Source organism: Elephas maximus, chromosome 13 (genome assembly GCF_024166365.1).
Source record: "Elephas maximus indicus isolate mEleMax1 chromosome 13, mEleMax1 primary haplotype, whole genome shotgun sequence".
In the NCBI taxonomy this organism is placed as follows: Eukaryota; Metazoa; Chordata; class Mammalia; order Proboscidea; family Elephantidae; genus Elephas; species Elephas maximus.
In genome coordinates this window covers 45,648,291-46,180,436 of record NC_064831.1, presented here as the reverse complement: position 1 = coordinate 46,180,436, position 532,146 = coordinate 45,648,291, and the positions used below count along the sequence as shown (strand labels likewise).

At 40.5% G+C, this 532,146-nt stretch overlaps 9 protein-coding genes across 18 annotated transcripts; 7 read left to right on the top strand and 2 right to left on the bottom strand.

Moving 5' to 3' along the window:
* Positions 1-70,799: 70,799 nt before the first annotated feature.
* On the top strand, positions 70,800-200,991 carry PRTG (protogenin). Of its 2 annotated transcripts, XM_049905549.1 has the most exons (20): positions 70,800-70,993; positions 72,931-73,233; positions 127,131-127,275; positions 128,579-128,712; positions 129,884-130,021; positions 130,263-130,421; positions 131,053-131,212; positions 132,021-132,268; positions 134,575-134,739; positions 138,348-138,653; positions 139,585-139,773; positions 178,983-179,078; positions 180,669-180,855; positions 181,951-182,078; positions 183,301-183,471; positions 190,541-190,723; positions 191,986-192,106; positions 195,208-195,373; positions 197,717-197,821; positions 198,343-200,991. In XM_049905549.1, exons 1-20 carry the CDS (start codon positions 70,894-70,896, stop codon positions 198,751-198,753), a joined length of 3,615 nt encoding a protein of 1,204 aa, XP_049761506.1. In that variant the 5' UTR covers positions 70,800-70,893; the 3' UTR covers positions 198,754-200,991. The 2 variants fall into 2 exon arrangements, with proteins under 2 accessions (XP_049761506.1, XP_049761507.1); XM_049905550.1 differs by lacking the exons at positions 195,208-195,373; positions 197,717-197,821; positions 198,343-200,991 and having other exon boundaries at positions 190,818-192,069.
* Positions 200,992-216,206: 15,215 nt separating this feature from the next.
* PYGO1 (pygopus family PHD finger 1) lies at positions 216,207-243,613 on the top strand. Its single transcript, XM_049905843.1, has 3 exons — positions 216,207-216,288; positions 233,724-233,809; positions 234,934-243,613. The coding sequence occupies exons 1-3, from the start codon at positions 216,240-216,242 to the stop codon at positions 236,056-236,058; spliced, it is 1,260 nt and encodes a 419-aa protein (XP_049761800.1). The 5' UTR covers positions 216,207-216,239; the 3' UTR covers positions 236,059-243,613.
* Positions 243,614-253,449: 9,836 nt separating this feature from the next.
* On the top strand, positions 253,450-294,448 carry DNAAF4 (dynein axonemal assembly factor 4). Of its 4 annotated transcripts, none has more exons than XR_007519925.1 (9): positions 253,450-253,770; positions 254,095-254,242; positions 267,226-267,359; positions 272,306-272,540; positions 280,270-280,415; positions 281,393-281,502; positions 289,885-290,038; positions 291,350-291,424; positions 294,126-294,215. XR_007519925.1 is itself a non-coding variant. In XM_049906073.1 (9 exons), exons 1-9 carry the CDS (start codon positions 253,648-253,650, stop codon positions 294,233-294,235), a joined length of 1,266 nt encoding a protein of 421 aa, XP_049762030.1. In that variant the 5' UTR covers positions 253,450-253,647; the 3' UTR covers positions 294,236-294,448. The 4 variants fall into 4 exon arrangements, 1 of the variants encoding a protein (XP_049762030.1); XM_049906073.1 differs by having other exon boundaries at positions 291,319-291,424; positions 294,126-294,448; XR_007519924.1 differs by lacking the exon at positions 294,126-294,215 and having other exon boundaries at positions 289,885-291,081; positions 291,350-291,425.
* Positions 294,449-301,986: 7,538 nt separating this feature from the next.
* Positions 301,987-322,683, bottom strand: PIERCE2 (piercer of microtubule wall 2). 2 transcript variants are annotated; one of them, XM_049852637.1, is made up of 2 exons: positions 322,273-322,683; positions 301,987-302,425 (listed from the first exon to the last, which is right to left on the bottom strand). In XM_049852637.1, exons 1-2 carry the CDS (start codon positions 322,288-322,290, stop codon positions 302,078-302,080), a joined length of 366 nt encoding a protein of 121 aa, XP_049708594.1. In that variant the 5' UTR covers positions 322,291-322,683; the 3' UTR covers positions 301,987-302,077. The 2 variants fall into 2 exon arrangements, 1 of the variants encoding a protein (XP_049708594.1); XR_007512445.1 differs by having other exon boundaries at positions 302,339-302,425; positions 322,283-322,683.
* Positions 322,684-322,722: 39 nt separating this feature from the next.
* On the top strand, positions 322,723-366,886 carry CCPG1 (cell cycle progression 1). Its single transcript, XM_049852628.1, has 9 exons — positions 322,723-322,828; positions 343,203-343,273; positions 345,709-345,829; positions 347,892-347,968; positions 348,904-349,108; positions 353,109-353,363; positions 359,765-359,886; positions 362,272-363,671; positions 366,108-366,886. The coding sequence occupies exons 2-9, from the start codon at positions 343,214-343,216 to the stop codon at positions 366,295-366,297; spliced, it is 2,430 nt and encodes an 809-aa protein (XP_049708585.1). The 5' UTR covers positions 322,723-322,828; positions 343,203-343,213; the 3' UTR covers positions 366,298-366,886.
* A 106-nt stretch (positions 366,887-366,992) lies between these two features.
* PIGB (phosphatidylinositol glycan anchor biosynthesis class B) lies at positions 366,993-400,155 on the bottom strand. 2 transcript variants are annotated; one of them, XM_049852629.1, is made up of 12 exons: positions 399,921-400,155; positions 396,632-396,765; positions 396,073-396,192; positions 387,477-387,581; positions 386,140-386,270; positions 381,716-381,856; positions 377,706-377,757; positions 376,371-376,582; positions 375,305-375,369; positions 369,930-370,143; positions 367,546-367,726; positions 366,993-367,221 (listed from the first exon to the last, which is right to left on the bottom strand). In XM_049852629.1, the coding sequence occupies exons 1-12, from the start codon at positions 400,054-400,056 to the stop codon at positions 367,087-367,089; spliced, it is 1,626 nt and encodes a 541-aa protein (XP_049708586.1). In that variant the 5' UTR covers positions 400,057-400,155; the 3' UTR covers positions 366,993-367,086. The 2 variants fall into 2 exon arrangements, with proteins under 2 accessions (XP_049708586.1, XP_049708587.1); XM_049852630.1 differs by lacking the exon at positions 399,921-400,155 and having other exon boundaries at positions 396,073-396,194; positions 396,633-396,759.
* Positions 400,089-448,369, top strand: PIGBOS1 (PIGB opposite strand 1). Of its 3 annotated transcripts, XM_049852633.1 has the most exons (4): positions 400,089-400,442; positions 402,204-402,514; positions 440,817-440,927; positions 442,291-448,369. In XM_049852633.1, exons 1-2 carry the CDS (start codon positions 400,189-400,191, stop codon positions 402,442-402,444), a joined length of 495 nt encoding a protein of 164 aa, XP_049708590.1. In that variant the 5' UTR covers positions 400,089-400,188; the 3' UTR covers positions 402,445-402,514; positions 440,817-440,927; positions 442,291-448,369. The 3 variants fall into 3 exon arrangements, with proteins under 3 accessions (XP_049708590.1, XP_049708591.1, XP_049708592.1); XM_049852634.1 differs by lacking the exons at positions 440,817-440,927; positions 442,291-448,369 and having other exon boundaries at positions 400,349-400,465; positions 402,204-402,448; XM_049852635.1 differs by lacking the exons at positions 440,817-440,927; positions 442,291-448,369 and having other exon boundaries at positions 400,355-400,435; positions 402,204-402,448.
* RAB27A (RAB27A, member RAS oncogene family) lies at positions 411,882-503,455 on the top strand. Of its 2 annotated transcripts, none has more exons than XM_049852632.1 (6): positions 411,882-411,970; positions 477,966-478,140; positions 487,098-487,183; positions 488,792-488,895; positions 493,310-493,433; positions 501,154-503,455. In XM_049852632.1, the coding sequence occupies exons 2-6, from the start codon at positions 477,988-477,990 to the stop codon at positions 501,350-501,352; spliced, it is 666 nt and encodes a 221-aa protein (XP_049708589.1). In that variant the 5' UTR covers positions 411,882-411,970; positions 477,966-477,987; the 3' UTR covers positions 501,353-503,455. The 2 variants fall into 2 exon arrangements, with proteins under 2 accessions (XP_049708589.1, XP_049708588.1); XM_049852631.1 differs by lacking the exon at positions 411,882-411,970 and adding an exon at positions 440,839-440,927.
* A 3,516-nt stretch (positions 503,456-506,971) lies between these two features.
* Positions 506,972-523,788, top strand: RSL24D1 (ribosomal L24 domain containing 1). Its single transcript, XM_049852636.1, has 6 exons — positions 506,972-507,114; positions 511,623-511,736; positions 513,436-513,508; positions 518,501-518,564; positions 520,759-520,844; positions 522,107-523,788. Exons 1-6 carry the CDS (start codon positions 507,034-507,036, stop codon positions 522,178-522,180), a joined length of 492 nt encoding a protein of 163 aa, XP_049708593.1. The 5' UTR covers positions 506,972-507,033; the 3' UTR covers positions 522,181-523,788.
* The last annotated feature ends 8,358 nt before the right edge of the window (positions 523,789-532,146 follow it).

The following is a 532,146-nucleotide window of genomic DNA, read 5'->3' as shown; positions in this document are numbered from 1 at the left end:
AGCCTAGAGGAGCACAAAGAAGACAGTGAGCAGGCAGGACTCATCAGGGACAAGACTGGAGGCTGTTTGTCTTGAACAACTACCTGGAAAAACACTTTGGCAGCTCCAGACCCCCAGAGGCCCAGCCCACCCCCTCAAGAGCAGGTAGGGAGGCAAGCTCTGGAGGGATGGAGGAAAGCCCCTCCTCTCCACCCTTGTACCCCAAATAACTACATGACCCTAAAGTACTAAACCTTAGTTCCCTCAGAGTGAGCTCACTAGCTGGAGTTGTGGGATTCAAGGCCAATTAGAAACGCCTCCGCCTGTTTGCTGATGACATGAAACCATCTTCATAGCAAATAAGGCCTTTTGTTTCCAAACTCAAAATCAAAGCCTGAAATTATAATACAAAGGAAAAAAGATTTCTGACTCCAAATATATCTGGAATGAAGTATAAGTGACTCAGGTCAGATCTGTTCCAGTGTTGATAGAGATGGGGGAAAAGATGCCTCCCCTAGGCTGGAAGGAGCACTAAAGTGGGCACACAGCATTGTTGTCACTGCTGTCGAGTCAGCCCCCGACTCATGTGGCCCCGTGCGCAACGGAGCAGAACGCTGCCAGGTCCTGCACCCTCCCCGTGATGGGTTGTGATCCATAGGGTTTTCACTGGCTGGTGTTTTGCAAGTAGATCTCCTGGCCTTTGGTCTGTATTAGTCTGGAAGCTCCACTGAAACCCGTTCGGCAACACGTAAGCCTCCCCGACAGATGGGCGGCGGCTGAGCATGAGATGCACTGGCTGGAACTCAAACCCAAGTCTCCCGCACAGAAGGTGAGAATTCTGCCACTGAGCCACCACTGCCCCCCAGCCTGGGGCCTAGAAGACCCATATTTCTAGCCTCACCGTCTCATCTTGGGTTCTGTTTACCTGAAGCCAACCTCAGCCCAAGAGAAACTGCCGGGACAGGGTTTCCAGTGTGGGCAGTGGTGTTCTTGGCCAGAACATTGGTCCTTGCTTGAATTATTTCATCTGCATGAGATTTCACTCTGGGCTTTTGTGTAGGAAAGTTATTTCACAAATCTCCAAATCACAAAATACGCCCAAGTACTGAGTTACTCAAGAGGTGCTTACTATTCCTGGGCATGAACTCAGAACAAATATGCTTGCACCAAAAGGGACAGATGAAAAATGTGAGGTTTTCTTTAATTATATTGGTTCCCTAGTTAAATATAACAGACACTAGTGGTCTGAGTCTACAAAATCTCTCCAGAGTGACAATGGTTTTTTTCCTTTGACTCAACCTCTTTCTCCATCTTCTCAGTCTACCCTGCCAGCAACGTGGGGATGGTCTCATCCAAAGTCTGTTTGGGGCCTGGGAAGTCTTTTCACCTAGTGGAACACAGGTTTCCCAGCCCTCTTAAAATGATCTAACATACATACAACTGTGGTTGAACAGTGAATAATTCACCCACTAAGTGAGTGGATTTTTTTTTAATCCATGACAAATATATTTTGAAAACTATTTAATTTGTTGCCTCTCTTTCTAATTAGGGCATTGAAGAGTGCCGGAACGCGGAGCTCAGGGAACCACTCTAGAGAACCCCTTACATGTAGATGGCACTCTGGGTTCTCTTTCATGTATTTTCAGATCTATTGCCTCGTTTTATTAAATGCCAAAAAAGTAGGTAGGGTACGTGTCATTACTCTCATTTGACAGATCAGAAAGGTAAAACAAGACGTAGCAAAGGTTTGCCTGTGGACACGGTAAATTAGGAGCATACCTGGTCTAGAGGTGAGGTAAGTTCTTTGGGTGTCTTCTGACCACCTCTGCTGAGCTACACACTTCAGAACTTTCTATCTAGCCTGATGAACCCAGCTCAACTCACTATGCCTGCTGTGCAGGTAAGTTCTAAGACAACCCAGCACCGGGGTATCAGTCATAAAGCCAGTACCCCTCTCTTCCAGCTAGAACAGGCGTAGATAAACGAAGTGCAGGCTGTCCATCCCTGAGCCAGGGACTATTGGTCAGCAGGACATAACCAGATTTGCCTTTTTTTTTTTTAATGTAACCTTGTTAGGTTCTTAAACTGGGACAATACTCTCAAAGTAGCTTAAATGCCATCAGCAGACAAAACTTTCTAAGGAGTTAAACGTTACAAGCAATTAGAAATCTGATATATAGAGGTACTTTTAGAACACTATACTTCACTTATGGAGGGGGCTTGGCAAAGATTCTCTAGGGTGACTGAGGTGAGGCCACCCTAGCTAGAGTTCTTTGTTGTCTGTGTTGATCAGTTCTTTTCTGCTCCCTGTGTGTGTGTGTGAGGGTAGAAAGGGATATGTGTAAATTCTCTTGATATGCCCAACACCTGATTGCTACATTTCAAGGGTTTTTCTGTCCTGACTACAAATGCTTACAAGTGCCTGTAGTGTTTCATTTTCAGCGTTTTCTTGGCTATTCATACATGTCTGTTTTTCTATGTGAACTCTAACATCAGCTTGTCTAACTCCAGGAAAAAGCTTGCTGTTATTGTACAAGATTTTTAGATCAACCAATTTAGGAGAGAATGACATCTTTCTAATGCTGAGTCATCCTCTGTAAGAATGGGAGAGGGCTTTCCATTTGGCCAAGACGGCTTTTGTGCCTCCAGGGGTGTCAAATTACATTTCCAAATGCTTTTCAATGACTTTGGGGGATGGATTGCGGGTTTAGGGGTGTGATAACACGTCAAAATGGAAAAATACAGGTCACACTTTATGCAGAAAAAGGACCAATCTCTTAAATGCTATTATCACTCACATGGTAGTTATAATTGTTTAAAAGTCTGTAGTCTGACTGACCAGTGCCTTTGATGAAATTTTATCAGTGTCAGCTGCAGAGGGATGCTTTGGGGAGCCAGGAAATGCCAAAGATACAGAATTGTTTTCTTTCTTGAATCTTCCTCTCAGTGCTCTGCAGGGAGCCAGATTTTTCCCACCTAAACCATAAAAATTTCTTGAGAAAGATAAACAGGTTCTCCCTTCTTGCAGAGAGAGAAAGGAAGGCTGATACAACCACTGGAGTCAGTGCTCTGAGACAAAAACATTTAGAATAGAGTGGAGGAAAGAAAGTGAGCTTGTACAGGTATTCACCACGGCACTGCTGCAACCGCAAACCCAAATGCTCGTTCATAGGAGACTGGCTGAATAAACCCCGGTTCACCCACAAAGTGCCGCGCTAAGCAGCGGTCTCCATAAAACAAGTATGGAGTGATTTCCAAGACAGACTGTTAAGTGAAAAAAAAAAAAAAGCACGAAAAGAGCATCTGTAGTATGCTATCCTACAAGTAAGAAAGAAGGAATATAAAAAAGTGCATATGCTTGTTTGTGTAAAAGAAATGTAGGTAGAATAAGCCAGAAACTAAATAGAATACCTACAGAGGATGGGTGGTGGGTGGAAAAGGGATCAAAAGAAGGGGGAATTGGAATGGGGTAGTAAGGAGAAGGAGCAACACTTCTCTGAATAAACCTTTTGTAAAGCTCATACTTAGAACCCCATCAGTATTTCACATACCCAGAAAAAATAAACAATTAAAATCAACCAGGATGTGGGTGAACCCAAAGTGGCAAAAAGGTAGTAATTGTATTCAAAGAGAATAACCTACCTACACTGAAGGGGTTAGGGAAGAGAAGAAATAACCTAAATAACTTTGCAAAACAGTATTTTGAATAATACTGTAATAAGGCTAAAGAAAAAAAAACTGTATGAATACTGTATTCTAGTTAGTAAACTTGTTTCTCACAGTGGTATGGGTTAGCAATTCTGAAACTACTCTAGGGGTGTACAAGTATTGAGCAAATAAGTGAATACATTGTAGATACTGAAGTCTCTATTTCTTACCATTGCAGAAGGAAGTTACCAGTACCAAAATAGGGAATGTTAGAAAGAACTCTGCAGTGCTGGATTAGATTTGGAGAAGACATTACGAACTCACAGTTTGGAATATATATAAAGATAGATACATACAGAAATACAGATATGTGTGTTAGAACATAGATGTATATATGTATATGTGTGTGTATACACATATATAAACACTCATCTGTCAGTTTGTCATACTGTGATGGCTTGTGTGTTGCTGTGATGCTATGCCACTGGTATTTCAAGTACCAGCAGGGTCACACTTGGTAGACATGTTTCCACGGAGCATCCAGACTAAGACAGACTAGGAAGAAGGACCTGGCGACCTACTTCTTAAAAAATTGGCCAGTTAAAACCTTATAAATAGCAGCAGAACACTGTCCGATATTGTGCTGGAAGACGAGCTTCTCAGGTTAGAAGGCACTCAAGATATGACTAGGGAAGGGCTGCCTCCTCAAAGTAGAGTCAACCTTAATGATGTGGATGGAGTCTAGCTTTTGAGACCTTCATTTGCTGATGTGGCACAACTCCAAATGAGAAGAAACATTTGAAAACATCCATCAGTAATTGGAACATGGAATGTACCAAGTATGAATCTAAGAAAATTGGAAGTTGTCAAAAATGAAAATGGAACGCATAAAGATCAATATCTTAGGCATTACTGAGCTGGAATGGATTGGTACTGGCCATTCTGAATTGGCAATCATATGGTCTACTATGCTGGAAATGACAAATTGAAGAGGAATGGCGTAGCATTCATTGTCAAAAAGAACATTTCAAGATCTATCCTGAAGTACAATACTGTCAGTGACAGGACAACATCCAGATACCTACAAGGAAGACCAGTTAATATGACTGTTATTCAAATTTACACACCAACCACTAAGGCCAAAGATGAAGAAACTGAAGATTTTTACCAACTTCTGCAGTAAGAAATTGACCAAACATGAAATCAGGATCCACTGATAATTACTAGTGATTGGAATGTGTGAGTTGTTACTTGAATCCACAATCAACACCCATGGAAGCAGCAGTCAAGAAATCAAACAACATATTGCACTGGGCAAATCTGTTGCATAAAACCTCTTTAAAGTGCTAAAAAGCAAAGATATCACTTTGAGGACTAAGGTGCACCTGACCCAAGCCACAGTGTTTTCAGTCGCCTCATATGCATGTGAAAGCTGGACAATAGATAAGGAAGAGTGAAGAAGAATTGATGCCTTTGAATTATGCTGTGGGTGAAGAATACTGAATATACCATGGACTACCAGAAGAAGGAACAAATCTTGGAAGAAGTACAGCCAGAATGCTCATTAGAAGCAAGGATGGAGAGACTTTGTTTCACATACTTTGGATGGGGACCAGTCTCTGGAGAAGGACATCATGCTTGGTAAACTAGAGGGTCAGCGACAGCGAAAAAGAGGAGGATGACCCTCAATGAGATGGATTGACACAGTGGCTGCAACAATGGGCTCAAGCATAACAATGACTGTGAGGATGGCACAGGACTGGGCAGTGTTTCATTCTGTTGTACGTAGGGTCACTATGAGTCAGAACTGACTCGATGGCACCTTACAACAAACAACAACATATACATGGGCCTGATGGATTACACAGGAATCAAATCAACTACCTCTGTGGAAAAAGCTAATGGAGAGCTCAATATCATCATTCAGAACAAGGCCGGGGCTGACTGTGGAACAGACCATCAATTGTTCATATGCAACTTCAAGTTGAAGCTAAAGAAAATTAAAGATCAGGAGAGCCAAAGTATGACCTTGAGACTACCCCACCTGAATTTAGTACCATCTCAAGAATAGATCTGACACATTGAGTATTAATGATCGAAGAACAGATGAGTTGTGGGATGACATAAAGGACATTATAAAAAAGCAAAAGGTCATTAAAAAAGGCAGGAGAGAAAGAAAAGACCAAAATAGATTTCAGAAGAGACTCTGTAACTTGCTCTTGAACATAGAGTAGCTAAAGTGATAGACAAAATGATGAAGTAAAAGAGCTGAACAGATTTCAAACAGATTTTGAGAAGGCAAAGTATAATATTATAATGAAATATGCAAAGGCCTAGAGTTAGAAAAACAAAAGGCAAGAACACACTCGGCTTTTCTCAAACTGAAAGAACTGAAGAAAAAATTCAAGTCTTGAGTTGCGATATTGAAGAATTGTATGGGCAAATATTGAACGATGCAGAAAGCATCAAAAGAAGATGGAATGAATAGACAGAGTCACTGTACCTAAAAGAATTGGTCGATGTTCAGCCATTTCAGGAGGTAGCATATAAGCAAGAACCGATGGTATTGAAGGAAAATGTCCAAGCTGCACTGAAGGCACTGATGAAATAAAAGGCACCAGGGACTGATGGATACCAATTGAGATGTTTCAACAAATGGATACAGCGCTGGAAGCGCTCATTTGTCTATGCCAAGAAATTTGGAAGACTGCTATCTGGCCAACTGACTGGAAGAGATATCTGTGCCCGTTCCAAAGAAAGGTGATCCAACAGAATGCAAAAATTATCAAACAATATCATTAATACCACACGCAAGTAAAATTTTGCTGAAGACCATTCAAAAATGATTGTAGCAGTAGATTATCAGGGAACTACCAGAAATTCAAGCTGGATTCAGAAGAGGATGTGGTATGAGGCATATCATTGCTGATGTCAGATGGATCTTGGCTGAAAGCAGAGAATACCAGAAAGATGTTTACCTGTGTTTTATTGACTACACAAAGGCATTCGACTCTGTAGATCATGACAAATTATGGATAACATTGTGAAGAATGGGAATTCCAGAACACTTAATTGTACTCATGAGGAACCTGTACATAGATCAAGAGGCAGTTGTTTGAATAGAACAAGGGGCTACTTCGTCGTTTAAAATCAGGAAAGGTGTGCCTCAGGGTTATATCCTTTCACCATATGTATTCAAGCTGATTCCAACTCAGAGCAACCCCATGTGCCCCACAGGTTTTCTAGGCTGAGCAAATAACCCAAGAAGCTGGACTGTATGAAGAAGAACACAGCATCAGGAATGGAGGAAGACTCATTAATAGCCTGCGATATGCAGATGACACAACCTTGCTTGCTAAAAGCAAGAAGGACTTGAAGCCCTTACTAATGAAGATCAAAGACTACAGCCTTCAGGATAGATTACACCTCAACATAAGGAAAACAAAAATCCTCACGACTGGACCAATAAGCATCACCATGATAAACGGAGAAATGATTGAGGTTGTCAAGGAATTTATTTTACTTGGATTCACAATGAATACCTATGGAAGCAGCAGTCAAGAAATCAAACGATGCATTGCATTGGGCAAAATCTGCTGCAAAAGACCTCTTTTAAGTGTTAAAAAGCAAAGATGTCACTTTGAGGACTATGATGTGCCTGACCCAATTAATGGTGTTTTCAATCGCCTCATATGCCTGCAAAAGCTGGACAATAAATAAGGAAGCCTGAAGAAGAACTGATGCCTTCGAGTTATGGTGTTGGTGAAGAATACTATTATCATGGACTGCCAGAGGAACAAACAAATCTGTTTTGGAAGAAGTACAGCCAGAATGCTCCTTAGAAGCGAGGATGGTGAGACTTCATCTCACATACTTTGGACATGTTACCAGGAAGGATCAATCCCTGGAGAAGGACATCATGCTTGGTAGAGGGTCAACGAAAAAGAGGAAGACCCTCAGTGAGATGGACTGACACCGTGGCTGCAACAATGGGCTCAAACATAACAATTGTGAGGCTGGGACAGGACCTGGCAGTGTTTTATTCTGTTATACACAGTGTCGCTATGAGTCTGAAGCAACTCGATAGCACCTAACAACAACATACATGTGTGTGTTTCTGTATGTGTATGTGTGCACACATTATGCTGTTGTTAGGTGCCATCAAGTTGATTCCAACTCATAGCAACCCCATATGACAGAGCAGAACTGCCCCATAGGTTTTCTAGGCTTTATGGGAGCAGATTGCCAGGTCTTATTTTTTTCCCTGTCTCTGTACACGGAACAGGCCTAGAAGCAAGGACTCTGCAGTAGCACAATGGACCCACCTGGTGCCCAGATCTTGGTTTCCAAGCACCATTCTCCAAGAAAGGGAACCAGTGCTTCTTGGAGAAGTGGCTGAATCCACCGCCTGGGCAGGGAAAATACAAGTTTAGCCTGAAACATCTTATGGTGCCAGAAAGCAAGGGGGTTCTCAAAAATGGATACAGGGACTCAAAAGGACACAGGAATCAACCTGAAGGCACTCTCAATGGCAACAGCTAGAACATTTTGAGCAAGAAAATAATGACAGTATTGAATTACAACCCATAGAATAAAATAAGGAACACTGGTGGTGTAGTGGTTAAGACTTATGGCTGCTAACCATAAAAGGTCAGCAGTTCGAATCCACCAGGCACTCCTTGGAAACCCTATAGGGCAGTTCTACCCTGCCTTGTAGGGTCACTATGAGTTGGAATGGACTTGACGGCAACAGATTTTTGTTTTTGTTTTTTTTAAATAAAATAATTATCCATGAGTCCGTACATATCGTCAAAGAGGAAAACAGAACTTTATAGTGAAGAAACTCTGCGAACACCACCCTAATCAAGTAATCAAGGTTAACACTGTCAATATTGAGACACACGGATATCACTTCCCCCTGATCTGATGCACTGATGGTAGTCTTGTCTAGAATGAATGACCTCAACGTACGAATGAGAAGATATCGCACAAACCACACTGAAGTCATTCTACAAAAAAAAAAAAAAAAACCAGTACTTTTCAAAAATGTCAAAAGTCATAAAAGATAAAAGACTGAGGAACTGTCATAGATTGGAGGAGACTAAAGATATATGACCACTAAATGCAATATAGTGTCCTGGGTGGCACAGTTAAGCACTTGGCTACTAAGCAAAGGGTTGGTGGTTCAAAACACCTGAGAAGCCTTGGAAGAAAGGCCTGGCAGTCTGCTTCTGAAAGGTCACAGCCATGAAAACCCTATAGGGTGCAGGTTCTACTCTGCACCCATGGGGCCTCCATGAGTCAAAACTGGCTTGATAGTGATTGGCTGAATGTAATGTGGGATCCTATTTCAATTCTTATCATTTGTCTGGTGATCCTTGTGTTTCTGTTCATGTTTAGGAATGAGGGACTAAGAAGTGGCCTGGGACCCCCAGACCTTCTGTTAGCCCAGGACAGGAACCATTCCCAGAGCCAACTGTTCAGACAGGGATTGGACTGGACAATGGGATAGAAAAAGATGCGGGTGAAGAATGAGCTTCTTGGATCAAGTAGACACTTGAGACTATGTTGGCATCTCCTATCTGGAGGGGAGATGAGAGGGCAGCGGGGATCAGAAACTGGCAAATGGACACAAACAGAGAATGGAGGGAAGGAATGTGCTGTCTCATTAGGGGGAGAGCAATTAGGAGTATATAGCAAGGTGTATATAAATTTTTGTATGAGAGACTGACTTGATTTGTAAACTTTCACCTAAAGCACAATAAAAATTAAAAAAAAAAAAAAGTGGCCTGGAAGCCATGCGTGAAGGAGGAAGCCTACCAGACAGCAGGCGACTGAGCAGGAAGCCAGCCATACGCTGCAGAGTCCCAGACACTAGAATCCAAGAACTCCAGAGTTGCTCGATTTTGTTAGAACTCCCCATGTTTTTAATTTTTAAGTTTTGTTTTTTTTTTTAATTTTTTGAGGGAATAGATCCTGGCTTCCAAGAGTTCTTTGTATGAGAGAAGGGAATGAGACGGTGGGGCCCAGCGGGTCTGCTAGTCTTCCTCCCGGCATGGCTTGTGCAGTGGAAGGCTCCAGCCTGGACTCAAGTCCGGGTACCCTGCCTGTGAAATGCCGAGTCGGTGGCGGCAGCGTCACAGGCCCCGGCTTTCTCCACCCGCAGGTTCCACGAGGACCTCCAGCTCCAACCTGAGCAAGGTCAGCTGGCAAAGGCGGTTGCTGAGAGGTGTTCTCTGTGCAGGTCACAAGCCGTGGGGCACGGGCAAGCTCTATAAATAGTAGTGGTGATTACAGAGTAACTCCTTTTAAATGCTGTGACTTTATAGCTTTCCACTCAAAACAGTTCTGGCTCCGTGTTTCTGCTCTCTGGGGGGCAGCTGTAAAGGCTACCTTGTTTCACAGCAAGGAGAGGTCACAAGGCAATTAAAATATTTTTGTCTGTCCCCTCTTTTGATGGTTATTCCCAGGCTGTGGCAGCCACCACAGCAGTTCCTGCCCTCGGTCACCCCTGGGGGATCCCAGCACACTCGGTAGCAGCCACAGCCTGAAGCTGAGCCACAGTTAGAGGTTTTAGTCTTAGCCCCTTTCTTGCTTTTCAGAGATTTAGAAGTAAAAGTCAGAAATCGTGAGTAGCCATGGGGCCCTGGTGGCACAGTGGCTAAGAGCTCGGCTGCTAACCAAAAGGTCAGCAGTTTGAATCCACCAGCTGCTCCTTGGAAGCCCTATGGAGAGGTTCTACTCTGTCCAACAGGGTTGCTGTGAATTGTAATTGACTCAATAGTAAAAGATTTGGGTTTTTTTTTTTTTTGAGTAGCCATAGCCAGGCAATTGTCACTTACTTAAATGGGTTCTTTTCCCCTATGGTAAGATAGTAAATGTTTCTTATCCCAAAGTAATTACACACTGTACACTGTGTATTCCTTATCATGATAAATGCAGTAATTACACAACGGTCTAACCACTTGGAGATACCTGAGTAAAGACAAAGTTCCATGTCTACTGACTCTAACTTGTAACGAATAATAATGACGACAATAACCATGATGATAATCTTGGACATAAAAATTATCATATGAAAAGAGTAGCTATTGTAATCTTAAAACTGATCCTGACATGTGTACGGCCTCTTCAAAAATCCTTGTTAACTCCTCAGAGCAACCTCACAAGGCAGGCCAAGCAGGAAGCATGAGCTCTTCCCATTTTATAGGTGAAGACACAGGCCTGAGAGGCCCCGGCACTGGTTAGCGGCTCAGGCTGTATCAGGTTCACACAACACACTCCGAGTGGTCCATCCTCCTGGGGCTTGGTGGACAGTGGGCAAGACCCAGGCCACAGCCCTTGCCTCACCTCCCAGTTATCTCTCCCAGCAGCTGAAGGATGAAAGCTGGTGTCTGGGAGGTGCTCGTCCCTGCACTGGCCTGAGAAATGGATCACAAATGTGGGGAGGAGGAGGTGGTTTGGAACACTAAGGGTTCTCCAACTCAGCAGGGACAGATTCTGGAAAACCCCTCCTTCTTCTCCAAAATAACCTGTGGCAATTATGAAAAATGTTTCCAGGAAGGAAAATATTAAAATGCAAAATTAAATACGGTGTGACTGTAAAACATTAGAAGAAAATGTCACTGATGTTTTTACAGTCTGGTGTAGGCTCAGGACCTTTGGTGATGATGCCAGCAGGGCTTACATGAGAAACCCAAAAGGACCACAGAGATAATTGAGTCCAGCTTCCTCACTTTACAGATGAGAACACTGAGGCCCAGGGACGGTTAGCAATTTTCGTAATTATTACAGATGGTATTAGTAAAGGACCCTGCACAAAGCCAGGTACAAAGTAGGTACTTGTGTCAGGAAGGAAAGTATTTAGCTGCAAGCAACAGAAAGATCAGCTTTACAGGTTAGTTCTTCTCATGTACGTCCAGAAGTAGGTAGTGCTGGGCCTGAATCTTCCAGGGCCTGAACAAGAGAAATAAATCCTGCTCCTTAGCAGTCAATCTTCCTCAGAAGGTGGGGTGGGGTTCTGGGGACACAGCATGACCAGAGAAGTGAGGTTGCATGGTGAAGACAAAGGGAAGCTTTGTTAGGACCAGTTGAAGAAGCCAAGGGTCTTTAACCTAAAGGAGAGGAGCCCAGGGGAGACTTGACCATTTTATGTAAAGACAGGTGCTGTGTTGCCCAAGAGGTCAGAATTAGGACCAGAGGGGGCAACTGTTGGGTGACAAACTGATTCAATCATAGGAATGATCTTAATGACAGGTGCTTACTGAAAATAGGCCACCTCTGAAAGTAGCTCTACTCCTCAACACATGGGATCACCAGGAGTCAGAATACACTTGGCAACAATGGTTTTTGGTTTGTGTGTGAGAGGGAGGGAGAGAGACAGAGATAGGAGGAGGAGTAAAGCAGTGGATCAGGAGATTAGACGATCCCTAAATTTCCTGTTGGAACAATTGATCCAACAAGTATCTGTTGAGTTTCTACCATGTTCTGCACAAGGCCCATATTTCCTAATAGGAAGCTGGACTGACATTTATGAAAAAAACTAATGGAGAGAACAGGGTGTCTGATAAGCGTTATTTGTTGATTGACTGCTCAGAACAACCTGCCTTCTCAGGATTTCACCCTACTGCTCCCTGGGGTTCCCCACCACTCCACAGAATGGGGCCTGTTTCTGCTCAGGCTCTCAGGACCCACAGAACGGAGCATCAAGGGTAACTCAATGGCAGCATTTTCCCCAGACACACAGGAGCCTGGGTTTAATATCTGGCCATGTGACCAAATTTGCATGGGCATCTAGTACCTGAAAGAGTACCTGGGAAAAAGCAGAAAGGTAGGGAGGGAGGAGCCCTGTCACTTATCAGCTGTCATGTGAGCGTCTCTGACTCTCATTTTTCTTACCTGTAAAATGGGCGATACAGCCTTCCTCACAGGATTGTTCCTCACAGTGCTCAGCCCTTAGTGAGAATTCGGTGGATGTCTGTTATTAGTTCCCCAGTCTCAGCTCTGCCACTGATCTGTTTAGTCACTGTTCTAGGCTTCATTACCTGTAAAATGAGTGGGTTCGACTAGGACAAACCCTGTGATTTCTTCCTGCTCTGAGCCCTCTGGTGCCTAGTGCCAAGACAAAATGGCTGCCATGTTTTCAGAGTGCTTTCCAGCCTTCACCCAGGGGTCCATCTCTGCCAGAAGGTGGCACCAGTAATTTCTGTTTCCAGCAAGGATGCAGGCTGACCATTTGTTTATCTCCCCCAGGCTTTGAAAACCTGCCTGCTTAGCAGCTGCCTCTAAACTCTTAAATCTTAGCCCTAATGTTTCGACTCAACGGCACTGGGGTTTCTGTGTAATGTTTCTAAGTACGGCTGTATTTTCCACCCTTTTGCTTGTCGAAATTCTCTTCCCTTGGACAGTTCTCACTGTCTAGGAAAGGGGTAAAAGGGCCAACTTCCCCAACTGTGGTCTTTCCCTTGGCCCAGAAGAACACCGTGCTATGGAATGCACCACAATCAGCCGTTCGCATGAAACTCAGAAAGCACAAACGGCCACCGAGGCTGGCAATTGCCCCATTGCCACACAGGGAATCACAGATCCAATTTTGTAGCCTCCAATCTCTGGCAGCAGTGGCAGGCTAGGCTGGATAAAAAAAAAAAAATAGGCCCAGAAAATGTGGTTTTTCTAGTCTTCCTGGGTTACTGTGGGCAGGGTCAACGTTGTGGAGAGTGAGCTGGGCAGGAAAAGAACCTAGGGCAGCACAGCCAAATCCTTAACTTCAGCCAAGGCAAATCCTGGGTATAGAAGGTAAACTTAAAATGAAAAGCCCCCTACCCTTTGATTTTTCTCAGGAAACAGAAGAGGGAGGGAGAGAAGAAGGAAAGGGAGGGAAAGGGAAAGGAGGGAAGAGGACAAAAGGAGAGCTGATTTTTCCAAAACAGATTACTTGTCTGAAATACTGAAGGTTTCAGTAGCTTATTCAGCATTTTCCCTCATAAGGAGTGAATAATTTTAAGATTTAGAAAGTAGAAAACATAAACATGTATTCAGTCTTTGCCTCTATCTCCTTTATACACACAGCACTAAACATTTATCTGGTTGGCAGGCTGGAAAATCGAGGGGCTGAGTCAGATTATCCTGTGGACTGATTCTGACCTTTTGAATGTTAGGTTGTCAAAACTTTCTTTTCTGGTACCAGCCTCAGTAGAGCATTTAAGGTATATTCATTTTGAAGAGGAAAAAATTCATTTCAGACCCTAGGGAAGACTTTTTCCGAATCATCCAGAAAAGACATGATTCCTCCTTGCTGACAGTGGAGGAGGCGGAGCAGGCAGGATGGAGTTTATTCTTTGGTCTCCTCTATCAGAGCTAAACTGATTAGATTGCTGGAGAAACCACATCACACACTATCAAGGCTCATTGCTGGCAGTGTAGCTCTTGCTAAGTGAAGCCATTTTTCTTCATTGCTAACCAAAGTGTTTTATATGTAGCTTTGAAATTTACATTTAAAAAGGCCACATCTCCTCAGACAGATGCTTGTATACCAATGTTCACAGCAGCCAAAACATGGAGACAACCCAACTCTCCATCAATAGACAAATGGATAAACAAAATGTGGTATATGCATTTGATGGAATATTAGTCAACCAAAAAGGGAATGAATTTCTGGTGCGTGCTATGGCAGGAATGGACCTTGGAAACACGACGCTGAGTGAAGGACGCCAGACACAGAAAGGCAAACACTGTGTGATCCCGCTTGTACACACCCTAATAGGCAAAGGCACGGAGACAAAGTTTATTAGTGGTTACCATGGGGAGAAGGAGGGAGGTTATTGCTTAAGGGGTGCTGAGCCTGTGTTTGGGGTGACAAAAAACTTTGGAAAGAGTTAGAGGCAATGAAAGTGATTTATGTCACTGAATCATACAGTTAAAATGGTTAAAATGGCTACATATGTATATTATCACAATAAATATTTATATTTTTATCACAATAGTTTTTTTTCTTTTTTACTGTAAAAACAAAAAACACCCACATCTTTTCATTCTTTCAAAGTTCAAAAGGTGGGAGTGTCAAAAAGACATTTCTGCAGTGCCACGCAGACTTTTCTTTACTGGAGGCTTGTCTTTCCCCGGGGTGAGGAAGGCCAAAGTAGACCCACTGCTGTCCAGTCCATTCCAACTCATAGCGACCGTGTAAGACAGGGTAGAACTGCCCCATAGGGTTTCCAAGGCTGTAAATCTTTATGGAAGCAGACTGCCACCTCTTTCTCCCGCGGCTGACAGGTTTGAATCATCAACCTTTTTTGGCTAGCAGCGGAGTCTTTAACCACCAGACCACCAGGGCTCCCTGGGGAAGTTAGGGGTTGCTACATCCCAGAACACTTCCTTCTGCTCCTGCCCCCGCCCCAGCTGTTGAACGGGAGCAGGTGGTGTGTGGGTAGGAACATTACATGGTTCCGTCTGTTGTTGCTTAGGGAAAGCTGGCTTCCTGTCAGGGTTCTGGCATTCTCCTAGCCCAGCCATGACTCTACGCCAGCCAGGCACCTCATGTTGCCACCAACAAATGGATCCTGCAGTGGCTTTTAAAAATTCCATCAACACCATGCCCAGGCCTTGCAAAAGGCAGTTCCTTTCTCTTGTTTAAAGTCCAGCTTCTGGTGTGTTAGTACACTTTGTGATCGCGCGGTAGAGATTTTTCTGTTTTGGAGAAGCAAACCCAACTGAACTTCTGACCAACTGGAAGATGCCTTGGGTCCTTTCCCCAACAGTCAGCTATAAGGATTAGCAGACAAATCGTACAGGCTCTTATGAGAGATAGTGCTTTATTAAAATGCATATGAGGGGGAGAAAGAAACCAGCGGTGACTGGAAACATTCTATGAAGGAGAGTTTAACACTTGACATCAATTATCTCATTAACCCACCCTACAGTGGGGGCGAAGTAGTTAAGAGCTCGGCTGCTAAACAAAAGGTCGGCAGTTCAAATTCACCAGCTGCTCCTTGGAAACTCTATGGCGAAGTTCTGTTCTGTTCTATAGAGTGGCTAGGAGTCGGAATCAACTCAACAACAATGCGTTTGGGTTTTTTCGGTTTTCAGTGGGGGCAGTGGTGGTTCAGTGGTAGAATTCTCACCTTCCATGTAGGAGATCTGGGCTCAATTCCCAGCCAGTGCACCTCTTGTGCAGCCACCACCCTCCTGTCAATGGAGACTTACATGTTGCTGTGATGCTGAACTGGTTCCAGCGGGGCTTCCAGACTAAGACGGACTAGGAAGAAAGGCCTGGTGATCTACCTCCAAAAATCATATGGATCACAAAGGTCTGATATGCTTCCAATTATTGGCATAGAACTGGGCAGCATTTCATCCTGTTGTATGTTGGGTCACCGTGAGTCAGGGGCCAAGTCGATGGTAGCTATCAACAGCACAGTGTGTGAAATCGGTTTTTTTCTTTTAAATCTTATTTCCTAGATGAAGAAATGGACCAGAGAATAAATACCTTGTCCAGAGTCACACTGCTTCTATTAATGGAAAGAGATTTGAAATCTAGATCTGTCTGATCCAAAACCTGTGCTCTTTCAGTATCCCATGTGGGTTGAGTGTTTTATAAATGCTAAATGCTAGCTGTCCACCATTTCTATAGCACACACTATGCACCAGGCACTGTTTTAAGTCAGAGCAACCTAAACTTGGTGGGTGGAAAGATGAGGATTGCCTGCACCTGGGAGAATGGGCCAGGGAAACGGAAGTCTGAAATTTGCCAAAGGAAGCACCCAAAGATGATTCACCGTGGGGCTGAGTCAAGGCAGGAGCAGTCGGCTATGGTACCAGGGTTGGATCTGTACCAGAACATTACTGCAGGTGAAGTCAGAGCAGCCTGAAGTAGGGTCAGACATTCTCCCTGGTGCTGGGCTGCTCAGCACTGCAAAGCTCAGGGCAAGACGGCTGTAACCCTGCAGCGTAGACCAGCTGGAGCTTTAGACTCAGCCAAGCATCTTCTTGGCCGACCCCCGACTCCCTCGAGGCAGTGAAACTCTCAAGTGTGTGGCTTTTGCAGTTGGACCTGGGTCCAGGGCTCTGTTTCCACCTGCTTTCTCTGTGGCCTTGCACCTCAGCTTCCTCATCTCTGGTAACAACTGCCCTATGGGGTTGTTGTTAAGATTCGAATGAGCTCATTTAAGAGATGTGCTTAGCACAACGCCAGCACATTTTAAGTGTTCTACCTATCTCCTCCAAGGTTTTGCTTTCTTAGTTATGCCATTATCTCACTCTCCCTGACATTTCCAAACTCCCCGTCTCTGCTGGCTCCTTCCCCTCAGCCTGAAGCCATTCCCTGGTCTCTCTTGTATGAAAAAACAAGGGAAAAAAATTAAACTCACCCTTCCCTCAATCTACTCTGTGCAGCTGTCCTAGTTATCCTCACATCACCTCCAATCTTCTTGAAAAGAGGACTCATGAGCTGCTGGTCCCAAAGAGTAGGAACCGTGTCTGTTTTTCACCCTTTTGTATCCCCAATGCCTAGCCTAGTGCCTAGCATATAGTTGGCATTCAGATATTTGCAGAATGAACGAATGGATGAGTGTCTCCATGTCCTCATTATACATTCCCAGCTTGCATCCTCACAGTCTAGTTTCTGCCTTTACCGCTCTTCTAAAACCTCTCTTTACAAAATTACCTCTGACTTGATTACCAAAGTTGGCGACTGTCTTTTCGTTCTCTTCCCTCTTTAGAGCAGGATTCCACTTGACAGTATAAAGTCAATGCAAACGTGCTCCAAGGAACACTGGCAAGGCCAGTTGCTTAGCCATCTACTTGGTCACTGAGGTTCAGTGTGCTGTGAGGTCTTTCGAGGTCTTTGTTGGGGTCAGTGGAGAAGACAGTGACATCCCGGGAAGGCACCTTCCCTGATCTCCACAGTGGGAAACAATCTCTCCCTCCTGTGACAAGCTGTGCCAAGCTGCATCTGTGCTTCTCCAATGGAACGATTTCTTTCTAATTTAAGTTGTGGCTAGTTATAACCACGTCTGTGTCACCTACCATGTGTACACCCTCTGAGGGCAAGAGCCAGGCTTTTCTCAGACCTCCTGGCTCGGCCTCTAGAGCAGGCCCTCCGAAATGGACTGGCTGAAAGTATTACTAGTGGAAAGAAGAGGAGAAGAGCTTGGGCCACTACGGAAACCCTAGCGGAGGAGAGCTCTTACAACAGGCCCTTTCACTCAGATCTAGTAAAGCCCTGCAAAGTGCTCTTCCCTGGCCTAAATCCAGTGGGCAGGGTACAAGACAGAAAGACCCTGAGAACTGAGACCTAGCTTACAATCTAACTGGGACAACCAGATACCATGCAAAAGACAGCTAAATAGCAATTCAAAATGTCAAGAAATACTGCGAGGCAATGTGAGTAAAGGCCAAACACGTACCCCATTGCAGTCGAGATGATTCCAACACATAGCGACCCTATAGGACAGAGTAAAACTGCCCCATAGGGCTTCCAAGGAGCGGCTGGTGGATTCCAACTGCTGACCTTTTAGTTAGCAGCCATAGCTCGCAGTAGCTCTTAACCACTGCGCCACCAGGGCTCTAAGGAAACACACAGTCACCTAATATTTATTAAGTACCAGCTACATTTTTTTTTACACGGCAGCTGTGTGTTACAGGACTGAACGCTGAGGAGGAGACCCCTGAGGTTGCAGCAATGAGAGCTGGTTTCTAGAAGAGGGTGGGAACTGAAAACTCTTGATTGCTCCGCTGCGTTTGTCGCAGCACCAGGGAGGTATGTCTCAGCGTGACTTCCGATCTAGAAGCCGCAGTCATTGGACACCACCCTCTTTAAAGTGGAGATAGTTCCAGTATGGGAGAATGGTTAAGAGTTAGTGCTGCAGGTCAGAGAGATCTGGGTTTGAGTTCTGACTCTAACACTGTGGCTTTAGCGAGTCACTTTCTGTCTCTGAACTTCAATCCCTCCACTGTGATAAAGAGTAATGCCCACCTCTAAACACTACACATATATTTACTGAGCACCTACCAAGCGCAAGAAACTGTTGTAGATGCTAGGGATACGGTGATGAACAAAACAACCACATTCAGTTTCCTGACTGAACTCAGAGAACAAGATAGAGGCAAGGTGCTAAGTGTATGTAGGGGTTGGCACACAGCACTCACAACTTAGTCATCAGGGCTACTGCAAGTGTGTAATGGGGCTGAGTTCCTTCCCACTAGGCCAAATTCAGTTTCCACCTACTTGAGGAAGACTTCCTGACCACCCCATTGCATGCGGGAACAGAAGAATGAGGGGACTTTCTCTGAACCCACAACTGCTGCCTAATCATATGCTGTCTCATGACATTGCCGCCTCTCAGCCCAGGTGGTAGGCCTGTGGTCGCCATAATGAGAGGGGGGAGGAGTGGTCTGCCCAGCATTGCCTAGGAGTGACAGACCAGGACAGGGGCCAGGTCCCAGCTGGCCTCAGACTCTGGACTCCTTTCTACAGAAACTCAAACCCCAGGCCTGGCTGGGCCTGGACCTGCACCCAACGGCCAGCAGTAGCAGTGTGACCCCACGGCTGGCTTTGGGAGGGAGACAAGGGACAACCAGCAGAGCCTGGCTGGCTGGCTGCCCATGGACATGCGGTCTCTCTGATCTGGCAGCTGCCGTCCCAGAGTAAGATAAGTCCACTTTCTAGTATTTTCTAAATGTTCAAATGTCATGGCAGTATTTTCCCGACAGAAAGTATTTCCACAATGTAATCAGAACAGATGCTAACTGTAATTAGGTTGGAGCCTTCCCTAGTGTTACGTGAGCCCACAGCTGGGCTCAGGAGGAGGCAGGGTCTCCCACATGCCTGCCACTTCCTGGGCTGGGCTTTGCTGACTTGAAGCACCGCTTGACCATTAAGGGGGGGTCTCTCTCTGTCCCCCACAGCCTCCAATCCTCTGCTTCTGGCAATGGTGCTGGGTCCTCAGAAAACCCAGGACTGTTACACTCATCTGTATCTGATTTGTTCTGGGTCTGCTCTGAGCTTGTCTGAGGATGTGCTGATAACTAGGTAAGCTGACATTTTATCCCTCAATTTTCAAGTTATGGCTACTTTGTTCTACACCCCATCACTTGACCTGCCCAGCTCAGATTTTGGTCTTAGTTTTCACAATAGGTTATCCTCATTTGTAGCCAAATAGAGCATCCTTGGTTATATATAAAAGAAATTCACCTTGATGAAAATTTGGCCCACACCTGGGATTCAGGGTAACCCAGGAGGCCAATGCAAACCCATTGAAAAGTACCTTAGATGAAGAATGTCACCACGCGTATGTGATCAGAAACCTGTCCTATGTCCTCTCAAAACCTCAGTTTTACTCCCTCTAAAATGAAGGCGCACTGTCCCTTCTAGCTCTGTGATTTTAATTCCTCCTCTGCGATAAGTCCTTCATCAGACCCCCAACTCCAGTCTTCACCTCATTCCCTTTTTGCGCTCTCATACAGCCTCCCCTGCTCCCCCTCTACCTGCCTCTCCCACCCCAACTCATCCTGCACACCGTGTTCAGACTCGTCTCTAAACGCAGGACTCCATGGACAGGAGCCTCACTACTAAGTTCACTGCTCGTTAGCAAGTCATTTTGTCTCTCTGAACCCCAATTCCTCCACTGTGAAATAGTACTGCTCACCTCTAGATACTATATTTACTGAGCACCTACTAATTGCAAGAAACTGTTGTGGATGCTACGGGTATGGGGGTGAACAGAACAGCCGCATTTGACGCCCTAACGGAACACGGAGAACAAGATGCAAATTGCTAAGCATAGTGCTTGGCACACAGCACTCACAGTTCCAGAATGGTGTTTAGCGCCTGTGGGCGCTCAATAACAATTTGTTGAATCTAACAAAAACGTCTTTGTCCTACATGACAAAGCGCTGTGTTTATCTGAGTCAATGGCAATGGGTTTGGTTTTTGGTTTCTGTGCTAAAAATCTCTCTTAGAATATATTAAAACCAAAAGCCAAGCCAGTTGCCATCAAGTCTCGAGTTGACTTTGACTCATGGCAACCCCGTGTCAGTCACAGTAGAACTATGCTTCACAGGGTTTTCAATGGCTGATTTTTCAGAAGTAGATTTCTAGGCCTTTCTTCTGAGGTTCCTCTCGAACCTCCAACCTTTTGGTTAGCAGCTTAATTGGTTAACCATTTTTACCATTCAGGTCGCCATAGTCAGGGTCAACTTGACAGCAACTGGTAGACTATATTAAAAAAAAAAAAAAAAACCCACACACAAACCCATTGCTATCAAGTCAGCTTCAACATATAGTGACCCTATAAGACAGAGTAGAACTGCCCCATGGGATTTCCAAGGCTGTAATCTTTATGGAAGCAGGCTGCTACATCTTTTTCAGGCAGAGCAGCCAGTGGATTCAAACCACTGACCTTTCAATTAACAGTTGAGTTTTTTTTTTTTTTTTTCCATTGTGCTTCAGGTGAAAGTTTATAGAGCAAATTAGTTTCTCATTCGATAATCTGTGCATAAAATGTTCCATGACATTTGTTGCATTCCCCACAGTGTGTCAGCACTCTCCCTATTTCTGCCCTGGATTCCCTGTTTCCCTTCATCCTGATTTTCTACCCCTTCTTGCCTTCTCATCTTTGCTTCTGGGCAAATGTTGTCCTTTTGAACTCGTATAACTGATTGTTCTAAGAAATACGTTCCTCTCACATATCATTGTTTATTTTATGGGCCTGTCTACGGTTTCACGGTTTGGCTGAAAGGTGCTCTCTGGGAATGGCATCAGTTACAGGTCAGAAGGGTGTCTTATAGCCACAGTCTCAGGGGTTCCTCCAGTCTGTCAGACTAGTTAATCTGGTCTTTTTTATGAATCTGACTTTTTGCTCTACATTTTTCTCCCACTCTGTCCAGGACCCTCTGTTGTGATCCCAGGTCAGTAGTGGTAGCCGGGCACTATCTAGTTCTTTTGGTCTCAGGGTCATGTAGGTTGTGGTTCATGTGGCCCATTAGTCCCTTGAATCTTTTTTTTTTTTTTCTCACTCTCCTTTGCTCCGGACTGGAAGAGACCAGTAGTTGTATCTTACATATTCGCTCGCAAGCTTTTAAGACCCCAGAAGCTACTCACCAAAGTAGGATACGGAAATTGTCTCCATGAACTATGTTATGCCAATTAACTTGGATGCACCCCGAGTCTATGGTCCTTCACCTTCAAGCATAGGAATTTTGTCCCAGGAGGTGTTTGACTATGTCTGAGAAGTTTCCATGACTGTGCCCCTTGTGTGCTCTGTTGTCTGTATTAACATACATGCAGCACCTACAGTCATGTATGTAGAAATATCCACATCCAAACCTGTATCTGCAGGTGGGTGTGGTATCTTATACCCTCACACACTTCTTTAGCATACCTATCTACCTATGTATCCATTTGTAAATTATTGTTTGTTAATACTATTGTTGCAGGGTTGTCTATGTTATAGTAATTAGTTGCCCTTTATTCTTGCATCCTTCTCAGTGTCTTCCTTTGCCTTAGGCATGTTGTTCTGACTTCCCCCACATTTGTGTATTGCCTTTCCCTTCACCGGTATTAACACATGTCTTCTATCTAGTAATTTTTCCTCCTTCCTACTTCCGTCCCTGGTAACCATTAAATACTGTTTTGTTTTTTTCTTTCTTTCTGTGTGTAAACCTTTTCTTGATTTTTTTTTTATAATAGTGTCTCATTCAATATTTCTCCTTTTGTGATTGGCTTATTTCAATCAGCATAATGTCCTCCAAATTCACCCACGTTGTAAGATATTTCATGGATTCATCGTTATTCTTTATCATCGCATAGTATTCCATTGTTTCTATGTACCACAGTTTATCCATTCATCCACTGGTGGGCACTTAGGTTGTTTACATCTTTTTGCTATTGTAAATAATGCTGCCACCAACATGGATGTTGTCATGGATTGAATTATGTCCCCCCTAAAAATGTGTGTATCAACTTGGTTGGGCCATGATTCCCACTGTGGTATGGTTGTTCTCCATTTTGTGATTGTAATTTTATGTTGAGAGGATTAGGGTGGGATTGTAACATCACCCTTACTCAGGTCACCTCCCTGATCCAAGGCAAAGGGAGTTTCCCTGGGTTGTGATCTGTACCACCTTTTAACTCTCAAGAGATAAAAGGAAAGGGAAGCAAGCAGAGAGTTGGGGACTTCATATCACCAAAAAAGTGGCACCAGGAGCAGAGCGCATCCCCTGGACACAACGTCCCTGCATCTGAAAAGCTCCTTGACCAGGGAAAGATTGAAGACAAGGACCTTCCTCCAAAGCTGACAGAGAGAGAAAGACTTCTCCTGGAGCCAACGCCCTGAATTTGAACTTGTAACCTACTAGACTGTGAAAAAATTAATTTCTCTGTGTTAAAGCCATCCATTTGTGGTATTTCTGTTATGGCAGCACTAGATGACTAAGACAGATGTGCATATGTCTGTTCATGTGACGGCTCTTATTTCTCTAGGATATATTCCTAGGAGTGAGATTGATGGATCATGGTATTTCTATTTCTAGCTTCTTAAGGAAGTGCCACGTTGTTATCCATAATGATTGTACCATTTTACATTCCCACCAGCAGTGTATAAGAGTTTCATTCTCCCTATAACCTTGCCAACAGTTGTTATTTTCTGGGTTTTTTTTTTTATTATTATTATTAATGCCATTATTGTTGGGGTGAGATGGTATCTCATTGTAGTTTATTTTTTTTAATAATAATTTTTATTGAGCTTTAAGTGAACATTTACAAATCAAGTCAGTCTGTCACATATAAGCTTATATACACCTTACTCCATACTCCCACTTACTCTCCTCATTGTAGTTTTGATGTGCATATCTTTAATTATCACAAGCATTTCTTCATGTGTATTTTAGCTACCTGAATGTCTTCTTTGGTGAAGCATCTGTTCATATACTTTGCCCATTTTTTATTTGGATTGTCTTTTTGTTGTTGAGATGTTGAAGTTTTCTGTAAATTTGAGATTAGACCCTTGTTGGATATGTCATAGCCAAAAAATTTTTCTCAGTCTGTAGGTTCTCTTTTTACCCTTTTGGACAAGTTTTTTGATGAGCGTAAGTGTTTAATTTTCAGGAGGTCCCATTTATCTAGTTCATCTTCTGCTGTTTGTACACTTTTAGTTATGTTTGTTATACTATTTATGCCATATATTAGGGCCCCTAGCATTGTCCCTATTAGGTTTCATATTCAGGTCTTTAATCCATCTTGAGTTAGTATTTGTGTATGGTGTGAGGTATGGATCCTATTTCATTTTTCTGCAAATGGTTATCCAGCTTTGCCAGTACCATTTGTCAAAGAAACTGTCTCTTCCCCGTTTAATGGACTTTGGCCCTTTGTCAAAGATCCGCTGTCCATAGGAGGATGGATTTACATTTGGGGTCTCAATTCTGTTCCGTTGGTCTATGTGTCTGCAATTGTATCAGTAGCAGGCTGTTTTGACTACCATGTCTGAATAACAGGTTCTGAGATCAGGTAGTGTGAGGCCTCCCATTTTGTTTTTCGTCTTCAATAATGCTTTACTTATCCAGGGCTTCTTTCCTTTCCATATAAAGTTGGTAATTAGTTTTTCCATCTCCTTAAAGAATGCTGTTGGAGTTTGGATGGGAATTTTTGTATTATATCTATAGATCACATTTTCACAATGTTAAGTCTTCCTATCCATGAGCATGGTATGTTTTTCCACTTATGTAGGTCTCTTTTGATTTCTTGCAGTAGTGTTTTGTAGTTTTCTTTGTATAGGTCTTTTATGTCCCTGGTTAGATTTATTCCTAAGTATTCAATCTTTTGGAGGGGGGGCTATTATAAATGATACTGTTTTCCTGATTTCATTTTTGAAGTTTTCTTTGTTGAGTAATCTAATTGATTTTTGTATGTTGATCTTGTATCCTGCCACTTCGCTGAATCTTTCTATTAGTTCTAGCAGCTTTCTTGTGAATTCTTGGGATTTTCTATGTATAGGATCACATCATCTGTGAATAGGTATTGTTTTACTTCTTCCTTACCAATCTGAATGTTCTTCACTCCCTTTTCTTACCTTATTGCTCTAGCTAGGACTTCCAGTAAAATGTTGAATAAGAGAGGTGATAAAGGGCATCCTTGTCTGGTTCCCATTCTCAAGGGGAATGCTTTCAGTTTCTCTTCATTGAAAATAATGTCGGCTTTTGGTTTTGTATAAATGCCCTTTATTTGTTGAGGAATTTCCCTTCTATTCCTATTTTGCTGAGAGTTTTTATCAGGAATGGTGTTGGACTTTATCAAATGCCTTTTCTGCATCGATTGAGATGATCATGAGATTCTTTTTGTGGTATATTATGTTTATTGATTTTCTAATGTTGAACCATCCTTGCATACTTGGTATGAATCCTGCTTGGTCATGATACATTATTTTTTGATATATTGTTAAATTCTATTTGCTAGAATTTTGTTGAAACTTTTGAGTCTATATTCATGAGGAATATTAGTCTGTAATTTCCTTTTTTCTGGTGCCTTTGCCTGGCTTTGGGAGTATTCCTTCCTTTTCTATGCTCTGAAATAGTTTGAGTAGTACTGGTGTGAGCTCTTCTATGAATGTTTGGTAGAGTTCTCCAGTGAACCCAACAGGGCGAGGGCTTTTTTTGTTGTTCTTGGGAGTTTATTACCTCTTCATTTCTTCTTTTGTTATGGGTCTGTTAAGTTTTTCTACTTCAGTTTGTATTAGTTTAGGTAGGTACCATGTTTCTAGAAATTTGTCCAGTTCTTCCAGGTTTTCAAATTTGTTGCAGTACAGTTTTTCACAGTATTCTCTCTGTTTTATTTCATTTGGTTCTGTTGTAATGTCACCCATCTCATTTCTATTGGGTTATTTGCTTCCTATCACGCTTTTCTTTTGTTAATTTGGGCAGAGGTTTGTCAATTTTATTGATCCTTTCAAAGAACCAATTCCTGTTCTTGTTGATTCTTTCTATTGTTTTTTGTTCTGTTTCATGTATTTCTGCTCTAACTTTTATTATTTCCTGTCTTCTGGTGACTGTGGGCTTCTTTTGCTGCTTTCTGTTTGTTCGAGTTGTAGGGTTAATGTTTTTATTTTGACCCTTTTTTTTTTTTTTTGATGTGCTCATTACTATAAATTGACTTCTGAGAGCTGCTTTTGCTGTGTCCCAAAGGCTTTGGTGTGTTGTGTTTTCATTCTCGTTTGATTCTAATAATTTTTTAATTTTATCTTTGATTTCTTCTATTACTTAGTTGTTTTTAAGCAAGGTGTTATGCAGTTTCCATGTATTTGATTTTTTTTCCTTGCCCTTCCTGTTACTGATTTCTACTTTTTTATAACATTGTAATTAGAGAGAATGCTCTGCATTATTTCGATGTTTTGGGTTTTATTGAGGCTTGCTTTGTGGCCTAAAATGTGGTCTATTCTGAAGAATGATCCATGTGTGTTAGAAAAGAATATATACATTGCTGCTGTTGGGTGGAGTGTTCTGTATACGTCTATAAGGTTGAGTTGGCTGATTGTAGCATTTGGATCTTCTGTACCTTTGTTGAGTTTCTTTCTAGTTGTTCTGTCCTTCACTGAAAGTGGTGTGTTGAAGTCTCCTGCTATTATTGTGGAACTGTCTATTTCTCTTTTCAGTGCTGTTAGAGTTTATGTACTCTGGAGCCCTGTCATTGTGTATGTATATATTTATTATGGTTATGTCTTCTTGGTGGATTAGCCCTTTAATCATTATATAATGTCTTTCCTTATCTTTTATGGTGGATTTTGCCTTAAAGTCTATTTTATCAGAGATTAATATTGCCACTCCTGCTTTTTTTTTTTTTTGGTTATTGTTTGCTTGATGTATTTTTTTCCCATCCTTTGAGTTTTAGCTGATTTATGTCTTTGTGTCTAAGATGTGTCTCTTGTAGATAACATATTGATGGGTCAGGTTTTTTAATCCATTCTGCCACTCTCTGTCTCCTTACTAGTGTATTTAAGCCATTTACATTCAGTGTGATTACTGATAGTTATGAGTTTACTGCTGTCACAATGTCGTGCTTTTTTGTGTGGTATTGACAGTTTCTTTATTCCACTTAATTTTCCATGCTGAGTTCTTTTTGTTTGTGGATTTTCCTTTCATTTATTTCATGGTTGATGATTTTGTGTTTACTCTTTATGTTTTTCTTCTTTTTTATTTTGATGAGTAGGTTTGTTAACTTTCTTTGTGGTTACCTTGAAAGTCACCTTTATCTTCCTAAGTTTAAAGCAGTCTTTTGTTTCTTGAAACCAGTCTTGGTTTCCTCTGCATACGAAAGTTCTGTAACTACACCATTTATTCCCCTTTTGTGTTTTGATGTTGTCATCATTTACAGATCGTCATCTCTTGTTACCTGTTTTCAGTCTTTTAGTTTTGTTTTATTTTTGAGAATTCTTTATCTGGGTTGGTATCTGGCTGATGCTGTCCTGTGTCCTAATCAGAGGTTGTTGTCTGATGTTGTTGGGTCTCTGTCCAAAAGACTTCCTTTAATATTTTTTGCAAAGTTGGTCTGTGTCTTAGTTATCTACTGCTGCTGTAACGGAAATACCACAAGTGGATGGCTTTAACAAAGAGAAATTTATTCTCTTACAGTTTAGGAGGCTAGAAGTCTTGATTCTGGGTACCAGTTCCAGGGGAAGGCTTTCTTTCTCTGTTGGCTCTGGGCGAAGGTCTTGTCATCAGTCTTTCCCTGGTCTAGGAACTTCTCATTGCAGGGATCCCAGGTCCAAAGGATGTGCTCTGCTCCTGGCTCTGCTTTCTTGGCGGTAGGAGACCCACCTGTCTCTCTGCTCACTTCTCTTTTATGTCTCAAAAGAGATTGACTCAAGATACAACCTAATCCTGTAGATTGACCCCTGCATCATTAACATAACTGCCTCTACTCCTGCCTCATTAACATCATAGAGGTTAGGATTTACAACGATAAAATAATCACATCAGATCACAAAACGGTGAACAACCACACAATACTGGGAATCATAGCCTAGCCAATCTGACACACATTTTGGAGGGACACAATTCAACCCATGACAGTCTGGCATTTACGAATTTCCTTCATTTCTGTTTATTTGGAAATGTTTAACTTTGCCCTCTTATTTGAGAGACAATTTTGCTGGATATTTAATTCTTGTTGGTAATTTTTTTATTTGAAGGTCTTATATATGTCATCCCTTTGCTTTCTTGCCTGCATGGTTTCCGCTGAGTACTCAGAGCTTAGTCTTACTGGTTCCCCTTTCTAGGTGACTTTTCATTTTTCCCAAGCTGCTCTCAGGATTCTTTCTTTGGCTTTGGTTTTGTCAAGTTGATATGTCTTGGTGACTTTTTTGGGGGGTCTATTCTGTATAGCATTCATGGAGCTTTTTGGATGGATAGTTTCTCATCTTTCTTGATATTAGAGAAGTTTTCTGTCAGCAAGTTATCTCAATTCTGTGGGTTTGTGTGTGTGTGTGTGTTGCCTCCTCCTGTTCTGGGATTCTGATCACATGTAAATTTTTCCTCTTGATAGTGTCCCACATAATTCTTAGGCTTTCTTCATTTTCTTTTATTATTTTTCCTCAGAGAAATTGATGTCAAGGGATTTGTACCCTATTTTGGTGATTCTGTCTTCCATTGATTCAGTTCTGCTTCTATGTCCTTCTATAGAGTTGTGTATTTCTGAAATTTTATTGTTAATTCTTTGGATTTCTAGTTGCTGTTTTTGTATGATTTCTAATTGTCTATTTTGTCATTTTGTTCTTGTATTGTTTTCCTGAATTCTTCTATTGCTTTGTCTGTGTTTTCCTTGGTTTGTCTGTGGTTTCCTTGATCCCTTAAAGAACCTTATATGTTTGTCTTTTGAATTCCTTATCAGATAGTTCCATTACCAAATATCCTCTGGAAAGTTGTCTGGTTCTTTATTTTGATCACTTGCTGGAGCTATCTTGTCCTGCTTCTTTATGTGATTTGATGTTGTCTATTGTCTTTGAGGCATTAAGATGTAATTATATTTATTTATTTGTTGTATGTTTGTTTGCTGCAGCCTGATTTTTTGTTTTGTTTTGATATATCCAAGTAGGTGGGGCATGCATGTTACTCTGACCACTAGTCTGACCGCACTGGAGCTTTCACCACCTTTCTCTGGGTGAGTGGGGCAGTGGCTGGGTCTGTGAGTGTGAGTCTGTTTGCTGGTCTTGGAGGGTGGCTGAGGATGTAGCTGGTGTTGCTGGTGAGGTAATGTGTCTGTCCAGCTGGTCACCTGGATGTGGGTACAGGGAACATTCTCACTGGTCGCTTAGTTGGGTATTATATGTACACACTGCAGGTTGCCAGGTGGTCAGGGTAAGGGTACTTAGATTGTCAGTCACCAAGCGGGGGGTATACAAACTCTCACCAATGGTCCTGGGTGGGGAGGGCTGTGTGGAGGTGGCCGTAGCAGGCACAAGCCTCTGGTTTTGGGGGAGGGTGCAAGGAGTGAGGCAGGGAAGATGCCACCAGTTCATGGATGCCTGCTAGGAGGGTGTGCACCCATCTGCTATAGCATGACACAGGGAAGGGTATGCCCCTGGTCTTCAGCCCCCTGGTGTAGGTGACTGGAGAAAGTAGGATGTGATGCTGGTCTTCAGGCTCATGGCACAGGTAGCTGGGCATAGGGGCAGGCACCTGTGATTTACAGGCTCCTGACACCAGTGGCTGGGCAGAGCAGGGACACTGCTGGTCCGTGGGCCCCCAGGGCAGGCAGCTGGATGTAGCTGTGCTGCCAGTCCTTGGGCCTCCAGCACAGTTGGATGGGCAGAAGAGGAGCCTGGCAGCCAGGTGAAGAAGCAGACACTGCCAGTCTATGGTCCCTGGCTTGGGTTGCTGGGCTTAGGAGTGGGTCCCCAGCATGGTTGGTTGGGTGGAAGAGGGGATGCCACCAGTCCATGGGCCCCAGCATTGGTGGTGAGTTGGAGAAGCTAGTGCCACTGTTGTGAGATCCCCCAGTGCCAGTGGCCAGGCAAAGAGGTGAGCACCACTGGTCTGTGGGTCCCTGGTGCAAGTGGCTGAGTGAAGGAGGGGGTGCCACCAGTCCATGGCGCCCCAGCTCAGGGGGCAGGGCAGTGGTGGTTGCTGCCAGACCACAATTGTATGTGGCAGGGGTTGGGGGGCACCACAGGTCCACAGGCCTCCAGCACGAGGGGACTGGGAGGGATGCAGTGGGTAAGGTGAGTGCACTTAACTTCTTCAGGCAGGGTGCACTGCTGCCTGGCTGTGGATGTGGGTGCAGAGTCACTCCTGCTTGACTGCACTAAGTGATGAGGGCTTGGGCTGGGAATGCTGCTTGCTTTGTCTCAGTATGGCCATGTTGTGCAGGTTCAGCTAGTAGGGCGCTGACAATCTGTAATTCTCTGTATCCACTGTTTTTGTACAGTCTGTTCTACCACTTGGCATTCAGTCTGATTCTTCACCCTTGCCTTTGACACTCAGGCTTCCAAAGTTGTCATCTATATCCAATTCACTTGTTTTTTTGGGTCTTTGTTGTAAGAGGGATGTTATGAGGCATCTAACTACACCTCCATCTTGGACCACACTCTAGCAGTTGAGCTTTCAACCACTGGGCCACCAGAGCTTCTTTAGAATATATTAGACCCTAAAAATTAAGGAACTGAAAAAAGCCTAGTTAACTTTGTCTAACCCAAGGATTCCTTAAACATATTAGTTCGTAGGACTCCTTCAAACTGGAACACATACTAACAACCTAAGGGAACTGGTGTTCCTTGGGAATGCAACAGGAGAAAGGCTGGGATTCATTTCAAACTCTGTCACAGGCAGGCAAGACCCTTCACCATCAGGTTCTCACCAGCATTTCTGGCCCCTTTGCTTTTTAATCACTGCATCTCTCTCTTCCCACCTACTTCCCCAAATACCAATATTATACGTTCAACAGACTGCCATTCCTTAATCATATTTTGCTATTTCCCACTGGGCCTTGGCTAACACTTTTCCTTCTGCCTAGCATGCCCTTCCCCAGCCCTCCAACTTCATCCACTCTGACATTTATAATTCAGCGTCTACCTGGTGAACATCTGCTCATCTCTTAAGACCTAGTTCAGATATTACTTTCTCCAGGAAGCCTTCCCTTGGGGCCCAGCCCTTCTCTCCCCGAGAGGAAGCCACCCATCCTCTGGGCTTATGCAGCCCCTTGGACACCCCTCTGTTATGTCCAGCTGGGCTGTAGTTACCTGCTTACACATCCATCTCCTCTACCAGCTAAGAGATCTCACTGGGCAGGAATTGGCTTATTCATCTTTGTAGCACCAGTGGCTATGATTTTGTTAAACTGAATGAATAAATGAATGGATGTTCCTTAGCTCTAAATCTTCCAAAGGTTTCTGAAGACTTAACAGAGCATTTAAATTGCTCTGACTGTTAAGATCCTCTATAATATAGCCTAGCCTTCCTTCTCACTACTGCCCAGCATGTAATGTCCCATCAGTATCCTGCTCTGTGGGAAAAAGATATCTGTTTCCATAAAGATTACAGTCTTGGAAATCCTATGGGACAGTTCTACTCTGTCCTATAGAGTTGCTATGAGTCAGAACTGGCTCAATGGCGATGAGTTTGTTTTCTTTGTTGTTGTCACTCAAGATGTTTGTCATTCAGACATATGACAGCCTATTAAAAAAGGTGGAAGCCAGCCTTTTCAATTAAATGGATTTTTATTTTTAAGTAGGATTTCCTTGATGGCCTAGCAGTGCAACCACTCGACTACCTCTACAACCTCTGAATATGACCCTTATAGACGAGGCTCCTCATTTACTGCTATAGAATGATTAGACAATATGAGAGGGTGCGGTAACGGTGTGGGCACTTCAGATAGGTTTCTGAGGTTTTAATCTTGCATCTGCCACTCAACTAGGTGAGAGATCTCAGGCAAACCATGCAAACTAAGTTTCCCTATCTGTAAAATGAGGATTATAAGAATTATACTTGCATCACAAAGTTGTGAGGTCTAGATGAGTAAATGTGTATTATGCAAAGTGCTTAGTACAATGCCCACAGATAGCAAGCATCACAAGTGTTGGCATTTATTATCTTTGTCCTTCACTAAAGCGTCAGCCACCTAGAAGACCCTCAATAAATGTTAACTGATGAGGAGGAAGAGATTTTGGAATAATGGAAAAGGACACTTTGGAGGGATGTCCTAGTAGGATCCATTTATTCATTTCTCCATTAATTCCACATTTACAGTGAGGCTGCCATATGCCAACCAAATAATTTGGGCAGATATCATCCCTCATGTCATCGGCCCTAATGTCCAGAGGGAGACAAGTATACAAACAAAATCACAAATTGGCTGATAGTATTGGTTGAATGCACCTCATATACAGCCACCACCCATCCGTCAGTAGAGGCTTGCATGTTGCCATGATGATGAACAGTTTTAAGTGGAGCTTCTAAACTTTTTTTTTCTAAACTAAGACAGACTAGGAAGAAAGGCCTGGTGACCTACTTCCAAAAATCAGTCAATGAAAACTCTATGGCTCACAGCAGTCTGATCCACAACCAATCACGGGAGTCCAGCCCTCAGGACTGGGCCAGGTTTCATTCCATTGTGCATGGGGTTACCACGACTACAGGGCAGACTCAGTGGCAGTTAACAACATCAATAGGAAGGGATCAAGAGATTAAAGAAGAAGAAAAAATGAGAGACGGAGGGGAGGTTGACTTCATGCCATTGCCTGGAAAGACCTCTCTGTGGAGGTGAATTCAGCTGAGACATAGGGGACAAGAAGGAGCCAGGCCCCAAGTGAGAGTATGATAGAGAGCAGGGGGATGGTCGTCAAAGAGCTGGTGGAAAGGAAGGGAGACGCAAAAATGGGGGAGAGTGCCAAGGCTGAACTTTTCACACCTCAACCTTTTTGCCTAGGGTTGAGGCCCTCATCTCTCCTCTCTTGTTCGAGATAAGATGGAAAGATGTTCCTTCCTTAGGAGGCCCAAGGAAAAGAGGTCCTAAGCCCCCAAAGCCCAGTCATTACCCTGCCTGTCCTGGTGAGCCTGGGTGGAGTGGGTGTGTTGAAACCCCTCTGTCTTCGTTGGGAACATTCATCTGCCCACTGCTGAAGGATCCAGCTCCCAAGCCTGGAAGCAGAGGACAGTCAGACAGACCTCTTCTCCCAGCTCCTCCTCACCCCTTCACTGCAGAATGCTTCTCTGCTGCCAAGGAGAAGGAAGCTTTTCCTCTCTCTGACTCCCTCCCTCTCCTCACCTGCCTGAGGAGCTCCAGCTGCTAAGGGAGAAAGAACCTCTTTGCCTTCTTGCTCCCTCCCTCCCTCACCTGCCTGGGGAGCTGGCGCCAGGAGGAAACCCACAGAGCCTGGAGAGATTCTTCCAGGACAAAAGCAGGAAGACACCAGAGAATGTGCTCTGACCATTAGGGGCCTCTGGCGGGGAGCCCTGTCTGCAACTCATCAAGCAACCTTTTGTTACCTGCTGCTGGGGGATTATTGACCCAATTGGCTATTCTGAAAAGGTTATCAGTTTTAAAATCCTACCTGGCCTGAGGGCTGTGCTTTCCTGAGCTTTAGCTCTACCACCAGACATGAGATTTGCATGTGTGAATCCATTAGGGTACAGCTTTTACTCCTTAGATTTATGTGGGACCCCGTACTTTGAAAGGCTAAATCCGGGCTTGCTAATCATGACAGTAGGAAACTGTCATTGTCCTGACAACAAAGCCTATTGCTTTTGCCATGAAAAGGACAAAGAATTTTGAGAGCAGACCTGAGGTTTATGCTAACCCAGCTGCTCCCTGCCTAACTGCTCCTCCCACAGGTATTCACTGATGTAGATACTCACAGGTCAGATTTTTGCTGAACTAAAAAAAAAAAAAAAATTTTTTTTTATTATAAGCAGTTGATGCCTTTGAATTATGGTGTTAAAAAGCAAAGATGTCACTTTGAGGACTAAGGTGTGCCTGACGTAAGCCATGGTATTTTCAATCGCCTAACATGCACGTGAAAGCTGAACAATGAATGAGGAAGACCCGAGAAGAATCGATGCCTTTGAATTATGGTGTTGGCGAAGAATATTGACTATACCATGGACTGCCAGAAGAAGGAACAAAGCTGCCTTGGAAGAAGGATAGGCAGAATGCTCCTCAGAAGCAAGGATGGTGAGACTTCATCTCATATACTTTGGACATGTTATCAGGAGGGACCAGTCCCTGGAGAAGGACATCATACTTAGTAAAGTGGAGGGTCAGCCAAAAAGAAGAAGACCCTCAATGACATGGATTGACACAGTGGCTACAACAATTGTGAGGATGGCGCAGGACCGGGCAGTGTTTTGTTCTGTTGTGCATGGGGTGGCTCTGAGTCAGAACTGACTCCATGGCACCTAACAACAACATTACAGCCATACAGTTTCATGACAACTTGAGTCTTCCCAGTTACTGAATTTCAGAAAGAATCGCTCTCCACTCCCACCCCCACTGGCTACTGAATCAGGCAGCAAATAAACAGAGATAAAACGTTGCTGGGGCTTCAGAGATGCCCCTCTCTTTGGTGGAGGAGGAGGTGGTGGCTGAGAAGAACAGCCAAGACATCAGGAACAGGAGCTCCCAGAGAGGTTTTGGCAAGATCTGTGGAAGTGTCCAGAAAGAAATGCTAACAACTATTCCCTGGTGGTAAGGATAACATCAGGCAGCCCCACTGTGTTAACACCATCTCTCCTGTTTTTCTGTTTGCTCATCTAGTTTTGAACCAGTTTATCTTGGCATGGCCTCTGCCTACAAGCCCGAGTTGCCCTAACCGCTCCCCTCTCCAGGGATCCTGAGATGAGAATAATATGTGACTGTGGAAGGAAAGAGCTGGGTGCAGACACAGTCATATTTCGGGGTTGTTTTAAAGGCAGGGGGATGATTGGCCGTTCCGAGCAGGGGTGGGTAAGTGGTGCTGGGAACCAGCCTTGCAGACAGAGAAATCTGTTTATCTTCACACTCGGAGAAGCAATCACTCTTCCCGTGACAGCAGAGAGTACTGTAGCGAGCACATTCCAGGGGCAGGGATGTGTGGGCTTCTTAGCCAAGTGGCCTTCCCCTAATCAGCAGTGGGTCTCAATGAGATAAAATGGAGCGAGATCAGCAGGAAGCCTGTTCCATCTTTCCCCTAGGTCTTCAGAAGAAACTTTGATCAAAGGAGAAGTGGTATTTGTGAAGAGCCGAGAAACTTGAAAGAAAATCCGCAGTGGGCATGGATATTTGTTTATATTTGTCTGGGTTTCTGGGGCAGCCTGGCCTGCAGCTATTCAGCAACTGTTGCCTTCCTCCATTTCTCCAGTGACCTTTTTAAAAGTTAAAATGTTCTTATAACTCTAATATTTCCAAGCACCTAATCATTAACAATTTTACAAATTAAGGAGGCACAGTGATGGTTCATTCTGATTTTACAACTTTTAATATCTCTGAGAATAGAAACACTTAGCAGTGTCTCAGCAATGTTTGTCTCTGAGGCTTCAGAAAAGAAGGCTCTTGGGTATGAGACTGTACAGAGAGAAACCAAATGTGTGTGTATGTGTGTGTGTGTGTGTGTTGGGGGCATTTTCTAGATCAAAGAGTTTCATTTGGTGTCCTTCCTTCCTTCCCTCCTCTTCCTCCCCGCCTCTACCACAGATCATTTTGAAAAGGACTCAGATCTCTTTTCCCACACACAGGCTGACCTGATAGTGGAGGAATGAGTGGGGGAGGGGTCCACTCTGGTGTGTAGTTGGCCAATTCAGCACCCTTAATCTCTGATCTAAAGAAAATCCCCGCAAAAGGAGACAGTCAAAGATGGCTATACAGTGTGGAGGTGCAAAGAGGAAAAACAGACGTCCCACTTTGATTAAGGACAAGACAAGTAGCATTGCTCGTACCGCTACAGCCAAAACCACGTCTAATAACAGCTGCCATGTAGAGTGTCTCGTATGTTCCAGAGATTGTGTTAAACGCTCTACATGATTTATCCCATTTCAGCCTACAACAGCAGTGTGATAGAGATGACCCCTGACTTACAGATGGGGAAACTGAGGTTAAGGGAAGTTAACTGGCTTAAGGCTACTCAGCTAACAGGCTGGTAGAGCCTATATTGACACCCAGGTCTGCCTCACTTCAAAAACTGAGCTCAGTCACTCTGCGATAAATGTTGCCAAATGGTAACATGGATACAAATCCAGTGCAGGGACTCATCTGACAAGTGTGGGCAATACACTGTCCACTGAAATGGAAACAAAATTAATAACATATGTTAGTAAACGCGGACGTCTTTTTGAGAAAAGAAGGACTGTGGCTCGGCTGACAGATGTTATCCTATACGTCACTGACCGCGGCACATCTGGAAACAGAGGCTAGCCTTGAACTCAGATGTATTCCAGACACACACTGGTCCCCTGCCTCCCCCTTGGAAAAACCTTTGCTGGGTCCTGCTGTGCCCTCCAGCTACGATCCTGCTCTCTCTTCCCTTTGCCTGCCAAACTTTCTGAATGAAAAATGGAGCCACTCATCATCCCATTTCCTCCACTACCCCGCCCCCCTCCCCACTCCAGCTTCCTCCCCACTGCTCTCCTGAAACTTTTCAGAGGTCACCAGTGAACGAGTCATTTCCAGATCCAATGATTTCTCCATCCTTGTTCTCCCTGACCTTCCTCAAGCATCTGATGTTCTTTCTCATGCCTCTCTCTCCCTCGATTCTGTGATCCTGCCCTGTGTGCATCCACCTGTTCCCTCAGCTCTGCTGGGACTCTTCACAACACAGCCTTAGAGGACCAGACATTGCCCCTCTTCTCCTTTTTCCCCACATTCTGCTCTCTCTTAGTGAGGTCTCCTGTTTCTAACTGCTTCAGCTATTGTCTCTGGGAAGAAGACATTTAAGGGGATTTTGTGGGAAAAGAATAGGATCAGAATCTGGCCATACGTCTCCACACCATCTGGTCCTGTGTATGTGGCTTAGTTTTCTGAATCTCTCTTTTCTTTTCTGTAAATTAAAGATGGCAACAGGTACTGCACAGGGCAGACAGGACTCTTGAATTAGATAATGGGTGTGAACATTCTACATAAACTGCAAAACACTGTAAAACCACTAATTGTTGCTGTTTCCATCATCTTTATTTTTCAACCTTCTGCTCTAAATACAGTACTCATCAACTTTCCCTGAAAATTTGGAGCAGGACTCCCCAAATCCCAACAGTGCCATTCCCATCCTAAAGTATAGAAATATCGTGAGTTATCATAAAAATATATCAATTAACATCCAATTGAGTGGACCTGACAAGAATTTTATGTCCTCCAGCTCAGTTGAACCCTAGCCACTTGCCAAATAGTCCTCTTCCTACCTCTGGTCAAGCTCAATACCCACAATGATTGCAGCTAACCTTCCCTCTCTCTTATTAAATTATCCATTTTCTCTATACCAACCCCCAGTTCACAAAGATGAGAGCACCTCAGGTTTTGGAGTAAGAGATACATGGGTTGAAATCCTGGCTCTGATCTTCATTAGCTGGACAACCATAGGCAATGCATTTAAACTCTCTGAGCCTCAGTTTGCTCACTGGGAATAACACCCATTCTGAAGGAGTTAAGTACAATAACAGATTAAGATATCAGGCAGGTAAAGTGTAGTCAGCCTCACTTCACACTTTGAAGCTCAGTATCACCTGCTTTTGCAGCTAAAATTTTTATCTTCCCCTGTAATCTCAAAGAGAGAGATGTCCTTCCTCTGTTGAACACATGGTGACCTCACCACCTAAGCTCTGGTCCTGATCCCTTCTTTCCTCCTTGAAATCCTGCCAGCAACTGGGTCGCTTTCAGAAGCTACCATGTCTGCCAGAGCCATGCCCCAAGCTTCCCAAGGATGCGTCCCACTACCCCCACTCCCTACCTCTGCCTACCTCGCCCCTCTTCTCATCCTTCTATCCTTCTGACTCAACTTCAATCACGCCCTCAGGTCTGCACCAACTTGGGAAAGAGAAACAATCACTGGAACTTGACGGCCTTCTCCCAACCATCACTTCCTTTTCCCATTAGCTGCTGAATCTGTAAGCGTGTGCTCAAATCTGCAGCGGGTTTAAGATGAACTTCTTTGTGATGCCTGCTTTTCCCCTTCAGCTTCTACCTCGTTGGTCTACGAAACACTGTCCTTAGGACACGGTAGCTTTTTTTTTTTTTTTTAAACAAAGGCTTGTTTTTATTCTCCACCTTCTTGGAATTTGATAGTAATATCTTTTTTTTAACCCCAAATTTGCCTCCTCTAGAGGTTCATGTATTCTTTCTCCTGCCTTGGTCTCCCTTCTGCTGCTAAACTTTTCAACAAGAGTCTCTGACTCTGAGGCAGATGCTTCTTGTGTTTCCGCACAGCTCACAGCCTCCTTTTCTAAAGAGTGCCTCCAATGCACAGAAGGCCATGTCCCTACTGCGTGACCCTGTGACCTTGGACATAGCTGATTGATCCACGGATGAATCATGCCCTCAGGGCCCCGACCTAGAACATGTGGTATAGAGGGGAGAGACAGAGAACCTGGGCATTGTCAGTACTAAATCACATCAATGGCAGGACTCCAGAGAAAAGATCACCTTCTACTGCCCCGTCCCCAGAACTGCCCTGGGTCTTTTCCTTCCCCACTTGACTTGCCCAATTCTTTCTCCTATTTCCAAATAGTCTCTGTACATTCCCTTTCTTAGTTTAATCTAGACAGTGTTCTCTTATGTTGCTCAACCCTAGTGAACACAGTCTAACCCCTTATACATTCTTTCTCGTGTTCAGTAACTATCAAGTGCCCCCTACGTGCAAGGTTGTGTACTAGTCTCTGTGAGAGATTCGAAAGCATGAGATTCCTGCTTCCCTGGGTCTTACAACCTAAGAGAAGCAGATTTACAGAAACAACTCTAAATACAGGTTTGATTGTGATCTGTTATAGTGGAGGCACCAGGAGATGTTACCGGGAAATTCATTTTGACTGTGGGTCTTTGGGAAGACTTTATAAAAGCCATGATATGTGAACGGGGCTTCAGTGATGGGGGGAAAGTGCATGCTGTGCGAGGAAACCGAAGCAGGAGCCCAGGTGCGTGGGGAGCCGGGAAGGGCACATCAGAAGAGCAGCCTCTCGTTCAATTTCCATGTACATAGTAGGAAAGGAGATGAGAGAGTTTGGGGACAGGCCTAAAGGATAAGGAATGCTGGGAAATGGGAAGAAATAGAAGACTGGGGGTCACTGAAGTTGTGGGAGCAGAGCTGTGATTTATGAAAGTAAATCTGACAGTTTGGTGTAAGATGAACAAGAAAGAGGGGAGAATGTCTAGGAGAGGTGCTTGTTTCTGAGGACTGCCACAGCCAATTATCACAAATCTGGCAGCTTAAAACACCCGAGATTTATTGTTTCACAGGTCTATAGGCCAGAAGTTTGAGAAACCAAGGTGTCAGCAGGGCCATGTTCCCTCCAAAAGCTCTAGGGGAGAACTCTTTCTTGCCTTCTCCAGCTTCTGGTGGCTCCTGGTATTCCTTGGTATCTGGCAGCATCACTCCAGTCTCCACCTGTTTCTTCTCTGTGTGTCTCTGTATGTTCTTTTTGGTCTCTTATAAGGACACGGTCATTGGGATTTAGAGCCCCCCCTAATCTAGCAGGAGCCCTGGTGGCAGTGTGGTTCAGAGCTCAGGCTGCTAACCAAAATGTTGGCAGTTTGAATCTACCAGCCACTCTTTGGAAACCCTGTGGGGCAGTTCTACTCTGTCCTACGGGGTTGCTACGAGTCAGAATTGACTCGATGGCACACAACAACAATAACTAGTCTAATATGGTCTCATCTCCATCCTTACCTATTTCCAGATAAGGTCATATTCTGAGGTTCTGAGTGGACATGAATTTGGGGGGTATACTATTCAACCCACACGAAGTCCTGGGTGGTACAAATGATTAAGCACTTGACTACTAGGCAAACGGTCAGCAGTTTAAAACCACCCAGAGGCACCTGGAAGAAAGACCTGGTGATCTGCTTCTGAAAGATCACGGCCTTGAAAACCCTATGGAGAAGTTCTACTCTCCGTACATGGCATTGCCATGAGTCGGAATTGACTCGACAGCAACTAACAACAACACAACCCTCAACCCACTGCAGGAGGTTATTGCAGCGAATCAAAGGAGAAGTACTTCAAACCCAATCTAGACAGAGGTGGTAAGCCCAAAGAAGAGGGGAGAGGGCCCAAGCTCTCTGAGAGGTGGGATGGATGGGATTCATTAGCTGGGTTGTGGACACGAGGGGGACAAAAGAAGCCAAAGATGAAGTCAGTGTCTCGTTGATCCATTTCTTCAACCCCAAACCCTGCAATCTGCTGCCACTGCCATCTCAGATGGGCCTCTCCTTCCTAATTTCAACCACTCCTCTGAGCCACTATGACCCCCTGATCTGAGACTATCTTAGGGGATGCATCCCCAGCAAATCCTGCGGTGCTGTGTGTCTCCCCAGCATCGTTCAAGTAGCGTAGCCTTAAAAAAGAAAAAAACTGTATGACATTTTCTGAAGAATTGTGTAGAACGTATGCGATGGGAGGAGTGGGGATGAGCAGCAGCCCAGCCACTTCCTTTGTGAGAAGGGCAGGTTCTGTGAACACATACGCACCTTAGGCCTTTTCCCTTTTCCTTCAGCACCTACTTCCAGAACACATCTTTATTCGCCCCCTAAGCTCTGCCCTTGTTGCTGTTCTGCCATTTGCATACATCACAGTTCAGTCACACCCCTGACCACTGAGACAGAGATTTTCCAAACTGAAAGTAATCTTGTAGATCACTTCAAGTATGAAGGAATTGGGGTCTAGAGGAACTAAGAAACGTCTCCAAACCTATACAAGTTCTTCCGTTGTTACTCACCTACGCAAGCAACCCTAAGCAGGCAACCTTACCTCTCTGGACCTCAGAGTCTTCATCTGCAAATGGAAATGAAAACTGTCCTTATTTCATAGGGTTTGGGATAGGAATAAATAAGACAGTGTATTTTTTTTTTTTTTTTTTTTTAATGTAAAGTGCTTAGAACAGTATCTGGGACCTCAACAAATGTCCACAATTACTATTATTGACGGCTCAGGTATCATTTTTGTCACTTATAACTTTGAATGTATATATTATACCCATTGTCCCATTAAGCCAACAAGTATTTACTGAGTACCTACTGTGTGCCAAGCACTGTGCTAGGTGCTGGGATGAATTCAGTCTCTGCCCTAGGTTTTCCACAGGTCAGTGGCTGTGTGGTATAATGTTGGCGGGCAGACAGTGCTGCAGAATACCACTGCAGGCATCAGGAAAGCTTTCAGGGGAAGGTGACATCTGATCTTCTTTAGGGATGAGAGCCCCTCAGAGGCATTCCAGCCTCAGGGAACAGTCCAGTCAAGGCCCAGAGCTGAGCAGACAGTGGTCAAGGAGGGCAGTGCTGAGAAAAGAGGCTACAGAGGGGACTTCAGGCCAGACTGGGAAAGGTTCTTGTAACAAAATTGACTGTCCCCTAGGGGTAATTAGCAGTGCGCTTAATTCAAAAAATTACTTCATCAATCTCTTTTTCTCTTTTGACATGCAGGAAAATGGATTCATTCTCGGCTTCAGTGATTACACTATGTATTTGATTCCCAAATCTACATTTCCAGTTCTCCTCACCACAAACCCCACCTCGCTGGACCCCTGTGTAGCTGAAATATTGAAGATTACACCCCAGTATTTCCTGTTACCCCATGCCCTTCCCTTACTGGAAACTAGACCAAAGGACATTATTCAGGGCCTTAAGAAGGGAAGGGTTTTGTCACCCAAAAGTCCAGGCCTTGGAGGGATTCTCGGCACACAGAAAAAACAACTTGATCAGGGCAAATTCTCCCATTCTTGAGGCACAGTGAAGATGTTCTGTTGTGGAAGGAGGAGGAAAGTCCACGCTGGGATGGGGCCAGTGACAAGAGCTCCCTAGCAGGTAGACTCCTAAGGAAGGATACCTGTGCAGCTTCTCATTTGGCCTGGGGAGGAGGGGGTGGAAATGACAACAGAAACCACAGATGGGTTTGGGGCAGGGCTTCCAACCTGTTCCTTCTGGTTCGAACCCCCGCTGAGAATTTGCATTTCCACCCCCAGATATACTGAATCAGAATCTACAGTTTAGCAAGATCTCCAGGTGATTCTTATGTATAACAAATTTTGAGAACTACTGCTCTGCTAGTGGTTCTCAGAATTGGTCCCTAACCAGCAGCTTTAGCATCACCTGGGAACTTCTTAGAAATGCAGCTTCTCAGCAGGGGTTGAAACAGGATTGAAAAGACCTGGTTGGGGAAGCAAAGAGCAGAGGACACTTACAGTCCAGTCCATGGGCAGAGTCCAGGAGGCAGCAGTCTAGAGCGGCTGTGTGAGTACCTGAGCTGCTGGGCAGTAGAAGCAGCTCCCCTGAGCCTGACAGGCGCAGAGAACTACCAAGAAAAGGAGACATCTCAGCACCAAGCTGGGTAGATGAAGACTGAGTACAAGATACTCTACGTGAGCCCTCTAGGTCTCCATCAACCCTGAGGGAAAGCAGGAGGGCCACCTAACTGACTGCTGTTAAACTTCTGCCACCCTGAGAGACATTCATTGGACTTACAGGAATTTCCTTTATTATACATGTGGGGCTTGGGGATACCCCCTACGCCTACATAAAAAATGTAAGTGCAAGGGGACACTGAGTTTCTGCTAGGGTGATGGAAAAATGGAAATGGTGATGGCTGAACAACACGACGGACATATTTCACGTCACAGAACTGTACGGTGATAACGAACAACACGATGGACATATTTAATATTACTGAACTGGGCGGGGACAGATGAACGGCATGATGACAATATTTCACATCACTGAACTGTAAGGTGATGTTGAACAACACGATGGACATATTTAATATCATTCAACTGTAGATGTGAAGGTCATTTAAATGGCAAATGCTTTGTTACCTGTATATTTACAACAATAATAAAATAGACAAAAGGACTTCAGTACAAAAAAAATTAAGCCTAGTAAATCTATCTTTAAACTCTTTATATGCCATGTTTTATTTCAACAAATACTTTTTGGGCACCCACTGTGTAAAAGGCACCCAAAAGTGTCCAGTAGGGGAGTCAGACACACAAGTACGTGCATGATCGAAGTACTAGCAGCCTGCTGGGGGAGCAGAAAGGAAACGTGCATTCTGACTGATGGGAGGGAAAAAGCTTGGGAAACGGGGTGGCATTTGGCCAGGGCTTGCAGGGATGGGTAGGGCTTTGACAGGGAAACAGAAACTGTTGCTGAATGCTGAAGAAGTCCTCTGAGCTTAGAGCACAAGGCTGGACAGAAGGGTCCTCAGGGGACAGGTATCTCCCAGATCCCAGCTTAATTCTCTATAAACAGGTGCCTCCATTCCCCAAGTCCTTAGGGTCATGTTTTGATGCTTTTCTTCCTTCTCGTAGCCAGTCACTTTCAGGTCTTGTTTTTAGGACTTAATCAAGTTTCTTACAACAACAGCAATAAACATCATAAACATAAGAATAATAGCAATGGCCATTTAAGGAGCTTTTTACCTAAATTATCTTCTTTATCCTCACAATAATCCTAAATGAAGAAAAAAATTATTATCCCATACAGGAATATTACCTTCCCTTTTCCAATCTCCACTCTAATCCTAATAGTGTCTAGATAACTATTAAGACTTCTAAGATGCTCTTGAATCATCCAAAATGATTTTTGTCTCATACATGTATTATTGTCTTCTTAACAAAAATAATTTTAAACCAACCTCCAAGGTATTCTTGCCTGTAAATATTTTTTCTGCTCTTCCTTCAACTATTATAATTTCACATCTCTCTTCCCAAATATGATTTTCAGTGTAACATTTAGTTGTTCAAGAGCATACTCACCGGTTCCTACCTGTCTGCCTTTCACCATTTTCCACCCTAGGATTTATTCAAGCTGTTTTCCTTCCCTCTCCCTGGAATATCTTCCCTGACCTCTGCCCTCTAGAAAAATCTGTTAAAATTCTACCCATTCTTCAAGACTGGGTTAAAATGCTACTTCTAACATGATGCCTTCTGAGAGTCTTCCCATCAGAATAGTTCTCTCCCTCCTCTCTGTTCCCACAGATTATTGCTTCTGTGTCTATTACATGTCTGGATTCACATTCTGTGTGGATTGCCCTTCCTCTCCCCCTAGACCGAATCCACACCCTACACCTTCTGCGGGTCCTGTGTATCCTCACTGCTCATGTACACAATTTTACTCAAACAAGCATTTGTTGAATTGAATCAATGAAAACAAAGCCCAACTTCTCAACCAGGAGCTCAGGGACCTCCCTGGGGTTCTCCTTTCCCATACTCTGTTTCTCCAGCACATACATTGGATTTTTGTGAGGCCAAGGTCATTAACACTATCGTTTCCTCTTCCCCTGGTTATTGTCTCCTAAAATGGAGGCGGAAGGAACTCGGTGAGCATCTGGCAGCCAGAACTGCCTGCTCCGTGTTCTCAACAGGCAAACGCCACAGGGCAGGGGCAGGGTGGGGGGGGTGCTCTGGACTTCCACCATTGGAGCAGTCTCCCGGGGGGCCACCCCGAAGCAGTGGGCAACCGTGGTTTCAGGGAGCTGAGATTGCTGCTGCTGGAAGCCTGGACAAAATTCAAAAGCCAGGCCCAAATTCCAGCAGATTTTCAAAGAGATGAAAGAGGAAATACAAAGGTGAAGAGGACTCATGGTGAGCTCTCGCTGATTTCTTTTTCAAACTAACAACAAAAAGCTAACCTGGAGGAAGTGTCCCTGAATCAGTTAAGGTACAGGCGAGCAATCCACTGAACTCTGTTTGAAAGATGTCTGTCCAAATGCGCTTTAAAATGCTCAGAAGGGGAAAAGACAACGTCCTTGTAATAAGAAATTACTGTTCAAAATCTCTATTATAAAAGGGTGATGCTTACATGAATAATATTAGGTGCCAGAGATACCGAATACAACCATATGCTGAGCATATACCATGTGCAAGGTCTCAGAAGCTTGTACTAAATTTCTTGAGTAGTTTGGGGCTGGAAGCAAGAGGTTAGGACTTGGGTGTAGGTGCCCAAAATGTCTTGCTCCACCTTCTAAAACATAAGCGATAATACATAGAGCATAGCTTGCAAGAACAAGAGTAATCCCATGTCTTCATCCCTAGATCTTCATTCCTGGAGAGATGCAGATATTATAGAAAATAAATAGCATGTGGCTTGTCTTTAATTCTTTAGTAATCAGGAATTAAAAAGAATAGGTATTGTAGATATCTAAACCAACAAAATGAGAATCAAGAATATATTGTGTACTCCAATTTTCTAATTTTGTTGATGATAAAAGAATGAGTCTCAAAAAGGTTGACCGACCTGCTCAAGGTCACCAAAGATACAGATTCAAACATTCATAAACACAGAGAAACTGAAGGGAAATAACATCAGAAACTGAAAGCCTCGTTTTCATGAAACAATTCTTAAAGATAGCAAGAGGGATAAGGCGATTTCCCATCTCATTCTAATGGCTTTGGCCACCCTGGCAAACGGGAAGAGGTTTGACCCACAGCATCTGGCTGTCCATGTGCCCCCAGGCTGGAGAGGTCACACAGAAAAACAGCCGATGAATCAGTTTTCAAATCATGGTGGCTTTTAGAAAACAGCCAGCCAGGGTGAGACCAGAAAGAAGAGAGGGAGGGACAGAAAGTTAAAGCCTTTTAAAAGCTTTCCACAAAAGGCAAAGAGTTCTCCTCCACCAATCCTGACCCCTACTGACCTCATGACCTTGTTACCTAAGGTCAGTTTAACACTTTAGAAATGGTCCTGGCTGGCTCTGTAACCTCTGTCACTCACAGCTAACAAATATGCCTTTTAAAGGGTCACCTTTTGGCCAGAAGCTGGCAGATTCTTTCCTTTCAATTCACATATTACCCATAAGTCTCTCTGGTTTCTATTAAGAATTCAAGCTATCTAATTTAAAACCATTTTCAGCAACACAAGATGCTGCAATAGTTTCCACACAGAATTCTCTGAAGAGCCTAGTTAACACTCAATTTGGAAAACGGAGTACACTTTATAGGAATATACAATGTGGACATTAACAGAGAAAACATAGTGTATGCCCCTGTAATCTTTCATGCCGCTTTCCAAGAAGGGGAGAAGATAGGGTAGCTGGAGGCTTAAATTTTAGGGAGTCAACTAGGTCCTGTATTTGGAGGAATTGTCAACAGCCTCTGGTGCAGAGAAGGATGCTTGGAGAGAAAGAGCAGGGGGCCTGGCAAGGCAAGCTTAGTCATCCTCAGCCATTTACGGTTGTTATAGTCAAATGCTGAGAGACCAAGAGCAATTGTTTAAAGTGAGGAGTTGACTTGTGCAAATAGACAAAAAGACTACAGGTATTTGGCATGGTTACCAAGTTTCAATTTTATTCAAGGCAGGAGAGCAATGAAAGGAAGTATTAAACATGGTCCCCAGCCCTCTAGTTGCTTATATTTTACTGTAAAAATATCTTGCTTCTCTAAGGATTTACTAGATCAAGATTTAAATAAGGAGCAAGCTGAATTCAGCAAGACTCTCTTAAAAGAGTAGACTTTGCTTCCCAGTTCTGGTCCTCAGGCTTCCTTCCCTAATGAAATTCAATTCAACCACACTGTGCTGGGTGCTAGGAATTCAGAACTAAATAAAGCATAACCCCTAGTCTCAACAAGCTCAGGATGAGGGAAAGAGACACTAACTTGTAAACTAACATGTGAAATGAAGGGCAGTGTGAACCAGAAGTACGCAGGAGTGTAGTGGAGGAAGGAAAACAGGAAAGGCTGCATATGAGTGATGTGGCAGTGTGGTAGCCTGCCTCCAGGATGGCCTCAATTAGCCTCACCTTCTGGTATTTATACCCTTGTGGAGTCTCCTTCCACATTGTATCAAAGTTAGCTTCTGTGGCCTATAGAACATGGGGAAATATTGCTATGTGGCTTCTGAGGCTAGACCCTAAAAGATATTGCTGCCTCTGCTTTGCTCTTTTGGATCACTTACTCTGAGGGAAGCCAATAGACACGTCTTCAGGACGTGCAAGAGAGTCCCACATGAGGGAAATTGAGGCCTTCCACCAACAACCACCACCAACTTAATGAGTCACTTTGGAAATGGTTCCTCCAGCCCCAGTCAGCCTTCAGATGACTGCATACTTAGCTGACATCTTGACTGCAACCGCATGAAAGAACTGAATTAAACCACTCCTGAGTTCCTAGCCCATTGTGGTATGCATAGGAGCCCTGGTGGCACAGTGGTTAAGTGCTTGTCTGCTAACCAAAAGTTTGCTGGTTTGAACCTACCAGTTGCTCCGTAGGACAAAGATGTGGCAGTCTGCTTCCATAAAGATTATAGCCATGGAAATCCTATAGTGCAGTTCTACTCTGTCTTACAGGGTAGCTATGAGTCAGAATTGACTCAACAGCAATGGGTTTGGGTGATAACCAGAATAACGACCTTCCCCAATGATGTCCATATCCTAATCCTGGGAGCCTGTGAATATGTTACATGGTAAAGGGTAATCAAGGGAGCAGATGGAATTAAGGTTGCTAATCAGCTGATGCTAAAATAGGGAGAGTAGCCTAGATTATCCAGGTGGGCCCAATGTAATCACAAAGGTCCTTAAATGCAGAAGAGGGGGGCAGAAAAAGACATCAGAGTGGTCAGTATGAGAAGAACTCAACCAGTCATTGCAGGCATTGAAGATAGAGAAAAGGGACATGAGGCAAGGAGTGCAGGGAGCCTCTAGAAGCTGGGAAGGGCGAGGAAATAGATTTCCCCTAGAGCTTCCAAAAAAGGACCACAGCCCTGCCAAGACCTTAATATTAGCCTAAAACAAAAAACACTAAACCCAGCATAGTAGACTATAGGATTGTCCAATTCAAAATGGCCAATACCAGTCCATTTCAGCTCACTAATGCCTAGGATATTGATGTTTATGCGTTCCATTTCATTTTTCACGATTTCCAATTTTCCTAGATTCATACTTTGTACGTTCCAGGTTCTGATTATTAATGGATGTTTGCAGCTGTTTCTTCTCCTTTTGAGTCGTGCCACATCAGCAAATGAAGGTCCTGAAAGCTTTACTCCATCCATGTCATTAAGGTTGACCCTACTGTGAGGAGGCAGCTCTTCCCCAGTCATCTTTTGAGTGCCTTCCAACCTGGGGGGCTCATCTTCCAGCACTATATCAGACAATGTTCTGCTGCTATTCATAAGGTTTTTACTGGCTAATGCTTTTCAGAAGTAGACTGCCAGATCTTCTTCCTAGTCTGTCTTAGTCTGAAACCTGAAACCTGGGTGACCCTGCTGGTATCTGAGTACCAGTGGCACAGCTTCCAGCATCACAGCAACACACAAGCCCCCACAGTACGAGAAACGACAGACAAAGTCATTATATCAAAAAAAAATTAGGCAATATTCAACCATTTCAAGAGGTGGCATGTGATCAGGAACCGATGGTACAGAAGGAAGAAGTCCAAGCTGCTCTGAAGGCATTGGTGAAAAACAAGGCTCCAGGAATTGATGGAATATCAATTGAGATGTTTGAACAAACAGATGCAGTGCTGGAGGTGCTCATTCGTCTATGTCAAAAAATACGGAAGACAGCTTCCTGGCTGACTGACTGGAAGAGATCCATATTTATGCCTATTCCCAAGAAAGGTGATCCAACCGAATGTGGAAATTATAGAACAATATCATTAATATCACATGCAAGCAAAACTTTGCTGAAGATTCAAAAATGGCTGCACCAGTATATTGACAGGGAACTGCCAGAAGTTCGGGCTGGTTTCAGAAGAGGACATGGAACCAGGGATATCATTGTTGATGTCAGATGGATCCTGGCTGAAAGCAGAGAATACCAGAAGGATGTTTACCTGTGTTTTATTGACTGTGCAAAGGCATTCGACTGTGTGGATCATAACAAACTATGGATAACGCTGCGAAGAATGGGAATTCCAGAACACTTAATCGTGCTTACGAGGAACCTTTACATAGATCAAGAGGCAGTTGTTCGGACAGAACAAGGGGATACTGATTGTTTTAAAGTCAGGAAAGGTGTGCATCAGGGTTGTATTCTTTCACCATATCTATTTAATCTGTATGCTGAGCAAATAATCCAAGAAGCTGGACTATATGAAGAAGGACGGGGCATCTGAATTGGAGCAAGACTCGTTAACAACCTGCGTTATGCAGATGACACAACCTTGCTTGCTGAAAGTGAAGAGGACTTGAAGCACTTATTAATGAAGATCAAAGACCACAGCCTTCAGTATGGATTACACCTCAACATAAAGAAAACAAAAATCCTCACAATTGGACCAATGAGCAACATCATGATAAATGGAGAAAAGATTGAAGTGGTTAAGGATTTCATTTTACTTGGATCCACAATCAACCACCACGGAAGCAGCAGTCAAGAAATCAAAAGCCGCATTGCATTGGGCAAATCTGCTGCAAAGGACCTCTTTAAAGTGTTGAAGAGCAAAGATGTCACCCTGAAGACTAAGGTGCGCCTGACCCAAGCCATGGTATTTTCAATCACATCATATACATGTGAAAGCTCAACAATGAATAAGGAAGACCGAAGAAGAATTGATGCCTTTGAATTGTGGTGTTGGTGAAGAATATTGAATATACCATGGACTGCCAAAAGAACAAACAAATCTGTCTTGGAAGAAGTGCAGCCAGAATGCTCCTTAGAGGCAAGGATGGTGAGACTGCGTCTTACATACTTTGCACATGTTGTCAGGAGGGATTAGTCCCAGGAGAAGGACATCATGCTTGGCAGAGTACAGGGTCAGCGGAAAAGAGGAAGACCCTCAACAAGGTGGATTGACACAGTGGCTGCAACAATGAGCTCAAGCATAACAGTGATTGTAAGGATGGCGCAGGACCGGGCAGTGTTTCGTTCTGTTGTGCATAGGGTTGCTATGAGTCAGAACCGACTTGACGGCACCTAACAACAACAACAACAAGTTGGGGGTAATTTGTTACACATGAATAGATAACTAATACAGATTTTAACGCGGGGAAATGGGCTTCTGCCAAAATAAATACTTAGGATGTGAGAAAAACTTTGGAACCAGACAGTGGGAAGAAACTAGGACTTTGAGTACTAGTAAAAGCCTAAGAGATTCTGAGGAACTGTCTATAGAAGTGTTGTAGTCTTTGAGGAGCTGCCAGTGAGGTCTTAAAGGAAAGTGAAGAACATTTTATTGAAAATTGAAAAAAAGGTGATCCTTGTTATGTATGAAATTTTAGCAACACTGCTGCTTGTAGTAACAGGAAAGTAGCAAATGTATCTAATAAATTTCAGTGATCTAAAGATATTTCCGGGAAGAATGCTGGAGGTGCCACCCAGTTTCTTCTTGCTACTTACAGTAAAATGGTAAGTAAGCAAAAGAACAGTCAAACAAAAAGATCTGAGGAATTACAGTAAAACCTGCAAAAGCTAGAACCTGTGTAAGGTGGAAACCTGTCAGAGAAGGAAAACTCAAATATTTTTCTCTAAAATGAGTGACAGAAAAGTGCTAAGATTGCACCCTGTCAAAGGTGGAAAACTTGTGAGACCCAGAAAAACGAGGCAGTCCCATCAAGTTCCGGCTGTCACTCAGGTTTCACTGTACTGGGTTTGAAAATTCCCAGCCTCTCCAGATGACAGAAGATGCTAAAATTAAGAAGTAATTTCTGGGCAAAGATAAAATACAAGATACAGGAAAAAATGGTAGAAAAATGAAGCTCACTGTAGAATCCTTTATTACCGATAAAAACCCTTTACCATTGAGTCAATTCCGACTCATAGCTACCCTATAGGACAGAGTAGAACTGTCCAATAGGGTTACCAAGGCTGTACGTCTTTACAAAAGCAGACTGCCACATCTTTCTCCTGCTGAGTGGCTGGTGGGTTTGAAGCCAAGCACTTAACCACTGTGCCACCAGGGTTGCTTATCATTGTTAGGTGCCATCAAGTTGGTTCCAACGCACAGCAACCAGAACAAAACACTGCCTAGTCCTGCACCATCCTCACAATCATTGCTATGCTTGAGCCCCCTGTTGCAGCCACTGTGTCAATTCATTTCGTTGAGGGTCTTCCTCTTTTAACTGACCCTCTACTTTACCAAGCATGATGTCTTTCTTCAGGGACTGATCCCTCCTCATAACATGTCCAAAGTATGTGAGATATAATCTCGCCATCCTTGCTCCTTCATTCTGGTTGTATTCCTTCCAAGACAGATTTGTTCATTCTTTTGGCAATCCATGGTATATTCAGTATTCTTTGCCAGCACTATAACTCAAAGGCATCAATTCTTCAGTCTTCCTTATTCGTTGTCCAGCTTTTGCCTGGATATGGGCTCCTTAGAATCCTTTATTAAGACCTCATAAAGATTTAAGGCTCAAAGAAGAAACTAGTCTACAGGGTTAATAGCCCACACAAACCATGGCCTCATCTAGCCTGAGACCAGAAGGACTAGATGGTTACCACCACTGACCTTACATAACAGAAGATCCTGAATAGAATGGGAGAAAAATGTAGAACAAAACTCAAATTCCTAGAAAAGGTCAGACTTACTAGACCGATAGAGACTAGAGGAACCCCCAAGATTAGCCCTAAGATACCCTTTGAGAAAATATTAGCCCAAGAGACAGAAAGGGCCACATAAATCAGAGACTCCATCAGCCTGAGACCAGAAGAACTAGATGGTGCCTGGCTACCACCAATGACCGCCCTGACAGGGAACACAACAGAAAGTCCCTGACGGAGCAGGAGAAAAGTGGGGTGCAGAACTCAAATATTAGTAAAAAGACCAGAATTAATGATCTGACTGAAACTGGAGGGACCCAGAAGACATGGCACCTGGACTCTCTGTTAGCCCAGAACTGAAACCATTCCCAAAGCCAACTCTTCAGTCCAGATTAGACTGGACTATAAGACATAAAATGATACTCATGAAGACAGTACTTCTTAGCTCAAGTAGATACATGAGACTAAATGGGCAGCCCCTGATCGGAGGTGAGATGAGAAGGCAGAAAGGGACAGGAGCTAGTTGAATGGACACGGGAAATCCGGTGTGGAAAGGAGGAATGTGCTGTCACATTATAGAGAGAGCAACTAGGGTCACATAACAATGTGTGTATAAATTTTTGTATGAGAAACTAACTTAAACTGTAAACTTTCACTTAAAGCACAATTTAAAAAAAAAGATACCTTTTGAACTTGGAACTGAAGCTGCTCCCGCAGGTTACCTTTCATTCGAAAAATAGACTGACATATAGTAAGCCATATCACCCATGAGTGTTATGCTCCCTTAAATAATCAACTGTATGAGACCAAATGGTCAACATTTACCCTAGGGCAAAGACGAGAAGGTAAGGAGGGGTAGGGAAGCTAGATTAATGGAAACAGAACAAACAGAATGGAAAGAATGAAAAAGCTGACACTTTGTGAAAAATGTAACCATGTCATGGAGCAATTTGTATAAAAAGTGTTAAATGGTAACTTGCTGTGTAAACTTTCATCTAACTCAACAAAATATAAAAAAAGATTCAAGGCAGTGCCTCAGCAAACTTTCCAGTTTAAAAAATAGGGCTTCTCAGAAGCTTAAGGGTGCTGTTGCACAGCAGTTTCAAAGACATCCAAGGTAAAGAAGGGCTTGTCTCAGAGAACTGTGAGTGTAACTTTCGTGCAGTGGCAGGAACCCCAATATCCATGTGGGTGTTCCCCCACCAATCATGAATATCTATAACATAAGCATAAAATAAACTTTTACTGTGTTAAACCCCAGACTTTTATAACGGCTACTGTTATTTATTTATTTATTTTTAATACATGGGCCTAATAAGACAGCATGCAAAAACAAAACTTGATAAACTCATTTCATAAATCACTCAGCATCCTCTTATATAGTAAACACCCTCCTACCTGGTCAAAGCTGCCACAAAGATCTAAAAAATTATTTGAGTTAAATTAGTCAAATTCCTATAATCTAAGGTAATCATCACATGCAACATAAAACCAAAAAAAAAAAAACCAAACCTGTTGATGTTGAGTGGATTCCGACTCATACCAACCCTATAGGACAAAGTAGAACTGTCCAATAGGGTTTTCAAGGAGCAGCTGGTAGATATGAAATGCTGACCTTCTGGTTGGAGCTGTACCTCTTAACCACTGCACCACCAGGGCTCAACATAGAAATCAGTAAAAGGTGTATGTAAGTATACTTTATAAATAGGTGTGTAACCTATTTGATAGGGGAGGTGGATTTGAAGTTTGTTGGTCATTATTGAAGTGGAATTGGATACCTGTGTTTTAATTTTTATAAGTCACATGGAGGAAAAGGTGCATCAGATATTTCCCGGTCTTTTGCAAGCCAAGAATCCTTATATTCACAAAAGCAAAATCTAACTAAATGCTTAGCTGACCACGGAGCATGGTTGCACATTTCATATGCAAATATAATATGACTCACATTTGTGGGGCATTTACTATGGGCCAGGTACTCTGCCAAGCTCTTCATGTGTATTACCTCACTTAGTCCTTATACCAATTCTGTAATATAGGTACTATTATTACCCACATATTACAGGTGAAGAAACTGAAGTTTAGGGGATTAAATGGCTTTCCCAAAATCATAAGATGAAGTAAATGATAGAAAGAAGATTTGAATCCAAGTGGTCAGACTTGAGCTTAGGGAGTTCACTCTTAATAGCTACCGTGGCTATAAAAATAAAAATGAAAGTTTGGAATGAGGCCTTCAAGTATACAGTTAGTTTCCAAATCAAATGAAGTTTAATAGTTAAAGTCAAGAATTTTTTGCCAATGTAGTCTAAGACTTAGATTTCTGTTGGACATAGAAAAAAACACCATGAAGCAAAAACAGTTTAACAGTGGAGACATGAGTTTAATAAGGTTCTGGATATCTGTTTTACTCTTGGGAGCATGCACATAATAACTAGAAAGTCACTGAAGCTAGTCTTAAACCTAAGACCAAGGCAAGAGACACATTCCTGGTCTCAGGTTGAATGGGAATTCAAAAGATAGTTACTAAGTGGTGAAACCAGAGACTGAATAAACAATTAACTATCAGAAACCCTCCCCCATCTTCAGGCAGGGAAAGAGGTGGAGTCCTTGCTTAAAAAATTCTCTTTCAGGGAAGCTGGATCCTTACAAACCATGAAGTTAGACCTATTTATTGCTCACTACATAAAGTACACCACTTTGTTTTAATTCCTGTGTCTAAGACACTGGCCTGGTTCCTTTCACAGATTACTAGTTGTTTGTGTGTTTTGTCTTTTATTTTCTCTCTTTGAATTTTCCATTTCCACCTCCAAATTATCCATCTCACTTTCTACAGTCTTTACCGGTCTTTTTTTTCCATTCGTCTGTTCTTTTAATTTATCTAAAAAAATTTATCTAGAGCAGAGAAAATTCTAACCTAATCCCTGACACAAGAAAATCACTCTTATGTCTACCGTTTCTTTAAGAAACAGAAGAAAGAAACTCGAATGAGTTGTTGCATCTGGCCCTTCCTACAAATAAAAAAGAGGTACAATGCCTGGTGAGCCTCTTTGGGTTTGGAGGCAACATATTCCTCATTTAGGTGTGCTACTTCAGCCTATCTATCAAGTGATTTGAAAAGCTGCTTGTTTTGAGTGTGGCCCAGAACAAGAGAAGGCTCTAAAAAAGGTTGAGGCTGCCCTGTAAGCTGCTCTGCCACTTGGGCATATGATCCAGCTGATCCAATGGTGCTTGAAGTGTTAGTGGCATATAGAGATGCTGTCTGGAGTCTTAGGCAGTCCCCTATTGGTGAATCACAGTGCAGACTCTTAGGATTTTGGAGCAAAGCCCTGCTATCCTCTGCAGATAACTATTCCCCTTTTGAGAAACAGCTTTTGGCTTGTTACTGGGCCTTAGTAGAGACTGGACCCTTAACAGTGGGACACCAAGTCACCATGTGGCCTGAGCTGCCCATCACGAACTGGGTATTGCCTGACCCACAATGTCATAAAATTGGACTTACACAGCAGCACTCCCTCATTAAATCAAGTGGTATATACAAAATCGAGCCTGAGCAGGACCTGAAGGCACAAGTTGCATGAGGAAGTGGCCCGAATGCTCATGGTCTCCACTCCTGTCACATTACCTTCCATCTCCCAGTCTGCACCTATGGCCTCATGGGCAGTTCCTCATGATCAGTTGACTGAGGAAGGGAAAACTCGTGCCTGATTTACAGATGGCTCTGTGCGATATGCAGTCACCACTCAAAATTGAACAGCAGCAGCACTACAGACCCTTTCTGGGACTTCCCTGAAGGACACTGGTGAAGGGAAATCCTCCCAATGGGCAGAACTTTGAGCAGTGCACCTGGTTGTTCACTTTGCTTGGACGGATAAATGCCCAGATGTGTGACTGTATACTGAGTCATGGGCTGTGACCAATGACTTGGCTGGTCAGGGAGTTAGAAGGAACATGATTGGAAAAGTGTAGACAAGGAGGTATAGGGAAGAGGTATGTGGATAGACCTCTCTGAATGAGCCAAAGAAGTGAAGATATTTGTGTCTCATGTGAATGGTCACTAAAGGTGACCTTAGCAGAGGAGTAATTTAACAATCAAGAGGATAGGATGACACTTTCTGTGGGAACCCATTATTCTCTTTCCCCAGCCACTCCCATCATTGCTCAATGGGCTTATGAACCAAGTGGCCATGGTCGCAGGGATGGAGGCTATACATGGGCTCAGCAATATGGACTTCCACTCACCAAGGCCAACTTGGCTACAGCCACTGCCGAGTGCCCAGTCTGCCAGCAGCAGAGACCCACACTGAGTCCACAATATGGCACCATCCCTCAAGGTGATCAGCCAGCAACCTGGTGGCAAGTTGATTACATTGGACGACTTCCATCATGGAAAAGGCAGCATTTTGTTCTTACTGTAATAGATACTTTCTCTGGCTATGACTCTGCCTTCCCTGCATGCTGTGCTTCTGCCAAAACTACCATTACAGTATGCCTTATCCACCATCATGGTATCCCACACAGCATTGCCTTGGATCAAAGGACTCACCTCACAGCAAAAGGAGTGTGGCAATGGGCCCACACTCATGGAATTCACTGGTCTTACCATGTTCCCCATTATCCTGAAGCAGCTGGCTTGATAGAACAATGGAATGGCCTTGTAAAGACACAATTATGGTGCCAGCTAGGTGGCAATAACTTACAGGGTTGGGGCAATGTTTTCCAGGAGGCTGTATATGCTCTAAGCCAGCATCCAATATATGGCGCTGTTTCTCGCACAGGATTCATGGGTCCAGAAATAAAGGGTTGGAAATGGGAGTGGCACCACACACTACTACCGCTAGTGACCCACTTGCAAAATTTTTACTTCCTGTCCCTATGACCTTATGCTCTGTGGGTCTAGATGTCTTAGTTCCAAAGGGAGGAATGCTCCCACCTGGAGATGCATCACTGATTCCATTGAACTGGAAGCTAAGAATGCCACCTGACCACTTTGGGCTCCTTATGCCTCTGGGTCAATGGGCAAATAAGGGAGTTACCTTATAGGCTGGTGTGATTGATCTTGATTACCAAGGGGAAAGTGGATTGACATTACATAATAGAGGTAAAGACGAGAATGTCTGGAAAGCATGAGATCCTTAAGGGTATCTCTTAGTACTGCCATGCCCTGTGGTTAAAGTCAATGGAAAACTACAGCACCCAATTCCGACATGATTACTAACGGCCCAGACCCTTCAGGAATGAAGGTTTGGTCACTCCACCAGGCAAAGAACCATGACAAACTGAGGTGCTTGCTGAGGGCAAAGGAAATACAGAACGGGTGGTGGAAGAAAAAAAAAAAAAAAGGTAGTTCTAAATACCAGTTATGACCATGTGACAAGTTGCAGAAATGAGGACTGTAATTGTTATGAGCATTTCTGCCTTGTCTGTGTACCTCAAGTAGTTTTATTTTAATCGCTTATAAAACATAAGATGTAAACAGGGCTAGTGGTTATTCGGCTGTATGTTTGTTGTATGACTTTATAATTGTCTTTATTCAGAGATTATGTATGGTTGAAGGAGATGTGTATAGGTGCCAAGTTGACAAGCGGTGGACTGTGATCACTAAGGTTGTGTGTCAACTTGGCTGGGCCATGATTCTCAGTGGTTTGGCAGTTATGATGTAGTTTGGCAGTCATATGATGATGTGATCACTTCTATGATGAGATTTGATATGAGATCGCCTCCCTGATGGGTTCTGCTGTGAGGAGCCAAATGAAAGGGAGTTTCCTTGGGGGTGTGGCCTGTATCAAATATAAGTAGACTTTCTGGCAAGGCTCATGGGCTTTTGCTTGCTCTGGATCCTGCAGCTGACTCCTGATTGTCTGGCCTCCAATTCTTGGGACCTGAGCTAGCATCTTATCAGCTGTCTTGCCTGCTGATCTTGGGATTCATCATTCTTCACAGCCTGCAAGCAAGAGCCCCTGTGGCTACATGAATCAGGAGAAGCTTCTATCCTGACCCTGGACTTAGGATGTTCCAGCCTCTACAATTGTGTGAGCCATTTCCTTCATATAAATCTCTCTCTCTCTCTATATATATATTTATAGGCTTTACTGGTTTTGCTTCTCTTGAGAACCCAGCCTAAGACACCTCCCATGCATTCTTTCTTTAGCAAAAAAGAGTGAAATAAGCAAAGAAGAAAACATGGGATCCAGGAAACATGGTTCCAACTCTGGAGAGTCGCAAAGGGAAGTCCCAGGACAACAGTTATGCAGCAGGCTTGTGGAGTAACCAGCTCAGGTTGTAGCAAGAAAATGACTTTTTGCTTTTTGTACATGTGTTACTTTAGTAACATTTAAACTAATATTTAAAGTTATATCCTGCCTTGAATTGTCCTCTCTACCCTTAAGTACATTCACATCAAACCAAGTACCCCACTGCACACACTGCTGATACGGCAGGTATCACAGTACGCTATCAGCATTCGTTTATGGTCTGTCTCCACAGTTATGATGTGACCTTCATTCTGATTTTGTCAGTATCCAGTAGAGAGCCCGAGTGGACAATACGTGTTTACCAAATTAAACCAAACACTGGTAAAGATAGTACTGCCTGAAAGAAATTTCTCAAAAAGAGCATTTTACATTTTATATAATAGAATTTCAAATCAGAAAAAAAAAAAAAGTCAATTTCAAGCAACTAACATTTCAGGGATATTCTGTAGCCACTAATGGTAAATTACCTATGGATATATTCTTATAAAATACATTAGTTCATTTAACAGATACTGAGTATCTGCTTTGTGCTTGAAACCCGACTCTGCTGTAAACCAGCTGAAGTCCTTGCTCTAGGGGAAGAAACAGAAAAATAAGTAGATCACAAACAAATAACAAATATATGAAAAAATGCTGTGCTGGGAAAGGAAGTAAAGCAGAGGGAGTACCTAGGTGGTGCAAAAGGTTCACATGCTCGGCTGCTAATCAAAAGATTGGAGGCTCGAATCCACCCAGACTTGAAAAGCCCTGGCAATCTACTTCCAAAAAGTCAGCCATTAAAAACCCCATGGTTCTGCTGTACATCATGTGAGGTCTCCACGAGTCAGAATCAATGACAATGGGTGCTGCTGGGCAGACACAGAGAATGGCAGTGGGGAAAAAATGGGTTGCTATCTTAGGGTGGCCAGGGATGGCCTTGTTCACCCCTTTGCTCCTGTACTTCCTTTGCCTTTCCCTACCCCATTAGAAAACAGGGTAGCCTGAGGAAGATTTCATACAGCAAGATTTTGGTCAGGACACCTATGAGCTATATAGGACTTCTCAAGGAGAACTGTGTGAAGAGAAGGAAGAGAGGGCAGCTTCTCCCTCCTTCCCGACATCTAGTGTGATAAAGCAGAACAACCTCTATGGGACTCAGAAAACAATTCCCTGCACTCCCGAAGGCTATGATGGGGCCACTGTGAAGTCTTTGAAGAAATTACACTCCATCATCAGGACAAGGCCTTGGAACTGAAGGCAAGTGCCAAGCACCCCAGTCCATGTTAGCTGCCATTCAGTGAAGTTTCTGGCATAAATGAGAATATGACTACTTCACTGACATCAAACCAAAGGGAAACGAAGAACTAAGCTGTAGAGTGGAAATCTCCTCTAATTCTTTTAATGTATATAATCAAGGAGGTTTCATTTTTGTCAGCACCTGTGATAAATAAGTTATACCCACCACTCCCAAAATACATAGTCATACATTTTCATCTTGAAAAATGAAAACATATCAAGAGACTCAGTCTTTGTTCATAGTTCTTACGTTATCACCAAAAATGCTACCAAAGAAAATTACTTTATATTATAAAATGAGCATTTATTGGTAGACAGTATTTCTTATACATACAGTCTATATATTTTTTTTTATATAGTGTAGGTATAACTAAGAACTGTTAAGCCATCAGTTCTTAGTTATTTTAATGAAAACTTTCACCTTGCAAAATATTAATTTTCTGAAAACCACTAGCTAAGGCAGTGAAATTATAATCTACTTGGAGGGTTATGTACATCTCTATGTTTATGCCTTTTCTTCTCTCTCACAGTCACGATATCTGGGGTCTTAAAAGCCTACGAACAGCCATTTAAGATTCTCCACCAGTCTCATCCCATCTGGAGCAAGGGAGAATGAAGAAAACCAAAGACATAAGGGAAAGATTAGTCCAAAGGACTAACGGACCACAACTACCACAGCCTCCACCAGACTGAGTCCAGCACAACTAGAGGGTGCCTGGATACCACCACCAACTGCCCTGACAGAGATCACAGTAGAGGATCCCAGACAGAGCTGGAGAAAAATGCAGAACAATATTCTAACTCACCAAAAAAGACCAGACTTACTGGTCTGACCAAGACTGGAGAAACCCTGAGAGTATGGCCATGGACACCCTTTTAACTCAGTACCGACGTCACTCCTGAGGTTCACCCTTCAGCCAAAGATCAGACAGGCCCATAAAACAACACAAGACTTAATGGGCACACCAGCTCAGGGGCAAGGACAAGAAGGTAGGAGGGGACAGGAAAGCTGGTAATGGTGAACCCAAGGTCAAGAAGGGGAGAGTGTTGACATGTCGCAGAGTTGGCAACCAAGTGTTACAAAACAATATGTATACTAATTGTTTAATGAGAAACTAATTTGCTCTGTAAACCTTCATCTAAAGCACATTAAAGAAAGAGAGAGAGATCTAGTGATCCAAAAATCTTTGGACATTTTATATAAACTTTAAAAATTTTTCTTTGTAATTAAATTATTAAAACTATTCTCTCCAAATCTCCTCATAGTATCCCTTACCAAAGATAGGCATGTAATCTAGAAATTAGAGAAATATGTAGCATGTTGTTAGCTGGAAACGTGTACTCAATGTCAAGGATCTACAGGTTTATGAGCCCCAAGATAGAGGTGGTGAATGGTGTGGGCATAGCCAGCCAACAGATAATAAACGGCAATTACTAAATACCACTAGTGCTATTATTCATGGTAGGTAGGAGCAAGAGAAAAAGTGAACCAATATGTAGTGACAAACTAAAATTTTTCCACCGATATAAAATGCATTTTCAAAAAAAAAAAAAAAAAACCAGTGCATTTTCAATGAGACCTTAATTACCAATTTATAGAGGTCTTGGAATCTGCTGGACAACAGCTAGCTGGTCTGGTTTTGAGGAGTTGACCCGGAAAATTACTGGTCCATAAAGCCCAACCCAGTAAACAATGGGCTAGAAGTTGCCACTACATCTCCCTCCATGTACTCCATCAACATTTTATCTGGCAGGAGTTTGGAAACAGCATGGTTTCCCTTGAAGTTTAAAGCTTGAAATGCTGGCCAGGGAAGCTGGGGCTGGGGAGGGCTCAGAGCAGAGGCTTCTAATTGTGAACTGTCTTTCTTTCACCTACTTCCACATCACCGCACCACACACACACCAACCATCCACACAGAGTATTAGCAGCACTGCACTCATCAGGAGAAAACATGGAAAACAGCTGATTCCTCCCCTCTAAAATTTGGACCCCATGGTCTAGTGTGTGCAAAGCACTTTTCTAGGTGTTATAACAGGTGTTGAGGCATGGCGTATTATTGGAGGACAGTCATAAAAGATTAATGAATGTACTAAATAAAAGCTTAGTGTGGGTGTGTCTGGAAAGGGAGTGCTGAAGTTGCTTTAGACTCCTGGAGTGCCTCTAATGAAGCATGAAGGTGTTGGGGTCCATACCTCAGTGCACCCTCTCCCTCCACCACCGCTGTTTTTTCTCATCTGCCAGACAGAGCATCAGTGGTCAGGAAATCAGCAGGATGGCTGGGAGATAGGGACTTTCTGAATCCCACAGCTGTTCTGTGGTCATGAATTTATTCCACAACTCTGACTTCTTTGGTTCTTCTCACCTCAGTCACCTCACTGTACAGATCTTCTGCATTACACTTCTCTTCAGCATCCTCATTTTCATTTCCTAATTGTTTTTTCTTTCTTCCTCCTGAAGTTGTATCAACCAGGCTGGAAATAGAGCTCTTCCAGGAAGATATGCCCATTCCTGAAGAGGAGGGAATGATTAACATTCAGATCACAGAAGTCATATTTAGGGATCCTATTGCCATGTTTTCATGTTTGTGTGTATTTTGCTTGTTATTTCTTAAATACATCAGAGTAGGACTTCACAAATAAAAATCCTACTGATACTATACCTTGTCTACTATAGACCTATGAATACTCTCAAAGACTAGGCCCAATAATAAATCCACTCTTGGTGTGAATAGGGAAACAAATACACATGAAGCAATAAAAGAATGGATCAGACAAGCCCAAACTGGAATCCTGCATTATGTGATAAGTATCACTATACAACCTTGGGAGCCCTGGTGGCACAGTGGTTAAGGGCTCAGGCTGCTAATCAAAAGGTTGGCAGTTCGAATCCACCAGCTGCTCCTTGGAAACCCTGTGGGGCAGTTCTACTGTGTCCTATAGGGTCACTATGAGTTGGAATCGACTCGATGGCAACAGGATTTTGGGTTTGGTACAACCTTGGGCAAATTTCCCAACCTCTCAAAGCCCTGTGTCCTTCTCTGTACAATGGATTAGCCATGGCTATTGCTGATATTATTATCACAGTTCCCAAACTTTTGACCTCCTTGGTTATCTTCTGCCTGCATTCTAGGCTGTCCTTGTCTTTTTAAATGTGCACTCCAAAGATGAATGTAATATGCTAGGCCTAGTGTGACCAAATTGGTGTATATCGAGACTTAAGCTTCCTTGTCCTGGACAATACACCTTCATGAACACAGCACAGGTTGGCATTAGTGAGACTGACAACCGTACACATAGTTGGTTCTGTTGTGGTCAACACCCGCAGGTCCTTTTTCTTACAAACTGCAGGTAAGTGTAGACAGGGTATAATGTCAGCAGAATTTTTATTTGTGAACTCCTACTCTGATGTATTTAAGAAATAACGAACAAAATACACACAAGCATGAAAACATGGCAAAAGGATCCCTACTTTCCCCTTTCCCACCCCAACTCCTGTCCATCCCATGCAATTACATTCACCAAAAAGTAGGAGTTTATATTCATCTCAGTTAATTCCATGCTTTTTGAAGAACAAGGGAGATGTTTCTCACCTACCACACATCCAGCTACACCAGTTGTCTGTGGTTTACCGGCCCAGGCAAAGCAGAAAAAAGGTGGGAGTATCAGGTGGGCTATGAGAGGAGAATGGAAGTGTGCTAGCAAGAACCAGCGACACGTACCATTTCAGTGCATACGAAATATAGAATGTAGATATTCTATATGTTTTTATACGTTTCTAAATACAGAAACAACTTTTTGCTAATAAAAATTATCTTGTTCCTTCTACCTATCCATCTCCAACTCTCTATCTTTTTGACTTATCACAAGCACACTCAGAGTTCTAAGAACAAGAACTCCAGATCAGGTAGACTTGGTGGGGAATTATGACTTGGTCATATTTTCTGCTGTGTGATCCAGACTGTAATTTAACTTCTCTGAGCCTCTGCTCAGCTGTCAAATGAGGATAATAATACCTAGCTTATGCAGTTGTGAGGCCTGAATGAGACAAAACTGCTACAGCAGCTGGCATAGGGCACATAGCAAACAGCACACCACAAGCAATCATTCCAGAGAACGGCCTTTAGGAAATCATAGCTCCGGAGCAAAGCTCAAGCTCCTTAGCACGGCATGAGGCCTCTTCTGACATGCCCTCCCTCTCCTCTCCACTTTCCTACGTGGCCTGCATGCCAGCTAGACTGAAGTACTTGCAATTTCCTGAATATGCCTTAATCTCCTGTACTTCAATTCCTTATTCATACTGTTCTCTCTGGAAGCCCAGCTCCAAACCAGTCTTGCTAGAAAACTTCCACTTAACCTCAAGATTCAGCACTGATATCAGTTCCACCGTGACTATGGGCCGGGGGACAATTCTCCACGGTTCTCTCACATTTCTGCATACCTTGCAAGAGAGGCACTGGCTTCACTTTACTCCAGACTATCTTTTCAAGGATGTTTGTATACTGAATGGTCTTGAAAGACAGAGAGAGCATCTCTGTCTGGAGAAAGGGCAGGCTTCCTTACTGCCCATTATAAGAGACTTAGGGTTCCTAAGCGTAAGATTCCCTTCCTGTATCACAACCCACTGCACATGCAAGCAGCATCTGGCCCTCTGCATGGCCCTGTGGGATCTGGGGCTTGGGGAACTAATGCAAAAATGCTGATATTTTGAGTACTGTTGTTGCCATGAGCAATAAACTGTCCTTCGTCTCTAACCCAGGAGTCTCGTGTCTTCTACCAGTATCCACAAAACTGTGGAAGGCTAACTTGTTAGCTTTCAAACAGGGTAAAATCTGAAACCCTTCATAATTCTTGGTAGCATTCTCCCTCTCTTCCCATCTCTTCCTACCTCAAAAAAACAAAAAAACCAAACTCGTTGCCATCAAGTCGATTACGATTCATGGCCCTATAGGACAGGGTAGAACTGCCCCATAAGGTTTCCAAGGCTAAATTTTTATGGAAGCCATCAGGGCTTTTCCATCCCACCTTAGAGTGGTAAATTGGTCCATAAGCTCTGTTCTTACATTACCCTGAACGTTGCAGACTTTATCACAATATTTGTAATCTATGTAATTTTCTGATAACCAAATCCCCATCATCTGTGAGTGCCTGGAACTCACTGGACACTCAATACTTTTGATGAATGGGTAGATGTGGTCAAGTCTTAGCAGTTCCTTTAAGATGCTTCCAATTGCTGGCACATGGCCAAGGAGATACCCAGTACTCTTGGCCTCAGTCCTAAACGTCCTGTGCTCCCCTCTACCACAAACCCTGATTTCTTCAGCCAGCGGGGAGTTTACTTATGGCTCTTGTTTCCCGGCTCTTTCTTTTTCTTGGGAATTGTACTAGTAACAAATACTCACTTGAAGAGTCCCTCAGGGCCTTTCCTCTTAGTTTTTATCTACTTGATACAACAACCAAGAGTGGAAAAAATCCTCACTGCATTATGCAACACATTAGTTATGCATTCTGTTACATGCAAATGCAGATAAATATGTTCTCTGTATTTTAATTCAAGTCAATGGTAATAAATGTAAACTTGACAAGGACAGCCCCAAGGATAGGACTTTGTAATACCCTCCCAGGGACCTTTCTCCCAATTGCTTTCCATCTGTTTATCAGCATTTTTGGTATATAAAACCTGTTGCCGTCGAGTTGATTCCAACTCATAGTGACTCAGTTTTTTTTCAGTCAACAAATATCTACTCAGTTCCTTTTGATTTCAAGACACTGTGAGGGACACAAAGATGAATCTGAAATGCTGCTTACTGGCTAGTGATAAAATATGTACATGCTAGGCGCACAGAAGTACTGTAAGATTCCAGACAAAATAGTATTTATGCTGCCCTAAAAATACAGTTTAAGATTTGGAAGTTCATAATTACAGTGTGGAGTGAAGGATAGGGACGTTATCCCAGCCTTAGAGAAAAGAAGAGGACCTGCAAAGGTGCAGTGTCTGGACAATGTGGGTACTTTTGGGCAAACACCAGGTCATTCTCTTTTGCATAAGCGTGAAGTACACACAGGAACAAAGTGAGTGTAAAGTTGTAATGGTAGTTTCAGGCCAGACCCCAGGGCCTTAGGATTAAGGAGTTTGTAACGAACGCTTTGACATTTTTACAAGCAATGAGGGACACTGAAAGTTTCTGATCAGAAGAAACACTTGGTCACAGGAAAATTAGCCTGGCAGTAACTATAAAAATGTACCAGAGTATGGAAAGATTGGAAGATTCTGGGGAAGCCGTTGAGAGCACACTCTAATGTGATGTCCAAGGTGAGAGGTACTGAGTTGGAACGTGGGCAGCGGCACAAGAAACTGAATGGAGGATGGATTCGAAAAAGATTTCAGAGAAAAATTTGGCACCTGGGAGTCCTTGGGTGGGAGTGAGTAAATGCCTCAGTCACACAACATTTTGCAGAATTCCTATAGCATGTAACCAGCATTTCATATAGTCCATAAGAACAGGATGAAGTGTGGTCAAATGTCTTGTTGAAATCAAGATGTGTTTTGCGTTTCCATTTTCTTGATCTACCCTCACTTACTTATTCTTAGGAATCCTGGGCTTCCACCTCATTATCACTACTGTCTTTCCTGTGCATTTACAAACTATTCTCAAAAAATTCAATTTCAGAATGTTTCTGATGACAAACATGAAGCTTGCCAGCAAGTGATTTCTGAAACGTGAAGAACATGGCATATGGTCCTTATCCAGGGCCTGGCCTGGTACCCAACATAGTCGGAACTTAATACACATTTGTTCAATGAAAAACTGAACAACTCTCTTGACTTTTGTTGCCTTTTCCCATTTTCGATGATTCATAAATATCTACTAATGGTCCTATGAGTCCATAGAACCAGATAATGTTGAGAAGTCAGAAGGCTTGACAATCGTTTGGTACAGCTCCATCATCTGACGGAAGAAATAAATGAGACTTGAATGTATTTAAAGCAACCTGATTTTTTTTTTTTAACCTACCTTTAGATTTCAATTATCTTAGTGGCCCAGTGGTTGAGTCTGGCTGCTAACCACAGACGTCGGTAGTTTGAATCCACCAGCTGCTCCTTGGAAATCCTATGGGGCAGTTCTACTCTGTCTTATAGGGTTGCTATGAGTCAGAATCGACTTGAAGACAGCTTTGTTTTTCTTGTTTTTAAACTATATAGGCTCTACTCTTTCCAGTCTGAAAATAATTGTGCTTCCTTTAGAATATAAAAGAAAAATAGGGATTAGGTAGCTATTTAGCTCAATGAGATTTATCCTCTAAGTGGGTAAATTCTGGAGCACTCAGGCACTTCTCAACTCCTTCGGGACCAATCAGGAGCTGCTCAAAAAAGCCATTAGAGTTGGCATCAGCATAAGCACCCAACAGATTGATAAGATTGACTCTTAGAAATGTGCATTTAAAAAATCAAACCCACTCTGAAAGGACAAAGATTTGCCACTACTGGTAATATTTACTTACTATATAATAATATATATATAATAGGAGCCCTTGTTGCACAGTGGTTAAAAGCTGGGCTGCTAACCAAAAGGTCAGCAGTTTGAACCCACCAACCACTCCTTGGCAATTCTATGGGGTAGTTCTACTCTGTCCTCTGGGGTTGCTATGAGTTGAAACTGACTCGACAGCAATGGGTTATACAATAATAAGGCAATGGAGGTTCAGTGGCAGAATTCTCACCTGCCACATGGCAGACCTGGGTTTGAGTCCCAGCCAATTCACCCCATGCACAGCCACCGCCTGTTCATCAATGGTGGGTTTTGTTTTGCTATGTTGCTGAACAGGTTTCATTGAAGCTTCCAGACTAAGACTAGGAAGAAAGGCCTGGTGATCTGCTTCCAAAAATCAGCCAATGAAAACCCTATGGATCACAAAGGTCCGATCCGGATAATCATGGTGATAGTACAGGATGGGGCAGCATTTTGTTCCCTTGTGCATGAGTTCGCCATGAGCTGAAGCCAACTCAAAGGCAGCTAACAAAAATAACAGTAGTTATTAACAGAGTTACACATTGGGTATTTTTCATGCATTATGTTATATCACAGCAGCCCATTGAAGTATTATACTTATTCTCATTAAACAGATGAGGTTTGAGAATATAACTTTCCTAACTAATACCAAAATTTGAACTCTGGTGTAGTCAGGCACCAAAAACTATGCTCTTAACCACTGCATAGCTTAAGCACGGCACCTCCTATACATGAGATGTTGTTGTTGTTGTTGTTAGGTGCCCTCAAGTCAGTTCCGACTCACAGCGACCCTATGCACAACAGAACAAAAAACACTGCCCGGTCCCACGCCATCCTTACAATCGTTATGCTTGAGCTCATTGCCGCAGCCACTGTGTCAATCCACCTTGTTGAGAGTCTTCCTCTTTTCTGCTGACCCTGTACTCTGCCAAGCATGATGTCCTTCTCCAGGGACTGATCCCTCCTGACAACGTGTCCAAAGTATGTAAGACGCAGTCTCACCATCCTTGCTTCTAAGGACCATTCTGGCTGTAGTTCTTCTAAGACAGATTTGTTTGTTCTTTTGGCAGTCCATGGTATATTCAATATTCTTCACCAACACCACAATTCAAAGGCGTCAATTCTTCTTCAGCCTTCCTTATTCATTGTCCGGTTTTCACATGCATACAATGTGATTGAAAATACCATGGCTTGGGTCAGGCACACCTTAGTCTTCAAGGTGACATCTTTGCTCTTCAACACTTTGAAGAGATCCTTTGTAGCAGATTTACCCAATGCAATGCATCTTTTGATTTCTTGACTGCTGCTTCAACGGCTGTTGATTGCAGATCCAAGTAGAATGAGATCCTTGACAACTTCAGTCTTTTCTCCCTTTATCATGATGTTGCTCATTGGTCCAGTTGTGAGGATTTTTGTTTTCTTTGTGTTGAGATGAAATCCATACTGACGGCTGTGGTCTTTGATCTTCATTAGTAAGTGCTTCAAGTCCTTTTCACTTTCAGCAAGCAAGGTTGTGTCATCTGCATAACACAGGTTATGAAAGGAATACACAGAGTCATTGTACCAAAAAGCATTAGTCGATGTTCAACCATATCAAAAGGTGGCATATGAGCAGGAACTGATGGTACTGAAGGAAGAAGTCCAAGCTGCTCTGAAGGCACTGGCGAAAAACAAGGCTCCAGGAATTGATGGAATATCAACTGGGATGTTTCAACAAACAGATGCAGCGGTGGAGGTGCTCACTCGTCTATGCCAAGAAATACCGAAGACAGCTTCCTGGTCAACCGATATTTATGCCTATACCCAAGAAAGGTGATCCAACCAAATGTGGAAATTATAGAACAATATCATTAATATCACACGCAAGCAAAACTTTGCTGAAGATCATTCAAAAACAGCTGCAGCAGTATATCGACAGGGAACTGCCAGATGTTCAGGCCGGTTTCAGAAGAGGACATGGAACCAGGGATATCATTGCTGATGTCAGATGGATCCTGGCTGAAAGCAGAGACTACCAGAAGGATGTTTACCTGTGTTTTATTGACTATGCAAAGGCATTCGACTGTGTGGATCATGACAAATTATGGATAACAGTGCAAAGAATGGGAATTCCAGGACACTTAATTGTGCTCATGAGGAACCTTTACATAAATCAAAAGGTGGCTGTTCAGACAGAATAAGGGGATACTGATTGGTTTAAAGTCAGGAAAGGTGTGCACCAGGGTTGTATTCTTTCACCATATTCATTCAATCTGTATGCTGAGCAAATAATCTGAGAAGCTGGACTACATGAAGAAGAATGGGGCATCAGTATTGGGGGATTCATGATATACGCAAAATACTGTGCTGGAACCTGTAGGATATTTAAAAACTGGGGAACAAGCCCTTATGTGATTTGTGCAGCCTTAGTACATGATGTAAGACAAGTATCAACACGAGATTAAACTAAGAAGACATGTACCAGCTTATTCAAAGAAGTGTGCTATGAATGCTGAAGCCAACAGAGATAGGTGGTCCACCCTGAGAAAGAGAAGTTTTACTTAAAAGAAAGGGTGGTTTAGTAGAATGAGCAACAAAGTTGAAATCAGAAGATGTGATTTCTGGTTTCCAGTTATCACTGGGAGTTACCACTGAGTGACCTTGGGTAAGCCCCCATTTCTTCAACTTAAAATTGGAGATATTAGTCATAATACCTCCACTCACTTCACTGGGTTATTGTTAGTATCAAATGAGAATAGTGTATACGAAAGCCGTAGGTATACTGCAAATTTGACACAATATGGTATCATTACATCATCAGAGGAAGTCTACTGGCCAACATGGAACAGAAGTATATATATCAGAAAAGTTTGGTAGGCTTGTTAAACTAGCCTCATTCTGTTCTACTAGCCTACTTCATATGAGATGCCATGATGCATTCTTCTCCAACATAACGCAAGGCTCAAAACCATCTTCCAAGAATCTAAGGCTTCTATGATTCATCAAAATGGTAAAGAAAAGGCAAAGTGGCAGTTAAAAAAGGAAGTTCTTCCCTTGCCTTTTAACTTATCTCCCCCCTCCCCCAGCCTTTATTCTTCCGGTTTATTCAAGAAAGAGCATAAAAGCATCTTATTAGCAATTCTTATCCGGGAAATATGAGCACTTAAGGTCTATTGAAATGGAACTGGGGCCGTGAGGAAGAAGAATGTCATACAATTAAAAAAAAAAAAAACTAGTTTAACTGCAAACACAATTAAGAATGTCATTTTGTATAAATTTATCAGATATTTAAAACATCCTTGCAAATGTTTCATTTCATTCCCTCTAAACAGGTGCCTTTCCATAGACCTTTATTCTGATGCTCAGAAATACTTCAAATTCATCTAAATTATAAGTGAGATTTTGGAGGCAATGTAGCCAAGAGTATTACTGTTTCGCATGCCGGAGAAGTGGAAGCTTCAGAGTAGACTGATCTTATCAAAGCAAGCTTCTCGGGAAAGTGGTACTGCCTCCCAGCAGTCGTTGTAAAACTTGGTTTTTCCCCACTTTTTCTTCATAAGGGGAGTTTCCGGAATACGCTGAAGGAGTGTGTCGATGCCTTAGCGACAAACAGCCAGGTTTTTGTCAGCAGCTTTCGTTAAAGTTGGCGTTTAGCCCACGCCTTCATCACGTGCCATAGACTTAGTTTTGGGTTAGCAAATGCTGATCCTGGCGTAAATATTCTCTACGATCCGCACGTGTTTAACGACCTTGACTACATTTTTTAAAACGTACGCTTCGTTCCTCTTAGTTATTCTAAATTTCAGGAGATGTGAACATAGTCACAACATTCGTGCCCTTCCCAGTCAGTTTAACTTCTAACCAAAGTCCATCAAAGCCCGGTCCCCAGCGCAGGCTCGGAGACTCTATAAATCTCCCATCTCTCCTCTCCTCTGAGGACGGCGCCTTTGTGTGCACAGCTCGCAGCAAATTAAAGAACTTGACTAACTCCAGAAAGACATCATAAACGTCTCCCCGAAAGGTAACTCTTCATTTTAAGGCGCTCCTCGGAGGTGTTTCTAAGCCAGCGCTGCAGCTGAGGGGGGGCAGGGAAGATAACAAGCGTCCCCAAATGGGGAGCCTGATCCCCGAGATGCCTGCAGTCGGGCCGACCAGCCCCTGGAGGGGGAACGTCAACCTTCCCTCCAGCGGCCGCCGCGTGCGAGCGCAGGGGGCTGGGCAGGGCCCCGGGGGAGTCTCCGGCCCTTTCCCGTCTCTCAGCGCCCCCCCCCCGCCGTCCCCGTCCCCCATCCTGAAACAGCAGGCGGGAGAGGGGCCCCGGGGGTGGACGTGCCCTGGAGCGGGCGCGGGCAGGGGCGGGGACGCGGCCGGAGCCCCTCGGCCGGAGCCTGACCCCCAGGTGCATTGTCCGCCGGATCCGCCCTCCCCAGTCCCGGGCCCGCGTCTCCCTCCGCCGGCCGCGCCGACCTCGCGTCCCCAGACCCGGGGCCAGATGTAGAAAGTAGTCCCCGGGCGGCCGGCGAGCTGTCCAGTCGGCGCACCCGCCCCGCGCTCACTCCGCCCCCGGCCGGACCCTCGGCCCCCGCCTCCGCCGCCGTGTCCGTGCGCCCGCCTCGCCGCCACGCCGGTGCCCGAGCGCCAACCGGAGCGCAGGCCGAGGCGGGGGCGGCGGCCGGGGGCATGCCCGTGCAGCCCCGCTGAATGGCGCCTTCTCCGCGACCCCGCGCCCGCCTGCGGCCGCCCGGGATGCTGCGCCGCGCGCTCCCGGCCCTGCTGCTGCTGCTGCTCGGCGCCGTTCCAGGTGGGCGCCCCTTCCCCGTCTCCGGCGGCCGCGGGCCTGGGCGCGCGGTGGGGTGGGCACGGCGCGCGGTGGGGTGGGCACGGCGACCGCCCAGGCCTGGCCGGAGCCGGGGAGCGGGGGCTGCGGGGCTGGCGGCCGCTGTCCACCTCGCGCCATTGTCCCCGCTCGGCCGTCCCCGCCTCCAGCCCGGGCTCGCGGCCGCACGTGGCTTTATTTATACGGTTTCTTGGTGCGGCCTCGCCGCGGTACCCCGTGGCTGCCACAGCGCCGGGGTCCCATGTCGTAGGGCGGGGAGGGGATGGGTGGACTCAGCGCCCAGGTCAGCACCTCGAGCGCCCCTGGTCTCCCGGATCCGGGTCGAGCGAGAAGGAGATAGAGGCGTGGAATTGGAAAGCCAAGAGGGTCGGAAGTTACGGAGATGGAGGGGTGGAAGTTAGGGGCGAAGCGTACCCCTGAAGCGAGGGGGAAAAGGGAGGGAAGGTGTCTAAATAGGACTCAGCGCCCGCAGCCAGGCACTTTGGGGCAGGGCCTAAGGTGTGTACAGCTCCGGAGGTTGCTGCAAGCTCCAGGTTAGCCTTGGGCAAACTCAGATGAACTAATTTTTCTCTTTTGCGTCCCTGTCGGTTTCCTCAAAGAGACGAAAGTGTGAAGTGGGGGGAGGAGGGGAGGGAGAAGTTCAGGGAAAGGGTTATTTTATTGATTTACAGGTTACGAACGCCGGGCTTCCCTTTTCTGGAGGAGTTAGTTTTCTGGTAGCCTGAGAAAAGGATCAAAGTCAGATGTGGCTCGGGAACACAATGGGCGCCTTCCGGAGTGGTCGGCAGCGCGGGGCTGTTAGGGCCGCCCGCATCGCCCAGGGCAAACATCAGGGGAAGGAAGCCTGGGCGTGGGAGCGTGACTGCGGTGCAGGCTTTCCGAGGACCTGCGAGGTTGAGAAACAGCAGTCAGTTCCGGGGATTTGTAGTCACGGATTCAGAACCGTCAGGAGGAACCGCAGGCTCTCACGCGGCCCCAGTCAGCATGCACAACTTAGGCGCGTCTCCGCGCTAAATGCAGTCGATGACCCGGGATGCATATCTTGGCCGCGGCCCGGGAGCGACGTGTGTCTTAGGATAATAAAGTTTGCCTCTGCTCTGAGGAAAATGTGTGTTGGTTGGTTAAGCAGCCTCCTATCCCTGTTAGACAGTAAGGACCAGTTAGTCACACGTTTTTCCAACAGTTGGTAGTTCTAAAAAAATTGAAATAAAGTTTCCTAATCCGATCACCCACTGGGTAGAAGCAGCAAGAGTTACCAACTTTTCAGAGTCTATTGTTTGTCTTTTAAATACCTAGCTTGCTCTGCAGAAATTAAGTAAATGGATTTCTTTCAAGGAGAGAAGACTGGGCCCTTGCTGTGAAGGGGCAGATGTAAAAGTAAAAACTTGTAAATTGCCACAAAAGATAAAGGTATTTTCCAAAAGAGTAGGTGCCAAGGGTTCCAACAACACTTCAAGGGATGAGGAAATAAACTTGCTTGTTCACAGAGTTGGAGTTTTGCTAATGATTTCTTGTAAAATTAGACTTTTATGACTTAACTCTGTTCAAGATCTTTTTGACAAGCTTGTAAAAGTGGCAAACAGCTTGTGCTCGTGAGTTTTCCTGATGATTTTAGAAGTCTAGCAAGGAACTTGAGAACAGAATCCTTACAGGGAATAGAGATTTTTGAAATCTTCTCTAAGCGTTTAGCATCGATGTTCTAAAAGGTGGTTGATTTCTCAGCTTGGTTGGAAAGATTTGCTGAAACTTAGATTGGTTTATTAGGAATTTGCGAAATAAATTGAGATGGCTTGTTAAACTTTGTCTCCGTATCCATTGAACACTGTTTCATAATTGTGTGTTGTGTTAAGAAATGACCTTATGTCTATAATTCTGGATTTATCTCTCCTCTTTTTCTACAGGAGTGTGGTGCTTTAACGAACTGTTTTTTATAAAAGAGCCACAGGATGTAACTGTCACAAGAAAGGACCCGGCTGTTTTAGATTGCCAGGCCCATGGAGATGTTCCTATTAAGGTCACATGGTTGAAAAATGGAGCAAAACTGTCTGAAAGTAAACGGATCCAGGTCCTGTCTAATGGCTCCTTATACATCAGTGAGGTGGAAGGCAAGCGAGGAGAGCAGTCTGATGAAGGATTTTATCAGTGTTTGGCAGTGAACAAATACGGAGCCATTCTTAGTCAGAAAGCTCATCTTACCTTATCAAGTAAGTGTTTAAGTTCTTGATAAACGATATTTTTGATTGCTGCATTTTGATGATTTCTTGACTCATTAAAATAATAACAATAAAAATCACATTAAGAATTTTACTGGCGATACAGAGAAATCCAAGAAAAATTTGTGTGTAAAAATTCAAATGAGTGGTTGAGAACAGAAGTTCGGGTTAGAATGTCAAGTAAGATAAAACCTCTAGTGGTGGCTTTATGTGAATTTCCAGTGTTTCACACTGTGAGGAGAGTTGAGGGTAGAAGTTTGTCTAACACAACAAAAGTTGTTTTTAAATCTCATCTTTTGGAAATAGTAATTAAATGAAAAGTCACCAGCAAATCGTTCTGCTTTGGAGGTGACCCTCGAGTGTTCAATCTGCCTTGTAGTCTAAGCTTCATTTCTCTGACTGGCTTTAGATCACCCATGTTGCTTTTTAATTGTGAGAGGGCATTGGTCAGTAACTCTCAAGCCTTTGAAGTATTTCTTGCCCTTTCCTGGTGGGAGGGAAAGAGATTAAGGCCATTTCCATATCATGCCTAATGGACTTAAACCAGATCTGCTCTCTTTTTTCCAATTGTCGTAAAGTTTGCTGTCTTATGATTTCCTTTGTATTAACAGCCCTATCAGATCAACCATTTGTCCCAGGGATCCATTGCCTGGTGGTTGACTTGGTAACTGTTTCATGTAAAGATGCCCTGAAACAGGTAGAGGACTCTTTGCACTGTGGCTTTCCAGCTCTTCAAGATTACAATACACAGTTTAAATCTTAAAAAATAAAAACAAGTACACCACACCTTAAAAACAGTTTTATAGGCATCCTGCGTACGTGGGAGCCCTGTGGCACTGCCCAAAAGGTTGGTGGTTCCAGTCCACCAGCTGTTCCTTAGAAACTCTATGGGGAAGTTCTACTCTGTCCTATAGGGACGCTAAGAGTTGAAGTCTACTCAGCGGCAACGAGTTTGTTTGGGTTTCCAGCTACGTGATTTTGTTAATCCACACAAGATAGATTTTGCACCATACCTACGTATTGATCACTTACAAGGCAAACAATAGGAAGAGGAAGTTCTTGAGATAAAGGCACAATCTTTAGGAAAAATCTTCAAGGTCTACACAGTTGACATTTAGGAAGCTATTGGCAGGAGTTTCCTAGAAGACTCTAAATATTGTAAAACTCTATGACCGTATTTTTATCCACACTCATATTAGTAATTTGTTTCATTTGCGCGCTAATGATTAATTGTGGAAAATACAAAGATTTTTTTATATTGAAATATATCAGAAAATTAGAGAAGTTTCTAATTCTAGACTCCCCCCAAAAAGAATAGCATAAACCTAAGAGAATTTCTAATAAACATTTATTTTTGCTGTGATCCTTGGCTAATAATGTGTGTATATATTTACATATAAAACAAAAAAAAAAACAAAAACAAACAAACCCAGTGCCGTTGAGTCGATTCTGACTCATAGCAACCCTGTAGGACAGAGTGGAACTGCCCCATAGAGTTTCCAAGGGGCGCCTGGCAGATTCGAACTGCTGACCCTTTGGTTAGCAGCTGTAGCACTTAACCACTACGCCACCAAGGTTTCCATTTATATATGTGTATGTGAATAAAAAATAAAAAATAAATTTATTTTTTTATGTGAATATATATGTATAGGTTGAATAATGACTTTTCTGTACAGTACAGTTTTCAGGATAGTGTGCTATTTATGCTTATGTTCCGTTCTGTTAATTTTTGCCTAATGTAACATCGTTTGATAGAGTTGTAATTTTTCTACCTTTTTTGGTTTGTGGAATCTTGTGTTTTCATACCCAGGAACTACCATTTGTATACCTGGGGGGTGGGGTGGGGTGGGAGGAGAGGAGTGGTTAGACCTTGAAAAGATAAAGCATTTGTCATGATCACACTTTATGTCCAGGACCTCCAGAGAAGCCTGACAAAATTCTAGGACTCCCACACACACTTGAAAACACCCAGAGCTTTCTGACTTCAGAAATAAAGTCTAAACAGGGTGTGATGGGTGAGAAACCAGTGTCAGTATTGGCTTTTGTTTTGTTTCAGTAGCTTTAGCTTATTTGCACCTTTATAAAGTTATTATTAACAATAATTCTCTGGCTGTTAATCATCTTGAGGGCTGTTGAGTTGAAGCAGTTTTCTTATGTATTAAAAACTTGCCAGTGAAACTGTATACATAGTTGCTTATATGGAACAGCTCTGATCAGTTAATTAGGGACCATAATCTTCTTATGCACATTTCATTGAACACTGAGGGGGTATTTTAGTAGGAAATTGCATATTCAGTATTATGGATTTAAAGTAAGAAACTCATAGTGGGTTTAGATGTTTCTTTAGAGACGTGAGTTTCTTGGAGGTTCTGAATTCACAAAAATTAGTTCCGATGTCTCAGAAGCAGTGTCAGGTGATATAGGTCAAATAGCTTTATCCTGTGTCCAGGGTGAAGGTGTTATACATATTAAACAGAACAGGCAGTAAATGGACATTCTGGTTTTTAAAGTTAGTTCTTTCCTAGTTATTGGTAGTAGCAGGGTGCAGGTATGTTTTTTATTTTCGATGTCAAAGCTTTTGTCAGCAAGCATATCTTTTGGCTCAGAAGTGTGGTGGGACAGCACCCGGAACCCTAAAACTTTCATCTGTGCAGGCTTTAGGTTTTTAACACACAGGCCATCTAAACTTAGGAACTAGAAGCTGAAAGTTGCACTCTAGGCAAGAATTCCATTATTCATGTGTAAATTAGGAATTCACAGGGTTAAAAGGTTAGAAACCGGCCAGGATGAGGTTTACCCTTGTGATAAAGAGCAGATGACCCTCATTCATTGACCAGAGCTTTCATGTAGCTCTTCTGCAAAGTTAGTTATTGCCGTGAATTGTTCTTGAGGAATGCAGAAATTCAAATGTGAACAGGCCTTGCCTTAAGTGTCACTGTGGAGCCTTATCTCCCGAGCACATCAGAGCGGGCTGCAGGGACAAGGCTCTCCCCAAAGGCCTGAAGGCTTTACTTTCCTGTTGTTCATCCAAGCACAAAAGAATTCGTCTAACTTAGTTTTTCTAAGGCATCCCATCTTTAAAGGAAAGTATAGGGTTAAAGTAATATTTAGCTTTTAATAAAGCCAATCCATTTTGTCGATAGTGGCTTTATATTTTCCTGTAATTAGCACAGAAAGGGGAGTATGTGGGAGGCCCCTTTTCTAGTTGAATGTGAGAACAGAAAGATTAAACTGTGGCCTATAAATTTCAGTATTTTTAAATTTTGGCAAACTGAGTTTTCAGTTTCATTGGTCCTAAGTCTTCATCATATAAATAATTAAAGGTCTTAGTAGTAAGAAATTATCTCTAGCCATCTTGACATTTCTTGTGTTCTTAGTGTTGAAATAAGTAAGATGAATTTTATAGGAAAGCATTAGTGTGGTAAGATGGTCTCATATTTCAACAAGTTTAAATTAAGATAAGAGACTTTTGAGAGAAGTGAAGGAGGAGGCGGACTGTGCTCTGTGATGTGTAAAAGACCAGCTGTAAGCTAGTGAGTGAACAGGAAGCTGGTTGTTTATTTCCTTTCCATAAAAGGTGGACATTGAAGTCTTAGGATAGAGGGAAAGGGAACATAAAGCTGACTTATATTTCTTAGGCTTTTCAGGACTGTTTACTTGGGTGAAAACGAATTTTGTAAGTGAGGATTTGTAGCTGGAAGAACATAAGAATTCTTGTAGCTTTATGATGGATCTTTTTCAAGTCTTTGATGTTAATTTTGGCATTGGTAAAGTAGTTTAGGGGCACGTGTCTATAACCTTAAGTAAAAAAAAACCCAAAAAAACCTTACGTAGGAGTAGTCATTTCCTTTAAAAAGACACAGGTTGCCTTCCTTGAATAAAGTGTTTATCACTTCAGTATAAATTTAGATGGAATTTGAGGGTTTTTTGTGGGATTAATGAAAAACTGTCCTGTGGGTGGTTTCTGTCTTAAAGAGTAATGATAAATTATAGTCCAAAGTGGATCTTGAAATGTGAAGTTAAAATACATCGAAGACATTTTAAAAGGTCATTTTTAAAAAAAAAAAGAGGAGGGGTGGTGCTTTGAAAAGAGAAGTGGTACACTGAAAAGAAAAAGATAAGGACTGTGAGACTATTAGCCTAGATTTTGATTTTTACTAATGATCTTGGACCCAAGATGAACAAAATGTTGCTGCATTGTCACTGGTTTGTTGAGATGTGTAGACACTATGAAGGACAGAGTCTCTTACCTGTGTACATGTTCACTTCACATCAGACCTTGACTTGTGTGCTAGCAGTTACCTGCCTGCCCTAACCCAAGTGCTAACACTCAAGTAAACGTTGTTTGGTTTATGGAAAAATAAGGCGGAGCTGAGATACAGAGAGAGACCTATCTGCAAGCCTGGTAGGGTTCAGTTGATGCTTTCTGGGATCTAAGAGAAATCACCTTTCAAAAGAGGGTGTGTGGTTGAAAAGCACTTAAAATTGACCATCTTAAAATTGTCTAAGTCAAGGTAGTAAAAGCAGCACACATAGTTCTACAGGATTATTTTAAAATGACACTGGTTCTCAAAAGTCTTGTCTACTTACAAGGTTGATCGAGTGCTGATAATCTCCAAATAATGGAACCAGTTTTTCCCACTCTGCAGTTGATTAATGAATATCATTTCTCATCTTTAGAAACCTGTAACACTATCCCACTGTTTTTCAGAGTTGTTGGATTTTAAATTTTTAACGACGTAGGATCCACAAAGTAGGAGTAGAAGTGTAATTTCCTTTAAGATGTATGTAAATACGTTTGTTTATTTTACTTCTGTCCAGCTTTTTACTGGAATTTTGAAAGAGCATTTGGCATGGCCCCTTTTGTCAGCTATCTCTGATTGTTCTGAAGAATGGGTCTCACTTTGAGTAGTTGTTTGCCCAGGGATTTGTTGTCATTACTCCTGAATGTTAACAGCTGGGCCTATTGATGAAGCCTGGAGCAATTTAAAAGAATAGCAAAAAACAAATCTTTTAAGTCATGTTTTAGGTTAAAGTGGTATTTCAATTGATAAATAACATGCATTTGAGGTTACTTTTTTTAAAAAAACCATGATATTCTTGACCACACTTTTGAATGAAGACTTATCTCTCCGGGGTTACTCAATTAGGATTGATTACTTTTAGCTTTTAAACTGTAATTAGTATTTACATGAAAAATAATCAGTGATGTTGAGTCCTGTGTTTTGTTGAGGATCTTACTTGAATTCTAAAAACATGTATGATTATTGGAATGTCTTAAAAGAAATTCTAAACATCACGCCCCAAGCTGAGTTTTTATTGTCAGTTGAGAATATTGTAATATTTTTGAGGGTTTAGCGTCCACACTCTTTATAAAGTACAGTTTTGTACTTATCATTTAAATCTTGGTAATTAAGAGAGGAAGAGGAAGATATAGTTGCAACCATTGAAGCAGTGTTAGAAGTTGCCCTAACATGATTCTCTACCCGGGGTGAGCCGACAGTAAACAGTTGACCCTGGTGGTATACAAAAAAAGTAAAAATGTGCCAAATTACCCTCAGCAGCTGTAATTCTGGAGCCAGGTAAACTGCTGTAGGGATATGTACCACAGAGGATGAAGGAGTCTCCTCACAGAGGTATCTGACACTAATCTGACAAATACTTTCCTGACTTTTACATTCCTTGTGGTTTTTTTTTTTTTTTTTTGAAGCCTTTGGTTCTCAGAAATTGCTTTTGATGAGCCCCTAAGAGCCAAATTCTTGTAGAGTGAGCAGAAGGCATGAATTACAAATGTTTGTTTTCTCTGTTTCTGGAGAGTTTGCCCTTTCCTCCTGTCTATATTTTTATGTATGTATGGTTTAAAGTCAGGAAAGGTGTGCGTCAGGGTTGTATCCTTTCACTATACCTATTCAGTCTGTATGCTGAGCAAATAATCCAAGAAGCTGGACTATATGAAGAAGAATGGGGCATCAGGATTGGAGGAAGACTCATTAACAACCTGCGTTATGCAGACGACACAACCTTGCTTGCTGAAAATGAAGAGGACTTGAAGCACTTACTAATGAAGGTCAAAGACACACAGCCTTCAGTATGGATTGCACCTCAACATAAAGAAAACAAAAATCCTCACAACTGGACCAATGAGCAACATCATGATAAAGGGAGAAAAGATTGAAGTTGTCAAGGATTTCATTTTCCTTGGAACCATAATCAACAGTGATGGAAGCAGCAGTCAAGAAATCAAAAGACGCATTGCACTGGGTAAATCTGCTGCAGAGGACCTCTTTAAAGTGTTGAAGAGCGAAGATGTCACCTTAAAGACTAAGGTGCGCCTGACCCAAGCCATGGTATTTTCAATCGCATTGTATGCATGTGAAAACTGGACAATGAATAAGGAAGGCCGAAGAAGAATTGACGCCTTTGAATTGTGGTGTAGGCGAAGAATATTGAATATACCATAGACTGCCAAAAGAATGAACAAATCTGTCTTGGAAGAAGTACAACCGGAGTGCTCCTAAGAAGCAAGGATGGTGAGATGGCGTCTTACATACTTTGGACATGTTGTCAGGAGGGATTAGTCCCTGGAGAAGGACATCATGCTTGGCAGAGTACAGGGTCAATGGAAAAGAGGAAGACCCTCAACGAAGTGGATTGACACAGTGGCTGCGGCAATGAGCTCAAGCATAACAACGATTGTAAGGATGGCTCAGGATTGGGCAGTGTTTCGTTCTGCTGTGCATAGGGTCGCTATGAGTCGGAACTGACTCAACAGCATCTAACAACAACAACAATGGCTTTAGCATTTGTAGCGGCTGGATATTCAAATGACTGCTGTAGAATGCAAACGTTTGTTATTCATGGTCCAGTTTCAAACTTGTGTCCTCACTGGGCTTAGTCCTTTGGGCCTATGGAAAGGACATTTTCTTTCTAAAATTTACTGTATGAAACTACAGTGAATTCCTGTTTGTCTACAATAGTGCGACCATTTTTTAAAACGATGCTGTTTTATGTACTTTCTATAAATCATATTCTTTTAGAATATTCCTCCAAATGGCCTTCTTTATTGGTTCGTAGTCTTCTAGTACTACTCAGTGGGATTTACTCAAGTGTCCTATCTTGCCGTCTATCAACATTTACCAAAAAAAAAAAAAAGATATTTCTAGCTATAGATTCTTACCCTTGGCATAATTGACATTTTGGGCCAGGTAATCTTCGTTGTGGTGGCTGTTCTGTGCATCGTAGAATGTTTAGCAGCATCCCTGGCCTCCCACCTGCCAGATGCCAAGAGCACTTCCTCCCAGTCGTGACAACCAAAAAAATGCCTCCTGGGAGGAAAAGTTACCCCAGGTTGGAAACCACTGATGTTTCTGAAAGTCGTAGAAAACTTATTTCTAAAATGTGCTATTTTAACTGTTTCTTATGCTTGATGGTTTACTCTTCTTGGCATTGGCAGTTCTCAGTTTACTGGTGGAAGAACTATTTAGTGTTTTTCAGTATTGTGAAGGAAGCTTGATTTTAAAAATGCATTGGGTTGTTAATCTCTAAGTTGGAATAATGGTGTTTCTTCATCCCTTTTGCACACATGTGCATACACACACACACACAACATTGAAAAACTGTTATTAAGAGCCTACCCTTCTGTAGGACCATTAATTTTAATATTTTAGATCTTTCCTGGGGATATCTAGTCAGAGTAAAAGCAGATTGTATTTATTCCTGTTTACTAAGTGCCTTTTATTTTCCTGGAGCCCTAGTAGTGCAGTGGTTAGAGAGCCATGGCTGCTAACCAAAAGGTCGGTGGTTTGAATCCACCAGGCGCACCTTGGAAAACTCTATGGGGCGGTACTTCTCTGTCATGTAGGGTTGTTGTGAGTCACAATTGACTCCGTGGCAACGGGTTTGGCTTTTTTTTTTTTTTTTCCCCTTAGTGTGATAGACAGCATTGTTGGAAAGATAGGAGAGATTTCCACGTGTGGTAAATGTTGGAGAAAATGTTTTGTGGTGCTCTGCAAGGAGAGAGGCAAGACTGTATGTGATTAACAGCCTACAGGATGGTGTTTGGTGGGTGGTAGTTGGTTAGTTAGGTGAATGGTTAACAGAAATCTTTTCAGCCAATTTAACAGTACCATCAGCTTTCGTTTTGGGCAGAAGCAATTTGACTCTCTACAGATAATGATGTAAAGATGGTAACATCTTTAGAGGGCACCAGGGTGAGTGAAGTAAGGTAGAAATAATTAAACACTATCATATGCTAGGGTCCCCAGGAAGTGCAAATGGTTTGAGCTCAACTACAAACCTAAAGGCTTGGAGATCAGCTTCTGTAAAGATTTCAGCCAAGAGAACCCTATGGAGTAGACGTAGTCTGTAACACATGGGGTCGCCATGAGTTGAAATCAAATCAATGGCAACGGGTTTTTTTTTTTTTTATAAGTAGAATTTTTAACCAGTGCAAGAAAATTGTAGGCAACATTCTGAGTGGTTACTATTAGAATACGTTTTAGTCTGCTTAGTAGTAGGCAGGGATTTCACAGCGTGCATCTTTCCCAAGGTATCAGTTTTTGAGTGTCCTCAGTTAGTTACCTATGCTAGTAAAGGTTCTGACTGTTGCTCCGTGTAGCTGGCCATCTGTAGAGGCCAGCAGCCACTCATGGCTAAAGTGGCAAAGTGAGGTGGATAAAGGAGGAAGCTGAGTCCTCTGATTGTGCCTCTAATGCTGAAAAAGCCTGGCTGAAAATTTGGCGCCCCGTATTCGACTCCAAAAACTGGAACAAATCATCAGTTAGTCCAGAATCAAGAGAGGAGAAGCCACCTTTTCCTTGTCTTAGGGAAAATTCTGATACAAGAAATAGCATTTATGTCAAAATAGATTTTTAATGTTCTTGACATAATTTCTTTATGAAAGTGGTGAGTTCCAATTTCTAGTAAATATTCTTAGTGCTGTTGTAGTTTTTGTTGTCGAGAGACACGGTGGAAAAGTGGGAAGCATGACAAAAAGGCAGGAAAGCCAAGCGTTAGTGCCTTCTCCATTGTTGATAAGTTACATGACTTTAGACAAATCACTTAGTTATTCCGATCCTTAGTTGTCTTATCTGTAAAAATGGGTAGCTCGGAAAAAGCGGGGGAGAGTGGATGTTGGGCAGACATTGTCATTTTTGTAATCTTGCTATTGTAATTTTAAATAAGTGGTCAATAAAGTGATTTTTAAAAATAAGACTGAGTCCAGTCACCTTTAAGTTGTTGAGAAAAATTGAAATAGCTTGGCTTTTATTTAACTTGCTGCTTTCAAAGAATTCATACACTTGTCATGAACCTTAGGGGGGATCTACTTTTGCATGAAGGGGAGTCTAAAATCATTACTGATAATTTGGACTAGTACCTTTTTTTTTAAGAATCTAGAAAAATGTTAGTTTGTCTCGGTTGGGACAATTCAGAAGAATTCTGCTTTGAAACAGTGTAAAGATGGTATAACTTTGTAAATATGTGTCTGTCCTGCTAATAATTAAAAGTTTATTGTTTATTGACTCAAACCCAACCCAACCCAGCCCAAGCCCCTGGCATGGAGTCTCTTCTGACTCATAGTGACCCTGTAGGACAGGGTAGAGCTGCCTCATAGGGTTTCCAAGGCTGAAAATCTTAGTGGAAGCAGACTGCCACATCTTTCTTCCGTGGAGCAGCTGGTGGGTTTCAGCTGCAGACCTTTTGGTTAGCAGACAAGTGCTTAACCACTGTGCCACCATGGTCCACTTTATTGACTCAGTAATTTAAAAAATATAGCTCTGATTTTATTTTAAGAGAGTTATGCTTATGCATTACTATTTTAATAGAAATATAATGCCCCGCAGAATCCTATTAAGAATGATAAGGTGTATTCCCTCCGCCCCACAGCTTTCAAACTGAATTAGCTTGATTCCTGCTGATTGGATTTAAAGAAACCCAGATTAAAATATTGACCTTGAAGTGGATACATAATAGGAAAAAAATGCTTTGATGTTGGTATTGCCCTTTAAGTGCTTTTTTTTTTCAAAGGAAGATCACAGCTTTTAAATGTGTTTACTGTTTTCTCAATAAAAAAAATTCACTTTTAATGTTCAAGAGAAGCGATGTTTTTGCTGAGTTATTAATCCTTTCAATGTAGTTTAAATTGAGGTGCCAACTTTAGTGAAGCAGTGAGGTTGCCAGAAGGGTTATTAAAAGTCATCCTGGTGGTACAGTATGATTTCTCTGAAGATGGTGAGGGTTCTTACCAAGATGATTGGCCACATTGTTAGGAATCTGTCGTCATTAATACATGAAAGAAAGTATACAGATGGAAGAAGCCTTGTGAAATTTAAGCATGGTTTTCATTGATTTGGAAGTCTAACATGTGTGGACTTGGAAGCTCTGGTTTTTAGGGAAGAAATTTTACTGCCTAGGAGATGGTACGCTGAGAAATTATAAGTGATCCACAACTGGTCAGGAGAGATGTGACCAGTTTCTGGTTGTTGTTGTGTGTCATGGAGTCAGTTCTGACTCATAGCAACCCCATGTGCCAGAGTAGAACTGTTCCATAGGGTTTTCTAGACTGTAATTTTTATGGGAGCAGATTGCCAGGTCTTTTTCCGGAGGAACGGCTGGGTGGGTTTGAGCTGCCAACCTTTTGGTTAGCAACCGAACTCTTAACTGTTTATACCACTAGGGCTCCTTGGCCAGCTTCTTAACATACTAGAATTGACTCTGCCATTTTTTAACAGGACAGGAAGAAACACAATCAGCTTTGCCTAGTTAAACTTTCAGAAGGGGATGGTGTTTGAGAAAATAAAAGTAATAAAAGAGACAAAACACACTTCATTATTTTTGCTAATCTCCAAACATTTATTAACGTTTCTGGCAATGAACATTTTGAGTAAAGAACTTTAGGATCCCTTAAAACTTACCCTGTAAAAAAAACCCAGTGCCGTCGAGGGAACAAAACAACCAGATCTGGGACCAGAGCTCAGATTTTTCTGATTCTAGTCATGAGTTTACAATGCTTACATAAAAATTCTCCTATGTATTGTGTGGAAATGTGTCTTTATGTATTCAGATGTATATTATCAAATCCAGACTATAGAAAAGAATATGGTAACTGAAATGACACTGAAATTGAAGGGTTACCTAAATTTCTTAATATTTTTAAAAATTTATGATTTCACCTTTTCATTGTGCAGCTCGCCCTTTAGCGCTGTGCTGGTATAAGGCTTAGCTTCATTGATTTAGTAAACAGGTGATTTTTAAGTAAATGGCTGTTTTCTGTTTCTGTCTGTTGCCCTGGGACTTCCTCTCTTGTTACATCCTCCATGCTGGGAGTCTGCTCCAGTTGTTTTAGAAGCTCAGCATTTGTTGATACATCTGACCAAGGGGGAGCTTCATCTAAAGCCATGATTTTCAGTCTTTGAGGAACCACCAGTGGAGTGGAGGCTCTTGTAGGCAGAAGGTTGAGTTTTAAACGAATGGATGAGGACATGTCACAGTTATTATCTCATGGAAAGAGTGGCATAAAGATAGCCTGTGGCCAGCATGGAAGTATTATTTTAATAATAGTTTTATTAAGATACAATTCATGTACCACAAAGTTAACCTTTTAAAGTGTACAATTTAGTGGGTTTTGTGCATCTACTGCCAGTACTAGCTCCAGAACGTTTTCACCACCTGAAATGAAAAACCTCCATACCCGTCAGCAGTCACTCCTCATGCTCCTCTCCCTGCCCCTGGCAACTGCTAACCTACCTTCTGTCTCTGTGGATTTGCCTGTTGAAGGTATTTCATATAAGTGGGATCATACAATAACATGCAGTCTTCTGTGTCAGCTGCTTTTACTTAGCATAATGTTTTCCAGGTTCTTCCATATTGTAGCATGTATTGGAAACCATGGTGGCATAGCAGTTAAAAGCTACAGCTGCTAACCAAAAAACGTCGGCAGTTTGAATCCACTAGGCGCTCCTTGGAAACCCTATGGGGCAGTTCTACTCTGGCCTATAGGATCGCTGTGAGATGGAATTGACTCGATGGTAATGGGTTTGGTTTTTTTTGGATTAGAACTTTGTTCCTTTTTATGGGCAAATAATATTCCATTGTGTGAATGTACTACATTTTTACTTATTCATTCATTAGGTGATGGGCATTTGGTTTGTTTCTACTTTATGGCTATTATAAATCTACTATGAGCATTCCTATACAAGTATTGTATAGATGTATAGTTTCATTTCACTTGGTTGTATTCCCTTTTTAATAAATTTTTGTTGGGATAAAATTCACATACCACAAAATTCACCATTTTAACCATTGTGGTTTTTAGTATATTCACAGCATTGTGCAACTATCGTAACTATCTAATTCCAGAAAATTTCCATAACCCCAAAGAGAAATTTTGTACCCTTGATTCTCCCCTCTACTGTTGTTGTTAACTACTGTTGAACTGGCTCCAACTCATGGTGACCCCACGTACAACAGAATGAAATGTTGCCTGGTCCTGGGCCATCTTCATGATCGTTGGTATGCTCGAATCCATTGTTGCCACTGTGTGTATTTTACATGTGCCTTCCAACCTGGAGGACTCATCTTCCAGCACTATATCAGACAATATGCTGTTGTGATCCACAAAGTTTTCATGGATGGATTTTTGAAGTAGATCACCGGGCCTTTCTTTTTAGACTGTTTTAGTCTGAAAGCTCTGCCATGGGTGACCCTGTTGGTATTTGAAACACCAGTAGCATAGCTTCCACATTATAACAACACATAAGCCACCACAGTGGGTCAAACTGACGGGTGGATGGTGGTCCCCTCCCCTAGCCCATGTTAACCACTAATCTACTTTCTGCCTCTCTGGATTTGCCTATTCTGTGCATTTCATAGAGCAGCCCTGGTGGCACAGTGGTTAACCCTCGGCTGCTAACCAAAAGGTCCACAGTTTTAACCCACCAGCTGTTCCACAGGAGGAAGATGTGGCAGTCTGCTTCCATATGTATAGCCTTGGGAGCCTTATGAGGCAGTTCTACTCTGTTCCGTAGGACTGCTGTGAGGTGGAATTGACTGGATGACAATGAGTTTGGTTTGGTGGTTGGAACATTTCATAAAAATTGAATCGTGTAGACTTTTGTTTCTGACTTCTTTCACATTAGCATAATATTTTCAAGATTCATCCAGTATGTAGCAGGTATCAACACTTCATTCCTTATTTATGGCCAAATAATATTCCACTGTAAGGGTATACCACGTTTTGTTTATCCATTCATTAGTTGATGAGCATGTGGGTTCTTTCTACCTTTTGGCTATTATTGAAAAATGCTGCTATGAACATTCAGGTACAAGATTTTGTGTGAAAACCTGCTTTCACTTCTCTTGAGTTTATGGCTAGAATAACATCGATGGATCATATAGTAACTCCACGTTTAACTTTTTGAGGAGCCAACTGTTTTCCATAGTGGCTGTTCCATTTTACGTTCTCAGCAGCAACATAGGAGGGTTCCAATTTCTCCTCATCCTCACGAACACTTATTATTTTCCTTTTTTCTTCTAAATTATGACCGTCATAGTAAATGTGAAGTGGTTTGTCATTGTGGTTTTGACTTGTATTTCTCTTTTGACTAATGATGTTGAGCCTCTGTTTGTGTCCTTGTTGTCCATTTGTATATCTTCTTTTGAGAAATAGCTGTTCAGATCATTTGCCTCTTTTTTCATTGGTATATGTGGAATACATCTTTGGTATTGGAGAGTAAATTTCAAGGAAATGATGGTGTCCAGAAACAGCTGGAGATGTAGACAGGGTCCACTCAAGGAAGATTCATACACCATGTGCTGTGTTGAGGAACCTGGAATCTCATCTGTGAGTGATGAGGAGCTGCAGGGGATTGGCTTAACACATTTGTGTTTTTGATAGATCCTGTTTCGGTCTGAGGGGAACAGAAGTGAGAATACAAAGCTAGAGGCAGGTTGGAGCCTGGAATAGCAGCCCGGTGAAAGCTCGTAAGGGCCTGGATGCTGCTCAGGGAGTTGTAGGTGGAATTAGGATTAAAAGCTGGCAGATTTGAACTGCTGACCTGTTGGTTAGTAGCCGTAGCACTTAACCACTTCTCCACCAGGGTTTCTAGAAATTGTCAGGAAGGAAGGTTGAAACCAAGACAGCCGATTTCACAGAAGCCTAGGGAGAAAAAAGAAGTCATAGAGTATATGAAACAGCCTTAGTTGCAGTGGAGTTACAGTAAGATAAGACTTGAAAAATACCCATTTACTAGCAATTAAGTAGACCATTAAAGTCTTAGAGAAAGTGTTCACCTCTAGTGAAAATAGGCACAGTTTTTTTTGATACCAAATTTTGCCTAAAACTTTACAGTGGGATAATCTCTTAGTGTTTTAATATCATCGCCCAATAATGCTATTTTCAAATTTGAAATAATGCTGCTGTGCTATGAATTAGCAAAATATCTTTTAAGTTCTCCTGAAACGTTTATAAATGTCATTGTTAGAAGCTTTAGTTACTTAACCAGTATAAATGGTTAAATTACTGTTGTGTTTAATCTGAAATAACTGTTACTCATACACAGTTCTGCCTCAGGGAATATGCTCTTTAAAAATAACATTGAGTATATGAAACCATTAAGAGGCATTCATCCTTTGTTCATTAACATTTTCTGGGCTATCTATTAAACTCATGCTTTCTCAAGATAAACACTTCCAAAGTTTTAGCCTATCAGGCCTTCAACCTGAGAAGGAAAACTTGATTAAAAAAAGCAAGCAGACTCCCCTGTTCTTTGTTTTATCGTCTAAGATCACACTTTGCAAATATGATGTGGTAAACCAAATGTCACCATTTCTCATTGATCTGTGTTTGAAATACTTCAGTGAAATCAATTAGGACGAGGAAAACAATTATATCTCCTACCAACTGTTTCTAGCAATCCAGTCATTCAATCTTAATAAGCAACTAAGTGGTTTAAAAGTGTGTATATTTATAAAACCAGTTATTATATGTGTATGTGTGTGAAATCCTTTATGAAAAGTAATTTTAAGTTTTAAAAGGTGTATCATTAAAAACATGCCACAGCCGTAACATTTGAGAAGGTAAAATGAAAATACTGCATTAAAAGCTTGCATGCTGTTTTCACATGGTGTTTTTCTTTTAAAGAAGAAAAAAAAAAAAGAGGGTGTGTTAATTTTTAAATGCTGGATACTTTTCATGTAGTGAAAATTACAGCGATTTTTTAAAATATAAAACAGGGAAAACAACAGTTTCATCTTAACAAAACAGTGTAGGTATCAGTAACTAACAGAGGAACATTTGACTCTTCAGACATATTGTGTCCAACGACATAATCGCTCACCAGATTAAATGAAATTATTGATTTCTGCGTCCCTACTGACATACATTTATGAGCAGTTTCTTTGGTACCATAATGCAATGTCAAAGGTCATAACTTTCTTTGGAAGAATAAAAGCTTTCAGATGGCAAATCCCAGAAACCTTCACTGTGGCCTTTTGCTTTTTCTCTCTTACATAGAATTACTGGAGAGGCATGGTTGAAAAGAAACATCTCATAAATCAGCAGGAAAGAACCGTTTCTCTCTAACAATTCTTGAGCTTGTTGACCACCAGGATTCCACTGCAGGATAACATTGCGTTTCGCTCAGGTTTTGAGTAGTAGGAAGTGGCTCATTATAATTTGCCTCCTGTGTCACCTGTTCTCTGTGAGACATCATATTTTAAGAAAAAGCATCCTCTTTGAAATAAGCTAGAATATTTCAGCTGGACTACATATATACATTCCCCTATTTTCCTTTAAAAGCCAGGCCTCCATGAACCAGGATGCAACAGTAAAGGCTTAGGGATCTGGAGGTTTCTATCACTGCAGCTTTATCACGTAACTGAAGCCTTCCGTCAGCGGGCTGGATTTTCCACTTTTCATCAAGGTGTTTTGGTGTCGTGTAGCTAAAGCCGGTTTTTACCACAGCTGCTACAGCTCTTGTGCCTGAGGGTATTACTAGACACGAATCTCATTTAAAGATGAAAAACCCTTAGTTTTTCAGCAGAGTTTTAAGATCTATCAAGAATTTATAAATATATTTATGTGTGTGTTTATTAATTTTTTTCTTATACATATTAATATGTTATATATATTCTGTAACATAACTTTACTCTGATGAACTCAACAATTGTAATCCTAAGAATTCTTCCTATCTATAAAATGTATGTTTTGACGAAGTGATTATAACAAAAAAGGCAAGTGATTTTTGTTCGTTTGTTTCCAGATGGTCTGGTCATTAAGAAAAATGATAAAGCTAGATTATACCATGTTCTTGAAGGTGAATCCTCTCAGCCCTTGACTTGAAGATAATTTCCATAACGTAGAGATGTTGTAGTGTCCTGTTGAAATCCTCTTGATATTCCAAAACCTCTCCAAGGACTTGCTGCCTCTCACATAACTCAGGGCTAACGATTCATGTAGGCACGGGCTAGGGAGGTAAGGGGATAGTTCTGTAGTTGAAGAGGGACAGCCGTATCGTTTTTCAGCCCAGAGATTGTTAATCCTGAATAAAAGTCCAGTCTTGGTTAACAACAAACTAGGATATTGTGATCAATATAATAAAATGTCATTTGGAGAGTCAGTTGACTGTCAATCCAAATTCATTTATAAATTGGTGGCACATAATTTTTCAAGAAGAGTGCTGTACTCTGTCCGCATGATAGCTTTTGAATAGAATGGGGGAAAAAGCCATTAATTTGAACAAGTATAGGGCATAGCAATAGCAATACACTTATCAAATGATTTACTACACCACCTTCTCCAACTAGGGCCAGTTCAGAAAGAAATGAATTGTTCATCTGCAGATTTTATCACGAAAGCGACTTCCTAGGCTTTCATTTGGAGTTGGTGATAGACCAAACCAAGTTTGGCCCTAACCAATGGTAGTTATATTCCTTTTCTTTCACTACCTTTTTGACTTAAATTTTCACCCTTTTGGATCTTTAAACCATTGTTATTTTCCCTACAGTCCTCTGGTTTGGAGCCCCAATACTCAGGGGTTTTTTGGATCCTGTAATTCCAGGGAACCTGGATGTAGCAACCCCAAATCAAAGATACTTCTCTCTCTTAAGGAAAAAGGGCTTGTGAGCTTCCTGGTGCTTCTGCGAACACTGAAGCATCCTTTAGGGCTTGGAGTTGCCCTGGGGTCACTTTTACAAATGCTTCAGGTATGACGAGGCTCCCTGTCACCCGGGACTGCAGGCTCTTGCTTTAGGGGTAAGAGTTAGTGGTTTTCTTTTAAGAGAATTCCTAATAGTCTAATACCTCTATTTTGTAAATTAATGAATCAATCAGATTAAAAATACAGTTGGTATTATCTAAAAAAAAGTGTTCTGATCATTGAAGGCAAGTGGAAAATATTGATTAGCCTGAAAACACAGACTTATTTTCTTAGAGTTTTGGGTGAGGGACTTGGTATAAACTAATTCATTAGGCAGATAACAGATATGAAAGCTTTGGCACTGAAGTCTGTAGGATAATATTTTGTTCCAGTGTGTAGCCTGTTATTTTAGTCTCAATTAAATATTATATACAGTATTAAAAGTTTCTTTTCAAATAATATGAATATATCAAAACAGCTAATATCTTGCTAAATGTTTTGTGTTAGAGCATATGAAAACCATTTTATTATTGGTGAATAAAGAAGAAATAAAGTATTAGATTTCAAGAAAAATTACAGTGATTGTATTCAGTATATACTGTGAAAATAACTTGTCTGTACATTATAAATCTCTGCTCCTAAGAAGTTAACCCAAAAACTAAACCCATTGCTGTTGGACCGATTCCGACTCACAGCGACCCTATAGGACAGAGTAGAACTGCCCCATAGGGTTTCAGAACTCTAAACTGGACTTTTCTCGAAATGGCCCTCTGTAGAGTCACCATTTGAATTCATTAAGCACAGAGATTAGGGATTGTTCTCTAATTTTGACTTTATCAATATAAAAAAAAGTATGTATTTATTTAAGAAACCACTGAACTTTGATGAATAAATGCCATGTTTTAGATAAAAAATATGTTTCACCTCTTAAAGCTATGTTGTGGTGTTTGTTTTTTAAGTGCAAGTAGTTAAGAGATTTAGACAGTCACATCTGGACTAGATCATGACGACTGAAACAATATATCAAGGTTTATTTGATGCAAGAAGGGAAAATAGTCTTTACTTAGAAGCATAGATTTACCTAAAGCGTTTTCTCCATTAAAAAAAAAAAAAAAGGCCAGTCTTGTCAAAACAGTATAGAGAGTTCAGACTCTGGCATATTCTCTCTGCTCCAAGTATATAGCAGTGGTACGTAAAATATAAAAATAGAAAAACTAAAAAGGCATAGACTGACCCCAAAACACGATAAGCATTTTGGGGGATCAAATCAGAAGAGAAGCATTGAGAGGTAAGTGGCCTGAAGTTTTGGGTCTCGGCCCTACTTCTGGGTAGGGGAGAATTTTGAAATGATTTACAAAAAGCCTAAGCTGTGAAAAAAATTTTTTTATTAATTTTTTTTTAAACTTCTGAATTTTAAAGGACAGTATAAGCCAGGAGTGAAAAGAGAAGGCACAAGCTGGAAGAAGATATGTGCAATTTTTAAATAACAAAGGATTAGTAAAAAAGAAAATGTGTATATGTAAAGAACTCCTACAAGTCAATAAGAGGCAAACGCCATAGTACAAAAGAATGTGAACAGGCAATTCACAGAAGAGAAAACCTGAACAGCCCATAAACATGAAACTACACTTCACTCACTTTGTAATCAGGGAAAGTAAAAAAAAAAAAAGACTCTTTTGCATTCATCAGATTGGCGGAAATTAAAATCCTGATATTTCCAAGTTAGGGCAAAGAATGTGGAGCAAAGAGAACTCTTATACACCTACATTGATGTATACCAAATGTACAGAAATGCAAATGGGCAGTATTTTAGAGAGCAATTTGTTAATACCTGGAAAAAAACGAAAATTCGTATACCCCTTGACCCACCAATTATATGCAAGGAGACACTTTTAAGAATGTACTTGAAGCATCCCTTGTCATAATGAAAAGTTGGAAACAACATTCACGTCAGTCAATAGGAAAATGACTAATAAATTGTTCTGTTAAACGAACTAGTTAAAATGACGAACTGGAGTTCCATGCAGTTCCACACAAGGTGGATAAATGGAAAAAAAAAGTTGAGTATGAAAAAACAGTGATAGAACAGAGAATGTTATCATTTATATGTAGATTAAAATATATGTATTTTGTGTGTGTATATGTAAAATATATAGAACAGTATATATTTTGTTTGTGAACAGTATATTTTGTGAATACATAGAATATTTAGAAATAATGTAAGATATTCCTGAGAATAATAAGAAACACCAAATTTGAGATGGTGGTTACTTCTGGGGAGGGAAGGAAGACAGTCCAAACAGAGAGGCAGGCAAGAGGCTTTAACTAAATTAGAAAGCTGGATGAAAGGTACTTAAGTGTTTGTTATATTACTCACTCTTTTGTATGTTTGGAAGAGTTTGAATAAACAGTTTATGATGCATGGTTTAAAATGCATTTCCCTATTTTGTCAGCAAGAAAGTGTTTTATCAGTGTCCTTCTGAAATTATCTTACATTGCTGCTGATGTTTTAGTTTGCTTGGGTTACTTCACAGCCAATTTAAAATTTTTATCTTAACCGTCTTTTTACTATTTTGCTTACTTCCAAGTCTTGAAAATGACTTGAATTTGCATAAGGTTTAGCATGAAAGAGGATACTAATGAACTGAAATAACACCTGCCCTGGTATGTGTTGAAAAATTAAAGCTATGTCTGTGCTTGGTGCCAAATTGTTTTTAAGTTGATTCAGCATGGCCTTTGAGTTATCAATCAGATTGCCACATGGTTGATTCAATTTGAGAGGTAGCAGAATTATAATAACCAGATTATACACCATTATTTCAGTTGACTTATGATCAAATTGGATGAACAATTAGGGATTGAATCTACTGCTTTTCAATTAGTTGTTATAATGCCTGAAGAAAGCAAATCCACCTGAGATTTGTGATTTGGGTTGAAACACATAGGCAAAGCTGCATTCTGGAAAACCTCTGCTGGCGCAGAAAACGAGCCTCTCACTCGTCAGACTAAAGCTATTATTTGAGACAGGGGTCTTTGTGTGTCGTTGACCAATGGTCAGTGAACTCTGACCAAGCATTTCATTTCACCGTCTTCACTATAGTGTGGGTTGCTAGGGATTGATTCATTAACCCTCCAGAGTTCACGAATTTCTTATGTCAGACTTACCGTTGTAGAAAAAAGTAAAAAGGCTCTATGTGAGCTTACTCATTTTATTTAAAAGCTAGGATGCAGTTGTGTGATTTGAAGAGGTTATTTTGAAGCCTGGGAATACCTACATTGCTCCATTTTAATTTGACCCAATTCAAGTCCTATACCTAGAATCATTCACCCTTTTCTTAGCCATTTCAAATCACTTTGCTCTCTCCCGTCTCTGAGCCTCCATCTGTTAAACTTTTTACTCATTTACATCCTCATTCACTGAACAAATGTGTTTTTTGAATTCCAGTTAGGTACCAGGTACTCTTCTTTGGTCTTCTTTATTCATTGTCCAGCTTTCACATGTGTATGAAGCGATTGAAGTTACCATGGCTCGAGTCAGGTACACCTTAGTCCTCAAAGTGTCATCTTTGCTTTTTAACACTTTAAAGAAGTCTTTTGCAGCAGACTTGCTTGATGCAATACGCCGCTTGATTTCTTGACTGCTACTTCCGTGGGCGTTGATGGTGGATTCAAGTAAAATGAAATCCTTAATACCTTCAATATTTTCTCCATTTATCAAGATATTGGACAGTAAGTAAGGAAGACTGAAGAAGAATTGATAACCTTTGAATTATGTGTTGGCGAAGAATATTGGCATACCATGGACTGCCAGAAGAAGGAACAAATCTGCCTTGGAACAAGTATGGCCAGAATGCTCCTTAGAAGGGAGGATGGTGAGACTTCATCTCACATACTTTGGACATGTTATCAGGAGGGACTTGTCCCTGGAGAAGGACATCATACTTGGTAGAGGATCAGCGAAAAAGAGGAAGACCCTCAGTGAGATGGACAGACACAGTTGCTGCAGCAGTGGGTACAAACAGAGCAATGATTGTGGGGATCACGCAGAACCAGACAATGTTTCATTCTGTTGTACATGGGGTCACTATGAGTCAGAACCTACTGGACAGCACCAAACAACAACGATAATCAGGTACTCTGCTAGATATTTAATTAGATATTTTGCTAGATATTTAACTAGATATTTTGGCTAGCACTAGGTATCTAAAACACAGTCCTTGCCTTCAAAAACTGAAAAATCAAACTGAGGGCAGTTGAGTGCATCCTTAGCTATAATACATTACAGCATGTGTTAAAATATGATTTCGAAAATTATTTGGAAGTCTTTGCATTTTTACTTATAGAGGCATTAGGGAATTTTTTTCTTATTGTACTTTAGATGAGGGTTTACAGAACAAACTGGTTTCTCATCAAACAGTTAGTACACACATTGTTCTGTGACATTGGTTAACAACCCCACAACATGTCAACACTCTCCCTTCTCAACCCTGGGTTCCCTATTACCAGCTTTTCTGTTCCCTCCTGCCTTCCAGTCCCTGCCCCAGGGCTGATGTGCCCCCTTAGTCTCGTTTTGTTCCATGGGGCTGTTCAATCTTTGGCTGAAGGGTGAACTTCAGGAGTGACCTCATTACTGAGCTGAAAGGGTGTCCAGGGGCCATACTCTCAGGGTCTTTCCAGTCTCTGTCAGGCCAGCAAGCCTGGTCTTTCTTTTTGAGTTAGAATTTTTGTTACATTTTTCTCCAGCTCTGTCCAGGACCATCTATTGTGATCCCTGTCAGAACAGTGAGTGGTGGAAGCCAGGCACCACCTATTTGTGCTGGACTCCAGTCTGATGGAGGCCGTGGTAGTTGTGGTCCATTAGTCCTTTAGGCTAATCTTTTAGGGAAGTCTTCTGAAAGAAACTGGGCTTTGGTATGATTTCTCAAGGCAGATAAAGAGGAAAGAACATTCCAGGCGGAGGAAACAGTGTGGAAAATGGAGGCTTTGCTAGTGTGTCTGTCAGGGTGACATAAAGGAGAGAAAGAAGAGTGATGGGAATTAAAATTAGAAAAGTAGATGAGGACATTAGAATGCTGAGATGTTGAAATTTTTTAGTCATTGATCGCATTTATGTATATTAGGTAATTTTAGTGTGTATGGGGGGTATATAAAGAGGATTACAGGGTGAGAGACAAAAGAAAATCAGTTATGAAGCCTTTCCAATAGTCAGACCAGAAGTGAACATCTGAGTTGGGGAGGTAGCAATGAGAGCAGGAAAAAACTGCTATCAGTTAGCTTTCACCAAATAACAAACTACCCCTAAACGTGGTAGCTTAAAACTATAAGCGTATATTACTGCATGCAAGCCTGTGCATTGCAAGGATGGTCCTGACATAAGCCAGGCTGAGCTTATCTCAGCTGGGCTCACTTATGTCTGCAGTCAGCTGGCAGATCTGCTGGGGGAGGAGGGACACGACTAACTGACTGCTGGGGTAATGGGAGAGATTAGACCACATGTATTTCATCATCCAGCAGAGTAGCCTACATTTGTTCCAGATAGTGACTGGAAGCATGCAAGTCTTCCTAAGGCCCTGGCCTGGAACTAGCATGCTGTTACTTCCAGTCCATTCTGCTGGTCAAAGCAAGTTGCAAGATCAAACAAGATTCAGGAGGTGGGGAGGAGCTGCAAAGGGCATGGATAAGGAGGAGTGAAGAATTTCAGCTACTTTTGCGGTCAATGTATTATAGATAGGAAGGATAAGAGAGGAAGTGTGGGAGCGAAGATTGGGTGATCTTTACCCTCGAAGATAACTTGAAGATGTATGGATTATGTTTTTGGATGGATGGTTATGCTATTGGAAACCCTGGTGGCATAGTGGTGAAATGCTACGGCTGCTAACCAAAAGGTCAGCAGTTTGAATCCGCCAGGCGCTCCTTGGAAACTCTATGGGGCAGTTCTACTCTGCCCTGTAGGGTCGCTATGAGTTGGAATTGACTCGACAGCAGTGGGTTTGGTTTTGGTTTTGGGTTATGCTATTAAGTTGGATAGAAAAGAACTACGCGAGTAAAAAGGCAGAAAGAAAAAGTTCTAGGTGGGGAGAGAGAGGAAGGGAAGGAAAGAATAAATGTAAATGAGAAAGGGAATGACTTTAATCCTATCATACCAAGACTGTGGTATCTTTGCAACATCCAGATGGAGACATTTAGATGTTTGTAGAAGTGGAGATTGGGCCTTCTAAGAGAAAGGAGCCCTGGTGGCTCAGTAGTTAAGCGCTTCGCTGCTAACCAAAAGGTCAGCGGTTTGAATCCACCAGTGGTGCTGTGGGAGAAAGATATGGCAGTCTGCTTCCATAAAGATTTTCAGCTTTGGAAACCCTATGGTGCAGTTCTTCTCTGTCCTACAGGGTCCCTATGAGTCGGAATCAACTCAATGGCAATGGGATTCTAAGAGAAAAATTGAAGTCTGGAAAAATACAGATTTACTGGGCATTAATATTTTAGATGCCAGAGTTGATGGTGTTGCCTAAGAAAAGAGTGTAGTGCAGAGAGATAAGAGGGCTGGAGGCACAATCAGCCATACATTTAAGGAGTGAGTAGAAGAATCATCATCATCAAAGTGGGTTGAGAAAGTGGTGAAAGAAAATAGTAACATGGAAGCCAGTAACAACGTTTTAAAAAGAGGGAATTTCACTGTAGTAGGCACTGCAGAGTGTTCAGATTAGCTGAGGCTCAAGGAGATGGCATTGGATCCATCACTGATGGTCATGATGTGGTTGAGAAATGAGTGGGAGATAAAGTGATGGGGGAGCAAAGTTGGAAAAGCGCAAGGGGGATAGCAGCTTGAAGTTGAACAGGCTTAAGGGTTAGGCTGTTTAGGATGGAGAAAACATGAGTATGTTTGTGGCTAATGGCACCTAGTGATGAGGAGGAGTTGGAATATAGGTTATTATTGATGAATCAAGATTAAAGAGGAATGGGAAGGGGTGGGTAAATTAAATCCTTTATATGGCATATTTCATTTAGTCCTTACAACCGTGAGGTAAGAAACTGTCATCTCCCTTTGATAGATTAAGAAACTAAGACATAGAGACATAAAGTAACTCACAGAGTCACAAGCTAATAGTTAAAAAAAAAAAAAAAGAAACCGTTGCTGTCGAGCCAATTCTGACTCATAGCGACTCTATAGGACAGACAGTAGAACTGCCCCACAGCTGGTGGATTCAAACTACCGACCTTTTGGTTAGCAGCCCAGCTTTTAAACACTGCACCACCAAACTTCGCTATTTCTTCCTGAGCCCAAGCATGAGTTGCTTGTGTTGTTTAACCTATCTGCTGTAAGCCTTTTAGAGGGAAAAAGGTAAGTCCTCTGAGGACAGGTACAAGGTTTCACTTTTCCTTCTGTTTCTCTCTGTGACATAGGTAAAATTTTGTGGTTTAGCACTTTTTTATTAATAATTTTGATTAAATTATATAATCTGTATATTTAACATACATTTTTATACATATATATTTAAATTGATCAGTGATCAAACAAATGTATCAACAGGAGTATAGCATGTTGGCTGATACAAAGAGAAGACCTTTATATCTGTTCAAAATAAAAGAGTGATTTCAGGACAAATCAAAAGTACTTAAACATTTTTATAGTAAATAACCTAGACCAAGGAGAAATTAAATTCTGGAGTATTGAACCATAGTCAGAGCCTAAAATTTTAGAAAATGAGGTGTTTTAAGACAGAACTCCAGATCTACATCTTCCAAGCATTTGGTGTAAGAGAAGGCCCCAAACTGGATGTGAGCAGTTTAGTGATTTGAAGTTAGAGAACACTTTTCTTGGGGAAAAATACTACAAATAACAATTAGTTTGCAAAAGCCTTATTAAACCCATGTAGTAGCTAATAAGAAAGAAGCTAATAAAAGACTTAATAAAAGGCTAGTAAAAGAGACTCTGAAACTTGCTCTTGAACATCGAGTAGCTAAAGCAAAAGGAAAAAATGATGAAGTAAAAGAGCTGAACAGAAGATTGCAAAGGGTGGCTCAAATGATGACATGTGCAAAGACCTGGAGATAGAAAACCAAAAGTGAAGCACATGTTCAGCGTTTCTCAAGCTGAAAGAACTGAAGAAAAAATTCAAGCCTTGAGGTGCAATACTAGGGGGTTCTGCAGGGAAAATGTTAAACGACACAGGAAGCATCAAAAGAAGATGGAAGGAAAATTACAGAGTCACTATACCAAAAAGAATTGGTGGACGTTCAGCCATCTCAGGAGGTAACATATGATTAGAAACCGATGGTATTAAAGGAAAAAGTCCAAGCTGCATTGAAGGCATTGGTGAAAAACAAGGCTTCAGGAATTGATGGAATATCAATTGAGATGTTTCAACAAATGGATGCAGTGCTGGAGGTGCTCACTCGTCTATGCCAAGAAATCCGGAAGATGGCTAACTGGCCAACCGACTGGAAGAGATCCAGATTCATGCCTATTACCAAGAAAGGTGATCCAGCTGAATGCAGAAATTAATATCACACACAAGCAAAGACCATTCAAAAACGGCTGCAGCAGTATATTGACAGGGAACTGCCAGAAATTCAGGCCGGTTTCAGAAGAGGATATGGAACCAGGGATATCATTGCTGATATCAGGTGGATCCTGGCTGAAAGCACAGACTATCAGAAAGATGTTTACCTGTGTTTTATTGACTGTGCAAAGACTTTCGACTCTGTGGATCACAACAAATTATGGATAACATTGTGGAGAATGGGAATTCCGGAACACTTAATTGTGCTCATGAGGACTCTGTACATGGATCAAGAGGAAGAGAACAAGGGGATACTGCATACATGGTTTAAAGTCAGAAAAGGTGTGCGTCAGGGTTGTATCCTTTCACCATACCTATTCAATCTGTATGCTGAGCAGATAATCTGAGAAGCTAGAGTGTATGAAGAAGAACGGGACATCAGGATTGAAGGAAGACTCTTAACAGCCTGTGTTATGCAGACGATACAACCTTGCTGGCTGAAAGTGAAGGGGACTTGAAGCACTGATAAAGATCAAAGACCACAGCCTTCAGTATGGATTGAACCTCAACATAAAGAAAACAGAAATCCGCACAGCTGGACCAGTAAGCAACATCATGATAAACAGAGAAAAGATTAAGATTGTCAAGGATTTCATTTTACTTGGATCTACAGTCAATACCCATGGAAGCTGCAGTTAAGAAGTCAAAAGATACATTGCACTGGGCAAAGCAGCCGCTTTACAGTGTTGAAAAGCAAAGATGTCACCTTGAGAACAAAGGTGCGCCTGACCCAAGCCGTGGTGTTTTCAGTTACCTCATATGTGTGCAAAAGCTGGACAATCAATAAGGAAGACTGAAGAAGAATTAATTTGAGTTGTGGTGTTGGTGAAAAATATTGACTATACCGTGGACTGCCAAAAGAATGAACAAATCTGTCTAGGAAGAAGTACAACCAGAACACTCCTTAGAGGCAAGGATGGTAGGACTGCGTCTCACATACTTTGGACATGTTATCAGGAGGGATCAGTCCCTGGAGAAGGACATCATGCTTGGTAAATTAGAGGGTCAGTGAAAAAGAGGACGACCCTCAACAAGATAGATTGGCGCATTGCCTGCTACAGTTGGTTCAAGCATAGCAACAATTGTCAGGATGGTGCAGAACGGGGCACTGTTTCATTCTGTTGCGCATAGGGTTGCTATGAGTCGGAATTGACTCAACAGCACCTAACAACAACAACAGTAGTTAATAAACCATATTTCATAATGAAAACTATAGGATAACATTGCTATGATCAGTGTGAGTAAGCAGATTAACATCAAGGCTGATAAGAAATAATGTTTAATTTGATATCTGAGAGTAAAGAACTTAGTGGGGATATTCATGATTCTGAAAAGGATTTTTGGGAACTTTTAAAGGCTTTAGAGGATAATGACTAATTTTTGTTTTTCAGTTTACAGAAGTTATACGTGCTTGTCATAAAAAATTGAAATAATAAAGGAAAAAGTAAGTCTTCGTTCCCCTAGAGGTAGCCATTGTTAATGGTTTGCATTTATTCTTCCAGGGTTTTTTCTCTGCATTAACAAATACGTATGGGCCTACACGTGTAGGTTTTTTTTTCAGCTTTTAAAAACTCTATTGATGACAAACAGTGTCATTGAAATTCTCTGTTGTAGCAAACATTAAAATCAGACATCATCCACATGCTCCATTGTGTAAAGGGTACATGTAGGTGTAACTGAACTTTTTAGTTTTTAATGCCACAAACTTATTTCTGCTGTCAGTGTAATGAGCTGAAAAACATGAATCTTGCTGCTGTCTGTATGGCCATGGGATATTAGAGTTGAACTAGAGGGAGAGATATCAGTAACTTCTTTGAAAACCTATTCCTAAAGCCAAGAGGTTTGTATACGTGCAGTCTAGCAAATGCAGTGTGATACTATGGTTACCTGAAACCATTTTAAAGGTTTAAAAAATAGCTGCAAAAATAAACCATTTCAAGAGAGAAAAAAATTTTTTTATTGAGGTATAATTGATGTGCAATAAATTGCAAATATTTAAAGTATACAATTAGAGGAATTTGCCATGTGTGTATACCAGTGAAGCCATCACCACAGTAAAGACAGTGAACATACTCATAACCCCAGAATCCCTTGTGACCCTTCGCAATGGTTCAAATCCACCAGGTGCTCCTTGGAAACTCTATGGGGCAGTTTTACTCTGTCCTATAGAGTTGCTATGAGTTGGAATCGACTCAACGGCAATGGGTTTGGGGTTTTATATACCAATGAAGCCATCACCACAGTAAAAATAATGAATGTACTCACAACCCCAAAGTCCCTTGTGACCCTTCACAGTCATTGCTCCTCCCCATCGCCAGGCCACCACTCATTTGCTTTTTGTTGCTAAAATTAGTTTGCATTTTCTACAATGTTGTAAAAATACAATCCTATAACTCGTACTCTTCTTTTCATCTGGACTCTTCATTCAACATAAATATTTTGAGAGTCATCCATGTTGTGTATTTCAATAGTCCATTCTTTTTTTATTGCTGAGTCGTATTCCATCGTATGGGTATACCAGTTCGTGTTTATCCGTTCATTTGTTAATGGACATTTGGATGACATTCATGTACAAGTCTGATCTCATTTCTCTTAGGGTAAATACCTAGGAGTGAAATGTAGGCATATGTTTTTTTCGTTTGTTTGTTTGCTAACCTGTTTTCCAAAGTGGCTATAATCCCATTAAATGGAGCTATATTCTGTGTAACAACAACAAAATATGAAAACACTTTTTTTTGTTGGCCAGCGTCTTCAATACTGTTGAATCATTATCATATCTTTTCATCCATAGTTAGAGCCATAAAGAAGTTAAACTATCTGTAACGTACCTTAGGGCTTAAAACAAAAACAAACCGAAAAACCCTATATATCTGTTAACTACTAATTTTCCCAGATAACTAAGATTTTATATATGTGTGTGTGTGTGTATATATCACAGCCCCAGCAGTGATAACTTTGAAATAACTCTGGCTAAGTGTACAGTCAGCTCCAGTACTACATCACCAAGTTAAAATGTACTAGAATGATAGAATTTTGCAAGACCAACGACTTCATCATTGCAAATACCTTCTTTCACCAACATAAATGGTGACTATACACGTGGACCTCGCCAGATGGAACACACAGAAATCAAATTGACTACATCTGTGGAAAGAGACGATGGAAAAGCTCAATATCATCAGTCAGAACAAGGCCGGGGGCTGACTGTGGAACAGACCATCAATTGCTCATATGCAAGCTCAAGCTGAAACTGAAGAAAATCAGAGCAAGTCCACGAGAGCCAGAATATGACCTTGAGTATATCCCACCTGAATTTAGAGACCATCTCAAGAATAGATTTGATGCATTGAACACTAGTGACCGAAGACCAGATGAGTTGTGGAATGACATCAGGGACATCATCTATGAAGAAAGCAAGAGGTCATTGAAAAGACAGAAAAGAAAAAAAAGACCAAGATGGATGTCAGAGAAGACTCTGAAACTTGCTCTTGAGCATCGAGCAGCTAAAGCAAAAGGAAGAATTGATGAAGTAAAAAAGAAATGAAGAGAAGACTTCAAAGGGCCTCTCGAGAAGACAAAATAAAGTATTATAATGACATGTGCAAAGAGCTGGAGATGGAAAACCAAAAGGGAAGAACATGCTCGGCGTTTCTCAAGCTGAAAGGACTGAAGAAAAAATTCAAGCCTCGAGTTGCAGTAGTGAAGAATTCCGTGGGGAAAATATTAAATGATGCAGGAAGCATCAAAAGAAGATGGAAGGACTACACAGAGTCATTATACCAAAAAGAATTAGTCAGTGTTCAACCATTTCAAGAGGTGGCATATGATCAGGAACTGATGGTACTGAAAGAAGAAGTCCAAGCTGCTCTGAAGGCATTGGCGAAAAACAAGGCTCCAGGAATTGATGGAATATCAATTGAGATGTTTCAACAAACAGATGCAGTGCTAGAGGTGCTCAGTCATCTATGCCAAGAAATATGGAAGACAGCTTCCTGGCCAGCTGATTGGAAGAGATCCATATTTATGCCTATTCCCAAGAAAGGTGATCGAACCGAATGTGGAAATTATAGAACAATATCATTAATATCACACGCAAGAAAAATTCTGCTGAAGATCATTCAAAAACAGCTGCGGCAGTATATCGACAGGGAACTGCCAGAAATTCAGGCCAGTTTCAGAAGAGGACGTGGAACCAGGGATATCATTGCTGATGTCAGATGGGATCCTGGCTGAAAGCAGAGACTACCAGAAGGATGTTTACCTGTGTTTTATTGACTATGTAAAGGCATTCAACCGTGTGGATCATAGCAAACTATGGATAACATTGCAAAGAATGGGAATTCCAGAACACTTAATCGTGCTCATGAGGAACCTTTACATAGATTGTTCAGACAGAACAAGGGGATACTGATTGATTTAAAGTCAAGAAAGGTGTGTGTCAGGGTTGTATTCTTTCACCATACCTATTTAATCTGTATGCTGAACAAATAATATGAAGAAGAAGGAGGCATCAGGATTGGAGGAAGAGTCATTAACAACCTGCATTATGCAGATGACACAACCTTGCTTGCTGAAAGTGAAGAGGACTTGAAGCACTTACTAATGAAGATCAAAGACCACAGCCTTCAGTATGGATTACACCTCAACATAAAGAAAACAAAAATCCTCCAAGTGGACTGATGAGCAACATCATGATAAACGGAGAAAAGATTGAAGTTGTCAAGGATTTCATTTTACTTGGATCCACAATCAACAGCCATGGAAGCAGCAGTCAAGAAACCAAAAGATGCGTTGCATTGGGCAAATCTGCTGCAAAGGACCTCTTCAAAGTGTTGAGGAGCAAAGATGTCACCTTGAAGACTAAGGTGCGCCTGACCCAAGCCATGGTATTTTCAATCACGTTATATGCATGTGAAAGTTGGACAATGAATAAGGAAGACCGAAGAAGAATTGATGCCTTTGAATTGTGGTGTTGGCGAAGAATATTGAATATACCATGGACTGCCAAAAGAACGAACAAATCTGTCTTGGAAGAAGTACAACCAGAATGATCCTTAGAAGCAAGGATGGCAAGACTGGGTCTTACATACTTTGGACATGTTGTCAGGAGGGATTAGTCCCAGGAGAAGGACATCATGCTTGGCAGAGTACAGGGTCAGCGGAAAAGAGGAAGACCCTCAACAAGGTGGATTGACACAGTGGCTGCAACAATGAGCTCAAGCATAACAACGATTGAAAGGATGGTGCAGGACCAGGCAGTGTTTCGTTGTGTTGCGCATAGGGTCACTATGAGTCGGAACCGACTCGACGGCACCTAACAGCAACAGCAACAGAACCTGGTTGTCATAATTACAAAGTTACAAAGTCCAGGCTGTTTGGCTTTCTCCACTGCCAATAACAGGCATTGAAAACCAGATTCTATCACTTAACGTTCCTGTGCTTGAATGAATGTGACACTTGACAGCAGATGAAATATGAGCTGCAAGTTTCTTTCACCCCACTCGTATAAACTATGCATTGTTTTGATTTTGGCTTATAGAATGCATTATAGGGGATTTCTATGTGGCTACGGTCCAGAATCTTGTGCTTTTCTTTTTTTTCAGAGCTAAAGGCTGTGTATAATTTAGCAAAAATTTCTGAAAGGATGTGTACTTTTCCCATTTAAAAAAAGATTTGTGACCTGAAAATACAGCCTATTTCTACCTAGCCCCCAAATTCACAGGCATTGAACAGGAATAGAAAGCCAGGGGTGCAATCTATTTACATAACAGCTTTGGATGGATGAAGCTGTTTAGGGAGCAGGCTTGTATAAATTTGATTTAAATCACTAGTCGGATACGGGTTGAGACATGCTTTTGTCCCACAGAAGGTGCGTTCTTGGTGTTTGAGGCAACCTTAAAAAATTTGTTCATATCATTCGGAGCCTCTGTATAGGCAAGGAAACACTTTTATCAAACGCAACCATTCTCAGAGAATCCCATAGCTAGTAGTCCTAAACAGACACACACACCCTTGCACCTACTCGTAGTTAATCTTCCAGATTGTCCTAGAATCTGATCATGTAAATCTTCTCCCTATAATATTTCGGCGGCTCCCCGTTGCCTTCAGAATGCAACCCCAATGCCCAGAACAGTGCTTCTCAAATTTTAAAGCATAGACAAGTCATCTGAGCATCTTTTAAAAATGCTGACTGTCATTCAGTCGGTCTTGGTTTTCTGCATTTCTCACAAGTTCTAAAGATGGCCCAAGAACCACACAAAGAGTAACAACTTTAGGGCATAAACAAGCAAGACCCTTCATCATCTGGTCCCTGCATCCTTTATCAACCTCCCTCTCCCCGTCCCCTCCCCGCCTCACCCTCTGATTTGCCCCAGCACCTCAGATTCTTTGTGTCATGTCCTCTCATTGCTCTCTGCCTTTGTCAGTGCTCTGTCCTCTGGTGGCGTAGGAGTTAAGTGCTACGGAGAATTGACTCGATGGCAGTGGGGTTCTGTCCTCTGTTTGGACCACTGTTGATAATCCCTTGGGGTTATCAGTCCTCCAAGGCTCAACCACACGTCACCTCCTCTGAGAAGCCTTCCCTGTTTCTCAGCTTGGTTTGGTGGCTGGGGCTGCTGTAGCACCCTCTGGTTGTACTGCTTTGGAGGGACTTAACAGTGCTAACATTCTTTGATACTGAGTTTTTTTTGAGGAATAGCAAGTGGATTTACTTGGGCTAGACAAGAAGGCCTTTATCGGAGAGCATTGCAGAATGTTGAGAAAATAATCGTAGAATTAAAATGAAAAAAAAAAATAGAAAGAGGAGAAAGAATTGCTGATGGAAGATGCTGAAGCCCTCGCTGATGTAGTAAAATGGAAGATTGGGGAAATATATTTGTTGTGTCGCTCCTCTGATGTTTTAAAGGAGAGAAAACTGTAGAAAAGGAAGCTGCCTGTTCCCTGCTGGGAGAGTAGTCTCGATTGGTGATACTGCCCTAAGGTGGTGTGGTGGGCATCTTGTGTGGATGTTCTGTCTCTGGGGCTGCAGCTTACATGTAATTAAAAAAAAAAAAAACCCATTGTGACCCCTGGCTCCACCATTTATTAATTCTTTGACCTTGAGTAAGTGGGTTAACCTCTTAGAACATATTTCCCTACCTGTAAGTAAAGATAACATTACTTACCTGTTAAGATTTTTGTGTTAAATGAGTTAGTGTATGTAAGACATGTGGTAGGTTAATTTATCGTCTCCCTTTGCAGCTCTGTGGTCAAGCCAAATAAAAAAGAAAGTGGCGATATTATGACAAGACTTAATCATGTTGTGGACTGGTGGTGTAGAACTCAGTGTCCGTCTTATGAACACACTTTAACAGTCATCTGACTTGTTTTTTTGTCTGTGATCAATTAAATAGACTTGGTCTTTAATTCAACAGCCATTAGAAGATGAAAGAGATATCCAGCATTTCACAGCGATTGATTCCCAGCTTACAAATTGAATGTCATGTATCGACCACTTAATTGATGTAGTAAATTATGACTGTATGAACTGTAATGTATTGCGTAACAAGCATTTACTAAATGTCCACTGAGGCTCTGGTTATTGTGTGGAAGGAAAAGGAAGACCAGGCCTTCTGCAGTCGGAGAAAGCAGGAATGTGAGTGTGTGTGTTTGTATCAGCAATAGAGAACAATACTGTAAAGTTTATCAACAAATACTTTATTTAAAAAATTTTTAAACGTCCTTGGCCATTTTGGAAAAACAGAAGTAATGCTAGTAGAAATGTTTCTGCTGTGATTTTGAAGGATCTTGTGGTTTTTCTCATTATGAATTTCTACACGCGTGAAGTTGCTAAGTGACGTGAATTTTGCTACAAAACTCTGCTCTTCTTAATACTTTCTTGATCCTCCCGTTTCTCTTACTGATGCAAAGTGTAAAGTTGCGTGGGCCGCTCTCCCTGCACAGTTGTGCTATTAAGCAGAACTGATTCTTTGTGGAATGACAACAAGGCATAAGAAAGGCATTGCTTAGATTAGGCACCAGAAGGCAGTCCCTTGGCAAAGGGCTGAAGGGGAAGTGGTCTTGGTCAAGACAAAGAATGGCACTTTTTCTTTCCCCCTTGAATTCATGGGAGCCACACAAGTTGAACAGCTTTGAAGCTGGTTAATGTGGCTTTTTATGCATGTTCTTTTTTTCTGTACCGTTTCCTGCTTGTTTTTGCCAGCAGAGGGGCCAAGAATGATCACTTGATAAATGCATTAGCATGTCTCTCACCCTTCTGTGACCACACACCACTGCTGGGAAGACAGGTAATTTGAGAAGTGGAAAATCCCAGTTGGGGATGTCTTTCAAAGCAAGATCGGATTTTACTCCCAAGCTAACAGGATTCTACGTAGATTAGGAGAGTACCATATGGAGACTGATTACTAAAAAAAAAAAAATTTTAAACTCCAGATTCAGAAGCAGTTGGGCAAGATGTAACGCCAAGTGAATAGCGGCTTCTGTTAGCTTTATCAGCTCTAGAGAGGAAAGCAAGGAATGTTGGTGCTAATTTGTGTCGGTTTATTAAATGTTTTTATTTCCCTGGAATTTTCCTGTTGACAGCCTGTTCCTTTTTATTTTGCTTATGTATGTACTTTTCCATGTTCCTAATCTCTTTCTTAGGAGCCATGGTGGTGCAGTGGTTAAGAGCTTGGCTGCTAACCAAAAGGTCAGGAGTTCAAATCCACCAGCTGCTCCTTGGAAACCCTATGGGACAGTTCTGCTCTGTCTGATAGGGTCGCTATGAGTCGAAACTGACTGGACGACACCTAACAACAGCAATCTCTTTCTTAAATTCCACCAACACAGGCTCTCTCTTACAGTATCATGTTTCCTCAACTAATTCTGGCATTATTCATGATCTGGTCCTGAGAAGCCCCTCTAGTTGCCTGTCACTCTGTAGTTACTGCCAACCTCCTTAGGGTGGACTCCATCAGTCTGGCAGGACATGAGCCAAAATGTAGTGAAACAGAACTGTGCTTCAGTCTGCAGAGGAGGATGTCAGGAGCAGGAGTGGTTGTGTCCTCAACCTTGCGAGTCTCCATTCAGTATAATTCTTTTTTCCTGTATTTTTTAGGAGCCTGGGAATACCAGTGTAGTGTACTTTTATTTTAACACCCATGTGTGCACTTTAATCCTGAAAGAGTTCTCACATGTTCGGCACTCTTAGTCAAACATGAATTCCAAAAGTCTGTAACTATTCTAAAAAATTCACTTCTCACTTGAGGTTCCTTGGAACAGGACAGTTGGTTCCATAGCCCAATTTTGAATAAACTCAAGCCTGGCTTGATGGAATCTATGTCAGGGTGAATAGTATGAGACTCCCCAAGATGGGTCCAGAATACTGGGGTCTGGGAACTGACATACATTTGCAGGATATGCTGGGTCTGCAGCCTGGGAAGGTCTGAGCCAGAACTGCAATCCTGCATTGTGCTGCTGGCACTGGGAGGCGGAGGGCTGGGACGAACTGCTTTGCCAGGTGTGTATGGTGCTGTGTCCGTGTGTAATGCCCGCTGACTCCCAGCTCTTCTAGCCTCTCAGCAGAGGGGTGACTGCTCCCCCACACTTTGTGGGTACAGAAGTAGAAGGGTTCTGGGCTCCGGACTCCTCCTGTTTTTTAGGAACATGGATGCGTTCACAGTTATTAGGGTAAATATTTTTGTTTATGCTTTTATGTATAGTATTATAAAGAAGCTCTGGTGGCACAATGGTTAAGTGCTTGGCTGCTAACCGAAAGGTGCATGGTTCGAACCCACCAGCATTTCTGCAGGAGAAAAGACCTGGCAATCTACTTCTGTAAAGATTACAGTTTAGGAAACCCTATGGGGCAGTTCTCTCAGAATCAACTCGATGGCACACAACAACAACATTATAAAGATAATTTAACTTAGAAATCAAACAATACGTTGCATTGGGCAAACCTGCTACAAAAGACCTTTTTCAAGTGTTAAGAAGCAAAGATGTCACTTTAAGGACTAAGATGTGCCTGACCCAAGCCATGATGTTTTCAGTTACCTCATGTGCATGCAAAAGCTGGACAATGAATAAAGAAGGCAAAGAAGAGTTGATGCCTTTGATTATGGTGTTGGCGAAGAATATTGAGTATATCATGGACTGCCAAAAGAACTAACAAATCTATCTTGGAAGAAGTACAGCCAAAATGCTCCTTAGAAGCAAGAATGGCGAGATTCCCTGGCACCTAACTACAAGAACAACAAACTTAGCTTCAGCACCTTCAAGTCCTTTAGGTTATTATTATACGTTATACTATATACTCTATGTGAAGGTGGAGGTAGACATCGAACTGAATGTCTATGTACGCTGAAACCTGGTGCCGTCAAGTCAATGCCAACTCACAGCGACTCTATAGGACAGAGTAGAACTGCCCATGCTATCTATCCATCTGTCCATCCATCCATCTGTCCAGTAGGTGTGTAGTGGTATTTCACTGTGGTTTAATTTGTACTTCCCTAATAACTGAAGATGTCACTTTGAGGACTGCAGTATGCCTGACCCAAGCCATGGTATTTTTAATCACCTCACATGCATGTGAAAGCTGGAAAATGAATCAGGAAGACTGAAGAAGAATCAATGCCTTTGAATTATGGTGTTGGTCATGAATATTGAATATAGCACCAACTACAAGAAGAAAGAACAAGTCTGTCTTGGAAGAAGTACAGCCAGAGGTTCTTTGGAAGCGAGGATGATGAGACTTCGTCCCATGTACGTTGGACATGTCATCAGGAGGGACCAGTCCCTGGAGAAGGACATCATGCTTGGGTAAAGCAGAAAAAAACAAAAAATCCGTTGTTGAGTTGATTCCGACTCATAGCGACCCTATAGGACAGAGCAGAACTGCTCTATAGGGTTTCCAAGGAGCTCCTGGTGGATTTGAACTGCTGACCTTTTGGGTAACATCCATAGCTCTCAACCACTATGCCACTAGGGTTTCCTGGTAAAGTAGAGGATCATAGAAAAAGAGGAAGACTCTCAATGAGATGGCTTGACACAGTGGTTGCAACGATGGGTTCAAACATAGCAATGATTTCGAGGGTGACACAGGACTAGGCAGTGTTTCATTCTGTTATATGTAGGGTCGCTCTGAGTTGAAACCAGTTCGAGAGCAGCTAACAACAGCTGACAGTAACTAAGGATATTGGGTATCTTTTCAGTTGTTTGTTTGTTGTTCATATATCTTCTTTGGTGCAGTAGCTGTCCAGATCTTTTGCTCATTTTCTTTGCTGGGTTATTTGTTTTCTTATTATCAAGTTTTGAGAATTTTTTATGCATTCTGGGTACAAATCTTGTCAAATATCTGATGGGCAAGATTTCTCTCCCAGCTATTGCTTGTCTTTTTATTCTCTCAACAATGTCTTTTGAAGAACAAATTTTTAGTTTTAGTGAAACCCAGTTTATCAATTTTTCCTTTTATTAATTGCACTTTTGGTATTGTATCTAAGAGTTCTTTACCTAATCCAAGGTCACCAAGATTTTCTCTTTTCTTCTAAAAGTTTTATAGTTTTATGTCTTTTACATTTTAGGTCTATGATGCATTTAAAGTGAATTTTTACAGAAGATGAAACGTATAAGTTAAGATTAATTTTTTTGTATGTAGATGTTCAGTTGTTCAAGAGCCATCTGCTGAAAAGACTGTCTTCTCTGTTGAGTTAACTTTTGCAATTTGTTGCGAAAAATCAGTTGACATATTTGCCTTGGTCCATTCTTGAGCTGTCCTGTTGCCTTGATCTATGTGTTTGTCCTTTTGCCAGTCCCAGTCTTCTTTGATTACTGTGGCTTTATCCTAAGACTTGAAATTACCTTAAATCTTGCAATTGAAGAGTGTGAGTCCTCCAATTCTTTTCTTCTTTTTCAGAATAGATTTGGCTATTCTAATTCCTTTGTCTTTCCACATATATTTTATAATGGAATGTAGCTTTTTTGTTTTACGGATAAGGACAGACAGCTGATCTGGGCAAAATTGACTATATTTAGATTCCTACCACTTCTTTATTCCATATATATTTGGGTGGAAGTTTCCCTGCTCCAGGCTTGTCTAAGTCCTTTAGACCAATGAGAATATAGCTGTCTTCATCTTTTTATCACAGATATTGCTGTTGGCTAGCTAACCTAGTCTCTAAATCCCAGCATGTTCTTTCACTTTATGATACACGTGTCTATAACCCATTGCTGTCGAGTCAGCTCTGACTCATAGCAACCCTATAGGACAAAGTAGAACTGCCCCATAGGGTTTCCAAGGAGCAGCTGGTGGACTTGAACTGCAGACCTTTTGGTTAGCAGCCGTAGCTCTTAATAACCATTGTGTCAGCAGGGCTCCACATATGTCGATGGACAGTTATAAATATGGAATTGCCTCCTCGGATGTTAGCTCACCTACTAACCAGTAGGTTGGCAGTTCGAACCCACCGGTAGCTCCACAGAAGAAAGACCTGGTGATCTGCTCCCATAAAGATTACAGCCTAGGAAACTGTATGGGGCAGTTCTGCTCTGCCATACGGAGTCACTAAGAGTTGGAACCAACCTAACGGCACACAACAACATGCTAAAACTCAAGCATACAAAATAATAATAACATTGAAAATATTTAATACGAGAAAATTTCAACTACTTTCAAGTCATTTGTAGCCTCACTCTCAGTCTTTTAGTTATCCACCAGACATGTTCCCACCATAGCTAATGGTGAGTTCATTCCATCTCAGTAGATACTGATGGACAGTTAGGTATAAAGCACTGTAACACTCTTATGCCCGTTTTTAAAATCATGGCTAAATTGGCTCCTTGAACATTAGGAGATAGATTCCAAGTTAATGATACTTGTTCTTTTGTTGAATGTATGCACTGGAAAGGGTGCCAGAAGATAGAAAAGAGACAAAACACTGAAAACAGACCTCTATTTAAAAATTAAGCCCAAGTGTTAGGTAAGCTTGGGCTTAATTTTTAAATTGGGCATTGAAAACTATCTCATGTATAATTTGGGACATAGCTGTGGGTTTCCAGGATTGTTTATAACACGTTTATCATTAAGGACTAAAATTATCTGCGTTGGGTCATTTTTTTTCATGGCTATGATGGTTATAGCTAGAGCAATAATTACTATTAGATCCGTAAGTCTTATGATAACAAGTTAGGGGATGGATCAGAACACACCGAGCAGTGGCTACGAGAAGGCTCTTTAGAACTGGAAGGAAAGGCAGCAGTTGTCAAGAAAAACCAGTTTGTGTATGAGGTCACCGAGAACTAAAGTGAGCAGACTTTTGATAAGTCATAAAGCTGATGTATGACAGAGCTCAGAAGGAATACAGGTCCCTGACCTCACCCCAGTCCTGTTTCTCATTTTGTTCAGGGTCCTGCATTGTAGCTAAGGTCCCAGCTCAGGAGCCCAGATGTGGGACTTACCAGACATTGTCATACCTTTAATCTCATCCCCTCCTCCTTAGAGCCTGTAAGGCGGGTAGCACTACCTCACCAGAGATTTTCATCTACCCAGGGTCCCACGTTAAAGCAATGAGTGAGTGAACCAGGGCCAGAATTTAGACCCGTTGACTCCAGGTTCCCTCCTCGTGCCACAGCTACCTTCGTGTCAGTGATACAGCTACCAAAAGCACAACATATGCCACATGGAAGGGACCTTTGAGAACATGAAAGTTATTCAGCCTTCCACCTAACTTGAAAATGTTTAAGCACATTCTTAAGCTGGACAGCAAGCCTCTTCTTGCTACTTTACATTGATTTTTTATTACTAACTAATGTTTATTGCACATTTATGGTATGTGACCTCTATGTATATTAATTTATTTGTTCAATCAACCATCAAACAAAATTCCCTATCCCAGTTTTTTTTAATTTAATTATTTTATTGTGATGAATATATACACAGGAAAATATTTACCAATTCAACAATTTCTACATGTAAAATTTGGTGGTGGTGATTACATTCTGCGTTATTATGCACCCGTTATCACTCTCCTTCCTGACTCCACCTCACTTCTCTTCTAAAGCAGTTGAGCCATCCTTTTCTGTAACTGAAAACTTCTTTACATTGAACTGCTCCTAAATTTTCCAAAGAACAATAATGTCTTTGCTTACATCTTTGCTATTTTCTAAGTCATAAGGACTCCCATCTTGTTACTTCATCTTCTATATCAACATGGACCAACACCAGCCTATTTAGGCTGTCATTGTTGTCAAATGCTTGCCGTTAGATGAGTGCAAAAAAATTTTGATTGGATTGTTCATGCTTCGCTAAGAATAAAAGAAGTCATAAGAGTGGGACTCACTTGAGCTGCCGCCAGAAGAGAGTTGCTGTCGTTTCACCTTAGCAACTGAGGGAGGAGAGTCAGGAATAGGAGGATGTGGAATGTGTGGCTAATTGCCTCCGTAAATGACTGCCTCCTTGTGAAACCTGAAGAACTAGATGGTGCCCAGCTACCATTACTGAACATTTTGATCAAAGTTTCTGTAGAAGAATTCTGATCAAAAGGGTGAAAATGGAGAATAGAATTTGAAATTCTTATGGACTCCAGGCTTTCTGGAGCCATGGAAGATGAATGAACCCCAAAAACTATTGCCCTGAGATAATCTTTAAACCTTAAACCAAAAATATTCCCTGAAGTCTTCTTAAAACCAGACAGTAGTTCAATTTAACTAGTTTAGAGTGTCCGCCTTGACCATAGACACATCTAAACTCCCTGAGGGGCCAAATTGCTGGGTTGAGCGGTGTGGGGACCACGGTGTCAGGGAACATCTAGCTCAATTGGCGTTAACAGTTTATAAAGACAATGTTCTACATTCTACTTTGGTGAGTAACATCTGGGGTCTTAAAAGCCTGTGAGCAGCCATCTAGGATACTCCACTGGACTTACCCCTTCAGGAGCAAGGAAGAGTGAAGAAAACTAAAGACACAAGGGAAAGATTAGCCCAAAAGACTAATAGACGACATCTATCACAGTCTTCACCAAACTGAGCCCAGTACAACTAGATGGTGCCTGGTTACCACCACTGACTGCTCTGACAGGGATCACAATAGAGGGTCCCAGACAAAGCTGGAGAAAAATGTAGAACAAAATTCTAACTCAAAAAGAAAGACCAGACTTGCTGGCCTGACAGAGACTGGAGAAAGCCTGAGAGCATGGCCCCCAGACATGCTTTCAGCTAAGTAATGAGGCCACTCCTGAGGTTCACCCTTTAGCTGGGGATTGAACAGGCCCATGGAACAAAGCAAGACTTGGGGGTGGGGGGAGGGGGGAACACACCAGCCTTGGAGCAGGGACTGGAAGGTAGAAGGGAACAGGAAAGCTGGTAATAGGGAACCCGGGGTTGAGAAGGGAGTATTGACATGTCCTGGGGTTGTTAACAAATGTCATACAACAATGTGTGTACTAACTGATAAGAAACCAGTTTGTTCTGTAAAGCTTCTTCTAAAGTTCAATTAAAAAAAAAAAAAAGTCTGCCTTGGGCATTGTGCTCCTTTAAGATCTATCTATATCGTACCAAATTGACAATAGCAACTTGAAAGATTAGATAGGTACCTCATAGGGCAATGAGTCTATGTTAATGGGGGAAGAACAACTCAGAAAAAGAGGGTGAGAAGATCAGAGGTGTTGCTTATCAGGAAGATAAGGGGCAGTGTTTCCTGTTGCTTGTAGGAGGGAAGTGGTGATATGGTTCATTGAATTCATTCTAGAAACATTTATTGAATGTTTAGGCCCTGTTCTGAGTCCTGGCAACACAGAGGTATGTAAGACACGTTCCCTAAGCTGATGGAGTTTGCAGTCTATGGTAAAAGTAGCTGGGGACCTGAATAAATTGGAAAATGAGGGATTGCTGCTATAGAGAGTTCCTGAAACTAGGAATTAATAAAAGATTAATAATAGAATTGCTGAGCAGCACGAGGAGCTGCTGACAGGAGGGGCTTTGAAGAACTTTGTGAGCACATGGGGTCCCAAGCCTACCGTTGGTTGGCAGGGTGCAACCGGTGAGATATCAAAGACACAAAGAGTTCTCCGGTGTTATTTTTTTTTTAAAAGGAATGTATTTGGACTAAAGTGGAAAAGTATCTAGTTTGTAGAGACTTTACTTGTGGGATATATTTCTGAAAGTCAGTGATTCTCAACTTTGTTATAAATTTTCTAGCCTTTGTTTTATTCATAATTATTTGGATACATAATTTTGATCTAAGCTTTTCCTTTGAAAAACAAACCTACCTCATAGCATCTGGTCGTTGGAGTTGGCAGGAATTTAAGCAAGATAATATGTTCACTAGAAGTTGGGTAATAAGCCATTTATAGAATGCCGTTAGCTGTTGTTGAGTCGGTCCTCAACTCATGGCTCCCCCATGCACACCAGAAAGAAGCACTGCTCAGTCTTGTACCATCCCTGTGATTCTGCTGAAGCCCGTTCAGTGTCATAGTAACATGCAAGCTGGGCAGTGGCGCCACAGGAGGTATATTGGCTGGGAGTCAAACCTGGGTCTGCTACCATGGAGCCACTAATGCCTCTTTTCAGATAGCTATTGTATACTCAATTCAGCTGTAAAAGGGAGTGACACCAAAGACAGTGATTACATCTGTCTTGTTATATTATTTTTATTAAACAGATGCTATTTTGGGTATTTTGTAAGATAACTTAGAATAAAATATGAATAGCTTCTTCCGTAGTCTTAAGGATATAATTAAGTTTTCAATTCCTGTTTGAAACTTGTACCTTCCTTAGTTTTTACCTGCTGATACCCTGTTGCTTTGATTAAATGATGGTTTCAGATCCCTCCTTTTACGTCCTACTCATTTGCGTTCTTCGGCTTCCCAGCTCTTCAAGTTTGATGACTCTAAGTGAATCAGAACCTGATTGGGCAAGGAGTTATACAACTATGTTTTGATTAGTAAAGCCTCAAGTAGACAAATGTATGGTTTGAAAGACCAGTGTCATAGAAATAAACTCTAAGTTGATATATGTAATCCCTAATGACAAACTCAGAAATTGTGGACATTTGAGAGTCTGAGGCAGAAATCTCCCTATTTTCTTGATAAGCTACTTACAGTTCTCCGTACAGCTACTGATTGCTGAGTTAGAGACATGGAGAGAGCACAGAGGGGCTGGAACGTGACTGCTGGCCACGTTCTCCTACCATTTAGGAGTCCCCAAGGAAGGGGTGTGGCAGCAACTGGTGCAGTTTTTTACCAGCTGAGGCCCCCAGATCCTTGGCTGATCTGAAGCATGTAGGACCACTGGTTTGAACCCTGCATTACAATTCCAGCTTAAGTCTTTTCTGTTTAGTAAGAGAATATTTCGAATGCAGTTTTAAAGAGAAAGTGAGGTTTTTTCTTACATTAGGGAATATAGTCTATGAACTTACTTTAAATTACTAGATAGCATGTCATTTCAGGCTGTATATCCATAATTTTTCATTGGTTTTAAGATCAACATGTATTAAGTGTTTTATTCATTGCAACCTTTTAGCACCATGAATGGCATTTTGGTTTAATGTTATAGTCAAACATATATGTTTTGTTTGCTGAGCAAATAAAGGTTTGGAGAATATTTTTATCAGAGCATCTTGATTCTTTTTCCTTCCTCTCCCCTCCCCTCATCTGTAAATCATGGAAACAAATGATTACGTAGACAGGTGAAGAGGAGGAAGTGGCAAATAAAATAGGCCCTTACATTTATTGTGTTTGCAAGGTTGTTTTTGAGGACAGCGCGTGTTTCTTGGGACCTTGTTTCTTGCCCATTTTATGGAGCTCTGGCCTCTTAACAGCACTGCTTTAATGACTTCTTCTGGGGTTTATATTAGCACTGACTGTGGAGGGAAGAAAGAGGTCAGGCTCCACAAGGAGTCTGTAGACTTGTAAAATCGTACATACCTGACAGAAACAAAGTTCATGTTAGGGAAGAAAGCCGAGATTTGCATAAGGGCACGGGGTGTGTTACCACTTAAATAAATATAAAACATTTTGGTAATGCTGAAAGTAGTTTGTAAACTAAAGTTTTAGGGGGCTATAACATTCATTAAGGAATCCTGGTGGTGCAGTGGTTAAGCACTTGGCTGCTAACCTAAAGGTCGGAGGTTCAAACCCACCAGCCACTTGGCAGGAGAAAAATATGGCAGTCTGCTTCTGTAAAGACTGCAGCGTCAGAAACACCATGGGGCAGTTCTGCTCTGTCCTACAGGGTCACTGCAGGTCGGGATTGACTCGATAACAGTGATTCATTGGAAAGAACATATCCATTCACTAAAGTTTAATACCCCACATAATAGAAAATCAGAAAAATACTTTCTGGGAACCAGAGTTTGTTGTTAGATGCCGTCTAGTCAGTTCTGACTGAGTGACTCTGTGTACAACAGAAGAAAACACTGTCCAGTCCTGTGCCATCCTCACAGTCGTCACCTTTGAGCCCATTGTTGTAGCCATTGGGTCATTCCATCTCATTGAAGGTCTTCCTCTTTTTCACTGACCCTCTACTTTACCAAGCATGACGTCTTTCTCCGGGGACTGGTCCCTACTGATAACATGTCGAAAGTACGTGAGACGAAGTCTTGTCATCCTCGCCTATAAGGAGCACTCTGATTGTACTTCTTCCAAGATAGATTTGTTCATTCTTCTGGCCAAAAAAAAAAAAAAAAAAAAAACCAAACCCATTGCTATCGAGTTGATTCCAACTCATAGCGACCCTATAGGACAGAGTAGAACTGCCCCATAGAGTTTCCAAGGAGTGCCTGGTAGATTCAAACTGCTGACCTTTGGGTTAGCAGCTGTAGCTCTTAACCACTACACCACTAGGGTTTCCGTTCTTCTGACAGTCCATGATATATTCAGTATTCTTGGCCAACACCATAATTCAAAGACATCAATTCTTCAGTCTTCCTTATTCATTGTCGAGGTTTCAGATGGGTATGAGGCAATTGAAAATACCACAGCCACATCCTTCTTTCCAGGCTGTCTTAGTCTGGAAGCTCTGCTGAAACCTGTCTACCACAGGTGACCCTGCTGGTATTTGAAATACTGATAGCATAGCTTCCAGCATCATAGCGACATGCAAGCCACCACAGTATGACAAACTGATGGGAGGGTGATGGACTGTTCTGGTATAGCCCCGTAATTGGTCTCCCTGTTTCTAATATCTCAGTCAGTCTCAATCTCTCTTTTCCTTTCTTTCTTGCTCTCTATCTCTATTTCTCTCCCAGTACTTGGATTTTTTCATGATCAAAATATATGTGGGCTTAGAACTAGGAGAATAACAATAAAGGAATAGTTACTCTTCCTGCTAAGTAAATTGACCTTTTAAAATAGTAGATTTAAAAAAAAAATTTTATTGTGCTTTAAGTGAAAGTTTACAAATCAAGTCAATCTCTCATACAAACATTTATATACCTTGCTATATACTCCTAGTTGCTCTCCCTTTAATGGGGCAGCACACTCCTCTCCACCTGTATTCCCGTGTCCATAGAATAGTAGATTTATTATTTTTTTAATATTTGATTCCTAAATAAACTTCAGACTGAGGTGCTATAATTCACATGCATTCGTGTATTTTAACTGTTCCCTAGAAATACAGATACTCTTGCTTTGGATGAGAACTATAGGTTCTGAGTCGTAGAAGGCAAAAGTTTAAAGGTGTGGTTCTACCTTGGAGATCTGGGAGCTTCATGTGTATTTTCACCCGGATGGAAAGCCAGTGCACGTCAGCTGATGCAGAGTATCTTCCAAGCAGCAGAATGGCTTGGGTCTCTGGAGATTGATTGCTTGGATTCAGATCCTAGCCTTACCTTGTCTTAGCTGCAAACTTACGTAACAACAGTTGTGAGGGTTAAAGGAACTAGAACATGCAATGTACTTAAAGCAGTACCAGGTACTGAAATGTATAATAAGCTGTTGTTACTTGTATCATGATTAATTTGCTTTAGACCTCTGTTACATGCTTCTACAATGCTGTTTTTCTTTCATAGCGTTTATCATGGTTTGAAGTTACACGCTTGCACAGAAACTTAAATACCTTACCCCACTGTCAGACAGGTGCCTGAGGCTGGAGCCTCTGTCAGTTTTTTCATTGGATCCTCAGCACCTCGAATGTAATAGGCATTGAATAAACACTTGCTGGGTGGCTGATTTTAGAAGAGATTACTTTATCCTTACTTCTTTCTAAAATAAATGTGATTTAAATCTTTTGCTGGCCAGGGAAGACAGTTAATTTGGTACATTATTTTATGAAGAATTGTGTGATTCTGAACCTGTGAATATGCATTAACTACAAACTAAATAAGTGCTGTGATTACAAAGATAATAAGATTGATATTAATGTGGGATTCATGGACAGTAACTCCTTTACGCCAGAGTTATGCTTCATACCTTTAACAGCAGAGGTATTCATTGTTTTTTATGTAACTACTTATGTTAACTGCTTACCATCTGAACAGCTTGGTTTTAGAGTAATTGATGCCAAACTACTCCTTTTGCCAAAGCTAGCCAGTGAATCTGTTTGTTGAAACTGTACCCAGTTAAAAAGAGTTAGAAATGTATAGTGAGCATAAAGAATGATATTTGTTCCTTTCGCCTTAGCCAGGATATACAGTAAAACCCGCAAAAGCTGGAACCTGTGTAAGGCAGAAACCTGTCAGAGAAGGAAAGCTCAAATATTTTCCACTAATAAAGAGCGATAGAAATGTGTAAGACTGCATCCTGTCAAAGGTGGAAAACTTGCAAGACACGGAAAACAAGGCAGTCCCGTCGTGTTCTGCTGGCTGTCACAGCTTTCGCTGTATGTATTAAAATTTCCTAATAACTAGGCTGAGGGCTTTACGATTTAGAAAGAGGGTTGCTAAGACATAATGCCTCTTGACAACATTTAAAATTGGAATCACATCTTTTGTGAGATTATTCGTTGTTTGGTTTTAGCAGTGGTGGGTTGACCTATAGAAGCCCTTGAATTAGTAGATAGAAGCCGTTTGTGAGTCAGATGCAGCCATATCGAACCCTGGTGAACATCAAGAGGATGTATTTGAAGGAGGAAGAGAGGCAGCTGAAAGCAGGGAGACCCATGGACTGGCTGCTGTGGTGGTCCAGGTGAGAGCTGTTGGGACAGGGACAGAAGGGAACGGATTGTTGGGAGTTAAAATCAGCAGGAATAAGTGGCTGAATGTAAACAGCGCAGGAGGAGTCAGTGGTGCCTAGCTGAGTTGCTGGATAGTGGTATGGCATCCCGAGGTAGAGGTCCAGGCTTGGAGGAAAGAATGATTTCATTTGAAGTGCCTTTTGTAAATACCAGGTGATGATGTCCAGTAGGCAGGTGGAGCCATGAGTATGAAGCTCTGGGAATGGTGATGGTGACCTAGGCTGGAAATATATTTTGGGGAATCAGCTGGAACAAGTGAATGTAGCTGTAAAACTGACAGTGGAGGAAATCACTAAAAAGACTGTGGACAGTGAGAAGGGCAGAGAGGAGGCAGAGAACCTGAAAAAGGAGAGAGGAAGAAGGAGAGAGAAATAAGGAGTGTGTAGTGTACTGGACGGTGCTTCAGTAACATAATAGGGGAAGAAGGAAGATTAGATTGGTCTGAGGCTTCAGGTCAGGGAGGAAGGAGAGACAACTTGTATGCACGACTCTTAATAGAGAAGTTTTGATGCCCTGTGGAGGAGATAGAGTGGATAGGGTATGTGATGTAAAGAGAGGTTTGGGGTTTTATTTTGTTTTTTGAGGTTGGAGAGACCTGAACAACTTTAATAGTCCAAGTGGAAGGAGCCAGTAAAAGATGAGTTTGAATATGCAAGAGAAAGGGAGAGAAGGCAGATATAAGTTCCCAGAGGAGAGGGAGGAAGATGGGGTTGGTGCCCAGATAGAGGGGTTACAGACAGAAAGAGTGGAATTTTAATTTTATTGCTGATACATGTTTGGCTCTTTTTTCCTTCAGGCTCAGAAGTACTATGCATGTCCCAAGCAGTATCTGGCATGGTCTTCTCTGGGCAAAATTATCTTGCCAGGCAGTTGAATTTTCAAAAGGAACCAAAAAGTTAGACATTTTAAATATAAATGTGGCTTTGAGGTTTAAAAAAAAAAAGCCTTGGTTATGAGAGTGGGGAGGGAGGGAGGGAGGGAGGGAGAGGGGTATTCACTAATTAGATAGCATATAAGAACTATTAGGTGAAAGGAAAGACAGCACACAATACAGGAGAGGTCAGCACAACTGAACTAAACCAAAAGCAAAGAAGTTTCCTGAATAAACTGAACACTTCCAAGGCCAGCATAGCAGGGGCAGGGGTTTGGGGACCATGGTTTCAGGGAACTTCTAAGTCAATTGGCATAATAAAATCTATTAAAACATTCTGCATCCCACTTTGGAGAGTGGCATCTGGCGTCTTAAATGCTAGCAAGCGGCCATCTAAGCTGGATCAGTTGGTCTCAACCCACCTGGAGCAAAGGAGGATGAAGAACACCAAAGACACAAGGTAATTATGAGCCCAAGAGACAGAAAGACTGCATCAGCCTGAGACCAGAAGAACTAGATGGTACCTGGCTACAACGGATGACTGCCCTGACAGGGAACACAACAGAGAACCCCTGAGGGAGCAGGAGAGCAGTGGAATGCAGACCTCAAATTTTCGTAAAAAGACCAGACTTAATGGTCTGACTAAGACTAGAAGAACCCCTGAGGTCATGGTCCCCAGACCTTCTGTTAGCCCAAGACAGGAACCATTCCCAAAGCCACCTCTTCAGACAGGGATTGGACTGGACTAAGGGGTAGAAAAGGATATTGATGAGGAGTGAGCTTCTTGGATCAGGTAGATACCTGAGACTCTGCAGGCAGCTCCTGTCTGAGGGGGAGATGAGAGGGCAGTGGGGGTCAGAAGCTGGCCGAATGGACACGAAAAGAGAGAGTGGAGGGAAGGAGTGTACCGTCTCCTTAGGAGGAGAGCAACTAGGAGTATATAGCAAGGTATATATACATTTTTGTATGAGGGACTGACTTGATTTGTGAACTTTCACTTAAAGCACAATAAAAATTAAAAAAAAAAAAAAAGTCTTCATACTTGCTTCCATACCTTGCTGAAAACCATGGTAGGATCAAGAAATACCCTTAAAAAATGAAAAAATGCAGCCATTTATCTTTTTGTTTTCAGAATTTTGTGACTCCAAAGTTCCAGCCCATCTGTTCTTAAATTCCAAGTAACAGTTCTTCTAATCAAGAGTCTTAGGAGTTTCATAGACTCATCCATCTGAGAACAAAGGGGCAGTATTCAAAGAAAAGGTCCTGGCTTGACGCATCATACTGTGTAATTGATTAGATGAGATTCGGAGTAAAAAGCAACACAGTTGCATAAGTGGTTGGAGAAAAATTACTCAGGGAGACAGAGTGATTATTTTATTCTTGGTAATCGTCAACATTTATAAAAGGCTTTATAATATTAGCTTATTTAATCTTTATAAAAATCCTTTGATATAGGAGAGACAGATTTTTAGCTGTTAAAAAATGCCACTAAAATTGGTTATCATTTGAAATTCTAGCAAACCAAACATCATAATAATCGTTACTTCTCATCTCAACCCATAGTATCTGTACCTGGCACACTGTGCTTAAAGACCTAATAGAATTGGATAAAGTCCAGAAACTTCCAGTTCAGTTCAGCAAGCATTGTTTTCAGGCCAGATCTGTGCCATTTACTGTCTTAAGGGATCCTGCAGAAATGATGACCCATTATTGGCTCTCCGTGAACCCGTGGCGTGGAAGCAGAGGAAGACTTGTAAATAAGTGGTGACAGTATACGGGATAAAGGCAGCAGTTAAGGGGTTGCCATGCGCAGAGGTTGTAGAGAAAATGGCCAGAAACAACTTCTCAAAGGAAGGAGTGTGAACTGGGCTGTAAGGGATGGTAGGATTTGCTAGTTGGATAAACGGACCTAGGATATTTGAAAGAGCAGGAAACACTTGTATAGAGCTCAGTGTGAAAAGGCACAGGTATATCCAAAGACTTATAAGTAGTTCGGAAATCATGGTGGTGTAGTGGTTAAGTGCTACAGCTGCTAACTGCGTGGTTGGCAGTTCGAATCCACCAGACCCTCCATGGAAACTCTATGGGGCAGTTCTACTCTGTCCTGTAGGGTCACTTTGAGTTGGAATCAACTCTACAGGCAGTGGGTTTGGTTTGGTTTTATAAGTAGTTCAGTGTTAGTGGAACATAATTGTGAGTGGTTAATAAGAGATGGGGAAGTTTGGCAGGGACTAATTTATCAGCAACACAAATCAAATTCGTATTTTATTATGATCACTGTGGAGGATGACTGCTGGCAAAGGAGATACCTGCTAAGAGGCTCTGTAAGACTCATGGGTGGGGGATGGCAAGGGTCTAAATCAAAGAAGGACTGTTAGTGATGGCGAGGAGAAGCCAGGTGTGAGAGAGAGCGGTGAGGTAAAACAGACTGAATTGGCCATTTGATTCATTGTGAGGTAGTGGGAACAGGAATTGTTCTGATAGGGTGAAGAAAATCAAAATATACTAGACATTACAGACTGGAGGTTAAGACTGGGAAAGAATAAGATAAAACTCAGGTTTTGAAATTTATGAGTAAACTGAATAAAGACTAGATTATTAATGACAGCTAGAACTAGGGACTACCCCATATACTTAGGACAGATAAATATGAGATCATTAAGAGCAATTAATACTTCATGAAGTAGGCATTAAACTTATGGAAATTTAGGTTCTAACTGCAGAAAAATTGAATGGATTCAGCATACGTTTAGTTAGGTATAGGAAGATAAGCTTAAATTAAGATAAATTCAGTTGTTCTAAATGGGAACCTGATATTTCAAAGATGACTATAACCATCTATTTCCTGAATCCTCAGTAGGTGAACAGCAGTGGGTGGGCCATGTGTCTGATCCAGAAAGGAAACTTTTATAAATAGACTCTAGAAAGTGATTACAAAAGCATTTTTCAAAACTGTATTGATTTTTAGAGTTTGATGTACTTGAATAGTGGTTCTGAAACATTTTAGTCTCACTGTGTATACTGTTAAAAGTTATGGAGGACCTGAAAGAGCTTTTATTGATGTAGGTTATATCTACTGATATTTTTTATAATGAAGATTAAAACTGAAAATTTTTTGTGTTGACACGTTGTGGAGTTGGCAACCAATGTCACAAAACAATATGTGTATTAATTGTATATTGAGAAACTAATTTGCTCTGTAAACCTTCATCTAAAGCACAACTAAAAAAACAGAATTTTAAAAAGTCCATTTTAATTCATTTTGAGATAAAAACATTGATCCATTACATATTAATATAGCACATTTGATGAAAAATAGCTATTTTCCAAAGCAAAAAAAAGTTTAGTGAGAGGAGTGGTGGTGTTTTACATGTTTGGAAATCTCTTTAATACCTGGTTCCACAGAAGACAGCTGGGTTCACACATATCTGCATCTGTGTTCACATCATGTCGCTTCTGGAAAACACTGCATACTCGAAAGAAATGCGACTGGAGAAGGCAAATGGCGGTTATGAGAATGATTTTGACCTTGCCATCACCATTGTTTATTTCCCAAATGTTTTCATTACCTTAAACCTCAACTCTGTACCATTAAGCATTAGCTCCCCATCCTCCCCAGCCCCTGGTAACCACTAACCTACTTTCTGTTTTTGCCTGTTCTAGATATTTTATCTGTAAGTGAGATCATACAGCTTATGTCCTTTTGCGTCTAGCTTATTTCACTCAGTGTAACGAAGGTTTGTTCATGTCGTAGCATGTACCACAGCGTCATTCCTTTTAATGGCCGAATAAGATTCCATTGTATGCATATACCACGTTTGTTTTTCCATTCATTTGTTGATGGACATTATGGTGGATTTTACCTGTTGGCTATTGTGAATTAGTGCTTCTGTGAACACTGGTGTACAAGTATCTGTTTGAGTTTCTGCTTTCAAGTCTTTTGGATATATACCTAGGAGTGGAATTGCTGGATCATATAGTAATTCCGTCTTTAACTTATTGAGGAACTGCCAAACTGTCTTCCACAGCAGCTGAATCATTTTATTTTTCTACCACCAAAGCACGAGAGTTCCAGTTTCTCCACATCCTTGCCCATACTTGTTATTTTCTCTGTGTGTGTGTTTTATAATAGCCATTCTGTTGGGCGTGAAGTAGTATCTCATTGTAGTTTTGATTTGTGTTTCCCTAATGACATCTTTTCACGTGCTTATTGGCCATTTGTATATCTTTTTGAGAAAAATGTCTGCTCGAGCCCTTTGCCCATTTTTTGACTGGATTGTCTTTTTGTTAAGTTATGAGAGTTCTTTATATATTCTGGGTATTAAACCCTTACTAGATATGTGATTTCCACATATTTTCTCTTATTCTCTATGTCATCTTTTCACTTTATGGATAATGTCCTTTAACTCAACAAAAGTTTATTTTGTTGAAGTCCGGTTTAGCCGTTATTTTCTTTTCTTGCTCATGCTTTTGGTGTTGTATATAAGAGAACAGCTGTTCTAAAGGAAGCAGAAAGTTTTGTTACATATACAAATAATTACTTTACCTCATTGCACCCTTTTTGGAAGTAAATTCTCCTAATACTTTCACCATTATTCACTGCCTTTGTCCGGTACCTCTAAAGGCCTGTGATCCATCACACGTTAATGGAGTCAAATCCAAGGCAGAAGTTGTTAGTCTTCTCTGATCTTTTACCCTTTTTCAATCTAATGAAGTATAAGCTCACCTAGACCTTACTCCCACTATTTTTCTTCATAATTATTCTTTTATTGATAAACTGTAAAGGCATATGTACTTTCTGACCTCGAGTCTGGGGAGAGGGTATAAGATACAAGTGAGGTCCTTTCTTTTACATCCTAGAGAATTTTGTAGAGGGAAGGAAAACACACTGTTCTGTGGAGTCTGTACTCCTTCAAAATGCAAAAACATGAACACTGAAGACCAGTTCCTGGAGGCCTGCCTAGAATAGTAAAGAAGAAACATGTCTAGGAGATATCAACACTTCAAGATTTATCTCTGCTTTGGAAACACATGAGCCTAAAAATAATCTCTTAAATTTCTCTACTTTTTATGCACCAGACACACCATTTCTCTCTCCTTTCTCATTCTGCTCCATCAGTACCAACCTCATTTGATTGTAAACACAGAGAAACATAGCTCTGTGTCCAGTAAGAACCCAGTCTTTCTTTTCTTTCAAATATCTCTAGAATCTGTCCATTCTCACTCAGTTCTGTCATTCCCATTGAAACAGCCAGCTGTCGGGCTTTTGACTTGAGTCGAGATTCCTCTGTCCTCAATCCATCCTGTGTAGCAGTGCCTGATTAGTTTTCCTCAGACATTATTATTCGTGGTAGTCCTTTGCTAAAAAATCTTCAGTAATACTTAATTTGTATCATGGTACAAGTCCACTTTGTCTCTACTCTCCTACCGCTTTCCCGTAAACCTGTAATCTGGATTGTTTTCCGGTGGTGCTGGCTATCTCCCTTCAGGCTGCCTTGTGTTACTCCTTCCACCTGGAATGTCCTACTTTCCTCCTTCCGTCTAAACCCAGGGAACCTTCAGAAACAGTCCTTATAAATGGTCTTTACCTGATTAACCCATCTTCATTCATTTTTTTCCTCCTCTGAAATGTAGCCATATTTGAAGTTTATACCAAACAGTTTAGTATATAATTACATACTGTTATTAACTGTTTATTTTTGTTTCTGTTTTGTTAATTTTTCTCTTCAAACAGATGGTTTTATGAGAAACTGTTTAGAATTTCTTTCTGAAAGGACCAGACTCCTTGAAGTGGGGATCTGCGCAGTAGTTTTTCCAGAATTATTCCCTAAATTATTTTTGTGCTAATTAAATTGGGTGTCTTGGTGGTTAAGCACTCAGCTGCTAACCAAAAGGTCAGCAGTTTGAATCCACCAGTCGCTCTGCGGGAGAAAGATGTGACAGTCTGCTTCTGTAAAGATTTACAGCCTTGGGAACCGTGTGGGGCTGTTCTGCTCTGTCCTGTAGAGTCGCTGTGAGTTGAATTGAGTCAATGACTCAACAGTAGCAGGAATGGAAGTTAACTTGGGAGTGGTCTTGTGTCTGGGCAGGAGTTCTCGTCTGACAAATGATATCTAGCGTAATGTTATTTCCAAATATAGTTGTCGTGTATTTACCCTGAATTTGTCACACTTTATCTTATAGCTATTTCTGCATTTGAAGTTCAGCCCGTTTCCACTGAGGTTCATGAAGGTGGAGTTGCTAGATTTGCATGCAGCATTTCATCAAACCCTCCTGCAGTCATAACATGGGAATTAAATCGGACAACTCTACCTTTAGCTATGGACAGGTAAATACAGCTGTTATCTCTGGAGGTGGTACGAGTAGCAACAAAGATCTCATCATGATGCTGTAGGAGGGAAGAGCATCATAAAACTCATTTTAGGGTGGTAATAAGAGTTTCTTAATTGACACCTTTGAATTGTGATGTTGGAAGAGAATATTGGATATACCATGAACTACCGAAAGAACAAACAAACCTGTCTTGGAAGAAGTACAAATAAAATGCTCTTTAGAAACAGGTGAGACTACATCTTATCTACTTTGGACATATTATCAGGAGTGATCAGTCCCTGGAGAAGGGCATCATGCTTGGTAGAGGGTCAGCAAAAAAGAGGAAGACCCTTAACGAGATGGATTGACACAGTGGCTGCAATAGTAGGCTCAAGTATAACAATGATTGTGAGGATGGTGCAGGACGGGGCAGTGTTTCATTCTGTTGTACATAGGGTCGCTATGAGTTTGGAACTGACTTGACGGCACCTACAAGAACAACAACGGCAGCAGTCTCTAAAGTCATTTCAAACTTAAGCAAAGAAATAGATCATCAGTCTCTGGCACCTGGGGCATAGGTCCTGGTGTTTTGGGTTCAGATCAGAATTCAAATAGCCTCTCCTACAAATAGTTTTGTTTCTTTCCTCAGCCACCTGGGTAACAAGGTTTTAAGAAATCAAATTGTACCTTCACTAGAGGGTGTAGCAGTGCTGACATCAAGGTCTCCACGTAAACCCTGGTATGGGTCACTCCTGTGTCCACCTTCATTGCTGAACCTGCCTCCATCACTCACACATTCACAACAGGCATACCTCCTGCTTCAAAGGTGGTGACCAGAAACTTAGTAGCAACTTCAAAAAGTTTTATTCCTGTCCTAATGAGTAGCAGTATTCTAAGTAGGCAGAAATCATTTGCTGAAATGATAGAGCATTGAGATGGAAGAAGTTATTCAAGGAAGTGCTTTTTAAAAAACTTATGAATAGAAGAACACATAAATATTAACAGGCAAGAAATTGGGTATTTGAAAATCGTTCTAAGTTCTGGGCCAGCGACTAATGTAAGCTACATGTCAGATGAGACTCTGAGAAATAGACTGATAGATCTTACAAACTACATTCTGCAGAATTATTTATGTTTTAGAGAGCTCTAATGATTGAAATGAAAATAATTGAATCAAGCTAATAATGTAAAAGAGCTTAAAAGTATTGCATCTAATACTTTTAAAAGGTTGAAAGTATTAATTCACTTTACAGCACATATTTTAAAGTAAAACATGCAGTTTACTACAAAGAGTTTAATTGTATTTCTTCTCCTCGCAGAGTAACTGCCCTACCAACAGGGGTATTGCAGATCTATGATGTTGGCCAGAAGGATGCTGGGAATTACCGCTGCGTCGCTGCTACTGTCGCCCATAGGCGTAAAAGTATGGAGGCCTCACTAACAGTAATTCCAGGTACCACACACAAGTGTCTCTTTCAATCTTTGTGGCTCTTCATGGGTCCAGCTATATCGTTTTTCTCCTCTGGCTGTAACAGTGGAGCCCTGGTGGTGCAGTGGTTTGAAAGACTGGCATTTGGAATCAAGCCGCTCTTGGATACCCTGTAGGGCAGCTCTGCTCTGTTCTGCAGGATCACTATAAGTTGGAATTGACTCCATAGCAGCAGATTTGGTTTTGGTTTTGGGGCTATGATAGTAGCCACAAAGTAGTTTAATTTTATTTAAATTATCTATTTGGAAAATAGTTACCTTTATTAAGTAACTTTTCTTTCACAGCTAACTTGTTTTCTGTTATGTCAACATCTTTGAGAGGTTGAAAATTTGTTTTATAAACCTTTCAATCAGTCTTATTTTTAGAAATATAAAATACAAAAACGTACCAAAAAAGAGAAAAAGAAATCATCCATTTCCACCGGAATTGTCCACTGTCAGTAAAGATGTATTTGTTACCCGTTTGTTGTTTTGTTGCCGTTGTTTTAAGAAAAAAAATCATTATTTGTTTTGGTAAAAGCAGTGCCTGCTCATGTAGAAGCTTAAAAATATCATCCTCAAGCCCAATATCCAGAAATTATCATTGTTAATATTAAGTGAACATAATTTTATATATTTTACCATATATGAGTAGCTGGAAGGAAAACTAGATAGGTAAGTGAATATAAAGAAGGAAATACATGTTTTATTAAAATTGAATCATATATAGATGCTAGCTTTTATTTTAAAACAAATTTAAATTAACTTGAACATAATGGGAGAAAAACTGAGTTAAAGACATGTTAAACTTCACGTGAATGTTTATTCTTCACAAGAGTTTTTTTATTTCCTAAAAGGTATTTAAGGTTAAAAAATTGAAAAATATAAGAGAGTGAGTTATGTTTTGAATGCTACATTTTAATGTTAGGTAGTGTCAGATTTAAAGGTAAAAATACAAAACAACGCTCACCCTTTCTTTTCTCCCTCACCATCACATAAATTCTTAACAAGATCAGTGAAAGTCTTAAATGAGTGTTTGAACCTTAATCAAACGTGAGGGGTAACTTAAGAATGGTTACTTTAGTTCATTTCATGTATTATACCTTACTTATAACTTTATGTTTACATTCTGTCTTCCCTCCCCCGACTCCACAAAGCCGAGGCATCTAACCCCTTCCACACACCGGCCATCCTAGCAGGTCCCCAGAACATAACTGCCTCTCTTCACCAGACTGTGGTTTTGGAATGTGTGGCCACAGGAAATCCCAAACCAATCATTTCTTGGAGCCGTCTTGGTAAGTCTTCTCAAAAATTTAAAAATATGTTTTCGTTAATTCTAGTGAAACCTGACAAATGGTTGTTTTACATGTGAAGCACATGTTTGACAATTGAGTAACTTTTAACTTTTTGGGGTTTCAGTGTGTAGAGAATGGATTTTAATATGGAGAATGGCTACTTTTTTTGATTGTATGGCTTGGATAGTGGTCTTTTGACATAATTGTAGATACCTTGTTACATTATTTCTCTTTGAAATAGATCACAAGTCCATTGATGTCTTTAATACTCGGGTGCTTGGAAATGGTAACCTCATGATATCTGACGTCAGGCTGCAACATGCTGGAGTGTATGTTTGTCGGGCCACAACCCCAGGCACACGGAACTTCACTGTTGCTATGGCAACTTTAACTGTATTAGGTATGTTTTCTTTCATTCTGCAATCAGGAGAATCTTACGTTCTAACATTTGCTGTCTTATTTATAGTGTACTTCTGCATTTCTTGAATTTTGTGGTAGTGATATGAGGTATTGTAACCCAACAACAAATTTTAGGTGAAAATTGAAGCACTGTGTTAAAATATAACTATAGGATCCTCCGGAAGTCACCATCCTATCTGTCTGCGTGCCGTTGTGTCCATTCCTGTTTAAGCTTCCCTTTTATCTACTGTTGGCTTGCATTCAAATCCATATATATACTCATTCACCAGTCTGAACTTTTAATCTATTTTGTCTGTTCACAAGTAGCGTCATATTGGGCTTAGTTAGGTAAGACTGTAGGTTTATGTATGTTTAGTATGTCTGTATAGATGGTCTCAACAGGGAGAACTTGGGGGGAGTGGCCATCTAGGTGAGCAAGGCAAAGGAAAGGCTTACGGATAGACACACACAGAGGGTAAACAGGAGATGCATAGACACACAGAGGGTAAATAGGAGATGCGACTGCCAGTCGTCTTCAGTATGTGACTTGTCACTTCCTGTGTTGTGCTGTCCCTTGACTCTGTTGTTCCTGCTGGGAACTCAAAAAAATGTTTTTTTCTTTAAACAAATAGCTCCTCCTTCATTTGTTGAGTGGCCAGAAAGTTTAACAAGGCCTCGAGCTGGCACTGCTCGATTTGTATGTCAAGCAGAAGGCATCCCCTCACCCAAAATGTCCTGGCTGAAAAATGGAAGGAAGATCCATTCAAATGGGAGAATTAAAATGTATAACAGGTGGGCCGTGCCACTTTGCTACTATTTTGCATAAGATATAATGGCTTTAGTAATTTTTACGTGTAATGGTTACGGCAATGATTCAAATACCTCTATTATCTTGGTAGTTAAAACTAAAATAAAATAAGTTCACTTAAAATTTATAACATTATCATGCCATAGATTCTGCTGTATTTTTCACATGGATCACCGAAGTAGAGACCATAATGGAGTGAATGTTGGGCAGCTGCCCAGACCTGGGTTCTAGTCTTGGTTAGTCACTGAGTTACCACAAGCAAGCACATTAACCCTTTATGGTCTCGGTTCCTTCCCTAAAATGAGGAAAGTGGAAGAAATTAGTTGATTCTCTTAAGAATTCCTCTGCAGTTCAAACAATGGTTTTAAGAACTCATTTTTATTAGTATAAATATGAATCTTCTTGAAAATGTTCTCATTCATGTTGAACGAAACTTTAAAAATTTTTCTTGACCTTGAAGTTATGTGTAAATTATAATACATAAATTAGATGCTATTACAAAGTAATTACTTTCTTAATAAAAGCCAGTTTAAAAAAAAAAAAATTAAGCTGTCACCTAAAACACACAGGATTTGAACACCACAAACATTTGCTGTTTTGTTGACTCAGAAAATAATTAAGGGTAATTTTAAATAATTAATATAGGATATTTTTCATTTGGGGCTAATTACACAGTTTTTGTTCCCCAGTAATTTTTGTCATTTAAAACGAGAGTGCATTTAACAATAGCTGAACTTTATTTTTGTGTTACTCTTAGAATGTTTCATGAGAATAATTTTTTTCTTTCATCAGTAAATTGGTAATTAACCAGATTATTCCTGAAGATGATGCTATTTACCAGTGCATGGCTGAGAACAGCCAAGGATCTGTTTTATCTCGAGCTCGACTGACTGTGGTGATGTCAGAAGACAGACCCAGTGCTCCTTCTAACGTGCACGCGGAAACCATGTCAAGTTCAGCCATCCTTTTAGCTTGGGAAAGGCCACTTTATAACTCAGACAAAGTCATTGCTTATTCTGTGCACTACATGAAAGCAGAAGGTAAGCAGTTTCAAGATGGTGTGTTTTTAAAGTACTACTTGCTATCGGGTTCGCCTTCAGTACGAATGGCGTCTTACATAACCCACAAAATACTTGTGAAATTCTGTGGCATTTAGCTCTGTCACCTGTGTATTCACTTTTTATAAGGTTTGCATTGTTTTATGCTTTGTGTATATCATTATAGTTTAAGGTTTTTCTAATTTTAGAAACAAGCACCAACTAATGCAGAACATGTCTGCCTGCTAAAAATTACAAAGTGGTATACTTTAAGAATTTAATTTTAGCCAAGATATGAATTCCTTAACTAAGATTTAATGTAACAAATAGGCAGTTACATAGGAACAGTGGTAACTGTTTAGTAAAATAATAAACTATAGTTACCGTACATATTATATCTAAGTGGGAAAGTAAGCATTATCAAATTCCCTGTATATTCAATTCTGCGTATTTTTAATGTTTTTGGAAATTGTGCAGAACTCTCTGAAAATTGAACTGGACACTTTTTTAAATTGATGTCTCATATTATGTAAAAGTAGAAATCAAATGTGTCTTAAATTTTCCTTGGGTTATAGATCCCTGTATTAGAATCCATTTTATTTTTTGCTTTAGGAGAAAATCTTAGAAAAGAAAAGCTAATTCTAAGTCCTAGAGATTTTTCTGTTTATTTCTCATAGAAGCCATGGTAGAGGTTTACAGAGTTCAGCTCTGCCCACAAACAGCCTGCCTTGTATGAAGTATACATTAAAAACAAATACCCAGAGTATGGCGATATAATAAAATTGACTGTAGAAACAGGTGGTTTGTTGTTGCTTGCCTTTTGTACTTTGAAGTGGTCTTTTGAAAAGGAATATTTTGAATTTAAATCAGGGGTCATGGTAGCAAGAAGAATGAAAGTCTGATAACCGCGTGGTGGACTATGCTAATTCCGTTTTGAGTGATTTCAGAAGGCAAAAGGAATGCTGGTTTTGGTGGAGCCCATTCTTGTTCGCTATTATGTTTGTTTCATTAGAGCCTCCACATGCAGCTCAGTGGTCTATTCAGGGACAGAACAAGCCTTTTTAATTCGAACTCAAGGACCTTGTTTGGTAGGTCAGAAATCGCGCTCTGCAGTTCCTAATTAACAAGCCATTAACGAGTCTGTTGTGAAATGCCTGTAATCTTGTCTAATTAAAATGCTATCCAACTAATTCAGAAATGTGGGAAAACTTAATAATGGAATTTGCCTTCTGTTTTGTTTATAAATCCAGTTGTGAGAAGGGGCTCCGTCCTTAGAGAGTTTGGTTAAGTTGACGTGCATTTGCTGTGAGTTGTCACCACTGTGCAGTAGCTGCCAGCGCCCCTGTTCCACTTTGCAGGTTCGCTCTGCAGGAGTGAAGTCCACGGAGACAATCCTCTTCTCTCCCTTGCCATGCGTATTTTATTATGAATTGCTGAGAAAATTTTTTTTCCCTCTTTAAAAAAAAGGAAAAGCTCCTTGCGTGCTGAACCATTTTACAGCACGTTCTGTGCCTCCCGGTTCTTTGCTTTCAGTGTAAATAAAAGAACAACTTGTGCCAGTCAGGTTTAATAGGCTCTCTCGGGGCAGAAGGAGATGTTTTGCAGGATGATTTTTGGTTTGGTTTGTTTTTGTCGAGAGTAGTGCCATTACGTTCCCTAATGTCTCTCCATTTATGTTTAAAAGAAAGAAAGACACCGTGAGTTTAATCAAGAAAAATTTACACTGTTAGGAATTACAGTATTCTGTTGTGTTATTGCTGTCCATTCTCTTCTGCTCTGTAGTTTGACTTGATGTTAAATGAGGTTTAAAAAAGATTAATTATTTTCAGATGAATTTAGTCAGGAAAACTGCAAACTACTTATTTGTAGCAAGAGACACTTTTAGAAAATAAAGACCTTCATATTTGCATTTTTAAAGGGTCACTAAAGGTAAAAACCCTATGGGTCAGTTCTGCTCTGTCCTATAGGGTCACTATGAGTTGGAGAAGCACTGGTGGCAAACTGGTTAAGAGCTCAACTGCTAACCAAAAGGATGGCAGTTCAAATCCACCAGCTCCTCCTTGGAAACCCTGTGGAGCAGTTCTACTCTGTCCTGTAGGGTCGCTATGAGTCAAAATTGACTCGACAGCAGTGGGTTTCGTTTTTTGGTTATGAGTCAGAATCAACTCGGTGACACACAACAACAGCAGCAGCAAAGGTAACAACAGATAGGGGTTAGACCCAAAGACTGGTGTTGCACGGTGAGAAGATGGTCCTATAAATGTTGTTTTGAATATTCATAGTTTGTAAACACTGATTCTTTAATCTAGGTTTAAATAATGAAGAGTACCAAGTAGTCATCGGAAATGACACAACTCATTATATTATTGATGACTTAGAACCTGCCAGCAATTATACTTTCTACATTGTGGCTTATATGCCAATGGGGGCCAGCCAGATGTCTGACCATGTGACCCAGAATACTCTAGAGGACGGTAAGAAAACATGATTCTAGAGCATTTAAGTGTGACCATCCATATGTTTAATCTATTTCAATGGATAAGTGTGTTTTACATTAGAGAAAATATCCCTTTTGGTTAAAAAGCAGGTGTATTACGCAGCAGACTGTTTTGCCATTCCACATCTGACCCTTGCTTTTTGGTAGTAGGGTGATGAGGATAAAGAGCACTTTTATTTGTAATTCACTGTATAAATTTTAATAATAAAAGTCACATATTACTGTATTTTTTCCTGAAGCTTTCTTGTTTAAATTGGAAAGACACTGGAAATATCTTAATTAATAGAGCAAAATATGAGATTCTGTAGCCATGAATGAATGTAATGACAGTTACATATGGAGTGTTCAGACTGACTGACTTCCCCAAAACCTAGATTAGAGGTTCTGAACTTCTTGGCATTGGGAGTTTATGATGATTAGAAAAAAAAATTCATTGTCATGTAGCAGTTAGATTTTTTTAGATCCAATATGCTTATTTTACTTAATGAAGAAAATATTACTTGTTTAGTTACTTACCTTACCATAGGTTGGGAATTGAGCTGTCCTTTGGAGGACGTGTACTTTTATAAATGGTGGGACAATCCCATTTCCTGAGATATTCTTGGAGAACTGACTCTCCTCCTCAGACCTCGTGTTGTAAAAGTGTGGGGTTGCACTGTCTCAGGCTCTAGAAGGCCCATCTTTGTGTTCTGCTGTGTAAAAACGGGAATATTTAACATGTGCTTAATTACACTATTCTCTGTTTACAAGTGTTTTCTCATACTTAGGAAATGGTCCACCCTTAGTTTTCAAAAACATTTTTATACAAATGATTCCTGGATCGTCTTCTTTGTTTGTTTGGTCCCAGGTCTTTTACTTATATCTCTGTTATGCCACTTATTTGGCTGTTCGTGAATCCAGAGTTTGACTAAATGAAAAAAAAAAAAAATTATCAGTTATCTGAATATCAAATTTCAAATTTTAGTTTTCATTTAAAAGTTTGTTCCATTTCAGAGTGAGCCATAGTGTACATTACATCATTAATTATCTCATTATATTTAACGGCCTCTAATACGTATGTTTTAATACGTATGTGGAAACCCTCGTGGCGTAGCAGTTGAGTGCTACGGCTGCTAACCAAAAGATTGGCAGTTCGAATCCACCAGGTGCTCCTTGGAAACCCTATGGGGCGGTTCAGCTCTGTCCTGTAGGGTTGGCTATGAGTCAGAATCTACTCGATGGCAATGGGTTTTTTGGTTTTTTTAATACAAATGTGGAAACCCTGGTGGCACAGTGGTTAAGAGCTACGGCTGTTAACCAAAAGGTCGACGGTTCAAATCCACCAGGCGCTCCTTGGAAGCCCTGTGGAGGAGTTCAGCTTGGTCCTGTAGGGTCGCTCTGAGTCAGAATCCACTTGACGGCAGCAGGGGTTTTTGGTTTGAATGTGTATGTCTGGGAAGAAACACAACCTTACGTATTTTGGTGCTGAGATGTATTCCCCTTCTACATCCTTGACAAAAGTTTGAGCATAGCAAGCTGCTTAGGAAAACTGGCCAATTCCAGCTGAGCTATGATCTCAAAGCTTTTCCTCCTCTAACCCTTTCCTTACTCTGCAGGTTTTTTATTTAATGACATTTTCGTGATAATGTACAGATTTTCTGGCACTGCTTTGCGGATTTCTGCACCAGTCTCTCCCATTTCCTAAGCCCATGCTTCTCAAATGGAGATGTTTGGGTCTAGTGGGGTGCACGGCGGCGTGCTGCAGATATAGCTAACCTTCATGGAACACTCACCAACTTTCTGTTCTGAACACTTACCTGCATCAACTCTTTGAATCCTTGCATAGCCCCAGGACAGCGGAATCTCACCGTATAAGAGGCAGTAGGGTGCAGGAGAGTGGGCTGCCTGGCCTCTTGAGGTCTGCTCTTTCACTTTCTAGCTATGTGGCTTGAGTAAGCTGTTCAGCCTCTTTGTAAGTCAGGTTCCTTGGCTATAAACGGAAATGATAATGGTACTTCCCTCATTAGGTTTTTCTGAAAAAAATGAGTTCATACACGTAAAGACTCAGTGCTTAATAAATTTATTTTTCCTTTTCCACTTATTCTTTCATTTATTCAGCAAAATGTATTGAGTATCTGCTATGCACTACTAAATATTTAGTAGCAAGCAGAACAGACAAAAAAAATTTCCAAACCTTGTGGAGCTTATATCTAGTGGGAGAGGGGATAAAGAAATAATGGGATAAACAGTAAATTATGTACCATATTAGACAGTGATAAGTGCTGAGAAGAAAGAAAAAGCAGGGAAGAGGATATGAAATGTTGGGAAGCGGGATTGAGATTTTACAGACTCATCAGGAAGGGCCCACTGAGCAGGTGACATTTGTATGAAGACCTGAAGGAAGTAAAACTGAGGGAGCTGACCAGCCAGCTGTCTGGGCAAGTGTTCTAGGCAGAGTACATGGAAATGGCAAAGGGCTGGAGTGGCGGGAACAACGAGAGCAGTAGGAGATAAGGTAAAGAAATAATGAGGAGCCAACTGTATGGGCGGATGGGGCGTTGTATGGAGCCATAATGAGTACTTTGACTTTTGCATTGAGTGATACGGGAGCTGTTTTGAGCAGTGGAGTGACAAGATCTGACTTGCATTCTAATGGGCTAAGGTGTTGAGAATAGACGGTAGGGACAAGGGCAGAAGCAGGGAAGCCTGTCAGGAGGCTATTGCAGCAATATAGGCTAATGGTGATGGTGGCAAGGACCCAGGTGGGTGGCAGTGGAAGTGGTGGAGCGCAGGATTGATCGTGGGGTGTGAGTGGAAAGAGGAGTCAAGGATGACACCAAAGTTTTCAGTTTGAGCAGCTGGACAGATGGTATGACCATTAACTGAAGTGGGAAAGACCGTTGAGGGTGTTGTTGTTATCATCCCCACTTTGTGTTTGAAGAAACCAAGACACACAGAAGCTAGGTAATTTGGCCAAGATCCCGCAAAGTAGGAAGTGGTAGAACAAGTATTCAGACCCAGAACCTAACTCTAGAACCCAAGTCCTGTCTCTTAATATTGGACTATGTACATGTGTACTTGCATATGAATGTACCTATAGAGGGCCAGTTTTATTAAAAATATTTAGAGGAAAAATATTGTTTTCATATTAAGCATGATATGTTATAATTTGGGGTATAAAATGTACATTAATTTTTAAGATACAGCTCTCATACTTCAAGACACTATTTACAGGCCATATCCCTGGTCTCCCAGGCTGTCTACCTTTGAATGATTCACTCTTCTTCGCTTCAGAGGCACTGTGATGGGATCATTTGAAAAATATTCTCACTCTGTGTGAGTGTTAAGTATTTTCATATGCATTCGGAACAAAGCAAAACGATGAGATCGTTGCTTTCTTTAGTTTCCTATACTTGAATCTCCCTCGTTATTTTTCATTGTGTTCTGGTTTGTACTCTGCTTGACTGAAAGCCTCCTAGGGCTAAAAGTCTGTCTTCTTTATTGTGTTGTGTGTTGCTATTAAGAGAATTCAATAAACACTGCTGTGCTAAGTGGCAAGTTTGAGTCTAAATATTTATAAACAACCCTGTTTTCTTGTATGACTAGTGCCCCTGAGACCTCCTGAGATTAGTTTGACAAGTCGAAGTCCCACGGACATCCTCATCTCCTGGCTGCCCATCCCAGCCAAGTATCGACGGGGCCAGGTGGTACTCTACCGCCTGTCCTTCCGCCTGAGTTCCGAGAGCTCCGTCCAAGTTCTAGAGCTCCCGGGAACCACGCATGAGTACCTCCTGGAGGGCCTGAAGCCTGACAGCATCTACCTGGTCCGCATTACTGCTGCCACCAGGGTGGGGCTGGGAGAGGCCTCAGTGTGGACGTCACACAGGACACCCAAAGCTACAAGTGTGAGAGGTAAGCCTCTAAGGACTACTGGGGAAAAACGGGCAGTATTTTTACTTTTGAACCATGCCGTTTAAAGTTATGTTTATATTTTTAAGTTTTGTTTTATGAATAAAAATATTCCATAGATCATGGACTTAATTGAAAAATTTTGTACCTTTTTACTTAGTAGCCCCTTTTTGTATAGAGCATGTTCGTGTATAAACTTGTAGTTACACTGTTGGTTTGTCCAGCAAATCACTCATGGGTGGGTCGGTCCAAATCAAACGGAATTAGCAAGAGCTGTATATTAGTAGGGAAACCCTGGTGGCATAGTGGTTAAGAGCTACGGCTGCTAACCAAAAGGTCGGCAGTTCAAATCCACCAGGCGCTCCTTGGAAGCTATGGGGCAGTTCTACTTTGTCCTATAGGGTTGCTATGAGCCAGAATCGACTCGACGGCACTGGGTTTGGTTTTGGTTTATATATTAGTAGAGGCCTAATTGATACAGTTACCATATTTTTTTAATTAATCACTTTAATGGAAAGCCTGTAAGACTGAAAAGTTCTAGCCCTTTCTTACTAACGTGGATTGTAGCATAACTGTTACTTTTTGTTTGTTTATTGATTAATAATAATGCCTGTCCTTTTTATCACAGAGGGAAGGGTGCCGGGTGTCAAAATTAGAAGTACCTATTGCCTCTTTGAAAAAGAATTAAAAATATGCAGATATAGACGCTCTTTTGCGCTTGTTTATACATATTAGCGTTTTTTTTTTTAGGTAGTATTTTGTATTTTTATCTCAGAATTTAATATCATTGTGAAATTTTGGAAGTTAAGTGAAAGTACAATTCTTAGGATTGGATTTTTTTTTTTTAACTATTGGCTTAAGACTGAGAGTTTATACTGTTTTGTGTTTTCATGTGAATTATGGTTTATGTATTTTTTCTGGTGTATTTTTCTAGCCCCAAAGTCTCCAGAGTTATATTTGGAGCCTCTGAACTGTACGACCATCTCTGTGAAGTGGTACCAAGATGCTGAGGACACAGCGACCATCCAGGGCTACAAGCTCTTCTATAAGGAAGAGGGGCAGCAGGAGCACGGCCCCATCTTCTTGGATGCCAGTGACCTTCTCTACACTCTGAATGGCTTAGGTGAGTGAGCCTGCACAGTCCTTTGCCTTTTTCCTTCCTCTCTGACCAGTTGGTGGGGGGAGTTAGTGGCTATAAGACAGGAGAGCTGACTTGATGGTAAAAGGAGAGGACTAACTTCACTGCATCACTGTGTACATTCCTGCTTACATCAGCAACTGCACTTTGACTCCCTGTGTGTGAGTGGACAGGCAAAAGGCCAGGTAACCGCGATACCTCTCCATCTTTCCCTCAGTTCCAGACATCTGCTTTTCTTTCTAGTGTTGACTTCTGGTAGAGTGAGATCCTGATCAGTTATTGTGGGTGGCTCTTGGTAATAAGAATATCTCCAAATGATCAGATAACAATTCATGGTTAAGTCACCTGGTACCCTGGTGGCGCAGTGGTTAAGTATTCAGCTGCCAACCACAAGGTTGGTAGTTTGAATCCACCAGCCTCCTTGGAAACCCCATGGGGTAGTTCTCCTCTGTCCTATAGGGTCACTATGAATCAGGATCAACCCAATGGCAACGGGTTTGGTTTTTGGTTTTGGTGGATGTATTACTTTATACATGTAAAATAATACACTTACATGGGACCCAAGTGACTAAATATGTACCTAGCTCTAACCCAGGAACACTAGAGAAAAAGTACTTCTCAGTCTTTGTGTTTGGGTTCATCAGAGTTCTGAAAGACACTGTGTTATTCCCTAATCTTGATCTTTTCTTTGCAGTTTGAAAGAATTTTATGATGTGAGCATGTTTAGTAGAAAGTAAATTATATCTAAAGTGAATACGTAAGTATAGATACTTACTGTGGTATAAAATGCACACCTAGCTGGCTATTGCTCATGAGTAGATTCTCATCCTTAAGAATAAAGCAGTAAATTTTTTTTATTATGATTACCAACCAAATACCTCCTGGATTGTCCTGACATCTGGGCACATACTGGAATTTTACAAAGCACTTCAGGTGTCCCTTTTGCAGACTGCCTTTGGGGGTAGGGAACATAAGAGGCCCAAGTCCCAGGGTGGGCTGTCCCGCTGCTGCCCTGGCCTTACAGCAGTACCAGCTGTGGGAGCAGCATTAGCTTGGGCCCTGCACAGTAAGAAGCAGTGGTAGGAATCGGTGTTTTCAGACACAGGGACCTAACACCCAGTCCTCCGGTTCTTTGCCATAGTTTTGCACTTGGTATTTTGCTTATAATCTTACTGTGTTGTTTTTTAACTTAGTCTACGTTCAGGTAAGTTTCACTATTGGTCTCAGTCACATGCCTTTATAAACGATGAGAAGTTAAATAGGTTCCAGGTTGACCTTCCTTAAACTCCAGGTGTTCCGAGATGACACTAACTCAACCTACCGTCAGCAAAGTCAGCAGCTTTTGTGACTAGCCGTGGCTTCTCAGTGTGCCCCTCCGTTTCATGTCCATAGCTTTTATTCCAGAAAATTTTACTCAGCATCAAGTAAGAAACAGAATTTGGGACAATTGTTGATGAAGAATAATAGACGAAACTCAGTACTTCCACTGTGCTCACTGTTAAGGAAATTAAATATGTAGAAAATACATACACGTAAACAGATAAATTTTGTTAGACAAAAACAAAATGCTGTGCTTGTGAAAAATTTAGATTTTAGTAAATCTTAGTTAAAAACAGTTAAAAAAATGTATCTACTGATTGTATGCATAAAGAGGAAGACTTCTTGATCTTTGTTGAATTTTTTTTTTTAAATAATCCCTCAATAACAGCTTTTAAAACTGTAAACCTTAAATTCCTCCTCTGTTTTAAAAAGAAATCACGCATACTAATGCCTTTGTTTTTGTGCTGTAGAAATCCTTTGTGTAGGCTATTTGGGGTAAAAAAAAAAAAAAAAAGGTAACTCAGTTTAAAATCACTTTATAATGCATAAACTGCGAAATTATTTTGCTATAGCTGCTATACCAGGCTTACTGAACAGCTCAGGGCTTCCTGACTGTGTAATTGGCCTGGGTGGGTGGACTAGTTATAGTTCTGTTTAAGGGAGGCTCTCACAGCTGCAGGTACTTTCTTGTCAACATAAGCCTGGAGTTGCCCTGAGTCACGGTCTGAATGGCAGACTAGCAGGGTGCGGTCCTGTGGGTTCAAGTGTTGTATGGCTGTTGACAACATCATCTGGAAGGAGCCATTTGATGTGGAAACCTCTTAGGTCTAGCCTTCCTTTTCTAGAAAGTCAGCATTGGGCTTAGCCAAGCTTACAGCAAGCAAATGCGTTTAATCCGGTAGGAAGGCAAGTGTTAACAACCCTCACCCCTTTCCTTCTTACTCTCTGATATTGGGAGGGCAGTATGTTCTGGTAAGTGGACAGCTGACCATCTGTGACCGTCTTACGCCAGAGCAACTGGCCATAGCTGCCTGTTGAACAGAGAGTGATGTGTCTAGAGGGCAGAAGGTGGAGGGAACTCTGTCTGGGTCTTGCATGCTGAATGGTGGCTCTCACCAAGCTCCTGCAATTAAAGATGCTCTAACTGGACCTGGATTTGCTAAGTAGGCTTGAGGGTGAAATTTAAATGCTTCTGTTTGTTGATTCAGTGTCAATTTGAGTAGCAAACTGATGTCTCAAAATTTCATTTTCATGCAAATACCCTTTCTGATGCCCTAATACACATCTTTTTGTTTCCACTTCTGGCAATTTAAGTTTCCAGTAAGAACATATGTTATCAGAACACATTCTTCTTGATGATACCCACACGTCTTTATTTCTGGAAGAAAGAAATAAATGAAATAATTAACATGTTTCAATTTAGTTAACATTCTTGAGTATTTTTCTAAGTAAAGCATTGTAGTACTAGATAAAAAGAGGTAACATACACTCTCTGCTTAAAACAAGGATTAAACCAAAAGATATCTAATTGATTGACTTGTCCAGTTTCCTCCTAAACTTCTGATTAAATTAATTGTACTTAGTAATGAAAGTTATTTTAAAGATAATTTTACTCCAAAACCTAAAAGCTCATTTCCCTGAGATGTAGAATGTTTTGTTTTTAAAAGTGGCTAAGAAGATTCTTGTGTCTTCAGTAATATGATATAGATATTGGCAGAGCAATAGAAGTATTTTGATGTAGCTGGTTTGCTAGTAGAAGGTCATCCAAAAAGAGGAAGACCCTCAACAAAATGGATTAACACAGTGGCTGCAACCATGGGCTCAAACATAGCAACAATTGTGAGGATGGCGTAGGACCGGGCAGTGTGTTGTTCTGTTGTACACAGGGTTGCTTTGAGTCAGAACTGACTCGATGGCACCTAACAACAACAGTTTGTTCTAGTTTAATGATTTTAAAATATACAATTTTCATTTAATTAGAAGTGGTTTATTTTTGGGGGAGTTGGAAAAATAGCATTAAGTTTCTGATTTAATATGTCTATTGTAGCTTGAGGTTTGCTTCAAGTTTTTGCATCTTTTTCAATTAGATTTTTTTTCTTGGCACTTTCAATGTTTAGCTGAGTTGTAAGTAAGATTTTAAAATATGTGTTACATTTATCACATGATAAACTGAAGCAAAATGGATAACACACTTGTGTTGCCTCAAAATAGACTGCCTGAAATAATTTGTTCCTCTTGTTTTTTGAGGATTGTTGAGGTCGCAGTATTGTTTAGAATTTAGGGCACTGATAGCTATGTAAGTAGACCATTTCTGGTTTCTATTTCCTCAAAGAACTTGTGCAGTTTTATTACATATCACAGCAAGCATGATTAGAGAACATGAGGTTTAACACCAGTTTTAAAGATAGAAAATTTTTAAAATCACTAGTAATACTTATGAGTCACTTGATGCCTTCAAAACTCACAGGTTTTTTTTTCTTGTAGTCAAAAAGAAATAGTTCATGGTTGATATGTAATGTTAAACTCCCTTAGCCAGTTCGTATGGAAGCATGGTAAAATTAAGTCAGATTTCTGGGTGCTGTCTTTCACTATAATGGAATAATGTTTTGTTGTGTGGCTACATATCTCAAGAAAAAATAAAGAACCGTCAGTGATGAGCCTAACTGATACAGCCGTAAGTTCTGACCTGTCCTCCAGTTGAGGAAGGAGAAGATTTTGTGGCATAAAAGAGACCGCTTTTATTGCAGAGGGTCATTGTGAACCTTACTGTGATAGCGATTTTGTTTTGAGAATTAGAATTACTCGGTTTGTGAAATATGGCAGCCACGTTTTGAGACAAGCCACAATTTTCAGAGGCTGTATTTCATCGTCCCTCTCATATAAGACTAAGGTAACACTCAGAATCTTTGGAAATGTCTTACCGGTGAAAGGCCTTATAATGAAGTTGTTTGACGACTTTCTGACTGCAGCCCTTAAGGTGGAATCCAAGATACACTGTATTTTATAACAACATCCTCCTATCCTTGAATAGTTTCAAGTATATCTCCCCATATTGATTTTCAGCCTGTAAATCCACTTCAGATAACCTGGTAAACTGGTATCAGCTACCAGTGCAAATATTGTTATAGATGTCAGAATTCTTCTTTGTTAAAAAAGCAACATATAATTAACAATATAAACATCATTAAACATTCTGTCCAATTTAGCTTGGCCTTCGTAAGTCAAGATTTGTTTCTGCAAGATCACTTCGCATTTATTTTTTAACAGACCATTTTAGGGTCAGTGTAAAATTCCATTAATGTCATTGCTTTCATTTACTACAGGCAACATCCTTGGGGACATACCTCACATTCTTTGCCTCTCTTCAGTTCTTCGTGTGCTTTATTTACCACAGTTTCCACTATTTGCAGATATAGACCCTCCGAATGTAGTCTGATTGCTTTCTTTCATTCTTTATTTTCAAAGAGTCACAAAAATCCATTTCTCTGAAGTCAGTAGACTTCTCAAAGGAATTGTTTTGGGAATCACCTGCTATGCAGAACAGAAAAGTGGCTCATGGAATATGAGTTAAAGTTATAACAAAACAAAAGGAACGTTTAAAAACTATTGCCTTTCATGGTCTTCACTATTATATAACTTTTAAGTTACCATACTTTTATGCAAATAACATGAGCCTTCTACATTTGTTTGGCAGGGTCCTCCCCCTGCAAGATATTTTCATAAGGACGCTACGCTAATTTTTTACAGGAACATGTAAAAATAAATTGGCATAGCAGCCCTTAAAAAATACCTCACGGCTGGGAGAGTGATGTTGTCAAACAAACGTAGAAGGCACGCGTTACCTGTGTAAAAATATGGTATTCTTTTTTAAGTTGTGTTTAATCATTATCAAGCCAAACTATGTTGACACTTTAGTACAAAACCAAAAATTAAACCCAGTGCCGTCGAGTCAATTCCAACTCATAATGGACGGAGTAGAGCTGCCCTATAGAGTTTCCAAGGAGCGGCTGGTGGATTCTAACTGCCAGCCCTTTGGCTAGGAGCTGTAGTGCTTAACCACTGCACCACCAGGGTTTCCACACTTTAGTACAGACTTTAGGAAATACTCAACTATTCCTTCTTAATTTGCCAAGAAGGCAAAAATGTTTTAATATTTGTGTCTGAAAATGCCAAATATGATTGCTATTCAACTCAAATTTCAAAACTTAGTACTTGAAAAATTTTAAAGCCTTTACCTCAAAAGAAATGGAGTAAAAAATCTACCTCAAAAAAACACCCCATTGTTGATTTAGTCACCATCATTAAGACAGTACAAAAGAAAAAGTTTTTCATTTGCTAACTGGAACTGCCTCATTTTAAGACAAAATGTTTGCAAATCTGATGAAACTGTAAGAACTCTACAGAAGTTACAATCCCAGCATCATCTGGTTATTTTTCCATAAATTCTTTATCTGAATAAAAGGTCATCTGCCATTTGAAAAAATTTTTGGTATTTTACTCCCCAGATGAAATTAAAGATCTTTTTCCCCCCATTTGGAAAAACCGCGTCCAGCTTTTAAGTCCCAGCTCTTCTGGAAATCCTGTTGACTCCTCCCCCAAATGGCATCAGTCATTCCCATGATACATCATTTACGATGCCGCAGTATCGGAGGCTCTGGTGGTGCATTGCTGCGCTTAGCTACTAACCAAAAGGTCGACGGTTTGAATCCATCAGGTGCTCTGTAGGAGAAAGATGTGGCAGTCAGCTTCTGTAAAAAGTACAATTGTGGAAACCCTATGAAGTAGTTCTCCTCTGTCCTGTAGGGTTCCTGTGAGTCGGAATTGACTTGACTGGTGGCTTCGAACCGATGACCTATAAGTTATCAGCTGAGTGCTCTTAACCACTGCACCACCAGGGCTCCTTCTAGATTACCTAGTAATTTTTTTTTTCCTAAATAATCAATGTTAACTCTTTATATGTTAGTAACTTTTAGCTTTACTGTTTGCTATTCTTGTTGGAAATCTTTCAGAGTTTTTTTTTTTTGTTGTTCTTTGTGGGTTCCTATGTTGCCGACTCTCTTATCAGGCCAATTTTAACTTTTAATTATCGTGACCACTAAGCCTCTGTTTAGCCCACTCTTTCTTATTGCTTGTGTGCTGTTTCTAGTCATATTCCCCCTACACCTCAGCTTCCCAGTAGGGAACATGCCCTTTCATGGGTGTCATCACTGAGGCAGTGCATGTCTTCCCAAGCATGTCTGAAATGGGATCCCAGGTACAGCCTTCTAGTTTGGCCCTTCTTACCTATACTTTGTTTGCCCCTGAGTGGCATTCACAAATTCGTTCCTTCATTTTTCAGATATTTACCAAGCTCACTATGTGCCAGTCCCTGCGCTAGGACACAGCCATATTCATGATGGGCATGGTCATGCATTTGTGGAATTTAATGTCTAGGAGGAAGACAGATAATTAAACAAACAATTAAAATAACGTGTGATGGACTCTTGATAGTGGACATGAGACAGTTGTTGTAGCGCTTGGCAGAACATTTGACCTAGTTCAGGGATGGATTGGGGGTGGCTCCCAGGAGGAAGTAGCAGGTAAGCTGAGAGCCAAGGGAAGAGTAGGATTACCCAGGTAAAGGGGCAGATGCAGGTTATATGGGGCCTGAAGACTTGGGTATCCTCTTTAGTAAAAGTGCAAAAATACACTGTAGTTATAGGACCTTGAGGAAATCCCATGTAAGTGAGGGCTCTGAAATTTAAGCTTTATAGCTTCGTGGTAGATCTGCCTCTGCAAAGGGCATTGGCGGGGGGAGGTGATAGGAGCCAGGAAATACACAGGGAATGGAGAACTCCTGTGGGATGGCCAGGAGGTGACCGTGTTCTGGAGCAACAACTGTCGCTGTGACCACAGAGTGAAGCCAGAGAGGTACACAGAGGCCAGGCTGGAAGCACCTGTTAGCCAGGTAGCGGTGTTGGGCTTTATCATAAGGGCAGTGTGAGGCCATTAAATGATTTTAAGCAGGAGAGCAAGCTGACTAGATGTATGTTTGGAAATATCTTTCTTTGCAGTGTGCAGAATAGAATGCAGAGGATTACATAGCCCAACACCGCTTCTTCCCTGTAAGAGGAGGTTTGGTAAACTTTGTCTTTCTTACTTTCTGGCTTGGAGACATTATAAAAGTCAGTACTCCAGGCTTGCTGCAGTCCTGCTGTACGTGACAATCTCCATATACACAAATAATAAAGATTCCTTTAGAAAATAGCTTATTCTCGCTTTAAAATCAACTCATACTCAACTTTCTGGGGCTACAATCATTATATAAAGTAATATCCATGAAATCAAATTTGGGAATTTCACTGTGTAGACCCTTTTCAAAAATCATTTACAAAAATGTTAGGTAATATTGATCTCATATCTGGAAAAAAAAAAAGCCCACTATTTTAATGTACAAGGGGAAGGTGTTTGGACTTTTGGTTTATGTCTTCCTTTGAGCCAGTTCTGTAACTGTGTTAGTTAAAATGTTTTAATTTTCCATTCGCTTTTTGCTTAACTTAGCTCTCAGGAGGCATCCATTCGCAAATATAATGACATGTCTTGTCCCTGAGAAAGCCTGATTACTCTTGTTTTGATGCATCTCATTTTAGAGCAACTGTGAAACTGCCATTAATTAAATTCTGTGTTTTAAATGAAAGGAAATATAGCCATGGATTCCATAAATCCATGACATAAATTGTTCTTCGAATCCACAGGGTGAAGCCGGAAGCATTTAGTAGTCGTTTAAAAGAGAGTATTTTTGAGCTGTCCTTGAGTTTTGCCATGGGCCCTTAGAGCTGTCATGCTGTTTACAAAGCCCTCCCTAACACTGTGAATACAGTGAGTACAGTGTTTGAGAACTCAATAGATCTGAGATAAAGGAGCCCTGCTGCACAGTGGTTAAGGGCTCTGCTCCTAACCAAAAGGCTGGCAGTTTGAATCCACCAGCTACTCCTTGGAAAACCTACAGGGCAGTTTTACTCTTTTTTACTCGGAATCTACTTGACGCCAGTGGGTTTGGTTTGGTTTGGGTGCTTTCTTGGTTGGTCTGTAGGGCCCTTATGGCACACAGCCTCCTAGGTCTTGAGATGAGAAAAAAGAAGATGAACTCAATTTAGAAATTTCTGTTAATGAGCCATATAGTTATCCACTGGAAATTAATGGCAAAATTGAAATAATCTCCCCCAAAGTAAACCAAACACAAGGCCTTTGAGTTGATTGCAGCTCATAGTGACCCTATACAATAAAGTAGACCTGCCCCCATAGGGTTTCCTAGGCTGTAAATCTTTATAGAAGCAGACTGCCACATTTTTCTCCCTCAGAGCGGGTAGTGGGTTTGAACTGCCGACCTTTGATGTCGTAGCCAAGCGCTTCAACCACTGTACCACCAGGGCTCCCAGTCATCTCTAAAACGTGAAATTTTGACTTCTGTGCCGTCTTCACCTAACTCTTGGTGAAGCATTTTTAATTTCTAATTTTAGGTTAGCTATAATGTGTATTTTTCTCAGAACTTAGTGTCTATCCGTGGGTGAATGGATTGACAAATTGTGGTACATTCATATAGCGGGATGTACTCAGCTCAACAGTAAAAAGCAGTGACTGTGTTGGTACTTGTAACGATTTATGGATGAATCTCAACGGCATTATGCTTAGTGAAAGAAGCCAGTCTCAAAAGGTTGCATTTGGTATGATTCCATTTATTTGACATCCTCAAAAAGTTAAAACTATAGGGATAGAAAATTATCAGTGGTTGCCACAGGTTAGGGGTGGGGCAGGGTTTGACTACAAAGAGGCAACATGAGAGTTTCTTGGTGTGATAAAATTTTTGTGTATCCTGATTGCAGTGATGGTTACATAGATCTATTGTTGTTGCTGTCAGTTGCCGTCAAGCCACCTCCTACTCATGGCGACCTTATGTATAACAGAACGAAACGTCCTGCACTGTTTTCGTGATGTCTGATTCTGTTGTTGTGGCAGTTTTGTCAATCCATCTCATTAAGGGTTTCCCTTGTTTCTACTGACCCTCTGCCAGACACAATGGTCTTTCCTGATGCCATATCCAAAGTAAGTGAGCTGAAGCCTCGTCATCCTCCCTTGTAAGAAGCATTCTGATTATATTTCTTCTAAGACTGATCTATTATACATGTGTAAATAGAACTATACACCAAAGAAAAAGTCAGTTTTAGTATATGTAAATTTAAAAGATAAAAATTAAATCAGAAGACCGAGGGTTCTGAGATCAGGGTTTGGATCCTACGTCTCCACCCGCTAGAGGTGTGATTTTGGTCAAGTCACCCTACTGAATCTCAGTTTCCTTAAAATGGGAGTTGGGGCAGTGCGTTTGTCCTAGGTTGTATCAAGGATTTAATGAACTAGTACACGTGGAGCCCTCAGCACAGCGCATTGGTATGTAGTAAGTGCTCAGTAACTTTAGCTGTTCGTATTAGTATGATTAGGGAGAGGAGGAAGTTAGAATGAAGCTCAGAGCTTTGGGAGGATAATACTTTAATTGAAATAAGGCCTTCAGGAGTAAGGCCAGGCTCAGGGAAATGGTAGATGTTGGATTCAGTTTTGGTCATGTTGAGTTGGAGAGGTTGCTGTCTGGGTGGAGATACCTATAGCAGCTGAATAGACGGATGCAGGTTTCAGAAGATCTGAGATGGTGAATCATTGATGTGCAGATGGAAGTTAAGGCTGACATGAATCCTGTTCTGCATCAAGGGACCTGGAATCTCTCTGGCTTGGCCACCTTAAAAAAAAGCTGATAAGGATTTGAGCAAAGAAACCACTCTCAGTGCTACAGTAAACAAAGAAAGTGAGGTCATTTTCAGGGAAGAGGGCACACTCAACAAATCACACTGACATTTGTCTTAGTAGGTGAAACTTTCAGTAGACCTCTTTTTAATCATCTTCATAGACCTCTGCAAATAAAATTCTGTGCATATAGATAAGGCCATATTTATATTTGTTCTTAATCTGGTACAATGGCACTCATTTGTTAGTTTCTCTTATACGCTACAAAAGATAGAGGAATTTTAAATCAGAAGGCAGTGAAGGAGATCAGGCAAATCATTCCTGCTGTATTGCGGGAGAAATATAGTTGGCAAATTCTAAACCAAATTTATAGCATATCACAAACTATTTTGTACGCTTTGATATTTGAAAGCCTTTTTCTGATTTATTTTGTAATCCAGTTGGATGCAGTAGTAGCACTGTATCATAATTTGCATTTCTGCTTCTTAAATTTAGAGTATTACAGAAAGCTTTAAGATAGCACTGCCCCCGAGAGAAGAAATGCTGTACCTCACACTGTATAGGAATTGTATTAACGGCACACTACGGGGTGTTATACACAATAATTTTATTTCATACTTTTAAAAAAATTATTTCAGAGAGAGAGAAGGTAGGCAGTAATATATGCCTATATATTCTTAAACATTTTACTCATCATCTTTAAAATGTAAGAGTTCAATTTTCCCAAAAAAAAAAAAAGTAATTGGGAAAAGAATTTTGATATTTTTTCCTGGACTTTTATTTTCCTAGTCTTGAATAGTCATCACTTTTCAAAAGTCATCACTTTTCTGAAACATGAAAAGTGCTCTGAAAAACATGTCTTGTTCGTTATTAAATGAAGTGTAATATGTGAACAGAAATGATACACAGCTACTCACCCCTCCCCGCTTAAGGATAAAGCGAAGCTGTGGATTTTTTCCAAGAAAGAAATTGATGCATTTTCTTACATGGCCGTCACTTCTACAGGTCTCAGTTGCTTCACCACTTCAGCAGCTGTGCAGAAAGCCCTCCAGCACATGGTGGTGGTGGGGGCAGTGGGGGCGGGCTCAGTTGCATCTGGTTTCTCTTTGCAGGATGACTGAAAAGTTGATATTTACCGATTTTCTTGAGAAAGCAGTTCATCTGTAGAAGAGGAACTTTAGTACATAAATTAGATTGCAGCGATTCATATGCATATGTTTTGTTTTCTTGCTAAAAAAGAAAGAAAAAATAAAGAAAACCATCTACGTAGCACAGATAACCCTTTGACCTTTCCTCTGGGTAAAGATTTACAGTACTTGTGGTGCCTCTCTTCACAGGTCTGACTGAAAAGAACCCTAAATAAAGTAAGGCCCCTGTGGAGATGGAGAAAATTAACCAACTAAGGAAGTTTCGTTATTTCAAGTGACTGTCCCCTCCAGTCTGTTAAGTGAAATAGCTATTGTGCTGTGTTTCCAGTTTGGGTTCTGACATCACTTAAGTTTGGGGTCTGGCGTGAGAGGCAGTTAAGAGTCAGTGGATCCCTGAGCATGGTATCCTTCCCTTCTCCTGTCTGCCTGATTCCCCCTAGAAAGTACCCCCTCCTGCTGCCTACCTCAAGTTAAGTCCCCTTTGAAGTAACTGCCTAGTTTTTTTTCCCCCCTTTAAGGGAAAAACAGCAGAAAACTTAAAAAAAAAGGGGGGGGGCATGGCTGAAAGTTGGATGAATGGGAATCACAATTGCTCATCTCTTTATATGTTGAGAAATCAAGTTTTTCTGCAGATATGGAAGGCACATGAGAACATAAGTCGTCCCATCATTGTCTCCAAAAAAATTTTTTTTAATTTGATTTCAGATCAAATTTAGTATTAAGATATTTGAAGACACTTTGATAATTTACTGTCTTATGATCTTCACATGTTTAATAATTATTTTTAACTGATAGCTTTATACCGAATCTTTAATTCGTTTATCTGTCTCACTTCTAAAAATCCCAGTGTTTTCTACAGCACTTTGTATGTATCTTAAAGTTTATTTATTAAGCTAATTTTACTTTTTTATTTTCTGCTTCCTTTCTATATGTGCTAATATAACCTCATTAAAACAGTGACAAATAAAAGCAATGTTTCCATAGTCTTAGGAAAACTCTCATCGTTATTGATAAGCTCTCGATTGTTTTACAGGCCAGAACTTTCAAATGGTATTTTTATGAAGGAAAGAAAAGCTTCAGTAAACTTCTCATTCCCCTAGTTGTAAGAATCTCTTAGTGTGGTAGAATACTTAAGACATGAATTGCAAACAGCATCTTCTTAAAGAAGAGAAAACTCTTGTAGGAAATTAAATCAATACTGTCCGTTAATCATAGTGTATGTCAACCCCCAACCCACTCTGGACATTTCTGGTGAATGTAAGGAACCTTTAGATGTGTGAGGTCCTTAAAGATCTGAGCAAGTTAAAGGAGAGGGGGCTTTTAAAATGCCACCATTAGCACATGAAAGAAACTTCAGATTGGATAGAAAAAAAAAACATTTGCTGTATAGCAGTAATTACACTTAGGGCTTTTGTTTTCTTTTTAAACTTTGTTCTTTAAAAAAAAAAAAATTCAGTTAATGCAAGTGAAATCTTAAGCTTTGTACTAATTACACACTCCAAGTGGTGGGGGGAGTCTGTAAGACAGGAGGAAAATATTCTTAATCTTAGCTTTTAAAAGTATTTTTTGTCGTTATTTATTTTAATTTTGTTGTAAAATACATATAATAAAAAGTTTGCCATTTTAATGATTTTTAAGTGTACAATTCACAGACATTAATTACTTTCACCACGTTGTGCCACCATCATCACTGTCCATTTCCGTGTTTTACATCACCCCAGACAGAAACTCAGCACCCTGTCAGCGGTGACTCCCGTTCCCCCTCCCCTCAGCCCCGGGTAATCACTGATAAACTTTGGTTTCTGTGCATTTACCTATTCTAAAAAAAAAAAACCCAGTGCCATGGAGTCGATTCCAACTCCTAGCGACCCTATAGGACAGAGTAGAACTGCGCCATAGAGTTTCCAAGGGGCGCCTGGTGGATTCGAACTGTCGACCCTTTGGTCTAGATACTTCAATGATACTTCATATAAATGGGATTGATACTTACCTTGAGTTATCATAGAAACTAGAGCAGCTGCTTCAGCAGACCATTAGAGCGGCATCTTAGCTTCCTCAGCAGGCCAGAAAGTTAACGATAACTTATGAAACCTGTACAGAGAGTACATTTTGTCTGATTATCATAGTTTCTACATCTTCTCTTGTATGTTGTATAAATATATCCAACTAGAGTCATTATTTCAAACTTACATATCTCCTGCTTTCTTCCAAGAAAGATTTAAAGTGGCTTAATACAGAAAAACAGAACTCAACAAAATAAATAGATGAGATAATGCCCAGTGTTGGTAAGGGCTTGGAGGAGTTAAATCGTCCGTACTAATGGTGTAAGTATAAATTGATACATAGTTTTTCTAGGTATGAATTGATACATAGTTTTGCTAGGTATAATTCAAAAAAAAAAGGTATAATTAGGTAATACTAAAAAGGGGAGGACTCATAATATGCGTGGAATTATCCAGCAATCCCGGTAGTAGAGACGCATAAGAAAACAGTAATGAATATGCACAAACATTTAACAGCAGGGACGTTCACTGCAGTGTGCCGGGTCATTTGTAATGACAAAAACTGGAGAAACCCTAGTCAGCTACAGAGGTTTAATAAAACCAACTATGGTGCATTAATACAATTTGAATAAATGTGCACATTGAAAGGGATGCTTTAGAAGACTACAAATAGTTGCTCACAATATGTTAAGTGAAAAAAAGCAGGTTATAAAATACAAAAAATATTTAATATGTGTGTATATGGATTTTTTTTTTTTTTTATATCAAAGAGAATGAAGAAATATGCAACCTGATGTTCAGAGTGCTTATTTCTGGGTGCTGGTATTAAAAAATATTTTTATTTCTTCTTGCTTGTCTGAATCTTATAAATTTTCTATTATAAACATGCATTTGGTTATAATGAGGAAAAAAAAAACAGTATTTTTTTAATTGAATATACCTAGATGAAGAAATTGGGGCCAAGATAAGTAAGGTAGGAAAATTGGATGAAACCAGGATTCAGGCTTCTTCGTTGCGTGCTGTAGGTCCTGTGCAGTTGGTAGAAATGCCCATGAAAAAAAATGCAAATGGTGGGACACTGTGATGCTGTTATCATTAGAATAAAATCGTGATAATTAAATTCCCAAGACAGAGTACCTCCAGGGTATGCTGAAATTGTTTTGAGACTCTGCGAATCTATGTATTGACAGCCCTTTTAACTTACACCTGGCAGTGACTTAATAAGCAGAGAAAGTTTCTGTGGTATTTAGGATTATTTAACAAGTGGTAGAGTTTGGGGTAACCTAGAGACTTTTTTTTTTTTTTTAGAGACATTAGTGGAGGAAACATTAAATTTGTTGAACTTCCCCTTTCTCCGTCTGGATGGCCAAGTATGATGATTTTAGTGTCCCTTTGTTGAACAGTTACATTCCCACCCTTTTAATAAAATGACCTTTTGTCTCAGAAGAAAAATCATGGCAGATGGGCCTGGATTCTGACCTCAAAACTATAGAAACTACATTTAAGGCTTGGAAAACTTGAAGTAGATGCTGTTTAAAAAGGCCCGTGTTTCTGCACGTCTCCATTATGGGACACTGCAGCCGTTATTTAATCGCGTTAGTTCTTTGTTGCATATTGACTCAAAGGCACACTTGTATGGCCCTGGTTCTGCATCTACTCTGTTCCCACGCTGTGTATGTAGTACAAATTCACAGAAAAGGCACACTTGTATGGCCCTGGTTCTGTGTTTACTCTGTTCCTACGCTGTGTATGTAGTACAAATTCACAGAAAAGGCACACTCTATGGCCCTGGTTCTGCCTCTATGCTGTGTATGTAGTACAAATTCACAGAAAAGGAATCTGCATTTGCACTGTTTATACAGAGCATTCTGGATATTTCTAGAAATCTTACAAGAAGCCTAAAAACATGTTGGTGGTGTTCTTTTCTTTTTCTTATTGTCCTCAGCATTAGGCAAGAGATGGATAGAAGCATTCGTGTAGGTAGATGTAGATGAAAAGAGAGAAAATGGGATCCTAGAAAATTAGGCCATTGTGGGGTTAGGAAAGCTTGTCAGACCATAATATTCCTAACCCACAAGCAGTCCAACAAATCCACACTCACAAAAACAGTAGATTTAATTTTTATTTTTCTTAATAAAAATGCCCTATACTAAAGTCATAACCTATGTAGTATTCTTACCAGAAATGCTTAACTTGAACTAATAATGAGGAAACAATTAGATAAATCCAGATTGTGGGACATTCTACAAAGCACTGGACTGGATCCTTCAAAAACACCAGTGTTGTGAAAACCAGGAAAAGGCCAGGGATGGTTCTAGAGGAGCCTGCGTGAGAATGCAGTGTGTGGGCCTCAGGTGGGGGTTGGGTGGGGAGAAACAGCCAAGGACATTATTGGGACAGTTGGGTAAATTTAAGTATGAATCGTATATTAGATAAAATTGTGACATTGTTAAATTTATTGGACGTAGTAATGGTTTTATGGTTCTCTAGGACAACAACCTTGTTCTTAGGGGAAACGTGTCCAAGTATTTACGTGTGAAGTGCCGTGATGATTCAACAAAAGAAAACGTGTGTTTGTGTGTGTGTGCACACATTCACACTTGTACACACACAGAAGAAATAAAGCAAATACACCAAAATGTTTAAAAAACAATTTTAAAAGGCTAAAAATACCCTATACCATATTTTTAACCTTTAAGCAGTACCCTCAAGTTAGAGAATAGATTTGTAATAACCAAAGGGTCAGCAGTTGAAATCCGCCGGGTACTCCTTGGAAACTCTGTGGGGGAGTTCCACTCTGTCCTGTAGGGTTGCAATGAGTCAGAATCGACTTGACGGCACTGAGTTTGGTTTTTTGGTTTTGGTATACATGTGGTTAAAATGGCAGCATTTCTAAAATGATAATTGTTTTTGTAAAAACAATACTCTAGACATTTAGGGATATTTCAAAGTTTATATCAGTAAGCATACATTGTAATATAATTTTACCAAGTAAGAAATGAAGACACGGAAATCGGTTTCTTAATCATAACGTCCAGTAGTTCCAGTTAAGGCCCATTTGAAGAACTAATAACTGTAGCTAGGTAGGTAATACAAAATACCCCCAACTGAAGAATCGTTTCTTTAAACAACAAAATATCCCTTTTATTTTATCCATGAAATGTTTATAAACTGGTGTTTACCATAGTATGTTTCATATTTGCATATAAGAAACCTCAAATCTGTTGAATATTTATCAGAAAATCCTTTTCATTTAACTCTGTATGCTCAAATTGTTTGAGATTTTCTATCATATGTGTTGAAAAGCCTTTCAAGATACAGTGAATGCCTGCTTAAGACCCAAAGGATCTTCAGTGTCATCCAATACCTGAAAGATTTAAAGATGATATAGAATTTGAGTAGACTGTTTTATAACCAAAGGAGCGCTGGTGGTGCAGTGGTTAAGCGTTTGGCTGCGAACCGGAAGGTTGGCTTTTTAACCCACCAGCCACTTCACAGGGATGGATGTGACAGTCTGCTTCTGTAAAAATTACAGCCTTGGAACCCTATGGGGCAGTTCTGCTCTGTCCCATAGGGTCACTGTAAGTCGGAATCGACTCTATGGCAATGGATTTTTGGATTTGGGGGGTGGTGGTGGTATATAGCCAATTAACACATTACTGACATGCACTTCCTTGTATCAAAGAACTCTCGGAATACGCTTCTCTGCTGACATTAAAATCTGTTTCAGAGTAATGCATTCAGCAAAGCTTAAGTTGTTACAACATTGTGCTTCTTGTGAGTTTTAAAGGATACATAAATAAGTAACATAATCACGATTTTATCACTATGATTGATGAAGCTGATATTTCACCAGCGTGCGTTTCCTGCTTGAGAAGAAATTTAAGTTGGTCTCAGGCTGTCTTCTAAACATGCTATTAACTGCCAAGGGTGGGGATTTGGAGGGGTGGCCATCAAACCACACATGTTTTTGCAGTGAAACTGTGCACCTCCGACTAAGTCACCGTGGTTCAGGAGATGATGGATGGCATTTTCATGTTGCCTCGCAAAAGGGTCAAAATGGCATGGAGAGCCCCTGACAGAGGAACTGAGAAATGTTAGTCCTGGAAGAAAATTTATTTCATAGCTTTAGGGGAAGCTTGGCTGTCGTGAATAGGCTTTCTCTGTCAGTGTATAAAAATATTGTTTGTAAGGCAGTGCTGTATGTGAGACAGACTGTGTGTGTTGGCAGACGGCAAAGCTGCTTAAACAGACGCTAAGCCAAGTACAGTAGCGTGCCTCGAGTGTTCTCCTCCAGATGCGTTTAGGGTGAGGGCGCCTCTCCATAGAAATACTGGTATCATCAGGGGAACTTTGTTCATTTTCTCATGTACCAACTTTAAACTTAATTTATAAATTTTATAGCCCTCTTTTAAAAATAGTTCAAAACTATGCCATTTGCCTATAAAGGTAAATTCGTTTTTGAAGACAAAAACAAAAATAACTCCCTGAAATCTCATTATGTGTTGGTAGAACTTTGGTCATGTAGATTAAAATTTAACCAAACAGGCATAGACCGTGAATTTTTTATGTATTATTTTTAAACACGTCAATTTATTAAAACAGTTCTTAATCATTTTAAAGATGGTATCAAAGAATAAATTTATAAGTAAATACTAGAAAAAAAATGTTTTTATAGCCTCTTAATTGTCCTAGGAAACCACTTCTTTTTGTGTGATTATAAATTCTTTACTTGAAATCAGCAATTGCTTTGCTTTATTCACTTCTGTTCAGGAACATTCGTGTGCCACAGCCTTATCACTACTGTTCAGATATAACTGTCATAAATTTTGGGACAGTCATCGCTGCTCTTTTGGAGTCTTCTTTTCTTTCTCTCCTCCTTACCCCAAAGGAAATACCAACCCTCTGTGTAATTCCATTAAGTGACCCTGCTGTGAGGGAGATCAGGGGCAGTGCTCTCTCACCTCACAAAAGTAGCCCAGTGAGGTGACTTTCTTCCAGTCAGATTCACAAAAGGAAAGGTCTCCTGTAAGAAAAGAGCATAAAAGATAAAAAAGAAAGAAAAGAAAAAACGGTTGGTGGAAGCCTCCAGTATCACTTTCAGATCAGTTCTTCAGTGTTTGGATGTAAATTAAATCAGGTTCACGCGCAGCAGCATTCAAGTAAAAACCGTCAACCCCAGATATTTCTTATCCAGACTGCCTAAAGTAATGCATTTGTCAAAAATGAAAAGTATTTGTTTACAAGAAGTCCTGAGAGCATGATAAAACCGTGTATAAAACCCATAAAAATGAAATTACAAGATCAAAAAAGAAAGAACATGATCAAAATATCAGTGAACACAATGTAATTGGGAAAACCTTAAGCTTCTGGATTTTTAGAAAACAATCTCCGTCCTTTGGAGGAGGTTTTTAAAGCAGAATATGACAATAGGGTATACTTATTTGGGTAGGAAACTGATTCTCAAATGTCACATACAACGAACTTTCTTCTAAATTATCCCAGACTCAGTAGGAGAGGGGGTGTTTTTACTGGGAGTGAGAGGTCTTATTTGTCCTTGAGTCCCCTGGGGGGCAGAACAAAAGGGACTGAGTCAGTTCAGGTTTAGACAAATAATTCTGCCAGCACCTTCCACGGAGAGCTGTATACAGAATACACAGGGGGAGTCCACTCCTCTGCCATTCTGCTAGTTTACACTCAAATATCCCATATTACCACAGAACAGATTTATAACATTTTGGTGAAGTGATCATTAAAGCAAACTCCTTTAAATCTGTAATACAAACAAAGTGAAAAAATAATGTTTATAATTCACAATTCCTTGCAGAAATCCGTTTGTATACACAAGGCTTAAAGTAAAATTAACATACTTTTAGCCAAAACGTCTGATTTTGGATCTGCATACTAGGGGCAGTCATGTCAGGCGTTTCTCCAGCCATCGTGAGATACTGGTTCCTTCCTAATGTAAGTCTAATGGTTCAAGACAAAGCACGCCTTCTTGGAAGACCCCTGCTCCGCTGTCCTCAGCACCACGTAGAGGAAAGGCATACTACCATCCTAAAACATTGGGAAAACCCAGAGGTAGAAATTGTTCAGATGTGATTTGTTTTTGTTACAGTCAGACAGTACCTTAAAGAACAGCGATTTCGCTCGCTGTCCATTTCCACCACCCCCCTTAGTGTGTTTCCTGCTCCTCTGCTGCTGGCCCAGACTTGGGCTGGCCCCGGGTTCTGTGTCAGAGGCCGTGACCCACGTGTCCCAGCAGCCCGCACTGCTGGCCTCTTCTCTGAATAATTACTGGGGACATTGTGTTGAAGGGACGGGCTTGGGGCTGTGTACCCAGCCTGGCCAGCCAGACCAGGGAGCTCTCCAGCCAGACTGCCGGGGACAGCGAGCCTGAAAAGGCCCCCACAGAACGTTGCAGCACAAAAGATTACATGAAAAATGGACATTTGGCCGGACAGTAGGTTTCATCCTTCAGACTTCCCCCCTTAACTTACTCCGAGGATTTCTTCTTTGCCACCTTCAGACGTCACCTTCAGTGCTACTTACCTTGATGTAGATATTCTGATTTATTTGACTATTTTTAGAGCTCTGAAGTTCTCTTAATGGCCACACCTTGTTGCTAATATAAACAAAGCGTTTCTATAGTTGTGTTTTCAGTAAAAAATTTAAAACAGTGCATAGCGGGTTTTTAAAATAATGTTATGTATTTTTTTTTTAAAGTGATTTATTAAGTCACTCCAGCATGTTTCATGTCTGTAAGTTGAACAAGTAGCAAGGACAGTCCTAAAGTTGACTGGATTGCTTCAATTCCTTACGGTCATGGGAGGGTTGTTTTTCCCACCACCCGAAAATTCTGCATAGAACAAGGAACAAACCTCTCCGCTAAATCTTTACCAGTTTTGAGTTTAAAAATGATGTCAGAGGTGGACCCACTCCCATAGGGGAAGGAAAGAAGTTTTCTCATGGTCCTGGCCTCAGGTTTTCTTTACGTTTTGTCTAGCACTGACTGTTCGGCTCCATCCTGGCTGTCCTGAAGGCCCTGGAGCCTCGCAGCAAGCAGCAGCTGAAAGAAACAAAGGCCTGGTTTTAGTGGCCTGCAGTACTGTCTCTTATTGTTGGTCCACAGCTAAAAACTTTGTAAATTGTTGTATTCTATTATGTATTTTCCAGAAAACCAGACTTCTAGATCTGTTAGTATTACAACAAAGAGTCCATAACGTTTGAATTTGATGTCCATCAGTTTTGCTGTCTGAGTTCATCTCCAATCTGAGGACCTTGGTCTTCACAGTGTTTGGGGGAGGTATGTGTGGGGACCTCCTACTAAGTAAGCCTATTAGTTTTTACCATCTGTATTTTAAATCAAGAAGCATAAGGACGGAGCAGTGATCAAAATCCGATAGGATTGGGATTCCTAGATGTGTTCCCCTTTAAATAAAACTAATTTATTCATTAATATTTATATCCCTGATTTATTCTGCTTTTGTTTTACTATTAATTTGATTACCTTGTAAGTGCATTAATGTCACCCACGTATTAAGGGCCTGCAGCTTGGAGATAAATCCATTGCTGTTGAGTCGATTCCTGTTCGTGGCAACCCTACAGTACAGAGTAGAACTGCCCCATAGGGTTTCCAAGGAGCAGCTGGTGGATTTGAACTGCTGACCTCTTGGTTAGCAGCCCAGCTCTCAACCACTGCACCACCAGCACCAGGAAGTAGACCAAAAAAGAGGTTGAAATCGGAAAGCCATTCAATAGGCGAAGCTCTTAGGTTATTCTTCAGATTTTATTAACTCTTAATTTACACGTTCTCTTGACTTTTGCTATCTGATATCTCCAACTTTAGTGAATATAGGACCCCTGGCTTCATAAAGAAGCCTGGTGGCACAGAGGTGAGGAGCTCAGCTGCTAACCGAAAGGTTGGCAGTTTGAATCCACCAGCCGCTTCTTGGAATTTTCTCTGGGGCAGGTGTGCTCTGTCCTATATGGTCGCTATGAGTTGGAATTGACTCTACGGCAGTGGGCTTGGTTTGGCTTTATAAAATAATCCCAGAAGCACAGAATTAGAGCTAAAAGACAACAAAAGCAGCTTAAAAAAAAAAAGAAACAAAGAACTATTGTGTGTATATTATGGAAGATAAAATAATTGATGGTCATAAGATGTCTCTGAAGCTTGAAGAAAAAGGTTCAGTTATGACTAGCTTACTTAAGGATCAGGAAAGTTGAAATATATTTTTAGAGATTCTATAAAGAAAAATGGTCAATTTTTAATGAAAACTAGATGATTTACTTATGTGGAAGGAAATGAAGTAAAATAAAAGTAGTAATTCTTCATAGGGTTATTGTAAGGATTATCTAAAATAATGGATATAAACTACATAGTAGTTCATATGGTATATAAAAGGTAATACATATACCCTATCTTGGTCATCTAGTGCTGCTATAACAGAAATACCACAAGTGGATGGCTTTAACAAAGAGAAGTTTATTCTCTCACAGTCCAGAAAGCTAGAAGCCCAAATTCAGGGTACCAGGTCCAGGGAAGGCTTTCTGTCTGTTAGCTTTGGAGGAAGGTCCTTTGATGCATCAGTGTTTCTCGGTCTGGGAGAATTTCCGTGCAGGAACCCTAGGTCCAAAGGATGCACTCTGCTCCCAGCACTGCTTTCTTGGTGGTCTGAGGTTCCCATGTCCCTCTGCTCAATGCTCACTTTTATATCTCAAAAGAAATTGGCTTAAGATACTACCTAATCTTGTAGACCTCATCAGTGTAGTTGTTGCTAATCCATTTTATTACATCATAGTAATAGGATTTACAACATTTAGGGAAATCATATCAGAAGATAAAATGGTAGACAGTCATACAATAATATAAGGGAATCATGATCTAACCAAGTTGACAGATATGTTTGAGGGATACAATTCAATCCATGACAGCCCCCAACAGTTTTTTACTATTTTATTATTATTGAAGTAATTCATATTTATTGTAGAACACCTAGAAATACAGGAAACAAACTAATTGAAAATTCTACATTAGAAGTAATTACTGTTAATATTTTGTTACATATTTTTTAAAAATGCATTTTCATTCCCCTTTATAGCTCTGCCTCCATTGTCCTACCCCATCCTTGCTACTTATCTCCAGGTGATATGTCCCCACCCACAACCTGCTGGACCTGCTCTGGTAAAAGACCTTCTTACCAGATCTCATTCTTACTCTGTGACTTCTTTGCAGCGTTGGACATTGCTAACCAGTCCTCCTGCTTATACTCTTCTCTCAGCTTTGGTGTTATTTTACCTTCCTAGTTCTCTTCATAACTCTTAAAGACCCACCCTCATTGCCACATCCAGATTCTAGCTTCTGAGTCTTTTCTCTCCCTTGGCAACACATGCCCTGTGTGGAAGCCTGCGGAATATGGTCCTCCATTCTAACTGTCCGTTGAATGCTCCTCCAGGACCTTTGATTCAGCATGTCTTCTTGGCCCACCCATTGTCCCAGTCCCACTGGATGCCCCTCCAGGCATCTTCGATTCAGCATGTCCACTTGGTTGACCCATTGGCCCATTCCCACTGAATGCCCCTCCAGCATCTTCAATTCAGCATGTCCACTTGGTCCACCCATTGGCCCACTCCCCTTGAATGCCCCTCCAGCATCTTCCATTCAGCATGTCACAAACCTGTCATTGCTCTGAAAGCATACCATTTCCCCTTTCTGTTGGTCAACCCAGGATGGAAACTTTGGAGCTATCTTAACCTCTTCTCATTAATCCCTTCTCTCAACAGTTCCATTCAGTCCAGTGTCTTCCATGTGTAGGTTATAAAATCCACAGTGTTACCCTGGCTCTCAAAGTGCTCTGTGACCTGGTCCCAGTCCAGCTTTTCTGTGACCCTCCCTCGTGTACCCTTTACTGTTGCAGATCTGAACTCTTTCGTGGTGCTTGTCCTCAATCCATGTGTTCTTCCTGAAAGGCTTTGTTCCCTTGACCTGGATCTCCTCTCCCTCATGCTTACCATAAGGTCAGATTCTGCTCAAATGCTACCTCTTCCATGAAGCCCTCCCTGTTGCACTCCCAAATTAGTAGTAGTAATTCCCTCTTTTGAATTCCCTTAGAGTTTTAAGAAAATCTCAGCAGTTATTCCTGTCTTGCAGGGTACTTATTTGTACCTTTGTTTTAGCTGTCCTAACTGAATTATAAATTGAGGAAAAGGCCTCAGCTTGTTTATTTATCTATCCCTGCCACCTCAAGATCCAACACATAGTTCCTTCTGTTAATATTTGCTGTAAGAGCTTCTGCTAAGGGTGATGAGAGAATTGGAAACGGATAGTGGCGGTGGTTGCCCAACATGGCAGCATAAATCATGTCGCTGAATTACACACGTAAAAATGGTTGAAAGGGAGGTGGGGCCAAGATGGTGGAATAGACAGACACTTCTGGCGATCCCTTTTACAACAAAGACCTGGAAAAACTAGTGAAACAATTATATTTATGACAGACTAGGAGCCCTGAACATCAAAGGCAAAGTTAGAAAATGGACTAAGCGGCAGGGGGAGGGAGAGATGGTTCAGAAGCAGAGTGGAGTTGCCGGACCTGAATCGCCAAGATCTCTCAGGCATCATTCCGGGAGCCACAGTGGCAGGCTGGTGATAGCATTCGGGTGTGGTTTCCTCAGGGAGAAGCAGCCAGCCGTACAGCCTACTCACATCTCCGGAACCAGAGAAGAACGGTGCTCTCAGCAAAAGCTAAGTAGTTGTGTATATTTTACTGCGTCACCTACCCCCAAGCTGGCTTCAGTGGCTGTTGATTTCCCTGGGCCTGAGATAGGTCATGTTGCATGACCTGAGCCATTCTCCTGGCCTTGGAGAAGGAATAAATTTGCCACTCGGGAAAAGATAATTTGCCAGCTCCACTAACCTGACAGAAGCAGCTCCTGTCCAGGCTTAAATGGTCTGTGGACTTCGAATACCTTTCCCCCCTGCATGGACCTGTGTGGGCCTATTTCGGGAGAATAGGCCCTTATTGGCAGACTGCAACTGTTTCAGCTGTGTGGTGGAGAGGTGACTGTTTGATGTTTGACACCACTTTCCCTATTAAACAGGGTCCTCACCTACCCACATCAGGGGCCTAAGGACTGGTGGCCCCACTGAGGTCACCCAGCCACCCACGACAGGGGTTCAGTGATAACTGGTACCTGCCAGTCCTTACAACCCAAAGCACTGGGTGCCCATGGTCTGTCTGCAGAGCCCACCCACCTGCACGCTCTAGGGAACAGGGATGCGCATTCCTCAGAGACACTACGGGAACGATTCTCAGCCCCCTGTCTAGTTCAGAGCATGACTTCCTGCTGCAACCGGATACTAGTACCTACACTAATCACCCCTGCCCCGCTAAGACTGTAGGACAGAGCCTGTACCACACACATGATGAACAGTTACCTGGACACCACAGCTGAATCCATATGAGAAAAGTGAATGGACTCCTAGACTGATATACCTGATAACAGCTCTAGCCATCCGGTGACAGAACATCAGAGCTCCACAGGTGAAAATAATCAAGCTAGCTCACTCAAGCGTATCAAAACAAAACAAATCAAGAAGCTAGGATACAGTAAGCAAACAAAATAAACCAATATAATAACTTATAGATGGCTCGGAGACAACACTCACTATCAAATCACATAAAGAAACAGACCATGATTGCTTCAACAAGCTCTCAAAACAGTGAAGGAATCTTCCAGATTAAAGTGCCTTCTTGCAATTACCAGATGCGGAATACAAGAGATTAATATATAGAACCCTTTAAGACATAAGGAAGGAGATCAGGCAATATGCAGAACAAGGGAAGGAACACACAGATGAAGCAGTTGAAGAAATTAAAAAGGTTCTTTAAGAACGTAATGAAAAATTTAATAAGCTACAAGAATCCATAGAGAAATAGCAATCAAATTCAGAAGATTAACAATGAAATTACAGAATTAGGCAACTCAATAGAAAGTCAGAGGAGCAGAATTGAGCAAGTGGAAGGTAGAATTGGTGAGCTTGAAGATAAAGCACTTGGCACTGATATATTTGAAGAAAAATCAGATAGAAGAATTAAAAAAAAAATGAAGAAATCTTAAGAATCATGTGGGACTCTATCAAGAGAAATAACCTACAAGTGGTTGGGGTACCAGAACAGGGAGAGATAACAGAAAATACAGAGAGAATTGTCAAAGATTTCTTGGCAGAAAACTTCCCTGATATTGTGAAAGATGAGAAGATATCTATCCAAGATGCTCGTCAAACTCCACATAAGGTAGATGTTAAAAGAAAGTCACCAAGACATATTATAATCAAACTTGCCAAAACCAAAGATAAAGAGAGAATTTTAAGAGAAGCTAGGGATAAATGAAAAGTCACCTATAGAGGAGAGTCAGTAAGAATAAGCTCAGACTACTCAGCAGAAACCATGCAGGCAAGAAAGCAATGGGATGACTTATATAAAGCATTGAAGGAAAAAAATTGCCAGCTAAGAATCATATATCCAGCAAAACTGTGTCTCAAATATAAAGGTGAAATTAGGACATTTTTAGGGAATTCGTAAAAACAAAACCAAAACTACGAGAAATACTAAAGGGAGTTCTTTGGTTAGAAAACCAATAATATCAGGTATCAATCCAAGACTAGAACACTGGACAGAGCAATCAGATGTCATCCCAGACAGGGAAATCACAAAAATATATCAAGATAAAAAAATGCTCAAAACAGGGAAACAGTGATATTATTATGTAAAAGAAGACAACATTAAAACAATAAAGAGGGACTAAGAAATGGAGTCATAGATCTTTCATATGGAGGGGATATAAAGACATAAAAGTTAGATTTAAACCTAGAAAAATAGGGGTAAATGGTAAGGCAACCACAGGAGACTAACTATCCTACACATCAAAGTAAAATAGAAGAAAAAATAGAGACTCAGCAGAAACAAAATCAACAACAACGAATAAGAGGAAAAGACAATGTATAAAGGTAAACTACTCGGCACAAAAAATTAAGTGGGAAAAAGAAACTGTCAACAACACACAAAAAAAGACATCAAAATGATAGCACTAAATTCGTACCTATCCATGAGTGCACTGAATGAAAATGAACTAAATGTACCAATAAAGAGACAGAGAATGGCAGAATGGATAAATACGATCTGTCTATATGTTGCCTACAAGAGATACACCTTAGAGACACAAACTAAAACTCAAAGGATGGAAAAAAATATATCAACCCAAGAATAATCAAAAAAGAGCAGGAGTGGCAATATTAATTTCTGACAAAATAGATTCTAAAGTTAAATCCACCACAAAGGCTAAGGAAGGACACTATATAATGATTAAAGGAACAATATGCCAGGAAGATATAACCATATTAAATATTTATGCGCCTAATGACAAGGGTGCAAGTTACGTAAAACAAACTCGAATAACATTGAAAAGTGAGATAGACAGCTCCACAATAATAGTAGGAGAGTTCAACACACCACTTTCAGTGAAGGACAGAACATCCAGAAAGAAGCTCAATAAAGACATGGAAGATCTAAATGCCACAATCAAATAACTTGACCTTATAAAAAAAAAAAAAAAAAAAAAACAGAACACTCCACCCAACAGCAGCCAAGTATACTTTCATTTCTACTGCACATGGAACATTCTCTAGAATAGACCACATGTTAGGTCATGAAGCAAGCTTTAGCAGAATCCAAAACATTGAAATATTACAAAGTGTCTTCTCTGACCATGAGGCCATAAAAGTGGAAATCAATAACAAAAAAAGCAGGAAAAAGAAGTCAAACACTTGGAAATGGAGCAATACCCTGCTCAAAAAAGACTGGATTATAGAAGACATTAAGGATGGAATAAAGAAATTCATAGAATCCAATGAGAATGAAAACACTTCCTATCAAAATGTTTGGGACACAGCAAAAGCGGTGCTCAGAGGCCAATTTATATCAATAAATGCACACATACAAAAAGAAGAAAGGGCCAAAATCAAAGAATTATCCCTACAACTTGAACAAATGGAAAGAGAGCAACAAAGGAAACCCTCAGGCACAAGAAGAAAACAAATAATAAAAATTAGAGCAAAATTAAATGAAAACAGAAAAACAGTTGAAAGAATTAAGACCAAAAGCTGGTTCTTTGAAAACATTAATGAAATTAATAAACCATTGGCCAAACTGACGAAAGAAAAACAGGAGAGGAAGCAAATAACCCGAATAAGAAAGGAGATGGGCGATATGACAACAGACCCAACTGAAATTAAAAGAATCATATCAGATTACTACAAAAAAAATTGTACTCTTAACAAATTTGAAAACCTGGAAGAAATGGATGAATTTCTTGAAATATACTGCCTACCTAAACTAACACAAACAGAGGTAGAACAACTAAATAGACCTATAACAAAAGAAGAGATTGAAAAGGTGATCAAAAAACTCCCAACAAAAAAAAAGCCCTGGTCCAGAGGGCTTCACAGCAGAGTTCTACCAAACTTTCAGAGAAGAGTTAACACCACTACTATTAAAGGTATTTCAGAGCATAGAAAAGGACAGAATACTCCCAAACTCACTCTATGAAGTCAGCATATCCCTCATACCAAAACCAGTTAAAGACACCACAAAAAAAGAAAATTATGGACTTATATCCGGAATCGACTTGACGGCACTGGGTTTGGTTTTTTGGTTTTATCCCTCATGAACTTAGATGCAAAAATCCTCAACAAAATTCTAGCCAATAGAATTCAACAACATATCAAAAAGATAATTCACCATGACCAAGTGGGATTCATAGCAGGTATGCAGGGATGGTTCAGCATTAGGGAAACAATGTAATCCATCAATAAACAAAACAAAAGACAAGAATCATATGATTTTATCAATTGATGCAGAAAAGGCATTTGATAAAGTTCATCACCCATTTATGATAAAAACTCTCAGCAAAATAGGAATAGAAGGAAAATTCCTCAACATAATAAAGGGCGTTTTTACAAAGCCAAAAGCCAACATCATCCTAAATGGAGAGACTCTGAAAGCATTCCCCCTGAGATCGGGAACCAGACAAGGATGCCCTTTATCACCACTGTTATTCAACATTGTGCTGGCGGTCCTAGCCAGAGCCATTAGGCTAGATAAACAAATAAAAGGCATCCAGATTGACAAGGAAAAAGTATCTCTATGTGGAGATGACATGATCGTATACACAGAAAACCCTAAAGAATCCTCAAGAAAACTACTGAAATAGAAGAATTCAGCAGAGTATCAGGATACAAGATAAACATACAAAAATCAGTTGAATTCCTCTACACCAACAAAAAGAACACCAAACAGGAAATTTCCAAATCAATACCATTTACAGTAGCCCCCAAGAGGATAAAATATTTAGGAATAAATCTTACCAGAGATGTAAAAGACTTATACAAAGAAAACTACAGTACACTTCTGCAAGAAACCAAAAGAGACTTACATAAGTAGAAAAACATACCTTGCTCATGGATAGGAAGACTTAACATTATAAAAATGTCTATTCAACCAAAAACGATCTATAGATTTAATGTAATTCCAATCTAAATCCCAATGACATTTTTTAATGAGATGGAGAAACAAATCACCGACTTCGTATGGAAGGGGAAGAGGCCCCGGATAAGTAAAGCATTACTGAAAAAGAAGAGCAAAGTGGGAGGCCTCACACTACCTGATTTTAGAACCTATTATACTGCCACAGTAGTCAAAACAACCTGGTACTGTTACAACAACAGATACATAGACCAATGGAACAGAATTGAGAATCCAGACATAAATCTATCCACATATGAGCAGTTGATATTTCACAGGGGCCCAAAGTCAAGTAAATGGAGAAAAGACAGTCTCTTTAACAAATGGTGCCAGCATAACTGGATATCATCTGCAAAAAAATGAAACAAGACCCATACCTCACTCCATGCACAAAAATGGAATCAAAATGGATCCAGGACCTAAATAAAAAATCTAAGACGATAAAGATCACAGAAAAAAGAAATAGGGACAACGTTAGGAGCCCTAATACATGGCATAAACAGTATACAAAACATTGCCAACAATGTAGAAGAGAAACTAGATAACTGGGAGCTCCTAAAAATCAAACACCTATGTTCATACAAAGACTTCACCAGAAGAGTAAAAAGATTACCTACATACTGGGAAAAAGTTTTTAGCTATGACACTTCCGATCAGCATCTGATCTCCAAAATCTACATAATACTGCAAAAACTCAACTACAAAAAGACGAACAACCCAATTAAAAAATGGGCAAAATATATAAACAGATGCTTCACTAAAGAAGGCATTCAGGTAGCTAACAGATACATAAGGAAATGCTCACAATCATTAGCCATTAGAGAAATGCAAATCAGAACTACAATGCGATTCTATCTTGCTGCAATAAGACTGGCATTAATCCAAAAAACCACAAAATAATAAATGTTGGGGAGGATGTGGAGAGACTGGAACACCTATACACTGCTGGTGGGAATGTAAAATGGTACAACCACTTTGGAAATCAATTTGGCACTTCCTTAAAAACTAGAAGTACCATACGATCCAGCAATCCTACTCGTTGTTATATATCCTGGAGAAATAAGAGCCTTTACATGAACAGATACATGCACACCGATGTTCATGGCAGCACTGTTTACAATAGCAAAAAGATGAAAGCAACCAAGGTGCCCATCAGTAGATGAATGGATAAATAAATTATGGTATATTCACACAATGGAATACTACGCATCGATAAAGAACAGTGGTGAAACCATGAATCATTTCCTAACATGGAGGAATCTGGAAGGCGTTATGCTGAGTGAAATTAGTCAGTTGCAAAAGGACTAATATTGTATAAGACCACTATTATAAGAACTCGAGAAATAGTTTAAACAGAGAAGAAAATATTCTTTGATGGTTACGAGAGCGGGGAGGGAGGGCGGGAGGGGGAGGGGTTTTCACTAATTAGATAGTAGATAACTATTTCAGGTGAAGGGAAAGACAATACAGGAGAGGTCAGCACATCTGGACTAAACCAAAAGCAAAGAAGTTTCTTGAATAAACTGAATGCTTCAAAGGCCAGCATAGCAGGGGTTTGGGGACCATGGTTTCAGGGGACATCTAAGTCGATTGGCATAATAAAATCTATTAAGAAAACACGCTGCATCCCAGTTTGGAGAGTGGTGTTTGGGGGTCTTAAACACTAACAAGCGGCCATCTAAGAGAGACAGAAAGGGCCACATAAACTAGAGACTACGTCTGCCAGAGACCAGAAGAAGTAGATGGTGCCCGGCTAGAACCGATGACTGCCCTGACAGGGAACACAACAGAGAACCCCTGAGGGAGCAGGGGAGCAGTGGGATGCAGACCCCAAATTCTCGTAAAAAGACTAGACTTAATGGTCTGACTGAGACTAGAAGGATCCCGGTGGTCATGTTCCCTAGGCCTTCTGTTAGCCCAAGACAGGAACCATTCCTAAAGCCAACTCTCCAGACAGGGATTGGGCTGGAAGATGGGATAGAAAATGATATTGGTGAAGAATAAGCTTCTTAGATGAAGTAGACACATGAGACTATGTTGGCATCTCCTGTCTGGAGGGGAGATGAGACGGCAGAGGGGGTTAGAAGCTGGCCGAATGGACACGAAAAGAGAGTGGAGGGTAGGAGTGTGCTGTCTCATTACGGGGAGAGCAATTAGGAGTATATTTTTTTTTAGCAAGGTGTATATAAATTTTTGTATGAGAGACTGACTTGATTTGTAAACTTTCACTTAAAGTACAATAAAAATTTTTTAAAAATGGTTTAAAGGGCAAACATTTTGTTTTATATTCATTACAGATTGAATTGTGTCACCCAAAAATATGTCTTGTGAATCCTAACCTCTATGCCTGTGGTTATAATCCCATTTGGGAATGGGTTGTCCTTGTTACGTTAATGAGGAAGAATTAGTGTAGGGTGTGTCTTGAGTCAGTCCCTTTTGAGATATGAAAGAAATGAAATGAAAATTAGCAATGGAGGAAGAGAGATTCCAAGCACATGAAGATTGCCGAGAAGCCGAAGGTCAGAAGAGATAAGGACCTTCCTCCAGAGCCGTTAAAGTGAGAAAGCTTTCCCATAGTGCTGGCCCCCTGTATTCAGACTTCTTGCCTCCTAAACTGTGAGAAAATAAATTTCTGTTTGTTAAAGCCATCACTTGTGGTATTTCTGTTACCGCAGCAGTGGATAACTAAGACTATATATATATACTGAATTTCCAGGGAGTGGCTGGTGGACTTGAACTGCCGACCTTTTCATTAGCAGCCCAGCTCTTAACCACTACGCCACTATATACATAGACATATGGAGCCCTGATGTCGTAGTGGATAAAAGCTCGACTACTATCCAAAAGGTCAGCAGTTCAAGTCCACCAGCCACTCCTTGGAAACGCTAGGGTGCAGTTCTTCTCTGTCCTGTTGGGTCGCTATGAGTTGGAATCCATTTGTCAACAAGGTTTTTTTTTTGAATATATATACATGTATCTGCAATAAAAACAGTAAAGATTTGCTAGATTAGTAGACTATCTCATTCTCCAGGAAAAAACACACAGAATTTTAGAGCAGGAGGGGATTTTATGTTCAGCTGATCCAGTGTGTCCTTTAGAATCTAGTAATGATAGTCTTTTCTTACTTTTCAGGGGAAAAAAAAATCAATGGATCACATTTTCTCATGTCTGACTTAACCAGATCTATAAATTCAGTTATTTTAATGAAAGCATCAATGTTTTGTGGACTTCTACAAACAAGTACTCTGTTACCTAAACAAATTTGAGAAAAACAGGTATTTTTCGACTTCCTAATTAATCTTACAGATGAGGAAACTGAATTCCAAGAAGTGGAGTTATTTTTGCAGCCACACCGTGAGTTAATGCAAGATTAAAATCCAAACTCCTAACTCTCAAACCAACTCTCTCCCCTATAGTTATTTAGCACTAAAAAGTACCTACTGAGTGCCAAATATAAACTCATTTAATCTCCATTTTACAGATGAGGAAATTGGATTCAAACCTAAATAGTCTCCTTCTAGAGCCTACTCTTTAATCAGTGCATCATCCCACCCTTCCACACAACAGGGGCTTGGAGACATGAGACTGTAATAGTGATTATCTTATTATTGATAGTATGATGATGATGATTATACCCGGACACTCTTCTAAGCACTATGTGTGAATTATTTTCTCCTCCCAATAGCCTCATGAAGTAGATGCTGTTATTATCATATCCATTTCACAGGTGATTGTAACCAAGGTAGGGAGAGTAAGGACCAAGCCAGAGTTGGAATGCAGGCAGTCTGGCTCTCAGGTATCAGCCCTTAACCACTACGCTGGACTTTCTCTTAGCTTCTCTGTAGCTCTGAGTCCCTGGGAAAGCTGTCTTATCTCTGTCTGGCTCAGCATCCTCTTCTGTAGCAGACAGGTGACAAAAACAATACTTAGCTCACTGAAGTTTTCTGAGGTTTGTGTGAAATATTTATTGGTATGAAAAACACTGATCAGGGCAGCCCTTCTCCCTCTTTACTGCTTTGCATTTCATTAAGCTTTTCATTTGGTGAAACTTAAGCAATAGCTGTATTTCATACGTACCTGGTTTGATTTGTTCATTCAGTTCAGCTGGTGTCTGTCTCCCAGCTTCGAAAAAGCTGGACAAATGGTGTCATCATTTTCTTATAGGCACAGAGGTGCCATCTAGTGATGGAGAAGAGAAATGCAAGTCTTTCAAGTAAAACACTGGAAGAGACTTTTTTTTGTTGTTGTTGCCTGATCCTTCGAAACATGTTGCAGTGAATAATGGTTATATTATACCAAAGCTTTGTCATAGACAACTTAAGATGCTGTGTAAAGATAAAGTTAAAGCACTGTTATTGTTAAGCAATGTGCTGTTTCAGTGGAATTAGGTTCTTGATCAATACATCTTCAAAAGGTTTTGGCATTACAGAGAATCTCGTTTGATTGGTCTCCTTTCTCTTGTTCGGAGTTGTAGTCACCAAGGGTAATAAACACCTAATTGTAGAAACGGGATATGAACAGACTGAATGACTTTGTTGTTCATCTGCTTGCTATTTCTAATGCTATTCCTCAGACTGTCCCACGTTGCCCTTTCATGAAGCGATGTGCTGTTCTTACTGCAGGAAAGAAATCTCTTGTTTCCCGCAGAATTCATCATCATCAGGGCTGTGTCTTTGTTAGCAGCTGAGGGATTATTAGATCAATATGGAAGACGTGGGTGAACGTGGATTTGCTACTGGGAGGATTCCGTACCATGTGCCGTGCTTGCAGAAACAGCAGAGGTTCTTAGTGGCCATAAACACAAAACAGCTCACTAAGTCGTATATACAAGTCAGATGTAGAGTTTTGTGCCTTTGCCAAACCTACGCATCAGGGAGTATTAATGAGGGCAGCGTAGTTAGAGCTCAGCTTCTATATTTGCTGATTGCTAATTTGCTGTTATTCTGGACTCTGGACTTTGTGTGAATGACCATCTTTCATATCCATTTGATTTTCCCAGATTTATTAAGTACACCATGTTTTTGGTATTACCTTTTCTGTGTTCCCGGGAGACTTTTCTTACATAATAGCAACAATAATATTACGTGTTTACTAATTATAGGAATGGAACAAAGTACTTAACAGATATTACTTCATTTAATACTCTTAAAACCTCTATTATATCTCTATTTTCCGAATGAATATAAATGAGGCTTAGAAAGTAAGAAACTTGCCCAAGACTATACAGTTAGTAAATAATGCATATAAAATATTCATTTACCAGTCAGTCTCCTTTGGTTGATTGAACTTAGAAGGAGGAATTGTGTCTTTCTAATCCCTGAGTCTCTCATATAGTATCTGACTTTTAGTAAGCACTTGATAATTGTTTCTTTAATACCTGTAAGTTCTTGGCCAGCCAGACTTCTAGATCTGACTCCTGGTTACGTGATTAATAACCCAAGTAAAAGAGCTGGTGATGAGGAAGAATCAGAGAGGAAAGAAGGTGGTCAAATCCTAGAGCCAGTGGAGAACCTTTCTCGCCAAAAGTTGAGTCCTGAGTAAAGGAAAATGCAAGCTCATTTGGCTATGGGACCAATATCACTTTAACTTGAGCTGACACTCCAGAGAATTGTTATGAATCAGAATGTTTAGGGTCAAATTTGTGTTAAACTAATTAGAGCGTTCTTTCCCGATCCTTCATCCTTATATATTGCTGAATCTTCAAGTGTAACCCTAAATTCAAATATTATGCATTTGTGCCATCACCTCTGGGGACCACTAAGAATTAGCCCTGTCTAGGATGATTTTTCTGCCCCTTGTGTTGAGTTTTAAAAGAACCAGGACCAGCCCTCTCCCCCTCTCACCCTTTCCCCTCCTTCCCTCTCTGGGTTTTAAGAAGGCCTGCGCTATTCTTTGTGGCTATTCTTTTCTGACTCTGCTGTTTTCCCCTAAAACCACAGTGCCTAAGCCTGCTGAGTCTCGTGTAACCAGGCACCATGTACGTGGCAATGCTTAGCTCAGGAAAGGCCCCTTCACACAGTGTTGATCCCAAGTTTGCTGTCTGTCCCTTGTGCATCTGAGAGCCTTTGCAGACCTGTGAAGTCCTAGTACTTGTGCTACTTAGGGTTAGGTGCATCCTTTGTGCGGTTACTTGTATTTAATGTATTGGTCTTGGACTCCTCTGTACCCTTAATACTGTTAACTGTGTAGCTGCTGTCTGTTTTCTTAGCCAGTAACTCTTATTGCCTGATAATGCTTAACATTATTTGAGGGCTCAAGTTCCTGGTTCCCATCTTAAATTTACAAACAGTACATGAAATCAATTTTTTTTTTAATTGGTAAAAAAAAGAATGAGCCAGGTTATTCGAGGATCTCTGGCTTTACAAACCAAAATGATACAGTGGCTAGATTATAAAGTTGGATTCAAATTTTTTAAAGCTAAATAGGACAAGATGGCAAATCCATGTGGCCCATTGCTCAGCTTTGCCCCTAACCTGGCATTTTCTATTTTGAAAGATGCGATTCTTTCAAGATAGAAGAGTGGATCGCATGTGAAAAATGTGAATGGGTTTTCTCTCTCCTTTAACTTATTTTCTCCATATGGTATGTCCTATAATTTTTTTTTTTTTTTTACTAATTTCGAAAATTTCCTGGTTCTTGTTTTCATTTTTTGTTTGGATGGAAAGGAATCTTGTACACGTAATGTACTTGATTTTCATGGTTGGCGGTTTGCCTCTTCCTCACCACAGGTAAACTAGAATGGGAAGGAGCCGAGCCCTTGAGAGACTGGCCCCTGCCGCTTGGATGATGTTTGGCTTGTTTGAGTTTGTCTTGAGTGGGACTGGGGGTATGAAAGGAGCCCTGGTGGTGCAGTGGTTAAAGCAATCAACTGCTAACCGAAAGGCTGACAGTTGAAAACCACCAGCAGCTCCGTGAGAGAAAGATGTGGCAGTCTGCTTCCACAGAGATTTACAACCTTGGAAACCCTGTGGGGTCTCTGTGAGTCAGCATGGACTCGATGGCAGTGGGCTGGGTTTGTTTGGTTGAGGGTAGGAAGGGAGCAACTGTGTTCTCTCTCCTGTCTGATGAAAAGAAAAGTTTAATTGTGAGTTTAAAATACAGTGTAAGCAGTTCATTGTTAAAGGGCAAGATGGGAAACTTCGCAGAATTCATTTTCGGGCTAAAAAGAAACCACTACAGAGAAGAGGAAAAAGATGAATCTCTCCACCTGTATTCATACCCCTCGTCAAAATCGACTTTCTGTAACAGAGAGCTCTGTCTGTGTATGGCTCCCTCAAGAGAATGTGAGCTACTTCGAAGGCAAATTCTGTCTTTTCCTTCCTTTTCTGTATCTGCTATGTTCCTGGAACAGTACGTTACAGTCAGGGGTCTTTCTTTAAGGTACTCTTCTAATTGAGAAGAGAAAGAATGAAGAAATATTTTTGAAGGTTGTGCTACTGATTTTTAGAACTAGACCACCAATAGCCCATTGAATTCCATTTGTGCCCATTCAGAAGGAGTATCTATAATGTTGAACTCAGGGTTTGTTTGGCTAGTGAGTTCAGCAATATGTCAGGAGGAAGGAAAGATGAAAACAGGCTGAAATTAAGTTAGTATAAATCTAAATCAAAACCTTTTGAACCTTAGAGTTTCCATACTGGATACTGGAAATAATTTTGAGAGATGAAGTCCAAATGTGTTTCTGTGTTTTCTGATAATTATTTTATGCTTGAAAATACATCTATTTTTAAACTCATTGTAAGGGGAGATACTTCCTTGCTGTAACAAGGGCATTTGCCCCTGTCCGTTGTTGTAGAAATAGCCACAGGGTCTTGCTTCCAGTCTCAGCTTTGTGCAACATTGGACGTGCTACGTCCAGTGTTTTCCAGGTTATAAAACGGAAAGTGATGACATAGATCTTACGGGGTTTCGTGAGACTCATGTCTTAAAGAATATTTAAATGTTATCAGTCTTCCTACTTGTCTATCTAGAAAGCACAGAAATTTTCTAAGTTTTTTCTTTTGATTTTAACTTTTTCAAAACAAATGGAAATAAAAATTTTAGGTTTTAGGATTTTTAAAATGCCTTTTAATATCAAATATTAGAATACTTTTATTGGTTTCCAAAATATTTATACAAACTCTTAAATTACTTTGATCAGTTTAATAAACTTCACATTTTATTTTTAGATTTTTTAATGTTTGAATTCACTCTAGAATTACTTGAATTCCTTCATCCTAAATCCTTTTTCACATTTGATGTATCTATTAAGGATGCTATTTTTCCCTTCTCAAATATTGTATTTATTTTTTGTGTTTGTTTTAGTATTTAGAGAAGTATAATATAGAGATAGGAGCCCTGATGGCTCGATGGTGAAAAGCATTGCTGCTAACCAAAAGGTTGGCAGTTTGAACCCACCAACCACTCTGTGGGAGAAAAGACCAGGAAATCTGCTCCCATAAAGATTTCAGTCTAGGAAACCCTATGGGGCAATTCTCCTCAGCCCTCTAGGGTTGCTAAGAGTTGGAATCAACTCGCCAGCACATAACAACAAATACAGAGACTCATTATTTCTGAATAGTATTTACTTTTTCCCTGAGCAAGTACTCTGTAGTTAAATGTCATCATATTAAAGTTAACTTTAAATGTATTTATATTATCATTTTAATGTTCTTAAATATCTTTTGAAGCATACGAGTTAAAATTTACAACCATTTATTTCTTCAGCACTCTGAAAAATTTTTTTGTTTTAATTGCATGCATGGGATTTTAGTTTTCCTGTGGTGATAGTTGAGAGTGCCGGTGAGGCAGTGGTTAAAAGCTCGGCTGCTGAACAAATGTCGGCAGCTCAAATCCACCAGCTGCTTCTTGGAAACCCTATGGAACAGCTCTACTCTGCCCGTAGGGGCACTATGAGTCAGAATTGACTCGTTGGCAGTGGTTTTGGTTTTTTTGGTTTTGGTTGTGTTAACAAACGTAATAAACACCAGTAGAGGGTGCGCCAGCTCTTGGTGAATTTAGCTCTTAACTTGAGAATGTAAGTTTGTGGAGGAACACACTCAGAAATAAACTTAAATAAACCAAAACCAAACCAAACCCAGTGCCGTCGAGTCGATTCTAACTCATAGCGACCCTACAGGACAGAGTAGAACTGTCCTATAGAGTTTGAAGGAGCACCTGGTAGATTGGAACTGCCGACCCTTTGGTTAGCAGCTGTAGCAATGAACCACTATGCCACCAGGGTTTCCAAACTTAAATAGCTTAAGTTTTTTTTTTTCTAAACTTAAGTAGCACATGCTTATAAAATTATTTAAGGAGCCCTGATTGTGCAGTGGTTACGTTTGGGTGCTAACTGAAAGGTTGGTGGTTTGAACCCATCAGTCACTCCGAGGGAGAAAAGACCTGGTGATCAACTGCCTTAAAGATTGCAGCCTAGGAAACTCTACAGGGCAGTTCTACTCTGTCATATGGGATTGCTGTGAGTCAGAATTGACTCAAAGGCACACAACAACAACAAATATTTTTTAAAGGTGTTAAAGGGTGACAATTAGAATGCCTAACTTTGAGGGGAAAACAATCTCACTTTGATTCCCATGCTTTATAACAACTACCCTCAAGTATAACTGCCTAAACAAAAAAAAAACTTTTACATAATGTTAAACTCATATAAATGATCCAAACAACCTAAAGTTTTTAAAATCAGGAAGCTATCTCTAGTCAGTTAAGAAGGAGAAGATGAGTTTTGGAGGTGGTAGTGGTGTTATTGTTTGAAATGAGGTTGTTGTGTGCAGCCAGTCAATGGCAACTCATAGTGACCCTGGAGGACAGAGTAGAACTGCCCCATAGGGTTTTCTAGGCTTTTTAATCTTTATGGGAGAGGATCACCAGCTAGCTATTTCTCCTGCAGAGCCGCTGGCTGGGCTCAAACTGCCAACCTTTCAGGTAGCAGCCGAGCACTTAACTGTCCATAAAATATTAAATATTGGTAGGTACTCAAAATAGAAGGAGCCCTGGTGGTGCAATGTGTAAGTGCTCAGCTACTAACCTGAAGGTCAGCAGTTCGAACTCATCAGTCATGGGAGAAGGATGTGGCAGTCTGCTTCTGTAAAAGATTACAGCCTTGGAAACCCTGTGGAGCAGCTCTCTGTCCTATAGGGTCGCTGGGAGTTGGAATCGATGTTAAGGCTCACAACAGCACCTGTCGTGATAGCAATGTCATACTAAGGTGAATTGCTGAGTCATTGAGCAACGTAGGGAGAGAAAAAAATCTTATTTTGCGTAGAACTCTTAGACATGCAGAAGGTTTTTAAACTGAAATCGAGAATGGCTCTAGAACCTTTGATCATGTTTAGAGGATTGGTCTGAATTATTACCTGCTGGTTTCCTTATAGACCCCAGAAGAAAGTATCACGTGAGGCTGCTAGCTTACAGCCGCATAGAAGATGGCTACCAGGCTGATCAGACAGTCAGCACTCCAGGATGTGTGTGTAAGTAAGAGTGTGGTAGCTCATTTCACTACAGCTCACACTCCTTTTCCTCTGACATGTAAGAGTGGTGGTAGCTCATTTCACTACAGCTCACACTCCTTTTCCTCTGACGTATTTATAAGAGTTGTGGTAGGTCGTTTCACTACAGCTCATGCTTCTTTTCCTCTGACGTGTGTGTAAGAGTCCTGGTAGCTCAGCTCACTCCTTTTCCTCTGACGTGTGTGTAAGAGTTGTAGGTCATTTCACTACAGCTCACACTCCTTTTCCTCTAACGTGTGTGTAGGAGTTGTGGTAACTCATTTCACTACAGTTCACACTCCTTTTTCTCTGACGTGTGTAGGAGTCGTGGTAGCTCATTTCACTACAGCTCACACTCCTTTTCCTCTGACGTGTGTTTAAGAGTTGTAGGTCATTTCACTACAGCTCACACTCCTTTTCCTCTGACGTGTGTGTAGGAGTTGTGGTAACTCATTTCACTACAGTTCACACTCCTTTTTCTCTGACGTGTGTAGGAGTCGTGGTAGCTCATTTCACTACAGCTCACACTCCTTTTCCTCTGACGTGTGTGTAGGAGTCATGGTAGCTCATTTCGCTACAGCTCACACTCCTTTTCATCTGACATACGTATAAGTAAGACTTGTGGTAGGTCATTTCACTACAGCTCATACTCCTTTTCCTGTGATGTGTGTGTAAGAGTCCTGGTAGCTCAGCTCACTCCTTTTCCTCTGACGTGTGTAAGAGTTGTGGTAGGTCATTTCACTGCAGCTCACACTCCTTTTCCTCTGATGTATGTATAAGAGTCGTGGTAGGTCATTTCACTACAGTTCACACTCCTTTTCCTCTGACGTGTGTATAAGAGTCATGGTAGGTCATTTCACTACAGCTCATGCTCCTTTTCCTCTGACATGTGCGTAAGAGTCGTGATAGCTCATTTCACTGCAGCTCATGCTCCTTTTCCTCTGATGTGTGTGTAAGAGTCGTGAAAGCTCATTTCACTACAGTTCACACTCCTTTTCCTCCTCATTCTTTAAGTCTCTTTACTACTTGGAAGCATTGGTAGTTTTGTTATTTTTAATCCTCCAAGTATAGTACCTTGAACAAGTAGGTACTCAGTAAATATTTGTTTAAGTGAGATGTATTGAGTTAGAAGAACGTGTTTTAGTTTTGCATGCAAAAGCTCACTGGAAATTTAACATGGGAAAAATAACCACTGAGTACCCACATATTGAGTTTTCTTTTATCTGTTTTAATCTTGAGGCTAATTGTTTTTCTCCAATGACTGTTCAGTTTTATTGCTACTGAAGGGGGCTTCGTTCTCGTCCACTGCTGGCTTTCTGAATGTCTCTGGCTAGCGACTTCTCTGTGCTTCAGTTTCCCAGGCTGTTAAGTGTTGGTAGTATCCGATTCCTTATCTAACTCAAGGAAGAGCTGTTTAGGCTTGAATGAGTCATCTCCAGACCACTGGGAACCTCTGGGGGAAGAAAGATCTAAACTTCACTTGCCGGGTGGGGCGTAATGATTTTACCGTTTTACCACTTCCTACATCAAATAATATGTCGTGTGGTAAATTAACATTATCTTTTTCAATAGCCGTTCGCGATCGCATGGTTCCTCCTCCCCCGCCACCCCATCACCTCTATGCGAAGGCTAATAGCTCATCCTCCATCTTCCTGCACTGGAGGAGGCCTGCGTTCACCACTGCACAAATAATTAACTACACCATCCGCTGTAACCCTGTCGGCCTGCAGAATGCTTCTCTGGTTCTGTACCTTCAAACGTATGTAGCTTCTTGGTGATTTGATTAACGGTTGTTTACTTTCCTCCCCATTCATACACACTTCTTGCAGTCTCGGGCTTCAGCTGTAAGCATTTTTCAGGATTTACCTTACTTATAAAATGGCTGAGGTTTTTGCATCCATGCGATATTCAGCCCTGAAAACGGCACTTTTTGACATTTAGCTTATATAAATGATTTTTTATTTGCCCAGCTTCATGGAACGAGATAAGGCAAGAAGCCATTATTATTTTTCAAGTAGAAAAACTTAGTGTGTTTAAAGAAATAAATAAAAGACCATTTTCATGTTGGTATCAAAAAGTAGGGCTAGCTGTCATTCTGTTTTCTATGTTGTTATAAAGATGCCCCACCCTGTGATTTAAAAAAATGGTATGACTTCTGGTATTTCAGAGTAAACCCCTGTGCATTGGGCATTTCTGTATCGTTATTTTATTTTTGCCATGAGGGTTTCTTCAGTGATGTTTGTGTTCTGACATATGTGAGAACATTTCACCAGCAGTGGCTCCAGCCTCACAGAGTGCAAACAAGAACATGCCCTTCCCTGGTGGCGAGGCCTGGCTTTGACCTTCCTCTCCCACGTTTCTTTGTCTTCCTCCCCCCCCCACTTCCTATTCTTTGATTTTACTAAAAAGAGCTCGCTGAGAGAATGTTCTTTCTACATATATAGAAAGTTAATTCCTTATTTGGTAATTTCATAGCATGTTTTAATTCTCTTTTTGATCTATCAGTTTGATGCAAACCAAAAACAATACAGAAGTATAACTAGAGAACAGCGGGCATCCTCTGTATGTGTATCTCTGTATTGTTAATTTTCTAGTTTCTTCTTAGAAAGGCAGCTTTTAGGCTTATTCCTAGAGGATAATAAAAAATGTCATATTTTAATAGTCAAATTAGGTTGCTCTTTTAGTCTAAAAATTTTTTTATAAAGAAAATGAGTTAATGAATAATAACTAGGAACCTAGTTGTCTTTTGGTTGAAAACACTGATAATCTTTTGGAAACCACATGCTACCAGCATCAACAGCTCTTTGATGTAGATTACTCTCTAATATAGTCTTTAATGTACTCTTTGATATAGATCGGAAACTCAGATGTTGGTTGAAGGTCTGGAACCAAACACGAAATACGAGTTTGCTGTTCGACTGCATGTGGGTCGGCTCTCCAGTCCCTGGAGCCCTGTAGTCTACCACTCCACGCTTCCAGAAGGTGATGAAAGTGGCTGCCCTTAGGTGCCTTGTCTCAAAAAAAAAAAAAAAAAAAAAAAAAGCCCTTAAATGTTTAAAAAAAAAATGTCATTTTGATGAGGATACTACCCTGGTTGTCACCTACTAGTTGATGTGTACGTATTTGTCTTACTGTTTGGGGTTTTATTTTTTTAACTTTTGTAATTCTCTTTTTGAAGATTTTTCTTCTCGATGTTTATGTTACTTAAGGAAATGGACTTAAATTTATTGTGTCCCTTTTGCAAATAGAGAAGCCTTCTTTTTTTTTTTGTAAATCAGACATGCTGTTCAAGGCTGTGCCCGCATGATTTAAGATGGAAATAAGTGAATAATGTATTTGTAACTGATCAGAGGAGCCTGCAGTAGAAGCTGTTTCTGTAAGGGCGGCATCTTGATGCAGGGCCCAGTGCAGTGCATTGGTGGATACGTGTCTGATTGAGTGCCAGTTCTGTAGCTCTAGCTAAGATATCTCACATCTCTAGACCTGCTTTCCTTATCTCAGGAACGAAGATGAAGGACTAGGTGGTGTATAAAGGTCATTACAGCTCTGCACCGGTTATGCTGAGAGAGCGAGGGATGTTTATTTCAGTGGGCAGAGGGCTTCTTTATATGGTCTTGCCAAAAATCCTTATGAGAGGTGGTGTTAAAACCAACTCATCACACTTTGGGCTCATATTAAACCTATAAACATATTAAAATTCCAAGACTACACACACTATCACAGATATAAATTACTAGTCCTAAAGTCTGCTGTTGAAGCATTTTCTTCAGTGACCTCCTCTACATTCTGTACATTTTCATGAGAAATAATTTAGACTTAATACCTGATGGGGTAAGATTTAATATCTAATGGGTGGGTGCAACTATTGGAACTGTAAACCTTTCTAGTAAGCAATCTGGCTAACAGTATCAAAAAAAAAAAAGAGCCCTAAAAATGCTTATAACCTTTGACTTAGTACTTAATATTTTTTTTAATATTCTAAGCATTATTAAAATGAAGTTCTCTTTCAGAAAAAGAAGGAAAAAAATAGCACTTTGCTGTTTATCATTCAAAGATCTGCAAAAACTGTGATTTTAAGATCCTTGGTAGTGGTTGTGGGTTTTTCAAACTCTTTCCCAAGCCTGTCAGTTTATTAGCCTGGTAATTTGAGCATTTGTGAACTATTTTACTCTGGTAATACAATGTTTTTTACATGTGTACACAGCACCAGCAGGTCCACCAGTGGGAGTAAAAGTGACATTGATAGAGGATGACACCGCCCTGGTTTCTTGGAAACCCCCTGACGGCCCAGAAACAGTTGTGACACGCTATACTATCTTGTATGCATCCAGGAAGGCCTGGATTGCAGGAGAGTGGCAGGTCCTACACCGAGAAGGTAGGTGGGAGCCTCAGTTAGCAAGCAGGGTGGAAGGTAGGTCCTTCATGACAAGGAAACAAAGTGTGAGCCTCAGTTAGCAAGCAGGGTGGAAGGTAGGTCCTTCATGACAAGGAAACAGTGTGAGCCTCAGTTACCACGCAGGATGGAAGGTAGGCCCTTCATGACAAGGAAACAAAGTGTGAGCCTCAGTTACCAAGCAGGGTGGAAGGTAGGCCATTCATGACAAGGAAGCAAGGTGTGAGCCTCAGTTACCAAGCCAGGTGGAAGGTAGGTCCTTCATGACAAGGAAACAAAGTGTGAGCCTCAGTTACCACGTAGGGTGGAAGGTAGGCCCTTCGTGACAAGGAAACACAGTGTGAGCCTCAGTTACCAAGCAGGGTGGAAGGTAGGTCCTTTGTGACAAGGAAACAAAGTGTGAGCCTCAGTTACCAAGGGTGGAAGGTAGGTCGTCTGTGATGAGGAAACAAAGGGAAGGAGGGACTTGGAGTTTGTTATGAGTTACAGTTTTATTGATAAATTCACAAATTATTCAAGATTCTGGTATTATTCAAAGAGCATTAAGAAGTCATTGACACATTTTAAGCACGTGACTGATTTGTGCTTCAGGAAGGTTGCTCTGACTGTTGTGTACAGAAGGGTTTGGTTGGAGAGGAGTAGGGGTAAGAGTTATGGGAAAGGACGAGGTAGGAAGTAAGTGTAGTCGTCCAGAAGGATGATGAACCTGGACCAGGGTGGTGAGGACTGTGATGGGGAGGAAGGGTAGTGAGGACTGTGATGGGGAGGAAGGATGGGGAGGATGGGTGGTGAGGACTGTGATGGGAGGAAGGGTGGTGAAGACTGTGATCGGGAGGACGGGTAGTGAGGACTGTGATGGGGAGGAAAGTTGTCCGAAAGATAGCAAGGAGACAAAATAACAAGACTTGATGGTTAGGGTAGGAGGAAGACTACAGAAAGGGAAATCACTGTGGTAGTTGCTAGGTTTCTGGTCGTGGTGGTGTGCCTTCACTAGGATGGCAAACTGTAGAAGAGGACCTCATTTACGGAGAAGAGCTCTGCACTGAGACTAAAAAGGTCCATGTGCAAATAAATTGACCATGTGAATATTAGGACCCACTTAGGTGAAGGGGAAACTGATTAGGATTTAAAAGCCCGGAATTTAATTTTTTTCAACACCTTTTTTATCTGAGAAAAACTAAATTCTATAACTCTTAACATTCTTACTGAATGCATTTATTATTATATCCTTTTTGAAAAATCATCTTTTAAAATTTGAATCTTTCATACACACACACACAAGTCTCATTTGCCTGGTGGTGCAGTAGTTAAAATGCTTGGCTGTTAACTCAAAGGTCGGTGGTTCGAACGCACCAGCCACTCTGTGGGAGAAAGATGTGGTGGTTTGCTCCTGTAAAGATCACAGCTTTGGAAACCCTATGGGGTAGTTCTGCTTTGTCCTGTAGGGTCACTATGAGTCCGAATCAACTCAACGGTGGTGGTTATCATATAAATAGTAAAGACTTATTATTTTGGCATTTTCTTAATTCATATATGCATGCTGAAAAAAGGATAGCTTGCCAAGCATTTAAAAGTTCAAGGATTTCAAGAAGGACATTTATTGGCCATCTCCACGTTTTAGATACTGCACAGCACTAGGCATTTCCACATACATCTTTACCTTTCCAGAGGAATATTTACCCAATTAAGAGAATAAACTTTGAAAACACTTATGTCAATGTAATTGTAAAGCTCTTTGTGCAGTTATGAAGTAAACAAATGGTAACTTTAGCTGGAGTTTTGATAGCTGTATATTCATATTTTTCATTTAGCAGAAGTCCCACTAGGTAATGATTTCCTGGTCACTGAAGAGACATTTATTACTTGGCAGCGATCCAATTTTTTATTTGTATCAAGTATCTATTGCTGCATAACAAACCACTCTGAAACTTAAAACAACTGTTTTGTTTTCTCACAATTCTGTGAGTCTGCTGTTTGAACTGGGGTTAGCTGGGCAGTTCCTCTGTCGATCCCTCCTGAGGTCACTCATGAGACTGCAGCCGTCTCATGGTTTCAGCAGAGTCTGGATGGTCTAAAACCAGCAAGGGAGGGAGGAAGCCCTACTGTACAAAGTGTTACAAGCCTTTACTTGCCCAGTGGGCAAAGCAGGTCACGTCACCAAGTCCAGAGCCAGCGTGAGAGAGGCCCGCAGTAGGATGGCTGGGCAGAGGAGTGACCCACTGGGTCGTTAGTGTTACATTATGCCACAGTGTTCTTAAATGTGTAAGTCAGTGTCAGTTATTCCATTCCAAAACGATTTATTGAGCAGCTTTTGACCAAAAACTAATGTGAGGCGTTGTTGTAAGCATGGGTAAAGAATTTTGATCATACGAGCAGACATTTTTTAGTTGCTCAGTTATACCTACCTCCAAAGGAACAGCATTTTGTTTTGGCCCCTTTTAATGTGCTCATTCATCAGTTTCTGCCACTGCTCAGGAAACAACATTTAGCCTCATTGATGGCACAGAAGTGAGATGGGTTATAATTGCGGTTTTTCTGTAAATCTGTGTAAGCCTTTCTAACTATGTCATGGTGCATGGGGTGGGAGTGGGGGGGAACATCTCTTTTTGCCGTTATGCCACTTGGTGTGATTTTATGAAAGATTCTCAGTGAAAAGCTTTTGTCTTTTGATAGATACAGAGCACCTTTTTCATGGCTAATGCCAGTAATTCATAGAGAACAAAATAAACAATATAAGTAAAAAGCAATTGAGTTTGCTTTTTTGGGGAGAAAAATATAAAAAGTTTGAGTCACTATACTTAAAACAGAAAATCAGGACTACTAACCTGGCACTTACAGAGAAAATAAAATGTAAAATAGTCTTTAATGTCCAATTCCGGCCACGTTTGGAAAAGGTGAAGGCGTAGAAAAAGATGGGGAGAAGGAAGAGGGAGAATGCTGACACCCATCTGCATGGATCTATCCAACTTCTTCTCTGCACACGTGTGTGTGTGTGTGTGTGTACACATTTACCTATATATTTAATTCACATATTTAATATGAAGTAGAATGAGGTTTTTTTCATGAGTCAAAACATTTAAAAAACATTCCTGATGAGCATTTGATGGCGTATTTGTAGGTAAAATGGTTGAGCTGAAATGTGTGAAATTATGCTTGTGTATAATTTGAAGTGGATCAGAAACAACAGCCTTTGCCTCCCTGGTATGCAGTAAGTCCACACAAACTACTCAATGATTTTAAAATCTAAAAGCACTGGAAGGAATCATGCTGTCCTACAGTAATTCCCAAGCTCTGTTCCTCATAACATGGGTTTCCCAAGTTGATAAAAATGTCTCTCCTTAAAAAAAAAAAATTCTGTGATTAAATATGTTTGAGAAACACCGTCTGGCTTTTCCCCCATTAGACATTCATTGGAAATTAAAGTCCTGCAGTAAAGAATCTGTTTAACTCAGTATTTGCCAGATGAATTGGACAACCAATAGTAGGGATAAATTCATTTATTTAACAAATTCTTATTGGGTGTTTAATATGTGCCAGGCTCTAATCTCAGCACTGGGAATACCATAGGGAACAAAAAGCCCCACCTCATTAGCGTTTACATCCCGGGTAATAAACAAACAAATACATAAATGTTCAGGTAGTGTCATAATTGCTTTAAGAAAGCTGTAACAGGGAGAAGAGGCAGAGTGAGAAAGGTAGTATGCTGAGTTCTCTTGGAAGAAGTAATGCTGGAGCAGAGCCATATGGCTGTCTGGAGGAAGTGCAGAGGCCTTGAGGCAAAGTGTGCTCAGTATGTTAGAGAGCAACAGGAAAGTCTGCAGGGCTGAAGGAAGGAGACAAGAGGGCAGTAAGAAACGGTGTTAGGGGGACACCAAGGGGCCAGATCTTGTAGGTCAGACCATAGATTTTATTCTAAGAGAGATGGAAAACATTGCCTGGATTACTCTGCCAGCCATCTGAAAAACGATTATAAGGAGGTTATTACCTTGTACAAAGAGTGGAAGCTGGGAGACCACTTAAGAGGCAGTCGTCCACGTAAGAGTTGATGGGGGTTTGGACAGAGGAGGTGGCAGTAAAGGTAATAAGATGCCCTTGGAACACAGTATGAAAGAAGAGCCAGCCAGACTTGCCGGTAGATTGACCTGGGGTATAAGAAAGAAAGAGATGACTCCTATAGAGGATAAATGAAATTGGCATTTACTGATGTCAGGGACACTAAGGAGAAGCAGAATTGGTGGTGGATATCAAGAGTTTGGTGTCAAACATGTTAAACGGCGAGACTTAGTAGGCAGTGGGAGGTGAGGTCTGGGTTTCCTGGGAGAGGTGGGGACTGGAGAGAAAACTTAGAAATAATCAGGGTGTCGATGATATTTAAGGCCGTAGAACTGGAAAAAATCACTTAGGGAGTTCAGACAGAAGAAAGGCCTGAAACTCCATCCTGGGTGGCTTCGTCAATCCTGAAACCTTAGTCTTCGGTATTTATATTTTAAATGAATGCTCCTTTGATCACAAATAGCTCACATTTTAATGTAAATTCAATTTACTGAGAGTTATTTTGTACAAAGTACTACACTAGCTACCTTAAAGCTGTGCAAATATGAGAAAAAAAAAGAAAAAAAACAGTAACAAATTTTCTGTCCTACAGAAGGGGAAGAAGATGGAGTCAAAGAAGTGGGCAAGAAGACTTAGGTTTATTGAGTATATACACTTGTGTCAGACACTTGCTAGTGATAGTTTATTTAATCTTTATAATAAGTATGTGAGGTGGGAATTATTGCCCCCATGAGGAAAGTGAAGTCCAGTAACTTGCCCCAGGCCCCCGTTTACTCAGTTGGTGCCTTGCCAGGATTTGATCAGCATTGATCCGACTCTGAGCCTGTAACACTGTCTTGCTTGTGAAGTCCTTGTCTAGCTAAAGGTTCAGACACACGTCCAAGGGGGTAGTCTGAAATCACCAGAGCAGTTGAGTGAGGCCGTCTGATGGTTGGAAGGGACAGATCACTCCGATATTTGGGAACTGTTTTATGTTCCAAGGGGACCAGAATGTTATAAATGGTTTTCTTTTTTCTGAGTGAAAACCCTTTTTTTTTGGTTGGGGAAGAGAGAAGTACACACACGCACACGGATGCACATTGCTGATCCTCTTACAAAATTTAAATTAAATGAATAATAATTAATTTCAGTTCATGGTGTTTTTTTTTTTCCCCAACCACTTTTTGAATTAAATGCATTCTGTGATAAAATGGAAACTCGGTTTATTTATATCTCTGTGAAGAAACTGAAATGTTCTCCGTGCTGGCTCATTGTAGCATGTCACAATGCATCTTTGGTGTTTTGTTTGTCTGTCTAAATCCTGGTAACAGTGGAAAGGCTCTTCCTGACTCTAAATAGGGCACGGTTTGTTTATTTAACAGCTGTGGTTTTGGGTACTCAGGTAGCTCACACTCTCTTCAGGCCAGGTTGAAACCAGAGAACATGAAAACAAGCTGTGGTCAGACCACTGCTCCCATTACACATTGCAGGGTGCTTCTGGCACCTTGTGACCTGAAGAGGTGGCACTATATCATGACCCTGACTCTGAGATCACCCCACACTTCACTTACATAAGGAATCTACTCCGGCAAGTACACTGGGGTAGCCAGCTCTGGCCTGGAGGTGACTGCTCCAAGCTATTGAAAGGATCCTGAGTCAGGAAAAAGCAAGGTGAGATCACCTAGGAAAGCCAGGTTTCCCTGTGATTACCCACCCACAAGTGCTGTAGCAGGAACGCCTGTCTGACTGAACGTCTGTCACACCTGCTTTCTTACTAACCTTAGGATTAATTCTTTGGGGGAGGCCCCTGTGTGAGAAAGCACTTTTGCTGTAGCAGGCCAAGGGCAGCCTCCGAGGAACAACAGTGGCCTAGACCAGGAATCCTTCTGAGCAGTCATACCAACAGAGAAAGGACTTGCAAATACCTTTGTTGTTGTTACCTGCTGCTGTTGTTGTTACCTGACTCATGGAGACCCCATTGTGATCCATAGGATTTTCATTGGCTGATTTATCAGAAGAAGATTGCCAGGCCTTTCTTCCTAGTCTGTCCTAGTCTGGAAGCTCTGCTGAAACTTGTTCAGCATCGTGACAACACACAAGCCTCCACTGACAGGTGGTGGCCGTGCATGACTCATGGTGCATTGCCAAGAATCAAACCCAGGTCTCCGACGTGGAAGGGAGAATTCTACCACTGTGACCTGTCACTGTCTGATCCACATACACTAAGTATCACATATAAATTCAAATGATGATCACTTTCCGGAGAGAAGTGAATGCTAGGCTAATTGCTGATGGTAACTTGGATAGTTAACCTGAGATCTAGGTCTTCAGCACTCTGAGGTTCCTACATAACTTTAGCATTTTCTTTCCTACTTACATTGACGAAATCTTAGATAATGATTAGAAGAGAAAAAAATATATTTGTGCTTTCAAAGGTAATTGTGTTGCTTCTAATTTAAAAAGTAAGAACAAGGTCATCTGTCATAGCTATTACTATAAGTGGTTTAAACACTTCTAATAAGAAAAAAAAAGATTCTCACATTGGATTTAAAAAAAATCCAATTATAATTGTTTAATGTGGGTTTATTATACCATTCTCTCTTCATGTGTGTATGTTTTCAATTTTCATAATACAATATTTTTAATAAAGTTCACAGCCATACTTATGTAAAGGTGTGTGTGTATTTTAAATATTTGTATAAAAGCCCAAACAAAAATATGTGCTAATTTTAAGAACGACACCTAAAACAAAATTCTGGAGAAGGGTTACATGAGGAAGTACATGTGATAATTCTGGATAAAAAATCATATACAGTAAATACACATTCATAGGAAACATACGAAAACGTTGACAATGGAAAATTGTCGTTTTATCTATCTTTACTTTCCGGTGTTCTACAATGAACATCTATAACTTGTAATCAGGAAAATATTTTTAAAATAAAGGACCGGGTTTGTGTGATTGAGAGAATGAATAAAAGGGGAAAGTCTGCTTAATTTGCAATCACTGTGTTTACAGGGGCAATAACCATGGCTTTGCTGGAAAACCTGGTGGCAGGAAACGTGTATATTGTCAAGATATCTGCATCCAATGAGGTGGGAGAAGGACCCTTTTCAAATTCTGTGGAGCTAGCTGTTCTTCCGAAGGAGACTTCTGAATCAAATCAGAGGCCCAAGCGTTTAGATTCCGCTGAAGCCAAAGGTCTGTATATTGCCACAAAAACTGATTTTCCTGAGGAAAATATAAGTATGCATATATATTTTAGCCCCCTTCCACTTTATTTCAAACCCTACAGTTGCAGTATCCCAAAACCTGCGCTCTGTTTCTCGACTTGTGACTGGTGAGGTTCTTTACTCCCAGAAGGCAGCAAAGTTACCTCAGAATTAACTGCAGTTCTCAGACCACTGTGTTCCCAGTCGCTTCTTTTCCCAGCTGTGCAGCCACCAAGAAAGACCAGCAATACCACCCGTGAACTGTGGGAGGAGGCTTCCTGGGAATAAACGGTGGTGCTTCTGGTGTTCAGGCTACGAAGAACATGGTTTTCATTAAGACTTTTACCATAGAAAAACAGCTTTTCCAGAAAGTCGTTTCTCTTCAGAAAAGCAGTTGGAAAAAAATCTCTTTAAAGAGCCACCCTCACCCACTCAGAGTAGCTGTGCTTGTCTTCTGAAGAAGCTGGGTCCGTGTGCAAGACTAGACACCGTCTTTCCCTTGTTTCTGGAAGAGTGAGTCTGGGAGGGGTAGGTTTAAATGGAGAGAATGCCAGCTGACGTCAGGACAGGGTTAAGGGCTCTTAGGTCCCCAGAGAATTCAGTGCCGGGCGTGTGTGTGTGAGTGAGTGACAGAGAGGTCCATGGTAGCTACCGTATTCTCAGGGCAAACCAAGAACAAGGCTTGTATTCAGTTCTCGGATACCTGGCTCTTCAGATGGTCTAGGGATCAGCAGGGTGGGCATCGCCTGAGACCTTGTTAGATGTGCAGAATCACAGGCCCCACCCCAGACCTAGTGAATCAAACTGCATTTTAACAAGATCCCCGGAGCATTCATGTGCACATTGAAGTTTGAGGGCCACTGCTCTATTACACGTAAATAGAAAACTAATCTGCAGCAGACAGACCTGCCTGTAAGGAAACATGACATGAAAGCTGCCCTTTGATGCGTCAAAGAACGTTTATGCTTTGTGCCTTTTAGCATAATAAATATGAACTGATGTTCATGTTTGATATAAGAATATGTTGTCTAGTCCTCATATTTAGAGTCTTCCATGTTGACAGATAAATGAACCTCTGAAATCACTGATAAAAGAGTAATATGTGTCTTTTCTGTCTCAACATGGATAATGTCAATACTTTTTCTTCGAGAGGAAGAAAAATGATAAAAAAGCAAATATTTACTGATAATTATGGCCAGTGGGATCATGTATTTTTCTGATTGATTCTGAGTAAATGTGTTTCCCATCTAGCATATTCAGGCTATTACCATCTGGACCAAAACTCAATGACCGGCATCGCTGTAGGTGTTGGCATAGCCTTGACCTGTATCCTCGTCTGTGTTCTCATCTTGATATACCGAAGTAAAGCCAGGTAGGTTTCCATTACTATAGACATTGAGGTGGTTAAAAACATTTAAATTCAGTAGCTGAGGAAACAAATCCAAATCAGCTGCCATTTAGAGTAGCTGAGATTTTTCCACTTTAGATACATTGTTGCTTGAGTCCTTACAGCTGTAGAAAGGTGCTCACTTTGGAGGGGAGATTATTGCCGTTTGAAAAACATTACTGTGCCAATAAAATATCCCTAAATAAGGACCTCATTTCCTTAGTATTTTGTGTGAGAAACACAAATTATATCCTTGGGCTTAAAAAGAATGACATGCTTAATCTGGTCTCTGCTTATTGAGAGACTCCATTAGTCTCTGGGATATTTCCATATTTAGGTGGCACCTGAAGTGCCCAGGGCACTGGGACCACCACCCTTACCACCATAGGACATATGGTTGGGATTTCCCAGACAAGGATTAAGACAAATACAATAACTAGGGGTTGGGTTCCCTATAAACTCTGTCAAGCAACCTAATCTGTGCTTTGACTTTGGCTAAATTTTCAGCAGTAACTTGCATTGAGTAAACTTGTCTCTAACTTTTTATATTTTGGCTTTTATTTATTTTCATAAGGTTCCTTTTTAAATAAAAAAAGCAAAGTTAAATACACACTGTTTTTAGGTAATCCTCATCACTAGTCTCTCTCTATCAATTAGCATAGATTATTAAGAGTTTATAAGTGTTTGGTACTTGTACATAGAAACATACTCAGAAACATACTAATGAAAGTTCTAACATCTTTTTGTTTATTGAAATGGCATAGTTTTACTGTCCAAGTTTCTCTCTTTAAGAATTTTTATCAGAACATTATGCGCTTTGCTTTAGTGATGCCTACATCTTGCTGAGGAGGGAAAACTCTGTGGATCACAACGATCTGATCCTGTTATGCCTGGGTTGCTCAACAGCAGCTAACAGCAGCAGCAAATCTTGCAGAGTGGCTGCTGTAAATTGGCCATCATTAGTTGGCAAGTAAGCTGTTTGTTACTACAACAATCTACAGATCCAAAGAGAAAAATGCAGATAAAAAAGAATGATTTTTGTACAAATTAGAAGTAACAATGATAAATAATAGCACCTTATAAACAATTGAAGTTTTGTTAAGTGTTTGTAAAAAGTAATTTTATATAAGCAGAAATTGAGGCAAAAAAATTAAAAAGCCTCCTAAGAGCTGGAAATGGAAAACCAAAAGGGAGGAATACGCTCGGTGTTGCTCAAGCTGAAAGGACTGAAGAAAAAATTCAAGCCTTGAGATGCAACAGTGAAGGATTCTATGGGGAAAATATTAAATGACGCAGGAAGCATCAAAAGAAGATGAATACACAGAGTCATTATACCAAAAAGAATTAGTCGATGTTCAACCATTTCAAGAGGTAGCATATGATCAGGAACCGATGGTACTGAAGGGGGAAGTCCAAGCAGCTCTGAAGGCATTGGTGAAAAACAAGGCTCCAGGAATTGATGGAGTATCAATTGAGATGTTTCAACAAACGGATGCAGCACTGGAGAGATGTTCACTCGTCTATGCCAAGAAATATGGAAGACAGCTTCCTGACCAACTGGTGGAAGAGATCCATATTTATGCATATTCCCAAGAAAGGTGATCCAACTGAATGTGGAAATTATAGAACAATATCATTAATATCACACACAAGCAAAATTTTGCTGAAGATCCTTCAAAAACGGCTGCAGCAGTATATCGACAGGGAACTGCCAGAAATTCAGGCCGGTTTCAGAAGAGGACATGGAACCAGGGATATCATTGCTGATGTCAGATGGATCCTGGCTGAAAGCAGAGACTACCAGAAGGATGTTTACCTGTGTTTTATTGACTATGCAAAGGCATTCGACTGTGTAGATCATAACAAATTATGGATAACATTGCCAAGAATGGGAATTTCAGAACACTTAATTGTGCTCATGAGGAACCTCTACATAGATCAAGAGGCAGTTGTTCAGACAGAACAAGGGGATACTGATTGGTTTAAAGTCAGAAAAGGTGTGTTGCAGAGTTGTATTCTTTCACCATACCTATTTAATCTGTATGCTGAGCAAATAATCCGAGAAGCTGGACTATATGAAGAAGAACGGGGCATCAGGATTGAAGGAAGACTCATTAACAACCTGCGTTATGCAGATGACACAACCTTGGTTGCTGAAAGTGAAGAGGACTTGAAGCACTTAGTAATGAAGATCAGAGACCACAGCCTTCAGTATGGATTGCACCTCAACATAAAGAAAACAAAATTCCTTACAACTGGACCAATAAGCAACATCATGATAAACGGAGAAAAGACTGAAGTTGTCAAAGATTTCATTTTACTTGTGTCCACAATCAATGCTCATGGAAGCTGCAGTCAGGGAATCAAATGATATATTGCATTGGGCAAATCTCCTGCAAAAGACCTCTTTAAAGTGTTGAAGAGCAAAGATGTCACCTTGAAGACTAAGGTGCGCCTGACTCAAGCCATGGTATTTTGAAGCGCGTCATATGCATGTGAAAGCTGGACGATGAATGAGGAAGACTGAAGAAGAATTGATGCCTTTGAATTGTGGTGTTGGCGAAGAATATAGAATATACCATGGACTACCAGAAGAACGGATAAATCTGTCTTGGAAGAAGTACAACCAGGATGCTCCTTAGAGGCAAGGATGGCGAGACTGCGTCTTACATACTTTGGACATGTTGTCAGGAGGGATCAGTCTCTGGAGAAGGACATCGTGCTTGGCAAAGTACAGGGTCAGTGGAAAAGAGGAAGACTCTGAACGAGGTGGATTGACACAGTGGCTGCAACAATGGGCTCAAGCATAACAACGATTGTAAGGATGGCTTGGGACTGGGCAGTGTTTCCTTCTGTTGTGCACGGGGTCGCTATGAGTCGGAAACAACTCGACGGCACCTAACAACAACAACAACAAAATCATAGAAGTTTGCACTGGTGAGTGGAATTGAAACCCAGTACTCAGGGTCTAGAGATATTTGAGAAACAGGTATTAATGTTTACAAAGTTGTCATTATAGGCCAAATGTGGTATAATTGCCTGTGTCATCAGTGAATTGAGATTTCCTTTTGTTGACCACATTTCAGGAAATCATCTGCTTCCAAGACAGCACAGAATGGAAGTCAGCAGTTATCTCGCCCCGGTGCCTCCTTAGCCAGTGGAAGTGAAGTGGGGAAGAGCCTGGAAGGAGCTGTAGAAAATGAAGAATCCTTAACACCAATGATGATGCCCAGCAGCTTCATTGACGCAAAGGTATCCTGAGCCGAGAGACTGACTGGCTGCGTGATCCTTTTCTGCATTTGTCTTCCCTCTATATGTAAAATTTACTTACCAGAAAACACGTCTGTTGGATGTATTATATCTTTACTCTCTTTAATGAAATATAAAGCAATTTCACGTAGATCCTTCCTCACAAAAAATATTTGAGGAGAAGAAGATGGGGGTAGAGAAAGGAAAAAAGAATAAAGGATGAAAGAGATACAGGAAAAAATGAGAAGGTAGCATACACTCAGATCAATAGGATTACATGGTACTAAGATGTCTTAAGAACCCTGTGGTCATTAGTCTGTATTTACTATAATTTGGACTGCCCTGTATTTATTGGGTGGACAGTTTTTTATTCATCTACTTTACACTTGGTTTGGTTGCTATTTAACTGAATTGACCATCAGAACAGCCCAGGTGTGAATGACATTTTTAAAATATGGAGTGTCTGAGTAGATGCCTCAGGAGCTTCCCCGTCACGGCCTGGGAAGTTGGCCATAGTAAAGAATTGTCACTGGAAGCTGTTACTCTGCGTCCTTCCCAGTGTGTGTGATGATAGGGCAGTGAGAGGCTTTATGAGCACCAGCTTGAAGTTATTTGTAGTCACATTGCAACATTAGGTAACATGCATTATTACAGAGCTTCCAGACATTTTTGTGCAAAGCAAACCAGGATGCTACTAAAATAAATTCAACTCCTAAAGCAGTTCTAGCATCAAGTGGTGTTGGGAAAAAGGCGGAGAGCCTATCTTTGAGATAAAGGAGAAATCAAGCTCTCTGTGCTGTAAATCAGGTGTCCACAAACTACACCTGACCAGCCCTCAGCCTGTTTGCATATGGCCACCCCTGAGTTCAGAATGGTTTTTACATTTTAAAACAGTTACCAAAAAAAAGAAGAGAAGAAAATGAGGCCCAGACGATATGTGGCCTGCAAAGCCTAAAATATTTACTGTCTGGCCCTTTACAGAAAAAGTTTGCCAAACCTTGCTATGAATTATTTTCCCCAGCTCTTCCCTAAAATTTAGAATGATAAAAATATAACAAAATTTCAGGCAATTTTGGTATTAAATTTTATCCAGTTATCTTTAACACATGTCTTGTACTTATGCCTAACACAGTGCTATATCCTGTATTTGTGTTATGGGTAAATAATCATTGATTTCTATAACTCCTCTTGTCCTTTTTTTGCAACTTAGCTTTTATTTTCTAATACAAATTAAACCTTTCAACTTATTTCAAATTAATCTTGAAACATTAGAGTGTAAACCTTTTAAATAGCAGCCTTTAGTGTGTCAGAGTAGAACTGTGCTCCATAATGTTCCCGGGTGGTGCAAATAGTTAACGTGCTTGGCTGCTAACCAAAAGGTTGGAGGTTTGAGTCCACTTAGAGACACCGCAGATGAAAGGCCAGGCAGGCAGTCTACTTCTGAAAAACCAGCTCTTGAAAACCCTATGTAGCTTAGTAAGTAAGCATAAAACGTACTAAAATATACTGTGGTTCTGTTATTACTAGCTTGGAACTGGACATGAGAAAGGAAAGGCGAGAAGCAAAGTGGGGAGGAAACTTGGAAAAAAGAGGGAGAATCTAAAGTAAAGAAGGAGGCAAGGGAAGTGGAGGCTTGGAGCAAGATCGGAGGCCAGACCTTCAGTTCCCTTGTTGTTGTTGTCAGGTGCCGTCAAGTCGGTTCCGACTTGTTGTGCCCCATGTACAACGGAACGAAAGAATGAAACACTACCCGGTCCTGCACCATCCTCACAATCGTTGTTAGGCTTGGGCGCGTTGTTGCAGGCACTGTGTCAATCCATCTCTTTGAGGGTCTTCCTTTTTCTCACTGGCCGTCTACTTTACCAAGCATGATGTCCTTCTCCAGGGACTTATCCCTCAGTTCCTTTTTAGGAAGTGATTATCCTACAAGTTGATCCCCCAGTTATTGCTACTTTTATTGAGCATATGTGAGCTTGGTACAGTTTTTTCTCCCCAACTACTTCTTTTTAAATTTTTCAAACATACAGAAAGGTTGAAAGAATAATTTAATGAATACCCAAGTAATCGTTAATCTTTTGTCATATTCGTTTGTCTGCTGTACCATTTGAGAATAAGTTATTGGTGTCATTACACTTTATCCCAAATACTTCAACATATTTATCTTTCTTAAGAATAGTCCTAGTATATCGTTTTGATCAGTAACAAATTTGTGCTGCTTGTGTAAAAGAAGAAAGAGTGATGTCTTTGATCTCTTTTCTTTTGACATTGAAAATGTTGTGTACTGCTTGGGATAAACTGAAGTCTGTGATACCAGGATATTTACATTTTCTCCTTTTATTTCCCCAGGGAGGAACTGATCTGATTATTAATAGCTATGGCCCTATAATTAAAAACAACTCTAAGAAAAAATGGCTTTTTTTCCAAGACTCTAAGAAGATAAAAGTTGAGCAGGTAACTGACCTAAATGAGAAAAAGCTTTGGCAATTCATGGTATATGAAATGATTGTCAGAGAGAGAGAAAAATATAAATTAATGCTTTATTTTAATTTCTGGGTTCTTACTGGATATGGCTTTATTAATTTGGGACATGACTTTCTGGGGAGCCATGACTGACCACTGAAATGACAGAACAGTAATCAAAACTGTGGTTTTCAAGTAGATGTGGGGGCCACAGTGGAAAAAGGAATAGGGTCAGGGCCATGTGTCACAGCCACTGAAGCAGCTTTTTTTTTTTGACAGTCCCCTTGCCCCAGGTAATTCTGACAGGTAATTCTCCTCTATGGGGAACCACTGACCTACAAAATCCCTTCATGATGATGACCTTTCTCCCATGTACTTGAACAGTTTGCTCTCTCAGGAGATACAGGATACATACAACCAGATTTATTATTTTCCAGGAGCACATTATCATCGCTGATAAACGTCACTGGAAGATGTTTATCACTGATGGCATTTTCTGTATTTTTGTCTAGGCTCAAAGAAGATTTTCTCCAGCGGTCTGCTTTTACCAGCCAGGCACTACTGTGTTAATCAGTGACAAAGACTCTCCCCACTCCCCCAGTCAGACAGCCAGCTTCCCGAGGCCCTTCGGTGCTGCTGCTGATGCTGAGCACTCAGCAAATAGTGAAGGCAGCCACGAGACTGGGGATTCTGGAAGGTTTTCCCACGAGTCCAGTGATGAGATACACCTGTCCTCAGTCATCAGTACCACACCCCCGACCTCTTCCTGCTTCACGGGCAGCGATTCAGGTGGGAATCACGCTGTGAGCAAATGTGAAGACCCTGCAGGGCCGCCGGTTGCTGAGCAGACTTCCTCTCCGGTTCCAGTTCCACGGCCACCGTCTGCTATGCTGTGCTTTGATAAAAATGATTTTCCAATCTAGACAGCCACGTTCAGGTATCGTCACCTGTAAGTCTGTTCGAAGGACAATGAACAGGGAGCCAAAGCCTTTTGTGAAAATCTTGATGTCTTACTGGGTATTTCAGCCTTTTTTGAATGTGTGTGTGTGTGTTTTTTTTTTTTTAACTCATATATTTTGAATGTGTTATTGTCAGCAATGTGAACAGACAGGATCTTTGACTGGATTATAAAATAGATCACTGGAGCAAAGGGAAGACTTTGAAAGCCCCTTTGCTGACTATCTACCTCAGTTTGCCAGATGGCAAACCCTGAAGACAGCTTTGTTACCTCGTTTGTTGTTTTAGTGTCTCAGCTACATAACCAACGATACTTCCTACTAGCATTTTGTTTTCATTGCTGTATGTGTAATATGTAATGTGTTTGATCAAAGGAGTCATATAGGTAGATGAGTAAGAATGTTTATCTGAAGCTCTGATTTTAAAAAAAAAAAAACTGTGACACCTGCATGGTTCAGATAGTGTAACACCTCTGACTGTGAGGACTGTTAAACCACTGAGAAGGGAAAAAGTGGGAGTAATATTGCTAAAAGGCCTTTATGTTTTGGGCGTTAGAGCCTGAATGCTTCACCTGCTGTATCCCAAACCCCAGCCTGCCGAGAGCCGTGCCTTTCTGCCTTCTCCTTTGGCCCACAGTTGGCCGAAGGCTGCGCTGTCTAGTTTGCAAAACATCCTCAACTTTTCCAGTATTAGTTGCAAAACCCCATGCAGAAAATGGATTTCTTAAAGGTAACAGGTTACGGCTTTTTTATTGTTAATAATCAGCTTGGCTTAAAGGGGTGAAGAAATGTCATAAAATATTAAGAATAAAGATGAATGCAACAGTAGACAGTAAAAGGAACTTGAGGTTTTCACACTAACAGTGCCTTCCAGTTTATATTATGAAATTCTTTGCCTTATACCTTTTTGATATTCATGAAGTTGCTTGGGACAAGAGTACAAAAAGTTGCCTTAAGAATTTCTTGGAATTGATCAGTAACTATTTCAATGCACATTATCTTGCTGAAGCTTTTTTTTTTTTAAGTGCAGGTTTTGTTTAGGGCTAAGTATTCAGAGCTCTCACCACCGAACTATTGTGTTTTCTTGAGTTCTTAAGAGAATCTGGTACTCTTTATTTACTTTTCCTTCAGTGTCAATGCTGTGAACAAGGAATGCTAACTCCAGGAATGAGTTAATCCTCTTGCTGGTTTGAAATCAGCCAACTGTTTACTCAGCAACATGATAGAGGCCTTCTCTCAGTCTTGAGACAGCACCTACTATGTGCTGAGCAGCACGAGAGGATAAAGAACTTAAAGACGTGATGCGGAGAGGGAGCCCCGTATCCTCTAAAAAGAAACGACTTTTTTTTCAAATTATCTGGAAATTACTTTTGAGCCTCATTTTAACAGGAATCATAATGGATTTTCCCTTCAGACTTTGTCTTTATAGAAGGGATCCTGTCGAATGGGATTCTAAAATGGAAAGAACATTACAGGGTATTCGTCCTCCCTGTATCATATCCTCTCCCAATGACTGAAGCTAGAACATTTTTTGGATTGTTTTTTAATCTGTAGTTTTGTGCCAAACTGGATGTGTTCAGAAGCAGATCAACGTTAAGTGCCAGCAACCACTTCTGAACTAAATTCAAAGTCCCCCATTTAGTTACCTAAGTGTGGGCTTCATGGCGTAATGAAAAGCAGAGCTTTAGGTGAACAGTCTGAGGCAAGAAAAGTGCTGCTCCTGCCTGGGATAGCTCCTGTTTTATACTACCTCCTTTTAAAGTTATTCTAGTGTTATTTTTTTCCTGTACTCAGGGAACATTTTGTTACTTTTGAGCTGCCTCATGGAAGCATGGGCAAATTGACAGGGTATGGCGTTTTTTTGGTTTGTAAGTAGAAGTATGTGGGGCCAACTTTTATCAGTATCTAAAATTAAGGAGTACATTAAGATCATTTTATTTTTGAAACTTTCATTAAAAGGCAAACAAATTAAAATTTTAAGGTGAAATATCATCCATCATGAGTATGGAAGATGCATCGTATAGACTGTATGAATTTGAATAGTTTTAAAAGCCTAAAAAGACATCTGAAGTCCTTGAGGAAAGTATTTTGATTGTTTTTTGGTGAACAGGCCCTTTTTGATGGATAGTTACTGTAGTTCTTTAGGCTATAACTATTTGCTAATTATTTACCAGTACATTTTTCACCTTTTCATTTTGTTCTTATACAGACTTTTTCATAATAATCCTGTTATCAAACAATTTTCAGTAGAAAGTGAAAATTTGAATATTATTTTCCCTGAAAATTGAATTAACTAGAGACATCTGTAGGTATGAAGCTTATACAAGTAGTTACTAACCCAAAGCAATAGGGTTTATACTGATTGTTATAGTTAATTAGACTAGTAATTCTAACTACCTTATGGTTACCAGAGCATTTAAAATAAGTTGTAATAGTTTCTTTACCAGCAAATAGTTCCAAAGAATTTCAAGTGTAATTTTTTTTCTTCAGCAAGTAAATCTTCAGCTATACAGTATTAGAGTATTTTTAAGTTGTTGAAACTACTTGTTGAAGAGAGAAAAAAAAATCTTTCACCAAAGATATCTATTTTGGTCTCATCAAATAAGATATAGTGTACAGCAAAGACTTCTTTGTGACCAAAATGTGAAGGTTGTCACTCCTCCCTCCTAGTGCTATTACTTCGTGGTATTTCACTCCAGAGGGGCCAATATGCAAATGGTAACTATTTACTCTTCCTAAGACTTACTTGCTGTAAGTTGTGATACATGCATTTCATTTTTAAGCCAAATGTTACAAGATACTGCTTATCAGTATTTTCATACCAAAGACCACTGAAAGATAGAGGTTAGCCTATAAATACAGATGAGCAGATTCGAAATAAATTTATTTAGAGGCCGATAGGGGATCTAGCTTTAGTAGCAAAAGATATCAAAGGCTAAGTTTACATAATTAAAAACAATACAATTATATTGGTATTTATCAGTGTTCTTATTCAAGTACTTTTTATCAGCAAATTAAGAAAAAAAAAAAGAAACCAAAGATATTTAAGGTTACCTCCACATATAGGCAAATTTAGATATACATTATAACGGTTGTCTCTTGTTTTTATGTTAACCAAATATGCCTCTCCAGAACCCAGTCTGTATACCAATAGCGTACTGCATAGGGACTTTCCATTAAATCTGCTGATGCAGCCACAGGATGTTTTTGCCAAATGTAGAGTGATACTTGCCTAAGCACCTTGAGTGTGACATGTCAACAGAAATATCAGCAGACTTTTCCATTGCAGAGCATTATGGTAACCCTGAATTAACTGGTACAGTCGTCTTCCTGCATAAAACATTACCTGGTTAACACAGAAGGCTTGAGGCCTCCTGGGAGGAACAAGGATCTGACAGGCAAACAGGTTATATTGCCGTATAATTGGACTTTAAGAGATGTGCCCGTTAAAGTTGTCCATAAAATGGTGTTTCAAACTTTAGTGGAATCCTGGATGAAGCAAAAATCTTTTAAGAACCCTAGGAATTTTATATTTTGATTAGCCTAAAAGTAAAAACACAACTTCATCCGCTAAGTGACTTTAAAAAGCCCGCTTTGGCACACCAAGGATATCGGATCCACTATGAAATGCTATATATTCATTTGCCTTTGCTTCAAATATGAGCATTGCCATCACTGGGAACAGTGACACAGATTTGTATGGGTTTGCCTTGGCTTTGTTAAGGATTTCTGCCAGACTCTTGCTCCTGGATGAGAACTCAGGATAATTTTTCTTAACCAAGTCCATATGAAGACATCTTTGGGAACGATTCAGAGTGTGTCGTAAAAATATGGAATTGGAGGTATCACTTTTTTTAATGCAAGTGTACCCAGATGTGAATCCACTTCAATGAATGTAGTGATTCACTTATATATGCTTATGTTTCATTAAGTATAATTTTTGAATATTAAATGTAAAAAAAAAAAAAAGTCATGGTCTTTCTAAAACTAAACATATATTTTGCAGACTTTGTTCCTGCCAAGTTGCCACGTGGGTTTCTGGTAAAATTGCTTTTGTTTAAAAGTCAAAATAATTTTTGTGGGCTGTGAGCACAGTGCAGAGGGTTCTGGAGATCACCATACACAACTGGTTGTCTAATTGTGAATTTTACTGATGTTTAGAAAAACATAACCACAAAAGTTGATTTATGCTCAGGACATATGATCACGGGCTAATGCAATGTGTGTGTTTGCAGGCTTTCATCATCTCAGGTAGTTTCCCTTGTTAAGCCTTTGATGGTGTTTATAGTTAGCATGACAGTCTTGGATTTTTAACAGACAGATACTGTATTATTTTCCCATTGCTGCTATAACAAATTGCCACAAACTTAAAAAAACAACAAAGACTTTCTGCCTTATACCATGGCTCAGAAGTCTGACAGGTCTAACTGGACTAAAGTCCAGGTGTCAGTTGGGCTGCGTTCCTTCTGGAGGCCTTAGGGGAGAATTCACTTCCTTGACTTGCCCAGCTTCTAGAGGCAGCTGTCCCCTTTCCCCATCTTCAGAGCCAGCAGCATGGCATCTCACTGGCCCTGCGTCCTTCCTCTCACCTCTTTCTCTGGCCCCATGAGTCTAATTTTAAGAACTCACATGATTAGATTGGGCTCACCTGGGTAATCCAGGATACTCTCCCCATTTCAAGATTCTTAGTCATATTTGCAAAGTTCCTTTTGCCATGTAAGATATTCACAGGCTCCAGGGATTAAGACATGGACATCTTTGGGTGGCTGTTATTTTGCCTACCCACAGATACATTGTTTTTATGGAATTCTAAGCCCCGTAAAATGTCCATAGCATTCCAGAGATTGGAAGTCTGAGGTGCTGTACCTCTTGGGGATCTTTAAAATTTCAAAGGCATGAAAACCTTGGGTTTTTTGCCTATCAAATGTATAAATTAAACATTCTGTATAAAACACTGCAAAAACAATGAACTAGTAAATTCACCTTTAAACGTTCTGAATATGTGTTTGTAAAGAAACATCTCAATTCTATGTCTTAATGGAAAGTTTCCTAAATATTTACCTCTAGTTTTATGGGATTTCATCAAAAAAAAAATTTTTTTAACTGTTCATATTTTAGTTAACCTTTCTTGTTTTTTTTGTTAAGTGATTATGTTGTAGAGAGGGTTGGAGAGAAGACTTCAAAATACAGAGACTCAGATTATACAACTAGGACCATGCTCACGTTCATTCTTAGTTTTCTTTTAAAAGCACGTTTGCAACATGTAGCCTTTCTGCCTTTTAGATCCGGTTTCTCTCTTCAGCTTCACCAGGCACTGAATATTTGGGTTTGGGTATTGGGAACCCCCAGATTTTCCATCATCCTCAGCCAGAACCTCCACTTACTTACATCAGCATGTGTATCTCTTAAGAAAATTTTTTCCTTATCTTTCATTTCTTTGTCTTTTTTCCTAGAAAGTTTTTTTTTTTTCTAATTCCTAGATCATTTCAAGTCAAGCCCTTTTTCTGTTTTGAAGGACAGTTTCTAATTTTACCTTAATTTTCAGCATTTATTCAACTGAAGAGATAAAGCTTTCTTCATCATGGGGTAGAGACCAGGATGACATGTGAGTTAGGGTAAGAGAGGGTGTCATTTTCTATCTGTGGTACCATTTACTGAGTATCTGCCATGCACCAAGCACATGCATTGTCTCTGCAAACTGCTACACTCTGCAAAGCAAGTATTATCCCCATTTTAGAAATCAGGATACTGAGGTTTAGCGTGTCTAACTTGCCAAAAGTGACTTAGACAAAATATAAACACAAGCTGATTCAACTCCAAAGCTTATGGGATTTCCACAGTGATACACTTTAAAGAAGTATTTTGCCTCAGCTGAGAAATACGTAATTACCCAGGTTTATAGTGTCTTCCACTGTAGGCCTGTGGAAATATGTGTTTTCCTGTGACTATGAAGACCAGATTGTGTCAGCCCAACTCATCCACGGAGTGTAGTAGCCAACCAGCAGAGTAACTCTAAGCTACATCCATTTCTTCACGAGTTTAGGAGGTACAGGGCCATAACTCACCCCTTGTGATCTCCTAACTTCCCTATTTCCTCCCTAGGACTTTTAATTTCTATCAGCTAAAATTATGTTGGAAGACTGGTGCTTGCACCAAGAGCACATTAGAAATGAGTTAGGCAAGAGCCCTTATCTCTACAGGCATTTTCTTATACTAAATCCTCTGAATTGGACTTTATCTTTTGTAATTTTTCTCTGTAGTCCTTATATCCAAACTGGGATTTATTACCTGGAAAAGGCTAGCTGTATAATCAGTAATACTTCCTTTCTAGATCTGAAGAGTTAGTAGTTTTGCATAAATACAAGCTAACTAATGATTCACACTAATTTAAGAGGAAGCAAAGCTGAGGGAGAATCATACTAAAACATATATAAAGTTAGGCGTCAGAACACCTAAATTCTAGTCCTTGGCCATTTTGAGAATTGCTTGGTAGGAAAGTTCTTAGCCTACTTTTTACCTTCTTTAACCACAAAATGAGTATACTACCACACAGGGTTGTTGTACAAGACTAAGAAATACTACTTTGAAAATATGAAAGAAAAATTCAATTATAAAGAATTAAAACCCAAAAGTCATTTCTATGAGGCTGTGAAACATAATTTAGGAATTTTTTCCTTTACAGATCAGCCTTTACGATTATATTTTGCTTATGCTACATTTTTTTTTTTTAATGTATTTCCTGTACATGCACAAAACAACTAATAGAAGTGGTTGGTAGAAGATACAGCCTGGGATTTAAACACTCATCTGTAAGGTTGGTAGATCCGTAAGAGGACAAGAGGGAAGTTACTGGCAGTTTTGAGAGTACTGAACATGAAATAATCTTACCCCAGCTTAAACCTTTCATTTTCTGATATATTGACCTTTAAAGATTGAAGGAGAGTCAAAGTTCCCCAGAGAAGCGGATGGGTGAAGAGAAAAGTATATTTTGAGGAGTCTTCTCTAACAGATCTACTTTTCCAAGATTATAGATCATTTTAACATTTCTGTGAACTATTAGTAATGAATTTTATACAGGACAACACCTGTTGTCAGGTTCTGTCCATCAGTTCCAACTCATAGCGACCATGTGTACAACAGAACTAAACACCACCCAGTCCTGCGCCATCCTTACAATCATTGCTATGTTTGAGCCCACTGTGTCAGCCCATCTCATGGAGGGTCTTCCTCTTTTTTGCAGACCCTCTGCTTTAATAAGCATCATGTCTTTCTTTAGGGACTGGTCGTTTCTGATAACATGTCCCATGTAGCTTTCTGACCATACTTCTTCCAAGATAGATTTGTTTATTCTTCTGGAAGTCCATGGTATATTCAGTGTCCTCTGCCAGCGCCATCATTCAACTGCATCAGTTCTTCTTTGTGTTCCTTAGTCATTGTCCAGCTTTCACATGCATATGAGGCAATTGAAGACAACAGGGCTTGGGTCAGGTGCACCTCAGTCCTCTACTCGACATCTTTGCTTAACACTCTAAAAGAGATCTTTTGCAGTCCGTTTGCCCAATGCAATGCATCTTTTGATTTCTTGACTGCTGCTTCTATGGGCGTTGATTGTGGATCCAAGTAAAATGAAATCCTTAACAACTTCAGTATTTTCTCCATTTATCATGATGTTGCTTATTGATCTAGTTGTGAGGAATATTGTTTTATGTTGAGGTATAATCCATACTGAAGGCTGTATAGTCTTTGATTTTCATTAGTAAGTGCTTCAAGACCTCTTCACTTTCAGCAGGCAAGGTTGTGTCATCTGCATAATGCAGGTTGTTATTGAATCTTCCTCCAATCCTGATGCCCTGTTCTTCTTCATATAGTCCAGCTTCTTGGATTATTTGCTCAGCATACAGATTGAATAAGTATGGTGAAAGGATACAGCCCCGACGCATGCCTTTGCTGACTTGAAACCAAGCAATATCCCCTTGTTCTGTTTAAACGACTGCTTCTTGGTTTATGTACAGGTTCCTCATGAGCACAATTAAGTGTTCTCGAACTCCCATTCTTTGAAATGTTATCCATAATTTGTTATGATCCACACAGTTGAATGCCATAGCATAGTCAATAAAATACAGGTAAACAGCTTTCTGGTATTCTCTGCTTTCAGCCAGGATCCATCTGACAACAGCAATGTCAACTCCTACTGGCACCAAATTCTAATATATTCAAGTCTACCTGTAAGGCTTGTTAAGAAGAATGATATGATTGTTACCTTTTTTTTCTTTTAGAGAAAGGGAATATTTTCCCTACCTTCTTCTTGTACCATCCAATATCCATATGATTCTGAACACCTTTGGAGGTTTACTCAAGTTTATATCTTGGGTATGTGGTTCACGACCTGTAGACGTAGCCCAGACTTACAAACTTTAAAAATTTATGCTACAGAAGTATATTTTTCTATAGAACTGTCTTTAAAATATATATATATTGAAAACATTTACCTTAAAACAGTCTGCTTCCTGTTACTACACTCTCGATATCCATTTTGTCTCCAAATGTGAAAATGATCACTGAGTTAGCAACTCGAGCCTGTTATAGAAACTCGCAAAGCCTGAATACACATGCATTGCCTTAGCCTATCGTTAGAGTAGAGAACATATATTAAGAAAGTTTGTTCATTGATGTTGTTGGACAAAATATTACGTGTATGTGTGTAATTTTTTTTTTCTATTTTCTTCAAAGATGTGAATTAAATGAAAGTGTGGGAGCCAGTTAGATTATTTCGTATTATGGGTGTTCTGGATCCTTTCACTCTATATACCGTCTTGTAAGGGCAGCATTGACCAGCTTGCTAATGGACTATAGAGCTGAGCTATATTAATTTTATACTTGACTCAGGGGATCAGCTCTGTGAACTCCATTGCATGAAGAAAGCTAATGTTTGCCTTGATTCTGAATGTAACTTTTAAATGTCTTTTTAAAACATATTTTGTTTAATAATGTGGGTTTGTTTTCTTTTGCTAGCATCATAGTAAATATTGCCGAGTGTTTTACCCCTCCCTGTGGTAGTTCATATACTACCCTACAGATCATGCCAAAAATGAATTAAAGTTTAAATGCCAAAATGTTTATGAAACTGCTGTCTAAATACTGATTGATTGCACAGTTTAAATAAAATTTTCCTTAGTTAAAAAGAACTTTCTTTTGCTCTTCAGTTTTCTTTTAGGGAATGGAGAACAAAAATGTTCAGTTTATAGAATGATGCCTTTCATATCCTGGGATGGAATGATAATAGAGTCCACCCCAAGAGTGGGAATAGAGCCTAATTAAGGCATCTAAGAATTGTTTATATCAGATACTTAGTAAATAGAAGCAAGGAAATAACAATTTTCCCATTCCAGTAGATAGTTGCTTACACAGGAACTAAATAATAGGTAGCCTAAAAGCTGTGGGCTTATCCAGGTAGACATAGCTCTATTCTGATTTTTCTTTTTTAATTAATGCTATAAAGAAAAAAGGCTAGAAGAATCCTGAAAACTCTCTGAATAAAAACATCTAGAAATACCAGATAAAATATGACACAAATAATTCTTTTAACACATAGCCGAATTCTTAAGAAAAAAATGTCAATTATCCAGGCCTGAGGAATGAAATTGGAACTAAAAAATAGAGCAGTAATTTCTTAAAATACATTGTGCTGATTGTGAAGGAAATAAAAAAAAAAGAATTAACACATAAGAGAAAAAGCTTTATTAAAAAGTACATTAGAAAAAGAAATGAATGTAATTTTCAGAAGTAAAAACAAAAAAACAGTCACTGAATTCTTGAGTATCTGTTAAATAGTATATCAAACATTGGAAAATTTATTCTAAAATTTTAAGATAGATATGAGGAAATTAGTCCAAATGCAGCATGGCAAGATAAATAATATAAAACATGTAAACAGGATAGAATGAGATTTCAGCATACATCTCATAGACATTCAAAGACTAAAGAGAATAAGGCAGTATTCAAACAGAAAATGCTAAAGAATTGGTGAAAGCCATAACTCTTCAGTTTCAAGAAGCAAAAATTTCAAGCTAGAAATATAAAAATAAATCCACACCAAGACACATTGTAGTAAAACTACAGAATGTCAAAGACAAAGAGAAGGACTTAAAAGCTGCTAGAGAAAAAAGATTATATAGATAACACTAAGGTGATTTCTCAGTGACAATAAATGAAGCAAGAAGACAATGGAATATCTTCAAAACATCACAAAGGAAAATAACTATCAACATAGAATTCTATAACCAGATAAACTATCATTTAAATGTTAGGGTTAAATAAAGATCTTTCTAGACAAAGGTTGGGAGAATTTACCACTTATACACTCTTGATAAATGAACAATAAAAGATGTACTTTAGGAAGAAGGAAATGAAATCCACAAGAAAGATATGAGAAGAAGCAATGATGAGCTCAAAGTGCCAATAAAAACCACAGTGAATACCACTTCATAACAATTGGGATAGCTATTATCAAAGAAAGAGATAATAACTTGGTGGAGATGTGAAGAAATTAGAACCCTCATACATTGCTGGCATGATGGTACAGCTGCTGTGGAAAACAGTTTGGCAGTTCCTCGTAAAAGGTAAACATAGAATTACCATGTTGTTGTTAGGTGCTGTCAAGTTGGTTCCGACTCATAGCGACAATATACATCACGACAAAACACTCCCCAGTCCTGTGCCATCCTCACAATCGTTATGCTTGAGCAATTCCACTCCTAGGTATGTACCCAATAGAAATAACATATGTTCACCCAAAACTTGTACATGCATGTTCACAGCAGAATTATTCATAGTAGCCAGAAAGTGGAAACAACCCAAATGTTCATCAACTGATGAGTGAATGAAATGTTGGTGTACCCAGTGGCACATTCAGCTGCAAAGAGGAATAAAGTACTGATAACATGCGAAAACATGGATGAATTTAGAAAACATCATGCTAAGTGAAAGAAGCCAGTCACAAAAGGCCATATATTGTATGATTCATTTACATGAAATTTCCAGAGCAGGCAAATCCATAGAGACAGAAAGTAGATTTGTGGTTGCATAGGACTGAGGGACTTGGGGAAAATGGGAGGTGACTGCTAATGGGTTCAGAGTTTCTTTTTAAGCTGATGAAAATGCTCTAAAATTGATTATTGTGATACTTCCACAACTCTGTGAATATATTAAAAACCACTGAATTACACACTTTAAGTGGGTATATTGTTTTTTGCACCTTTCCTATAAATTTGCAAATATTTCTAAATTAAACAGGTAATGTATTTCTATATCCATAAAATGGAATATTATTCAGCCACAAAAAGAAAGTACTGATACGTATACAATGTGGATGGACCTTGAGAACATTATGGTAAGTGAAAGAAACCAGACACGTGTTGTCTGCGTCTACTTTTATGGAATGTCCAGAATACGCAGTCCATAGAAACAGGAAGTAGATTAGTGGTTGCCAGGGACTGAGGCGTGATGAGGTGGTGGTGGAGGAGGGAGTGACTGCTAACAGACACACATTTCTTTTGGGGATGTGAAAATGTCCTGGAATTAGTGGCGATGGTTGCACAACTCCATGAATATACTAAAAACTAGTGAATTACTTTATAATGGTGAGTTTTATGGTATGTCTATCTTCATAAAAAAGTGAACGTACAACAAACGGGACTCAAAGGAATATTACTGCAGAAAGTTATCGTTATTTTGTCTCCCTTTTCCCCTTCTTTCCCTCCTAACATACATACAAATCAGAAGGGCTTGAAATTGGTACATTTCCTGTCTTTTAAAAGAGATTTCATAAATGCCAATTGTTTCATATTTACAGTTTGTTCTTTTAGCAACAGAACTTGTCACGTTTCCTAGGTAGTCCTGTCTTGCTGTGTTTCATTCACAAATATGCACACATCTTGCTCGTTCCCACGTGTTCTTAAAAAAATTTCTCAGGCACCCACAGTGTTGCAGTCTGCCTGTGTTGGCAGTATTTACGTCTTGAAAAAATCTGCCTCTTTTTCCCATTGGCTGTAAAAAAAATAATAAAACAAAGCAAGAATCCCACTGTGCCACATTGCTTTCACCAGCTGTCACATAAGAAATATGTGACTTACTATGTCTTTAGGATCAAAGATCAAAGACAGGTGCCTCACTGGAGATATGTCACTTAAGATGTTGCAGCCATGAATGTTTTTAGCCATGCTGCCTCAGGAAAAATACCGTGGATCTTCTTATAATGACGATATGCAGCTCAAGTCATTGGTTCTTGATTGTAGAGGGTATGTCAAGTTCAAAGGACAAACAGTGATCAGGGTTGAGAGCTACATAGACGTTTGTCCCTTTCTTGTAAAGTTCCTTAATATGTTAAAATAATTACAAATGCCCCATTACTCATCTATTTTTCAATAATATTTATCCACTAGAAATATTTACAAAATAAGTCTTGGTCTGAAATAATATATATTCCAAAATATATTCATGTAAAATTTGTATGAACCTGATATTTGGCTATAATTTATTGCTTAGTAGATTACCTGGAACATGATCAGTAGTTAATATATCTTAAATGAATAATGTATAAGCAAAATTATAGAATGTTAAGACTGTGGCACTGAATTCCCTGCCAGTATATATCATCCACTCCATCATTCAAAAAATATTTATTGAGCATTTTCTATGTGCCAGACAAGACTGAGCAAAAATCAACACACTCCTTGCTCTCATGGATTTCAGAGTCTGGAATTTAATCAGACATCCACAAAAACTAACATGTAATTTCAAACCGAGAGAAGTGATGAAGGGAACGAACATGAAACAAAAGTAACCTGACCTGGACTAGAGGGAGGCTTGCCTGTGGAATAATACTTGAGACTGGAAGGTGGAGATCAAGTTCATTAGACTAAGATCAGGGAGATCAGGGAGAAGAGTAGTCCAAGAAGAGGAAGGAAACAGCATTTGCAAAGTTTCTCTGACAAGAAAATAATGGTCACGTGGAGAGAATTTTTAAAAGACCAGTAAGCACAAAAGCAAGGGGGGTGTATAAAATGAGTCTGGAAAAAGAGGAAGAAATCATACAGGGTTGGCAGTCCATGATAAATGCACACACACACACATAAACAAAAAAATGATAGCAGTGAGTAGCTATTGAAGGGTTTTATGTAAAGTGGTGACATGATGAGATTTGTATTTTAAAAATAATACTCTTAAAAAAAATTAAAAGAATACTGTTCTCTGAAAAATAGTTCGACAGTTCCTTTCAAAACTAAAAAAGGACTTAACTCTATGACCCTGCAATAGTACTCTTGGGCACGTCTCCCAGGAAATAAAGACTGTCACTCAGGAACTTATGTAAATGTTCATCACAATTTTATTCACAATAACCAAAAAGTGGAAACTAACCAAATGTCCTTGAATGGGTGAATGGTTAAACAAACTGGTACATCCATACTCTGAAACGCTACTCAGCAATAAAAAGGAACACACTATTGATATATGCTATCACTAGGATGAAGCTCAAGGATATTATGCTGCATGAAAAAACCCAACCTCAAAAGGATACACACTGTATGGTTCCATTTGTGTTACATTCACGAAACAACATAATTACAGAAATGCAGAATGGCTTTGTAGCTGTCGGGCTAGGTATGGATGTGGTTATAAAGGGGTAACCCAAGAAAGTCTTGTCATGAGGAAGTTTTGCGGTGATGGAATAGTTAAGCATCTTGATTTTGGTAGTAGTTACTCAAGGGTACACATGGGATAAAACTTCATCAAGCCCTGAGGAACAGACTCTGAAACTTGCTCTTAAACGTCGAGTAGCTAAAGTGAAAGGAAGAAATGATGAAGCAAAAGCTGAACAGAAGATTTCAAAGGACAGCTCAAGAAGACAAAGTAAAGTTTTATGATGGCATGTGCAAAGAACTGGAGTTAGAAAACCAAAAGAGAAGCACATGCTTGGCATTTCTCAAGCTGAAAGAACTGAAGAAGAAATTCAAGCAGGAGGCATCAAAAGAAGATGAGAGGAACACACAGTCACTGTACCAAAAACAACTGGTTGATATTCAACCATTTCAGGAGGTAGCAAATGATCAAGAACCGATGCTACTGAAGGAAGGATCCAAGTTGCACTGAAGACACTGACGATAAACAAAGCTCCAGGAACTGACAGAATACCAACTGAGATGGTTCAACAAATGGATACAGTGCTGGAGGTGCTCATCACAAACTGTCTCTCAAGCTGAGCGGCTTCTCTTCTGTCCTGATATGGTAATCTATTGTAGTGCTTAGCACTCTGTATTGTCAATGTTAGTTTACACCTGTTTCCACCCCTAAACTGTGAGGTCCTTGAGGAGAAAGATAACTGCCTTGTTAATCTCTACATATTTGGGTGGCAGTGTTGTACACCAAACAATTCACAAATGCAGGTCACCAAATCTGCACTATACTTATTGCTCTTGAATAACGTAAAGAGTATTAAAGACAGATTTCAAGGTCTCATTCCAGAGATTCTGCTTCAGTAAATCTGAGGCAGGCATGGGAATCTGAATTTTTAGAATGCTGTCCCAGTAATTCTGATATGTAGCAAGCAACCAATTGGGATTTGGAAATCAAGGTGATCTAAATAATCACAGCTGAGTAAAATGGTTTTTTTATTCTTAATAAATCATTAAAAAGAGACCAATTCCTTAAATGCTAGCAAGCGGCCATCTAAGATGCATCAGTTGGACTCGATCCACCTAGAGCAAAGGAGAATGAAAAACACCCAAGACACAAGGTAAGTAGGAGCCCAGGAGACAGAAAGGGCCACATAAACCAGAGACTACATCAGCCTGAAATCGGAAGAACTAGACGGTGCCCAGCTACCACCGATGAGTGACCTGACAGGGAACACAATAGAAAATCCCTGATGGAGCAGGAGAACAGCGGGATGCAGATCTCAAATTCTCATAAAAAAAAAACCAGACTTAATGGTCTGACTGAGACTAGAGCGACCCCAGAGGTCGTGGTCCCTGGACCCTCTGTTAGCCCTAGACTGGAACCATTCCCGAAGCCAGCTCTTCAGGCAGGGATTGGACTATGATACTGGTGAGGAGCGAACTTCTTGGCTCGAGCAGACACACAAGACTATGTGGGCAGCTCCTCTCTGGAGGTGAGATGAGAAGGCAGAGGGGGACAGGAGCTGGTTGAATGGACATGGGGGATACAGGGTGGAGAGGAGGAGTATGCTGTCTCATTAGGGGGAGAGCAGCTAGGAGTACATAGTAAGGTCTGTGTAAGTTTTTGTATGAGAGACTGACTAGAATTATAAACTTACACTAAAAGCACAATAAATTTAAAAAGGAGAGAGACCAATTCATTTCTCTTCGTTTACATATTCTCTGAGACTCTAACTTTACGGAACTACTATGAATTCAAAATCTCTTAGCAGTAATTTTTCTCAACCACTCTCTTTGCACTAAGCAATATATAATAAAAACTTTCCATATTCACTGGTATTTTCAAAGTGCTTTCACATCTTCCTCAACAACCCTACATACAGTGTAAGATCCAGTATGCCTTATCATACCATTTGCTTCTGCTTTATCACACTTACCAAGGCCTTTTCAATCCAGCCAATCCCAGGACCACTTCCAATCTGTTCATTCCTGCATTCATTCAACAACAAAAAACCCGGGGGCGGGAGGACACTTACTGTGTGCCAGTGTTTGTTAGATACAGAGGATAGTAGTGAATGGGACAAAATTCCTGTCTGCATGGAGCTTACATTCTAGTGGGGTGTAAGGGAGAGAGCCTTCTTACACGTGACTCCTGTATGGGACATTTTCTCCTTTATCCCAGTCTGAGTCTTCTAATCAGGATTTTCCCCCAAAACTTATCAGAGAAAGGTACCCTTGACCTCTGGCCACACGTACCCCGTCTTCAGGCCGATTCGGCGGCTGCAGTGCTTGTCTGTTACGGAGTGTTACCACTGTACTCTGACTTCGTATTTATATCCTGTCCTATCTGACACTGTGCAGCTGAATGAATTACATGGGTCTTGTCTCTAAAAGGATGAGACCCCCGTTTGTGGTTAGTCTGAAGTCCTCGCATGACTAATGTGTGCTTTTCGGCGATTCCGACATCAAAATCAGCCCAATACCTGTTTGAAGATCAGAGTCTGCGCCTTACAGATTCTCTTTGGTAGGATAATTGGAAAAGCTAGTAACACAGAGCACAACTTCGTAAAAGTACAACAAAGAACGTCAGAGCTGGGAGAGACCTTTAGAGATGTAAAGACCAGAGAGGCTACCTAAGTGGTCTGGGCTCACACAGCCCAACCGAGGGCTGGAAATCCAAGCTACAAGCCCACTGGGCGTCCTTCTGAAATTTAACGTCTAAATGAAGTCCAGTCTTCTCACCGCTCGACCCGCCCTCCCGTCTGGCATTAACTCTATGTCGCTATTTCACAAGAGTCGAGTCAAAGCGGGCCGCTGGAGCATTCTACAAACAGGTGTTCAGACCGCGGAGTCGGGGGTCTGGGTCTCCACAAGCCCCCCAAGACCGCTCCGGTTCCCGCTTCCAAAGTTTGCTCGGATCGCGTGTTCCTCCTTCACGTCCCCAGCCGCGAGGCCAAGCCGCCCGCCGTGCCTGCGGCGAACTTCCGAGGCGCCGTTCCTCACAGAGGCCGCCGGCGCCCTGCTCGGGCCTGGCGGGCGGAGGGTGGCCCCGGCCCCTCGGCGCGCGCTGCCCCGCCGGCTGTGAGGGCCGCGGTCCGGGCCCCTCGGCGCGCGCTGCCCCGCCGGCTCCGAGGGCCGCGGGCCCGGCCGAGCGTGGGGCGCGCGCGGGCCGTGGGGGGTGGGCCGAGGCGGGGCGCGAGGCGGCGGCGGGAGGCGTCGGGGGACTAGAGCGGCCCCCGCCCCCCGAAGCCCGTCCCCGTGCGGGGCTGGGGATAGCAGGGCGGGGAGGCCGCGGGGCCGCGCCACGTCCCTCGCCCGCCCCAGAGCGGGCTTGGCAGGCGGCTCCAGCCGGGGGCTTTTGTGTCTGCGCGTCGGCAACGCGAGAGAGCAGACCTCCTCCTCAGAGGGCGCTGTGCGCGCCGCCAGGGCCGGGCCGCCCGCCTCCCGCCTCCCCTGTCAGACGCTCCTGAGGCGGCGGCGGCGAAGGAGTGGGAGGCGGCGGCGGCGCAGCGCCCTTCGCACATGCCGGCCCGGCACTGGGGGCCTCCCCCAGGCCGCGCTCCCAGCCGCCGCGGCTGAGCGGCCGCCGCGAGGCCTCGTCTTCCTCCCAAACTTTGCAAAGTCGGCCCGCGGCCCCGCCGCCCTCGGCCGCTCCTCGGCTGGAAGGCTCGGCGAGCCGCCGCTGCGGCCCCGCGAGGAGGAGGAGCCGCCGCCGCCGGCGCCGCATCAAAGAGACCGAATTCCCGCGGCCTGGGGGGGAGTCATGCTTTGCGGTCTGTAATGTCAGCGGAACAGGAGAAAGATCCCATTTCGCTAAAGAGAGTTCGAGGTAACAGGGCAGGGAGCCGGATGGGGGGATCGGGGAGAGTAGGGACGCGGGGCCGTGCCCTCAGCTGGGAGGCCACGGCGCTCGGTCCGGGCCTAACTCCGCGCAGCCGGCGTCCCGCCCGCGCCGGCCGAGGCTGCAGCGGCCCGGGCGCCCGCTGCCCGCACACAGCGCGCGGAGCCGCCGCTGCCCGCAGACGACGCGCGGAGCCCCCGCTGCCCGCACACGGCGCGCGGAGCCCCCGCTTGCCGACTTTGTCAGCAGGCAGTTAGAGGCGCACTCAGCACCCTGCATACCGCGCTCCTCCCCACCTTACCTCATTCTCAAGACGCGGCACAATAGGCACTTGAAAGGGTGAAAGAGAAGCCGCCCACTGCAGAGACCATGAAGGTTGTGCCCACCCCCCCAAAAAGTAAGTTGGACTGCAGCAGCGTTGACGCTCTCCAGAGGGTGCACGCGGCCTTCGCGTTTCTCCAACCCCCTCCCCACCCCCCAAAAGACAACACGTTTTCAGGTTATTCTCCTTGTTTAAGGAGAAACTATATAAATCCAGAAGGCGTTTTCTTTATTGATAAGAATCAAATCAGTTTTGTACATGATTGATTTGCTTCCTCCTTGCAAAGTAGTTAGGAATTTGACTGCTGCCTTTCTAAGAAAAATCAGGAGCAATGTATCAGACAAAAGATCCTGTATGCAAGTTCACAAATGTCAGGTGCCATCTGGAAATGTGGGACTGCCCTCCAGCTCTTATTTCCAGCTCTTCGTAGGGTTAAGGCTGAAAGTTCCAAAGTTGAAGTAATACTATTCATTAAAAAGATATTCATTGAACATCTACTATTTGCTAGACACTGTTCTTGGCTCTGGGATAGAGCAGTGAACATGGCAGATAGCCTTCACCAAGGAAGAACTTCACACAGTGGGAAAACAATGATAAACAAAGCATATAGAATGGTAAACAGTAAGTCTAGGGGGAAAAACAAAGCACAGTTAGGGATAGGACATACATGTGTGTGGTGGGGTAGTAAGTACGGTCATCATAGGAGGGCTGGCGTGGAAGAAGATGACATTTGATCGAAGACCTAAAGGAAGTGATAGACCAGAGCTGCACAGATAATGTGTGGGAAGAGCCAAAACCAAAAACAAACCCACTGTCGTCGAGTTGATTCCAACTCATAGCAACCCTATAGGACAGAGTAGAACTGCCCCATAGAGTTTCCAAGGAGCGCCTGGCAGATTCAAACTGCTGACCTTTTGTTTAGCAGCTGTAGCACTTAACCACTACGCCACCAGGGTTTCCATGGGAAGAGCAGTGCGGCCAAGAGGAACCGTACATGCAAAGGCCCTTGGACTAGACTAAGCTTCGTGAACAAGAAACAGTGCGTGCAAAGGCCATGGGGCTAGACTATGCCTAGTGAACAAGGAACAGTACGTGCAAAGGCCCTGGGACTAGACTATGCCTATGGAACAAGGAACAGTACATGCAAAAACCCTGAGACTAGACTATGCTTAGTGTACAAGGAACAGCAAAGAAGCTGTTGTAACTGACACAGACTGAGCAAGGCGAGAGAAGTATGAAATGTGCCAGGAGGTGGGACGATTGTGTGTTGGGCTTTGTAGGCCATTTAAAAGACTGGCTTTTACTCTGAGAGGAGCCCTGGTGCAGTGGTTAAGAGCTCAGGCTGCTAACCAAAAGGTCAGCCACTGGAATCCACAAGCTGCTCCTTAGAAGCCCTGTGTTGTTGTTAGGTGCCGTCGAGTCAGTTCCGACTGATAGTGATGCTGTGTACAACAAAATGAAACACTGCCTGGTCCTGCACCATCCTTAAAATTGTTTCTATGCTTGAGCCCATTGTTGCAGCCACTGTGTCAATCTTGTTGAGCGTCTTCCTCTCTTTTGATGACCCTCTGCTTTACCAAGCATTGTGTCCTCCAGGGACTGGTCCTTCTTGATAACATATTCAAAGTATGTGAGATGAAGTCTTGCCATCCTCGTTTTTAATGAGCGTTCTGGGTGTACTTCTTCCAAAACAGATTTGTTCATTCATCTGGCAGTCTATGGTAAGTTCAGTATTCTCCTCCAACACCATCATTCAAAGGCATTTATTCTTCTCTGGTCTTCCTTATTCATTGTCCAGCTTTCACATGCGTATAAGGCAATTGAAAACACCATAGCTTGGGTCAGGTGCACCTTAGTCCTCAAAGTGACATCTTTGTTTTTAACACTTTCAGGAGGTCTGTTGCAGCAGATTTGCCCAGTGCAGTGTGTTTTTTGTTTTCTTGACTGCTGCTTCCATGGGTATTGATTATGAATCCAAGTAAAATGAAATCCTTTACAACTTTAATGTTTCCTCCATTTATCATGATGTTGCTTATTGGTCTGATTGTGAGGATTTTTGTTTTCTTTATGTTGAGGTGTAATTCATGCTGAAGTCTGTGGTCTTTGATCTTCATCAATAAGTGCTTCAAGTCCTCTTCACTACTCTGTCCTATTGGGTCACCATGAGTTGGAATCGACTCAATGACAGTGGGTTTTTGAGTTTAACTCTGAGATCAGGAACTGCTGGACAGTTTTAGGCAGAAGAGTGACTGATCTGACGGATCCTGTTATATTTTAACAGGATTTCTCTGACTGCTGTGTGGAGAATAGATTGTAGAGAATAAGGACTGAAGCAGGGAGCCTAGTTAGGAGGCTATTGTAGTAATCCTTTCATCCAAACAGGGTAAATAAAAAAAAAAAAAAACCAGCTGCTGTCGAGACGATTTTGATTTATGGCTATCCCAAAGTGCTTTATAAATCAGTAAGTGGTAAAGTAAATTTCCAGTTGGTTTAAGTAATAAAGAGATCAAAGACTACAGTCATTCATCTGTCTTTAATTCAGTGTGACTAGAGATTAAACATACATAGAACTGACTTGTAACACAGTGACCATGTGGCATCCAAAAGACACCCACTCGAGAGTATTTAGGTAGAGATTGATTTTCTTAGCTATTTATGCAAAAATGTAATTTAGAGCAGATGTTGTTTTTAAAGGCTTAATATCAGCATAACCTTTCATTTGGTGAAGATTTTCTATTTTAATTAACCCTCTTCTCTGTGGTTATGAGTTGCCAAAGGCTTTAAGGAATAGACTTTTCTGAGATAAAATTATTCCCCTGATATTTTTGCCATGTTATTTTGCCTATTATTATAAACTGCTGTAAGGTTGAAGGAAAAAAAAGAGATATCAAGCGTATATCTTTGAACTCGATTATCAGTCTTAAGTATAATTCTAAATAAAATGGGTGGGTATTTTATTGTGAGCCAAGAGCACAGATATATCTATGTTTTGCTTCAGCTGCTGCTTTTGACACCTTAGTGGTTAGGTGTTGGCTCAGGTGTCAGTTTGAGAGTATTCTGAGAGTTAAGAACCAGAATAAAAGACAAAACATTTTTTAAAATAAAAATCAGTATGGGGAGGAGTTTTATTATAAGTTGTATGCAACCTAATCTTAATAATTAGAGCATTAATTTAGAAAACTTTTTTGAGGTTATTTTATAATCCACAAAAGGTACTGGAATACTCACCTGAGTTCCTCTGAAGCACAATTCAGCTGAGCTTTACTGCCCTGGAAATTTTGTTACAATTTATATCATCAGGCTGGATTCAGGACCTGGTATTTGCAGGGCATAAACGCTTTAGCAGTACTTCTTAAACTATTTCCCACCCGTTGATGTATACAGGCAGGCATTTTTAATGGTTATTTATTTCATGTGTATTACAAAAATATAACTCATCAAAATCCTTGTGCTTAGGGTAAATCTAATATATATAAATATATATGTAATCTGAAGAAATAAGAAAATAATACAGGTGGAACTCAGATATGGCAAAAATTATAATAGCTAGAATAATGAGGAATTTACAGTAGTGTGCTCTGTAGACCAAAAATATAGGACTCACCTGAGATGCTTATTAAAAATGTAGATTCTTCTTCTTAGATCCACAGAATCAGGATTTCTGGGCCATTTCTCTGCATCTTTAACAACATTCCCAGGTGATCCTTACGCACACTAAAGTTTGAGAACTGTTACTTGTCTTAGTTATCTAATGCGACTATAACAGAAATTTCACAAGTGAATGGAACAAACAAGTTTATTCTCTCACAGCCTAGTAGGCTAGAAGTCCAAATTCAGGGCACCAGCTCCAGGGGAAGGCTTATTCTCTCTGTTGACTCTGGAGGAAGGTCCTTGTCATCAATCGTCCCTTAGTCTAGGAGCTTCTCAGCACAGGGACCCCAGGTCCAAAGGACCTCTGCTCCCAGCACTGCTTTCTTGGTGGCATGAGGTCCCTCTGTCTCTGTGCTTGCTTCTTTCTTTTTTATCTCAAAAGAGATTGACTCAAAATACAACCTAATCTTATAAATTGAGTCCTGCCTCATTAATATTAACTGCCTCTAATCCTGCCTCATTAACATCATAGAGGTAGGATTTACAACACATAGGAAAATCACGTCGGATGACAGAATAGTGGACAATCACACAGTACTGGGAATCATGGCCTAGCCAAGTTGACACACATTTTGAGGGGGGACACAGTTCAATTAATAACACTGATCGAACTAGATTGCAGAGGTACAGGGACTGGAGGAAGCTGATTTGTGGTCCTCCAAACTTGTCCTGATATTTGAACATTAGATTGAGAACTACTATTCAGTGGCAAAGTATCTTACTCCTATTTTCTAACAGTTTTTGCCACTCCAAGACATAGCCCTTGATTATAAGACAGTTCCATGATAATAGGTATTACGTCTTGGTTATCTTTTTTGTTTCCCTCTCTTGTCTTTCTAAATTGCCTGGCCCATAGTAAATGTCAGGTGAATAAATGAATACCTGCATTAATTCATCTGTATTTTTATGCTGCTCTCTAATTGTCCACAGCCCGTCATACTACTTACACTTGCCCTTTCCCCTCAGAATTTCACCTGTCATCCTTATTCTATCTGCCATCTTGTTCAGAACTTCTCTTCTGTCCCTGGGTGGCACAAATGGTTTATGCTTGTCTACTAACCAAAAGGCAGGTGGTGCGAACCCACCCAGTGGCACAGCAGAACAAAGGCTTGGCAATCTGCTTCTATAAAGATAACGGCCAAAAAACCACTATGGAGCTCAGTTCTGCTCTTATATGTGGGGCACCATGAGTTGGGATTAACTCGAGGGTGATGGGTTTAGATTTTTGTTTTAGTGTACTCTAAAATAGGCAGTAATGACATTATCAAACATGAATGTGTTTGCTTATATGTTTAGTGGAATACTTGATTGTATAGCTTTGCTGTAGATATATTATTCTGTACTTATACAGAGATCTGAGTATCAGATAATTTTCCTTCAGTAAACAATAAATCATTGTTCCAGCAAAAAAAAAAAAAAAAAGCTTCCCCTTCTCCAATATTCTTAGACATCTATTAGGTGTTGATCTGATGGCCGTATTCATTCTTTTATCCAGCAAGTCTTTATTGAACAGTCACCGTCAGACCGTGGGAAGACATTGGCTAATAAGACATAGCCCGTCTTCAGGAAATTTTTAATTTTTAGTCTAGTATGGGACACAGACATGTTTAGTTACAAGCATCATGATAAGTGGTGTGATCACCTACAGGAGATAAACGAACATATAACCTATCTTTAAGGAAATCCAGGAAGGCCTCACAGAGAAGAGTTCTAATGAGCAGTGGGCGTACCTGTGTCAGAGGCTGTCGGAAGAGCAGCAAGGAGGATGAGGAATGAAAAAGGGGTCTCCCGGAGGTCACTGGTAATTTTTAGAAGATAATTTTGAGAAAATTTGCCAAAAATGCTTTAGCATTTTCAAAGCATTGAAGTTTCAATAAATGATAAAGGTGTGGTGCATAAATCATTTTTAAAAGAAGCTTGGTGGTAAACAGAAAGACACAGCAAAAAACTTGAAGAGAGAGAGTCAAGAGAAAGGTTGTTTATGTGTCTTTTATTTCTTTTTTCTCCCTTAAAAAAAAACCTTAAAACATATTTGTAGACGTAAAGAAGAAGCCAATGTAGAGGGAGAGAGGAGAAACCAGAAAGGTTACAGAAAGGATAATTCATTAACTAATAAGGCATTCAATACATATTCTTTAATATCTATGTGTTAGGCACTCACTGTCCTAGTAGTTGGGGATGAGACAGACAAGCTTCTCATAAAGTAAGTCCCTGCAGAGGAGGGAAAGAGGAGACAGACAAGCCTCTCATAAAGTAAGTCCCTGCAGAGGAGGGAAAGAGGAATAGTATAAAAGATACAAATGAAATCTTAGAGCAAAGAAGTGAATGGAAGAAAATAGAAATTAAGAGATGAAGAAGAATGAAGTTGAAGGCATTCATTTCAGATGGATTACTTTTAATTAGAGGTAGAAATGACACAAGAGATATGTGGATGTATTTTAGAATGAGATTGTAATACAGAGAAGTCCTAAAAGTACTAAAAGTAGACTTTTCTAGAAGATATAGACTATCTTGATGGGGTGATGTGCGTGGAGAATTTGGGTGAAGTTTGGAGAGAAAGCACACTATATATAGTCACAAAGTAGAGGAGAAGAGCTGGTGAGAGAAAGTTTGATGGAAAGAGTTTTTTGTTTTGTTTTTTAATTGGTAGATGAAAGGGCTAGGCAGATTATGGGGGTGGGGGGAAATGAGTTTGGTTTTAGGCACATTAAATGAATATTTCTCTGAGATACTGCATGGTGTGGAATTGAGGTGAGTAGTCTAAGCCAGAATATAGATCTGGAAGTCATCAGTAAACAGGTGAATATTAATTGATACCTTGGGAGTAGCTGAGCTCACCCAAGAGATTGAAAAGTGAGAAGAGAAAAGTGTTGAGAACAGCCCCTTTGGGAACACTGACATTTAGGAGATCGGAGGGAATAGAAGATGCTGGAAAGCAGAATGTGAAGAAGTAGCCAGAGAGTTAGGAGAAAAACCATGTGAGAATGGTGTCACAGATTTCTAGAAGGGGTGGATTTATGAGAGTGAGAGAAATGGATTGTTTTTGACATGAGGTGTCTAATCTGAACTTTCTCCCATATCCCCTAACCTAATGAACACTACCATCATTTATCCAGTGGCCCAAGCCCATCCTCCACTCCCATCCAACGTTGTTTCAACATCCCCAAATCCTAGAGTATCTGTCTCCTTTATATGTTTTTAACTAATCGCCTCCTTGACCTTCCCACAGCTACTCCTTTAGTCCAGGTCTTGCCAGTCTCTTTGATTATTACTTCTTACAGCCACTTATTTAATTCAGTTCTTGTTTATTTCTTTGATAATTACAGTAGCCCTCTCACTGATTTCCTAGCCTCCCATTTAGTCTCCTTTAATCCATTTTCCACATTGCTACTGCTAGTGATAAATAACTACTATATGTTAAGTACTTGGGGCCCCTGGTGGTACAGTTTAGTGCTCGGCTGCTAACTGAAAGGCTGGAAGTTCAAATCTACCCAGAGGCACCTGAGAAGAAAGACTTGGCAGTCTACTTCTGAAAAATCAGCCATTGAGAACCCTATGGAGCACAGTTCTGCTCTGACACACATGAGGTTGCCGTGAGTTGGAATTGACTTGATGGCGACTGGTTCTTTGGGATTGAATTGAGTACTTTCCAAACACTTTGCTGAGTGGTTTAAATGGATCATCTTGCTTAACCCTCGCAACAGCCCTATTTTACAGTCGAGGAACTGGTGGTAGAGACATTAAGTAATATGTGATTAAGTAACATGTTCAGCTTACTCAGCTCATAAATGACAAAGGTAGACTCAAACTTCAGGGCCACCATGTTCCATTGCCATAGTGCCTCCAAAACACAATTCAGTCATGTTGCCCTCCTTCTTCTTTCTTTTTTTAAAATTTTTATTGTGCTTGAAGTGAAAGTTTACAAATCAAGTCAGTCTCTCATACAAAAATTTATATACACCTTGTTATATACTCCTAGTTGCTCTCCCTCTAATGAGACAGCACACTCCTTCTCTCCACACTCTATTTCCGTGTCCATACAGCCAGCTTCTGTTCCCCTCTGCCTTCTCATCTCCCCTCCAGACAGGAGCTGCCCACATAGTCTCATGTGTCCACTTGAGCCAAGAAGCTCACTCCTCACCAGTATCATTTTCTATCCCATCGTCCAGTCCAATCCCTGTCTGAAGAGTTGGCTTTGGGAATGGTTCCTGCCTTGGGCTAACAGAAGGCCTGGGGACCGTGACCTCCGGGGTTCTTCTAGTCTCAGTCAGACCATTAAGTCTGGTCTTTTTACGAGAATTTGGGGTCTGCATCCCACTGCTCTCCTGCTCCCTCAGGGGTTCTCTGTTGTGTTCCCTGTCAGGGAAGTCATCAGTTGTAGCCAGGCACCATCTAGTTCTTCTGGTCTCAGGCTGATGTAGTAGTCTCTGGTTTATGTGGCCCTTTCTGTCTCTTGGGCTCCTACTTACCTTGTGTCTTTGGTGTTCTTCATTCTCCTTTGGTCCAGGTAGGTTGAAACCAATTGATGCATCTTAGATGGCTGCTTGCTAGCGTTTAAGACCCCAGATGCCACTCTCCAAAGTGGGATACAGAATGTTTTCTTAATAGATTTTATTGTGCCAATTGACTTAGATGTCCCCTGAAACCGTGGTCCCCAAACCCCTGCCCCTACTACGCTGGCCTTCGAAGCATTCAGTTTATTCAGGAAACTTGTTTGCTTTTGGTTTAGTCCAGTTGTGCTGACCTCTCCTGTATTGTGTGTTGTCTTTCCCTTCACCTAAAATAGTTCTTATCTACTAATTTTTTTTTTTTTTGCTAATTAGTGAAAACCCTTCTCCTTCCATCCCTCCCCCCTCTTGTAACCATCAAAGAATATCTTCTCTGTTTAAACTATTTTTTGAGTGCTTATAATAGTGGTCTCATACAATATTTGTCCTTTTGCAACTGACTAATTTCACTCAGCATAATGCCTTCTAGATTCCTCCATGTTATAAAAACTTTCACGGATTCATAGTATTCCATTGTGTGAATATACCATAATTTATTTATCTATTCATCCATTGATAGGCCCCTTGGTTGCTTCCATCTTTTTGCTGTTGTAAACAGTGCAGCCATGAACATGGGTGTGCATATATCTGCTTGTGTAAAGGCTTTTATTTCTCTAGGATATATTCCAAGGAGTGAGATTGCTGGATTGTATGGTAGTTCTATTTCTAGTTTTTTAAGGAAGTACCAAATCGACTTCCAAAGTGGTTGTACGATTTTCCATTTCCACCAGCAGTATATAAGTGTTCCAGTATTTCCACAACCTCTCCAACATTTGTTATTTGTGTTTTTTGGATTAATGCCAGCCTTGTTGGCATGAGGTGGAATCTCATCGTCATGTTACCCTCCTTTATAAAACTCTTCAGTGGTTTCCATTGTCTTTAGGATAAAAATCCAGCTTCTTATATTGGCTCTTTTTGATCTGGCTCAAGCCTACCACTTAGTCTTCACATTATTCATGTTCTATTAAATTTTCTCCTCCGTCTCTGTGCTCCAGCCCTGAGGTACTTACATTTCCACTCTAGATGTTGTTTACGGTCTCCCTTGCCTTCAGGTGTTCTTCTAGATATGACCTCTTTTTTCCTACCTTTGCTGGTATACTCATCCTGAAAGCTTCCTCTGAAACCTCTCAGAATGTCTTCCCTGACTCTCCTCCCTCAGTCAGGGTTTTTGGGAGTTCCATGTGTCCCCTCAGCATCTCGTGCTCACCTCTGTCACGGTAGTACTTGTCACATTAAGAGTCCCCCCGCCCCCCAAAATATATATAAAACATTGAGTTTCCTCTAGATTTTGAGACCCTGGAAGGTAATAATTATTATTTTTATTCCCCTAGTTCCAGAAGCTCAGCAAATATTTCTGGAACCTAATTTGATGAATGTTAACAAAGACGTTTCAGTAACTTCAGGTAATCAGCCTCCCTAGTTTGCTTTCCCCAGGGGTGTAGAGGAGTTACCTCTTGGGAAGAGTAAACAAAGCTCTCTCCTAGCACCCTAACCCCAGGCAACCTGAGCAGCCTAAGTCATGTTTGTCTTCAGATTAGACTTAAAGTGTTGGAGTGATTTCAGGCCCCCTTCTTATTCCTGGAGCCCCGGTGGCACAGTGGTTAAGAGCTTGACTGTTAACCAAAAGGTCGGCAGTTTGAATCCATCAGCCATTCCATGGAAAACCCTATGGGGCAGCTCTTCTCTGTCCTGTAGAGTCACTATGAGTTAGAATCGACTCAACAGCAAGGGATTCCTATTCCCAATTGCTATACACCTGCTAATATAAAAATTGCTTTGGATCAAGTAGACACATGAGACTATGTTGGCATCTCCTGTCTGGAGGGGAGATGGGAGGGCGGAGGAGTGAGAAGCTGGCCGAATGGACCCAAAAAGAGAGTAGAGGGAAGGAGTGTGCCATCTCATTAGGGTGAGAGCAATTAGGAGTATGTAGCAAGGTGTATATAAATTTTTGTATGAGAGACTGACTTGATTTGTAAACTTTCTCTTAAAGCACAATAAAAATTAAAAAAAAAATTGCTAATTCTGAAGAACAGCACGGTACTGTGACCCTGGAGCCCAGCTGCCAGGGTTCCTGTTCCAGTTCTGCCATTTACTAGCTGTGTGGTCCTTGGCAAGCTACTTAACATCTCTGTGCATCAGTTTCCTTAACTGCAAAATTAAAATAATAATGATACTTATGGAGTCGTTTGAAGGATTAAATTAGTTAATATGTAGAATGCAGGTAGAACAGTGCCTGGTACATTGTAAGTAATTTGTAAGTGTTTTCTGTTAAAGTCAGAAATAGAAGGTCTAAAATACACTATCTGGTTAAGTAATGTGATCTGCAGTCCCTTTTAGGTATATTTAATTAGTCGATAAATGTAAATGACCATCAGCAGGTTCTTTCTTGTTTTGATTGGAGGTGGATATGAAGAGAACAGAAATGAAGATTTGTTCCTTCTAAGAAGAAAACAGTGAAAAACAGAAATACTGTAAAAGCAGAAACCTCTCAGATTTCAGTTTTGCTGAAAAAGACAAATAGAAGCTGTTTACTACATGATTTTTGTGAATAGCTGCAGCTTTTTTCTCCATTATTTCTGAAGCTTTCTGTTAACAATTTTACTGATTTTATTAATTAAAAAAATTCATTATTAGAGGTGTTATTGTATAGAATCACTTCACACATACATGCCATCCACCTACCCTCCTAGCCTTTACTTTTTTAAGCAACCTTAAACCCCGTGGACCCAGTAGCACGAAGATCATTACTTTGAAGAGTAAAGATGTCACAGGAACCAGAAATATTTGAAACCTTAAATGAGTGATTTTGGGGACCTTCTAAATTTACTGTTTACTGTATGCCCCAGATTGACTTAGGCTCTGGGCATCACATAATGGACACTTTTCTGCCTTGCATTCTAAAAGGAAATAATGAGACTCTTATTTTGGTCATATGAGGCCATTTTAACAGATGCTGAAACTTTTATAATACTGTGTTCACATCCTAGTTTCATGAATATTTCCATTCTGTGGTAGAGACCAGCATTATAAAAGTATGTGTTTAGATGAAGAAAAAGATGTTAGGTAAGATGTTCACATCCATAATAAATGATAGAATACACTGACATTAGATCCCAGACTTTTCTGCTATTATGAAAAACTGGTATTTATTGAGTATGCACTGAGTATGTTGACACTGCTGGATATTAGATGTATTTGATAGGATTATAAATACTATAGAAATGCAGCTCATGGCATAATTTGGTCTAAAGGAAAGCAGAATGAAGACTAATATTTGAGAGCTCACTGTGTGCCAGGCAGTGTGTTAGGTACTTTACATGGTTGTGTCTTTAGTAAGTATAGAACAGGTCATTAAGCCAAACTGACTTGGAATAATGATGAGCAAATCCGTTAGAATTATAAAATATTTTTAAAATAATGCAGGTCATATTACTTATGAGAACAGTAAAAAATAATAAACCAAACATTTTAAATAAAATGAAGTTAAAACCAAAACCAAATCTGTTGCCGTCGAGTCGATTCCGACTCATAGTGACCCTATAGGACAGAGTAGAACTGCCCCATAGGGTTTCCAAGGAGCACCTGGTGTATTCAACTGCTGACCTTTTGGTTAGCAGCCATAGCTCTTAACTGCTATGCCACCAGGGTTTCCAAAATGAGGTTAGGAAATTAAAATTTTAAATACATAAAAGATCTAAAGTTAATAATCACACTTTACAAAAATAAAAAGTACTTACAAATAGAAAAAATAATTTTTATACTTATAAATTGATTTTATACCAAACAAATCCTTGATGTGTTGAATCTTTGAATGGAAAAAAACTGCTTCATTTAATAGATTGGACTCCTTCTATGGACTGTCAGAAGAGAGACAACTTCAACTCCCAGATCAGAATGAAGGTTAAAGGGTAAAAGGAGAGATGTGATTATTATTTTGCTTATTTGAGATCAATTGAATAATGTAGAGTGATAATATAGATAATACAGATACAGAGGCTGCTTGTTCCATTCCTGCCACCACCCTTTCTCACGTCTGCATTCAGAGGGCACTGGGCAGACAGGACTGAAAGGATAAAATAAAGAAGTTTATTACCGAAAGGATCAGAGTGAACAATGTCGTAATAGGCTTTGACAGTCGTGTTTTTCCTTGGCTCTGTGCCCCACAACTCTCAGCTTCTTGCTGAATAGGTGTAGTTTACCCTGCAGAGGCAGCAGCAGCAGGTATACAGAGCAGGAAGAGAGAAGCTTTGGTACCAACAGCCGGGGTAAACTTGAGTGTTAGGATAACACTCACCATAGCCCTAAAACTACCACATTCCCCCCCTCTGGATTCTGACCTTTCACTTCATTTTTAGTGAGAGTCACAGAAATTCTTGGTGGCTTGCACTCTAATTAGAGCCCTGGTGATGCAGTAGTTAAGAGCTATGGCTGCTAACCAAAAGGTTATCAATTCGAATCTACCAGCTGCTCCTTGGAAATCCTATGGGGCAGCTCTACTGTGTCCTGTAGGGTTGCTATGAATTGGAACCACCCAGCAATGGGTGTGGTTTTTGTTTTGCTTTTTTTTCTCATTTTGTATTGTAAGTAGCCCTGATGACCATGAATCTTATCTAATATGACTAATTTAGTCTGGAGAGGAACCACCAGTATGACAGGTAGCAGCCAAGAAGGGCCCAAATAAGGTCAAGAGTCAGAGCCACTGAAAGTGTTACATGGTTAATTCTCTAGATGAACTGTAAGTGGACAACAGAGACTAGTGAGAGCATAAAGATTTGTTTTACGGAGGGAGAAGTTACACTCGTAAATAAAAACTTAATATCATGAAACTCAATTTTCAAAAGAGAATTTAGGTGGTTTTGCTCACAGATAACTTGAAAGTAATGAGTTTATTTAAATGATTCCAGATGTCGTAGTTTTAGTTTATATCTTATAGTAATTATTATTAAATTTTTGGAAAATGAACAGAGGTGGTAGATATTAACTGTTAAGAGTATATTTTGTCCATCTTTAAATTACAGCATTGTAATTGTAAAATTACAGTTACTCAGCAGTATTAAGAATGTAGGAAATGATAATTTAGATATTCTAGATTAGAAATTGGAGATTGGTTTATTAATAATCATTTTTATTTTTAAGAATTATGTTTTTCTGTTAAACTTTTGAAATATGAAAAAATGACATACCCATGACAGATGTTAGGAATGACAGGGCTTTGAAGTTTGGTGCCTTTGTTTACTTATATAACCACTTTATTATTGGACCTCTAAGGCCTTGCTAGTTCTTTTTCTTACCAGACTCCTCAGTATGACTAGGTATCCAGACTCAAGAAGAACACATTTGTCTGTTCAGTATGTCAGTATATGCTGTTATGGCAAACTGTATGCAAATTATTAATCTGGTATCATCAGTCCATTTTATATAGCCTACTGAACAGTTATAAATTGGTATAGGTTTAGTCATTCTTGACCTATCAAATTTTTAATGAATGACCTTGAGGGGTGGAGTGGATCTCACTATTAGTTCTTTACTCACCATCTACCCAAGGGAGATTATCACATCAAATTAGAATTAAAAGATAGGAATTCTTTTAGTTTAAACTGGAAGTTTCTGTTTTTGCCCCAGAGGAAGACAGTATGTGCCTAAAATTTTAAGGAGGCAAACTAGTATTCTACAGCTAGATAAACCTAGTTTATCAATCAAAGAAACTCAAGCAACCAAGGAAAATATAGATAAATTGAACTTCATCAAAACTGAAAAATTTTGGTGCATCAAAGGACATCAGCAAATGGGAGAAAAGACATCCACAGAATGGGAGAAAATATTTGCAAATCATGTATCTGATAAAGGTCTAATATTCAGAGTATCTAAAGAACTCTTCAAACTTAACAACATAAAGACATCCTAATTATTAAAAGATGGACAAAGAACTTGAATAGACATTTCTCCAGAGAAGATATACAAATGGCCAGTAAGCACATGAAAAGATGTTCAACATCATTAGTCGTTAGGGAAATGAAAATCAAAACCACAATGAGATGGCACTTTATACTAACTAGGATGGCAATTAAAAAAAAAAAAACTGGAAAATAACACATATGGGCATGTACGTGGAGAAATTGTAACCTTTATTTATTTAGGGTGAGAGTGTAAAATAGTGCAGCTGCTGTGGAAAACCGTTTGTCAGTTTGTTTCCTTTATCCTAGTAAGTATATTGATTGATTTCTATATATTGAATCACCTTTGCCTTCCTGGGATAAATCCCACTTGGCATGGCATATATCTCTCTTAATATGCAGCTGGATGCAGTTTGCAAATATTTTGTTGAAATTTTTGCATCTATATTTATAAAAGATACTTGTCTGTAATTTTCTTTTCTTGTAATATCTTTAGCTTTGGTATCAAGATACTACTGGCTTCATAGAATGAGTTAGAAAGTGTTCCCTCCTCTTCTGTTTAAGTGGGTATTGTGTTAAGTCGCCAAGTTTGTGGTAATTTGTTATGCAGCAGTAGAAAACTAATATAGCTGCCACAGAAAACAGCCAGAAAGTATGTGCCTCCTGATGGAAGAATGGACCACTACCTGTGAAACAGCCTTGCAAAAAAAAAGAAAGAAAGAAAAACAAACCAAAGCCTGAATCTGATCAAGCCACTAGTTGAGATCCAACTACCAGTTTACAGTTAATGAGGAGCATGTTAAACTGTGGCAAGGGGACAAATCAGCAAAATCCAGATGTTATCAGAAAGATTTCAGGCAGGAGAACATATACCACACTCACACTCAGTTTAATGTAACTTATAAGGAAGTTCTTTGAACAGGTGTTAAAGGAGTGAAAAAGCAGAAAGAGAAAATGAGGAAACATGGAGACAGTAACTGCAAGAAGCAACTATCAAACCGAGAGCTGAAGGAAGAAAGAATGAAGTTGGGTTATTAGAACCGAGAAGCTTGGAAGAGGGTCTGTGGAGCTTGGACTCGACTCTGAGATTGGGCCTCTGCCCAGCTGGTACTGATACCTCTGAGGGGCAAGTTGAAGCTGGTTTTGGGAGGGGGTGGGAAGCTGGAGACTGGGAACAACTGCCAGGTTCAGAGTGAGGGCTGTCGTTGGGGCGACATAGGAACAGCAAGGTCCAGAGTGAGGGCTGTTGTTGGGGTGACATAGAAACAGAAAGGTCCGGAGTGAGGGCTGTGGTTGGGGCGACATAGAGACAGCAAGGTCCAGAGTAAGGGCAGTTGTTGGGGTGACATAGACAGCAAGGTCCAGAATGAGGGCTGTTATTGGGGTGACATATAGACAGCAAGGTCCAGAGTGAGGGCTGTTGTTGGGGTGACATAGAAGTAGCAAGGTCCAGAGTGAGGGCTGTTGGGGTGACATAGAAGCAGCAAGGTCCAGAGTGAGGGCTGCTGTTGGGGTGACATAGAAGCAGCAAGGTCCAGAGTGAGGGCCGTTGTTGGGGTGACAGAAGCAGCAAGCAAACAGGAAGGAGCAAAAACTTTCTCACCTCCCCTAGCCACCTTTCTGGGATCCCTCTAGTGCTCCTGTTGAAGAGCCTGACAAAGGAGAAATGTAATTTTTAAAAAAGTCTCGGTCCCAGCATTACTAAGGACGGGTTTGGAGCTCAAAGACCATAGCTTAATAATTGGTGCAATAATCAACTCAGTTCTTTCAATTAATAAATTTTAAGAAAAAAATACATTGATGGAGGAGAAACCTATTAATTAAAAGACCTATCAACTCATTGTAATGTGTGGATCATATTTGGATCCCAAGCTAAACAAACCGTAACAAGTATTATGAGATACTTATATTGGATATCAGATTTATTTTTAATTTTCTTAGAGGTAAGAATGGTATTATGGTTATTCTTTTAAAAGTTCTTAGCTTTTGGCGATCCAGTCTGAAATATTTAAAGATAGAATGATATGATGTCTGGAATTTGTTTCCCAATAGGACTGGAGGAGGAGAAGTGAAGGCGGTGTTGAAGGGACAAGATTGACCACATATTGGTGGTGGTTAGGGTGGATGACGGATATATGAGGTTACTTTTACTCTTCCTTCTTCTTCTCCTTTGTATATGTTCAGAATTTCCCATAGTAAAAAGTTTTTGAAAAATGGACAAAGTTGTCTTGTTAAACCTTTTTTTAACCTCTTAGATTGACAGGAAGCTTTTCTTGATCATAAACACTGATAGTGAGAAAACCAGTTCTGGTATACAGTTTTGCATTTTGACGATGTCTAAGAATTACAACACACATACCTTCGATGCCGTAATTCCAGTTCCAGGTGTGACGTGTACATGTATGTGAAGACATTTGTACATGGATTTTCACTGAAGCAATAGCAAAGGTTTGGAAACAACCTAAATATCTAACAATGGAGAGGGAACTAGTTTAATAAATTATGGTGCAATCATGCTATGAAACACTATCCAGTTATTAGAGAATGAAGCAGCTCTGTAAGTACTGACATGGAATGATCTCCAAATAAGAAAGCAAGATACAGACCAGTGATTATAGTTTGCCATACTATGCTGTCATTTGTGTACTCTCCAAAAAGGATATTATACTTGAATCTGTCTAGATTGTCTTTGGAAAGATAGAAACTGTTGCCTCAGGGACAGGGAACCAAATGCCTGGGGGAGTTCAGGAGTGGGAGGAAGACTTTCTTTTTCACTGAAAGTACAATAAAAAATACTTTGAGAGCAGAGATGAATCACTGTTTTGGGCTGTAAGTATGGGGAAAACTTTATGAAGAACAAAGATAATAAAAGCTTACAATTGCTTTTATCTAACAAAAATAGAAAACAGTAACAGGTAATGATAATAAAAAAAATAGCTATCGCTAAATATAAAATGATTTTACTTACAAGTAGAAATGTCATCTGGATTTTAATTTTTTTTTAAGGTGGTGATAGTGGACTGGATGGGTTAGGAGGACCAGGTGTACAGCTAGGAAGCCCAGATAAGAAAAAGCGCAAGGCAAATACACAGGTAAATTGACATTTTCTTTAGTGACATTTTTTCTTCTGTGGTATGATCAGGTTGATGAAGTAAATTTAAATTTGCTTATAGGTTTTATTTCCTATCATCATTCAGAACCTAATAGTGCATTCTGCAGTGATTATATATATATATGTAAATATATATACAATGTATGTATACAAATATGTATATAAAATATTTATATATATATATTTTTTAACTTTGCAACCAGTAGCTTTTGCTGGCCAGTTGGCCTGGAGTAGATACTGGAAGAAGAAGGAAATGTGGGCAGAAATATTGAAGTGTTTCTTATTAAAACTAATTTAAGGGGTAGATTTTTAAAAAGCAGAAATGCCTATAATCCTATTAAAAGATTGAAAAATACCTGAAAACACATTTAGCCTGAAATGATGTTACACTGTGATAGTAACTCAGTATTATGTGTAGCTGGTTAATCAGTCGTGGGGGAGACATCCTTTGTGTAACCCGTGGCTCTAATAGTTACAGATTCAGGCTTTCATGTTCTTATTCTCTATAAATTTGAAGCATTCTTCTTATGATAAAGGCTATGCATAAGTACATGTGTACAGATTACATTTTTTTTCTTTTTTCATTTTGGCCACCATCTGTTAAATTTACCAGGTGACTAAAACTGGCCGTTTATTTTTCCAGTCTGAGAGCTACAGCTTTGGGAATACTTTACATAGCTTCACCCTGAAGTTAAAATTTAGATCCTGCTTATTGTTATTTAATTTTATGACTACCTATCTTTGATTATAATGCTTTAGTATTTTAAGTGAAAGATGCTAGAGTATTGGCAAGCATGTTAAACAAAAATTATGATGAGAAAGCTGTCTTGGAAAGCTAAATAATTTGGAGGTTTTAAGTAAAAATAGAATTGTGCTCAGAAAAGCATATCTTATGCCCTTTCCTAAAAGAAACTTACATATTTTTATCATTAAGTATAATTAAATATAAACATGAATTGGACTTGAGAGGTCAAGTGAATTAAACTTCTGTGACATTGCAGGAAAAGTTGACCAAAACCAGGTTCATAGGTGTTAAGATAACAGGAAAATGTTAATGACTTCTTTGATCAAAACCATGTGTTTTACTTTGCCTTCTCATTTCAGGGGCCTTCTTTTCCTCCATTGTCTGAGTATGCGCCACCACCAAATCCAAACTCAGACCATCTAGTGGCTGCTAATCCGTTTGATGACAACTATAATACTATTTCCTATAAACCACTACCTTCGTCAAATCCGTATCTTGGCCCTGGTTATCCTGGCTTTGGAGGCTATAGCACATTCAGAATGCCACCTCACGTTCCCCCCCGAGTGTCTTCCCCGTTCTGTGGTCCTTACTCTCTCAGGAATCAGCCACACCCATTTCCTCAGAACCCTCTGGGCATGGGTTTTAATCGACCTCATGCTTTTAACTTCGGGCCACATGATAATTCAAGTTTTGGAAATCCATCTTATAATAATGCACTAAGTCAGAATGTTAACATGCCTAATCAACACTTTAGACAAAATCCTGCTGAAAACTTCGGTCAGATTCCTCCACAGAATGCAAGCCAAGTATCTAACCCTGACTTGGCATCTAATTTTGTCCCTGGAAATAATACAAATTTTACTTCCCCATTAGAATCTAATCATTCTTTTATTCCTCCCCCAAACAATTTTGGTCAAGCAAAAGCACCACCCCCAAAACAAGAATTTAGTCAAGGAGCAACCAAAAACACGAATCAAAATTCCTCTGCTCATCCACCTCACTTAAATATGGATGACACAGTGAATCAGAGTAATATTGAACTAAAAAATGTTAATCGAAACAATGCAGTAAGTCAAGAGAATAGCCGTTCCAGTAGTGCTGAAGCCACAAATAACAACCATGCAAATGGGACACAGAGTAAGCCACGACAAGCTCGAGGCACAGCCGAGGCCTGTGCCACCGAGAAAGGCAGTAAATCCTCTCTCCACCCAAGCCGCCACGGCCATTCATCTTCTGACCCAGTGTATCCTTGTGGAATTTGTACAAATGAAGTGAATGATGATCAAGATGCCATCTTATGTGAGGCTTCTTGTCAGAAATGGTTTCATCGGATCTGCACTGGAATGACCGAAACAGCTTATGGCCTCCTAACTGCAGAAGCGTCAGCAGTGTGGGGCTGTGATACCTGTATGGCTGACAAAGATGTCCAGCTCATGCGCACCAGAGAAACGTTTGGTCCACCCACTGTGGGCAGTGATGCGTAAACACAGGCATTAACTCGAGCGTCTCACCGGCGGATTACAGAGGTTTGGTGACACAGGATTTTAACGTTCTACATTATTTTTTTAAATGCACACACAGAGGTGATTTATCTTTTAGTTTTTATGAATATTCCACTTCAGTAGTAGGACAAGTTTTGTATTGTCTTTGTTGGCTCTCGTAAATGAGAATAATATATATGGGGGTGCTTTAGAAAGCACCGTACAGATAGGTGTTAGTTGTTGTTGCTTATCATAAAACACAAAAGCCTCTTGAAGCTTCAAAATAATATCCAGCAAATGTAGGCAAGTTTTAACTTTTAAAAGTTAGAATCATTGAAAGATGTATATTTCATTGCTGAACTTTGAAGGTGTCATGTTCAACATTTAGTTCGAAACGTTTTTCAAGTATATACTTAACATGTTTTCAGAACAAAATGTGCATAGCTATAATATTAGGGGAAGCATGGATGTTTTTAATGAATGTTTTAAAAAATATTAGTGTATGACACCAGATACGTCAATCACAAGATAATTCCTTGAAATTGGTGACTTTGATATTTCCAAGTCAGTCTTTCCAGGATATCTGTTTGTACAGGTAGGAGACAGATCTTAGGATATAGTAGAAGCTCAGTATTGATTAACTTGTGGATTGTACCACATGAAATTGCTAATATTCAGTCACTTGAAAATTGAACACAATTAGTAGAGTTGATGTAAAGTATGTTTCCAGTTGTGCTATTTAGAATTATAACAGGATTATGCCCTTCAATTTTCTTTGATTATTGAGCTATTTTTTATAGAAAAAAAGAAAGTATCCCCAGAAGAATTGAGGATACTTTTTTTATGACTTTAAACTAGGATATATTGCAAATAAGGCAGGTAGAAACATCAATTTGGCCTGCTAGCAAAAAACTCCTCAGTGGTGGTTTAAAAATTTTTGTTTGGAACCCGATTTTCAGAAATGAGCCTCAGAGGGAATCAGAATCCATTTTGAACAAAGATCAAGTTTAAGGTTAACTCACAAACCGCAATTCGTAGCCTGGCAGCTGACCTGGGAGTTTCTGTCGTGACTTGGAGGAAGTGTACAAAATCGACAAGAGAGTACCCTCTTGAGAAGTGATAAAAAATGGAGACAGTTTGAGATGTGCGCATTAAGATTCAAAACAGCGAAAAAAGATTTTAAACAGCAAAAACCCATTTTTGAAGTGGATCGTAGCTTATGACCAAAAAAAAAAAAAAAAAGGATACTGTATCACAACTGACAGCAGTTTATACAATGGTTGGATGTTGATGAAGCTCCCGAACATGCGCAGTTTGTACAATGGTTGGATGTTGCTAAAGCTCCCGAACATGCGCAGTTTGTACCATGGTTGGCTGTTGATGAAGCTCACGAACATGCGCAGTTTGTACAATGTTTGGCGGTTGATGAGGCTCCCGAACATGCGCAGTTTGTACAATGGTTGGCTGTTGATGACGCTCCCGAACATGCGCAGTTTGTACAATGGTGGGATGTTGCTGAAGCCCCTGAACATGCGCAGTTTGTACAATGGTTGGCTGTTGACGCTCCCAGACATGCGCAGTTTGTACAATGGTTGGCGGTTGATGAAGCTCCCAAACATGCGCCAGCATTATCACTGCAACCCAAAAAGGTCTGAAGACCGTGTGTATGGGGGTCTGCGAAAGGGATAATTCATGGCTATTTAAATCTGAAACAATGACAGCAACAACATATTGTCAAGAAATCAAAATGACGCCTGAAAAATTTGATTTAAAAATGTCTTTCCATTAACAAACACTTTTACTTACAGCACTTGACCTCGCATGTCATATACCACTGAACTGGTTTATAAAATTATGTCATGTCCACCGTAGTCACCGGACCTTCATCCAATGGATATCATCTTTATCATCATATGTAGCTTTTTCTAAGAGACAACACACTCCCCAATTGAGAAGCAGTAACTGGAGAATTTGATCAATTTATACAGTCCAACAAATTATGAATTTTATAAAAGTGAAATATGCTATTTAATATCCTGTTAGAGAAAAAAAGTTAATGCTCCTGGTGCATATTTTGATTTTGAGTAAAACTGACTTTTTAAAATACAGTGTTTTAATTTTGACCTGCAAAAACAGCAATTTCATATGGTACAAGGTAATAATAATAGTTTTCTCCATTTACCCCCTTGACTAGTCAGAGGTGAGTACAAAGTATTTTCAAAAGTCGTGAAATATATATCTTTACAATGTTAGGAAACAAAATGATACGAACTCTAGTATTAGGTACTCCTTTGTGTGTGAACTTTACCAGCTGAAGTAGGTTAAAATGCAGTATATTTGGCTGACTGACATTTGATGATATTCAGTAGTATACTTGAAGATCTCATTTTGCTAATGCTGTATTTTTTGTTAGAGATATGTAATTTTTTAAATGTGTAGGGGTCTAGTTGTTTTCTCTTGAAATTCCAGTGAGTGCTGACTTTCAAGAAATGATGCACTGCATGCCGTGTGCCAGTCCTAGCATCAGACCATGATTTCTTATGACTGAGCAGAGTAGATGCTGTGAGTAGGACCTTCTAGTGCTCTCAGGAGTTAACATTTCATGTGATAGTACTTGAGTTGTGCGCCGTTGTTAAGGTTGATTATGCAGTGTCTTAGCCCTATGTTGCTTACAGTGTCAGTAGTTAACTGTTTTTGTGAAAATGAAATAACCGCTCCCAGCTAATCTAAAGATACTTGGTTTGCAATATGATTCTTTCATTTCCCATTTCCAAGTAGTAGTTTTTAAAAACTTACAAACAAGTGAATTTTTATTCACATGTTTAGACCCTCAAAGCACCTTACTTAAATAAGAATCTGTAAATATTCAAAAGAAAAACACGTAGTTGATTCTGGCAATGAATCCTAGCCAAAATATCATCATAATTGATGAATGTTTGTATTCATTTAAGTTAATAATTTCCTACTAGTTCCACATTTGTCTCTCCGTGACACTAAGTCAGAGTTGTCTAGATGCATTTTGGTAGGAGAATGATGAAGTGTAACAATGGTCCAATGCTAATTTGCCCACTTTGACCCAAACAAAGCCATTATACAAATTGATATGGTTTTCTTAGGACAAGCAGTGAGCTGTCCTGACTTTAAAACTGTGCAGCGGTGGGAAGAAACGCATACAGGTGGAATACTCATCCAGAAACATTGCATCTGCTCTGGTGTAATCCTTATGTACAGAAAATCATACACACACAGTAACTATCAGGAAATCATAGGAGTTTCTCCTACATTGTCAGGTTTTGCCAAAGTTCAGCCTGACTAGCTGTCAGCAGCCAGGCTCCCTGACCCAGGCCAGGTTACTTATGGGAAGGAAGTGTAAAGGCATTGGTTCCTTTCTCAGAGCTGCTTGTTCACTCACTGGAGAATCCCTGACCCACTTGCTTCTGGATGCTACTGGGCTCACTAAGACTGACAGAGCTTTGCTTGTAGAAGAAAATAAAATGTTCTTCAGATAGAATGCTTAGAATTAGATCTTTGGTCAGTGTTTTCCTTTTGTGTGAAATACTTTAAAGTACTGCTGTTATGATTCTTATCCAATTAGAAAGCTGTGTAAATAAAGCTGAAAAATGTACTAGTGCTTATTCTTCATAGGTAAACACTATATCAAGAAATTCAGTGTTTGTTTTCTTTGATTAGACTCCCAGCTCTGCCTAGTGGTAGGGAAAACAAAACAAAACCAAACCTCTTAATAGTATAGGTCACCATGAAATCTGCCAATTTTTATCACCCCAATAAAATAATTAGCAAGAATCTTTCATCTAAATTCTTTCAGACATGTTTGTCTTGAGCATATTGAGTGCTAATACTTACTGTCCAGCAAACTGTAGTAATTGTGTTTAACAGCAAGAGAGTATATAAGCAATAATTTTGTTTAAGGAAGCTCTGAAGAGTTTGGATTTTTTTTTTGCTGGTGTAGAAAGGGTCCATATGCCTGCACATTTGTGCTATTTTGGATTTTTTTAATTAAAAATATTTAACTAAAATCATCCAGGCTCCCAAAGTTCATTTGTAAATAGTGGTCTAGAACTCTGTATAAAATGATTAGATTCCTGGGGACACTCCTAAAAGTTTATTTAAACCATAATGTAGTTAACCAATAGTATCATTCCGAGGTGTCAGTCTTCTTTAGGGAACCCATCACTGTCAGAGAGAGAAAGAAGCAGAGGTCTTTCCTTGTTCCTGATGTGTAAGATTAAGTTCTTTGGTGTGTTTCCTAGTTGCCCTAAATTCACCAGCAGAATGCTACATAAACAGACTTGCTTTCCCCCTCCTGGATTCTCTGTACTTCAAAACTTCTTATCTTTCCTCCGGCCAAATTCTCGTTTCTTTATGTAGCAGTGGTTGGCCAGGTTTTAAGAGAAAAGCAAGCATTTTTCACTAAGAGGTGAATGAAATTAGTGAAGCAAGTGGGATTAAATTTCTTTAAAAAAATACTTTATTCAGAATGAACCTTTAATATCTAATATTTCAGACAATATTACCACATTCTAGGCACTGTGATAAGCATTATTTTTAGTGAGTTGATTGATACTGTCTTGGGATTACTTCCCAATTTCCTTCAAATTGTGGCTTTTCACAGCTTCCTTTCCTCTGCTTCTGAACTCAGTTTTCTCCCAAGTTTTATGTAACTGCCCCTTTCTCTCTCCTCCACCTATCCCGTAAAAAAATCCCGTAGAGCAGTATAAAAGTCAACTGTGCATTTGCCAACTCTTGGTGGTACAATGATGGGTTTGGAGATACCCCTGGAGCGAGTTGGCTAGGATGGCATTAACATGTCCCAAGATAAGTGGTCCAGGGGAGATGAAGGGAAGAAAGTGGCCGTCCATAAGCCAGGCATTAATACAGCAGAGGCTGCCTGCATGCACTTGAAAACTGTAATGAAACCTAGTGGATGAACTTCATCTTTGTTGTGTTTTGTCCATAATACGTGACTTGCTGTTATACTAGGACTTACTCTAAATACGTGTACCTTTCTTGTTCTCTAGTTGATGTAGGTGATGTTGCTTGTTAGTTAAAATATTATCTTTTATAAAAGAAAGTCCTGCTTCTTATCATGATGTATGTGACTTAAATGACTGTTTCATATTAAAACTATTTCTTCCTTATGTACTGTTTACATATACCTCTTTTTGGGATATTAGTTCAGTACTTTTATATAAATCTGAGTGTGTTCCACATTGGTGACATGTATTTTTGCAGTAATTTTTTGTTTTGTTTTTAGAGCATGTCTGAGGTAACACATGCACTAGTGCTGTGGTCTGTGGCAAAATTACTGTAATTCAAATTGGAACAAAATGTTTCCAGACTTTGTCCAACATTTATTCCTATGGCAAAGGAAATTACTATGTAATACTAATTATTTCTTATGCTGGTATGTTTTAAGCTACTCTATGAAGTATGTGAAACATCAATATTTATGGATTAGTAGATGGCCTGATGTCTTTGAAATGAGAGGGCAAAATTTGCTGTTAGCAATTCATGCATTCATAACACAATAAATACTTCTTAAAAATTTGATCTTCCACTTACAGGTATGATTTAATAAGAACTTAATATCTTAAGGGACAGTGCATATTAGGATGTTTTCTTTTTCTTTTTTAGCCTCTACTATTAAAACGATATACTAGACTTTAAACTTACGTGTTCCAGTTAAAAAAGATAATCATTCACTCCCTTATAACCAGAATAAGAAATCTTTACTTACTAAATAAATTTATGCTTAGGATAGCATAAAACTCCACTAATTTACTTAGGATTTGTAATTATCGATACAAGGACTTGAATGGTGTTTGCTTTGTACTATCTGATGAAAGGATTTGTTCATAAAACTCATAACCAAGGTTTTGATCTCGAGGGCAATTTTTAAAAGCTTTTTAGAAGCATTTATTTTAGAATACTAGCTAAAAAGCATTCTTACTAAGTCATTAAAACAAATACCCAAAGGAACTATATTAGGTAGTACGCCAATACAAATTTGTATATTTAAAATTATATGCTTGAAAGAATACTTGAGTGCTTAAACTGCATATCTCTAAAATATTCAAATTTTTAGATATCAATTCAAACTACCCTGAATTAGTGTGGTCTTACTATCAATGATGTATGCTACAAAATGGCTACCTATTTTATATTAGTGGTATCTCTATAGAGCAGCATTTTAGACATGGTTGTGGCATATTTTGTACATTTCATTGTCTGCTATTGATAGGATTGAGATAGCAATAAACCTGATTTGGTTCTTAACATTTTTAATGCCAGGTACTGTACTGTTTCATGATCCCATTACAGTTGACGTTAGTGCCCAATATTTTCATGGGTCTATTTTTTGTGTTAAAATTTAGTGTTACATGTTAGGGGTTTATTTTTGTCTTGTATTTTCATGCATAATCTTTCAGAACTGGGTCCGTTTCTGACTAAATCATAGATATTTAAAGAAGTATTAATAGTAAATGATTCATGAATTGCTTTGTGGAAAATTAAAGCACGAATGAAATGACTAGATTACCCCAAATTGTTTATTTTCTTTGCATGGCTAGTGTACAGGTTACAATTTTCAGAGAAATAAAATTGGCTTGGTAACTGATTGGATATAGTAGATAATGGATAGTTTGACTGTTTAAGGGCTTCCAAGTGTTAAGTACAGTCTCAATTTTTAATTACTTTGTGATAGTCATTATAAATAGTAATAATCCAATTCTTTTTCTTTTTGAGGTATTTAACTCTTAAAAATTTTCCCTTCTCATCCCTTTCCCTTCTTCCCTATACACCATGCTAGAATTTAAAATTGGAGGAGTTTAGTTTGTCTTCCACATTTTAGCTTTTTATTCTGTAGGTAAGTAGTTAGACAAGTAGAGGTGCTCTGTCCAAACAGTCGGTGTTATTGTTGGCCATTGTTTTCAGGGATAATGTTAAGTGTCATGTGTATTGTATAAGGAATGTTGTTTATCGGTCTATAGACCTACTATTCCTAAAAATAATGTATAGCAGGCTTTCTTGAACAGTATGTATTCCCAATTTCTTTCCTATAGTGTTATTTTGCTTCAGATTCTTTTAAATAAAGCTAGTTTTTAAAGAGAAAACAACTGCTTTTTAAGTTCTTGACTTTCATCAGGACAAGTAGGTGTGAGAATCTTGGCTTGGGGCGGGGAGATATCAGAGAAAACTACTAAATTTCATATTCTTAACTTTTACGTTTTATTGAATTTACTTGATGCTTATGTAAGAGTGCCCTTCTATGCTCTATTCTGTTTTCTCTGTCTGTCCCTACATTAGTAAGTTTCCAAAGTTGATTAGTGGTTACAAGGGGCAGGTGGGAGAGGGAGATGGGGGTTATTGCCTAAGGAGCTCTGAGTTTCTGTTAAGGGTGAGGGAAGAATTTGAAAACAGTAGTGGTGAGAGTTACACAACATGCTTAATGTGATTAATGTCAGTGAATAGTATGAGTAAAAACGTTGAAACAGTAAATGTTTTGTTATGTGTATTTTATCACAGTTTTTTAAAAAATAGAAAAATCCAAATATTAAATGATTGTATAGTTTAAATTATTTTTAAGGCCATCTGTATGATGGAAAACTGTAGAATTGAAACTTCATATTGTATAAAAAACGATCTAATTATTAAGTGAAAAAAGTTTAGAGGAATGGTAGGTTATATACAGAATGATGAGTTTCTAAAAGTCTGACATGATTAGTTATCTAGTGCTGCTGCAACAGAAATACTACAAGTGGGTGGTTTTAAAGAATAGAAATTTATTTTCTCATAATTCAGGAGGCTAGAAGTCCAAATTCAGGGCACAGCTCTAGGGGAAGGCTCACTCTCTTGGCTCTGAGGTGAGGTCCTCGTCTCAGCTTCTGTAACCCCGCATTCCTCGGCGCCTTGACTGTCTCCATGTGACAGCTACCATTATCCCATTTGTGCTTTCTCTCTGTGTCTAACCTTCTCGTTTTATATCTCAATAGTCATTAGGTTTATGACACACTACACTGATATGGCCTCATTAACATAACAAAACCATATTCCCAAATGAGATTACATCCACAGGTTGAGGGGTTACAATTCCAACACGTACTTTTGGGGGACACGATTCAATCCATAACATGTCAAAATATTAATGATGTTTATCTACCCTTGAGTAGTGGAAGTATGGGTGATTTTTCTTGTTGGTATTATCAACAATAAACATGTATTTTGGTCATCCAAAAACATATTTAAAAAAAAAGTAAAAAATAGGAAAAGGTGTATCAGAAAAATACTAATCAAAGAACAATATATGGCAATGTTCATATCAGACAAAAAGGCAAAAAGAATAGAAAAGAAAGAACGTTTTGTAAGAAAAGGAACAGCCCATCAAAATGATACAATAATTATGAACATGTAAGCTTATAACAGGGCCTCAGTATGTGTAAAGCAGAAGATGGTATTACAGGAGAAATCAGTAGCAATTATGTGAGATTTTTGAACAAATTTCCATCAGAAAATGATAGCTCAAGTAGGCAAAAAAAAAAAAAAAAAAAAAACAAACCCAAAAGTGAATCATTAAACCTGTGTCAAAATGCATTTAGAATATTCAAACAAATGTGGCTACAACAAGACATTTATTATTTCACATAAAGTTTGAAGAGAGACTGTGCCAGGATTGATTAATTCAGTTCAGTGTCAGGAAACTGTATGGGTTTGGTTTCTTTGTAATTCTCTTAACTCATGATTGCAAGATGCCTATCACTGTTCCAGACATAATTTTCTCACAAAACATCCAAAAGCAAGCAGGAGAAGTGGCTCATGTTGCTCTTTTCATCCGGGGGGTGAGGTCTTCCAAAACCTCCCAGCGGACTTCCCTTGAGAAATGTGAATTAGTTCAGATCAAATGTGATTCATCCTTTTAGGCTAGACCTATCTTCTCCAAAAATGTTGCCATCTGATATGCAAACTAAATCAAGGAAAAAGTGGAAGGTCCTGCCTTCCTAGTGGTGCTGTAACACAAACACCACAAGCGGGTGGCTATAAAGAACAGAAATTTATTTTCTCACAGTTTTGTAGTATAAAAGTCCAAATCAGGGTCTCAGCTGTATCGATTTCTTTCCTTGCCAGTAGCCCTGGTTCCTTGGAGATCCTTATGTGGCATCTGTGTTCCCCATGTGTGTCTCTTATGTCTACTCTGCTTTTTTATAACTCAGAAATGATTAGGCTGATAATCCACCCTACGCTGGTATGACCTAATTAACATAACACAAAACACCATATTTCCAAACAGGATTACATCCGTAGGTATGTTGTTTTTGTTAGGTGCCATCCAGTCAGCTCCGACTTACAGTAACCCTGTACGTACAACAGAATGAAACACTGCCCAGTCCTGTGCCATCCTCAGAATTGTTGCTATGTTTGAGCCCATTGTTGCAGCCACTGTGTCAATCCATCTCGTTGAGGGTCTTCCTTTTTTTTGTTGCCCCTCAACTTTACTAAGCATCATGTTCTTCAGGGACTGGTCCCTCCTGACAACATGTCCAAAGTATGTAAGATGAAGTCTTGCCATCCTTGCTTCTAAGGAGCATTCTAGCTATACTTCTTCCAAGACAGATTTGTTTATTCTTAGGTGGTACATGATATATTCAATATTCTTTGCCAATACCAGAAAGACATCAATTCTCTGCGGTCTTCCTTATTCATGGTCCAGCATTTGCATGCATACGAGGGGACTAAAAATACCATAGCTTGGGTCAGGCACACCTTAGTTCTCAAGTGACACTTTTGCCTTTTTAACACTTTAAAGAGATCTTTGCAGCAGATTTGCCCAGTGCAATATGTTGTTTGATTTCTTGACCGCCGTTTCCATGGGCATTGTTTATGGATCCAAGTAAAATGAAATCCTTGATAACTTCAGTCTTTTCTCCATTTATCATGATATTGCTTACTGGTCCTGTTGTGAGGATTTTTGTTTAAATTGAGGTGTAATCCATACTGAAGGCTGAAGTCTTTGATCTTCATCAGTAAGTGCTTCAAGTCCTCTTCACTTTCAGCAAGCAAGGTTGTGTCACCTGCATATTGTGGGATGTTAAAGAGTCTTCCTGTAATCCTGATGCCCTGTTTTTCCTCATATAGACCAGCTTCTCAGATTATTTGCTCAGCATACAGATAGAATAACTATGGTGAAAGGATACAGCCTTAGCACACACTTTTCCTAATTTTCAGCCACCCTCGTTCTGTTCAAACAGCTGCCTCTTGGTCTATGTACAGGTTTCTCATGAGCACAATTAATCGTTCTGGAATTCCTGTTCTTCACAATGTTATCCATAATTTGTTATGATTCACACAGTTGAATGCTTTAGCATAGTCAATAAAACACAGGTAAACATCTTTCTGGTATTCTCTGCTTTCAGCCAAAATCCATCTGACATCAGCTCCACAAATATAGGGATTAGGCTTTCAACACATATTTGGGAAGGACACAATTTGACCCATAACAATAACTTCTTTGATTATACTTTCCTATTATCAAACCCTAAATTATGAAGAAGATGTTTTCCAAGATGTCTTTTAGACTTAAACCATCTTTGGGTTTTCCCAGAAGGGCCCTGGAAATCACAAAGACTTATTCTTAAAAAAAAAAAAAGGTAGAAATAATTAGAATTACTTGTTATACCTCATATTTCATAATTAAATCAACATTATTGTAAGAGCTTACATGGGAAGAACTGTGATATTTGAAGAAAAGTTCAATCTTTTCTAGGTGATTTTTAGGTAAATGTTACTAATAAAAACATGTTTCAGAGATTATGCACTTAAATAGTCAAAACCCTAAGAAGAGAATTGTAAGCACATGTTAAAAGACACAGGAATGAGTTTAAAGGGATTTCCAGTGACCAAATATGGCACCATTAGAGCATCAAAGTAATGATAGTCAAGTGAGTCACTGAAAAGTGAATGTGTTTGAGAGATATTTAAGATTTGGAGATTGACTGGATTTGTGTTCCCTATCATGGGTATAGTTGTCAAAGTTGGCATTCAGTTTATGAATATTAAAAACCTTGTTTCTATCCTCAGCTAGACAGAAAGCCATTTCATGTCCAGAATGTGGATCAGAGAAATGCTTATGGGTAAATACAAGAGGAAAGCATTGGATCTACTAAATTGTCTGAACGAAATAGTAACATTGAGCCCTTTACACGGAATGATGTAACCCTCTTGATATCCTACAAATAGATATTATTGCCTTCATTTTACAGATGAGGAAATAAAGGTTCGGGGGTGAGAAACTTGCCCAGGGACATACAGCTAAGAAAAGTTAGAGTTGGGATTCTAACCAAAATTTGCCTGACTCCAGACACAAAGTTGAAGAACCAAATTTTCACAGCAAGGACTTAGGGGGAAAAAAAAAAAAGATTTTAGCATGAAAAGATGTTAACATTCCCGACCTTAGACCCTGAGGCCCCTGCTTTAGGCCTCTGATCGTTTTCCTGCTGCACCCCCTCCAAGGGGCAGGGAAGCTGTGGGTGAAGGCAATGTACTACCCAGACCTCGTGTCCCCTCTTCCATACTGGTTTGGCTACCCTGAATATGACAGTTCCCTGCCCACCAGCCCTGAGCCATTTCTAGGAGCTGAAAGTGTCTTTTGTCTGATTAGTCTTCCTGAGAGCAGCCTGTTCTCCTGGCGTCCACACCTCTGTGCCCAAGGACAGGCTGTTTCCTCTGCCATGGTCCTGCATGAAACTCGAAGCTGACTGAGAATTCCAAATTTTAACTTGGTCTTCCAGATCATTATGAAGGCAATCAAGGTAAGGTAATCAAGATAAGAACAGGGAGAATATTTTATTAAACATACTGTCAGCTTGATTTGTAACTACAATATCTGATTCTTGTTTATTGGGTAATACTATGTCACTAATATATTTTGATATTAATCTACTGATACTTAATAAATCTCAGAACTTTAAAAGTTTAATATTATACTTCATACATGAAAAGAAAGACTCTTTGGTGGTTACAAGGGAGGGGAGGGGAGGGAAAAATACTAAGTAGACAATAGATAAGTAGTTACTATGGTGAGGGTAAAACAGTACACAGTACTGGGAAAGCCAGCAAACTTGTACAAGGCAAGGTCATGGACGCTCCATAGACACATCTAAACTCCCCGAGGAACTGAATTACTGGGCTGAGGGCTGGTGACCATGGTCTCAGGAACATCTAGCTCAATTGGAGTAACGTAGTTCATAATGGAAATGTTCTACGTTCTACTTTGGTGAGTACCGTCTGGGATCTTCAAAGCCTGTGAGTGGCCATCTAAGATACTCCACTGGTCCCACCCTGTGTGGAGCAAGGGAGAATGAAGAAAACCAAACACACAAAGCAAAGATTATTCCAAAGCAGTAATGGACAGCAAGTACTATAGCCTCCACCAGACTGAGTCCAGTATATCTAGAGGGTGCCCGGCTACCACCACCAACTGCTCTGACAGGAATCACAGTAGAGGGTCCCAGACAGAGCTGGAGAAAAATGTAGAACAAAATTCTAACATTAAAAAAAAAAAGACCAGACTTACCGGCCTTACAGAGACTGGAGAAACCCCAAGAGTATGGCCCCTGTACACTGTTATAGTTCAGTAATAAAGTCACTCCTGAGGTTCACCCTTCAGCCAAAGATTAGACAGGCCCATAAAACAGAGTGAGACTAAATGGGCACACCATCTCAGGGGCAAGGACGATATGGCAGGAGGGGACAGGAAAGCTGGCAACAGGGAACCCAAGGTCAAGAAGGGGAGAGTGTTGACATGTGGGGGTGGCAACCAGTGTCACAAAACAATATGTGTATTAATTGTTTAATGAGGAACTAATTTGCTCTGTAAACCCTCATCCAAAATACAATAAGAAAGTTTAATATAGTAATAAGCATCTGTATTTATATAAAAACAAATTTAAACTAAACTCAGTTATAAAATGTTAAAAAAAAAATTGTGGACAAAACCAAAACATAACTTTATGTTTATATTCTCCTCTTATTAGTCATGTAAAATTCTACTTTAATGATAGCTGTTCTACTTAAAAGTAAATTAAGATGCTGTTCTTTATGTTAAAATAACTGGTATTGTGCTAAAAGTCTAATAGAAAAAATCATCAAGATCTATACACTGTAAATGTAAATCTAAGAATACAGGGTCACTTCATACTCTTTACATGAGTTCTGTATATGCCTGTCTACTTGTAAACCACATTGTCTTTTCCTAAATCCCAAATTTAAAATAGTAAAATAACTAATGTATTTAAACCTAGTGCCTAGACTTTAGTCTTGAAATCCACTCTCTACTAAAAACAGCTAAAGATTCTCAGACAGTGACTGATTCCGTTTCTTGGAGAGGAAAAGAAAGAAAAAAAATTTCAAGTTGGGCCTAAATCATTTTGTCTCCAGAAAGAAGCACTCTTTTAAAAGTTCTGGAGTGGCACTGAAAGACATAGAAATTAGAAATAACGAGGTTGACAGGATGTGGAAAATGTAACCAGTGTCACTGAGCAATATGTATAGGAATTATTAAATGGGAACCTAATTTGCTGTGTAAGCTTTCACCAGAAACCCAATAATTAAAAAAAAAAATAAATAAAGATCTCATCACTTGACCTTAAAAAATAAATCAACTTTTCCAAATGGCCAAATTTGACCATCAAAAATAAATAAAATTATGTTAGATAATTAATTTTAGGTTAAGAATAACAAATCAGATTTAATTTTTGCTTCATAATGTATATTTTCACTCCCTAAGAACTTCATTATACTCAAGGAGAAAATAAGGACCCTCCTATACTAAAGAGTTTGTTAATAAAATTTCACTTTAATTCTGTAATATTTTTATATATAAAATAATATATTTGTATATTTATGAATCATGAGAATAAAATGAACAAACCTGTCACCCAAAATTGGAGGGTGGGGAAGAAACTTGCCAATTTCTTTGATGCTCTCTGGTCACAAGCTTTGAATCAACCAAAAGTAATTGGGTGTTCTCTCTGGGTTTTCCTAGGCAACGAGCCATGGACTTGGACCTCCATTCTCCCAGTGGTGGGGGCGGGGGGGGATGAACCGGTACTCAGCTTCCCATGGGTCTGGTCCTTTCTCTCTCCAACTGTAGTTTTCCTTGTGACCCAAGGTCTCCAGATATTGAGCCGCTGACTTTCTGTGACAACTTCTATAGATAGGCGGCACCTAGCTGGAGACTGCCTGGTGCCCCAGTAGTTTCCCTATGGACAAGTTTTCTTTCTTGTTTGTTCTGTAAGAAGGGAATATGAAAATGGGACAGAGCTCCTCCAAGGACAGTGCTTCCTCTTGGGATGAGGGAGGAATGGGGGAACTTGTGCCTTTCTTTGGCTTTGTAAGCCTCTCCTTTCCTCAGTAAAGCCTGTTCCCTAAGCAAGTGTCTCGCAAACTGTGTACTATATCCGAATTACACGGAGAGCTTGTGAAACACAGATTGCTGGGCTCTACCTTTACAGTTTCTGGTTCAGCAGGTCTGGGCTGGGGCATGGGAATTTGCATTTGTAACAGGTTCCCAGGAGATGCTGATATTGCTGGCCAGGACCATCCCCCAAGAACCCCTGTCTTCATAGATGCAGTGTGGCTGTGGAACTCATCTCTGCTAGCTACCAAAAAGGGTTCCACCTGCATGACTTTTACCTAGGAGTTAACCATGATGCTATCACCCTACTTTCCTGGATAGTTTAACCACATATATAGGAATACTTACCCAATAGGTTTAGTTTTCTTTGCTTTAAAGTTCTATTAAACAGGCATTATTCCTTAAGGGTTGCGTTAAAAAAAAAAAAAACACCACCACATTGCTGTCAAGTCGATTCCAACTCGTAGCAACCCTATAGGACAAAATAGAACTGCCCGGTAGGGTTTCCAAGGAGTGCCTGGTGGATCTGAACTGCCGGCCTTTTGGTTAGCAGTTATAGCTCTTAACCACTCCCCCACCAGGGTTTCCATAAAGGTCATATAAGACTTTTTCTCTTACCCATACAGTGTATAGCTACAGTTCATTCTTTACTGTTGTATGATAGTCTGTGATGTGAATGTACCTGTTGGATATATGGCTTGTTTTCATATTTTTGCTATGAAGCTGCCACAAATACTTGGAAATACCTTCTAGTGTACATAAGCAAGACTTTCTCTAGGGCAGTGTTTCTCAGCTGGGAGCAATGTTACAATTTGGCGATGTCTACAAACATTTTTGGTCGTCACAGGGTGGGGGGGGGTGTTACTGGTTTCTAGTGGGAAGAAGCCAGGGATGCTGCTAAACATCCTACATTACACAGGACAGCTCCTCCCCACTCACCCACACCCACACACAACAGAGAAGTATACGGCCTAAAATGTCAATAGTGTGGAGGTTGAAAAATCCTGTTCTAGGAAACTACTTTGCGAAGCATCAGCATCACCTGGGAACTTGTTAGAAATCTCTGGGGGTATATACACACATAGGAGTGGACTTGCTAGTTATAAAACAAAACAAGAAAACCAAATCCACTGCCATCGAGTCAATTCCAACCCATATCAAACCTAGAGGACAGAGTAGAACTCCCCACTAGGGTTTCCAAGGAGCAGCTGGTGGATTTGAATTGCAGACCTTTTGGTTAGCAGCAAAGCTTGTAACCACTCCACCACAAGGGCTCTGTGGATTGACTACTGGCCTTCAAAGAGATATTGAAGTCCTAACTCCTGGTACCTGTGAATGTGACCTTGTTTGGAAAAAGGGGGTTTAAAGGTGTTATCGATTAATATGAGACCATACTGAAATAGGGTGGGTCCTAATACAATCTGAGTGGTGTGCTTATAGAAGAAACAGGAGCAACAGAAAGAGGAAAAATCACCATGTGACAACAGAGTTATGCTGCAGCCGCAAGCCAAGAAAAGTCTGGGACTGCCAGAAGCCAGGAGAGACAAGAAAGGATATTCCACTAAAGACTTCTGAGAGAACTTGGGTCCTGCCGACACCCTGAATTCACACTACTGGGCTCCAGAATAAAATTCTGTTCTTATAAGCCACCCGTATGTAGTACTTTGCTACGTCAGCCTTAGGAAACCAATACAGGAAACAAAGAGGGAAATGTCTGAGACAACAACAAAAAAAAACAATCCGTAGGATTCATCTTGATTAGGGCAACAAGGAAAGGGAAGAAGTCTAGGATGACTCTCAGGGCTCAAAGTTACAGGGATCTTGAGATAATAAACCTCTGACAAAATTGGTTAAGTGAGGGAAGGCTTGTTTGGTGGGAAAGATTTTCCCCTCAAGTCTGTTATTCCTAAACGCTCCTCAAGGAATTCCTCAGGAGTTTTGAAGTTTCTTGTGTTAAGACCCAACAAAAGTAAAGTTTAAAATCCAAATCCCTAGGTGACAAGTAATTTGTAGATGCTTACCTAAATTAAATTCACTGAGTTAGCGTCGACTTCCAGTAATTCATACCCTATTCAGTAAACTCTACAGAAAGCAGCTATGGGGGAACCAACACTGGAATAAGAGTTAAGACATGAGGATTTTAATCATGGTTCTGCCACTAGCTATGTGACAATGGGTTTAAGAATAAGGGTCTCAGATTCCTTAAATAAGTGTAGGCTGAGAGGACATGATTTTCAGGTTTCCTTCCAGGGCAAGAGTTCATAGCCTACCTGAGTAATTGTAAGATATATCTACATAAATCCAATTTACCCTACTGCTTAGGTGCAGCAAATCATTGGTCACATGTGAGTCACAGAATCATTTCTCCCCAGTTCTCAAAACTTGTATCCAACGCTTTTCCAGTTGCTGTTGAGTTGATTTCCACCCATGGTGGCCTGTGTGTGTCAGAGTACCACCATGCTCCACATTCGGTTTTTAGTGGCTAATGTTTTTCCAGAAGTAGATCGCCAGGCCTTTCTTCCCAGGCACCGCAGGGTAGACTGAAACCTCCAACCTTCCCAAACCAACCCCGTAGTGTGCCAACCAGTTGGTTCCGACTCATAGCGGCCCATGGAGGCTTTTGGTAGCCTTACCAAAAAAAAAAAAAAAAAAACAGTTAACAGGAATTGGAGGACTACAATAGTGCCAGGAAGCTCCTAGACCAGGCTTTCTGCCGACCCAGAAATTTTGAAATCAGCTCCTACAGTCTGTGTCAGAGCGACAGCGGAGTCCAGTGCCGCAATCATGCGGGGACGTCGCACTCGCGCCTCGTCGGTCGCACTTTCCTACGCTTAAGTCCACATCCCTTCTTTGCATTTTCAGACATTAAGTGCTTTTCTTTCTTGGCAGAATTTGTAGGCCTCCTTCTTCAGACATTCGCTCATGCTGCAGAGAAGGGGTAATGAGACCCTAAAACGCCGCCTTCCGCCACCTCCCGGGCAGCCACTGAGCCGCGAACGCGGGCCCGCGGGCGATTGAAGGGGCCGCCCAGGGCACGCCGGGAATGCGGGGGCGCCGGGCCAGGCTTGACCCGGAAGGGCTAGCACACGGTGACCCCAGCTTCCCTAGCAACCGATCGGGCGCGGGCAGCAACCAGCTGCGCCTTACGTTCGGCCGCCGCCGGGATGCCCCTTCAGGTTAGCGATTACAGTTGGCAGCAAACGGAGAGTGCAGTCTTCCTGTCCGTGCCGCTCCGGGGCGTCTGCGGGAGAGACGCCGATGTGTTCTGCACCGACAGCTATCTGAAGGTAGAGATGCGGCCGTGCCTGCCAGGCCGGGGGCGGTGCCGAGCGGCTGCGGGAGCGCGGCGCCGGAGTGCGGGCGGCGGGGGCGGCAGGCTCGCCGGCGGATGACCACCGGGGTTTATAATGGACCCCGTACACCTCGTCTGTAGGCAGGTGTCATCAGAGAAGGGACGCCTTGCTAATTTTCCACGATCTGGAATAACTTTAGTGGACATTTAAGAGAATGCTTTTGGCCTCTTTCCATTTATTTCTTAACGTTTGTATTTTTAATTTGCTTAATTTTTTTAAAAAATTAAATTAGCTTCTGTTTTCCCCTTTTCTGAATAGGTCAACTTCCCTCCATTTTTATTCGAGGTGTTTCTCTATGCTCCCATAGATGATGGGAGCAGCAAAGCCAAGATTGGGAATGATACTATCGTCTTTACCTTGTACAAAAAAGAAGCAGCCATGTGGGAGAGCCTTTCCCTATCAGGTGGTAAGTTCCTTAATGAAAGATGCTCTTTTGGTTGTGCTTTTTCTGTTTTATGCTTTTGAGCAAATTCTCTTTTGAAACAACTGTATCGCCTCTCTAGGGAAGAAAGGCACACTGGCCTGACTTAAGTGAGATTGTGCTTCAGGTAGAAAAGTTAGGGTTAGGGTTAGGTTTAGGGGCTAGGTTTAGGGTTAAGGTTAAAATAAACAAACCCAAAGACTGAATTATTAAAAAGGTAGAGCACATTGATAATTGCCTGTTAGCAGATGTGGGTCTGAATCTTAGTAGGTTAGACCCTCCCCCATATGGCCTTTACTGAGTGCTTAACTTTGTGGTAGGCACTGGCACATCTGTTAATCCTCACAGCCACCTGTCATTTAGGTATTATTACCCACTTTGACAGAGGAGGTTGCCGAGGCACAGAAGGGTTGAGTGATTGACGGTGTTCACACACGTAGTAAGTGGAAGAGCTGGAACTAGAACTTTGTAATTTGACCCTAGCGCAGTGGTTCTCAACCCTGGCTGCATGCTAGAGTCACCTATAGAGATTTTATGCTTGGTAAAGTACAGGGTCCGTGAAAAAAAAGGAAGACCCTGGAGGAGATGGATTGACACAGTGGCTGCAACAATGGGCTGAAGCATAATAATAGTGAGGATGGTGCAGGACTGGGCAGTGTTTTCTTCTGTTGTTTGTAGGGTCGCTATGAGTCAGAACTGACTTGAAGGCACCTAACAACAACAACAACATGGAACTTTTAAACAGTATGGATGCTTGAACTGTGCCCTGGACCAATCAAATCAGTTTCTGGGGTGGGGCCTTGGTAGTTTTTAAAAACTTTTCCAGGGATTATTCTGTGCAGCCAGAATTGAGCTCCCCCGTTCTAAGTCTGGTTCTCTGTGCTCTTAACCGTACTTGGGCACTGCTGCCAGCGTCAGCTCTGTGGGCCATGAGTTTGGTTTGGTTTGGTTTAGTTGCCCTCTATTTCTTTAGTCCTGCTTTTCTCCTCCCTCTTCTCGTTGTCATGTTTTCTAGAACTTTCTATCTACTGCCTGGAATGTCTTTACGCCTGTGGCAGTTAAGCCTTGAGTAGGGAACATTGAGAATGGAAGGGATGACAACATTTTTATTAATGCTTTCTTGAGGCTTAATTTTTTTTTTTAATTTTTATGGTGCTTTGAGTGAAAGTTTACAAATCAAGTCACTCTCTCATACAAAAATTCATGTACACCTTGCTATATATTCCTAGTTGCTCTCCCCCTAATGAGACAGCACACGCCTTCCCTCCACTTTCTTTTTGTGTCCATTCTGCCAGCTTCTGACCCCCTGTTCCCTTTCATCTCCCCTTTAGACAAGAGATGCCAACATAGTCTCGTGTGTCTACTTGATCCAAGAAGCTTGCTATTTACCAGTATTATTTTCTATCCCATAGTACAGTCCAATCCCTGTCTGAACAGGTGGCTTTGGGAATGGTTCCTGACTTGGGCTAACAGAAGGTGTGGGGACCATGACCTCCAGGGTCCTTCTAGTCTCAGTCAGACCATTAGGTCTGGTCTTCTTATGAGAATTTGGGGTCTTCATCCCACTGCTCTCCTGCTCCCTCAGGGGTTCTCTGTTGTGTTCCCTGTCAGGGAAGTCATTGCATGTAGCCAGGCCCCATCTAGTTCTTCTGGTCTCAGGCTGATGTAGTTTCTGGTTTATGAGGCCCTTTCTGTCTCTTGGGCTCCTACTTACCTTGTGTCTTTGGTGTTCTTCATTCTTCTTTGGTCCAGGTGGGTTGAGACCAGTTGATGCATCTTAGATGGCTGCTTGCTAGCGTTTAAGACCCCAGACTCCACTCTCCAAAGTGGGATACAGAATGTTTTCTTAATAGATTTTATTATGCCAATTGACTTAGATGTCCCCTGAAACCGTGGTCCCCAAACCCCCGCCCCTGCTACACTGGCGTTTGAAGCATTCAGTTTATTCAGGAAACTTGTTTGCTTTTGGTTTAGTCCAGTTGTGCTGACCTCTCCTGTATTGTGTGTTGTCTTTCCCTTCACTTAAAATAGTTCTTATCTAATTAGTAAAAACCCGTCTCCCTCCCTCTCTCCCTCTCTCCCCACTCATAACTATGAAAGAATGTTTTCTTCTCAGTTTACATTATTTCTCAAGTTCTTATAATAGTGGTCTCATACAATATTTGTCCTTTTGCAACTGACTAATTTTACTCAGCATAATGCCTTCCAGGTTCCTCCATGTTATGAAATGTTTCTCCGATTCATCGTTGTTCTTTATGATGCCTAGTATTCCATTTTATGAATATACCATTATTTATCCCTTCATCTGTTGATGGGCACCTTGGTTGCTTCCATATTTTTGCTATTGTAAACAATGCTATAGTGAACATGGGTGTGCATATATCTGTTCGTGTAAAGGCTCTTGTTTCTCTAGGATATATTCCAAGGAATGGGATTGCTTGGTCGTATTCTAGTTCTATTTCTAGTTTTTTCAGGAAGCACCAAATCGATTTCCAAAGTGGTTGTACCATTTTACATTCCAACCAGCAGTGTATAAATGTTCCAGCCTCTCCACAATCTCTCCAACATTTATTATTTTGTGTTTTTTGGATTAATGCCAGCCTTGGTTGGAGTGAGATGGCATGTCATTGCAGCTTTGATTTGCATTTCTCTAATGGTTAATGATTGAGAACATTTCCTCATGTATCTGTTAGCTACCTGAATGTCTTCTTCCATGAAGTGCCTGTTCATATCCTTTGCCCATTTTTTAATTGGGTTATTTGTCTTTTTGTAGTTGAGTTTTTGTGGTATCATGTAGATTTTAGAGATCAGGCACTGATCAGAAATGTCATAGCTAAAAACTTTTTCCTAGTCTGTAGGTAATCTTTTTACTGTTTTGTTGAAGTCTTTGGATGAGCATAGATGTTTGATTTTTAGGAGCTCCCAGTTGTCTAGTTTCTCTTCTGCATTGTTAGTAATGTTTTTTATACTGTTTATGCCGTGTATTAAGGCTCCAAGCATTGTCCCTATTTTTTCTTCCATGATCCTTATCCTTTTAGATTTTATATTTAGGTCTTTGATACATTTTGAGTTAGATTTTGTGCATGGTGAGAGATATGGGTCTTGTTTCATTCTTTTGCAGATGGATATCCAGTTATACCAGCACCATTTGTTAAAGAGACTGTCTTTTGCCCATTTAACTGACTTTGGGCCTTTGTCAAATATCACGTGCTCGTATGTGAATGGATTTATGTCTGGATTCTCAGTTCTGTTCCATTGGTCTATGTATCTGTTGTTGTGCCAGTACCAGGCTGTTTTGACTACTGTGGCAGTATAGTACGTTCTAAAATCAGGTAGAGTGAGGCCTCCCACTTTGTTCTTCTTTTCCAGTAATGCTTTACTTATCGAGGGCCTCTTTCCCTTCCATATGAAGTTAGTCATTTGTTTCTCCATCTCATTAAAACATGTCGTTGGAATTTGGATCAGAATTGCATTGTAGCTATAGATGGCATTTGGTAGAATAGACATTTTTACAATGTTAAGTCTTCCTATCCATGAGCAAGGTATATTTTTCCACTTATGTAGGTCTCTTTTGGTTTCTTGCGGTAGTACCTTGTAGTTTTCTTTGTATAGGTCTTTTACGTCTCTGGTAAGATTTTATTCCTAAGTATTTTATCTTCTTGGGGGCTACTGTAAATGATATTGGCGTTGATTCCTCTTTGGTGTTCTTTTTGTTGGTGTAGAGGAATCCAGCTGATTTTTGTATCTTTATCCTGTATCCTGATGCTCTGGTGAACTCTTCTGTTAGTTTCAGTAGTTTTCTTGAGGATTCTTTAGATCATGTCATCTGCAAATAGAGAGATTTTTACTTTTTCCTTACCAATCTGGATGCCCTTTATTTCTGTATCTAGCCTAATTGCTCTGGCTAGGACCTCCACCACAGTGTTGAATAAGAGTGGTGATAGAGAGCATCCTTGCCTGGTTCCTGATCTCAAGGGGAATGCTTTCAGACTCTCTCCATTTAGGATGATGTTGGCTGTTGGCTATGTAAAAATGCCCTTTATTATGTTGAGGAGTTTTCCTGCTGTTCCTATTTTGCTGAGAGTTTTTATCATGAACGGGTGTTGAACTTTGTCAAATGCTTTTTCTGCATCAATTGATAAGATAATGTGATTCTTTTGTTTTATTTATATGATGGATTACATTAATTATTTTTCTAATGTTGAACCATCCCTGCATACCTGGTATGAATCCCACTTGGTTATGGTGAATTATTTTTTTGATATGTTGTTGAATTCTATTGGCTAGAATTTTGTTGAGGATTTTTGCATCTAAGTTCATGAGGGATATAGGTCTGTGATTTTCTTTTTTTGTGGTATCTTTAACTGGTTTTGGTATCAGGGATATGCTGACTTCATAGAATGAGTTTGGGAATATTCTGTCCTTTTCTGTGCTCTGAAATACCTTTAGTAGTGGTGGTGTTACCTGTTCTCCAGGAGCTTGGTAGAACTCTGCTTTGAAGGCCTCTGGACCAGGGCTTTTGTTTTGTTGGGAGTTTTTTTGATTACCTTTTCGATCTCTTCTTTTGTTATGGGTCTGTTTAGTTGTTCTACCTCTGTTTGTGTTAGTTTAGGTAGGCAGTGTATTTCGAGAAATTCATCCATTTCTTCTAGCTTTTCAAATTGGTTAGAGTACAATTTTTCATAGTAATCTGATGTGATTCTTCTAATTTCAGTTGGGTCTGTTGTCATATGGCCCATCTCATTCCTTATTGGGGTTGTTTCCTTCCTCTCCTGTTTTTCTTTTGTCAGTTTGGCCAATGGTTTATCGATTTTATTGCTTTTTTCAAAGAACCAGCTTTTGGTCTTGTTAATTCTTTCAGTTGTTTTTCTGTTTTCTATTTCATTTAATTCTGCTCTAATTTTATTATTTGCTTTCTTCTGGTGCCTGAGGGTTTCTTTTGTTGCTCTCTTTCTATTTGTCCAAGCTGTAGGGATAATTCTTTGATTTTGGCCCTTTCTTCTTTTTGTATGTGTGCATTTATTGGTATCAGTTGTCCTCTGAGCACTGTTTTAGCTGTGTCCCAAACATTTTGATAGGAAGTGTTTTCATTCTCATTGGATTCTATGAATTTCTTTATTCCATCTTTCACATCTTCTATAACCCAGTTGTTTTTGAGCAGGGTATTGTTCAGTTTCCAAGTGTTTGATTTCTTTTCCCTGCTTTTTATGTTATTGATTTCTACTTTTATGGCCCTATGGTTAGAGAAGATGCTTTGTAATTTTTCGATGTTTTGGATTCTGCTAAGGTTTGGTTTATGACATATCATGTGGTCTATTCTGGAAAATGTTCCATGCGTACTAGAAAAGAAAGTGTACTTGGCTGGTGTCGGGTGGAGTGTTCTGTATATGTTTGTGTGGTCAAGTTGGTTGATCGTGGTATTAGATCTTCCGTGTCTTTATTGAGCTTCTTTCTGGATGCTCTGTCCTTCACCAAAAGTGGTGTGTTGAAGTCTCCTACTATAATTGTGGAGCTGTCTGTCTTACGTCTCAGTGCTGTTAGAGTTTGTTTTATGTATCTTGCAGCTCTGTCTTTGGATGCATAATTATTTAATATGGGTATATCTTCTTGGTATATTATCACTTTAATCATTATAGAGTGTCCTTCCTTATCCTTTGTGGTGGATTTAACTTTAAAGTCTATTTTGTCAGAAATTAATATTGCCACTCCTACTCTTTTTTGATTTTTGTTTGCTTGATATATATTTTTTCATCCTTTGAGTTTTAGTTTGTGTCTCTAAGTCTAAGGTGTGTCTCTTGTAGGCAGCATATAAACGGTTCATGTTTTTTAATCCATTCTGCCATTCTCTGTCTCTTTATTGGTGCATTTAGTCCATTTACATTCAGCGTGACTATGGACAGGAAAAAAAAATTTTTTTTTTTTCTTATGAGTTTAGTGCTGTTATTTTGAAGTCTTTTTTTTGTGTGGTGTTGATAGTTTCTTTTTCCTACTTAGTTTTTTGTGCTTAATTTTTTGTCCTTTCCTCTTATTCGTTGTTCTTGGTTTTGTTTCTGCCAAGTCTCTATTTTTTTCTTGTATTTTATTTTGATGAGTAGGGTAGTTAGTCTCCTTTGTGATTACCTCAATATTTGCCCCTATTTTTCTAAGTTTAAGCCTCATTTTTATTTCTTTATAGTGCCTTGTCTTCCTCTCCGTATGAAAGGTCTATGACTACATTTCTTAGTCCCTCTTTATTGTGTTAATGTTGTCTTCTTTTACATAATGACATCGTTGTTTCCTTGTTTTGACTGTTTTTCTGTCTTGATTTTTGTGGTTTCCCTGTCTGAGTTAACATCTGATTGCTCTCTCCAGTGTTCTAGTCTTGGGTTGATATGTGATATTATTGATTTTCTAACCAGAGAACTCCCTTTGGTATTTCTTATAGTTTTGGTTTGATGTTTACGAATTCCCTAAATTTCTGTTTAATCTGGAAATGTCCTATTTTCATCTTCATATTTGAGTGACAGTTTTGCTGGATATATGATTCTTGGCTGGCAGTTTTTTTCCTTCCATGCCTTATATAAGTCATCCCATTGTTTTCTTGCCTGCGTGGTTTCTGCTGAGTAGTCTGAACTTATTGACTCTCCTTTGTAGGTGGCTTTTCATTTATCCTTAGCTGCTCTTAAAATTCTTATCTTTGGTTTTGGCAAGTTTGATTGTAATATGTCTTGGTGACTTTCTTTTAAGATCTACCTTTTGTGGAGCTCGATGAGCATCTTGGATAGATATCTTCTCATCTTTCACAATATCAGGGAAGTTTTCTGCCAACAAATCTTCCAGCAATTCTCTCTGTATTTTCTATTATCCCTCCCTGTTCTGGTACTCCAGTCACTTGTAGGTTATTTCTCTTGATAGAGTCCCACATGATTCTTAGGTTTTCTTTATTTTTTTTAATTCTTTTATCTGATTTTTCTTCAAATGTATCGGTGCCAAGTGCTTTATCTTCGTTGTCACCAATTCTGCCTTCCACTCGCTCAATTCTGCTCTTCTGGCTTTCTATTGAGTAGTCTGATTCTGTAATTTTATTGTTAATCTTCTGAATTTCTGATTGCTGTCTGTCTATGGATTCTTGCAGCTTATTAAATTTTCCACTAAGTTCCTGAATACCCTTTTTAATTTCTTCAACTGCTTTATCTGTGTGTTCCTTGGCTTGTTCTGTGTATTGCCTGATCTTCTTCCTGATTTCTTGAAGATTTCTGTATATTAATCTTTTGTATTCTCCATGTAGTAATTCCAGGAAGGCACCTTTGCCCAGAAGAGCCCTTGATTCTTTGTTTTGAGAGCTTGTTGAAGCGATCATGGTCTGCTTGTTTATGTGATTTGATCTTTCCTGTTGTCTCCGAGCCATCTATAAATTACTGTATTAGTTTATTTTATGTTTGCTTACCATATCCTAGCTTCTTGCTTTGTTTTGTTTTGGTATGCCCAAATAGGTTGCTTGAGTGAGCTAGCTTGATTATTTTTGCCTTTGAAGCTCTGACATCCTGTCCCCAGATGGCTAGAGCTGTTATCAGGTATATCAGTCTAGGAGTCCATTCACTTTTGTATGGATTCAGCTCAGGTTTCCAGGTAGCTGCTCATCAAGTGTGTGGTACAAGCTCTTTCCTACAGTTTTAGAGGGGCAGGGGTGATTGGTGTCAGTAGAGGTATCTAGTTGCAGCAGGGGGTCATGCTGTGAACATGGCGGGGGCTGACAACCATCCTTCTAGTGTCTGTGAGGAAAGCGCGTCCCTGTTCCCTAGAGCACGCAGGTGGGTACGTTCTGCAGACAGACCATGGGCACCCAGTGCTTTTGGTTGTAAGTACTGGGAGGTACCAGTTATCCTTGGATCTCTGTTGCAGGTGGCTGAGTGCTCTGAGTGGAGCCACCGCTTCTTAGGCCCCTGACGTGGGTAGGTGAGGACCCTGTTCAATAGGCAAAGCGGTATCAAACGTCAAACACCCACCTCTCCACCACGCAGCTGAAACAGTTGCAGTCTGCCAGCAAGGGCCTATTCTCCTGAAATAGGCCCACACAGGTCCATGCAGGGAGGAAAGGTATTCAAAGTCCACGGACTTTTTATGCCTGGACAGGAGCCCCTTCTGTATTGAGCTCCCTAGGTTAGTGGAGCTGGCAAATTATCTTTTTCCCCAACTATGAATTTATTCCTTCTCCAAGGCCGGGAGAGTGGCTCTGGATGCTCAGCAGGCCGTACTTCAGGCTCAGGGAAATCAACAGCAACTGAAGCCTGCTTGGGGGTGAGGGCTGCAGTAAAATATACGCAAGTACTTAGCTTTTGCCAAGAACGCCATTATTCTCTGGTTCCGGAGGTATGAGTAGGCTGTGTGGCTGGCTATTTCTCGTTGAGGAAACTGCAGCCGAAAGCTACCACCAGCCCCCCTTAGCTGCTCTCGGGAATGATGCCTGAGGGAACCCAGCGATTCAGGTCCAGCAACTCCTCTCTGCTTCTGAACTGTCTCTCCCTCCCCCTGCCTCTTACTCCATTTTCTGACTTTGCCTTTGATGTTCAAGGTTCCTAGCTTGTCATAAATATTATCGTTTTACTTGTTTTTTCGGGTCTTTGTTGTAAGAGGGATCACCAGAAGCGTTTGGCTACTCCACCATTCTCGGTCCTGCCTGTGAGGCTGTATTTGTTAATCTCCGGGACCAGGGCTGAAGTAGAATTTTCCCTAAGATTTGGCATTCAGCTCAGAAAATGTAGGTTAAGGTAGGTGACCGTAGTCAGGCTACCTTAGTTCTTTAGTAAGTCACAAACTACCTGAAGAGTTTTTACATACCGTATTCCTGACCTCTCAGGTTCAACTCCCTGTTGCGTTCAGTGAGTCTGTGGTGGTGCCTGGAACTATGTTGTAAAATAAATCTGTTGTGGGGTAGAAACCCCAGGTTCTGCTTTGTGTAAGTCATCTCAGCCAGTAAACAAGAGACCAAGGTGGAAGAGTGGAAAATTGCCTTTATTTTGTTGCACAAGGAAAGGAGCAGTCAGGGCCGCTGCTGCCAAGACTGCACAGCGAGGTTGAGGGGGATTAGTTTTAAGGGGTTTACAAGTAGGAAGTTCATACAGGTTATATCAGCAACATTTTTAGTCATACTACGCAGGTGCATTGGACCTTACATATAACCTCATGCATTGCGTGTTCAGAAAATGGTGGTTAAACTCCACCCAGAGGTGGGGAAATTACTATCTGTGAGTTTTAAAAGGTTACCCTGAATGTCAACATGTAGCCTAAACTGGTTTCCACCAGTCTCCTCTAGTTTTGGGGCAGCAGTTAAGGGGAGGGGAACCAGGATTTTAATGTAAAGTTATGGGGTGTGCCAAGCAAAGGAACCAGGATTCTAATGTAAAGCCACAGGGTGGGCCAAGCAAGCTGCTTGAGGGGGTGGATTTCCCACAGCCTGGGGACCTCTGTCTTATATCCAGGGTGCTCTACTTTAATTTCTTTCAACTCTTGATATGCTTAATTTTGAAGTTAGAAAGGACCAAAACAGTCATTTATTATAACAGCTTGTTTTAAAATAAACAGATGAAGGTAGAAAAACAAAAAAAACTCCCCAGGTGATTCTGATTGCTGCCCAGGTTGAGAATCATTGACCCAGACGTTTGTGTGTCTCTCCTGGTGACCAACAGATTTTCACCAGGAAACGTTCTGTCCACTAACTTTATAGGACATAAAGAAGGGTCATATCAGAAAACCTGTTACTTTTCCCACAACATGTTTTCTGACATGAAATACTTTCTCCTATGTCAGATTCTCTTCTTAACCTGGTGGCCACCTTATCCAGGGGCAGGGAGGAAACTTTCCTTCCTGATGTAACTGGATCATTCCAGGCCTGCTCCACATGGCCATAGAGACACAAAATGTGTGAAAGCGAAAGAAGAAGCTTTATCTGTTTGGCCACGCAAAGGAGCAAACCGGGACTTGTGTGACCAAGATGGCTTCCAGAACAGTAGCCCAAGGGGTTTATATGGGTGAAGTAAATCGGGTCTGGGGTCTTCAGGAATGCCACGAGGTGGTGCCAGGTTGTTGATTGGTCTGGCCTGAGAAGGCATTCCTGGGACAGTCTGGCCTTTTTGCACTTGCTCAGTCTGAAAAGTGAGTCAGGTCTCTCAAACCAGATCTTAGGCTCGGACCCATCGCTTCTGAAAACCTTTCCCCAATCTTGGGCAGCTAAAGTTTGGTTCCGTCAGTGGGAGAAGAGTTCCGGGGTCATGCAGAGGACGGTGGGTCAATGGTTCTGCGTATGTCAGATGGGCCAGGTCTAGTTCTTGCCAGTTTCAACTGGTCCTGTGACCCCAGTCTCTTGTTTTCCTCAACTTGACCAGAAACAGGAAGCATCCCTAAATAAGGAGATAGCTTAAAGACAGGGAGTTAGTTCCTATATCACAGAAGATGGCAGGCACGACCCTTTGCCTCTTCAAGATGGCTGCCGGTCTCACTAATCATGGTCTTCCTCTCTGTTTTACACAGTCTGTTTCATTGAAAAGCTACTTGATTCTCCTCTTTCATGGTTATATGATCAGCTTTTCCAGATGTTAGCTATTTAAACCAGGGGTCGACAAACTTTTCTCTGTAAAGAGCCAGGTAGTATTTTAGGCTTTGCATGCCATATGGTCTCTGTCACAACTACTCAGCTATTCAGTTGTAGCATGAAATCAGCCTTAGACCATACATAAATGAGTGAGCATGGCTGTATTTTAATAAAATTTTATTTATGCACAATGAAATTTGAATTTCATCGAGTTTTTATGTGGCACAAAATGTTACTCTTTTGATTTTTTTAACTATTTAAAAACGTGAAAGTCATTCTTAGGAAAACAGTCAGCCGGCTGGATTTGGCCTGTGGGGAATATAGCTTGCCAACCCCCAATTTAGCCTATTCAAAACAGTCTTAAAAACTAATGAACATTGTACTACTCACAGAAACCAGGTATGAGATTTCTTTAGAAATCAAACTCATTTTAACGTATATCTTAGTTATCGAGTGCTGCTGTAACAGAAATACCACAAATGGGTGGCTTTAACAAACAAATTTATTTTCTCATAGTTTAGGAGGCTAGAAGTCTGAATTCAGGTATGAGCTCTAGGGTAGGACTCTACGGGCTCTGGGGGAAGGTCGTTGTCTCTTTTCAGCTTCTGTTTCTAGGTTCCTTAGAGATCCTGTGACTTGTTTCTTCTCTATTTGTGTTTGCTTGCTTAAAATTCCGTTTTATACCTCAAAAGAGAACGATTTGAGACACACCCAACACCAATACTGCCTCATTAATATAACAAAAGAACCCATACCCAGATGGGATTATATCCGCCAGGCGCTCCTTGGAAGCTCTATGGGGCAGTCCTACTCAGTGCTGTAGGGTCGCTATGAGTCTGAATCGACTTGACGGTACTGGGCTGGGAAGGAGTTAAGATTTACAACATGTATTTTGGGGGTCGAGGGGTGGGGATGCAGTTCAATCCATAACAGCATGTAATTCACTGAGATTATTTACTTAAACACTCTTGTTTTACATAAAGTACTGTGGAACTCCAGCCTGTATTCCAAACCTCTCTGCCTCATTGCATAAAACATATTTGCCTCTTCTTTTCCTGAAGTTCTTTCTTCATTTCCTTTAGGTATGGAGCATTTAATTAGGAAAGTTGATGTTATTTTGATTATTTCTGCCCTTAAGCTGGTCCCACTGTCTTTCTCTTGTTATTTAGTAAATAGGAGGAGAGTTGGGAGAGGCTTCTAGACTCACTTCCAGTCCTTAGACTTACTTCAGTCCTCACTCCCAGCAAAGACCTTGGATGAGTATAAGTCACACCCTTTTTACTTCTAACAGAGATTTTGTATGTCCTTCAATTATGAATGTAGGTAACAAGTAGCAGTAGTGTCAACAGAAATCGTAGTATTTCCATTTCACAGGTACCTCTACCTTTTATGCTCATCACTGTTTGGAATTAATAGTGTTTGTTAGATAGAGTGCTATATGTTATTTAATGCATTATGAAGAAGCATATATTAGCCTATCACAATTTATTTTTAAGTATTTGTAAGTCTGTTTTAATATACTTCTTTTCTTTGTAATCATGTGTATTTTACTTTATTTTAAAAATTATTCTGAGATGGGATCCATAAAGGCTTCACTATATTGCCCACGGGTTTGCTGCACAAAAGAGATTAAGACTCCCTGCTTAGGGCCTGATTCAACCTCTTCCCTCTGGGTCTAAATTTCTTCCTCTTCCCTTCTTTTTTTTTCTACTCAAAGGTCAGATCCACTCCCTCAGGACCTGATCTCTCCTTCTCTAAGATAATTTAGCCACTAATGGATCATGATCTGTAGTTTGTAAAACATTTAGTTACTGAATATAAAAATGATTGTGAATGATAAAGTTCTATATTTAACAAACACATCACGCTACTTTGTAATTTTTCCTAAGACTGGCCCTGTACTCTTCATGTGCATAAATTACCATTTATACTTATGTAGGTATATTATATCAAGTTGTTTAACCTATCTTCTCTTCTAGGAGACCCCAGAGTGGTGATTTACTGTGAGCAGGTTTATAATAGCCCTAGTTTCTCAACTGACAGAGGTAGAAGGATAAATGTATTCCTCCCTCTCTTTCATCCTCGTCTCTTTCTTTTTTTTTTGTCTGCTTTCTCTCTCCCTTTCTCTTGCTCTCACTCTTACTCTAGAGTACTCTCTTGCCCACCCCTGCTCCGTCCTCTGTCTTTTTCTTTCATTCTGTAGTAATTCATATTATTATACTTGCTTGCCTACCTTTTGGTCTTAGCTTCTTGGTCAGTTTACAGTTGAGAGATAACTTCACTCCTGCATGTGAAGTTGGGACAAAAGAAATCTTATTCTGGATGAGTATGTTAAACAGTTTTCTCCTGAGTGAAACAAATTCTTCGTAATCTTGACTTAGTGATGTTCTTCGTGTTTTAGTTGACAAAGAGATGATGCAGAGAATAAGAGAAGAATCTATTTTACAAGCACAAGAGACAGCGAAAGAAGCTGCAGAAGCAAAAGCTGCAGCAAAGCGGGAAGATCAGAAATATGCTCTGAGTGTCATGATGAAGGTAGGTTGCAGACTGATAGGGACGTCTTCTCATTGAGTAGAGAGTGGTAAACTATGTCTGGTAATTAGTTCCAACCACTGTACTTTCTCAGTATTTTGATCATGCTTTGGTTATAGGACTTAATGTGTTCCTGAAAAACCTGTATGAGAGTCCAGGACGTAAAAGTTGGACGATAGATTTTCTCATTTCAGGGAGAGGGTTCTAGTCCCAGAGGATTTAAAAATTCTAAAGTTTCTATGATGTTTGCTTCTTTGTAAATCCTACAGCAATATGCTAGGTTATTTTAAAAAAGAAAAGCATAGATTAAACGCTAAGTATTAACAAATTGGTATCTTTTTAACTTGAGATTTTCAAGGGAAAGCTTTGATCAGCAGTATATTTGTTGAGATATAATTCATATACCAGACAGTTCACCCATTTGAAGTGTACAATTCAATGGTTTTTAGTATATTCACAGAGTTGTGCAACCATCACCGTGATCAATTTAGAACAATTTCATCACCTCAAAAAGAAGCCATGTATCTTTAATAGTCAGTCCCTATTCTCTCCAAAACCTCCCCAGCACTGTTGTTGCTGTTGTTAGGTGCCCTCGAGTTGATTCCGACTCACAGTGACGATATGTTGCCCGGCCCTGTGGCATGCTCACAATTGTTGCTATAGATGAACCTCTTGTTGCAGCCATTGTGTCAGTTCATCTTGTTGAGGGTCTTCCTCTTTTTCACTGACCGTCTACTTTACCAAGCGTCATGTCCTTTTCCAGGAACTGATCCCTGCTGATAATATATCCAAAGTATGTGAGACGTAGTTTCGCCGTCCTTGCTTCTAAGGAGCATTCTGGTCATACTTCTTCCAAGACAGATTTGTTCATTCTTTTGGGAGACCATGGTATATTCATTATTCTTCGCCAACACAATTCAAAGACATCAATTCTTCAGTCTTCCTTATTCATTGTTCAGCTTTTGCATTCATATGAGGCAGTTGAAAACACCATAGCTTGGGTTAGCCACGCCTTAGTCTTCAGGGGTGACATCATTGCTTTTCAACACTTTAAAGAGATACCTAGCCATAGGCAACCACAGATCTACTTCCTGTCTTATGTTGTTGTTAGTTGCTGTCGAGTTGGCTCTGACTCATGGCGAACTTATGTATAACAGAATGAAATGTTGCCTGGTCCTGTGGCGTCTTCACGATTTTTGGTATATTTGAGTTGTCATGGTGATTGTGTCAATCCATCTCATTGACAGTTTTCCCTCATTTTTTTTGGCCCTCTAATTTACCAACCATGGTGTCCTTTTCTAGTGATTGGTCTTTCCTGATGATGTGTCTCACGTAAGGGAGTTGAAGTCTGGCCATCCTTGCTTGTAAGGAACATTTTGGTTGTATTTCTTCTAAGACTGATCAGTCTCTCTCTAGATTTGCATATTCTGAAAATTAATTTTTAAATTAATTTGACATTTAAATGGCATTTGATAGGAGAAAATAATTTTAATGTTAGAAGAACTTGCTGATGGTGACTTTTGCTTGAAATAAAGCTAGAGATTGTCATACTGCCTTGATTGAAGCTTAACAACTTCCTTAAAATTTATCAAGGTAAAATTGAACATTAGCCGCTTCCTTCTCTTGATTAAGGAATCTATAACAAGTGTTATCTCATCAAGCACTCTGTGGACCCATGATTCTTCTTTTGCATTTAGGTCACTAGTTTTGTTTTTATAACCATTAATCTTCTTTCAGTCTCTATTGTTTTTCCTTTCCTAGAGATTTCTTATAAATTCAATCATATAATATGTAGTCTTTTGTGTCTGACTTCTTACACTTTACATAATGTTTTCGAGGTTAATCCATGCTGCATGTATTAGTAATTTGTTTCATTTTACTGCTGAGTAATAGTCCGTTGTATAGATACACTGAGTCCTGGTGGCATAGTGGGTAAGCGCTTGGCTGCTAACTGAAAGGTTGACAGTTTGAACCCTCAGCTGCTCCATAGGAGAAAGATGTAGCAATCTGCTTCTGTGGGATTACAGCCTTGGAAACCTTATGGGGCAGTTCTACTCTGTCCTGTAGGGTCACTGAGGGTCAGAATCATCCTAAGTCAGTTCTAATCTAAGTTGGATACCTCTTTTTAGGTTTCGTTATTATTGCCTTTTATTGTCAGTATCTTTATAAATACGATCTTTGAACGTCTGTGAGTGAACAGCTGAGAATGATAGCATCAGCAAATTACATGCTGTAACATTGTAGTACATGTTACAATAAGATGTAAAAAAAGCAAGAAAAACCTTGGTTATATAAGTACGATTTGTTGTAGCTCCAATCATGGTAAGTCAGGGACTACCTTTATTCTGACTGTTCACATAGTTTTTTCTTATTCTGTGTGGTGGGGTGGAGAGGAAGGAGAGTAAAGGAGGCAAACATGTTATTATCTAGCTGGGCGAAGTTGTCTTCTCCGTTTGGGTTGTGGCGGCCTCTCTGGCTAACACTGATGTTCGTCACGTCCTTTTGTTAGGCATTTAAATGCTGGTTCACTCATGAGGCTCTTTCCTGGCCCCACCTGTTGGCGGGTCACCGGCAGTTCTCTGAACTTAGGACGTGTAATTTTCTGCTTAGTTTAACCCTTAGCTGCAATTCTGGGACTCCAGGGAACTCCCATTCAACATTGTGTGAAATTATTTTAAAATCAGTGCCTCACCGCTGAGTAGGAAGATAAACAGTCATCCTTTCAGAAAGCACATTAAGTGATGCCGGTATTACAGCACATCTCTCAGTTTAGTTTTCAGACCTCTGAGGTTAAATATGTATCCCAAAATAGTTTAACCTCTAGGAAATGTCATCCCAGTGTGTCACCCTGTGCCAGATGTACATTTAAATTTAAATTAACTTTATGTTAATGGAACTCAGATTGAAAATTTAGTTCCTCAGTTGCACTAGCCACATTTTGAGTACTTAATTAGCCACATGTGGCTAGCGATTATTGTATTGGATAGCACAAAACTTTTCCATTGTTATAAGGCGGCGATTATGGGTGAGGATGACACAACGTAATTAATGTAATTAGTGTCAATAAATTGTACACCTGAAAAATGTTGAACTGGCAAATGTTGTGTTCCATATATTATTACAACAACAGAAAAAAATTTCCACCATAGAAGAAAGTTCTATTGGGCAGTGCCTCTCGGGAGGATGGAGGCAAGACATTTTTCTTACATAAGGGAGTCAGATGCACAGAGTCAGTCATGTATACCAACCAGTTACTCTATTTTACTGTAGTTTTTTCTTTCTCAAGTAAGGGAAGTTTATGAAAGAGAGAAAAATTGGCATGCTCTTCTGCAAGTTTCTGCTTTCAAACTCACCTCCTAGTTAGCTTTTCATGTGAAAGTTTCAAATCAGTGCTAGTGTAAACATAGTAGGCGGAGGATTAAGAGTCCAGACATTTCCAGCTGACAGAGACAAACTCTCCCCATCGCATCCTTCCTGTTTGCCTTCCCTACTGTTTCCTCATTCCTCAGATGAAGAGGCACAACTTTAGTCCTAAGACAAGACTGGGATAAGCAGAGAGGCAAATTTTTTGTTTATGCGTTTGTGTGTACACATGGGGAGAAGTGATTTAACTTTTAGAATACTGCATCGTTATTTTATTTTTCGCCAAGCTCTTAGATGTCATTTAATTGAATGCCTGCCCACATTTTACATATTTGAGTAAAATGAGGCTAGAGGAAGTGTGTGTGCGAGATCATATTAATAGTTAATGGTAGACTGACCGCTCTGACTGGGATCACAATAGAAGGCCTGGACAGAGCAGGAGAAAAATGTAGGAAAAAAAAATCAAATTCATAAAAAAAACAGACCAGACTTACTGGCCTGATGGAGACTGGAAGACCTCAAGACCGTGGCCCTACGTCACCCCTCTGACTTGGAACTGCAGCCGATCTTGGAAACCACCTTCCAGCCAAGTAATAGACAGGCCTATAAAATAGACGATAATACCTGAAAAGAACATGCTGCACAGAGCAGACAATTATACTAGACCAAAAGGGCAACAGTTGCCCAAAAGCAAAGATGAGAAGGCAGGAAGGGGTAGGAAAACCAGACAAAAGGAAATGGAGAACCCAGGGCGGAAATGGGGAGAGTACTGACACGGTGTGGGAACTGCAACCAATGTCACGGGATGCTTTGTGTACAATTTGTTGAACGGGAAACTAATTTACTCTGTAAACTTTCCTCTAAAACACAATAAAATTAAAAAAAAAAAAAAAAAGGTGAATGGTGGAGCTGGACCAAAGCCTGTGTTGTATAACTCCAAATCAGTGTGACATTCCACTAAATCATTTACTTTTCCCATTTTGTTTAAATATATTTTTAAGTTTATTTGTTTATTACTGTCTTAGTTTCCTAGGGCTGTTGTAACATGATGGGTGGCTTTAAAGAACAGAAATTTATTGTCTCACAGTTCTAGAGGCGAGGTGTCCAAATGCAGGGCACTATCAGGGCCATGTTCTCTTTGTTCAGCTTGGGGGAAGATTCTTCCTTGTCTCTTCCAGCTTCTGGTAGCTCAGGCATCTCCTGGCTTTCCTTGAGCTGTAGCTGTGTGTTCACACAGCATCCGTCTTCCTCCTGTGTGATTCTGTCTCCATGTCTGTTCTCCCCTTCCGGAAGGTGTCCCTCAGAAGGGGTTAGGACCCACCCTATTCCAGTGTGACCTAGTTAACTGATAGCATCTTAAAAAAAAAAAAAATCTATTTCCAAACAAGTTCACATTCACAGGGACGGATAGAACTTCAATATATCTTTTTTGGGGAACATAATTCAATCCATAACCACCACTACCTCTTGCTGTAGATAAAATAATAAGCATTAGAGATGAGAATAATTATAATGAATTTCTTACTGTATAAAGAAATGTTGCTTCTTATATGTTATAAAGGATTTGGTCATTGCAATTTTCCCAGATTGAAGAAGAAGAGAGGAAAAAAATAGAAACTATGAAAGAAAATGAACGGATAAAAGCAACTAAAGAATTGGAAGCCTGGAAAGAACGTCAAAAGAAAGCTGAAGAACAAAAAGAAATACAGAAAGAAGAGAAATTGCATCAACAAAAAAAGCAAATTGAAGAAGAAAGGAAAAAAATTAAGAGTAAAAAATGTCTTACTAGAAATTTGGCATCTAGAAATCTTGCCACAAAAGGTACGATGATTAATGTTTTCTGGAAAAGTGAGTCTTGTTGGTGAAGTATATACGGCAGTCGTTTTTTGTATGAGTAGCAAATCTGTTTGCAGTGTTAGGTCAGTCTTTTGGTGTATTGAGAAGACTAATACAACAACGCAAAGACTGAGGTGACAGATCCATTTCTTCTTCTAGGGAGTATTGAAGTTTTCATAACAAAATAAGCAAAGATGCAGCATCTCTTTTGATTGGATACTTCCTTTTGAAATGTATGCAGGGGTTGTTAAATATGTGGTTTCCTCATGACCAGGTGCAAAAAGGTTTAGAGTGGCCTAACAAGTGGCAGGAGCACTCCTTTAGTGCTTTAGAGATAAGACATCAGGAGTTTGGTTGAAAGACTCAGTTCCTCACGTGGCTCAGGAAGATGAGGACTATAAGCAAATTTAAGCGGTGCTACTTGGAAGGCTACTTGGGAGCAGGTTGGAATCTGGCTACTTCTGGTTTTTTCATCCTGGTATGTTCAAAACAGGTAAAATAAGTTAATTCTTCATTGAAAGCTATTAATTTACTTTTATCTGATTTTATAATATGAAACTTGGTTTTGGGTATAATTAGTATTTTCTTTATATGGTAATTTTGAATTCCAGTAAATGGAATATTTTATAGTAAAATCACTGTATGCTAGCTGATTTTATAGGTTACATTATTCAATTCTCACAGCAACACTTTGAGGTAAGTTTGTTATCCTTATTTTAGAGAAAGTAGATGTTCAGACAGGACAGGAACTACCCTATAAGTAAATTTGTGGGATTTGAACCCAGATCCGTCTGCATTTGAAGCTGTGCTTTTTCCACCATGCTCTGTGCCTGCTTAAACAGTGAGGCCTAGAATGTTGAAAAGTCATTTAGAGTGAATGTTAAATGGGAACAATTATTCAACTTGTATTTATTATTGTGGTTAATATGGAAGTGGTGATTAATCACTACATGACCTCTTCCCTTAATACCATTTCAACAAAATATGGAGACTAGCAAGAGTATATAGAAATATTCCCCTCCATATTTCAAATAGTGCTAAACAAATTGAATGTTTCCAAATACTGTTGGAACCCAAACACAATTTAATAGATAAGAAATGTCCTGAAGACATTAAAAAAAAAAAAAATCATTTATGGACACAAGGTAGATTAAACATGGTACAGGGGAAAAGAGTGTAAATTGGTTTTTTTGAATTCTTACTCTAGAAGTCCTTTTTCTCTTAGTTCATTAGCATCATTACAGATGTCCCTTTAGGTTGTTTCCTTTCTTCTGTCATATCCATCCATTTAACAAATATTTATGTAGTATCTTTACTAAACCAAACCAGACCCACCCCATTGCTGTCAAGTTGATTCTGACTCATAGTGACCCTATAGGACAGAGTAGAACTGCCCCATAGAGTTTTCAAGGAGCAGCTGGTGGACTCAAACTGCTGACCTTTTGATTAGCAGCCATAGCTCTTAACCACTATGCCACCAGGGTTTCCAGTATCTGTACTAGGAGTTGTGAAATACACAAATATGACTTAAGGTATGAAATTGGTAAATAATTGCTTACAAAAACACAACTGTTTCATTGGTCAGTAAAGTTAGACCTGTAGAAGAAGGAGAATTGACTGCTGTTACAAGATCATTTATTCTAATACTACCTTTTTAACGTCACTGTTAACTAAAAATGCTTATTGAGAACATTTTCAGCATTGGAAAGAATATTGTATTATTTGCCCCAGAAACCCTTTGGATAGCCTCTTTCAGATGAAGACTACAGATGGTGCGGCAGGTGCTGCAGATTGCCTGCCCAGTGTCTACTCTCCCTTCTTTTTCACCAGCAGAATCATGATGTGGGTGAGAGCTGGGGGGTAGCAGAAGAAATGTCCCCAGCTAAAAAAACTTTTCTCTTGGAAATATGAACATTGCTGGGTTATTTGAAGAAATTAAAGAATAATTAAAAAAAATTTTTTTAGATGTGATAATGGTATTATAGTTAGGTTTAAAAGGCCCTAATCTTATAGATATACATACTGAAATATTTATGGATGAAAAAATATGATGTCTGAGATTTGCTTCAAAGTAATAGGGTATATGAAAGAGGAGCTGATAATTGAATTCAGGTTATACACACGTGATGACTTGTTATTCTAGTCTGTCTACGTTTGTATATGTCTGAAATTTTTATAAAAAAGAATAACAGAAGGTAAGGATCAAAGCACAGTGAATCACTTTAAAATGAATACAGTTTCTTGTATATAAATGATTTATCAATAAAATTGATTTAAAAAAGTAAGATTTATTGGGAATAACTTTAGGGACAAAAGCAGCAAAGGGTCCATGATTTTCCCATGTTCTCACTGTTCCACAGAAAGTTGTGGTGGCTAATTTTACTGTGTCAACTTGGTTGGAAACCCTGGTGGCGTAGTGGTTAAGGGCTACGGGCTGCTAACCAAAGGGTCGGAAGTTCGAATCCGCCAGGTGCTCCTTGGAAACTCTATGGGGCAGTTCTACTCTGTCCTGTAGAGTCGCTATGAGTCGGAATCGACTCAACGGCACTGGGTTTGGTTTGAGTTATGGTATCTGTAGCTAAGATCTTCTCAAGCAGGTTTGTGTCAGCTTTTGAGATTATCCCAGGACTTTTTCACATATAAGGCTTTTCCTTTGCTTACCTTTGAGCTGAACTATGTATTTGAACCTTTTGTTTATATGTTGTATTTTTATCCAGCATTTTGTGTGTTTGTTAAATTGTTCACCTTCAAGCCATGTTGCTAGAAACAGAAAGCCAGTGTCTTTTTTTATGTTTTGATATTTGGCTTAATTTTCTGTTGGAGTTTGAAAGTTAGATACTGAATTTTTAATGTAACTAGTGATCATGTTAATGTTTTTTTATAATCATTAAAAAATTTTTATTTACTTTTGTTTAGCAAGATTAACATCAAAATAATCTTTTTTCTATTTATGGAAACAAAACAAAACAAAACAAACTCATTGCTATTGAGTGGGTTCCAACTCATAGTGACCCTATAGGAAAGACAGAGTAGAACTGCCCCATAGGGTTTCCAAGGACTGGCTGGTGGATTTGAACTGCTAACCTTTTCATTAGCAGCTGAATGCTTAACCACTGCCCTACCAGGGCACCCTTTATGGTAAAATAGTGTTTATTTCCTCCATGTCCTGCATCGCAGTGATCATTAGTATAATAATCTGAAGCAGTATATTTCATTTATATGTTTTATTCAGTTTTCCTTCATTTAGTGTGTTCTACACTGGTTTTTTACACTGTTAGAAAACTCATCCCTTTTTATTTTCACTTTCAAGTTCCCCCCACTCCTGGGTTCTTAACTTTAATTTGTTTCACCATGTTCTGGAGCATTTCTTTGAGTAATTTATTCAGAAAAGATGACTGGTTGATGTATTTTCTGAGTTCTTACATATCTAAGAATGTCTTTTGCTTTCACAAGTGAATAGCAGTTTACATGGATATCAGTTTTTTTGTAGGGGGCTTTAGGTGAAGGTTTACAACTCAAGTTAATTTCTTATACAAACATTTATACACATATTGTTATGTGACACTAGTTTCAATCCCTATAATGTCATGGCATGCTCCCCCTTTCCACCCTGGTTTCTTGTGTCCATTCAACCAGCTCCTGTCCCTTCCTGCCTTCTCATCCTGTCTCTGGACGGGAACCACCCTTTTGGTCTTGTGTATCTGATTGAACTAAGAAGCACATCCTTCACAAGTGTTATTTTATGTTTTATAGTCCAGTCTGATCTTTGTCTGAAGGGTGGGGTTTGGGAATGGTTTCCGTTCCGAGTTAACAGGGTGCCTGGGGGCCATGGCTTTGGGGGTTCCTCCAGTCTCAGTCAGACCATTAAGTCTGGTCTTTTTATGTGATTTTGAGTTCTCCTGCATATTTTTCCTGCTTTGTCAGAGACTCTCTGTTGTGTTCCCTGTCAGGGTAGTCATTGATGGTAGCCGGGCACCATCTAGTTCTTCTGGTCTCAGGCTGATGGAGTCTCTGGTTTATGTGGATCTTTTGTCTCTCGGGCTAATATTTTCCTTGTGTTTTTGGTGTTCTTCATTCTCCTTTGCTCCACCTGGGTTGGGACCAATTGATGTATCTTAAATGGTCACTTTCAAGCTTTTAAGACCCCAACGCCTGCCACCAAAGTGGGATATATAACATTTTCTTAATAAACTTTGTTATGCCAGTTGACCTACATGTCCCCTGAAACCATGGTCTGCAGACCCCTGTCCCAGCTACTCTGTCCCCGAAAGTGTTTGTTTGTATTCAAGAAACTTATTAGCTTTTGCTTTAGTCCACTTACGCTGACTTCCCCTGTATTGTGTGTTGTCCTTCCCCTCACCTAAGATGATTCTTCTCTGCTACCTAGTTAAATTCCCCTCTCCCTCCCTCCTCACCCTTGTAACCATCAAAGAATGTTTTCTTCTGTGTTTGAGCCTTTTCTTGAGTTCTTATAATATTGGTCTCATACAGTATTTGTCATTTTGTGACTGACTAATTTCACTTAGCATAATGCCCTCCAGATTCAACCATATTGTGAGATGTTTCTTGGATTCATCGTTGTTCATCGTTGCGTAGTATTCCATTGTGGGTGTGTGCCATAATTTGTTTTTCCATTAATCTATTGATGGGCACCTAGATTGTTTCTATCTTTTTGCCATTGTGAACAGTGCTGCAGTGAACATGTGTGTGCATGTATCTATTCATATGAGGGCTCTTCTCTAGGATGTATTTCAAGGAGCGGGATTGCTGGATCCCACAGTAGTTCTATTTCTAGCTTTTTAAGGAAGCGCCAAGTCAACTTCCAAAGTGATAGGCCCATTTTACATTCCCACTGGATATCAAATTTTTGAGACACTTTATTACTTAGGTTGATGCTAACTTGTTGTAATAAAGAGATCCAAAACTACAGCTCAAATAAGATGGAGGTTTAATTCTCTGTAATGTGACGCTCTGACATAACTGTGATGGATCTAGTACTGATAAATGACTTTGCTCCACGGGGCCATCCAGGCACCTGGGCCAGCGGATCACCTCTGCCATGACATTGGTCTTCCATCTCTGGATCCAAGGTGGATGCTGCACTTGGCATTGTTTTATAGCCAGTGGGAAGGGGGACTGAGGAAGTCCATGGCAAGTAAATTTACCTTTAAGATGATGACCTTTAAGTTGTGTACATCACTTTTATTCATATTCTGTTGGCTTACATTTGGCACATACTTAGCGTTACACTTAATCTTAAGGGAAGCTAGGTTATGTAGATGCTGGTCTGACACAGCCAGGGGCCTAGCTCAGAACTCTGAGATAATGTTACTAAAAGGAAGCAGGGAAAAGCACAAATATTGTATAAGACCACTATTATAAGAACGTGAGAAATAGTTTAAACTGAGAAGAAAACATTCTTTTGTGGTTACGAGGGGGGGAGGGAGGGAGGTTGGGAGAGGGGTATTCACTAGATAGTAGATAAGAACTGCTTTAGGTGAAGGGGAAGACAGCACACAATATAGGGGAGGTCACCATAATTGGACTAAATCAAAAGCAAAGAAGTTTCTTGAATAAACTGAATGCTTCGAAGGGCAGTGTAGCAGGGGCAGGGGTCTGGGGACCATGGTTTCAGGGCACATCTAAGTCAATTGGCGTTATAAAATCTATCAAGAAAACATTCTGCATCCCACTTTGAAGAGTGGCGTCTGGAGTCTTAAACTCTAGCAAGCAGCCATCTAAGATGCATCAATTGGTCTCAACCCACCTGGATCCAAAGGAGAATGAAGAACACCAAGGACACAAGGTGATTACGAGCCGAAGAGACAGAAAGGGCCACATGAACCAGTGACTAAATCATCATGAGACCAGCAGAACTAGGTGGTGCCCGGCTACAACTGATGACTTCCCTCGCAGGGAACACAACAGAGAACCCCTGAGGGAGCAGGAGAGCAGTGGGATACAGACCCCAAATTCTCATAAGACCAGACTTAATGGTCTGACTGAGACTAGAAGGACCCCGGTGGTCATGGCCCCCAGACCTTCTGTTGGCTCAGGACAGGAACCGTTCCTGAAGCCAACTCTTCGGACATTGATTGGACTGGACAGTGGGTTGGAGAGGGGTGCTGGTGAAGAGTGAGCTTCTTGGATCAGGTGGACACTTGAGTATGTTGGCATCTCCTGCCTGGAGGGGAGATGAGAGGGTGGAGGGGGTTAGAAGCTGGCGAAATGGACGCGAAAAGAGAGAGTGGAGGGAAAGAGCGGGCTGTCTCATTAGGGGGAGAGGAATTGGGAATAAGTTGCAAGGTGTATATGTTTTTGTGTGAGAGACTGAGTTGATTTGTAAACTTTCACTTAAAGCACAATAAAAATTATTTTTTAAAAAGCGGGGAGAATGGATAGGATCCTGGAAAATAGTTGAAAGTCTGAGTCACAGGCACGTGTAGACAATTTTTGCTCAAATTTTTGTTGATGTTGATTTCTTATTCTTCCTGTCCCCTTCCTCTCTCCCTTTGAAATGTCTATCCGTGCTATTTTCTACTTGTAGAAATTGGAATCCTAGTTTTTCCCCTTATTTGTATGCGTTCATTTTATATTAGGGATATTAACTGTCATATTTGTGGCAAATCTTTTTTTTTTAATCAAGTTTGATGTTTGCCTTTTAAATCTGTGTATCATTGCTACTTTTTTTTTTTTTAGCTACCTTTTATATTCCAACCCTTAGATTAATTATTCCTCTTCTATTGGTGTAACCATGATTGTATCTGTCTAACTACCCATATAAAAACGCATAGCTCTTCATTAGTATCCTTCGCTGACTCTTATTACCTGTCTCCAATGGCTAAAAGTTATCACATCATCACAAGGAAGTGAGGGTGAACTGGGGACCCTAACGCTATTCCATCTCTCCATCAATATTAAATGTTAAAGACACACGTGTTTTGTTTAATGAACCATATGGTATATGTTTACCTGCATTTTATCCACTGCTGGTATTGTCTCTCTTAATATAACATGTTCTGAAGATGATTGTATTAAACTTCTCATTTACACAAGGGCAGTAGTGGTTCAGTGGTAGAATTCTCGCCTACCATGCAGGAGTCCTGGGTTCAATTCCTGGCCAGTGCACCTCAAATGTAGCCACTGCTCATCTGTCATCTGAAGCTTGTGTGTTGCTATGATGCTGAGCCAGTTTCAGTTAAGCTCCTAGACTAAGACAGACTAAGAAGAAAGGCCTGGAGATCTGCTTCTGAAAATCAGCCAGCGAAAACCCTATGGATAACAATCCTGTTGTGTATGGGCTTGCCATGAGTCAGAGCAGACTCCATGGCAGCTAACAACTTATCTACATGTTAAAAATCTTAGGAAAGGGTTTATAGGGTACATTGCCATAGGGGCTTAAGGAAATAAAAGTGGTATTGGCAGTCATGGCCTGGCCTGAATAAAGAGTGCCCATTGTTAGAGTTGATATAAATTGGATACTTAGTGATTACAGAAAGAGAGCCCCAAAAAAGAATCTGGGGTCATTATTTAGTGAACAAATAATTAGCTGCTATGTGGTGGATTTTACGTTCCTTCTTGTAGAAAATGCCTTTAATTTGTTTGTATAGGATTTTAGAACTAGCTTTGATATACATTTGCTTTAGAAGTCAGTTTGATTGCTAATTTAGAAAATGAGAAGTAAATGACTGACTTGTTAATACTGTCTTTGAAGGCAGAAATTCAGAAAATATATTTTCTGAGACGTTAAAGGAAGCCAGTGTTCCCCCTCCTCGCTCTGTGGGCACTGTTCAGATCAACTTTACCCCTCGGGTGTTCCCCACAGCTCTCCGAGAATCACAGGTAGCAGAAGAAGAGGAGGTATGCACACTTGCTGTTAGTTGCAATCTCTACAAATAAAAATGCTTTATTTTTTACTTCATCTATTGAAACTAGTACTGATTCTGAATTTCTTAAGTATTCATTACACTAAAGATAATATTTTGTGAATATATTTTTTAGTATTACCCTGTGAAAAAGTATATTTTGCAGATTTTACTTTGCTCCTGAATGCTGATTCTATAACATTGATTTAATATATAGTATTGTTGCTTTTTTTTTTTTTTTATTGTTGCTTATTCTAAGAAGTAAACTGTTGTACTGGCTATTTCTTTTACCAGAGAAATTATTTTTTATAGTAGATTTATAAACTTTTAGTAAGAAGAGATTTGGAAATTTGTTATCAATATTGGATATTTCTAATGTTGTGACATTTTGGAGTGAACATGTCTTCCATGCATTTAGAGTTCGGGAGCCCCCGAGGATTTAGAAGCCCTGATATAAATTGAGATCTTACGCCTTTAATTATGTGAGCACCAAGGACTGCGTTTTTTTACTGCATGGTGTGCACTGATGCCTCTTTTAATTGGAAAGTTGTAGAAATAATTGAAGAGCCTTAAGACAGAATGACAGTTTATAAATATTAATCTTTTCTTCTTATTAAATAATATACTATTTCTATATTTTATTTGTAAAATTATATAATTAGAAAAATGATTTAAAATCATTTTTATGTTTTTCAGTATGGAAAAGTAAAAATATATTATAAACAACAAAAAAAATAGTTACATGAACTTCCAGAAGGGATGAAATTTGGACTAGATAGAAGCTTATGCATTTGATCTTAACCAGCTAGTGAAGTTTGAAAAAAAAAGCTTAAGAGAATATAAAAATGGAAGCTTAAAATCATCATCATTAAATAGTATTTCCATCTTCTGGAGAATGATGGAAGATCTAAAACAAACTACTAATAAAAATAAAACCTTTGTGTTCTTCATAAGACTCCATTCTCATTTCAGTGGCTGCACAAACAAGCAGAGGCACGTAGAGCAGTGAATACTGATATTCCTGAACTTTGTGACTTAAAAGAAGAAGAAAAGAACCCAGAATGGTTGAAGGACAAAGGAAAGTAAGTTTGAGCTCTGGCTGTGGCATTTAGAATACTTTTATGTAGATGTTAGCGCTCACGCGTTTTTAGTTGTCTTGAAACGTGTTGCACCTCCTTGCTGCCTGGAGTGTGGAGTGTGCATGGCTGAGTGCGCTGTCTTTTTGGGTGCTTGTCTCTAGAAAATGCTGACAGATTGACTTGGACCAAATGGAAGAAAGAAAGTAAAGACAAGTGTGGCTCTAGATAGGTTTCTAGCAAGGATAACTGATTTAGTGGGCACTGTTGAGGACCCAGCTAGGCTAGAAAGCATGAATCCATTGCGGTACCAGCTATCTGCTATAATGTGTACTCAGTTGTGTTTGAGGGTATAAAGTGTACGTTAGAGCACTGAGCCAGAGTTGGAGTTTTGATTGACAAGTACCATGAAAGCCTAGCAGTGCAAAGGACCAGTGAATGCTCATGAAAAACTAGCTCAGCTATTCAGCCATGGAGTCTAGGCTGAATTAGAAAGGAAGAGGTACCGTGGAGGGCCCAGTGGGCTGGGAGAAGATGGAGCCAGTGAAGAACTAGAGGCCACTGTGACACTGAAGATTGAGTAAAGGGAAAGCTAGCAGAATAGGAAGGCCTGGTCAGTGGCTGGGATAAATACTTCTGTGACAGTGTAATTCCAGGTGATGACAAAGTCCAGAGTATGGCCTTGGAAGTGTGTAGCAAAATTAGAGATGAAGGGAAGGTGAGCGGGGTTAAGAAGTTCCAGGTGTTTCAAGGTTAGTTTGAAATATGAGTCATGTATGTGAACCTTAAAATCTCCTGGAATTGTGGCAGAATTGGGATGGAGACAGATGCTGGGATCCAGGTTTCAAAGCTCTCAGTGAATAAGGGAAGAGTGATTTTAAAAAGCCAGTAGATGACAGTGACTAGAAGGCTAGAGTGTGGAATAGATGTCCTGAGTCCCAAAGGATGATGACTTTTATGTAAATAAGGAGTTACAGCTTGGAGCTAGCAGAAGCGAGCCAGGAGAATGCCAGTTCTTGATGTAGGGCATGGAGGATTGGGGACCTCAGGTAGAGGGTGATAGAGATAGCATTGCCCTCAGGGCAGAGCCGGGTGTCTTAGTCACCTAATGCTGCTATAACAGAAATACCACAAGGGGGTGGCTTTAACGAACAAATTTATTTTCTCTCTTTAGGAGGCTAGAGGGCTGTCTTTTCTCTCTGTCACCTTTGGGGGAAGGTCCTTGTCTCTTCTGAGCGTCTGCTTCTAGGCATTCTTCATGTGGCTTGGCATCTCTCTTCCCCCATCCATGCTTACTAGCTTGTGCTTAATTTCTTTTATGTCTCAAAAGAGATTGACTCAAGATACACCCTACACTAATCCTGTCTCAGTAACATAACAAAGACAACCCATTCCCAAATATAACCACAGGCATAGAGGTTAGGATTTACAACCCCCTTTTTTGGGAGACACATTTCAATCCATAACGCCAGGTTTACCTTAGCCTTCTGTAGAAAATTTAAACAATCGGGAGGCAGAGTCAATTGTGGCTGAACTAGGAGTGAGGAAGTACAAGAAGTAGAGGAGGATGGAGGTGGGAAAGGCCCGGAAACAGGGACGCTGACATGGGAGCAAAGGAGCAGCTTACTATTTGGTCAGCCCCCAAGAATAACAGCCTTGATGGGCATAGTTAGAAAGTTGTTTTGTACACGTTGTGGTGCAGGCAGTGCTTGGTCTGGCTTTATTTCTGATGCACTAATGATACCAAAAAAAAGCCAAACCCAGTGCCATCGAGTCGATTCCGACTTATAGCGACCCTATAGGACAGAGTAGAACTGCCCCATAGAGTTTCCAAGGAGCGCCTGGTGGATTCGAACTGCTGACCCTTTGGTTAGCAGCTGTAGCACTTAACCACTACGCCACCAGGGTTTCCACACTAATGATACAGTTTGGAAAATCCAGCACAGATAATTGACTGCTGGCAGGAGCAATGTTTTGGCAGCAGTCTGATACACAGCTGTACTTAGGAACACTCAGGTGTCACTGGTATATTTAATCACTTTAGTCTCTGTTTTTGTACCGTTTTGCCTTATTACCTCCAGTAAGGTAGAAAAAGAAAGAGAAGCAAAATAAGAGGAAGGGAAGAGAGTTGAGAATGAGGAGAGTTGGAAAACTTAGTAACTGATAACACACAGAGAAATAGAGTGCACTCTTGATTAATCATAGTGCTAAGTACAGACACCATAAAAGGAAAGGTACGAATTATTAGAAAGAAATGTCAACTCTAGCAATGTGATGCAGAAAAAAAGTAGAAGCAGATTCAAAAGAACAAATTAAGAAATACATTAAATTTTTAAAATTGTTTTTAAAATACATATAACACAACACTTGCCAATTCCGTTTTTCATGTGTATGGTTTAGTGATATCAACTGCATTAATATAACACAATATTTGCCATTTCAGTGTTTTTCATGTGTACAGTTTAGTGATATCAACTGCATTAATTGCAGTTTTCAGCCCTCACCAATAACTGTTTCCACATTTTCATTCCCGTAAACAGACACTCACTGCTTCCTAAACACCAACCCCCTTTTCTCTCCCCCCTCCAACTCCTGGTAAACATTGATAAACTTTGGTTTCTATACCTTTGCTTATTCCAATTATTTCATGTAAGTGAGATCTGATAATATTTGCGCTTTTGTGATTGATTTATTTCACTCAGCATAATGTTTTCAAAGTTTATCCATGTAGCAACAGCGTGTTAAACTTAAAGCCAAAGGATGAGCCTTTCTCACCTCTAGAGGCTTTGTTTCATGGTAGCCGTCTGCATTTACCCAAGCAAATGCAGCGGACCTGTCCTCCTTGTGCTTCAATCTGTGGGATGCTTTGCTCTACCAGTGGTTAGAAGGGGCTGGCAACAGCTTGAGAAAACTGTTTAGGGGAGTATACCAAACCAAAAACCAAACCCAGTGCTGTCCAGTCGATTCCGACTCATAGCGACCCTATAGGACAGAGTAGAACTGCCCCATAGTTTCCAAGGAGCGCCTGGTGCATTTGAACTGCCGACCCCTTGGTTAGCAGCCTTAGCACTTAACCACTATGCCGCCAGGGTTTCCTTAGGGGAGTAAACCTACTCAAAATTGGATTATTAGAAAAAGCCACAGAATGCTTTTGTTTTTCTTTACCTAGTCTTCTACTGCCAAATGTAGCTTTTTGGAAAATATATATCTTAGACAATTTTATTTGCTCATAAAAACATTTTACCTTCTCCAATTAACCTTGTGCCAGATAGCTTTTTAGTGAGAACATCTCGTATACAGCAGTGTAGGTGCTCCAGTGTGTGCGTGCTATGACATTACTTAGCAGCTTCATGTGATTCAGAATCTGTAAATAACCTTAATAGCTACCCTCCCAGACACTTGTCATCATAAAAGATAGGTGGCCTTCTGACATTACTGTCCCATTGATGTTACTTTGTGCTTGATTTTCAGCCTAAGTTTTGTTGGACCCTTTCTTGACCCCAGACTTAAAATCCCTTCTTCCCCCACACTAGGGCCACTTGAATCTCACCCGTATACCTCATTCTGTAGAGCAAATTCTAACAGTAGATAGGAGGAAATTAAGGATATATGCTTCACTGTCTAGCAGCAGCATCGTATTATTTTTGTTACATAGAATCATCTTCAACACTAGTTCTAATGTCTGAATTTTCTTCTAAGTGCCAGGTTTTTGTAGCCTGTCTAATTCCAGTCCTTTTAAAATTGAAGCTCTGCCTTGCTTTTGCTTTTCCTCTTGCCATCCAGGTTAATTTAGCTTCTGAACCCCAGCTTTGTATCTCGGGTCCTGCTACTTACCGTCAGACTTCCTTAGTACCAACTTGTGCCAATCTGAATTTCTGTATGTTTTCTGTTTTTGGATTTTCTTTTGCTGGATTCTGTCTGCCTGTCTGGATGTCCTTTTACTTTACGTTGGACCTTTTGATGCTGATTGTTGACCCCCTGTTACCATCTTCTCCCGAGAGAATGTGCTTCTACTTGCTAAATTGATTTTCTTTGCAGTACTTAGTTTTGAGTCTGTGGCCTATCAAGAACTGTGAAGGACTAACCTGACACAGTTTCATGGATGCTGACAGAAGGCATGAGACTCATGGGTCAGAGGCAAAGGATTTGTTACTCACAGCACAGCAAGCAGCACGAGCTTCATGTTCATGTTGGTCCCCTTGCTCCAAAGTCCTGTGGGGCAGTGTGGAGGCAGGTCTAAGTGGAGTCTGTGCACACAGTAGGTGTGCACCACAGCTGAGAAACACCAAGCTTAAGAAACCCAATCTTTTGTAATGGGGCTACCTGCAGATCTGCCCAATCTCTGCCCCGGAAGGAGACATTATTATACTGAGCAGCAAACAAACGCCCTTTGTCCTAGAAGGAGACACTATCTCTATCTTCCAAGGCTGTTTACTCTACAAACATCTTTGAAAAGATAGTCCAGAACACAAGCTGTCAGTGCCTCTGATATAAGGTGTGCAGAAACATAAGTGCCCAATAGAGACTTGCCTCCCAATAACTCTTGGACCTGTCTACTTTCAGGATGCACCTGTCAAATCTGCCTACCCTGCTGTGTTTGAAAAGGCTATTTGTGGAGATAATGGCTTTTCTTATGTGGGCACCCTTTGCCTGACTTAAAGAAGTTTAGAATTCATGCTTTAAGATGGTTTCTTTGATGTAATTATAACTGTAGAGTTGCTTATTTGTATAACCCAGTGCTGTCAAGTCGATTGTATGCACGCATAATATTCTGTTGCAGTACCGTATCTGTTGGGGCCTAACTTGTCATTTTATTACAATTATTTATTATACAGTATCTTTTTTCTCCTTCCAACCTGAGTGTTGAATTGTGCTTGTCAGTGTGCCTTCCTTAAGGCTCACTAGTATTCAGCCTAAGGAACCCTGGTGGTGCAGTGGATAAGTGCTCGGCTGCTAACTGACAGGTTGGCAGTGTGAACCCACCAGCTGCTCCGTGGGGGAAAGATGTGGCAGTCTGCTTCCGTAAAGATTACACCCTTGGAAAGCCTGTGGGGCAGTTCTGCTCTGCTCTGTAGGGTCATTATGAATTAGAATTGACTCATGATAACAGATTTTTTTTTTTTTGGTTTGGTACTCAGCCTTAGTGTTTTTGAGAGGTAGGTGGCTGTTAGAGTTCCTTTCTCTTGTCTACAAACAGCTGCTTTGTCTTTTCTTGGAGTATGTGTTGCTCCTTGCTCCCATTGCTGTTTCTGATCCCTGCCACTTCTGATCTTTCTCATGACTCTTTTCTACCCTCCTCTTTCTCAGTCTCTTTCTTTGTTCTTGTGAAATTTTTTTTTTTTTTTTTTGCTCAGCATAGTATATGTATTTTTAATTGTGGTAAATATACATGTAACAGAACATTTGCCATTTCAGTAATCTTCGTATGTACAGTTCAGTGACATGGTCATCATGTTGCTCAATCACCACCCTTATCCATTCCCACATTTTCCCATCACCCGTAACAGGAATATTGGGTCATCCTGCCTCTTTCATTACTTCTCTCCACATTGTTTCTTTCATATCACTCTGGCTACTTGTTGCTTGTCCCATGCTCAACTCTTAGATAAAATGGTTGGCCCTTTTGGCCAGTGCCAATCAGAATGGTCCTTTCTTTTCAATGGCACCCCAGTCAGTCATCATGAAAACGACAGGAGTGTTTTCAGTAGTCCGTGCCTGTTTTGTTCTCGCTACACACCTAGTACAGTAAGCACTCAATGTATGTAGAGTGAATGAGTAATTTGGCATAATTCCTTTCACTAGCATTGCTTATTTGGATCGTGAGTGAAGACTTAATGGCTATTAGCTTCTCTGTTTAAATTTGCTGTTCAAGGGTGACTGCCTTTTAGACAAAGAGATTTAGTGTTTTTTTCCTATTCATTTTGAAATTTGACTATTTTCGAGTTTAGAGCCATTCTGAAAACTGTAAAACAGATTTTTGGGTATTCGTAATGGGAGTCCTGGTGGCACTGTGGTTAAAGAGTTCGGCTGTGAACCACAAGGTCGGTGGTTCAAACCTACCAGCTGCTCCGAAGGAGAAAAGATGTGGCAGTCTACTTACATAAAGATTTACAGTCTTGGAAACCCTGTGGGGCAGTTCTCCTACGTCCTATAGGGTCGCTGTGAATCAGAATTGATGCAGTGGCAGTGAGTTTGGTTTTTGGTTTAGTGGTACGGAAACTTCAGGAATGTAGCATTCATTTGGATTTATGTTTTGATACACATATTCAAGTATTGAAAAGATGTTTAAGAACTTTATATCTCCTGCTATTATGCCTTCTACAATGGTTTTTTCTATTTTTTTCTCCATTACTAATCATTGTAAGCTTTTCCTCCTTTAGAACCTGCAAGAGTTTTTCTGGTAAAACTATTCCATTAGAAAACTGTAAACTTATATTGAAAATGAAAGATTGAAATGTTCTTAAAATGCGTACATTAATAGAATATTTGTAGTACACGCTGTAGGCTGCCTAGCCAACGTCTTTTCTCCCCCTTATCCTGATGGGCCTGGCCCCTGTTTTGTTTGAGCAGCCCTGGCCCAGGACACTTAGGATGGCAACCCTCTCTCAAGTCCAAGGATGAGTTCTGATTGACTTCAGTGAATCAGGGTGGTTTTAATCTCATGCTGGAGTTTGTAGGTAACTTTGGGTACCCTTGGTCAATGAGGTGAGAAAGGAAGAGAGCCAGGAGATTTCTGGGGAAGGCTTTCTTGCTCTTAAGAAGCATATGCCACAAGATGTTTCTTTTAATTAATATTGTACCTGGATCAAGTGGCAGCTTGAGCTGTGTCTCTCCCTTGTGGCCTCGAAGACCAGCTCTGGGGGAAGTAGCTGCTGAGGACAGTAGAATGGAGAGGTTGAAGGAACTTGGGGCTGGATGACATCCTGAAGCTGCCGATTACATTGGGCGTGGAGCCACGTCCTTCTGCACTTTGTGCTGTGCGATATAATTTATTTCCCTACTTGTTTAAGCCAACAGTCTTTGCAGTCAGAAACATCCTAACTGGTATGGGGCGTTTCAGAAACAAACTGCCCTCACAGAATTAGCTTTTCTAGTTTGTGCAAGTTATTTAAGCTTGAGCTAGACTTAGCTTTGATGTCACAGTGGTGCCATCTTGCCTTTGACTCCTGATGACTGGCTGCTCTGACAGGTCGACCCTGGGGTCATTGTGCTTGATGTCCTAGAGCTGCGGAGCGTGCAGCGCAGCGGGCTGGAAACTTACGTGGCGCTTTTCTGTTTGACAAAGTAGTTTCTGTTTCCTTGTGTTGTGTATGTTTTAAATTTTTTTTAAGTGGACTATAATTAAAAAACAAAGAAGAAGCTTACTATTTTAAATAAATCTTTTAGTCAGGTAGACCTCATTATTTGAAGAGAACTTAGAGGCCTTTGACCCGAGAAGAGTACATCAGTTAGGATGCTCTTGTTTGCAAGTAACCAGAAAAACAAATTCAAATGGCTTTTCATGCTAAAAAGATTTTGTTGGCTTATATAACCACAGAGCCAGTGGTATTTTTCGTTTCAGGCAAAGCTTGATCCCACAATTCAACTGTGTCACCAAGGACTCAGTTTCTTTCTGCCCCCTTGTTCCTTCTGTACTTCCATCCAAAAACCCACTATAATACAACCAGCTTTATTCTGGTGTCAGCTCCTCCCATAGTGTCAAAATGGTCACCAACAGTTTGTGCTGTGTGCATTCTTCTTTCATATCCAGCAGGGGGAGATGTTTTCCCAATTTTTAATTCTCAAACTTGGAACCAGGAGTCCCTGGGTGGACAAATGTTTAAGTGCTCAACTACCAACTGCAAGGTTGGAAGTTCAAACCCACCCAGGCCTTGCAAGAAAGGCCTGGCAACCTGCCTTGAAAACCTGATGGAGTACGGTTCTACCCTGCAACATATGGCTTGCCATGAGCCAGAATTGACTTGATGTCATCTTTTTTTTTTTTTTTACCTGTTCATTCTGAATAGACCAGTTTGGGTCACAAGCCCATCCCTGAGTCAGTCACTGTAGCAGAGAGGATACAGCATGCCTACCCGTGTAAGCTACTCAGGGTCTCCTTGTGGTGCAGGAGGTGAGTTCAGGGCCATTCACACTAGCAGGGAGGATGGAGCATGCCTGCTGGTGCATGAACCACTCAGGGTCTCTCTCCGCGTGGTGCTGGAGGTGAGGTGGGGCCCATTCACACTAGCTGGTGTGTGTGGAGGAGACGGAGTCAGTGCAGCCAGCAGTGTTCATGTACAGGGAGGACAGAGGAGGCGAGCCATTCCCTTTGCCTGTGACTAGGTGTTACTTTTCTGTGTTTCTGTTTCAATGTTACAGTGTTTTTCTTTTCTGTTTTTGTCTTACTAGCAAATTGTTTGCAACAGAAAACTATTTGGCAGCTGTTAATGCATACAACTTAGCCATAAGACTAAATAATAAGATTCCATTATTGTATTTGAATCGGGCAGCTTGCCACCTAAAACTGAAAAACTTGCACAAGACCATCGAGGATTCTTCCAAGGTATATACATATACGTACGTGTGTGCATTTATGGATAGTGCTTTAAATGCTAATCCTCCCATTTGTTGCTTTAAATGATGTCCTTGTCTTCTTTCTGTTAAATTTAAATACTTAGATACAAAGGCTTTAAAAATCATCTTACTTATTATTATTATTTTTTTAATGAACAAGGAACTGGTGTTTCTTGAGATTTCAAGTTAGATTAGAAAACCCCTGTTACCTTATTTCCTTGGTATCATTTCAAGTTCACAGGAAATTAGTAAGTGGTTGTCGGTTTGTGCTCACTTTTTTCTTAATAAAGTTTTGCAGGTTGAATAAAAAGTAGAAGGGAGAAAACTTGGTATTTCCTTGTTATTACCACCACTTGCACAGTAAAATGGTATCTCCATAACCATTTCCCATTTTAAAGATAACTTAGTATATAAGTTATATTTAACTTAGTATTTAAGACAAGATAACTTAGTATATCCTAATTTCCATGAACATTATTTCAGGTCAATATGTTAAAGTTCTACAGTTGTTTCTTTTTTCCCGGGGTAACTTGTGTGAAGGGGCACCATGTGCAGAACCTCTCAGGTGGCTCATTGAGATGGAGGACATGGAAGGAAGAACCCATCCTTGTACTTTGATGTCGTCAAGCTACTGAAGATACGATAATTATTATGACCCTGCATTCCTTTGACTAGCAGAATTTCTTGCACCAACAAATATTTATTGAATGAGTAAATAAATTTAACCACCCAATTTGAATACCAAACCAAAAAAACCAAACACATTGCCATCAAGTCGATTCCAGCTCCTGGTGACCCATGTGTTACAGAGTAGAACTGTTCCACAGAGTTTTCTTGGGTGTAAACTTTGCAGAAGCAGATTGACAGGCTTTTCTTCCACAGTGGGCTCCAGCCAACAAGCTTTTGGTTTGTAGCCTTGAGAGCAAACTCTTTGTTCTACCCAGGGACCTAATTTGAACACAAAAGACCAACAAATGCTGTTTACCATAATCATTCCAGCTGGTAAAGGTAAAGCTGTGGAGATCTCAAATGGTAAGCCAGATGGTAACCTTGAGGAGAGGGCGTGAATCCTAAATAGGAACAATTGAACAGGTTCCAATTGTTCAACATAAATGTATGTAATTGGTAAATTCCCTTGCCAGCTAAACCAGAAATTTAAATGGTGAGGGTTTGAGGCTTGTTTTAATATTAGAATTTTTACTGTGTTTTTGTTCAAGTTTCAGTTCGGAAATCCTGTCTTTCCCTTATTAATGATACGTATTTTGTAAGGCACTGGACTTACTGACACCACCTGTTGCAGACAATGCTAATGCGAGAATGAAAGCCCATGTAAGGCGGGGAGCAGCATTCTGTCAGCTGGAGCTGTACGTAGAAGGTAAATTGATGGCAGTGCTTTCAGTTTCAAGTTAAATGGAACTGAAAAAATGTCATTGTGATTATTTAGGATCATAATTTTTTAGGACTCCATTATTTTACCTTTTGGAATTTATCATCTGCAAAATGATTTTGAAGTATTTTCAAACTCTCATTATTCTAGAAGGGAGTTAATGCAGAGTGCGAACAAGTTCAGGTCTAGGAAAATACTTTTCTATAGAAAACCAAAAAAACCCATTGCCGTTGAGTCTATTCCAGTTGACGGTGACCTTATAGGACAGAGTAGAATGGCCCCATAGGGTTTCCAAGGAGCTGCTGGTATATTTGAACTTCTGACTTTTTGGTTAGCAGTTGAGCTCTTAACCATTGTGCCACCAGGGCTCCAGAGCTTTCTACAGAAAGATATGTAATAAAGACATAAATGAGTCACTTAAGATGTAATGGGAAATTTAAAAATGAGCTTCTTTGGTCATAATCTGTATGTACACATAAGCTCAGAAATAACTGATCTGCCACAGAGCATGAGTACTGCTTATATTTGTGAGACTGTATTTAACTTATAGTAGCCACATCCTTTCAAGGCCTGTAATTCAGCCCTGAGTGTATAGAAGCCATAGCTTGTATTTCTTTTTTATTTGCATTTTAAATTAACATATTTAGTGAGTATCTGCAGTGACTCACATTGCCCCAAAGGCAAAATTTTGTGGGAGCCCTGTGTGTACAGGAGCCATACATAGTATACACAAGTCAGTCCTCATTACTGGTGGATTCCATATTGGGAAGTTTGCTTGCTCACTAAAATATGTTTGTAGCCCCCAAACCGGTACTTGCGGTGCTTTTGCAGTCACTTGCAAACACATGCAGAATGGTAAAGAATCTTGAGCTGCCGGACAGTCGCATTCCCAGCTGAGGCTCAAGTCAAACGAGGTGATGCTCTGCCTTTTTATTTCAGCTCTCATATCGTAAACGTATATCTCTTTAGTGCCATATTTTTATCATTTTTATGCCTTGATGGTGATTGTGCTGTTTAAAATGGCTCCCAGACTCAGTGCTGAAGTGCTGTCTAGTGAACACACTAGTGAGCCGGGAAGGCTGGATGTGCCTTACCAAGGACACACAAGTGGTCGATAGCTTTGTTCAGGCAGGAGTGCTGTGAGTTCGGTGTTGATAAGTCCACAGTGTGGTTCATCCAGAAGAAGGGGAGGAGTGCCTTGATCTGTGTATGAGCCCACGTCAGACAGTGCTGAAGGAACATGTATAATATGTGACGAAGCTAAGGAAGAGATGGACGTGGCTATGTTTATGGATCCACGAGATTACGACCAGTAAACAAGGTGTGGTGGACAGCGTTGATGAGAGGCTGAAAGTCAAAGAAATGCATGGTCACGTTACCCAGTGTGAGGAAAATAATGTGTCTTTAGACAGAGACCTACGTAAAACAAGGTTATGTATTAATTGGTTGATGAAAACATGACCAGACAGGGCAGGGAGCTAACTCTGAATTTCCCTTACGAATCAGTGTTTGCTAATTCACTGTTCATGGTGACTTTATATAATACAACTGTGGCAAATATTAAGAACAGACTGTATTAATTTTTTTTTTTTTGCGTTTTAAATAATATATTTAGTGGTTATTTGCACTTACTCATGTTGCCCCAAAGGCAGAATTTTATACCAGCCAGAATTTATCTTCAGCAATTCCTCCTCCCATATCTACTGCCCAGATGCCCCCTTCGTCTTCATGCAACCTACACTTGACACTGCCTTGGCAAAGAACGGCTTCCAGCCTACAGATTTTGTTAAATCTAACTTTGTTTTTAAACTTGGTCCTGCCATTTTTAGGAGATTTTTCTAACCAGAGCATTCAAATTAGGTTTACATGCCCCATCCTTTTTTTAGTTTCTTACCCACCAGCCTCATGAGGACAAAAGCAGTCAAGACATGAATGAAATATTATAAACCAGTGTCTGGAAATTAGCATCATAGACTTATTTGAGCTACAAGGACCCTGATTTTAAAGATGAGAAAATGGAGGCTTGGAGAAGTTAAGTGATTTACCTGAAGCGATATGGCCGGTTAATAGTACTTTTGATAGATGAACTCAGGCTTTTTACTCTTAAAATATTTTTTCCACTGCTTTTTTGGTAAAGATTTAAATTTGGTTACATATTTTTTAACAACCAGACCACAGTGCTTTCCTTTTCAACCAGTTTTCCTCAAAGGAATTCTGTAGCTATAACTCCAGAAAAAAAGCACATATTGTAAACTCGTCTGTATCATACAGAGTATGAATTGTGAGTCTATAAAAAATTATTTTAAAAAATCTGGAATTTCTAAATGAGGTACCATTTATTACCTTTTCACTTTAGTGATAAGAATGCCCTTCGGATATGTAAAAGTTCTATTGAATCTGTTCATACTTTAATGAGTTTAAGCTGTTAACTTATTTTTGCTTGAATCTAAAGTAACTGCTTATTACTGAACCCAATGAAATCACTGTAATTATTTCTGAAATCACTGAAGATTTCCTGCAGTTAGAGATGTTACCATGTGTGAAGATCAGAGTCTGCATTAACATTAAAACTTAGTAGTTGTCCTGAACCAAGTCCTTAGTGATTATTATTTTTGAAAAATACCATCTAGATTAGAAAAATATTTATAAAATATTCCCTTTATTGATCACCATTTCTATATAAATACAGGCCTGCTGGATTATGAAGCTGCACTGAAGATTGATCCATCCAACAAAACTGTACAAAATGATGCTGAGAAGATTCGGAATATAATTCAAGGAACAGAACTAAAATCCTAATGACTCCTAGAGGCAACTAGGTATGATTTTACATTGTTAAAAAATAACTGGAGGCATTAGGGATCTCTACATACTACAGCTGGTTGTGCAGAATCAATTTTCATTTTTTTCTTCTTTATGTTAACACATACCTTAATTATATATTTTTTCTAATTGAACTGAATTTGCCCTTGTAACTAACAAATATTTGTTACTGATTAATTTTTAACAATGTGAAATTCTCAAATAAAAGATTGTGTTTATAAAGTATTTTTGGATTTTATTAAATATACTTTTTCATTATCTGAATGGTAGGCTTTGGTATAATCAATCCTGATAGGCTTTTACTTAGTTGCCAAATGCATAGAATATTTGTGTTCTTTTTTAAATAAATGAATACCTTCGCCACCATCTGTATGAGGTTAGACCAAATCAGCTTAGTGAAATAAGTGTTTCGAAAACCTTATCTTTGACTGTAGTTTTAGAATGTTGATCATACTTCATAACACTATCTGGTGAAGGTAAGTTTTCTAGTACCTGTAAGTAGACCAGGAGAGAACAAGGCAGCACAGGACGAGATGTGAAGTAAGGACATCGTGGTGTCGGCTTTGCATTGCACCACCGGTTATGTTGTGTCACTGGGAGGTGATGCAAGCATTAAGCACAGCAGTGCAGGTTCCTTTTTGCATGTAGTCGTTGTCACAGTTCACAGATTGTATTTAAAGGAGTTTTAGGAAAACAAAACTGGCGATGAGTTTTTATAGGATTTTATCATGTTGCCATTCAAGTGGATCATAAAAGCATCCCCATTTACTTTTTTTAAAAACTATTGTATTTTTGGTGAAAATGTACACAGCAAAACACGTTCCTGTTCAGCAGTCTACACATAATATTTGGTAACATTGATTACATTCTTCACATTGTGTGAAGATTCTCATTTGTGTTCTGGCTGTTTCACTCCCATTAAACTTAGACTCCTGCCTGTCCCCCGACCCCCAACCATCTCATCTGTGCTTTCCAGTAACTGTTGTCTGTTTGGCCTCACAGAGATATTTTTGTGAAAGAGTACAATACTGAAGGGTGGCATTTTTAATTTATTGAGCTAAACTACTATTCAGTTTAAAGTTTACTTCCAGGAATAGTTTTGCTTCAAGGTTTAAAGAGTATCTCAAGGCAGTAGTCGCAAGGATTCTTCTAGCCTCAATGGGTTCAGTAAGTCTGGCCCCTTTAAAAATTTGAAGTTCGTAATTTAGGTGAAGGGAAAGACAACACACAATACAGGAGAGGTCAGCACAACCTGAGTAAACCAAAATCAAAGAAGTTTCCTGAATAAACCGAATGCTTCGAAGGCCAGCATAGCAGGGGTGGAGGTTTGGGAACCGTGGTTTCAGGGACATCTAAGTCAACTGGCATAATCAAATCTATTAAGAGAGCATTCTGCATCCCACTTTGGAGAGTGGCGACTGGAGTCTTAAATGCAAGCAAGCGGGCATCTAACATGCATCAGTTGGTCTTAAACCACATGGATCAAAGGAGAATGAAGAACACCAAAGACACAGGGTAAGTATGAGCCCAAGAGTAAGAATGGGTCACGTAAATCAGGGACTACATCAGCCTGAGACCAGAAGAACTAAATGGTGCCTGGCTACAACCGATGACTGCCGTGACAGGGAACACAACAGAGAATCCCTGAAGAAGCAGGAGAGCAGTGGGAATGCAGGCCTCTAATTCTCGTAAAAAGATCAGACTTAATGGTCTGACTGAGACTAGAAGGACCCTGGTGGTAACGGTCCCCAGACCTTCCGTTAGCCCAAGACAGTAACTATTCCCAAAGCTAACTCTTCAGATGGGTTGGTCTGGACTATAAGACAGGAAATGATACTGGTGAGGAGTGAGCTTCTTGGATCAAGTAGACACATGAGACTATGTGTGCAGCTCTGGTCTGGAGGGGAGAAGTGAAGGCCAAGGGGTACAGAAGCTGGCTGAATGGACACGGAAATACAGGGTGGACAGAAGGAGTGCACTGTCTCGTTAGGGGGAGAGCAACTAGGAGTATATAGCAAGGTGTATATAAGGTTTTGTATGAGAGACTGACTTGATTTGTAAACTTTCACTTAAAGCACAATAAAAAAAAAACTTCAAAGCAAAATAAAAAAAATTTTTTTTGAAGTTTGATTCCATATTTTTCTCCCTTTCTATCAGGACACATCTGTTGTATCCCCCAATCAGAACATTTGGTAGTGGTAGCCAGGCACCATCTAGTTCTTCTGGTTTCAGGGTAGAGTAGGCAGTGGTTCATGGAGATAATTAGTCCTGGAGTCTGGTTCCTACTCCAGTTCTTGGATTTCCTTCTTTTTCTTTTGCTGCAGATGAATAGAACCCTTTAGTGATATCTTAGCTGGCCGCTCGTAAGCTTTCAAGACCGCAGACACCACCCACCAAAGTACAAAGTAGAGCTTAAACTTTAAGAGCTGTATTATGCCTATTGACTGGATTGTCCCCTGAGACCATGACCCTAATTCTTCAAACCAAGAAAACTAATCCTGTGAAGTGACTGGTTGTATCTAAGTAGTATCAGTATTTGTAGCCCCTTTTATTTTATTTTGCTTTTTTTGTGGTTGTTGCAAAATTACATGTAACGTAGCATTTGCTAATTCCTCATTTTTATTGTGTGTAACTTAGTGGCATCAATCGCATTAGTTAAGATGTGCAAACTTCACTCACGTTCAGCGTCACCTTTCCCATCACCAGAAAGAGAATGATGCCCCTCTCCCCTCCCTGCTCCTGGCAACCACCAAAGAACACTGTTGTTTCCCTGTCAAGTCAATTTTTGAATCCTAACGACCCCATGTTACAGAGTAGAACCGCCGTGTAGGGTTTCCTAAGCTGTAATCTTGATGGCAGCAGGTTGCCAGATCCTTTCTCCCATGAAGCCACAGGGTGGATTTGAACTGCCAGCCTTTGGGTTAGCGGCTGAACATATAACCGCTGCACCACCAGGTCTTTGTATGTTTGCCTGTTCTTGTCATTTCATAAAAGTGAGATCATGTAGTATTTGTCCTTTTGTGATTGACATATTTCGCTTGGCATAATGTCTTCCAGGTTCATCCATGTTGGGAGATGATTTGGGCCATTCCCTTTTTTTTAATGCAACACCTTTTTGAATAAGAATAGCATAGTACAGTCACCTTGAAAATTTTACTTCTATAAAGCAGTTTTTGATAACTTCTGTAGCAGTTGTGTTCAGTTATCAGACTTTCTGATGAGGCAGGATTGCTTTTTCTTATGATCAGCCCTGGTTTGTTTGTTTATTTTTAAAAATAATGTCACCCAAATAAAGATGGGCTTCCTTCTGGTGAAAATTTCAATTATTTCTCGAACTGTCTTACCCAAACACCAAAAGGGAGTTCTATTCAACAAAAAATATTCTTTTCAGTCCTTTAAAAAAACACAGCTACCCAAAAACATCTCCATAAACCTCTTAGGCATCTTTCTCACTCTGACCTTAAAACTGTTTTGAGCTGGCAGTTCCCTTTCCTTTGTAAGACTGGTCAACCCAGTCTTTTCACAGGCTCTTCCTTTACCATCCCAGTTAATAAATAAAAGACTGCCCAATATTTACTCTAAGGGCAAAGAATTCTTTTTTATGAGAAAGCAGAGGAAAGGAAAATCTTAAGTAGTTATATATTAATATGTTTGTCCCTATCCCCTAAATAAAATCTTGGTGTAAACGCAACAGACACTCATTTGTATTCATGAGGTACTTGACCTCTTTTGAGCAATCTCTTACGGTCTGCAAGGGACTTTTGGATTGAAGTGGTGATAAAGTTAAAATAATGATACATTCCAATTTCCTTCATGATAAAAACATTCTTCCCACATAATGGTGCTACTGTTGTTGTTGTTAGGTGCCGTCGAGTCGGTTCCGACACATAGCGATCCTATGAACAACAGAACAAAACACTGCCCTGTTCTGCACCGTGCTCATGATCGTTTTATGCTTGAGTGCATTGTTGCAGCCACTATGTCAGTCCATCTCACGGTTGAGGGTACTTCCTCTTTTTCACTGACTCTCTACTTTACCAAGCATGATATCCTTCTCCAGGGACTAGTCCCTCCTGATAATATGTCCAAAGTATGTGAGATGAAATCTTAACCATCCTCACTTCTAAGGAGCATTCTGGCTGTACTTCATCCAAGACAGATTTGTTCATTCTTTTGGCAGTCCATGGTATATTCAATATCCTTCACCAATACCATAAAGGCATCAATTCTTCTTCAGTCTTCCATATTCACTGTCCAGTTTTTGCATGCATATGAGGTAATTGAAAACACCGTGGCTTGGGTCATGAGCACCTTAGTCCTCAAGATGCCATTTTGCTTTTCAAAACGTTAAAGAGGTCTTGCAGCAGATTTGCCCAATGCAGTGCATCAGTTGTGAGGATTGTTTTCTTGATGTTGAGGTGTAATCCTACTGAAGGCTGTGGTTTCTGTTTTTCACCTGTGTTTGAAGTCTTCTTCACTTTCAGTAAGCAAGGTTGTGTGATCTGCATAATGCAGGTTGTTAATGAGTATTTTTGTGTTTTTTTTTTTCAGCATCACAATCTTCCTAATTTCCTCCTATTTTAGTACTCACTTCTTGGTCTCATTTCTTCCTATCTTCATTCATCCCTCTGACCTCTAAATATTGGAGTTGATTACAGCCTAGTCCTCACATCCCTTTTCTTTCTGTACTTTGTTGTCTTACCTGGTCCCCTGACTAAATCACATCTTGGTGTGGGTGGTGTTCAGATTGATCTCTTCAACTTAGGCTTTTCCCTTGAACTTGACTTGCATATTCAACTGCCTCGTGACAGCTCTCCTCTCCCCAGATATCCCCTCTACTTTCTTCAGGTGTCTGGTTAACCATCACCTTGTTAGAGACTGTTGCTGACTAATCCTCCCTAAAATAATCCCTTGCCCAAGCGGTCTTTCTCCTTCTAATCCTATTTTTTTCCCCCATAACACTGCTATACGGTATGTTTTATTTCATATATATATCTGTGTGTGTGTAAGAAAGCAAGATGTCACTTTGAGGACTAAGGTGCACCAAGCCATGGTATGTTCAACTGCTGCATATGCATACGAAAGCTGGACAGTGATAAGGAAGACCAAAGAAGAATCAATACATTTGAATTATTGTGTTGGTGAAGAATATTGAATATACCATGGACTGCCAGAAGAACGAACAAATCTCTCTTGGAAGAAGTACAGCCAGAATGCTCTTCAGAAGCAAGGATGGCGAGATTTTGTCTCATGTACTTTGGACGTGCTATCAGGAGGGACCAGTCCCTGGAGATGGACATCATGCTTGGTAGAGGGTCAGCGAAAAAGAGGAAGACCCACAACAAGATGGACTGACACAGTGACTGCAACAGTGGGCTCAGACATAGCAATGATTATGAGGGTGGTGCAGGACCAGGCAATGTTTCGTTCTCTTGTACATAGGGTTGCTATGAGTTGGAACTGCCTCGATCGTGCCTAATAATAACCAATACATAAAAAAAAAAAAAAACGTATAAATACATAAACATATATATGTATGTATATATATATATGCATATGCGTGTATATATGCCCGTGTATATGTGTATATGTGTATATATGTACATATGTATGTGTGTAATGTATGCATATATATGTATATATGTATGCGCATATGTGTATATATGTATGTGTATATGTACATATGTATATATGTAGATGTATATGCTATATATGTGTATGTATATGCATGTGTGTATGTGTATATATGTATATATGTGTATCTGTATGTATATATATACACCATCAGGGTTTCCATGTATGTATATATGTGTATACATGTATATATGTATGTGTATGTAGATGTATGGAAACCTTGGTGGTGTAGTGGTTAAGTGCTATGGCTGCTAACCAAAGGGTCAGCAGTTTGAATCTGCCAGGCACTCCTTGGAAACTCTTTGGGCCAGTTCTACTCTGTCCTATGGGGTCGCTATGAGTCGGAATCGACTCGATGGCACTGGGTTTGTTTTTTTTTTTGGTTTATATAGATGTATATATATGTATGTGTATTAAAAAAAATAAATAATTCACTTGCCACAAATTGGGCACCTACTGTGAAGGGGAAAATGGTTTGTATCGTTTATATAGGGAGAAAAGGCTGGAAAACTCATATTTTGTTGCATCATTCATTCAGAAACCTCATGCAGTGTCTCACCGATGTTTTGGAGGAGGTGAGGAAAACTAATTTTCTTTCTTGTGCTATTAGCCAATATTAATTTTTGGGGTATTTGGAAAAATTTGATAAGTCTGCAGAGTCTGAGTTATTTCCTCACATCAGACCAATTTTTGTAATTTGAAGATTCAATTTTTCTGACCCCATAGTGACTCACAAACTTACTCTAACCAAACATGTTAATATGCTGAGCCTGAAATCACAAGGAAAAGTAAGAACAGTGTTTTTGTTTTTTTTCCCAGTAAAGTAAAAAAAAAAAAGGTATTCAGATTCAGCTGAATATATGATTTAAACAGAGAGCAGGTGAAATAAATCTCTGTGTACAGTGGAATCACAGACTTTGAGCTGTGTAACTCATCACCCACTATATTAAAGATATATCAGGTTAATTGCATTTACTAAAGTATATCACATTCTTTTGGTATTTTTATGAATGTACTTTTTTTCTGCTTGTAACGACCTTTCCTTTAATTCAGTTTTATCTTCATCAGGATGCTTCTCCTCATTTCTTCAATTTCAGTTTGAGCAGTTCTTTGTATCTGAAAGACCTTGTGCATACTTTACATTACATAAAAAAAAAAAATGTTATTAATTTGCTAATCTCACTTTCCCACTAAGCTGCCCTGCAACCATAAATAAAAACCAACCAGGTGTTGTCAAGTTATCTCTAGCCCATAGCTACCCTTTGTGTATCAGAGCAGAACTTTGCTCTACAGGGTTTTCAGTGACTGATTTTTCAGAAGTAGATTGCCAGGCCTTTCTTCCAAGGTGCCTATGGATGGACTAGAACCTCCAACTGAACACACTGTAGCTGAACACATTAACTTTTGTACCAGCCAGGGACTCTGAAACAATAAATAGTTACTGTCTTTTATTTCTGTGTCCCTGTCTGCATAGCATAAACAAAAACCAACCCATTGCCATCGAGTAGATTCCGACACATAGCAACTGTATAGGACAGAGTAGAACTACCCCATAAGGTTTCCAAGGAGCGTCTGGTGGATTCGAACTACCGACCTTTTGGTTAGCAGCCGAGCTGGTAACCACTGCACCACCAGGGTTTCATCTGCATAGCAAAGTACCTGGCTTATAGTGGGTATTCAAGAACTGTTTCATGAATGAATGAATGAGTAACAGTTCTTCTCTTCAACCAGCCTAACAGTGGGAACTAACATTTCTTGAGTTCTAAGCCATTAGTTGTAATAACAGAAAAGTGGAAAATTACTGGTCAGAATCTTTCTTAATTCAGAAAGAATTTTTTTTAGAGATCCCGTGTTTTTTATCTTGGTAAATATACTCAGCAGACTGTTCAGATCATGAAAGCCTTCTGAAGCTTTCGGAGCACAAGTACTTGGGGGATGCACTAAAACCCCTACCACTGTCTATTCTGCTGTTCTGGACACACTCTATTCTAGAAGTCAGTGTCGTGGAAAACATTCAGATCAAAGTGGTCATTCGGTTATTAGTTGAAAAGCTTTATTTCTTAAAGATTAAAAAAAAAAATTGGTCCAACTGTTTTTATATTCCAAATTAGGTATTTTAGTTTTATATTTAAACTCATTTTTTTCTGAGTATATTTTCCTTTAAACGTACAAAGGAACATATTTTTATAGAGTATGCTGAAAATTAGGGAAATCAAGGGTTCTGGTTCTGTCAGGTGCAGTGTTTAGAGTGTTGTTTTGATAAAATCCAGTTGCTCTGATACGGCTTGAGAACACTTGATCTTTTGGAGAATAATTGCAGGGAAGAAACTGTGGTATAGGTGAAAATTTACCATAATCACTTGACTTGGTTTTATACATAATCATCTGAGGTTTTGACAGTGAGGTAGCTGTACACAGTGTCTTTGGGTCCAACATACATGAAAACACAGGATTGCCAGGATTCACACAAGGAGGCAGTTGTTCAGATTTCATTTCTGTATCTGAATTTGAAGTTGACGTAATTTTCTTTTCCTAAAAGACAGACATATCAAATAATTCTCAGTTACAAAGTTCTGAAACAGAATTAAACTTAGACCCATTCACCCTCCCTTTTGTGGAGTACTCCGGTCTCGCAAGGGCTTTTATTAAATGATACATATTTGTACAGTGCAAACTAGTCAAAATTGTGGATAAGATAGGTTTTCAAATATCCTGTAGTTAAATTATGAGAGTCTGTGAAAACATCAGTAAATCACGGGGAAAATCTGCAATAACTCAGTTTCAGGAGAAAGTATCGCTGAATTTTAAGCAAAGTTTTACACAAGTAACTATATATTTATAACTGTGATAAGTGCTTTGAAGAAAAATTATAAAATACTTATGAAGACATATAGGGGGTTCTAACGACAATTACCACCACCACCACCTAGTGTCGGGGCTAGAGACGGCCACTCTGGCGAAGTGTCATTGAATCTAAGACTGGAAGGCAAGGAAGAACACAGAGATGGCAACAAAGCAAAGTTAGCATGGCCTGAGTCAAGTAAGTTAGGATGAAATGGCTTGAGGTGAGACCAGGGAAGATGCCAGCTCCTGAGGTCTTGTTCACTATGTTAAAAATTCGGGAGGCGGAGCCAAGATGGCAGAATAGACAGACGCTTCCGGTGAGCCCTCTTTACAACAAAGACCCAAAAAAACAAGTGAAACGAGTATATTTGTGACAAGCTGGGAGCCCTGAGCTTCAAAGGCAAGCTTAGACAATGAACTGAGGGGCAGGGGAGGAAGAGACCGTTCAGAAGTGGAGAGGAGCTACTGGACCTGAATCGCGGGGAGCCCTCAGGCACCATTCCCGGAGCAGCGGTGGTGGAGGCTCGCTGGTCCTAGTGTTTGGCTGCAGTTCCCTCAGGGAGAAGCAGCCAGCCTCACAGCCTACTCACACCTCTGGTACCTGAGAAGAACGGCGCTCTCGGCAAAAGCTAAGTACTTGTGTATACTTTACTGCACCCCCTCTACCCACAAGCCAGCTTCAGCAGCTGAATCCCTGGGCCTGAGATAGGCCCTGGTGAGCACCTAGAGCCATCCTCCCAGCCTTGGGGAAGGAAAAAATTTGCAATTGAGGGGAAAAGATAATTTGCTACCTCCATTAACTGGGGGTGCTCACGACAGAAGCGGCCCCTGTCCAGGCATAAACCGTCTGTGGACCCTGAGCACCTTTCCCTTCTGCATGGACCTGTGTGGGCCTATTTCGGGAGAATAGGCCCCTGTTGGCAAACTCCAACCATTTCAGCTGTGCGGTAGAGAGGAGGGTGTTTGACATTTGACATTGCTTTGCCTATTAAAAAAGGTCCTCACCTACCCACATCAGGGACCTAAGGACTGGTAGCTCCACTCAGGTCACCCAGCCACCCGCGACAGGGGTCCAGAGATAACTGGTACCTCCCAGTCTTTACAACCAAAAACTTTGGGTGCCCATGGTCCCTGTGCAGAACCCACCCACCTGCACGCTCTAGGGAACAGGGATGCGTTTTCCTCAGAGACACTCAAGGGTCGGTTCTCAGCCCCCTGCCTTGTTCAGAGCATGACCCCCTGCTGCAATCAGATACTGGTATAAATGCCAATCACCCCTGCCCCTCTAAGACTGTAGGACAGAGCCTGTACCACTCACTTCATGATCAGCTACCTGGAAACCTGAGCTGAATTCATACAAGAAAACTGAATGGACTCCTAGACTGATATACCTGATAACAGCTCTAGCCAGCTGGGGACAGGACATCAGAGCTCCAAAGGTGAAAATAATCAAGCTAGCTCACTCAAGCAACCCATAGGGGTATACCAAAACAAAGCAAAGCAAGCAGCTATGACACAGTAAGCAAGCGTAAACTAATACAATAACTTATAGATGGCTCGGAGACAACAGTCAATATCAAGTCACATAAAGAAACAGACCATGATCACCTCAACAGGCTCTCAAAACAAAGAATCCAGGGATCTTCTAGATGAAAGTGCATTCCTGGAATTACCAGATGCAGAATACAAAAGTTTAATATACAAAATGCTAACAAGCGGCCATCTAAGATGCATCAATTGGTCTCAACCCACCTGGATCAAAGGAGAATGAAGAACACCAAGGTCACATGATAACTATGAGCCCAAGAGACAGAAAGGGCCACATGAACCAGAGACTTACATCATCCTGAGACCAGAAGAACTAGATGGTGCCCGGCCACAACTGATGACTGCCCTGACAGGGAGCACAACAGAGAACCCCTGAGGGAACAGGAGATCAGTGGGATGCAGACCCCGAATTCTCATAAGAAGACCAGACTTAATGGTCTGACTGAGACTAGAGGAATCCCAGCGGTCATGGTCCCCAAACCTTCTGTTGGCCCAGGACAGGAACCATTCCCGAAGACAACTCATCAGACATGGAAGGGACTGGACAATGGGTTGGAGAGAGATGCTGACGAAGAGTGAGCTACTTGTATCAGGTGGGCACTTGAGACTGTGTTGGCATCTCCTGTCTGGAGGGGAGATAGGAGGGTAGAGAGGGTTAGAAACTGGCACAATTGTCACAAAAGGAGAGACTGGAAGGAGGGAGCGGGCTGACTCATTAGGGGGAGAGTAAGTGGGAGTATGGAGTAAGGTGTATATAAGCTTATATGTGACAGACTGACTTGATTTGTAAACGTTCACTTAAAGCTCAATAAAAATTATTAAAAAAAAAAAAGGTCAGACTTACGGGACCAGCTGAGACTAGAGGACTCCCTGAAACTACTGCCCTGTTTAAACCTGGAACTGAAACTATCCTGAGGTAACCTTTTAGTGAAATAGCAGATTGGCACACAAAATTAAGGATATTATCCATAAGTACAGTGCTCCACTAAAAAAAGCATCTGTATGAGACCAAAAGGTCAACAATTACTCTAAAGCAAAGATGAGAAGATAAGGGAGTAGACAACTAGAGTACTGAAAACAGAACAACCAGAACATAATTAAAGAGAATGCTGACACATTGTGAAAAATATAACTAATGTCACTGAATAATGTGTACGGAAATTGTCAAACGGGAACCTAATTTGCTGTGTAAACTTTCATTGAAAAACACAATTAAAATAATATTAATAATGAAAAAATAAGTTTAATATACAGAACCCTTCAAGACATCAGGAAGGAAATGAGGCAATATGCAGAACAAGCCAAGGAACACACAGATAAAGCAATTGAAGAAATTAGAAAGATTATTCAGGAACATAATGAAAAGTTTAATAAGCTGGAAAAATCCATAGACAGACAGCAATCAGAAATTCAGAAGATTAACAATAAAATTACAGAAGTAGACAACTCGATAGAAAGTCAGAGGAGCAGAATTGAGCAAGTAGAAGCTAGAATTTCTGAACTCGAAGATAAATCACTTGACACTAATATTTGAAGAAAAATCAGATAAAAGAATTTTAAAATATGAAGAAACCTTAAGAATCATGTGGGACTCTATCAAGAGAAATAACCTACAAGTGATTGGAGTACCAGAACAGGGACGGATCACAGAAAATACAGAGAGAATTGTTGCAGATTTGTTGGCAGAAAACTTCCCTGATACTGTGAAAGCTGAGAAGATATCTATCCAAGATGCTCATCGAACTCTGAAAAGAAAGTCACCAAGACATATTGTAATCAAACTTGCCAAAACCAAAGATAAAGAGAGAATTACAAGAGCAGCGAGGGATAAACGAAAAGTCACCTACAAAGGAGAGCCAATAAGAATAAACTCGGACTACTCTGCAGAAACCATGCAGGCAAGAAGGCAATGGGATGACATATTTAAAAGATTGAAGGAAAAAAATTGCCTGCCAAGAATCATATATCCATCAAAACTGTCTCTTAAATTTGAAGGCGAAATTAAGACATTTCCAGATAAACACAAGTTGAGGGAATTGGTAAAAACCAAACCAAAACTACAAGAAATACTAAAGGGAGTTCTTTGGTTAGAAAATCAATAATATCAGGTAACAACCCACAACTAGAACACTGGGCAGAGCAACCAAAAGTCAACCCAGACAGAGAAATCCAAAAAAACAAAGCAAGATTATTAAAAAAAAAAAAAAAACTCAAAACGGTAACAGTGATGTTATTATATAAAAGAAGACAACATTAGAATAATAAAGAGGGACTAAGAAATGTAATCATACACCTTCCATATGGAGAGGAAGATACAGCAATACAAAGAAATAAAAGTTAGTTTTAAATTTAGAAAAATACAGGTAAATAATAAGGTAACCACAAAGGAGACAAACTACCCTGCTCATCAAAAGAAAATACAAGGGAAAAATACAGACTCGGCAGAAACAAAATCAACAACAAATATGAGGAAAGGACAATACATAAGGAAAATCTACTCAGCACATAAAATTAAGTGGGAAAAAGAAACTGTCAACAACACACAAAAAAAGACATCAAAATGATAGCACTAAATTCATACCTATCCATAATTACCCTGAATGTAAATGGACTAAATGTACCAGTAAAGAGACGGAGAGTGGCAGAATGGATTAAAAAACAAGATCCGTCTTTATGCTGCCAAAAAGAGACACACCTTAGACTTAGCGACACAAACAAACTAAAACTCAAAGGATGGAAAAATATATATCAAGCAAACAACAATCAAAGAGCAGGAGTGGCAATATTAATTTCTGACAAAATAGACTTTAAAAGTTAAATCCATCATAAAGGATAAGGAAGGTCAGTATATAATGATTAAAGTGACAATACACCAAGAAGATATAACCATATTAAATATTTATGCACCCAATGACAGGGCTGCAAGATACAAACTATCAGCACTGAAAAGTGAGATAGACAGCTCCACAATAACAGTAGGAGACTTCAACACACCACTTTCGGTGAAGGACAGGACATCCAGAAAGAAGCTCAATAAAGACACGGAAGATCTAAATGCCACAATCAACCAACTTGACCTCGTAGACATATTCAGAACACCCCACCCAACAGCAACCAAGTATACTTTCTTTTCAAGCGCACATGGAACATTCTCTAGAATAGACCACATATTAGGTCATAAAGCAAGCCTTAGCAGAATCCAAAACATTGAAATATTACAAAGCATCTTCTCTGACCATAAGGCTATAAAAGTGGAAATCAATAACAGGAAAAGCAGCGGAAAGAAAGCAAACACTTGGAAACTGAACAATACTCTGCTCAAAAAAGACTGGATTATAGAAGACATTAAGGATGGAATAAATTCAGAGAATCCAGTGAGAATGAAAACACTTCCTATCAAAATGTTTGGGACACAGCAGAAGTGTTGCTCAGAGGTCAATTTATATGAATAAAGGCACACACCCAAAAAGAAGAAAGGGCCAAAATCAAAGAATTTTCCCTACAACTTGAACAAATAGAAAGAGAGCAACAAAAGAAACCCACAGGCACCAGAAGAAAACAAATAATACAAATTAGAGCTGAACTAAATGAAATAGAAAACAGAAAAACAATTGAAAGAATTAACAAGACCAAAAGCTGGTTTTTTGAAAAAAATCAACAAAACTGATAAACCACTGACCAAACTGACAAAAGAAAAGCAGGAGAGGAAGCAAATAACCCGAATAATGAGACGGGTGATATTACAACAGACCCAACTGAAATTAAAAGAATCATATCAGATTACTATGAAAAACTGTACTCGAACAAATCTGAAAACCTAGCAGAAATGGGTGAATTCCTAGAAACATACTACTTACCTAAACTAACAAAAACAGAGGTAGAACAACTAAATAGACCCATAACAAAAGAAGAGATTGAAAAGGTAATCAAAAAACTCCCAACAATAAAAAGCCCTGGTCCGGATGGCTTCACTGCAGAGTTCTACCAAACTTTCAGAGAAGAGTTAACACCACTATTACTAAGGGTATTTCAGAGCATAGAAAAGGACGGAATACTACCAAACTCATTCTGTGAAGCCACCATATTCCTAATACCAAAACCAGGTAAAAATACCACAAGAAAAGAAAATTATAGACCTATATCCCTCATAAACTTAGATGCAAAAATCCTCAACAAAATTCTAGCCAAGAGAATTTAACAACATATCAAAAAAATAATTCACCATGACCAGGTGGGATTCATACCAGGTATACAGGGATGGTTCAACATTAGAGAAACAATTAATGGAATCTACCACATAAATAAAACAAAAGACAAGAATCACATGATTTTATCAATTGGTGCAGAAAAGGCATTTGACAAAGTTCAACACTCATTCATGATGAAAACTCTTAGCAAAATAGGAATAGAAGGAAAATTCCTCAACATAATAAAGGGCATTTATACAAAGCCAACAGCCAACATCACCCTAAATGCAGAGAGCCTGAAAGCATTCCCATTGAGATCGGAACCAGAAAAGGATGCCCTTTATCACCACTCTTATTCAACATTGTATTGGAGGTCCTAGCCAGAGCAATTAGGCTAGATAAAGAATTAAAGAGCATCCAGATTGGCAAGGGACAAGTAAAAGTATCTCTTTTTACAGATGACATGATCTTATACACAGAAAACCCTAAGGAATCCTCAAGAAAACTACTGAAACTAATAGAAGACTTCAGCAGAGCATCAGGATACGAGATAAACATAAAAAATCAGTTGGATTCCTCTACATCCACAAAAAGAACACCAAACAGGAAATCACCAAATCAATACCATTTACTGTAGCCCAAGAAGATAAAATACTTAGGAATAAATCTCACCAGAGATGTAAAAGACTTATACAAAGAAAACTACAATATACTTCTGCAAGGAACCAAAAGAGACTTACATAAGGGGAAAAACATACCTTGCTCGTGGATAGGAAGACTTAACATTATAAAAATATCTATACTACTAAAAGTGATCTATACATTTAATGCAATCCTGATCGAAATCCCAAGGACATTCTTTAATGAGATGGAGAAACAAATCACCAACTTCAAGTGGAAAGGAAATAGGCCCCGGATAAATTAGGCATTACTGAAAAAGAAGAACAAAGTGGGAGGCCTTACTTTACCTGATTTTAGAACCTATTATACTGCCACAGTAGTCAAAACAGCCTGGTACGGGTACAACAACAGATACATGGACCAATGGAACAGAATTGAGAATCCAGACATAAATCCATCCACATATGAGCAGTTGATATTTGACAAGGCCCCAAAACAGTTAAATGGGGAAAAGACAGTCTTTTTAACAAATGGTGCTGGCATAACTGGATATCCATCTGCAAAAAAATGAAACAAGACCCATACCTCACTCCATGCACAAAAACTAACTCAAAATGTATCAAAGACCTAAATATAAAATCTAAAACGATAAAGATCATGGAAGAAAAAATAGGGCCATGTTAGGGGCCCTAATACAGGGCATAAACAGTATATAAAACGTTATTAAGAATGCAGAAGAAAAACTGGATAACTAGGAGCTCCTAAAAATCAAACACCTATGCTCATCCAAAGACTTCACCAAAAGAGTAAAAAGATTACCTACAGACTGGGAAAAAGTTTTTAGCTGTGGCATTTCCGATCAGCGCCTAATCTCTAAAATCTACATGATACTGCAGAAAGTCAACTACAAAAAGACAAATAATCCAGTTAAAAAATGGGCAAAAGATATGAATAGACACTTCACTAAAGAAGACATGCAGGTAGCTAACAGATATATGAGGAAATTTCACAATCGTTAGCCATTAGAGAAATGCAGGTGAAAACTACAAGGAGATTTCATCTCACTCCAACAAGGCTGGCATTAATCCAAAAAACACAAAATAATAAGTGTTGGAGAGGCTGTGGAGAGATTGGAACACTTATGCAGTGCTGGTGGGAATGTAAAATGGTACAATCACTTTGGAAATCAATTTGGTGCTTCCTTAAAAAGCTAGAAATAGAACTAGAATACGACCAAGCAATGCCACTCCTTGGAATATATCCTAGGAATAAACCTTTACATGAACAGATATATGCACACCCATGTCTATTGCAGCACTGTTTACAATAGCAAAAAGATGGAAGCAACCAAGGTGCCCATCAACGGATGAATGGATAAATAAATTATGGTATATTCACACAATGGAATACTACGCATCGATAAACAACAGTGAGGAATCTGTGAAACATTTCATAACATGGAGGAACCTGGAAGGCATTATGCTGAGTGAAATTAGTTGCAAAAGGACAAATATTGTATAAGACCATTATTATAAGAACTTGAGAGATAGTTTAAACTGAGAAGGAAACATTCTTTTGTGGTTATGTGAGGGGGGAGGGAGGGAAGGTGGGGGGGCATTCACTAATTAGTAGATAAGAACTACTTTAGGTGAAGGGAAAGACAGCACACATTACAGGGGAGGTCAGCACAACTGGACTAAACCAAAAGCAAAGAAGTTTCCTGAATAAACTGAATGCTTCGAAGGCCAGCGTAGCAGGGGCAGTGGTCTGGGAACCATGGTTTCAGGGGACATCTAAGTCAACTGGCATAATAAAATCTATTAAGAAAGCATTCTGCATCCCACTTTGAAGAGTGGCGTCTGGGGTCTTAAATGCTAGGAAGCAGCCATCTAAGATAAATCAATTGGTCTCAACCCACCTGGATCAAAGGAGAATGAAGAACACCAAGGACATAAGGCGATTACGAGCCCAAGAGACAGAAAGGGCCACATGAACCAGAGACTACATCATGCTGAGACCAGAAGAACTAGATGGTGCCCAGCTACAACTGATGACTGCCCTGACAGGGAACACCACAGAGAATCCCTGAGGGAGCAGCAGAGCAGTGGGATGCAGACCCCAAATTCTCATAAGACCAGACTTAATGGTCTGACTGAGACTAGAAGGACCCCGGTGGTCATGGCCCCCAGACCTTCTGTTGGCCGAGGACAGGAACCATTCCCGAAGCCAACTCTTCAGACATGGATTGGACTGGACAGTGGGTTGGAGAGGGATGCTGGTGAGGAGTGAGCTTATTGGATCAGGTGGACACTTGAGACTATGTTGGCATCTCCTGCCTGGAGGGGAGATGAGAGGGTGGAGGGGGTTAGAAGCTGGCGAAAGGGACAAGAAAAGAAAGAGTGGAGGGAGAGAGTGGGTTGTCTCATTAGCGGGAGAGTAATTAGGAGTGTGTAGCGAGGCTTATATGGGTTTTTGTGTGAGAGACTGAGTTGATTTGTAAACTTTCACTTAAAGCACAATAAAAATTATTAAAAAAAAAAGAATTTTTGAAGAGAAAAAATTCGGATCTTTCTCACAGAAGCAGTGGTAAGCTATTGGAGGGCTTCAGGGACTGTCATGATGAAGCCTAATTTGTAGTGACATGACTTTGGCTGTCGCTGTCCATGTGACAGCTGATAGTGATTTATAGTAGGGTGAAAGCATGGAGATAGAGAAGGAAGCAGAGTACAAGGATTCTGGAGTGTTCACACGACCTGATGATTGATTGGATCTTGGTGGTGAGGAAGAGGGACGAGTGGAGGTTGACTCCCAGGCTAGGTTTCTGGACAAGCACCTGAGTGGTTGGGGTGGTGGTGCCATTTACTGTAGTGAGCTCAGGGGTGGGAGAATGTGTATCTGTGTTTATATATAAAGTTTAGCTGTTTGGGGAGAGAAGACATTGAAACTCAGCAATGGATGCAGAAGTGTAGGTAGCTTTCTATCACATGCACCTAACATGCTTCATCCTTTTAGGGTAAAATCTATAAAAAAGTCAAGCCTCCGTAATGAAGATGAAAGATCTTAAATGGAAGAGACTGCATAGCCCAGAAACAGACCTCATTTATCTGTGATTCAACAAACACTTACTGAGCACCTACTGCTTGCCAGCCATTTTTTGATGCTGGGGATACAGTAATGAAAAGTTTCTAGAGCTTGTATTTTACTATACAAAGACAAACATAGCAAACCAGCTTAATAAATAATGTTGGAAGACTGGCTAGCTAGTTTTAAAAATGTAGGTCTTTACTCTCAAATATCATTAAAATAAATTACAGATGAATTACTTAAGTACTTATTTAAAATCATATGAAAGAAAACCTAGAAACGAGGAGGAACGTACTTTAACCCTCTGAGTAGTGTAGACGTTCTAAATTTAAGTGATAAAAGAAATTATAAAAGAAAGGATTGATGTATTTAACTATCTACTCTACACATAAAAATATAGTTAACCAAAAGTAAAAGGGAAACAATACCCTGGAAACACTAGTTAGAAAGAATAGCAAAAGATTAATATCTTTATCCTCATAAAGGATTCCTTCATTAAAAATGATAAGCAAAACACTGCAACTCTGATAAAGCAAAGGTAATTAACATGCTATTCTCAAAGGTAAAATCTAGGTAAAAAACATAACAGTAAGTTTTAAAATACAAATTAAAACCAGAGAGGTTTATTGGTTTATTTTTTAATTATGATATTCAATTTGGCAGTGAAAAAGCACTTTGCATTGATGATGGCTCAGTGAATTAATATAAAAACCACTTTTAAAAAAAATTAGTAACATGAATCAAGAACTTAAAAAACGTTCATGACTTTGAATCCTGAAATTTTAATTTTGAAATCTGTCTTAATAAACTTCATTGTAGGAAAAAAAATTAATGCATAGCATTACTTACAAAGAAGACATATGTACTGATTGTTGTTGTTACTTGCCATCCAGCTGGTTCTAACTCATAGCAACTCCATGTACAACAGAACAACAAACACACTGCCTGGTGCTACACCATCCTCACAACTGTTGCAGTGTTTGACCCCATTGTTCAAGCCACTGTGTCAGTCCATCTCTTTGCAGGTCTTCCTCTTTTTCGCTGACCCTCAACTTTACCAAGCATGATGTCCTTCTCCAGGGACTGATCCCTCCTGATAACATGTCCAAAGTACCTGAGACAAAATCTGCCATCCTTGCTTCTAAGGAGCATTCTGGCTGTACTTCTTCCAAGATGGATTTGTTTATTCTTCTGGCAGTCCGTGGTATATTCAGTATTCTTCATCGACACCATAATTCAAATGCACCAGTTCTTCTTCAGTCTTCCGTATTCATTGTCGAGTTTTCATATGCATGTGAGGCGAATGACTGAAAATACCATGGCTTGGGTCAAGCAAACCTTAGTCCTTAAAATGACAGCTTTGCTTTTATAACACTTTAAAGAGGTCTTTTGCAGCACATTTGCCCAGTGCAATGCAATGCAATGCAGTGAATGGGTCGTTTGACTGATTAGGTGGATGCTAATTTTAGTTACATAAAAATAATGTGCTTGAAAGTTTCTTAAATAGGTAAGTTTCTTCCTCAGCCTTATGTTGGTGTGAGATAAATATTAATCCAGGCCTAGTTTAATTATCTCAAAATAATTACAAGTTGATAGGGTTCTCTGAAGTTCTGCTACTAAGTAGACTTTTTGTTTAATAAACTCTCACCTTGAGATTTTTGTTTCTGAAAGATTTGCAGTAACTAATCGTTCGCAAATTCACTTTCGTTTGCACTTCTATTGGGAAATTCACAAATGTTGTTATTGTTGTTAGGTACTGTCAAGTCAGTTCCAACTTATAGCGACCCTATGCACAACAGAATGCAACACTGCCTGGTCCTGCGCCATCCTTACAATCGTTGCTATGCTTGAGCTCACTGTAGCCACTGGGGTGGGGCCTGCACCACCTTTTCTCTCTCAAGAGATAGAAGGAAAGGGAAGCAAGCAGAGAGTTGGGGACCTCATACCACCAAGAAATCAGCACCAGGAGCAGGGCATGTCCTTTGGACCCAGGGTCCCTGCACCGGAGATGTTCCTCGCCCAGGGGAAGATTGAGGACAAGGACCTTCCTCAAGAGCTAACAAAGAGAGAAAGCCTTCCCCTGGAGCTGACACCCTGAATTTGGACTTGTAACCTACTAGACTGTGAGAGAATAAATTTTTCTTTGTTAAAGCCATTGGCTTGTGTATTTCTGTTACAGCAGCACTAGATAGCTAAGGCATTTGTAAAATGAGGCAGATTCCTAGTGTAGCATACTGAATACTCATGTTTTGCCTTATTTTAATGACAATCATGAGGCAAAGAAACTCTTCAGAAGGGTTCTTAAAGTCTGACATATCTCAGGGATCATATGATAGCTTTTTGAAAACCCAGTCCAAGGATGCGTGTTTTGCTGCTGTTTTTCTAAAAGGAGAAAAAGGTTTCTTCTTATTGTAACTTTACCTATTGTAAATGTAGGTGCTAGAGGTGAAATTGCTGGTCTTTTATCTCTTCTACTCTCTAGGTGAATAACCCTGGTGGCACAGTGGTTAAGTGCTCTGCTGTTAACTGAAAGGTCAATGGTTCAAATCCACCAGGCGGTCTGCAGGAGAAAGATGTGGCAGTCTGCTTCCATAAAGATTGGCAGCCTTGGAGACCCTATGGGACAGTTCCTCTCTGTCCTACAGGGTCGCTATGAGTCAGAATTGACTTGACGAAAATGTATTTGGTTTGGTTTTGGTTTTTACTCTGCAGGCTGGTAGTAGACTACTAATCGTAGGATTGAAAATGGCAACACCAGTCCATTTCAGCTCATTAACACCTAGTACATGGATCTTCAATCAATTACCTGTCATTTTTGATGACTTCCAATTCTCCTTGATTCATAATTCATACAGTCCCGTTCTGATCACTAATGGATATTGCTATTCTCATTTTGAGTCGTGCCACATCAGGAAATAAAGTTTATTCCATCTGTGTCATTACTGTTGACTATTTTGAGAAGGCAGCTCTTCCCCAGTCATATTTTGAGTGCCTTTTTTCTGACCTGGGGGAGAGGCGCAGCTTCCAGCAGTATATTGGGCAATTTGCTGTTGTGATCCATATGATTTTCATTGGCTAAGTTTTAGAAAGTAGATTGCCAGGCTTTCCTTCCTTTTCTGTCTTAGTCTGGAAGCTCCACTGAAACTTGTCCACCATGGGTAACCCTGCTGGTACTTGAAATATCGGTGGCGTAGCTTCAAGCATCATAGCAATAACGCAGAAGCCACCACTGTATGACAAGCTGACAGAAGGGTGGTGGAGGTAGCAGATCAAGAACTGCTGGTACCAAAAAACCAAACCAAACCCAGTGCTGTTGAGTCGATTCCAAATCGTAGCGACCCTATAGGGCAGAGTAGAACTGCCCCATAGAGTTTCCAAGGAGCATCTGGTGGATTCAAACTGCTGACCCTTTGGTTAGCAGCCGTAGCACTTAACCACTATGCCACCAGGGTTTCCAGAACTGCTGGTACAGAAGGAGAAGTTTAAGATGCACCACAGGCACTGGTGAAAAACAAGCCTGTAGGAATTGACAGAATACCAACTGAGATGCTTCAACAAATGAAGGCAAAGCTAGAAATACTTACTCGTCTATGTTAAGAAATTGGAAGACAGCTACCTGACCAACCAGCAGAGATCCATATTCGTGCCCATTCCAAAGAAAGATGATCAAATGGAATGTGGAAATTATTAAATAATGTCATTAATATCACAAGCTAACAAAATTCTGCTGAAGATAATTCAAAAACGACTGCAGCTGTATATGAACAGGGACGTGCCAGAAGTTCAAGCTGGATTCAGAAGAGGACATAAAACAAGGGATAGCACTGCTACTGTTAGATGATCTTGGCCAAAAGCAGAGAATGCAAAAAAGATGTTTATCTGTGTTTCATCAACTACTGTGTGGAAGGCATTCATTCGACTGTGTGGATCATAACAAATTATGGATAACATTGCAAAGAATGGGAATTCCAGAACACTTAACTGAGCTCATGTGGAACTTGTACATGGATCAAGAGGCAGTCGTTCAACCAGAACAAGGGGATACTGCACGGTTTAAAATCAGAAAAGCAATCTGTATGCTAAGCAAATGAGAAGCCAGCCTATATGAAAAAGAATGTGGCAGGAGGATTGGCAGAAGACTCATTAATAATGGCAATATGCAGATGGCACAGTCTTTCTTGCTGAAAATGAAGATGACTTGAAGCACTTACTGATGGAGGTCAAAGGCTATAGCATGCAGTATGGATTATGCCTGAATGTGAAGAAAATGAAAATGCTCAATACTAGATCTATAAACATCATGGTAAATGGAGAAGAAATTGAAGTTGTCATTCCACTTGAGTCAGTAATCAACGTCCATGGAAACAGCAGTCAGGAAATCAAATGTGTTGCATTGGGCAAATCTGCTGCCAAAGACCTCTTTCCTATTTTAAAAAACCAAGGGTATCACTTTGAGGACTAAGGTGTGCCTGACCCAAGCCATGGTCTTTCCAGTCACCTCATATGCATGCGAAAGTTGGATAATGAAAAAGGAAGATAGGAGTTGATGTATTTGAACTGTTGTGTTTGTTAGGAATACTGAATACACCACGGACTGCCAAAAGAATGAACCAATCAGTCTTAGAAGAAATACAACCAGACTATTCCTTAGAAGCTACGGGGAGATGGGGAGATTTTGTCTTGCCTACTTTGGACACAATCAGGAAAGGCTAGTCCCTAGAAAAGGACATCATGTTTGGTTAAGTAGAGTGTCAATGAAAATGAGGGAAACCCTCCATGAGATGGATTGACACAATAGCTGTAACAATGGACCCAAACATACCAATGATCATAAAGATGATGCAGGACCAAGCAATATTTTATTCTGCTACACAGAAGTCACCATGAGTCAAAGCTGATTCTATGGCAACTAACAACTTCACTTTCCAGGTTACTATCCATTTCTTCAAAAACTGATATCGTAATTTACAAAGGTTTGAAGTGTTCAGTTGTTTTATTGTCTTCATATCTTGAGCTGAGGGCCTTTAACCTTTGCCTCAGGAAAGAAAATCCTGTTTTGAGGAATTTTATTAGTGAGTTCTTGGGAATGAGGCCAATATGTCATGAGTATCTTGTTTGAGCCTCCACTTGTTGCTGAGCTAGCCACCTTTAAGGTACACAAACTGACTTCGTTCCCTTGACCTTGCTAATCAGAAACAAAATCTTGGTAGTTTCTTAAAAACGTAACCAACTCTGATGCCACTGATTCTGACTCATAGCAACCCTACAGGACAGAGTAAGAACTGCCCCATAGGGTTTCCAAGGCTGAAATCTTTATGGAAGCAGACCACCACATCTTTCTCCCACAAAGCAGCTGGTGGATTCAAACCACTGACCTTTTGACTAGCAGCCAGGCTGCTTAGCCTCTGAGTCAGTGGGGGTCCTGGTATTTCCTTGTTGTTAGATGCAGTCCAGTAGTTCTGAGTCATAGGAACCCTATGCACAACAGAATGAAACACTGCTTGGTCCTGTGACATCATCACAGTTGTTGCTATACTTGAGCCCATTGTTGCAACCACTGTGTTAATCCATCTCGTTGAGGGTCTTCCTCTTTTTCCCTGACCCTATACTTTAACAAACATGATGTCCTTCTGCAGGGACAGATGCCTCCTGATAACATGTCCAAAGTATGTGAGACTTGGTCTTGCCATCTTTGCTTCTAAGGAGCATTCTGGTTATACTGTTCTTTTGGCAGTCCATGGTATATATGATATTCTTCGCCAGCACCACAATTCAAAGGCATCAATTCTTTTTTGGTCTTCCTTATTTATTGTCCAGCTTTTGCATGCATATGAGGCGACTGAAAACACGATAGCTTGGGTTAGGCGCACCTTAGTCTTCAAGGTGACATCTTTGCTTTTCAACACTTTGAAGAGATCTCTTGCAGCTGATTTGCCCAATACAATGGGTGTTTTGATTTCTTGAGTGCTGCTTCCATGGGTGTTGATTGTGGATCCAAGTAACTACCTATTATTAACACTGAGATGTTATCTGAAACTAGATGTCCAAAGTAGGGCTGTTCTCTAGGACAGTGCTCCTCATACTTTAATGTGCATACGAAACACTCAGGAATCTTGTTAAAATATAGATTTCTGACTCAGCAGATCTGGATCAGGGCCAAGATTCTTTATTTCTAACGAGGCCCCATGCTCCTGCTGCTGGTCCCTGGATCACACATGGAGTACAAGGCTACATACAAGGTTGGCATGAAACTCTGGGCAGGAGGTAAAGAGGCCTTTGGGAGAGGGGCTGAGGAGTGTCGGGATATGGAGAGAGAGGGCTGTAGGGCCGAATAATAATGACAGCTGCATCGATTATACAGGAGCTTGTCAAACAGACTAATTGGGAAACTTGTTTTTATTTGTATACCTCCTCCTATAAGAGTTATAAAAAGCACAAAATAGGTGTCACCAGTTCTGGATTCTAATGTTGGCAGTAATAATAGCTGTGTGGTTTGACAAAATTGTTCTACAAGGATTTAAGCTCTATAAGACAGAGGAGATAGAGTATATGACTTTGTTTTCTAATTTGAGGATTCAGATAACAGGGGTCTCCAAATGTAGCAACAGGACACTCTAAGTGAATTTTAATTATCCTAAAGGCATAGTGAAAAGTGTATATTTACTTGTGATAAGGCCCTTGATAAGTGCACTCTGTGATGTCCATGAAAGCAAAAAATAACTTTGTTGGTTAAAAAAAAACAAAACTTGGCAGCCTCTGGTCTAGTTAAGATCTGACCTAAAAACCTTCTAGATCAAAATTTCTGTTATTGCAGCTAAATAATGTAATATTGTAGCTAAATAACGTAATATTGTAGCTAAATAACATAATATTGTAACTAAATAACCTAATAGTGCAGCTAAATAACCTAATAGTGTAGCTAAATAACCTAATATCCTAGCTAAATAACCTCATAGTACAGCTAAAAAAACCCATTGCCTTCGAGTTGATTCCGACTTGCTAAATAACCTAATATTGCAGCTAAATAACCTAATAGTGCAGCTAAATAACCTAATCTACAGCTAAATAATGTAATAGTGAGCTAAATAACCTAATAGTGCAGCTAAATAACCTAATATTATAGCTAAATAACCTAATAGTGGTTGGCAGGGTACTGTCGGTGTGACTTTTTTTAGGTTGAATTAAGTAGTAGAAGATTGCTTATATAAAGTTCTATTCTTTTTCTCTCAAGACCCTACAGTCGTGACGATATTCATGAGGCTGAGACCCTTTAAGAATATCCTACATCTCTCCACTACTCACAGAAAGGTTTGTGGTTGAACCCACCCAGAGGCACCTGGGAAGACAGGCCTAGGATTGGCTTCCTAAAGGTCACAGCCACCAGCCACGAAAACCCTGTGGAGCAGTTGTGCTCTACAGTACATGGGGTTGCCATGAGTCAGAATCCACTAGATGGCAACTGACAACAAGAAGAAGTAGGCATATAGTCTCAGTTTCTTCAACTCTAAAATGGAGATAAGAATATTTACAGAGCTGTTGTGTCATGCTAAGTGAGGACAAAGCCTCTTTGAGTTTCAAATTTGGGTCAGATTAGCTAGGTTTCTCTTTGGCATCATTCATCTCACCCTGAATTCCTTCATAATTCTAACGAATATCATAGCAAAGTCAAAATTTTAGAATAAAGAAAACCTTGTTGTGTTGAAATCTTGATCATCAATCAAATCTGCACATGTGAAGTATTCAGTCCACTTTCCTTTGCTCAGATCTGAATGATTTTGAACTGTGTTGGAGAAGTACACAAGGCAGGAACTGTGACCTGGGTTCCAGTCCTTTATCAGTTCATTTCACCTGTGCTTGTATAGCTCTGTAAAACTGGTAAAATATCTGCCCTAACTCCTGTGGTTGTGAGGATGAAGTGAGAAGCGGAGGTAAACGATAAATTGCTATATAAATGGAAACCATTTTTATCATTTTCATTTTGCAGGTTCACTTTGATGCATATATGATCTTCAGAATTTGTTTCTGAAACTTCTGGGTTAATAATACTTTACATTAGTATATGATGATTTACTGTTACACATAGCCCTGTAAGGAAGCTGGCAAAGCTGAAAGTAGAACTCAGGTTTCCTGAGTCTCAGATCAATCATATACTCATCAGATCTGGCTGTTTATTCTTTGACACTGTTTATTAATTTGTTTTAAATATCAAAACCACGACATTAGATAATAGTAAGTCACCAGAATCCTAAGACTTGATGATATCTCAACAGGTCGGTTTTTTCAACATATCTAGGTTTCCCCAGCACAGGTGGGAGATGGCTGCCCTGTACTTGTGGGGAAAAAGTACTACCCTAATTTACTTCATGGGCACTTAACCAGGTTGCCCAGGGCAATTGGGGGGAAGAGCATGGGACGGATAGGGAGTGGTGGGTGTGAGAACTATTGTTAATACTGGAAACCCTGGTGGCGTAGTGGTTAAGAGCTCCGCTGCTAACCAAAAGGCTGGAAGTTCGAAACCACCAGGCACTCCTTAGAAACCTTATGGGGCAATTCTACTCTGTCCTATAAGGTCACTATGAGTTGAAAGCTATAGTTAATACTACCTCCTTTAGTCACTAAAGGACTCTTTCATCAAATCACCCTTTACTAACACCCTTTACTACTGGCTGCAAATTCGGATCAGCTTTGGCTCAAAATGTAATACAGAAGACCAAATTTAGTCAATAATAAGACAAATTAGCTGGTAAAATCTGTAGCATAATTTGTCACACAACCAGGAAAAGTATCTACTTCAATCTCTTAGATCGAGGAGAACATTAACGAATATTTATACACTCAGAAACAAAACATCCATTGCTTCTGTTTTAGTTGCCATGGAGTCCATTTCAATTCATGGCAACCCCATGTGTGTAGAGCAGAACTGCTCATAGGTCTTTCAAGGCTGTGACTTTCAGGAAGCACATAGCCAGGCCTGTCTTCCACAGTGCTTCTGAGTGGGTTCAGACTGCCAACCTTTCAGCTAATAGTGGCACGCTTAACGTTTTGTGCTACCCAGGGACTCCTACCCATTGTTTTCACTTTACTGCAGCTTTCTTATTTGGATTTCACTCTACAAATCTGGATATTCTCAAAATGTGGAGTTCAAACTAGAAACAAGAAAAATAATCTAATACAAAGAATAATAACAGAATTTAAATCTTATGGCATATAGCATATGTCAACAGCTGTTAATTATTCATGGATAAAAAGGTTAATTAAAATTATAATTATTTTAAAAGATTAAGTCTTTTAAAATTTGCCAGCAAAAATACCTTGAAAAGTATAAAAATCTATACCAATTATGTAGTAAGGTGTATATAAGTTTATATGTGAGAGATTGACTTGATTTGTAAACTTTCACTTAAAGCACAATAAAAATTATTTAAAAAAAATTTATACAAGCAGGTAGTATTAGATTTCTTACTAATTTAATTTTCAGGCCCTCCTAGAGTTAGAGAAAGACAGTTCGCTTTGATTTTTCCAAGTCCCTCAGTATAAGCACATGCACACACTTAGAAAAAAAGATAAAAAGCCATCAAAATACTAAAAATGCCTACTTCTGCGCAGATGCTTTAACTATAAAATTAGAATTTGTGTGTGTGTGTGTGTGGTGTCACAGTTGATGTTAAATCTAGTGACCCCCAAAGTCAAAAACAAAAACAAAAAAGGTCTAATTTGAGGCACCCTTTAGTTTCTGCTCAAGCCCACCACCTTCATTTCTTATTTATCTTTTTTGCCAGAATTGGGGGACAGAATTAAACCTTAACTTTCTACTGCTTCTGTTAACAGTATAAGTGTACCGATGCCCGTACCCTTTTTTGAACAAGGCACAATGTAAGTAAATGAAAAATTAACGAAGTCTGTTTTCCTTGTTCAGAGTCATCACCGTTACAGGTTCAGTGGGATTCAGGTTGCATCTATTCCCAATTAAGACGCAATCCTGCGAGCCCGGTAGTTGCTTAGACAGGCGTTTCGGCGGTGGAGTAGGGTGGGTGGGAGTAGGGTGCCCCAAAGCATACCAACATTCAAAACATCCAGCCCTCTACCCAAACCCACCCAGCCGTACTCGTTCATTCTTGCTTTCTTCGTTGGTTTTCGGCAAGCGCAGTTGGATGGCAAGAAGGCCGGTGAGCGCAGGAGACGTAGCCTTTTACTGCACGGGATAAAAGCAGTAAAGAGAGAGGTGAATCGTTGGCCGGATCAATACGTGTAAACCAATCTGCCTAATCCAGGGAGCCGTCCTCCCGGGTGAAACCGCGAATCCTTTAGGACAGTTGTAGTTAGTCTCCATAGCAACCGGCCGCGGCGCCCTCCAGCGCCGGGGCCCGGATGTTGTGAAGACAGCGGCCGCGCAGCGCCGCTTCCTGCGCACGCCCCGCGGCGGGCCGCGGTGTTCCCTGGGAGTTATAGTTCCCCCCTCCGCTGCCCAGTCTTGTACGGCGCGGGCTGGACTACGAGTCCCGGCATGCGCCGCGGGGTTCCGCCGGCCACCGCCTCCCGGCTGCGGACGCCTGCGGGCAGGTTGTTTTTATGAGGCGTCACTGGCGCTCGGAGCTGTGCCCGCTGCCATCGCGACAGCCAGCAGTCGGGCGGAGGTGGCGTTGCCCCTCAGGTACGGCCCTGGGCGAGTTTGGACCTCGGGAGAGGGTTCGGGCCGACGGTCGAGGCCCCTGGTCGGTGCCCTCGGGGGGCAGTCGCAGGGTCTCCCTAGCGGGGGCAGCTTGGGCGGGGGATGACCCCTGACGCCTGTCGTGTGCGGCCCCAGGGTGGCCTTGGGCGCGAGTCTGCAGCCTCGGGGCCGGAGCCGCTCCTGAGCCCTCGGTCCGGGGTCCGCAGCCTCCGGCTCCCGCGTGCGGACCCGAGCTGTGCGCCGGGGCCGGGGGTCTAGGGCCAGGAGGATCCTGCTTCCTGAGCAGACCCGGGGCTTCGGTGCTGATGAGTGGCACCCATATGGAAAGATGCTGGCTGCGTCACCCTACCGGTGCTCAGTGCCCGTCTTTTTTGGTGACGTTGAGGCCCGTGGTGCCAGCTATAGAAGATTAACTATTAAATAATGCAGCCGAGGTTTCCGCTCATACCCAGACTGACGATGACTAACTCTTCGTCTCTGCCGTCTCCGCGCCGCGTCCCTTGGGGTCGGCCTGGTTGACCGAGGCGCCCTCGGTAGCAGCTGTCCCGCGCAGCGCCCGGTTCGCCGGACGTGTTTGTCTCTGTCTAAAGACTCCAGCGCTGCCGTTGGGAGCGCCAGTTTTAACAAACTAATTAAGGTATTCTGTTGAGCAGGCGATATTTTGCAGTGCTGTTCTCTACTGAAGCTTTATAAAAAACAAAACAAAAACAAACAAACAAAAAAAGAAACGGAATAGGGCTTTTTTTGTAGGTAGAAGAGGTAACTGCACTAATGCTGCGAATTTAGGAGAGCTGTCTCTTCCGGTAAAGTCACATCCGCTGCTTGAAATCTCGTCTGTTAGAGCATCATACCTTTTGGCTTGAGGTTTTGAATCTAATTAGGCTCCACATTTCCCTGGGGATGTTTATTACGCGGAGGACGCTGGTGTGGGTGGCTTACCATCCTTTCCCGAGAAAGGTCGTCAAGGGGAAGGCGAGAGTGAGGGTATTACTTCAACGCGGAATTTTTTACCTGTTTTGCCCTAAGAACGGGATTTTAGTCACGATATTAAAAATCGTTCTTAAATAATATTTAAGGGTCTGAGAAATGCTAATTTTCAAATAAATTGGGTTAGAAAATACTGAAAGAATGGTCACAGTTATAAAAGATGGTAAAACTACAAATGATTTTTTTCTTTATAGTTTTCTATATTTTCAAATTTTCTACGTTTTGCTTTTGTTAATTAGGGGAAAAAAGCTTACTTTTAAAAAAGGGTGCAGATTCAGCAATTACAGTCATGTGGACCTCTTTAAACATTATTTTAGAAAGCAATTAAGCAAAGAAAATAACAATAAAAGCAGAGGTAGAGGCCCTGGTGTTTTATCTGCAGAGTGTGACAAATTTACATGTAAACTTGGAGAGAAGATACGAGAGATGAATTAGCTGCACAGGAAAGAATAAAAAACAGATATGACTAATTCGTACACATCATCTTCTTTTGATCTGTTCTCTTTTTACCTTGTGAAGTAAAATCAAAGACCAAAGTGCTTAGCTTTTCTTCACTTCAGGCAGTATAGGCTTGATTAATTCTGTAATCCATCAGGTGACAAAGGATGGGTCGTATTCATCTACTGAAGAGAAGAGATCTAGATACAGCATAATTTCTTGTAAGCTTTTACCAGTGGGAATAAAGAAGTTGTTAAACAGCCGTTATAAAACGGGGCGTTCATAAGCTCATTTACATTGAATCATTTGGAGTGCTATGTTTTGTGTCGTATTTTAGGTTGCATTTGTTTTTGTTTTGTTTTCTATTATTGATATTGTTGGCTATGGATAAATAAATAACATTAATTCATTATTTACCCCACATTTTATTTTCTGTTGTAAAGAAAGGGCCACTTTGTTCTTCCATGGAAATACTCTATGCATTTTTGCCATTATCAGCCTTAAAAAATTGGTGTTTGCTTCAACTCCTACTGTCCATAGAGTTCAGTCTTCATTTTCTTAGGTTGTCTTTGAAGCTTCGCTTCTGTCCCGAAATTCCAAGTTCTTTTCAGTATTTTTCACTTTTTAATGCTTATGTTCTGTGTTGGCTCAATATGTCCACTTACAGGGCACAAGAAACATTCATCATTGGTTAACATGTCTGATTGACAGTTGGTTCCATAGTATTGTTGTCTAAGTTGTGTAATTGCATTCTTATCCAAGCTAAAGATTTTAAACAATTAAGTGATGACCAGCTGCTGAAATCATAGAAGCGGTGTTTTCTGAATGTGTTAAGAGCATGGAGAGGCGTCAAGGCCTGTTAAGCCCGGGGTATTTCAAAACAGAAAATGCAGACTCATCTAACAGTGCAGAACTACTGGAGGCTGAGGTGTGTTAGTGTTTGTTTAAGGTGAGGAAGTTGCCATGCTCAAAGTAGTAACTATTAAACATTTAAAAAAATTTTCTTCCTGGCAGTTCTGCAGTTTTGACTAGATTAAAACTTAAAAATTATTACTAGTCTGTTTCAAAGTTCATGCTCAATGTATGGTACCAGATTAACTTCACCAAGTCATCCCTTTTGAGTTCTAACATGAAATTTCCACCCGCAGTGTGGGAAGGATAGCAACTAATTGTTACATCTAGGGTTTGTTTGTTTTAATTTTTTTTTAGTGTGAGAAAAGCTGTTCCAGGGCCTACAGGGGTTTCTGAGGAAGTATTAGGAATTAAGGTGAGTTAAAGCTTTTCTTTCGTCATCACAGGAAGTCAGAATTCTAATTTTTATTTAGTACTTGTCCGTAAATCACAACTCTTTCCCTGAAACCTTACTTTTGGTTTGTATTGTTAGCATGGTGAAATGTAAAAAGGGCATTGGATTAAGAGTCAGAAGACATTTTAATGATGTTGAGCAAGTAATTTATTTCCATTTACAAATTGGGAATAACAGCCAGTTGACGTCATGGGGTGTTTGAGAAGATGGAATCACTTTGTAAGTGGCAGAGTGGTTTACCCATATCAAGTATCATTGGCCTACGTAAGCATTATAAATCGGAAGTCTGCTGACTTGATGTGATAGTTTCTTACTTATCACTTTGATGAAAATAAGGTAAATGGGGGGCTTCATTTGATTCCTTGGTGCAGCTTGCCGGCTTTTTCTAGTTTGAAGGAGATCTGCCCTTCCTGGGTGTGACTTTGCACGCTGCTGCATCAGGGGTCTTGAAAGTGCATGAGCTTTAGTGGTTGGGCTTTTAATTTTTATTGTGCTTTAAGTGAAAGTTTACAAATCACCTTGCTACACCTTGCTACATACTCCCAATTGCTCTCCCTCAATGAGACACCCCATTCCCTCCCTCCACTGTTGCTTTTCGTGTCCATTTCAGCAGCTTTTAACCCCCTCTACCCTCTCATCTCCCCTCCAGGCAGGAAATGCCAGCATAGTCTCAAGTGTCCACCTGATCAAAGAAGCTCACTCCTCACCAGCATCCTTCTCCAACCCATTGTCAGGTCCAATCCCTGTCTGAAGAGTTGGCTTTGGGAATGGTTCCTGTCCTGGGCTAACAGAAGGTCTGGGGGCCATGACCACCAGGGTCCTTCTAGTCTCAGTCAGACTATTAAGTCTGGTCTTTCCACTAGAATTTGAGTTCTGCATCTCACTTTTCTTCTGCTCTGTCAGGGGGTCGTTGGTGGTAGCCAGGTACCATCTAATTCTTCTGGTCTCAGGCTGATGGAGTCTCTGGTTTATGTGGCCCATTTTGTTTCTTGGGCTAATATTTTCCTTGTGTCTTTGGTGTTCTTTATTCTTCTTTGCTCCAGGTAGATTGGGACCAGTTAATGCATCTTGGACGGGCACTTGGTAGATATGAAATCTTTTTATTTGTTTTCCATCTTTCTAGCTTACTTTCTTGAATGAGAAGTAGAGAACAACTCTAAGAAAATTAGGGCCAATTATCCTTTTGTGAGAAGGATGCTTAAAATAAACAACAACAAAAATTTAATGAATGTGTATTGTTCATTAAGTAAAAACAAATTATTCTTTATTTTTTAACATTTGAGAATAAAAGAAAACAGAGTCAGCCCAGTAGCTTTGCTTAATTTTTCTGTGAAAGGGAAAAAGAGGCCAGACCACCAGGGCTTACACTGCCCAAGTATGGGCAGCAGGTAGCCTAGTCAGACTTATAACCTGTTGGCCCTCTCACGCTTTTCAAAAGTTAAGGCATAATACTGGAAAATCAGGATTTTTCTTAGACTGAGAATACCGAATAAAAGGATTATTTCCTTACTAACAGGTAATTTAGTTGTTCTTAATTCATATTAGTGCTTTGTTGCAAACTTACCAAAGGTGTGGCTTCTTTTAGATTGAGGCAAAAAGGATTTATCTTCAAATAGGCAATAGCTGCCTTTGTTTCCCAATTTCTGGGATGTTACATCATAGAAGAAAACCTGTGGAGCAATTGTGTATTGACTCACTTCTCTTGCAGAATTTTTTTTCTAGAACAGAAAGTTATCTGCTGCACCTGACGGTGTTGCAAGGCCTCTTTCTGGGCACAGACATAATGAAATTACTCCTGTTCTAGATTTTTAAAAGCTATTTACCTATCCTTAGTGATAGATTTCAGTGTTTTAAATGAAATTTCACTCCATTAGGACTAGGGGAACCTGCTTACTGTGGATGGGTTACCTTTGAATCCACTGTCGTGATGATATATGCCCAGAACAAAGTCTGCAGGACAGCTGTAGAGCCTACATCTTGATGCCGTAATTGCTGCACTGTGGACTCAGAGACTCATCACAAGCCCCAGGTTAAATAAATTAAGTAAATAACAAAGCAAAACAAAACAAAGCCCGAGTTATGCAGCCATTTCTCCAGCATCAATTTCCTGCAGTAAGCTTCTGATAAACCAGGTAGTAAACATTTCGATGTGACTCAACTCCACGTGGTCATCCTGAAGTAGCTTTGATTTGTGTTTGTCATTTACTGTCCTTAAAATTGGGAGGTATCTTTTCATTTTAAAAAAAGTTTATTTTTCTGCTGATTCTAAAAAGTAATAAATGCTCACGGAAAATTAATCCATTACATGTTATTTTGTTTTTTTTATTTTAAAGATACTTTTAAAAATTGTAATATATTGCACATAGATTAATATAAATAGGTTTTGTATTCATGTTTTCTGACCAACCTTTTTTCACTTAATACAGTATATTATTGATATCTTTCCATGTCAAGACATACAGATCTACCTTATTTTCTTACTGGTTTCTCAATTATGTCGTTAGCTGCTGACAAGGCCTGACCCTAGCACAGTGGGACAAAAAGCAGCCTGTTCCTGTGCCACCTACGTGTCCTGTGCCATCCCTGTGGTGGGTTGGGGATCAGACAGTTGTGATCTGTAGGGTTTTCACTGGTATTCATAATTTTATTTCTAATAAATTCACTGTTGAACATTCCTGTTTTATGGTATTATAAAAATTGTTCCATCAACCATTCTTACATGTGTGTTTATTTTCATACTCATGTGAGTGTTTCTTTCACACAAATTCCTAGAAGTGGGATTGGTAGGTATAAGGATATCTGCCTGTAACATTTGGATAGTTATTGCAATTAGCTTAAAAGGATAGTAACTGTACATTTCCACTGTTTACAGTGCCTGTTTCCCATATCTTCTGCAGTGGTTAAAGCACTTGACTAACAGAAAGTTTGGCAGTTCAAACCCACCTGCTGCTCTTTGGGAGAAAGATACGGCATAAGGATTTATAGCCTCGGAACCCCTATGGGGCAATTCTACCATGTCCTGTTGCATAGCTCTGAGTCGGAAGTCGAGTTGACGGCAGTGGGTTTCGTGCCTTTTTTTTCTTCTAACCTTTTTAATCTTGGTTAACTTGTTAGGCGTAAAATAATCTTATTTCTCTGTGTATCTTTGGTCGTAAAGTTGAGCATCTTTTCATGTGTTTATAAACCATTTTTATGTCTTCTATAGATAGTCTGGAAACCCTGGTGGTGTAGTGGTTAAGTGCTACAGCTGCTAACCAAGAGGTCGGCAGTTCAAATCTGCCAGGCACTCCTTGGAAACTCTGTGGGGCAGTTCTACTCTGTCATATAGGGTCACTGTGAGTAGGAATCGACTAGACGGCAGTGGTTTTTTTTATAGATTGTCTGCTCATGTTCTTTGCTAAAAGTTTTATTGAATTTTGTGACCTTTTTCTTACGATTTTTTGGTGCATTTGAAATGTTATGCAAATTTACTGTCATAAATGTCACAGATATTTTCCCAGTATATCTTTATATTTATTTATAGTGATTTTGGCAAACAGAAGTTTATGATCTTTATATAAACTTCTATATAAACTGTCGACTTTTATGATTTATGGGTTTTGTGTAAACTTTAGGTGTTTGCTCCAGGATTATGAAACTATTTTCCATTTTCTTTGAGTCTTTTTGTGGTTTTATTTTGTATATTTAAGTCTTTGAGTCATATTTTTACCAGGGTGGTCTTAATGAAGCCTTATGTTAATAGTGCTCATCTCTGAAAAGGTGAACAAGAGATGACATTCTGAAAGTCTTGAAACATCAAATTTTAGGAAGCTTAGTGGAGGCTGTGATTCCCAACTAATGCAACTTTGTGAAAATCTGATTATTTTTTTCTTGGGAGGCAGGAGAGGGAGGACAGTGAAATTTACTTTCTTTTTAATTTAAAGGCATTTTCTGTGAAAATGATCCTCATCTTTCTGCATCTCTTTTGTCTTCTCTACCTTTCACACCAACTATAGGTTGCTTTTGTGCTGTGCTTTGAGCATCCAAAATGGCAGCCGGTGCTTGGTTCCATATTCAGAATTGTCAAAACCTTTTGCCTTTCCTACTGTTTGGAAAACAACTTAATTTGGACTCTTATTTGATGAAAATATGCTACAAGATTTAGTAACAGTTAAAAAAAAGCACTCCAAGACCCTATAGCCTTTTTCAGGTTGACCATTCTGTCCAGTAAACCCTGAAATCAACTTCCACAAGGTAGTAATTGTTTCCCCAGACAGCACAAAGCCCTGGTTAGGTACTGTTTTGGTTGGGTGTCCGTCGAGTTAGTTTTGATGCATAACGACCCCATATAACAGAATAGACCTGCCCCACGGGGTTTTCTAGGCTGTAATCTTTTTTTTTTAATCTTGACTGGTCTTTTTTTTTTTTTTTTTAAATCTTGACTGGAGCCAATTGCCAGGTCTTTTCTTCCACAGAGCCACTGGGTAGGTTCACACCACCAACATTTTGATTTGTAGCAGAGCGAGTGCTTAACTGTTGTCCCACCAGGGCTTCTCACACCTAAACTGGGTTTATTTGTTGCCAGGTTTGGGAGACTGGAATAATATTGACATTGTAGAGGATTTAAGAAGTATAAACTGACTTTTTACCTAAAGTCTGTTTGGAAAAGAGAAAGCAATGCAGTGGAAGATTCTTCCATTCTACGATGAACGGAATTGAAGGCCCTTTCCTGAAGGAGGCGTATCTCTCACTGTTTAACTCCAGAAGTGTTTGGAAAATCAAGATACTTCTGTAAACTGAATTTATACCCAATTGCCACAAAGCATGGTGACAATAGAATGTATTAACTTAGATGATTTTTTTCTTGTGTCATTTTTAATTGTGATAAAAACTCAGCAGCAATCTAAACATTCATCAGTAGGAAAATAAACTGTGATAAATAAAATGGTGTGTTATAGAGTCATTAAAAGGGTCATTAAAAATCATATTTTTGAATAGTTTTTAAAATATTTTAATGTTAAATGGAAAAAGCAAGGTAAAAAACTCTTTGACCTCAATGCTTATATAAAATGTTTGGAAGGATAGATCTCAGATGCATTTAATCAGATTTTGCAGTAAAACTCCTGATATTGAGAAAGACCTCCCCTCCCCCCATGCTTTTTATTGCCTTTGCAACAAACAGGGCAAGTTTAGGGGTGGGGCTGGACCTGAAATTTGACTCAGAGCTCATTATTATTTCTGATTCTTTGTTCCTAATCTGAGTAAATGTTTGCATACCTTCTACTGTAGATAAAATCAGAATGAGATGGGAGGATACTAAGCATATATTAAATAACTTTTTCTGATTAGTAAAGAGCAAGTAAAGTTTTCACACTCTTATAGAGGCATGACATTAAAAATCATATACTGATTAAATATTAATCAGTAAAGGAAAAAAAAAGAAGCCATATAAGCTGTCATTAGCAAGTTATGCTAAGAAGTACAGGCAACAAATGCTGTAGATTTAGAAGGAGAGATCAGGTGTCAGAAGCAGTGGTCTGGGAAAACTTGCTGAGGATGAGCCTTGAGTGTAGAAATCAGAAGACAGGAAGGAGGAAAGCATTCCAGGAGTTGTGATGAGGCAAAGTGAGGACAGGGAGGTGAGGCCCCCACTTTGTGTTCAGATGGCAGAAAGTAGATTAACTTGACCAGAGGAGACCCTTCAGGTAGAGAGCTAATCACTTGCAAACTAGGTTAGAGCCAGATAGCAGGAGCTTTTGAATGTCCCTGTAAGGCCTTGAACACTGTTTCACAAAATAGTGATTTTAGTTATTCTCGAGGTTGGAGGGAGAACAGTGGGAAGAAGAAAAAAAAAAAAAAAAAAACTTGAAATAAGTGTTGTGTGTAACCTGCTGTCTGTTTCATCTTTGCCTGCATGTGTGTTTAGGGTGGTTGTGTGTTGTGCTTAGGGAGGGCAAGGGAAGGAATTGAAAAATGCCACAGTAGAAAGTGATGAGCACCGTAGTAATTGAGCAGTATTGTAGTGTGTAGGAATAGAAAATAGATCACTTGGAAGAATGGAGAGTACAGAAACTGATTGATAAATGTATGGGACTTTGTATATGATAAAAGGTGGCATTTCAAATCATAAAAAAGGAACAGGATATTCAATGACTGGGGTAATTGCTACCTCACACGAAAAAGACAAGGAAAAAAAAAATCAAAATGCATGGATTAGAACAGCTACATGTAAAAACCAAAACTCTGGAAAAGTATTAGTAGAACATATGGGGGAATATTTGTATAATCTTGGGGTAAGAAAGACTTTCTAAGCAAGATATAAAACCGAGATGCTATAAAGGACACCATAGGGGGCATAGTGGTTAAGTGCTACAGCTGTGAACCAAAAGGTTGTCAGTTCGAATCCACCACGTGCTCCTTGGAAACCCTATGGGACAGTTCTGCACTGTCTGTAGGATCGCTATGAGTCAGAATCGACTCCATGGCAGTGGATTTGGTTTGGTTTGGTTTATTCCAACCTCTGTGTTGACCACGTAAAACTTAAAAACATATCTAAGTTGAAGCATGCTAGAAGAAAATATCTGCCATAGATGTAGCAGTAAATTCATTCATGAGCCAATAAACAGGAAAAGATGTGCGAGTAAGTAATCTGGGAAATGCAGTTTAAAATAAGGAGATCCTTTTTTGTTAATGAGATGAACAAAAATGGCTATTATCCTCTGTTGGTGAGGCTGTGGAGAAACAGGTGCTCTTATAAGTTGTTGGTGGGAGTTTAGCCTTTTGGAAAGCAAGTTAGCAATATCTGTGATTTTTAAATGTCCATATGTTTTGGCTTTTAGGTATCTATTTGTAGAGAAACACTGCACAGAGATATTTGCAAAGATGTTTATTTCAGTGCTATTTATAATAGTGAAAAATTGGAGAAGAAAAACTGTCAGCAGAGAAATGATTAAACTAATGTATTCATAAAATATTTCATTTTGTGTTGTGATTTCCTTATTATATGTAAGTAGGATTTTGCTGTACAGAATGTTGTACCACTTAATTTTTGGATTGAACAAGTCCTGGGGATTTTTCCATAGGCAAAGTTGCTATTTTAGGAATTGGTGACGTAAAGTGGCAATTACTGGGAGACTTTAGAGAGGAAAGAGGCCCTGGATGGAGTAATGGCTAAGCACTAGACTACTAACTGAAAGGTTGGTGGTTAGAACTCACCCAGAGGTGCCTTGGAAGAAGGGCCTGGTGAAAGACCACAGCTTTGAAAACCATATGGATTGGGGTTCTACTCTGCAAAAAGATTGTACATTATGCAGTCAAATGAAAATACCCTTTACGACGTTGGTTGATAAAGAGATAAAGAGTTACCAGCTGAAAACTACTCAGGGAAAGATCATTACTGTGCTTTGATCCAAAATACATGTGTTTTATGATATACATAAAATAAAACTATTGAAACAATTTTTTTCCTTGGAAAGAATCTTAGATTTTCATCAGTTTTTATTTGCTAAACACAGTAACAGTCTTAAAAATCTCATTAATAAGGAGTGCACTTCTTGGCTCAAGTAGACACATGAGACTGTGAGCAGCTCCCATCTGGAGGGGAGATGAGAAGGCAAAGGGGGTCAGACGCTGGCCGAACGGACATGGGGGAATACAGGGTGGAGGGGAGGAGTGTGCTGTCTCATTAGGGGGAGAGCAACCAGGAGTACATAGCAAGGTGTATTTAAATTTTTGTACGAGAGTGACTTGATTTATAAACTTTCACTTAAATCACAATTAAAAAAAATCTCAACCCTATGGAGATGGGGAAGGGGTGGAGTTATTACATTTACCAAAAGGAGAGAGATGTTAACAGATTTTAACCACTGCTTCCAGTAGAAAAAAGAGAGTTGATAACTCCTATGTTGCTTAATGTATTTTATGTATGAAATTGGAATTTGAGTGGTCATTTCCCCCTTTCATCCCTTTCCTTCTCTCTCAAAGTCTGTTCAATTACCTTCCTGCTCCTTTCTGTCAGATGACTTGGCTTAAAAGGAAAGAAAAAGCATCAAACTGCAGTTTTCCCTCCGTTTATCTATGAGTATGCTTGTATCTAGAGGCTTTTTTTTTTAGAGCCATTTCTATGGTCTTCCTTCAGTGCTGAAATCTTTGTTTGGCACCCCTTTCTGTGCCCCAAATCTGCCATTGCCCTGCCTCCTCAATGGTCATCTTGTGCCTCTCCCCTGTGTTCTCCTTCCCTACTGGTTCATTCCTGCTGGCATGTAAACCTGTAGGTCTTCCCACTGTTGAAGTTTTCAATTCCATGTTGATTCTATTATCTAAACTCTAGCTATAGCTCTGTCTCTTTCCTTTTATGACCAACTCCTTAGAAAGTACTGTGAATATGTGTCATTTCACCTTCATCTCCTAAACTGCAAACCTCAACTGAATTTTCCAATTGGATATCTCATACATCATCTGGATTTTGTGTGTTGAAGAGAGATTGTTTGCCCTGACACCCATCCCTCCCCTTCTAACTATCTGTTCTTCCTCCTCCTACTTCTCCATCCTCTCTGAATGGCACCGCCAACCACCTCCTACTATCCAACCCAAAAATTTGGAGTCATTATTGAATACTTTGCCCTTACCTCCCATACCCAAGGCTGGGTAGGTTTCTCTCTTAAACACCGTCTTCCTGTCTTTATTTGTGAGCCTGGCTGCTGTCTTGATTCAGACCCTAAATGTTTCTTATCTGGAGGGCTGAGTGGTCTCTTTTCCAGCCTTACAGTGCCGTTTTCCACACAGAATGAAAGGCCCTTCCTGAAACCATCAGTTGTTCTGAAGTGGCTCCCTGTTGACATGCTGAAAGTTCAGAATTCTTAATATGGAATTCCAGGCCATTCTGAATCTTTTTTAAATCCATCCTCAACCTTTCCCCCTCTTTACCCTCCCCACCCAGTTATTTTACCTGGAGTACAGGCAGCCCTCAGATTATGAATGAGTTCTGTTCTTAGTCTGTCTTTAAGTTGAATTTGTACATAAGTTGGAACAATTAGGTACAGTTTTACAGTTCGTATCTAATGCCAGTTAGTCAAATATCTTAGTATACACTATATACCCAGTAACCCTACATACCATATTTTTATGCAAATAATGTGTGCCTTCTACATTTGTTGGCAAACCATGCCCTCCCTGCCATGAGGTATTAAGTGCAAGTGCGCTGTGCTAATTTTTTTTCAGTGACATGTAAAAGAAATGGCAGCTGCAGCACTTATGAAAATACCTCGAATTTTTGTTGTAGTAGGCTTTACTGGGGTTGGTTCATAAGTACGGGTTGTAAGTCAGACATTTAAACTGGGATTCTGCCTTTAGTTATAACCTAAGTTTCTCTACACTGTTGAGCTTTCTGCTCTCCACCTTTTGAATGCCTTCCCCTCCAGCCCCTTACCTGACTGACTTGAACTGCTTCCAAAAGGCTCAAGCCCTGTCCTCATTAATGAGGGTGCAATCATTTGCATCTTAAAAATCTTATTTGTGAATTTCATTGTTTGTTTAGATAAGTTAATGAATTCAGCTTGGTTTTCACTGCTAGGTGACAGCAAGACTTTTTTAAAATTAAGCATATGTGGGGGTGTTTTACTCCGTACAACTAAATTTCAGTTAAGAGAGAAAAAGTGTTGACACTACTTTGCTCATTATTCGTCACAGTTTGTTTCAAGTACTTCAGAGTGAGTGTCCCTGACCACCCTACATAAAATTCCAGTTCTCCATCCTAACCCCTGGCATTCAGTATTCCCCTCCCTGCTTTATTTTTCTCCATGGCACTTGGCACCAATGGGCTTACTATATATTCTGGCAAGGTAAGCTCTGTACAGGGAAGCTTCCCCCACCCCATTTAGGAGCTCAGTGGTTTTTGTTGAATGATTGAATGTGATGTTCATGTTCCAGATCAAGACAGGCTTGTTTAAAATGTTTCGTTAGGGTCGCTATTGTGTGAAAAGTAGAGCTAATTGCAAAGGACATTTTTAAGTCTGTTTTAAAACAGGCATTTTGATGTCATTTTGGGGAGGTGAAAGTTCTGAAACCTTTGGAAAAAATGCATAATAAGTTCCCTAAAAACTACCCTGGCTCACCCTACCTTGATCACATTACAGCAGCATTTGAGGTGTTTTCGCTGACATTTCATTTGTAGACGTGTAGGAGAATAATTTCCTCTGTTGAAAAATTCCATGCCTTATTCTAGAAGATACAGTGATGGTAGCCTTACCTTTTCCATAGTAAGATGGAGATACTCAGGAATGATGAGGGCCACCATCATATCAGGTAACATCCACTACAGTTATACTTCATGAGGTAAAATTAATATTGTTGCTGTATTATGTTATAGAGTGAAAACATCACAAAGTTTAGTAAAGCAAAAAGAAAGTTTTATTCGGCATGTATTCAGAAAGGCAAAAGTGGGAAGCGGACAAGCATGCTGTCAGAGCCATGTCTGCCAAAGAACATTACAGAGTCATCAGTGTATATTAACATTACAAAATGGGCAAAACCATTGAAAGCTTCACCTTTTCTTAACGATCGTTGGTACAGGTTTCAGTAACAACAGGAGGGTCTCTACCGGTCTGACAATTTTCTATTCACTAAATGTTAATTGTGCTCATGAGTAACCTTTACATAGATCAAGAGGCAGTTGTTTAGACCGAACAAGGGGATGCTGATTGGTTTAAAGTCAGGAAAGGTGTGCGTCAGGGTTGTATTCTTTCACCATAGCTATTCAATCTGTATGCTGAACAAATAACCTGAGAAGCTGGACTATATGAAGAACAGGGCATCAGGACTGGAGGAAGACTTATTAACAGCCTGCGTTATGCAGATGACACAACCTTCCTTGCTGAAAGTGAAGAGGACTTGAAGCACTTACTAATGAAGATCAAAGACCACAGCCTTCAGTATGGATTGCACCTCAACGTAAAGAAAACAAAAATCCTCACAACTGGACCAGTGAGCAACATCATGATAAATGGAGAAAAGATTGAAGTTGTCAAGGATTTTGTTTTACTTGGATCCACAATCAACAGCCATGGAAGCAGCAGTCAGGAAATCAAAAGACGCGTTGCATTGGGTAAATCTGCTGCAAAGGACTTCTTCAAAGTGTTGAAGAGCAAAGATGTCACCTTGAAGACTAAGGTGTGCCTGACCCAAGCCATGGTATTTTCAGTTGCATCATATGCATGTGAAAGCTGGACAGTGAATAAGGAAGACTGAAGAATTATTGACGCCTTTGTTGTTTTTTTTTTTTTTTTGAATTGTGGTGTTGGCAAAGAATATTAATATACCATGGACTGCCAAAAGGATGAACAAATCTGTCTTGGAAGAAGTACAACCAGAATGCTCCTTAGAAGCAAGGATGGCGAGACTGTGTCTTATATACTTTGGACATGTTGTCAGGAGGGATCAGTCCCTGGAGAAGGACATCATGCCTTGCAGAGTATAGGGTCCATGGAAAAGAGGAAGGCCCTCAACAAGGTGGATTGACACAGTGGCTGCAACAATGAGGTCAAGCATAGCAACGATTGTGAGGATGGCTCAGGACTGGGCATTGCTTTGTTCTGTTGTGCATAGGGTCACCGTGAGTCTGAACCAACTGGATGGCACCTAACAACAAGAAATGTTAATAGAAAAAGATTAGAGTGGAAAGTCTTTTGCGGTCTGTTTGATTGGCTTTAGGTGAAAAATTCCCTAAAAGGTGTTTTTCTTCCCTAAAAGATAATTTCTAAGATTGTCCCATCTATTGTCTTTATCTCAGGGCTCAGTTGATGTGTCCTTGTGAGTCCTTGTGAGCCCAGCTTCAGCTGGGTCACGTTTTTTATGCTCAAGGACAGGGAATAATGATTCCAATATTATTTCCTAAATCAATTATTATAATTGGTTTTGACAACTGCCACCTAATGCATTTTAAAATTATATCTTTAGCCTGTAACTCGCTCTTGAACTCAGTCTTCAGTTGCCTCTATGATGTTTCTACTTCTGTGTGATAATCGTTATCTCAAATTTAACATATACAAAATCAGCTTTCTGATTTTTCCTCTCATAACCCAACTCCTTTTGTAGCCTTCCCATGTCAAAATTCAAACCAAACCCGTTGCTGTCAAGTCAGTTCCGACTCATAGTGACCCTATAGGACAGGGTTGAACTGCCCCATACAGTTTCCAAGGAGAACCTGGTGGATTCGAGCTGCCAACCTCTTTGTTAGCAGCCATAGGCCCTGAACCACTATGCCACCAGGGTTTCCTTTCCATCTCAATGACCCTTCAAAGTATATGTACATGTCTCATTTCAGAAATGTCCACTTCTCACCATCTTCACTGCCACTACCCTGGTTCAGGCCATCCTGTCACCTGCATTATTGCAGTCAACTTGTGAATTGTCCTCCTGGTTCTCCCTCTGCCCCCCTAGAGTGCTGTCTCAGTAGGGCAACCAGAGTGATCCTTCATTCTTTTCCTCAGTTTTGGTTTCCTCCAGAGTGAAAGCTAAATTCTTAGCATCTGTAAGACCCTACACGATCTGTCCCTCAGCCCTATCCCATTACCTCTTTTTTCATCTCTTCCTATCTCAGGCTAGGTCACTCCACGTCACGCTGCCCACACAGGCCTCCTTGATGTTTCTGAAATGTCAGGCTGGTTTCCAACTTTGCGTTTGCTGTTCAAAACATTCTTCCCCCATTTAACTCAGTCTTTTCGGTCTTTGTTCAAGTGTACCTTCTCAGTGAAGCTTTCCCTGAACGCCCTTGATTCCTGGCATTTTTATTCCCCTTTCCCGCCTTTTCGTAGCAGGAAATGTACCACCTGTTTATTTTGTATAGTGAATAATGCCACCACTGAAAGGAAATGTACCAGGCAAATGAGATGTTTCAGGCTGTCAGTAGACAGAAAGTTCATCAATGAGGAACATCTCAAAGAGGGAGAAAACCTGGAATTTTATAGAGGCAAGTAGCCAAGGGAGTTCTGAGGAATGGTGGAGGCCTATCTTATCTCTGGAATGTGAGGACAGGGTGGTCTTACTACAGCTAGCCACTTGTCACAAAAGTGGATGGGGGATTTCTTAACCTTCCTTGCCTCTTGGGAGCACCAAACCAAAGCCATTACCAGCAGATAAAGTTCAGTATTGTCACCTAGTAGAATTTTAAGCCCCACCAAGGACCTACAATCAATGCTCATGGAAGCAGCAGCCAGGAAATCAAACGATATATTGCATTGGGCAAATGTGCTACAAAAGACCTCTTTAAACTGTTAAAGGAGACCTGCTTGCACAGTGGTTAAGGATTTGGCTGCTAAACAAAATGGTGGCAATTTTAATCCACCAGCTGCTCCATGGAAACCCTATGGGGCAGTTCTGCTCTGTCCTATCGGGTCACTATGAGTTGGAATCAACTGGACGGGCAATGGCAATGGGTGAAGTGTTAAAAAGCAAAGATGTCACTATGAGGGCTAAGGTGCTTGGTTTTTTTTTAACCCAACCCATGGTAATTTACCATCACCTCATATGCATGCGAAAGCTGGAAAATGAATAAGGAAGACTGAAGAAGAATTGAGGCCTTTGAATTCTGGTGTAGGCGAAGAATATTGAATATGCCATGGACTGCCAGCAGAATGAACAAATCTGTCTTGGAAGAAGTACAGCCAGAATATTCCTTAGAAGTGACAATGGTGAGACTTCTCACGTACTTTGGACATGTTATCAGGAGGGACTAGGACCTGGAGAAGGATATCATGCTTGGTAAAGCAGAGGGTCAGCAAAAAAGAGGAGGACCCTCAATGAGATGGATTGGTGCAGTGGCTCCAGCAGTGGGCTCAAGCATAGCAACAATTGTGAGGATGGTGCAGGACTGGGCAGTTTTCGTTCTATTGTACATGGGTTTCTGTATGAGTCAGAACTGACTTGAGGGTATCTGACAACAGCAGCAACATGCTAAGTACTAAGATTAGGGAAAATACTAGAGGCTTTGGGGATAGGGTCAGGGAATGGTTTAGAAAGGAAGGATGAACACGGGAATTTGGGACTGAGATAAAGACAGTGGGAAACTGATCAGAATATGCAAAGCCCCATCAGTAAGGAAAGAAAGGTTGGGGGAAGGAGGGATGGAGTGAGGATGAGCTGATAGAGATAAAAGAACAGGTATTCAAGCAGGGCATGTGGACATTATCCTCCAACCTTTTGAGAACAGCTGGATTAAGAGAATTCTTTATTAGGTTTGTGATTTCTGCTAATCAAAACTGGCACAGTGGTGTTATGGCAAGTAGGAATTCCCCCCCCCCCATTTGGGCTGAGTGGTAATCTTGTCCAATCTTGTCTTCTCCCAAGACATGAAAACAAATAATTAAACTTGAAGCTTTATTAAAGTGGAGTCACTGATTTGAGAAATTCAGGTAAGAGAAAGTTTTCCGTTCACCAGCAACTGACAACAAAGTTTTCCGAATTTAGAATGTGTATTACTTTCTTTTGAAATGTTGTTTAAGTGTTTATTTAATCCCATCAGCTATTTAATCCCATCAGCTATTAAAGTATCTTTTTGTCAGGGAGACTGCCTTTTTAAAAGAACTACTGTATTCAAATGGAAATTACCTAGAGAAGAGTTGGGGACTTGTGATTCTTAAATATCCCTGATGAGTTCTAATAAGCCAGGAGTTTTGAAAGGTTATGAAGAAAATAAAGCACAGGTAATCTCTGGGTGGATGGACCAGCAGTGAGACTGCGGTTGGAGGGTGGGGTGTGCTAGAGAAGGGGAGAAGCTCTGACACGGTGAGGAAAGAATGCTTTTAGGCTTCAACCATTTTCTCAAGGCCTTACCATGTCTTGTTCCGTATACGAAATGTATGTACACATGTACAGTGGTTTTCCCTATTATCCAGTCACTTAACCAGAAACTTAAGAACTATATACTTATTTGGTTCTTCAGTCCTATCATCCCCTTAAAAAACATCTTGAATAACTTCTCAAATCCCTCTTAGCCCTCCGTTCTTTCACCTCATCCATATCAATTCTGGTTAAATTTAGGTACTTGTCTTTTTCATGAGTTGCTTTCCCATCTTAATATGTGGCTGTTAAAAAATTGAAATCTGATCATGGGCATTCCTGCCTAAAATTCTTGTAACACTTGGCCCATGGTAGATTCATTGCCTTTCTTAGAACATTCACATTTTCCGTTTCTGCTCTTGGATTTCTCACTGTGAGTGGTTTTTTCTTTCTGTCTTGGTAAACCCTCCCATTGTCATCAGATCTTCTGAGGCTTATTTACATATATATATATATATTTTTTTTTTCCCCATGAGGAACCAGAAATACTTATTTTTGTGCAGTATCTCTCTCACGGAAACCCTGGTGGTGTAGTGGTTAAGTGCTACAGCTGTTAACCAAGAGGTTGGCAGTTCAAATCAAGCAGGCACTCCTTGGAAACTCTATGGGACAGTTCTACCCTGTCCTACAGGGTTGCTGTGAGTCGGAATCGACTAGACGGCAGTGGGTTTCGTTTTTGGTTTTGGTATCTCTTAATTTTAGCAAATAATTCAATTTAAAAAACATACCATCTAGTTTGCAGGCCCATTTATAAAGCCTTTGATCATTTCCCTTTCCTCCTGAAGATTTAATTGCTCAGTCTTTTTGTACTCCTTTATATCAATGTATAATTCTTAACTGTTTAAAAAAAAAAACCAAAATACATAATTCTCATACAAATAGCCTATATAAATTTTTTTTTTTTTTTGCTTGTGAGAGAACTGGCTGAATTATAAAACTGGTTAAATGAGAAACTGGGGTTTTTACTGTCCCAATTTGATAGGAAATGTTGAAATTGCTAAAGTAAGATATAAAATTGGTTAATATCCTGTATGGTATTTCAAACTATAACCTTTGGGATAATCTCCTGGACAGAAAAAAATGATTTCACCCTAAGAGTTTTCAACAGGTTTTACCTTAAAACTTAGACTTACAAGCTACCTGGACCCTCATCAGTTGTAAATACTGAGTCACCGATCAGATGACATCAGACAAACTTACTAGAAAGGGCTGTGGCATGACATTAAAAGTCATACAGTCATCTTTGTCTTAGTTCAAGTTTTGAATTTATCTGAAAACATGCTAATTTTTATACAAGTGAAGTAGTGACCAACCACTTTGTATTTTATTTCTCTTTTTGAAATATTAATTTGCCATTAATATTCTTCTCAGAGCTTCAGAAATCACTAATGGGTAATTCGTGATACATATTTTTGCCCTGTTCTCCATATTTGACCAGTGGTTCATATTAAATTGTATGCAGTAGGGTTCTATTAGAATATGAACCATTAACTTGAGTCTAACATGTTCACAATATATGTACAATAATAGAAGTGTCATGGATTGAATTGTGTACCCCCAAAATAATCTGTCAACTTGGCTAGGTCATGATTCACTTGTATGATTGTCTGCCATTTTATCCTCTGATGTGATTTCCCTGTATGTTGTAAATCCTATCACTGTGATGTAGTAAGATGGATTATCAGCAGTTATACTGATGAGGTCTACAAGATTAGGTAGTGTCTTAAAACAGTCTCTTTTGACATATAAAAGAGAGAAACTAGCAGAGAGACACGGGAACCATATACCACCAAGAAAGCAGCGCCGGGAGCAGATCGTGTCCTTTGGACCTAAGGTTCCCGTGCTGAGATGCTCCCAGACCAAGGAAAGACTGATGAATCACAAGGACCTTCCTCCAGAGCCGACAGAAAGAGAAAGCCTTCTCCTGGAGCTGATGCCCTGAATTTGGACTTGTAGCCTACTAGACAGTGAGAGAATAAATTTCTCTTTGTTAAAGCCATCCACTTGTGGTATTTCTGTTACAGCAGCACTAGATCACTAAGACAAAAAGCATTTATAAGATTTAGATATGTAGAACAAAGTCAGTGCAATTCCTTTCCCTTTAATGAGCTGGTTTTTAAAGTTAAAATAAGAGCTTGAACTAGAGAAGGGAGAACAAACCAGGCAGAGGAACAACCAGGCAGTCGATGTATGGCTGGTTTAGGACTTGATTCTAGGTTATTGCCAATGGCTACAAGTTTCTAACCAAGCACTGATCTTTTCTTTTGCTATAGTCACCTGAGGTATTGCTGACATGGTTATTTTCATAAAAACTGTTTTGATCATGTTTCTTCCCTCCTTGAAAAAGTTCGGTTGCTTCCAGTAGGTAGATGTCCCTTTGCTTGGCTTAGGAGCCCTTCCTTTTCCCACTGCTTGGTTTCTTCGGCAGTGCTTTTCACACTTTACTGTTAATTGAAAAGACAGGCTTTTACTTTTGTTTCTCCCTTGCTCACTGTCCCTACAACCCTAGACTTGTTCAACAATTTTGGTTCTTTCCTCTCAACTCTCCCTGGTCAAATCCAACATTTTCTTTCTGACCCGCTTTCTTCTTTCCAGTAATATGATTGTCCAGACGGTGCTGGCTCGGGAAGATACGCCTGTGTTGGAAGTTTGGTGTGTTTGTTCTCTGTGGTACACCTGTGGGTGGGTTGTCTCAGTCTCACTTGGAAGGCAGCTGGCCACTTTTCGTGCTTTGTGCTATGTAAAGTGCTTCCTGTATGTTCATAGGATTTTTTAAAAGATGCCATACAAGTTAATATGTTCTTGTGTTTGTAGACACCTGAAACATGTCTGAAAATTCCAGTGACAGTGATTCATCTTGTGGGTGGACTGTCATCAATCATGAGGTATGCTATTTAATAGTTATAAGGTAATTTGTAATACTAAAGTATATAGCAGTGATGTGAAATATGAGTTCTTTGAAACAAAAAAAAAACCAGTTGCTGTCGAGTTGATTCTGACTCAGGGCGACCTCTTGTGTCAGTAGGAACTGTGCTCCATAGAGTTCTTTGAAGGTCAATATTTTTCCATTGTCTGGAGCTTGGACATTTTCCCACACATGTTAAACTGAACCGTTGAAAAGTCTCCATGGGTCAGCATCTTCTACATTATTGTGTATTGCTTTCCTCAGCTTTGAGACATTAGGCAAATATTTATTGAGGGTTTGTTATGGGTCAGGCCCTTTACTTATATTCTCTCATAAAAACAACTCTGTAGTAGAGATTGTTTTCATGCTCATTTTGCAGTTGAGAAAACTAAAGCTTAGAGTGATTAAAAATAAATTGGCTAAGATTACGTAACTTGAAAGTAGCAGAGCCTGGCTTTGAGCAGATCTGAAAGGAGCGTGGAGAATGGGTGCCCCGCTACCATTATGTTGGATGTTACCAGCTCTACTTGGTAGTTACTGTGAATTGGTTCTGACTCATGGTGTCCCCATGTGTGCAGAGTAGAACTGCTCCATAGGGTTTTCAAGGCATGGCCTTTAGGATGCATATCACCAGGCCTGTCTTGCAAGGTGCCTCTGGGTAGGTTTGAACCATCAACCTTTTGGCTAGTAGTCAAGCAGTAAACTATTTGAGCCAGGGCCCTGCTACATGATTAGTGCATAATAAACATGAGCTTATTTTCTGACACTGGTCATATATGTTCATTGTAGAACATTCAGTGCTGATGAACAGAAACAATAAAGTAAAAATCATGCCTATTCAAAGTTTTTACGGATTTATTTATAGTTTCCTTTTGTTTTTAGGATTTCTTAAGCCTTACTTGTTTTCCTTCATTAATAAAATTTTTAAATGATTGTTTTTAGAATTACTTTAAGGCTTGACAATCTGTTAGTCATGTGCTGTAGAAATAATGTTAAACATTACCTTTGCCCGGGTGCACAGTGGTTAAGAGCTCAGCTGCTAACCAAAAGATCTGCAGCTCAAATCCACCAGCCTCTCCTTGGAAACCTGATGGGGCAATTCTACTCTGTCCTGTAGGGTGGCTAGGAGTTGGAATTGACTGGATGGCAGTGAGTTTGGTTTTTTTTTTCTCTGTATAAAAGGTTCAGAATTTAACAGCAGTTATACCAATTGAGATTGAAGTTTTTTTTTCTTTTTTCTAAGCATGAATGACTTCTCTGTTTTTAACTTGTTTTCTACAAAGCTTAGATCAACTTCCGCAGCAACTTCTTAATAGAATCAGAGCAAGGCAGCTGTGGGTGTCTTCACTTGGGAATCTTGAGGATGGGGCAAACCTCTGTGGCACATAGCTGAGCGTGTCATCAGAGTTTTCTGTATTCTAGATACCCTGTCAGAGTGAATGATCTTCTTTGTACGTTTATCCCATTTCTTCTACAGATAGTCACCAGGTTCTGCTCTTTTCTTGGTCACGTCTTGTGTGTGTGTGTGTGTGTGTGTGTCCCTTTCCTTTCCTGTTGCTACCATTCTGGTTTAGGACATAACTGGTCTTCCCCGCAACCCCTAAGTCTTACATTCAGAATTAGAGTTCTCTTTAGGGCTTAACTCCAATTATTGTAATTTTTGCTCACCTGAGGTATGTATGTCAGGAGAACGCAGATGTTTGTATTTTATGGATTGCAAGGGAGAAGGCAGAATCAACTTCGTGGTTGTTAACTTTGTTAATTAAGACAGGAGGGAAAAAAAAATCTCCTAAGATCGCTAATTACCACTAATTAAAGAAGAAAGTCTGAAATCAAAGTAGGAAGGACTACCTCAGAAGAAAAGGTAGTTTAAAATTTAAGCTCACTGCATTATCCTAGTGCTTCTGTTTTAATCCATACCCTTAAAACATTTTTAGTTACGTATTCTGTGACAAGTAGTTATTTGCTTGTGGCTTGTGTGTCTGCATAGGTTGTAAATCTGAATTTTGGATTTGAGTTCTTCATACCCCAGAACACCTAGTAGAGTGCCTTGCCTGTGGTAGTTCTACAGATAATGAGTGGAAATAAATTAACAAAAATAGCTAGCTAGGTTCAGAAACTTTTAGCCTCTGGGATTAAAATTTATTGCTCAGTCACGTAAAATAGAGTGTGGTCAGAGCAAGCACCTTTGGGGCTGACTTGACTTAGAATCTCAACCTGTGACTCCAGTCTGCCATTTTCTCGTCGTAGACCTTTTTAATAGGCTGAATTGAAGGAAAGCTGGTCAGTGTAGATCCTGTTCCCTTGGAGCATGGTGGCTTCTGGGACTTCCAATAGTGGAAGCATCTGCAGTCACTGCCAGCTTTGAGCAGCTGAGAGGCAAATAACTTTTGGTGACTATCGCTTTTTCCCTAGGGGTCTGATATTGAGATGGTGAATTCTGAACGTGGTGTAGCCAGTGACAGCCGGGAGCTCACTCCAGAATGTTCGTCTTTAGAGCAAGAGGAGCTACAAGTATTGCAGTTAGAACAGGGAGGTAAGATTTAAAATAGTAATGGATTTTTTAGAGGTTGTAGTGTGGTGTCTTATTTCCAGATGGGCAGCCTTTCTGGCTCATGTCATTGGTCTTTCAGCACAGGTCACTGCACCACTAGAGAGAGTGTGGGTGAGGCCTGCAGAGCCCAGAGGCACCAGGCTGCCCATGGCGTTTGCTGATCTGTACCCACACATGTTTGGGCCTCCAGATTCTACAGTACTACTACGAGTGTAACCAGTGACCAAGTGATTTAACATGAATTTGGCAGTTTATATTTACTTGTCATTATTGGCACTATTAAGACTAGTCATGTACAAAATTATTGATTGATCAAACTCAAAAGGGATTTGCTAAGCTCTCAGGCTGTAGAGCACTCTGGTTAGAGGTGTAAGTGGTACTTGGCACTCTGTATTGCATCAGCACTATGAATGCTTCCCCTGGGATTTGACACCCGCATTACTTACATAGAGAAGGGCTGTTTCCCAAATAATAATACAGACCTTATCTTCATGTTTAAATTCTTAAGTTTTAGAAAAAATGCATTAAAATTGAAAGGAAACAGAACATTTCCCCACTTAAGAGAATAAGATGGATGTGTGGAGGCCAGAAATATAATAGATTGTACCTCTTCTTTTTTTTTCAGCCTACATGTTGATTACTTTTCTCATTTGAACAGTGATTCTCAAATATTGTGTCTCAGCGATCCCTTTGAGAACCTCCAAGCTGCGGATGATCTCCCATGAAATGCGTATACACATAAGCCTCACTTACTATCTCATTTTCTGACATTTCACATTTACAATAGTAAAAAAATATATCTGACTATTTTGCGCATTAACGATGTGTGTCTGCCAGTAAAGAACGCCGAGGTGCAAGGCGATAATAGCATTGGCTATGATGGTTAAGTTACGTTTCGACTTGGCTAGGCCATTATTCTCAGTGGCTTGGCAGTTGTGTAATGATGTAATTTGGCAGTATGTAATGATGTAGTCATCTTCTGTTTTGTGATCTAATGTGGTCCTCCTCCATTTTCACATAATGCTGATTTTCACACAACAGCCTGGTCTTCGGAACCTAACCATGTCAATAAGTGAGGAATGTGCTCACATAGGAAACATTTCTATACTTCCTCAGGAGTCCTTGGACCCATGTCCTTCTTTGTTGAGGAGTCTTATCTCCAAGTCGTTAGTATTCTCTTAGTGGCTGTATATATAAAACACATGAAAATGGTGTTTCTTCTTTTTTTTATGTTTCTTGGAGGGGTTTAATTACGTAAGATATATTCATGAAAGGGAAAAATAGTGATAAACAAAGTAAATTTAAAACCACCTATAACTCTTATCTGGAGATAACTGCTGTTATCATTTGGTTTGTGTCCTTTTTGTACATAAATTTATCTGTTATACTTGTTTTAATACTTTTTAGCTCTGTTAACATTTTATAACTTTTTAAATTAAAAACATGGTATTGTGAACACAGTATTCTGTTTGTCCATTTTGCCTTTAAAATAATTCTTGTATCTTCTGTAGTGACACTGTATTGTTTTTCCATGTTCTTTGCGTCCTTGTTTTTCATAGTTTATTATAAAGCATTTGTAATTTCAAGCCATAATTTTGATTCCTGTGTTACCGGGCATTGGCAGTCTTTAGAAAAATGGTACATTTAGGAATTTTGAATGAACTTAAAAATTCAGGAAGTACAACATAGTATCTGAGAATGGCTTTTCCAAACACCTTGGATTAAGAAGTACTTTGGTATTGCAACATAGAAATTTTATTTATTTAGTTGAATTAGCTTTGATTTGAGTTATTGGTCTTGAATTCAATTTAGAATTTAAAATTATCCCTTGGGACAATTTCAGATAACTATATTTGAAATACAGAGACCTTTTCGGCAATAGTATGGTGACGCTTATAATTGTATATGACATTTGATTAAATATACTTTAATAAACTAGGAATAGATTTTAATCTACCAACATTATAATTATATGTAGACTACAAAAAGTCAGCAAAGTGTTTTAAATGAAGAAATAATTTAATTGATCTTTGTTCTATATCAGAAAACAGCCAAAATTGCACAATGTTAACGGGAGAAACTACTTATTCAGCTGTGGAAGAAACCAAGTCAGCAGTTGAGGTAAGCTTACGTTTTACTCTGTGGATATGTGATAAACAGCATTCCTTAGGTAATACATGCAAAGTGTTCGTTTCTAGATGTGCTTTCTATTCCTTTTTGGATTATAAGCAACTTTGAAAAGTTCGAGATTCCACAGATTGGTCAGTTTTAAGGTTAAAGTAAGCTTTTATTTTGACTACAGATTAAATGAGACATATTTTGATTTAGAAGTGATGTCTTGGTAACGTGTTAAAGAACTCTTCTTTTAATCTCTAATTTTTTTTGGAGGAAGGTTACATTCTTGAGTTACATTGGGATATTAAGCTATTAGGGTTCATATCTAAAATGAAGGTTAGTTTTTCAATTTGAGAACAAAATGAATCTTGGCCTTTGGGATTTTACTTCTTGATAAAACTGGGTAGCCAGATGATCTTTACATGGTGGAGCTGTCGGAGTTTATTACGTATATAATCAGAAAGATTTCATCAGTCTTTATGGGTTCCCTGACTGCAGAGTTACGCTTATATAAACCCTTGAAACTGGTGAGAGAAATAGAACTCTCTCTTTTCTGTAGTTGGTGGGGAGCAATGGTGGGCTGCTCAGTTTCTGCATCTGTCTAGGAAAATGTCCAGCCTGGTCTGATTTGTGGAGCTGCCAAGGGATTTGGTGGTGTTGATCCCAGAAACCCTGGTGGTGTAGCGGTTAAGAGCTACAGCTGCTAACCAAAGGACCAGCAGTTTGAATCCACCAGGCGCTCGTTGGAAACTGTATGGGGCAGTTCTACCCTGTCCTTTAGGGTTGCTATACGTTGGAATCGACTCGATGGCAACAGGTTTGGTTTTGGTTTTTTGGTATGTTGACCTCAAACTGTCATAACACCTTGAGCTGTGTAGAAAATACAAGGCCCTTAGATAATTGTTGGGTTTACTGTCTCTAAAATTAAAATTCTTCTTCAGGCAGAGGAAGAGAAGTCACCTGAAGACAATGTCTATTTTGGAACTGTCAGTGATGATTCTGATATTGTTACCCTTGAGCCACCTAAGTTAGAAGAAATTGGAACTCAAGAAGAAGCTATAATTGTTGAAGAAACACAGAGCCCAGAAGACTTTAACATGGGTTCTTCTTCGAGCAGCCAGTATACCTTCTGTCAGCCAGAAATTGGTAAGAACTGTATAGAGTACACTGATAAGACACTCACGGACTTCTCGAGCCACATATTATAGGATGGCTTGTTTTCTAACCCTGAACCTCAAGTTTGGATATTTTTGGATAAAACACAATTTTTTTTGTAAAATCTGTTTTATCAAGTGATTTCTTAGACTCTGTGGCCTAGAGTACATCAGTCCTTTGCTCTAACAATAAACACAATCATAAATAAAGGACAAAAATACGTCTTTAAGGAGATCTCTTGATGTTTCAGATGATTCAAAATGCATTTGCTATTTTTTAGAACCTTAGACATGTGAGAGATGGAGCCATTATACCTAAAAGGAGAAAGTTAAGATTTTTGCTTACAGTAGTACAAAATTTGTATTATAGAAATGGTGAACATTGTCATTGAAGTCTGTTAGAGCCACTCAGTATTTAGTCATTCAACAAACATTTATTGAGTACCTACTGTGTGCCAAACAAGGCTGAAGGAGCTGGCTGCAGAGCAGTAGCCCAAAGCCCCCGACCTCTGGATCTTTCATTTTAGGTTGTTATGGAAGCGTACCCTTTATAAGTCACACTCTAATGCGGTTAATGCCCGTTGTTCAGACAGAATCATCTGAAGGTTAAAGTTGCTGAGCTAATTACTTTCCACAATTCTTCAGCTGGGTTTTAGGAATATGTAATACCTTCCTAGTTGATAAAATATTCAGATATTAAATATATAAATAAAGTTGCTGGAAAATTTCATAAGATACAAACCTATAATTGACCCACAGCTACTAACCCACAATTGTAATGTGAGGGCGAATTATGGGCGAGACATCTCGAAAAACTGTTAAGGAGTCCAAGAATTTCTTAATTTGATGAAGACATAGGAACATCTAGTATCTGCTGGTAGAAATTTCAGATACTTTTCTTAACGTTTATTGTTCTTTACTATTTATGTTTGGCAGCTAGAATCAGACAAGTTTGAGTTCCTGTCATTCCAGTTTAAGCTTAAAATATTAAGTAGAGATTTTTACCTCTCTCATTTAATGACCAGTTTTTCCCCCCAGCTGTTGACGCAGTGGTTAAGAGCTTGGCTGCTAACCAAAAGGTTGATAGTTTGAATCCACCAGCCACTCCTTGTCAATCCTATGGGGCAGTTCTGCTGTGTCCTATAGGGTCTCTATGAGTTGGAATCAACTCAGTGGCAAAGAGTTTAGTTTGGTTAGTTTGTCTGTTACCAAAAACTTTAAAACATTTTATTCGCATATCATCTGGAATTCTTCGTGGTCAGAGGTAAACTTCAGCCCTGGCCATAGTAGCATACATAGTACATATATTTATGAGGGCTTAATGTAATTGATTTTAGAATCATTGATGGTCATCACATTTTATTATTTTTCAATTCAGAATTTGTGCTGTATATTCAAGTAGTCCTTTTTTTTAAAAAGACTGCAGGTGCTAGTTTAATTTGAGACTATTTATGGGCCAGAAAAGGTAGTCAAATCGTAGCAAGAGAAGTACAAAAGGGGCCAAGCAGACATTCAGGAAACTGACATTACACACTGTTGATTTTGTAGGCACTCGGGACACTCAAGCCCATTCTCGTTTTTATCTCCTTTGTGAACTAGGACTTCCTAAGGAATTTCGGAAATGCAGTTAAGAGGAGTTTTTTTTTAGATATATTTTTATCCCTCCCTAAGAATTGTTTCAACAAACAAAATGTTAAAAAAAAATAATCAAAGATGAAATGTTGGGCTATGTTGAAAATACTGCGTATGCCAGTTGCTGATAGTTTTTGTTTTCTTCCCCTTTCCCCTGTTTTACCTTTTGGTGTTTCGGAATTTCACGCTACCCATTGCTTAGTCACTTTGTTCTTTCCTCTCCCTTCCTTGTCCATCTGTAGGATTTCTGCTTTATCTGGTAAATTACGTTCTGTGGCCGTGTACAGTTTGCGGGGTTAAGAACACTGCCTCCTCCCTCCTGTAGTGATCCCCTCCTCTGAGAGAGCAGAATTGGTAGTTGTAGAAAAGTTTGTATTGAATATGTTAATAAAAAGGCATTATTACTAGATTTTGGTGTAGCACAGATAACAATGATAAGTTATATTTAAAAGAGTATTGTCGATTATTTTTTTCCTTTTTATTCTTTATAATGAAGCTTTATACATCTTTTTTCCTGTTTATTCACAAAAGAAAGGTGGTGGGAGAAGCTGTGGAAGATTCCTGAATGCATAAGGGGATGGGATGATCAGCTGAAACACCATGTTCCTAGCCAACTCGCTTCCCAAGGTGGTGTGACTAAATCTGACCAGCTTCTCTAGAGCTGAATGTGCCTAGTCACATGTACTGTGTTAGTGCTTTTAAGATACCTGTCGTCATCTGTGATACTCGAAACAGGTGTTCAGAACTCATCTTTTAAAAAACCTGGCTAAGCTTAGTGCATGCCTTTTGCATTGCTTGCATCTTGGACTGTGGGCCAAATTAAGCTTTAAAAGAAGTTTAAACAAAAATACTTTGGCTATCATATGTATGGGTTAAAAAAAGATGGAAGCATTATGTAAGATGTGAGCTTATTAATATGGGTTAGACTGGTTTGTTGACTTACATAATGAAGGTGGTGTGTAAATGTAGAGTTGAAACTGTAAAGAATATTGACTGTTTTTACATTTGCCTATCTATGTCAGAAAGTCTGACTGAAATACTCCAGCTATGATCTTGAATGCCTTTGTACTCTGTCGTGCTTTGTTTAAGTCTTCCTTTCTTTCTCTTTGTCCAAGAAATGTAAGCTCACAGCTGAGGTGATGGCATCTTGGAAAAACTAGTGATCAAGAATAACCAGATAAACATGATGGGCAAAGGGTCACGACCAAAAGCCTCTCAGAGGCATCTGTATTACTGAATGTTAGGAATATTCGTCAGTTCAGTCGTGCCTCTGTCTTTGTGTTTGTTGTTGTGAGCGTGAAAGTTACCTGAATCCTCCGTGAGTCAACTTTAAAAAGCATCGCCTAATCCGTATCACCAGCTTTCCTGTGGCATGGATATCCTGGGTTCTGAAAAACTGTCTTGCTTTTTTGAGGCATGAATGTTTGCTGTTTTGGAGCTCTTTGCATCAAACTCAAGTTCACAGTTTGTCCTTAAGTTTACTGCTTTTTCTTTTAACTGGTCTGTGGAAATCACTATGGAGTGATCTGATCTTCTCTGTCAACAGCTTGTTGATACGGAGCAGTGTTAAATAACGCATTTGAAAAAATGGTGATTTTTCCAGCAGATATGTTCCCAAGACTTGAGATTTCTTGTGGGATTTTTTTTTTTTTCCGATTTGTTATTCTTTGCCGTTCTTTTCATAAAGCAGCAGCGCCAGACTAGTCCTGACTGTTGGGAAAGCTGTTGTGTCACTTCCTCATGCTGACATGTTTACTAGAGGGTAAAACTGATAACCGTCTAGTAAGAGTGGCAGTCGAAGGGAAGGGCTCATCTGACTTCTGGAAACCTGTGTTACACTTACAGCATCCTGAACTTTGATCGTGGGCTAGTAGGACGGAAACGGAACTAGGAACAGATAAAGCCAAGGATGACTTCTGATATTTATTGTTCTTTGTGAGTCACAGAAATTGCTTGTATACTTTCCTAAACAGTTGAGTTTAAATTACCTCTGTTTGAAATTGAAAGACAGTTTTTTTTTCCTTCTGGAAATAGTACTTATTTATGGCTTACTAGCAATGAAGTTTAATAGGCTACAAGAATGAATGATTGTTTCTCTAATGGTGTAAACTACAAAAACAAAACAAAACAAAAAAATGTAGATAGACCCTCAAAAGCGAGATTGTTGTGTATCACAGTTGAAATCTTTGGTTTTGGCTTTGTGTTGATAAACTTGAATATTTGTGTTTTTGTGGTGTTTTGTCTTTGTTTTGGGCTGTCTCATATAAAAAGGTATGTAGGGATCGTCGTTAATTCTAAATCATTTATGCTTTTCTAAAAATTTTAGTACTTAAATACCTACGTTTTTCTTTTTAAAATAGTTTTTCCATCTCAACCTAGCGACGATGAATCAAGTAGTGATGAAACAGGTCATCAGCCCAGTCCTGCTTTTAGACGGCGCCGAGCTAGGAAGAAGACTGTTTCTAGCTCAGAATCTGAAGAGCGGCTGCCTCCTGAACAAGAAACTGACCCTTCCAAGGAGAACTTGCATAAGCACCAGTTCAGTAGTGGTCTTAATAAATGTGTTATACTTGCTTTGGTGATTGCAGTCAGCATGGGATTTGGACATTTCTATGGTAAGTACTTTTTTTTTTTTTTATGGTAAGTACTTGAACATTTGTTACACATAAACCGGCAGCGTAGTACGGAAGCCCGTTGTTGTGTGCTGTCGAATCAGTTCTGACTCCTAGTGACCCCCATGTAGACGCCTCTGAGTGAGGAATTCTGGGATTGTTTTCAGTGCCATCATTAGTATATGATCTTGGGACACTTTCAGCTTGTTTGAGCTTTCGTTTTCTCACAGGAAAATGGGGATTGTGCTGCCTGTCTCCCAAGACTATCTTCATTTACATGATGCAGTAGTTATTTATTTAAGAAACATAAGGATTATTTTACGTGTGTTTACGGCTTTTTAAAAAATAAGATGGAAGATTAAAAATCTGAAATGCTCACCACAAGGGAAATCATTTAATTTAGAACCACAAACTAACCACACCATCTTTAAAATTAGGAGGATTACCGTTAATTAAATTCCAGTTGAAATAATTACATTTGAAATGTCACAATAATTAGTCTTTATTACTTCTACTTTCAGGTTTCACGAAAGCATCGTGTTTTCTGACATTCATTGCTCTTCCATGATTCATGTGCATTAATTCGTTTGCTTGTAGTTTAGCCTCACAGTTTGCTCAGTATTACAGCTGTTAGTGTTTCTGTAGATTGATTATCTCACTAATTCAAATTCTTAAAAGTCTCTTGGGTGAGAAAAAGAAGGAATTCCATGTGGTGTTACTTTTACTTAAGAGCCTCCCTGTTGAATTTCGTATTTAAGGTCTGTATTTGAACAAAGACAGAAGTGTTTGAGAGCTGAACACTCACACTTTTTGCTCTGTTTGGGATTTTTTGGGGGGGGAAAACACTAAAAAGAAATAGTCTAAGGTTTTGTTTAACTTCGCAAATTTTAGTTTGCTTTGTATTAACTTTTTTTAGGTTTTTTTGTCTGCGTAATCTACAGTTTGGTTTTCTGAATATTCCTTTCTTGCTACTTCTTGCAACAAAATTGGTTTTGCTAACAAAGAGAGAGACGTGTCTTCAGTAAAGGGCCAGTTGTGATACAATTCTGTATGTAATTAGATACGTAAAATTAAGTTAATCAACTTTGCTTTTACTGATTTATAGATTAGCAGTTACATGGGTGCTCTTATGTTTTTACACTGTATAGATAGCTGTACTATAAATAATGTATCCATTGGGAACCCTGGTAGTGTTTCATTCAGCATCTCTCTATCTTTTTATTGCCCACCTGCTCTGTGCAGGGAGTACCCTAGGCCGTGGGATAAAAGGGCTGAGCAAGCCAGATCCTTCCTTCATTGTGGTGGCACTAAGCAGTTCCTTTGATGGTTTCTGTTTGTGAGAGTCACGTCGAGTGTACAGCCTCTTGGCTTACCCTCTTTGTTGGAGGCACACACAAGTTTCTGTAGCATGACCAGTTACTGCAAAAATATGAATGCAAAGATTGAAGAATGACAGGTACCCTGTGTTGATGGGTGGAAAAGACATTTAATTTCAACATCTGTGATGTTAGAATAAACTTTGTAAAGGTAGTCAATACTTGCTTAGTTTAGGGTCAGTAAAATGTATTTCTGTTTGTATATAAGTTTATATTAATATAACTATTTAGACACCCGGTAAATTCCTACTTGAATTTCTACTGAGATGCTACAATTTGTATCTTCCCTTGAAGTTTATTGTAATGAGATTTGATTTGAAATATATGTTTAATTTTGTTTACTGTCTTCAGCTGGAGCAAATACATCAGTATGTCTTTTGAGTATGATTTTTCCCCCCACAGGTAAACATGGAGGTAACAAAGGAGAAGGTCTTAATCTTTTTTTCTTACTAAAAAAATTGGATAGTGACTTTAACATTAACCCAACTCACCTGCCCTGAAAACCTCACCAGTCGCATGGCCCTTGAGTATTTTGTAGAAAGATTGATGTAGAGAGAATTGCTTTGAAAGTTGAAAAGTTATTTCCCTCTTAGTCAAGGATTTTGGTTACTTGTGAAATTTACTTTAATGATTATATTTAATAGAACCTTTCCATATGCTTTTTTTTGCGTTAGCTTTTTCAAAATGAGAAAAGCTTGTGTGAGGTAGTATTAAATAGGTCTGTCTAGTCACGAGGTTGGTTTAATAAACACACAAAACTGAATGGCTGCTAGCTTTTCAAAGTCACTACTTAAAGGATATCACAGGTTTTTTTTTCTTAGTTATGGCATTAATAGCAACGTTTTAAGAACTCTTTGGGGTTGATTACAAAACTGGTTTGAATTTCTCATCTTCGTTGCGCTCCATAATCAGTTATTTGCCTTATAATTTAACAAAAACATACTACCTAAGTGAGTCATTCAGCACATTTACCAGTCTTGACTCCAGACACATTTGGAGCAGTGTGTCTAAACTGGGAGGAGTGAGAACCAGCACAACTGAGCATAGTAAGGTGTACTCCAGGTGCTCGGCGCTGCTTCAGGCTCTGAAGGGGCTTCTGAAAGAGAGATGCTGACCACTGGAAGCTGAGGTATAGTAGTTCATCAATGCCACATATGATTACTGTGTAAACTTTTACTTTAGGGACACTCTATGGTACCTTTTCCCAAAGCCGTTACCGTTGAGTCACTTCTGACTCAAAGTGACCCGATAGGACAGAGTAGACCTGCCCCATAGGGTTTCTAAGGCTGTAAATCTTTATGGAAGCAGACTGCCGCATCTTTCTCCCATGGAGCGGATGGTTCAAACCACTGGCCTTTTGGTTAGCAGCTGAGTGCTTAACCGCTTCACCACCAGGGCTCCTTATGTTAACAATAAACCAAAACCAAACCCAACCCAGTGCTGTCAAGTCGATTCCGACTCATAGCGACCCTATATAAGGAGTCATAAATACTAAGTCAGTAACAACTGGTGACATAGAAAGTTGCCTAATCCTTTAGGATTATCATTGCGGAGGTGGTGGCTCATGCCAGCTCACAGGGTATAAGGCTGGCTAATCGTGAGCAAGTACAGAAGTAACTCAGATTTTTAACTTAGTAGATGAATATTTAAAACCAAGTATGGTATGAAAAGTTTAAAAAAAACTTAATGTGTACAGCATCTGTCTTCCCTTTTACTCTTTAATTATAGACTGCCCATATTCTAAGTAATCAGTGGAATTCCGTTGATTGTATCTTCTCATTGAGTTGCTTTAAGTAGTGACAGGCTGCCCTGATCCGGAGCAGATGGCATAAGAATATGCTATATTACGTGCCACAGACAGGAATTATAGCCCAAAGGACACACTAACTGGAGGTGGTAGAATTTTATGAATCTTTTACTGGTTTTTTAGTCTAAGTAAGCTTATGATAGGCAGAAAGGAAGGTGGAACATTCTAGCAACAGAGAACCTGTTAACCTAAGGAAAAGGTAAACTTGCTGGATTTGGGAACAGTAAAAAGACTGGCTGGACTACAGCAAAATGAGTATTTAGGAACTAGAATATAAGGTTAGAATAGGTGGGATGTTGGTATATTATAAAACGTCTTGGAATCGGGGTAGGACAGTTTGGTTTTTAGAGGAAAAGTGAAGGAAGAACAGAAAGGTAAGTGGTATGGGAAAAACTAGAATAGTCAGCTAGGAGGTTTTGTAATCCAGATATTTGGTGACAAGGGCCTTAGCAACTATAGTGACGGTAGAAATAGAAGTTTGAAAGATGGGACACTGAAGAAATAATGGAAAATGACTTTGAGGCTGAATACTTGGGATATTAGTGGTTTGTTTATTAAATCCAGGCAGTGTGCTAGCTGCTTTAATTTTGCGGTTGGGGAAGATACTAGGGAAGGATTTTACTAGACCCTTTGCCCTTGAGTTGATTCCAACTCGTAGTGAATCTACAGGACAGAGTAGAACTGCCCCATAGGGTTTCTAAGAAGCAGCTGGGCTGGTGGATTCAAACTGCCGACCTTTTGGTTAGCAGCCATAGGTCTTATGTAAATAGGTGGTGAGCTTAGTTTGATCTGTTTCTATCCATCTTTATTTTAATGGTTTAGGGCAGGAGCTGAATTTTGATTTTCAGGAGCTGTATGTATTGACTGGACACTCCGCTGAAAGGTGGAGATTATAGATGAGCAGTTTAGAAGAGTGATAGCAGAAGCCATGACTGTGGGTTAACGCAGTAAGGGTAGGTGGAGTTTGTAGACACGACCAGGAGGCCCAGCGTTGAGCTTTGGGTTGCCTTGGTTTCCTGTTGTTAAGTGCCGTGGAGTCAGTTACGACTCACAGTGACCCTATGCACAAGAGAACACAGCCCGGTTCTGCACCATCCTCATTATCTTTGTTATGCTTGAGCCCATTGTTGCAGCCACTGTGTCAATCCATCTCATTGAGGGTCTTCCTCTTTTTTGAAGATGCTGTACTTTGCCAAGCATGATGTCCTTCTCCAGGGACTGATCCCTCCTGATAACATGTCCATGAAATCTCGCTGTCCTTGCTTCTAAGGAGCGTTCTGGCTGTACTTCTTCAAAGACAGATTTGTTTGTTCTTTTGGCAGTCCATTGTATATTCATTATTCTTTGCCAACACCATAATTCAAAGGCATGAATTCTTCCCTGGTCTTGCTTATTCATTGTCCAGCTTTTGGATGCATATGAGGTGATTGAAAACACCATGGATTGGGTCAGGCACACCTTAGCCTTCAAGGTGACATCTTTGCTTTTTAACACTTCAAAGAGGTCTTTTGCAGCAGATTTGCCCAGTGCAGTGCGTGTTTTGGTTTCCTGGAACTGCCATAACAAGATACCGTCAAGTGGGTGGCTTTGAAGAACAGAAGTTCTGTAGACTAGAAGCCTGAATTCAGGGTAATTTAGGGCATCAGCAGGACTCTGCTCTCGGTCTACTCTAGGGGAAGATCCTTACTTGTCTCTTTCAGCTTCTGGTAGTTGCCCTGGGCAGATTTTGTGTTCCTTGGCTTGTGGATATATTTTATAAGACACCACTCAGAAGAGATAAGGACCCACCTTACTGTGGTATGACCTTGTTAACTCAGCTGATAACATCAAAGAAAACCCCTGTTTCCCTAAACAAAGTCACATTCACAGATACAGGAGTTAGGATTTCCACATACCTTTTTGGGGGAAACAATTCTGTTCATAACAGGCAGTAACACTTTACAGTTAGGTAGCTGAAAATGCAGGAAAAAGTCACACTAAGGCAGTTATCAAGCATATGTTATAGTTCCTTGAATTCAAATCTCAACATGCAGTTTTAGGTTATTTTCCAGTGGGTAGTTTGAAATAGAAGTTTTCTGTTAATCTGGGAACTATAACTTAGCAGTAATGTAAGAAATAGTAAGCTATCACATCCTTCTGTTGCAAAATTCTGTGATGTCTTTACCTAGTGGTGCAACTCAGTAGGTACAAGGTTGCCAAATGCATCTTGCCTTATTTTTGATTAGTGGATTTTTTTTTTTGTGTGTGTGTGTGCTTATGCATGAAGCATGTAGTGGCATGTGCGCAGCATGTTTTGGCAAATTAACTTTTTTAGGGTGAAAATACAGAGAGAATCCTAGTTGGTTTAGGATTCCTTTATCACTGCTGCGGTAGGGACAGGTGTGTACTCTAGTTGTGATGTCTGTGTGTGGAATCATGAAAAATGAGTAGCGCTGTCTACCACTGAGCTCAGGTTGGCCCAGAGTGGTAGGAAGTTAGCTTGTGGTCAGAGCAGGAGATAGCCATTTGAGTTGTACTTCCAGCTACACCTCTGTTTAGGTTAGGAGGAAGTGCCGTATCAACCTGGCTGGCCTATGTGAAGCAAGACTTGAAATTTAAAGTGTATTTATAAGTACAGACCTAACCATTGCAGAATTCATGAAGATTTGCCTTTCAGAATGGTGAATAATTACAGTTAGCCAATTATTTTCCCTGCTGTACTTTTTGGACTTGTATGGGAAAGTGTCTATCATTTAGGCAAAATACGGTGAGGAAAAAGTTCATTTTCATTGTTCCTTGTTGACTCTAGTCTGTGAATAGACATCATGGTTTGTTTTTCTGTGGAAGAGGATGAAACACTTACCTACTTCAAAGATCGCCCTCCCCCTGCGCCCCAGAAAACCTGGAGTGCCTTTAATAGGTACTCAGGGGGCGCACAGTAGGATAAAAACATTATAGCAAGATTGTCTTCTTTGTTAGGGTAATGTGGGTGGCCTGCTTGTTGGTCAGAAGGATAGTGACCTGCCTAAGTGTGCTTGATTGACACAATTAACACTCCCGTCCTCTGAGTGATGCCTGAGTTTCCCCTTATTCATTTTGTAGTGGGAATTTTTATACAACTGTGAAATACTGATACTTTGAAGAAAACGATCCTGTCTGGTTAAATGTTTTATTATATATTTTAGAACGTTGGTAATCACAATGTCTGTGTTATATACCCCTCATGAAATTTTTCATTTTAGGCACAATTCAGGTTCAGAAACATCAACAGATGGTCAGAAAGGTACATGAAGATGAACTGAATGATATGAAGGATTATCTTTCTCAATGTCAACAGGAACAAGAGCCCGTGACAGACTATAAGGTATATACAACTAGGAATACAGAAAAATAGTTATGATACCCAGTGATGATTGTAGAGACAAGTGCAGTGTGGATTAGTAAGTCAGGAATCACGTTGGTAAAATTACTGAGTTAGAATTGACTCGGTAGCAGCGGGTTTGGTTGGTTTTGGTGGTTAGTGTCATAAATGCATCATATACATATACGGTATTTCTTTTATTTCTTTTCACAATACTGTGAAGTAAGCAAGTGTTAATTTCCTTTAATAGGTGAAAAAGGGTAAGTAACTTCCCCAAGATTGGCAACTGGCAAGAGCTGGGTTTGACTGCAAGTATCTAACTCCAAAGCCCTTATTCCTAACCACTGTGCTGTATGAGTCGGAATCAACTCGACGGCAACAGGCATGCTTTGTTTTTTTTTTGGTTTTCATGCTGTATTATAATATTATTTTTACAGATTTAAACAAAACATTTTCAGTCAGTGAGAGGAAAAGAAGAGAGTATGGCATTATAGCTTCTCCAAAGTCCTCCCTGGACCAGGGGAGGAGTTAGCCAGTCCCTTTGCTCTGGTCTCATGTTAGTTCTGATGGAAAGGAGGGAGCAGGTTACCCTTTGCTACTGAAACCCACCTAGCTTCAGCAGGGCTCTGTCCGTTCTGTCCAGTTACCCAACACCTTTGTGGGTTTACAAGGACCAGCAAAACAGCTGTTCTTATCTAATGCTTCCCTGGGAAGGTTATAGAGACTTGAAAAATTCATGGCAGAAAAGTAAGCTGTTTCTTTTCGCTCCGTTCCTCCAAATCCTTTTCAAAATGTGTGTATGAATCCAATTTGACATCCAAAGTATTTCTTTCAGGAAGGCACTACTGAAGTTAATTGTAAATAGTTCCTTTTTCTCCATCTAGATCACAGGTGGTTATAAAAAGAGTAGCTGTTTCCATCTTCACCATGGTTTTTGATTCCATAGGATGGCACTGGCTTGTAGGAGACTCGCCATGCGTGGTTCTTTCAGAGTCAGTTTTTGGAGATCTCTCGTCTCTCTGTTAAGTGTAGTTCCCATGTTGAAGATCTCCGTGGAAGAACTGCTCAGCACCTGCTAACAGTCACTCACTTCACGATTACTGAGTTTGTCAGATGAGGAGTGTTGTACTTTCCAGTACTCTGTGGCTTGCCTGTGCTCACGCATTTAAAGATGACGCCACGTCAGCCTGTTCTCTCGCTAGTCCGCTGCTCTTGGGTCGATGAAACTGTCGTTATCTCTCACGAAGGGAGAGGAGATGAAATGACTGTAATGACGTTTTAAATTTTAATTTGTTCTCTGAAGATTAATGAGATAGTATAGCAACCGTTTCAGGTGGTTATTTTCCAAAGGACTTTTTTTTTTTTTTGCAACTAGATATATTGCTGCTCTGGATTCACTTGGGATCACCGTAATGTCTGTGATAAATTAAGCCAAATTTAAGTATCATTTTGGAGATTTATATGTTAAGATATTTTAACTGACTAGATAATGTTGTATCTGTATATTTACGGTGTTGTCACTGACCTGCTGAAGCATATTGTTTAATTTTCTGCTGGTTTTGGTTAGTGTTTGTTACTAATGCACGTTGAAAAAAAAATCAGGTCAGTCAAGGCTACTTTGAGCTGCTGTTAAATTCTGTAAACCTGACCAAACATGATTTCTCTCTGTCTGGGGTGCTGGTTTCAGAGTTACATAGGTAGTCTGAGTTATAGTCACTTCAGAAGTTTATTTGAAATTGGGGAAATTAGTTATAATGTTACCAAGATTGAGTCTGTCCTTTAAAGCACCTGCAGACCTCCCCTGACCCTAGAAATGTTAATTTGCATAGGACTAAGATCTTTTAAATGGGGCTGAGATTATTGAAGTGTTTCTTCAAAGGGTGCAGTTATTACCAATAATTTTTTGAAGCCCAAAGTCAGCTCAAGCGGTAATTTTACTTTTTATAAAAGATAATCTCCCCCACCCAAACATCAGAGAAGCCTTTAGTCCTGCCTAAATTCTCCAGAAGCCTTCTCAGGAGAGATTGAGTCCCATAGTCAAAAGATAAAAGGACTATACTCTTCTCCTAACTTGTAAAATGGGGCCCCAAACCAGTAAAGATTTCATATGATCTCTTTTAAAAAATCCCGTTAGGGATAAATTCCACACGAGCTAACTTTCCCGTCTTTGATGTTTTTCACTTTGCCCTTGTTCTTGGTACGGCGTAGTCCTCTGCTGTGCATTTTCTTGCATATGATCTTTGTATTTTCTCATTTTTATACTATGGAAAACACTACCCAAAGGATAGCTTTTCCAGAAAGAAAGTTCATGGGATATTTCTGTATCTTAAAGATTTAACTTTAGTTTTTAATGCACTTGACATTTTTCTTTCTTCCTTTTCAAAACAGTCATTGAAGAAAAACCTTGCAAGGTGTTGGACCCTGACTGAAGCAGAGAAAACGTCCTTTGAAACTCAGAAAAAGAACCTTGCTACAGAAAATCAGTATTTAAGAATATCTCTAGAGAAAGAAGAAAAAGCCTTGTGTTCATTACAGGAAGAGTTAAGGAAACTAAGAGAACAGATTAGGATATTAGAAGATAAAGGAACAAGTACTGAATTAGTTACAGAAAACCAGAAACTCAGGCAGCATTTAGAAGAGGAAAAGAAGAAGACACACAGCTTTCTTAATCAAAGGGAGACTTTACTGGCAGAAGCAAAGACCCTAAAGAGGGAACTGGACAGAGAACGACTATTAACCATGGCCTTAAGGGTGGAAGTCCAGCAGTTAAGCACTAGTCAGTCATATGGCAACCCGGACTCTACCAATGTACTGACTGAAAAAAAGGAAATAGAAACCTTACGGGGAAGACTTAGCGAGCTGGAGCAGAAGCTTACCTTTGAACAGCAGCGTTCTGATTTGTGGGAAAGACTGTATGTTGAGGCAAAGGATCAAAATGGAAAACAAGAAACTGATGGAAAAAAGAAAGGTGGCAGAGGAGGCCACAGGGCTAAAAATAAGTCAAAGGAAACCTTTTTGGGTTCAGTTAAGGAAACATTTGATGCAATGAAGAATTCAACCAAGGAATTTGTGAGGCATCATAAAGAAAAAATCAAACAGGCTAAAGAAGCTGTCAAAGAAAATCTGAAAAAATTCTCAGATTCAGTTAAATCTACTTTCAGACATTTCAAAGATACCACCAAGAATATCTTTGATGAAAAGGGTAATAAAAAATTCGGTGCTACAAAAGAAGCTGCAGCTAAAAAATCAAGAACAGTTTATCGTGAATATTTCCATCCGCAATATAAGACAACCACACAAAACCAGAATAGTAGAGGCCCTACTGTGCAGAGAACGGGGAGGAAGGAAAAGCCCCTTCACTTTGGAAGAAACACACCTTCAGGGAAATGCGGTGCTGAGCGTGACTGTGATGAAAATGATCGTTCTTTGAGAAAGGGTTGTTCTGACGTATTTGACTGTGCTCGACAGGAATCCATTAGCCTTTTCAATGTAGCCTTGAATCCGGTAAGGATAGACGAATTTAGACAGTTAATACAGAGATACTTATTGAAAGAACTGGATGGTTTCCATCATTGGAAAGAACTTGATCAGTTCATCAATCAGTTTTTCCTAAATGGTGTCTTTATACACGATCAGAAGCTCTTCATCGACTTTGTTAGTGATGTTAAAGATTATCTGAAAGCCCTGGAGGAGTACCACATAGATAATGATGGCGTGTTTGAGAATCTGGATGGATATATATATAGACACTTCCTTGGTGACACTTTTTCCCCTCCGTATGGACCCAGGTCGGTTTACATAGCACCATGTTATCATAATAGTTTTTGACACCTACAGTTTGGGTAGATTTTTATCATTTGATAAAGTTTCTTGAAAGATTAATATTTGTAAAAGGCATACTGTATTGCCACTGAGAAATCAGAAAAAAATGAAAGCAAAAGATGAAATTTTAAAATTATAGCTATTACAAACTTAAAATTTCATGTATCAGTTTGACTTGAGCAAATGACTTAATTCTTACCTTAAAAAATCAATTGAGAATACATAATTAAAATTTTCTTTTTAGCCTGTTTTGTTTCTTTTTAGTATACTTTATATGAAAAGATAATCACCTTAAGTGAAATTATTTTTATTTTCTCTTTTATTTATATACTCACCTTGGGAAGCTAGGAGTGAACACCAATTTACTTTGAATTCAAAGAGCTCATATATAACAGTTCTGTTATCTCACCTGTTTTCATTTGTCCATTCTATTTACCAACTTAATTATGGTATTTTATACACTTATTACAGAATTAGTGTTGATAAAGTTAGAGGCACGATCCAAGAGGTGGATTTAGCAAGCCAGAAGTTGTGTGTGCTTCCTATATATAACTTTTAAAAATAACTTTTTATTCATTGCTTATCAGCTTTATTCTGTAACATAAAACTCAACTTTTTGAATAAACGTAATGTGTCTATAAAATAATGAGACTGATTCTGGTGTTTTTAGTCATTAAATATCTTGTGCCTATAACAAGCAGAGCACCGTGAGGATGCCCTGAGGAAACATGAAAGATTCTTGTTGTGAAGGTGCTCACAAGCTAGTGGAGAGTTAGGTGAACAGGTAATTCACTGTAAGAGAGGAGAAACAAAGGTATGGAGGTATGTATATGATGGCCTTACTGTCAGAAATGTTTGAGATGAGTCATGTAGCCTTTGAGTTGAAACTTTTAAAAACTAACTTTTGAAGGAGAAATGCAAACTTGTCCAGCATATTAGGGGAGTGCGTTCCACTCAAGGGGAACTGTGTTTGCAAAGGTTTGGAGATGGGAAGACATGCCTTATCAAGGAGCAGGGTAGTGCTGGGGGATGGGTAGATGAATTAGATTATGAAGAGCCTCGTTTTATGTTAAAGGATTTGTCCTGTAGGACAGGAAGAACCTCTGAAGAGTTTTGAGGTGGGATCAGAACTTAGATCTCTGGCCGCAGCCTGGAGGGTGGATTGGAAAGAGGTGAAGGTAGAAAACAAGGTCTTTGAAACAATCCAGATGTGAGCTGAGTAGAATTTGAACTAGGATAATAGTAGTGGGGTGAAATGGTGAGCAGATTTGAACAGTAGATAGTAAAATTGCTGGTATTTGTTGTCAAACTAGAAAGTGACAATGACTTCCAGATTTCTGGGTTGAATCACAAGTTGGATAGTGGGATACCATCACCAAGATAGAGAATACCAGGAAAGGTTTTGGATCGGGGGAATTAGAGATGAAAATTGTGCTTGGAGGTGCGTTCCAGTTCCACTTGAGTCAATTACAACTCATAGTGAGTGACCCAGTGTGTGTCAGAGTAGAACTGTGCTCCATAGGGTTTTCATGACTGTGACCTTTTGCAAGCAGATCACCAGGTCATTTTTCCGAAGTGCCTCTGGGTGGGTTGAACTGCCAACCTTTGGTTAGTAGGCCAATGCTTAACCGTTTGTGCTACCGAAGGCCAGAGGTGCCTGTTGACACTCCAGTGGAGAAGGATTGGTTGGCCATTAGGTGTATGGATGTAGGACTCTCCTAGCATGCACATGTGCGTGCATTCGTGGGGTCTGGGCTAGAGATACCTGTCAGGCTCCTGAGGAACACCAACATCCTCAAAGATAAGACCAGATAAATGAATACCGTCTCAAGAAAAAGGAATATTCAAATATACCAAATGCTTAAAAAAAAAAAAAAGTTTCTTGGCTTGGGAATTGGGTGGCCACAGGTGGCAGTATGAACTATTTCAGTGAAGTAGTGACAGAAGCCTGATCATGTAGCGACGGAGGAAAGTAGTAAGTGCCGACATCGCTTATGAACCTAAGAAGTCAGAAAAGTTAGCTAGAAACTTTGGTGATGTTTACATATTTCTGCTGAGGAGTGAAGCCAGTGGAGAGGGATTGATCTTCAAAAAAACAAAAAATAAAAGGAAACACATCTCATTATTTTATTGTCACATTTTATATTACCTGTTGACTATTTCCCCTTTTTGCCAGTAGTTATTTGTCTACTTTTTAATTTCCATAGGTTAATGTTAATATTCACTGAATCATTTTCTTATTTTTTTGTATACATATATTAGGGTTATAGTTGAGATTAACACCTTTTTTTTTTTCTTCAGAGTGTTCAGGTAGTAAATTAATGGGAAAAAACATTAAACTTGTTGCTAATTTAAATAAATTTAATTCTAACATAGATGAAAAATGTGTTTACTGCTTTCAGTCGACCTGATAAAAAGCAACGTACGGTAAATATTGAAAACTCCAGGCATCGAAAACAAGAGCAGAAGTATCCTCAGCCACAGCCTTATAAAAGGGAAGGTAAATGGCATAAACATGGTCGCACTAATGGAAGACACGTGGCACATCTGGAAATAGAATTGGGGCAGTTACCTTTTGATCCTAAATATTGACCGTCACGGTTAAGTTAAAAACTGTAAGAGAAACACGGGTGTTTTCTGGAATGTTTGGTGTTGAAACTAAGGTGGAATTATCAAGATGACGGTGTCATTTTCATTTCTAAGTATCGGTTTGATGACTTTATACCATTACTCGGAAGCATCAGTCAAAAGCTTACTAACCTGCACTTTCCTGTAGTTTAGCTTTGCGGAATTGTTTTGGCACTGGGAACGTTCAGCTCTGGTTTTACTGTAAAGGAAGCCAGGCATGCGACAGATTTTGTGCATGAAGTGAGACTTCCTTTTAGAGTGTGAGCTTAAAGCAAGCTCAGATCATATATGACAAAGTGTAATTAACCCTGATATTTGTGTTAAGTTTGCAGTAAAGCTTGAAGAAAGTACACTGTGATGGGATTTCAGCTTCCGTATTTTATAACCTTATACTTCTTGTCTTTTGTGGGTTCAAGAGCCCCATTGACTTGTGAAGATTTGCTGCCTTCTTATGAGCTTGCTGGCTTATTCTCTTGTGAAATTTCTTGTACATCTGAATATTGTGGAAGAAACAATAAAACTGCACCACAAGGAAAACTAAAGTTCTTTATTTAAAATCTGGCACTGTAATTTTGTACTTTGTGACATTTTGTACATTCCTAGGTAGTGGTATTTGGTAAAGCTATCCATAGTGGTTTTATGCTAGTTCCAAGAATCTTGCCCAGTTTTTACTGAAGGATCTAAGTAGGATCTGAATATTTCCATCCAGCAGTGTCAGTTTCTCTGGGAAACATCTAAGCACAGTTCAGAATTTCACCTGTCGAGTTTTCCTTTTAACTTCCGCTCATAGATGTGTATGTGACTTCCAATTCGACCTTCTGGCAAGTGAGTGTGGAAGATTACGTCAGTTCTCTCATAGTTGCTTGAAATTAGGAAAGCACTTATTTCCTAGAAGCAAACAATGTTTAAGTAAATGAGGCTACATTTTAACTGAGTACTGTTTAAAAGAATTTTAGACTTGCCTATTCTAATTTCTCAAGAACTGTTTTCTTAATAAAACTTAATGAAATGTCTTGATGGAAGTGTTAACTTATGGTAAGTAACATACCTTAACAGTAACAGAACTGGGGCTGATTTTGACTGGGGAAAAGACAATTATAAAATATTGAGTTTGAAAGGGACCGTACAAAAGGTTATGTTCTCTTGTTTACCTGAGTGTCTGCCAAACCTAAGGTGAAATAAAAATATTCAGAGTTTTTCATGTTTACTTACCTCCTCCAAAATGCTAAAGATGATCAAGTGAGTAGGCAATGATGAATCATTGTGAAACTCTTTATATAGCCAGTTTAAGGGATTTAGGTAAAATGTATCTGCTTCATCAAGATAATGACTTTTTCCAGTCAGGTCTGGGGGACACTGGAGAAATCGCATTGGAAGTGGGCAGTGAACATGGCTGTGAAAAGAAAGTTACCATTATAGTTAGAAGAAGTAAAAAACAATAAAAGTATTCAAATTACTCAAGATATTTCATGTTCATATGACAGAATGTAAACTCTGTAAACCAGGGTCCAGTTAATGCAGTTTTCTCAGAGATGGAGAACATGATGCCCACACCATGTTGCATTGCAGCAGCAGTGACACTGCTGGGACCTTCAAGTCCACACTAAAGCACGAAACTCCATTCTGAGGTGGAGCTAGGTCAGCTACCAGCTCGGGGTCTCAGATTCTCTAGCATTAGGAAGCTGTTCCAGGAATTAAATGGCCCCGGCAATCAAGTAAGTTACTTGTTAATACAGACAGTCCCTGGGCTACGGTTGAGATCCATTCCTTTCGTTGAGTCGGATATGTAGGTGGTCTGAACACATGCTTATGGTTCCTCTTTAGCCTGACTTCCCCGCAAAAAAGGACTCGAAGACTTTCCGGTGATTTAAAAGCTGCACCTGCAGCGAGTGAAGGTGATTTGCATTGAAGAATTTGTTCTGAGCAGGGGTTGGTTCAGTTGTTTCAAAGCGAGGGCAAATTTATGTAACATTAAAGGGCAGGTATGAATTGTGCATACGTCAGATGGTTGTAACCCTGTTACAGGACTGCCTGTGTAGGAGTTATCCTTCACAGGCCTATCTGGCAACGTAGAAACCTGGTTATGAACCAGGAATTGGGCAGGTTACATCCTTAAATGACAAGTTCTCTTCTGCTTTGTTTTTTAACCTTATAAATAAGATGTAGTAATAGAGAGCAACATGTGTTCACTGATTAACATCTAAAGTAATGGTGGTAGAGTGGCATGGAAAGACTAGAGTCTCTAGTATAATCATGACAAATTTAACCCAGTTACTTGGGCCATACAAAAGCCGTGTTTATAACTCTGCCTCAGGAAAAAGTAAACCTCATTTGATACAAAGAGTTAAGATGTCCAATTAAAATAAATAATTACGCAATGGAGGTTTATTTTACCTATGAAATGCTAAGTAAATTTACACAAGATCTAGTAACATTAAGACTTTTGTAACAATTTTGGAGATGTAGGTCCTGCTCCAGAGTAGGCAACAGATGTCTTTTCCTCCATTGTATGCTGGAAAGAGTAAAATCAGAAAACCTGGAGAACTATACAAAGCCTAAGACGTCAACCAGCACCACCACCACCATCACACATGGGCAGCGTCTTGGTACCTCTGCAGTGTCACCACTTGTGTGAGCATGAAGGGAGAGATGCATGTCCCGCTCTCAGCCCTACTCTGTTTATATGGTAAAAAAAAAAAAAAAAGTAGGAGATCCTTATTTGAGGTCTTCCATCTAACCTGTGGCTTATGGTAGACAGTTTTCCAAATTGTATGTTCATGATTGGCATTAGAAATTCAGTTGGATATCACAAACATGTTAAATTTCCCTAAGATTATATGCATGTTGATAATAAGTTGAATGCTTGAATGTGTGCACACAGAAACTTGAGATTGTTTAAAGCCAGACTGAGTTAAACAGGTGTAGACCTTTTTGTAGGAAAGCTGGCTGCCTTGTCCCTGTACCCTTATCAGGCAAATGGTAATGTGGTTTTCTGAAATAAAGCACAGGGCCAAGTGGGTGTCTATAAAGGCCCTGCATAGTTGAGGCAATTTGAACATTTTACATTTTTCAGAAACAATTCAAGCATTAGAACACCATCTAATTCATTTCCCTAATTTTATGGGTGAGACAACTGACGTTCAAAGAGATGAAAAAACTAGCTCAAGGCCAGGACAACAGCCTCATAGTAAAGGTGGGCTAGAAGCCAGTGCTTTGAAATTAATCTAAAATAGTGTAAATACAAGATGTATTAGTAAAACGATTTGTAGTAACCAGTGATAACTGAATTTCTTTACTAAAAAAACTATCAAATGCCTATAAAATGATTTATTCCACATTTAAGTCAGATTCATATAAGTGTGGTTTGTTTACATTAACAAAAATAATATTAAAGTTTATTTAAAAGTGGTGTGCAATTTTCATTGACAATTCAAATGATTTTTAAAATCCACCAATGAATAAGTATGAGAGTTTCAGATTTCCTGTATAATCATTTGATGAGTGATCAATTAATTTAAATCTAGGAATCTAAACAGGAATTTGTAAGTAGTCAGCTTCGTCGTCTTGATAACACCATACAGTGGGAAGTTCACTACCTGTAAGAAGGAGTCGAGTGGCAAGGCATCATTACAAACACTGAGGCTGCAGATGTGCCGTGCCTGCTGGGGCAGAGTTCCTGAATGTGACTCATGACATCAAGGGCACCTCGTTGATGAACCAGCCCAGTGTAGAGGGTGAGGAGCACGTTTGACAGAAACAGGAAACTTACAGCTGGTTTCTTCCAAACCTTGAGGTGGTTTAGCGAGTGTCCTAGGTGAAGATGGACACACGGAACTGTGACCCCAGCCGTCTGTTTTCTTATAGTTAAGTAATGTTAACTGCAAACACATTTGTAACTTTGTGATACCACAAGCTGTAATGTTGTCATGGGCAAACAAACAATAAACAATAAGGCATCTTTATAATTTCCCTGAGCATTCACTATCTTTATCCATTGTCACCCAGGTCTTACCTTTTTTTTTTTTACAAAAAGACATTGACATGTAGTAGAGAGAGCATGGCTATGGAATCCAAGAGACCCAAGGTTGAATCTGAGCTCTGGCACAGGCTGCTGCACTTAGATGAGCATTATTTTCCCCATCTGCAAATGGGAAAGTAGTACTTTCTCCAGGTATTAGAAAAAATACACGTCTAGTGCCTGTCCTGGTACGTAAGAGTTGCTAAATAAACAGGACCTCTATTTATTCCACTTCCCTGCCTCTTCTCTTTTATCTCCCAAGTGCTGGCATGGATATTACAGTCTTAGTCATTCTGGGGGATGCACAACAGAGTGTCCCCCTAGAAAAATATGCCAGTGGGCTCCTGGGAGATTTTCAGTGGTTAGTGTATGAGTGGTAGCATAGATCTCTCTCTCTTTCTGGAAAAAAAGGTGCTCATGTCTTACTTTTTTCTCTTTCATTGTATTTCGGGGCACTGTGGAGATGCTGAACAATTTTTCTTTTTTCATCCATAAAAGTACTTGTTAGGTGAGGCCAAGGAAAAACAAAAGTAGAACAAACAGAACAAAATGAAAGTAGAACAATCAGTTATTGATGGAGAATACAAAATGCCACACTAAATGTCCAAAACCTAAATAATATGGTTATCAGGACTGAAAACAATCATCCATTTTAAGACATCTGACAGCTACCACTTAATGGCAGAAATCAAAATTAGGCAAGAAATATTAGATGTTCAATTTTTCCACCTCTGTGAATATTTTAGTAACATTACCCACAGTTCATTCCATTCTGTAATTTGGATATCACATATCCATCTCACCTGGTACTGTTAATCTACTTAAAATAGCTCTGATTACCCAGAGAACTTTCTGAAAGGTGGTATGAGGGGAAAATGTACTCAAATCGAGAAAACTATCATTTAAAACTTAAATCCATATTGAAATGGTAAAATGAGGATCTTACTAAAGATGAGACTTAGAATTAGCTTTATTAGAAATGAAATAGGATCCCACAGTTCTGCCATCTATAATAGCAACTCCAGTCACAGATACAACAGACCAGCAACTACAGCTTGAAAATGAAAAGCTTCCTTGGATTGACAAAGACTAAATCTACCTTCCAGTATCTTCCAGTTATGAAAAACTACATTAAGCTCACCTGACAAGGCCCCAGAAGATGATGGCTTGCTGTTAGCAATATTCACTGAAGTACAAGGCAGGCACCTATAAAGTGTTTACTCATTCGCTACGTGGTCACTGAAAGCTACGTCAGAAACTATGGCACTGGGGTACAGTGGTGTGGGTGGTTACTGCAAAACTGGAATCCATGGTGGTAGATGCTGATGGAAAATGTGCATGTTCCTAGCACCTTCAGTGATGGGGGGTTATCCTTTTAAGTTTGGTGATGGTTACTACGTGGTAGTGATTGTCACATTGTGAAGCTAGCTCATTTTAGGGTGGATCATTTCAGTGAGAACTGCTCCTCTGTGTTATTTGGAGAAGTAAGACAAAATTCTGAGAAGAGAAGAAGAGTTGAGCAGTGCTTAGGGGGAGTCAGGTGATCACTGAGTTTCCTGAGGGACAGTGGAGACACTATCACTTGCCATTCCGACTGACTTTCTAGCACTGGGTCAGGAGCCTTGGTGGGTGTTCTGGGAGCCTCACTACACGTCACAGGACGTTCTGAGGCAAAGTGCATTTCAAGTTTCAACTCAGAAATGAAGTTTTGGGGTGAACCTCATTTAAAAGCTGAAGATGGCTGTTATGCACATACATTTTTAGCATCTTGTATTACTAAACATTTGACAGACTGGAAAAATATCTTCAGAAGTTAATTTCCTTTATCATCAAATGACTGTGTATATGTTAGAAAAGAATCTGACTTCATAGCGTCAGTCAAGAGTCCAACCGTCAAGTCTCAGTTCAAACCGTCTGACACCGAAAAGCTTCAGACACTGGAGTTTCTCAAGCTAGAGCTGGCAAGATTGCAGGCCTACTGCTAGACTGAGCGAGCCACCAAGAGGAGCCAAGGATCCCTGTTTTCCTGGGGAGGCAGAAGTGTTTCTTCAGTGTTTAAAAGAGATAATTAATATAATTCCAATAGCTGCCATGTGGTAAGCCTATTTAACTGTACCTCCAAATAATATGAAGATGCAGTTCTTACTGATCCACCCTAAAATGAACTGGCTTTGGAAAGTGATCACCATCACCACGAAAGTAAGGTAACCTAACGTAAGGCTCCCCTCGCCATCACTGAAGATGCTGGGAACACGAACCCATGCGGAGACCACACCGTACCCCTCGTAGTTCCACAAGAACAAGGTCTCTGTATGACCTCTGCTGACTACTTGTCCTTTCAGTGACTCCTCCCAACTCAGCGCTAAATTAATAGCCCAGAATACTTAACTTGATCCTGTTATCTGGGCCTATGAAAAGACACTTAAAAGTGAATACACAGAAAAGTTCTGGAAGAATTGAATAAGTATTAACAATAGTTACCTCTGGGGGACAGGACCAGATGATTAGAGGACCACACGCTAATGTTTCAGGGTTTTTTTTTTTCTGGTATCATGAGCATTTGTTATTTTTATAATAAAATTTAAAAATATACTGGGTTCTTATCAAATCACTTTTATCAAACCACTGTTAAAAAGTATTTTAAACCCATTATGTCTATTACATTGATTAGTCTCCAGAATAAAATCTAAAAACTTGAGTACAGAAGAAGGCCCTTCATGAGTTGGCTCCTCTTTCTTTACTCAGTCATATCTCCTAAAAATCATATACAGTAAAACCTTTGAAAGCTGGAAACTGCATAAGGCGGCAACCTGTCAAGCGAAGGAATAGCCAAGTATTTTCCACTAAAACGAGCGATAGAAAAGTGACAAGACTGTACCTTGTCAAAGGCAGAACACTTGTGGGACCTGGACAAACAAGGCAGTCCCCCCAAGTTCCAGCTCAAACAGGTTTCACTGTAACATTTAGATTTTAGAGCTTGAGTGTGCATGTTTTCTCCGTCAAAGACTGACGAGTCCCTTCTTAAGGGTCAAGGTGGTGGAAAGGATGGGAAAGTGTGAGGCTGTACGTTACTGTGTCAGACTCACTGAGGGGTAGCAAGGATGCACCCTCATTTGGCAAGAATTATCAGAAAACCCAGTGTTAAAAATCTCTACTACTTTCTACCAATTAGAAATATATCTCAGTTAATCTCTTCATCTTAAAAGACTTCTTAGAAAAGCTATTAGGTCAGCTTCGTTTTTGTGTTTAATGAGAAAAACAAAAGGTAGCACAGTTCCCGAGTGGGACACCGGAGAAGGGACTGGAAGGAGTGAAGTGGGCTCTAAGAGCCATAACAAGGGCCCTGGGCACAGGCAGATGGACGTGTCAAAAGGGTTTCATTTTGCTACTTTGCAAAGGAGATAAAGCTGTATTTTACCTTCCATAATGAGAAGCCAGCAAATAACGCCCCAAACAAAGATCTGTAAGTGGCATTATAAGCATTTTATTTAGAGAGATGGAGATAAATACCAAAGCCACCTAAAATTGGTGAAAGTGATTGCCTCTGGGGAAGAGAAATGGGAGGGAAGGCAAGGGTCCTTTTTTGTTTTTAAACTTCTTACGGAATGACTTTTCAAACTGTGTGCATGTGCCATTTGATAAAAGGATTCAAACTGGAAAAAGAAAGTGGCCCGATCAGAGACCAGTCTGCATTGGCCACTGTGGTGAAGAAAGAGGAAGCAGACATGCAACCCAGAGTTGTAGCAGGTGCTGGAAACGTATCAGCAGAAAGGACAGCTTTAAGCTAAGACTTTCAGCGTTACTGCACCAACAGCAACTTTCTCTTACACATAAGGTCAGTTTACTGAGGGTCGGAGGCAACTGCAGAAAGATGTTTTCTAGACTTAAGAACTGAAAAAGTGGCTGCGATTATTCCCCTTCCTGTGTCCACTCCCGCTGAGAGGATGAAGTTTACTTCCCTACTTCTTGAATCTGGCTTGGCCTTGTGACTTGCTTTGCCAAAGAATGTGGTGGAAGCGAGAGTGTACCAGTTCCAAGCATGCGTTCAGAGGGCCTTAGACACTTCTGTGCCTCTCGGAATCCTGCCTGCACCAAGTGAACAAGCCCCAGCTAACCTGCCTCCAGTCATTTGGTTGGTTATAATTTTTTCCCTCCTCAACCCAGTGATTTTTTTAGTTCTTAGTATTTGAAGGAAGCCCGCAATCATTTATTCTGAATTACACTTGAAGTTAATAAAGTTTCAGTAATTTTTCTAAACCAGTGGGTGGAAATTAACATTAAAAAGTTCAGATTTTCCAGAGCTGAGTAAAAGGAAGAACTTTTAGAAGTCACATGTGAAAAAATGACTGCAAAGTCCTAGTGGAAAAATGGAGAAAAGCCCTCACCTCTCCTCCCACCAAAAAAAACTTCAAAAATTGAATACGATTAGGGGGTGAGTCTTGGGTAAATGTTTTCTGTGTGTAAGAGCATTAAAAACTAGTTTCAACAGCTATAAATATATTTTTCATTTGTGAAAATGAAGACTCACAGTTCAGCCATTAACTTAAAATAGGTGTTCTAAAATAGATGTATTTCTTTACTTTTTAGTAAAAGGTTTCTAACAGCCAGAAACAATACCACCAAAAGGTGTTTTGGAAATTGGTTCCTTATGTTTTTCCTCACTTTATAGGATGCAGGAAAAAAGGATACTGCAGACTAAAAAAGGGGGGATATTGGAGTAATACAATTTGAAATGAAGAAACAAGTAATTTTCATTTAGCCTAGTTGAGAATAAATATTTAGAGTTAATGAGCATTTACTGTCTTTTACCTATTTGTGTGTTCACCAGGCAGTGTCTTCTTCTGTTGTAGACGGTTGCTATAAGTCAGAACTGACTTGATGGCATCTGACTACAACAACAACAACAGCTATTTCTATATAAATATTTTTTCTATATTAAACAAAAATACTCACCACAGAACACCATACAAAATGGTAAAACTGGATAGATAAACCTGAATTCTTTGTGGCTCACCATGCTGGAACAAAAAAAGATATTAAAAGAAAACCATTATTTTCTCATTATTACAGGATAGTTGCAGAAATTAATGTGTTTAAAATGAAATATAGTTAACATGATCTATTTATTTTCTAAGTACTTGGAATGAATTTCTTGCTCAGGAATCAGTCTCATTTTTTAGTTATAAGATGATAATGATGTATTAAAATAAATCATAACGTTTGATATCAATGTGAAATTTTAAAGTACAATTACATTCTAAAAGAAGATTTTTCTATTACCAATACAAGTACATAACATTACTCAAATTTGGAATAAAAATGCATATATTTTTATTTTCAAATAGTATTTCTCTAGTCCTTCAGTGGAAACCCTGGTGGCTTAGTGGTTAACAGCTACAGCTGCTAACCGAAAGGTCAGCAGTTCAAATTCACCAGGGCTCCTTGGAAACCCTATGGGGCACTTCTACTCTGTCCGATAGGGTCGCTGTGAGTTGGAATTGACTCGACGGCCATAGGTTTTTTTTTTCGTTAAAGTCTTTCAATATAGGAGCCCTGGTGGTGCAGCGCTTAAGCGCTTGGCTGCTAACCAAAAGGTTGGACGTTTGAACCCACCAGCTGCTCTTTGGGAGAAAGATGTGGTAGTCTGCTTCCTTAAGGATTTACAGCTTTGGAAACCCTATGGGGCTGTTCTATTCTGTCCTATAGGGTCACTATGAATTGGAATTGACAACAGCCTTAATAGTTAAAATTTTTATAGTTTCTGTTTTTTAAAAAGAAAATAGAATCTGTTCAATTTCTTAAAAATTGAGTGTAATCCTTGGTAAAAAAGTATACATATCTGAAATATTCACTATGAGCTCTGGCATAATTCACACTTTTGTCTGCTAAATAATCTAACAAATCCTAAGAGTTAACATGTCTCCAAAAGCTAAAGTTAACTTTTTGAAGAATCAAGTTAGTCAATTTTCTTGTTAACATTAAACTTTAATAATTAACAACTGAAAAAATAAAATCTTACCTATAAACGAGGACTGTCCAGAGCACAGTCACCAAAAGTATCCGGTACCTCTTTGGGGCGAGAAAGCAGCCATGAATAAAGAAGGGTAAGTGAGTACCCAAGACAACTGGAAGTCCTTGACTGAAGTACCAGTGCCATGGATGAGAACCATAAAATGTTCCCAAATTTTGAAGCACATTAAATTTCAAAAAATTAAATTGAACCAAAGTCCACTGGCAGAGTTGAAAGAAAAAGAGATAGGAATGTGTTAGTGCTAAGTATGAATCTTTGGCATTACAGAATTTGAGAGAATCTTGATTTTAACTCAAGAATGAAATCTAAAAACCAGACAAATTTTACATTCTTAACTATTATTTTTTTTCTGCCCCAAGAATTGGTATGTGCTTTGTTAATTTGTAAGACCTAGATTCTGAGATTCAAAAAATAAACATTCATACTCACTTTGGCAATGTAAGTTTTACATCTAATTAGAGATAAAGAGGATCCTTAGAAACAATTTCATGTGTCACCCATATCAGAAGTTTTACTGCAGCACCTTATTATATCACATTACCTATCGGATGAAGCCTTGAGAACATTACAGTTTCAGTTACAGCGGAGCAGAGGACCATGACAGCAGCAGCGGCAGTGAGAGCCAAAAGGAGTGCTCACTTGGCCCAGGTACTGCCGTAGCCTTTTACGTGTATCATTTCATTTGGTTGTCCCCCAGCCTCATGAGAGAGGTACCTCAGTTATTTCCAGAGAAGGACGCCATGGCAAGAAACGTAGGTAACTTAGCAGTAATGAGGGCTCAAGGCTTCAAGCCGGGGCAGTCTGTTCCCAGAGCCATAAGTGACACTTAAGGGGAGAAAAGGGAATTTTAGAACAACCAAAGGCCATTACCAGAAGTCATGAGATTAAAATCTCAAACCAAATGATTGAAGAAGTATTCTGGTTAAATTGATTTCTGAATGACTAAGGGTCAAAAAAAGAAAAGATTTAAAAATTTAACCTTTATTAATACAAACCTGAAAAAAAATGTATCTTCCATGCTTTAAAACAGACTCTTGAACATCAATAAGGAATAGCAATTATATAGAAAATTGAATGGCACAGAACAATCTGTATAAAAACTGTTAAAGGGGAATCTAATTTGCTGTGTAAACTTTCACCTAAAACACAGTAAAATAATTATTAAAAAATATATATATAGCAAATTGAACCAAAGGCATACTCTAGAAGTTATTTTTTTTAATGTACCCTTCTACTACCATTAAAAAGAAAATTTGTCTCTGTTCCCAAATATTAATGGATTAGTGCAATAAATGTTTAGATTAAAAGTATATTTTTACTTACTTGACCAAAAAAAATACGATCAATTATCAGAGACAAACCCAAGGTGACGAATCTGAAAAAGAAAAAAAGGAATGGTAATTCATATCCTGAACTTACTGAGAACCCAGTACTGGCATATGGCTTTGCAAGTGGCCTGGACCAAAAGCCACTCTGAAAACACTTTACAATTTTACCAGCTGCACGTAAGCAAACTTTTAAAAAAGTAATAAACGTTATTACCTATTGCTGCATAACAAATTGCCTTACACTTGGCAACTTAAAACTACAAACATTTATTATCTAGTTTTCTGTGGGTCAGGAGTCCAGGTGTGGCTTAGCTGGGTGCCTCTGGCTCAGGTCTCCCATGAGTGGCAGTCAGGCTACTGGCTGGGGCTACACTTTCATCCAAAGGCTTGACTGGGAGTGGAGGGGAGACCTACTCCCCAGCTTGCTTACGTGGCTGACGACAGGCTTGGTTTCTCACCACATGGCCCTCTCCGTGACAGCCTCATGCCATGGCAGCTGGCTTCAAAAGGTGAACCAGCAATGAGAGAGCACCCAAGATGGAAGCCACAGTCTCTATAACCTAATCTTGGAAATGGCATCTCATCACTTCTGCCATATTCTATTCATTAAAATTGAGTCAGTAACTCCAGATACTCCAGCAGAGGGGATTATACAAGGGCATGAATACCAGGAGGCTGAAATTAGAGGCCATCTCAGAGGCTGCCTACCACAAACCTTTACCCAGAAAAGTATGCTGAGTACAGAGCTCCATGAATCATCACCTTATGATGCAGCCACCACATGTATCAGGACATGGAGCATTAACAGCATTAAAAGGCCCCCCGACCCCTCCAACCAGTCAATGCCCACCCCCTCCTCAAAAGCAACCATTTTCCTGACTTCTGACAGCAAGGATGGGTTTTACCTTTTAAATTTTTATAAAAATGGAATCACACTTTGTGTACTTTCATGTTCAGTTTCCCCTAGTCATGTTTGTGAGATTTAACCCTTTTTTTGGGTCAGGTACATTTACAATATTGTGTAGTATATTCCACGGAATGAATATAACGTGATGTATTTATCTATTCTCCTGCTGATGGACACTGTTTCCCGTTTTTAGCTGTCATGAATAGTGCTGCTACCAACATCCTCCTACGTGTCTTCTGGCATCCACGTATATACATTTCTGTTGGGTACATGCCTAGGATTTGGAATTGCCGGGGTCTAGGGTATAAATGTGATCAGCTTTAGTAAATAGCTTTCCAAAGTAGTTGTATCAATTTATATTTCCACAAGGACTATCTGAAGGTTCCACACCTTTTTTAGCCATTTCAGTGGTATGTGCAGTAGTAGCGCTCCTCTATGGTTTTAATTTGCATTTCCTTGACCACTAATGGGGTGAGTACTTTTATACTTACTGGCCATTTGAGTATCTTTTGAAGTACCCATTCAGGTCTTTTCATCATTTTTCTATTATTTTTTTAAAAATAAATTCCATATATAATCTGGATGAGTCTTTTATTGGTTATATGTATTGCTAGTATCTTCCCCCCTTCTTGCCTTTCTCAAGGTCATGATTACTATATTATCTTGTAGAAGCGCTATTGTTTTATATTCAGATCTGTACCTCCCCTGGAATTTTTTTTTCTTATGACGGGAGGCGAAGGGTCAGGATTAATTTTTTTTCCATATGGATATCCAACTGACTCTGTATTTATTGACAGGATTGCAGTATCAGCTTCATCATAAACAAAATGACTGTATACGTCTGGGTTTGATGCCGGGCCCTATTATGTTTCCACTGTTCTACTTGTTTTACCTTGTGCTAATTCCAAATTGTCTTAATTACTGTAACTTCGTAATAAGGCTTGATATCTAGTAGTGTAAGTCTTCCAGTCTTTTTTCTTCAAGATTCTTTTAGCCATTCTTGACTTTTTGCATCGCATTTAAAAATTTAAAATCAGCTTGACACACACACACACACACACACACACACACACACAAAGCCCGAGATTTTATTTGGGATTGCATTGAATATATAGATCAATCTGGGGAGAACTGATATCTTTACAATATTTAGTCTTCCATCCATGAACATAGTATATTCATTTATTTAGGCCTCCATTAATTTCTCTCAATAATGTTCTGTAGCTTTCTGTGTAGAGGTCTTGTATACCTTTTATTCCATTTATTCCTAAGTGTCTGATATTTTTTGATTTGCCATTGTAAATGGTGCTTTTGTTTTCCTTTTCACTTTTTGACATAATTTCTGACTGATAGAAAAGTTGCAAGAATAATGCCAAGAAGTCCCTTGAGAATCTAAGACTCATTAGGACTGGGATTCATGTTTCTATTGCTGCGGTTTCAAAGTATTTTCACATGCATTATCTCATTTGCTCTTTTCCTTTCTCCTCAGAGTAAACAAGACACATATTTTGATCTATGTGAATAGGCTCTGTGAGGCCTTTTCAGCTGTAAGCATACTGATTCCCTATGCCGGCAAACTCACATTCAAACTTGATGTTATTTGTAAAGCCTCTATGAACATTCCGCCTGCAAACAGAAGTAGGCTCTTTATTCTCTTTCTCCTACAGCATTTTGGTATATACCTCCATTATAATTCTACTACTGGGTAATAATTATTGTTATATCTCTTTTTTCCCAGCTGACTTTGAGCTTGGGAGCAGACACCGTATCTTATCATTTATGACTTCTCAAATGCCTGGTGCAAAGTAGGTGTTCAACAAATGCTTGCTGAACGAAAAACTGTATTACAGTGCTGATGAGACTAAGAGTAGCATAAAAAGCTGCCTGGACTGGGTCCCTGCTCTCTCTCTGATCTCATTTTCATGCTCTCCCAAGCTCACTCTCCTTTAGCCACACCAGTTTCATCACTATTCCTTGAAGATGCCAAACACACTCCTGCCTGCATCAAGGTCTTTGCACTTGCTGGTCCCTTTGCCTGGAACATATTCTTTCATCAGATGTCTACATAGCTCATTCTCCCAATTCCGATAGGTTTCTGCCTAAATACCCCTTACCATGGTGGTCTTCCCCCGTTCCCCTATCTAAAATAACACAAGCCCCCTGCACCAGCATTCTATCTTTCTTATCCCACATTATTTTTCTCTCTAGCATTTATCATCACTTCACAAACATATATTTACTTTTATCCTTTTAGTGGTCTGTCTGCCTCAACTAGAATGTAAGCTTCATTAAAGCAGGGACCTTGTTAGACTACAATCTCCATCATCTGGAACAGTGCCCCGGCACATAGTAGGGCTAAGTATCTGCTGACTGGATGCATTCACAACAGTGTTAATAAGTCTGAGAAACAACAACAGTAACAACTTAGCAATATTAATAAAAGGTAATTTAGTTTTTTAAAATTGCTATGAGAAACATTACATGTGCAGAGTATTATTTAAAAGATCACTGTTCTTAAAAAAAAAAAGATCGCTGTTCTAAGAGTCAGAATTCATTCATCTCTTCAATAAATAATTATCTCAGATACTTTACTAGACACCTGAGATAAGTCTGATCCTAGGAACTCCTAGTGTAGTTAGAAGATGTGGGTTCCAATCCCAGTTCCATCATAGCAGCCAACCCAATGACTATGGCTAACTCATTTTTAATCTCTCCAAGCCCCCAGTTTCTTCTACAAAATAGAAACAACCATACTGCTGAGATATAAGAACTGTGAAAACACATGGTAAACGGTAAAGCCCTATACAGATGTAAAAGAATCAAGTATCTCTAAAATGTATTTAAGAAATAATTAGAAAATAAAGCATAGGAAATTTCTAAGTTAGAAATAATTGCACACACACAAAAAACCTATTTAGACAAATTAAAATATAGTTAATCAGAATCACAGCAGATAAAAATAAAATTTGGAGATTTTGTTTCCTTCAGCTGATAGTTCTGACTTTAGAAGATACAATAATTGAAAGATGTGAAATCTTGTTCACAATCTATAATTTGTGAGTTATTAAAATTAATAGATAGATTATAGCCATACTTACCCTACAGGTAAAAAGTGATATAGAATAAGATCAAGCTTTCTGTGTTCCAGCCAGAAGTGTCTGAAGAGCAAAGGTACCCATGGAATAACAGCTGTGGGACGAACTAGGAAGGCCAGTGCCACCAAGGATGAGTACTTGACACTACAAGCAAGGCAAATGTGTTGTCAAAACAACTGGGAAATGAGTTTAGAACTCACCTACTATTTATACTGTGCTATAATATTTTTTAAAAAATGAGAGCATGTTCCTTTTGGTATAAAAAGCTACATGAACTTAGGCACATTACTTAAACTTTCTGGGTTTTAAAATTTTATCTGTAAAAAGAGGTAATAACTAAAGCCTTTTGAAGCTCTAATATGCTAATTCTATTAGTTGCAAATAAGAGGTTACTCTTTGTCTTAATGCTGGTCTTGCTTGCTGAAAAGTAAGCTAACTTTTAAACATACAACTCTGCTATTAGCTTTCCTCATGGAAAAAGGATCAACACTCTTCTAAGGTGCTATAATAAAGTCTCACAAAATCTTTCTCTAAGGAAAAAAAAAAAAAATCAAAACACATTTAAAGAAATGTTAGGATTACTTAGGCAATGATTTTTTTTTTAATTAATTTTTATTGTGCTTTAAGTGAAAGTTTACAAATCAGGTCAGTCTCTCATACAAAAATTTACATACACCTTGCTATACACTCCTAATTGCTCTCCCCCTAATGAGATAGCACAGTCCTTCCCTCCATTCTCTCTCCTCGTGTCCATCCAGGCAGCTTCTGGCCCCCTCTGCCCTCTCATCTCCCCTCCAGACAGGAGATGCCAACAGTCTCATGTGTCTACTTGATCCAAGAAGCTTGTTCTTGGATTCCAGTCCAATCCCTGTCTGAAGAGTTGGCTTTGGGAATGGTTCCTGTCTTGGGCTAAAAGAAGGTCTGGGGACCATGGCCTCTGGAGTCCTTCTACTCCCAGTCTGACCATTAAGTCTGGTCTTTTTGTGAGAATTTGGGGTCTGCATCCCACTGCTCTCCTGCTCCCTCAGGGGTTCTCTGTTGTGTTCCCTGTCAGGGCAGTCATCGGTTGTGGCCAGGCACCATGTAGTTCTTCTGGTCTCAGGATGATAGGTTTTATATACAGTTTTGTTTTAAAAGTAAACTGCTAATTTTATCCAGCTGAAAAATTATATGTGTACAACTGGTAAAAGCCTACTAAATAAAGCTACATGATCATGGGTAGAAAGCTGGATTTTTATTAATGAGACTTGCTTCAATAAATAGATGAAATAGATGATTTGATAATTACAGACAGTAATTATGAGTCCTGCTAGAAATTAAAATACAGCAAAATAAAACAACTTTATGATACCATTATATACCTATTAACTGATAAAAACAAATCATTATAGAGAAGTCATCGTTGTTGAAGCTGTAGAGCAGGGATTACAGATTCAGATGCCTGAGGGGACAGCTAGGTAATGAAGTGAGTGAAGCAGGCTGGGGCAGGGGACTCTGGTAACTGGCCAGTGCCAATCACTATCCTGAGGAAATGCTGGCCCAAAATGTTCCTGGGTCTTCCAATTTTTCAAGAAAAATCAGAAATGCAGATTTTTATGTGAAATCTCCCAATTAAAACATGGGCCAAGTAGCTCGCTCTTTTAAAAGATACCGTGCAGGTGAAATACAGCATGTATGTGGCTTGGTGTGACCTGTAGGCAGCCTGACCACAACTGCTACCGTGATGAAGCTACACAGATGACTCCCTAATGTCTGCTTTCCAGTCCCAACCTCACACCAACATTTCAGACTTGTACTTCGGACTCCTTTCTGGTTATTTCTACATAGATCTCTTACTCGCACTCAAAATCAGAGTGTCTCAAACAAGCCCTACAACCTTTCCTTCTAACCTGTTCAGTGTCTAGTATTTAAGTTAACTGTATCACTCAATTTCTCAGTCTTAAAACTTTGGAGTCCCTTAAACAACTTCTCATTCCACACATCCACTTTGCTTCCTTCCCATTCTCATCATTTTACATCAAGCCTTGTCTCTTGTCGGGAATCTTCTGCTGTTGTCTTTTTTTTTTTTTTTCGTATTGCCCCAAATATTCCTTACTTAACACCACGATCATGATCATCATCACCACCACTTCCTGAGTACTTCCTTTATAACAGACCATGTGCTATATATACTTTACATAGATTCTCATTTAATTCTTGTGACTGGCATCTTATTCTCATTTTACAGAAATCAATGCTTAGATATTCTCGTTAAGTGTTACCATCCTTAAAGGAAACTTTCATTTATGTTGTTGTTGTTAGGTGGCAACAAGTCCATTCTGACTCATGGTGACCCTACGTACAACAGAATGAAACACGGCCTGGTCCTGTGCCATCCTATCATTATGCTTCAGCCCATTGTTGTAGCCATTGTGTCAATCCATCTCATTGAGGGTCTTCCTCTTTTTCTCTGACCCTCTACCAAGCGCAATGCTCTTCTCCAGGGAGTGGTTCCTCCTGATAATATGTCCAAAGTATGTGAGACAAAGTCTTGCCATCCTTGCTTCTAAGGAGCATTCTGGCCGTACTTCTGAGACAGATTTGTTCATTCCATGGTATATTCAATATTTTTTGCCAACACTAAAATTCAGAGGCATCAATTCTTTGGTCTTCTTTACTCACTGTCCAGCTTTCACATGCATATGAGGTGACTGAAAACACCATGGCTTGGGTCAGGCGCACCTTAGTCCTCATTTCGTTTATAATAATTGCATTTTTGAAGAATTTTACAAAAAGTTGTTTTATTCAGGGCAGGAATCGTACTTGTCATGCTTTATATAGGGAAGAATGCTTATACAGTAGTGCTTATAGGGACCAGGGAGGTAATACTGGCTTTTATACCTCATGACCCTACCCTCTTGACTGAATCAGGGAGGACACCTGAACCCAGGCAGCCAGTTTGAGGCTGGCCAATGTGAGAGCTATGTTCAAACAAGGACAGTGACATTTAACAGACCTAATCCTATCCTCTCAAACTGGGTGAGAGGTAAAGAGGAAGTACGGCAATGGGCAAAGACTAGAACAGGGATGCAGACTGTTGGGGCTGTTAAGGCACAAGAGAACAATTGCTCCCCAGCACAGCCTGGGATTCTGAAAAACCTTCCCCTTCATTTGAGTGGCTGAGATCATTTTTTCAGGCCTGGCCACAGCTGAGATGCCCATTTTCCTTATTTCCATTTATCACCTTATAATAACACTAATTACCATCAAGTCGATTCCGACTCATGGCGACCCTAAGAGTGTCAGAATAGAACTGTGCTCCAGAGGGTTTTCAATGGCTGATTTTTCAGAAGTAGACTGCCAGGTGTTTCTTCCAAGGTGGCTCAAACCTCCAGCCTTTCAGTTACCAGTTGAGCATGTTAACCATTTGTACCACCTAGGGACTCCGTAGCCTTATAATAAAATCCTTATCATTGAGGTAACTTCAGTGAATGGATACTAGCTTCTTAGCTAGACCTCCAAATGGCTTTCTCTTTCAGTATATTCTAAGTACTTCTGTTACAAGAGGATTCTTTCTAAATCAGATTCGATTATAGTATGCTTTCAAAAGCCTCCAATGTTTCCCTACTAGTTTTTTTTTTCAAAAGCCTCCAGTGTTTCCCTACTACCAAATTCTAGAGAAGGGCAAAGTTTCATTCCAGCCTCATCCCTTATTTTTCTCTTCTCCCATATATTCTGCCACATCTAGCTACTGAGTGGACAACCTGCCCTGACTATACCAAAGCCGTTTTACAGCTCTGTGCCTTCTCATGTTGTTCTCTTTGCCTGGTATTTGCTTTTCCATTTTATACAAGCCCAAATCTGGTCCCCTGATCTGTACTATGCTATGTTTTCTATTTGCCCTTCCAGATCCATTCTTTCCCATCCTTCACCTGCTCTATTTCCAGGGAGGCTAACCTTTATTGTTGGTATCATTGGGCTGCCTTGCTTTTCAGCTTCTGATTGGCTTTAGTTAACTGGAGGGCAAAAGGAGAAAGTCTCCCTTGGCTCTCTACTACTGCTGAAGGCTGGCTGTGCCAGTCTCCTGTTGGGACCCTCTTGTACATTTATGGCTCTCTCTTTGAATGCCATTAATGGTTCCTTCCCGTTGCCCTGGACCAAGGGCGTAACAGAGATTCCCTGCTATGACTAGCCCTGGGATACTATGATATCCCTTTCCTGGCTTTCCTAAAGATCATCTACACTTTTGCAAACAATACTTTTATTAAACTTTCCTTAATTACCCAGTTTGGATATGTTATGTGATTCCTGCTATAATAAACGTATCAGGTGAAGGTTTGTTGTTCTCATAACCCTTGTGAGCATTAGGGAGTGTATTGTACAGGATGTTGACATTTAAGATTTTTTGAATGCAGTCTTGTATAATTATTAACAGCAATATATCTCACCTGTTCATAGACTTTGAACCTTCCAAAGGATAGTAGAAAAGAGCAATGGTAGTGAGAACCGTTTCCATGGTGTTTGTAAGAGTTCTGGTACAGCAATACCATGTGAACCAAGAGCACAACTGGCAAAAAAACTAAGGACAATTATGAGCAAATAAGCAAGGAGTAGGAAGTGGAAGAGCTTACGTACTATGCCCTTCTATGGAAAGCAGCAAACAATTCTCAATGCTGCAAAAACCACATGGAAAAGTAAACGATGTGAAAAGTAAGTATGCATGTCTAAACATTTTAAATAAGTTCTATTAAACACAGGTCTATGATAATATCAGGTTCTATATTTTCTACTATTAAGAAGCTTATACTTTCACATGTATCTTAACGACATTGCATTTGATTAAATCCTAGCTCCCACTAACGGAAGACATGAAACACAGATTCTTTGATGGTAGATTTTGCAGAGGATTGAAATCCATGACTAGATTTGCCCGATCAGTATCCTCACACTGTCTTACATTACTGACACAAGTATTTTCCTTTTTTTAACTGAACTTCTCAATGACCTTGGTTTGGGGATACTGCCCTGCTTCTTAAAAAATAAAGACAAAACAGGAAAAAGAGAGAGAAAAATGATCTGTCAGGAAACGTTATTAAAATTTAATTTGAAAATTGGCTCAATAAGCCAGTTCTTGGAAAAACATGCAAACAAAAGCCTTACTAAGTCTCCAAAACAAAAGAAACCTGCTCGTTGGGGCAAGGCTGTCAAGCATGTGGTACTAGTTTTCTATCTCTTCAAACACAGCCTTTAAGAATTGTTCCCAATTTTTACAAAGTTGGTGGCTTTTCCTGAGGTGCTTTGTGAGATCGGCAGTGACTTAGAATTTTTCCTACTGAATTTTACGGAAGGTGAGGCAAAACCTGACAATTCTGAGGAGCAAAAGGACTTAGAAAGGCCGTCTCTTAGGGTTTAGCTTCTAATAAACTCGAGGGCATCAGGGGCTTCCATCACTAGGGCTCACTGAGGAGAGACAGGGCACATGCCACTTCACAGTGGTCAAGAGCTCAGCTGCTTACCAAAAGGTCAGCAGTTCAAATCCATCAACTGCTCCTCAGAAATCCTATGGGGCAGTTCTACTCTGTCCGATAGGGTCGCTAGGAGTGGGAATTGACTCGACGGCAATGGCTTTGGTTTTTGGTTTTTATTCTTAATTACGAAAGTACCTCTAAAAGGTTTATGAATTAACTTCTGAAATTGTTTTGGGAATCTGAATATTTTTCCGTGTGTTTTATGCCCATACGAATAAAGTAACTGGCATACCGTTTCTAAAGTGTTTAGAACTTACCACCCATCTTGCTGTTTCCTGATTTTCTAGTTGCTTCATTAATGAGTAAAGCTTCACATCTGCTATAGCCGACAGAAGTGCTTGGGCGAGTCTAGGAACCCAGATCTTCAGTAGTTAAAAAAAAAAAAAATTAATCAAAGCATCTGTTGGTTCACACTGAATTTTTGTAAAAATCAACAAGCCGATCCAACTATTAACTGAAAACCATTCTCAGTACCAAAACAGACACAGTTTTATTCTTCTGGAAAAATACGTGCTTTTCTACAAGGACTTTATTAATTTCTCATGGAAATGCCCAAAGTTTTACCATTCTCTCTTTGTATTCCAACACTTCTATTTTCAAATAGCCAGCAAATCATTTCATTGTGTTAAAGTTGTTAGAAGCACATTTATTAGCATAACAATAGGTGATTTTTTTTATCAAGCATGTACAGTACAGTGTGCTAGGTATCACACTAAGTACTTTATATATAACCTCATTCAGTCCTCTGAACAATCCTACGAGGTAGACACTTTTTTTTTTAAATTGTACTTTAGATGAAGATTTACAGAACTAGCTTCTCATTAAAAAGTTAGTACACATATTGCTTTATGACACTGGCTAAAAACCCCACAACATGTCAACACTCTCCCTTCTCAACCTTGGGTTCCCTATTACCAGCTTTCCTGTCCCCTCCTGCCTTTCAGTCCTTTGCCCTGGGCTGGTGTGCCCCTTGAGTCTCATTTTGTTTTATGGGCCTCTCTAATCTTTGGATGGAGGGTGAATGAGGTGGATAATGTTTTATTCCTATTTAACAGATGAAGAAATGGAGGAACAGAGAGGTTAAGTAATTTCTCAAGGCTATACAGCTAGTTTGTGGGAGCCAATCCAAACCCAGGTTGGCCTGACTCCAAAGCCTGTGCTCTTAATTGCCACGCTACATTGCCTCCTCTGCAATATAGGTAATAAAGTAACACAATGAATTATTATTTTAAAAAGTACAGGTATTCTAAAATTATAGAAATACGGTATTCAAATGACAGGAAAGTATAAATGTATAATAATTGAAATTCAGTTAGAAATTCCAATGATACACATTAGGATCTACAGAGTTAAAAAAAAAAAAAGGATCATGGTTATATGATAATAACACATATTAAAATGTGCTGGTGGAGCACAATATAATTGTCCAAGAGATGTGTCTCCAAAAACTTATAAATTTATATTTTTGTTGAATCAAACCTCATTACATTGTAACTAGAGCTGCTTTACTTTGAGTTGTGGTTTCTAACACTTAAGCTTTATGGTTCCTTTTCTTTACCAACGATTTGTAAATAAATGCTTAAATATTAAAGGTACCTTGTACTTCATAATTCCAGTTAAACTGTCCCTGTAAAATACAGCAAAAGGCACTTGTGTATATACCTTCTGTTTATTCTGCATAGGGATCTATAAGGTTTATCCTTACCTTCCAGGCCCACTGAAAGTAGTTCACATGAAAAATCACTTTGGGTACAAACTTCACCTGAGCCAGCAGTGTGAGAGCTCCTAAAATGGTGAAGAAGCATTGTGCACTAACCCCGCTCTGAACGAGTCACCCTAATTATCAGTGCTATGCTCAGTCTGGAGACACACATTTTAAGATGGATATTAATTACAAGGTGTCTGTGACATTTAAAGCTAGAGATGTATAGCCAGAGTAAAGAACAATTTTTGAAGGGTTGTCATGTAGAAATCTTGAATTCAAAAGAAGGAAGATTTTAGCTCAACACAAAAATGACTGGAATTGTGAACTCCTAGTCATTAAGAGTTGAAATTGACTCGATGGCAAGGGGTTTGGTTTTTTGGGGGCAGTCATTAGCAGTCTCTCCAAACTTTAAGTTACCGTAATCTTCCAGGTTGTAGTAAGGACCTGATGAGAATTAAATACAGTTGGAGATGGCTTCTGGAAAATAAAGTTAGGGAGGGGTGAAGAGGAGAAGGGCTGTGCCTGGGTAAACCTGAGTACAACTCCGTGCTGGCAGTTTCTTATTCTATTCTAGCCTCCTATTCTTTAAACTCCTGATTCTTCCCTCAGGCTTCAAGATCTGAACGCCCCAGTGCTGCCTTCTGACTTTTCAGAACCCCACTGTGGTACCCCATTCAGGTCTCCCCTTTGCTCTCTCTTTCCCCTCATATGCTCTAAGCCATTACTGTCCAACAGAAATATAATGTGAGCCACATATGAAATTTAACAGTAGCCGCGTTAAAAAAGTAAAATCAAAAAGAGGTAAAATTCATTTCAATTCTTTTCTTTAAACTTATACATCTAAAATAGTACTGTTTCAACATTTAATCAATATAAACACTGTAGAAATATTTTACATTCTTTTTTTCACACTAGGTTTTTTTTTTTTTAAATATTTCAAAACTTTATTCAGCCACAATCTCATTTTATACATAAAGAAACAGGCTTCTAAGGGGCAAAGTAGGTTACTTAGAGTCACATGAGAAGTATGTGGTGGAATGTTGTTAACGTTCTTTCCACGGCACCTCTGCCTTTTTTAAAATTTTTATTGTGCTTTAAGTGAAAGTTTACAAATCAGGTCAGTCTCTCATACAAAAATTTATATACACTTTGCTATATACTCCTGATTGCTCTCCCCCTAATGAGACAGCACACTCCTTCCCTCCACTCTCTATTTTTGTGTCCATTTGGCCAGCTTCTGACCCCCTCTGCCCTGTCATCTTCCCTCCAGAGAGGAGGTACCAACATAGTCTAATTGTCTACTTGATTCAAGAAGCTCACTCCTCACCAGTATCATTTTCTATCCCATTGTCCAGTCCGATCCCTATCTGAAGAGTTGGCTTTGGGAATGGTTCCTGTCTTGGGCTAACAGAAGGTCTGGGGACCATGACCACCAGGGTCCTTCTAGTCTTAGACCATTAAGTCTGGTCTTTTTACGTGAATTTAGGGTCTGCATCCCACTGTTCTCCTGCTCCCTCAGGGTACTCTGTTGTGTTCCCTGTCAGGGCAGTCATCAGTTGTGGCCAGGCACCATTTAGTTCTTCTGGTCTCAGGCAGACATAGTCTCTGGTTTATGGGGCCCTCTCTGTCTCTTGGGCTCGTACTTACCCCGTGTCTTTGGTGTTCTTCATTCTCCTTTGCTCCATGTGGGTTGAGACCAGTTGATGCATCTTAGATGGCCACTTGCGAGTGTTAAAGACCCCAGATGCCACTCTCCAAAGTGGGATACAGAATGTTTTCTTAATAGATTTTATTATGCCAATTGACTTAGATGTCCCCCAAAACCATGGTCCCCAAACACCCACCCCTGTTATGCTGGCCTTTGAAGTGTTCAGTTTATTCAGAAAACTTGTTTGCTTTTGGTTTAGTCCAGTTGTGCTGACCTCCCCTGTATTGTGTGCTGTCTTTCCCTTCACCTAAAATAGTTCTTATCTACTATCTACTTAGTGAATACCCTTCTCCCTCCCTCCCCTCCTCATAACCAATATTTTCTTTTCTGTTTAAACTATTTCTCGGGTTCTTTTAATAGTGGTCTTATACAATATTTGTCCTTTTGCAACTGACTCATTTCGCTCAGCATAATGCCTTCCAGATACCTCCACATTATGAAACGTTTCACAGACTCCTCACTGTTCTTTATCAATGCATAGTATTCCATTGTGTGAATATACCTTAATTTATTTATCCATTCATCTGTTCATGGGCACCTTGGTTGCTTCCATCATTTTGCTATTGTAAACAGTGCCGCAATGAACATGGGTGTGCATACATCTGTTTGTGTAAAGGCTTTTATTTCTCTAGGATATAATCCAAAGAGTGGAATTGCTGGATCATATGACAGTTCTATTTCTAGCTTTTTAAGGAAGCACCAAATCAATTTCCAAAGTGGTTCTACCATTTTACATTCCCACCAGCAGTGTGTAAGTGTTCCAGTCTCTCCACAACCTCTCCAACATTTATTATTTTGTTTTTTTGGATTAATGCCAGCCTTGTTGGAGCGAGATGGAATCTCATTGTAGTTTTGATTTACATTTCTCTAATGGCTAATGATGGTGAGCATTTCCTTATGTATCTGTTAGCTACCTGAATGTTTTCTTTAGTGAAGTGCCTGTTCATATCTTTTGCCCGTTTTTTAATTGGCTTATTTGTCTTTTTGTAGTTGAGTTTTTGCAGTATCACGTAGACTTTAGAGATCAGGTGCTGATCAGAAATGTCATAGCTAATAACATTTTCCCAATCTGTAGGTAATGTTTTTACTCTTTTGGTGAAGTCTTTGAATGAGCATAGGTGTTTGATTTTTAGGAGCTCCCAGTTATCTAGTTTCTCTTCTGCGTTGTTAGTAATGTTTTGTATACTATTTATGCCATGTATTAGGGCTCCTAACGTTGTCCCTATTTTTTCTTCCATGATCTTTATCGTTTTAGATTTTATATTTAGGTCTTTGATCCATTTCGAGTTCATTTTTGTGCATGATGTGAGGTATCAGTCTTGTTTCATTTTTTTGCAGATGGATATCCAGTTATGCCAACACCATTTGTTAAACAGACTGTCTTTCCCCCAATTAACTGACTTTGGGCCTCTGTCAAGTATCACCAGCTCAGCTGTGGATTGATTTATGTCTGGATTCTCAGTTCCGTTCCATTGGTCTATGTATCTGTTGTTGTACCAGTACCAGGCTGTTTTGACTGTGATGGTATAACAGGTTCTAAAATCTGGTAGTGTGAAGCCTCCCACTTTGTTCTTCTTTTTCAGTAATGCTTTACTTACCAGGGCCTCTTTCCCCTCCATATGAAGTTGGTGATTTGTTTCTTCATCTCACTAAAAAATGCCGTTGGAATTTGGATCAGAATTGCATGTATCTATAGACCGCTTTTGGTAGAATAGACATTTTCACAATGTTAAGTCTTCCTATCCATGGCCAAGGAAACGCTGGTGGCATAGTGGTTAAGTACTACTGCTGCTAACCAAGAGGCTGGCAGTTCAAATCTGCCAGATGCTCCTTGGAAACTCTGTGGGACAGCTCTACTCTGTCCTATAGGATCGCTATGAGTCTGAATTGACTCGACGGTAGTGGGGTTATCCATGATCAAGGTAGGTTTTTCCACTCATGTAGGTCTCTTTTGGTTTCTTGCAGTAGTGTTCTGTAGTTTTCTTTGTATGTCTTTTACATCTCTGGTAAGAGTTATTCCTAAGTATTTTATCGTCTTGGGGGCTGCTGTAAATGGTATTGATTTGGTGATTTCCTCTTTGATGTTCTTTTTGTTGGTGTAGAGGAATCTGATTTTTGTATGTTTATCTTGTATCCTGATAGTCTGCTGAACTCTTCTATCAGTTTCAGTTTTCTTCAGGATTCTTTAGGGTTTTCTGTGTATAAGATCATGTCATCTGCAAATAGAGATACTTCTCCTTCTTCCTTGCCAATCTGGATGCCCTTTATTTCTTTATCTAGCGTAACTGCTCTGGCTAGGACCTCCAGCACAGTGTTGAATAAGAGTGGTGATAGAGGGCATCCTTGTCTGGTTCCCGATCTCAAGGGGAATGCTTTCAAACCCTGTCCATTTAGGATGATGTTGGCTGTGTATAAATGCCCTTTATTATGTTGAGGAATTTTCCTTCAATTCCTATTTTGCTGAGAGTTTTTATCATGAATGGGTGTTGAACTTTGTCAAATGCCTTTTCTGCATCAATTGGTAAAATCATGTGATTCTTGTCTTTTGTTTTATTTATGTGATGGATTACATTGATTTTCTAATGTTGAACCATCCCTGCATAACTGGTATGAATCCCACTTGGTCATGGTGAATTATTTTTTTGATATGTTGTTGAATTCCATCAGCGAGAATTTTGTTGAGGATTTTTGCATCTAAGTTCATGAGGGATACAGGTCCGTAATTTTCTTTTTTTGTGGTGTCTTTACCTGGTTTTGGTATCAGGGATATGCTGGTTTCACAGAATGAGTTTGGGAGTATTCTCTCCTTTTCTATGCTCTGAAATACCTTTAGTAGTAGTGGTGTTAACTCTTCTCTGAAAGTTTGGTAGAACTCTGCAGTGAAGCCATCCGGACCAGGGCTTTTTTTTGTTGGGAGTTTTTTGATTACCTTTTCAATCTCTTCTTTTGTTATGGGTCTATTTAGTTGTTTTATCTCTGTTTGTGTTAGTTTAGGTAGGTAGTGTGTTTCTAGGAATTCATCCATTTCTTCTAGGTTTTCAAATTTGTTAGAGTACTATTTTTCATAGTAATCTGATATGATTCTTTTAATTTCACTTCGGTCTGTTGTAATATCATCCATCTCATTTTTTATTCGGGTTATTTGTTCCCTTTCCTGTTTTTCCTTTGTTAGTTTGGACAATGGTTTATCAATTTTGTTAATTTTTTCAAAGAACCAGCATTTGTTCTTTTTAATTCTTTCAATTGCTTTTGTTTTCTATTTCATTTAATTCTGCTCTAATTTTCATTATTTGCTTTCTTCTGGTGCCTGAGTTTCTTTTGTTGTTCTCTATTTGTTCAAGTTGTAAGGATAATTCTTTGATTTTTGGCTCTTTCTTCTTTTTGTATATGTGCATTTATTGATATAAATTGACCTCTGAGCACTGCTTTCGCTGTGTTCCAAAGGTTCTGATATGAAGTGTTTTCATTCTCATTGGAGTCTATGAATTTCTTTATTCCATCCTTAATGTCTTCTATGACCCAGTCTTTTTTGAGCAGGGTATTTTCTGTTACTGATTTCTACTTTTATGGCCTTATGGTCAGAGAAGATGCTTTGTAATATTTTGATGTTTTGGATTCTGCTAAGGCTTTTTTTTTAAGGCTTGCTTTATGACCTAATATGTGGTCTATTGTAGAGAATGTTCCATGTCCACACTACGTCTTTGACCCAGTATGTATTTTATGCTAACAGCACTTCTCAATTTGGACTAGCCATGTTTCAAGTGTTTAATAGGCCCATGGGCTAGTGGCTACCATACTGGACAGTGACCGTCCACAATACTGTGCAAATGCCCTATGTAGTTCAGGTGGTAGCTACATGAAAAGAGCACTAGGCTATGAATAAGTAGACCTAGGATCTAGTTGTAGCTGCCCTACCAAGATACTGTGACCTTGGTTTATTTACTTTTCTGCTCTCCTAACTTCAAAATTATATAACCTATTTTTCTGACAGTGCTGGGTACTGGGGTATGTTTAAAATAAGCAATACAGATTATGACTGACAGAGTTATGACATCCTAATGAATCCCTACCTTGTCAAATTCCAGGTAGGACAGAGGTCTTTTTGTGGGGGAGGGCTGGGGTGAGGGCTAGTTTCCTTCATTTCACAAAATGGCCAGGTGAGTTAGCTATAGGTTGAGGGCAGTGGATAAGTCCTGGATTATTTGAACTGGAAGTTGTTCTGATTCTATTGAAGACCCCTTCATTCATAATCTAACCTACTTTCTGGGATATAAAACATCCTTCATGACAGTATGTGTATTTACTTATGGTTCCAGATTTTATGAATACTCTGTATAATCTCAAAACTAGTGGGTGGCCTTGAGGGGAGAAAAGAGAGTTCACAGCTCCTAAGCTCCACCGTCAACAGGAAAAACTGCTACTGTTCGAAATTCTCCATCCCCACGATCTTCCCAGGTGAGGCATGTTTCACTAGTCTGGTGTTCATTTCTCAGTGAGGAGGAATCAAATATCTTCTGTACAACCCTGCCTTAAAACAAATGCCCCAGCACCTCAGTGCCTTTCCAGGCTGCAAAAATACCTTGCATTTGGACTCCCTTTGGAATATGGAGCCTTCTCTACCAGCGCTCCCTAACAGAGAAAGGGGGAAGGCCCAGACTTCTGGTTCTGACTTGACAGCTTAAGGAATCTTGAGATTGAGGTTGGAGAAACTTTTGCATCAGTTCATACTCTCTCCCAGCAACTGAACCCAGAAACGCATGATCTAGTAATTATAATTGGCGAGTTGATTCCTACTCATGGCGTAGAACTGCTTCATAGGGTTTTCAAAGCTGTGACCTTTTGGAAGCAGATTGTCAGGCCTGTCTTCCCAGGCACCTCTGGGTGGGTTATGAACTGCCAAACTTTAGGCTAGTAGTCTTTAACAGTTTGCGCCACTCAGGGACACCAATTACTACACAGCATAATGATGCATACTATTAAATTTTTGTCAAATTAATTTTTTTCCTAAGTTTTTATTTCAATACTAAATCCAGTGTGGGTTTATATGTATTTATTTTTTATAAGTTCATATTACCACTTACAAGTCGAAAACAACACTGCTCTAAAATGATTCATTTATAAAGGAAGTAAACGTCTACAGTTTAAATCATTAATGTAAGATGTAGTCATTCTTAAAATCTGCACGTCTTAACAGGATTCCTTAGGCAGGACACTCTCATGCTCAGGCTCCCGTTTTAGTTTTATCGAAGAGTTACACATCACAGGAAGTCTTTGGAATCATAATCTTCCCAGATATGGCTGGACCTTGGCAACAGTAGCCTTTTAAAAACAAACTTCATGGTACTAGCAATATCATTTAGTTAATATACATTCACCTTCAAAAAAGGATAGAAAAAATGACTTTTAACAATGATTTTAAGTTATTTTTATTTAAACTTACCAGCAACTGAACACTATCTTTTCCCGAAAGATGCAAAATCTTGTAAATGCTTGCAAAAATTAAGGGGTAAGTATAACCCCTCAATCTTTCTGTCCATTCCCAGGTCAAATAACCATAATTTGTAATATTAAGGATTAAATTTCAAATAGTATTGAAACAAAACTGGTTTTAATTTCCATGTATAAAGCATTTTATCTTTTGACAATGAAGCTTTAAAACACCTAGGCATTTTATGCTGGGTATCTGAATTAAAAATGCAGTTGTCCAACTAAACTCTTAACTTCTTCAAGGCAGGAATGTTTTTCTTTTTACTTCATGTATCCTCCACAGCACTGAGCACCGCAGAGATTAATGTATACTCATTAAAGGCTGAAATGGGTATACTAACATAAAAGAAAGACATAGAAGGAACACTAGCATAAAATAATGGCATTCCTTGAGCTAAAATATATTTGGAGAAAATATGGAGAAAATATTGAAAGTATGTAATAGAGAGTGAACACAATTCCTAAGGTGAACATACGTTCCTAGTTTAGAAAAGAAACTACAAAGGATATTTGAAAACCATGTGATGTGCAACTTCAAGAGACTGCCAGTATTCATCTGGAACAAAACTTGTCTGAACTAAAAAGCAGTTAAATATTCTTAAAGCTATGGTAAACATGACCAGATAAATGTTTTCACCAAGAAGATCTGAAAAACAAAACAAAACAAGTAATTGTGGCATAAAAAGTCCAACAGGCTCCACTTGGCAGATATTAAACTTTATTGCTCTGGTTGGCCCCTTGCTCATGTGAGGGCAGGGTAGTGGAATCTGGCCCTTCCAAACTACTCCCAAAACGGATTCCGACAGAGAGTTATCCTAGGGCTAGAACCTCTCCACTGGGTGAACCTCACGACTGTCCCTCCTTCTGTTTAACTAACCTTTCATGCAGCTTATTACATAAAGAGAATATTAAGATAAATATTGCAAGGGACTGGGTTAACTAAAGCCTTAGGTTACCCTACATGTGTATCTAGTGAAATAAACCAGCTAACAAACAATGGAAGTTGTTTACTAATTTAAAAAGCAACTCCTTTGACAGAGGCATACAAAATGGTTCTGTGTACATTTTTAAACAGGCTTAATTGATGCTTACTATATGCCAGGTACTGTTTTAATCCCTCTGCATGCATTATCTCATTTAATCCTCAAAATAATGCTATGGAAAACTAGAAAAACCCAAACCTGTTGCTGCTGAGCCAGTTTCAGCTCTTGGTCCTCCCATGTGTTACACAGTAGAACTGCTGCCTAGGGTTTTCTTGGCTGTAACCTTTTTTTTTTTTTTTTAATATTTTACTGTGCTTACGCTGAAAGCTGAATGATGAATAAAGAAGACTGAAGAACTGATGCATTTTAATTATGGTGTTGGTGAAGAATACTGAATATACCATGGACTGCCAGAAAAATGAACAAATCTGTCTTAGAAGAAGTACAGCCAGAATGCTTTTAGAAGTGAGAATGGCAAGACTTCGTGTCACATAATTTAGACAGGTTATCAGGAGGGACGAGTCCCTGGAGAAGGACATCATGCTTGGTAGAGGGTCAGTGAAAAAGAGGAAGATCCTCAACAAGATGGATTAACAGAGGGGCTACAACGATGGGCTCAAGCATAATAACAATTGTGAGGCTGGCACAGGACTGGGCAGTGTTTCATTCTGTTGTACATAGAGTTTTTATGAGTCAGAACCTACTCAATGGCGCCTAACAGCAACAACAAGGTGAAAGTTTACACAGAAAATTTGGTTCTCACTTAACAATTTCTACACAAATTATTCAGTGATATTGCTTACATTTTTCACAAAGTGTCATCATTCTCATTCATTCCATTCTGGTTGTACCATTTCTAGTACTCTTGTTTCCTTGTCTCCTTAACTCTTCATCTTTGCTTTAGAGTAATTTTTGACCATTTGGTCTGCTATACATGATTTTTAAAGCTCCTTATTCATTGATGATATTTTTTATTTTATGAGTCAATCTGTTATTTAGCTAAAAGGTGACCTCAAGTATTAATTTAGGTTTAAGGTTAAAAGAGTTTCTCAGGGTCACAGTCTTGCGGAGTCCTCTAATCTCAACTGGTCCAGTAAGTCTGGACTTTTTAAGGATTAGAGTTCTGTTCCACATTTTTAACCCTGTTCCATCAGAATCCATCTACTGTGGTCCTGATCGGAACAGTTGGTAGTGGTAGCTGGACACCATCTAGTTCTAGTTTCAGGGTAGATGAGGCTGTGGTTTGTGTAGTATATTAGTCCTGTGGACTACTTTCTTCCATGAGTCTTTGGTTTCCTTCTTTCTCTTTTGTTCTGGATGAGTTAGAGACCAATAGTTGTACTTGGCTGTAATCTTAAAGAAAGCAGATTAACAGGTGTTTCTTCTATGGAACCTATAGGTATTATTAGCCCCATTTTACATATGAGAAAACTGAGGTTCAGAGAAGTTAAACTGCCTTGTCCAAAGTCAAAAAGCTTATAAATGACAAAAACAGGATTCAAACGCAGGTCAGTCTGTGCACTCCAAAGTTTTTACTCTTAACCGCAAATAGACAACCTGTAAGCTGAATACAGCGTAGTTTTTAAAATTCGAATTTAGTTGTCAACATTTAAAAATCAGACTTCATATTAAAATCTGGATTTCCAGCATTTCAAAAAGAAGATTTTGCAATACAGAGCTCAATTGGCAACATCTGGGTAGTACTGAAATATAGGCCTGCCCCCCATAGGTGGGGCAGAAGCTCTGGACCCCTTCGCTTATTTAGCCTGTCCAGTTTTAGCCAAGTGTGTGAGTTTGCAACCTGCTTCTGATCCACTGTTAGTCTTTGCTATCACTGTGGGTTGCTACCACTTTTCTTTCTTATTCTCCACAAACACACTTTATGTTTCTCAGACAACTGACATACTCATCACCGTGACATACTGGCCCCCATCCGAACTTTCATCTTCCAGAAACACTGAAAATAAACCTCCCAATTGGACTACACCTGCTGCCAGAAAACCTTTTTGTTTTTCCCTTCTCCCCCTTTACTGTGTGGTTCCAGATGAAACAGTAGTCAGCACTGGCCTCTGAACCACGGAGCTTTACTTCCTAAATGCTCACTGCTCTTCTGTGACAAGCCTTACTCTCCCTCCCTCGATGGGATCCAGCTCCTAGTGCCCCAGGGGAAGGAAGGGGCGAGCTCGGGCCCAGCTGCCGCCCCGCCACCTAACACCTAACAAAATGATTCTCCCCTTGCCAGGTCTCAGGTTTCCAGAGGGGAAATCTGTTTTCATGCCGTCTCCACTGTGCTCGGCACAGGAGCCCAGTATACATTTCCTGGATGAATGAGGAGTCCATGTTTATATTGAATAACCCTTAGACAGATAGGCCCCAGGGGCGGCGGGGAAAGGAACGTGGCGGAAGTCAGATCTGGTCCATTCCAGGTCCCCCCTCTGTGAACAAGGGGTGCCTCTCGGCCTCACCGCCCCTTTCTCTAAAATAGGTGTCAGCGCACCCCCTCCGTGACGAATAAGGGGCACCTCCCGGCCTCGGCGCCCCCTCTCTAAAATGCGGGTCGGCACACCCGCTCTGTGACCAACAAGGGGCATCTGCAGGCCTCGGCGCCCCCTTCTGTAAAATGGGGGTCGCCACACCGCGCCGCCTCACTTCACCCGACCCCTGAGGGAACGCATGAAATAGCGCCGAGTAAAGCGCGCGCGCAAGCTCCAGAGACCGAGAATCGCCTCCCGAGGTCCTACGGGTCGTCGGCAGCCCCACACGGTAGACGGAGCCCTCGCGCGAACCCCGCGGCTTCCCGCCACTGCCCCTCACTTACCCCGGCGGCGCCCGGCGCTCGCCTCCTGGGCACTGAGGTACAAAGCCGATTTTCTCTTCCGCAGCTTCATCTTCTCGTGGGTGCGGCTCTGGAGACCGCGGAAGAAAAGGCTGCCGTCGCCGCCCTCCCGCTCCATCCCGACCCGCGGCAGGTCCCCGACCGCCGCCTTCACCGGGCGCGCGAAGCAGGCAGCGCGCGTTGCTCTTCCGCCCGCTAGGTTTGGTTCCTGCCGCGAGCCGTCGTTCGCAGGTGCGGAGAGAGCCGGGAAATGCCACTTCCTTCACGACGGTCCCCGGAAGTCGTGTCCGCGGGGAGTGCTGCACGTTTGGTCTGCGCCGCTTGGCTTTGCCGCGAATTCGGCTGCGATTTCTCGGTGGCATTTTATTCTTTCCGGGGTCGTTGCCCGCCTTTGGCTTTGTGGTCTCTGCGCCCGGGGTCCGGAAACTGCTGGAAGGAGCCCGACTTCACCTTTGCCTGGACAGGCGAGAGGCGCGACGCCGAGTGGACGCAGAACGGTCAGAGGTGCCTCAGTGGTATTAATACTGGTAAAGATATTTGCAAATGTCAGCGTTTGTATAACTTTACACTGTTTTTGTGATGTCACAGTAAATACTTGTGTAATGAAGTAGGCAACGAAGTACAGATGTGGAAATTGAGGCTCAAAAAGGTTAGATGAGTTGTTCATGGTCTCTTAGCGGGCTAGTGACCCAGTGGGAGCCTTCCCATTTCGGATGGTTAATCACCTATTTTCAAAGGACCTGACTTGCAAGTGTTGTTATTACTATTTTTTTAATACGCTTTAAAGCGGCCGTTGAATTAAAACAGGCTTAGTGAAGCGAGCATTTATCTGATCAACGGTAAGACCGGAAGAGAACGGGGTTTTGTTTCTCAGATTATTTTAAATTACATTGTAGGGGTATTAAAGGCACGTTAGTGTTTCTCAGACTGGTTCTGCCACTATTGATTTTTGACCTTGGGGCCTGGTCAGGGACACAGCCGGTTATTATAATAAAGGCAGCCAGAAGAAAACATGTAAATCCGTCACTCTGCTTTCCTCTTTTATAAACATCCACCTGGTTTCTCCAGAAACTAAGGTGTTGGCAAGGAGTATTGCTTTCCAGGAAGTACTTGAGGCTTTTTAGTTGTTCAAAGTAAAACCAGCCAAATCTCCATTGTATTTTGTCAAACATAGATGGCAGGATGAGTGAAGCCCTGAAACCATTGCCCTGAGGTGATCATTAAACCTTAAACCGAAGGTATCTCCCGAAGTCTTCTTAAAGTCAAACGGTAGTTTAGCTTAACTAATAAAAAAGGCCTGCCTTGCGCATTATACTCTTTTAAGAACTATCTATAGGAGACCAAATTGACAACAGCAACTTGAAGGATTAGGAAACTCATGGGGCAGTGAGATTATATTAATGAGGGAGGTACAACTCAGAAAAGGAGGATGAGAATGGTTGCACAACTCAAAGAATGTAATTAGTGTCACTAAATTGTACATGTAGAAACTGTTGAATTGGTGTATATTTTACTGCGTATATTCATAGGGTTTTCTAGGCTTTAAAGAAGCAGATCTTTAAGGAAGCAGATCGCCAGGTCTTTCTCCCCTGGGGGTGGGTTTGAACCACTAACCTTTTAGTTAGCAGCCTGGCACTTAAGAAAATTTTGTTGTTTCTGTCATATTAAGTAGGCTGGGTGGCACAAGCCGTTTGTGATAGGCTGTTAACCTAAAGGTTGGCAGTTCAAACTCACCCAGTGGCTCCATGGAAGAAAGGCCTGGCCAGGTGATTCCCAAAGATTACAGCCAAGAAAACCCACATGGAGCAGTTCTACTCCGTAACACATGGGATTGCCGTGAGCCTGTAACACTTTGGCAATGTGGTTTAAAAAAATTTTTTTAATCATAAATATTGTTTTAAAAAATGAAATACAAAAGGGCTGACATTGAAAAGTAATAATTCTTTACCTGTCTTTCTCTTCTGATTTCTCAGAGGCAATCACTTTGCCTGTCTCTTTTAGTAGTTAGCTTCACGGTATGCCTTTAAAGGTATAAAGAGCATGTCTTTTTTTCCCTTGGTTTTTGAATTATCCATTTAACGTCTTATATTTAGACATTCTGTACTAGAAGAGGATTTAGCTTTGGCTTACACTATATATATTTTAATTAAATCAGAAAATGATGTTTATATGACAAAAATATTGTTCACTCCAGAGCAAAGTAGTGACATGAAATCTAAAAGGATGTTTTGCTAAGTTATTGCTTCCCATTTTCTTTGTACACAGATCTGAAGAGATTTCCTGGACCTGGGAATGTACTCTTTCAAAACCACCTTTGCATTGTGCTGCGTTTGTTGAAACAATGTTTGGAAGATTGACTCTTCCACAATGGCTTTTTGCCAGCATCCTTGGAATTGCTGGAGGAGTGTATATTTATCAACCAATATTTGAACAGTATTCCAGAGATCAGCAGGCATTAAAAGAAGAGTTGAAATTGGCACAAGAATCAGAAGAGAAGAAAAATTAATACCACATGGAGTTGAATTGTAATAATTGTTTAGAGTTCCACTGAAAGTGTACATTGACTTAATAATCTGGTAAAACCTTCTCAAATACATTTTAAACATTAAAAACTCACAGGTACTTATTTAAAATGCTTTATTAAGGTAGCACTGTCAACGTTAATGTTTTCGTATTTTGCCATTTTACGTCTTTCTTCCAGGACACAGCAGTAATTTCCTTTAAGCAAAAATGAATGATCTTAAGTAATATTTTGTTTCCTAAAACCAAAAAACCTGTGACCATCGAGTCAGTTTCCACTCACTGCGACCCCGTAGGGCAGAGTACAACTGCCCCATTGGGTTTCCAAGGCTGTAATCTACGGAAGCAGACTGCCACATCTTTCTCCTGTGGAGTGACGGGGGGGTTCAAACTGCCAATCTTTCGGTTAGCAGATGAGTGTTTAACCACTGTGCCACCAGGGCTCCTTTCGTTTCATAGTCAGGGTTTATTTTTCTGAGAACATAGCGTATGCAGTTTCATGGGTGACAATCTAGGTATATGTAAAAGAGCAGGGAATGGTATTTATGATAGTGTTTGTAGATGAGGTGAACTAAGTTGACTACCTCAGATAGAAAGCCTCTCAATTAGCATATAGTTAGTCTGGTTTAATATATGTCAAGGTCCCTGGGTAGCACAAGTGGTTTGTGATTGGCTGCTAACCTAAAGGTTGGCAGTTTGAGCCCACACAGTGCATGTTGAAGAAAGACTTGGTGATATCCTTCTGTAAAAATTACAGCCAAAAAAACCCCGTGGAGCTGTTCCATTCCTTGACATGGGGTCACTGTGAGTCAGAATTGACTTGATGGCTACCGGTAATATACTTCAGTCGTCTTTTTCTCCCCGAGTGTTTTCTCAGCCTGAGTAGAATGGAGTAGTTGAGAATTGGGGTAGCTCAGATCAAGTTGAGTTTTAGAAAGGGTAGATTGCTTGGCAAATAAGACACAAATCTGTTTAACCTACTAAGGAAATTTGCATTAATAATTGTGGTAAGGAAAGAGTTAATATGTTATGAAACTATTCATATAGTTAAAGTATTTTTTGAAATTGCTAGGACCGATACTACTTTTAGCCCTATCAATGAGAGCTTTAAATGTAATCACATATGTGCAAAAGGCTTTATGTAATTCAGGAAATTTTTTATTATCGATGTTCTTTTTCTTTAAAGGTAAATTCATTATAACTTAATTTCAGCTATCTATGTTAAGTGGAGACCAGCATGGGTAATTTAAAAAAAGAAACGGACAAGGTGACGATTATCTTTATATATATTGATATAGCAGTTTTGTATGAGCTTTTGAGACTTTTTTCTGTACACATGAAAAATGTATCTACCATGTGATTTTTTTTTTTTTTTTTACCATGTGATAGGCCTGGCTTTGCTTGGCTACGGGTAAACTGGGATTCTGCTCTGTTTCTTTTCATCCTGAGTCCTAGGCTGAAGGATCAGCTCCTGTTTAGGGTATGAAAGAAGCACATACCCAAGAGAAATGAAACTCTGTGTCCACACAAAAACTTGAACATGAATGTTCATTGCAGCATTATCCATAATAGCCACAAGGTGAAAACAACCCAAATGTCCATCAACAGATGAATGGATAAACAAAATGTGGTATATACACATAATGGACACTCTTTTCTCAGACTCCTTTTTGGACTTCCCCTGTCCATGCCTTAAATGCTGGGTGTTCTCTGGGTTCTGTACTGTGCCCCTTCTTTGTACTCTAGTATACTTTGTAGACTAGCTCATCAATCCTGTTACCCGATTAGGGTCCGTGCCCTGGAGCAGTTGAGCCAGTGAAAGGTACTCCGAGTCAGGGTGAGAAAGTTTACCAAGGGGATGTACACGTCACTGGGGACCAGCAGCAACACAGGCTGTCTCTGGAGTCCCAAAGAGCAGTTTTACATTAGAGCTTATATAGAATTTTACAAGGGTTAGAAGTGTCTGTAGTCAGCAGATGGCGTGGCCAGAGGAGTTATTCATTACAAGATAGTGACAAAAGACTATCAGACTAAAGAGACACGTGCTAGACATCTCTTAATCAGGCTAAAGATACACATATCAGACACCTGGGCTTTTATTTCCCTGTGAGGGGTTGTAAGTCAGGTGGTCGGACAGAACAAAGTTATTTGCATCAGATTAAAACAGAACAAAGTAGTTAACAGAAGTATGTGAAGGAGGAGGCAGGCAGAGGAAAGAGAAAAATTGATAGGTTCATCATGGCTTTAGTTATGTCAAGCACTCAGTTGCACATTTTGAAAAGGAGAAAACACTCTGGGGAGTATCAGGGTCTCAACTCTCACATCTACTCTTTGGATATTAGCTCCAGCACCTGTCTTCCATTCTTAAGGTCAGCCTATTCCACTGCATACTGTGATGTTCTGCTGGTGCTGGGGAGTCAAACTTTAAATGTTCTAAACTGAATTCGTTATGTCATATTTCACCCTTCCTACTTGTTGCAACTGGGTTTTCTTCCTGTTGCTCAGTGGTTCATAGTTGCCCACACCAGAAACCTGGGCATCTCCAGGGTCTCCTCCTTCTCCCTCACCCCCTACAGCCAAGTCCTCTTGACTCACTTTCTAAATGGTTCTGTCCATTCATCTCCATCCTCACAGCCACTACCTTAACCAGGTCTTTATTTTCCCTTGCTTGGATTTCAGCATACCCATTCTTAGCCTTATAACCACTAAGAAAATATGTTCCAAGTTCTAGTCATGGCTCTGTCACTTTTTAACTGTATGATCTTGGTCAGTTGTTTCATGGCTTTAATACTCAGTTTCCTCATCTGTGATACGGAGAGAATAGTACCTACTTTATAGGGCAGTTGTGAGAAGTAAATGAGGTTATGCATGCAAAATTCTTTGCATATTGGCTGACTCATCATAAGTCATCAATAAACATTAGCAATTATTTCTCTGGAGTTCTTTATAACTCAGACCCTACTTATTTTTCCAATTTCTTCTCTGATTACTTCCTTCCAATAAATTTTTCAGCTTTTTAGAACTTCTTTCAGTTGCTTCAATGTCTCATGCTTTCTCTTCCTAGAGTTCTTCACCCTCTCATCCTATTCATCCTTATTAATTTGTACATCGCCTTCTCTGGGAGGTCTTGATTTGGTGTCACCTCTTCGAGTTCCAGTAACACTTTAACTTTCCTTTTCAGGGCCCTAGGAGTTCTGGGTGGCACAGATGGTTAAGTACTTGACCACTAGCTGAAAGACTGACAATTTGAACCCAGCCAGAGGTGCCTTGGAAGACAGGCCTGCTGATCTGCGTCCAAAAGTTCACAGCCTTTAAAACCCTACGGAGCAGTTTTACTCTGCACGTCTGGGGTCGCCATGAGTTGGAATCCATGGCACGTAACAACAATCAGGGTCCTTATCTTACTGGAGTTGCCTGCTTACATGTTGATCTTCTACTGTATGACTGTAAGCTCCCTGAGGGCAACGACCAGTTTACCTTGTTCACTATTGCATCCCTAGTACCTAACACAGTGCCTGTATTATTGAATGAATGAGTGATGAATGGACTGCAGCATCACTGCCCATTTTCTGAAATCCTGTCTGGTTGACTCCTGGCCACAAGCCTTGCCTTGCTAGGGTGGTGGTGGGGGAGTGGCTGTCCCTGTATCACATCAGCCATTGGCAATTACTATATTGTTGGTCCCTCAGACCTTAGCTCTCAGTGACTCTCAGATCTCTTCCTCTAGACAGGAACGTGGTTACTCCTGTTAACCTCCACAAACAATGTGATGACTCTTCTCACACAGAAAACAGCCCTTGAAACCATCACCCTATGATGAATCCTGTTCTCTCTAACCCTAAGATCACTATTACGTTTGTCTGTAATACTGACAGTTTTACATGATCCATGCTATGTGTGAGGGGCCAGTCCCTGGAAAAGGACACCATGCTTGGTAAAGTGGGTCAGTGAAAGAGAGGAAGACCCTCAACGAGATGGATTGATGCAATATCTGCAACAATGAACTCAAGCACAGCAAAGATAATGAGGATGTCGCAGGAAGAGTATTTCTTTCTGTGGTACGCTGTTAGGTGGTGTCGAGTCGGTTCCGACTCATTGCGACCCTGTGCACAACAGAGTGAAACACTGCCAGTTCCTGCACCATCCTCACAATTATTGTTATGCTTGAGCTCGTTGTTGAAGCCAATGTGTCAGTCCACCTCACTGAGGGTCTTCCTCTTACCTGCTGACCCTGTACTCTGCCAAGCATGATGTCCCTCTCCAGGGACCGATCCCTCCTGACAACATGTCCAAAGTATGTAAGATGCAGTCTTGCCATCTTCGCTTCTAAGGAGCATTCTGGTTGCACTTCTTCCAAGACAGATTTGTTCATCCTTTTGGCAGTCCATGGTATATTCAATATTTTTTGCCAGCGCCACAATTCAAAGGCATCAATTCTCCTTCGATCTTCCTTATTCATTGCTCGGCTTTCCCATGCATATGATGCGATTAAAAATACCATGGCTTGGGTCAGGTGCACCTTAGTCTTCAAGGTGACATCTTTGCTTTTTAACACTTCCAAGAGGTCCTTTGCAGCAGATTTACCCAATGCAGTGCATCCTTTGCTTGCTTGACTGCTGCTTCCATGGCTGCAGTTGCCTGTTTTGAAAAGGAGAAAACATGCTGGGGAGTATTAGGGTCACAACTCTCAATCTACCCTTTGGGTATTAGACATAGGGTCACTATAAGTCGGAACAAACTCAACAGTACCTAACAACAGTAAATATGAGATTTGGTAAATTGGGTACATATCTGAGAAAATAGCACTTCCATAATGGGAACTGAGTAACTGTCGACCCAGAAGAACGATAGGTTTGGAATTTGTGGTGGAAGTTGACACATATCAACGGACGTTTTGTAAGAGAAGCTGGACTAAGGCTTCCAACCAATTCGTTTTGCCTATAGGGTTGCTCGGAAACCCTGGTGGTGTAGTGGATAAGCGCTATGGCTGCTAACCAAGAGGTTGGCTGTTCAGATCCACCAGGCACTCCTTGGAAACGTTATAGAGCAGTTCTACTCTGTCCTACTGGGTCGCTATGAGTCGGAATTGACTGCAATGGTTTTTTTTTTTTTTTTTTTTTTTTTAATATGGTCACTGTGAGTCCTGTGTATGTACAGGTTCTTCATGAGCACAATTAAGTGTTCTGGAATTTCCATTCTTTGCAGTATTATCCACAACTTGTTATGATCCACACAGTTGAATGCCTTAGTGTAGTCAATAAGACACAGGTAAACATCTTTCTGGAATTCTCTGCTTTCAGCCAAGATCCATCTGACATCAGCAGTAATATCCCTGGTTTCACATCCTCTTCTGAATCCGGCCTGAATTTCTGGCAGTTCCCTGTCGATATACTGAAAGATCTTCTGCAATATTTTACTTGCATGTGATATTAATGATATTGTTCGATAATTTCTGCATTTGGTTAGATCACCTTTCTTGGGAATAAGCATAAATACGGATCTCTTGAAGTCAGTTGGCCAGGTAGGTGTCCTCCAAATTTCATGGCATAGATGAGTGAGCAGTTTCAGAGCTGCATCTGTTTGTTGAAACTTCTTGATTGGTATTTTGTCAATTCCTGGAGCCCTGTTTTTCACTAATGCCTTCAGTGCAGCTTGGACTTCTTCCTTCAGTACCGTCAGTTCCTGATCACACGCTACCTCGCGAAACGGTTGAACATCGTCCAATTCTTTATACCATCTTCTTTTGATGCTTCCTGTATCGTTAAATATTTTCCCCATAGAATCCTTCACTATTGTAACTCGAGGTTTCAATTTTTTCTTCAGCTCTTTCAGCTTGAGAAATTCCTGGTGTGTTCTTCCCTTTTGGTTTTCTATCTCCAGCTCTTTGCACATGTCATTATAATACTTGACTTTGTCTTCTTGAGCTACCCTTTGAAATCTTCTGTTCACTTCTTTTACTTCATCATTTCTTCCTTTTGCTTTAGCTATTCGACATTCAAGAGCAAGTTTCAGAGTCTCTTACATCTATTCTGGTCTTTTCTTTCTTTCCTGTCTTTTTAATGACCTCTTGCTTTCTTCATGTATGATGTCCTTGCTCAATTTGTCTGGTCTTTGGCCATTAGTGTTCAACACATTGAATCTATTCTTGAAATGGTCTCTAAATTCAGGTGGGATATACTGAAGTTTGTACTTTGGCTCTTGTGGACTTGTTCTAATTTTCTTTAGTTTCAGCTTGAACTTGCATATGAGCAATTGATGGTCTGTTCCACAGTTGGCCCCAGGCCTTGTTCTGACCAGTGATACTGAGTTTTTCCGTCGTCTCTTTCCACAGATGTAGTCAGTTTGATTCCTGTGTATTCCATCTGGTGAGGTCCATGTGTATAGTTGCTGTTTATGTTGGTGAAAGAAGGTATTTGCAGTGAAGAAGTCATTGGTCTTGCAAAATTCTGTCATGCAATCTCCAGCATTATTCCTGTCACCAAAGCCATATCTCCAACTACTGATCCTTCTTCTTTGTTTCCAACTTTCACATTCCAATCGCCAGTAATTATCAATGCATCCTGACTATATGTTTCATCAATTTCAGATTGCACAAGCTGATAAAAATCTTCAATTGCTTCATCTTTGGCCTTAGTGGTTGGTGCGTAAATTTGAATAATAGTTGAATTAACTGGTTTTCCTTGTAGGCATTTGGGTATTATCCTATCACTGACAGTGTTGTACTTCAGGATAGATCTTGAAATGTTCTTTTTAACAGTGAATGCAGCGCCATTTCTCTTCAAATTGTCATTCCTGGCGTAGTAGACTATATGATTGTCTGATTCAAAATGGCCAATACCAGTCCATTTCAGCTCACTAATGCCTAGGATATTAATGTTTATGCGTTCCATTTCATTTTTGACAATTTCCGATTTTCCTAGATTCATACTTCGCACATTCCAGGTTCCGATTATTAATGGATGTTTGCAGCTGTTTCTTCTCATTTTGAGTCGTGCCACATCAGCAAGTGAAGGTCCTGAAAGCTCTACTCCATCCACGTCATTAAGGTCAACTCTACTTTGAGGAGGCAGCTCTTCCCTAGTCATCTTTTGAGTGCCTTCCAACCTGGGGGGCTCATCATCCAGCACTATATCACACAATGTTCTGCTGCTATTCATAAGGTTTTCACTGGCTAATGCTTTTCAGAAGTAGACTGCTGGGTCGTCTTCCTAGTCTGTCTTAGTCTGGAAGCTCAGCTGAAACCTGTCTACCATGGGTGACCCTACTGGTATCTGAATACCGGTGGCATAGCTTTCAGCATCACAGCAACGTGCAAGACCCCACAGTACAGCAAATTGACAGAGATGTGTTTGGACAGAAAAAAGGGATACTGCGTGGTTTAAAGTCAGGAAAGATGTGCGTCAGGATTGTATCCTTTCACCATACCTATTCAATCTGTATGCAGAGGAAATAATCCAAGAAGCTGGACTATATGAAGAAGAACAGGGCATCTGGATTGGTGGAAGACTCATCAACAACCCGCATTATGCAGATGACACAACTTTGCTGAAAGTGAAGAGGACTTGAAGCACTTACTGATCAAGAAAGATTAAAGAGCACAGCCTTCATTATGGATTGCGCCTCAACATAAAGAAAACAAAAATCCTCACAACTGGACCAATAAGCAGCATCATGATAAGTGGCGAAAAGATTGAAGTTGTCAAGGATTTCATTTTGCTTGGATCCACAGTCAACACCCATGGAAGCAGCAGCCAAGAAATCAAACGACACATTGCATTGGGCAAAGCTGCTGCAAAAGACCTCTTTAAAGTGTTGAAAAGCAAAGATGTCACCTTGAAGACTAAGGTGCACCTGACCCAAGCCACGGTATACATCATATGCATGTGAAAGCTTGAGGATGAATAAGGAAGACAGAAGAATTGATGCCTTTAAATACTGAATATACCATAGACTGCCAAAAGGATGAACAAATCTGTCTTGGAAGAAGTACAACCAGAATGCTCCTTAGACGCAAGGATGGTAAGACTGAGTCTTACATACTTTGGACATGTTGTCAGGAGGGATCAGTCCCTGGAGAAGGACATCATGCTTGGTCAGCGAGAAAGAGGAAGACCCTCAAGGAGATGGATTGATACAGTGACTGCAACAATGGGCTCAAGCGTAACAAAGATTGTGGGCGAGGCGCAGGACTGGGCAGTGTTTGCTTCTGTTGTACATAGGGTCGCTATTAGTAGGAACCAAGTGTAAGGCACCTAACAACAGCAACAACATGAATTGGAATCAACCGAGGGCCACAGGTTTGGCTTTGTTTTTAAGAAGGAATTATTTGGTTCAGAGGTGCTTTGCCTGTGAGGCCAGGAGGTGGGCTCAGTAGTCAGTGTTCAGACCTCTGGGCTACTGGAGGAGGAGCTTGGCTTCCTCTGGCTGGGAACCAGGTGGTCTGACCTGCTTCACAGCTACAGGTCTGGGAGGGTGGGGGCCTGCAGGCTCCCCCCCACAAAGGCCGGCACCGAGAGAAAGAAGCCGCTGGGTGGCAGCAAAGGCTCACAGGTTCCTCCTGTGTGCGGAGGCTCTAGGTCTCTTGCTTCTGTAATTGCTCTAACAGTTTTAGAAATTGAGTGGTTTTAGAATCCGAGTTAGATGGTGTGAGGAGAGACCCCGTTAGTTACTTCCTCCTAGAATTATATTTTTTCCTGACAAAATTTTGCTTCGTTATTCCTGTGGCTGTCCCCGGCTTGGGGAAGGCCATACCCAGCCTGAGCCGCGTGGGGAGCTGCAGGGCGGGAGGGACAGTGGCCGGTTGGCACCTCTGGCTACTAGGGTGCTGGCCCCAGCCCGACGCGCTGAAAACACCTAGAAAATGGCTTTGGGGAGGAGTTCCGCGAGAGTCACTGAGTACCTTGTAAATGTCGCCCCTTGTTCTCAAAACCGATCCCTGCCCCGGCTGACCTTGCACGCCTTCCAGAAAAGGTCAGTGGAGACCTGGCTTGGGACAAATGTGGCGAACAGGGTCCTCTCGTGGCTCGTAAGAGGACCCCGAGGTGGAGTCCTTTGCTGCTTCCTCGGCAGAGTGTCCCTGGGCAGGTGCCGCCTGCCCCGCGAGGAGGGCGCGGGCAGAGGACCTTCAGGGGCGGATAACCCGTGAGCGAGGTACCACGGGCTTACGTGTGCGTACTTACTAATCTGTAGTGCACAGCTTCACCTGTTTTTCACCATACCTTTAAAACCCATGTGAAATGGCGCACCTCGGGTTAGTAAGTACGCACACGTAAGCCCCTGTGTACCTCGCTTCCTGTTCCTCCGTCCAGGTCCCTCTCCCGGCCCAGAGTCGGCGGGGTGCCCCCAGAGGTGACGGGAGGAAGCGGGAGGTGGAAGGAAGAGGAGGTCCCGCCCCACCTCGCTCTCCTTTACGGGAAGTGATGTGGGGCCAGACGGAAAATACCCGCCAACTACCCAAAATCGGGGGACGCGGCTGCCGGAGACAGAGGCGCACTGGACGGCGGCCGAGCCAGGTGAGCCAGGTGGGGGCGCTGGGCAGGGAGGCGGGCTTGGGGCTGGAGGCTGTCACCTCTTTTCGCTCCTGGGGATTTGATCCCTCCAGAAAAGTTGCTTTGCGTCTCCCGGGCCAGCGGACAGAGCCCAGCGGTGACCACCGCCGGGGTGGCGGGGGGTCAGCCGGGGCGAGGGCGCAGTCCCAGCTCGGGCGGGGTCTGCGATCGCTTCCAGGTGGGCATCCAGGTGCAAGGGACCCCTGGGGGGTAAGGAAACGTCACCGGTGGGAGAGGAGGAGGTCCAGGTTTTTCCTAACCGCTCACCTTCTTTCTCCTTTTTCTTTTTTCAGTTTAATTATTTAACGTCTTTACACTTTTGTTGGTTGGTAAACGTCGGGGCGGCAAGCTAGCTGGGTGAAGTAGTTGCTCTTTTTCCTGTCAGTCCTGCAGAAAACCCTACCAGGCAGCCAGGCCTTGGGTCTGGACTCACAGTAGGCTGATGTGCTGACAGGTTTCAGTAATTATTGCCAAAGCCTTGTCTGTGTCCCCATAGACCACCGATTAAGCAAAGTAAGGCCCGAAGTGAAGGAAACCTGTGAGTCCTTGACTTCTCCGCCTGTCGGTCCCTGCTGGCCAGCTGGCCCACGTGGCCCCCAAGCTTGTGCTGCAGGAGCCTCTTCTTTACCAGGTGCGGGCTAACAGCTGTTCTTCCTTCCTGGATGAATTGTCACTTGGACTGTGGAAGTTTTAGGGTGGGGGAGGGAGTGAACATATGCCATACTATTATTGCTGACTTATTTTGTTGGTGCTCTACTACTCCTGTTCCTTCTTTTCAGCTCTCCTAAGAATTTGCTGTAGTGGGAAAAGACCCTGATATTAGCCTTAACGCAGTCTGCAAAACAGGATTTCTGCAGATGATTAGAAATGAAGAAGGGCTGTTACTAAAAAGCTTAGAGGACCTGACTGAGCGCCGTTCTTTTCTGTATTTATGTTGCCTGCCTGCTTGTATCCTCCCTCTTCGTATTTTTTCCTTCTTTTTTAACTTTCTGTGGCATGCCTTAGTTTTTAAGTTTGATGAGGTTCTGTTGATCTGTTTTTTTCTTTTGTTACTTGTGCTTTTGGTGGCATATCTAAGAAGCCATTGCCTAATTCAAAGTCAGAAGATTTGCACTATGTTTTCTAGGTGTTTTGTAACTTTAGCTACTACGTTTAAGTCTTTAATCCATTTTGAGTTAATTTTTGCATATGGTGTGAGGTAGGAGTCCAACTTTATTCTGATTCATGTGGCTATCCAGCTGTCCCCTCACCGTTTTGTTGAAAAGGCTGTTTTTTCCTGCATTGTATTGTCTTGGCACCCTTGTCGAGACTCAGTTGAGGGTAAATGTGAGGGTATTTCTGCACTCTCAGTTCTGTTCCTTTGATCCGTGTGCTTATCCTGTGCTGGTAGCACGCTGTCTGGATTGCTCTTGGTTTGTGGTTCATTTTGAACTTGGGAAGTGTGAGTCCTCCAAATTTGCTCTTCTTTTTCAAGATCGTTGTGGCTGTTTTGAATCCCGTGAGTTTCCATATGAATTTAGAACCAGCTTGGCAATTTCTGCTCCCTTGGTTCTAGATCAGATACAGGAATTTTGAAGTAAGTAGCAATCTCTAGGAACTGGACTCTTAATCTTCCCCTCTGTAGTCTGCTTTTCCCTTTGTATTCTCCATCTCAGTAAATGGCAAATTCTCTCTTGCTCAGGCTAAACGTCCTGGACCCATCCTTCATTCCATTCTTTCTGTCATACCCCTCATCTAATCCCTCAGCAAGTCCTATTGCTTCTACCTTGAGGATGTATCTAGAACATAACCATTTCTCACCACTCCCATTGCTTTTATAAAGCTCATGCCATCTCTGTCACCTGGGTAATTATTGCAAGGCTCCTAAAGGGCCTCCCTACTTCCACTCTGGCCACTCTACACTGCAGCCAGACTGAGCCTTTTAATACTTAAATCAGTAATGCCACCCATACTCTGTTCAATATTCTCCAGTAGCTTGTTATCTCAGAGGAGAAAAGCAGTCCTCATCATGGCCAACCCCTCACGTGGTGTGTGGCTCTCTCTGTTTTAACCTTCTGTCACTCTTCCCTCTGCTTACTCTGCTCCACTCACAATGGCTTTCTTGCAGTTCCTTGAGCATGCATTCGCCTCAGGATTTTGCACTTGCTGTTCCCGCTGCCTGGAATGCTGTTCCCTCAAATGCATGGCTTTTTCACTTATTTCATTAAGATCAAAAGTAATTTCTTTGAAGAGGCCTTGGCTATCTGAAACAGCATCACTCTCCCATTACTTTTTGCCGCCTTATCTTGCCTTGTTTTTCTTCCGAATAGAACACTAACTGTCATGAGAAGCACACAGATAGATAGGTGGGTGGGTGGATGGATGAATGATGACAGATAGATAGATCGATAGTACTGTGTATATCCTAATGCTAGAATATAAGCTCCACGAAGGCCAGGAATTCGTCCCTGTGGTGTGGTGTCCCTAGCACTTAGAATGCTTTCTCACACATTGCACTCAATAAATGAATGAAAAGGGAATGGAGGACTGAGAAATGAGGATCACCGTACTGTTTTTTTTCTCACTAGTCCTTCTCACTTTATCTGTAAGAGAAATGGCCTCAGATATGTCAGTGTCTCTGAAGCCTTTCTTCTTCTAGCATCTTATTTCCCCCAAGATAACAGCCTTACGCTCCTTGGAGAGGGAAAGGTCAAATGAGTACAAAGATGAAGGCTTTTTGGTCTTTTTCCTGGTGGCAGCAGGGAGCCCTCTGCTTTGCAGCCTGGGCTGACTGGACAGGGCCGTGCAGCACCCGTCTCTGGTGCTTTGGCCTCTTGTGCTGATCGAGGCAGAGAGTGAGGTTCTTTGAAGTTAAAGGAAATAGAAATTCATTTCTTACTGAATATCTTGCAGTATAGTCATTAATCTTTCTCTGGTTTTTAACAGAAATTGCTAACTCTGAGCCTGATTTCGGCATTTAATTACACACTGCTTTGGACTGTCAACTGTTAGGTATATGTTTGTCCATGGCTAGATTTTAACATTTTGGAGGCAGAACATGACTTCAGCTTATTTTTGAGTCTTATCTTGCAAGAAATCTTGGACAAAATAAGTGTTCAGTAAACTCTGAATGTATCGATAAGTTAATGGGTAAACCTGGAGTTTATTTTCATCGTTGGAAACTTCTAGCACGTATATTTAATTTCTCTTAGTCACTAGCTGCCAGTATCTTGTTATAGTCCACCATCCTGCCACTGACGAAAGGACGGCATTGCTGCAGTTGAGTGTGGTTTCCCACAGCGCTTTCCCAGTGAGAATTAAATTAATTGGCTTAGGGAATATGGTAATTAACTCTCTACGTTATTTTTTATTTATTTTTATTTTATCCTATTTTTTTATTGAACTTTAGGTGAAGGTTTACAGAACAAACTAGTTTCTCATCAGTCAGTACATACGTTGTTGTATGACATTGGTTAAGAACCCCACCACGTGTTAACACTCTCCCTTCTCAACCCGGGGTTCCCTATTACCAGCTTTCCTGTTCCCTCCTACTTTATAGTCCCCACCCCAGGGCTGGTGTTCCCCTTTAGTCTTATTTTGTTCCATGGGCCTGTTCAATCTTTGGCTGAAGGGTAAGCCTCAGGAGTGGCCTCATTACTGAGCTGAAAGGGTGTTCAGGGGCCATACTCTCAGGGTTTCTCCAGTCTCTGTCAGGCCAGCAAGCCTGGTGTTTCTTCCTTAGAATTTTGTTCTGCATTTTTCTCTAGCTCTGTCCGGGACCCTTTCTTGTGATCCCTGTGAGAGCAGTCAGTGGTGGTAGCCGAGCACCATTTAATTATACAGGACTCAGTCTGGTGTAGGCTGTGGTAGTTGTGGTCCATTAGTCCTTTGGACTAATCTTTCCCTTGTGTCTTTAGTTTTCTTCATTCTTCCTTGCTCCCGAAGGGGTGAGACCAGTGGAGTATCCTGGCGGCCACTCATAGGCTTTTAAGACCCCAGGTGTTACTTGCCAAAGTAGAATGTGGAACATTTTCTTTATGAACTCTGTTATATCAGTTGAGCTAGATGTTCCCTGAGACCATGGTCCCCACAGCCCTCAGCCCAGCAATTTGGTCCCTCGGGGAATTTGGATGTGTCTATAAAAAAAAATTTTTTTTTTTTTATGGAGCTACCATGGAAACCCTGGTGGTGTAGTGGTTAAGTGCTACGGCTGCTAACAAAAGGGTCGGCAGTTCGAATCCGCCAGGCGCTCCTTGGAAACTGTATGGGGCAGTTCTATCCTGTCCTATAGGGTCGCTATGAGTCAGAATCGACTCGATGGCACTGGGTTTGGTTTTGGTTTTACAGAGCTACCATGGCCCTGCCTTGTACAGGCTGTGCTGGCTTCCCCTGTATTGTGCACTGTCTTAACCTTCACCAAAATTGCCATTTATCTATTGTTTTTCCATCCCCACCCTTGCCCTCTCTCATAACCATCAAAGATTGCTTCTTTTTGTATATAAACCTTTTCATGAGTTCTTACAGTAATGGTCACATACGATATTTGACCTTTCGTGAATGACTTATTTTACTCAGCATAATGCCCTCCACATTCATCCATGTTATAAGATGCTTCACAGATTCACCACTGTTCTTTATCGTTGTGTAATACTCCATTGTGTATAGGTACCGCAATTTGTTTATCCATTCATCTGTTGATGGGCATCTAGGTTGTTTCCGTCTTTTTGCTTTTGTGAACAGTGCTGCAGTGAACATGGGTGTGCATCTGTCTATTTGTGTGATGACTCTTATTTCTCGAGGATATATTCTTAGGAGTGGGATTGCTAGATCATATGGTATCTATGTTATTTTTTAAACTGAATCTGCCTTCTGATGTTTTTTAAGCTTGTCTTGGAATGTGCCTTATTACAAAATATGAAAGAATTGTTCTTACACATATGTGTGTGTGTAATGTTCTCCTAAGAAATTAATAGGTCTAATTCCTTCTGAAAAATAAAACGGGGTTTGCAGGTTTAAAGTCTGAGCTCCTAAGAAGCAAAATTGTCTTGCCGTTGTTAAAACAAGATGCGTTTCTGAAGAGAGTGGTTCTCCCTCCCGCAGCCTTTGCTTTTTATGACCAGTGCAGGTTTTGCTGGAGCCATGTTTGTTGCTCTGCCTCTTGCTCGGGAGATGTGAGTTTATGATCTGGTTTCCCTTAAGCTGATTACCTTGGGAGTAGCATGAACACTGAGTTGGAGGCAGGGATAAAGGTTTTTAATTCACTTTACGCTCACCGCATGAGGCGTGTGGAATAGTGAGCACCCAGCTTGTCTTGGCCTCACTGTCTGGTCAGGCTGTACTCTCGTGGGCACACCATGTTCACTTTCCCGTACAACTGAGGTCTGGTAACACTCCTGTCTTACCTACTGTCAAGTAAAGTTAGATGCCTAACTTGCTCAAGAGGAATGCTGGAAGATTTATTCCTCTTTTCCTGCTTTTTTTTTTTTTTTGCCTCTGTCTGTGTTACCCTTGAGCCCAAAGAAGGCCTCTCATTTGGTGCCTCAGCCATGCACCACTAAAGTATATGGAACCAGACTTTTTGGCTCTTAAAACTGAACGTTTGATGTGGGGTCAGAGGCAGGGTTGCCAGATTTACCAAATTAAGAAAAAGTTAAATTTGCATTTAGATAAACAGCAAATTTTTTTTTTCACTATTAGTATGTCCCATGCAGTATTTGGGGCATACTTACACTAACAAAATATGCAATATTTGAGACACAATTATGTTAAAAATACTCATCGTTTGAATTGCAAATTTAACTGGACGTCCTGTATTTTATCGGGCAACCCTAGTCGGCGGTCAGGTTTGTGCACAGGAAATGCATTAATTGTGATAACGTCTGAAGAATGACCAAGCATTGTATATTCGTCTCAAGGAAGGAAGGAGAGGACTTGTCAACTCAGGGAGTATTAAAACTAGAAGGAAGTTTGAGAGCATTTAGTTTTATGTCTTTTATAGTTAAGGACATTCACATCCAGAGAGGTTAAGCCACTTGGCCAAAGCCACACAGAGGTGGTGGCAGAGCTAGAACTAGAGCTCCGGGTCCAGTGGTGGGTCTGCTGTGCTGACTTTTCCCTTAGGAGAGCAGGTGCAAGTTGCTTGTGTTTCAGTGTTAACCCTTAGCCACTCCGTTGTCATCCACCTGTGGTCACTTCTGTGCTGTCCTTCGTCCCCCATGTGCCAGACAAAGCCATTCTTGTGAGACACCTTTGGTTTTCCTGACTGCCACGTGGCTGTTGAAAGACACCGTTTGGATGTATTCCTTGTTATGATGCCAGAAGCTTGTAGTTCAATGTGTTTTTACTTGTTTTAAAGTCTTACTAATATTTTAGTTCCTTTTTCAGTTTTTATTACAAGGTTCTTTCTTTAAGTAGACATACCAAGAGTAATTCTACGACAATCGAATGCTGTCTTATCGAAAGCCTGCTTGCTTTGAGCAGCCTAACCAAAAACAAAAAAACAAACCCTTTGCCTGTCAAGTCGATTCCGACTCATAGTGACTGTATAGGACAGACTAGACCTGCCCCATAGGGTTTCCAAGGAGCAGCTGGTGGATTCAAACTGCCGATGTTTTGGTCAGCAGCCAAGCTCTTTAACCACTGTGCCACCAGGGGTCCTTGAACAGTCTACCCCTCTAAAATTCCCTTGTATTTTAATAAGGTAAATATGGAAGATATATGGCAAGTATCAAAATAGATAGGTAGGTATATATGACTTGTCCCTTAGAAATGTGTCCTTTTTAAACACTGGATTGTTTTACTGTAATTATTTTTAAAATTCTATTTATTTTGCTGTTGTTGTTGTTGTAAATATACACATCAAAACATACACCAATTCAACAGTTTCTACATGTCCAATTCCGTGACATTGACTATATTCTTTGATTTGTGCAACCATTCTCACCCTCCTTTTCTGTGTTGTTCCTTCTCCATTAACAGAGGCTTGTTGCCCCCTAACCTTCCATTTGATCTTTCCAGTTGCTGTTGTCCGTTTGATCCCATAAACATAGTTCTTGAAAGAGCATCATTATCAGCTTAAATGAGCAAATATTAAGGCAGACATTCTTTACTAGTTAAGCTAAACTATTGTTTAGTTTTAAGAAAACTTCAGGGGATATTTTTGGTTAAAGCTTTAAAGATTACCTCAGGGCAATAGTTTCAGTTTCATTATTATTATTTTTTAAAGTTATTTGTGCATATTTAAGAAAGCATTCTTGAAAATGAACATGCTTTTTCTACCTGACAACTAGAATACCAAATTTCAAAGCCACTGATCTTGTTTTTTTCACAGCTTCGTTGGTTAATTCATCTAAAGCCCTACCATCTGTCAGGTCAAAGCATAATAATGAAATTGGTTTCCAAGAGACTGAAGAATCTGTTGGTTCTTATTTCCTGTTGCTCATCTACCCAGCCCTCAGAGCATGATCCCACCACAGAGGAGGGTGGCCAGGTCCTAGCTGAGTATGGCTATAAACTTATCTCTTGTGTGTTCTATCATTAAAAACAAGGAAAAGGTCTCAATCAGCTAGTTAAATATGATCGTAGTTAAACTTGATGTACTAGCCCTATTATGGGGGCAAATGAGACATACTGAAATAGATCATTACTTAAATGTTCATTTGAGCAAGGTATGAAAATACCTCGGCATTTATTAATATAATCCATGGCTATGGTTGCAATTTCTGTTTCTTGCTGTGTGTGTTTAATTTTTGGAATGGATATCACCACTGCAAGGGAGTGACCCCAGGAACGAGTGCCGAGGTCTGGCCGACCTAGGAAAGATGAGGTATGGTCTCTCCAGTCAGATACTGGAGACCAAATGTGACCAAGCAAGCTGCTGGCTGTCCTTGGCTTGGCTTCTCTTGTAGGGATAAGGCCAGCTGTCCACACTTCTCTCTGTTTTAGGCACAGAGGACCAGGAAGTGGGTTATGGTATTTCCTTAGGGAGTGATCCACCCCTGTGTACCAGAGCTCCTACTCAAAGGTGGAGGAACCAACAGTACCAGAATCAGGAGGCCGGTTTTTAGTCTCAGTATTGCTGATAATTAATTATGTGATATTACACGTTTGGTTCTCAATCGGGGGCAACCCCTCCACCCACTCCCCCCCGCCGAGGACATCTGGCAATGTCTGGAGACATTTTGGGCCACATAACTTGGAAGTTACTACTAGCACCTAGCGGGTAGAGGCCAGGATGCTGCTAAACATCCTACAATACACATGACGGCCCCCACAACAAAGAATTATCTGGTCCAAAATGTCAGTAGCGCCAAGGCTGAGAAACCCTGCACTAGGCTGGGGATTGGACCTCTCTGGTCTGCAACTTCCTGAGTTACACGTTCTCTCCATCATGTAAGCTTATCTAAGCCTAACTCCGCTGCTGTGGTCTTTCTAAACTTTTCTTCACTCCAGTCCTAAGCCATGAAATGTAGCCTAGGCCCCAGACATCTGTATCTTCTTTTTTTTAATCTCCACAAGTGATTTGACAGGCTTTTAGGACTGACAGCCACTGCCCTCAGGGATCATGTGGGAGTGAGGTCCTTGTGGGGGGGACAGGTCAGCTGTATGAGAGACGTGGATCCTGTGGGGACAGCCTGCCAATAGGAAGTGATGGCCCTGTCTGTGGTGCCTGTCTGCTGTGTGATTCCATGTGGGCAGAAGCCTGCCAGGAAGACCTCAGTGAGTGCTGTGGGTGACCTATCTCTCAGTGTCTCTGCATAACTGGCTCTCACATGACCAAGAGCATCTATTTCCCGCATTTCCAGCTGGCCACTGTACCCTTATGCCAGAGGTGCCTCAGACATCAGAGTTACTCAAGGAAATAGTAAGACAGGACATTTTTTTCAATAACACCCCTGCTTCCTGCTTAACTAGAGACTCTCTCAAGATTAAAGTCAACAACAAAGACCTCGCTGTGAGTCATCGGTCCATTTGCCACCCAGATGAGGAAACCTCATTTGTTGCCCTTACAGCCTCGTGAGGCTTAGAGCTGGGAGGGACCTTAGGGACATACATGATGGCTAGGATGCTCAGCCTCCCTCCCTCCAAAGAGCTTCAGAGTCCTGCCTGGGGCTGTTGCATGGCTAATTGATGGCAGAGAGTGTTCTGGAAGGCCATTCTGCTGGCTCCCTGTTGTGTTTTTTCCATGCCTTTATGCTAATGTTTCTTGATTATAACCAAGGGTCAGAAAACAATCCAAAATTTTTTTTTTTTGTTGTTCCAAGGAAGTGACTTTCAGATGGCACTTTGCCAACAGCCAGTATCTCCCCCTTGAACCCTCCTGAAGTATCACAGGCACAAGAAAGAAGTATCTTATGATTCTCACCTCTATCAGAGCAGTTGAGAAATATTGAGTGCCTGCTATGTGCGAAAGGCCACCTCGTTTCTCCCCTGTACTGATGTTTTCCTGGTCCTACTCTCCCTCCAGCCCCTACTGTAGTCCATTCTTTAAAAAAAATGGATCTTTTAAAAATCAGGGAGGCGGAGCCAAGATGGCGGACTAGGCAGACGCTACCTCGGATCCCTCTTACAACAAAGACACGGAAAAACAAGTGAATCGATCACATACATAACAATCTACGAACCCTGAACAACAAACACAGATTTAGAGACGGAGAACGAACTAATACGGGGAAACAGCGATTGTTTCCAGAGCCTGGAGCCAGCGTACCAGTCAGGTACGGCACAAGCACAGAGACCTGCTCCACCCCCCTGAACTAACCCCGGGAGGGGGACCAGCCGGTTCCACGGGTGGTGTGGGACGCAGCCTTTAGGAGAAGTCCCCGGGAGGCAGTGACTGATCTTGGAGCAGAAAGAGCAGCATCCGAGCCGGGGAACCATCCCACAGAGATTTGGACTGCACGCAGGTACGCCATAAACACGGAGAGTTGCTCCACCCCCTGAACTAACCCCGGGAAGGTGACCAGCCGGGTCGCGCGGGCGGCGTGGGACGCAGCCGGTAGGAGAAGTCCCCGGGAGGCAGCGACTGGTATTGGAGCGGGGAGAACAGCGTTCCAGCCGGGACACTCGGTCGCGGCACAAGCACGGGGAGCTACTCCACCCATCTGAACTAACCCCGGGAGGGGGCCCACCTGGTTCACGGGGGCGGCACGGCCACGCGGCTGGAGGGACGAGAAGTCCCCGGGAGGCAGCGACTGATTTTGGAGTCGAGAGTGCACCGTCCCAGTAGGGAAGCCTTGACGCTGGGCGTGGGGCTGGAAGCGGAGGATCTGACCGTGACTCCAGCGGGCCAGACTCCCTGGGGGCAATCTCCACACAGCCAGCACACATAGGCGACGCGCCCGCGGGAATCTCAGATATAATAGTCATTCCAAGCAAGACAAGCAACTCTGGCTATATTCTGAGGTGCTACTCTCCTATCTCTCTGTTCCCTCCCCCACCCTCCCCAGGCGGCTTCATTAACATCTGAATAGCCTGAGCCAGAGGGAGAACTCTGATAGGGATCTGACTGCTGTTTTTTTTTAGCGGATTTTCTGGAAAAACTAGTTTCCCAGTGATGGCTCGGAGACAACAATCCATATCAAACCACTTAAAGAAGCAGACCGTGACAGCTTCTCCAACCCCCCAAACAAAAGAATCAAAATCTTTCCCAAATGAAGATACAATTTTGGAATTATCAGATACAGAATATAAAAAACTAATTTACAGAATGCTTAATGATATCACAAATGAAATTAGGATATCTGCAGAAAAAGCCAAGGAACACACTGATAAAACTGTTGAAGAACTCAAAAAGATTATTCAAGAACATACTGGAAAAATTAATAAGTTGCAAGAATCCATAGAGAGACAACATGTAGAAATCCAAAAGATTAACAATAAAATAACAGAATTAGACAACACACTAGGAAGTCAGAGGAGCAGACTCGAGCAATTAGAATGCAGACTGGGACATCTGGAGGACCAGGGAATCAACACCAACATAGCTGAAAAAAAATCAGATAAAAGAATTAAAAAAAATGAAGAAAACCTAAGAATTATGTGGGACTCTATCAAGAAGGATAACCTGCGGGTGATAGGAGTCCCAGAACAGGGAGGGGGGACAGAAAACACAGAGAAAATAGTTGAAGAACTTCTGACAGAAAACTTCCCTGACATCATGAAAGACGAAAGGATATCTATCCAAGATGCTCATCGAACCCCATTTAAGATTGATCCAAAAAGAAAAACACCAAGACATATTATCATCAAACTCACCAAAACCAAAGATAAACAGAAAATTTTAAAAGCAGCCAGGGAGAAAAGAAAGGTTTCCTTCAAGGGAGAATCAGTAAGAATATGTTCTGACTACTCAGCAGAAACCATGCAGGCAAGAAGGGAATGGGACGACATATACAGAACACTGAAGGAGAAAAACTGCCAACCAAGGATCATATATCCAGCAAAACTCTCTCTGAAATATGAAGGCGAAATTAAGATATTTACAGACAAACACAAGTTTAGAGAATTTGCAAAAACCAAACCAAAGCTACAAGAAATACTAAAGGATACTGTTTGGTCAGAGAACCAATAATATCAGATATCAGCACAACACAAGGTCACAAAACAGAACGTCCTGATATCAACTCAAATAGGGAAATCACAAAAACAAATTAAGATTAATTAAAAAAAAAATACACATAACAGGGAATCATGGAAGTCAATAGGTAAAAGATCACAATAATCAAAAAGAGGGACTAAATACAGGAGGCATTGAACTGCCATATGGAGAGTGATACAAGGCGATATAGAACAATACAAGTTAGGTTTTTACTTAGAAAAATAGGGGTATATAATGAGGTAACCACAAAAAGGTATAACAACTCTATAACTCAAGACAAAAACCAAGAAAAACGTAACGACTCAACTAACATAAAGTCAAACACTATGAAAGTGAGGATCTCACAATTTACTAAGAAAAACGCCTCAGCACAAAAAAGTATGTGGAAAAATGAAATTGTCAACAACACACATAAAAAGGCATCAAAATGACAGCACTAAAAACTTATTTATCTATAATTACCCTGAATGTAAATGGACTAAATGCACCAATAAAGAGACAGAGAGTCACAGACTGGATAAAGAAACACGATCCATCTATATGCTGCCTACAAGAGACACACCTTAGACTTAGAGACACAAACAAACTAAAACTCAAAGGATGGAAAAAAGTATATCAAGCAAACAATAAGCAAAAAAGAAGAGGAGTAGCAATATTAATTTCTGACAAAATCGACTTTAGACTTAAATCCACCACAAAGGATAAAGAAGGACACTATATAATGATAAAAGGGACAATTGATCAGGAAGACATAACCATATTAAATATTTATGCACCCAATGACAGGGCTGCAAGATATATAAATCAAATTTTAACAGAACTGAAAAGTGAGATAGATACCTCCACAATTATAGTAGGAGACTTCAACACACCACTTTCGGAGAAGGACAGGACATCCAGTAAGAAGCTCAACAGAGACACGGAAGATCTAATTACAACAATCAACCAACTTGACCTCATTGACTTATACAGAACTCTCCACCCAACTGCTGCAAAATATACTTTTTTTTCTAGCGCACATGGAACATTCTCTAGAATAGACCACATATTAGGTCATAAAACAAACCTTTGCAGAGTCCAAAACATCGAAATATTACAAAGCATCTTCTCAGACCACAAGGCAATAAAACTAGAGATCAATAACAGAAAAACGAGGGAAAAGAAATCAAATACTTGGAAAATGAACAATACCCTCCTGAAAAAAGCCTGGGTTATAGAAGACATCAAGGAGGGAATAAGGAAATTCATAGAAAGCAACGAGAATGAAAATACTTCCTATCAAAACCTCTGGGACACAGCAAAAGCAGTGCTCAGAGGTCAAATTATATCAATAAATGCACACATACAAAAAGAAGAAAGAGCCAAAATCAGAGAACTGTCCCTACAACTTGAACAAATAGAAAGTGAGCAACAAAAGAATCCATCAGGCACCAGAAGAAAACAAATAATAAAAATTAGAGCTGAACTAAATGAATTAGAGAACAGAAAAACAATCGAAAGAATTAACAAAGCCAAAAGCTGGTTCTTTGAAAAAATTAACAAAATTGATAAACCATTGGCTAGACTGACTAAAGAAATACAGGAAAGGAAACAAATAACCCGAACAAGAAATGAGAAGGACCACATTACAACAGAACCAAATGAAATTAAAAGGATCATTTCAGATTATTATGAAAAATTGTACTCTAACAAATTTGAAAACCTAGAAGAAATGGATGAATTCCTGGAAAAACACTACCTACCTAAACTAACACATTCAGAAGTAGAACAACTAAATAGACCCATAACAAAAAAAGAGATTGAAACGGTAATCAAAAAACTCCCAACAAAAAAAAGTCCTGGCCCGGACGGCTTCACTGCAGAGTTCTACCAAATTTTCAGAGAAGAGTTAACACCACTACTACTAAAGGTATTCCAAAGCATAGAAAATGACGGAATACTACCCAACTCATTCTATGAAGCCACCATCTCCCTGATACCAAAACCAGGTAAAGACATTACAAAAAAAGAAAATTATAGACCTATATCCCTCATGAACATTGATGCAAAAATCCTCAACAAAATTCTAGCCAATAGAATCCAACGACACATCAAAAAAATAATTCACCCTGATCAAGTGGGATTTATACCAGGTATGCAAGGCTGGTTTAATATCAGAAAAACCATTAATGTAATCCATCACATAAATAAAACAAAAGACAAAAACCACATGATCTTATCAATTGATGCAGAAAAGGCATTTGACAAAGTCCAACACCCATTCATGATAAAAATCAGATCACACCCCTCTTCTGCTTAAAATTCCCCAGTGTGTTCATTGCAGCAAGTATAAAGTCCAAATGCCTGTAACTGTGATCTAGGAGGGTCTCGGTGTCTGGGCCCTACTGGCCTCCCTGAACTCAGCTTGTCCCTGTGTCTCCATCTCTAGCCTCACTTACTTCCTTTCTGTTTGTTGAGATGCAAAGCTGGGCCCTATCTCAGGGCCCGGGCAAGTGTCCTTGGCTTCCTCAGTGCTTTTCCTCTAGATCCCCACCTGGCTGTTCCCTTTGGCATCAATTCAGATTTAATTTCAAATGTCACCTTCTCAGAGCGCCTTCTCTGACCACCCTACTGAAGGTAGCCTTCCGTCACTCTCTACCCTATTATTTGTCTTACTGTCTTCATAGCACTTAGGACTATTTGAAGTGATTTAGTTTTTGTGTTCACCTGTTTACTCTCTGTCTCTTCCTGCTAAAATGTACTCTTTGCGGGGGCAGGGACTTTGTTTTGTATATCACTGTATGCTTAGCGCCTAGAATAACAGCTGGCGTGTGGTAGGTGATAAGTTAGTAATGAATGAATGAATGAATAAGCAACCTAGAAGTTGGTGTTAGAGAAGATTGCTTTACAGAGTGAGTCCTATGTAATTTGTAGTTTTCTCTACTTATTGGACTTTATTTTATTTTTTAAACTGAAATTGGAATGCCAGTTTACTGATACATGAGAAATGAACAGTTAATCAGTCTGGATTCTTTTATTTGAGGACTAGTGTATTTGCTTCCTGTAGTAAAAACTCCATGGGAGACAGATATAAAAGGAGAATGCTACTTGGTAGTCACAGACTCAGGGCACAGGGACCTAGAATCATAAAGGTCCTAGGGCCTTAATGCTGGAGGAGGCCTGAGAGATTCCTGCTGTAATGTTTCCCCGAAGCTGGCTGGTCATGGAAATCACAGAAGGTGTTTTTGTTTAAAACATGCACACACGGCAACACATTTTTCAGTCTCTCCTCTGGAGATTCTAATTCATTAGGTTCGGGGTTGGAGCTAGGAATTTACACTTTATTCAAAATGCTGCCCTAGAGATTGGTGATGCATGGCTAGGTTTGGGACTAAGTGTCCAAGCCCACATCCATTCCCAGTGTGTGAACGGAGGCTGGAAGACATCACGTGCGTCTCTGGGTGTTTCACAGCTGGTGAGCGGCGGGGGAGGCGGGGTGAAGCTCTCTGCACTGCTCAAGAACCATAGGGAGGAAGATGCTCAGGGCCAGAGGTGGGCAGCCCAGGCTCGGAAATTGTCGGCTTATTACATTCTTTTTTTTAATTTTTTACATGTGGCTTACCAGTCTGGAGTCAGACAGGAAATGCATACAGCACAAGTTTATTTACTTATTATAAAGTGTCAGATCGATTGGATATTAGATAATGGGGCTACAGGGTGATTCCTGCAAAGCAGTAGCATCTACTACCTGGCAACTTTTTTAGAAATGCAAATTCTTGGCCCTCCCCCAGACATACTGAATCAGAAACTCTAGTGATGCAGCCCAGCAATCTGTGTTTTAAAGCCATCCAGGTGACCCTGAGCACCCTGAAGTTAGAGAACCACTGTGTACAGGTACATCTTACAGCCCAACTAATGGTTAAAGCTGCAGATCCCAACCTTTGTAGCTGATGACTCATAAATATCAAGGCCTTCACTTAAGCTAGCCATCTGCTTTCCTTGGCGGTGTTTATTAAAAACATGACCTATGGTTATAAATCTTCACCAATGCCATACATAACAAAGGCGGGGGAGTGGACGGGCAGTTACTGAGCACCTGCTGCATATGAGGCACTGTGCTTGATGTTGTTGTTACCTCATTTAATTCTCACAACAATCCCTCATGGTAGGCATTATTACCCCTTTTCTGCAGATTTGGAATTGGAGGCTGGTAGAGGTTAAGTACCTCCCGTGATCTTCACATACAGGTTGTTTGCCTGGTTATAGTTGGGCATTTTGCTATCTGCTGCCTCTCAAGAATGGTGGCTCTCAGACCTTATGCATAATCAGGAATCTTCTGGGAAGCTTGTTATAAATGTGGACTCCCTAGGCCTCCCACCCAGAGTTCCTAACTCAGAGCCTGGGGTGGGACCCAGGATTTTGGATTTTCATTAAGTACCCAGGTGATTCTGCTGCCAGTGGGCAACAGACCAGTTTTGGAGAAATACTGTCCTGGATCGGTTTACTTCTGCCCTGGTGGTTAGACCATGTGACCCGCACCCTGAGCTTCTGTGTCCTCAGTGTTGTCTCTGCAGTCTGTAGGTACTGGGTAGAGGCGTCGGCAGGTGAAATACAAGGACAGCAGGAGAAAGCTCTGGAGCCTGCATGGAGAAGCTAGTCACATGTCTGTCTGTCTGTCTGTTTCTGCTCTCTGTGCCTCTCACAGAGCTCCCAGGCCATGTTTTGGCTTTGAGTCCTTGCAGTCCTTTCCGTTATCTACCCCAAATTGCCCAACTTTTCTTATAGCAACTTTGTCCTTGTATTGGTGGGGTGCACGGATGCAGGCAACTTCCTCTAGGCTTGATATCTACAGAGTAAAGGGTTGCTTCAACTTTTGAGGGCAGAAATGATGTCTCATCTTTTTGGTGATAAGATCATAGTTCATGAATGATTTGCTAATCCATTAGGAGACTGAATGATTTGTAACATAAAGGAAAACAGTGAGATGCAAACTTAAAAAAGAACTTCAGGTGTGATGTCTGATGCCCTTCTTGTGAGTTGTTAGTTGCCGTTGAGTTGGCTGTGACTCATGGTGACCTCTAGTAAAACAGAACAAAACATTGTCTGGTCCTGCGCCATCTTCACGATCACTGGTGTCTTAGTTATCTAGTGGTACCATAACAGAAACGCCACAAGTGGATGGCCTTATCAAACAGAAGCTTATTCTCTCACGGTCTAGTAGGGTAGAAGTCTGAATTCAGGGCATCCGCTCCAGGGGAAGGCCTTCTCTCTGTGTCGGCTTTGTAGGAATGTCCTTGTCGTCAATCTTCTCGTTGTCTAGGAGCTTCTCAGCACAGGAACCCTGGGTCCAAAGGACATGCCCTGCTCCCGGCGCTGATTTCTTGGTGGCAGGAGGTCCTCATGTCTCTCTGCTCACTTCTCTCTTCTATGTCTCGAAAGAGATTGGCTCGAGACCCAACCTAATCTTGTAGATTGAGTTCTGCTTTATCACCATAACTGCTGCTAATTCCATCTTGTCGACATCATAGAGATAGGATTTCTAACACATAGGGAAGTCACATCAGGGGACAAAATGGTGGACAATCACATAATACTGGGACTCATGGCCCAGCCAAGTTGACAGATATTTTGGGGGGACACAAGTCAATCCATGCAATTGGTATGCTCAAGTCTATTGTTGTGTCCACTGTGTGTTTTGAGTGCCTTCCAACCTCGGGGGCTCGTCTTCTAGCACTATATTGGATGATATTCTTTAGTAATCCTTGGGGTTTTCATTGGCTAATTTTCAGAAGCAGGTTGCCAGGCCTTCCTTCCTAGTCTGTCTTAGTCTGGAAGCTCCACTGAAACCTGTTCACCATGGGTGACCCCACTGGTATTTGAACAGAACTGCCCCATAGGGTTTCTTAGGTTGTTGTATTTAGGGGAGCATATTGCCAGGTCTTTTCTTCTGTGGAGCCACTGATGGGTTTGAACCGCAGACTTTTTGGTTAGCTTAACCATCGCACCACCAGGGCTGCTAAGGTGGGAGTAGGGAGAATGAAGACAGGAAATTAATGCAGCGGTCAGAGGCCACTTTCATGTAGGGGCAAACAAACCTTAATAAGATTAGCCATTACTGAACATTTATGACATGCTGAACGCTATTCTAAGCACTTGGTGTGTATTGCATAACATTTTTTTAGTTGCCAACTCATGGTGACCCCATGTTTGTCAGAGTAGAACTGTGCTCCACTGGGTTATTCATGGCTGATTTTTCAGAAGTAGATCACCAGGCCTTTCTTCTGAGGTGCCTTTGGGTGAACTAGAATCTCCAGCCTTTCAGGTAGCAGGTGAGTGCATTAACCAATTATCCCACCCTTATGTAATGTAATCCTTATAAAACAAATCTGTTATTATCCCTGTTCCAAAGATGAGGAAACCGAGGCAGAGAGAGAAAGCAACTTGCTCAAGGTCACACAGTCAGCAAGTGGTAAAGCAGAGGTTCAAGGCTTGGCAGTCTGTCTCCAGAGCCCAGGTTCTCAACATCCTGCAGGTGTAGCCTAGCAAGTGAACCCTTTCACGCCCAGCGGTATATACAGAGACCATGAACCTTTCAGCCACTGTGGTTTATTGGGAAGCTTTTGTACCACTGACAGCATGTGCTGCTGCGAGGCAGGGGACTTTGTAGTTGTTGGAAGCTGAAGAAACAGGTGTGTGCTGCAAACTACTGTTTTCACAGGGTATTGAGTGAGGTGTCTGAATTTTTGGTAGGAAAATAGAAATTTTGAAAATTTTTATTTGTTACACATAGGTACCAATAGACCTCGGTGGGGACTCTGGGGCATAATTAGTGGTACTTCATAGGTACCGCTGAACACTTAGGGTAGACTTGTGGGAAGGGGCAAGAAAAAAAGAAATTCATACTAACTACCAAAGCTTCAGACACACTCAATGATTCAGCATGACTCCATTAATAAAAACACATGGTGTCAACAAAACAATTAAAAGCAGAAAATAATTGAGATACCAGAGGGTTAAGAATGTTTATGGCAATGCCCTGAATCATTGGAGGAAAAAAAAAAAAAAAATTAAAGCACTGGTATTACCCTTTATTTTGCATAAATTAATTTTTAAGATTTTATCATGGTTGTATGTAGACTTAAGGAGCCCTGATGGTGCAGCAGTTAAGTGCTCAGCTGCTAACCAAAAGTATGGCGGATTTGAACCCACCTGCTGCTCTGTGGGAGAAAGGTGTGGCAGTCTGCTTCCCTAAAGATTACAGCCTTGGGAACCCTATGGGGCAGTTCTACTCTGTCCTGTAGGAGCGCTATGAGTCGGATTGGACTCAAGGCATCGGTTTTTTTTTTGTTGTTGTTGTTATACATGGACATACAAAGAGTCAAGTAGTTCTGCAAGGCTTGTTATGAAGAACTAGCAGACTCCCTTCCCGCAGGCCACTTCCTGCTCCTCAGGCAGTCGCTTTCAGTTCTTGCTGTTAGCTGACTCTTGCTGGTAGCTTCGTCCCATTTCTGTTGTTCATTTTTCAGTTTTAGGCATTATCTGTTGACACTTTATGATGACAGAGGAGAATGTAGCTCATTCCTCTACCTGCCCCTGCCACACCTGTGAAACTTTTCTACCCCCTGCTCCCAGCATAGCTACATCACAATTTTAGTTAGATCTGCATTTTGCAGGCTTTTTAAAAATTGATTTTATTAATGATTCAGTGTTTATTTTCCTTTTAAAAAAATTGCTATAAGTGTGTATTGCATGAATAGCAGAAAAGTTTGACTCCTATTCCTCACTCTCCTTCTTCCTCTGTTGCTCCAGGTGAATGGAGAGCAATTATTGAGCCTTGAAAGCCTGCTTGCAAGCTTTTAAGACTCCAGGCACTATGCAAAGAACAGAAGCAGTAAACATGTTATGAGGCCGATTAACTGGGTTGTCCTATGTAACCATGGCCCTAAACCTCCAAACCAAAAACCAAATCCTATAAGGTTTTTGGTTGTATATAAGCAGCTTCAAGCAGCTACTCTATTTTTTTTTTTTTTGTAGTTTTAAATATACCTACCACACAGGTTTTGGCAATTTGGCTTTTTTACAGGTGTACAACTTATTGACAACAATTACACTAATTGGCTGTGCAACCCTACCCTTAATCAATGCAGTATTTTCATCATTATTAACCCCCCTTTTCCCCCTACCTCCTACCCCTGGTAACAACTAATAAACTTTGTTCTCTATACATTCGCCTTTTCTTGTATTTTTATATAAGTAAGATCATACAATATTTGTCCTTTTACGATTGACTTATATCACTCAGCATGTCTTCCAGCTCTATCCATAATGTAGCATGTTTCAAGACTTCATTTCTCCTGTTGGCTGGGTAGTATTCCATTGTATATATGTACCATATTTTATCAGTTCAACTGTTGATGGGCATTTAGGTTGTTTCCACGTTTTGGCCATTGGGAATAGTGCTGCAATGAACATCGTTGTACAAGTCTTTGCTTTCAAGTCTTTTGGGTGTATATACCTAGGATTGGAATTGCTGGGTTGTACCAGAACGATGTTTACCTGTGTTTTATTGACTATGCAAAGGCATTTGACTGCGTGGATCATAACAAATTATGGATAACATTGCAAAGCATGGGAATTCCAGAACAGAACACTTAATTGTGCTCATGAGGAACCTGTATACAGATCAAGAGGGATACTTCGTGGTTTAAAGTCAGGAAAGGTATGCGTCAGGGTTGTATCCTTTCACCATACCTATTCAATCTGTATGCTGAGCAAATAATCCAAGAAGCTGGAAGAATCCAGCTTGAAAGAACGGGACATCAAGATTAGAGGAAGATGCATTAACAACCAGTGTTATGCAGACGACACAAGCTTGTTTGCTCAAAGTGAAGAGGACTTGAAGCACTTACTGATGAAGATCAAAGACTACAACTTTCAGTATGGATTACACCACAACCTTCAGTATGGATTACATCACAACATAAAGAAACAAAAAGGCAACATCATGATAAACAGAGAAAAGATTGAAGTTGTCAAGGATTTCATTTTACTTGGATCCACAATCGACACCCATGGAAGCAGTAGTTAAGAGATTAAAAGATGTATTGAATTAGACAAATCTGCTGCAAAAGACCTCTTTAAAGTGTTGAAAAGCAAAGATGTTACCTTGAAGACTAAGGTATGCCTGATCCAAGCCATGGTGTTTTCAGTCACCTAATATGCATTTGAAAGTTGGGTGATGAATAAAGAAGACCGGTAAAGAATTGACACCTTTGAATTGTGTTGGTGAAGAATACTGAATATACCATGTACTGCCAAAAGAACAAACAGATCTGTCTTGGAAGAAGTACAACCAGAATGCTCCTTAGAAGGATGGCAAGGCTGTATCTCATATACTTTGGACATTGTTATCAGGAGGTATCAGTCTCTAGAGAACGACATCATGCGCAGTAAAGTAGAGGGTCAGTGAGAAAGAGGAAGACTCTCAATGAAACGATTGACACAGTGGCTGCAACAATGGGCTGGAGCATAGCAATGATTGTGAAGATGGCGCAGGATGGGGCAGTGTTTTGTTCTGTTGTGCACAGGAACAACAGAACCGACTTGACAGCACCTAACAACAACAACAGTAATTCTATTTTTAGTTTTGTGAGGAACTGCCACACTGTTTTCCACAGCGGCTTTATCATTTTGCATTCCCACCAGCAATGAATAAGGTTTCCAATTTCCCCACATCCTCAACATTTGTTATTTTCTTTTTTTTATCTTAGCGATCCTAGTGAGGGTGAAATGGTATCTCATTGTGGTTTTGACTTGCATCTTTCTAGTGGCAAATGACACTGAGCATCTTTTCAAGTGTTTGGTGGCCATTTGAATATCCTTTTTGGTGAAATGTCCATTCAAGTCCTTTGTCCTTTTTATAAATGGGTTATTTGTCTTTTTGTTGTCAATGTTTTATATATATTTTTGTTATTTGATTCTTGTTGGATATATGGTTTCTGAAGATATTCTCCCAGTCGGTAACTTGTCTTTTCACTTATTCAGTAAAGTTTTTTGTTGACTAGAAGTTTTTTATTTTTATGAGGTCCCATTTATTTATTTTGTCTTTTGCTGTTTGTGCTTTTGTTATATTACATAATCCATTGTTAAAAGCTAGGCCTGACAGTTATGCCTCTGCTTTTTCTTCTAAGAATTTTAAGGTTTAGTTTGCACATTTAGGTTCATAACCCATTTTGAATTTGTTTTTGTGTCTGGTGTGAAGCATGGATCCTGTTTCATTTTTCTGCATGTGGAAATCTAATTTTCCCAGCACCATTTATGGAAGAGACTCATCTTTCCTCATCTAATGGATGTGCCACCTTTGTCAAAATCAGTTGACCATAGATGTGCGGGTTTATTTCTGGACTCTCAATTCTATCCCATTGGGCTACTTGTCTGTTGTTAAACCAGTATCAGGCTGTTTTGATTACTATAGCTATATAACCAAAGAAACCAAACCCGTTGCTGTCCAGCCTATTCTGACTCATAGCGACCCTATGAGTAACTGTATACCCAAACCCACTGAGTAACTGTATAGTATGTTTTAAAATCAGAAAGTGTGAATCCTCCTATTTTGTTCTTCTCTTTCAACATTGCTTTAGCTGTTCAGGGCCTCTTTGCCATTCCATATAAAGTTGAGGATTGGTTTTTCTATTTCTGTAAAGAAGACTGTTGAAATATTGATTGGGATTGCCTTGAATTTGTAGATCGCTTTGGGTAGTATTAACATCTTAGCAATATTAAGTCTTCCAACCCGTGAACATGGAAAAAGAGGAAGACCCTCAATGAGATGGGTTGACACAGTGGCTGCAACAATGGGCTGAAGCATAACAATGATTGTAAGGATGGCGCAGGACTGAACAGTATTTTGTTCTGTTGTACACGGGGTTGCTATGAGTCAGAACTGACTCGATGGCACCCAACAACAACAACAACAGTATTTTGTTGAGAATTTTCCCATCTACATTCATAAGAGATATTGGCTTGTAGTTTTCTTTTCTTGTGGTGTCTTTGTCTGGTTTGGTTATCAGGGTTATGTTTGCTTCATAGAATGAATTAAGCCGTATTTCTTCCTTCTCTATCTTTTGGTAGAGTTTAAATAGTATTGGTGCCAGCTTTTCTCTAAATGTTTGGTAGAATTCCCCAGTGAAGCCATCTGATCCAGGACTTTTTGTGTGTGTGTATGTGTGGTTGGGAGGTTTTTGATCCTTGATCAGTCTCTTCACTTGTTATGGGTCTGTTGAGACTTTCTATTTCCTGTTGAGTCAGTTTGAGTAAGTTGTTTGCTTCTACGAATTTGTCCATTTCATCCAGCTTATCTAATTTCTGGCCGTACAGTAGTCTGTAACATTCTGTCATAATTCTTATTCCTATTGGGTCAGTTGTAATGTCTCCTTTTTTGTTTTTAATTTGGTAATTTTCATCTTTTCTCTTACTTTCTTTGCCAGTCTAGCTAAAGGTTTGTCAATTTTATTGATCTTTTCAAATAACCAACTTTTGATTTTATTGGTTATTGTGTTTCTGTTTTCAATTTTATTTATTTCTGCTCTGATCTTTGTTGTTTCTTTTCTTCTGGTAGTTTTAGGCTTGCTCTTCTTTTTCTAGTTCCTGGAGTTGTTGAATTAGGCTGTTGATTTGAGATCTTTCTGCATGTAGGCATTTACTGCTATAAGTTTTCCTCTGAATACTGCCTTTGCTGCATCCTGTAAGTTTTGGTATGTTGTGCTTTCATTTTCATTTGACTCTAGGAAAATTGTGATTCCTCTTTTGATTTCTTCCTTGACCCATTTGTAGTTTAATAGTGTTTTGCTAGGTATAGTGTTCTTGGTTGACAGTTTTTTGTTTTTTTATTTTAGCACTTTAAATATATCATTCCATTGCCTTCTGACCTCCAATGTTTCTGAGGAAAAATTGGCATTTAATTTTGTTGAGGATCCTTTGTATATCACTGTTTACTTCTCTTTCACTGTTTTCAGGATTCTGTCTTCATCTTTACTTTTTGAGAGCCTAAGTGTGATGTGTCTTGGTGTAGATCTCTTTGGGTTTATCCTGCTTGGAGTTTTTTGAGCTTCTTGGATTTGTAGATTCATATCTTTTGTTAGATTGGGGAAACTTCCTGTCATTATTTCATCACATATTCTTTCTGTCCCTTTCTTTCTCTCTTCTCCTTTTGGTATTACCATGATGCATACTCTAGATCTCTTGCTGTTGTCCCACAATTCCATTAAACTGTGCTCAGCCATCTTGAGCCTTTGTTCTTGTTACTCCTCAGCTTCTGTAATTTCAACTATCTTATCCTCTAATTTGATGATTCTTTCTTCTGCCTGATTAAATCTGTTGGTAAGCGCTTCTATTGTGTTTCTTAGTTATTGTCCCTTTCAGTTGCAATATCTCTTTTTTTAGATCCTCATTTTGTTCCTGCTTTATTTCCTTATTTCTTTTAGCTCTTTGTCTGCGTTTTCCCTTAGTTCTTTAATTATGTTGCATGTTGTTGTATTATAGTCTTCATTTTTTGATCATCCCTAGATACACTTTCACTCTCTTTGCCATATTCATTTGGATGGGCCATTGTGTCTCTATTCTTTGTTTGTCTTGTGATTTTTTTTGTTGGAGCATTGGAATTTTTGAGGGTGTTAGCTTTCTCAGTCTTCCCCAATATTTGGTGTTTTTGCATGCACTACTTTCTGCAAGAAACTCTTAGGTGGGCAGAACCTTTGGCCTTTGCTTGCCATTTCCTGTTTTTCTCTGTGATAGCTCCTTCTTCTTCTCTGGTTTAACTGAGTTTCTAAAGTTTCAGATCTCATTTTTTATCTTTCAATCTCTCTCAGTCACACCAGAGAACCTGCTATGGTCAGTCTGCCCATCAGTGGGCACCGTCACTCAAGCAAGATATTGTATACTGATCAGTCTGTCCACCAGGGACACAGTCCCCTCTCTCTGGTTATTATTCTCTTCCTTTCCCTGTTTCTGCAATCACATGTTTAGTCAGAAAACCCACACCCAGTGAACCCCCTTCAGGCTGGGTGTTGTCCTTCAATTTTGCCTGAGATATCCTTCCCTGTCTCCTGGGGCTGCTTATATCTCAGCTGGCATTCAGGGGAAGCACAGGCAGACTTTCCTCTATCTGTTTTAGGAGGAGGGTCTGGCATTCCCCCAGAAGGACCTCCGAGACATATTGTCTTATTGGTTTCAGAGCTTCATTGGCCCTGTAGTGGTTGGGGAGTAATCTCTACTTAGGTGACCCACCTCCTGATTCTACTCTAGGGAACCTTCTGTAGGAAGGAGTTTGTATCAGTCCAGCAGCCAACAGTTACTGGTTGGGGGAGGGGTAATCACACTTTGTGTGGACCCCCAGGGAGGTCTGTCTTATTGCTATCAAAGCCTGCCCCCATAGTTTGTTGGCTGTGAATGTAGCCTGCACTCAAGATTCCTGCTTCTTAGCACACAGCAGCCTCAGTCAGCAGTCCTCAGCACCAACTGTAAGGGGGATCAGACAGACCCAAAATGATCCCCAGGGAGGTCTGTCCTGTTGGTTTCAGTGGCCTGAGCTATGGGGTACACAGGGAGGTAGGTAGAACACTGACTGCAGGGGCAGACTCCATTGCTGGGGCCTTCTGTAGCAATTTGCAACAACCTGGCAAAAACAATTACCAGGTTGGGGGAGGGGTGTCATGTTCTGGCCAGATCGCCATGGTTGTCTGCCCTGTTGCTGTCAGAGCCCCCCTGATAGATTGTTGGCTGTCAGTGCAGCCTCCACTCAAGACTCCTGCTTCCTAACATACAGCAGCCTCAGTGAATAGTGCTCAGTGCCAACCAGAAGTAGAGGCAGACTAACCCTAATTGACCCTAGGGAGGTTTGTCCTGTTGGTTTCAGAGGCCAGAGCTATGGATTGCTCAGGGAGGCAGGTAGAGTGCTGACTATGGGAGCTGACGCCACTGCAAGGTCCTTCTGTAGCAATTCACAGCAGACTTGCAGGTAACAGTGTCTGGGTAGGGGAGGGGCTGTCATGTTCTAAATGATGTGGGATATCTGCCTTGTTGCTGTCAGAGCCCTCCCTGTAGTATGTTGACTGTGGCTATAGCATCCACTAAAAATGCCTGCTTCTTACGACACAGCAGTCCTCAGCACTGATTGAAAGAGGGAGCAGACAGACCAGAACTGACTCCTCAGGAGGTCTGTCCTGTTGGTTTCAGAGGCCTGAGCTTTGGAGTGTGCAGGGAGGCAGGTAGAGTGTTGACTATGAGAGCAGACTCCACTGTATGGGCCATTCTGTCTGTTTTTAGCCCCAACTTTATCTTCCCCCATCTTCCTCTTTAGGGCTCTGAATCCCTAAGCCTCTTTGGTGATACTGTGATGATTTGCATCTAAGGTTTTCCCTACTGCTAGATAAGGGGTCAGCTTTCTCCAGTGTAGGAATCCGTGAGTGGCTCAAATGGTTAAGTGCTGGACTGCTAACTGCTAAAGTTTGTGGTCTGAACGCACTTAAAGTTCCTTGGAAGAAAGTCTTGGGAACCTGCTTCTGAAAGGTCACAGCCATGAAAACCCTGTGGAACACAGTTCAACTCGGTTATCTGTCCATCAGTTTTCAAGCTTCTAAAATTTTGTTGCTGTTGTTGACCCTCTTGTTCTTCTCTTTGTCCTTGTGAGTTTACGCCTAAAAGAAACAAAACTCTGTTTATTGTTATATTAGTGAGATTTTGGAAGGTAGCAGAAATGTGTGGGTTCAGTGTGACATATTTAACTGGAAGTCTGAAACACATTTAGAAAGCATTCGATCTTAAGTTGTTATAAAAAAAGGTTTCTTACTCTTAGGGGAAGATTGATAATTCTGAAAAATGAGATTGTCTAAATTATACTTGATATTCAAAGTATAGTTCTAGGACTAGAAATATCAGTATCACCTGGATATCACCTGGGCGCTTGTTAGAAATGCACAATCCTGGGTCTCACCCCAGACCTATTGAATTAGAATCTGCACTTTAACAAGATCTCCAGAAGATTCCTTTGGACATTGGAGGTTGAGAAGCAGTGATATGAAACTTTACTCAACTTCTACTGTAATAATAATAAAAAAGAACAATTGCGATCAAGTTGATTCTGACTTATGGTGACTGCATGTGTTTCAGAGTAGAACTGCACTCCTTAGGGTTCGTAATGGTTAATTTTCAGGAGTAGATTTCCAGGCCTTTCTTCCAAGGCACCTCTGGGTGGACGTGAACCATCAACCTTTTGGGTTAGCAGCCGAGGGCATTAATCGTTCATAACACCCAGGGGCTCCTCTATTGTAATTAGAAGAATAAGCTAGCTCTAAGGAATTTTAATCTGGGATTTTAAAATCTTGGTATATTTCCTCACTAAATTTTTCTCCAAATTCTAGAGGTTGCTGTAAGACAGAAAAGAGGAATATAAGTTTTCATAAAAATGCACTCCCTCTCCTTTATAAACCATGCCTCTACATCTGTAAGTAGATGTGAACCAAAAAATCCTTTTCATTTACCACAGAGATGTCAGACTGGCTGTGTTCAGGCTTTTTTAGATGTCCATACTTCCTGAGGCTGGTGGTAGACTTTCATAAATTAGATAGAGTCTCCAGCCATGTACTTTTGAGCAGCCAGCATCAGAGCGGGGTGGGGTCCCTAAAGGCACAGGACCAAACCAAAACCAAACCCGTTGCTGTCGAGTTGATTCCGACTCATAGCGACCCTATAGGACAGGGTAGAACTGCCCCATACGGTTTCCAAGGAGCGCCTGGTAGATTCGAGCTGCCAGCCTTTTGGTTAGCAGCCGTAGCTCTTAACCACTATGCTACCAGAGTTTCCAAAGGCATGGGAAAGATGGATTAGTTATATGCCCAGCATCTAGCCCATGACTACTGAGTGCTCAATAAGTGACTGTGGGATGATGACTCAAAGATGAATCAGATGCAATCCTTGCCTTCAAGAGATTCACAAACCAAGGAAAATAAATTGGATAGTTATCATACAGGGTGATCAGTGCTAGGAAAGAGTAGGCGCGAAGAAGGACATCTAACTCAGTATTGCTGGCAGGAGGAGGAGCCAAAGGGCTAAGTCTTTTAGTGAACAGAGCTTGGTGGGTTTGGAGCAGCAGCTCTCACACTTTAGTGTGAGCATTATCATCACCTGGAGGGCTTGTTAAACCACAGCAGGCCGTGCCCTACCTTTAGAATTTCTGATTCAGGAGGTGTGGGGTGGGCCCAAGAAGGTACATTTCTAACAGGATCCCCTAGGTGATGCTGATGTTGCTGGTTCTAGGCTACGCTGGAAACAGGTCTGGGAGTTAAGACTCTTACTTATACGAAGGCGTGGGGTCTTCATTGTGGAGGTTGTGGGGAACCATTTATAGGTTTTAAGTAGGAGAGTGATGGACGCTCAAGGTGGGGCCAGGTTGGAGGCCAGGAAACCAAGTAAGTGGCTACAGATGAGAAAGCACTTGAAATAAGAGGGAGAGGAGATAAGATCCTCACCCAAGACTTGGTGGTCAGTTGGAAGTGGGTAGGGAAGAGAAGGAGGTCAATGAGGATCATCAGAATTCTGGCTGGGTGAGCGATGAGACAGTGTTACTCAAGATACAAGAAGAGAAGTAGGTCTGAGGCAGGGTCAGAGGCAATGGGCCAAAGAGGTAAGTTGGGGTGTAGGACATGTTGCATTTGAGATGCCAGGAGGACATCTGGGTGGAGCCTCCCGTAGACAGTTGTATTTATGAGACCAGGATGGAGGTCTGGTAAGTAATCTAGCACCTTCTCTCCTGCCACTTCCATTTCATCTCCTGAATTGTTTGGATCAGGCATTGTATTCGTAAAGAAACAAGATTGATATAACCTTTAAGAGCCTTAAGAGCATGATACTTTTTTCAAGACGCTTTCTCAAGAAAACAAGTGATCTACTGTTTTAGGGAAGAGGGGGTTAAAAATAATTGAAGTTACTAGGTCCCTAACCCTAGAAAATGGTTAATCAAGAGGGCCTCTGTATGAGAGGCCAGTCAAATTGGATCGTCTTAAGCTTGAAGGAGGAAAAATCACTTGACTGGTCAGTAAGGCCATATGACGAACAGCTGAGACTAATTAGCTGGATTGTGGGTTTTTTACAGAGATGCCTGATTTTGAAAGTTGGTGGAGTGGACCGATTTTGAAGAGAGTCTTTTGAAAAATTCTTATAAGTAGGTGGTTCTGACTTTAACATTTCTTTTGGTATTAGACGAAGAGTAACCTTTTTGAAGAGGACATGTGATTGGAAGTTGTCTCATTGTTGACGTGTTGGGAACTCAACCTCTAAAGTTTAAAAAAAAAAATTAAACACCCCATCAAGGTATGATTTTGCATTTATTTTATTTTTCTTGTAGAGCTCTGCCTTGCCAATTTTCAGGTACTTACATTGTGTGGAATTTAACATAAAAAACCACTGCATGTATTAATTATTATTATTTTTTTTAACAAAAGACTTCAAGACATCTGCTAAATTTCTTGGGATGTTTGAAAAATGCTTTTCAATTATCAGAGAGTGGGTATACTGGCTTCATTCTTCCTTTATTTTCTGTACTTTAATAAAGTAAAATAGAATTTTATTATCAAATAATATGTTTAATAAGATAGCAGAGTAAGAAATTACTCTAAGAGTCTTGCTCAGGTTTTATTATTTTAAATATTCAGAGTTTGGGGTTTTGTTTCTGGTATTGTTGATAGTGTTTATGGAGGAAAACTTTATGTGTTTTAGCATAAAGTATATTTCTTTCGTGAATTAAGTGTCTTCAGATTACTAATTTTGGTAGGCTTGATAAGGGTATTGTGGTTGTGTGAGGAAAGGTCTGTGTTTGTTAGAGATGTGTAGTGAAGTATGTGGGAGTGAAGTGCTTCGGTGATGAGTATGATGGGAGGGTTCATTATACAATTATGTCTACTTTTTGATATGTTTGAAAAATTTTATACTACCACAAGTGCATGCAATCAATATTTGTTCAGCCAACTGTGCTGGATGTTGGAAGTGTGGAAATGAGTAAGACTTGGTCCCTGCCCACTACTCCGTTGTTTAGTCAAATGTATGCATGGATCATTGTAAGTGTGTATATGTGTGTGTGTTTACTTATCTCTTCCATTGAGTTGTGGCCTCCATCATGGTTGGGTGTCCCTGGGGGCACAATCAAGGTGCTGGCACAAGGGGAGCCTCCTGTCTTTTGAGAGGCATTGAAAGGGCTCCCTTGCTCCTGAACACCCACAAGTCCAGTCTAAGAGAGTGGCAGGACCCTTATGGTTCATCTCGTCCAACCTTCTCGTGTTGCGGGTGAAGAAGGGGAGGCTTAGAAGGGCTAAGTCGTTTGGCTGATTAGGGTCAGAGCCAGGGTGTCCTGTGGGTGTCCTGACTTGTATTCCAGGGTGCTGACCAATACAGCATTTTGTTTTCTTTGCCATGAGTTCCTGCTCTTTATCTAGAAGTGAACCCAGAGCCTCATTATCAGAAATCACTGTGGGAAAGAGCCTTGATTTAAAAAAAAACCTGACATTCTCTGTTAAGATTCTCAAATTATAAGTACCCCCACAAAAAAAGTTTTGAGGAGTGCTTAGTCATGAAGCCATCTTATCCATAGAATGTTCCAGTTGAATTTAATAAATTCCAAAAAAGGTTACCCCATCTTGGTTGTTTTGTTTGTCTCTGACTGCATTCTCCTTGTCCCTAGTTTTCAGTGACCCTGCAGCCATTAGACTACAAATAACATTTTTGCTGCTGCTGCTGTCCACAAGCCTGGAGCCCTGGCAGAAAGGGAAAGCCAGTGAAACCTTGCCGCCAGCAAGATGGCACCATGGCAACCAGGGCCTGTGCATGTCAGCAGGTCTTGGAGCCCAGGGCGCCCTCTGGTGCCTCAGCTGTTCGTCACCCCCTCCAGGCCCTGGTACCTGAGTGCTCAAAGTGGTTACCACTTCCTCTGTTTCTTTTTCCCCTTCTTCCTCATTTGTATAGGAATCAGGATTAAAGCCTCCTGAGATATCTGCCCATCGTTTGCTGTTATCCCCTTCCTCTTCCCTTCAAATTTGGTTGATTGAGAGCCAGAGCTTAGAGCATATCCTACTTGATAGCTCCTGAGTCATGCAAAGCCCGTTAAAAACAAAAGCAGATTATCGTAGGAGCCATTGTTGTTTGTGCTGACTCTGCAAGAGGGTGCCTTCCTGCTTTCTTCTGTGCTCCTGGTTGTGGCTGCGTGGCTGGGGCCCTGCCCCCTCCACAGAGCTGAGGTCCCAGGGTGGAGCAGGGTTCAGTGGGGAGAGTGGGGTGGGAATGATGAATCAGATGGTGGGGTTGCTTTAGAGCTGGAGGCAGGAGCTTTGCTCAAACACAGATATAAGTTATCCTCCCAAGAGCATTGATTTTTTTTTTGTTTGTTTTTTTCCTTTTCTTCCCCATGTCATACGTTATCAGGCTTCTCTGCTCCCTGATGTACTCTTAGCAGGGATCTTTTGGCTGAGTGCCAGATTCACCACCCAGCAAACAGTGAATGGACCCCCTGTTTTCACAAGAAGAAGAAAGTTCAGGTTACTAAGCTCACGCCTTGGTGTCCTGGTGACTGATGCGTCTGTGGACTATGGCAGTTTGGAAACTCTGCTTCCTGAGTCCCTCTTGAATCTCTTGCTATTCCTTACATTTTGGCTCTCCTCGCTCTGAGTGGCCATCTCATCTCGCTCATGGCCCCCGAAAATAAAGCTATGTTAATGACTCTAAAAATCTATATTGTTAACTCTCATTTTCCTTTTGAGCCCCAGTTCTGTTTACCAAGTACCAATTAAACACACCTCTCTGGATATCCCTCAGATACCTTTAACTGGTCATGTCCCATACAGTATAACATAGTAGTCAAGAGTGGGCCTGGGTTTAAATCTTGGCTCTGCTATTTGCTGGCTGTGTGACCTGGAGCAAGTTACTTAACCTTTGTATGCATTAGTTCACATCCACAAATTCAGGACTTCATAGAGTTGTTGTAAGGACTAAATGAGTTAGTATTTTAAAAGGCTTAGAAAAGTTCTCAGTAAATGTTATAAATAGCATGACAATATTTAGTATTAATATGATAATAATCATCTTTTCAAACCATCTTTTTCTCTCTCAGTTAACGATAATACTAAAACTACTGTTATCTATAACTTACATGGAGTCCTTGAATTAACCCCTTTTCATCCCCACTGTCACTGACATTATTCACACCCTTACCGTCTCTCCCCATAGCCTCTTGATGCTTTGTGGTTTCCCAGTCTTTTCGTGGCTGCTGGATAGGTACAAGCCACATTTGGAGACTTGCTTCAGTGGTCAGCCTCCTCCATTAACTACATGATAAGCTCAGTGAGGGCAGGTGTGTGTCTGTCTTATTTGTGTTTTCATCAGCTTGCACAGCGTTTGGCACATGGTGGGTAATCATTAACTATTGAATGAATGAATGAAATAAACACAAACTGACCCCTCATTAGGACAAAACCTGCCCTAGAGGTCTGAGCCCCTTAATGCAGCCTGGCACAAAATTGGGTTTGTTCATCCTGCTTTAAACAAAAGAAAATACCTACATCCCTCCCTCTATCCCCAGACTGACTGTACAGTTCAGACTGTTGTGGTTGGTCTGTTTTAGGTTCTGAACCATGGTTTTGAGGCCTGGGCCAGTCCCCCTGACTGATAGTGCTAGATTACAGAATGCACATAAACATCACTTCTTGTGTCTCTAAGATGCTCACTGTTTTTGAAACCTGTTACTCCAATTGCTAGGTGTTAAAATGGAGGCACTTGAGCCCTAGTCTTTAAAGTCGAAAATAATACTGAAAAGAAAATTCAAAAGATAGGTAATGACTCTTTGATGGTTCTCTAGGAGGGGGAGGTGAGAACACTATTTCAGTTGAAAAATTTTCCAATATAATTACTTCTGCTTCTAAATAATTGCATCTCTAGTAACTTTTTTTTTTTTTTGGTACTTCAAGACAAGAGCAACCTTATGTAAATGTAATGTGAAACATTTGAAGATTGATTTGGGGAAGATCGCCTCAAGTACCTGGTACTTATTGGGTGTTTCACTTTTCATTCATTCAAATATTGATTTATGACCTTGAGAGCTCCCACCAAGGAGGAAACAGAATGACTTTGAAAGAGAAGTCTTGGGTAGAGAATATAAATCAAAAGCAGAAGTCAGCAAGGTAAGAGAAGAAACTAGAAGAAAGAAAAGATACAGATCAAAGACAGAATAAATGTGAAAGCCAGTAAGTTAACAGACTCAAGGAGAAAAATCACAAAATTTCTTCAATACTTACAGAAACAAAACTTGATAATATTGATACCTAGTCATGATAATCATTTTTGGCAAACGAAGAATAGATGAAGAAGTTCCTTAACTTGATAAAACTGTCCATTAAAACCTACAGCAAGTGTTGTTAACAGTGAAATGTTATAATGAAGACAAGACTGCCTGGACCATGGCTATTCAATATATATGTTTTCAATTGTGATTTAGGTGAAAGTTTACAGAGCAGATTAGTTTCTCATTAAACAGTTAATTTTTTTTTCTATTCAATATTTTTGGAGGTTGTAACTTCCACAGTAAGACAGGAAATATAAATATAATAATTAGAAAGGAAGACCTGGTGGCACAGTGGTTAACTGCTCAACTGCTAACCGAAAGGTGGGCAGTTTGAACCCACCAGCTGCTCCGCAGGAGAAAGATGTGGTAGTCTGCTTCCATAAAGATTTACAGCCTTAGGGAGCAGGAGAGCAGTGGGATGTAGACCCCAAATTCTCATAAAAAGACCAGACTTAATGGTCTGTCTGAGACTAGAAGGACCCCCGTGGTCGTGGCCCCCAGACCTTCTGTTGGCCCAGGACAGGAACCATTCTCAAAGCCAGCTCTTCAGACAGGGATTGGACTGGACAATGGGTTGGAGAGGGATGCTGGCGAGGAGTGAGCTTCTTGGATCAGGTGGACACTTGAGACTATGTTGGCATTTCCTGCCTGGAGGGGAGATGAGAGGGTAGAGGGGGTTAGAAGCTGGCAAAATGGACACGAAAAGAGAGAGTGCAGGGAAAGAGCGGGCTGTCTTATTAGGGGGAGAGGAATTGGGAATAAGTTGCAAGGTGTATATGTTTTTGTGTGAGAGACTGACTTGATTTGTAAACTTTCACTTAAAGCACAATAAAAATTAAAAAAAAAAAAAAGAAAAAGATTTACAGCTTTGGAAACCCTGTGGGGCGGTTCTTCTCTGTCCATAGGGTTGCTATGAGTCAGAAATGACATGATGGGAATGGGTTTGATTGGGTTTTATACATATGAATATATATATATATTTGTTTTAAAAAGATACAACTTACCATAGTGAAAAACAAAAAGTACCTATTAGTAAGTTTAAAGATGTGTGAGATCTTTATGAAGAGAATTTATTTACTGAAAACATCTTTAAAGAGGACAAATAAATGGAAAGATATGCATGTACTTGGATATCGTGAGCATATCCATCTTCCTCAATTTGATCTGTAGATTTAATACAGTTTTAATAGAAATCCCCATAGGGTTTTTGAGAAACTTAGATGAAAGTGTGAAGGGTCAACAATGATCATGATAGTGTGGGGGGACCAATCCTCCCAGATATGAAGTAGTATTATGAGGTCGTAGTAATAAAAACATTGTGGCATTGGCCGGGGCATAGTCACATTGAACACTGGAACAGAATAGAGAGCCCTGAAACAGATATGGTGAATCACTGGGGAAAGGATAATTTTTTTTTCAATAAATAGTGCTGTGACAGTTGGGTATCCTTAAGAATGAAATTGAATCTCTAAATACACTTTTAAAAAATTCCCAATGGATTTTAAAAAATGTGAAAGGCAATACCTTTAGGAAAATAATGTAGAAGAATGTATTACTTCAGGTAAAGAATGAGTTCTTTAATGTGATATGAAGAGTAAACCAAAAAAAACCAAACCCAGTGCCGTTGAGTTGATTCCAACTCATAGAGACCTTATAGGACAGAGTAGACCTGCCCCATAGAGTTTCCAAGGAGCACCTGGCAGATTCGAACTGTTGAGCCTTTGGTTAGCAGCTGTAGCACTTAACCACTACACCACCAGGGTTTCCGATACGAAGAGTACTAACTATAAAAAAAGACTGGCTACTTTAAAATTAAGAGCCATTAAAAAAATGAAAAGACAAACTACAAACAGGAAGAACAGATTCGCAGCATACGTAACTGACCACTAAGGGTTAATATCTAGACTATATGAAGACCTCCTGTATGTCTGCAGAAAAAGACCCCAAAGAAAAACAGGCCAAGGACATGAATGTGCCTTTGCATAAGAGGAACCATGGCCAACAAATTTTAAAATATCCTCAACCTCATTAACAAGCAAACAAATGGTAATTTTGATCATAATGTGTTACTGTTTTGAGATTACTTATACTACCAAATATTGGTAAACATGTCAAGTTAGAGTGTAAAATGGTACTATACTGGAAAATATCTTGGCATTATCTTATGTAATCAGACATGCACATACCTAAAAAAACAAAAAACAAGCTATTGCTGTTGAGGTTGAATCCAACTCATAGCGACCCTATAGGACAGAGTACAACAGCCCCATAGGGTTTGCAAGGAGCGGTTGGTGGATTTGAACTACCAATCTTTTGATTAGCAGCTGAGCTCTTAAGCACTGGGCCACCAGGGCTCCTGCACATACCTAAAAATACCTAAGACCCAGCAGTTCCACTCCTAAGTGTGTACCTACCCTAGAACAGAGCTCTCCCTGCTGTGCCCTGAGTGGGCTCAGATGTGTCGAGATACTGAACCCCTTGTCCCTTGTGGTGGCTGGCTATGGCCTGGGGTTGCTGGAGCCCCAGACCTGTTGCCTTTGATCATGAATATTTGCCCTCGTACGTCATACAAATATCCTGAAAAAGGCTGTGAAGAAATTTCCTAGAGAAACTCTTGCAAGTGTACATCAGGAGACATGTACATGAATATTTGTAGTAGTATTGTTTTAAATGAGAACAAAAAGGGAGTTTCCTGTCTTAGTTATTCTCTCACAGCCTATGAAGCTAGAATTCTGAATTCAGGATGCTAGCTCCAGAGGGAGGGTTTTTCTCTCTGTTGGCTCTGAGGGAAAGTCCTTATCATCAACCTTCCCCTGGCCTAGAAACTTCTCAGCACAGGGACCCTGGGTCCAAAAGACACGCTCTGCTCCTGGTTGTTCTTCCTTGGTGGTAACGAGGTCACTCTCCTCTCTGCTAACTTCTCTCTTTTATGTCTCAGAAGAGATTGACTCAAGATGCAGCCTAATCCTGTGTACTGTGTCCAGCCTCTTTATCATAACTGCCTCTAATCCTGTCTCATTAACATCATAACCCAGTGCCCTCAAGTTGATTCCAACTCATAGCGACCCTATATAGAGGTAGGATTTACAACACATAGGAAAACCACATCAGATCACAAAATGGAGGACAACCACACAATACTAGTAATTATGGCCTAGCCAAGTTGACACACATTTTTGGGGGTCACATTTCAATCCATAACAATGCCCAAATTTCTGCCGAAATAAAAAATGGTAAGTTGGGTGTATTCATTTAATAGAATATTATACATTAGTGAAAATGAGTGAACTCCAGCGACATGTAGCAATTTGATTAATGTCTGGAAACATAAAATCAGTGAAAAGCAAGTTACAGAAGACTGATACAGCATGCCACTTTTATGAAGTTCAAAGAAAGCGAAAACAAGCAACCTGTTATTTAGTGATGTATATATATGAATTGGAAACCCCAGTGGTGTAGTGTTTAAGAGCTATGGCTGCTAACCAAATGTCAGCAATTTGAATCTATCAGGTTCTACTTGGTAACCATATGGGGCAGTTCTACTCTGTCCTATAGGGTTGCTATGAGTCGGAATTGACCTGATGGCAGTGATTTTTTTTTTTAAATGTGTGAATTAATACAAATTTCTAAGAAGGCAATGGAATGTTAAACATGAAATTCAGAGTAGTGGTCATCTCTGGGGGCAAGGCAGGGGGATAGGACAGGGAGGGAATACATAGGTAGCTTCAACAGTATTGGTGATGTTCTAGGCTTGTTTCTATAATTAGGCTTATCACTTATCTATATATTTAGTACATATTCTTTTGATGTATCAAATATTACATAATTAAAAAAATTTTAAAGGAGTGGTTAGAGGAACAGAAGGCTGATTTGAGAAAATTTTGAAATGGACATGAGGGTCCAGGGAGGCTCAGTTTCAGCCCATAGGGAGCATCTTTTAGGGTAATTTCATCCTCCGTTCCCACTGATACTTCCCTATCTGTCCTCTCCTTCTCCCCATTAACCTGCCAGGAAGGACTTTCATATCCCCAAGGGCAGGTATGATGAAAGCATCAGTGGTCTGGATGGGGGAGGTAATGGGGAAGAACGTTGAGGTGGACTGAAGTCTGGATCCCATTACTGTGCTGTAGCTGGTGCTCTGTGATCAGTCCCATCCATGCTGCCAAGGAATAGGGAGACGATGGCATGATGGAGTGAGCTCTGGAGGCATCAAATGTGGGTTTGAGCCCTGTCTCTGCCCCTACCTCACTGCACTTCTTTGAGCACGTTAGATAACTTTCCAGAGCCTAGGCTTCCTTAGCCCTCAAGAAGAGAGCCTCCTTCTGCTTCTTCAGGCTGTGTGAGGACTGAGTCACCTAGCCACGTGCCTGATACAAGGGAGGTGTTAGACACGTGTGAGCTAGAAAAAAAGACAAGACAGTGTCCTGAGCATCTGATAGACCATTTCCCTTGTGTCCATTGGGGAGAAGAAGAGGAGGAAGCTCGTGACATAAGCATCCCTCTGGGCGGCATTTTCGTCGCAGTAAAATCTGTAGCTTAGTCTCTTCTATCCTAGGCTTTGCAATATTCATGGTTTAAGTCTGTTTCGGGTAACCAGTTTGTTTCTGGTAACATTTAATATTTTTTTGTTCCTTCTTTACTCAAAAACTTTTGGTTAATATAATGAGGGAGGTAGTGGCATCACAGACCAGAATCTCTGAAGTGTGCTGTCTGGCTGATTTAAGGATTGTGATAGAGATTAAAGAAAAACAAAACAACATCAAAAACAAACTCAGAGGGGCCTAATTATTGCTACTTTGGTAGTCTAGAGAAGCAATAAACTAATCAGAAGAAACTGGAAAAGAAAGAAAATGATGGTTTGTGAAAAGAACAAGTAACTAATTAGTGGACATGGCTTGTTGTTGTCAGGTGCCATCGAGTTGGTTCTGACTCATGATGACACTATGTACAACAGAATGAAACACTGCCAGGTCCTGTGTTATCCTCACAATTGTTGCTATGTTTGAGTCCATTGTTGCAGCCACTGTGTTGATCCACCTCATTAGGGGTCTTCCTTTTTTTCGATGACTCTCCACCAAGCATGATGTCTTTCTCCAGGGACTGATCACTCCTGATAACATGTCCAAAGTATGTGAGACGTAGTCACGCCATCTTTGCTTCTAAGGAGCATTCTGGTTTTATTCCAACCATGGTTTAGTTAAGCTAATTCCCTTCTGAAAACTCATAGACTTTAAGTAATTAGAGAAGGGGCTTGGCATATCCTTTTATAACTTCGGTGGTAAAAGAGGTCATTGTTTCAAGAAGAGTAAGAGAGGCGGAGGAGTCTGTAGGAAGCTGATTTGGCGCCGGGCAGTGTTTGTTTTCGTTAACATGTAGTCAGATGGGTGGCGTGTGATGATGGGTGAAGTCTGCATTCAGATCTGAGCAGATGCCTCAGTGGAGGCTCCCAAGAGGAAAAAACACTGTTGAGGCAAAGGGACACCCAGCTGACTTCCCTGACATTTCTCTTTTACTTACTGTCTAATAAAGTACCTTACAGCAGAGGGATGATGTTTGTAAATGAAGTTTCATCAAAATGGCAGGAACTGCCCACAGTGTCTGTTTAATTCCGTTTGGCTGCACACACTGCTGTGGTCCTTAGGTGCATGCAGAACTAACAGTGTCCCTTGTGGTTTGTACAGCCACTACCTTCATTTTGGACTTTTCCCTGTAGCCACTCCGCCTGTGTCCTGAGGACGGGGATGGGTGCCGCACAGCAGGAGATGGGATGGTTTTCAGGTATCTCTCTATGGCTGGCTTTGCTGGCTCCTAGCAGTCAACCTGCTCCAATACAATCTCATCATCTTTTCCCCTCCAAAAATCTGATACCCATTCTCAAAAACCTTTAGGCCATCCCATCTCTCTCCCTTTCCCCACTTCAGATGTCCTATTTCTGTCTGCAACACGATTTTGCTGTCCTGGTCACTCAGTCTTGATTCTTTAGAAGTCTCTTCGCCACCTCGTTTTCCACTCAATGTGGCACCACCTTCTGTTATTTCTTAGTGTCTTTTGAATTCTTTCCTTCTTGTTCCCACTGTTACTGCCCTAGTCTAGGCTCTTATCTTTAAGGTTCTGGAGGGGGAGGTGATGCAAGGGACAGCTGCCACCATGTTCCTATTTAAGTATTTTTTAAGTCTAAATAACTGTACACCCTCATTTAAATGTTGTCTTCACTTATGCAGATATTGTCATTTGCTGCTAAAATGCTTGGGAGGCAAATTCCTATTGTGGGATGGCGGTGATGGAACTGTAGAACTGACAGCTTGTTTTCACACAGAATTGGCTTCAGGAAGTCCAGTTTTGGACTGGGTTTTATTTATTTTTTTAAGCCGTACCTGATTTGGGCTTCTGACTTATGCCTTCCCCTGTGTTTACATGGTGCTGGACAGATGAGCTGATTTTGGGTCTTTTTCTCTCTCAGTGACCACCTTTGGCTCCAGCATGGGTCTTTGTGAACAGATGTTTACCCTTCATTTCTCTTGGCTAAACTCTGGACTTTGAACCATAGAATCATAGAGCATAGGGTGTTTGTGCTGGGCACACCTTTTATTTTATATTTGAGGAAGAAGGTCCAGAGAAGGTGACCTATGCTGGATCACACACTGACTGTGTCAGAGCTGTAACTAGAACCCTACAGGTTAGGCTCCCACATTACCTCATAGGCATTTCTTTGCGTTTGCAGCCAGTTTGTTATTTGTATATTTTTCTTATCTCTATATGATTAAATTTTGAGGGGAAGGATTTTATTCTACTCACATTTGCATCATTTGGTGTGGTAACAGAGCCTCTCAATATTTGTTCAGTTGAAGTCAAAATATGCCCCTGTGCCAAACATGTGGTCTTTCCTATTCCTGATCATCTATCTTGCCTGGCTTTGAAGACGCCAAGCTCAGCTCATGGCTCCTGCTTGAAGACTTGATCTAATTGCTCCCTGTGTTCTGACCTCCCAGAGTCTACTTGTCCTGTAAAACCACCCCCCTACGTGTACACAGCAGCTTGCAGTTTATAAAATCCATTCATATAAAATGTATCCTGCAATCTTTCGAATAGTCCTGCTAGGTAATAGTCCCATGTTGAGGAGACAGGCTGGGAGAAGTTGTGTAACTTGCCCTAGGCCACACATTTAGGAAGTAAGTAGCAGAGTTCAGGTCTCCTGACTTCAAGTCCATTTTTCTTTTGACATCCTGTGCTGGGTGGTCTCTGTGGTGGACCAGACGCTTTGTTCCCTGATTATATTGTCTTATTGTCCTTTGTCGAAGGTAAGTTCATTTTGCTTCCTCACCCTGATTACCAACTGCTTGAGAGAGTTGGCTGGATCCTACATTTCTTTTACATCATTTATAGTTGCTGGACACATAGTAGTTGCTTATCATATTCTGGTAAACTGGATGCAACTAAAATTCCCTTTAATTTATAAAAAAAGGGCAGCTATCAGTGGAGCCCTAAGGAACTTTTTGAGTTACTCTTGAATGAAATCGGCAGGGAGCAGAGGGGACCACAGGAAGGAAGAGGCTGTTGGACAAAGCCAGTGGCAGACACAATTAGCAGTTAAGTGACAGCTGACCTGTTGTCAGTCCAGTGGTGAGGGGTAGGAGAGAAGCAGTACACGAGAAGTCTTCAGAAAATACGTGGGCTTTCTGGAGAGATGGGACATACTCATGAGACGGAGTGGGCACTCAGAAGTAGCATAAAATGCATACAAGTTAAGCAAGATAAAGCGTTCACATAGTGAGGAAACATGGATTAAATGAATACCAGAGTAGGATGTGCTTTATGAGGACAGGCTTCCAGGGTGAGTGGAGCGGGTAGAGACGCACTTGGCCCAGTTTGTGATTGTTCTGTTAGCTATTAGGGCCATGAGAAAAGGAACATAAACAGGTGCGGATGTTTCTGTTGACACGACTTCCGTTTCCTTTTCTCTACTTCTTCCCTGAGCCCTGGTGATCAGAAGTGAAGGGAACCCAGGTGACTGCATGTTTCTGCTTAGGAAGGTGTGTGGTGATGGCCAGACTCCCTGGATTTTCTGACATGGCCTCATTTCATATATTCCTGGACATTTCCACCACAATTCAGTAGAATTCTTTAGAAATTCAAGTACATTGACAACTAAACTATATTTCTAACTGTGCCATTTCCCAGAAAGTTCACAAAAATCCCCACTGGCAGACAATATTCCCCGGATTTTGTTCAGAAAGTCATGCTGCATTTTATCTTTATGTTTGGGCTGCTCCTGAGTTCATAAACGTTTTGCATTTGATAAAAACCTAGAACCCCTTCCACTATAAAGTGCGTGAGAAATACCCAGTTTCCTAACAGTAGAAGCCTATGCATTTCCTCTTATGAGCTACTTTCTCCTACGGAGGATATAAGAAGACCTCTCAGATTAGAAGTAGTAGAATTTTAGCATCCTATCCTTCCCATGTCAGAATTTTTCATGGTTCAGAACTTTTTATAGGAATCAAAAGTACGTGTATCTTAACTGCTTAGAGGCAACAGTAGTTACGGAAAATTATTTCAGATTAAAAAACTGTCATTTCTATGCAGAGTAGTTAATTAACTCTATCATGTTTTTTTTTTTTTTTTTTCTATCATGTTGGAACCCTGGCAATGCAGTGGTTAAGAGCTTGGCTGCTAACCAAAAGGTTGATAATTGGAATCTACCAGCCACTCCTTAGAAACCCTATGAGACAGTTGTACTCTGTCTTATAGGGTTGCTATGAGTTGGAATCAATTCAATGGCAAGGGTTTGGGTTTTATCCTGTTCTTTATAGTAGATTCCAAAATGTAAACACTAATATTTCTTTTCTTTTTAATCTTTATTGTGCTTTAAGTGAAAGTTTACAAATCAAGTCAGTCTCTTATACAAAAAGTTATACACGCCTTGTTATATACTCCTAATTGCTCTCCCCCTAATGAGACAGCACAATCCTTCCCTCCACTCTCTCTTTTCATGTCCATTTGGCCAACTGCAGACCCCCTCTGCCCTCCCATCTCCCCTCCAGACAGGAGATGCCAACATAGTCTCATGTGTCTACTTGATCCAAGAAGCTCACTCTTCACCGGTATTATTTTCTATCTCATTGTCCAGTCCAATCCCTGTCTGAAGAGTTAGCTTTGGGAATGGTTTCTGTCTTGGGCTAACAGAAGGTCTGGGGACCATGACCACCAGGGTCCTTCTAGCCTCAGTCAGACCATTAAATCTGGTCTTTTTATGAGAATTTGAGGTCTGCATCCCACTGCTCCCCTGCTCCCTCAGGGGTTCTCTGTTGTGTTCCCTGTCAGGGCAGTCATCGGTTATAGCCGGGCACCATCTAGTTCTTCTGGTCTCAGGCTGATGTAGTCTCTGGTTTATGTGGCCCTTTCTGTCTCTTGGGCTCATAAATTACCTTGTGTCTTTGGTGTTCTTCATTCTCCTTTGCTCCAGGTAGGCTGAGACCAATTGATTCATCTTAGATGGGATGCAGAATGTTGTCTTAATAGATTTTATTATGCCAAATGACTTAGATGTTCCCTGAAACCATGGTCTGCAAACCCCCGCCCCTGCTTCACTGGCCTTTGAAGCATCCAGTTTATTCAGGAGACTTCTTTGCTTTTGGTTGAGTCCAGTTGTGCTGTGTGTTGTCTTTCTCTTCGGTACTGTGTGTTGTCTTTCTCTTCACCTAAAATAGTTCTTATCTACTATCTAATTAGTGAAAACCCCTCTCCTTCCCTCCCTCCCCTGTCTCGTAACCATCAAAGAATATTTTCTTCTCTGTTTAAACTATTTCTCGAGTTCTTATAATAGTGGTCTCATACAATATCTGTCCTTTTGCAACTGATTAATTTCACTCAGCATAGTGCCTTCCAGATTCCTCCATTAAACACTTATATTTCTTGGTCATTCACACATAAACTTTAAAGGTGATACTTCATTTCTGGAAAATCAGTTAATACCAGTGGGGTGTATCATTATAAATTTTGTTTCATATAGAGAAGGCCTAACTTAAAAAGGATACCATTTATAGCATCTTTTTTTACAGGAAAATCTTTCCTGAGTTCTAAACACTCAATTTAGAAACACTTGCGAGGAAATTTGTTGGTATACGGAGGCTCATTGTACTTTGTTGAGTATGAGTTCTGCTTGCTTCCTCACCCCATTACCAACTGCTTGAGAGGGATGACGTCAAAAAATGTGCATATTAAAACATGATTGTAGAATTCTGAGGTTGACGTTCACGTATGATTGTAAAACTTTTTCACTACTTTGTAGTCACTTCGTCCTCATCTGGAAAAAAAAAAGTATCATATTATGTTTCTTCAATTTCTTCCTAACACTCCAACAAAATTTCTAAAATACTGCCTATCAACTTCTTTTATATTTTGCCGATCTGTTTCTTATAAACTCATTAATGCTTACATTTTCATTGTTTCTCTCTCCCTGGCTTTATGCTTACATTTTCATTGTTTCTCTCTCCCTGGCTTTACGCTCTTCTCGTCTGTAATGTCTTTAAATTCCTTGGTTTGTTCTTGCTGATTCATAGTCCTTTTGCTAACACAGAAGCTTTATTTCAGTGTTAGCAAATCTATATTGAGGTTTCTTTTTTCACTCCGTGTTTAACAAGGCTCTACCGATTCTTTCTGAGGGACTGCCTTGCCCACTCAATCTAGCTGGTATAATCTTAGCCTCCTGGCTTGAAAAATCTTCCTCAGAGGTGCATTCAGAAAGTAGGAGACTGGTTTCCACAGTGACGCCTACCCCAGGCTTGGCTGATGACAGAAACAAGGTATGGCTTTCAGCGACCACATTCTAACCCAGATGCTTGGCTTTCCACTTGCCCAGCGCAGGGAAGAGAAAACTTAGTGAAGGAACCAGGTTGGGACAATTGAGGAGTCTTTAAAAACTGGGTAGGCTGAGCAGGAGAGAGCAAGTGAACCTAGCAAACGCCCTTGCTTACAAGGTAAGAGAATTTCTCTGGCTTTTGGTTAAGCAACAACTACTTGGGGACTTTTCTAGCTATTGTTACCTCTGTATTTGGCGATCTTTGCAGCTTTTGTCTCGCTAGCCTGTATCCATAGGTGTCCTTCCAAATTCTTTGAGCAGGCTACCCTTACAACTCCCATATCCTTAGGGCACCTCTCTCCTTTCTACCTGACCTTTAGTTTCTTGGGGTTTGACCTTGATGCGACTCTGACTACCCGCCTGAGACATCCTTTTGTACTTTATCCTTGTGGCCTGGACTTGTGAGTTGGTCTGTGCATGTCACATGAGGCTGCCTGCTCCAGAAGGGAACACTAGGGGTTTCTATGTCTCCTCTTTCCCGTACCCTTTTCTCCTTACTGGAGCTTTCTAATGGTTTTAAGCAGCAATTTTTTCCTATAAAACATTCTTCATAATATAGCCGTTGGATGGGCCAATGAGTTCTGTGGACAAAATACAATACTAGAAATTTCTTCTGAATTCACAGAAAAAAATCAAGTCAGTGGAAAGAACTTTAAGTTTTTCTACTATCGATTTTTTTTTAACTTTATGCCTCTATGCTTTTCTGTGCTACAATTTAACATACAGTTGTTTCTGATACAGGACAAAATAACACTCTCAGTTATTTTAAGCTTGCTATATCAACATTTCATTATGTTCTGCACAGCATACCTCGACTTTTGAGGGCTCCACCCGGCCACAGATTCTTGGATCAATCAAGACTAATGTGAACAACTCCCACTAGGATGACTAAGATTAAAAAAAATTTTTTTTCAAAAATAACAAATGTTGGCCAGGATGTGGGCAAATTGGAACACTTGCCCATTATTGGTGGGAATACCAAATGGTACAGCTATCGGGGAAAACAGTGTGGTGGTTCCTCAAAAAGCTAAAAATAGAAGTACCATAAAAAAAAAAAAAAAAAAAGCAATTCCATTCCTAGGTGTATACCCAAAAGACTTGAAAGCAGATACTCAGAGACTTGTACAACAATGTTCATTGCAGCACTATTCACAGTAGCCAAAAGGTAGAAACAACCTAAATGCCCATCAACAAATGAATGGATAAGCAAAATGTGGTCCATACATGCAATAGACTACTACTCAGCCAGTAGGAGAAATGAAGTCTTATACATGTTACAGTATGGATGGAGGTTGAAGACATTATGCTGAGTAGAATAGGCCAATCACAAAAGGACAAATATTGTATGGCCTTACTTATATAAAAAAGACAAGAAAAGGAAAATATACGGAGACCAGAGTTTATTAGTGGTTATCAGGGCAGGAAGGAGGGGCAAATTGGGGTTTAGCAGTGAAGAAAATATCATGTTAAGGGTTGGGTTGCACAGCCGATTATTGTAATTGCTGCCAGTAAGTTGTACACCTGTAAAAAGTTGAATTGATCTCATAAAAAGACCAGCCTTAATGGTCAGACTGAGACTGGAGGGACCGTGGAGGCCATGGTCCCCAGACCTTCTGTTACCCCAGACAGGAACCATTCCCAAAGCCAATTCTTCAGACAGGGATTAGACTAGAATAGGGGATGGGAAATGAGACTGGTAAAGAACAAGCTTCTTGGATCAAGTTGACACGTGAGACTATATTGGCATCTCCTTTCTATGGACACAAGGAGAGAGAGTGGAGGGAAGTACTGTGCTATCTCATCAGAGGGAGAGCAATTAGGAGTGTATAGCAAGGGGTATGTAAATTTTTGTATGAGAAACTGACCTGATTTGTAAACTTTCACTTAAAGCACAACAAAAATTAAAAAAAAAAAAAAAAGTTGAATTGACAGAAGTTGAGTGGTAGATATATTTACAAAAACAAAAACAGCTGCTTGAAGCTCCTTATGTACAACCAAAAACCTCATGGGATTTGGTTTCTTAGTTTGGAGGCTAGGATCATGGTTTCATGGGACATCCAGTTAATTGGCCTAATAACATGTTTAGTATCTCTGTTCTACCTCCTAGTTCAATGCTGTCATGGATTGAATTGGGTCCCCCCAAAATATCTGTCAACTGGGCTAGGTCCTGATTCCCAGTATTGTATGATTGTCTATCATTTTGTCATCTAATGTGATTTCCCTATGTGTTGTAAATACTATGATGTTAGTGAGATGGATTAGTTATATTGATGAGATCCACAAGATTAGATAGTACCTTAAGCCAATCTCTTTTGAGACATAAAAGAGAGAAGCAAGCAGAGAGACAAGGGACAAGGGGACCTCATACCACTAAGAAAGCAGCACTGGGAGCAGAGTGCGTCCTTCGGACTCAGGGTCCCTACACTTGAGAAGCTTATCGACCAGGAGAAGATTGATGACGAGGACATTCCTCCAGAGATGACAGAGAGAGAAAGCCTTCCCCTGGAGCTGATGCCATGAATTTGGACTTGTAGCCTACTAGTCTGTGAGAGAATAAACTTGTTTGTTCAAGCCGTTGACTTCTGGTATTTCTGTTACAGCAGCACTAGATGACTAAGATAGGTGCATAGTGCCTGGGGTCTTAAAAAATTGCAAGTGGCCATCCAAGGCACAAAAATTGGTCTCTCTTTTCCTGAAACAACAGAGGAAGGAGAGTCAGGAATAGGAGGAGGATATACAATGTGTGGCTAATTGCCTCCAGGAACAACTGCCTCCTTTGCCATGAGACCAGAAGAACTGAATGGTGCCAGGCTACCATAACTGAATATTTTGATCAAAAATTCTATAGCAGAATCCTGATCAAAAGAGGGAAAATGTAGAACAGAATTTCCAGTTGTCGTGGACTCTGGACTTCCTGTAGCCATGGAGGTTGGATGAACCCCTGAAAATACTATACTGAGATCATCTTTGAGCCTTAAACCAAAAATATCTCCTGAAGCCTTCTTAAAACCAGACAGTGGTTTACATTAACTAGTAAAAAAGGTCTACCTTGAGCATTATGCTCTTTTAAGAACTATCCATATGGGATCAAATTGACAACAGCAATGAGGGAGGAACAATTCAGAAAAAGAAGGTGAGAATAGTTACACAACTCAAAGAATGCAATCAGTGTCACTAAATGGTACTTGTAGAAACTGTTTTATCGGTGTATGTTTTGCTGTGTATATTCTCAACAACAACAAAATAAATAAAAGTTGGTGTATATACATATATATACACACACATTAATCTGGACATATACTTTGATGGCCTCAACGTGTCCACTGACATACGTGACAGGATCAGCAATGTGGCTAGCTACAGGTGTCCTCCCAACAGTTCTCTCTGCTCTCGTTTTCTGTCCCATTGTGGGTGCTGCCTTTTGGTTCCCTTTTGGCCAGTTTTGCCCAGACTTTCTCAGGACCGTTCAGCCCTAGACCTAAAGCTCTTCCTTCCCCGTGAATACCCTAATGCAGGACTCTTTCTTGTAAAACAAACAAACAAACAAACAAAACCCAATGCCGTTAAGTCGATTTCAACTCATAGCAATCCTATAGGACAGAGTAGAACTGCCCCATAGAGTTTCCAAGGACCACCTGGTAGATTCCAACTGCCAACCTTCTGATTAGCAGCTGTAGTGCTTAACTACTACACCACCAGGGTTTCCTCTTTCCTGTAGCCTCATCTTATTTTCTCAAGCTCCCGGTAGCCCCTTATTCCCTCTTGGAGTTCTCACAAGAGACAACCAGTACGTTTCAGATTTTCTCCCCCAGATGAGAACAGTCCTAAGGTAGAGGAGATCTGAGAGGTGGCATCTTCAGTTGATGTTGAGTAAAAAAAGCCTGATAGACCTTATAAGTGAGTTGTCATCTAAAGTATTTAGGCAGATAGGAAGTGTCTGTATAAAGCCGAAGGGAAATGAGATGATTCAGAGCCAGGTGAAAGGTAGAGCTGTCCGCACTGGTTTTCCAAATTTGTGCAATGGAGCCCTTGTCAGGTTCTTGATGGGTCCAGAAGATGTCCTTGGTGGTAGGGTCTTACCTTCAGTCCTTTCATCAGGATGGTCCTGCTTTAATCTGTTTTGTGAGTTGGGATGCCATGTTAGATTTCATTTGAGGAAACTGAAGCAGTTTTATTGCTTAAGCAAGTTTGTAACCAGCTAGACCAGAGCCCTTCTCTGAGGCAATGAAAGGGCCGCAGAGACATTTTACAGGTTTCCTGAGACCCCATGCAGGAGTATCCAGCTGTCTGTGAAGGCACTGACCTGCCATGGACAAGAAGTAACCCAAACTTGTACTATCCCTGTCATAATTATAGAAGTCAGACAAGAAGCTCCTCGAGCATGAAATAGGCTCTGCAGTGTTCTGTAATAAAAGGAGGCTATGAGGTAACATATTGGGTACATTCCTTGTTGCTCAGTTGACTGTCATAACAGGAGAAGAGCAAACATGTGCTGAACAGATGTGCTCAAGCCTTGCCTGTCACGTTTGGTGCATGGCTCAGGTATGCTTCCTTAAATAACTTCATGACAGCAGACACATATAAGCCAAAAACCGTTGCCGTTGCGGTCAATTCAGACTCACGACAACCCTGTAGAACAGAGTAGGGTTTCTAAGGAGCCACTGGTGGAGTCGAACTGCCAACCTTTTGGTTATCAGCTGAGCTCTTAATCATTACGCTACCAGGGTTTAAAAAAAGGAAAAGAAAAAAAGGCTGGTATAAATCACTGCCTTTTTATTCAATGACACATTTATAAGGATTTCAAATAGCATAGATCCACTGAAGGTGGAAGGAAAGAGCTGCATAGTATCCATGAACAGTTTGTAGGCCTCTAAATTTGGTATATAACTCATTTGACTGTGTTCTTTTTTATTCCAGTTAAAAAAATTAGCAATAAATGGAAAATGAAATTCGAATGAAAGTTTACAGAACTTTTAAAGTACCTCCATGGATCCCAGGGTTTTATGGAACTCAGATTGAAAACCATGATTTAATTCTCTGAATGAGAACACAGTGCCTTCTTCTTTTGGGGTGCTTTATATCCTCCTTCTGTAAGATGTCCCCTTTTCCTTATTTTATAAAAATAAATATGATCCAGTTTTTTTTACATACATCTTTCTCAGAGATGAACAGGTCAAGTAGATAAAATATAAGTAAGGATATATCGTATTGAAGAACACAACTAACTAGCTTGAACTAGTATGTATGTAATTCTGTGTCCAAAAAAAAAAGCATACAGATCTTTTTCACACAGCCATGGAACATTTTTAAAACCTTCCTTGTCTTGGGGGGAACCTCACTACCATCAAGAAGAGAAGCCGGGAGTGGAGCGCATCCGTTGGAGCTGTGGTCGCTGCTGAGAACCTCCTAGGACCCTGGAGACAGAGAGAGCTGTAATACTGGAAATGGCAGCAGCTTGGGACTGGCAAATGGCTGTAGTGGGTGGAGCCAAAGAGCTTGAATGCCTTTGAGCAGAAGGCTTACTGGCAGAGTGGGGTGCCTCCAGGCACTTGTTGGCAAAGCTAAAGGGCTGTGACACATGCCCGAGCTGGGCAGAGGCCGAAAGAGGCCCAGCAGCAGAGGCTACCTGTGGGTACCACTGAGGAGTGGAGATCTGCCTTTGCTGGAAGCTGCCCTGAATGATGAACTGTATCCTGTCTCCTGAATTGCAACCTGTTACTTCCACAATAAACCTGATAACTGTATGTGTGTAGGGGAGTGGGGGGTGGGGGGGGGGGTGAGGGGGTGGGGGGAGACAAAAAACATGTCTTCCCTAGTTTCCTAAAATTTAGTATTATACAGACCACATTCACTGACCACACTACAATAAAATTGGAAATCAACGACAACAATGAAGCCAAATATGGTCCAATTTATAAACCGGCTGGGTGGCTGCACGGGCATTGTTGTTCCTCAGGTCTTTTGCATAAGTAAACACAAGGTACACCTCATTATATAAATAGCTGCTGATAGAAATGCAAACAGTGGGCTCTAGGACTGCCTTCTGGACAGGTGGAGCAAGGAAAGACTTCTTGAGAAGTAATAAGAAGCATATCTGATTAGACTTTTTTCCTTAGGTGAGTTTTTCTTTTCTTTTTTTCCTTTCCTTTTGATTCAGCAATTAAAGAATCTGGTATTTAGGGAAGGAGCCCTGGCAGCGCAGTGGCTAAAGCACTTGGCTGCTAACCTAAAAGTTGGTGATTTGAACCTACCAGCTGCTCCGCAGGGGAAAGATGTGGCAGTCTGCTTCTGTAAAGATTACAGCCTTGGAAGCTCTATGGGGCAGTTCTACTCTGTCCTATAGGGTCACTATGAGTCGGAATTGACTCACGGCAGTGGGTGGTAGTGGTATTTAGGGAGCAGTGAAACATGTCAATATCTTAATAGGGAGGGTAAACCTGATGGGGACCCAGAGACTTCGAGCCGGCTGTCTACAGCTTACTTTCACCTCATGGAAGAGGCTAACACTTGCAGTATAATTGTTTCAGTGGTGTTAAAACACTGTGAAGTGGCTTGATTTTCTGGGCCCGCTTCACTGTTTTTTAAAATAAATACGTTGATGCGCAGTGGAACTATTTACAGATACTAATTTTACACTGTGACAAATTTGTATCAGTATGCCGCCTTTTTGTTAATATTCTGGGAAAACCAAAGCTGGCACAGTATGGCCAAGCACTTGGATTTCTGAAATGGCTCCATTCCCAGAGGTAGCTAGGGGAAACTCTTTTCTTACTGGAGAAATAGAAGTCCCTGAAGACACAGTCGCACATGGACATGCTGAGGGTGAAATACCTCATTAACACAGCAGCTCTCCGTGTTACGAGGGAAGCATGTCTTCACTGACTGGCATTTTCCACGTAAGGTCTGTGTTTGCACACACAAATTGAGGTTTGGGAAGAGTACCTGGAGATGAGGGACAAATAAGCCAGAAGAGAAAAAAGTGAAGGAAGGCTGTGGCACAGGGGTATTGGTCAGAAGTGGGGCTGTTAGAACCCAACATGGGAATGTCATAGGGTGGATGTTTGTGGAAAAGAAAACCAGCCGTGAAGAGATGGAAGTCTTATGTGTGTTAGTAAGCCACCATGTACCTCAAAAGCATATTTCTGAAAGCAAAGAACAGCTCTGCTTTGATGTGGTTAGTGGAGGGTGAGTGGGTGGGGTGGGCAGGGAAAGGGAGAAGTGAAGCCATATTTGGTGAATCTTGTAGCCTAGATGAGCTGATGGTCCAGCTTAGCCTTAGGAGTAGGGTGTATGGGATGGGAGCAGTCACAGCATGTCTTTTCACAGGAAAGTTAAATTATGGTCTTTGCCCTTTGTTTAAGAAACAGGGACGTTATTACAGTACATTATAAATATCAGTTTTATAGGACAACAGTGAAAATAACATCCAGTGTATAAATGGTTGGGTCTGGAAAGCTAGAGTGTTGTTACATACTCTGGACACATTTCCTCTGTGGTGGCGAATAAATACCGATCACTCGTAGACTCAATTAGAAAAGGCAATGATAAATGAGTTCCCCGCTCCCCCATTCCTGCCAACTCAGGGATATTTGTCTCATTGATTTTATCATCCTCTGCAGGTCTTGCTTCTTCTAATTCATATTTTTTTTTCCACCCTAGATTTTTCTTAGAATGAAAGAACTTCATTGCCCCGTCACAAAGTGGTTTGCTTCTTGAGATGGTGTGTTTCCCCTGAAAGATGAACACTTTTCCTAGTTCACAGCACTTGGAGAAAAAAAAAAATTGAGGCAGGTGAGATGCAAAAGGGAGTTAACTGTGTTGGTCAAACACGGCTCATGGCTTTGAGGGTTAGACTTGGCAGAATCCCTGGCTCCATTTCTAGGTCAAGAATGGAAAGACATTCGGAGTTTTGCAACTTTACTCTTCTCAATTTCAAGTCCTTTGAGCGCTATTCAATTAGTAATCTGTCACCGCTCACTGCCACAGCAGCCTGTCATTCGTAGTGTTTTTGCTTTTGAGTCTCAACTCCAGGAGTTTGGTGGCATCTGATGGCCAACATCTTTTCCTTTTCACCTCTTCACAGTTTGTCACTAGTAGAATTCCCTCTGCCAGCCAGCTGGATTTCCAGACATCCCACCTTCCAGGCAGCTTAAGCTACTCTTCCATTTTCATTTTCAGAAAATATTTTCTCTCCTTGAGAGTTTTACAGAGTTTTGCTGTCATTTTTAAGGTACAGTGGAAAAAGCATCAGGCTTAAAGCTGTAAGACCAGTGTTCAAGTCTTAATATGTTGTAAGAATAGCTATGACTTACTGATCTCTGTCAAGCACCTTGCTAATCACTTTGCGCAGGTAGGAGGTATTGTCCTGTTATTTGAACTTAGGAGACCCTGACTCCAAAGCCTTTGTTTCATTGTCTTCCACGTGCTCACAGAAGCAACCACTGAGTAGCAGAGTTAAAGATGTTGCATTTCTATTACATGTTTGGTGGCTGCCCAGCTTCACGGTGTCATTAGGAAGTATGCTTAGCCATGGGCTGGGTGTTCTATTGCAATGCCATGTGGTTGTGTGCGTTATGGGGCTACTTTCCTGTTATTTGAGATATTACTCAGCAAATCAAACAGCCACTCCTGTCTTCCACTGTATTGCCTATATTGTACAAATGACATTCTGTGGGGTACCTTTTTTCTTATTACTTTACATCTATAAAACATGAGGTACTTATCACAAATTATAAGGCCCTGTGTTTCAGCAAGTTTTCTTACCATACGTTCCTATGAACACTGATATTCTGATTTTAAAAAAGGCTTAGCCAACAAATAATGTATTTTGAGTAAACGAGTCAATGGTCCAGTTCTCTAAAAAAAAAAAAAATCTGAGTCACTGATAACCAAAGAAATTGGCTTTCCAAAACATTTCTCCCTTCAGGAATTGTTCCAATTCCCCTTTCCTTCCAAACATACACTTGCTTATATTTTTATTTGCTTACTGGATTACGCTGATCATGCTTTGATAGTAATATTTAAGAAATAGTAGGCGGATTTCTGGATTAACCCTACTTAATCTTGGTCTTTCTCTTTAATACTCATAAAAGGATTTTGTAATATTTGGAGGAGACTGTCATATATGAGGAAACCCTGGCGGCATAGTGGTTAAGTGCTATGGCTGCTAACCAAAGGGTTGGCAGCTCGAATCTGCCAGGCACTCCTTGGAAACTCTATGGGGCAGTTCTACTCTGTCCTATAGGGTTGCTATGAGTCGGAATCGACTCGATGGCAGTGGAGTTGGTTTTTTTTTTTTTGGTTCTTATATATGAGTATATGTTTGGTTGTCTTGGCAGCATTTAAAAATGTATACTTAATTCAACAATGTTTGCACATAATTTTATTTTTTTTTCTCTGAAGAACTTGCTGCATTGGGATATTACCATCTGCTAGAAGTTAGTCTTTTCGTTTTGCTTGAATGAGGAAAACAGAATATTCTTGTGTCATGACTACGTTTATAAACATTAAGCCACAGAGTACGCACCTAGAACCTACCAGTTTCCAGCCATGAAAACCTCCTGTCACTGTTAAGGATGGATTTTTGACATTTGTACAGAACACTATATTAGGAATGTGTTTGTAAGTCATAGGTTACACATGAATATATAATACAATTACAACCTAATATTCTGAATTTGGATAACAATCAGACATCTTTCAATCAGGAAGCAAGAAAGAGCTAGATTTCAATTTCCATCCATTTTTCAACGCTGTTAGATTTTTACTTCTCTCAGCCTGAAGCTTGGTGGCGAGTGGTGAAGAGCTTGGCTGCTAACAAAAAAGTTGGCAGTTTAAATCCATCGACTGCTCCTATGGAAGTCCTATGGATCGCTATCAGAACTGACTTGTTGGCAATGGGTTTGGTTTTGGGGTTCTCAGCCTGAGATCTTTGAGTAAATAGGACAAGATTTTTGTTTGTAATTTCATCTGCTTCACTCCTGACATGCTCAGTAGGGTAGCAATATATGTACTGTCAGAAATTGAGAAAAGGAAGCTTATAGGCACAGAGGGCATCCTTCTCTTTAGGAAATGGCAGTCCTCCTTTTGGCAGTAACGTGCCTTACTTTGTAGTGAAAGTAGATGTGTTTTACCTCAGGTACAGGGATTGTAATGGTCTGAGAGAAGTGTGTCCAGGGCTCCTCTGCGGAAACACAAGCTGCTGCTGCTCCTATCTTGGTTCCCTATAAAATGCCTCTTCCACCCTGCTCAGCTCTGTGTGACTTCCCTTCCCCTTTTCTACTGTTTCCACTAGGTGTGTGCCCAGAATGCCAGGTATGGCCCATTTTTATGGTAGTACCATAAAAATAAAAAAACAAAGAAAAGCCTACTATATTTTAATCTTGAACATAAAAACCCTGATACACCTATATCTATGATGGTCATTGGTATGTGAACATTTTTCTTCAAATTAATCCCTGGATAAGGGGACATGAAATTGTATGAAAGCACATGTGGAATATAGTTCTCAAAGATGCTGATGTTTCCTGCTGTTATCTGAAAAGCAGAAGTTATATTCACATGGTCCTGTTTCTACAAGGAAGCGGTTTGGGGGCAGGGAGAAGTAAAGTCCATAAGCTATATGGGCACACTGAGCTAGTTTATTAGCCATTTTAAAAAGCGCAAAATATTTTCAGGTTAAAAAAAAATTCTTATACCTCATGTTTCTCTTTAGAATTTTCTTTATTCTTAATTAAAAAAAATATTTTATTTTTTATCTTTTCTCATTTTGCATCTTCCAATATATACCACACCTGTGATTTGTGCATATATCTGTAGGAAACAAGCAACAGAGGGTTATCCATTTGGATGCCATGTGTTCTGTTTATGAGAGAAGCATAAATGCTCATAGGACAGACTTCTTTGAGAACCTAAGTTAGCCAGGTACCGTCACCAGGAGAATTTAGGGTGAAAACGTCAGGACTAAGATGGGAAAGGAGGAAGGAAGTGCATTTCCCACATTGGTCATAGCTGTGATGGCTCACCGTTGTACCCTGGCACCTAGAACATCACAGGCCTACAGTAAGTGTTCATTGAATGAAGGAATGAGTGGGAGAGCCAGAAGGGCATTTACAGAGAACTTGAAGCAGTACCAGAGAAAATAATCTTGATTTGAAAGGAAATTACTAATGAACTGAGCAAGTCTAGAGGGAAATGAAATGAGGGAAATGAAAAATTTCATGATTTTTCTGCCTTTTTCCCCACCTGGAACTATAGGAAAGAAAGACAGAAAGAAAAAGGATTTATAGGAGATCGTACAAGTGTCAAGAAGATTTATTTTTTTCCTAGGCTTTGCTATGACCAAAAAGAGACAGACCGGTTGCAAATGTATGGCTTCTCTCTTAGGGGAACCCATCAGAAGGAGGGGCTCCTAGGAAGAGGGACTGGAAGGGCAAAAGTTCAGGTCCCTCACTCCGGTACTTCAAGGAGCCCACACCTTAGTCATGAAGGAATTTATCACCCAAGCTACTGGCTCCACAGAACATTTGTGCTTCTTGAATCAAAGGCGCTGTAATGAGCATCCCTGACTCTGAAGGAAGAGAGACAGACAGAGAAAAAGAAAGTTGGCGTGTTAGTGAAGCTGACAGGACTGGAATTCAGGAGGCTTGGGACCTAGCTCTGCTAGCTGATTGCAGTTTACCTTCTCTGGGCCTCAGTTTCCTCTTCTGGAAATTAGAGAGTTAACCGATGAACACTCTTTCAACTCGGAAATTGCCAAAAATCACACAGATAAAACTCATTGTTAGATTGGAAGGCAAAGGTATCTTTTTCAACAGGTATGGATCTCATAAGTGATCGCACCTAAACTGTATTTCTTTATATGATTTTTCTAAAGACTCAGGTACTGGCTGCATTAAGAACAAGTTATAAAAATTACATGACCTTCTAATAAAGAACTGATGAGGCTATTAATAATAATATTGCTAATAACCAAACCAAACCCTTTGCTGTTGAGTCAATTCTGACTCATAGCAACCCTACAGGACAGAGTAGAACTGCCCCACAGGGTTTCCAAGGAGCGCCTGGTGGAATTGAACTGCCGTAGGTCTTAACCACTATGTCACTGGGGTTTCCAGTGTTGCTAACAGTAAGTTTCAGTTACTAAACACTTATAATGACCAAGCGGAAACCCTAGTGGCGTAGTAGTTAAGTGCTACTGTTGTTAACCAAAGGGTCCGCAGTTTGAATCTGCCAGGCACTCCTTGGAAACTCTGTGGGGGCAATTCTACTCTGTCCTATAGGGTCACTATGAGTCAGAATCGACTTGACGGCACTGGGTGGGTGGGTAATGACCAAGCAATGTCCTAAAAGCTTTTTGTGAATTACCTCCCTTAATCCTGAAAACACCCAATGAGGTTAGTGATGCCGTTATCTGCATTTTTCAGTTAAAAGTTTGGGGGCTTAGTTTAAGGAACTTGCATCAGGTCTCACAAAGTAGAAGAGCTGGAACTTGAACCCAAGCCTACTTGCCATCATGTTAAGAAAGCATCACTCTCTATGGTGTGAGTCTTGTACCTACATTAACTTCCTTCTAAGGATGTTGTGCCTAGGGTTGCTATGAGTTGGAACCGACTCGACAGCACCTAACAACAACGACAACAGACAAGGATGAAGAAGAGATCAAATGAAATCATGCATGTCTGGTACAATTTGTGGCACGTAGTTACTGCTCAGTTAAGACTCCCTCTCCCCTTTCTTTCACTCTCTATTCCAGATGAAGGTGAAATGGGTGGAGAGGAAGTTTTGGCTTTTTTAACAAGGTAGATTTTGGCCTATCTGTAGTAGTTTTTTATGTAGTAGTTTTAGAATGATTCTGCCTAATGATAGGGGATCCTGAGATTGAAGCCTATGACTGATTTTAATTTGGGCTATGGTGTGTGTGTAAGGGAGGAGGAAAAGGAAAAGGAGGGAGGGAGAAAGAAGGAAGGAGGAGAGGAAGAGAAGGGAGGAGGAGGGAGGAGAGGAAGAGAAGGGAGGAGGGAGGAGAGGAAGAGAATTGGAAATAGATCTTCAAGTCTGCTGTTAACTAAAACCACTGTCTTCTGTTTTATTCCCTGGAATTTTTACATAAATTATTTTAATTATTAAAAAAACCTCCTAATAAGCTAAGCCTCAAGTGGCTTGGGGGAATCTAATTAAAAACAATTAAAATACCTTTTATTTTTTTAAACAAGGAAAATGATTGACTTTCCCCCACCAGGCAATTATCACCTCAAAGTGCATGTTGAGGAAGTGGGCGTTCCTTGCTTTCTATTGTTAATCTCCTGAGAGTAAGGGTGGAGAGCACTTTGAAAAAATATTTGTGTAAGGAGGAGAGACAGAAGTAAGCTGAAAAAGAGTTTTTTGTGGGTCTCTGATTGGGGACATTCTTGACTTTCTAGAATGTATTTCCCTGAGAGATTTAGACACTACTTCCTCAAGAAGGTACAGAGTTTAAAGATGTGATCTTAGGTTCAAGTAGTCTTAGTAGATCCTTATTTTTTATTTTATTATTTTTCAGTTTTAGGGCCCAGTGTTCTTCCTTACAGTTCTAGCAAGGAAAGGAACATTACCTGCTTGCTGTCCCTTGGGAGCTAGACTGCTAGATAATGATGCTGAAAGCAGCTAACACTAAACCAAAAACCAGTTGTTTTCCAACTCATGGTGTCGGAGTAGAATTGTGCTCCATAAGGTTTTTAATCAATCGACTTGATGGCAGTGGGTTTTTTGGGTAAGGTTTTTAATGACTGATTTTTCAGTAGATTGTTAGGCCTTTCTTCTGTAGTGCTTCTGGGTGGACTCAAACCTCCAACCTCTAAGAATTTTTTTTTATTGTGTCCTAGATGGATGTTTACAGCTCGAGTTAATTTATCATTCAAAAATTCATAAACAGATTGTTTTGTGGCATTGATTGCAATCCCCACAATGTGACAGCATGCTCCGCCTTTCCACACTGGGTTCCCTGTGTCCATCTGTCCAGCTCCTGTCCCCTCCTGCCTTCTCATCCTGCCTCTGGACAGGAACTGCCCATTTAGTCTTATATATCTGATTGAACTAAGAATCATGTTCCTCATGTATGTTGTTTCTTGTTTTATAGGCCTGTCTAATTTTTGTTCAAAAAATGGGCTTGGGGAATGGTTTCTGTTCTGGGTTAGCAGAGTGTCAGGGGGCCATAGTTATGGGGGCTCTTCCAGTCTCTGTCAGACCAGTAAATCTGGTCTTTTTACATGGATTTGAATTCTGTCCTACATTTTTCTCCTGCTCTGTCCAGGACTGTCTGTTGTGATCCCTGTCAGGATGATCATTGGTGGTACTGGGCACCATCTAGTTCTTCAGGTCTCAGGTTGGTGGGGTCTCTGGTTCATGTGGTCCTTTAGTCATTTGGGCTAGTATTTTCCTTGTGTCTTTAGTTTTCCGACGGCACTGGGTGGGTTAGTTTTCCTCATTCTCCCTTACTCCGGTTGGGATGGGACCAATAGATTTATCTTAGGTGGCCACTCTCAGGCATTTGAGACCCCAGATGGTACTTAACAAAGTGCGATGTAGAACATTTTCTTTATGAACTATGTTAGACAAATTGACCTAGATGTCCCCTGAGACTATGGTCCCCAGACCTCAGCCACTTGATCTCTCAAAGTGTTTGGATATGTCTAGGAAACTTCTATGCTTTTGTTTTGGTCCAGATGTGCTGACTTCCCCCATGTTGTGTGTTGTCCGCCAACATTTTTGGATTTTTAAGGAGCATAATTGCAAGATGCCATGGGTTGTAAGGAGCCTGGGTGACATAGTGGTTAAGAGCTTGGCTGCTAACCAAAAGGTTGCCAGTTCAAATCCATCAGCCACTCCTTGGAAACCCTATGGGGCAGTTCTATTCTGTTCTATAGGGTCGCTATGAGTTGGAACTGACTCGACGGCACCTAACAACAATGGATTGTTAGACACTGTGAATTGTAAGACACACTCCAATTTTGAAGAAATTAAAATTAAAAAATGCATATTAGAATTAATAAAATAGAGCATTATTCCCATTTTACAGATGAGCCACCCAAGGCAAAAGAAGTTAAATACGTTTTCCAAAGTTTCATGGCTGGATTCACATCCAGGTGGTTTGGTTCCAGAGTCCGTGTTCTTACCTCCACTCTTTTCGGTCTTCCAAGAGCATGTTGGAATTGCGCCCAGCATGCAAATGGACTGGCCAAGACCCAGTTAATCACCGCCCCATTGTGGCATCTGTGACCCAGCAGCACTGAGATCTTTCAGAAGGGGCACCATGTGTGGTGTATACAGCTTGCTTCCAGGGCTGAGAGGAGGATCGCTGCACCAATGTGTGTAAAGTGCTGGGCATGTGGGTGTCTGACCCAGGCTTCTGACCCATTTCTAGCAAGAGCAATGCAGTCAGGAAGCACTGATAAACTGGCTTCCCAAGCAGCAATAGGCTGAAGAACTTACAGGAAATGATGTTGTTTGGGTTTCCCAGATGTCAAGTTCTGGCACGGTGTGTTCTGTTTCCCTTCCTGCTCTAAAATGCTAGCTTATAAATAATTTATTAGAGTTCTATACTTGTTGTTGTTGTTAGCTGCTGTTGAGTTGGTTCCAACTCATAGTGACCCTATGTACCACAGAAAGAAACACTGCCCGGTCCTGCGCCATGCTCACAATTGTTATTATGTTGGAGCCCATTGTTGCAGTCACTGTGTCAGTCCATCTCATTGAAGGCCTTGCTCTTTTTCATTGACCCTCTACTTTACCAAGGATGATGTCCTTCTCCAGGGACTGATCCCTCCTGACAACATGTCCAAAGTATGTAAGACACAGTCTCGCCATCCGTGCCTCTAAGGAGCATTCTGATTGTACTTCATCCAAGAAAGATTTGTTTGTTCTTTTGGCAGTCCGTGGTATGTTCAATATTCTTCGCCAACACCATGATCAAAGGCAACAATTCTTCTTCGGTCTTCCTTATTCATTGTCCAGCTTTTGCATGCATATGAGGCGACTGAAAACACCATGGCTTGGGTCAGGTACACCTTAGTCTTCAAGGTGATTGCTTTGCTTTTCAACACTTTAAAGAGGTCCTTTGCAGCACATTTACCCAATGCAATGCGTCTTTTGATTTCTTGACTGCTACTTCCATGGGTGTTGATTGTGGATCCAAGTAAAATGAAATCCTTGACAGCTTCAAACTTTTCTCTGTTAATCATGATGTTGCTTACTGGTCCAGTTGTGAGGATGTTTGTTTTCTTTACGTTGAGGTGTAATCCATACTGAAGGCTGTGGTCTTTGATCTTCATTAGTAAGTGCTTCAAGTCCTCTTCACTTTCAGCAAGCAAGATCATGTCATGTGCATAATGCAAGATGTTAATGAGTCTTCCTCCAATCCTGATCTCACATTCTTCTTCATGTAGTCCAGCTTCTCGGATTATTTGCTCAGCATACAGATTGAATAGCACACCTTTCCTGACTTTAAACCAACCAGTATCCCCTTATTCTGTCTGAACAACTGCCTCTTGATCTATGTAAAGGTTCCTCATGAGCATAATTAAGTGTTCTGGAATTCCCATTCTTCGCAATGTTATCCATAATTTGTTATGACCCACACAGTTGAATGCCTTTCCATAGTCAATAAAACACGGGTAAACATCATCTGGTATTCTTGGCTTTCAGCCAGGATATATCTGACATCAGCAATGATATCCCTGGTTCCATGTCCTCTTCTGAATCCGGCCTGAATTTCTGGCAGTTCCCTGTCGATATACTGCTGCAGCTGGTTTTGAATGATCTTCAGCAAAATTTTGCCTGTGTGTGATATTAATGATGTTGTTCGATTATTTCCGCTTTCGGTCAGATCACCTTTCTTGGGAATAGGCATAAATGTGAATCTCTTCTAGTCAGTTGGCCAGATAACTGTCTTCCAGATTTCTTGGCATAGATGACTGAGCACTTTTAGTGCTGCACCCATTTGCTGAAACATCTCAATTGGTATTCTGTCAATTCCTGGAGACTTGTTTTTCACCAGTGCCTTCAGTGCAGCTTGGACTTCTTCCTTCAGTACCATAGGTTCCTGATCATGTGATACTTCTTGAAATGGTTGAACATCGACTAGTTCTTTTTGGTCGTGTATTCCTTCCATCTTATTTTGATGCTTCCTGCATCATTTAATATTTTCCCTATAGAATCCCTCACTATTGCAACGTGAGGCTTGAATTTTTTCTTTAGTTCTTTCAGCTTGAGAAATGCCAAGTGTATTCTTCCCTTTTGATTTTCCAAATCCAGTTCTTTGTATGTGTCATTATAATACTTTGCCTTTTGAAGCCACCCTTTGAAATCTTCTGTTCAGCTCTTTTACTTGTCATTTCTTCCATTTGCTTTTGCTGTTCAATGTTCAAGAGCAAGTTTCAGAGTCTCTTCTGATATCCATTTTGGTCTTTTCTTTCTTTCCTGTCTTTTTAATGACCTCAGAGTTCTGTACTAGGGGAGTGGAACATTTTCTTTCTGGAGAACAGGCCCCAGAAATGCCACTCAGGACTTCAGTAACAATAAAAGAAAACTATTTGTTAAAATATGAAGATGGCTCTCCTGAACCCCCCCATCAGCTGAGGCCTTACGTTAGGTAAGCTGTGTTGGTGTTGAGTAGTGGTGAGATGACCACGTATGGACTGCTGGGTGGCCTTGGTGCTAAAGTGCTATGGGCTGGATTCATTGTCTGCTGGAAGATGGAATGAGTCTGTCAACTCCAGGCTTTGACTAACTGGACTTCAGGCTCAGATGAGTCTGCCACCATCATGAGTGACCCTGCCCAAACTCTTATCTCCCTGATGTCACACTGAAGACCTGCCTGCTTCCTGAATCCTGTGTTTCCTTGCAGCTTTTTTACTCATTAGAATTCTGGTCCTTGGTAACCCAGGACAGCCTGGTCATTGTGACCAGTTTAGAACAAACTGTATACAACCTAGGAAAACACTTATGGTGAGCACTCAACTGCCAGCCCAGTGAGGCATCTCAGAAGAAAGGTCGGTAATCTGCTTCCTTGAAAACTCTATGGAAGTTCTACTCTGCACACATGGGGTTGCCATGAGTTGGAATCAACTTGATGACAACTAACAACAAAAACTACACGACCTTCAAATTTGCTATTTTCCCCAATTGTTGTTTATTGTTGGATCATAGATTACATTTGCTTCCATCTCCCTAAGATCAAATAGGAGGCAAGTTCTCAACCAAGGAAGGCTGTGTCACTCACCATACCTCTCCCATTTTTTTAAAATCCTTTTTTCCTTGCCTGTGCTCCTTTCTCCCAACCTATTTTCTATACTGTAACCCATGCAAACTATTCAAGTGTAGAAATAAAGTGTACTGTGATATAGTTTATTTATAAACTAAAAACTAAACTTTTGGGGTCAGACTGTCTATAGTTGAGGTAATAGATAAGTAAAATTTAAAGTTTGTTGTTTTAGAGCACCAAACAGTTGCTTTAGGTGCTTTTGATCATCATTTTACATTTCTGGTCTTAAACTGCTTTGAACATCTGAAATCAGGTTGATACAGTCAGTTCAGACTTGTTTGCACCAGTTTATGCCGGTTTAAACCAGTAAAAACCACTTAATGGATGACTTGAAGCAAGTGTGATCTAGTCAGAAGTGGATTTAATTAGTCAGCACCAGTTTGATTCGGTAAAATGTACTCTGAGCCAGTCAAAACTTACATGAGCCATTCAGAGACTGCTTGTCCAGGTGAGAACTTATTTAAGCTAACTAAAACCAGTCTGAAGCAATTTGGGCTATTAAACTCAGACTCAAATAATTTTGGTCAGATACTACAGGTTTAAGCTGCTCAAAGTAGTTTTAGATTGTCAGAAACAGTTTTATTGGTGGAACCTCGTCCCCCTGGTTAGATCCACTCTCAATCAGTATGATCCAGTCAGATTCTATTCAACATGTATGTGCTGGTTAGAATGGATTGGAGTGTTCTATGCTGATCAAACCTGTCTTTAAGCTGGGTAGGACTCTTTTGAACTAGGCATATCTGTTTTAAATGGATTGGAGGTGATTTACACCAGCCAGAAAAGATCAGTTAGCTTCAACGTTGTCTTTGTTGACTCAGCAACTACTCTGAGCCAGCCAGAAATTTTCTGTGCTAGAAAGATATGTTTTGAGCTAACCAGAGCTAATTTCAGAAATTGTTCGAGGTCTTTGGAACCAGCCTGATTTGTTTAGAGCTGGAAGAATGAAATGAGGTCACATCTACGGAGTACCTGCTAGATGCCAAGCATTGTGCTGGGCCCTTACAGCAGTGTCTCATTCAGTCCTCAGAACAATGGCGTGAGGTAGTGTGTGCTGCTCTCTTTTTAGAGGATGGAAACCTGGAATTCTTAGGCTCTGAGATGTCTAAGCAGCTGGTGTAGGAAAGACTTGGAATTCAAACTCAGCTCTGTCTTGACTTCAGAGGTGGTGTGTTTTCAACTAGGCTACCTTGTACCATGTCATGCCACTGGTCACTTTTAAGTCCAGTATGCATTTGTAAAAAGTTGAGTAACAGACACAAAGCTTGGGTAGATTAAAGGACGTTGGACTTGCAGTTAGGAAACTTGGGCTCTAGACTGTGCAAAACAGCTAACCTCTCTGGGGTCTGTTTCTTCCTTTAGAAAGCTGAAGAGAGAGAACGAAGGATCTGAGCATTTATTTTAAGGCCAAGAGAGCAGATATCTTAAAGGTGTACTCTGGAAGTGCAAATGATGGTTAGTATTGGTGGTGGTATCCACACCTTCAGTTTGTGGTATTTGGTTTGTTAACACTTCCTTTATGAGGGCTTAGTTTGGGAACAAGCTATTATGAATCACTACCAACGTGAAGAGAAAGTACAACTGAAGAGGTCATTTGTAAACCTATGTGTATAATTCTCCCACGAAAACTAACCACGTTGAATTGTTAGTACAAACAAGGAGTAGGTTCATCTAAACCTTTGGATTTTACTCAGATAGGGTTGCTATGAGTCAGAATTGACTCGATGCCAGTGGGTTTTTTTTTTTCTTTTTGGGTTTAGCGCATTGTCGAATATTGATGCCATTACTGACATCATTTTTCCCGTACCTTAAATCATATAAAAACATAGTTATAGAAATGACGAACCTTTTTCAAATTAAAAGTAAAGAAGGTGAAGGTAGTCACAGTGCCTTCTTGCATCATATTCATTGCAGGATTGTTTTCTGCTTCCTCATTCGACGTGAGGGAACCCCCAAATGACTATTATCTGAACCTACTTTCCAATTCTCTTTTATTTCTAAATAACTTGGGGCCAAGTGATATGTTACGTTCTATATACTAGAACGTTTGTTTATACCCAGGCAGTTATCTCCTAGAGCGGAGTTCTATTATACCCAGTTAACACTGGCCACTTGTACTGAGAATATAGAAACTATACCATGGAAAAGTCATCATCTGTAAAGTGTCGTTCTTTATAGTGTGCAAATAGAATTAGGAATGTTTGTAGAGGCTCTGCCCTTGTGGCCTGACCAGCCATATCTGAATGCAACTCTCTGACCTGCCCTATGGCATTCTGAAAGAAGTACACTGCAGCAGCTCCTAGGGCTCAGCATTCAGGATTTGGGGGCATAAGGTGAGTCATTGAGTTGAGGATGAGTAGGGAAGGCAGCCTTGAAAATCCATAAATGTCCTTGCCTAGGCTTTTACTAAAAACAACCAGAATGCTCCTTAGAAGCAAAGATGGCGAGACTACATCCCACATACTTTGGACATGTTATCAGGAGGGACCAGCCCCTGAAGAAGGACATCATACTTGGTAAGGCAGAGGGTCAGTGAAAAAGTGGAAGACCCTCAATAAGATGGATTGACACTCTGCAGCAGTGGGCTTAAGCATAACAACGATTGTGAGGTTGGCGCAGGACCGGGCAGTGTTTTATTCTGTCGTACATAGGGTCACTATGAGTTGGAACCAACTTGGCACCTAACAACAAGAAGCTTTTATTGCTTTTTATAAATCTGTAGAAATAATCCTATAGGAAACATTAAGTGTTACAGGGGGGTTTCTGGACATGAGGCTGGTTAAATGGGGACAGTGGGAGGGGAGTCAGCAGATTCTAGTGTCGAGCATTTGGTGTGTGTGGACGAGTGGGTATTTGTGTGGACAGGTAGGTAAAGGTGTCTGTGATAATGGAATAGCTAGTTGTTTTCCTGATTTTCGGAGGGGGGGGGTGATAAAAAGAAGTAAGCCTTCCCTGGAGACAGATTACATTCCCAGTTGTATTAATATTTTAAGTTTTACTTTATTTAAAGAATAAAAATAAACCATGAAAAGTGTCAACTGCAAAGCTCCAAAAAATAACCATGGTTAGGTATCACTGGTAAAACAAGTTTTTCTTCTCCAAAATGGGCTTTTGGTTTAGTCAGTGTTAAAGAGATGAGCTGTCAGCATTTCTCGTTAGGCGACCAAGGCAGTCCGGAGCAAATGAGTCGTGGGACTGTGGTTTCTGCACATCGACTGGCCAGCTCTGGAATGCAGTTCCCAGAGAAGCAGTGATAATATACTCCAGGAAAGTCTGATTTAATACATAACACATTAACAATAATACATAAGGGAGCTGCATGCCAAATTCTATTTGTGCATTTGGCATTGTCTGTGAAAGAGTTATAAAAACATGTGAAAATAAATAGGATAAATAGAATTGCCTAGATGTCCAAGTAAAAAGAGGAGAGTCAGGGGTTCCACATTAGGACACTTTGAAGAAGGAGGAATTGGAGCTACTTGTACTTTAAGAATTATTGTTATTTTTCCACATATTTGCCTTCCTTCTTCTTTTTATTAGTTTTTGTTCTGTATTGTCTGCAAATAATACTTAGTGACCATTACCTTCTTGTTGATTATCACTCTCACTCGAAATTTTTGTCTTAACGGTATTATAGTGTTAAATTAAAAATAAAATGAATTATTTACTATTTCAGCACCGTCTCATCTAGCAGATTAGCAGGTCATCTGGGGCATGAACAACATCTAATCCTCTCTTCACAGAACACCTAGGCACACAGGTGTTGCACAGACAGCCTGTTGAATTGAATATTAAGGTGCCACTTTATTCATGGAGGACTGTAATATTTTTTAATGCATTTTTAATAACTATGCATTGGTTTGTATTTTGCAGGTGAACCACTGAGTTCTTCATTATGTCTGATGGAGACTATGATTACCTCATCAAGTTTTTAGCTTTGGGGGACTCTGGAGTGGGGAAGACCAGTGTCCTTTACCAGTACACAGATGGTAAATTTAACTCCAAGTTTATCACAACAGTGGGCATTGATTTCAGGGAAAAAAGAGTGGTAAGTTCGATATCCTTCTATATAAAAGTGTAATACCTGAGTAAACATTTGCCGTTTTAGTTTACTTTGTAGGAATTGGGAGGACAAAGGTTAGAATCTAAAATTAAATGGTATATGTGAAAGTGTATTATGCTGAATCTGAGCCATGTGATTGAAAAGCTTGTGCTGAAGAATATCTTCAGAAACTGTATATCTAACAAGAATCTAAAAACAAATATATATATAAAACTTTGACAACTTAACGACCAAAAGACAAATAACCCAATCATAGAATGGGCAAAGGACTTGAATAGACATTTCACCAGAGAGGACATTCACATGGCCACCAAACACATGGTAAGATGCTCAGTGTCATTAGCCATCAGAGATGAAAATCAAAACCACAATGAGATACAATTTCATTCCCACTAGGATGGCCTAAGATTAAAAAACAAACAAACAAACAAAAAAACCCAGGAAATAACAAATGTTGGTGAGGATGTGGGGAAACTGGGAACCTTATGCGTTGTTGGTGGGAATGCAAAGTGGTACAGCTGTTGTGGAAAACAGTGTGACGGTTCCTCAAAAAACTAAAAATAGAACTGCCATATGATCTAGCAGTTCCCTCCTAGGTATACACCCAAAAGACTTGAAAGCAAAGTCTTGTACACCGATGTTCATTGCAGCACTATTCACAATAGTCAAAAGGTGGAAACAACCTAAATGCCCACCAACAGATGAATGGATAAATAAAATGTGGTACATACATACAGTGGAATACTACTGAGCCTATAGGAGAAATGAAGTCTTGATACCTGCTACAGTATGGATGGAGCTGGAAGACATTATGCTGAGTGAAATAAGCCAATCACAAAAGTACCAATGTTGTATGACCTCATTTATATAAAAATACAAGAAAACACAAATCTTTATAGAACGAAGTTTCTTTGTGGTTACCAGGGCCTGAAGGGAAGGAGAAAAAGGGGATTAACAGTGATGGAAAAATCACATTGATTAAGGGTATGGTTGCACAGCCAATAATGTAATTTCTGTCAATAAGTTGTACATTTGTAAAAGCTGAATAGGCAAAAGTTGTATGGTATATATATCTATATATATCTATATATATATATATCTATATATATATATAGATATTCATCAATTCTTCCTTTTGCTTTAGCTGCTCGATGTTCGAGAGCAAGTTTTAGAGTCTCCTCTGACATCCATCTTGATCTTTTCTTTCTTTCCTGCCTTTTCAATGACCTCTTGCTTTCTTCATGTATGATGTCCTTGATGTCGTTCCACAACTTGTCCAGTCTTTGGTCACCAGTGTTCAATGAGTCAAATCTATTCTTGAGATGGTCTCTAAATTCGGGTGGGATATACTCAGGGTCATATTTTGGCTTTTATGGACTTGCTCTGATTTTCTTCAGTTTCAGCTTGAACTTGCATATGAGCAATTGATGGTCTGTTCCACAGTCAGCCCCTGGTCTTATTCTGACTGATGATATTGAGCTTTTCCATCGTGTCTTTCCACAGATGTAGTCAATTTGATTTCTGTGTATTCCATCTGGTGAGGTCCATGTGTATAGTTGCCGTTTATGTTGGTGAAGGAAGGTGTTTGCAATGAAGAAGTCGTTGGTCTTGCAAAATTCTATCATTTGATCTCTGGCATTGTTTCTATCACCAAGGCTGTATTTTCCAACTACTCGTCCTTCTTCTTTGTTTCCAACTTTCTCATTCAAATCGCCAGTAATTATCAATGCATCTTGATTTCATGTTCGATCAATTTCAGACTGCAGCTGCTGATAAAAATCTTCTATTTCTTCATCTTCGGCCCTAGTGTTTGGTGTGTATATTTGAATAATAGTCGTATTAACTGGTCTTCCTTGTAGGCGTATGGATATTATCCTGTCACTGACAGTGTTGTACTTCAGGATAGATCTTGAAATGTTCTTTTTGATGATGAATGCAACACCATTCCTCTTCAAGTTGTCATTCCCAGCATAGTAGACTATAGGATTGTCCGATTCAAAATGGCCAATACCAGTCCATTTCAGCTCACTAATGCCTAGGATATTGATGTTTATGTGTTCCATTTCATTTTTGATGATCTCCAATTTTCCTAGATTCATACTTCGTACATTCCAGGTTCCTATTATTAATGGATGTTTGCAGCTGTTTCTTCTCATTTTAGTCGTTATTTGGATCCACAATCAACAGCCATGGAAGCAGCAGTGAAGAAATCAAAAGATGTATTGCATTGGGTAAATTTGCTGCAAAGGACCTCTTTAAAGTGTTGAAGAGCAAAGATGTCACCTTGAAGACTACAGTGCGCTTGACCCAAGCCATGGTATTTTTAATCACATCATATGCATGTGAAAGCTGGACAGTGAATAAGGAAGACTGAAGAATTGATGCCTTTGAATTGTAGTGCTTGCGAACAATATTGAATATACCATGGACTGCCAAAAGAACAAACAAACCTTTCTTGGAAGAAGTACAATCAGAATGCTCCTTAGAAGCAAGGATGGCGAGACTGCATCTTACATACTTTGGACATGTTGTCAGGAGGGCTCAGTCCCTGGAGAAGGACATCATGCTTGGCAAAGTACAAGTTCAGCAGAAAAGAGGAAGACCCTCAAGGAGGTGGATTGACACAGTGGCTGCAACAATGAGCTCAAGCATAACAAAGATTGTAAGGATGGCTCAGGACTGGGCAGTGTTTCGTTCTGTTGTGCATAGGGTTGGTATGAGCCGGAACCGACTCGATGGCACTTAACAACAACAACAAATATATATATATATATACACCAAAGCAAACCCAGTGCCATCGAGTCAATTCCAACTCATAGCGACCCTATAGGACAGAGTAGAACTGCCCCATAGAGTTTCCAAGGAGCGCCTGGCAGATTCAAAGTGCCGACCCTTTGGTTAGTAGCTGTGGCACTTAACCACTGTACCACCAGGGTTTATATATATATTTACAGCAATGACCGAAAAAAAAAAAAAAAGCTACTGAGGCTACTTATGCACAACCAAAGACCTCATGAGATTTGGTTCCTTGGTTTGGAGGTTTAGGGTCATGGTTTCATGGGACATCCCAGTTAATTGTCCTAATAACAGTTTAATACTTCTGCTCTACCTCCTAGTTTGATGTGTAGTGCCTAGTGTCTTAAAAGCTTGTAAGTGGCCATCCAAAGCACAATAATTGCTCTCTATTTGCCTGGAGCATCAGAGGAAGAAGGAGGGTCAGAAATAGGAGGAGGATATGGAATGTGTAGCTAATTGTCTCCAAGAACAACTGCCTCCTTTGCTATGAGACCAGAACTGGATGGTGCCAGGCTACCATTACTGAACATTTTGATCAAAGATTCCATAGAAGAACCTTGATTAAAAGGGGGAAAATGCAGAATAGAGTTTTAAATTCTCTTCAACTCTAGACTTTCTGGAGGGCAGATGAACCCCTGAAACTATTGCACTGAGATCATTTTTAAACCTTAAACCAAAAATATTCCCTGAGGTCATCTCAAAAACTGACCAGTAGTTTAGCTTACTGGTAAAGAATGTCTGCCTTGAGCATTATGCTCTTTTAAGAACTATCTGTATGGGATCAAACTGACAACAGCAACTCAAAGGTTAGATAGGAACCTTAGGGGGTAGTGAATTCATGTTAATGAGCGAAGAGTAACTCAGAAAAGGAGGGTGAGAATGGTTACACAACTCAAAGAATGTAATCAGTGTCACTAATTTGTATATGTAGAAACCGTTGAGTTGCTGTATGTTTTGCCGTGTGTATTCTCAACAAGAAAATAAAATTTAGAAAAAATTTTAGATGGGTCTAACTTGAAATAAATTAATTAAAAAAAAAAGAAATCAAGATGTATTGCACTGGGCAAATCTGCTGCAAAAGACCTCTTTAAAGCGTTAAAAAGTAAAGATTCATCTTGAGGACTAAGGTGTGCCTGACCCAAGCCATTGTATTTTCAATTGCCTCATACGCATGTGAAAGCTGGACAATGAATAAGGAAGATAGGGGAAGAATTGATGCATTTGAATTATGGTGTTGGGGAAGAGTATTGAATATCTCATGGACTGCCAAAAGAACAAACAAATTTGTCTTGGAAGAAGTACAACCAGAATGCTCCCTGGAAATGAGGATGGTGAGTCTTCATCGCACATGCTTTGGACATGTTATCAGGAGGGATCAGTCCCTGGAGAAGGACACCATGCTTGGTAAAGTAAAGGGTCAGGTAAAAGGAAGATTCTCAACAAGAGTTAATTGACACAGTGGCTGCAACAGTGAGCTCAAACGTAACCACAATTGTGAGGATGGCGCAGGACCAGGCAGTGTCTTGTTCTGTTGTACATAGGGTCGCTATGAGTTAGAACCGACTGGGCCGCACCCAACAACAACACCACCCCTCCCCCCGCCACCCGAAACGTTCATCCAGAGGCCAGATAACCTGGTGTGAGAAATTAAGCCCCTAATGGGGCCTTGAATTCATGATTTTCAGTAATTGCTGCATAGCCTGTTGTCCTGGAGGATTTATCTTAAGAATAAATAAAGACAAGCTTAAAAAAAAAAAAAATTTTTTTTTTAAGTTTGTCATTAAAAAAAAAAAAAGGCTGTTTTGAAGGGGCGCAATATCAAGCAGACGAAGTAAAAGTAAAGAATTCTGTGTAATTTTCACTTAGCAGTCTTTTAACACATATCTTCATTTCTGAGTTCCACAAAGTTATGTGTCTAAGTTTGTTATCAAGCCTGTCAGCCACCCTGCCCCTCCCATACCCATATTCCACAGGCTATCTCTTCCTCTGTTGATATCTTACCATTTTTGATGATTTCCTCTTAATTAAAACCTCAGCAATCCCATGTGGAACAGTAAGTGGCAGAACGCATCACTGCTGCCAGGAGGTGAGGTTGGAGCAGGACTGGAGAATGCCAAGAGTAGATGTCATCTGAGAAGGACCCCGAGGGAACAAGGGGAGAGTCTGCAGAATGATGACAAGAGAGGCTTTATTATCTTGTTAAAGAACCTCAAAACAGGACAGGGAGGAAGCAGGAGGTCACCATGCCACAGTTGTAGAGAAGGGAAGATGGCCTTCTCCAAGTACTAAATTTTTTGCTCAAAAATCTACTGTTACCGTGAAGCAGGTCATCGGTGCTCAGGACATTAATGACAAAGGCTCACCAATGGAGTGCCTTCTGCCAAGGAAAGATACAGGGTCTCCAGCTTCCAGGACAGGAGAACTCATCCTACCTCCCTACCCCACTAGGCCTTTTCTTCCACTAGCAGAGGGTTGTGAGAAACTCAGATGTGCTGAGTAAGAATAGGGCCTTTGTGAAGCTTTCAGTATTGACATGTAATTGGTAGAACCAACATACATGTAATTATTTTTGTTAATTTTGTTGATTCTCATCTTATAGCCTTGTTTAAAAAAAAAATAGTTTTATTAAGACATAAGTCATACAATATAAAATTTACCTGTTAAAGTATGCAATTCTGTGGCCTTCCGTATATACAGTTGTGTACCCATCACCACCATCTAATTTTAGAACATATTATCACCCCAGAAAGAAACCCCCTACCTGTTAGCAGTAACTCCTCATGACCCCCTCCCCTGAGCCCCCGGCAACGAGCAATCTCTATTGTTGTGCCTATTAAGCACATTTCATATAAATTGAATCATACAATACGTGGCCTTTTGTGTCTGGCTTCTTTCACTTACAGGTGTTCAAAGTTCATCTGTTTTGTAGCTTGTTTCAGAGCTTCATTCCTTTTCAGGGCTGAATAACATTCCATTGTATGGATGTATCACGTTTTGTTTATCCATTCATCAGTTGATGGGCATTTGGATTATTTCCACATTTTGCCTATTATGAATAATGCTTCTGTTAACACTCATATACAGTTTTTTGTGATGACATATATTTTCAGTTCTCTTCGGTGCATACCCAGGAGAATAATTGCTGGGTCGTGTAATGACTCTATGCTAAACTTTTGAGGAACTTCCAAGCTTTTCCAAAAATGTACCATTCTGGATTTCCACCAGCAATGTATGATGAGGGTTCCAACTTCTCTACATTCTCACCAACACTTGTTATTGTCCATCTTTTTGATTATAGCCATCCTAGTAGGTGTGAAGTGGTACCTCGTTGTAGGTTTGATTTGCATTTGCTTAATGATTAGCGTTGATGAGAAACATCTTGTCATAGGCTTATTGGCCACTTGTGTATCTTCTTTAGAGAAATGTCTCTTTAGATCTTTCGCTTATTTTTTAGTTGGGTTATTTGTCTTTTTTGTTGTTAATTTGTAAAAGTTCTTTTATACTTTCTGTATAAGAGTTCTTATTCGATATATGGGTTGAGGATAGTTTTAGCTCTTAACATTTAGGTTTATGATCCATTTTTAGTTAACTTTTGTATATGATGAGAGTAACTTCATCTTTTGCATCTGGGTACCTATTTGACCCAGCACTACTTGTTGAAAAGACTATTCTTTCCCATTGTTTTGTCTTGCGATTCTTACTGAAAATCATTTGACCATAAATGTCAGAATTTATTTCTGAACTTGCAATTCTGTTTCATTCATCTGTATGTCTGTCCCTTTGCCTGTACCATTGTTGTTGTTGTTACTATAGCTTTGTAGTAAGTTTTGAAATTGAGAAGCTGAGTCCTCCACATTTGTTCTCCTTTTTGAAGATTGTTTTGGCTATTCTGGGTCCCTTGAAATTGCATATGAATTGTAGTATCAGTTTGTTAGTGTCTACAAAGAAGGCAACTGGGTTCCTGATAGAGATTACACCGAGGCAATAGATTAATTTGGGGAGTATTGCTCTTTTAACAATAATGAATCTTCCTGTCCATAAACATAGGGTGTTTTTCCATTTATTTAGATCTTCTTTATTTTCAACAGTGTTTTGTAGTTTTCAGAGTATAAGTTTTATACTTCTTTTGTTAAATTTATTCTTAAGTATTTTAATATTTTTGATGCTGTTATAAGTGAAATTGTTTTCTTAATTTTATTTTCTAATTTTCATTGCTAGTGTACAGAAATGCAGCTTATTTTGTAGACTGACCTTGCATACTGCAACCTTGCTGGAGTTGTTTATTAGTTCTAATAGTTTGTGTATGTGTGCGTGGATTACTTAGAGTTTTCTATTTGAAAGCTAGTGTCATCTGTGAATAGAAATAGTTATACTTCTTCTTTTCCAATTTGAATGCTTTTTATTTCTTGCTAATTTCCATAGTGAGAACCTCCAGTACAATATAAGATGTGGGTTTTTTGTAGATGTCAGGTTGTATACCTAGTATTCTTTGTATTTCTAATTTCTTGAGTGTTTTTATCATGAAATGTGTTAGATTTTGTCAGATGCTTTTTCTGCATCTATTGACATGACCATGTGGTTTTAATTCTTTATTCTGTGGATACCCTCAGACCCAGATAGAGTGTATTGTATTGATTAATTTTGTATGTTAAACGAACTTTGCCATTCCTGCTATAAATTCCACTTGGTCATGGTGTATAATCCTTTCTGTATTCTGTTTGCTAGTTTTTGTTAAGGATTTTTGGGTCTTTAAAATTTTTTTTTTTTTTATTCAGAAGGAATATTGGTCTGTAGTTTTTTGTTTTTTAAAATTTTTCTTATAATATCTTTGGCTTGGTATCAAGGTAATACTAGCCTCATAGAATGAGTTGGGAAGTATTTCTCCCTTTTCTTTATTTTGGAAGGGTTTGTGAAGAATTGGTGTTAACTCTTTGTTTATGAAGACATTTGGGCCTGGGCTGTATGTGTATGTGGGGCCTGTGTTCAGTGCTCCAAGAGGCAGTTTATAACTCTGCCTTAGCCTTCACTTCCTGTTTGAGAATAACCTCAAGGTCAATGAGCAGTAAAAGATGAGGGCCTTCTCAGGCCTTTCCTGGGCCATGTGTACAGCCATGCACATATGCTTGGCTGTCTAGATTCTCAGGAATATTTTGGAGCGTTTCAAATCCTCCTATAAGAATCTCATTTTCCACTTTTTGTTTCTTAAGCTTTTTTTGGTAAGCCTTTTGTTAGCCCCAACAGTTATTACTTCCTCAGGTAGCCCTGGTGTTAAGTAATTACTGCTGACTGGTTTCAACAAATACCCTAGGGATAGGGTTGTTTTCATAGTGAACCCTGAGTCAGGTCAAATAAAGACAAGCCTTTTATTGTCTTTATTTCAATGGAGCTTTTCAGGGAACTTTTAGACAGGTCAATGGTGATGGTTCTCAGAGATAGGACTTTTGGGGAGCGCCAAGCCCATTCTGTCTCCACTGCCTACAGTGACTGTTAGTCTAATTGTTCTCACAGCTACAATCACTGTGAGTCTGTTGGTTTTAGGGCTACTATGGAGCTAGGGAGAGAGGGATAGCCATGTTGTAGTTGTTGTTAGTTGCTGTGGAGTCGATTATGACTCATGGCAACCCCATGTGTTACAGAGTAGAGCTGCTCCATGGAGTGTTCTTGTCTGTAATCTTAACAGAAGGGGATCACCAGCCCTTCTGTGGTACCTCTGGGTGGCTTCAAACTGCCAACCTTTAGTAAGTGCTCCTCGGAATGTTGCAAAGCCTTTGTTAATTTCCAGAGTTCTGGAAAAAACTGATTTTGACATTTTTGCCAGTGTTTTCATTGATCTATGTAGGAGTAGGTTTTTGGAGGTCCTTACCCTGCCAGTCTAGAAGTAATTCCCATAACATTGTTTTAAGAGTGCTTTTTAAAGATGGAATGGGAAAAGCCACAGAAAGGTAGTATTTCCTGAAACTAGTGACCTGAGGAAACTTTGAGGAAACGTGAACTAACAGTTATTTGGAATAAAATACAAATAAGGTTGTATTTGAGACGGAATTCTCTTTAGAAGTTTAAAGTCTCAGGGGAGTTGCAGTAACATGGGAGACAAGTCCGCCTGTCTCAGATGCTCTTCTTTTTTACCTCTCACTTTGCTCTTGCAGGTGTACAGAGCCAATGGGCCGGATGGAGCTGTTGGCAGAGGTCAGAGAATTCACCTGCAGCTGTGGGACACGGCAGGGCAGGAGAGGTGAGAGCTTCACCTGTGCGCTTACTGGAGGAAAGGGGAAAACAGCTGCACTCTTCACACAGTGACCTGAGCAGGAAGAAGCCAGCCCATTAGTTGATTCGTACCTGAATAAATTATGCTGCCAAATTAACAGGAAATTTATCAGACTGAGATGATAATGGTGCCTTTATTTCATTCAAGATCAAAGGAAAAATGAATCCTTTTCAAAATGGACCTTCTTGTTTGTGGATCTTTCTCTTTTTTTGTAACTTGGACACTTGTCTCTATTTTCTCCACTTTACTATTTACTCAGCCACAAAGAAAAAGCTGCAAATTTCTATGCAATGTTTCTTCCTGATTATTGAAACCTAGTGGAAAATCTAGTAGAAATAAGTTTATGTGGTTAGAGGTTTGATTGACTCAAATAAAACACATGAAATCATGATATAAAATTGCAGTTAGTTAGCTAAAGCTTATGTTTTCTTTCACAGCTTTCTTTAAAAATATTGAAAGCTTTTTATTGTGGAAAACTTGAAACACATATAATAGTAGAAAGAACAGTATAGTGAACCTATGTACCCGTTGCCCAGTTTCAACAATTATCAAGTCCTGGTCAACCTTACTTCATGTGTACCCCTCACCACCTCTCACCCCCCAGATTATTTCAAAGCAAATTCCAGAAATCCTATCATTTGTAAATATTTTGATATGTATCTCTAAAAGATGGAAACCCTGGTAGTGTAGTGGTTAAGTGCTATGGCTGCTAACCAAAAGTGGCAGTTTGAATCCACCAGGCACTCCTTAGAAGCTCTATGGGACAGTTCTGCTCTGTCCTATAGGGTCACTATGAGTTGGAATCAACTCAGTGGCAACGGGTTATCTCTAAAAGATAAGGACTCTTTCTGTAAAACATTGTTTTTTTTAATCGTAAAAATCTTTGTTAAGAAGTTTAGTCAAAAGGTGAGGTACAAATAGTGTGTATCAAACTGTAAAACATTGTTTTTAAAAATATTCGAGAAAAACCTAACATAGCTGATTAGATGACAAATTTATCCCACTATTTTCTTCCCTGTGCACCTGTGCATGTCAGCAGCAGGCTTTGCAGATAGGCAAGGAGAGAGGAAGCGGATGGGTAGAGGGAGAGAGGGGAGACCATAGGGAAGGCCTTGGCAGAGAAGGTACCAAGAAAGAATAGTGACTGAGTCAAAACTACTCCCACCTCAAAGTCTAGGAAATGATTACTAGAGATAAGATATTTCTGTAGAGACCCAAATTGAAAGGTCATGGAACAAACACATCCTGATGTCAAGTCAACATTTCACAGAACAGAGAAAATATTCAGAGCAGGCACCACTGCTCTTGGCCTGATTTACTCGTAACTGTACAACACTCGCTCGAGACCAGGGGATCATGACAGAGTTGTCGTCATCCCTGGCCAGCAGGCTGAGTTTTCAAATCACATGGTGTCTTAACACTTAAACTTCTATGATAAATAACTATAACTGGAAACTTTTGGAATATCATCATCTAATTGATGGATTTTGTGGGAGGCTGAGGACATTGCTGGTGGCCTTCGATTTCAGGAATGGGGCTGTTGCCTAGGTGACCAGTCTGCTTTTATGTTCCTAGGTTCCGTAGCTTGACAACAGCCTTCTTCAGAGATGCTATGGGATTCCTGCTGCTGTTTGATCTGACGAACGAGGAAAGTTTCCTCAATGTCAGAAACTGGATAAGTAAGTGTCACTGTTTCTCTGCCTCCCTTTCCCACTCCCCGCAACAGAAAGCCCTCTTTGGTTCTGCTTCTGTTATAAATTGTTTTACAGGAGCTCCTAGTGCTAATGCTGTTTAAAAGACCAAGATTTCTAGTTTAGGGGCAAAGATAACTGAAATACTCTGATTTATCTAGTCACACCAACTTTGATGTGTTGAGTGCTTCTAATGTTCCAGGTATATGGCGATAGTTGACATGTAATCTCTTAATCTGTCTTTTCCACAGAGTGGACTTCTTTTCTCCCATTTTACAGATGAGGAAATGGAAGACTAAAGAAGTTAACTCTCTGTGTATCTGCATGCCTACTGTGTGCTGGCAATTCTTGTACTATCTTTGGGTCTTAAAAATATATCAGATAGATGTGGAAACCTTTTGGAGGCTTAGTAAATCACACCCCACTGCATGTCTCTTCTGTGCTTGGAGGCCCCTCCCTTCACTTTGAGGACCAGAGCCTCTGTGGAGGATCCCTTCTTGGGGGCTACAACTACATTAGCCCACGTGGTTGGTGCCTGGCGCCATCTTCATCACTTCATTATGGCTCTTTGGAGAGATCTTAAGTGATTGGTTAATAGTTATTTAAAATCCTGCCACTTGACCAAATAACAGCAAGCTTGGAAAACCTTCTTCTTAAAATGAGTTTTTAATTAAGTTATTTATATAGTTCATTTAATTAAGTTATTTATATAGTTCATTGATTTTCAAAGCATTTTCGTATACTTTGTATCATGTGATCTCCGCAGCCACCATGTGAGGAGATTAGGGCAAGTGGTGTGTCCTCATTTCAGGATGAGGTTGCTGAACCGTAAAGAGTAGTTGGCATGTCCAAGGACATGGAGCCAAGAGTGGAAGAGGCTTGTGGCTTTCACTTCAGTGGCTTTTCATGGCCTTTCGGGACTAGCCTGGTTAGCAAGAGATGAAGGGCTATTTAACACTTTAAATACGCGTACCCTGAGTTTAAGCTCACTAGGCCTCACTTTGTTAAATGCCTGGCTGAGTTGCACATCTCATCTTCTTACAGCTTAGTGGTTGTGGTTCTTTCTAGTCCCTTATTCTCAGGCGTTGCTCAACATCCTCTTTGCCTCATCCCACAAGTTCTGGGGCTTGTGCAAGTCAAGGATCCTCACTAGAGATGTGCTCATAGGACCTTAGCATTGTAAAATAACCAGCCTACCTCACAGGAGGAACTCAAGCTCTGAGTCACAATTGCTGAATCTTGTGCTGTGTAGATAGTTAAAGAGCAAAATTATGTGAAATTATATGTGTTTTGTTTTGTTTTCCTCAGAGTGAAACAGTCCATATTGCTCAGTTAAAGGAAAAAAAAAAAAAAACCTTGTATATATTATCGAAAATTTCTTATCCTCAATGGAAAGTGTCCACTTCCTCACACCCACCCTGGTTTAAAAAAAGGTACAAAGTTCATTGTCAAAGGTAGTAAAATCAAATCTTAGAAATAAAAATTTGTTAATTAAAAAGCACATTTTATTTTTCCTCTGTTTGCCAGCATTTTGAGTATTCCAGGAATTATTCATTTCTTCTTTTTTTACCAAAATAATTTTTATTACTTTTTTTTTCTAATCGGCTCAGGAAGAGGAGAGAGGGTCTGTACTCTCCTTTTGCTTCTCTAGAGCTGCCTTGTAGGGCCTTTTTCTCTTGTCCCCACATCTCTCAGGCCTTCTTGGGAAGAGGGCGAGAATCGGAAGGTGAGCCCAGTGCTGTTTAGGAGGCCAAGTGGTGAACTGAGTCTTTCAGACCTCAGTCTGAAATGTCGACGGCATCGGGCACTGCTGTATTCAGCCAGCTGTCCTCCTGGGGTTCAGAGGAAGCAGCAGGTAGTCTTCATCCAGGGGTGGCATATTTCTTACAGAAGCTTTAAAACCTTGAATTTCTAGCTTTTTCTTATGTGGCCTCACGTAAATGGTAAAGAACCCAAGAGGTTTCATGTTTACACCTTACATGTTTTTGCTGCTACGTTTTTATTCTTATCATTTCCTTTGTCTGGAAAGCCCTCCCACATCTACCCTCATTTTTTTTTTTTTTAAACTGGTTAGAATTCTACTTATTCTTTAAAACTTGGCCAAAAAAAAAAAGGCTTCCATGAAGCTTTGTGTGGTAGCTGTGGTTGGATTAGATTTTTTCATTCCCCTTAGGATCCTTATCACAGACTGCCTGACATTGTAGTCAGTCGTATGTGTGCCTTTTTTCCTTTGGGCAGTTTTTCTAAATAAAATAATAGTTTTTCTAAGGGATTGATTAATTAATTTTTTTTAAATAGAAGTATTCAAGTCTTTATTGAAAATTAGAATAAAGGGAAATAAAAAGAAAAAATCAACAATAATTACATCTTAATAAGTACCCATTATTACTGGTCAATAACATAGCACTGGTAAGTGCTTTAATATACTAACTTAAAAAAATATACTAACTTAATAAAATATACTAACTTAAAAAAATATACTAACTTAGTGGGTCTCAAACTTGAGTGTGCATTAGAATCACCTGGAAAGCTTGTTAAAACAGATTGCTGGGCCCTACACCCAGAGTTTCTGACTCAGCAGGCCTGAGGGGGGACCTGAGAATTTGCATTTGTTCCTGGGTGATGCTGATGCTGCTGGTCAATGGACCTTACCCTGAGAACCACTGAATTAATTTACGGAACCCATAGGTGCTATGATTATCACCATTTACAGATGGGACAGCTGAAGTACAAAGGGGTCAAAAACTTCCCCAGGGCTACACAACTAGTAAATGGCAGAGCCAGGATTCAACCCAGGCACACTGGGTCTTGAGGCCATGCTCATGGCTACAATGAAGGACATGTTAGGTATTACCAGAGCACAGAGCCACTCTAGACAGCAAGGTTCCACAGGAGAGGTAACCTTGGAGCCGAGTCTTGAAGGAAGGGTAAGGAATCCCTAAAGGAAGATTGTGGTGGAGACTTGGAGGTGTGGGAACAGCATGTGTAAACAGCTTAGAGGAAAGAAAGAGCATGGCTTTTCTTGGAAACAATACGTAGTTTTGTCTTACTTACCCCCAGTCTAAGGAGCCTTGGTGGTGCAGTGGTTAAGTGCTTGGCTGCTAACTGAAAGGTCAGTGGTTCGAACCCACCAGCCGCTTCGTGGGGGAAAGATGTGGCAGTCTGCTTCTGTGAAGATTACAGCCTCGGAAGCTCTATGGGTGGGAGCTTCTGTCCTGTAGGAGCCCTGGTGGTATAGTGGTTAAGAGCTATAGCTGCTAACCAAAAGGTTGGCAGTTTGAATCCACCAGCCACTCCTTGGAAACCCTGTGGGGGCAGTTCTGCTCTGTCCTATAGGGTCTCTATGCATCGGAATTGACTTGACGGCAACAGGTGTAGGGTCGCTAAGGGTTGGAATCAACTTGACAGCAAAGAGTTTTATCCCTAGTCTTGTTACCGTAGTTGTCCCTTGAGGGCAAAAGAGCGTCCTAAAATTCGAAGCAAAGCAGCAGGCCTATGCTAATACCCAGTAAATGCTCAGGGATTAGACTTTCTCTTGATAAGATACAATGAACACGACTTCATAATGAGGAACTAAAATGTCAACATTTTTCTGGTTAGCCATAATAAAAAATGAATTAGGCTGTAAACTTTGGGCATGTCTTATTTTGAAAGTTTGGGTTGCTTTAATTTCATTACAGGATGTTATGAGTAAAAAATAACCCTTTATTTTTCTTTTTGGGAAGATTAAACTAATTTAGTGAAGCTCTTTTGTTTGATTTCGTTGCTTTTAAAAACTATGCCTATTGCAGATTGTCAGGGGAGAAGAAACAAGAGCTGTGGAACAAGAACTAGCCCCCTGATTCCTCCTGGTTCTGTTGACAGGATCATTTACTATTTATTCTGGGTCTTCTCTCCTCATTTAGTCCTGTATCTTGTTTGTTTTAAATGAAATTGATGCTGCCTTAGGATAATAGAAAAATATGAAAAACAACATTTCAGATAGAAATAGGCGAGTTTATAGATGACAATTGCTTTAAAAATGTCTTTGGTATGGTGAGAAAAGGTATGAAACATAGAGCTTTAAGGTTAGTAATAAACACCCAAAAATAAGCACTAGGAAATCTGTGAAATTTCTTTTCAAAAGATAGCCAGGTGGTGTGTGTGTACACTTTTGGAGGGTGCATTATGAATGTGTGAACATACTCTGTGGTATAAATAAGATGAATATGTGTTTGAGGACAGCATCTCTCCCATCCATTCAGTTTTACAGATGAGGTTATGGATGCTTTGAAAGTTATATCAGTTTCTTCTATCTGTATATCCATTTATAGTTTTGAAGCATTTTTGCATTTATTCTCCATTGATGATAACACACATTATTATCTACCTATAATATTTTTTTATCTTCTTGTATTACTAGGCCAGCTGCAAATGCATGCATATTGTGAAAACCCAGACATAGTGTTGTGTGGAAATAAGAGTGATTTGGAAGAGCAGAGGGTAGTCAAAGAAGAGGCAGCCAAAGAACTTGCAGAGAAATATGGGTGAGTATTTTTGTGGAGAAATCTAGAGAAAATATTCCCAATATAAACATTACCACATGAAGGGGAAGTACAAAAGCAAAAAATTCAGATGTAGTTCTTGGTAATATCAAGTCCCTACTTTGCGTAATATTATATAATATTTGAGTAATATGTGACAGTGAGAGCCATTGAAAAGGCATGGGGTGAGGACCTTCATTCAGTGTTTCAGCCCCATTTTCTCAGTTTCTTAGAACTTGTGGAAAGACAGCTTCAGGGGCCAATGCTGAAGGCCTTTTTTCTAAGATGCAAACAGGAGATTCTTTGAATGAAAAAATCTTCTATGTTCAGCAAGGAAATTTGAAGGCCAGTTTGTGCGCTGTTCCAGAGAGCTCCAGTATACAAGAAGGCCTTGGTGGTATCTCAGGGGCTGCCTTTGAAATTTCTGTGCTGGGAGAGTGGTGTGAGGATCCCTTTTGGTTCAGGCTATGTACCTGCGGTCAAGGGTCAGCAAAGTCATCTCAGGAAACAGGATCATAGCAGCAGCAGCAGCAGCAGCAGCAGCATGAACTGGACATGAAAGGAGGGGTCAGCTGCTGCTTGTGAAAGTGGGAGGGCACCTCTATGGCGGAAGACTTTCTGCCTCTAATACAATGAGAATCCAAGTGTGTCTGTATTAATTACCCTTACTATATAAGTGGGAGGCAGCCAGTGTGGTTGGAAGGGAGATGAGAAGACAGAGAGATGGAGTGGTGTGGTTTGTAGGGAATGTTACCCAGGTAGTGGCAGGTTGGGAAGGGAGAGAGATGAAGTGGTGTGGTTTGCAGGAAATGTTACCCAGGTAGTGGCCCTGGTTTTAGGAGGGGGCCGGGGCAGGCCCTTTCCCTTCTTATTGTGTAAACACTGCTTCGTTCTTCCTTTCCATTGGCTACAGATTCAGAAAGTACTCAGGATAAGGAGTCATATTGAGAAAGGAGTGGAAGGGTAGGTTGGTGAGGTGGGGAGAAGTCTGACTCTGGAGGGCTTTGAATGCCAGGAAAGGTGATTAGCCTTGATCCCTGGGGACAGTGAGTTTCTGAGAACCTTTGAACATGGAGGGGTGTTAGGAATACTTTCCCAGATCAGTCTGGGGCTGTGGGTAGGGTGAGCTGGAGGGAGGAAGACCAGAGACAGGGAGATTGCAGAGATCTGTGAGGTGAGTAGGGCTGGATTTATGAACAGGAAAAGGAGGAGTAAATCAAAATACACAGAGAGCTAGGATGGGGCAAAACAGGGTTTTAAATCTTCCTCGGTTCTAGCTCACTCGGGGATTCCTATCAGTAATACTGGCTTACTCTGGTGAGGATTTGCAATTGGATGTAGATATTTTCATCCTGGGGTTGGTGGTTTTTTACCCTGGTTGCATGTTGGAAACACATGGGAACTTTTAGAAAATACTCATTTCTACCTCCGTGCTTCTGACGTAATTGGTCTGGGGTGTTATAGTAATCAGGGGTCAATTGGAGAAGAATACCTGTATATAATGGGATTTTTTTTATGTGGGGATTTGATCTTATGCAATTGTGGGAGCTGGTAAAGCAGCCTCTATAAGGTACTGTCTTTGTGTCTGATGCTGGAGCTTGACGTTCACGTGGCAGGTAGTCAGGAAGGGAAGATGGATACAAAGGGGGGAGAGCAGGAACAAGCTGGGACCCACAGGATGGAATGAAGCCCTAGGCAGTTCTTATTGTCTCTGACCTTGATGGTTACTGGTGTCCTGCAGAAGCCAGGCCCTTCATCACAGAGCTAAACACAAACTCCTGGCTCAGGAGTCAGAGAAGCTGAAGGAGGATCCGGGGAAGGTGGATCTGGGCAACAAGATGAGTCAGCAGATAAGCAACAACCAAACGCTGCTGCTTCACTTCCGCCCTCCTGTCTCCCCCAGACTCTCTCGTGGCCTGCCCAAACCGGAAAGGGAATTCTGGGAAATGTTCAACCGAGCCAAGTTGACACAATACAAAGCCACCACAAGTGGGGGGGCCTGGGCATTGTAGTTTTTAAAAGCTCCCCCCCGCACGTGATTTTGGGGCAGTGGTTGAGTACACAGACTAATGTGATTCTGATGTAGAGGTTGATAGAGCCCACAGGTGATTCTAGAATGCTCCCCAGCCTCTCTTGAGAAGTGCCGTAATGGGAAGGAATGAGGGAGGGATCAAGTACCACAGAGAATACCAAATTGTTGAAGCTGGGAGCTGTGTTGCAAGAGGGTAAGGAGGAAATAAGTGATGAAGCAATGGAAACCATGGACTAGACCGTGCTTTTGAGAAGTGTGTTGGTATAGGCAAAAAAATAGGGCACCTGGGGTGGTAGCTGGATCAACCAGGACGTTCTCAAGTCCTGGGGAGATGCAGGGCTGACTTCCTCCCCCTCTGAGCATCTTCAGCCTCTTGCTTGTTTCCTCTGTTCCAGTCCTCAGGATTCCACAGCCTGCCTGGTCTCAAAGAGCCCTGCATTGTCTTCCGTCCGTCATATTGAGAATCCAAGGAATGCAGGCAGTGTCCGTGTCTGTGCACAGCTACCGTGTCTGCAGAGTATTGCATAGACAGGGTTCAGTCTAAGGTTTTTGAGTTGAGTTAAAGTGAGAGGAGAAGGGATTAGCAGATAAGAATAACTGAAACTCTTGGAGAAGAAAGGAAAGAGGTGGAAACAGAATTCCCTTAGAATTTGGGAAGCGTAAAGTACAGTTCCGATGGCTGTTTGACAGCTCCAGAGGAAAAAATGATCAAGTCATTTGGTTCGCGTGCATTTCACAAATCTGAGATATAAGTTTATTATTATTTTCACAGATGTCTTGTTTCATACTAGTAATGGTAACATTCTCATTGGTAGCGTATGTACTGACTCTGCTGCTATTTTTCGAGTGTCTCAGGACCGTTAGCTCATCTGTGTGTTAACAATCAAAAGACTGGGTGCAGTTTACTCCTTATCTTCATGCCATTTGCATGTTCTCTGCTCAATTTGCATTCTTTGTTACTATTGTGCCACCTTCTAGCCTCAATTCATAAAAATGAATCATTGGTTCAAAAGCAGTTTATTGAAACTTGCAGAGATGAAAATGGTAGCATGGAAGACCTTGACTCAGAAAAACTTTACAAAGCTAAAAAAGAACAGGCTACCATGCAAATATGGGACATAAATCTGCGTGTACTGGGACAAGTAAATCTGAGAATGTAAGCAGCCAAAACTGGAAAGAGGGAATTGGATGCAGGATGGTGAACATCAGAAAATTTATATTTAGGAGACTAAAAATCCATCAGCCCTTACTTCATCAGGCTTTTTTTTTTTTTTTTTGGCTGTGAGACTTGGTTAAACAGTAACATGAAGCTCTTCGATCACTTTCTAACAAAACACGGCGACCTCTCTGGCAAACCAATTGAGTTTTCCCAGAACAAGTGCAGAGTAATGCTTTCCAGTCTGCTATGTTTGAATGATGTTGTCAACGAAGTCAGAAGAGACCAACACAGAAGCTTATCCAAACTTGTACTCCTCACAGCTCAAACTATTACAGTTCACGCTGTTGCTGAGACACTCGAAAAACAGCAGCAGAGTCAGTGACAAACAGAAGAGAAAGTAGAATGCAACATTGACAACGCACCTCTTCTAGATGGCATTATTAGACCTCAGACTTTACTGTGCATCAGAATCGCCTGATGGCTGGCTCCCAGCACGGAGTCTCTGATCCCATAGGTCTGGGGTGAAGCCCACCTATTTACAATTCTAACTACTACTGAACTTGCTGCTGCTGGTTCAGGAAGCACTTTGAGAACCACTGGTGTAGATGCTACATTACCATCAGGAGTGCATGCTAGTAGAGGCTTTCCTTGACTGTATAGTTGGGTAGAATTATTTATGCACAGACTGTGGACCAGTTGTCTACATGTGCCACGCATATGTGAGGGAAATGTGCTCAGTGACTTATCCCTGGTAAAATCCGTGTCAGAGAGGAGGATTTTGTCTAGTCCAGTTGATTGTATCAACTGTGACGTCCACTGGGGCCCCAGCACTGGGCTTGGTACTGAGGGAGCATCAGCCAGGAGAGCAGGCAAGGACTTTACTCTGTGAGCAAAAGCTGTTCCTCTAAATGCCCACCCACACTCTACTTTGTTCACAGAGGATAGTTGGTGGTCATAATAAGCTTTTTGTTCTTGATTCAGGGTTGAGAGAAATAGAGAAAACTAAAAATGACCAAAGCGTGATGGCTGAATGTACGTATTTCACCAGCTGTGTAAAGAAATCGGTGGCAAGTATAAAACTGCTTTTTCTTACTGAAGGCTGCTGTCTGTTGATGAAGAGGGCACTCGCCAGTCTCTGGAATGAAGGATGAGTCAAAAACATTTATTTACAACATTAATAATATTGACAAAGATCGTTTTGGGGGTTTCAAGGGGCTTAGTTTAGCAGGAGGTTCAGTATCTTATCTAGTTTGACAAAATTGTGTATGCACAAAGTGTGAACAGATTGTCTACATGTGCCGTGCAAGGCGAGGGGAATGTGTCAGTGATTTACCACAGAGAGGACCAGGCAACATGGGGTCTAAATAGCTGGATCTCTAATAGCTCCATTCTTTGCAAACTTATGACATTCTTCCCTTATTCTAGAAATTAATGGTGAATAAATTAGGTGATCATTTATACCTAATCAGAAAGGAGACCTGGTGGTGGAATGGTTAAATGAACTGCAACCAAACATACGAAACTCATTTCCAGAACCCAGAGCAACCCAACAGGGGATCCGGATTTCATTTGCCACAGTCTCAGAGGTTGAAACGGTCAGCATTCCAGCCTTTTCCTGAAAATGCCTGTTCGTGTAGAATCCAGTAGATTATGAAAAGTAGTCTTTAGTGAGAAATTTCTCCACAATTTCTGGATTCACATGTGAACCCAGTATCCAGAACCGTTTGACCATCAAACACACACTTGTGGTCATTTCTGATAACCTCTAACTGGGTTTTAGTATCTTCTAAATTTGTGAAATAAATAATAGAAAAGTAGCCAGCTGGACATGGAATCTGACCTAGGGTGTGAACTGAGTATAGATATCTTGGTGAAAAACTATGAAATAGTAATGCCCCTCTCATTGATTTGGAGCTGTTTATCATTTTGTTCGTTTAACTTTTTTTTATTTTAAAACTTGCCATTAATCTGTTTTTTAAAAACGTACCAAAATTGGTGGTCTGCATGTGCTCCAAATGCCAGTTACGGGGTCGTTTATGGACTGATACCTCAGTTAGGTGCACAGAATGTTTTGTGTGGCAGTGCGGCTCTCTGACCATGTGACGCTAGCACCACCATGTGGAGAGAGGGAACAACACCGTTCTGTCTGTAGCTCAAAGAGGACACCTAATGATCTTCAGTTCTAAGCTAAAATTGCTACGTTTTTCACAGTAAAAAAATGCCTAGTAAATTTTAGGAAAAGCCGGGTATTTTTTAGGGGAGAAAACAAAACCATTAGACTACGATGTATTGAGCGCTTGTTGGGTGCCAGGCTTGTGCTAGGTACTTTATACGTATGATCTCATTTCTCCCTCACCGCGACCCCATGAGTCACTGTTACGCCTCTTTAGAGACCTGGAGGTGGAGGCTCCAGAGCTAGAAGTGGGGAGATGGGTAGTTGGCTCTAGAACCCAGAATCTTAATGACTGTATGTTATTCCCTCATTTATCCTCACCTCTCTCTCCAGCCCCAAATGTTGAGATATTTTTGTATCGCTTTTAAAAGATGTATAACATGTTTAACAGAAGTGTTTAGGTAAACTAGCAGCAAATTCCTTCTAAAAACCAACATCAGGAACCTGTGGACATAGAAACATTTTTAGTACTATCCACCAGACTTCCTATGCCCTGGGGACGGGCAGAGCCATCAACATTGCAGATGTAAGCACCAGGCACATTTTTGTCTCTGGGGCATCATTTCCTTAATGAAGGAAAGTCTTAATTTGGGATCTTCTTTCTGTGTGGATTTCATCTCGTTCGCTTTTCCTCTGGCACCTCAAAGAGCTGGGAGTGGAGTGAATGCTAGCTACCATGTTGTTGCTGCTGTGGGCTGTTGAGTCAATTCTGACTCATAGCAACCGTGTAGGACACAGGAGAAACTGCCCCATAGGGTTTCCAGGGAGTGGCTGGCGGTTCAAACTGCTGATGTTTTAGTTAGCATCCTGAGCTCTTAACCACTTCGCCACCAGGGCTCCTGGAATGCTATCAAGCATCCATTTATTTCTGTAGGAACAAAAACTGTATTGCCTCAAATGCTCAGAAGACTCTGAAAGATTAGTCTAAAGATTTTAAGGCTGTTAACCTGACTCCTGGTCATGTGGCCTAGAGGTTCACATAGGACAGGAAAATACACTTTTAATTGAAAGATAGAAGTTTGTTACCTGAATTTGGAGTTATAAATCTAAATTATATCTTGTTAGTAGTGTATCTTTTAATAGAATTGACTTAGAAGTTTATAACTTAACTCCTACACCCTGAAATTCTACTAGTTCAGTGTTGAAGTTAATAACACTGGACAGTAGCCCATAGCTCTGCCAGCGGTATCAGCCATTTACACCTTGGTATTAATCAGTAAGGAGCCCTGGTGGTGCAGTGGTTAAACACTCAGCTGCTAACTGAAAGGTTGGTGGTTCAAACCCACCCAGTGGCTTCTTGGGAGAAAAGACCTGGCGATCTCCTCCTATAAAGATTTCAGCCTTTGAAACCCTATGGGACATTTCTCCTTTGTCCTATAGGATCGCTATAAGTTGGAGTTGACTCGATGGCACACAACAACAACGATAACAGTAAGATCCCTTCCTCCCAGCATTTAGTGAAGGTACTTGGGCAATGAGGAGTTTGATGAGAAGTGAAGCACATGAAGCGCTTTGGCTAGGACAGGCCTGAGTGAGCCGTCCCTGCTGTAGGGAAGCATGGTCCCAGGCACCAGCATTTAGGACGGTACCATAGATTTTACAGACCACCTACGTGGATGAAACACTCTTGTGGGCCAGTCTGGGAGTTTAAGGTTTAAAAGTGAAGTAAGGAGCCCTGGTGGCTCAATGGTTAAGCTCTTACCTACTAACAGAAAGGTCAACTGTTCAAACCCACCAGGCGCTCTGTGGGAGAAAGACCTGGCGATCTGCTCCTGTAAAGATTACAGCCTAGGAAATGCTATGGGGCAACTCTACTGGATGGCACCTAGCAAAACAGTGTTGCTAAGCTTTTGGATCCATGATTGTCCATGATCCAGTGACATTTTTTTTATGGGATGATGTATTCTGAGTGTTAAACAACAAAATTACAAACATGCTTTTGTAACCTAACCCATTTCTGTGAAAATAAGAAACACTCATCAAGTGTTTACTGTGTGTCAGGTTCTGAACAAGGTGCTTTAGACATTAACTCACTTCATCCTTACAGAAAAGTACTGATAGCCAGTTTTATAGAGGCACGGATTTACACAGTTGGTAAGAAGTAGAAGAAAAAGAGAATTGATGTTTTGCAACGTCTAAAATTTTATAAAATTTTTGGAAGTTTTCCATCTCTGTTAGGAATGCGGTGTGAGTTGCTTTATTTTATTGTCTTACTTTTTAATGTACCCTGGGTGTCGTAAATTTCTTTTTTATCATCTAATATATTTGTACTTTCCTTATTTTCTAAGTGAATTATCAAGGGCAGAGGCTTCTGTCCTTCCCCTCCACATTTGTCACCTGAGTGGTCTCTGTCTTCCAGAATTCCCTACTTTGAAACCAGCGCTGCCAATGGGACAAACATAAGTCAGGCGATCGAGATGCTCCTGGACCTGATAATGAAGCGTATGGAACGGTGTGTGGACAAGTCCTGGATTCCTGAAGGAGTGGTGCGATCCAACGGCCATGCCTCCACAGACCAGCTAAGTGAGGAGAAGGAGAAGGGGACCTGTGGCTGCTGAAAAGGCAAGCCAGCCACACAGTAATTCCAGCGGCCTGTCTGTGGTCTCCTCTGCGGCTGATACACAGCGCAGTGAGCGATCCATGGCACTGGGGGAACTGCTTCTCACCACCCCAGTTAGACCTGTCAGTCAAGCATCCAGTTCAAAAATTAATTTTCTGGAGCTTTGTAAATATTTCTTTTAAGATTCCGCCTGAGAGTTAGGAGCAAGATTTCACAGAGCCAAGAGTGCCTTAATAAAACTTTAGCCTGTGGCAGTTGATGATTCATGGATTTTACAGCCGCAGAAGAGTCCATTTATTACATAGGATGGCTGAGGGCACTGTCACCTGCTGTCCTTCAGCTAGGCCTGGAGTCCCACATTCAAGATCTTAGATGCAAATTTAAACTATCCAAATTAAAGAGTACCTTTGGTACTCTGCGTGTACCAGAGGTGAACTTCTAAAATGTTGTCTAACCCACTTGAATATTAAACAAGAATATACACACATATCAGTTCAGTGCCTTTGAATAGTATTAGTTTCATGTAAGCATCCCCTTTAGCATGAACATGGATCTACAGACCCTGGGTAAGCAGAATTGACCAATGGTACACTCATTGTGACTTTTCTATTTTGTGGGAGAGGGATTGAGGAGCCTGGGGCAGGGGTGGTTTAATGTAGTGTGAGCAACTGAAGTGGGGCTGCTGGTTCCCTACTGTATTCCCATTGCTCTGAAGGGTTGAATGAAGGAAGGGTCAGGGAACTAGATTTTATGGCTTCAGTTCACTGTGATCTGTGCATTTATACTCGGCCTATGTGCTGGCCACGTATGAGTACAGCTGGTGTTTGTGCCAAAGTTCTTTGTGACAAGCAAACATTTAGCTGCTTTTTCTTCATGTTTATAATGTGGGTCCAGCGTCCTCAGACTGCAGTTTCCATTAGCTTGTAAACAACCAATCTTCTTTCTTCACCAACAGGCTCTGTATTGATATCTGCAATTTGTTTTATTTTTACATGGGTGGTACTGAAGGAATTACTTTTCAATTACATTAAATGTCTGTTTGCTATCTGGTAGAAGATGGATGTTTTGTGTTTAAGCAGTCACATTTGTCCTCTGGTTCAGTGTAAGAAAAATTAAGTGTTTTATAGCCTGTATTTTCCATTGAGATCACAAATGTTTACTTGCTGGGTCTTGCCAAAGCCATGTAATTCTGCTGCATTGCCAAAGTGTCTTCACACCAAATCGAAGGTGGTTTTAAAACATGCTTTATGGCAGTTGTTTATAAAGTTCAAAGATATTTCATTTAGGGGAAGATTCTTACTTATTACATTGGTTTAAATAAAGTAGATTAATATTTCCAGAGAGCCTAATGGCTATTTTGCAAGAAACACCACTAATAATTTAAATAGAGAATCAAAATCAATGTTTTTGTGGCAGTAAATGTTTGGTAGAACTGTAATTAGAAAAATATAAGTTTGATAGAAAATAATTACTTCTATACAATAGCTTCAAAATGGCTTTTATTGAGCACCTATCTTGCTTCTTACCACTGCCCCTCCCACCACCCCCATAACAGACTTAGCCGTGGTTACTAAGATTTTTCATATTTCTGGCTTTGAAATGGGGGCTTATTTTATATACTAAAGAACTCATTGGGTCCTATGCATTTGAATTGTATGTTCTAATGAAGAAAGGATTCAGATTCAAGATTAAAGTCATAACCACACAGGAGTGCCTTCTAAGATTGCCATAAGACTTCAGAGGAATGAATCATAATTTTACAGATAGATATCAGAGCATATTTTATATGGTAGTTAAAAATAAGACAATATCTGCATGTTTTCATTTTTAAGAACCAAATGAATAATTAGCTACAGATCACATTGGCCTTAAACATACACAGTTAAACGTGTACATGATATACCGCACACACAAGCACCACCTTTAATTATTGAAATAACCTGTACTCTCTCTGGAACTCATTTTCTTAAATTTGATATTGAAGTTCAATATATTTTGTGTATCAATGTATTTTTTCTATTCACAAGCCTGTGTAAAAGTGAAATGTATCTTCAGGGGTCCTTGTGCCAATTAAGCTTATAATAAAAAGCTGCCTAGTCAAGTTTGTGTGCGACTGTGACTTCATTTCCCATCACAATGAGGACTGAAACAAGAAGTCATAATGGTCCTTGGGAAAGAAAGTTTTAATTCTACTGAAGGGCACCAAATTCATGGATACAAATTCCATTAAGTGTTAACTGAGCAGCCAGCCAAAACAACATACTCTGGAGGAAGTAACTCAAATATGTTATCAAACATTTATTGAGCACCTATAGGGTGGGAACTGTTGTATGAGGCAATCTCAGATGAACAAAACAAGGATGGTAAGGGACTGAACTAAAGTGGGCTGGGCCTTGAAGGTATGGATACAAGAGACATTGGCAGGAGTGCAATCATTGATTGGATGAGAAGGCAATACGTAGGGAGATGGCCTTTCCGACCTTATGTCCACCTCATTCACTCCTCCAGAGGCACACTGGCCTCCTTGGAAAAGTCAAGTGTGTTCTTGCCTCATGGCTTTTGCATTTGCTGTTCCCTCTGTCTGGAATGCTATTCTTCCATATGTCTGTATGACCCTGCCCTCATTTTCTTCAAGATTTTCAAATGTCACCTCATCCCAAAGGACTTTATTGACTACTTTGTGTAAAAGGGAGGCCCTGGGTAGTGCAAATGGTTAACACGCTTAGCAGCTAGCCAAAAGGTTGGAGGTTCCAGTCCACCCAGAGGCCCGTCAGAAAAAGGCCTGGTGATCTGCTGCTGAACAGTCAGTCATTGAAAGCCATAAGGAGCACGCTGTTACTCTGACACGGTTGAAGTCGACTCCATGACAACCTTTAGGTTAGTAGTTGAGCACAAGCTATTTGCTCCACCCCAACTGCAGGGTTACTGGCTATTCCTTAATCTCTTGTCAACCCTGTATTTCATTATAATAATTGAAAAATTAAAAAAGTTCTGAAGGCTGGTTATGCACCCATTAACCCAAAGAGAAGCACTGAGTATGGCCATAGGCTGAAGAGAACAAAGTCTCAGATGAAGATTTAGAGTATGGGATTCACACAGATAAGGGAATGTAGCCTCTGACATCGGAGGTAAGAGGGTAAAGCTGGATGGGAAGGATAGGAAATTTGTTGCTGAAGCAGCAAGATAAAACACCTGGAAGGAAGAAGGAATGTGCAAAGGGCTTGGGAAAATGGGTGAGTCTTGTCTATAATTGTTGAAGGGGTCAGGAGAGAGAAAAGATTAAAAAAAAAAAAAAAAGATTAAGGAGGCTAAAATATGTGTCAGGCAGACATTTGTTATTCAAATTTCTGCTATGTCCCTCAGCTATTTAACATTGTTCTGAAATGACTAGTCAAGTGATTAGACAAGAAAACTAAGTGTAAGTATTAAGAGCTACAGCTGCTAACCAAAAGCTTGGCAGTTTGAATCCACCAGACACTCCCTGGAAACCCTATGAGGCAGTTCTACACTGTCCTATAGGGTCGCTATGAGTCAGAATTGACAGCAACGGGTTAGTCAGTTATCCAAAAAATGGAAAAAAATATGTATTTGCAGATTATGACTAGATAAGCTCTTTTAAAGTAAAAAAAAAAAAAAAAAGCCAGGGAAGCACTGAATAAAAAGGTCAGTGAAGACAGAAGGAGGAGCACTGGAGATAAACCTAGTTATTTTAAAAATTACAATAATTTAAACATTTGGAAACTGGTGCATAAATAGATAAATCAGTGGAACAAAGCAGAGAGTCCAGCGGTAAATCCATAGAGAAATGGCATTTTGAATTAATGGGGGAAAAGGATGCCTTACAAATAAAATATTTCTGCATAGAAAAACACCGTAAGAAAATATAAAATATTGATAAATTTGGTGAGCGGTTTGTAAATACATGCTAGAAAAGGGTTAACTTTCTTAACATATGAAATGCTGTTAAAAAATCTACAAGACAATAGAAAACCGTGTACAGGACATAAACAGGCAATTCACAGAAAAAATAGATTTCAAACATTTGTAAAGATTCTTCATTCACAACTAAAATGCAAGTTAAAATAATAACGAAAAACATTTTTACCTCAAAAGCCAAAACCCGTTGCCGTGGAGTCGATTCCGACTCATAGCTGCCTTATAAGACAGAGTGAAACTGTCCCATGGTTTCCAAGGAGCCGGCCTTTTGGGGGAGCAGCTGAGCTCCTACATTTGACAAGGGTGTGGTGAAACAGGCATCTAATTGGCTGGTGAGGGCGTAAATTGCTAAGAACTTTGGAAGGCAATCTGATCTTATCTACCAAAGTTTAAAACTGCACATAACCTCTGACCTAGCAGTTCTACATGGGTAAACTTTTGCAAAAAACCCAAAAAACAGTAGGGATGCTTATGGGAAACAACTGTCCTTCAACAGGGGACCGATTGAAATATGATACCGTCATACAATGGAATATATACGATTGTGAAAAAGAAAGTTAAATATTCGTCCCAGGAACCGTCCCAGGCGCTGGGATATACCTGTAAACAACACAGACACACCCCTGTCCTCAAGGAGCTCTCTCTGCAGGGAGGGGAGGCAGGTAGGAGAGGGGGAAAAGGGTGTCTCCTCGGCGTTTTTAGGAGCGGAGACCCGCACACACAGATACACGTCTGTCTACACCCAGGAAGTCCCTCGTAGTAATAAGGGACTGACGGACACCAGGGAGGAGGACTGGAGCTCTGGCGGGGGAACCTGAGTTTCCCGTAAAAGCGTTTTTACCACTTATGTTTAGTACTTAACGAGGGGGAAGGGCGAAGCTGAGAGCGCCTCTAAGTGGTCACAAACTGAAGTCGCATAGGGTCCCCAAGTCAGAACTGACCCCTCGGCAGTGGGTTTGGTTCGGTTTTTGGTGAAGCCCTCGAGCCTCTAGACCCAGGGCCCGGGTTCCCGGTCGGGCGTCGTCCTCGCCGCTTCCACGGCAGGTGGGCTGGGCTCGGACGGAATCGGCGGGATCGGGAGCTCTTCAGGGACCGCCCGAAGTGGACAGCCTCCCAGACATAAGTATAAACGCGGTGCCTAGTCGATTCCGACTCACAGCGACCCGATAAAACAGAGTAGAACTGCCCCGCAAGGTTTCCAAGGAGCGCCTGGGGGATTCGAACAGCCGACCCTTAGGTTAGCAGCCATTGCACTTAACCACTGCGTCACCAGGGCTTCCATAGGTTTAAAAAAAAAAAAAAGATATGCGTAAACGTCGATTGAAGGGTTCGCTATGAGTCGGAATCGCCTGGATGGCAACCGGTTTAAATGTGGACATATAGGATATGGTTTAAAAAAACCCAAACCCAACGCGTTGTGGTTGTGTGCACTCCGACCCACGGTGACCCCTGTACAGAGTACGCCCAAGGGTTAGAGACCAGGCCGAGCCCATCTGCCGGAAGGACCGCAAGCCCGGTCTGCAGCTCTGCGCCTGCGCCACACGGCCGCGGAAGGGCGGCTTTGCCCACGTAGCCGCTAGGAGGCGCTGTCCCGTTCCGGCCAACTCCCAGGAACCCCGACGAACAAAGGCCGCTCGCCCTTTGCTCGGGTCAGAGACTAGGAAGAATCATTTCCGGTGACGGGAGCACGTCACTTCCTCTCGAGCCCGGCGTTTCGCCGGTGGATACCCGCGCGGCGTCGACATGCGTATCGAAAAGTGTTATTTCTGTTCTGGGCCCATTTACCCAGGCCACGGCATGATGTTCGTCCGCAACGACTGCAAGGTGAGGCGTCTGAGGCCAGCGCGCGCCCGCGGGTCCCCGCGATGCTCCGGAGGTGGCTTTGCGGAGAACTCCGGCCTAGGCCTCCGCCTGGGGGCTTCCTCTCGCGGGCGCCCCGAAGGGGATGGTCACCGGGGCACCCTTGTCCGTGAGGTTCAGCGAATCTGGTCGGAGTCTGGAGAAGCTGGGCTTCTGTGAGGCGGCCCGGTCCCTCCCGCGGACCGGACCTGAACCCCGGAAACTGTCTAGTGCACGCCCAGGCAGAGTCAGCAAGGAGGTGACATTTGTTCTGGGTCTTGAAATTGGAGTAGAAAAGAGAAGCTCTGATGGGCGGAGGGAGAGTGCATAGTTTGAACAGAGGCACCAAAGGAGTAACTGCATCTGTTTGGTTAAGTGGTTACTGGATTGTAGGTGATGATAGAGGCTAGGACTCTAAGTACAAACATAATAGGTCTATAAATAAATACAGGTAGGGCCTGGGTGTGAAAGACTGTGAGTGATATATGAATTCCCGTTTCTGTTTTTTTTTCAAACACGTATTTGCTTTCTCTTACCTTTGCTTCTGAATTCACTGGGTGCTTATTAAAAATATTAATTCCTCTGTTGAGTTAGGACCTCTAGGAGTCGAGGGAGAGGACCTGGGACTCTGTGTCTTTAACAAGGTGATTCTGACGCACTGAGGAATTGCAGTTCCTGTTTCAGCTCCCTATGTCTCCATTAAAGCCTGAAGGTATTGACTCCATTAAATCAGGAGCACGTGCTCCTGCTGAAGTTGAGCGCCCGAAGTTGTGAAGTTAAAAGAGCATACAGAAGGTTTGGAATACGCGCTCTCAGGAGCCTAGAAAGAAATGCAGAGGGAATGAACCGAAGGATTGCCAGGTCAGGATCTGGTTCACAGTGGACAATATGACATTGTGGATAATCTGGTCATCATGGCTTTATTATTGTCCAGTGTTTTTCAGTTGGATGTTGGAATCAGAACAGTAGATTGTGGAAACTGTCTAGAGTTGAGTATTGATCTTGTAGACACAGTGGAAGATCAAGATGATGAGGTGTGGATAACAAGGACAGTGTTGAATTGACTTTGAGCCAGCTTGTTCTAATGAAGAACCATGGGTCCAGAACAGAGTTGACTGCGAAATAAGAAGAGGTAGAGGCCTTGAAGCCCTGATAAAGAACAAGTATCTCATTTTTTCCTATGTTGATGTTTCCCAAATCTGTTATTTCCTTAGGTCCAAATCTGCATTTTCACCCAGACAGGGAAATCCTACTTGTACCTAACACTGAACCTCCTGGAAAACAATTCCTTATTACCTCAAATCTTTTTGTCCTCTGAATTAGTACCACTGTCATCTGCTTAGACATTTTTGCTAGAAACTTGAGACTCTGAATCTTTCCCCTTTTGTATCTAGTTATCAAGCCCTCCCAGTTCTACAGCTGCAAGGGTAGTGATGTCCTTGCTCTTTCTGCCCTCCTGCCATTTTTGTAGATAGGCAGTTGTCACTTTTATAGCCTAACTAGTCCTTCTGTCGTTCGTTTCTTAGCTTTAGAAACTCTCTTCATAGAAACTTTCTCTCTTAGCCTTATTAGGTAGCTTTTTTTTTTTTTTTTTTAATTGTGCTTTAAGTGAAAGTTTACAGTTCACATTAGTTTCTCGTACAAAAACTCATACACACACATTGTTATGTGACTCTGGTTGCTCCCTCTATAATGTGACAGCACACTCCTCCTTTCCACTCCGGATTTCCCGTTTCCATTCAACCAGCTCCTGTCCCTTTCTGCCTTCACATCTCGCCTCTGCACTGGAGCTGCCCATTTAGTCTTGTGTATGTACTTGAGCTAAGAATAAGAAGCACACTCTTCACGAGGGTCATTTAGGTAGCATTTGAAGGGCAGAATTAGTACGAATGCCCTGTATTTTCACGGGCTTTGCAAACAGGACAAGTACACCTTTAGTGAGTGCTTGGTAAGTGTGTGTTGCATCAGTGGACTAAGAAAGGGTTGAAGAACTTTGAGGCTAAGGTATTAGATAGTATTACTTGGATGCTGAAGACTGAGTATGACAATACAGGACTAGATTAAAAGGGAAATTTGAGCCATGAACTTGGCCTCGTACACAATGCATCTACCACTTACCCAACTGTAGAAACCACTTTCTCAGATGTGTTTCCATATTATTTTATACATGATTATCGTATAGAGTTTTCATTCCATTGTTTCTATCCTAGTATGATCTTTTGCTCTCTTTTTTGCAAAATGAGGCTGTCCCATCACTACTAGACTTCTCAAGGTGGGGTACCATGTTTTGTCCATCTATCTCTAGCACCTGGTGTAACATCAGGCACGTAATAGATGTTCCTTATTTGCTGATTGAATCCCCTTCACGTCTTCAGGGACTTCAGTCTCCTTTGTACTTTTTAGGTACCGCCTGTTAGATTTGGAGTTCAGACTTACTTCTCTGTAACTTCCCATTGGCCTGATTGGAATTGAGGAGACCCAGGAGGAGGTCAGCCCTCTCGTTAGATAGATCTCAGACATGAGGATTTACCTAGGGATTGCCTGTTGTTGTTGTTAGGTGCTGTTGAGTCAGTTCTGACTCATTGCAACCCTATATGACAGAGTAGAGCTGCCCCATAGAGTTTCCAAAGAACAGCTGGTGGATTTTAACTGCCAGCTTTTTGGTTAGAAGCCGAGCTCTTAACCACTGTATCACCAGAGCTCCAGAGGTTGTCTAGTACGTATTAAGTTTAGGAGGCTTTTCCTTAAGAGGTAGTAGTACTTTGGTTGGAAATATTCAAAGTATTAATAAAATTTACTGATAATGATTTCATAGTGGGTTACTCCCTGAGACTACAGTAGTTTTTATATTTTCTAGTCTTTGAAATTAAGTCAAGAATGTAGACTTACTTTCACTCAAATCTCTTAGGAAAAGGCTTTCCAGGAGGTGTGGTTCCAGGTCAGATTGAACTGGTTTCTTTCTAAGAGAACCGTGTCCTGGCGTGTAGGGTGACCGGCCTGCAATTCTCCACAGAACAGAGTGTACGTAAAATGAAAAGTATCGCGGGATGTGGTGTATCCACAAGCATGCTGTCGTCGGATGTTGATGAGTCGATTTTCCACTCTTAGTGACTCCATTTGACAAAGTAGAACTGCCCCGTAGGGTTTTCTGGCTGTAGTCTTCACAGGAGCCAGATCTTTCTCCCGTGGAGCTGGTGGGTGGGTTGGTTTGAACCCCCAGCCTTTGGGTTAGCAGCTGAGTGCTTAACCATTGTGCCATCATGGCTCCTTTCCACAGGTATATTTAGTCTGAAATGTTAAATTGTTCATTTTGACCTATTTTGTTATGGGTCATGCCTTCTGCATAATGAAAATTAAACTTTTTTTTTTTGTCAAGATCCGTAAACCCCAAATAATTACTTTTTTCCTTCAGATTCCCCCCATAACATACACACAAGTGGTTATGTTGCTATGGTTGTGTGCCTTCAAGTCGATTCCGACTTGTAGCAACCCCATAGACAGTGGAACTTCCCCATAGGGTTTCCTAGGCTGTATATATTTGTGGAAGTAGATTGCCAGGTCTTTTCTCCTGTGGAGCCGCTGAGCAGGTTGAACAGCCGACCTTTGGGTTAGCAGCCAAGCTCTTAACCTTTGTGCCACCAAATCAAAAAACCTAACCCATTGCTGTCAGGTCAATTCAGAAGACTCATAGCCACCAGGACTCCTTAATAACACATTACAAAGTACAAAATAGTGCATTTTAGACTTATATAATGGTGGCACAGTGCTTAAGAGCTCAGCTGCTAACCAAAAGGTCGTCAGTTCGAAAGATTGGCAGTTTGAATTCACCAATCCCTCCTTGGGAAACCCACCCTATGGGGCAGTTCTACTCGGTCCTATAGGGTCGCTATGAGTGGGAATCAACTCAGTGGCGGTGGGTTTGGTTTGGACTGAGCCATTTCAGGAGCACACGGAAGGATCACTGTTAAAGGATCAGATTTTTTGGGGATGAAGGTGGAGAGTTAAAGCAGGACGGAGTCTTCCCAGTAGGACTTTGTACATAGTTTAGAAAACAGGTTTATTGCCAGTTTTAGTCACTTTTGAAATTATTTTGTACTTTTAGCAAGATAGATGGAAATAATCAAAGGAGATTCCTAAATGGCTGTTTGAAACTTTTATCCCCATTGAGATATATAGAAAGTGAATTTTGAAAATTGTCCTGAATTGGAAAGAGACCTAAATGATTTTCCTTAAAATTATTCCTTTTATTTAAGGTTTTATTGTTACTCTGAAAAAATTAGTAGTATTTAATCATATTTTTGGGGCTGTTAGCCTTTATTTGGGATGATGGCTGATAGCCAAAGTAGCCCTCATGTTTCTAAATAAGGTTGTGAGTAGGTAGGAGAAATTGTGCGTGAGAACCATTGTCATTTTTTGTCTGATGGGGGTTAACACTTGTAATAAAAAAACTTCTAATGATGACCTTTCAATTTTTTAATTTACGTTTCTTATAGGTGTTCAGGTTCTGTAAATCCAAATGTCATAAAAACTTTAAAAAGAAGCGCAATCCTCGCAAAGTCAGGTGGACTAAAGCGTTCCGGAAAGCTGCTGGTAAAGAGCTTACAGTGGTGAGTACAGCCAGCTACCAGCATAGTGTTTACATTTCCCCCAAATTTTGGTGTTTTTGGAATATGTGATTTAACTATCACAAGGCATCCTGTAGCATGATCGATTAGTGCTTTATGTGTATTTGGTTATGAAAATAATCTTATTCTCACATGATCCTGAAAGTGGTAATTCTGGAGAAAGGAAGAAAAATTCTCCATGTAGTTTGTAGAAGTGATTTCTCTTATTCTCCAAAGCTGTTTTTAGTTCTTGCAAACAAAGGAGAAAATCATTAAAATGTGTGAAGCTGGAAATTCTGGACAAAGCTTTTGAGGGGAAGTTAAGGGGTGAATTGAGGAATTCCTGAGCAGCAGCGAAGGCTCTGATGAGGTTTATAATAGACTCATGTATCACTTCCTAGGTTTCCTTAGCAGGACTGTTTGAGAGCAGAGAAATTAGTTAGTAGTGTTGGTGGGAGGAGGAATAGCGCAGTCAGGGGTTAGGGAGTCCCATGGGGTGAGCCCGTTGTCATCATATTGCTGTACTGAACTGATGTAGGAATCTGCTGAAGCTTGTCCACATTTGACCCCTGTAAAGGGAGGAGCTAAAAGCTGCTGCATAGCCTGCTTTTGTTGGAGGAAGATCTTTAAGCTGGCCCCTTCCTCCACGACCTCGTCCTCCCCCAGAGCCTTTTTCCTACCTCCATTGTTTCAGGGCAGGGTCTGCAGGCACTTGCTGTGGAGCCCTTTCGTGGCTTCCTTAAAATCAGAGGTTTGCAATGGACTTAAGGAAATGTTCAGACAAGATGCAAGGCCAAATCACAGTTTTTGTAACAAGTAATTTTCAGTCTGGATGAGAAGCATAGCACTTCAAGTGCAGGCGGCACCTGCATGAATGAAGGAAGAATGTCAGCCAAGGCCATTGACTGGTGACCAGTTACCTTGTCATTTCTGAGGTTACTGCCACCTGGATAGAGATAAGTGCATGTAAATAGAACAGCTAAATACAGAGTGAACGCACTTCCTGTGCCTGTGTCAGATAGATGTGAAAACCAAAAGATACCTGTAGTTTTTCCAAGAAACTTGCAGGTTTTCCGAAGTTAATTTACATATTTTAGGATTAGTGGCATCATTAACTGTCAAAATACCAACTTCGAGAACTGGCATCTACATTTGGAGGAGACCTGAAGACTCTCAGGCTAGCACTACATTTATTTGAAGATGTTTGGTTTCACACTTTTGTGCTGTAACAGGCATTTAGGTTGAATCATAGGAAATTCTTGATATTTGACTGTTTTTAATCTATGAAAAATGGCAATTTCATATTGTTGAACCTAATAAAAAGTCTTCTGACCGAGTCTTACCTCAGGATGGGATATTAGGGAACCTTTTTTAGTTTGTTTATAATCCCCTTGATTGTTAGACATGCCCTTCTGGGAATGGGGACGATACTGTCCCCTCTCCTCCCTTTGAGAATCGCTCACATGCAGAGGTGTTTTCAGTAGGGGTATCTTATACAGAGAGGATGTAAAGGAGAATAGGTTTTGAAAACTTGTATTCTGTGAGAGCACCCTGGAGGGGAATCTTAGTCTGTGTGGTTTGACACCCTGAACTCTTAGGAAAAAGAGAATAAGTTTTAAGAAATGGTACCATTCTACCTGTCTTAAACCGTGTGTGTGTATATGTACAGAAGTGTATATATTTCTCTCTCTTCCTTCTGTAGGATAATTCATTTGAATTTGAAAAACGTAGAAATGAACCTGTCAAATACCAGCGAGAGCTGTGGAGTAAAACTAGTAAGTCACAAGAGAATACCAGGAATTTTTAAGAGAGACTGGCTTGGGCTGTTACCTTAATTTTAATGTCAATTGTTTAAATATTAATTTTATTTTCCTTTTTATTGCTTGGCTTTTATTATTCTACCCTTGCTTTAATGGTTCTTGAGTATTTGTGTTTTTTGTTATAAGCTATCCAAAAATCCTCTTCAGAATTGGCTGATATATCTGTTATAAATACAGTGTAATTATTAAATTGGCTATTATTTGAAGTGTCCACACAGAGATATATAAGCATCCAGAAATCTGAAGGAAAAAAAGAGATGGAGAATAATTTTGTGGTGGGGAGTGTGGCATAATCAAAATATACACAAAACCCAGCATATTTTACTAGATCACTTTGGGGCTATAAACAGTCTATTTAAATAACTTAGAAAATTTAGTGCCCATGTAAAATTTAAAAATGCAGCTATTCAGGTGATAATTTCTAACAGAATTTCTTCTGAGTGCTTGGTTTAATGAAGCTACCCCTGTTGCCAATGAATCGAATCCAACTCCTAGTGACCCTGTAGGACAGCATAGAACTGCCCTGTCGGGTTTCCAAGACCAATCTTTATGGAAGCAGATTGCCAGGTCTTTTCTCCTGTGGAGCTTTTGGTAGGTTTGAACCGCTGACCTTTGGGTTAGCAGCCAAGCGCTTAACCACTTTACCACTGGACTCCTTAATGAAACTGCAGGCTACTGAAATTAAAAGCAATTATATTTAGTTTTTGTCTTTTTTTTCCCCCTGAAGTAGGCTGAGACTTTAATAAAGTAAAACTTAGGTGCCTCGAGGTGCTTATAGATTTTTCTGTGTTCTTGTGTGTTTGAGCCTCAGCCCTGCTTTCTGTTTCCCCCCATGGCTCCCTTACGCAACCTTTAGCTGTTTCTGATTATTGGCTGTGAGGGTGATAGGGTTTGTTAATAGAAGTCCCTAAGGTTTAGAATTCCTGAACTTTATTGCCCTCCTATATTTTTTTTTTATATTAGCTCATAGAGCAGCCCTTTGAACACCTTTTCCTCCGTCAGCCACAAGACCTCCGGGAGGAACAGAAAACTTGTGGACCTTGGTAGTAGTATGTGACACCTTCTCCAGCTTTGTCTAAGGAGCCTGCTGGCCCAGCGGTTAAGCGCTGGGCTGTGATTCTGTGGGAGAAAGACCTGGTGATCTGCTCCCAGAACGATTTACAGCCTAGAAACCCTTACGGAACAGTTCTGCTCTGTCACTGTGAGTCGAAATGGACTTGATGGCACCTAACAAAGCTTTGTTTATCCTCCTGAACAATGTGGAGTGTTCAGAGTTGAGATTTGTGTTACCTTTTCCACATAGCCCTAAATGGTCTGCCTCTTTTTCCTTCTCTGATTACATAAATGTGGCAGCGATGCTACTTTACGCTTGTTAAGTCTTTGACCCAGGAAAGTTGCAGCTGTGTGAATAGTTTGACCAGATAATTTTTCTTGTTCTTTTTTTTTTTTTAAAATAAGGGCTCTCTCTTTACTTCCTGTTTTGTAATTAGAGGAAAAAGTTAAGTTCTGAAAAGCAGTTGATTTTATTGAGTTTATTTGGCAAACAAATAACACTGATTAAAAATCAAGGATTTCTGAAGAGATTAATAACTTTATAGAATAATCCAAAAGGTACCCTTGTCAAGACAGTTTCTTAGATTTCTGGGTGTTTTCACATTTTGGAAAGTTCTGAATCATTTCTGGTCCCCATTCAGTTTTACTTCGTTTTGTACCTACCTGAAAAGAGCGTCTCCAGATGGTTTTTACATATTTTATAGCTGCTTCTAGTTGGTGAATGGCTTGACAGTGAGTCTGAGCTGCAGATCCCATTTAGTCATAGTGGATATTTAGTTATAATCTCCCATGCTGGTTTCACGTCATAGAGCTGTGCTTAGACTTCATATTATTTTAGCGATAATGTTTTCTGCAGTTTTCTTAATTACTTTAGTTCAGCACACATTTATTAAGCACTGACTCTGGCAGTACCTTGTTTCTTCTGGGAATATGTAGATGAATAAGGCACACGTAGCCCGTGCCCCTTAGGTGCATTTTACTGAGTTTCCCTATTGTTTCTGTTAGACGGTAATTGGTTCAGGTATTATCACAGAGTCTGACTCCCTTACCCCGCTCATATATTTAATTGTAAATTCTGTAAGAAGCAGTGCTCTGTTGATTTTTTCCTCCCCTGAACAGATTGTTACCTTTCCGTTTTGGGATCCTAAAAATAGACTTTTCAGAGAAGATCTGCTAGGTAGAGAGAGTATGAGAGTCTTCTGAAACTTAAAAATGTTTCCTGCTAGTTTGCATAATTAGTAAAAAAAAGAAGTTATTCTCAGTTAACCAAAACAGCCCCACTGCTGTTGAGTCAATCTTGACTCATAGCAACAGAGTAGAACTCCCCCATAGGATTTCCAAGGCTATAAACCTTTACAGAAGCAGACTGCCACGACTCTCATGTGGAGCGGCTGATGGGTTCGAACCCCCAACATTTTGATGAGCAGCTGAGCGCTTTAACCACTGTGCCAGCAGGGCCTCTTTAATGTCAGTAGTGTTCCAGAAATCATATATTGCCCTCTGAAAAGATTGGTTGATTCTCCACATCCCCAGTATTCCAGTATTATCTTGTCTGTGAGAACCTACTGACAGTAGTTTTATATTCATTAGTTACCTTACTGGGTTACGTGCGGATGTGGATTGGGCGGCATTTGTCAAGCTGCTGATGGATGTAGACAGAAACAGCAGTAGGAGAACTTCAAAAGCAAGAATACTAGGGACAGTAGTTTGTGTTTTAACCCCTCAGGTGTCTCTGTGCTATAGATCAAGTTTTAATATTTGTTAGGTGCTTTCTATATTTAAAGCGTTTTTGCTTTTATAGAATGTTTGAAAATACAGCATATTATTCTATGGAAAATATTTACCTGCCACTTGTGTTTATTCCTCTTCTGAGTAACTTTAAGGTGTGGAAATAGCTCTGAGTACTGGAACTTGGCCTTACGACTCTTTTTTTGAATTCCGAACCCATTGCTGTTGTGTTGGTTCTGACTCATAATGACCCATAGGACAGGGTGGAACTGCCCCATAGGGTTTCCAGGGAGTGGATGGTGGATTCGAACTGCCAACCTTTTGATTAGCAGCTGAGCCCTTAACCTCTGTGCCACCAGGGCTCAGGGGATAGGAACTCGTTGCCATCAAGGCGATATTAATTCTAAACTTAGAGCGTGTATAGATTTAGAGTTGATGTTTTCTTAGAGTTATCCATACAGATGTCACTTTAATACTAGAGGCCTCATGGAGCCTTCTGGTGAGCTCGTTAGGTCTGGATGGGGCCAAGATTCTGCGTTTCTAGACAGTTCCCAGGTGGTGATGATGTTGACATAATTTCAGACTCACCGAAAAGTTGCAGAAATAGACTTCTTGGATATTCTTCCTCTAGATTTCCCAAATGTTAACATTTAATTGCGTTTAACCTCTCATCTTTCTTCCCTTCTTATCCCATTCCCTTCCTTCTCTTGTATAATTTTTTTCTAATAGTTTGTCAGTTGCATACGTGATGCTCCTTTATCCCTAAATTGTGCAGTATTGATACAATTCTATCTAACGTCAGTCTATTCAGATTTCTCCGATTATCCCAGTAATATCCTTTGTAACAAGAGTGGTGAGAACAGTACATATCATCTCTCTTTAGTCTCTTAACCTGGAACAATTGCCGAGTCTTTCTTTACGCTTTATAACATTGCCATTGTTGAAGAACATGGGCCAGATACCTGGTATAAAATCTTAGTTGGGTAGGTTCAGGTAGTGCACCTTGGTAGGACCATCACAGAAGTGATGCTGACTTGTCGCCAGTGCGTCAACGTGAGGCGGCGCCTGCTGTCGATGAGTCCCGTGACTGGCGATGTTGATTCTGGCTGCTTGGTTACGGTGTGTCTGCCATGTTTCCGCACTGCAGGGTTGCACTTTTACCCTTTGTACGTAGTAAGTGTCTTCTGAGGAGATACTTTAAGACCATGTGAATTTACTGTAATTCCTCATATTGGCAGGTGACCGACTGTATACTTTAAGGAGTTAGACTGGGAGTTGTGCTGGTCAGTGCAGCAGTAGCCACAAGCCACGAGGGCTGCTGAGCACTTGGAATGTGTCTCACTGAGGTGTGCTGTAAATGTAAAACAGACACCAGATTTTGAAGACTTAGTATAAAAACAAGAGTGCAAATTCTGCATTAATCATTCTTTTATATTGATGTTGAAATGAAATATTTTGGATATATTGGATTAAACAAAATATATCATTAAAATTAATTTCATCTGTTTTTACTTTTTTTAATGTAGGTATTAGAAAGTTTAAAATTAAATGTTGTTCGTCTTATACTGGACATCGTGGTATAGATTCAGAGCTCTCTTTTGGCCAGTATAAGCTCCTGTACACATTTTCCAAAATAGCTGTATTTTGGTGGTTGGGATGGTGGCAAGATTGATGATTGGTTCATTCTACCAATATTTACTTAAGTGCTGACCATAACCCAGGCACTTGAAGAAAAAGTGGTGATCATGACCAGAAAGGTGCTGTCTTCATGGGGATTACAAACTAAGGACGGTATTAAAAACCCCACCCATTGCCATTGAAATTAGTTGCATTTAATCCAAGTTCTGTGTAGAATAAAATTTGAAAAGCGTTGGACTGGTTTAAAGTAGAAGGTAAATGTAGTCGAAATGAAGGCTTTCACAAAGTAAACACGAGAGAAGTGATATTTGTGAAAGATCAAGTGAGTCAGTGGTGTCAGCCAAGAGTACATACTTTCTTCACCCCTTAGTAGGGATTGTCTTGGCAATGAATTTTTTTCTTTTAAATACACTTGTAAATCAGGCATTCAGAATAAAGAAATACTTTGTTAAAATACTTGTTGATTAGAATCTTACCGCTTGGATGTGCATAAATGTGCTGCTAACTTTTATGAATTTTTTTTTGTAGTTGAAGCAATGAAGAGAGTTGAAGAGATCAAACAGAAGCGCCAGGCTACATTTATAATGAACAGGTAGGAAACTTGTGTAAAGTAATGCTTGGAAAAATAATTACTGGTAGAAATCTAGAGGCACTAGTTTGTTTTTTTTTTTTGCAATTTTTATTTTGACGTAATTTCAGATTTAACAAAAACTTGTAAGAATATTACGAAGATTTACTGTATATATTTAGTATCATTGCACCACATTCACTTTGTCTTTGCTTCTTTCTGTGTATAGTATGTTGGAGACGTGACACTCTTTTCCTCTTACATATACCTCAGTGTGTATATTCTAAAAATAGAGCCCTCTTACATAACTCTGCTATAGATATCAAAATCAGGGAATTACACTGATACAATACTATTACAAAGTCTACAAACCTGATTTAGATTTTGCCAATTGTTCCAGTATTTCTTATAGCAAAAGAAATCCTGGCTCATGCGTTGCATTTAGTGGTCATATCTCTTCAGCCTGCTTCAGTCTGGAGCAGTTTCTCATCTTTCTTTATCTTACATGCCATTGACATTTTTGAAGAGACTAGGTAAATGATTTTTATAGAATGTTTCTCAATTTTGTCTGATCATTTTCTCATGATTAGATTGAGGCTAAGTACCTCTGGCAAGAATATCACGAAGTGATGGTGTATCCTTCTCAGTGCATCCCCTCAGGAAGCACATGATATCCCCTTATTGGTGATGGTAACTTTGACCACTTGGTTAAGATTGTGTCTGCCAGGTTTCTCCACTGGAAAGCTACCATTTTTTTCCCCTTTTTAATTAATACGTATATTGGGGCAGATACGTTGAGACTCTGCAAAGAGCCTGTTCTTCAGACTTGTACTCACTGGTTTTAGCATCCATTGGAGAGAGTCTTTCCTGAATTAATTACTGTCGTGATTGTTGGCAAGTCGTTTTTTTTTTTACTAATTCTGTCATTTCTTCTACATTTATTATTCGGTTTCTCATGTAAGAAAGAGCTTTCTTTTCTCCCTTTGTTTCATTCATTCATTCATATCTCTGTGTGTTCGTGGGTCTTGTGGCATTCAGTGGGCTGTAACTCTTTACTGTTGTCTATTTTGATATCCTAAGTGCACAGGGGAAACCCTGGTGGCGTAGTGGTTAAGTGCTACGGCTGCTAACCAAAGCATTGGGAGTTCAAATCTGCCAGGCATTCCTTGGAACCTCTATGGGGCAGTTCTACTCTGTCTTATAGGGTTGCTATGAGTTGGAATCGACTCAACGGCACTGGGCTTGGTTTTTTGATTTTTAAGTGCACAGGTTGGCCTGTGGGAGCAGCATCAGGTGTTCTCCTAGGCCTCATTGTTTTTCAGCCGCTTTCTTGCTTTATGCCTAACAGAATGTTTAAGACTTATCTTGTACTTTCTGTCTTCCCACCTGGAATTGGCTGTTCACAGTTAGGATATTATTATAGTCTAATTACTATGGATGTCTGTTACAGAAAAGAAGCAGGTGCCAGCAGCTTTGTGATTTAAAAAAAAAAAAATGTTAAAGCATTACAGAAAAGAGGTGTAAATGTTTGAGAAGTAGTCTGTTAGCATTTTTGTTGAACGACTTTCAGTGTTTTGTGCTCTCGTATTTACTGAACGATTTAGAAGTTAGGTAACGTAGAGACTGTGGTATCTGAGGAGAAAAGATGTAGGCACTTTAACAATTTGAGATTGTTTTCTGAGATAGAGCACTGTGGTGTGTGTCATAGAGGCTGATTTCTGTTAATTCTTTTCTTCATTAAATGCCATTTCTCCACTGACTCACTGAATATCTATTGAGCTCCCATTTTGCCCCAGATGCTGGACTAGGCACTAGGGTGCAGTGGATGAAGAAGTTGGTAGTGTAGGAACCTTGTTTGAGCTAATTAAAAAAAAAAATTAGAAACTGGAAAATCATTATGAGTTTGAGTTGTGAAGGAAGAAAATGTGCCTCTCTAAGGCTGAACAGGTGGCTTTACCTTAAATTTGAGGGTAAATGTAAGATAGATTCTGCTTTTTTGTGAGTAATTTTAGAGGACAGGGAGACTCTTCATTCGTTTGATGATGCTCTGCTCTGGATGGACTGGGGCGGGGGTGGGGGAACAGAAGGGCAGCCACCTGGTTTCCATTCCATCTGTGTGACTAAATTAATTAATGAAACTTAATAACCGCATTGTGAACTAATGGCTTTTAGAGAAGCTTTAGTAACTGAACTTTTGGCTCGATTTGCCCTATTCTAGGTTAAAGAAAAATAAAGAGCTACAGAAAGTTCAGGACATCAAAGAAGTCAAGCAAAATATCCATCTCATCCGGGCTCCTCTTGCAGGTGAGTACTGCATAGCACAGGAGTTGTTTGCTTTAAGCGGGGAGATAGAAAATCCAGCCTTCTGTGGTCTGTGTAATTGGGTGTCGCCTAACTTTTAAGGGAAGTCTTTTTCATTTATATATTAATCTTTCATAGTACATTTATGATGTGACGTGATTTATAAAAATGTGGTTCATTCAGTGTATTTCCTAGTCAGTCTATTGCATGTGGTCTTTCTTTTCCCCTACTCATAAAATCTTGTTATGTTAGCTCTCCAAGTTAAGCAAAATGATTTGAGTAATAATTTCATAGGTGATTTTGCATCACACCTGTCTTGATTAAAGGACTATATTTTATATTAGCGGTTTTCAAACTTTGGTTGGTAGCAGGATTACTTGGGATCTTGGTGAAAATACAAAGGCCTGGGCCCTTTGCGTCTGGGCCTCTGTGTTCTTTATTAGCTTTCCTGTGGATTCTGATGCACACTAAAATTTGAGAACTATCTTATATTTAATCCTTCTCTGTGTTTAACTTAATGTTATTCAGTAGTTTGGGCAGTTCATGTGCCTGGTTTCTTTTGTGAAGTTCTAGAAAACCAGTCCTATTTAGCCAGTGCCAAGTACAATTTGTTATATAATTTAATAATTTATGCAGATTATTTAAAAGGTAAGAAATTTTGGTGAGATTTATTTGTAAATTTGATTCCATGTCAGCCTTAATAAAGGTCAAATTCTGTAATCACATGTTAAGTAGATGTGCGTAAAACCTAGATTAGTTTTGCACCAAATTTTATTAAAACAAAGTAGGTAAACCCATGGAGAATGTGTATAATGCATTCCATGCGTGGATGACATGAACTGACACCTGGAAAAGAACAGGAGTGAGCATTGTATCTAACTTTTTAGGTAACCCTCTTTGAGGAAGGTGGTAGAGAGTTCAGAGCAGGGACCCCAGCCCCAGAACGCCAGAGTTTACATCCCAGCTCTTCGACTTACTAGGTTTACTAGCTGAGTGACCTTGGGCAAGTTACTTAATCTATGTGCTCAGTTTTCTCATCTGTAAAATGGGGGTTGCAGTGAGGGTGAGATGAGCAAATACATGTGACGTGCTTACTTAATGCAAGGGATAGCATAAGTGCCATATACATTTTGCTATTATTATTTTTACATATCTTAGAAATAGCTAATAATTATTCTAAATCATTCCAGGTCCTTTGTAAAATGTTAGTATGACTTCTGCAAGGTGACAGTGAATTGATAAAGTTTTTTTTTTTTTTTTTTAAGGCAAAGGAAAGCAGCTGGAAGAAAAAATGGTACAGAAATTACAAGAGGACGTGGATATGGAAGATGTGTCCTAAAAATCTCACTGTCTGTAACCATTTCTGTGTGTGCAATTGAAAACTTCTTTGAAGACTTGGAACTTCTAAATGATTGATGTATTTTTTACATAAGGTCACTCAAATGAAAGGTGATTAAAAATACATCTCTCTGTAAAACCTCAGATGTTATAGATGTTTGATTATATCTCAGTGTTAAATCTTCACTGATGTGTAAATAGGAAAATTCTGTTTGTAACTACAGAAGTGAATTGTGGGCATAAAATGGTCTACGTTTGGAGAATGTCATTGCACGGCATCTGTGTAGTGACAAAGATTCGTAGCTAATGATACACAAAATAAAATTTTCTTTGCAGTAATTTCCTCCCTTTATTAGTATTGTAGAAGAGGGGGACACAACAAGGCACTGACAATCTGTATGAAAATTGGCCTGGTGATATTTTTATTTTGTTTTTAAGATTTTCCGTGTAGGTTAATAGCATCTTAGAAGAGCGTAATGGCCTTGTAGATGGAAGCCTCATTATGTTGAACTGTTCTGACTATGTTTAACTTTCTGCTAGCTAGTTCTGGAAGTTGGAGGTGAGAGCTAAATAGAAATGGCACAAAATTCTATTAATTTCCACACTGTAGAGTATTCTGTTCTAACTTGAGATTCCTGGTAGAGCAAGCTTTATTTTTCCAGATTGGCATTGAGTTAGAAGTGGCGGGATCCTAGTGCCTTTTAAACTTTGTTGCATAGTTTTCTTTAAAAAAGCTCGTAATTTTTGGAAAATAGAATTCATGTATAGAGTGTGCATTATTTGCACGTAAGATGAAATCTTTTCTAAAATGGGTGCCTACATATTATTTAAAAGTTTTAAACAAAGCCCTGGAGTATCTATTACTTCGGAGAAAATAGCTTACCCCATACATACTATTGAGTAGGAGAGATATTTAATTAAAGAGAAGTGCAGGTAGCCTCTGACTTACAATGGGGTTCTGTTCTAATGACTGTGTTGTAACTTGGTTCTGATGTAAGTCAAATACCTCTTTTTTTGAAGTTTTCATTATTACTGCCTTTTATTATCAGAATCTGATCTTTGAACATCTGCGAGTGAACATCTGAGAATAATACCATCAGGAAATTATGTGCTGCAGCACTGTCTGTAGTACATACAGCTCACAGTAACATGTGCTGCAGCACCGTGTATGGTACATACAGCTCACAGTAGCATGTGCTCCAGCAATGTCTATGGTACATACAGCTCACACTAACATGGGGCAGCACTGTCTATAGTACATGCAGCTCACAGTAACATGCTGCAGCACTGTCCATAGTACATACAGCTCACAGTAACGTGCTGCAGCACTGTCTGTGGTACATACAGCTCACAGTAACGTGCTGCAGCACTGTCTATGGTACGTACAGCTCACAGTAACGTGCTGCAGCACTGTCTATGGGACATACAGCTCACAGTAATGTGCTGCAGCACTGTCTATGGTACGTACAGCTCACAGTAATGTGCTGCAGCACTGTCTATGGTACATACAGCTCACAGTAACATGTACAGAAACAAAAGATGTTTGTAATAACGATTCATTGTAGCTCCGATACATCCTAAGTCGGGGACTACATGTACTTAATATTTCATGTTTCTATATTTTTACATTGCTTATGACTTGAAATATATTAAGACTATTAAGTAAATCTGTCAGTTTTACATTGGTGTTTTTAAGGCAGAATTTAGATTACAAATGCTGCTTAGGTTATATAAATAGGGAATTTCGACTGGCTGGAGTGTGAGAAGACCTTCATTCCAGTGTAGTTCTACCTCTATGTTCTTATTTGTAAAGTGCAGTTTACTTGTAAGTAACATTACTTCCGTGAAGATCAAAGTAAGTGATACATGCAATGGAAGACATTTGTTAAGGCTCTTATAAGTAACATTACTGCCGTCAAGATCCAGATAAGTGTTATGTGCAGTGAAAGACATTTCTAAAAGTTCTTGTAAGTAACATTGTTGCTGTAGAGATCAAGGTAAGTGATATATGCAGTGAAAGACGTTTCTGAAAGTTCTTGGGAATTTTTTATTCCATACCATATTCGTATTTTTTTTAATATAAAAATGTTTGAAGTTACATATTCTTAGGAAACAAGTTTTCTCTCTTGCTAGTTAGTGAACATGATGCCTTTGCCTTGAGATCAACAATTCGGAAAAATTGGGTTGAATTGACGTTGCATCTCAGGTTTAGCATCCAGATGGTTCTCTTAATAGTTTCATAGCATTTTGAGACCCACGATATCATTATAAACAATATGGATGTAAATTCCACAGTTTTAGTCTGTAAGCTTAGTGAGGATCACTGAGGTGAGTTGTCCTTTTACAGTGTTGCGTGAGGGGTAGCATGATACAACGCTTAAGGCTACTCTTGGTTCAGCTTATCTGGCTGAGACTTAACGCCAGCTTGTCAGCACAGCGCAAAAGCACAAAGTTTTCCAGACACAATATAGGATTGTCAGTCATGGAAAAGAATTTTCTTGTATGTATACCTTATGCAACCTTGTAAAATTGCAGGAATAAACTCCCACATTTAAAAAAGTTTTCTCATTTCTTAAAAATAGAAAGCCTAGGACGTTTATCCTATGGATAGGCATTTGAGAAGCGCTGGCCAGCTTCACAGTGTCTGTATGAAGAAGGTAGCATTGTTGTATGGATGGAAAAACTGAAGTCTAGGTAACTTGCCCTGTTGCCACAGCGCCAGACGATGGAGGGGTCAGGGATCTGTGCCCGTACTTCCCTAAAGCTGCTCTGCATGAAGGCAGAAGGCATTTACCCAGAGCCCCACAGATCCATTCTCCAGGAGTCCAGGTGATTATTAAGGGACATGACTGTGCAAGATGCTTGTTTGACACTCACCTTGCCTGTGACTTGGTGTCTTAATCTGTAAAATGGAGATAGCGATAGGACCTGCCTCAGGGCTTTTGTGAAGATCCAGTAAGTGAATACGCGGAAAGTGTTTATTTCAAGGCCACTGCACAGTAAGTTAGCATTGAAACGTCAGCTGTTACGACTGGCTGTGTGACCACGCAAAGTGCTCCAGCTGCACAGTGGGCTAGTGGGCTTTGACTTGAGAGAGAGGTACACTAGGCTTTGGGATTGTTGTTGCTGTGTGCTGTTGAGTCGATTTATACTCACAGCAGCCCCATAGGACAGAGTAGAACTGCCCCTTAGGGTTTTCTAGACTGTAATCTATGGGAGCAGATTACCAGGTCTTTTCTCCCATGAAATGGCTGGTATGTTTGAACTGTTTGAACTGCTGATCTTTTGGTTATCAACTGAGTGCTGAACCATTGTTCCACCAGGGTTCCTTGTTTTGAGGTTAAACAAAAAAACAAACCCTTAGCTGTTGAGTTGATTCCAACTCAGCAACCCTAAAGGGCAGAGTAGAACTGCCCTGCAGGGTTTCTAAGGAGTGACTAGTGGATTCAAACTGCTGACCTTTTGGTTAGCAGTCGAACTTTTAACCACTGCGCCACCAAGGCTCCTGTTTCGGGGATAGCTGTGTTTAAAATGAGTGCACATACTTAGTCCACAAAGACAGGAACATGTAGGATTTAAAATGTTAATTTAGCCTTTAAGTTGTGGGGAAAGTTCAGGTATTAGAAAGTGCATTTTATTCCCCAATCTGGTGTGAAGAGTGAGGAGGGGGTAATAACATTTTTTTGGCTCCTCTCAGCCAGTAGTTTAAAAAGTGAATTGTAGCATGTAATTTTAAGAGATAATTTGTGTAAAAGGTAGTTTCAGAAACAATACATGATATAAGGGAAGTTATTCTACCTCACCCCCCGCCCCCGCACCGTCCTGTAGCTTACATTTTAAACGGAAACCTGGAAAAAGACATTAAGATTTAATCATAGATTTATAGAAATGGAAATTCTGATACTGAATGAAGACTACTTCGTAAAAGTTAACATGCAGCTTGCTGAATAAAAAGTATTGAAAAAACAAGTAGAAAAAGGCATTACCTAAAAACTTTCAATGTCAAAGACTTGGAAGAGTTTTCCAAAGTGTGTATTTCTTCATTGGCTTATGGAAGAATTGAAAAAGTGGCCCACAGATTTTACCTGCCATGTCTTTATACTGAGTATGTCAGCCTCATGTTGAGTTGAATCATTCTTAAAGAAGAAATGACCTTTTTCTTAACAAGAATGCATTCTTGCATTCTAAGTGTAAGAATTTCTACCTTCTGCTTTGTGGTGAGCCTCTGACTTAAGCTCTTCTGCTCGAACACTCCCTAGGTTTTGAATCTTAATCAAGTGAAGCTCTCTATCATGTGGAGCCTGGAAGTGGTATTTCTCTCACCTGACCTTCCCTGGGGTATCAGTTGCCTGATCTGATTGTCTGGACTTGCATGGATTTGTGATGGCACAGACAGTTAAGCAGTGGGCTACTGACTGAAAGGTTGGTGATTTGAACCCATCAGAGGTACCTCAGAAGAAAGGACTCCGGATCTGCTTTTGAAAGGTCACAGCCTTGAAAACCCTATGAGTGCAGTTCTACCCTGAAACATGGGGTTGCCATGAAGTGGAATCGATTCCGGCAACTGTTTTGGTTTTGGTTTATCATCCCTTCTTTTTGCCAAAGTTTTAAACTAAAATTCTTGACTGATAGACATCCTCTTTTTTTCTATCCCAACTTCTATCATAATCTTACAGAGTGCAGCCACGGTTTGTATCGTATGCCAGGTGTATATCAGGTGCCTGGTGCGTGGAAGGTGCCCAATAAATGTTGACTAAATGGAAAACGAGTGTGTAGCCATGTGCTAATTTTACTTTAGTGTATTTTTTATGGAACCAGTAACTGGAAAGATAGAATGAATTAGCAGAGAGCTGGGAGGTATACTAAGGTTGGGAACTTCTTGTTTGACTCGACGAAACCAAATCTGCACATTAGCAAGGCTTGCTGGAGAGCCTGCTTGCTTCAGGCTACATTCCCGATTTTACTGCTTAGGTGGCTGTCTAATGGTGACAGGCCATTCCACCTGCAGTTCTGGGTCTGGCTGGAGCATTCACATGTCACGGAATCCCAGGGAAGACAGCATAGGCTGATTTTGGCAGGTTTCTTAAAAAATTTTGTTCAGAACTTGCTTCACTGATGAAAAAAGTCCCTTGCTTCAGGACCATAGAGTCCAAAAAGACATATGGAGAACTAACTGGGGAGAATCTGTCAAGCCAAGGAGGATTGCTTCTCCAGAGGAATGTTAACCAACCAAAATGCAGGGGAGCGGCCCCTTAGTATTTTGAGAAACTGTGTTTTGTTTCTTTTAAATGCTTGCTTTGTTTAGTATATTCCAGTAAAGTGTATATACATTCGGTTTGACGCCAAACCATGAACTCTGCAATGGGATGATTCACTTCTGTGTGGCCTTGCTCGCCAAGGTCTTGTAACTCCCACCCAAGTGGTAAGGTGGGATTGCACAGGTAAGGTAATTGTGGCCCATCAAGGGGGTTGGGATTGGTGGATTTTGCCATCCTGCTAGAGAGAGAGAGGCTGACGCTTACTGGTGGAGGGAAGAGGCTGTCCTGACGGAAGAACTGTGTCCTGAGTGTTCCTGAACCTGAATTGTAACCTGTTACTTCCCTAAAAAAAACCCCATAATCTTGAGTATTGTTGGTGAGTTCTGTGTGGCCATTGCAGTGAATCAGTAAACCCAGCAGAGAAGTAGAGAGTGCTGTGTGAGAGAAGGTTGGTGTCAGAATTGGTAAAGATGGTGGAGAGGGGAAGCATGTCTGACCTCTGCCTTCCAGGAATCAGAGTTGGGCTGTTGATCTTGGTCCTCCTTACCCCTTGTGAAATTAAAAAAAAAAATTTAGAGGAGGTCAAATACCACCCCCAGGCCATTTTGACAGACTCTTAAAAGGAACATTAGTGAAAAATATGCTGATTTAATCAATGAGTTACACAGATTTTTAGTCTGTACTTAATATTGTCATAAATTTCTGATATTAGTGAATACATCTCTGTGCTTCTTAAAGTTTTTTCCACCTGGGTGACTTTTTAGGGCATCAGTGTGATATAGTCTCTTCATTAATGATAGAGTATTAGGAAAGTAGCCAATGTTTATTTCCCAACTTCAGTGTTCTTCACCTGTAAAGTGAGTGTCTGTTAGTTTGTTTCTGCTGTCTTAGGGATTTCATACACTATACTATTAGTGAAGGTTTTGTGTCATCTACTTTCGAGTAGTGGGTCCTGTTAGCACCACTTGCTCACTGCCCACATTGCATTGTCCACCTGAGTTCTCTTCAGGGCTTCCAGAGTCTCTCTGCCAGAACACCAGTGTTTGTAGCTTTTTGGCTTGTAGAAATCCCATTTCCCCATTCCTAGAAGGTACACAAGGATTACCAGAAGAAAAAGATGAATATACAATAAAAATAAAAGTTGTTAAGGGGGAAAAAATCCCAAAGGATAACTTAACCAGGCTCCGCTTTAGGTAAGTTGCAGCCTCTCAGTGCCTCTGACTACATCTGCAAACGGTACAGTCTCAGGGTTGTGAGGATTCCATAACATCATAATTGTTATGGCCATGTACAGGGTATAGTCAAAATCCTTTAAGTCAGTCCTTATCTCCCCATTTTGCAGATGACAACATGAAAGTAAAATAAATTAAGTAACTTGACCCATGTCATGAGCTGACGATTGGCAAGTTTAGACTTAAGCTCGTTATGTCTGATTCTGAATCACCAGCTTCTATCCTAAACAGCAACTGAGATGATGCTTGGTACATAGTTGTTACTCAGTAAATGTTTAAGCCTTCGAGGAAAAAAATTAGCAGTAAAAGATGGTGTCCTGGAGAAAATGATACATTTTATGGAATAATTTAATATTTCTTGTGACTTTAGGATGGCAACAACTTCTTACCAGTTTTTTTTAGGACTGTCAGGTAACATCTATACAATTTGAGTGTAATGAAGGTAGCAAAAATTTTTTTTCTTTTTTTTAAATTTTGTTTTTGAGAATATACACAGCAAAACATGCTAATTCAACCATTTCATGTACAATTCAGTGACACTGATTACATTCTTCGAGTTGTGCAACCATTCTTACCTTCCTTTTCTGACTCATTCCTCTCCCATCAATATAAACTCACTGACCCCTAAGATTCCTGTCTAGTCTTTAGAGTTGCTGTTTGTCACTTTGCTCCCATATAGGTACTGTATCTTATGCAAATAACTCCCACGTTCTGTGTTTGTTTGCGAACAGCGTCCTCCCCCCATGAGTTATTTTTGTAAGTGTGTTGTCATGGATTGAATTATGTCCCCCCCAAATGTGTATCAACTTAGTTAGGCCATGATTCCCAGTATTCTGTGGTTGTCCTCCATTTGGTGATTGTAATTTTATATGAAAGAAGATTACGGTGGGATTTTAACACCCTTACCAGATCACATCCCTTTTAAGAGATAAAAGCAAGCACAGAGTTGACCTCATACCACCAAGAAAGCAGCACTGGGAGCAGAGTGCATCCTTTGGACTTGCGGGTCCAGTGCTGAGATGCTCCAAGACCAAGGGAAGACTGATAACAAGGACCTTCCTGCAGAGCCAACAGAGAAAGCCTTCCCCTGGAGCCAGTGCCCTGAAATGGGACTTTTAGCCTCCTGGACTGTGAGAGAATAAACTTCTCTTTGTTAAAGCCATCTGCTTGTGGTATTTCTGTTACAGCAGCACTAGATGACTAAGGTGTTATGCTAATTTTTTTTACAGCAACATGTACAAAAAAATTGGTGTGGCAGCACTTATGAAAATACCTCTCAAGGTGAGGGTGTGGTTGGCAAACAGATGTAGAAGGCATGCATTATTTGTGTAACAATATGGTAGTTCTTAAACATAATGCTCAAGGCAGATATTTTTCACTAGTTAAGGTAAACTGTTGTTTGGTGTTGGAGTCCTGGTGGTGTAGTGGTTAAGAGCTTGGCTGCTAACCAAAAGATCGGGAGTTTGAAGCCACCAACTGTTCCTTGGAAACCCAAAGGGCAGTTCTGCTCTGTCTTACAGGGTCACTGTGAGTCAGTTTTAAGAAGACTTCAGGGGATATATATATATATATATTTTAAAATAATTTTTATTGTGCTTTAAGTGAAAGTTTACAAATCAAATCAGTCTCTCACACAAAAACCCATGTACACCTTGCTACACACTCCCAATTACTCTCCCCCCAATGAGACAGCACACTCTCTCCCGCCACTCTCTCTTTTTGTGTCCATTTCGCCAGCTTCTAACCCCCTCCACCCTCTCATCTCCCCTCAAGGCAGGAGATGCCAACATAGTCTCAAGTGTCCACCTGATCCAAGAAGCTCACTCCTCGCCAGCATCCCTCTCCAACCCATTGTCCAGTCCAATCCCTGTCTGAAAAGTTGGCTTCAGGAATGGTTCTTTGCTGGGCAAACAGAAGGTCTGGGGGCCATGACCACCGGGGTCCTTCTAGTCTCAGTCAGACCGTTAAGTCTGGTCTTATGAAAATTTGGGGTCTGGATCCCACTGCTCTCCTGCTGCCTCAGGGGTTCTCTGTTGTATTCCCTGTCAGGGCAGTCATCGGTTGTAACCGGGCACCATCTAGTTCTTCTGGTCTCAGGATGATGCAGTCGCTGGTTCACGTGGCCCTTTCTGTCTCTTGGTGTTCTTCATTCTCCTTTGATCCAGGTGGGTTGAGACCAATTGATGCATCTTAGATGGCTGCTTTCTAGCGTTTAAGACCCCAGACGCCACTCTTCAAAGTGGGGTGCAGAATGTTTTCTTAATAGATTTTATTATGCCAATTGACTTAGATGTCCTTCAGGGAATATTTTTGGTTTAAATTTTAAAGATTATCTTAAGGCAGTGGTTTCAGGGGTTCATCCAGTCCCCATGACTCTGGGAAATGTGAAGTCCATGAGAATTTGAAATTCTGTTCTGCATTTCCCCCTTTTTGATCAGGATTCTTCTATAGAATCTTTGATCAAAATCTTCAGTAATGGTAGCTGGGCCCCTCCAGTTCTGTCTCATGGCAAAGGAGTCAGTTGTTCATGGAGGCAATAAGCCACACATTTCTTTTCCTCCTCCGATTCCTGACTGTCCTTCCTGTGTTGTTTCAGGTAAATAGAGACCAATCATCATGACTTGGATGGCCACTTGCAAGGTTTTAAGACTCTAAGCACTACGCAACAAACTTGGAGGTAGAACAGAAGCATTAAACATGATTAGGCCAATTAACTGGAATGTCCAGTGAAATCATGACCCTAAACCTCCAAACCAAGGAACAAAATCCTGTGAGGTTTTTGGTTGTACATACACAGAAGACAACACATTTAATGAAATGAAGGTTTTTGAAATTTACTTCCCTTAAAAAAATTAGTACAGCAATGCTAATATTATAGTGTAATTATTGGAGGAAATATTTACATTTAGCCCTGTAATTCATGATAGCCCTGTTAATCAAAAAAGAATTCTAAATTTTATCATCACCTGCTTTTATTTATAAGCCATTTCAGTATTTATTAATTAGGTTTTAAAATGTTCATTGTGTCTACTATGTGTTAGGCATTGTTTGCCTTCTTTAGTAACAATTAGTTCATGTTACATTTAAGAATTTTGAAACATTGGGTTTTATACAACTGTTTAAATCTAATAGCTCTTTATTGATCTTGGGCCAACACTTAAGTTCTCTATGATGGTGGGGATTGTGGCAAACAGGAGCTCTACCTTTGTTCCAGGGCGTGGAAGCCTGATGTTGACACACTTCAGGGTCTATCTAAGGTCAGAGGTGTCCTTTCAGACCAGCTGGGTGAACTAGAGAAGGTTACTCAGTGTCCAGCCCTCAGCTGATCGCATAGCAGGTGCTCCAGAACATCAACTATTGAGCAGTCGCTAAGTACTGGGCCCTAGGCTCTACACATGCTATCTCATTTATTCATAAAAAAAAAAAAAAAAAAAAATTTTTTTTTTTTTTTAAGACACCTTAAACATGTGGTGCCAT

Bases quoted from the DNA above. Each gene is read 5' to 3' on its own strand.
- RSL24D1 (XM_049852636.1), top strand. From the start codon at position 507,034: ATGCGTATCGAAAAGTGTTATTTCTGTTCTGGGCCCATTTACCCAGGC. The intron at 511,737-513,435 runs GTGAGTACAGCC...TTCCTTCTGTAG, and splicing joins CTGGTAAAGAGCTTACAGTG to GATAATTCATTTGAATTTGA. The intron at 513,509-518,500 runs GTAAGTCACAAG...TTTTTTTTGTAG, and splicing joins AGAGCTGTGGAGTAAAACTA to TTGAAGCAATGAAGAGAGTT.
- DNAAF4 (XM_049906073.1), top strand. From the start codon at position 253,648: ATGCCCCTTCAGGTTAGCGATTACAGTTGGCAGCAAACGGAGAGTGCA. The intron at 254,243-267,225 runs GTAAGTTCCTTA...TTCGTGTTTTAG, and splicing joins GAGCCTTTCCCTATCAGGTG to TTGACAAAGAGATGATGCAG. The intron at 272,541-280,269 runs GTACGATGATTA...CTGTCTTTGAAG, and splicing joins TAGAAATCTTGCCACAAAAG to GCAGAAATTCAGAAAATATA.
- RAB27A (XM_049852632.1), top strand. From the start codon at position 477,988: ATGTCTGATGGAGACTATGATTACCTCATCAAGTTTTTAGCTTTGGGG. The intron at 478,141-487,097 runs GTAAGTTCGATA...TTGCTCTTGCAG, and splicing joins ATTTCAGGGAAAAAAGAGTG to GTGTACAGAGCCAATGGGCC. The intron at 487,184-488,791 runs GTGAGAGCTTCA...TTATGTTCCTAG, and splicing joins GACACGGCAGGGCAGGAGAG to GTTCCGTAGCTTGACAACAG.
- CCPG1 (XM_049852628.1), top strand. From the start codon at position 343,214: ATGTCTGAAAATTCCAGTGACAGTGATTCATCTTGTGGGTGGACTGTC. The intron at 349,109-353,108 runs GTAAGAACTGTA...TTTTTAAAATAG, and splicing joins CTTCTGTCAGCCAGAAATTG to TTTTTCCATCTCAACCTAGC. The intron at 353,364-359,764 runs GTAAGTACTTTT...TTTTCATTTTAG, and splicing joins GGGATTTGGACATTTCTATG to GCACAATTCAGGTTCAGAAA.
- PRTG (XM_049905549.1), top strand. From the start codon at position 70,894: ATGGCGCCTTCTCCGCGACCCCGCGCCCGCCTGCGGCCGCCCGGGATG. The intron at 127,276-128,578 runs GTAAATACAGCT...TTCTCCTCGCAG, and splicing joins CTACCTTTAGCTATGGACAG to AGTAACTGCCCTACCAACAG. The intron at 132,269-134,574 runs GTAAGCAGTTTC...TCTTTAATCTAG, and splicing joins GCACTACATGAAAGCAGAAG to GTTTAAATAATGAAGAGTAC.
- PIGBOS1 (XM_049852633.1), top strand. From the start codon at position 400,189: ATGCCACTTCCTTCACGACGGTCCCCGGAAGTCGTGTCCGCGGGGAGT. The intron at 400,443-402,203 runs GTGCCTCAGTGG...CTTTGTACACAG, and splicing joins TGGACGCAGAACGGTCAGAG to ATCTGAAGAGATTTCCTGGA.
- PYGO1 (XM_049905843.1), top strand. From the start codon at position 216,240: ATGTCAGCGGAACAGGAGAAAGATCCCATTTCGCTAAAGAGAGTTCGA. The intron at 216,289-233,723 runs GTAACAGGGCAG...TTTTTTTTTAAG, and splicing joins TTCGCTAAAGAGAGTTCGAG to GTGGTGATAGTGGACTGGAT. The intron at 233,810-234,933 runs GTAAATTGACAT...TTCTCATTTCAG, and splicing joins AGCGCAAGGCAAATACACAG to GGGCCTTCTTTTCCTCCATT.
- PIGB (XM_049852629.1), bottom strand. From the start codon at position 400,056: ATGGAGCGGGAGGGCGGCGACGGCAGCCTTTTCTTCCGCGGTCTCCAG. The intron at 386,271-387,476 runs GTAAGTTCTAAA...AATTGTCCTTAG, and splicing joins AGGAAACAGCAAGATGGGTG to TTTTTTTGCCAGTTGTGCTC. The intron at 370,144-375,304 runs GTGAGTATTTTT...ATCTTCACCTAG, and splicing joins ATTTTGTATGGTGTTCTGTG to GACACTCGCTAAACCACCTC.